This window comes from Plecotus auritus, assembly GCF_963455305.1.
Source record: "Plecotus auritus genome assembly, chromosome: 4".
NCBI lineage: Eukaryota > Metazoa > Chordata > Mammalia > Chiroptera > Vespertilionidae > Plecotus > Plecotus auritus.
This window is the reverse complement of record NC_137775.1, coordinates 59,669,377-60,246,092: the sequence shown is the minus strand read 5'-3', so window position 1 is coordinate 60,246,092 and position 576,716 is coordinate 59,669,377. Positions and strand designations below refer to the sequence as shown.

Genomic DNA, 576,716 nt, shown 5'->3' with positions numbered 1-576,716 from the left:
AACCAGAAAGTAAATGAAGCAAAATTGTCTAGTATGATATGTGCCCTAAAGTATATTAATATTTTCCCATAAGTTTTTAGATTGTTAAAGTAAAATTATCTTAATCTAGCATATTGTAAATCATTATAAAAGATTATAATCTTTAAAAATTATGGAAGATTTCAGATCTCATTAATGGAGTTAGAAATGTTAGTTATTATGTTACTGGTCAGATTTGGTCTGTATTTTCTGGGCATTCTCAGGTAGAATCTGGTCATAATCAGTGCTATACATCTGAGAGCAGACAAACGCTTCCTTGTTTGGGGGTTCAGGATAAATTGTGGCTGTCTTTTCTTGGTATGCATCTTTCACAATCTAGAAATAGAAAAAGAGTATTAGTTATATTTTAATGAACAGAGGTGATGGTGAGTATATGGCAGAAGTTTTTGTCTGTTCCAAAAAATTAATATATAATTTATATCTTGTCTGTTTTCAAAAACAGCAAACTGTATTAAAGCACACATACACAAATAAGATATAAAATGAAAATCCAAATATAAATTATGTAGCAAGAGTCAAATACAAACACAGCAACAAAGGGAAGTGTGGATAGTAGAGATTTATTCAAGAAATCACACCAGGATTTCTTAGATAACGTGGGAAACATCTTGAAATGACCTGACTGGTAATTAACTTGAACTGAATATCGTAATATGCCTACTAAGTTTGAACTTCAACACCCTGCAGTTTTAATAATCTCTATTCTGACCACAGCCTCTTACAAAACCTTTTTGCCCCAGCCTCCTGACCCTGCTCACTAACCAGCAGGACTCCGCGGGCAGTTTCAGCACTCCTTCCCAGCATCACAGAACCCTGTTTCCATGTTTGTGTGTCACACTCTCCACTCTAGTCCCCAGCGTGGGGAGCCCTCAGTGCCGGCTTTCTCCTTTCACAGCTCTCTCCCGAAATGTCCTGCTATTCCTAACCTCCCTGGGTTACACGGTTACACATTATGCTTTTATCCTCCTTTTGAAAAATAAAATAAAAAAGCAATTTCCTCAGATTTCCCACAGGTAATTTCAAACCATCCCTGGTTGAGTCTCCATTTAACTCTCACCACTCTTCTGAGAAAATTCCAATTAATCTGAGAAAACAATTTCAATTTTCCTTTTCATCAACTCAAACTATCTTTCTCTTCAAACGTCCTCTCTTCCCATATTTTCTTTGAGAAAAATGGATTTTCCCTCTTGTCAAAATCACTACATATACGCTCTTAAATTCACTTCAGTTGCACTGAGGAGCTATTTGTACACTAGAGTTATTTAGATAAGTCTGTTTCGAAGAATATTAGAATGGTTAGGTATATCTTCTCAATGTAAAACTATGCATTTATGAAAAATTATGGTTATTAAGACTGTGCTATATTATGGAGAAATGTTTATGAAAATACCAGAAAACAAAACACCATACATTATTAAATGAGTAGAAGCCCGATACACGAAGATTCGTGCTAGAATGGGCTTTCCTTTCCCTGGCTGCCGGCACCACCTTTCCACTCCGGCCCAGCCCCTTTCCGTTCAGGCCCTGGAGCCGCCTCTTTCTGCTCCAGCCCCGCCTTCCCACGCTGCCCAGAGGTCCTGAGAGACCGGGGGTGGGGCAGAACGCCTGCTGTCATCATCACAAGCATCCCACCTGCCCCCGTCACTTGGCGCCTGTGTATGCAAATTAACCGCCATCTTTGTTGGGTTAATTTGCATATCACTCCTGATTGGCTGGTGGCGTAGTGGAGGTACGGTCAATTTACATGTTTGTCTATTATTAGGTAAGATGTTAGAAAAGAAAGCAAACACATGAAAAAAGACTGGAATCACACACACCAAAATGATAAGATGCTTCTGTTAGAAAAGTAGAATTTAGGCATTTCCCTCTTCTCTATTTTCCAAAGTGCCTAAAATGCATTGTTTCATTTCTGACATGGACTATGTGGAATTTCACTCCTCTTTCTGCTCGCAGGACACAGACGCTTAATGATCCTCTCAGTGAAATCTTCCCTCTCTCCTTGTCAAAGCCAAACTCTCTGGAAGAGTGGCTTGGATTGTGCTGCCTTTCTCCATTCTCCCCGGACTTCTTAACTTCTTGTACCATTGAAATTGCTTTTTGTAATAGTTTCTGATGACTTCTTAAGTATAAATAAAAATTGTCATCATTCGAACGAGTTTTTCTCACCAGGACTTGATTTTCTTAATCACAATGTCCACCCCATCCTTAAAGTGTGTCTTCCTCTAATTTCTGACACGCTGCGCAGTTCTGAGTCTCCTTGAAATCATGACTTCTCTTCCTAACTGCCTTCTTTCTTCTATCTTTTGGCAGAAGAGAAACGATGTTCTATCCTTGGTTTTCTTTTCTTTCCATACTTGCTCTCTTGTAATCACTACTACTGTGTGGTGCAATAACCATTCAAACTAGTTAAAGTCTAGTAGACACACATCAGGAGAAAATATGAGCATACTCTTTTACAAATGAATAACCAAGCAGATTATCTAAATGGTTTTTGAAGCATTTACCCTCAAACAACAAGATAAATAATGACATATGAATCCGAAATGGTGTCGTTTTGATAAACTTGCTAATAGCTTTAGTTTTTAACCAGAAATAATTTCGCCTCTGAGGGACCAGTTGGCAATGGTCTGGAAACATTTTTGATTGTCACAACCATGCAGAGGCTACTGGCATCTAGTGGGAAAAGGCCAGCGATGCTGCTAAATATCCTTCAATGCCCAGGACAGCCCCACAACAAAGAGTTATCCAGACAAAATGTGCATGAGGTTGAGAAACCCTAGCTTAAATATAAATATATAATTACTATTATGGGCTGAACTATGTCTCTCCAGAATATTGAAGCCTTAACCCCCCAGTATCTCAGAGTGTGACTGTGTTTGGAGACAGGGCCTTTAAGAGATAATTAAGTTAAAACGAGGCTGTTTGGGTGGGCCCTAACCCATGCTGACTGGTGTTTTTAGGAGAAGGCAAACTTGAACAGGCACCAGGGATATGCATACACAGAAGAAAGACCCCATGAAGACACAGAGAAGACCTACAAGCTGAGGAGAGAGGCCTCCAAAGATAATAGTCCTGCTTATGCCTGAATCTCAGATTTCTAGCCTCCAGAACTGTGAGAAAATAAATTTGTTTTTAAATCACCCACTCTGTGGTATTTTGCTATGGCAGCCCTAACAAACTAATACAACTCTATTGCAAAAATATCAATTTCTCTCTCAGTTACAAAAGATTTCTCTGCCATTAGGTTCTTTTTGGCTGATTCCTTCAATAGCTCATCTACCACCCCGACAGCGTTGAGTGCTTTGCCGTCATTGCATTGCCCTTTGCCCGGTGTTAACAGTTGTGATCTTTAAGATGCTGTACACCATGGAGATGTGGATCCACCCGCCATGGAGACACGGATAAGGCAGGTAGTTTAGAGTCTAAATGTCATGAGGTTGAACGAGAACAGTTTTACCTTTACTGCGATTTTCAGAGAAATATCTCTAATGGTGTTCAAAGGAGGATACAGGCGGCCCTCTGCCAAGTGCTTATCTGACACTTCCTGAGCTATAACCTTAAAAAAAAAAAAGAAAAAAAAATGTTTACACTTCACACCATACGACGTGGGGGTTATGAGGATAATTAGGTGAATGGTACATATGTGGTCACATAGAAGCGGATCACATGAATGTGATCATCTAATTGCACCTCCCCCTTCATCAGTGGAAACCCTGAGCTCAGACAGGCTTGCTGATTGGTGGGATCACACCATTATCGAAAAAGACAGGAATAGAATTTGGGTTTTCTCTTAATCCAGTTCCTGTTCTACTGTACCATGAAATGCTAGCAGCTCTCCCACTTGCTACATGAGAGGAACAGGGAGAGAGGAGTAGGAAGTTACAGGGGGACGACAGAGTGATGGAGAAGAGCCTGAAAGCAGAGGAGGAAGGTGTGAAAGGCTGATGATGCCATTACTCGTAGCTCACATAATCTCGCACAGGAGGGAGAGCAGGAGGCTGAGAAACCTGCTTCAGAGTCGTCTTGCAGGTAGGATTTTAATTTCCCACAGATTCTGGAGTATCCGGATCACCTAACAAGCATCAGCGTCTGCTTTCCACAAACCACCCCCATTTCTAAATCAAGCAGTGCACACATGCACACTTAAACATTTGCTAAGAGGGTAGATCTTATGTTAAGTGTTCTGACCACCACAACTTTTCACATGTCAATCATAACTCAATAAAGTGGTTTTAAAAATAGGAGAAAACTTGGCATCATGTGTCTCCTGAGGTGTTGCCCTGAGAAGGAGACAATTACTAGGCATTCAGTGCTTCTCACAAAACCATGTAACTTGAATTAAATCAGGAAAAACCAATCAAGTCCTAAATTGAGGAACACTGTAAAACAACTGGACTGTACTCTCCAATGTTAATGCCATAAAGGAAACAAAAGGCTAAAATATTCTTACAGATTAAAGGATTAGCCTAGCGCTATGAAGGTCCTTTTAATGGATAATTGGCAGAATTTGAATTTGGATTGTGCATTAAATAATAGTATTATACCAATGCTAATGTTCCTGAATTGATAATGTACATGGATCACATAAGAAATTTCCCAAACTATTTAGGGGTAAAGGGGCATACTATCTGTAAGTTGCTTTCAAATGGCTCACCAGTAAGTAACATGTATATATGCATGTACATAGGTGAGTGAGAGGGCACAAGCAGGTGCCTCAAGAGGGGTGGCATGAGGACAGGAGGGAGGGCTTGCCTCCCAGAAGTGGACGGGCTTCTGTACGTTCAATGCCAAGCCAGGAGGGCTGCCCCTGCGGGCACACTGGGTGCTCTCAGCAGAGGCCCGGGAGACTGTCCAGAGTACCAGGAAAGCCAGCGATCTCTGTGTGAGATATTAAACTGTCCAGGAATAGTTTTCAGCATTGGTGTCAGTCCTTGAGATTTCGAGTTGCATAAGATATCTAATTAGCATTTTTACAGTAACTCTAATAGTTATTTGCAGTTGCCAATCAAAAAATTCACCTAGATCTCCTACGTTACTTTGATTAACTACAAATATAATCTAGATGAAAAGGACTTTCTTCTTTATAGGGCCCTCTAGCAGTGAGTGCATGTGGCATTGTATTTGTTCTTCTTGCTAAGATACATGATTATTCTATTTAATTCAATTCAGTAAGTATTACTCAGTTTCTGCTATATGATTTAGCATCATACTAGGTGCTACTGGTATTTTAAAAGAAGAATATGGAAAGTTCTCTTTTTAAAAAAGGTAATTCACAATTTAATCATAAGGCAACACTTAATTGTTTAAAACACGAAGCTCTCAAGGGCATAACACCACTAGGAATGAAATTTAAACACATCTTGTGTTTAAGCAATCAGCAAGGTATTTCTGTGGCTGAATGCCCATTAGATAAGAAGACATGGTGAAGATGATAATAGAGATACACAGATTTGGCAAATTTTTGAATGATGATAATGGAAACAAGAGAATGGATGAGATCTCTCAAAGCAAAAGGAAAGAAAAAAAGGACAAAAATGAATGCCAGAAAAAGTGCTCATAGCTTAAAAACAAACAAACAAACAAACAAACACCATGAAAGGGAGACACTGAAATCAATGAGGTGGTATAAAAACTGGAATATTGTTTTGAAGCCTAAGAGAAAAGTGGAAAGGCCAAAAGATTTAGCCAGAGAGATCTCAAGCTCTGATAAGAACAACACTAATGACATCAACATATTTTATTTTTCTTCAGAGTTTTTTGGTATTACTTTTCCTGGATAGTAAATGGAAAGATTTTTTTCACGCAACTTGTCACTAGAGGGTGCTGGAGTTATTTAGGAAAGAAAACGATGGCTGCTATGAGTAAAAGACCTTTTTTTTTCTTATGATGTATCTGCTATAAAATATAATCATTACATTTTCCTTAATGTAACAGCTTTGAAAATCTCTTTTAGTAACTAGACATGTGCTTATGTTGAACAAGACTTTTTGAGTTAAAGAAACGCTGAGACATAGCTGCTGTGCTTTTACTGCAGGGACAAAAAAGAAAGAAGCAGAACATTACTGCTTCCAGAGGTCTGTTCTCACAGTGATGCCGAGCCTGAACACTGGGATTACACTCCTTTAGATCACATCAATTTCATAGGAGTCTTTGTTGACATTTTCATTGAATATTAATTAATTGTTATTTCATTCAGTTCAGCTATAATGTTGTACAGTGGTTTAATTCTAAGAGAAGAAATTCACTCTAATTTTCATTCATGAATTGTATCATTTTTTAACATGATATCAACTAGATGAACATTCTGATTATCAAAAGCTCATGATTTTACATCTGTATGTCCAATCATTGTATCACCCCCCTGAGGCCTGGGGGCGAGGGGAGCTGATGGGAACCGGAAGTTCATGTTACCTTTTTGTGCTATATCTACTAAGTAATAAAGTGCTTTGTCTCTAAGAGTTTTGTATCTTTTGCCAGAATTTATGAAACTGTGGCGGGCTAATTTGTTAGCTTGACAACAGGGTAAAATTTCAGAGCTTTCTCAGTTCTTAACAGTAGTAGCTTAGCAAAGCTTCCCTAGTGGGTCTTCTCTGTGATATTCTCAGAATCTTTCCTGAAGGCCCACACTAAAATCTACCTTTATCCTTTTAGCGACATTATAAACAGCGAATTCCCTGTTTTAATTTTCTTTCTGCTAAAGATACTACAGTGGTTATGCCCTGGTCGGGTGGTCAGTTGGTTCGATACCTGATTAGGGCACATACCTAGGTTTCAGGTTTGATTCCTAGTCTGGGTGCATACAGAAGGCAACTGATGTCTGTCTGTCTGTCTGTCTGTCTGTCTGTCTCTCTCTCTCTCTGTCTCCCCACTCCTTCCTCTCTCTATAAAATCAGTACCAGCATATCCTTGGGTGAATATTAAAAAAAAATACTAGAGTGGTTTCTGTTTTCTACACTGAACCCTGAATGATAAACACTTCTTCACTATACCAAATCAGGCTTTCATTTTAAATCTTCAAAATGCCATTAATATTTCTCTAAGTAGAGAAATATTTACCACTTAATCTATGAATTGGAGATATTTTAAATTTTTTAAAATTGATTTCAGGGAGGAAGGGAGATGGAGAGAGAGAGAGAAACATCAATGATGAGAGATTGATCAGCTGCCTCCTACATGCCGCCTCTGGGGATTGAGCCCGCAACCAGGGCATGTGCCATGACCCGAAATCAAACCATGGAACTCATGGTTCATAGGTTGACGCTCAGCCACTGAGCCACACTGGCCTGGTTGGAAACAAAATTTTTAATTGTCTCACTACTGGCACAAAATTTGAAAGTATAAAGATAAAAAAGGGTTCCATTTAAGAAATCAGAACACAATTTTGTGGGTTTTTTGCTGGCTACTAAAGAACAATCTTTTACAAATGACTCAATATGAACCTGCTACCTGCCCCTTATTCTCTCTCCACTGGGAAAGATTTTCCCTCCTTCAGCTATATCTTCTAGGGAGTGAGCTGAGATTGTACTAGATAAAAACAACATTAGACAACTACATGGAGGTGCTTTGGTATTTTATAGCCTGGGAGAACTTAAGAGTATTTTACAGTACCTCAGCAGTAGTGAGAAAAACCTTGTCTGTGATGTGCCTCAATCCACACGCCACAACACCAAGGGCAACTCCAGGAAACACATAGGAGTTGTTGCCTTGGCCAGGATACAGGGTCCGGCCATCTGGAAGAGTGACTGGATCAAAAGGACTGCCACTGGCAAAAATCGCACGCCCCTACAACACAGACACACACCTGTAAAAAGAAGCTGGCTATCTTACAACAAACGTATCACAGCAGAACTATCCCACTGAGCATTTAGAAAGAAGTTTAATTTTTCATCCCTAGTAAGTCTGGGCAAGTTATTATGATGTTGGCAATAAGTTCTTGAGTGGGTGGTTATTACCGCTCTTTATCTTACTCTCCACTCCTAGAAGTGCACAGGACACTGAAAGCTGGTACCACTCTGCCGTGGTCCAACCTACAGGCCTTTCAACCATCTCTAATAGGCTTCCAATTATAGACTTCTGAAGATAAAAATGATACATTAATATTGGAGTATTGGAAAGAATGACATTCTAGGTTAGAATTTAGGGATCAACACTCACTAGGACAAATTTTATATATTTCTACATTGTGAAGAATTACATGAAAAATCATATAGGAAATAAACCCATTAGAACAAGTGGGATTAGCAAATAAGATTAAATTATCAATAATTGTCAAAGACTGTCTTTATTTTTTCCTAGATTCATATTTTGTCACAGTGTTTTTGAGGAACTTCATGTATTACATGCGTTAAGATGGCATTAACCTGGGGCCTGTTGGATGCTACATTCCATACTGCTGACCAATAGGGAAGCATCTGTCTGATCTATGAGGGGAGGGTGGAGATGTCTTTAAAAGCATCCAGGCTTCTAAGACAGGAATAGGAAACCCTGGACAAATAAAGCATCACAATCTGAGAAATGCACTGGAAAAGTCTAAAGTCCCAAATCCCCAAAGCACAGTGTAAATGATGATAAGCTGGGTTAGAATTTTCATCCCTCTTACATCTAGAGCAGCGACTTTCGACCTTTTCATCTCATGGCACACAGAAACTAATTACTAAAGTTCTGCAGCACATCAAAAAATATCTGATATTTTTTGCCAATCTGACAAAAAAATAGGTTTGATTTTTAGTAATTTACAAAAAAATAATAATAGTAATTTTTACTCCAAAGTGACTTTGTGTCCATGGATTATGCTTATAAGTTCTTTGGTTAAAAAACCAAATGCTCATACTTGTGTATAAAGATTTCTGGTACCAAGAATTAACCAATTAGCCTCATTATGCAACATGACCAATAAGATGCAACTATATTATATGACCTATTTGTTTATGGCTCAAGACAGGGCATTCACACTGGATGGCTATTGTTGTGTTGGCTGTTGTCATTTTTTATTTGACAATCTAAGACAAAAGAGGTCAGTGCCCCTGACTAACTAGTCAGGTAGTGCATATTTCAAAAAAATTTTCACTGAATTTACTGGGGTAACATTGGTTGATAAAATTATATAGGTTTCAGGTGTACAATTCTATAATACATCATTTGTATATTATTGTGTGTTCACTATCCCAAGTCAAGTCTCCTTCCATCACCATTTATCCCGACTAGATCCTCTTCTACCTCCCCCCACCTCCTTTCCCTCTGTAATCACCATACTGTTGTCTGTGTCCATGAGGTGTTTTTTGTTTTTTGTTTTTTTTGGGGGGGGGGTGTTTCTTAGTCCTTTTATCTTTTCCACCCAGCCCCGAAACCCCCCTCCCCTCTGACAGCTGTCAGTTTGTTCTCTGGGTATTTCATGTTTTAAAAATTCTTGTGGCACACCAGTTGAAAATCGCTGATCTAGACCCATTATGTTATTAATAATATTAACTTATTTATTTTAACCAATGTCAGAGAATATCTTTTGTATAAGGTAAAATTGTTTAATGATTCAACCTATTCAGGATATAAAAAGATGAAAACAGATGAGAAAGAAAATAAAAATTCTCATGTAGGTGTCTATAAGACACTATTATGTGTTACACAAGATTAGGTTATATTTTTAGACAAATCTGATACTTTCAGCTTTGTTTAGCAGATAAAATATTTCATTACAAGTAACTTTCTAATGTAACTAAATTAATATTTGATATATGTTAAATAAACATTTATATGTACTATTTGGTATGTACATATATACCTTTGAAAATTTATAGGAAGAGACCTTCAATATTGCATTTATGCTTATTTAACCTTCTTCCCTCCTTCACTCCCTCTCCTCTTGCCCATCGTTCTATAATCGTCATATTTTATGGAGGAAAGGCATTAAATAAATGATAGCTAGTTAAGTATTCTCATATACATGAAATGTTAAGATGGGGAAGGAAATCTCTCCATACCACTTTTGGTATAGTTTTTCTAGGTTCAATAATCTTTTTTTGCATTTTGTATTTCTAAATTTTCTTAACAACTTCACCTGTGCCTGCAGCTGGGAAGACTCACATCCAGCCACAGGCAGACCTTTCTTTGTTCTGTAATCCTTTGGCTGAACCAGTGCTTACATTTTTAGGCTCAAGTGACTTTCAATTTTATGTATAAGGACACGGAACATTAAGCAAGATCCTACAAAAGAGTTTAGGCCATTTGCATCAAATGTATTCAAACTTGAGGCAAAATCCTGCTGCCCCACCCACAGACCTGCGGACCCTGGGACCTCCACCTCCAAAGGTGTACTGCTCAGCTGCAGTAAGTGCAACCTCCCGCTACCCAGCAGCAGAACTCTGGACAAAACGCGCACAGACATCCAGGGCACACCACTCCATGGGCAGAGCCTGGGAGCCACTGGGAATCCCCGCGGGTGTGATTTTGTGCAGACAAGGGCGCGTGGCCCCACAGTAGAAATTCTGAATTCCCTCTTCCTGAATAACTCCCCATGGACACCCCAGCTGTGCAACTTCAATGCCAGGGCCCCTCAGAGTGCATCAGAGCTCTGCGCAGGCAAAGGCACCTCCACACACGCGCATTTCCAAGGAGCAGGACCCCTGAGCCCATCTATCCATAGCGTGCTCGGGGGAGCAGCTGTGAGACTGCTGGGTGTGATTCTGCACAGACAAGGGCGCGCGGCCCCATAGTAGAAAATCTGAATTCCCTCTTCCTGAATAACTGCCCACAGGCGCCTCAATTACGTGGCTACACTGCCAGGGCTCTTAAGAGTGCCTCGCAGGCAAAAATACCGTGGGTGCCCCGTGAGCCGCCACTGGGAGCGAGCACCTATCCACCATAGGTGCACAGCAAAAGCTGAGTCTGCCCACCCCACAACTACAGAATTCTGGACACCACAGTCATGCCTTTCCAGAGTGCAGGCCCTCTGAGCCCCATCACCCCAACAGACGGTTCCTGCATGCCACTGTGAGTCCCCGCTGGGCACGCGTGATTTCAATTAAGGGTGCAAGACAGCAAAAATTGGGACACCCCCCTCCACAGCTGCTGACTTCTAGACACCGCAGTTGTGCCTCTCAAGCTCACAGGCCTACATAAAGAGAACCCAAATAGCTCAAGTAGGGAGCTACACTAGATTAACAAGCCCAGGAGAACTGAGAGATTACACCAGTAGCACCATCCCCAAAAGAACCTGGGTAGCAAAGCAATTGGATCAACAATTAAAGCATTACAGGAAAACATGGGAAGACAAAAAAGCAATCCCCAAAGGAAAGAAAAGAGGAATCACCAGAAAGGGAGTTAAATGAAATTGAGGCTGGCAGCTTATCAGAGAAAGAATTCAGAGTATTGGTTATAAGGATATTTAAACAGCTGGATGACAAATACACACAATTCAATGAGAATTATAAGGAGCTGAATGAGAATGTCGCCAACATGAAAAGGAACCAAGAGGAGATGAAGAACGACATAGCTGCAATAAAGCACACAATGGAAGGACTAAACAGTAGACTAGAAGAGGCTGAGGACCACATCAGCGAATTAGAAGACAAAGTAGGAAAAAACACACAAACACAGCAGCAACTGGAAAGAAGACTTAAAAAGCAAGAGGAGAGCCTAAGGGAGCTTTGGGACAACACAAAACGAAACAATATTCATCGTATAATAGAGGTACCAGAAGGAGAGGAAGAGAAGCAAGGAATAGAAAACCTGTTTGAAGAAATAATAACAGAAAACTTCCCTGATATTGGCAAAAAAAACACACACATGCAAGTCCAAGAAGCACATAGAGTCCCAAACAAGATGAACCCCAAAAGACTGACACTAAGACACATCATAATTAAATTGGCAAACACCAACGACAAAGTAAGAATCTTAAAGGCTGCCAGAGAGAGACAGAAAGTTACCTACAAGGGTTCTCCTATTAGAATATCAACGGATTTCTCAACAGAAACATTCCAGGCCAGAAGGGAATGGAATGAAATTTACGAAGTGATGCAAAGCAAGGGACTGAACCCAAGAATACTATACCCAGCAAGGCTATCATTCAAAATTGAAGGTGGAATCAGGAGCTTCACAGACAAAAAAGGGCTAAGAGAGTTTATCACTATGAAGCCAGCAATGCAAGAAATGCTAAAGGGACTGCTGTAAAAAGAAGAAAGAGAAAGGCAAGAAGAAACACAAACATTAAGGAAAAATATGACAACAAACATGTACTTGTCAATAATAACATTAAACGTAAATGGATTAAATGCACCAATCAAAAGACATAGGGTAGCTGAATGGATAAGAAACATGGCCCATATATATATATTTTTTTATATTTTATTGATTTTTTACAGAGAGGAAGGGAGAGGGATAGAGAGCTAGAAACATCGATGACAGAGAAACATCGATCAGCTGCCTCCTGCACACCCCCCATTGGGGATGTGCCTGCAACCAAGGTACATGCCCTTGACCGGAATCGAACCCGGGACCCCTCAGTCCGCAGGCCGACGCTCTATCCACTGAGCCAAACCGGTTTCGGCAATGGCCCATATATTTGCTGTCTGCAAGAGACCCACCTCAGAACAAAGGATTCACACAGAATGAGAGTGAAGGGATAGGAAAACATTTTTCAGGCAAATCGAAATGAGAAAAAAGCTGGGGTTGCGATGCTCATATCTGATAAAATAGACCTCAAAGTAAAGGCTATAACAAGAGATAAGGAAGGCCACTAAATAATACTAAAGGGAGCAATTCAACAAGAAGATATAACTCTGGTAAACATATATGCACCCAATACAGGACCACCCAAATACATAAAACAACTTCTGGAAGATATCAAGGGAGAGACTGATAGCAACACAGTCATAGTAGGGGACTTTAATACCCCACTGACACCACTGGAAAAATCAACTAAACAAAAAATCAGCAAAGAAACAGCAATCCTAAATGACACACTAGATCAGATGGACCTAATTGACATCTTTAGAACATTTCACCACAAAGCTACAGAATATACATTCTTCTCCAGTGCACACGGAACATTTTCAAGGATAGACCACATATTAGGACACAGGCAAAGTCTCTTCAAATTCAAGAAGATAGAAATCATAACAAGCATCTTCTCAGATCACAATGGCATAAAACTGGAAATCAACTAAAATAAAAACAATAAAAAAATATCAAACACTTAGAGACTAAATAGCATGCTATTAAACAATGACTGGGTTACCAGAGAGATCAAAGAAGAAATAAAAAACATCATGGCAACAAATGACAATGAAAACACAACAATCCAAAATCTATGGGACACAGCGAAAGCAGTCTTGAGCGGGAAGTTCATAGCTCTACAAGCCTACTGCAAAAAACAAGAAACAATGGTAATAAATTATCTAACTTTACAACTCAAAGAGTTAGAATGAGAGCAATAAGAAAAGCCCAGTGTAAGCAGAAGGAAGGAAATAATAAAGATCAGAGTGGAGATAAACAACGTAGAGACCAAAGAAACAATACAAAAGGTCAACAAAACCAAGAGCTGGTTCTTTGAAAGGATAAACAAGATTGATGAACCTCTAGCCAGGCTCACAAAGAAGCAAAGAGAGAGGACCCAAATAAACAAAATCAGAAATGAAAGAGGAGAAATAACAACAGACCCCATCAAAATACAAAGGATTGTTAAAAAATATTATGAACAACTCTATTCCAACAAACTGGACAACGTGGAGGAAATGGACATATTCCTAGAAGAATACAACCTTCCAAAACTCAATCAGGAAGAATCTAAAAATCTCAATAGGCCAATAACTATGGAAGAAATTGAAGCAGTCATTAAAAAGCTTCCAGCAAACAAAAGCCCAGGACCAGATGGCTTCACAGGGGAGTTTTACCAAACATTCAAGGAAGAACTAAAACCTATCCTCCTCAGGCTATTCCAAAAAAATCAAGAGGAAGGAACACTTCCAAGCTCATTCTATGAAGCCAGCATCACCCAAATACCAAAACCAGATAAAGACAACACAATGAAAGAGAATTACAGGCCAATATCCCTCATGAACATAGATGCCAAAATACTCAACAAAATTCTAGCAAATTGGATCTAGCAGTACATCAGAATGATCATACACCATTACCAAATAGGATTTATACCAGGGATGCAAAAATGGTACAATATCTGCGAACCAATAAACGTGATACATCACATAAACAAATTGAGAGATAAAAACCACATAGTCATATAAATTGATGCAGAAAAAGCATTTGACAAAAATCCAACACTCATTTTTGATAAAAACTCTCAGCAAGGTGGGAATAGAAGGATCATACCTCAACATAATAAAAGCCATATATGACAAACCCACAGCCAACATCATACTCAATGGGCAAAAACTAAAACCATTTCCCCTAAAAACAAGAACAAGACAGGGATGCCCACTCTCACCACTCCTGTTCAACATAGTACTGGAAGTACTAGCCATTGCAATTAGACAAGAAGAAGAAATAAAAGGCATCCAAATTGGAAAAGAAGAAGTAAAACTGTCCTTATTCACAGATGACATGATACTGTACATAGAAAACCCTAAAGACTCCATCAAAAAATTATTAGACTTAATAAATGAATTCAGCAATGTAGCAGGATACAAAATTAATGCCAAGAAATCTATGGCATTTCTATACACCAATAGTGAACTTACAGAAAGAGAGACTAAGAAAACAATCCTATTTACCATCGCACCAAAAAAATTAAGATACCTAGGAATAAACTTAACTAAGGAGGTAAAAGACCTCTACTCAAAAAGCTACAGGACATTGAAAAAAGAGATAGAGGAAGACATAAATAGATGGAAGAGCATACCGTGTTCATGGATTGGTAGAATCAACATCATTAAAATGTCCATACTACCCAAAGCAATCTATAGATTCCATGCACTCCCCATTAAAATACCAATGGCATATTTCACAGACCTAGAAAGAACTCTCCAAAAATTCACCTGGAATAAAAAAAAAAGACCCCAAATAGCCACAGCAATCCTGAGAAAGAAGAACAAAGTAGGTGGGATCTCAATAGCAGATATCAAGCTGTATTACAAAGCCGCTGTTCTCAAAATAGCCTGGTACTGGCACAAGAACAGACATATAGATCAATGGAATAGAATAGAGAACACAGATAGCGACCCAAACCACTACGCTCAATTAATATTTGACAAAGGAGGCAAGAGCATACAATGGAGTCAAGACAGTCTCTTCAATAAATGGTCTTGGGAAAATTGAACAGATACATGCAAAAAAATGAAACTAGACCACCAACTTACACCATACACAAAAATAAACTCAAAAGGGATACAGGACTTAAACATAAGACCGGAAACAATAAAAATACTAGAAGAATACACAGGCAGAGAAATCTCAGACATATGCCAAAGCAATTTCTTCACTGATACCACTCCTAGGGCAATGGAAACTAAAGAGAAAATAAACAAAGGGGACTACATCAAAATAAAAGCTTTTGCACAGCAAAAGAAACCATCAACAAAACAACAAGAAAGCCCACTGTATGGGAGAGCAAATTTGCAAATGTTATCACTGATAAAGGTTTAACCTCTAACATTTACAGGGAACTCATACAACTCAATAAAAGGAAGATCAACAACCCAATAAAAAAATGGGCAACTGATCTAAATAGAATCTTTTCGAAAGAAGACAGAAGGAAGGCCGAGAGACATATAAAAACATGCTCAAAGTCACTAATTATCCGAGAGATGCAAATCAAAACGAAAATGCGGTACCATTTCACACCTGTCAGAATGGCAATCATCAACAAGTCAACAAACGACAAGTGCTGGCGAGGATGCGGAGAAAAAGGGACCCGCGTGCACTGCTGGTGGGAATGTAGACTGGTGCAGCCACTGTGGAGAACAGTATGGAGTTTCCTCAAAAAACTGAAAATGGACCTCCCATTTGACCCAGTGATCCCACTTCTAGGATTATATCCCAAGAAACTAGAAACACCAATCAGAAAGGATATATGCACCCCTATGTTCATAGCAGCACAATTCACCATGGCTAAGATTTGGAAACAGCCTAAGTGTCCATCAGCAGATGAGTGGATTAGAAAACTGTGGTACATCTACACAATGGAATACTATGCTGCTATAAAAAAGAAGGAATTCTTACCATTTGCAGCAGCATGTATGGAACTGGAGAGCATTATGCTAAGTGAAATAAGCCGGTCAATGAAAGAAAAATACCACATGATCTCACTCATTTATGGATAATAAAGAACATTATAAACTGATGAACAAAAAGATAGATACAGAGGCAGTAAAACATCAAACAGACTGTCAAATTACATCGGGAAGGTTGGGGAGGGGTGGGGGAGATAAGAGATCAACTGAAGGACTTGTACACATGCATATAAGCATAACCAATGGACGCAAGACACTGTGGGGTGAGGGCATGTATGGGAGTCGGGGGGCAATGGGAAGATATGTACACATGTAATACCTTAATCAATAAAAAATTTTAAAAAATGTATTCAAACTTAAAAACACAAGTATATAAATTTAGGTAATTTTGTTTGACTCTCATAGCTGAGTCTATAAACTCTTGAGACCTATGAGATATCCAAAAGAAAATGATTACTTAAACACTTAGTGTGCCTACAATGTGCAATGCTAAAATTTTGTTATTGCTCAGAGAGTTTTTTTCCTCCTTTAAGGATTTGAGAACTACTGATGAGGCAAATTTCCCAATCTAGAGATGAGATAAAAATTTAAATTATTGAGGACATTGATGCCATCCCAAATAAGAGAGATAAACAATGCAGTAGCTCCTTGCCAACATTTCATCAATTCTAGTCATAAGCATTTAAGGACATAATATTAAAGAAGTGGGACCATTAAAGTCTGATTTGTGCAGTGGCATAACTTGGTGTCATGTTTACCTTTTCTAGTTCATTTTGGATTTATTTCCAAAATAAAAGTGTTAGATACCTATGACTCAATCCTTATTTTGTTTTAAAGACCTTTTCAAACATTTGAAGGGAAGAAGGCTCTTGTCAACATATCAGTTAAATATACAGGATGTCACACACAAAAATGTATACACAATGTCTGTAGATTCTATTACATGTTGAAAATAAAATGTATTTTAATAAGCACTGCTTTTATAATTATTCGAAGTGTGTACACATTTTTGGGGGACACTCTATGCAGGGTGGGGCAAAACTAGGTTTACAGTCGTCCATATGGAAAATAATACAATAATCAATCTATCTATCTATCTATCTAAAAGCCTAAGTGACCATTACAACTGGTCGACTGAACAACCTGTTGACCAGGTGACCAGTCGCTATGCCATGCACTGACCACCAGGGGGCAGACACTCAACGCAGGAGCTGCCCCCTGGTGGTCAGTGCGCTCCTACAGCCAACCTCCTGGGGTCCCTTTCCCCGGCCTGCTGGCAGGCCCCAATCAGCCCGATTAGGACTGAGCAAGATGGCCCTGATAAGCCCCGATCAGCAACCAGGACGAGGGACCCCACCCATGCACAAATTCATGCACCAGACCTCTAGTTAATAAATAATAATACAAAAAGTAGAATAAACTCTGTTTTGCATACTCAATTTTGCCCTACCCTGTGTATTAATACAAAGATAGCATAAATCAGTCGCTTTGGGGAAACAGTAGAGGACTGAATCTTTGAGAACTCCGGCCCCAGCCTGGCTGGATGTCAGAGTGCTGCCCAGATACTCCACCCACGGCGTCCAAAACCAAACCCAGGGTTAGCAAAGCAAAAACAAGACTGTGGTTTTCATACCGTGTGCTTCAGAGTCTCAGGATAGCTGGTTAAAGTTATTTTAACAAGCATCCGAATCAAGCTTTTTCCTTTTTAACTTTTATGTTTTAACTTTAGATAATTCCAAATCACTTGAGAAAAATTATCAACAAAACATTACCAAGTTTATTTTGTTTTATTGAAGAAGAGGATTTTTACAACAATGCTCTAGAATATAGTTCTTATCCCTTATGCCCTGTTCACTATTTTTTTTTCAATCTTGCTTACATAATTTTTAAAAGTTAAGTGGTAAGCTCCACTGATATCCTGGGCTTCCCTATAATGAATCAAAATTTGATAATTAAAATATCAGTTATGCTTTTGCTTTACCTGGGTTGCTTTATAACACTGCTCTGCAGTACATTCTGCTTTGCTGGTTGGATTACTCAGAGCAAAAATAATAGGCCGTTCATTGAAGGCAGCCATGTCTTTGAGGATTTGTTCGGAGAATGCCCCACTAATTGCGGCAGCTCCTAAAATAGAAATGAGAAGCCAGTGAATAGGACTATATCATTGGTTAATGAATCCAAGAAGCCTATGCCCAAACAACAATGAAAAGTCAGGTCATTTTTTAACAGACGCTAAACAACATTTGTATCAAAGTGACAAAAAAGATAAGTTTCTTAATGTCAATAACCTTTAGGGTTATATATCTCCAAGTGTCTAAAAAATCACTACTATAACATTTGATTCATATTACATTGATCTGGTGACTAATCACTAGGAATTTTGATTATAGGTATTTATAACAGGACATTAAAATGTATCCAATATGGGCCTGGCCGGGTAGTTCAGTTGGTTAGAGCATGTCCCAATATGCCAAGGTTGCAGGTTTGATCCCCAGTCAGGGCACATACAAGAATCAAACAATTAACACATAAATAAGTGGAATAAGACATCTCTCTTTCTCTCTCTCAAATCAACAAGTAAAAAATTTAAAACATTTGTACAATATGTATTATCTCTCTATAAGAAATATATGAGTATATTTCAGTCTCTAGGGCTATAAAGTAATTGTGTTTTATAAACCAATGCTAACATTTAAGACAATCATCCAATTCAATTAAAAATTGAAGTATGATGTGTTGAAAGTTTAACAGAGAATGAAGCAATTTGCATAATGGAAATGAAAAAAAGGCAATTCCTGATAGAAGATATTTTATAAAAGACAACAATAAAGGCTTCCTACAGTTGTAGTCATGGAGTGTTAGTTTTTATTATGGTTATCAACATTATTCTCAATATTGTCATCTGCTTCATAAGAGCTTCTAGGAATGGAGTATGATACAAAGTAAGGGCTGACATTATATACACACAAAATACAAGATTAAGTTTCATGGCTTTCTTCTCAACCACATTAAACTTGGCCATAATAAACATTTCACAGTGAACATGCCATGTTAAACTACTGTGTTAAGTGCTATGAGCAATACAAAGATATGTGAAATATGGTCCCTGTCTTCAAGGAGGGTCCAGTTCAGTGTTTCTCAGCTCTGGCAATATGAACAGTTTGGGTTGGATAATTCCTTGCTGTGGGGGGCTTTCCTGTGCATTCCTAGTCTCTACTAACTAACTGATCCCATTCCTCCTCTCCTCCCAGTTGTTACAACCAAAAATATCTCCAGGCATTGTCAAATGTTTCCATGGGGGCGAACTCAATCCCATTGAGAGCCACTGTCTATTGGGAGCAATCAAGCTTGGAAAAGTGCTGAATGTGCCAGGTACTAACAGGCTGACAGGGTTGGCAGAGGGGGCCGCACACTTCAACTGGGATCAGTGAGTTTAAGAAGACAGCATGAATTTACAAATCTAGGTGTCTATGGGGTACCGTTGCTTTGATGAATATATCATTTTGTCAATTCCAAAGGTTAGAATTTCAAAAAGCTAAACTATGCCTCATAAATCAGTAGTTAAGAAAACAAATCAGTTGAAAATGGGGTCAGGTGGGATTTATGTGAGGGAGGGAAACATTTACCTATGAGAGCAGTTGGTTTTATTTCTTGAACAATGTCTTCTAGGTTTTTCATTTCTTCATGTTCATGAGCAAATTCCTCTTTCTCTTTTGTTAAGGCAGCACGCCCCTAAGTAAAGCAAAGAGGAAGAAATGATAAATCTGCCAAACATATGGGAATCAAAGAAATTTCAGGATATTACCCATATTGCCAGTATTTATGCTTAACATTTTTATGTTACAGCTATTCTTAAACTCTCTTCTCCAATGATCAGAGTATCGTTTCACTCATTCTTTTAAGAAATATTTATGTCTCAGACAATGTTCTGGCAATGGGGATAGAACAGTGAGCTAAATAAAGTCTTTCCCTTATTTATCTAGTATTTAATATTAAAAATCCTAATCCAAAAGACATCTGTGAGAAACTGACATTAACAAATGGTAATGCAAAATGTCATTTATATAAAGATACTGTTACTAAACATTATTTGTTTTAATATAGCAGTGTCTCAGAATGTAGATCTGGCTTTATCTACAGCACTACTAATTTATATAACATTGATTAAGAATGGAACTGATGCCATATTTATACCATAGTTTCATTTTCTGAATAAGTCTTAGCTTTATATGTATTTATCTGCAATGTTTTGATTATGAATGTGCCATGTCTTATCTAGAAAACATCTACACTAATAAAAGAGAAACATGCAAATTAACCATCACTCCGTTATGCCAAGCCACATCCACCAGCCAATCAGGAGTGAGTATGCAAATTAACCCAACCAAGATGGCAGCCAGCCATGGAGCTGGAGCAAGCAGGAGGCTTGGGTTGCCCCTGGCGATGGAGGAAGCCAAGCTTCCCACCAGCCCTGGCTGGCCCTGGCCTCCGCTTAAGGCTACAAAGTTTCAATTATAGAAGATAAATAAATGCTAGATACTTGCTTCCAGCTGGCCCTGGCCTCCGCTCAAGGAGGTGCTGAAAAAAAAAGAAAAAGAAAAAAAGGAGCTGGGACCTTGGGTTGCCGGGGTGTGATCAGGACAGGATGGGACGGCAGGGGCCATTGGGGGTAAGCAGACCAGCAGGGGGGCCAGTTGGGGGTGAGCAGGCCGTCAGTGGGGATCAGTTGGAGGTGATCAGGACAATGGGGTGGGAGGACAGTTTGGAGGGAGCAGGCCAGCAGAGGAGCAGTTGGGGGTGAGCAGGCCAGTGGGGAGGGAAGGTGGAGGCGAGCAGGCCAGCAGGAAGGGCAGTTGGGGGTGATCAGGCTGGTGGGGGGGCAGTTGGGGGCGAGCAGGCCAGCAGGCAGAGTGGTTAGGGGCAATCAGGCAGGCAGGCAGGCAGGTGAGCAGCTGGAGCCAGCAGTCCCGGATTGTGAGAGGGATGTCCGACTGCTGGTTTAGGCCCGATCCCTGTAAACTGGCAGTAGGACATCCTTCAAGGGGTCCTAGATTGGAGAGGGTGCAGGCCAGGCTGAGGAACAACCCCCCATGCACAAATTTCATGCACCGGGCCACTAGTCTAATTGTAATAGTCCAGTTATAAATATGTAAGATGTTGATTATATAATAAACCCCTACCTAACTTTACTTACTTTTTTTTTCTTTATCGATTAAGGTATTACATATGTGTCCTTATCCCCCCATTGCCCCCACCCCCCCACTCGTGACCTCACCCCCCTGGTGTCAACCCCTGCCTAACTTTATATGGTACTTTATGACTTATAAGTTGTTTTCACATATTTCATTTGATCCCCTTAACAATTTTCAAAAGTAGAACAAGTATAGAGTTATTTTGCAAAGGAAATAGAGGCTTTAGATGTTAAACAATTTGTCTAAGGTAATGGAATTTAGCCTTTCTGATAATACACACAAGTACAGCTTTGGAGAAAAAGCTTTACAAGCGGTATATAACAGATCATTTGCAAATTGTTAATCCTAAAGATAGTACACTTTTCTTGCTTAAAAAGGTTATCATTTTATTTGTTTTTTTAAAGTAATATATGTGAATTATTGATAGTTTGAAACTTGTTTCATCTGTAAAATAAGGACAGTAAGAATTTCTACCTCATCAGATTGTTTGTGTATTACATTAAATGATATATCTAGAGCAGTTGGGACTGTGCCTGATTTTAACAGGAGTTGAATGTTAGTTATAATTAAAATTATTTTGAATAGGAAATAATTCTAGTATTTATAACTTTGGTACATTTTCTTGTAGTCCACTGTAAAGTTCTATTTCTCTAACACCGTTTTCTATTATGAGCATGACATTAAAGCAAACAGCTTCCTAAGGACAGAATTCACCATTAATCATTTCTGGGTTCTAAAAGGTTATTATCTCAGCTTTTCTTTCTTATACAAAAAAATATACTACAACTGAGACATTGTGAAAAATAATCTTATTTTATTATAATCTTATTCAAAAAGATACATAAGACATGGAAGCAACCTAAGAGTCCATTGCTGGGCTAATAGACAAAGGAAATATGTATCTACAATGGAATATCACTCAGTTATGAAAAAAGGGAAATTTGCCATTTGTGACAACACGTATGGACCGTGAGGGTATTATGCTAATTGAAATAAGTCAGACAGAGAAGTACAAATACTTTATGATCTCACTTATAAGTGGAATCTAAACAAAACAAAACCAAACAAAAAACCCCCACTGCCCTAGCTGGTTTGGCTCAGTGGATAGAGTGTCAGTTTGCAGACTGAAGGGTCTCAAGTTCGATTCCAGTCAAGGGCACATCTCCAGTAAGGGGCATGCAAGAGGCAGCTGATGGATGATTCTCTCTCATCATTGATGTTTCTATCTCTCTCGCCTCCTCTCCCTTCCTCTCTGAAATCAACAAAAATGTATTTTACAAATAAAAAAAAAATAAAACACACTAATTCATAGATACAGAGAACAGATTGGTGATTGCCAAAGGTGGGGGGTAGGGGATGGGCAAAATGGGTAAAGGGTGTAAAAAATTACAAACTTTCAATTATGAAATAATTAAGTCCTGAGAATATATGTATAAATAGCATCGTCACTATAGTTAATAATATCATATTATACATTTGAAAGTTGCTAAAAGAATAGATATTAACAAAAGTTCTCACCACAAGAAAAAAAAATGTTAACTCTGTGGTGATGGATGTTAACCACGTTATTGTGGTGATCTTTTCACAATATAAACAAATACTGAAGCATTATGTTGTACACCTGAACTAATATAATGTCATATGTCAATTATATCTCAATTTTTAAAAATATTTTTAATTCATTCAGAGTCAAATTTGAAGCTTCTTGTTTCAGGAGAGGACATTCTAGTTTCTAGTAATACTAAGTTGAATTCCGTTAGTCCATATACTTTTCATCATGCTTATTACAAAAAAAATATAATCAAAGGAATCAGTTCCCACTTCATCAGGAAGCATTACCTTCTGTTCAATAAAACCCATCTATTATCACAGCCTTTTTATAATTAGTCATATGTCTAACAACAAACAGTTATGTAAAGCTGGTCTGATTTTGTGAGTAAACCCTATATATTCTCAAACAGTTCTTTTGTATTATTACAAGAAAAATTTAAAAATTTCCTTGTAATAATATTTTTAAAATAAAACAATAATGAAATCTTACAATTATCACTAAGTTAAAGTATTGGAGGTAACCCCATACTCACCTGGTGTCCCCATTCCTCATCTCTCTTAGTGTCACAACTGGGAACTCTATTTCATTTACATATCTTAATCACAAATTAATTACGATCCTAAGATATGGCTAGACTTAATGATAATTTATTAGTCACAAATAAGAAAATAAGTGTTTGGGTTGCTACAGAATTCCCCCCAGATATTTTGATAATTCAGACACTGATTTAGGCCCCAATTCCTCTTCATCCCTTTTCTGTGTCAATGTTATTTGTAATGTACTTCATAGTTCCTTTCACAAAAGGCGGAGTACACTTTCCTGCCCCTTCGTCTTTGGATGTAAACATGTGGCTTGCTTTGATCAATAAAATATGGGCTGAAATGAAAGAGAGCAAGTTCCAAGCTTAGTTAGGCCTTAAGAGGAACTGTTGGCACTACTTGTTCTCTTGTGCCTTTGCCATCCTTTTAGAAGTGCATAACCTGCTTGCTTGCTGGTCCAAGGGGGATGACAGCCCTGTGAAGCAGACCCGGACCTAACTTGCAGCTTAGAATCACCCAGCCAACATCCTCAGAGCTACCCCATCTGACTGACAGGTGTGTGAAAAATAAGTAATTATCACTGTATGTCACTGAGATGCTGTGACTTTTAATAACACAATATTTAAAAGATACAGGGGTTGACTTTTATTTTGATTATATATTCCACCATTTGTTTTACTCAGTGTTGTTCCTATCTGTTGCTTTGGGAAGAAGAGGTCCCTTTCACTGAAATAATTTGATAAAAGGATGCTTTTGTGACCTATTTGCTACCTCAATGCCCATATTACTCCTTAGATACTTGGCAAAAAAAAATCATGAATTATTAGAAAGAAAAGAGAAAGTCTGGTCATGGACAGGAATATCAATTTGGAACCACTTGACAGTGACAGTATTTAAATTATTTCTGAACTATTTCTGGAAGTAGTATATGCTAAAATTCCTGACTATTTTCATTCTCATAACAATGAAATTTCTAAGACAGATATTAAATAAAGTTGTGACTTGGGGAGACATATTTCCTGGGAATAATAACTTTCAATTTCCAGCATTCTAAACTAAATATGACATATTTTCCCCCAAAAATGCATATAGTCAATTGCATGTGTAAAGGCAGGAAACTAGACTAACATCTATCTGAGGCTCTACATGGCAAATACTACAGGACTGCAAATTGCTTCTAGCATGACTTCCTGTGCACTTTGAGGCTAAAGGGCTAAACTATAGTCCCAGACTCTCTTGCAGCTATGGTTTCTGTTTTAAACGTTGTGGTCACCAAGCTGATGTACCTTCACAGGAGAAATGAGCATCATGAAGTGGTGGCCACATGGCTCTTCTGGAAGCTTGTGGTGGTGATGTTTGTTTGTTTTTGGGCAGATGTGGCAGTCTTTATTGTCTAGTCCAGCCTTGGGCAAACTACAGCCCGCGGGCCCGGATCCGGCTGTTCTATCCGGTTCTCTTGCTCTCCCCTCCGCTCCTTTACTTTGAATTTATATTAGTTCACACAAACACTCCATCCATGCTTTTGTTCCGGCCCTCCGGTCCAGTTTAAGAACCCATTGTGGCCCTCGAGTCAAAAAGTTTGCCCACCCCTGGCTAGTCCATCACAAACAGGTGGGTGCTAAGTAATGGTTGTATGCAGCTACTATATTGGATACTTTCCTGTTTATGGCTGAGACATTGAATCTTGAGTGAGAAGCAAGAGCAGCTCCTTTGCTAATGTGCAGATTTGTATGAGAAGAACTACTCAGAGGTAAGCCTGGTTCTTACTTTTTCAAAGGTTTAGAAATGTTTTCACACACAAGAGAACTTGTGTCATGTGTGCTAGGTTCTCTTATTCACCTACTCCAAACCAGCTTTTGTCATCCAATGCAATGTTATACCGTATAATTTTGAGGGCTGCTAAGAAAAATCATCTCTCTCAGAGAAGACTGGATGAATCGCAGGCTTTGCCTATTGGTCTTTTTGGATTATAGTCTGAATATGTCATATTACTTTTATGGCCAAACAGTGAAACCTTTTTTCATGCTGTGGCAGAGAATTCTAATTGCCCATCAATTCACTCTCTACTTTTTGAAAAAGAAATGTTTATTTTATTGTGATAAAAACACTTAATATGAGATTTACTCTCAATAAATGTTTAAGTGTACAACCTCTCTTTTTCTTTGGTTTTCATTCTCTCCTTTTTAATAATATTTCCCAGTTTTAGCCAACCATATGGCTACTCAGGTGGAAACTATATTTCTTAGCTCCTTGCAGCCTGGAGTGGGATGAGACTGAGACTACCTAATGGCCAAAAGGACAGAGTGGAAGTTATGTGAGCAACTTCTGTGATGATGTATCTTTAAAAAGGAAGGAGGCACAGTCCCCCATTCCATGCCCCACACTCTGAAATATAATGAAAAATATTTAATGTGGGTTAAACCCCTAAGTTTCCCTGGAATGAGAAGCAAATCATAAAGAAGATAGATAAACAGTGTCTGAAAAGAAAAGATGTATGCTGTTATCATGAGCATCTTACTTTATCAATAACAGTAATAGCACTGAAGCCAGCATTTGACCAGAAGATGCATCTGGTGAGAAACATAAATTACTCACAGCCTCACCCCCAAGTCTTGATTCTTGGTGGTGACTTAGGAATGCTGAGAGAATACTGAAAGAAGGCCAGGAATCAGGAAATAGTAATACTTGCATAACTGATGGGCTTTACTTGTCAAAAAGAAGAATCAAAAGATAAAATAAAGGTCTCCTAAGTATTTTCTATACCATTTTCAAACGTGATGTGATTATCTGGTTTAGATTTAAAAACTTTTGGAATGTGACCTTCTTTGGATCTAGTAAGATTAAGGCAATTGCCTTTACCTTTGGATTTCTATTTTATGGACCAATGGCTCATTTTTCTCCTGTTTTCAAAATCTAATTTGGAATCCATATTCTTTATGCCAATCACTTAAGTTGGATATAAGATATAGAAGATTTATTTGCCCTTCATTCTCCCTTTCCAGGATCCTTTTCAGCTCAGCGTTTTGCTATCTTTTGGTGAAGTGCTTGTGGGCACTTATCTCAGAAATCCCAAATTCTAGAGTTTCTTTCTTTTTTTTAAATCTCCAATTACAACAAATGTATTACGGATAGCTGGGGATTTCTTTTGAATGATATTGCTTTTTAAGCTCCCCTCTCCCCTCATTTTTTTTTGGTGCTGATTCTTAGTACAGGATAGAAGATACAATATAACAAATGATTTCTTTTATTAAAAGCACATACATTCTGGTAAGGGTGGGAAGGATAGGTGGCAAAGACTGTCAAGATTTTGGCTTAGCATTCCATGATCCAGGGTATGTATAAAAAAATCAATTATCGATTGCCTACACACACACACACACACACACACACACACTCGCGCACGCACGCGCACACAAGCACGAAAAGAACTCTTCCACGAATGCCTACCTTGAATCCACGCCTGCTTACACAACAGGCCCCAATTTACTGGCCTATTTTAGCTGCCATGTCATTAGTGTATTGAGTTGAATCTGACCCTTCTTTGGATCTGCAGACGGGCCTTCCCAGAGCGCTGTCGGTAACACTTCACTATAAGACTTTCAGTGAAGGTATGTGCGCTTGTTAAAGACCTCAGAGCTGTGTTTCATCATCTCAGGACAGACTTTAAAAAGATAAATGATGTGGCAAAAGTATTTTCCATGCTAGAGCATAACAAAGGCTGCAGAATGGTCATAATTTAAGATAAAAGTAGTTAAAACCATCAATATTTACTACTGTTAAAATGAATATCCATAATTTCCTAACTGTCTAAAAGACTCATGCTCATAATCTTTTGTCTCTGCTCTTTTTTAATACATATGTATACACGGATCATACCCTATATGAACTAGAAAAGAGAGAATAAAAATCAAGTCATATACTTTTCACCAAGCTTCAAAGTCTCTTAGGAATTAAAATATTTTTTTAACCATAGTGTATGAAATGTATTACCATCATTCAAGGTGGTAGTAGGATCACTGGCTGAAACTCTGATGATATCCTAGATGAAGAAAGGAAACCTTATTCTATACAGCGTGGACCTACAGATTAAGCTCTCAGGAAGGAAATAACTGTACTGTCAAAACTACCCTTACAACATACAAGATGCCTTAATTCACTATCTCTTTTCATAGGAACCAAACATTTAACTATAAAGCAAAAAAATTTAAATTAAATTAACTCAAAACAATTGCTTAAAAGGAAACAAAAGGAAACTAAAATAAAAAAATTCTATAGTCCTAGTTTGAGTTTTCGGTCTCAGCACTGGTTTGGTTCATTAGTGAAAGCAGGCATGTATTTACTGACAGAATACATGAAGTCTGGACTGGTTTACGGTGTGGCTCCTGTCCTCTCTGAATCTGCGTATCATTGTGAAATGCAAATATCAGTCATGCTGGCATGCTCCTTTTTCATTCCTTCTTCACTGAATTTATTCTCTCTCTACTTTTTATTTTGGAAGGATTTCTTTTAAACCAACTCTCAGCTTCTTTATATTAAAGTCTATTAATATTAGCTGGCTAAATAGATATGTCAATATTTCTTGCTTTGAAATACTAACCTAATGTATTTAAATATTATCAGTGACCATATAATCAATCAACTTTATTGATATTGATGAATTATTTAAGATATTGATATTTATAGCATAAACTCATTCCATTGAACATGTGGATAGGAGGTAAATGATAGACAATGATATAGATATGATGTTGAAAATGAAGAGAGAAAACATGTCAGGATAATACTTATCTAATCTGGTGATGCTATAACTCCCCAAATGAGCTAACCTTACAGTTTACTAGTTTAGCTTTTATGTCTTTAAAGAGTTAAGGAGTTTGACAAATAAAAATTTTTATTTAAAACTTTATGATATTTTTATAAATACAATTACACTGCAAGTTAATAAAATTAGTAAAATGATTATTATTGGTTCTCAGGAGAGGTTGTAAAAATATTAAGGATAAAGGATAACAAACATAAAAAAATCTTGTAAGTTTGAAAAAAAATTATACTGATTTACTAGTTATTCTAAGATTTATTAGTTCCACACAAAAAACTAACATAATTTTGATTTTTGAAAACACAAAAGAAAAAGCAGTTAACTGAAGCTTCTTTTATTTCTTTTATACAAAATACTGCACAAGCTATTAAATATATAACAACCTTTTAAATGTAACTTTATTTACCTTGGCAAGCGGAATATATGCAGTTCTTTATTTTGGCAAGTAAAAGCATAAAGTAAGAGTGACTGATTATGTCTAGCAACAATTTCACAGCTATTCCAAATATTATAATCCATGGAATTTGAACTCTCAGTTCAGTAAGTCTACGTTAAAATTATTTGAGATGCTAAAATCTATATATTTTATGAAGATTTCACATATAAAAAAGTCAGTAGAAATCACAAAATCACAATCATAGACTTTTTTGTATAGATTCTTGAATGTATTACATCCTTAAGCACAACATAACTTGTATAGCTTTTTCCATGGCTCCAACTGTTTACATGCGGATGATCCCCAAATCTCCATATCCAGGAGCCCAGACCCTTAACCTGAGCCTTATTCTTTTATCTCCGATTGCCAAGGGGACATCTCTGTCTAATGTCTTCACAGGCACCTTAAACTTGCTATGTCCAAAACTGATCTCATTATCTTTCCCTTAAACTGGTCCATTCATTCTTTATTCCTTTTCTACATTATGGCTGCATCACTTATCAAGGAGTCCTGCTAGATTCCTTCCTCTACTCTATCCTACTCCTCCCTCCATATTTAATCAGTTCCTATATATGTTAATAATCCTATTTCTTTTTTTAAAAAATTGATTTTAGAGAGAGAGGAAGGGAATCAATCAGCGATCTTCTGCATGAGACAACGCTCAACCAACTGAGCCACACTGGTCAGGGCCCTATTTCTTAAATTCCACTGAATCAAACTTTTTCACTCACCCACAGAGTCACCGCTTTATTTCAGAACCAACTAATTTTTATCAGTATCATTGCAACAGCTTTGTAATGCGTTTCCTTCCCGTGTTTTAACCTCATTTCAATCCACCTTCCACAATGCCATCAAAGTGACCAGAGGCAAACCTCCTCTGCATAAGTTTCTTCAGTTGCTGGAAAATGCTGCCCTTCTGCCTGGAAGGCCATTCATTAATTAATTCATTTATTAACAAAATATTTATTATCAATTATAGACACTATGTAGGGTTTTGAAGATATAAAGAGATGAAAGACATGATCCCTATTTTCAATCAAGATCTAAAAGTGAACTTGCCCTTCTACTTCCTTTGCCTCAGTTTTGGATATAAGAAGTTTAAGATGTCTTTGAAACTCCAGGTAAACTCCTAATTCTTCCTTTCAAAGTTAGCTGAAGAGACATCTTGTCTCAGAATCTTCCTCAGTATTCCTATTAAGCTCTTTAGTGATGCTGGAAGTGATATCTATGTGTACCTCTGACATCAAGGACATATTTCTATAACATTTTCAGGTAGGATTGTAACTCCTGACTTGTTTGAGTTTTCCCTAGTAGGCTGTGAGCCTCCTGAGATAGAGGGCCTTATTGTGTCCCCCAAGGCTAATGTAACACCTGATCCATAGGCGATTTCATTCAGTAAATTATTCTTTCATGACTACAATATTTTTCATGTGACCACAGTGTACAATTTTTATAGTTATACCAATTCTTTAAAGAACAGCAATTTTTAAGCCAAGAAATTGAAAATTTTGTTGTAAATTTTTATTTTAAACAATTAATTTGCAATTTTAGAAAATTAATGAAATGATTATTATTTGGTTCTCAGAAGATGCTGTCAAAGTGATTTCTATCTTGTTTCATTGCTTTAGAGATTCTCATTTGCTATAAAAAGTTATGCATATACTTTTTCTTCTGAGGTAAAATTTGTCTGTCTATACTGATTTTTAAAAACAAACTTTTTTTCTAGTTTTATCCCTCCTCCCTTTTATTGAACTTATTGTGGTGATACTGGTTAACAAAATTATACAGGTTTCAGGTGCATAATTGTAAAACACATCTGTACACTCTATTGTGTGTTCACCACCCAAGTCAAGTCTCCATCCCTCACCATTTACAACCCCTTTACCTCCTCCACCCCAATCCTGAAATCACCATACTATTGTCTGTGTCCTTGAGTTTTTTTCTCTTTTTTGCTCAATCCCTCCACCCCATCCACCCAGCCCCCTGCCCAGACAGCTGTCAACCTGCTCTCTAACTTTTCTAACTTTAAAGGAATACAAGTACTTGGTAGAACTTAGGATATACAGAAAGACAATAAAAATAATGTTAGTTTTAAAGTAATATGTATTTGATGCATTTCCTTCTGACTTTTACATGTAACTCAATTTTTAAACAAAATAGTTATACATAAGATGGTGTTTTCCTTTTTTCACCGAATGTTATATTATAAATCCTTTAATGTTATTTATAGTTCTTTAAGAACCATTTTAAGCTTGTATGTTATACTTACATGACTATTCCAAAATTTATTGCACAATTATCCTTTATTTAGGTAAGTATAACAGATCACTATTATCATTAATGTATGATAAAATATATCACTATTATAAATAATGTTGTGATAACATCTTCATAGAAAACATTGTACACATCTCTATCTCTATGGGATAGATTCTTAGAATGGAAATTATTGGCCCAGCCAGTGTTGCTCAGTGGTTAAGCATCCACCCATGAGCAGGCGGTCATATTTAGGGCACATGCCTGGGTTACAGGCTCAATCCCCAGTAGGGGGCATGCAGAAGGCAGCTGATCAATGATTCTCTCTCATCATTGATGTTACTATCCCTCTTTTCCTCTCCCTTCCTCTAAAAACATATTTAGAAAAAGAATGGAAATTATTGGATCAGAAGCATGAACTTTCAAAAGCTCATGATACATATAAAACAGTTTTCCAGAAAGTTTGTATACATTCACATTTGCTTATATATTAAATTACCAAATACACTGCTTAAGTTTATTTTAAAAATTCATCTTTGTGTGGAAAGGGGATTTATATTAGTTTAAGAAAGTATGATTGATGTGTCCAGATGGTAGAAATAATAATGATGCCTTACAACTTTGCAGCAACATGGTTACTTACCTTGTCTTATTTACTTCTACCATGATCCTATGAAGTGGGACTATTATCTCTATTAAAGCTAGGGAAACTGAACGTCAAGTAAGTCAACGTTGAAACAGGCCGTTTATTAAAGCCCTCCTCAGGAATTCCCATTCAAACACTAAGAATTTGGTTGAGAGAAAGTAGCAGGTAAAAGAGTAGCTATTTATTTATTTTTTTCCTCCTTTTGTTCTATCTAGTATGCAATTAGACAGACAGCCTTTAATAAAAGGAGTTATACCTAGGAGTTTCATCTGTATCAGTATCAAATTGCCTCACCTGGAAACTTACCTCGTTCAAGTGGACTGACCTGTAGAGCCTATTCACATCACCTCCCTGACAGATTCTCTAGCTGAGCCGGATTTTTCTTCTTTATTCAGAAGAGTATCAGTATTGCTGTACGACATGGTCATTCATATATAAGGGCTACTCTTTTAACAAAGTTTTGGGGGTGGCATAGATGAAAATAGTAGTAGTCTTTGGGATAAACATCCAGAATGGCAGATAGATTTTTCTTCTGGTTAAAATGACAAATTCTTACCTTAACTATCAATCCTTTAGAGTCAACCAACCATATCTTTTTTATGGCTTTCTCCTTTGGTAAACCTTCTTTCTCCATGGCCATTACAATCAGGTGTGCAATCCCTAAGGCAGCCTGAGAAAAGGTCATAAAAATTTTTTTAAAGTTGTTTCACATTATATCTTATCAGGTTACATTTCACTGCATTTTGTGCTTATTAATAAGGAAGTACAAAATGGCCCTGTCTGTTGGCCTAAAGAGCTATTCATTTATTCATTTGTAGTGGGAGCAAAGTATTTTTGTCACATTTGGGTTAAAATGAATGACAATTATTTATTCTTATCACAACAGAACCACTATTATGTAGCTTCCTATTTAGCCACAAGCCAGTAATATCCTTGATTGTCAGTATCTTTAATCATGTTAATACAATTAAGATTTGTGCCAATAAGAAAATATTGAATTTAAAATAATGAACTGGTCAGCCTTGCTTATTGGACTGTGTATTGTTTATTGTTGGGTTCAAGCTCCTCTAACTGAATTTGAAGAAGGAAGCCAGGTCATTTGGATGGGAACTTAACCAATTAGGCAATAAAATGAAACACAGAAAATCTGTGTTCCCAGGCATTTATTTACCCTCTTAATTTGGACAAAAAAAGCACTGTGAATTTTCTTGCAAGATTAAAGGAACGAACTTCTTTGGTATTTGATAAACTTTGTCATAATCTGTGAAATTTTGAAAACCCTATCACGAGTGACAGTTTTGGGTCATCCAACCATGAATACTTCTGTCCTACTGAATGTCAAAAGCTGGCCTGTGCCACTCAACAAAATCCTTTGGAAATTCAAAAGAAGTTTACTAAAATGAAGTACAGCATGGTACAATCCACAGAAATAAAAAACTCAAATGTTAATGAACTCTTATTTGTCTTGATTTTTATTTCAATGTGAAAACAAATTTGTGATTCACATTCTAAATATTTCATATCTATATCTTGGCATCTAAGTTCTAGATTTGTATATTTTGTTTTAAGAACAAGTAAAATCAAAACCAACATAATATACACAATTTCTACTAGTGTAATATACTTAGTCATAATCTTATTAAATTTGCAAATGTAAATAAAGCTTCTTAAAATATATATGGTACAGCCACAAGGCGTTTCTCTATTTATTACATCCTATAATTCTAAACAGGTTTTGGCAGTTTTCTCACAAGAAGCTCAACTCAACTAACATTTTAATTTCTTTTTTTGGGGGTGAATTATTATTGCTAGAGTCTAGTTTTCTTTCAAATGATAAATTTATAGAAAAAGATAACAGAAAACAGCATAATTCTGTCTTGCTGCTATCTCCTTCCAAAAGTATAAAATACTTTGGTTCTTTTTTTGTGAGAACAGTTGTAATGAACAATGAGTCTCTCAAATACTTTTTTTCTTAAAAACTTGGATATAGTTATATATGTAAACATTGAGTTGTGAGTGAAATTAAGAAAACTTTTTGTGACACTGGAGGATATAAAAGTTAGCATCAGATAGCATACCCAAACTATTTCTTAAAGGCTTTTATACTAGTATATAAGCATACATTGGAAACGTCTGTTATTGCATGGCACCTTAAATATGCATAATAAAAACCTATGGCAACATCTGATAAACATATCAATGTAAAACTGTGAAAAATATCTCTAGACCACTAAAGCCTCCTGTGAAAAATTAATAGGCCTCAAAATGAATGTAAAATTGTGAATCTTTCAATAAAACCTATATTTATAAATACTAGAAATTTGAAAGAAGACCTCAGATTTTAAGTTAATGAATATTTAAAATGAATTCTATGTTCATTAGTTTAGGAGAACGTAAGTATTATATAAGGCAGGTACCTCTCCAGCTCCTTGGAATAGTATTGTTTGATCACACAGTTTGTTCTTGGTTATTCGAAGAGCTGCAAGGATACCTGCGACTGCAACAGATGCTGTTCCTAAAAGAAGTAATAAATGTCCTTGAGTAATCCTCAAACAGATCCTGCCAGTGTCTAAGCCTCCAATCTTTATTCACATCTTGAAATCATTATACAACAGTTTAAATGGTACAAAGAGGGAACCTGTGGTTGTCGGATTCCATCCTTGCATATGAGGTGAAAGTCTTAGGCAACTGACATCAATATTTAAATATATTCTTGAAACTCTGAAAAGAAGATTCTGTGACTTAATTTGGTGATGCAATAAATAAGAGCAAGGGATTGGATTCTTATGTGTATTCCACCTCAACCTGTTTACTAGCTGAATTACTTTAGAAAAATTATTTTGTACATCTGTTTCCTTATCTATAAAACAGTTTTACTATATGAGATAAAAGGGTACTAAGTGCTATTAGATTCTTCTACCTAATTGCTCTTGGGGCTTTAAAATCTATTACTGATTCCCCTCTACCCAGAGTGGGCATATAGTAAGTGCTTACTGATAATGGTGTTGGTGGTAATGATGTTTATGATACATTTGGAATTTAATGTTTTAATTTTTTATTTGGAAAATTAACAGTTAATATCAATTTAGCCCTAGCTGGTTTGGCTAGAGTGCTGGCCTGTGGACTGAAGGGTCCCGGGTTCGATTCTGGTCAAGGGCACATGCCCAGGTTCTGGGCTCTATCCCCAGTAGAGGGTGTACAGGAGGCAGCTGATCAATAATTCTCTCTCATCACTGATGTTTCTATCTCTCTCTCCCTTCCATTATGAAATCAATAAAAATATTTTAATCAATTTTAAAATCAGATGTTGCAGCATTCTCTAATTGGCTTCCTACCTATCATCACTGGTGAATCCCAAAGGGGCTAGACAAAATTAATGTAAAATTTATTTAGAATTAAAACTGAGTTTTCCGCATGGTCATAGAAACTTCACCAGTTCTAATTTTATTACTTTGCCATATAAGCTTTCACAGATCACAGAGCAGTTCTTTTGCTTTGAGCATAATTACATAGCTCAACCTCTTTATGGCTCATGTCTGAAATAAATCTGTGCAGCTTCTTGCAGTATGTTCCAGCTATGTCTACATTTTACTACTCTAAAGTAATGATTCTAGATAATGATTCTAGATAAAGCCTAGTTAAACTGTAAAAATAATCATTGGTTAAAAACAAACAATAACAGATTAGAATAGGTCTGATGAATGATAATTATGAAGTGTTACGTATGCCAAGTACCAAAACACATTAAACATGTCATCCTCAGTATATCTGTTCTTTTAAATCTTTTGGTTGTTTCTTTCCTATAGAATTTTGTGGTCATAAATAAGATCACAATAAATAATAATTATAATTATTGAAGACCCTCTCTTGTATGTTTTTTATTTTGGAACATAATGTGGATCACAAAAATAAAATGCTTGCAATTTGGAATCACCAGTGGAATAAATTATGATCTGTGGTAAGTCATACTCTATGCAAAGGCCACTTTTCCATGGATTATTTAAAATGAAAGGCTGTTTAAATACACAGCTGATCTATGTATGAAAAATACCATGACAGCATTAGAATGGTATTTGTCTCATACATCTACATAAATTCACTACAACTGTTAAATACATGAAAAAAATAATTTTAGTTAGAGAAGTATATCTAGTCACTAGATAAGTACTTATTCACAAATAATAGCTCAATCTAAATCTATTTCAGGCTCTTTTGAAGTAAAGTAGCCAGAAATTTGGATTTGAGGAACTCTACGTTCCCTTCTAACTCTGATATTTTGTAGTTTTAAGGGTTTCTACAGATTCTACCAGCACCACAAGATTTAACTAGTTGAAGTGTCATCATTATGGTGTCATCAGCAATCTCTGTATTTATATTATTGTTTTGATTTTAAGTAGAACTGCACATTTAAGAATAGACAATAAAATATTCTGAAAGTTCCTATCTATAAAGTGGTGACTTATTTGTGTATGGTTATGCTAGATCAGTCTGTATTTTTAATTCAAAATGCTTTAAGTTCACACATATTCCAATTAAGACAAAAATAAGTTTCTGTCTACACTGGGTATCATCAGAGCCTTATACTTAAATACATATTCTATAATATTTGCTGAGGACATAATCAAACATTTCTCTTCACAGAATTAAATAAAGTCAGAGCCCAGCTGGTGTGGTTCAGCAGTTGAGCATTGACCCAGGAACAAGAGGTCAGAGGTTCAATTCCCAGTCAGGGCACATGCCCAGGTTGTGGGCTTGATCCCCATTAGGGGGCATGCAAGAGGCAGCCAATCGATGATGATGTTCCTCTCTCATCAATGTTTCTACCTCTCTATCCCTCTCTCTCTAAAAATCAATAAAAAATATATTTTTTAAAAGAATAAAGTCAGAAAGATATTTTTAGCACTACCAAAAAGATACTTGAATATGATTCATATACATGGGTTGGTCGGACCTCCTGGTACAATCTTGATTTAAATTTCATTGCAGTCAGAGTAAATGTGGTAAGTAGATATTTCAGAATTATTTGAATTCTCACAATAAATTATTCCAAAATAACTTTGTTTTTGAAATTGACAACTAAACTTTTAGTCAATCAAAGAGAGGCTACTGTTTATCTTTGTAATATCACTGTATTGTAAAGAATACTTAATATTTAACATTGTTAGTAAGCTACTAAAGAGATTCAATCTTCTTAAAATTTTATAAACTTCTATTTGTATTTGTATATAATACGAATTTAGCATTAAAGTAAGTCACAGTTATTCTGTGCTTTTGCTATGGTTATTAAATGTCAGTCCTATCTTTTATCAAAGAATGACCTCTACTAACACAATAATTTAATCTGATTATAATTATTTTTATATATATATATATATATATATATATATACATATATATATATATATATATATATATATAACCACTAAAGGAGACTGCCATGTAATCTAATCATTGTAATCCTCATGTGCCACTACATAAATAGATCTGGCAAAGTACAAGGCCTAGAACAGGGGGAGGAGGAGTGAATTTGTTTAGGCACAGGCCACGGCATTTAGAGAACATACCCCCTGAGCACAGCACTGAAGGGTTAATGTGAGAGGTCCAGCACCTCAGGTGGCAGGATAAACTATACAGGAAAGTATGAGCAAAGACATGGAAGGTGGGATAAGTGTGGAAAAATGAGAGACTGAACATATAACATAGTTTTCCTTCTCCCCTACAAACTCTACTAAAACAACAGAAAGAAGATTTATTTTTTTTAAATCAGAGACCAGGAGAAGAGGATAGCAATAACATTTTAGAAGCTGGAAGGCAGATGGGCAAATGGCAACTGATGCAGCAGACTTGAAAAGCTGAATTCCTGGCCAGTCATGGGGAATTCTAAGAAGCAATCAGACTGATATGGCAAAAGTCTCAAAAGGCCTGGATATAGGAGGCACCACGTACCTCTGGAAGTGGGGATGAAAGAGAGGCTAAAAACAGGAGGCTGGTCAAACATCTAAGAAGTAGTCAGACCCCAGATTCACTTCCCTCTCCTTCTAGCGGACCATTGGCCTTCCCACACTGTGGAGACTTAGAAAGAAACTAAAAGCTTATTTTCTAGAGAGGATCTCTGGGCTGGCTGTAAGACACCAGGAGTAATTGTTAGACACGAGGATTAACTGGGTGCAAGGATAACATAGTTGTAAACGGAAGATTAAATGAAAGTTTGCATATTCAATATGGAGACCCCCAGTCTTCTCTTACGTGGCTCAAAGAACACTGGCAGAAAGCTAATACCAGCAAGTTAATATCAGAAGAGAAATTGGAAAAATAATTTCTGTGGAATCTGAGCAGTGTTAAGAGAAAAAACACACACCAGACTGATAAGGATTCCTTAAGGAAATGGCTCAATCAAGTCACCTTATGGTAAAGACCTAGAATACAAGCTCCCTTTGTATACTGAGCTTCCCAAAATGTAAAAGGAGAGGAAACATAGAACATATGTGAAACTGTAGGTATTACAGTGTTGCTGAAGCAAACACAGCTTATTGGAATGTAAAGTGATATGAGGCTAGAGAAGTGTCAGGATGAGATTGTATAGTGCCTTCTACTACAAAATCATAGTAGCTATAGATATGTATAGGACTATATGTCATTATGATTTATTATAGGTAACAGATGGTTGCTGAAAGATTCTAAATTCAGAGGGCAGTAGGGGTAATTGATTTGAGTTTCGAGGCTGATAGTATGTAGACAAATTAGAAGCTCATTTAAATCTTTGATGTATCTATACTAATAAAAGCGTAGGTGGGGTCTCGCCCTCACGTTATCACAAGATGGCTGCCCCCATGTTGTCACAAGATGGCGGCTACAAGATGGCCACCCCATGTCATCACCAGATGGCCGCCCCACATCATCACAGATGGCCGCCCCACATCATCACAAGATGGCTGCCACAAGACAGCTGACAGGGGAGGGCATTTGTGGGCAATCAGGCCAGCAGGGGAGGCCAGTTGGGGGTGAAAAGGCCAGCAGGAGAGGGCAGTTGGGGGCAACTGGGCCAGCAGGGGAGGGCGGTTGGGGGCAATGGGCTGGCAGGGGAGCAGTTAGGCGTCAATCAGGCCAGCAGGGGAGTGGTTAGGGGGTGATCAGGCTGTCAGGAAGAAGTGGTTAGGGGCAATCAGGCAGGCAGGCAGGTGAGTGGTTAGGAGCCAGCAACCTGGATTGTGAGAGGGATGTCTGAGGGGTCCCAGATTGGAGAGGGTGCAGGCTGGGCTGAGGGATACCCCCCACCCCCAGTGCATGAATTTCATGCACCAGGCCTCTAGTATTCTTATAATTTTTTTCTATAGCTAATATTTGCAAATTCAAAAAAATTTAATGATAAAAAATATCTCATGCCGTGATTACTATTTTAACATATTTTCATCACTTAAAAATATCTTCTGACTATCTTACCATGTTAATAATGTGTTTTAAAATATTTTATAGTTATATTTCACAGTATAGATATATGATAACTTATTTAACCAAACCTCTATTTCTGAATATTTAGATCATTCTAATTTCTTGTAGAAAATAACATTCCAATAAATATACATAACAGGCATTTTTTCCAAAGAAAACATACTAATGGTCAATAGGTTTATGAACATGCTCAACATCACTAATCATCAAGGAAATGTGAATAAAAATCACAATGAGATATCACCTCACACTGTAAGAATAGCAACAGAGAACAAATAGTGGTGTGGATGTGGAGAAAAAAGAACCCTTGGGTACTGTTGGTATAAATGTAACTTTGTGGAGCCACTATGGAAAACAGTATGAAGGTTTCTTGAAAAATTAAAAATAGAACTACCATATAATCCAGCAATTCCACTTCTGGATATTTATCTGAAGAAAATAAAGTTACTATCTCAAAAAAAAAATAAAATAACTGCCACCCCCTTGTTCACTGCAGCATTATTTACAATTGCCAAGACATGGACACAACCTAAGTGTCCACAGATGTATGAATAGATAAGGAAAATGTAATATGTGACAATGGAATATTATTCAGCCACAAAAATGAAGGAAATCCTACATTGTGACAACAGGGATGAATCTTGAAAGCATTATGCTAACTGAAATAAGTCAGGCAGAAAAAGACAAATACTGTATGATCTCACTTATATGTTGAATCTAAAACAAAAACCCAAAATCAGGGATACAGAGAACAGATTGGTGGCTGCTAGAGGCTAGGGGTGAGGAATGAACAAAATGGCTGAAGGGAGTCAAAAGGTACAAACCTTCAGTTATATAACAAACTAGAGGACCAGTGCACAAAATTCATGCACTGGGGGAGGGGTGTCCCTCAGCCCAGCCTGCACCCTCTCCAATCTGGGACCCCACAGGGATCGGGGCTAAACCGGCAGTCAGACATCCCTCTCACAATCTGGGGTCGCTGGCTCCCAGCCACTCGCCTGCTTGCCAGCCTGATCACCCCCTAACCATTCCCATGCCAGCCTGATTGAGGCCTAACTGCTCCCCTGCTGGCCTCATCGCCCCCAACTACCCTCCCCTGCAGGCAAGGTTGCCTCTAACTGACCTCCCCTGCTGGTCTGATTGCCCAAAACTACCCTCCCCTGCTGGCCATCTTGTGGCAGTCATCTTTGACCACATGGGGGTGGCCATCTTGTGTGAGGGCGGGAGGGTCAATTTGCATAATACCTCTTTATTTATAGGATTATTATATAGGATAAGTCCTAGGGATGTAATATACAACATGGTGACTATAGTTAAAACACCGTATTATATATTTGAAAGTTGCTAAGAGAATAAATGTTCTCATCACAAGAAACAAAATTTATAACTATGTGAAGTGATGGATGTTAATTAACTAAGCCTATTGTGGTAATCATTTTGCAGTATGTACATATATCAAATCATTATGTTGTACAACTAAAACCAATACAATATTCCACGTCAATTATACCTCAATATTAAAAATAAATAAATATTTAAAATAAATAAATATCTGTACATTTGTTTTGCATTTTTACTTGCTCAGGATAAGTTGCTAAAAATAGAATTATCAGATCAAAGATCTGCACGTTTTCAAGGTTTCTGACACATGTTGCCTCTCCAGGAGTTTTACCAATTTATATTTCCACCTTCAATGAATGAGAATGCTCATTTTCTTTAAAACATCATTAATGGTTAGAATGATAAAAATCTTTGCCAGCTTGATAGAGAAAAGCAGTTTCTCATTTGCTGTTTAATACACTTTTTAAAACTTAGTGGTGTAGTTAAACTTTAAAATGTGTTTTCCAGCCAGCGTATTCATTCTTTTGTGAAATGTCTGACCGTTTCTGACTTTTATCTTTTCAATTATCAACACATTTAGTATAAGATTAGGCAACATTTACCTTATTTTTAAAATCCTAACAATCAAACTAGGAGCCAAAGAGGCTACTATGAGAAGAAAAATCTCTTTTTGTAGCTGATTTTAAAATGACCAGAGAATGAGAACAACTCTTTGGGTGAATTTGCTCAAGTTTGATGGTCTCCAGGTTATATAATAAAATATTTAATAGATTTAACTCGCACATTTTTTTCAGTTAAAAATAATTTATAATTAGAATGCATTAAGAACTAAATAAATTTTGAACCAAAATCTCTATCATTTATGATTATTTTAGATTACTAATACAGTAGAATTTTAAATATTTTAAAAAATCAAATATTTTCATAAAATAATATGTTGTAGTGTAACCCCCATCTTACAAAGGACGCCTCAAAAAGTTGAATTATGGAGTCATTTATTAAAAGCCGGCGGCATACGAGGGAGCAAAAGCGCTCCAGACCTCGCAGCCCCGAACAGCTCGCCACTTCTGGCTTATATGCAGAATATCACAAAAGTATCGATTACATCTTTGGGTCTGGAATGAGGAACCTGTTTCGCGAAAAGCATTCTTTACAGAAGCAAAATCGAGCAACTTAGTTATCTAAAGTATCTACGAATCACTGAATCAACAGAAACACATTATCTGGGACCACCTGGACAATTTAGAATAATTGTGCTGTCCAGATTCCGGGACCACTGAGTCAACCGAAACTCAGTTATCTGTAGCTACTGAGACAATTTAGGATAATTGTGCTGTTCTGATTCCCAGAAGAATGTGCTTCAGTAACCAGTGAGATCACAATCAATGGGATATTCAAACCATCATCAATGGAGTATTGGGATAGCATACATAAGTTCAGAAAATCAAAATAACTTTTAAATGAGTGCAGAACCCAAAACAGCAAGGTTAAAATATTAAACAGCAATTTTACCCAAGTATGGCTGCTACCATACTTCAAATATCTTTAAATAACACATCTGTTTTAAAAAATTCCCCAAGGGTTAAATGTAAAAACATTTATTTACATGGTAAGGCTGTAATAGTTACATAATTCTTTTTGTTGGCACTGGAAGGCAATTCCTATGCCCACAGTGGGGTAAGTATTACATTTGTGGGCAAAATGGTAAAAACATAAGGTTAAAAAGGTAAAATAGAAACATATGTGGGAAATGTGTCACTAAGGACATTATTTGGTATGGAAAATGGTTTGGTCATTTCTAGTCAGAAACCTAATAAGTGGCCACAAGTTTTCTTTTGTCAGAGATTAGATCTATTTTTTTCAAATCATTCATTTTGAGGCTAAGGCAGTTATATTCTAAAACTCCTATGTGAAAACAGGTAGACAAAATGGATGTAGATTACATTTGAGGGCAGATTACTGGGGATGAAAAACCAGTACTGAATGCCCCCATGACTTGACAACCCTTTCATGCTGATACCTCAGCTTGACAAAAAGTGTCTCTCAGGCAACAAAGAAGAGAATGCTTTCGTTGCTGGCAGAAATTAGCATAACGTTGAAACATAAAGAGGCCATCAAGAGTGCTAATGTTGCTAAGGGTGTGAAAGTACTCACAAAGCAACAATCACAGCCCGCAAGGCCAAGAGGTTGAACTCAGTGGTTGAGTGTTGACCTAGATTCCTGGTCTGGGCATGTGCCCGGGTTACCAGGGCTCCAGCAGAGGGGTGTGCAGGAGGTAGCTGATCAATGATTCTCTCTAATCGTTTATGTTTTTATCCGTCTCTCCCTCTCCCTTCCTCTCTGAAATCAATAAAAAATATTTTTTAAAAATTTATCAAACCACCCCCCACTAGCCTAATCAAATCACTTTCAGAATTCTTTCTAGGGCTGTCTATCAGGGTTTAAAAAGAAAAGAAACAAACAAACGAACACAGGTAACATAGACAAAAGCAGGTAGTCCAGGAACTATACTTATCAAAAACAAAATAGTAAAAATCAATGCACAGATTGATTTTTATACAGAAAGGCGGCTTTTATTGGGATGAAGCTTAGAAATTGTGGCTGATTGAGATAATAGCTAAAGAGAAAAGTATATGCAGTCTTATTTTTAAACAATGAACAATATATTTTCATTTTGCTTTCTTGTTAGCTGTAATCATGGGATTTTATCAGATTTTGGGGAGCTCATTCTCTAGCTCATGGATTATATGATATATTCCGGTGTCACAGAATACTTTTCTCAAATACAGTATAAGAAAGTAAATAAGAATAATGTATCAAGTCATCAAGCATAATTCCTGGCATTCAGTAGATATTCTTTTTTAAATTTTTAGCATATAATTGGCATACAAAATTATATTAGTTTCAGGTGTACAACATAGTGATCCCACATTATATACCTTACAATGTGGTCACCACAATAAGTCTAGTAATCATCTGTCACCATAGAAAGTTACGATATTACTGACTATAACACCATGTCTTATTTCTTTCATAACTGGGAGTTTGTATCTCCTATACTCTTTAACTCTTTTCACCCATTCCCCCAACCTCCTCCACTCTGGCAACCATCAGCAGAAACTATTCTTGTCCACATGCAGTGAAAATTTTATTACCTTGAATATCATCATTGAATGTGCAATACTGGTTTCGATATTTGTTCAGGAGACGAAATGCATTTACATTGGCAAAATCTTCAAACTGAATAAGGCAATCCATGCCATACCTATGGGGCAAAACACTCATGTTAGAAGAGGTTAATGAAATAACATCTATATAGAGAAAAGCCCAAGCAACCAGCCTACCATTCGACCAGCCGACCTGTAGCTATGACGTGCACTGACCACCAGGGGCAGACGCTCAACACAGGAGCCACTGAGCTGCAGTGACTTGGTAGCTGCGGTTCTCAGGTGACTCACCCAAAACCAGAGAGGAGGGAGCCTGATTCCAGGGTGCGTCACCCGAGAACTGCCCTCTCGCAATCTGGGACCCCTTGGGGGATGTCGGAGAGCTGGTTTTGGCCAGGCCAAGGGACCTCACTGGTGCACAAATCCATGCACTGGGCCTCTAGTTTAAAAGTAACCTAAAGAAAAGGAAAACATTATTTTTTAAAAGGTCCTACCTTGCTACTTAGTAACATCCAATGCCTGTTCAGCAAATATTTAGTGCATGCTTGCGACAGAAAAAGCATTACATTAATACTGTGAAATAATGCAAAGATAATAAAAATGTGGTCCCTACCATCAGGGAATTTAAAATTTAGTGGAAACTAAAATATTTTTAAATAAATAAGAAGAGCATGAAAAGTAATGTAAACGTGGTATACAAAGGAATTACAGATGATAAGAGAACAGGTATCACTTCTGGCTGGAGTCACAGACTGCATAACAAATGAACTGAGTTTTAATGAACAGTTATGATTTGAAAAGTTGAGATGTAGGGTTTTATAAGCTGAGTAAATAGCAGAAACAAAAAAATCAAGGTGAAAGTTGGGAAAACATTTTTCCAAAGATGTCAAGCTTTATTTGGCTATAATGTGGTGATGCACATAGGGTGCAGTGAAAGGTAAAGTCAGAATTTTATGTTGGAAACTTTAACATTCTAGCCTAGGATTCTGGTTTTTACTATCTATTCATGGCAAAACACTGAAAGGTTTTGAGCTTTGAAGTATACAGGATAGATTTTTATTTCTGAAATTAACTGACTTGTCTGACCCTTTATTTGTATGATCCTTTATTCGTATGATCCTACATAATTTCAACTTTGTTTTCTTCATTTTTGTATTAAAGTTCTTTTTGAGTATTTATTCATGAGAAGTGAACATCTGGAGGAATTCAGAAAGGAAATATAAACTGTCTAATTTTAATGTGCTATAACCCTTACTTGAAGATAGGATGCATAATGATACAGTAGATCAGTGTCTCAAGTCACTTATCAGTTCACTTTGCAGTGGTCTCTAAAGTAGCCACCAGTTAACTGTTAAACAAACATTATGTAACTATATAACAACCATTCGTTAGGTCTTCAAAAGAAATGGCAATTGAAAACATATTCAACATCACTAATTATTAGGGAAAGGCAAACCAAAGCCACAATGAGATTTCATTCACACCTGTAGGAATGGCTAACATAAAAAAGACCAAAAAAAACAAAAACCAGCAAAGTCTGTGAAAACGTGGAGAAAAGAGAAGCCTTGTGCTGGTGGGATTGTAAATTTATGTAGCCACTAAGAAAAATGGTATGATGATTCTTCAAAAATATGAGAACAGAACAACCATATGTTTCAGTTATTCCACTTCTGAATATTTATCTGAAGAATATAAAAACTCTAATTAAAAAAGATATATAACTTCTATATTCATTGCAGCATTATTTACAATAGCCAAGATATGGAAATTAGACAACCTAAGTACTCATCAATGGATGAATGAATAAAGATGATGTGATATATATAGTGGGATATAACAGAATACAACAGAATAAAATCTTGCTATTTGTGACAACATGGATGTACCTTAAGGATATAATACTAAGTCAGAAGGAGAAAGACAAATACCATATGATTTCACTCATATGTGGAGTCTTAAAAAAATAAACAAAAACAAACTCATAGATAAAGAGGACAAGTGGTTACCAGAGGGGAAGGGAGTTGGGATGTGGGTGAAAGGAGTGAAGAGTGGCAAATACACTGTGATGGATGGTCACTAACTTTTAGAGGTGATAACTTTGTAATCCATACAGATGTCAAATTGCAATGTTGTACACCTGAAACTTATATAATTAAAAAATAATACTTTCATGGTCAAAATTTTTTATCCAAATAAAAATAATTAGAACATTTCCATATGAGCCAAGTTCAGCTAATAAAATATGAATTAAGAGGAAGAAGCAAATGGTCTAAAAGTTCTATTGCCAAGATCTTAAATTCTAAAATACTCTTCTCTCTGTCCCTAGTCCTGTCTTCCATCTCTTCCACTTTCTCCAGCACATAATATCTTCATTCTGGTCCTTCCTTTCCTCCTAATTCATTCCAGCTTGCTTCACCTCTGTATGCCAAAGACAGTTTTTCCCTCGTTTTCCCTCACTCTGAATAACCCCCTCACGCCACTTAGATAGCACGCAATTCCATGCTATGGAGTCTCAGCCAGGACCTCAACCTGCAATATTTGTTTTCATTGCCTATTGGTCCACTCCATGATCCCAAAGCAGCTTTTTCAAACCTTTTTTTATTCTCCTAGTCCCACAAGCACTCAATCTCTTACCAGTCACTCCCTCATTAAGATTAATGCTATCCAGAGAGAACAATCTTAGCTTTCCTATCTTTCCTCTCCATTTAAAAATATTCATACTTTTATTTGTTTTTTTCCCCATCTACTTCTGAAGTACGTTTATTTCCTGTTTCTAATCTTTCTATGAACCTATTGCTTCAACTTTACTTCTCTGTACTAACAGCTTCCATTTCTCCTTCTCTACTGGTCCCTTCCTGTCTTCAAGGATTCTCAGGACTCCCTGTTTTTAAAACCTCATTCCTAAGCCATGACAAAACCAAAACTATGGTTATTTATTGTTCTCCCTCCACCCTATCACCAAACCTCTCACTTCTTGTCTATATTATGCCTGTACTTCAAAGACCATCTCAAACCACCACATTGTGCTATCACGATGCAGATGAGGTCACTTTCTTCGGATCCAACAAATACTTTGTAATTATTTCCTTCCATTGTGGTTATTAATGTATTATTATATTTGTTCTTGATGAACTATCTTTTTAAATCACATTAAATTCATAAGTGAAAATTGGTATCTGATTTTTTGTGTATTTTTTATTATTACTGGTGAAACAGCATTTTTTTCCGTGTCTATTTGTAATTCTTTCTGGAAGATTGTATGTTATCTGGTTAATTTTTCTATTCTTATGGTCCTTTTCTTTATTATTTCATAAGAGCTCTTTACAAATTAAGATTATTAACTTTCAGTTATATATGTTACAGAAGATTTCCCTACTGTAGTATATTGTGCCATTAATCATTTACAGTGCTCCTGTTTGTTTTTACAAAAGAAATTAAAACAAATTTTTCCAACACCATTTATCCCCTCTATGCCTCTTCCACCTCCACCCATCTCTTTCCCCCACAAACCATCACCACACTGCTGTCCATGTCCATGCGTTCCCATTCTCCTTTTCTTCTTTTTTGCTCAATTCCTCCACCATGAAATTTTAAATTTTTATATGATCAGGTCTTTCCATTTTTTTATTTATAATTTATACCTTTGATGGTATGCTTATTACAGCCTTCTCTACATGCATTTTAACTATTAATCAAAATTTTGTTCTAATGATATCATGAATTTAGACAATAATTAAGCTCTATATCTGGTATTATTTTTTTACTATTTGGATGTAGATTTTTCAGAAAGATAGATCAAAATTTCTGTTTTCTATATAATTCACACAACTACACCAGCACCATTTATTTAATAGTCCATCCTTTCTCTCATCACCTGTAATCAGATACTATATTCTGATGTATAGTCAGGTTAGTTTCTGTGCTAATAACAACAAATGCTTTTTCACTTGTGTGTGTGTGTGTGTGTGTGTGTGCACACGCGCGCGCGCATGTGTAGTTGAAGCATCCATCTTATAAATTTTAACCCTGCTATTTTGGCTTCTGTAAACGCTTGCTTGCTTAAATAATAAGGAAAATAAGACTACTCCCATTCCAGAGAGGCCGTGGACTATGCCCCAGACAGAGTTGTCAGTGCTGACACCAGGCCAGGCCTTGAGATATGGTCTCATGGCCCCTTCCCAGCACGTAGGCCTTCTTTCCCAGAAGACCCGGAAGTCTCATTCCAAATTTGGGAGACAGAAGAGCTAGGAAAAGTATAAATAGAAAAGGTTTCCTCCATGTGGGGGTGGCCAGAATTTGAAAGGCACATTTTTCTCTGGCCCTGCCCTTAATAAAATGTAACTCCCTTTCTCTAAGCATGGCTTGTTTTTTTTCCGGTCTTCTGTAACATAGTGACTTATCCTTCATAACCACCTATGAGGCAGGTAGTACTATTATTCTCACCTTGTAGATGAGCAACAGGCAGGAGCATGTTGACCCTGCTGGGTAATGATAATTTAACAGTGATGATTAGTCTACTAATCTTCCTACCCAGAAAAAAATGTCTCCCTATTGTAATTACTAAAGTTTTAAAATAACTTTATAATTTAATAATGTTATTTATTTTTCATTCTATTTTTTATATATTTTTAAATATTTTGTATCAGTTTGAGGCATACCATATAGCATAGTGGTTAGGCAATCATATACTTTATAAAGCAGTTCCCCCAATATTTCAAGTGCCCACTTGGCACCATACATAGTTATTACAGTATTATTATCTCATTCTCTTTAAGTATTTGCTTGGCTATGGTAAGTTGTTTAAAAACCTAGGTTCTAGAGTCAGAGCTCCTGGGGCGAAATCCTGCCCTCCTTACTTATTCTGTATCCTTAACTGGTCTGTGTCTCTATTCCTCCATTAAGAGAAATGAGAATAATAATGGCATATTGTAATACATTTGTTATCAGGGTTAAATGAAGTGATACATATAAGTGCTCATCATGCAAAGATGGCAGATGAGTACTCTATCATCACTAGACATATTTTATTATTTAATAGCAACAATAGAAGCCATAGACAGTGAAATATTTTCAAAGGCCTAAAAGAAAGTAACTGTCATCCTAGAATAGTATATGTAGCAAAGTTATTCTTCAAGAGTAAGGTTGAAACAAGACATCTTTAGAAAAATAAATGCTAAAGGATTTTACTAAAGGATCTTCTAAAGGGTGAATTTCAGGAAGGAAGAAAATAACCCTAGCAAGGTTTATGATATAATAAAAGAGCAAAATATAAGTAAAAACAATTTTTATCCACATAAAATAGCAACAAAGGATAAGGCTGCTTCTGGCATGACAGAGTGAGAAGGTTGGCAAATCTGGTCCCCAAAGAGGAAAAGAAAAAGCAGAACAAATCCTTCAAACCAACCATTTCAGTGCTATGGAAATCAAGTAAAGGCAAAGGAAACAAAATTGTAAAGAACAATGGGGGAATGAGGTCAATTTTTTAAAGGAACAAACAAATTGTATGCTTCTTTTATATGTGATGCTATTCTAGTAAACTTTTTAGCTACTAGCTTTATTAAAAATTACTAAAATGTTATTAAGAATGGCCTTTCTCTGGTTATAAATTATTATGTGGTGGTTGTTTTTTTTTTACAATCTTAGCAGAGAAACAAACTTTGTGGTAGCAATTGATTACCCCGAACACAAATATCAGTCAATAAACATCCAGTGCCTGTAATGGCTCCTTCCTATGTCTCTGGTTTCCACGCAGGCCTTTAGAAAGTAAAGGTTGCATGCTTTCAGATAGTGCCCTCATATGGTTGGCCCCAATGTGTCATGTACTAGTGGTCTAGCAGCATTAGCTGATCTATCATTATGTCCCAAAGCAGCAGAACCTTGTGGTTTCAACATGTGAGGAGGAATCAGAGCCTTCTCAGTTCTATTCCTGGATCTACCACTTACTTGATCCTGTGGTTTTGGGCTTGTCACAGTTTCTCTGTGGTTAAGATGAAATCCCCTCAATGTCATTTGCCTTTGGTGTTTAGGACACAATGTGGTCAGGCTATAAATTTATACTGTTTTCTAAGTGAAATCAAAGTATAGGAATAGGTCGTAAAATGGTGCACAAGATACCTTATCATTTACAAAAGTTTGTTTTAAAATTATTCCTTGGAGAATATTGCATATCAGTTTTAAATTCACAACTTTTCTCTACCTGATAGTTAACTCTGATTTGACTCCTAAAGATTTAGAGACAGGCATTCTGAATTCATTTTGTGACACAAGCATCTTGCATCATATAAAAAAAAGGCAGCCATGTAAAGGGTATTTTGTTCCATATTGGACCAGCCTTGTCACTATGAAATTATGAGCAGTGGAACACAAGGAAGTAAGCCAATTCAATTCCACATAACTACAAAAAGAACCTACTATTTTATGATCAAAATATCACATAAACCAGTGGGTGTAAATGGTTTTAAAAAGTAACAGAAATACCACCCATGAAATTAACATGTAAGAACTGTAGAGATTTTTCTCTTGTGGCACTGTTAAATCAGACAAAAATCTTACTATGGTGACTAATGAGTATATCTAGCACTTACTAAGTGCTGGACACTGTGCTCCACACTTTATATGGATTGTCTCATTTAATTCCCTCAGTAAACTGAGTAGGCCATGTATTGTTATCATCCATTTTACAGATGAAGATACCGGAGCTCAGAGAGATTAAGGGCCATGGTTGAGCTCATACTGCTAATAAGTGGGAGAGTCTGGATTGACCCACAGGACCCGTATTCAAGCTATATATCAGGCTCCATAGAACACCAACATCATGGTCAAGTCAATAAAGTAAACAGTATATTTAAAAATTAAAGCATTGCATTGATAAAATAAGGGAGTTACGATTTTATCATAAAACTAGTAAGATAGCATTTGTATGCATTCAATATACTAGGTATTTTTATTATAAAAAGTATATAGGCAGACAATGGTGAAAACGTTAGTCTTTTTCTCTGGTTATAAACTATCAAGAATTCACTCTAACCAAGTCAACCAAAAACATTTTGATTTTCTCCAAAAGATACAGTAAAATGTTTTGTTTTGTTTAGGATTTATGACTTACAGGACTCTATGCAGCATTTAAGATATAGAGCACTTTAGTTCTGACAGGTACCTCAGAGATGGTTTATTCCAAATTACTCATGTTTAATAATGTATCTAAGGTCTGAGGAAGGTCAAATAATTGAGCAGCAAATAGGAAACATGGATTTTGCCCTTAAAATGCTTACAGTCTCATTGGAAAGCAAATGATAAACTAAAAGTACCTACTAGGAATCAGGAATGTTCTAGGTGCTGTTGACACATTTCTGCTCTCACAAAGCTTATGACAAATATAGTAAATAGGGATTATAATACAGTTGGATAAGTACTTGAATAGAGCAAATTCAGGATGCCAAAATTCAGGGAAGAAGCACCTATCCAGAATTAAGGGGATTAAGATAAACTTTCTAGAGAAAGCTGAAGCCTGAAAGGTGAGTAGGAGTTTGTCAAACTAAGAGGAAGATGAAGAATTTGTATTGAGGGAACATCCTCAAAGGCTCAGAGTTAAATAAATCAATGCATATTCCAGGAACTGAAATAAACATGACTAAATCACAATGTTTGATGGGAAAGAAACAAGAGTTAAGGCTAGAGAGGTAAACAGAGCCAGATATGCAGGGCCTCTAATCTGTGTTCAGGGATTTGCACTGGGTCCTAAGAGTATAACATTGAACAGGAGTGTGATGTGATCAGTTTGCATTTTAGACCAGTTCTGTGTGGTCAGGGTGAAGAATGGATTAGAGAGGAAGGACTATGTGCAGGGAGTTTCCTTAGGAGGCTGCTGCAAAACTCCAGGTCTGCATCTAGAAAGAGAATGGTGATAAGGAGAAGAAAATGGATTCAAGAAATATTAGGAGACAGAATTGACAATATTAGGTGAAGAGAAGCAGATGATGAGGAAGAAGAAATCAAGAATGAATTCCAAGTTTCAAGCTTGGCAACTTGGTACAGGATGGGGTCTATTTAAAAAACATGAAACCTCAGGAGAAGAATCAGGCTTGGTAAAGAAGACCAGGAGCTCAGCTTTCCATATAATGCTTTTGAGCAACTTTTAGAGATCTGCAAGCAAAGGAAGTTGTCATGAGACATTAACATGTATGACTTTAGTATTTCAGAGTTTGAGCAGCTGCAAGCGAAGATAAGGCCCATGATACAGCCATGAGTGGACATCTAAAGTGGTGTGGTACAAAACTCCATTAGAAATGAATATCTTAAGAACAAGAAAGGCCAACATATAAGAAAAGTCATCCACGTGGAAATTAAAGTGGGTTAAGAGCATGACTTTGAAAACAGGAAAGAGTGTTTAAAACAGGGGAGAGTAGTTAAGAAATTGGGAGAAGATAGAGACATGGTAACACCAACAGACATAAACATCAAAGCTGTGTTGAGGGGAGGGGGGTACTTACATAAGAATGAAGTACTAATAGTCTGAAAGGAACAAAGGGAGAAGACATTGATCTCTTCTCCCAACCCTAAAACACTGTGTGGGCCAATACAAACTATTAGAAAGCACTGGGTGAAAAGCGAAGGTCTTAAATGTGAGCCATGCTTCAGTAAAGCAAGAAGATAAAGGGAATATACAGAAATAGGTTTCCACAGGCATAGTGGAAAGGTTTCAGAGGGAGAAAGTATTGGGAGTTTGAAACATAAAGTATGAAAGCATGAAGTATGTGAAAGAGTATATGGAAAAAAACAAATGACATGTTATGTTTACATTTTAACAGGAAGACCAATAATAACAATACTGTGAAGCAAGGTTTTCTAAGAATTATGTCCAGAGGCCACCTGATGGCCTGCAAAGGTGGAGTGTGAGGAGATGGGCATATAAGGGGGGAGGAGATTGCATCCTGGTCTCTATGAGTTGAGAGCAGCATGGGTATAGGCTAAAATCCTCAGGGCAGCTTTGGCTCTAAAGGTCTGATCTGTGCTTCAACATGCCATTGTATTTTGATCTGCACCATTTCTCATGCCCTGAATGCCTTCATACAGAGGATGCAGAAATTTAGGAAATGCTTTTATAAACTTCATCTGCAAACTTACCATAGACAATTAAAGGTCTCCTCAATTGCATGTTCCAGTAAATATCTTATCCTCAACCTCAATCATGTGTGTCATTTACTTCTGCAGATTGAATCACTAAATCTGTCTATGTCTCCTTCTCAATTTAGTCTAGATCAAACTGTTTATTTCTAAAAGCCAACAACTTCCACAAAAGACAAGTGATCAAGTTTTGAGCAACAGAGAGAATTGTATGTTATTTTGCTGCAGATTATCAGAGTCATAAAGCTTGAAAGGTCCTTGGAGACCATTTAGCAACAAGTAATGCCCAAGAAGGTTAAATGACACTAAGATTACAGGAGCAGACACACGCATGAGCATTGTCACCTAGAGAAAAGCCAGAAAGGCCAAGTACAATGGCCACTTGTACCAGGAGACCTTTTTTTAATGTAGGAAAATATCTTCTATGTTATTTCAGACTATAAAAATACAGAATATTTTCAGAGGAATTTGTCAGAATTCATATATTCAAGTGAATGTGAATGTTATCCTTCAGAGTGCTCACTTTCAGACTGCATTTATTCAATGATGCTACAACTGCTCAACTACTTTTTAAAATCATTTATGCTAAGTGAAATAAGTCAGTCAGAAAAAGCTAAGAACCATATGTTTCACTCATATGTGGGATATAAAATTGAAACTCCTAGACACAGATAACAGTATGGTGGTTAGCAGAGGGAAGTGGGTGGGAGTAGTAAAGGGTAAAGAAGGTGAAACACATGGTGACGGAAGATGATTTGACATTGGGTAACGGGCACAAAATGCAATATACAGAACATGTATCACAGAAATGTACACTAAACACCTATGTAATCTTATTAACCAATGTCACCCCAATAAATTTAAATTTAAAAAAAAAAGCTCTGGCCGGGTTATTCAGTTGGTTAAGAGCATTGTCCTCATATGCCAAGGCTGCTGGTCCGATCCCCAGTCAGGGCAAATACAAGAATCAACCAATAAATGCAGAAATAACTGGAACAACAAATCAGTGTTTCACTCTTTCTTTTTCTCTTTTTTTCTCTCCCTCTTTCCTTCCTTCCTTCTCTCTGATCCCTTTCTCTAAAAATCAGTCAATAAAAAGAAATAAATACAATTTATTTTTGTATAAGAAAAAAAATAATTTCATTGCTTCATAGTTCTATCTTGTTGGTGATTTTCTTCCCTCTTTCTTAACTAGTGATTCTAGATTTGAACAAAAATTTTGTGAACATGATCCAAATATTGATTTGGATTAATGTTCTTATTCTATTTTCAAGAATCAATATCAGCCTTAAAGGATTTATCTTAAAATGCCATCACAGCGATATTTCAAAGAATTGCTATAGGTTGTAAAGATAGTCTTCAAAGAGGAATTCCAAAAGTACTGTGAACATTAGCAGTAATTATAGTAGAGTTCCAGGGTAGTATTTGGAAACTCATTTGGATTCTAACTTTGTTTTAAAAAAAATCACACAATTTTTTTAGAGAAACCTCAGAATCAAAGTAAAAATGAAAAAGGACTTTGAATGTATAATTACTTTAAAACTTTGAAAGATTACATCCATTTGTATGCCACTCAATAAAGAGAAATCGATGCATATTACTGGAGAAAAATCTGAGAAAGGTACATTTAGAAATAGCTGAGGGCACAAATCCAATGTAAATTATAAATATGGTCTCTCTGCCACAACATGTGGGCCAATGTCAAAGTTTGAACACTAACCATCTTCTGCAACTAGCAGTCACCTACTAATAATGTGTACTAAAGTTCTATTTATAATTCCATAAAAATAGTACTGCCTAATACTAATGCAATTGCCAAAATATCGTATCATATTCCCTGTTTTATTAATAAGCTCTTTTCTTCCCACACACTGGGGTCCTCATGAACTAAGCAATCATATGTTCCAGTGGTATGGAAGCTCTTTTAAGCCCAAACTGTTTCTATTGGCACCTGTACATACATTAACTAGAATGTCAGTGCCTCCCCCCCACTCCTTAAATCAGCTCAATAATTAGTTGAAATGATTTAATCCAACATACTAAAATTATAATTCCATTACAGAGTTCCTTGTTAATCCTAAATAATTCTTAGGGACAAAATATAATGTAGTTCTAAGAATGGCTTTAACTTCTTTTTATATTAAATCATCCTATCTAATAAAAGAGAAACATGCAAATTGACTGTACCTCGGCTATGCCACAAGCCATGCCCACCAGCCAATCAGGAGCAAGTATGCAAATTAACCCAACAAAGATGGAAGTTAATTTGCATACACAGGTGCCAAGTGGCCTGGGTCCCAGGAACGTCCTCGGGACCCAGGCTGCTCCTAGCCTATAGGCCCGCACTTAGGCCCTGAGCGGCAGGGGTCCCAGAACACCCCCCAGCCACTCTGGGGCTATGGGTGCAGCCGCTTGTGTGCGCTCTGGCACCAAGTGGCGGTTCAGGTCCACGCCCCCAGCCCAGTGCCCACGACACGGGGCTGGCTGCTGGCCTCTGGAGTGTGTGGAGACCCAGCGGCCGCCGCTGTGCATGGCCTGGGGGTCCCCGCATGCCCCCCAGCCCAGCGCCCATGACAGGGGGGCGTCTGGCTGCCAGTCTGAGGTGTGCAGAGACCCCGGCGGCCACCATCGGGTGGCGGGGACAACCCCTAGCCCAGTGGATACAACACAGGTGCTGCATAAGCTACAGAGGAAACACCATTTTTAAAAAAATCTATATATTTTATTGATTTTTTTACAGAGAAGAGGCGAGAGGGATAGACAGTTGGAAACATCAATGAGAGAGAAACATTGATTAGCTGCCTCTTGCACACTCCCCACTGGGGATGTGCCTCCAACCAAGGTACATGCCCTTAACAGGAATCAAACCTGGGACCCTTCAGTCTGCAGGCCCACGGTCTATCCACTGAGCCAAACCAGTTCGAGAGTAAATACCTTTTCTGACTGCTCATTGGCTAAGCTCCATGTATGCCACCACTTGCAGTGTTCTTGGTAACTTGGGTTATAAGAATCCAAAAAGGTGATCTAGGGTTTTTCCACCATACTCCTGGAGAAAAAAACAAAGGTCCGCTGCTGGAGGGGCTAAGACATGTCATATCCTGCCCTAGCTGGTTTGGCTCAGTGGATAGAGCCTTGGCCTGCTGACCGCAGGGTCCGGGTTCGATTCTGATCAAGGGTATGTACCTAGGTTACAGGCTGCTCCCTGGCCAGGGCCCAGGTCTGGGCTCATGCAGGAGGCAACCAATCAAAGTGTCCTTCTCACATTGATGTTTCTCTCTGTCTCTCCCTCTGTCTTCCACACTCTCTGAAAATCAATGGAAACATATCCTCAGGTGAGGATTTTAAAAAAAAGAAAGAAAGAAATGTCATATCCTATGAAAGACACATCTTGAAAATGCCTAGAGAAAGTTGTCATTTTTTCACAGTGAAAGGACTAGAGTCCGTGTTGATGAAAACACCTTGGCGGCTGCAGTGGCTGGCAGTGGCTGCAGCAGCGGGGTAATGGGGCTGGCGCCTTCCCTTGATCAGCCCAGTCACCTTCCACAGTGTGGCCAGACTGCGGCTGACAGGACATCTCCTGAGGGCTCCCAGTCTGTGAGAGGGGGCAGGCTGGGCTGAGGGAACCCCCCACCGGGCACGAATTTCATGTACCGGGTCACTAGCGTTTAAGTAACTCTGATGATGATGATGATGATGATGATGATGATGATGATGATGTGTGTGTGTGTGTGTGTGTGTGTGTGTGTATAATTTTAATTGATTTCAGAGAATAATGGAGAGGGATAGAGACATAGAAATATCAATGATGAAAAAAAAAGAAATATCAATGATGAGAGAGAATTATTGATTGGCTGCCTCCTGCACGCCCCACACTGGGGACCGAGCCCGCAACCCGGGCATGGGTCCTGACTGGGAATTGAACCATGACCTCCTCGTTCATAAGGTGACACGCAACCAATGAACCACGCCAGATGGGTTGATATATTATGAATTAACAAGTACACTCAAATTTCAGTCTAAATTTTCAAGAATGCAACTCTGTCTCTGCCAGACAGATGTATTTCCAAAATCTAATTAACAAAGCTATGTTTGTGTTGGAAGGATGATTTTTAGTAGTTTGGAAGTATGATAACTTAGCATTTGTAAAATAGAATTTTATTCTGGTATTGCTAAGAGATAGAAGCCAAGACATGTAATTTCTATGCCTAAAATAATACTTACTGAAAAGAACATGTAAAATGAAGTTAATATTCCAACTCCCTTAGGATCTAAATACCTGGATTTGAGTTCTGCCTCTTCACTTACAAATTGAGTTTTTTGGGTCAAATTCTCAGTCTTTCCACTATCCTTCTGAGAACTCCTTTTGCAATTCTAAGTCAATAAAAAGAATTATAAAAATATACTCAACAGAGGTCAGATGAACAAGTCAGGCCACCTACTACTATGCAAAATACTCAGGTGTTGAAAAAATGACTCTGTCACAAATCCAATTAATGAAAGTAAGGAAATAAAAAAGTTATAAATTTGCTCTTAGTGCAATCCATATGGAAAACAGTTGTATCCTTTCTAAGGGATTTCTAAATAAAATTATGACTAGTAATGAGGCAAGCATACATAGCAAGATGTATATATTTTTTTAAAAAAATATGTTTTTATTTATTTCAGAGAGGAAGAAAGAGGAAGAGAGAGATAGAAACATCAATGATGAGAGACCATAATAAATTGGCTGCCTCATGCACACCCCCTACTGGGGATCAAGCCCACAACCCGGGCATGTGCCCTGACTAGGAATCAAACCGTGACCTCCTGGTTCATAGATCAACACTCAACCACTGGCTGTGCAAATTTTGTTTTTTTTTTATAGATGTGCAAGAATATAAAATAGACTCTAAAATAGATAATTAGAGTTTATGTGTTTTCGTATTAGAATTCCATGCTTGCCTCTGAGCAATAAGAGACTGAGTAAAAAAGAAGTCAAGAACCCTACCCAGTGTGGATCAGTTGGTTGAGCACCTTCCCATGCCTGGGTTGCTGGCTCAATCCCCAGCAGGGAGCATGCAGGAGGTACCTGATCGATGTTTCTCTTTCACATTAATGTTTCTCTTTTTCTCTCCCTTTCCCTGCCTCTCTCTCTAAACTCAATAAAAACATGAGAAAATAAAGTGACTGGAAAGTCTAAATACTGCATAATAAATAACAAAATCTATAAAGTCATCTAGATAAACAGTAAGTTGCTAAAGAGTTTCATGTCAGGCTAAGACTTTTTCTATGGCTTGCTTTCTTTAAAATCAACTCTAATGACATGTGATTTACAAGCAATAAAAAGCATCCATTTTAGGTGTACAATTTGATTAGTTTCAATAAATGTATTTCTATAAGCAAGACACAGAATATGCTCAACATTCCAAAAAACTCTTATAGCCCATTCTAGTCAATCCCCTAACACTGGCCCACAGAAAACCACTGTAGATTACATTTGTCTTTTCCAGATTTTCAAATAAGTGGAATAATATAAATTAAACCTCTTGTATTTGTCTTCTATTGTTTGGCATGATTTATTGAGATTCATTCATGTTGCATAAATTGTAAGGTCCTTTTTATTGCTGAACAGTATTCCTATATACAGTTATACCACTTTGGGTATATTATTACAAACATTGATGGACATATGGTTTAATTCCATTTTGAGAATATTACAAGTAAAGCTGCTATGAGTTATTTTTAAGTTTGCATTTCGCAGCTTCCGGTCAAAATTGCAGTGTGATAAATGAGGTACTCTCATCCTCCTAAAACCACATAAGAAATACAACTAAACTACAGAACCTAGCTAGACAGAGTCCTACAACTAAGGATATAGAGAAAAAGCCATATCAAGACTGCTGGGTAGGGTAGAACGAGGAATGGGCTAGTCCCATGTGGCGAATAAAAATTGGGAGGGATATCTCAGCTGTGGAGGTTCCCCCTCAGGAGCTAGGGGTCCCAGCCCCACACCAGCCCCTCCCCGCCCCCCCCGCCCCAGCACAGAGTTCCAGTGTCAGAAAGAGAATTCCTCATAACTTGTGGCTGTACAAACCAGTGGGGATTGAGTTTGAGGGAGACGGATAGGGGCTGGAGGCCCAGGAAATCCCTTTGAAAGGGTCAGTGCAAGGACGTACTTGGATAGTCATTGGAATGTAAAGTATAGCATAAAGAATATAGTCAATAATATTATAATAACTAAGTACTATGTAAGATGGATATGAGATTTATTGGGATAATCACTTAGTAAATTATATAATACCTAATTATTTGGGTGCACACTATAACTAATATAATATTGTTTGTCAATTGTAATTGGAAAATAAAAATATTATTTAAAAAAATAGTTTGCATTTTTCTTTTGAAAATACCAAGGAATGGAATTGCTTGGTAGTATGGTAGATATATAAAGAATACAATTGCCAATTTTACAAAGTGGTTCCGTCATTTTACATGTCCATCAACAATGGATGAGTTCCAGCCCAGCCAGTATGCCTCAGTGGTTGAATGTTAACCCATGAACCATGATTCTGTGTCAGGTCACATGCCCGGGTTGTTGGGAGCACGTAGGAGGTAGCCAATTGATGTTTCTCTCTCTTAGATGTTTCAATCTCTCTATCCCTCTTCCTTCCTATCTCTCTAAAATAAATAAAAACATTTAAAAATAAAAAAAGGATGAGTTCCAGTTGCTCCAAATGCTCACCAACACTTGCTATCATCTGTCTTTTAAAATTAAGCCATCTAATGGGTGTGTAATGGTATCTCATTGTGATTTTAGTTTGCATTTCCTGCCCTAGCTAGTTTGGCTCAGTGGATTGAGCACTGGCCTGCAGACTGAAGGGTCCGGGGTTTCAATTCCAGTCAGGGCCCTTATTTCGGGATCCTCCTCGCCCCAGGCCCTGGTCCAGGCACTTGTAGGAGGCAACCAATTGATGTGCTTCTCTCACATCCATATTTCTCTCTGTCTTTCCCTCTCTCTAAAAAAATCAATGGAAAAATATCCTCGGGTGAGGATTAAAAATTAATAACAACAAAATAGCTTGCATTTCCCTGATGACTAATGAGCTTACATGTACTTTAAGATCCTAGTGAAGTGTTGCTTCAAATCTTTGCCCATTTTTAAAAACTGGGTTCTTTATCTTATTACTGAGTTGTAAGAATTTTTAAAATATATTCTGAAGTAATTCATCATATATATATATATATATATATATATATATATATAATGACTATTTTCTCCAATCTGTGATTTGCCTTGTCATTTTCTTAACAGTATCTTTTGAAGAGCATAGTTTTTAACTTTATTTTAAAGTCCAATTTAACATATTTTTCTTTTATAACTTGTGTTTACTGTAAGAAATATTTAACGAACTTGAGGGCACAAAGATTTTCCTCTATATATTTTTTAAGTGGTATCGTTTTAGCTTTATGTCTATATTTATGATCCATTTTGAGTTAATTTTTTGTGGAGTAAGTATGAGATGTGGGTTGATGTTCACGTTTTCTTTATAGATATTTAATAGTTCAAAGACTATGTCTTAAAAGAAGTATTGTATCCCCACTGAATTACCTTCATACTTTATCTAGGTTCAATTAACCATATGCATATTGGCTTACTTCTGGATTTTCTATTCTTTTCTATTGATCTACTTTATTGTTCTATTGCCTTATACCATTTTCACACTATCTTAATTTACTATAGCTTCATAAGTTTTAGACTTAAGGAGTATAAGCCCTCTAATTTTATTCTTCTTTTTCAAAATTGTTTTAGCTATTCTATATTCTAAGTCCTTTGCCTTTCCTAATATATTTTGAGTCATTCTTGTTAATTTCTACAAAAAGCCTGCCAGGTTATAATTTTTAAAAAAATTGATTTACATTTTTGTGTCATAAAATTTTTTAACAAAGGATTTCAAAAAATAGTATTGAACTTCCTTGAATGTATTATATTACTTAGATCTGTAGATACGATGCCTGCATGTCAAAGTAAGTTTCAGACATGTACCTATAATTTCACTACTAAATACCCACATATATATTGACAAAATATTTTAACCATAGATAAAAGCATTAGAAATATTAACTAACATCCATGTGCTCCCTACATAATTTTATGAAATATTAATATTGTACCATATTTATTTCAGACCACAAGAAAACTCAAACATCAACTAAAACTCCCTCTGTCCCTCCTGAATCCCACTTCACTCTCTTAAAATTGCTGTTTATCATTCCCATGCATCCTGTATTTTTACTATAAATGTATAACATCCAAAAGCAAATGTGACATTGTTTTTAAACGTTATATACATAGATAACTGTACATGAATCTGATGGATATTGAATAATATCTGATTCTTATGACATGATAGTATGGTGTTATTATTAAGAGCTCAGGCTGAATGTATTCAAATGTCTCCTTTTGACTATCACTACTTGCTCCTGGGAGAGGTGCAGAAAATGTAACTAAGACCTTGTCTATACAAAAAGAAACTGACAGCCAGTTTGAAATGGAATTGCCATGGCCTAGAGCAAAGAATATCCTTACATGATATTATTCTACAATGTCATTATAATTTTTCCCAGATTTGTGTTACCCCCATTACCTATAATAGTACCTGGCACCCCTGGGAATCAATAAAAAATAATCTTTTTGGTGCTTGGAGACAAAGGTAACACATTTCTTGATATTTTAGAATTACAACAGCATAATGTACAATTATCCCAAACAAACTTACAAACTAATTCTTTGAATGTCTGGCAGCAATTTAAAAAGGACATGAAAGGATTTAATCTCTTCCACTGTGTAGAGGGCCCCCTGGGAAGGCACCTGAGCATTCTATATTGGCCCCTCTTGCTCTTTTGGCCAAGAGGGACCCTCTTCTCACAATCCAATTGCCCACAACTGTTGCCTGTGCTTTCTGTTCATGCTGAGGTTGAAGCCTCGTGGTGGCTGGTACCATGGATCTGTCTCTCACCCAGTGGGGTGAGGTGAGCCCTCCCTGGAGAAGAAACCTGGGTTCCCCAAGATATGTGGTTAGTGCCGGGGCCCCGCCAGCAGGCGAGGGGATCCCAAGGCAGGTGCTGGGCGTGGAGGCCATGGGGGCATAGGCTACCAAGGAGACAGAACTGAACCTCACATCACCCTGCTTGGCCCCAGAGGATGGCTGGTTAGCCAGAGATGGGTAAGATTCCTCAGGGAAGGAACAACCTAAGACAGGCACAGTCGCAGAGGGGCCATAAGGAGAGAACTTGGGGTCAACAGAGGTGGGGCACAGACCCTCACCCCCCCAACTCTGCAGGGGCCTGAACCCTCACCCCTTCTGAGCGAGGTCTGCTGCCCCCATGGCTGCTTCACTTCCCAGGCCCAGCTCAAATCGGGACCCAGGTAACAGACAGAGACTTGGCCGACAGCAGCTGCCCTCTCACTGCAACAAGACTTGTTTGAGTTGTCTTGTTCCCAGGGTGTGGGGAAGTGAGTTTTTGATTTCTAAATCCAGCCTAGCACCAGGAATGCTCAGGGCCTACTCAAGAAGGCAAATAATCCTTCCCACTAATATTTACATGGTAAAATAAGATTGTTGATAGAGTATTAAATTTGACAGTAAAATAGTAGTCAAGTTCTCAGACTAATTTAAATTAGCTAAGTGAAATAAGCGAATATTCTAGAAAAATTAATGGTACTGGACAAAAAGCTGTTCCTAAAGTGTTAACTAAAATTTTTATTGGTAGTTCATCTCATGGTAAAATTGCATATCATGTAATGAACCTAAAGCAGTCATATTTTAGTGCAAAAAATTAAAATTTAAAAGCTATCAAGACTACATTATAAAATTTCCAAAAGCCTCCTAATATTTAAATCAAAAAAGGGGGGATAGTAGAAGAATATCATGTAAGGAAAAATATCCTGTAAGTAAATTACATCTAGAAAATTTTTACTTTAGAAAATTAACTTTCATTTGAAATGCTAACAGCAAGACACCCATGAAAAACACACATGGTGTCAAAACAAGCCAAAGGAAAATCGTCTGGGCAAAAAATGAAAAAGGATCCCAAGTCAAATTTATAGAAAGGATTCCTTTATTAACTTTTGGTTGAGAATATGTTTGTATATTTTCAGAAAACACCTCCAAGACCATGTGGATTCCTGCAACAGAGAGAAATTGACAGGACTGCTCCAGCCATGAAGACAGAAGAGAAACAGTCCAGAGATGGAAGACGCTGACGACGCCTTGCCATACTAGCAGTCAGCAGCTGTGCGTCGCTGCAGGTTGCCCAGGACCAAACCAGAGAGGGTCGGACCTGCATTACCACCATTTGTCCACCATCCAGAACTGAAATATCATTTCTGACATGTACACATAAGGAACTGTTTGACATTGACATTGGGACTCAAAAGAACTGTTGGCCCAGAAAGAAACTCACTACAGACTGATTCATTGGCCTCTCAGCATAACCATTATTGCTTGTCTCATTTTCAGTTCTTGTAAGTGTATTTCTAGTATCACATGATCTCACTCATCTAGGGGAAATAATGAACAACATAAACTGATGAACAAAAACAGACCCGGAGACAGGGAAGCATCGATCAGACTGTCAAACCTCAGAGGGAAGGTAGGGGAGGGAGGGGGTAAGGGGGAGAGATCAACCAAAGGACTTGTATGCATGCATATAAGCCTAACCACTGGTCACAGACAACAGGGGGGTGGGGGCATGTGTGGGGAGGGGTTTGGATGGGAATGGGGGGATGAGGACAAATATGTGATACCTTAATCAATAAAGAAATTAATTTAAGAAAGTCTCCTTTTACAATTTTTTCCTCAATTATATGATTCTTAGATATGTTTATGTGGGCATATGAAGCACAAGTTCCTTCCACTTTTATGTACTATACAATATTGCATAGTACTTCTATGGCACAATTTATCATTCTCCTGTTGATGGACATTTAGATTGCTTCCAATTTTTCATTACTGCAAACAATGTTGTGAAAATTTCTGTACATGACTCATTATGAACAAGTTTCTCTGGGGTGCCATTGCTGTGCAGCAGATTATGAAAATATTAACTATATTGCCAAAGTGTTTTATGAAGTTACACTCCCGCAAGCAGTGTACATATTCATCCACAGCCTCACAAGCACTTGGCTAGGTCATACTTAAACATTTTTGCCAATCTGATGGATATAAAATGGTAGTTGATATCTGAGAAATGGCAGTATGGTGCTGGGCAGCCATAGAAATATGCTGCTTGGATTGCCCTTCAAAAATAGAACTTGTCTATGAGTGCAGTTAGATAACTGCCTCCAGACACAGATCTGCTCCAACATTCCATCCAAGGCCACGCTCCTCCCAGCGAGTCCTCAGTCAATTTCTCAGCACAGCAGTACCACTGGAGCCTGGTCATTCCTCCTCAATGAGAGCTCATGTAACAAGCAATCTTTGCTCTGGAGTTCTCCACTGGGTTGGCTGAGACTTTGCCAGCTATATATTACAGCCTGAAACGCTGCAAATTCTGCTTCCCAGATGTGCACTATGGTCTGAAGGCTTTCCCTGCCCTATTCTTTCTCCTCCCTGTTTATGTTCCACAGGCATTACTTCCAATACACTTTTCACACTTTAACTCCATTTCAAGAACTACTACATGGAAAACTCAAACTGATATGACTGATTTCATCAGAGCTCAAGCCTCTGCTGAATCCAACAGTTTGGATCTGTATCCAGCTCTACTTATTACTTCTGGATGTTGGGCATGTTGTTCAATTTCCCTAAACCTCAGTTATTTCATCTCTAAAATGGGAATAATAATAGTACCTACCTCACAGGTGTGAGCAATTAAAATAATATAAGCCTTTGGAAAAACTTCTGGCACATAAAAAGCCCTCAATAAATACTAGTTTTGTTTGCCCAGTGTGATTTCCTTATTTACCATAAGAGTTATGATTAAGCTCCAGGATATATGAAACCATGACTGTAAACAATGACCTGGGGATACTTATTGCTCCTTTCTTTAGGTATATGTGTATATTTAGTGGGTATTATTATAGCGTGTTGGTAAACATAGTGATCTCAAATAAAATACTCAGTGATAATGAATAATCCCAGTCTGATTATCTTTGTCAATGATTAATTTATATTCTAAAACCATTTGTGTTTTGATTTTTTTTGCTTATAATAAATTATACGTATATACAAGCAACATTAAGGAATATAAACTGCAAGACTGGAAAATCATTGATGGGAGGCTTTGATTAAATGCCTTTTCTATCAAAGTGCACCATATATTTGGATTTCATAGTGTACAAATCTTGACACTGTTTTATTAGTTTACTTTTAGGAAGATATTAAGAATCAAACACCATCATAAAATTTTCCCATAAGTCAAAACATATTTAGTATTCTTTTTTAAATAGACATTTTTCCCCTGAAATTATTTTCCCAGAAATACCCACCAGATCCCCCTTTTTTTCATTGTTTTCTAAAATTTAGAATAATGACAGATGGAAACGAAGAAAGGTCAGGAAAGAAGCTCAGTAACTAATACATTCTTCTTGCATTCTTATCCTCAGAAGCCAGGTTAATGAGAATTTGGAAGAGTAATTAGTATTTAAGACTCAGTCAAACATTCATGGTAATGTGAAATTATTCCCTATCTTTAGTTTTAAAACAAGAGTTTGGCCAAATATAAACTGCTGGAATAAATAGATGCCTGGAAAAATAGAAGTCTCCATTAGCTTGCTGAAATATATTTTCTGTCTCATTCCAAAATTCTGTAACTCTCCATTGCAAGAAAAATAACTTCTGTATTGTTCCAAAACCCATATGAAATATATGCCCAGAGGACGACCTCTGATGCATTTGTGCAAAGAGATCATATATCTCATTCTTTAATCCACCCAATGGAAAAAAAAAACAAAAACCAAACCCTAGACAGTGCATCAAAAACAGTGCTAGAGCAAGGGACAGGGGGAAAAAAAGATTTATACTATCTTGTCAGTAAAATGAATGATCATACTTCAATTGATTTGCATAGTAAATTCTGATTAGGATTGGTAAGATATATCCTATATAATAAAAGGCTAATATGCAAATTGATCAAACGGTGGAATGACTGATCACTATGATGCGCACTGACCACCTCGGGGCAGACGCTCAATGCAGGAGCTGCTCCCTGGTGGTCAGTGTGCTCCCACAGGGGGAGCGCCGCTCAGCCAGAAGCCGGGCTCACAGCTGAGGAGCACAGGGGCGGTGGCGGGAGCCTCTCCTGCCTCTGCAGCAGCACTAAGGACCCCTTGGCAGACAACCCCCCGAGGAGGCTCTGACTGCGAGAGGGCACAGGCCGGGCTGAGGGACCCAGCCCCAGTGCACGAATGTCGTGCACCAGGCTTCTAGTATGCTATAAAAATATATTTCTTATCAGACTACATCTGTTTTTCCATACTATAACTTATAAATTACCACTCTTCATTTATTTTTATACTTGTTAAATAAACTCCAGAACAGATTAGGTTCCATATTTCTGAGTAAATGATCAAAATCCTTCTTGTTCCTAAAACCCCCTCAAAATAAGAAAGCTCAATCTTTATGCAGTACATATTCTATTTAACCATTACACTTTCTTCTGGCCAAAGTGATCACTACATCCTTTACTGATTAGAAACATCAGAGGAACTGGATTTCTCAGAAACTTGTGCTACAAGTAATGTTAACTGGGATTTTGCAAAAATAGGAATCCTTGCCCAAATGGTTTTGAGAACCAGTACACAAAACAAAACACATCTCTTCACTCAGCATTTGAGTTCTCAGAACTCTAACATACTATTTACTGTAAAATGATCATCTCTGAGAAGAGGATGCATAAAATGTGAATTTATCATTCTAATTGAACTAGAAAATACCTTTTCATGGCCCCAAAAGAGTAGAAAAGAATACCGAAAGACCATGTACATGTAACCCTTAACATAGGGTTAAAAAAGGTTCTAAATTGTTAAATAGTTTATAATAAAGATCAAAACCTGTAAGAATTCATTATTGTTCTATACTAATAAATAGAATAAGGATGTCATTTTTTTGAAGGGAAAATTTTAAACGTCAAAACAAGATAAATGTATCATTAAAGCAAAAAAAACTAAGTTAATTTCAAATAAAGAGAAGTTTGTGGCTAGGTTAAGAAATTAAAAAAAAATCTAACAAGGGAACGCACACAAAATTTCAGGAAAGGATCTTTTGCTTTCTGGTAATACAAATTATAAAGATCTCAAAAAGAATGGGCTTATAATTCAAGAACATGCCTATCTCAAGATTGTTTATTGGTATAGCTCTCTTTTCAAAGCTAGACATTAAATAATAAAATTCACGAAGTTCCACAAAATTCAAAATGGACAAAATTTTTAAAAGAAAGTATGTCAAATGATAACTTATAGACAGTCATGACTGCACCAAGTTTTCTTTTCCTGTGGGTGGCTCTATCTGATCATAAGAGGAAGAGGTTTAAGGCAGTTTAATGGGAGAAAAAAGAGAGAGAGAGAGAATGTGGCCTCCACGGAGTCACAGGGAGGCTGTAACTGATTTTTTGAAAGTTGACAATGCTTAAATCATAAGCATATGTGCAGTAAAGAAGTTCCCACTCTTCTTTCTCATCTGAGCTGTATTAGTCACTTTGTTTTCCCCGAAGTAGATAACAATAACATTCTGTGGATTCTGTGGTTTTCAGGAAAAAAAATGGTAAGGTTTATATTTTCAAACCCCCAGTTAAGAAGAAATTTTCCAATAAAAGAGAATACAGATTCACAGAGATGCTGGTTGTAAGCAAAATTCCAACTATGGGACACACCAAATTCTCTACATACCAAGCAATGTCAAGACAATAGGGGATATATAATCTAAAAAATGTTTGAGGTTGATTTCCCGTATACTCAATTATTCTAATAGATTGAGATTTTTTATGTGGCAGTGCCAAATCAGATAAAATCAATACAATTTTTGAAAGACTTCATGTCTGTTGACAAGAACCTACTTTATTTTATGCACTATAAAAGTTATGACACTGTCTCTGCAGCTTCAGTTAAGCTTTATTCTATGGGGGCTTTTTAAATGGACTCTCATTGTGTCCCAGGGACCTTATTTGGTTAAGTGACTGTTAACCCTTTTATGTCAAGTATATCCTATTTTTATAATGAAAAAAAGTGAGTTTCAGCGGAAATGTGTTTTTCTTGTTGTTTGTTTTTTTGTTAAGTTTGTTTTTCCAGGGAAAATGTTTTCATCTTTACCTTGCTTAATTCACTGCTCTGTGTAGTCCTATTAATTCCCTCTTTCCCAAAACTCTTGTCTTACTGCTGCCTTGCCAGCAGTAAGTTGGTGTTTCCCAATGCTCTGCTAACATTGATATGGGGGAAAATATAAAATTATTTCATGCTTACTACCTGCTTTTTTAAATTTTCTATTTGGATTTCTCTTATGATATTGCTGTGTTCATGTCTATGCTTAAATTAAAAAATAATATAGAGAGATCCATCAGCAGACTAGAGGATTGCAAGAATCAAGTCAGACATTTGAAATACAAAGAAGCAAAAAACACCCAACCTGAAAAGCAAAAAGAATCCAAAAATAAGAAGATGGTGTAAGAAGTCTCTGGGACAACTTCAAGCGTACCAACATCTGAATTATGGGGGTGCCAGAAGAAGAGAGAGAACAAGATACTGAAAACTTATTTGAAGAAATAATGACAGAAAACTTCCCCCACCTGGTGAAAGAAATAGACTTACAAGTCCAGGAAGCACACAGAACCCCAAACAAAAGGAATCCAAAGAGGACCACACCAAGACACATCAAAATTAAAATGCCAAGAGCAAAAGACAAAGAGAGAATATTAAAAGCAGCAAGAGAAAAACAGTTAGTTACCTACAAGGGAGCACCCATACGATTTGTCAGCTGATTTCTCAACAGAAACTATGCAAGCCAGACAGGAGTGGCAAGAAATATTCAATGTGATGAATAGCAAGAACCTACAACCAATATTACTCTACCCAGCAAAGCTATCATTCAGAATTGAAGGTCAGATAAAGAGCTTCACAGATAAGAAAAAGCTAAAGGAGTTCATCACCGCCAAACCAGTATTATATGAAATGCTGAAGGGTATTCTTTAAGAAGAGGAAGAAGAAGAAAAAGGTAAAGATAAAAATTATGAACAACAAATACATATCTATCAATAAGTGAATCTAAAAATCAAGTGAATAAAAAATCTGATGAACAGAATAAACTGGTGAATATAATAGAATTAGGGGCATAGAAAAGGGAGTGGACTGACAATTCTCGGGGGGAAAGGGGTGTGGGGGGTGCAGGAAGAGACTGGACAAAAATCATACATCTATGGATAAGGAAAGTAGGGGGGTGGTAAGGGCAGAGGGTGGGGTGGGAATTGGGTGGAGGAGAGCTATGGGGGAAAAAAGAGGGACAATTGTAATAATCTGAACAATGAAGATTTATAAAACAATAAAAATAAAAATAAAAGGCTCCTCTAGCCTTCAACCTGGAGAAAATGAAATACCCAACTCCAGCTCCCTCTAACTTCTAAAATGAGGAAGGGAAATACCCATCTTAGGCTCAGTAAAAGACTGAGACCTAAACATAGGGTTATAACATGCTTCCGTTCCCCCCACATCTTATTACTACCTCAGCAGGGCTCCATCAAAATAACAGGAGATTACAACTAAAAGAATTGCTAGCCTCAAACTCTACTTAATAAATCTGTGAGGAAATTTCAAAGACAATGGGGGAGATAAGCGACACTGAGGAAAATTTATCCTCTAACACTACAGCTACAGCAAACAGTAAACACAGCCTAACTGCTAGCTAAACCAAAATCCTCACTCTGAAGGCCTTAGTTTCTTTTACTCTGTATCATCGTAATAACCAGCTTTCAACAAAAAGTTACAAGGAAGTCAAAGGGTAAATAAAAAATATAGTCTTAAAAGACAATGCAAGCATCAGAACTAGAATCAGATATGATAGAGCTTTTGGAGTAATAAGACCAGGAATTTCAAGTAACTATGATTAATATGTTAAAGGGTCTAATAGATAAAATAGTAGTAGACAATATGTAAGAACATATGGGTAACATTAAACAGAAGAGATGATATCTCTAAGAAAGAATAAAAAAGAAATGCTAGAAATATAAATTAAGTAATATAAATGATATATAAGTGAAGATTGCATTTGATGGATTCATCGATAAACTAGACATGAAGAAGAAAAAAATTAGTGAGCTTGAAGAAATGTCATTAGGAATTCCCAAACCTGAAATGCAAAGAGAAAAAGAACAGAATACTCAAGAACTATGGGACAATTACAAAGAGTGTAATATACACACAATGGATATAACAGGAGAGCAAATATTTGAGATAATAATGGAGAATAATTTTTATTAATTAAGATTAATGATAGACACCAAACTACATATCCAAGAAACTCAAAAAACACCAACAGGATAAATACGAAAAAAAAAAAAATCTATAATTAGGTATATAATATTCAAAATGTAGAAAATCAAAGACAAAGAGAAAACTTTGAAAGAATCCAGAAGAAAAAAACACATACCTCATCTACACAGGGAAAAGATTAAGGATTACACCAAAAAGAAACTAAAGTGAAATACTGTAAATATTAAAAGAAAGTATTAAAAGAAAAAAACCAACCTAGAATTCTGTAGCCAATGAAATTATCTTTCAGAAGTGAAGGAGAGATAGTCTCTCAGACAACCAAAAATTGAAGGGATCTGTCACTAGACCTGCCTTGCAAAAAAGTTCTGCCTGTTGTCCTCCTTTACCCTTTACTAGCTCCCCCCATCCCTTTCTTCTTATACTGGACTAGAGGCCCGCTGCACGAAAATTCATGCACTCAGGGGAGTCCTTCAGCCCCGCCTGTGCCCTCTCAGCAGTCCAGGACCCCTCATGGGATAACCACCCCAGGGGATCAGGCCTAAGCTGCCAGTCAGACATCCCTCTGGCAGCCCAGGAGTCCTCAGGGGAGGTCCAACTAACGGCTTAGGCCTGCTCCCCGCGCTTGCCATGGGAAGTGGGCCTAAGCCATTAATCAGACATCCTTAGTGCTGCTGCAGAGGCGGGAGAGAGGCGGGAGAGGCTCCTGCCACCGCTGCTGTGCTGGCCAGCCATGAGCTAGCTTCTGGCTGAGCAGCGCTCCCCCTGTAGACGCGCAATGACCACCAGGGAGCAGCTCCTGTGTTGAGCATCTGCTCCCTGGTGGTTAGTGCGCATCATAGCGACTGGTCATTCCTGGTCGTTCCACCATTAGGGTTAATTTCCATATTACCCTTTTGTTATTTGGGATAACTCCTTGTCTTTCCTTTACTTACAGTATCTGTTAGATACTGTGTCTTTTAGAACTCTGTGTATTCCAAGTTTTGGCTCCTCCAATTGCTCTTTTTGCTGTGCATGTTTTGGGAAGATGGTGAATAAATTAAACAAATAAAAAACACTGCCCATAATAGTGAAACAATTGACCCAATAACCCATTGTCTAAACATGTGGAAGTGTGAAAATTTCTATAACCCTGGCCTCACCATGAACACATGTATTGGGTATTAGTTCATTATAACAACTCTGTGCAGGTGCATCTGATAATGCTAGCCATATATATATATCTCCAGTGTCCAGAACAATACCTGGCACATAGCAAGTATTCATTATTTCTTAAATGAATTGATTTTTTTTTAAAAAAAGAATATTTTTTAATACCTGGTGAGAAGGAACAATATTTTCCAAATATTATTTGTCAACTTGCTATAATACCCATCTCACAAATAAAATTAAGTCTTCTATATTGGTCTACATTTCTGAAATCTAACTTTACAGAAGTATTAAGAGTATGCCTGGGAAACATCTTACATTTGGCACATTACAAGGTGTTGAGACCAGGTGTCTAAGTCTTTAAATATACCAGTAAAACAATCACTTGTGAAAAAATACTTTAAAAGTTTTCCAGATATGTACGCAGATTTAGGCAGCCTTACCCCATGATTAAAGACAATTTCATAGAAATTTAATACAACTTTTCAAAATATCAAAACATGATAGTGAACTCAAATGGCTGAAGTGAGCAAAATCTGCTCCTAATTTTAATTTCATATGGTTTGGCACTTAAAAAGAACAGTTAATACTAAACTATTCTTTTTATAAAAGTCAGAAGAGACAAGCTAGCTAAGTCTTCTCTGACAACTCATCTTCCCCAGGTTACTTATTAGATACACTGTTTCCTATATTCTTCCATACCTTAAACTCATTTCCACTGAAGGGCTTTCTGAAAATGTCTGTTTATTTATCACTCTCCCCAACTATACCGAGTTCCTTAAAAGCATTTAGCAAAATGAATGCCTGATACATATAGGTGCTCAATGTGTTTGCTGAATAAATAAATAATCCAAGGTACTCTAAATATTGTCTTAGACTAAGTTTACAGAAATCATTTGTACAAGGGGGGACAACTCTACTATAGGGATAACTAATTTCTCTTACTGTACACCAGTCAACAATTTTTGGATTTATTTTTCCTTTATCCTCACTATTATTTATTTGTTTTCCAATATGTCAATACAGCTTATCCAGAAAAAAAGTTTAACTTAGTTATAAAAATATTGGTATGACTGTGAACCCACATTCACATTAAGACCTGTGTAGGCTATAGCATTCTCATTTCCTACATATGGCATTATATAATGCTAACACCAACCAAATTATCAAATGTAAATGGTTATCTTTCTATGCAAAAAGATGTCTAGGAAATTTTTTAACTCTCTAGGTTGGCATTCCAGCATTTAAAATTCCAGATAATCAATGATTTTCTTCCTCATTCAATAATAGCACATAGTTGTAAATCAACACTTAATGGCAACCATTTCATATTAGAGGCATGAGTTGATTCTAAAGAAAAATAAAATATGACTTCCATTCTTTTTCAGTTTTTGCAAAAATAACATAAATTGTTATCAAGGTGACATATAATTATCAACCTAAATTAAGTTTGGGAATAGCAGAACTCTGATTACTTCTAGTGCTTTAGTTGGATGAAATGTTGCAAAACATATAATTTTTAAAAAAATCTATTGTGTATTTATAATTCCACTAGAGGCCCAGTGCAGAAAATCACGTGAGACCCAACCCCGCCGCGCCGGCGGGACCCCAGACCAGCCATGCGCGAGTAGCTCGCCACCATGAGCCACCGTGTCGCAGGAGCCACAAGCTCTGCCTCGCCACGCGAGCCGCAAGACCCTCTGCACCGTGTGAGCCCCGCCGTGCGAGCCACAAGCTCTGTTTCGCCCCTGAGCTGCGAGCCCCGCCTTGCCGTGCGCCCCTCTGTGCCCTGCAAGCCGCGGCATGGCGTGAGCCCTGCCCTGCCGCTGCAAGGAGCTCACGGGCCGGGTGGAGGGACTGAGAGGTGCTCCATGAACCTTCTGGTGAATGGTCATTTGGTTGTTCCGGCATTACAGCATTACAGCCACTGGCCTTTTATAATATAAACTAGAGGCCCGGTGCACGAAATTTGTGCATGGGGGTGTGTCCCTCAGCCCAGCCTGCACCCTCTCCAATCTGGGTCCCCTCCAGGGATGTCCGACTGCCTGTTTAGGCCCGATCCCAACTGCTCACCTGCCTGCCTTCCTGATTGTCCCTAACCGCTTCTGCCTGCCAGCCTGATCACCCCCTAACCACTCCCCTGCCAGCCTGATTGATGCCTAACTGCTCCCCTGCCAGCCTGTTTGCCCTAACTGCTCTCCCCTGCAGGCCTGGTCACCCCCAACTTCCCTCCCCTGCAGGCCTGGTCACCCCCAACTGCCCTCCCCTGCAGACCTGGTCACCCCCAACTACCCTCCCCTACAGGCCTGATCCCCCCCAACTGCCCTTCCTTGCAGGCCCGGTTGCCCCCAACTTCCCTCCTCTGCCAGCTTGGTCACCTCTAACTGCCCTCCCCTGCAGGCCTGGTCCCTCCCAACTACCCTCCCCTGCTGGCCATCTTGTGTCCACATGGGGGCAGGATCTTTGACCACATGGGGGCAGCCATCTTGTGTGTTGGAGTGATGGTCAATCTGCATATTACTCTTTTATTAGATAGGATAGAGGCCTAGTGCACAGGCACGGGTGGGGGCCAGCTGGTTTGGCCTGAAGGGTGTCCCGGATCAGGGTGGGGGTTCCCTTGGGGTGTGGGGTGGCCTGGGTGAGGGGCCTGTGGTGGTTCGCAGGCTGGCCACGCCCCCCGGCAACCCAAGCGGAGGCCCTGGTATCTGGGGTTTATTTATCTTCTACAATTGAAACTTTGTAACCTTGAGCAGAGGCCAGGGCTGGCCAGAGTGGGCGGGAGCTTGGCTTCCTCCATCGCCGGGAAAACCCAAGCCTCCTGCTCACTCTGTGGCCGCAGCCATCTTGGTTGGGTTTATTTGCATACTCGCTCCTGATTGGCTTGTGGGCGTGACTTGTGGGCATAGTGGAGGTACGGTCAATTTGCATGTTTCTCCTTTATTAGTGTAGATATGTATAACTATGGACTATATTTGCTTTTCTTAACATCAGAAAGCTAAGAATGTAAAAATGTGCATAGGAGTCAATATATTATAAAACTAACACAACAACCTTAACCACCAGAGTATAATATACATTTAATAGTCATTGAAAACTTATGTGCCAGAGACCGTCAAACCAAGTGACTTGGTTTTTTCTGTTTTGTCCTTTCACCTGCAACAAAAAGCATGAAAGCTTTATTCTCGTTAACTCCCAGCTTTAAATTCAAATGTAAAACATCTTAATGTAAACTACTTTGAAACCAGATATAAACTGAATGAATTCAACAAATATTTACTGAGTGTTTCCTAGGAGTCAGGCTTTAGGAGTAGAGCAGTGAACCAAACAGAAAAAAAAAAAAATCCTTGCCTTCATTGGATTCATACTGTATTTATTTAAGAGATAATAAATAAGTAAATTATACAACATGTTTGATGGTGATAGTAGTGTAGAGAAAGCCAGCCAGCATGAAGGGTGCAATTTAGAGTATAGAGCTGAGGGAGGGAAGGGAAAGTGAAAGAGAAATGCCTGAGGGTTAAGACAACAGCAGGGGAAAAGAACCTGAAACAGTGTATTTGAAGTGGACAAGAAAGAGCAAGATGTGGAATGCACATTGAATGAAACTTCTGTCGAATTCACATACATTCCCTATTTGCTTATAATTCAAGTACCAGAAAATATCTTCAAACTGTTTTATTTGTTTAGGGAAGTTAAAATGTTTAGGGAAAGAGGAAAATGCATAGTTTTCAAACAAATCACCTAATTTTCCATAACCTCCTTTTCACAGTTATTGGAGTTTATCATCATGGCTACATGTATAAAATTCAGCCCAAAGCTTACAGTTATCGTCATTTCTATTTTCACCCTGATAGCAAAAGCTGCATTTATAAGTTGTCTGAACACAGACTGTGCTACAGATGCCACATTATTTGCACCGACACATTTGGATAGCATTCCTTTAAATCAGACAGGAAAGCAATGTAATGAGTAAGCGCATGGGCTCTGGAGCCTGACTGAAGTTGAATCTCAGCCCTTTCACTTCCTAGTTGAGTAGCTATAGATGTGTCCTTCATCTCTCTGTGCCTCTGTTTCTTATCTGAAAATGGGGATAAATAATTGTAAGAATGTCATAGAACTGTTTTGAGGATTTAAAGTATGTAAATTAGAACACAGCCTGGCATATACCTTAAAAATGCATTAGCTGTGGGATTGAGTGCGAGAAGTGAAGGGATTGAAAAGTCCAGGTTAGTCATTAAAAAACAGTCATGGGGATGTAAAGTACAGCATAGGAAATATCTCTATATATAAAAGCCTAAGTGACCGAATGACCGAATGACCTAACGAACGGTCGACTGTTTGCTATGATGCGCACTGACCACCAGGGGGCAGATGCTCAATGCAGGAACTGACCCCTGGTGGTCAGTGTGCTCCCAGGGCCAACCTCCCATGGCCCGTACACCCAGCTGACCAACCTCCCACGGCCCCTCTCCCCGGCCGGCCAACCTCCTGCAGCCCCTCCCTGCAGCTGGCCAACCTTCCATGGCCCCAATTGGCCCCATTGCCAGCCAGGCTGAGGGACTCCACCCATGCACGAATTTGTGCACAGAGCCTCTAGTAATCAATAATATTGTAATAACTAAATATGGTGCCAGGCAAGTACTGGAAATATGAGGCACGGAACACTTTGTAAAGCATACAACTATCTAACAACTATGCTGTGTACATGAAACTAATATAAAATAATTTTGAATATAAACTGTAATTGTAAAAACCTAAAAAAATGTATTAACTGTTATGAGAATTGTTATTATTAATATTGATGAAACACACCTGGTGGTTTTTTATATATCATAAACACAATAAAAAGTAATTACGATTCCTTATTTGTAAATATTTGCTCTCTCTTCGTGGCAACAGTAAAAACCATTCTTTAATTTATGAAGATTCAAATCCATGATAAGATCTGAATGAATATCAAGTATTCATTCTTAAATTTAAACAAATATGTTTAAATGTCAAGAAAACAATGCATTAAAATCAAGACAGCTTCTGATAATTTCTAAGTTGGAAAAAATATGACTTTAAATACACAATATTTATGTGTCCCCAGTCGTGTGTAAAAAGTATACTTAAGAGCAAATTCTTTTGCATTTCATAACATTTAGAAAAACATCATGGAGTATACTTACACAAACCTAGATGGTGGCGCCTAACTAGGTTATATGTTATAGCTTATTTCTTTTATGTTACAAGCTTGTACAGAATGTTACTGTACAAAACAACAGGGGATAAAATCAAGCACAAGGGAAAATGATGCAGTTAAGAGACTCAGTAAGCACGAGATGTCTGAGGCTATTGCTGGTATAACACAGCATCCTGTTTTACAGAAAACATTTTAATAAGTAGAAAGAGTACACTCTAAAAAAAAAAATTAAAGTATAATATAACTAGAGGCCCGATGCACGAAGATTCATGCAAGAATGGGCCTTCCGGAGAAACCAAGATGGCGGCATAGGTAAGCACCTAAACTGCTGCCTCGCACAACAATTTCAAAACTACAACTAAAAGACAGAACGGACACCATCCAGAACCAAAGGAAAGCTGGCTGAGTGAAAATTCTACAACTAGAAGGAAAGAGAAAAGCTCACAGAGAATTGGAGGTACGGCAAAGGGTCTTTGTGCGCGCAGAGAGGAAGGGCGGCTGAGAGCCTGGCTGACTTTCTCTGGTGGAAGGGGAAAGGAAGGCCCCGACAGCACTGAACCCCAGTTCTGACTGCACTGAACCCCAGTTCCGGGCGAGCCTCTGGGGACCCACGCTCTTACGGGGGGAGTCTGGACTCTCGGGCGGAGACTCGGGAGCCAGGGAAGGCAGAGGTCTGAAGGAGCACGCATGCCAGTGCGCACAAAGGCGGAGGTTGCCACAGGCTTTCCCTAGTGGAAGGGAGTCAGAGGCTCCTGACTGCACTGAGCCCCAGTTCTGACCTCACTGAAACCCAGTTCCAGCCGAGCCCCTGGGGACCCATGCTCTTGTGGGGGGAGTCTGGACTCTCGGACGGAGACTCGGGAGCTGGGGAAGGCAGAGGTCTATGAGTGCGCGCAAGGGCAAGGCTGACGGGAAGCCAAGACTGTCTGCTCCGTCCTGAGACTCCACCCCATCCAAGCTGAGCACAGAGGCTATTGCAATTTGGCAATTCTAATCCTATAAGGCTGTCTCCAGCACCGAACTTCTCCCAGCATAGACACAGCTGATCCTTACAGCCAACTGGCCTGGAGGTCAATTCCTCCCAGTGATACCAACAACAATCAAGACTTAACTACAACAAGGCTGTACACACAGTCCACAAAGGGGTGCCCCAAGAGTATCCACCTCAGGTTAACTGGGGAGGCCGACCCACTGGGCCATATTGGAAACCTAGCACACAAATCTACCTTACCAATCCAGGGAAGCATTGAAAATGCGGCGTCAAAGAAACAGATCACAAATGAAAGAAATGGAGGAAAACAAACGACTGGATATAGAATTCAAAACCACGGTTATAAGGCTTTTCAAGAATATCCTAGAAAAGGCCGATAAATATAACGAGACCCTCGAAGATATGAAAAAGGACCAACTAGAAATTAAACATACACTGACTGAAATAAAAAATATTATACAGAGACCCAAAACAGACTAGAGGAACACAAGAATCAAGTCAAAGAATTGAAATACAAAGAAGCAAAAAACACTCAACCGAAAAAGAAAAAAGAAAAAAAAAATCCAAAAAGTTGAAGATAGTGTAAGAAGACTCTGGGACAACTTCAAACGTACCAACATCAGAATTATGGGGGTGCCAGAAGAAGAGAGAGAGCAAGATACTGAAAACCTATTTGAAGAAATAATGACCGAAAACTTCCCCCACCTGGTGAAAGAAATAGACTTACAAGTCCAGGAAGCGCACAGAACCCCAAACAAAAGGAATCCAAAGAGGACCACACCAAGACACATCATAATTAAAATGCCAAGAGCAAAAGACAAAGAGTGAATATTAAAAGCAGCAAGAGAAAAACAGTTAATTACCTACAAGGGAGCACCCATACGACTGTCAGCTGATTTCTCAACAGAAACTATGCAGGCCAGACGGGAGTGGCAAGAAATTTTCAATGTGATGAATAGCAAGAACCTACAACCAAGATTACTCTACCCAGCAAAGCTATCATTCAGAATTGAAGGGCAGATAAAGAGCCTCACAGATAAGAAAAAGCTAAAGGAGTTCATCACCACCAAACCAGGATTATATGAAATGCTGAAAGGTATTCTTAAAGAAGAGGAAGAAGAAAAAAGTAAAGATAAAAATTATGAACAACAAATACATATCTATCAACAAGTGAACCTAAAAATCAAGTGAATTAAAAACCTGAGTAACAGAATAATCTGGTGAATATAATAGAATCAGGGGCATAGAAAGGGAGTGGACTGATAATTCTCAGGGGGAAAGGGGTATGGGGGGTTCAGGAAGAGACTGGACAAAAATCATACACCTATGGATGAGGACAGTGGCGGGGGAGGTAAGGGCAGAAGGTGGGGTGGGAACCGGGTGGAGGGGAGCTATGGGGGGAAAAAGGAGAAACAATTGTAATAATCTGAATAAAGATTTATTTAAAAAAAAAAAACTCACGGAAAAAAAAAAAAAAAAAGAATGGGCCTTCCTTCCTCTGGCTGCCAGCAGCGCCTTTGCTCTGGCCAGAGCCGGCTTTGCACTCTGGCCCCGGCCCAGAGCCGCCTTTCTGCCTTCCCACACTGCCCAGAGGCCCAGAGCAGCTGGGGTGGTGTGGAACGCCTGTGTTGTCACCATGGTGACGATGCAAGCTTCCCGCCCACACCCCTAGCTGCTTGGCACCTGTATATGCAAATTAACCCAACATCTTTGTTGGGTTAATTTAAATACTCACTCCTGATTGGCTGGTGGGCCTCACGAAAGTATAGTCAATTAGCATGTTACTCTTTTATTAGGTAGACTAGAGGCCCAGTGCATGAAATTCGTGCACGGGGGCGGTGTCCCTCAGCCCAGCCTGCACCCTCACCAATCTGGGACCCCTCAAGGAATGTCTGACTGCCCATTTAGGCCCAATCCCACGGGCAGTCAGACATCCCTCTCACAATCCAGGACTGCTGGCTCCCAACTGCTCGCCTGCCTGCCTTCCTGATTGCCCCTAACCACTTCTGCCTGCCAGCCTGATCACCCCCTAACCACTCCCCTGCCAGCCTAATTGATGCCTACCTGCTCCCCTGCCAGCCTGTTTGCCCCTAACTGCCCTCCCCTGCAGGCCTGGTCACCCCTAACTGCCCTCCCCTGCAGGCCTGGTCCCCCCCCAACTGCCCTCCCCTGCAGGCCTGGGTTCCCCCCAACTGCCCTTCCCTGCAGGCCCCGTTGCCCCCAACTTCCCTCCTCTGCCAGCTTGGTCACTCCTAACTGCCCTCCCTCCCCTGCAGGCTTGATGACACACAACTGCCCTCCCTTGCAGGCCTGGTCCCTCCCAACTGCCCTCCCTTGCTGGCCATCTTGTGGTGGCCATCTTGTGTCCACATGGAGGCAGGATCTTTGACCACATGGGGGCAGCCATCTTGTGTGTTGGAGTGATGGTCAATCTGCATATTACTCTTTTATTAGATAGAGGCCTGGTGCACTGGTGGGGGCCAGCTGGTTTGGCCTGAAGGGTGTCCCGGATCAGGGTGGGGGTTCCCTTGGGGGGTGGGGCGGCCTGGGCGAGGGGCCTGTGGTGGTTTGCAGGCTGGCCACACCCCCTGGTGACCCAAGCGGAGGCTCTGGTATCTGGGATTTATTTATCTTCTACGAAACTTTGTAGCCTGGAGGAGAGCCAAGCCTTCTGCTTGCTCCGTGGTGGCAGCCATTTTTAGGGGGATTTATGTATCTTCTATAATTGAAACTTTGTAGCCTTAAGCAGAGGCCTAGGCCAGCCAGGGTGTGTGGAAAGCTTGGCTTCCTCCATCGCCGCGGGCAACCCTAGCCTCCTGCTCTTTCCAGCTCCGTGACTGCCGCCATTTCTGTTTGGGTTTATGTATCTTCTATCATTGAAACTTTGTAGCCTTGAGTGGAGGCCTAGGCCAGCAAGGGCAGGCGGAAAGCTTGGCTTCCTCCATTGCCAGGGAAACCCAAGCCTCCCTCCTGCTCTCTGTGGCTGCAGCCATCTTGGTTGGGTTTATTTGCTTATTCACTCCTGATTGGCTGGTGGGCGTGGCTTGTGGGTATAGCGGAGTGATGGTTAATTTGCATATTACCCTTTTATTAGATATTTGCATATTACTCTTTTATTAGATAGGATAACTACATAAACCAGTAACAGTCGTTTATTATCAAGTATTATGTACTGTACATAATTGTATGTGCTACATTTTTATATGACTGGCAGTGCATAAATTAATAAGCAGGGAGCATATATAGTGTGGAGACACTGGACAAAGGGATAGCTCACATCCGAGGCAAGATGGAGCGGGTTGGCATGAGATTTCCTCACAATATTCAGAACAGCACAATGTTTAAAACTTATGAGTTGTTTATGTCTAAAAGTTTCCATTTAATACTTTTGGACTTTATTTGGAAAACTGTGCTTCTCTAGTTGACATTAGATAAGAGGGCAGATATAATAGTCCTCCCCTAATCTGAAAAATAAAACTGCAGATAAGAGGGACCACTATATAAAGCAGGCGTCCTCAAACTACGGCCCACGGGCCATATGCGGCCCGCTGAGGACATTTATCCAGCCCGCCGGGTACCGCTGCCTGTCCTGCTTAGCAGCCAACTCGTCCCGGGCGTGCAGTGCGCATAGGAATTTGTTTATAGTTTTTTTTGTGTGTGTTTTTTTTTAAATATATTTTATTGATATTTTACAGAGAGGAAGGGAGAGGGATAGAGAGTTAGAAACATCGATGAGAGAGAAACATCGATGAGAGAGAAACATCAATCAGCTGCCTCCTGCACACCTCCCACTGGGGATGTGCCCACAACCAAGGTACATGCCCTTGACTGGAATCGAACCTGGGATCCTTCAGTCCGCAGGCCGACGCTCTATCCACTGAGCCAAACCGGTTTCGGCAATAGTTTTTTTTTAAAACTATAGTCCGGCCCTCCAATGGTCTGAGGGACAGTGAGCTGGCCCCTGTTTAAAATGTCTGAGGACCCCTGGTATAAAGGATTCATGGAGAGGAGGAGGATGGCAAGAAACAGGCAAGGTGCATGGGCCAGCCCAGAGGGATTTATAAGCAGACGGTGGGAACAGTTAAGACAGGTGTAAAGATATGTTCTTGAAGACTTACTGTTACGATACAAAAGAAACTAGAAATTACTGACAAGTTCTTTATGGTGATAAAGATATAAAGTGGTAAAGTCTAGGGAAGTTGGGTTATGGTTATGGAAATGGAGTCAAGGACATAACAGAGGAACTGTCTGCATGGATTTAGTAATGAATCTGTTCTTAAGATAAATGCACAGAAAAACACTGGGGAATCATAGCAGATACCCAAGAAGAAAAATTATTCCAATTTCTGCTTTGGGATATAATTAGATGGTACTGTTATAGATGACTTTTAAAGAAAGAGAGATAGTGAAGAAGTGGACTAGTTGATTTGCATATGTGGCTTATATAAGCCCAAGTCTCCTTTTTAATCTTTGCAAGTTAATTCATTTTTAGTATCTTTGTATCATCTTTTATTGAGGAAATAATTCTTGTCATGGACTTGCTTTGAAGCTGACTTACAAAGAATATGCAGCATAGGGAATGTAATACCAGGCAAATAAAAATATTTTGTACATTTTTTTTCTTTTAAATTAATCATCTTTAGCTCCTGATGAAAAAAACTTTGGGCAAAACAAGGAAAAACAAAGTAATTTAAAATGTTGAATGAGAAATATGTTCCTCTGGGTCAAGTATAATTATATGGTGTGATGATCAAACATTTTCAACTGACTCATAATGATCCCAATTATAATTGAATCACTGAATTTTTTGATACAGCTCAGCCCTGAATGTTTAAACCAAATACAGATTCTTTAGTACTTTAATAGAACCCTAAAGTTAGAACACTTTAGAAAATGCTTAATTCTAATAAATACTTCCACTTAAGGCAGAAATCTGTATGTGTTTATGTTTACATTATATTTATATTATATATTTATATTATATAATGTATATATTATGTTTATATTAAGTGTATCTGCTCATGTACTTAAAATAACAGAGAGGTCACAAATAATATTTACAATAAAAAACAACCAAAAATAACAACTACTGAGTAATTTTTATTGAAAAGCATTGTGGTAAATACTTTAATATGTATATACATATACAATGAGTGGCCAGATTATTATGACCTCTGAACGCATAATAATCTGGCCACTCAGTGTATATCCTATATAATAAAAGGCTAATATGCAAATTGTCCCCTCGACCAGGAGTTCGACCAGCAGGCCGGCCAACCGCCCATGTCCCCTCCCCCTGGCCAGGCTGGCCGGACCCCACCCATGCACGAATTCATGCACCTGGCCTCTTTATATATATATATATATATATATATATATATATATATATATATATATGCATTCAGAGATCATAATAATCTAGCCACTCAATGTATATATTAATCCTCACCCAAGGATATATTCTTATTGATTTTAGAGAGACAAGAAGGGGGAGAGAAAGAGACAGAAATAGCAATCTGTTGCCTCTCCTTGGCCAGGGATTGAACCCGAAACCTAGGTACGTATGTGCCCTGACTGGGAATCGAACCCATAGCCGTTTGGTGTATGGGACAATGCTCTAACCAACTGAGCCACCTGGCCAGGGCATGAGTACTTTTATATACATTATTTTATTTCTGGACAATTCCAACTATTAAGTGTTCTAACATTAATGCAAATTTGACAGCCTATAACTTTTTATTAAATTATTGGCCCTCATCATCCTCCCTTGGGAAAAAAATTAAACTTACTATTTATACCACTTAACAAAAGTAATTTTATTTTTTAATGTTTAATCTCAATCATCACAACAACCCTATGAAGTAGGTGCTGTTATTATTTTTCACTTTTTTTCTGGAGAGGTAAGCAACTTTCCCAAGGTTGCAAATGTAGTAGTTGATGGAGTCAAAGGTTGACTTCAAAGCCCAGGTTTTGCTTATCACATGTCCCTGAAACATGGGCTTTGTACACTGACAAAATCATGGTTCTGAATTCCCAAACTGAGGGTCAGATCCCAAACCATGGTGAACTCCATGAAGTAAGAAATGTCATTCTATAAGGCCTCGGTAGAAATGGACTACAAACCTATCCAGGCAATACCACTCTAATATGTGCTCAGTAAGACTGAGTCTTTTTTCCATTATAATTTTTACATAAATCTAACCATATTGGTTAAGGATAATAACAATTGCTTATTTTGTTTCTATCCATATATGTGGCAGTCTTTGCCATCTATACTGTAGGATGTGGTTTTATTTTGACTGAACATGTAAAAAAAAAATGGGTCACCATCTGTGGATGCCACAACAAAGTCTTAAGAATTAATCACTACATTATGGTTAAATCAAAATCATTACATGCTGTGTCAGTTTTGGCTTGTTTTATAATTTGTGAAATAAAAATAACAGTCAAATGATGGAAAACTAAGCTAGCCAGAATGTGATCATCTTGGCAATGTGAATGATTATTTTGTTCTTATGTCCTGATTGTGGCAAATTTTATATAAATTTTGCTACAGCTTTAAATAATGGGACTTTGAAATCTATCAGCTCAGAAAATAGTTACTGCCAACTTGCATTAAATGTAGTTAGATTACTTTATGTAACATACTGACTTCAGAACCTCTAGCCCTCAAGGGATAATCTGTTTGTTGTTAGACTTGGGAAAATCAGGTATTCATCACTCACCACATCTCTATTTTTCTACTTTCTACATGAAAATGATGGTAGTAACTCAGCAAATGTAGGACACATTTAAACTTTAATTTTCTAGTATGGTGAAAGACTGTTGCCAATCCACTCACATTCTCTTGTGTGGCCTCCATTCGAGTAGCTCAATCCAGTTTAACAAATATTTATTGCATATCTATTTTGTGCCAGGAATTGACATAGAAACTTGTTCATAAAAGGAACAGGCTAGATTCCTGTCCTTGAGGGAATACATATTCTATTATCAGAGATACACAGTAAGCAAAACATGTAATAAATGAATAAATTATATAATATTATAAAATAAGAAAAGTACAGCAAAGCAAGAGTATCAGGAGAGCCAGGCATGGGGAGAAGGAGGGGCAGACTTCAATATTATATGGAGAATCTGGATAAGCCTCAGAGGAAGGTGAGATTTCAACAAGTACTGACAACAATTAGGTCATTAACCAAGTAGATTTCTTGGGGGAGAATATTTCAGACAGGGGAGAGCGAGAGCAAATACTCTGAGATGGAAACATGCTTTAAGAGTTCATTGACAGCAAAGGCTGTGCGGAGAGTGTGGCTGCAGCCGAGTGCATCAGAGGTCCTGAGAGACCATTATAAGGACTCCCACCTTTACTATCTGAAAGGTAGTGATCATCAACAATAAGGTTAGGTCAAGATATGATATTAATTGCAAATCTGATCTCACATTTCCTAGAGAATGTCTTTACAAGGGATTTCTGAATTGAAAAAATTCCCCTTAAATTTCTGAACTTACCCTCAACCAACTTTCTAATATCCTTTTCTTAATTATCCTTTTACTTTCATCTTTAATCTCCAATGATAAAATAATATATATCCTATTCAAATATTGTTATACTAGGGGAGGGTGGGGGAAAGGGGGAGAGATCAACCAAAGGACTTGCATGCATGCATATAAGCATAACCAGTGGACAGAGACAACACGGGGGTGAGGGCATGAGTCGGGGGGGGGGGGAAGGGAGGGGTAGTCGGGGAATAAGGACACATATGTAACACCTTAATCAATAAAGAAAATTTTTAAAAAAGACAGCAGTAAGGTCAGCAAATATTGTTATACTATTTCTCCATCAAACCAGCCACACTGATAGTCTTTAAAAATAGTATGTGCATACCTTCTTCATCTTTGTTTATAAATGCATATAAATTAAGGAGGGCAAGAAAAAGAATTTGAACAAAGGACCTTATTTTGACCCACAAGACATTGCTACTGTGTTTTTTGCTTTTGTTTTTAGATTAATTTCTAGATATAACAAAATAAATTTATATTGAGTTTCCTTTTTTAATATTACTAATGAGCAGATATATTCATTCTTACTTTCTAACTCACTATATATGGTACATATAGATGGAAAACAATAAGAAACAAGTTTTTAAGGCACTGGGCTTCACCTTGCTAAATGAAAGTCAAGAGAATAGACAAAGAACACACACACACAAGAAGCATGGTATACAGGTCACTGTCAAAGGTAATTATTATCTTTAATAAATATAATTTAGCTTTAAAACTCATAAAATGTTAAGGAATTCCTCTTATCTCATTGTTTGTTGATTCAAAGAGAAAATGATATGTAATAATGGATGCAGTAGTAATTTACTAAAATACTTTACTTTAGAGAAAAGATCAATTCTAACATATAAATGTATCTATATATTTAAAACTCAAATATTTAGTTTACTACAAGCAGAGACACTTTATTTGGAAAGTTGTGTGTTTCTCTAGTTTTCATTAGAACCACCTTTGCTTCAGATGTATGTCACTGTGGTTTTATTAAGGTTGCATTCAATGTTTAAGTAATGCTTTCAACGTAGTTACTTTATACCGACTAGGTGCTACAGTATAATGTATGATGGTAAGATGAAAAGTAATCTCTTGTAATAAAGTTATTTTGCTGAAACAATTTACATTCTAGTAAGAAAAATAAGGCACAAGGAATAATACATTTCAATAAGACTCATACAAAAAGAATAAAATCAGTGTAAAAGCACATTAAAGGAATTTTGAATCAATTCAATCAGAATTAATGAATAGAATAAAAAGATTAGGAAAGAAAAGCAACTAAAAGAAAAGAATTGTAAACCATGTCCATTTACACCAGGGGTAGGGAACCTTTTTTCTACCAAGGGCCATTTGGATATTTGTAACATCATTCACAGGCCATACAAAATTATCGACTTAAAAATTAGCCTGCTATATTTGGTCAAACACTTAACTAACTCACTCCTAATGCCTTGGCAGGGCCAGACCAAATGTTTTCTCAGGCCTTAAATGGCCCATAGGTTGGACATTCCCCATCCCTGATTTACACAAATAGACAATAAAAACAAATACATAGAGAATTTCACTCTCCTATTATATAGTCTCATGGTATTTGCTATATAATTTCTTGATTAATATTGCTACCTGAAAAGTTATAATTTCAAAAGCTTATGTAAGTTTTAGAAATTTAAAATTAAATAGGAAAAACTACTAACATTTAACTGTATTAAGCAATCTTGAACTTAAACTGTGGAATTTCTCAACTACTTTTATGAAATAAGTACAGTTTAATTAAGTTAATAAGTAATAACAATAAATCAGGCATGGGTTTTTAAAAAGTAGTCCATACTAATTGGCAACTATGCTCTGCATTAAAACCTTGGGTAATGAAAGATTCCATTTATTCTAAATATTGTGCAAGCTGGTGGAAGTACTTTTTGCTATTGGATTCAACTTCTTGAAATTAAACCTTATAATAAAAAGAAACCAGAAGGATGTCTCCATTTAGAGTTGATTCTAGTGATGAGTTTATTTCCATGAAAAACCAAGGCAACATACGTGTGTTTAAATAGTACATGGTTTCTGTGGCTATGCAGTAACAAATGGGATGACTGTTAGTGAGACAAAATTCTCCTAGAATATATTACTAAATTATGGCAGAAGTTTCTTCTTTGAAAGAAAAACTGGAAAATTTTACAGTAGCACTAGGCCCACAGTTAAATACTACCTAGACTAGGTAAAATATAGTACTGCACTTTAATTGAATACCTTATTTTTAATCAGAGATTCATAGATTGTGATTGGATGTCCTGCTCCTTGTTCCATTCTGGACCTTGTGCATTGCGCTAACTCATGATCATGTCTTCCTCTGCTTTTCCCACCACAAAGGGATCAGATTCATCCAAAAAGATAATCTAAGATCAGATTTATTAGCAGCCAGAAGTATAGTACAGACTGCCAATAATCATAAGAGAAAAGTTTCTTTAGGAATAGCAACAAAGACAACCTTTTAGGGGATAAACACATGAAGATATCACTTGGCCACTAATTGCTATGAGTATATATGCATATGTATTTTATTCAAATTGCTTCTAATTATTAGACATATAGCACAAAACTTGGACATTTTATACTTCATTATGTTAGGTTACCTTTAAATTTTTCAAATTCAACTCAAATATAGGTAAAAATAAATAATATACGTACTTGGAAGAAACTGCCACCATGAATTCATCCAAAAATGCATCATATTCAGGACCTCTCACTCTTCTCTGCCGGAGTCCAATGTACAGCGGATCTTTAAGTAACTCCTATTTTAAAAAAGTTACCAGAGATATAAAAATAACTAAAGGCAAGTCATATACTTGTTCTAAGCCTCAGTTTCCTTACTTATATAATAAGAATAGAAATGGAAATAAAATATTGTAAAACTGATTAAGAAGCAACCTACAGAGTCAATATTTAGTGTTAAATAGATTATATCTATAGTATTTATATGCCAAATAAGAAAAATAATTACTAAACATTAAAAAAACATTGTGCCTTATTCTGGGGGGGGTGGGAATAAAAGGAATGAACATTTCTCAGTGGTGCTAACTAGAAAAGCTGAGTTCAGATTTTACAGGCAGAGTTTTATCACATAGAAAAATAATATTGAGTTCTGAGTATTAAATGAGCTTAGAAAAAGGGAAGTTAACAATTCTTTTCCTTTTTCTTTGTTTCTGAAAGCAAAATCTTTAACAAACATTTTAATTATACCTTTAATATTATAGTTGACTAATATTAAAAGTAATCTTTTAGCCTTGACTAAAGTTTTTCTTAAACTTTACAGTTTTTTTAAAAAAACCTGATGTATGTGAGCCAACATTACTCTGTTCAAGTTTTAGTGTATGTAATATTTTTGTCTTTATTAAATCAGTTTTTAATTGAGGTATAATTTACATATGGTAATATCCATTCACAACAAGTTCCCAATAAACTAGGAACAGTAAGAAACTTCCTCAACCTAATAAAAGTCATTTATAAAAAAACCCAAGTTAACAACATATTTAACAGAAAAAGATTTAGTGCTATTTCCTTAAAATTGGAAACGAGCCCTGGCTGATTTGGTTCAGTGGATAGAGCATTGGCCTGCAGACTGAAAGATTCCGGTCAAGGGCATATGCCTGGGTTGCAGGCTCAATTCCCAATAGGGGGCGTGCAGGAGGCAGCTGGTCAATGATTCTCATCACTGATGTTTCTATCTCTCTCTCCCTCTCCTTTTCCCTCTGAAATCAATAAAAATATATTTAAAAATAAATAAATAAAATTGGAAACTAGACAAAGATATTTACTCTCATCACTTCTATTCAACACTATACTGAAGATCCTAACCATTACAATAAGGCAAGCAAAAGAAAAACACAAGGAATACAGATTGGAAAGGAAAAAGTAAATTGTTTTTATTTGTATACACATGATCATGTACATGGAAAATACTAAGGAATCTACAAAAAATATCCACTAGAAAAAATATGTGAATTTAACATGATCACAGAATATAACATTAATATACACAAATCAAATGCGTCTCTATACACTACCAACGAACAACTGAAAATGAAATAAAATACACAATTCATTTATAATAGAATTCCAAAGCATGAAATCCAAAGGGACATATTTAACAAAATATGTGTAAGCCCTGTAAACTGGCTTCATAGATGTAAGATAAGGTTAACAGAGGATAAGCTAAAGAAGAAAATGTTCAGTATGTTAGCAAAATTAAAGAAAACACAGAGGATACAAGACTTGCTTATAAAAGATTTCAAAAGTGAAATAAGGCCTGTAGTCAAAGATCAAATGAAATGTGTGGTTGTAACAACTTTTTAAAAATATATCTGAATGATTTGAACTGGAATCCAATAGACCATCTTGTCTAGATAAAAGGAACTAGTCCCAGAGCTCTCTGATACGCTACCAATGTAGGGGGAAGGTCTGTTTTGAAAAGACTTGTGAGTGGGGCCTTTATGTAATAGAGTAGACTATAATCTGATACATAGAAAATTTAAAAAAAATCCTAAGGGTTCTGGATTAATTGGAACATTTCAAAATGAAACTACTTCACTTGGTCCCCAACTTTCCACAAGAAGAAACCAAAGCTATTTAACTGTGATACAGTGGACAGCGCAAGAGTCCAGAGAGCACGGCCAGAAGCATAAGAGAACTAGGCCCTTTTCAAAAACATTGCCTACCCCCCAGGTAGGTGGCCTGACAACGTAAGTCCAATGGGAATTCAAAATTTCTGTGAACCATTTAGAGCCATATAATTCCTATTCCTCCCATTTTGAATGGGAAGGGATTATTCTGACCCTGCTCCACCATCGTTTGTTTAATATGTGGGCACAGATAAGAAGACCCACAAAAAGGACCAAAACTCAAGAAGCTTCATTTGTACCTGGACCTGATTTAGATCAGAGGACAGGATCCTGAAGTCTGGGCCTTCTGTTGTTATTGGAAACCTCGGATGAAGATGAGCATGTTTTTACATGTGGAATATGAACAATTTGTGAAGGAGAATCTACATGGAGAAGGGCAAGCTGTCCCATGCCTCTTAGCCTTCCTACCCATCCCAGCAAATCATAAACATTAATAAAATTGTAATTGTTTTAAGTCACTAAGTTTTGAGGTGGTCTGTTATAGATAAACTAGAGGCCCAGCACACGAAATTTGTGCACAGAGGGGGGTTGTCTCTCAGCCCGGCCTGCACCCTCTCCAATCTGGGACCCCTTGGGATCGGGCCTAAACAGGCAGTCGGACATCCCTCTCACAATCCGGGACTGCTGGCTCCTAACCACTTGCTTGCCTGCCAGCCTGATTGCCCCCTAACCGCTCCCCTGCTGGCCTGATTGACACCTAACTGCTCCCCTGCCAGCCTGATCACCCCCAATTGCCCTTCCCTGCCAGCCCGATGGCCCCCAACTGCCCTCCCCTGCTGGCTCGATCACCCCCAACTGCCCTCTCCTGTCGGCCTGATGGCCCCCAACTGCCCTTCCCTGCAGGTCTGGTCACACCCAACTGCCCTCCCCTGCTGGCCTGATTTTGCCCCCAACTACCCTCCCCTGCAGGCCTGGTTGCCCCCAACTGCCCTCCCTGCGGGCCTGGTTGCTCCCAGCTGCCCTCCCCTGCAGGCCTAGTCCCCTGCAACTGCCCTCCCCTGCTGGCCTGGTCACCCCCAACTGCCTTCCCCTGCCAGCCTGGTCACCCACAACTGCCCTCCCCTGCCAGCCATCTTGTGGCAGCCATCTTGTGATGATACGAGGGCGGCCATCTTGTGATGATGTCATGCGAGGGTGTGACACCACCTAGGCTTTTATTATATAGAATGATAAGTTCTAGTAGGTGTGGTGATGTTGTTCTATAGGTTGAGCCATTTAAATAATCTGAGTAGGGATTTGCTTCAAGCCAACAGAAGCGATAGCCTGGTTCACACCTGCTGTCCTAGTGAAATTATTAATAGCGTCCTCTTTCATTTCGAAAGTGTCTTGGTTTGGCTATTACAGTATGTGGTCATCCTACATATAACGTACTGCACAACAACGAGTTAAGGCTTTCTGGCTAGCTGGAAGTTAACATACTTAATCATATAAATGTATTTCAGATGAAATGTAAAACATGAAATTGAGTGCTGTTGTAAAGCCCAGCTGTTCCTCAAGGCCTACAAACTTTAAACAATCTACTGGCAGGCTTCTGAGCAGCTAAGGCTGGCTTGCCAGTGAGCTTACAATGCCTGCCAGAAGTAAAACCCTTTCTCCATGTCTGGGATGTATTTGGACTTCTAAAATGTGAATTAGAAGAACACAATTGAGAAAAGATGTCACATGTTTCCCTGCTCTTTTCACTCATTCTTTCCAATGCTAATAATTAAAGTATATATAACTACAATGGAGAGTCAAATTTGAAGATTTATGAACAAGATAAAGCTTTTACATTAAATCAGGAAGTTATAAAATTCTCCCAAATATAATGTTTCTGTCCATATTTACTGTTTTTTTTTTAATTTTTCATGATAATTAAGGCTTGAATAACGAGCGCATTCTTGGAGATTTGACTGAAAAAACGTCTACAAAAAGCAAAATTACCCAATTTTGATAATGGCTTCACAGACCAAGTTGCCTGGCACAGAAGTGATATTAACTTATCACATTAACAGCTTCTTGTGGCCAAGATTAAACATGCACTAGAACCTTTTTTGGAGAATAAATGAAAGACTTGGTATGAAGCAAGCACTTAAAAAGGTTAGCCATGCTTTATTTAGCAAGAGATGTCACATGTAATGCAGGTGATGTCACTGAAGACTTATGAAGACTTATAGCATGAGAGAAAGAAAAAGATTAGAAGAAAACAGTAAAAGACAAAGCATATGGAAATAAGGAGGGTATATATTGGTAAAGTTAATGATCTTCCTTATTAGCACTATCTCTATTATGGAATCTTGAGAAATTTTATTTGAAGCATTCATTTATTTGAAGCTAATAGTAATTATCATCAACTCACACCCTGTTCTTGTTTCTCAAAGTTATACCTTTCAAATCTGAAGTTTTTGAAAATTAAAAACTATTTTCTTAATATTTTAAGTTTTTATCATTAGTAAAACAATATTTCCTATCAGAAAATTTGAGAGCACTGAGTAAACTCTACCCATGCAGAACTATCCTCCACTATTACATTGATGAATAGTCTTCTAGGCCATTTTCTTTATATCCGCGCTTGTATAATACTATCTGTTCAAATTCTGGACAATATCATAATCCCTTTTCACATAGGAATATATTGTGAAATTTTTTCATGTTAATAGAGGAGCAGTCTTAAAATTTTTGATCTATATTATAACTCTGCCCTCAAAGAGGATGAACAAATTAACAGTCCTCCCAATGACATATAATAAGTACACCTATTTTGTTGTAGCCTCAAGTAAAAGTATTATCTTTCCATATATACGTGTGTATATATGAAATATAAATATATATAATACATATAATGTATAAAATAAATATATAAACATATTATTACTTATCTGTAATGTTAATGAGTAACATTCATTTGTACTTCTTTTCTAATATTAAATGTTTTCATAAATTTATTGAGCATTTTTACTTCTTCATTTGTAAATTATCTGTGTCCACATGTCATTTAGAAATTTGCATATTTCAAATTTGACATTTTCTTATTGACTTTAAAATGTTCTCTCTGATACTGAGAACATTATAAACTTTTATCTGCCATGTTATGACCATTCCCCACTTTAGCATTTATTTTTAAATTTTATTTATAATATATAGGTGATCATTTTTTGGTGCTATGACCTCATTATTTTCAAATGAAAAAACAAGATTCTGTAAAGAAATAATATGTAATTTTCACTCACATCAGTAACATTAAGCAAACTGCCAACATTCTAAAACAATAATTAAAATGTCAGCATGCACATAAGCTGGCACAAAAGTTAAAAAGTGGTAAAAATAAAAATTATTAAGTTTGACTGTGATTAAGTAAGTCTGGAGTGGGAGTCAGGGTTGGGCAATCTTAACACATGCCCTTGGTAATTCTGAAGTGGTTGGTCCATAGAACACATATTAAGGACCACTCCTTTCAAACTTAATTAAGTTAAAATAAGATGATTATACTTCCCCAAAGGTTCATTTCTGTCTTAGGTAATTATGTTTTCTATTCTAGTTTATATAATGGGTATTTCTAAAATCTATCACAAATTTCAAGAAATTTCAAAGTTATAATGCGTATAAAATCAAACTGAAGAAAGTCCCCATTCTCTTTCCCAAGGCATTGGTGTAGCAGGGGTCCTCAAACTACGGCCCGCTGAGGACATTTATCCGGCCCGCCAGGTGCCGCTGCCTGTCCTGCTTAGCAGACGACTCGTCCCGGGCCCGCAGTGTGCATAGGAATTTGTTCATAGTTTTTTTTTTAAACTATAGTCCGGCCCTCCAACGGTCTGAGGAACAGTGAACTGGCCCCCTGTTTAAAAAGTTTGAGGACCCCTGGTAGTGTCTCAAACAATGAAGAAATGATTAGTACTCATTCCAATGCAGGATCACTTGTCAGAAGTGGCAAGTAATCCCCATACTATGGAAGGATAAAGGCTAGAACTTAAGGCAACCTGAGAGAGAAATGATGACACTCTAACTGGGACCATGTGGTAGGCAGATAATGACCCTCCCTCTCCCCAAACTTGTAAGTATGTTGCCTTATTTGGCAGAAGAAACTTTGCAGAGGTGATTAAGGGTGAGTCTGAAAGTGAAAAACCTTTCCAGGCCCTGGTCTGAGAAAGAAATGTGACTCGGAAGCAGGGTCAGAGAGATACTACACTGCCGGCTTTGAGCATGGATAAAGGGGAACATGGACAAAGGAATGAGTCTGTAGAAGCTGGAAAAGGCAAGGACATGGAATGGAGCCTGCTGGCATCTTTTATGATTTTAGCCTTTTGAGACTTGCATATATTTGTATTGTTTTAAACCACCAAGTTGGTAATAAATTGCTATGTTAGCAACAGAAAACGAATGCTGGCCACATTCTAGTGCCAAGGCTAGCTTCTGTACAAGGGCTGAAAGATACATGGCAGATACATGTGACAGAAAATCTGTAAGGTTTTTCTTTAGTTCAGCTTCTCTCTGACACAGCTGGCTCCTGCCACCGATAAAGAGCACTTTCTAGAACACAAGGGGAAACTTTCTCAATGGGAAGAGGCTTCAACTTGAGTTCAAGTTCCAATGAAGATTCTAGATCTAGATACAATGTTCACATGAACTAAAGGTCAGACTACACATACAACCAGAATCAGAAAAGCTAAGACCTGGAGCAATGGTATCATAAACAAAGAATAACTGTGCACTCTGACGGGGTGGCTTAGTTGGTTGGAGTGTCATCCCGTACATCAGAAGGTGACAGGTTTGATTCCTGGTCAGGGCACATACCCCAGTTTTGGGTTCAATCCCTGGTCAGGGAGCATGCGAGAAGCAAAAGATTGATGTTTCTCTCTCACATCTATGTTTCTCTCCCTCTCTTTTTCTCTGTCTCTCTCACTCTCTTTTTCTCTTTCTCTCTCTCTCCTTCCTCCACCCCTGCCTCCTTCTCTCTCTCTAAAAATCAATAAAAATTATAAATACATTTAAATATATTAACAATATTTAATTTAGCAATATTTTATGAAAGATTTTTGTTTCTGATCTATATTAATGTAAATTAACATTTACTAAGTGCTTACAAAATGCCAGTCACAATTCTAAAGACTCTTAAGTATATTAAATCATGACAACTCTATAAGATAGGTACTCATTTTACATGAGGAAACTGAAGCACACAAAAGTTAAGTCACGCCCTGGTTGGTTTGGCTCAGTGGATCAAGCATCGGCCTGCAGACTGAAGGGTCCTGGGTTCAATTCCCAGTCAGGGCACATGCCTAGGTTGTGGGCTCAATCCCCAGTAGGGGGCATGCAGGAGGCAGCCGATCAATGATTCTCTCTCATCATTGATGCTTCTATCTCTCTCTCCCTCTCCCTTTCTCTCTGAAAACCAATAAAAATATATTTAAAAAAACAGTTATGTCACTTTTTCATGATCACACAATTAGTAAATGATGAAACTGGGAACATGGATAAACATAAGACTAATTTTTTGTACTATTTTTACCATATTTGGAAATCAAGCTTATAATGAAATGTGAAGCTATCAATTTTAATATGTTCTTGAACAGTTTCTAGAGCACAGGAACTACGTTTTCTGAAACTTGAATAATCAAACTCATAATCTGATCTGAGTTTGAATTCTACTTAACATTAAACTTTAGACCTATTTTTCTTTTTATGTTTGCCTCATATTTTTGTCTCTTGTTTCCATGGACTCTGGTGACATGGTTCACATGCATCCAACTATTTCGGAAAGGGCCTCCTAACCCCTTTACCTAGTTGCCTAGGGACCATAACTAACAGTCACAGGGTGGGGGCTGGCTATGCCAGAAAATTAGCCATGTGATTTGGGGTGGGGAACCCTGGGTCATTGGTATCAGTCAACTAGAGACAGAGTATACATGGCAATCAATCAATCATGCCTAGGTAATGAAATCCTAGAGCACATGTCAGTCCCACACTTGAACACTAGAAGATAAGGTGTCTTGACTTCCCAAAGAGAGGAAAATAGAAGCTTCACATTTAGAGCCCTCCAAGACTCTGCCCTGTGTATCACTTCCTGTAGCTTATTTTAATATGTACCCTCTCTCTTTAATACAACTTAACTGTAATTATAATAACTTTCAGTGGTATCTATGAGTCTTAGCCTTAAAAAACCTGAGAGTGCTTTGGGAACCCCTCCCCCCACCAAACCTTTCAGTTGGTGTCAGAAGTGAGAACAGTCTTGGAACTATGCCCTCAAACTTTGTAGTTTGGCTAACTTCAGGTATAGCTAAACTATCTAAAGGAACTAATAATTTATTCTCTTTTTAGGACAAGAACTCCAGCTGATCATTTGTAATATACATTTTCACCATTAAATTTCTTACATATGCTTTTAGAAAAAGATAAGTTATAAAGGTTGCTGAATTATAGTTAGAGACAAAGAGTATATTGAAACTGGCAGAGAAATGGTTTGCTAACTGTCCTTAACGGTTTGTCAAATGTCCCTATCAAAGCATTCAGTGCATGCTGAATCTAGTTAAGTATGTGTCTCCTCTTCTAGATTCAGAGCATCTTGCTGGCAAGATCTTAAGTTGTTTACTCTGATATTATCTAGCCTTCACTTAGGCCTTGACAGATAGTAGGTGCTCAATATTTATCTAACTCAGTTAAATCAACATAATCTGACTCAATTAAACTCTACAAAACTCTGAATAATTTCAGGAAAGTCTCTCAGGTTAAAAAGATTCTCCAGTGACCTGTCAAAGAGTTAATATTCCACCTCTCACTTAATTTTTTCCCCTAATGTCTCCAACAGTCCACTGGCAGTAAGCAAAAATATCTAGAAATAACACATAGTACTTTAAAAATAGATTAATTTAACATATCAGATTATTTTCTAATTTAGCAGCTCAAAAACTTTGAAATATGGTAAGCACCAGGCATTTTAATTGAAAAAAGAATTTAGAAAACTAGATCTACAGCAGGGCAAAGTAAGAAATTTGATGATGGATAGATGGGTTTTGCAGACTGTGGGAGGCTGAGAGACAGAAATGGAATAACATAAAAGCAGTGACTACTAAAATAGTAAAGGAAAACTAAATGGACATAATGTGAGAAAATTTCAAGACAATTAGCAAATTTGACAATTTTAAGACACACTTTCAGTAAATTAAATATTTAATGTAACTAATACAATCAACGCAACAGTCCCAGTGTTTGGTTTCAGTAGTGCACAATTTACTCTATGTCCACATTATACAATCTCATTAAAAGGCCCAAGTTTAAAACCAAACTCTTAAATTTTTTCATGCCTGTTTTATCACTCTTTACTCTTCTTTATTTCTTCCTAAAATTTTTAAGATGTTCTACAGATTTTGTGATTTTTAAACTCTGATTTCAATGAAATTTATCACAGAAGAATGTTTTAAAATATATGAAAAAAGAGGAAATATTCAATCTACATACTCAATTTTAGAGTAATTGTTTTAAGAGGTCAGCTTTGATAATTTCTAAGTCATTTCTACTGGTATTGAAAAAGAAAATGCCGATAAGCAATGTGTTTTTGTCAAAATGTATCCTTTATAAAGGTTAAATGAGCACTCATGTATACACAGGAAGTTAAACATAAGAAACATAAAAACTATTCAAGTTATTATTATAACACTACAGGCCCAGGGGTCCCCTCAGCTCAGCCTGCACCCTCTTGTAGTCCAGGATCCCTCAGGGGATGTCCACCTGCTAGCAACACTCATCCCAGTCAGCTGAGCAGCGCTCCCACTGTGGGAGCCCACTGACCACCAGGGGGCAGCTCCTGCATTGAGTGTTTGCCCTCTGGTGGTCAGTGTACATCATAGTGACTGTTCTACTGGTTGTCCTGGTCATTCCACCGTTCAGTCGCTGGGCTTTTATTAACATAGACTAGAGGCTTGGTGCAAGAAATTCATGCATGGGCATGGTCCCTAGGCCTGGCTGGTGATCAGGACTGATCTGTGGGGCAACTGGTGGGGCAATCGGGGGGCCCCCGCTGACACGCACCCTGGCTGGACTGGTGCCGCCTGCTCACCAGCCCTGCCCCTCACCACCGGTCACCTCCCTCTGCGGGTAGACTGGCAGGGCGATCAGGGGGGCCCCTACTGGCACCGCCTTGGCCGGCCTGGCACTGCCCACTTGCCGGCCCCACCCCCCTCCGCCACTGCAGGTCGCCTCCCTCTGCGGGGCGAACATGGGGCAATCGGGGGCCCCTGCTGGCACCCACCTTGGCTGGCCTGGGGCCTGTGGGCTGGGGGCAGCTCCTGCATTGAGCGTCTGAACCTTGATGGTCAAAGCATGTCATAGCGACCAGTCGTTCTGCTGGTTGTTCTGCTGTTCGGCCGATTTGAATATTAGGCTTTTATTATATAGGACCGGAGGCCCAGGACACGAATTTATGCACCACTGGGGTCCCTCAGCCTGGCCTGTGGGATCGGGCTGAAACCGGCTCTCCAACATCCCCCAAGGGGTCCTGCATTGTGAGACAGCACAGGCCAGGCCAAGGGACCTCACTGGTGCACGATCGGGGCTGGGGAGCAACATGGGAGACTGGCCAGCTGGGAAGGGACCGTGGGAGGGCTCCAGGGCATGTCTTGCCCATCTTGCTCAGTCCCAATTGGCCGGACCCAGCAGCAAGCTAACCTACTGGTCAGAGCATCTACTCCCTGGTGGTCAGCGCACGTCATAGCGAGCAGTTGAGCAGCCTTAGCATACTATTAAAATATTGTGCTTTATTGGTTGAACGGCTGACCAGATGACCGGACATTTAGCATATTAGGCTTTCATTATATAGGATTATTAACAGGTCAAAAGTTATATCTTAAATTGCTTTAGGAAGGAACCAAAAAAAAAAAACTATAAAAAAAGTATACATATTTATGTCAAGTATCAAGGTCTTATTTGATAATGAATCTGTTCTGGACCTAGGTCTGAAATTTGTATGTAACTTTTAGAAAGTCTTTCCTTAACTGACCATTATCTTTCATCTCTACTTCAGAAAATTCTACCTTTAATTTCTAGTATTTTTCACCCATAAGTAATCCTGAATATTAGCAATAAAGGATGAGCAAAAATATGTACTATTTGGCTTTAAGATTCTAAAATACCATTGCAGGATGAGAAAGACTAAACTCCAAATCATCTACCTAAGATTCAATACAGACTTTTAGAACAAAAGCATTTCAGACTGATTAAACTTAATATCCTTTGGGTTCCTATGTAGTATGAACATAGTAATTTAAAAAAAGAAACTATGATAATCTAAAGTAAAACATAATACTCTATAGAATAATGTTATAAATACTCATCAAAGGATAATAAACACTAAAGAAGCTGGTAAAATATTAATAATATTATAAAGAAGGGAAAATGAAAGGAGAAAATAATTTTCTTGTAAAAGTTGGGGGACAGGTTTGAGGAGAGGAAAACCAGCCAGAAAATAATTCTCTGAAAGATAGTATTTTATGAGGTTCTTGGCATAAGCTCAAAATAAAGGAATTGTGGTTTGGTTTTGTTTTTGAAGGTTAACAGCTTTCTTAGAGACTTAAATTGTTTACCTCATTTTCCGTTCCCACGTCCAGAGTGACAGGCAGACATTCACGAGGATTCATCCCTCCACAAGCTGTATACAGAGCCAGTTTACCCACAGGGATGCCCATTCCATTACTACCAAGGTCTCCCAAGCCAAGAATACGCTCTCCATCGGTCACCACAATAGCCTAGAAGAAAAAGAAATAATATCTATTAATAGATAGATGTTCACAAATCCTGGGGCACAGTTCCTGGACTCCATTTCTAAAGTTAATACTTATGTAATAAAATACTAAACTGTCAAAATACATAAATTGAAAATATTACGTGATTGTACATGTGGAAGAATAAATAAATTTGATATATACATAAGAGAGTAAATAAATTTGATAAATGCATTCTATATTTTGTTAAAAATAAACGTAAGTTATTTAATATGGTTGTCGAAAAAAGAAGAGAGGACTATGCACATAAAGACTTAAATAATCCAGCCATGACCGGGTTGCTCAATGGGTTGGAGCGTCATCCCATATACCAAAAGGTGGTGGGTTAGATTCTGATCATGGCATATACCTAGTTTGTGGTGGGTTCGATCCAAGGTTGGAGTGCTTATGGGAGGCAACAGACTGAAATCTATCTCTCTCTCTCTCTCTCTCTCTCTCTCTCTCTCTCTTTCTTCCTTTATCTAAACCTATCCTCTCAGGGGGATTAAATAAAACACAAAGATTTAATCAAGAGGGGCAGTTTGAAGAGTATCGGGAAATAAAAACTCAAACTGGGAACTGAAAGGAAACAGCAGTTTTAAAACTAGTTGCATCCACTTAGAGGACAATTAGTTATATAATGCACAATAGCTGAGAAGCCTCCAAATATCCAGATCTTTGGTTTATGCGTCCTGGCATAAACTGTTCCATCCCTTTCTGAATGAAAGTATCCTCTGAATGAAGGAATATGGCACTTATAATTTATACCAGACAGTTTACTTAGATATTGTCTAATAACTGATAGCCTTTGCTCCATGTGTTTTTCAACTACATAGTAGAGACTACATTTTAATTTTCACTATTCTATTACAATGCAGAGCTGTCATTTATTAAGTGTCTGCTATGTGCAGACACTATGCTAGGCTTTTTAAATAACTGTATTTATAATTAAGATCAGGAATATCGGTGAGGACCCAATACTAAGAGTTGGAAGGATACAGGTGGGCTATTAAAATGAAGTTGATCAACTAGTGGGAAGAACATAAAGCAAGGGGATGGCTTACGGCCCAGCCCTTAGGATTACAGGGATATTCATTAGACCTCTCTACCCCAGAACCATTTCCTATGTTGACTCATTCTTTTTTTTTTTTTTTAATATATTTTATTGATATTTTACAGAGAGGAAGGGAGAGGGATAGAGAGCTAGAAACATCGATGAGAGAGAAACATCGATCAGCTGCCTCCTGCACACCCCCCACTGGGGATGTGCCCGCAACCACAGTACATGCCCTTGACCGGAATCGAACCTGGGACCCTTGAGTCCGCAGGCCGACGCTCTATCCACTGAGCCAAACCGGTTTCGGCTTGACTCATTCTTAATATCCTCTCCTAATTGAATGTAAGTATTCTTGCTGGGCTGGAGTGGGGTCTCAGTTCGTTGAGCGTCATCCATGCACTGAAAGATTGCTGGTTGATTCCTGGTCAGGGCAGATACCTGGGTTGCATTTCGATCTCTAGTTGGGGCCTATACCAATCAAGCGCGCCCCCTCCCCCCCCCCCCCCCCCGCCCCAACCATGTCCTCGGGTGAGGGTTAAAATAAGTAAATGTAAGTATCCTTCTTCTTAGAGGATGAGACATTTATACTTTATCGAATTAGCACATTTTTAGGGTAGTTCCTAAGGACTGGACCTGTGGACAGTGTCGACTACTTGGTGGTAGAAAAATTGAGGGAGCAACTTAGTGGGAGAAAGAAAAAAAACTGGGAAGACTGGAAATAGTAAAAAACATTTTGCTTTACAAGTTTGCCCAGCATGAGCCTTAAAGAACAGAGTGAACCACTTCTAGCCACAACTGCTCAGACTTTTAGAAAAGACTGTTAAGGGAGTAACACTTCAGAAGTCACAGCTGAAGAGCCTTTGTACCACAGACGTCAGTGTATTCAATCTTAATCCTGAAAGTTGCCACAGAGTTGCTGGGCACCTAACAGAAAGGAAAGGGGGGCCAAGGAGGGACAAGAACACCTTACTTTCTTTAGAGAAGGCAGGTGGTCGAGCACATGTCTAAGAGCAAAGGCTCTGGGACCTGCATTCAGTTCCCACACCACCGCACTGCTGTGTGACCCACTGATAAGCTGTGCTTTTCTTTCCTCCACGAATTATCAGGATAAATACAAGAGTGAGTCCGAGTACAGTGTCTCAAAGAGAAACCTGCGGAATGTCAGATTATATTGCTACTTTATTTTCATCAGTTCACTCACAGAGCAAAGTTGATGAGCTTCCTAATTTCCAGATGATAAAGAAAATTAACAGATTTTTTGCCCACCTTGGTTACTCTTACTGAATGCTTAATATGAAAACAGAGTTTGCTTAAACCTATTAAGACACCATTTCAACATTTATCATCGCTTACAATGAATAAAGAAATACTAAGAAATTAGATGGAAATAATGAGGAAACAGCATTTAAATGATATACAAAAATCAAAGGGATATAAATTAGGTGACATTTACTAGAAAAGCTAGTGAATGCTACTGAAGGTCATGATAACTGTCAATATGTTTTAGGAGAGGGAAAATAACAAATTTGCCATAGTGGGAAACTTTGACAACTTACCTTGATGACATCTTCCGGCCATGCATTAAGAACTGAAGCAATATGCCCTCGATCATGTATACTAATAAAAAGACCTCTGACAGAAAAAAAAAAAAAAATAGTAGTTTTAATTTACTTCAGACTTATCAAACTATCATGAACATTTAAAATTTTTTTTCAAATCAGTTTAATGTATCTCCATTTTTATCAAACTAGTGAAAATTATTTCCTTAAACAAATAAGACATATAAATCTTATAAGAAAGGAACAAAGTATTTAAACAATATATAGACACCTGCAATAAAGGTATATTCATTTGACTATTACATATTCTTAAATATTTTTTAATTAATGAAACATTTATTATTTTGTCTACAGAGAATTTAAATAGCATTATCAATTCCACTCATAGATTCATTTACAGTCTTTCATTAAATAATATGTATAGAAGCCTTTAAAGAATAACATGAAGCATATGCAAACAGGCATTTTCAGTGTGTGTCCCATTTATTAAATACTAGAGGCCTGGTGCACGAATTCGTGCATGGGTGGGGTCTGGCCAGCCCACCCTGATGGGGGCCGATTGGGCAGGGGCCAGCTGGGGAGAGGGTTGATTGGGGGCAGGGCCGGCTGGGGGGAGGGGCTGTGGGAGGTTGGGGGGACTGATTGGGGCCCCGATTGGGCCGGTTGGCCACTGCAGTGCGTGTCATAGCAACGGGTTGTTCCAGTCGTTCCACTGTTCCGGTCGCTTGGCTTTTATATATATAGACTAGAGGCCCAGTGCACGAAATTCGTGCACGGGGGGGTCCCCTCAGCCCAGCCTGTACCCTCTCCAATCCGGGACCCCTCAGGGGATGTCCGACTGCCTCTTTAGGCACGGGGATCAGGCCAAAACTGGCAGTCGGACATCCCTCTCACAATCCGGGATCACTGGCTCCTAACTGCTCACCTGCCTGCCTGCCTGATCACCCCTTACTGCCCCCTGCTGGCCTGGTCACCCCCAACTGCCCCCCCGCCAGCTTGATCGCCCCTAACTGCCCCCCCCCTTGCTGGCCTGGTTGCCCCTTACTGCCCCCTCTGCTGGCCTGGTCACCCCCAACTGCCTCCCCACACTGGCCTGGTCACCCCTCACTGCCCCCCTCTGCCAGCCTGGTCACCCCCAACTGCCCACCTCCTGCGGGCCTGGTCACCCCATGCAGCCTGCTGCTCAGTTGTTTTGTCGCCCCTCACTACCCGCCCCCCCCCCCCACTGGCCTGGTCACCCCTCACTGCCCCCCTCTGCTGGCCTGGTCACCCCTAACTGCCCCTCCCCACCAGCCCGATTGCTCCTAACTGCCCTCCCCTGCCAGCCTGGTCACCCCTAACTGCCCTCCCCTGCTGGCCTGGTCACCCCCAACTGCCCCCCCCTCCGTGGGCCTGGTCACCCCATGCAGCCTGCTGCTCGGTTGCTTGGTCGCCCCTCACTAACCCCCTGCTGGCCTGGTCGCCCCATGCAGCCTGCTGCTCAGTCGTTTGGTCTCCCTCACTAACCCCCCTGCCGACCTGGTTGCCCCACACAGCCTGCTTATTCAGTCATTTGGTCGCCCCTCACTAACCCCCCTGCTGGCCTGGTCGCCCCATGCAGCCTGCTGCTCAGTCGTTTGGTCGCCCCTCACTAACCCCCTGCCGGCCTGGTCGCCCCACGCAGCCTGTTCGGTCATCTGTTCAGTTGCGATGGTCGCTTAGGCTTTTATATATATAGATTCACAGTGTGGAAAGGAGAACATGCATTGGCAAGGCTGAAGTGACTGATATTGCTGAGTAGTCCTTTCACGTGGCACTTACTTGATTTGTGGTTTTAGCTTTTGTTTGCAATGCTGTTATTTAGAGCCTCAACTGAAGGCTTTTACATTTCTCACCCTTATACCCCCCAGTTCCTATGAAAGTCTAACAAGTCACTTTAAAAATTAAGATAGAAATTTTTTAAATTTCTTAATCTCACTTAAAAGTTTTACTTTACTCTTGTTAAACGTAGCTACAGAGAACTACCTACAACAAATATACAGCTTAATGAAGTGTTATAAGGCAACCACCCCTCTACAGAATATCCACTGAAGCAGAGAAAATCCTGTCAGCTACCCAGAACTCTCTACATGTTTTCTCCCAATCAACACTCCTCCCTCCTAAGAATAACCACTCTCCTGACTTTCCTCAATTTATAGTTTCATCATCCAAATAGCAAACCATCCCTATGGATTACTGTTTAATTTGTCTGGTCAAGTTTCCCCAAATCTGAATTTTGCTGATTGCATTCCTATAGTACAGATTTACATGTTACTCTTCACTCTGTATTTCTTGGAAAATTGGTAATTGAATTTAAAGGCTTAAATGGGCTCTTCATTTTTTTTACAAGACACTTGATGGTTTGGTGTTATCAGAAGATGCATAACATTTTGTAGTCCTTTTTGTGATTTTAGCAGCTGCTGATGCATAATATCTAACTTCATTAATTCAAAATGGTGATATTCCAATTCTATCAACCATTATTTATTAGCTGGAACACTTGTTTTTAAATTAAATTTATTGGGTGACATTGGTTAATAAAATTATATAGGTTTCAAGTGTACAATTCTATGATACATATAGATTGCAAGTGTATATTTTGCACTGTGTGCCCATGGAGGGTAGAGGGGATCAAATATACTAGTACGGTAACAGAAGAAGATTTTACTTTTGGTGGAACACTTCTTTAAAGAGAATTTTCACCATACCTATTGTCTAGTTACCCTATGGTAAAGTTTATATTTAAAAAAGGGATAAATGCTTGAGTCTTTCTCTTTACTTATCAGGTGTTTTTTTGTTTGCTTGTTTTTTGTTGTTGTTGTTTGTTTTTTAATCTTCACCTGGGGATATTTTTCCCATTGATTTATTTATTTATTTTAGAGAGAGAATGGAGGGGAGGCAGAAGCGGGGGAGAGTGAGAGAAACATCGATGTGAGAGAGACACATCGATTGGTTGCCTCCCATTGGCATCCTAACTGGGCCGAGATTGAGCCTGCAACCCAGGTATGCACCCTTGACCAGGAATCAACCTGCAACCCTCCCGTCTGCAGGCCAATGCTCTAAACACTGAGAAAACTAGTTAAGGCTACTTATCAGTTTTGGTTTTTTTTAAAGAATGCATTTGCTAGAATCCTTCAAGAGTTTCCCCTAAGGTGTGTGTGTGTGTGTGTGTGTGTGTGTGTGTGTGTGTGCGTGTGTGTGCGTGTGTGTGTGTGCGTGTGTGTGTGTGTGCGTATGTGTGTGTGTGTGCGTGTGTGTGTGTGTGTTGGATCAATATGAACTCAGGAATTTAAACATAGTTTGTCTTAATCCATTACAGTAATTTCTTTATTGAAACCCAAATTGTCCCATTTTTAACCAGTGGAAAGCTCTTCACATTAGCCCCTGAGCCTTTCTGATAGCTTCCTTGATCTCTGCTATGAAGTTATTCCATTTTGTCTTAAAAATGTTTGCCCCAGGCCAAAATGAGCCATTTCTGTAAGAAGCCCTGCTTTCTTTTAGAAGAAAGTGATACTTCAAGACCAAAATCTAGGTTCTAGGGATCCCTATCACTACTAGCTGATCCAGGGATTGTTATTATAAAAATTTACAAAACAAAGTTAAAATTCACTTCCTGGTTATGGCTAGAAATCTCAAATGGGCACTCTTCTCTTGAAAAGTTTACCACTGATTTCCTAGCAAATTCAACCTACTGCTCTCTGGGAGAACCATTTCACCCCTCCTTTCTCCTCACCTCTCCTCACCTCTCAGGTCAAACAGAAATAGATGCAGTAGGGTAAAAACTACCTCATTTTCCTAATATTTTCCCACTTTTATAATATTTTTTCACTAACCATCTTCATCTTTTAAAATAATAAACTTTATTTTTTAGAGCAGTTTTAGGTTCACAGCAAAACAGAAGACGGTACAAAGATTTCCTATATACTCCCTGCCCTGACACATGTATACGCTCTTCTAGCCAACATTCTCCACCAGAGCGGTGTATTTGTTACAAATGATGAATCTACAGCTGACACATCATTACCACCCAGAGTACATAGCTCACATTAATGTTCATTCTTTGAGTTGTACATTCTATGGGCTTAGAAAAATTTACAAAGACATCCTATATAATAAAAGGCTAATATGCAAATAGACCGAACAGCAGAGCAACTGAACAACTGTTTGCTATGATGTGTGCTGACCACTAGGGGGTGTGCATGGAACATGGTGGGCGTCAGCCACGGTGGGATGGTGGAGCAGGTGAGCGGGGGCGCCAGACCAAGGCGGGGTGCTGGTTGCTGTCATCGGGGTGATCCTCTGGTGGTTACTGAAAATTCTTTGCTCCCACGGGCCGCAGTCCTGCCTGGCACTCGCACCTGCTGCTGGCACCAGCCCCGCTTGCATCAAAGCCGGAGCCTGCCCTGCTCGCACCCGCTGCTGGTGCCTGGCACCAGTTCCGATCACTCAGCACCATCAGGGGTGTGAGTGGCAGGTCCAGGCCCTGATCGCCCCTGAGGGCTTCTCCACCTCCCACTGCTCCTGAGGGGCCAGCCCTACTTGCACCCGCTGCTGGCACTGGCCCAAATCACTCTGCGCCATCAGCGGGTGCGAGTGGGGCTGGCGCTATCAGTGCATAGGAGCAGCGATGGCGGGAGCAGGGCTGCAGGCAGGCAGGGGATGGGGGGCCACGGCTGGAGGGGCCAGGCGGGGGCACGGAGGATGGGCCGAGACCTGTCCCTGTGCCCACCGCAGCCTCACAGCCCACAGTTCCTTTCAAGGTGCACGAATTCATGCACTGGGCCCCTACTATTGCTATAAACATTCCTGCACGTTTGTGTGTGTAAGTCTTGAACTCATTTGGATAAATACAGCAGGACCTCTAATAACATTGTTTAGTTCAACGTTGATGAGGGAAAAAAATCCGTTCCCAGCCAGGGCCACTGTATATGTAGAGTTTGCATGTTCTACTCCTACTGCCGCCCCCCTTCTGTTCCACACACATACTGTATATACACACAAAGCAGCAAACTACTTAAGTAAAGAGACTCTCCATTTTGCTCACATTTCTATCCCTAATGCCTATAAGTACGCTGGTACATAGTAAGTGTCCAACAACATGCTCTGACTTCAGTATTGAAAAATAAGGCTTCTACATTTTTTTAAGTACAGAAAATATGAAACAAAGCCAGACTTAGTATGACTTATTAAGTAACCAAAAATTATATGATAATAGTAAGTGCTACAGGCAAATTACTGGTGACTGTCAGACTCAACAAAAATATTAATTTATCAAGTTGGCACTAAACTATATCCTTTCCTGTTTTTTTTCACTGTTCCATGTGAATTTATTTTGTTTCCCAAAATGATTATAAGCTCCTTATAAGATATATATTTCTTTTGGATCCCTGCTATATCCAACTCTGCAATCAAAAGATCTCAATAAATAATTGCAAAGTTAGAAGGAAATGTACTTGGACTATTTAAAATAAGGCATTTTTGTTGAATTATCTAAGATGTTCTTGGCAGTGTAACATTAAATAATATTCTTGGGAACTTGTTAGTTAGCCAAGGTTTTCTAAGTAACACTGGTCTGAAGAAACAGTATCATTTTTTAAAACAAGAAGGGCACAGAATGATACTAAATTTTATATCAATTAAATGCCATTATGTAAAGATATGAGTACAACTTCAGTGAGAGATCAATTTAACCACCTGTAATTTCTCGCTCTGGCTAGAGATTCATTTGTGGTAAAAATGCTTGCTCTCAGAGAGACCTCAATAAATTAAGGATCTGCAATGTCCCACCAAAGTCAAGCATTTTGAGGGAATAATTTTCAAAACTTGTGAAATGCTACTTTGATCAGAAACCTATTGAGATATCCGAAAACACTTCAGCACAGTAAAGACTCATACTCACAGAGCTGAATATGAAATGTTAATTCTCAATATGTACATATAGATACAATTATAAAATGAAATGTTTAGACAAGAAAGTTATTTATCAATGATATTTTAATATTTAATTTTAAAATGTGGGCATGTGTTTGTTATTTTATTCAGTAGGTTTTAATCTGTAGCAAACATAATATAGTTGACTAGAAATTCATGCACGGAGGGGGGGTGGGCGGGTGTGTCCCTCAGCCCAGCCTGCACCCTCTCCAATCTGGGTCTCCTCCAGGGATGTCCGACTGCCCGTTTAGGCCCGATCCCAACTGCTCACCTGCCTGCCTTCCTGATTGTCCCTAACCACTTCTGCCTGCCAGCCTGATCACCCCCTAACCACTCCCCTGCCAGCCTGATCGATGCCTAACTGCTCCCCTGCCAGTCTGATTGCCCCTAACTGCCCTCCCCTGCAGGCCTGATCACCCCCAACTGCCCTCCCCTGCCGGCCATCTTGTGGTGGCCATCTTGTGTCCACATGGGGGCAGACATCTTGTGTCCACATGGGGGCAGCCATCTTGTGTGTTGGAGTGATGGTCAATTTGCATATTACCTCTTTATTAGATAGGATGCTCAGAATATTCCAGCTTTTGCCCCAGTGGGATCCACTTCAAGAGGGTGTCTATGTCTTTTGACAGGACCCCAACATTCTTTGAGCCTTTTCTTACTTTCTGGTATAAGATGCTGCAGGCTCATCTTTTACTTATCTGGCCCAGCCCTGGAATCAGCAATTTCTCTAAGGAGTTCTGGTTCCTTTTTAGTAGAGAATCAAATTTAGATCTGAATGATAGGTGTGCTCATTGTTCCTGGAGTGTTACTGTTCCCAGGCCAACTCAATGGACACAGCTAGAGAATATATATATGTGCATACATAGTTTGTGTACATGTGAGTATATATACACACATATATATTATATTTATTTCTACATCTACCCATCTTCTATCTATACATGGCAAACTTGGCAAACTGTAAGTTCACACTAATACTTCCAATTCTAATTTAATGCCACAAGATTAATTCTAGTGTTCTCCCTTCAGTTTCCACATTTGTAACAACTTTCTCTAACAGTGAAAAACCTAGCTCCTATTGTGCTTAATATATTAGATCAGTCCTCTTTGTATAAAACCAATCTTGTGCCCTCTCTCAGAGGATAACCCACTCACCTCACTAAGGCTCCAATCTCTAACGCAGGTGCCCTCCTCACCCCACTGGGGGCCCAACACTGGCACCCTCCTCCTACACAGATGCCCTCCTCACCCCACTGGGGCCCAACACCAGGCACCCCCCTCCCTTCATCTTGCTTGGCTCTCATCTCGAGTCAGACTGCCCTCCTGCGTGGGTGTTCCTAACGCCGCCCAGGCTCCAAAACTCCATGCTAGGTCCCCAATCCTTTCAATCAGAGATTGAAGGACCACGAGGCAGACAGAGGGTACGGCCTGACTGCTGCTGGAGTCTCTGAGCAACACAGAAGCCTGGTACTGGATGTGCAAAAGGAAGCGACCACTATCTCCTGCTGCTGGAGAAATACCAACCTTGACCACATCGTCACAAACCAAGGATGTTTATCCCCTTGCTTATCATACTTGTGGAAACTAATTTCCTAATTTTTTTATCTTTCATTTGTTGTTTTCCATTTACATAAAGTGAAACAAACTGATTTTCAACCTTTCAGATTTCTTAAACACCAAACTCTGCCTTATCAATCATTTTACCTTTTTTTCTAGATTTGATTCCATTCCTTAAATGTACATAAAATTTCAGTATTGTCTGTGATGTGAGAATCTAGTTTCCTATTTCATACTTTTCCAAATATCACACTTCTGGTATAACTACATTTTTGTCCTCATTAATGACCCTTGTCTTTTAACACCTGTTTTTATAGTTTTTCCTCCAAGTTACCTGTTTATCCTAACTGAATTTCCTTTTTTTAAAAAAATATATTTTATTGATTTTTTACAGAGAGAAAAGGAGAGGAATAGAGAGTTAGAAACATCAATGGGAGAGAAACACCAGTCAGCTGCCTCCTGCACACCTTCCAGTGGGGATGTGCCCGCAACCAAGGTAAATGCCCTGGACCGGAATCAAACCTGGGACCTTTCAGTCCGCAGGCCGATGCTCTATCCACTGAGCCAAACCAGTCAGGGCTAAATTTCCTTTTTTATTCAGTTAGATTTTGTCCATTCTGCCAACCATTCTTAACCCCCTTGCCTTTTTTTCTTTCTATCACACCCTTTCTGAAAACCTCCAAATCTAAATCGATCCATCCACCTTCTCTTTTCCTCAATCCCTACCATAGAATGATGCTTGAAGAAGGCACTTCACCAGGAGTGTTAGCTCCATTAAAACCTCAAAGTCTCGCCAGTGTTGGCAAAGTCCTCACACATTTTCTCACTCTGAAGAAAACACAGAGATTTTCAGCTTCTAGCTATCCACCTATAAACTTCCTTCCAGCCCTGCCTGTGTGGCTCAGTAGCTGAGAGTCAAACCATGAACTCAGAAGGTCATGGTTCAATTTCCCATTAGAGCACAAGCCCCAGTTGCAGGCTTGATCTCTGATAAGGGGTATGCAGGAGACAGCTGATCGGTGTTTCTCTCCCATGGATGTTTCTATCTCTCTCTCCCTCTCCCTTTTTTCTCCTGGAAATCAATAAAAAAATATTTTAAAAAACACTTACTTCCGTTACTATTCATTAGTGAATAAGTGCCAGTATCTCTGCTCTCTTGTCCAGTTTATCCTCATGCTGACATTAGCCAATTCTTAGTCTTCTTCACAGTCTTCGTTTCTGTTTAACCCTTAGATGCTGGCATTCTCCAGGTTCAAAAAAAGTTCTTTTTCACCCTAACGGATAGTGAAGGCCTAGGGACTCCGCTTTGCTGTCACTCTTGGACTCATTTTTAAAGTCCACTTAGTTGCAGCTTCTGCTGAATGTCTGATCTTTTAGCTTGTTCTAATTTTGGTGCCATTCTTGTTCTTGCCATTTGATCAATTCAGCCTGGGAACTATCTAGTTGCCAACTCTGGGTGATATTTTACGGATTCACTTAGGCATCCCTCCAATTCCTCTAACTCCTCTGCACTGATAGGCTAGCTCCTAACTACTTATCAGAGGCAGTGCAGTGTTACGTCCTCTTGGAAATATTTCCTGACCCACATTTAAGCTGAGTTGGAATCTCTCTGTAATCCCACAGAATCTAGCTATTTTTCTAATATAACATTTAGCATGTGGCCATATATTTTACTTTCTTATATATCTGTCTTTCTTTTTGCTGACCTTTACTTTTGAAGTCTATTCTTGCAGACTAGCTTCTCTAAACCCAAAATCAGTGACCAAACTATTTAACCAATTAGTCTCATGTCCTTTGCTAATATTGAAGAAAACTGACAGAGAGCCATATACATATACTCAGAATTATGGAAATAGGTCTTTATTAATACCTAAAAGAAAAAAAAAAACATCCTGCTGCTTACAGGAATTGTCTCTAGGTAGTTTTTTTTTTCCCTTTTCAGAGAAAGAAAATTCATCAATAGAAAAATGTAAGCCACCTGGGTTATATACTGCCAAATACTAGTACAGTTCAAGCAAATTCCTCTGAAGTGAGGCTTCTTTTGCTAAGAAACTGATCCCTCTCAATCCTGCACTATAAACCAAATAACACCCATTTCCCCCTCAGATTTAGATAATTCCCACATAAATTCAAATTTACTCTAAGACTGGAAATCTGTCATTAGTTTCCTTTTAGTCTAGCATAACTGAGAAGCATGCTTTCAATAAGCATAAACTGTTTCATCATATCAATAATTGGGGGAAATTAAATGATAAAGTTAAACAGCATTAACTGGATTCATAATAGAGTTCTCAGGCTACTTCCTTTGGGAAGTTGTGCCTAATTCCCAGTCTGTCAGGGAGAGGCTCTCCTTTGTTTCCATAGCAACTGTACTGTTCTATTATAATATTTATCACACACTATTATAACTGCTTGCTTATTGTTTGTCTCCTCCACTAGACTACATACTTCATGAGGCAAACTATTATGTCTGTTTTGTTCATTATTTTATTACAACTAGAGGCCCGATGCACGATATTCAACACCAGGATTATAACATGCATACATATATTCATGCAGCTGCATCTTCGTCTGGAAGGTCGTCCAGTCTAATTAGCATATTACACTTTTATTATTATAGATGACCTAACACAATGCTTGGTACTTAGTAGCTGAGGCAGATTAAAGATGGCCACAGATTCTTTTGACACTCCTTCCATAGAAAGTGGGGTCTATGTCCCCTCCTTGATTCTGGGTGACTTTTGTAACTGCTTTGACCAAAGAATATAGCAGAAGTAACAATGTGCTCATTTCCAACCAATCCATAAGAAACCAGGGTTCCACTTCCTGACTCTTAGAACACTTGCTCTTAGAGTCCCAAAACTAATGAGTATTGGCTGAGAAGATTTTGCAAGGGATACAAATGCATGAATAGTTTTGAAGGAATCAATTTCCAGATATTTACCTTCCATCTGCCTCTTTCCTAAAATTGATCTAAGACCTGGTGTGGTTCTCTAAAGACGAATCCACTCATGTAGATCCTCCATTCCCTATCTCATTTCACACTAGACCTTCTAGTTTATAAAAGAAAGACATCAAATTACCTATCCTGAATTTTACTATACAAATCCTTTGGGATTTCATTGAATTTAGTGAGGCTTGCCTAGCCCCATTTTTCACATATCCCAGTTACAAGTGAACTGTGGTACTAGAACAATGCTATCTCAGTTCTGAGTCCAGATACAATAATATATAGTAGGTTAGTGGGAGGAGGTTTCAGTCTTGAAGGAAACACCCACAAAAGTAAGGCCACATTGAAAATACCTTTTCTGTCAAATATTTAATGAAAAGCATAAATTTTCAGCTACTCTCAATAGGTTAGAATATGTCTACGGGAAATAAAGAAATCTTCAAACAGCTGCAAATAATAAGTAGTTAGTTATATCTATTGTTTTCAATATAACCAAATATTTTCCAAAACTGCTAAATATTTCTAGATACACTAGATAAAATCCACAAATAAAAATTTAAGATTTCACTTGAATAAAAGGTGTATCATTTAATTAGATATTATATAATTTTATCAAGTTTATGAAATATGTATTCCTATTACAGTTAATCCTTTATTTTATAAAATGTTTCATATTCATTTTTTTAAGAGTTAGCAAGATTTAATATTAGTTTAATTAAATTTTCTGAAAATATAATTATGAATAGGAAATGTATAAATGTCTTTAAAATGAGAACAAACACCAAGAATGTTCTTTAGCTCCATATTATGGATAATTAAAAGAAGATATTTCAGTATAAAAATGCATTGTTTTGAGAGTATAGAGTTCTTTTTCTACTTCATATCTTAATGCTTTGGGTTTTTTGGTTGATAATCTCATTTCTGATATCATAGGGGCCTGTTTTATAATTAACTAGGCTTGTTAGATATAAAAGTTATTAATTGTATTCTATGTATATTATTTTTCCATCCTCATAAGAATAAGAGAAATACTGCAGAATTAAGCTGAGTGCATAAAAGAAAGTTCCAGAAAAATTTCAAAATCTCCTTTCTGAAATTGGCATATGCATATTTGTTACTGGTAAAGGAAGAACTGTTTTCAGGTATTTATGCACAAATTGTTTTGGTTTTGTCTCCAAAATGTACAGAAATAGTTACCTATTTCTGCATAACAAACAAATTACCATAAAATTTAGTGGCTTAAGACAATAATAAACATTTCTCTCTTATAGTTTCTGTGAGAAATTAGGGAGCAGCTTAGTTAGATGTTCTGGTTGGAGAGTGTTTCATGAGGTTGTAGTCACCGAAGGCTTACTGGTGCTGGGGGATCTGCTTCCACAATGGCTCACTCACATGGCTGGTCCCTCTGTGTGGTTGTTGACAGGAGACCTCTACTCTTCATGATGTGCACTTCTCTGTAGGGCTGTTTGAGTGTCTTTACAATATGGTGGTTGAATTTTCTACCAGTTTTTAGGTTTTTCTCCCCATATTTTCTTTTTAAAAAATGTTTCATATTTTCTACAACTTTGTCTAAAATGTAAAATTATTATCTACAAAATCAGCTACTTTTAAATAACATGTATTTTTATCTTTCATTAAATATATAGAAATTTTGATGATGTCTAACAAAATCCATAGATTTTTTTGTTATTTACAGATATTTCTTATCCAATTATTTCTAAAAGCCCAACACCAGGATTATAACATACATACATATATTCATACCAAAGTAATAACATAACTTGTTTCATACTCCCTACTTCATAAAAACTTGCAATACCAGGTACACATTACATTGCTTCTTAATAAATTAATGAATGAGATACAATTACCTTGTTTAATTATTTATGTATGTGTGCATTATTTATTTTAATCCTCACACAAGGATATGCTTTTTTACTGATTAGAGAGAGAGAAGAGAAAGAGACAGAGATAGAGACAGAGAAACCCTGATGTGACAGATGTTTCTCTCCGTACACTCCCCGACTGGCGATCAAACCTGAAACCTAGGTATGTGCCTTGACCAGGAATCGAACCTGAAACCTTTTAGTGTATGGGATGATACTCCACCCAGGCAGGGCTATCATTTATTTTTTAAATAGATAAATCAATTTAATTATCTGCATCATTTTAATCTTGACATTCTGACTTATTAATCATATATGTTCTATAAATTATTTCTCAGTGGTATTTATAATTAAAAAAAACATTAACACATTTTAACTAGCAGAATGTATTTTGACTAAAAGACTTGATAAGAAAGGACTGTTTAGGCCAATTAGGGTATATGACAAGTATTTCCCATTAAGTGAATGAGCTAAATCTGCAACTTCCAGGTTTTGACAAATTGCAAAATATGTACTATAAAAGATGTATTGAAATTAATGTTCAATTAATTTTCAACTTTACCAACCATTTCTGAGTAGTCAAGTTAAACAAAATGCCTGAAAGTGAAAGAGTAACAGATTAGTGGCCATGGGGAAGATCTGGTAAAGACTTTTAGGCATAATTCTCAGAAACTGAAAAAGTTATGACTAAAGACTGCGTAACAAAACCTTATGCAATTCATGTTGTTTCTAATTCTTTGCTTTCTACATTTTTGAAAGAGGATATAATTGAGCTGTCATTTGGTAGATTACTTAAAATAAGATTTAATGATAAATCTCTGTGATTTTCCAATTTCATTAAATGATCCATTTCCAATAAAATTGTTTTTAAATGGTTAATAAAAATTTAACACATATAATTGTTGTTAGATCATTTGTATACTAGCAATAATCCCAATAACAGAAATTTTTAACAGTTGAAGGTATAATTGCAGAATAAAAATAGTAATGTCACTTTATATACATAGCTTTGTTGCACAGAAGTGTAATACTTGATCAATACTTGATCAATAATACATTTAACCATTAAATGTATTATATTAGGATAAAATCATAAACAGGAGTGGAATTAAAATACAGATTCCAGGAGATAAAGGAACATTACAAATTTCTGTTAGAGAAATATTTGTTTTTGCATATTTTAAATGGATGATAGAATATATGATTATATTCCTCTGAATACATTTAAGTGAAAGATATAGCAGTTTTATTTTGATATGTTAATATTTTAAATATGCAGGAAACATTCCTTTCAACTATTCAAACTTACGATAAAATTTTTTATATGACAAGTGAAGAAAGGCAAGTGATAGAGTTTTTCAAAATCCTCTTAAGAGGTTTGCAAACAAAATAGTATGATGATCACTAATCTACATTAATAAACATACCAGTACACTTGAGGTTTCACTGAGGTTGACAGATGTGCCATCTTAGTTTACTACATGATGCAAAAGTTCAATCTTAAATTACATTTGTTCCTGAATGTGACTGACCACAAAATTAAGCAAAATTCTTAAACAAATCAGTTGAGTGGCATACTAAGAATACATGTACTATATTAAAGTACTAGAGGCCCGTTGCACAAAATTCGTGCACTTGGGGGTGGGGTCCCTCAGCCCAGATTGCGAGAGGGTGCAGGCCAGGCTGAGGGACCACCAGTGCACGATCGGGGCCAGGGAGAGACATAGGAGGGTGGCCAGCTGGTGAGGGAACGTGGGAAGGCTCCAGGATGTGTCCAGCCCGTCTCCCTCAGTCCAAATCAGCCGGACCCCAGCAGCAAGCTAAACTACCAGTTGGAGCATCTGCCCCCTAGTGGTCAGTGCACATCATAGCGAATGGCTGACCGGTCAACTGTCTGCCCCCTGGTGGTCAGTGCACATCATAGCGAGTGGTGAAGAGGCTTTAGCATATCATTAGCATATTATGCTTTGATTGGTTGAATGGCCAACAGGACGACCAGGCACTTAGCATGTTAGGCTTTTATTTATTTTTTTAATTTAATAAATCTTTGTTGTTCAGATTATTACAATTGTTCCTCTTTTTTCCCCCCATAACTCCCCTCCACCCGGTTCCCACCCCACCTTCTGCCCTTACCTCCCCCCCACTGTCCTCATCCATAGGTGTACGATTTTTGTCCAATCACTTCCCACACCCCCCACACCCCTTTCCCCCCTGAGAATTGTCAGTCCACTCCCTTTTCTATGCCCCTAATTCTATTATATTCACCAGTTTATTCTGTTCATCAGATTTTTTATTCACTTGATTTTTAGATTCATTTGTTGATAGACATGTATTTGTTGTTCATAATTTTTATCTTTACTTTTTTCTTCTTCTTCCTCTTCTTAAAGAATACCTTTCAGCATTTCATATAATCCTGGTTTGGTGGTGATGAATTCCTTTAGCTTTTTCTTATCTGTGAGGCTCTTTATCTGACCTTCAATTCTGAATGATAGCTTTTCTGGGTAGAGTAATCTTGGTTGTAGGTTCCTGCTATTCATCACTTTGAATATTTCTTGCCACTCCCGTCTGGCCTGCATAGTTTCTGCTGAGAAATCAGCTGATAATCATATGGGTGTTCCCTTGTAGGTAATTAACTGTTTTTCTCTTGCTGCTTTTAATATTCTCTCTTTGTCTTTTGCTCTTGGCATTTTAATTATGATGTGTCTTGGTGTGGTCCTCTTTGGATTCCTTTTGTTTGGGGTTCTGTGCGCTTCCTGGACTTGTAAGTCTATTTCTTTCATTAGGTGGGGGAAGTTTTCTGTCATTATTTCTTCAAATAGGTTTTCAGTATCTTGCTCTCTCTCTTCTTCTGGCACCCCCATAATTCGGATGCTGGTACGCTTGAGGTTGTCCCAGAGGCGCCTTACATTATCTTCAAATTTTTGGATTCTTTTTTCTTTTTGCTTTTCCAGTTGAGTGTTTTTTGCTTCTTTGTATTTCAAATCTTTGACTTGATTCTTGCGGTCTTCTAGTCTGCTGTTAGGGCTCTGTATAATATTTTTTATTTCAGTCAGTGTATGTTTAATTTCTAGTTGGTCCTTTTTCATATCCTCGAGGGTCTCGCTAAATTTATCGGCCTTTTCTAGGAAATTCTTGAAAAACCTTATAACCGTGGTTTTGAACTCTATATCCAGTCATTTGCTTTCCTCCATTTCTTTCATTTGTGATCTGTTTATTTGTCTCCGCATTTTCGCTGCTTCCCTGAGTTGGTAGAGTAGCTTTGTGTGCTAGGTGTCCTATAGGGCCCAGTGGTTCAGTGTCCCCAGTTACCTGAGGTGGACACTCTTGGTTCACCCCTTTGTGGACTGTGTGCACAGCCTTGTTGTAGTTAAGTCTTGATTGTTGTTGGTATCACTGGGAGGAATTGACCTCCAGGCCAATTAGCTGTGAGGATCAGCTGTGTCTATGCTGGGAGAACTGTACTGGAGACACCCTTACGAGACAAGACTTGCAAAACTGCAAAAGCCTCTGTGCTCAGCTTGGATGGGGCGGAGTCTCAGGGCGGCGCAGACAGCCTTGGCTTCCCATCAGCCCTGCCCTATGAGGCCCCTGGGTCTCAGTGTCCCTCGGTAATTGTTGCAAGCACCTCTGAGAGAAAGCCACCCTCAAGTTTCGCCCACTGCCAGACAGTCCAGTTTCTCCCCGAATGAGTCTGTGTTCCCAGAGTCTCGCCCGGAACTAGAGTTCAGTGTAGTCGGGAGCTTCCATCTCCCTCCCACTTGAGAAAGCCAGCCACGCACTCAGCCGCCAGTCCTCTCCGCTCATGTGCATCTCCGTACCTCAGCCTTTTGCAGCTCCTCTGAGTCTCAATGTGCTTTTCTCTTTCCTTCTAGTTGTAAAATTTCCACTCAGCCAGCTTTCCTGTGGTTCTGGATGGTGTCCGTTTTGTCTTTTAGTTGTAGTTTTGAAATTGTTGTGCGAGGCAGCAGTTTAGGTGTTTACCTATGCCGCCATCTTGGTTTCTCATGTTACGCTTTTATTATATAGGATTTTAGAATCCAAAAAATACAGTTTTTGCTGTATTTAACATGAAACATACGAATTTTGAAAGTTATTTTTTACTATTTCTAAAGCATTCTTATTAAAAATTTGTGATTTCTATACACTGTGAATAGCTACAGAATTCTATCAATGGTGTAGTTAGTTATACACTGGTCCACTTATAATATGACATGAAGAAATAAATTAAGTTTCTATTAAGAATGACTCTTTAGAATGGGGAAAGAATATCTTTTGGCACTGATGAAATTACAATTACTTTTGTTGCTGTTGTTAATCCTCACCCAAGTATATTTTTCCATTGATTTCTAAAGAGAGTGGAAGAGAGGGGGAGGGGAGAGAGAGAGAGACATTGATTGGTTGCCTCCCGCACATGCCCCAACTGGGGCTGGGGATGGACCCTTCAACCCAGGTACGTGACCTTGACCAGAAATCGAACCCACCACCATTTGATGCATGGGCTGACACTCTAACCCAGCCTTGGGCAAACGGCCGGATCCGGTTGTTATATCTGGTTCTCTTGCTCTCCCCTCCACTTTTTTACTTTGAATTTATATTAGTTCACACAAACACTCTATCCATGCTTTTGTTCCTGCCCTCCAGTCCAGTTTAAGAACCCATTGTGGCCCTCGAGTCAAAAAGTTTGCCCACCCCTGCTCTAACCACTTAGAAACACTGGCCAGGGCAAATTACAATTATTTTTAAGCACGCTATTGCAGACAAGAATATTGTTATTGGAAATATTTAAATGTATCCTAATATTTGGCAACCTATGGGCAATCAAAAGAATTTAATCTTTTCAGTTCCCAAATATATAACCAACAAATTAGTTTAACAGGGAGAGGCAACAGGTTGGTGAAGAATTATTTGAAAGAAAAATGCATGAAGTCTTTGGGATCTCAGCCATCAGCCTCCCTCAGGATCTTACTAATTAACTGTGTCACATAGCTGGGAAAACAAAGGAATTGGTGCTTAGAAAGCAGAAGAAGTGGTTTTAGCTTCTGTTCTTGTTTCTTACTCCCTTTAAACTAAAATAAAACCAAATCAGTAAACTGATGTTTTCACTAAATTAATAAAGGGTTGAGGCAGTCACCAATAGAAGCTATAAATACAGTAAAACCATGTAATCATTCAAATAACAGAAAAATGACAGGAAGCACAGAGATCCAAAAGGCAACCTTTACCCTGTTTTTTTCTAGGCGGCAAGAAGCCAACGGGGACAAGATGTCGACCGGCAAGAAGGTAAGGAGGGAGAGTGTGTGTGAGAGAGTGAGGGAGTGATAGAGGAGTATGTGGACGTGTGTGGTGTATGTGTGTGAGAGCTAGGGACCGTTAGATCCTGCAGGTCTTTCAAGGGGCTGCCAAACCGGGCAGTCTTAGACGATGAAAACCCACTGCTACTGCAAACACTCCGGGGAGGACACCACTGGGACAGAGACCATGCCATCTTGAAGAACAGAACTGCTTGAGACTAGGATCCTAGCCTCACCACCACCCAATCTGGTCTCAGTTGCAAACCAGGACACTGGATACAAGACCTGTGACCACAGCTGCAGACACAGGGACACCAAGACTCCAGGCATCCTGGCCACAGATTTCTGTGAGTCACAGAGCCAATCTCCCTCCCCGCCAGCCCACAGCAGTGGCATAGGAACTGCCAGACCCTCTCTGTGCAAACAGGCCTTCTGCCCACACACAGCAGTGACGGTTCAACCTGAATTTGAGCCTGGGTGTGTGGACCCAGGAAGTTTGTTTCCCGTGACCAGACCCCGCACCCACACAGAGAGGCTGCGCTGAATTTGAGCCTGGGTACACGAACTTGAGGAGTTTGTTTCCCATGACCAGACCTCACGCCCACACAGGAAGGCTGCACTGAATTTGAGCCTGGGCTTGCGATCTTGGGGAATTTGTTTCCAGCAGCACACACCTGAACAACCAGGCCCTGCGCTCACACAGGAAGGCAGCACTGAATGTGAGCCTGGGCGCGTGAACTCAGGGAGTTTGCTTCCCTCAGTGAACACTCCATCACCAGACCCCATGCCCACACAGAGCGGCAGTGCCAACTGACTTTGATTCAGGGCAAGCTCAAACGGAAGGCTGTTTTCCGCAGGGCAGGAGTGGACCTCCTGCTGACACAGTGCGACTGTGCAACTGGTCCCCCAAGAAGACCGGGGACCCTGATTCTCCGCGCGAGAGGCAGCATTGAGCACCAGTGACTTAACTCTGTTTCTCATCACGTGCCTGGGATCCCTGATTCCCAGTGCATTCACACTAAGAGCCAGTGACTCCAATTCTTGGTGCATGCACACACAGGGACCCTGATTCTTGGTGCAAAGCCACACCAAGCAACAGAGACCCTGATACTTGATTCTTGCCATGGACACAGGGGGTCTCTGACTCCTGACACACGCTAGGGGACTCTGATTTTCAGCACATGCCAGCGGTGTCTCTGTTTCAGTGCGGCACAGGCGGGGTCCCTGATTCTAGGCGCGCACATGAGGCCACACTAAGCACTGGTGACTGATCCTGGGCGAGCGTGGCTCCCACCAACCCACGGCAGCCACACGTTTTGGTGTTGGAGCTTTTCAGTGACACTCGGCTTTGCACCCTAACTGCACATGGCCCAGACCCCCACAACTCGATATTTGAACCCTCTGCTGATAGTTAGAATGGGGAGACAATGAAACAATCCCCAGAGGAAAGAAAATTAGAAATCACCTAATGGCCATACAGTTCATACACTGTAGGGACGAGAAAATCAACAACCTATGCAAAAATCAGGAAGAAATCAAAAGTGATATAATAGCTATAATAAAAAACACCATGGAAGGTTTCAACAGCAGACTAGAAGAAGCAGAGGATCAAATTAGTGAGTTAGAAGATAAGGTACAGAAACAAGCCCAATCTGAACAGCACCTGGAGCCTAAGGGAGCTTTGGGACAATGCAAAACAAAGTAACATACATATAATAGGGCTGCCGGGAGAACAAGAAGAGCAGCAAGGATTAGAAAATCTATTTGAAGAAATAATGACAGGAAACTTCCCTGATATAGGGAAGAAAAAAGTTACACAAGTACTGAGAGTCCCAAACAAGATGAATCCCAAAAGCCCCACACCAAGACATGTCATAATTAAAATGGCAAATGTTAAAAACAAAGAGAGAATCTTAAAGGCTGCAAGAGAGAGAAAGAGTTACCTACAAAGGATCCCCCATCATATTATCAAATGATTTCTCAACAGAAACACATCAAGCTAGAAGGGAATGGAAGGAGGTATACAAAGTGTTGCAAAGCAAGCAACTGAATCCAAGAATACTCTATCCAGCAAGATTATCACTCAGAATTGAAGGGGAAATCAGGAGCTCCACAGACAAAAAAAGGCTAAGGGAGTTTACAAGCCAGCAATGTAAGAAATGCTAAAGGGAATGCTGTAAAAAGAAGAAATAGAAAGGGAGGAAGGAACACAGGCATAAAATACAGAAATGGCTACAAACAAGTACCTATCAATAACATTAAATGTAAATGGATTAAATGCTCCAATCAAAAGACATCGAGTGAATGAGTGGATAAGCAAAATGACCCATATATGTGCTGTCTACAGGAGACCCACCTCAGAACAAGGGACTCACACAGACTGAAATGAAGGGATAAAAAACATCCACCAGGCAAATGGAAATGAAAAAAAAAGCTGGGGTAGCATACTTATATCTGACAAAATAGACCTCAAAGTGAAGGCCATAACAAGAGACAAGAAAGGCCACTTCATAATTCTAAAGGGATAGATACAATAAGAGGCTATAACTCTGGTAAACATTTATGCACCCAATGCAGGAGCACCCAAATACATAAAAAAACTTCTGGAAAATATCAGGGGTGAGACTGACAGCAAAACAATCATGGTAGGAGACTTTAATACCCCATTAACATCACTGGATAAATCCTCTAGACAAAAAATTAGCAAAGAAACATCATTCCTCAATTACTCACTAGATCAGATGGACTTAATCAACATCTTTAGAACATTCCACCCCAAAACTACAGAATATACATCCTTCTCAAGCACACATGGGACATTTTCAAAGATAGACTATATATTGGGACACAGGCAAAGTCTCTCCAAATTCAAGAGGACTGAAATCATATCAAGCATCTTCTCAGATCACAATGGCATAAAATTAGAAATCAACCACAGTAAAACCAATCACAAAAATTCTAACACTTGGAGACTGAACAGCATACTATTAAACAATGAGTGGGTTACCAAAGATATCAAAGAAGTAATAAAACACATCCTGGAAACAAACAGCAATGAAAACACAACAATCCAAAATCTTTGGGACACAATGAAAGCAGTCCTGAGAGAGAAGTTCATAGCATTACAGGCCTACCTCAAAAAAGTAGAAAAACTGATAATAAACACACTAACTCTGCAACTTGAAGAATTAGAAAGAGAGCAACAAGAAAATCCCAGAGTGAGCAGAAGGAAGGAAATAATAAAGATCAGAGTGGAAATAAATGACATAGAGACCAAAAAAACAATACAAAAGATCAATGAAACCAAGAGCTGGTTCTCTGAAAGGATAAACAAGATTGATGAACGTCTAGCCAGGCTCACCAAGAAGCAAAGAGAGAGGACCCAAATAAACAAAATCAGAAACAAAAGAGGTGAAATAACAGCAGACCCCACAGAAATATGAAGAATCATAAAAAAATACTATGAGCAACTCTACTCCAACAAACTGGTCAACCTAGAAGAAATGGACATATTCCTAAAAAAATATGACCTTCCAAAACTCAACCAGGAGGAATCAAAAAATCTGAATAGGCTGATAACTATGGAGGAAATTAAAACAGTCATCAAAAAACTTCCAACAAACAAAAGCCCTGGACCAGACGGCTTCAGAGGGGAGTTTTATAAAACATTCAAAGAAGAAATAAAACCTATTTTCCTCAGACTATTCCCAAAAATTCAAGAGGAAGGAGCACTTCCAAGCTCTTTCTATGAAGCCAGCATTACCCGAATCCAAAAACCAGATAAAGACAATACAAAGAAAGAGAATTATCAATATCCCTCATGAACATAGACACCAAAATCCTCAACAAAATTCTAGCAAATCGAATCCAGCATTACATTTGAAAGATCATACACCATGACGAAGTGGGATTTATTCTAGGGATGCAAGGATGGTACAAGACCCGCAAATCAATAAACGTGATATACCACATAAACAAACTGAGAGATAAAAAACATATAACCATATCCATTGAAGCAGAAAAAGCATTGACAAAATCCAACACCCTTTCTTGATAAAAACCTTCAGCAAGGTGGGAATAGAATGATGATACCTCAACATAATAAAAGCTATATATGACAAACCCACAGCCAACATCATACTCAATGGGCAAAAACTAAAACCATTTTCCCTAAGAACAGGAACAAGACAGGGATGCCCACTCACACCACTCCTGTTCGACATAGTACTGGAAGTACTAGCCATTGCGATTAGACAAGAAGAAGAAATAAAAGGCATCCAAATAGGAAAAGAAGAAGTAAAACTGTCCTTATTCACAGATGACATAATATTGTACATAAAAAACCCTAAAGACTCCATCAAAAAACTAGACTTAATAAATGAATTCGTCAATGTAGCAGGATACAAAATTAACACCCAGAAGTCTATGGCTTTTCTATACACCAATAATGAACTCACAGAAAGAGAAATTAAAAAAGCAATCCCATTTACCATTGCAACAAAAAAATTAAGATAACCTAGGAATAAACTTAACCAAGGAGACAAAGGATCTGTACTCAGAAAATTTCAGGATGCTAAAAAAAGAGATAGAGGAAAACATGAACAAATGGAAGAATATACCATGGATTGGTAGAATCAACATCATTAAAATGTCCATACTACCCAAAGCAATCTATAAATTCAACACAATCCCCATTAAAATACCAATGGTATACTTCAAAGACCTAGAACAAATACTACAAAAATTCATCTGGAATAAAAAAAAGACCCCGAATAGTGGCAATAATCTTGAGAAAGAAGAACCATGTTGGAGGGATCACAATACCAGATAAAAAGCTATACTACAAAGCCATTGTTCTCAAAACTGCCTGGTACTGGCATTAGAACAGACATATAGACCAGTGGAACAGAACAGAGAACCCAGAAATTGACACAAGCCATTATGCTCAATTAACATTTGACAAAGGAGGCAAGACCATACAATGGAGTCAAGACAGTCTCTTCAATAAATGGTGTTGGTAAAACTGGACAGATACTTGCAAAAAAATGTAACTAGACTACCAACTTACACCATACACAAAAATAAACTCAAATGGATAAAGGACTTAAACATAAGATGGGAAACCATAAAAATCTTAGAAGAAGCCATAGGCAGCAAAATAGCAGACATTTGTCGTAGCAATATATTTAACAATACAGCTCCTAGGGCAATGGAAACTAAGGGGAAAATAAACAAATGGGACTACATAAAAATAAAAAGCTTCTGCACAGCAAAAGAAACCATCAACAAAACAACAAGAAAGCCCACTGTATGGGAGAACATATTTGCCAATGTTATCTCCGATAACGGTTTAATCTCCAACATTTTCAGGGAACTCATACAACTTAACAAAAGGAAGATAAACAATCAATAAAAAAATGGGCAAAGAACCTAAATAGACACCTCTCGAAAGAGGACATTCAGAAAGCCAAGAGACATATGAAAACATGCTCAAAGTCAGTAATCATCCGAGAGATGCAAATCAAAACAACAATAAGGTACCACCTCACACCTGTCAGAATGGCTATCATCAACAAATCAACAAATGACAAGTGCTGGAGAGGATGCGGAGAAAAAGGGACCCTCCTTCACTGCTGGTGGGAATGCAGACTGGTGCAGCCACTGTGGAAAACAGTATGGCATATCCTCAAAAAATTAAAAATGGAACTGCCATTTGACCCAGTAATACCACTTCTAGGAATATATCCCAAGGAAACAGAAACACCAATCAGAAAGGATATATCCACCCCTATGTTCATAGCAGCACAATTTACAATAGCTAAGATTTGGAAACAGGCTAAGTGCCCATCAGCAGATGAGTGGATTAGAAAACTGTGGTACATCTACACAATGGAATACTATGCTGCTATAAAAAAAGAAGGAATTCCTACCATTTGCAACAGCATGGATGGAACTGGAGAGCATTATGCTAAGTGAAATAAGCCAGTCAGTGAAAGAAAAATACCACATGATCTCACTCATTTATGGATAATAAAAAACATTATAAACTGATGAACAAAAATAGGTAGAGAAGCATCAAACAGACTGTCAAACTACAGTGGGAAGGCTGGAGAGTGTTGTTGGGTTGGAGGTAAGAGATCAACCAAAGGACTTGTATACATGCATATAAGCATAACCAATGGACACAAGACACTGGGAGGGGCGTGAGGGCATGTGCTGGCAGGTAGGGGAGGCTGGGGGAAGGTCAGATGGAAAAAATAGGAGACATATGTCTACTGTTTGTAATATTTTAAACAATAACAGACAAAATATATTTTAAAATAAGTAAATATAAATATCTTTTACATTTTCCTCTATAGAAGGTTATGGCAATTTCTGTTCCTTATTTTTACCTCTTAAAATTTCCCTTACATTGAAAAAAAAAAAAGCCACCCCATCCTGGAGAAATAAGATGATATTTTTCTTAGAAGACATGGGATTTCCACTTAGCCTGGGAAGAACTGAAGGGCTAATAACTGTTTAAAACCTAGGTTTGCAAGACTCACCCATTTAAAGATAATTAATATAAAAGAGGGGACGGGCAGGAAAAAGATGATATAAAAAAAAAACTACTGCAATGGAACACAAAATATAGAAAAAGCAAGTTAGTTCTCAAGTCTAATAAAGAAAGTATATATAGCACTGCATCTGGGAAAGAAAAAAAGGCAACACATTTCTTTGGTTCTGAGAGGAATTTATGAAATAGGACTTTATATAAAGGACATTGACTAATATATTAGACATTGTTTTCAATACAAGTTTTAATAAAAGGCATAAAATAGCCTTCTCTATTTGATATTTCTTTCTTATATGAACCCTGATTTAAAAAAAAACAAAAACACAATATAATGGTAAGTTACAAATGCCTGCAAATCATATTGAATAAATCAAAATTAAACTTCACTGATATTCTCCACTCAGATATTTATGTTTGTCTGTATAATGCGGATAGGGCAGTATGAATGGAGGACAAGTTTTATATAAATTCAACATGGCAGTTAGCAGATATTTGAACAACATAAATATTACATATAAAAGTTTCTTAAACTGACTCAACTAGCTTAATACATAAATTAAGGCTCCCAGCAACTTATTCATCTGTTTTCCAACCACAAGGAATTCTTCCCACTATAGTCATTGGTGGTTTTCTCTGGGTAAGGAGTAAAGAAGAAGATTGTCCTCCGGGATTTTTTTTTTTTTTTTTTTTTTTTTTTTAGTATGTATCTCATTCCAAATCAAAAAATAAAATAAAAAAGCTAAACACACACACACACACACACACACACACACACACACACCACACACACACACACGCACTTTTCTTATAGCTATGTTAGTGAGTTACTTACTTTAGTATGTATAGTGTTCAGATTACTTATTTATGTCCCCAACAAAGTGCATTTCATTAGTACAACTTTTCATATTATTTAGTTAAATTTGTGCTCTATTTTGTTTCATGAGAAATAATGATGAGTAACAGAGAAAAAAGAAACCACATGGCCGTGTCTAAGAAAGATAATAAATTAGAAGCTAAATTTGGTATTGAAATAATCTTTGCAAAAAAAATATGCAACATCAGTATGTCATTTATCTTACTGGAAAAATTTGTGAGCTCGTCTTCTTATGTGAAAAAACGAGAAATGTCCAATATCCAATAGATTTTTTTCTGAGTGAGGACTTCCTTGAGAAACTTAATTTAGTTTAAGTAACAGCTTAAATTACATATATAGTTAAATTAAACTTTATATAGTTTAAATGCAAAAATATTTGTATTTCCTTGGAAATACCAAATATAATAATATATTGTTCATGAGGCAGAATAACATAAATTTTCTTTGTGTTCTATAAATACTTACTAAAAACATGTCTTTAGTGACAGTGTTAAATTAAGTTTAAGTACTTAGGAAAAGAAATTTCTGTTTCATAAGTTAAGAATTTGCTATCTGAATATTGTAGGTACATCTGAATTTCAAATAAACCAGTTTTTAATTTCTGCTATATACATCCTGTCAAAAGATACAGGTTTAAGAAAGATAATCTTCTTTAAATATAACAACAATATTCATTTTACAGATGAGGAAACTAAAGATCTGGGTATTTATATTATCGACCCAAGATCACACCATTAATAAGAAGTAATGAAGAGATTTAAACCAAGCCTCCTCTTTAGGTCCAAAGCACATACTATGCCAGCAATGTTTATTTATACTCTACTAGAGGCCCGGTGCATGAAATTCGTGCATGGGAGGGGGTCCCCTCAGCCCAGCCTGCACCCTCTCCGATCTGGGACCCCTTGGGGAATGTCCGTCTGCCAGTTTAGGCCTGATCCCTCTCACAATCCAGGACTGCTGGCTCCCAACCGCTTGCCTGACTGCCTGCCTGATTGCCCCTAACTGCCTCTGCCTGCCAACTTGATCACCCCCTAACCACTCCCCTGCCAGCCTGATTGATGCCTAACTGCTCCCCTGTCGGCCCAATTGCCCCCAACTGCCCTCCTCTGCAGGCCTGGTTGCCCCCAACTGCCCTCCCCTGGAGGCCTGGTCAGCCCAACTACCCTCCCCTGCAGGCCTGGTCACTCCTAACTGCCCTCTTCTGTTGGCCTGGTTGCTCCTAACTGCCCTCCCATGAAGGCCTGGTTCCCCCAACTGCCCTCCCTTCTCTGCCAGCCTGGTCACCCCTAACTGCCCTCCCCTGCAGGCTTGATGACCCCCAACTGCCCTTCCTTGCAGGCCTGGTCCCTCCCAACTGCCCTCCCCTGCTGGCCATCTTGTGGTGGCCATCTTGTGTCCACATGGGGGCAGCCATCTTGTGTGTTGGAGTGATGGTCAATTTGCATATTACTCTTTTATTAGATAGGATAGAGGCCTGCTGCACGGGTGGGGGCCAGCTGGTTTGCCCTGAAAGGTGTCCCGGATCAGGGTGGGGGTTCCCTTGGGGTGTGGGGTGGCCTGGGCGAGGGGCCTGTGGTGGTTTGCAGGTTGGCCATGCCCCCCAGCGACCCAAGTGAAGGCCCTGGTATGTGGGATTTATTTATCTTCTATAATTGAAACTTTGTAGCCTTGAGTGGAGGCCAGGGCAGGACAGGAAGCTTGGCTTCCTCCATCACCAGGGAAACCCAAGCCTCCTGCTCACTCCGTGGCCACAGCCATTTTTGTTGGGATTTGTTTATCTTCTATAATTGAAACTTTGTAGCCTTGAGTGGAGGCCAGGGCCAGTCAGAATGGGAAGGAAGCTTGGCTTCCTCCATTGCCCGGGAAAACCCAACCCTCTTGCTCACTCTGTGGCTGCAGCCATCTTGGTTAGGTTAATTTGCATACTTGCTCCTGATTGGCTGGTGGGCATGGCTTGTGGGCATAGCAGAGGTACAGCCAATTTGCATGTTTCTCTTTTATTAGGATAAGGAGGGTAAGGTTGCAAAATTGTTCATGTACTTGCAACCACAGAATGAAATGAGCCAAGAACACAGCTGGTGTTCAACTCCATGGAGTAGAAGGCCCAGCTGAGACTGAATTATTCAGACAGTTCTAGAACTCCACCCTCACATTAATATTTTAATTTTAAAATAATCACACAGACATGAAATGAAGAGTATTTAATAGTAATGTGAACATGTCTAGTTGGCTTTTCCTTGAGGGGGAAAAAAGGATTGGTTCAGGATGGATTTGTGCAGTGGACAAAGGAAAGAATAATTAGAATATAGACTTGAGTTATAAATAATGTGACTGTACTAAGCCTGCAAGCTTGAGAAATTCTTATGTACAGCAGATCTTATTGTCTCCTGATGGTGTTTTTAGGGTCAGTGTAAATATACTAGGTGTTTGTATCCTGTTACCTCACTGACTTACAGCCATCACTGCAGAAGTTATTCACATGTGAACTGGTTACTGTTACTGGTGACCGTGTTAGTTTACAGCCTTGTTTGATTTCCTTGCTCCATATCTGAAGAGGATCAAGTCCACTAAGAGTGATTAGGATTTATGGAAGGGGAGCCAATATGGCAACAGTGTTCTTACTGGTCTTCCCATTTCCTTTCTAGTTGTTCATTTCCAATCTTTCATCCCCATATCCACGGGAAATGTATTCTAAGGCTCCCAGTGGATGCCTGAAATCTCGAATGGTACTGAATGCTATATCTACTATGTTTTTCCCTATATATAGATACCTGTGATAAATTAGGCAAGTATCAGATTAACAATAACATAGAACAATTATAACAATACTGTGGTAAGTTATATGAATGTGGTCTCTCTCTCCAATAATTTTTATATTTTTCAGTCCAAACCTATACCTGAATCTGTATAACAATCCCTTACTGGCTGTAAGTGGCTTGGTATCGCTCATTTCAGGGGACCCCTTGCTGAAGTCTTTGCATAAGCTCAACGTGTTCTGGTGCAACATGTTGCCCTCAATTGGAACACGTTTTCTGTTCATGTCTTCCACCCACAAATGTAATGCTTTTTCCATATTAACTAAGCACTTACTGTGTACTGTGACTATCACTCTTGCAGTCTGACATATGACAGCAAAACCAGCATGAATTTCTTTTTCCTTCTTCACACTTTCACAGACAGAAGACTCATTCTTACTGTAGGTTTTAGCAACCTCAGTGTACAGATTTTTTCTTTCCTTATTAAGTCAAGAACTTTCACCCTTCACTAAAGGAAGCTCTTTATGGCTTCTCTGTGGCATATCCAAATTGCCAGTGTCACAACACTTGCACTTTGGAACCATTATTAAGTAAAATAAAGATTACTTGAACATTGACATATCGAGATAGTCTATCTGACAACTGAACTGGCTAAAGTGACTAATGACAGGGAACATATACAACACAGAGACACTGGACAAAGAGGTGATTCACCTCCCAGGCCGGATGGTGTGAGATTTAATCACTTTACTCAGAATGGCACTCGATTTAAAACTTATAAATTGTTTCTTTCTGGAAATTTCCATTTAATATTTTTGGACCATGGTTGACTGCAGGTTTCTAAATGAAACAGAGGAAAGCAAAACCAGGGGTAAGGGGTCGGACTACTGTAATCTTTAAAAAATTTAATTAGATGCTATCATCCCTCTGCTTCAAATACAATAGCTTCTCAAATAGATTAAGAATAAAAATGAAAGTCTACCATGACCCACAAGACTCCTGACTATGGCACCCTCTCCACTTCCAGACCTTTTGAACATGGTATTTCCTCACCTTCAATTTTTTTTTTCTGGTTTCACAAGCTGACTCTTCATCACTTTCTGGTGTCAGCTTAAATACTATCTCCTCAGAGACACATCTCTGACTGTACTATAAAACAAAGTCCCGAATTCATTTGTTAAATCTAGTAGATTTTAATGAAGTCTTTAGGTTTTTCTATGTACAATATCATGTTATCTGCGAATAATTACCAATTTTACTTTCTCCTTTCCAATTTAGATGGCTTTTTTTTTTCTTCTTATCTTATTGCTACGGCTAGGTCTTCCAGTATTATGTTGAATAAGAGTGGTGAAAGTGGGTCAGACGTCAGAGGAATGGAGGCATAATGGCAGGTCTATCCTCTCTCCCGAACACTTCAACAAAATAACCACCTATAATTCAACAAAGAAGTCCTTGCTCAACATGGATGAACACCTGAGAGACCTGTACACTGGAACAATTAAGGTGGGCTCCTTGGAATAAGTGGGGATACAAGAAGGGAGAGAAGCTGAACACGGCTACAGCACAGCAGTGTGTCTGCAGCGCAGCTGGGAACTGGCAGCGGCAGTTACGGGCACTTTCCTTAGCCATTGGGATGAACAGAGAGCTACCTGGGCAAGTGGCTGGCTGTTGGAGTAGCCACTGGAGTGGTGGCATTATATGGTCGTGCACACAAGCAGGGAGAGAGTGTCTGAACTGTGGGGCAGCAGACACCTGTCCTACAGAACTGCAGGCTTTCAGGCAAAGGAAGTAGATCACAGAGCCCTGCCACTGAATAGACTCCCAAATCTCACTTCCTGTTGCCCTTGGAGTTGGCTCCAGGAGTGTATTATCTGTGGACCAAGAGCTGTTGTAGTAGAAGCACAGTTTCCCTCTGTGACTGAACCCCTGGAGGGGTTCTTGGGCTGGACCTGTGGAGGTCAAGGGTTGCCATTACTGTGAGGGGAAAACAAACCTCACCCCTGAGCAGCAGAGGTGGTACAGCCCTAGGAAGGCCACAGAGGCTCAAAACTGTGAGGCCACAGAGGATAAAAATCTTGCAATTCAGCACCATCTACTGAACAGAGCAGAAAGACTGCCTCAGAGATAAATGGGAAAACAAAGAACAGCGAACTCCAGGAACAACCACAACAACAACGATGACCAGAAAGAAAATGAAAAATCCATCCAAAATAGGCTGGAACACATGGAATTTTGCGAGTTGAACGACAGAGATTTCAAGATTGCAGTTCTGAAAATACTCAATGAGATGCGAGAAAATACTGACAGGCAATTCAGCGCACTCAGAAAACAAATCCATGAACAGAATGAGTATTTCTCCAAAGAAATTGAAATCTTAAAAAAGAACCAAGCAGAAATCCTGGAAATGAAGCAGGCAATTAAATAAATTAAGAGTGAGCTGATGAGCATAGAAAACAGAACCAACCAGTTAGAAGAAAGAACTAGTGATATTGAAGGTAGGAATCAAGAAATGATGCAGAGGGAAGAAGAGAGAGACCTGAGAATAAAGAAATACAAAATAGCCCGAGATCTCTCTGATTCCATAAAAAAAATAACATCAGAATCATAGGCATAGCGGAGGAGGAAGAGAAAGAGTATGGGATAGAAAGTCTATTGAAACAAATAGTGGAAGAGAACTTCTCAAATCTATGGAAAGAACTAAATCCTCGATTCCAGAAGCAAACAGAACACCTTGCTATCTCAATGCAAAGAGGCCCTCTCCAAGGCATTTGGTAATAAAGCTGTCAAAAATTAGAGATAAAGAAAAAATCCTCAAAGCATTCAGGGGAAAGAAGGAAGTGACCTACAAAGGAAAACCATCAGAATTTCACCTGACTTCTCAGCAGAAACTCTATAAGCCAGAAGAGAGTGGAACCAAATATTCAAATGTCTGAAAAAGAGAAATTACCAGCCACTTATATCCAGCAAAATTATCCTTTAAATGTGAAGGAGAAATAAGAACATTCCCAGATATGCAGAAGCTGAAGGATTTTATCACTAGAAAACCTCCATTGCAGGAAATAATCAAGGGAGTTATTCTACCTGAAACAAAGAACATAAAGTCATGACACTACCAGTAGGATTGCCAAAAAAACTTGTGGCATAATTTGTGACAACAAAAATATACAAGGGGAAGAGGGGCAGGTATGAATAGGCAAAGGAAGATGAAGATCAGATGCACTCAAAAGGGAAAAAACCATGGTATATTTGCAACTTCACTTTTTATAAAACTAATGGCAACCACACACAAAAATCCCCCAAACAAGACATATAGCTTAAAAAAATAGGAAACAGAGGAAAGATGTACGAGTACCACCAAACAAAAACAACACATAGAAGCATAAAGGAAAAGAATCAATGAAGGCACAGAGTTACCAGAAAACAAAAAATAAAATGGCTGTAGGAAATCCTCATACATCAATAATTACGTTAAATGTAAATGGTCAAATTCACCAGTAAAGAGACACAGAGTAGCAGAGTAGGGAAAAACAAAATAAAACAAAACAAAACAAAACAAAACAAAACAACCATATGCTGCTTATAAGAGACATATCTAAACAGCAGAGACAAAGATAGATTCAAAGTAAAAGGGTGGAAAATGATTCTCCAAGCAAATAACATTCACATAAAAGGTGTAGCCATACTTATATCTGACAAAATAGATCTCAAGATAACAAAGATAACAAGAGACAAAGATGGATACTTTATAGTGATAAAAGGAATACCACATCAAGAAAACATAACACTTCTTAATATATATGTGCCCAACCAGTGAGCACTGAAATATATTAAACAGCTACTCGCAGAACTAAAGAGAGAAACAGGTCAAAACACAATTATAGTTGGAGACCTTAATACTCCATTGACAAATCTAGACAGATCAAACAAAATATCAATAAAGAAATATTGGCCTTAAATGAAACACTATACCAAATGGATATAATCGACATTTACAGAACATTTCATCCCAGAATTTCAGACTATACATTCTTCTCCAGAGCACATGGAACATTCTCAAGGATAGACCATACTAGCTAATTGAATACAACAGTACATCCCCAAAATAATACATCACGATCAAGTGGGATTCATTCCAAGGGCACAAGGATGGTTCAACATTTGCAAATCAATCAACATAATACACTACATTAACAAAAGAAAGGATAAAAACCATATGATCTTATAAGTAGATGCAGAAAAAGCATTGGATAAGATACAATATCCATTTATGATTAAAACACTCAATAAAATAGTAATAGAAGGAAAGTACCTCAACATAATAAAGGCCATCCTATATAATAAAAGCGTAACATGCAAATCGACTGAACGGCAGAACAACCCATAGGCCAGGGGTGGGGCTGGCGAGCAGGTGGCGCCAGGCAAGCCAAGATGCATGCCAGTGGGCAGAGGAAGGGACAGTGATGGGGAGGGGGCAGCAACCAGTGGCAGCGGAGGGGCGATGCGGGGGGGCTGGCCGCTCACCTGCTGGTGCTGTCCCCTGATTGGCCTGCCCGGTCACCTCCTGAAGAAGGAGGCCACCAGCAGGGCGATGTGGGGCAGGGTGATGGGGGGTGGGGCATTGAGGGGTGGGGCAATGGGGGTCGGGGCAAGCTGGTCACCGTCCCCTGATCAGCCTGCCTGGTTGCCTCCTGCTGAGTGAGACCAGACTGCAGCTTAGGCCTGCTCCCTGCTGCAGCTGATTTGGACATCCTCTGAGGGCTCCGGGACTACGATAGGGCACAGGCCAGGCTGGGGGACGCTTTCCCCACCGAGTGCACAAATTTTTGTGCACTGGGCCTCTAGTATATGATAAATCCTCAGCCAATATCATACTCAATGGTGAAAAACTGAAAGCCTTTCCCCTAAGATCAGAAACAAGACAAGGATGTCCACTCTCACCACTCTTATTCAACATAGTACTGAAAGTTCTAGCCAGAGCAATAAGGCAAGAGAAAGAAATAAAAGGCATCCAAACAGGGAAGGAAGAAGTCAAACTATCACTTTTTGTGGACTACATAATGCTGTATATAGAAAACCCTAAAGACTCTAAACCAAAAAAACTACTGGAAACAACAAACAAATAGAGTCAAGTCGTAGGATACAAAATCAATGTGCAAAAAATCCATTGCCTTCATGTATACCAAAAACAAAGCTTCAGAAAAAGAAATGGATAAAACAATTCCTTTTGCAATAGCAATCAAAAGGATAAAATACCTAGGAATAAACTTAACGAATGTGAAAGACCTATATACTGAAAGTTACAAAACATTATTAAAAGAGATTGAAAAAGACACAAGAAAATGGAAAAATATCCCAATTCATGGATTGTAAGAATCCACATAGTTAAAATGGCCATTTTATCCAAAGCAATATACAGATTTAATGCAATCCCCATCAAAACCCCAATGTCATTTAAAAAAAAATTAGAATGAGAAATCATCAGATTTGTATGGAACCACAAAAGACCCAGAAGAGCCAAAGAAATCCTGAAAAAAAGAATGATGCTGGAGGTATCACACTACCTGACTTCAAAATATACTACAGAGCTACAATAATCAAAACATCATGGTATTGGCAGAGAAACAGATACACAGACAGATAAATGAAACAGAATAGAGAGCCCAGCTATTTGAGCCCAGCCCAAAACCACACATATATGAACAAGATAATTTTCGACAAAGAAGCCAGAAATGCACATTGGAGTAAAGATAGTTTCTTCAATAAATGGTGCTGGGAAAACTGGAAAGCCACATGGAAACAAATGAAACTGGATCACAGTCTGTCCCCATGTACAAAAATTAATTTAAAATGGATCAAAGACTTAAACATAAGACCCAAAACTATAAGTCACATAGAAAAAAATATAGGTACCAAACTTATGAACCTGGGTGGTAGAGAACATTTTATGGACTTGACCCCAAAGGCAAGGGAGATAAAGGCAAAAATAAATGCATGGACTATATCAAACTGAAGAGCTTCTGCTCAGCAAAAGAAATGAACAACGAAACAAGCAGGCAGCCAACCAGATGGGAGATGATATGTGCAAACAGTAGCTCTGACAAAGGTTTAATTTCCAAAATATATAAAGAACCCGTAAAACTCAACACCAAACAAACAATCCAATCTAAAAATGGGCAGAGGACCTGGAAATACACCTCTCCCAAGAAGAATACAAACAGCCAATAGATATATGAAAAGATGTTCAACCTCACTGGCAATTAGGAAAATGCAAATTAAAAATACAATGAGATACCACTTTACACCAGTTAGAATGGCCATTATCAACAAGACAAGCAACAACAAGTGTTGGAGAAGTTGTGGGAAAAAGGGAACCCTGATTCACTGCTGGTGAAAATGTAGACTGGTACAACCACTATGAAAAGCAGTCTGGCGATTCCTCAAAAAATTAAAAATAGAGCTACCATATGACCCAACAACCCTACTCCTGGATATATACCCGAAAACTTGAAATCATTTATACACAAAGATATATGCACCCCTATGTTCATTGCAGCATTATTTACAGTGGCCAAGACTTGGAAAAAGCCAAAGTGCCCTGCGATAGAGGGCTGGATAAAGAAGATGTGGTATATATACACAATGGAGTACTACACAGCCATAAGAAAGGGTGAAATAGCATCATTTACAACATGAATGGACCTTGAGAACATTATGCAAAGTGAAATAAGTCAGATGGAAAAAGCTAAGAACTATATGGTTTCACTCATATGTAGAATGTAAAACTGAAACTTATGAACACAAACAGCAGTGTAGTGGTTGCCAGAGGGGGAAGGGGAGAGGTGGTGGGTGGGAGAAAGGGGTCCTAATATGAGGTGACATGAGAAGATTTGACTTTGAGTGGTGGGCACATGGTCCTAATACAAATTTTGTAACTTAGTAATCCACACACAAAACCTATATGTTCATGTTGACTAATGTCACCCCAATGAAATTTAATTTAAAAAAAGTATACACACCCTTTGAATAATTATAAAGGCAGTATTTATTAAAATACATTTCATTTTCAAAGTTAAAAAGAAAACAGTGGTGAAAGTGAACATCCCTATCTTGTTCCTGTTCTTAGGCAAGAATAGGGGTTCCTGTGGCCGTCTCTACCGCCCTGCCTGCTTCCCTCCCATCTCCGCCGCCCCGCCTGCTTCCCTCCTGTCTCCACTGCCCCGCCTGCTTCCCTCCTGTCTCAGCCGCCCCACTTGCTTCTCCGCAGCTTTGCTCCCTTCTGTAGAGCTTGGCTTCCTTCTATGCTGTCTTCAGTCTTAGCTCTGTGCCTGGATATGCAAATTAACTGCCATATTGGTTGGGTTAATTTGCATACTCACTCCTGATTGGGTGGTGGGTGTGGCTTGTGGGTGTAGTGGAGGTGCGGTCAATTTTCATGTTTCTCTTTTATTAGTGTAGACTAGAAGCCAGTGCATGAAGATTCGTGCAAGAATGGGACTTCCTTCCCCTGGCTGCCGGCACTGCCTTTGCTCCGGCCAGAGCCGCCTTTCTGCCTTCCTTCGCTGCCCAGAGGTCCAGAGCTACTGGGGTGGTGTGAAAAGCCTGCGTCCCACCCCGCCCCCAGCCGCTCGGCGCCTGTATATGCAAATTAACCCACCATCTTTGTTGGGTTAATTTGCATACTCACTCCTGATTGGCTGGTGGGCATCGTGAAGGTACGGTCAATTTGCATCTTTCTCTTTTATTCATGTAGAGATATATAGATAGATTTGTTTGTTTATTTATTTATTTAATTGATTGATTTCAGAGAGGAAATGAGAGGGAGAGAGAGAGATAGAAATATCAATGATGAGAGAGATTCATTGAGCAACTACCTCCTGCCCATCCCATACTGGGGATCGAGCCCACAACCTGGGCATGTGCCCTGATCGGGAATGGAACCGTGGCCTCCTGGTTCATAGGTAGACACTCAACCACTGAGCCACACCAGCTGGGCTAGGCAAGGTACCCAGACATTTGGTTTATTATTCTAGATGTTTCTATGAAAATAATTTTTAGATGAGATTAACATTTAAACCAGGAGACTATGAGTAAAGCATTTTACCCTCCATAAGGTGGATGGACCTCGTCCAATCAGTTGAAGGTCTTGTTAGAAAAGTAACCTCTCTCAAAGAAGGAGTTCTGCCAGCAGTCTACTTCTGGAGTCAAGCTGCAGCATCAACTCTTCCCTAGGTCTCCAGTTTGTCACCCACCCGTGAAGATTTTGGACTTGCTAGCCCCCAGAATTGTGTGAGTCAATGCCTTAAAATAAATCTCTCTCCATACTCAGACATGTACTAGACATACTATTGGTCTCTCTCTCTGAAGAACTGTAATACAGAGGTGTAAAAGATAGAAAACATGAGCTCAAGTCCCAATTCTGGTACTCACTACCTGGGTGATACTGAGTTTCCTTAGAATGATTGTTTGCAATTATAAAAGTTAAAAAGTCAATAACTATCAAATGTTTATGACTCCATTTCTACATACCACAACTCAACTGCTGCTTTCAAATAAATATGAACTGAAAATGTACATAAAAATAATTTTATATAAGCTTTTCTGCATTTACTCAATTTAAAACTAATATTAGTACACCAAGTAATTAAGTACAAATTAATTAATGTTGTTCTGATAGTTAAAATCCAGAGTACTTTTTTCCATGCTAGAAAGAAAACACAGGAAAGAATCCTAAGGTAACACTGAATTAATCAGACAGATGGCATTTATTTGGAAGATTGTCAATAAAAATTAACTTCTTCCATTAGGGAAATAATATACTTATACATTTTCAGCTTTCAAAATAAATTACCTCATTTCATAGTGAAATGATTTTTTATGTCACAAGGCAGTACTATTTTTATAAAATATGTAAAATATGATACTCACCAAATATTTATAAATGTCATTCATTCAGCCACCAGACTATGATCAGGATTTATATTGTTAAATGAGAAACTTCTTTGCTCAGAAAGAAATAAAATGAAGAACTTTCATGATTTATTTTAAGTAGATAATTACAGCAGGTCCTCAAGTAGCACTGTTTTGTTCAACATCCTTTTTATAACATGAGATGTTTATATTAGCCTATTGCAATTGGTTTCAATATATGTCATTTGCTTACAGTCACATAACCAATCAAATAAAGGAGGGCTTTGTGTACATAATTTGTCAAATAATTTTACCACAGTAAATATAAAACATTATGAAATATACTAGAGGCCCGGTGCACGAAATTCGTACATGGGGGGGATGGGTCCCCTCAGCGCAGCCTGCAACCTCTCCAATCTAGGACCCCTTGCCTGCCTGCCTGATCACCTCTAACTGTCCCCCTTGCTAGCCTGATCACTCCTAACCACCTCTGCCTGCTGGCCTTATTGCCCCTAACTGCCCCCCCTGCTGGCCTGGTTGCCCCTCACAGCAACCCCTGCCAGCCTGGGTGCCCCCAACTGCCCCCCCCTGCTGGCCTGGTCGCCTCCAACTGTCCCCCCCGCTGGCCTGGTTGCCCCTCACTAACCCCCCTGCCAGCCTGGTCACCCCACGCAGCCTGCTGTTCAGTCGTTTGGTCGTCTCTCACTAACCCCCCTGCCAGCCTGGTGGCCCCACGCAGCCTGCTGTTTGGTTGTTACTGTGAGGGCATCCTGGACAATTTGCATATTACCCTTTTATTAGTATAGATATTGAGCTAAAATTGCCAATTTCAATTAAAGAGTTAAAATTTATCTTACATAAAATCCAAGATTTAAAGGTATATAAATAATTATTAGACAATATTAAATGTATATTATTTTGTCAAGACAATGGATGAAAACAAATCTTTAAACTCTCAGAAGCATACCTAGAAAGCACGTAGAAAATTTTGGAAAAGATAATAAAATTCTAACCTGGCTATTTCTCCTCAACTACTGATTTGGGTAGCGGGGGGCTTATGGGGAAAGGTGGAAGCACTGCCTCAGAGAAAATTCTTCCTAATAATTTCTCCATTAGCTACACTGCAACTAAGTTAAAGAAAACATATAAAAATAAATAAGAGCTTAAAAGCATATACAGAAAAATAATCTGAAAAAACTATAAAAAATAAAAATTATATCAGAATAAAGTTATTACTTTAAATGAGAAAATGTTAACATAAAACTTTTAATCCAGTCAAACTGAAGAAATGTTGCAACCAAAACATTATAGCGAGGGTACAGCTATGTAAACTGACGTATTTGTGAAATTTTTTGGGAGATAGAGTAGGAATTCTGATGAGTTGTATCATCAAATCATTTTAAATCTGTTATAAATCATTTCTTATTTTAAAAAAATATTTTTAATAATTCTTAAAACTGTGATTAAGTTGTTACCAAAAAACCTTCCTGAATTAGAAAGGATGGTTACTTGAAATGATGTGTGATTTAGTTGTACTTTAGGACATGTTCCAAATACCTAAAATTATTCATCTGTAGGCTGAGTTTCAAAAATTCACAGCACTATCTTGTTAAAAGTGACCTTAGAATTCAACTATTTTACAATCACACCCAATGTAAGAATCACGTGAATAACCTGTATGACCAATGATTATCTACACCATGTGAATATTTCCAATGAGGAGAAAAAGAAGTGTATTCCAATGTAAGATAGTTAAATTACCAGAAATCTTCCTTTACATTTACGTTAAATCTAACCCTGTAATAACTTCCATCTATTCATTTTACATTCTGGGGCTATATCATGCAAGTGTACTCTTTTTTTCACATGAAAATCTTTCAAGTAAGCGAAGACTTGACTATATCACTTTCAAATCTTTTCTTTTAGAATAAACATTTCTATTTCTCCCAACACTTTCTCATATATAGTGGTAAGTTTTCAATAACTGACACTGCTTTAGTTACTCTTCTCAGGATAAATCTCAGTTTGCCAATGACCCTTCAAAAATATGGCATCCAAAACCAACACAGGTATGATCTGGGTATGTGATGCAAAATAGCCATTGCTTCCCTTTTAAAAAATTCTTTATTTTCAGTAATGAAGACTAGAATTTATAATCTTAAAAATATATAAAAACACCCAAATTAATACACTGTCATAAATACTACCTGAGATAAAACTTGGCAATCTTTCTTAATTCTCCATATGCTATGTGTAAACTAAACTTAAATCAAAACACTTGGGTGTGCCACACAGACTGTGGCAGTTATTTTTGGATCCCAAACTTGAATTTCCATTTAAGTTTTCCACACTTAAAGTCTCAAGATGAACTGTTACTTTATACTTCAGGGCCTTTTATAATAAAAGATAAGTTTCACTGCCTTGCTAAAGAAATTTGTCTATGCATATGTATAGACAATCTTTAGATCTTGATGTGAAGAATTAATGTTTGAATCATGCCTACATTTTTTCCATTCTCCAAATTTTTCCTAATTAAAGTAATACTTAGGAAAGAAGACAGTTGGCATTTTAAACTACTTCTGGGAACACACTGAATTTCCAGTACGTAAGACTCTACCTCACTTACTTAATGAAAGTCACATATACATTTTCATAAATAGCATATTTAGTCTGATCAGAAAATATTGTCAATTTGAATTAACTAGTAGTTCAAAAAATCATCTAAATCTCCATATTAAACTAAAATCAACTATTTTCAAATAAATATCTCTAAAAAAAATAAATTGAGGAAACAGTTAAGAGACTTCAACTAGTCCAGACATTCCATTTAACTTGTTTCATATCTTTGAGAAAAATATTCTACCATGTGCTTTTTCTCATACTTTAAAATAGCATAGGTAAAATTATTAGGCCAATTTCAAGGGAAATGAAATACTGGAACAAAATTATATTTTTTTAATAAATATAATCAAAATGAAAGACTTACTGCTATAGGTAAATGGTAAAAAGTTTATTACATCTAACATTAAAATGATCATTTTTCTAGAAGCATTAAAAAATTAGTTGCTCTCTTAAATATCAACTATTTGAACTTCTAAAGATATAGAAAATTACAATACAATAAAAAATAAAATTACAAACTAAACCAGAGCTATAAGCTAAAAATATTCCATGGTTCACAAAAGTCTCCTAAATATTTCTAAAGATTTTAAAGTGATTGAACTGAATGCCAAATCCGAGTAAGAACAGTCTCGGTTTAGAGGAAAGGGGGGAGTAGTGAAAGTAAAGAGGGAAAAAGATTTGACTGGTATGGTGGGCACACAATACAACTTATAGATGATGGATCATAGATATGTACTTGAAATCTATACTTTTATTAACAAACTAGAGGCCCGATGCACAAAATTCATGCAAAGGCCTTGGCCCCTGCCCCCGCCCTCCGCCGCTGCTGCCACTGCCACAGCTTTGTCCAGAAGGACATCTGGTCTAATTAGCATATTATGCTTTTATTATTATAGATGTCATCCCCAATGAATTTAATTAAAAAAAAATAGTCTGGTTCACCTGGTTTAGAACCTCCTCACCCCTACCTAGAAACTTCAAGATTGAGATGACCTAGGACAGCAAGAAATGTCAACTAACATAAGGGCACTGGCTAAGTTGGCAGGTTACATCACTATGATCCAGTAACAACGAGACAACACTAAACTATTGACAGTGCCACAGCCTTATTTCAAGGGTTAAATTATTTAATCTGCAGCTATAAAAACTGGCTGTGAAACCATGTTTCTTTGCCATAAACAACTTAAATTCTTTATAATCAATTACTGAGTTACTGAAGTACTTAGAGCTTAATAAAAGTAAAACTGCCATCACATGCCTTTATAGAGCATCATAAAAATAGGCTATGTTTAAGAAAACCAGCTAGATTTAAAGTGAGAAAATGTACAGAACAAGAATATGGAAGTTTCCATTCTACTAACTGTTCATTTGATAGTTATTATAATCCATCCTACATGATGAGAACATTCTTCGGTTAAAGGATAACAACTTTGGGTAGGTTTCTTTTACATTTATTTTTTAAACTTTTCTTACTGCTATTTTAAGCCAAAATCAGGCAAAATTGACACCCTCACTGCATAAGTCTACAAAATCTGCTAAACTGTTGGCTCTCTGAGAAACTGCATGTTTCTGTATAAGTAAACAATCTTCACTTCTAATCATGGTCTAATCATGGTCATGGTTATGACCATTTCTATATTACGTTCTCATATGAAACTGCACATGGGATAATAAAAAAAACATAGCCCTCACAAATTAAATACGAATATTGTACTTCAAGTCCTTTTTGGAATTCTAAAGAAAACAAACAACAAATGTAGAAACACTACTTTAGTATTTTGTTTTGGTTCATCTTAATGTTCCCTTTTATGCATTTCCTTAAGAACGTTCTAGGAAAAAAACAAAACTAAAAATTAAAACATCTTAATGAATGATTCACTTCGACAATTAGTCTTATTGTTAATCTTCATCACTGTCAATATCAAAACAGGTACCATTTATGTGGCATATATAATGGTACTTAAAATACTAAGAGCTTTATATACAACTAGAGGCCCGTTGCACAATACTCGTGCAAGAATAGTCCTTCCTTCCCCTGGCTTCACTCCCAGCCGCCCGGGAGCTGGCACGTCCCCACTCCCGGCCCACCCGGGAGCCGGCAAGTCCTCGCTCCCCGGCTGCCTGGGAGCCGGCAAGTCCCTGCTTCTGCCAGAGTACTGCTCCTGTAGCTCCCTCCGCCGCCCCCCTTCCCTTCATAGCAGACATCATGCCCCTCCCAGCAGCTCTGCGCCTGCATATGCAAATTAACCTCCATCTTTTGGGGTTAATTTGCATACTAACTCTGATTGGCTGTGGGTGTAGCAGAGTGATGGTTAATTTGCATGTTTCTCTTCTATTAGGTAAGATATCTACTAAGTTCTAGGTCATACATTTAAATGCCTACTAGACATCTGTACTTGGAAGACCCAAATATATTTAAAACTCAGCATGTCCCCAAAAGAACTTTCTATTCCCTTACAAACATATTCCAGTATTCTGAAACTTCATAAATGGTACCATCATCCATTTAGTCATGAAGAAACCTGAGAGCTACAATACCAGATGTAATAACTACTATCTGGGAACAGCTACTGTATGCCAAGAATCATGCTAGGTACATATCTACGACAAAATCCAATCCCCATCCTCCAAAAACTTGCAAAACAAGCATTATTCTGTGAAATCTTACAATAAACAATCCTATTTAATTTTAGTTCATTCAAATTTTCCACAATTAACTTGAGCATTGAACACTTTTTTCACCATAACATTTGGCAAGCCAACCAATGGTACTAGTTGTAAATGCTTCGTAAATGCTTTTTTTAAGAACCGTAATCAACAAAATTATATTTGCTCATCCTTTTTGCCAAAATCATATCAGCGAATTACTGTATAAAATTAGTAATTGAAAGGAGTATAATGTGTATTTAAAGATGTATTATCTATATTTAATCAAAATTCTACTTCCTCACAGCCTGATTCCTAGAAGTGAGTCTAATTTTTTTCAGACCTATTATTTATGAGAAGTTACCTTTTAGAACAATATGGTTAAACAGTAGGAGAAATAAAGAACATTACCAATACTTTATAGTTTTCTATGTGATTAAATGAATACAGTAATATTAAATTACTATTTCTATGAGGCAGCAAAAAAACATATATTAATTCAGCACCAACCAGGTACTAAGCCTAAATAGAATGAAAAATATAGATATAATTTATAAAATACAATCCCTTCTCTCTAGATGCTTACAAACTGTTTGATAGAACATCAGAAATATGAAAAATAGAAACATGCTTAATTGCCAAAGGCATGATAAAATGGTACGTAGCTAATAAGAACGAATAAGAAAAGGAGATGATTCTTAAAAAATGCAGTCTAAAATACAGCAGGTAAAAATATTTCCAAAGAAATTATGTAAATCTGCTTTAAAAGCATTTCTTTCCAAAAAAAAAAAAAAAAAAAAAGATTGACAGAATACAAATAATTTAATTAACATACTAAGCTTAGCATTCTGCAAATATACAAAATGAATTGTTTCTAGCTTCCAAAAATTACACCTCTATCAACAAATTAGCCACAATTAGACAAGCATAATCCACTACCAAGTAATGGATCTGCAAAAATCCAAATGTTATAGAAATATGCGAAGGAGGTAATCCAAGCAAGCTCAACATCATTCTTAAACAGGATTATCCATGAATGCTTGAAAAACCCACACAAATTATGCCAAAAAGAAAAGATATCCCACACAAAAACAATAAATAGATATTCCAGCATCTTACCTTAAGAAAAAATACACTGGAAGTAGAAGCATTCTTATAAGAATTTATCTTTTAATACCTAGCCAGATTTTAATGCCATATTCAAAATGAAAATAAACATCTAGTCATAGTAAGTAAAATATAGTTAAGCTATGCAACTGTATTACACTCAGTACGTATAATATTAACCCTTAACTTTCACTTAACATGTTCCTAATGGCTACCACCAAATTCACAAAGTAAATATAATAACAGGTATAATCCTCCTGTTCACTTTCTGAATGTCTTAGAATACCCGCTGTTGCAGCAGGAAAGGTTTAATAGACATTTGTCAATTTTGGCTTTAAAAAAATAGTGTATATGCTAACTAATGCCTGAAAGATTCATCATTATTCAAACACAATCACCATTTCCTTTCCAATTAAATACAATGTCTAAATTTATGTTACATAATATGTTTTCAAACAAGTTCTCTTTTTATAATTATGGGAGAAGCCATGAGAACTATTTTACTAACAACTTCAAAATAACCAAAAGTTTAACAAAATATAAACATTAAAAATCAACATGACAGAAACTTCCATAATATTGTGGAAAATTAAAAAAATAATACAATGAATACTTCCACCTAGATTCAACATTTGTGAGCATTTTGCTATCTCTAACCTCCTGCCATACCTCCTCCTCTCTCCCTCTCCTATCATTCTATCAATCTATCTGTCTCTCCATCCATCCATCCATCCATCCATCCATCCATCCATCCATCCATCCATCCTCCCATCCATCCACCCTGTTTATTTCTGGCAAAGCTCCCAGAAATCAAATATATTAAGGCTTCTAAAGAAAAACAGATTATACTATATAGACTATAAATAGTCATATAGCCATATCAAGACTATAAATTCAGTTCACATTTTGTCACAAATGGGTTCAGATAGATCAGGTTGTATCCCAAATGAGATTTCTTTTAATGTTTTGGTTTTCAAAGTTTTGGATTTGAAAAATGTGAAAGGATGGTGGGCAGTAGTATTATCCCTATGTTACAGAGGAAGAAAATATTAAATAATTTATTCAAAACTAAAACAAGTAGCAAAACCAGAAGCTAAAATAGGCAAACTACTCCAGACCAGTTAAAAGCACTGCTCTAGGAAGCCTCCAATTCCAGAAGAAATCCTTGTGACCTTCTTTTTCTTTATCCAGAATCTGAACCCTTACCTCTAATTCCATTGCTACCCTCCTAATTTGAGTTACTTGGTTTACTGTAACAGCCTACTAACCAGGCTACCTGATTCTTCTACCTACTTAACTAACAGTAAAAGCCAATGTTCTTTAAAATAGCATAGAAGAACCTATAGGTTCTGTACCCTCTCATTTTTCTTAACATCTTTTATCACATCTACTGCTCCCTCTCTCACTCCACTCCAGCCTCAATGGTCTCTATGCTGCCCTGGTCTCCACACATATTTCCAGTCAGGCCCTGGCACTGACTATTCCTCCTGCCTGGCACACATTTCCTCTGTATCTTAATGACTCCTCCTCACTCCTCCAATATCACCTTCCAATGAGGCCTACACTATCACTCTATTTAAAATTGCAACTGCCCCCTCCAAAGGAACTGACACTCCGGATCTCCCTGTCCCTGCTCTACTCTTTCTTTCTCCTAAACACTTAACTACCTGCAAACATTCTAGACAATATACTTATTTCTTATTTTCCTGTCTTTTGTACTTAGATTTATACATACACCAAAGTATCCCCAGTCCTTAGAAAATCATCTAGTATATAAGTGCTCAAAAATAATTGTTGCTATTGAGATTTCTATGTCAACTTTAACCTAAGCTCCCACATTCCTTACAGTTGTTAGCATTTCTCAGTATCTCTCAGAAAAGTTAGAATTTCAATAAATATACTTAAATTACATTTTTAAATAGCCAAGTTTTATCCAATTATGCTTTTATTAAGATTCTTTATGTAGAATTATATTTTATAGACATGGACAGATGTTATGACGTCACTCAGAGAAGACAATAAAGTAGGTAACAGTTTATATATAGTATGATCCCTTCTATAAGCAAAACTAGAATGTATTTGTGTATATCAGGTTTTTGGGCATGATGACATTAAGTATTTAAAAAATAGTTTTTCCATCCGTATATTTGCATTTTCTCTTTTTTTCATTAATATGTATTATTTGTATGATTAAAAAATAATATACAGCCCTAGCTGGTTTGGCTTAGTGGATAGGGTGTTGGGTTGTGGACTGAAAGTTCCCGGGTTCGATTCCGGTCAAAGGCATATGCTTGGGTTGTGGGCTCGATAGGGGGCGTGCAAGAGGCGTGCAGGAGGCAGCCGATCAATGATACTCTCTCATCATTGATACTTCTATCTCTCTCTCCCTCTTCCTTCCTCTCTGAAATCAATAAAAATATATTTTTAAAAAATAAAAATAAAAAAATAATATACAGCCCTGGCTGGTGTTTTTTAAGTGGTTAGAGTGCTGGCCCACACATCAAAGGGTCCTGGGTTTGATTCCTAGTCAAAGGCATGTACCTGGGTTGCAGGTTCCATTCCTGGCCCCAGTCAAGGTGTGTGCGGTGTGCGGGAGGCAGCCAATGGATGTGTCTCTCTCACAGTGCTCTCTCTCTCTCTCTCTCTCTCTCTCTCTCTCTCTCTCTCTCTCTCTTCCTCTCCTACCCTTCCTCCCTTCCTTCCACTCTCTCTGAAAAGCAATGGAATAATATCTTAAGGTAAGGAATAAGAACAACAACAACAAAAATTAGCCACATCACCCCTTGTATAAAGAGCAGTAGATCAGGGAGGAATCAAGATGGCGGCATAGGTAAACACCTAAACTGCTGCCTCACACAACAATTTCAAAACTACAACTAAAAGACAAAACATCTATCACCCAGAGCCATGGGAAAGCTGGCTGAATGGACGTTCTACAACTAGAAGGAAAGAGAAAAGAGCATTGAGACGTGCACAAGCGCTGAAAAGCTGAGGTACGGAGGCACGCGAATTGGGCTGGTGGAGGGCGACTGGGTGCGCTGCTTTTTTCAACCCAAAGGGAGACAAGCTCCCAATTACTCTGAACTCCCATTTCTGGGGAGACGCTGGGGACCCAAACTCCTATGGAGAGAAGCTGGACTGTCTGCCATCGGGTCGGAAAGTGAGGGTGGCTTTCTTGCAGAGGTGCGCCCAGCAATCATTGTTTACTGCGCTGGGGCGCAGGACACGGGGACTTGGAAACGCGGAGATGCAGAGACGGCTGACTGGCAGCCATCGCTGTTTACCACGCCCTAGCCTAGTGACTCCCTGAGACCCTGCCCCGCACAATCTACAAACCCACCGAAGCTCCATGCAGCGTCTTTTGCATATAAATGGTCCGCCCTATCGCAGCTTAACCTAACAAACTGCAGCTCTGGTCAGACAGCTCCAAAACCTCCAAACCCTAAGCAAAGAGGAGAAAACTGTAGTTCTCGCTATAGCTCCTGCTGGGTGGACAGTAGCTGACCTGCACCCCATTAGAGACAGTAGCTGACCTGCACCCCATTGGAGATCCAGAAGCCAGTGTATCTAGTGTTCAGTGTGAGACAACACCAGATTTCAACTACTCACATCCATAAGGGACACATTCAAGAGGCAGACTCAGTGAGCACCAAAGCCCCACTGAAGCAAGTCCTGCCCCATAAGCATGTCTCCAGCACACCAGTTCTTCCATTATAGACACAGTGGGTCCTCACAGCCAATTGGCCTGGAGGTCAATTCCTCCCAGTGTACCAACAGTAGTCAAGGCTTAACTACACCAAGACTTTGCACTCAGCCCACAAAGGAATGCACCAAGAGTGTCCACCTCAGGTGATAGGCTGAACCACTGGTCACCTACCACAGAAAACCACTCCATCAACACAGGGAAGCAGCAAAATGTGGAGACAAAGAAACATGTCATGAATGAAAGAAATGGAGGAAAGCAAACTACTGGACATAGAGTTGAAAACCACATTTATAAGGTTACTCAAGAATTTCTAAAAACCGCCGAGAAACTTGATGAGATCTCCGAGGAGCTTAGTGAGACCTTCAAGGACCTTAATGAGAATGCCAAAAAAATGGAAAAGGATCAGTCAGAAATTAAGCATACCCTGTCTGAAATAAATAATATACAGAAATTCAACTGTAGATCAAAGGACCCGAAGAATCAAACCAAAGATCTGAAATATAAGGAAACAAAAAACACCCAACCAGAAAAACAAAAAGAAAAAAGAATCCAAAAATATGAAGATAGTGTAAGGAGCCCTGGGACAACTTCAAGCGTACCAACATCCAAATTATTGGGGTGCCAGAAGAAGAGAGAGAGCAAAATATTGAAAACCTCTTAGAAGAAATAATGACAGAAAACTTGTCCTACCTGGTGAAAGAAATAGACTTACAAATCTAGGAAGCGTAGAGAACCCCAAACAAGAGGAATCCAAAGAGGACCACTCCAAGACACATCATAATTAAAATGCCAAGAGCAAAAGACAAAGAGAGAATATTAAAAGCAGCAAGAGAAAAACAGTTACTTACCTACAAGGGAGTACCCATACGACTGTCAGCTAATTTCTCAACAGAAACTATGCAGGTCAGAAGGGAGTAGCAAGAAATATTCAAAGTGATGAACAGCAAGAACCTACAACCAAGATTACTCTACCCAGCAAAGCTATTATTCAGAATTGAAGGTCTGATAAAGAGCTTCATAGACAAGAAAAAGCTAAAGGAGTTCATCACCACCAAACCAGGATTATATGAAATGCTGAAGGGTATTCTTTAAGAAGAGGAAGAAGAAAAAGGCAAATATAAAAATTATGAACAACAAAATGACAACAAATACATACCTACCAACAAGTGAATCTAAAAATCAAGTGAATAAAAAATCTGATGAACAGAATGGACTGATGAATATAATAGAATCAGGGACATAGAAAGGGAGTGGACTGACAATTCTCAGGGGTAAGGGAGTGTGAGGGGTGCAGGAAGAGATTGGACAAAAATCTTACACCTATGGATGAAGACAGTGGCGGGGGGTAAGAGCATGGGGTGGGGTGGGGAATCAGGTGGAGGGGAGCTATGGGGGAAAAAAAAGAGGAACAACTGTAATAATCTGAACAATAAAGATTTATTTAAAAAAAAGAGCAGTAGATCAATATTTGTAGGTAGTCTGTTAAATGATATTAATAGCACATATCTATTGCAGTATATAATGGCTATTTTAATAGTGAATACAAATTTTCTTTCATAGAAAGGACAAGATTTAGAATTTAGCTGGCAAATGTATTGTGAGGAATAATTTTTTGAGGCATATGAGTACTGTGTATCATTATTATTATTTTGTTAATTCTCACCGAAGGATTTTTTTCCATTGATTGTTAGAGAGAGTGGAAGAAAGGGAAGGAGGGGGAAAGAAAGAAAGAGAAACATCTGTGTTAGAGAGACACATCAACTGATTGCTTCCTGCACATGCCCTGACCACCCTGACCAGGGCATGGAGCAAACCCACAACCGAGATACTTGCCCTTGACTGGGAATCGACCCCACAAACCTTTGGTAGGAGGGGCCCATACTCTAACCACTTAACAACACTGGTCAGGGTCTAGTTCTTTTATTTATACAAAGGGTAACATGGAATAGGTATGCTAAATACCACTACATTCATATATATATATATATATATATATATATATATATATATATATATGTAAAATCCACATATTCAATCTAACTTTCAATGACAATGCTTTTAGTAGGCTTTTATATTTTTAGTATAAACTTATAAACTTTTCTTATTAAATTCTTTAATATACTGAATAAAGTAAAGCTATAGATTTAAAAAAACTGTATTCATCATTAAAGGTGACTACTATTTCACTTAAGGGAAATCAACAAAAGAACTACTTTAATGCCAACTCTGATTTTAGAAAATAGATGTCTCCCATTTTCACAAAAATTTGGAATCTTTGCTTTAACTTGTAAAATATATACATAATAGTTATAATTACCATCTCAAAGGCAAATTTAATTATGAGCAATTATTTTCTTTCCAAATAAAAAACAAGTTCATTTACTCTCTGTAAAAGGAAACCTAAATTGGTTTAGAAATATTTTCCCCTTATCTTAAATCTAAAAAGAAAATAATATGTTTTTAATGTTATATATATTTATATTTAATGTCCTTTTAAATAAAATTTGATTTAGATTTTCCAAAGTTCAATTCCATTCAATATTTTACTGCAAAACCTTTACCAAAAAAATAAATAAATAAGGACACGAGTTGTATTTAAAATAAAAATTTACATACCTTGGTTTCCGAAAAACTAAACTATATTGCTGGCAAGCCAGACCCACAGTGGGGGTATAAACAATAGGCATGAACTTCTCAATGTCAGACATAAGCACTCGATAAAAGAGCTTTTCATTTCTGTCTTGAAGATCCATTAAGAGAAGATACCTGTGGAAAATGGACAAAATGAGGTCTATATTACAACGACGCCATGAAATAGCTGCTTAGAAATCTTATTAAATATTTTCAACAAAGTATAAAGGACTTTTTAGGTCACACAGGAAACATCTGATCAAAAAACATTTTAGAAAGATTCTTAAATACCTCAAAGAATGAAGAACCATAAACCTCAGTGAGTGTCATTCAAATATTAAAATAATTGCTAAAATGGAAGTTTTACTTTAATATCTGAAATGACTTTATCCCTATTTTAAAATGAAAGAAGGATGAAAATACCAATATACATATAGCATTAATTTTAAGAAAATATAAAGACTTCATCCTTAACTTTCAGTGCCGAATAACCAAGGGAAATAACAAATGAAAAATGAGTAAGGAATATAGCACCAACCCTAAATATTACTAAGGTAGCAAGAAAGTTCATGGGACTTTTCTTATTTGTATCAAATAGGTTTTTTTCTTTCTAGAGACAGAAAGAAAAAAGCTTTTTGACCCAGACTTATCTTTCTAAGCATCAAACTTATCATGTTACATGTAGCCTTCAATGGTTTGTAAAATAAAACTCAAATTGCTTGGTATAATTTAAAAGAGTATTTTAAGATTGTACTTAATAATCTTACCAGCCTTTTTGGATTGATTTCCATTCCCTGAAGTAGTTGAAAATGCACAGCATTTAGTGTCAGACATACAGGATTCTAATGCTGGGCAAATAGATAGGTTATGCTAACCCAAAAAATTAAAATTAAGGAAAAAGATTATGACTTTTAGACATGCTAAAATTGATTTAGCAAATGTGTAAGTCCTCGTTGCTAAATCAATGATCAACCCTTAGACCTCATTTTATTTATCAGAACGTTTGACTCAAGTGGCACTCCCTATAAGTCAATAAACTCTCTTTACTTGACTTCTAGGACATCATATTCTCTTCATTTTCTTTCTATCTCACTAGTTTCCTGTTTCTTTGCAATTTCTTTTTGCTGTTTTCTCTTCTCTGCAAGTTCCCTAACACTCATCTCTAATACATTAGGCTTTACCTTCAACATATATCTAAACACCTTCATTGCTACCACCCTGGGTCTAAATCACTATCATCATTTGCTTGGATTATTGTAATAGTCTCCTAAACATTCCTCCAGCCTACATTCTATTCTCAACATTGCAGCCATTCTCTTCTTGAAATGTAGCTCAAATCATGTTGATTTCCTGTTCAAAACCTTGAAAGGCTTCCCTTTTCACTCAGATTAATAGCAAAAGTCCTTTATTGGCCTTCAAATACATAATCTATCCTCTATTACCTTGATAACTTCCTTTCCCAACCTACCATTCTTCCCCTCACTCATTCTATTCCTGACACAGTTATCCCTACTGATCCTCAAACCAGAAAAAAAATATAAAGTGAAAACATAAGCTGAAGGAAGAACTTAAGTAACAAGTGAAAGCAACTGTGGAGAGGTTTAAGAAGAAGCAAAAATACACAACTGGACAAGCTGAGTCAATCTCTTTCTCCAACTGCCCGACATCACCCATTGGCTCATGAAAAAGTGGCCGTGGCAGGAATGGAGGTTATCACGGACTCAGCAATATGGACTTCCAGTCACCAAGGCTGACCTGCCTTTAAACTCTCCTGAGTGCCCAATCTGCCAGAGGCCAACACTGAATGCCTGATTGGGTGCCATTCCACAGGGTGATCAGTAAGCCACCTGGTGGCAGGTGATTATATTGGACTGCTTCCATCATGGAAGAGGCAGCATTGTTGTTACTGGAATTGACACTTTGGATACAGATTTGTCTTCCCTACACACAATGCTTCAGCCAAAACTACCATCTGTGGACTTACAGAATGACTTATCCACCATCATGGTATTCCACAAGGCATTGCTTCTGATCAAGGGACTCACTTTAGAACAAATGAAGCATGGCACTGGGCCCATATTCATGAAATTCACTGGTCTTACCATGTTTCCCCACCATCGTGAAGCAGCTGACTTGACAGAATGGTGGAATGACCTTCTGAAGCTGTTTCAGCACCAGCTAGGTGGTAATATCTCCCAAAGCTGAGGCAAAGTTCTCTAGGAGGCTATGTATGATGTGAATCCGTGTCCAGTATGATGCTGCTTCTCCCATAACCAGGATTCACAGGTCTACGAACCCAGTGGTAAAAATGGAAGTGGCACCACTCACTATTATTGCCAGTGACCCACTAGCAAAATTTCTGCTTCTTGTCCCCATGACGTTATGCTCTGCTGGCCATTAAGTCTTAATTTCAAAAGGAGGAATGTTTCCACCCGGAGACAATTATTCCATTAGACTGGAAATTAAGATGGCCACTAGCCACTATGGACACCACATGCCTCTGAATCAATAAGCAAAGAAGGAAGTTACTGTGCTGGCTAGGGTGACTGACCCTGCCTACCAAAGGGGATGTGGACTGCTACTCCATTATTAGTAGTAGTATTCTCTTTAGCAAAAAGGAATTCTGCAAGTAGTCTGCCTTTAGACTGCAAGTCTTTTCTTTTTCTCCAGCTGCCAGGCTACCTGCAGACTTAGGACTTAACCAGGCTTCACAATCACGGGAGCCAATCCCTTGAAATAAATATATATCTCCATCCAACAGGATGTGATGTATTTGTGTGTGTGTGTGTGTGTGTGTGTGTGTGTACACAACACATATATCCTGTTGCTTCTGTTTCTCTGAAGACCGCTAGAAAACCCTGACTAATACAAATACTTATAGGTATTGGGTTAGCTACCTCTTCTAAATCTCGCAACAATATTTTGAAATAACTATTCTCTTCAATCCATAAATGAAAAACTTGAGGTTTAGTGCCTCAATAAGGGAAGAGTCCAAAGCAGAGGACAAGGCATACAGGGTGGTCCTGACAGTGGTTGTGGTGGTTTGCTCGATTCCCAGTGCTAGTGAAACACAGCCAGAATTTCAAACGAGGGCTATCTCATTACAGAGGTAGGGCACACGTAAACTTTATCTCTGTGCAAACATGGAAACTGAATTCTAAACACAGTAAGTGACTTAAATTCGCAATAGCATTAGAACCAGGTTTAGAAATTAAAAAAGTGCACCAAATATGCACTCATAGTCTGACTAAAAGCCACTTTAACCTGTTTTGCTCTGTCCAGGATGGCATTTCCTGATAACTCATCTTTATAGCAACCATTTTATCACAAGAGCAAAGTAGTCTCTCTGAGGATAACAGTTTGGAAAGGAAAATTTTATTCAAATGTTCCTAAAAAGGGTAAATTTTTAAAAACATCATTGTATTTATAGGCAAATTCTCCTCAAAGTTTACTACTTTTTCCAAATCACTAAATATTTTAACTTTCTCATCTAATAAAAAATAAAATAAACAATTGCCTATGAGAAATATAAAATGTGTTACCTGTCAAAGTCAGAGTTCAGACGCTCACAATTTTTAATTACTCTAAGAACCTGGATATCCTGATTGATGAAGCAAGGTGGCAATAACCCATGAATATTCAATTGTTGTCTTTCTTCCAGGGTAAAAGCCAAGTCCTATGGAGAAAAGAAAGACAATAACTTAAGGAGAAAAAAAAGAGAGAAAGCATATATTTACAAAAATAACATCCAACAAGTATATGGAATTAAGAATCAGAAGATCTGGCGATACTCTGAACATAGCCATTTGGCTGTGAGTAGACCATGTAACCTCTCAATACCTCAGTTTATTCAACGTCAAATATTAGAACACTATAACATTTTCAGATCTGTGTCACATATTGTTAAGATGAAATTAGGTAAAAGGAGAAAATGAGTTGAAGACATGCAAATGACAGATATAAATATCATTATTAATATCATCATTAAATATAAAAATGAATAGGAGTTATTATAAGAGACTTTTAAATTATGAACATGAATAGGTCATCTTTAAATAGGTCAGGTAATGCCTTATATAAGATTGAGGCACCTGTTTCAACACTCCTTTCCTAAGTATTCTTATACTATTCTTACACTCCTGACCACACAAAACTTCTCGCCATTTCCTGAACACACCTGAAAAAGTTTTATTCTTCCATGACACTATGGTCAAGAATATCTTTCTTCACTGCTTCTCTGCCCTTCAAGCCTTACCTTAAATGCTCTATCTTCCCTAAAGGCTTCCCAGAATCACCCAGTATGTCCATTAGAATCCTACTATTACACTTACTAGAGGCCCAAAAATTCGTGCAAGAGTAAGGCCTTCCTTCCCCTGGCTGCTGGCACTGGCTTCCCTCCAGCACCTGGGACCCAGGCTGGCTTCCTTGGGGTCGCCCGCAGGCACCCAGGATCTGGGTTGGTTTCCCTCTGCCCCCAGCTTCGTCAGGAAGGATGTCCGGAATGATTTCCAGAAGGACATCCGGTCTAATTAGCATATTACCCTTTTGTTATTATAGATGCTATGTTACCTATTTACATGAACACTGATTGCATAAAACAATAGTAAAGAAACTATGAGGCTTGAAAACAAGCAAACAAAATAGAACTGATGGGTTGATGCAAAGACCCAGAATGGACCTAAGAGATTTGTTGGGAAGTGGTAGTAATACAAGGAGTAGTAATAGCAAGAGAAAACCCAGTAGTTATTAATCTACAGGAATGAGCAATTCCTCCTGGAGAAAGGTCTTCCCCTGGAGATAGGTCTCCTGGGGATTTCCAAGAGGCCTCTCTGGTTAGACTGTGGCTGCTGTACCTATGGGTCTGGCAAAAGTGCACCAACAAGATGATGGTCAGGTTTGCTCACTGTGACCACTGCTGATGTTTCTTAGACAACCTGGATGAGTAGGAATGTAATCACTAACTTTGTGTTGGACAATTCTACAGCCATCCTCCTTTGCCCCTGAAAGTTTCTTATGACGGTAAAGAGTGACTCCCAAGTCTTTGGGAAGTTTATTACTCTGGGAAAAAGACAGACAATTTGGTTCATCCCTGAGGTTGACAGACCCTGAGCGTCGAGAAATGAACATGTCCAACCTTAGAAAGCAGGTGAAGGAGGTCAAGGGATGAACAAACCTCTATTTCTTCCATTTTTTAAAATATGGATAAGCCCATTAATTCATGTCACTGATAGAAAGCCTTATGTTCAGACTCCTGGGGGCAGACTGAAGAAAGGCAAATAGATTTGTCCACTGAATGATCCCTGACCCCTGGTGGAGCTCTGGAAGTTGCCTGCAAGAGCTAGCTGGGACAAATAGCTCCTTTTGACTTCTCAAAAGGTCTTTAGGTGCAGTTCTCATGACTGCAAAACCCACATTGTTACATGCTCAGCAGGGGGTCCCCTGGAGCTCCACAATGTGTGGACAGCAGCAGAATGGTTCCTTTCCGAGAGGATAATCCAGTGTGTCCATCTGTGCCTGCCCCATCACCCTCTCTTGGTTACCTGGAGAAGAGCAGACCAGTGCAGCCTGTCAGTTCCTTCCCTAGGAGTTTCAGCAGAAACCAGGACTCCACTGCGGTGTTGCTGGAACCTTTTCCATGCCATTTGCTTTTCTACTTGTCATTTGTGGCCCCATGCCAGAATGCAAATGCCATGATGTCAGAGAACTTGTCTGTTTTTTTCACTCTTTTATCTTTAGTGCTTAGAACAGGACTGGCATAATTAGATTTCAGTAATTTACTGCATAAACTGTAAAGTTTTAAATGTTTAATTTTAGAGACTTACATTAAAATTTTAAGAACACTAAAATTGCTGCTCAGAAAACTGATTAGCATATTGATTCTGGTACAATTACATTTAAAATGTAAAGCAACTGGAAAGTGATATTTGCATAAAAAGTAACTATAAAATAGAAAGCATATTTCACTTGCTAAAGATATAACTGGGAAGACTGATCATTTAAAGCAAAATGCCATGAAATCACTCTTTGAAATGACACAGAATTATGTGCAGTAATATATTTGAAAAAGAAAACTCAAATTTTTCTCAAGCTTGAAATGAAAAATTTGGAAATTAAAAACGGGGGAAAAACTAGGCTAAAGTTAGCCTCAAAAATACATGAATATCTATAAAGAAACAGTAAACTTCTGAATGTTATGCCTCAAAAATCTGCGTGAATATATAATAATCAAAATATCAATAACCTGAGAATAAGGCTTGTTATCATTCACTTAAAAATGGCATTTAACTATCATGTGTTGATGTAGTTAGCCAGTCTTTTTACATAAATTTTCCAGTGAAAATATATGAAACTAATTTCTAACACTAATAGGTCTCCCATGTCTTGTGCCATGTAAATGATAATGTCATCTGGATATCTTACCTAATAATAGACAAACATGTAAATTGACCGTGCCTCCACTATGCCCACAGCCAATCAGGAGTGAGTATGCAAATTAACCAAAGATGGCGGGTTAATTTGCATATTTAGGCTCGAAGCAGCAGAGCAGGGTGGGATGCCTGCTATGATGGGGAGGGGGGTGGCCGAGGGAGCTACAGGAGCAGTGCTCTGGCCAGGAGTGAGGACTTGCCAGCTCCCGGGCGGCCAGGGAGCGAGGACTTGCAGGCTCCCAGGCGGCCAGGAGCAAAGCCAGGGGAAGGAAGGCATATTCTTGCACGAATCTTCATGCAACGGGCCTCCCTCTAGTCTTTTAATATCCTTTTATGTTTAGTAACTACAAACTCCCATACACTGTTAGCAAAATTTTCCAAGACAGAGTATAGTGCCAATTCAGTTCTATACAAACAACAAAAACCCACCCAGAACTTAGAAATCTGGGGAACTAGGCCAAATTAAATTCCTGTAATTGGATTCATATTCTGATTTTTAAAAAATAAATGAATATGCAAAACTAATCTTAAAGTCCCTGGAAATATAAAAATATATATGGTACAATTTTATTTAAGCCACAGTTTTTAAGAATTACACATCAATGTGATTCTTACCAACCAGCAGCTTCCAAAAATGTATTCAGAGAAAAAGTGGAATTTTGAACCATTTAACAATCCTGGCTATACTACATATTTCATTTTTTCATACTAACAGAAACATATTCATAAGCATACTTTTTGCAGTCAAGCCTATCTTTATTTGTTTTAATAATTCTTTATTGTTTAAAGTATTACATATGTCCCCTTTTCCCCCCACTGACCCCCTTCAGGACCCACCCCAACCCAGGCCTTCAGCACCTTATTGTCTGTGTCCATGGGTTATGCATATATGCATACAAAATCTTTGGTTGATTACCTCCCACCCACCCACCCTCCCCCACCTTCCCTCTGAGATTCTGCACTCTGTTCCATGCTTCCATGTCTCTGGATCCACTACTTTCATCAGTTTATTTTGTTACTTAGATTCTACATATGAGTGTGATTGTGTAATACTTGTCTTTCTCTGACTGACTTATTTCACTTAGCATGATACTCTCCAGGTCCTTCCATGCTATCTCAAAGGGTAAGATATTCTTCTTTTTTACAGCAGCGTAGTATTCCATTGTGTAGATGTACCACTCTTTTTTAATCCACTCATCTGCTGATGGGCACTTAGGCTGTTTCCAAATCTTAGCTATGGTAAATTGTGCTGCTATGAACATAGAGATGCATATATCCTTTCTGATTGGTGTTTCTGATTTCTTGGAATATATTCCTAGAAGTAGGATTACTGGGTCTAATGGAAGTTCCATTTTTAGTTTTTTGAGGAAACTCCATGCTATTTTCCACAGTGGCTGTAGCAGTCTGCATTCCCACCAGCAGTGCAGGAGGGTTCCTTTTTCTCCACATCCTCACCAGCACTGGTGTAGAACCAATGGTGTAGTTCCAGTCCAAATCTAAAGGCCTGAGAAACCAAGAGAGCTGAGAGTCTAGTCTAGCCTGAAGGCCACCAGGCTCAAGACCCAGGAAGAGCCAATGTTTCTGTTTAAGTCCAAAAGTCCAAAGGTAGGAAAAAGAAAAAAAAATGTCCTTGCTTGAAATCAGGTAAGAGGGTTTCTCTCTTACTCACAATAGGGTCAGCCTTTTTGTTCTATTCAGGCCTTCAACTGATTGGATGAGGCCCACCCAAAATAGGGAGGGAAGTTGGCTTTGCTCAGTCTACCAATTCAAATGTTAATTTCATCCATAAACACCCTCACAGACATACCCAGAATAATATTTGATCAAATGTCTGGGCATCCAGTGGCCCAGTCAAGTTGACACACAAAATTCATCATCACATTCACCAAATATTTTTCAACAAATATTTTTTGAGTGTCTGCTCACAATGCTTATAGGCACTAAACCAATGAAACAGTGATATGTCAAACATGGTCTATAGCCTCAAGAAATTTACATTTTTGTATATTTTTATTTTTATACAATGAATCTGTAAGGCTATTAAAATATTAATAACTATTAAAGCCACTTACCTCAATCTCTAAGAATATTGTAATCATATTTGTCTTTTATATGTATTAAATCTCTAGCCTGTTTCTGGCAGCTCTGGCTATAGCAGAGACTGCTAATTGTCTGCCACATCTGTTCTCCCCTTCCTCCCCAGTAAGAGAACCATTACATTATTTGGGGCAGCAACACATCAGGTAAAAGACTATGATTCCAGACTCCCTTGTAGTTAGATGTGGCCATGTGACTACAAATGGTAGTGTTGTATGAGATGGGGGAAAAACTCCTTAAAGACAGCTGACTCCACTGAAAAGTGGGTTTCCTAGTGTTTCTCTCATTCTTCCAGTAGTCACCTGGGAACATGTACATAATATCTATAAATCTATACTCAGAATTATGAAGTGATCTTGAGGATGGCAAAGCAGCAATGTTCTTGATCACTCTGTGGACACACCAAAAAGCCCGAGATGGACTCTCAAAGGTCAGAGGAGGAAAATCCACTGCTATTTTTCGTTTTCTCCAGCCCAAGCCCCAAGGCAATCTCATAGTGGCTGGCAGGATCATGGCTACCACAGATGTCAAAAATTCTAAGGGAGGAATGTCATTCTTTTTAACCAGAGGAGTAATGGTCCCAAGATCATGGGTCAAATGCCTGCTGCTTATTTCTCTCTCTTCCAGTTCCTTGGCCCCAGATACAAATGCAGCTGCAGGAAGTACACAGCAGAGCAGGGAAACTAAAGGCCCAGTTTTCTGTCTTGTGGGCTGGAAAGGGGGACCTGCAGGAGACAAGATAGTACCAGAGAAATCACAGAGAAGGGAACTCAAAGAGCAATCCCCTAAAGTTGTATATGAACTCCTGGGCTCACTCTGTGCTATTCATGTATCGATCTGACCTTAAAGCATAGCAAACACTTTGAGAACTGAACTGTGCAGTGAACCCCTGCACAAACCCCACACTGTCCACTAGATGGTACACATGACGAACAGATGCAAGTAGCAGTACAAAGCAGGCTTTGAAAATGGAATACTGGAACCACACCCCTGGAAGCTGGGTCTAACTTACACACTGACTAACCGGGTTGAGTGGCTTCTAAAAATAAAAAGAACAGCATTCTCCTTAGGATTTAACTAAAACCTATAAACTCATTAATATGCAAATGTTCAAGATCCATGCAAAAATTACTCAGCATACAAAGAAACAGAGAAACATTAATTCTCAATAGAAAAGAAACTAAACAAGCATCAATCCCAAGAAGATACAGGTAATTGAGTCATCAAGGACTTATCATCAGATCTTATAACCATGCCCCAAACCATAAGAGCAAAATATTTTAAAATGACTGGAAAGATAGAAAGTCTTGGCTAAGAAATTAAAACAATAAAAATCAAAATGGAAATTTTAGAACTGAAAAGCAAAACAATAACAATTAAAATATTCATTGGATAGGCTCAAGAACAGAATGGAGATGTGAGAGGAAAGTCTGTTAACTTGAATATAGATCATTAGAAATTAAACAATCTATAAAACAAAGAGAAAAACAAGACTGGGGGGAGGAGTAACAGCCTCAAAGACTTGTGGGCAATACCAAAAAGCATAACATTTGTATCAACAGAATTCCAAAAGGAGAGGAGAAATAAAAAATATTTGGAAAAATAATGGCTAAAACCTTATCAATTTTGGCACAAGGCATAAAATTATAAATTCAGGAAGCTCAGCAAAACACAAGAAGATAAACTCAAAGAAATCCAAACCCAGAAATATTATATTCAAAATGTTAAAAACTGAAAACAAAAGAAAAAAATCTTTAAAGGAGCCAGAGAAAAACAACAATTGGAATGACTGTAGATTTCTTGCCAGAAACAAGGGAAACCAGGAGGAAGAAGGGAACTTTTTAAAAAATTCTTTATTGTTTAAAGTATTACCTATGTCTCCTTTTCCGCCCCCCCCCCCCCCATTGACCTCTCCCCGGCCACTCCAACCCCCCAGCACATCCCTCACCCTCCTAGTGTCTGTGTCCATTGGTGATGCTTCTATGCATGCATACAAGTCCTTTGATTGATCTTTTACCCCCTCCCCGACTCTCCCCTTCTTTCCCTCTGAGGTTTGATGGTCTGTTCGATGCTTCTCTGTCTCTGGATCTATTTTTGTTCATCAGTTTATGTTGTTCATTATCAAAAAATGGGCAAAGGGCCTAAATAGACAACTTTCTAAAGTGGACACACAGAAGGTCAGGAGACATATGAAAACATGGTCAAAGTCACTAATTATCCGAGAGATGCAAATCAAAACAACAATGAGGTTCCATCTCACACCTGTCAGAATGGCTATCATCAACAAATCAACAAACAACAAGCTCTGGCAAGGATGCAGAGAAAAAGGAACCCTCGTGCACTGCTGGTGGGAATGCAGACTGGTGCAGCCACTGTGGAGAACAGTATGGAGTTTCCTCAAAAAATTAAAAATGGAACTCCCATTTGACCCAGTGATCCCACTTCTAGGAATATATCTCAAGAAATCAGAAACACCAGTCAGAAAGGATATATGCACCCCTATATTCATAGCAGCACAATTTACAATAGTTAAGATTTGGAAACAGCCTAAGTGCCCATCAGCAGATGAGTGGATTAGAAAACAGTGGTATGTCTACACAATGGAATACTACGCTGCTGTAAAAAAAGGAAGAACTTTTACCATTTGCAACAGCGTGGATGGACCTGGAGAGCATTATGCTAAGTGAAATAAGCCTGTCGGAGAAAGATAAATATCACATGATCTCACTCATTTGTGGAATAAAAAGAATGGCACTTTTGAAGTGTTGAAGGGAAAAAAACCGTTAACCTGAGTTCTGTAACTGGTACAAATATCCTTCAAAAATTAAAGTGAAATAAAGACATTCTCAGATGAAAGAAAACTAAAACAATTGGTATTCTAGCAACACTGCTCTAAAGGAAATGCTAACATCTGAGGAAAATTTGGAATATCAAAAATGAAAGAAAAGCAACAGAAATGGTAAATATCCTGGTAACTATAATAGATTATCCTTTCCCTCTTAAAATCTTCAAAATAAGTATGACAGTTAAAATCAAGTTATAAATATTATATTTAATTAATACATCAAAAATATTTTTATAAAACACAATAGCAAAAGAGAAAACCAAACTGATTAAAAATGGGCAGAGGCCCTGGCAGAGTGTGGCTCATTTGGTTGAAATATCGTCCTGGACACCAAAAGGTTGCAGGTTCGATTCCAGTGAAGGCACATACCTAGATTTCTGGTTCAATTTCTGGTTGGGACAAGTACAGGAGACAACCTATTGATGATAGATGTTTCTCTCTCACATTGATGTCCCCCCCCCCTCTCTCTCTCTCTCTTTTCCCCTCTAAGTATGTCCTCAGGTGAGGATTGAAAAAAAATGGACAGAGGATCCAAACAGACATTTTTCAAAAGAAGACATATGAATGGCAAACAGGTACATGAAAAGGTGCTCAACAGCACTAATCATTGAGAAGTATAAATCAAAACCACAATGAGATATCACCTCACACCTGTTAGAATGACTATTATGCAAAACAAAATAACAGGTATTGATGAGGATGTGGAGAAAAGCGAACCCTTGTGCACTATTGATAGAAATGTACTATAATCTGGTGCACCACTATAGAAAACAGTATTCAGATTCCTCAAAAACTTAAAAATAGAACTACCATATGACCAGCAATTCTACTTCTGGGTATTAAACAGAGGAAACGAAAAACACTAACTCAAAAGGATATGTGCACCCCTGTGTTCATTGCAGCATTATTTACAATAGCTAAGATATGGATATTACCTAAGTGCACATTGACAGATAAATGGATAAAGAAAGTGTGTGTGTATATGTGTATATCCTATCTAATAAAGAGGGAATATGCTAATTGACCCTCATGCCATCACAAAGATGGTAGTGCCCACAGCCAATAAGGATGGAATATGCTAATTAACTTCCCCACCCTCAAAGATGGTGCCACCCACAGCCTATAAGGAGGGAATATGCTAATTGACTGCCACACCCTCAAAGATGGCAGTGCCCAGTCCCCTCAGCCCCGCCGGGGCAGCAGGCCTGCACCTGCCTCTAGGATCCTCCCATTCCCTCATCCCCCCAGATGCCCAGGGCCGGCCCAAGGCGCAGGCAAGCCTCAGATGGCAGCTGCCCAGCTGCCCAGGGCCGCCCGAGGCTCAGGTAACCAGGGCCGGCCAAGGCTTGCGCTGCCGGCAGTGGCAGCAGCAGAGGTGTGATGGGATGTTGCCTTCCCCTGATCACTGGGTCGCCTCCCACCCCTGAAGGCTCCCGGACTGTGAGAGGGGGCAGGTCGGGCTGAGGGACACCCCTCCAGTGCATGAATTCATGCATGGGTGGGGTCCGGCCATCCTGGCCAGGGGGAGGGGACATGGGCAGTTGTCTGGCCTGCCTGCTGGTCAAACTCCTGGTCAAGGGGACAATTTGCATATTAGCCTTTTATTATATAGGATATACACTGAGTGGCCAGATTATTATGCGTTCAAAGATCATAGTAATCTGGCCACTCAGTGTGTGTGTGTGTGTGTGTGTGTGTGTGTGTGTGTATAAACTTACACAAAAAAATATTATTCAGCCATATGAAAGAAATCTTGCCATTTGTGACTACATGTATAGACTTTGAGGACATTATGCTAAGAGAATTCAGACAGAAAGACAAACACTGTGTAATATCACTTATATGTGGAAGTTTTTTTAATGAACTCATAGATACCAAGGTGAGAGGCTAGGGGTACAAAATGGGTGAAGATTGACAAAAGGTGTAAACTTTCAGTTATAAAATATATGTCATGGTAATTATCCTATATAATCCTATATAATAAAGAACTAATACGCTAATTAGACCGAATAGCCAAAATGACCTTCCGGTCGACCTTCTGGACGAAGCTGGAGCTGCAAGGGCTGGCTGAGGCTGTGAGGAGCTGTGAGGGCTGGCTGAGGCTGTGAGGGCCAGCCAAGGCAGCCGGGGCCGATCCCCTTGCATGAATTTCATGCATGGAGCCTCTATAGTTAATACTACTGTATTGCATATTTGAAAGTTGCTAAGTGAATAAATGTTAAAAGTTCTCATCACACAAAAAAACCTGTCTAACTATGTCTGGTGATGGGTGTTAACTAGACTTATTGTGGTGAGGATTTTGTAATATATACAAACTAGAGGCCCGGTGCATGAAAATTCATGCACTGGAGGGAAGGTCCCGGGCTGGCCCTGGGCGCCGCCATCTTGTGACTGTAGGTGCCGCCATCTTTGAGGGCGTGGCAGTCAATTAGCATATTCCCTCCTTATTGGCTGTGGGTGCTGCTATCTTTGTGAGGATGTGACGGTCAATTAGCATATTCCCTATTTATTAGATAGGCTATTGTATCATCATGTTTTAAACCTGAAACTAATATAATGTTTTATGTCAACTATATCTCCATTTTTAAATTTGTATGTAATACATGCATGGATAAGTGGATATAATACCTATAACAACTATAATATAAACAGATGAAAGTAATTAGACCTATATGATGGTAGAGTATCTGCATTCAAATTGATGTTGATTTTAAGTAGATTGTGGAAAGTTATATATACCTTATTCCTAAAGAGACACTGTCAAAACTCAATGGGTAAATTAAAAGAGGGTAATAAAAATATTCAAACAATACAAAAAATAGCAGGAAAGGAGAAATAAAGTAATAAAAAACAGAGGGAACATACACCTTATAATAAAATGGTGAATAGAAATCCAAACATATCAATAATTACATTAAGTATAAGGGGTCTAAACTCAGAAATTAGAAGACATTGTCATAAATTGGCAACAACCAAAACTGACTGATTAGATCATTACTGTTTCTCACCTATATGTTTCTGTGAAGATCCAGAAAATGTTGACCTTAACCTCTGACTCTACATGTCACCATTTCCAGCTCCACCCTATGACTTATGTCATTGGATCTTTCAAACCAGTAATGTCTCTGTTATTTATTAAGTTTTGATTCTTAAAGGAAGATTATAGTACATTTTTCAATTTCCCAATTAAATTATCTCATACTTTGGAAAAGCATAACTTTTGTGAGAAATTGAGGAAGAAATTTCCGTATGGAAACAGTTTTTTGTCCCTTTGATATGTCTTGCACTGAGTGAGATATGTTAAGTCTTCCATTATTGGTGTTTTTGTTTTTTTTATTTCTCTTTGCATGTCCTGCAGTGTCTTTTTGAATAAAGGTGGCTACTGTCTTATTTGGTACATAGATATCATAACTTCATTCAGAATTGCACCTTTCAGCATTATAAATAATACTTCATCTCATTTAATGCTTTTTGACATAACTTCTACATTGTCTGATCTCAGGATAACTCTGATTTCTTGCTGCTTGCATTTTCCCATTTCTTTTTTTGTAGCCTGTCTGTAACATTTTGTTCTTGGTGTATTTCTTATATGCAGTATAGTGTGTTTGTGCTTTGTGAAGCAATCTGAAAACAATTTTATTTATAGGTGAGTTATTCTCATTTATATTTATTGGTATGACCAATATATTTGCTCTCAATTCTGTCATATTATTATGTTATAGTTATCATGTATAAGAAGTAAATATAAGCAAGATTTTGAATAAGTAAAAATAAAACTAAATGCGTATTTACCAAGTTTCAATTTCTTTTTGGCTCTAAGCACATAAGACACACTGTTTGCTGACTAACTAGACCTGCAACAAAGTTGTTGAGTTGGCTCAGTAACATAAATAATAAAGTAATAAATAGGCCAAATTAGGCAATCTTGAATCTACAGTTGTCCCCCTTTATCCACAGGGTTCATTGTGGTTTTAGTCAAGAGTGGTCTGAAAATATTAAATGGAAAATTCCAGATATAAACAATTCATAAGTTTTAAATTGCGAGCTGTTCTGAGTAGTGTGATGAAATTTCCTGCAGCCTGTTTTGTCCCATCCAGAACCTAAGTCTTGTCTTTGTCCAATGTCTCCATGCTGTATACACTCCCCCGCCCCTCTGCTAGTCACTTAATAGCCATCGAGGCTATCAGAATGACTGTCACAGTATCACAGTGCTTGTGTTCAGGTAACCCTTATTTTACTCAATAATAGCCCCAACATGCAAGAGTAGTGAAGCTGGCAATTCAGATACGCCAAGGAGAAGTTGTAAATGCTTTCTTTAAATGAAAAGATATGTATGTATAGAAAAAAACATGGTAAAAATAGGGTTTGATACTATCAGTCTTGGAATGTATCCCCCATAACAAGGGAGACTACATAATTATACTTGGTCATGTCGATTTTGAAAACCTCTTTAACTGGTATTCCATATCACCAGTCTCAGTTCTCAAAGCAAACTCATCTTTCTACTCATTAAAGTACATTATTTTGTTTTTGTGCTATCTTATACTATCACTGTTGTTTCAACTAAGCAAAGTAATAGACATGTATGGAGGCATATGGCTTGTACATGTGCATTACAATGGCATTCAACATCAGTGGGATTCCAAGTTAAGCAATATATCCGTTTCTCATATTGCTGAAAAATTCTAGAGAACTGTGGTAGGTAAAATATAGTTTACATCGAAGAAAACAAAGAGGTTTAAGGTACCTTTCTTTCTTAGTCACAAGACTTGTTTCTCTTTCCTTTCCCCACAATACATCCAACGAGGTCTGGACATGCCAGGACACAAACACCTACAGAAGACTGTGCCCAGAAGCTAATTTTTTGGATTCAAGTTAATAATGTTGACCGAAACTGACTTTGATGAAACACTATCACTAACTGAAACTGGATCAAACTGCCTAAAATATTGAGGAGTGATGTCTTTTGGAAGTTTACTTGCAAGTCATGTTATTATTTAATCTTCAAGATATAGAAACCATGTAAGCAAAAGTAAGTTATGATATAACTATCAATTAGTGTTTTTTTTAGCATTAGATAAAAAAACAAAGCAAACTAATAAATAGTGGGATATTTACAAAATACTATGCAGCTGTAAAAAGGAGGGAGCTCTTACCCTTGGGACAGTGTAAGTGGACCTGGAGACTATTAGGCTAAGTGAAATAAGCCAACCTGAGAAAGACAAATATCACATGATCTCACTTATCTGTGGAATCTAATGAACAAAACGAACTGACCAACAAATTAAGACCCAAATCATGGAGGCATGGAACAGACTAGACTGACATACTTCCATGTGGGAGGAGGGACAAGGAGAGATAAACCAAAGAACTTATATACTTACTAGTGGCCCAGTGCCCGGATTCGTGCACATTGGAAGGAAATTAATTATAAGAAATATTTTAATATTGCTATTCACCTTTTCTCTATATTAGAAGTGTCAACCAAATTCACGATTGACAATGACAGACCAAAACGTGCAATTGGTGCCAGTGAGAGCTTTATATGTATTGCACATGCGCAAGTCAACTTAGCCTTTTACGTATAGAGAGTAAACTTGCTTAATTAGACCTGCTTTCTGATGTAGCTAAACTTTTTCCAGCTCAGTGAAGCACCCCAAATTCTCTTTCAGGTAATTAATTGTCAGCAACACAGCAATAAATATCAACACAAAGCAGATTATTATTGTAGATCACGCAGGTAGAACAAAGGGTAAAATATTTAATTGCAGCAGTGTTTGACTATATTCTGCGCAGTGAGAAAACCTGAAGTCATTTTCAAGGTCCACCATTTCTTATTTCTTTTCAGTCGGGTCAAGTTTCTAAACTTTCTAAATCTCCGTTTTCCAGCTAATGAAAAGAAAATAGGATACCATCGAGTCTCCTATCTACCTACTCCAGAACTTCTGTGAGGATCAAAGGAGATGAGGCACTGGAAAATACTTCACAGACATTTGGTTAAAGTGTGAAATGTTTGCACCTGACTATAAAGCAAGTCATGTTCCTGGACTGAAGAAACTGCAAGGAGGCTAATTGCTAGGGAGAGGAAACCGGGCGTTGCTATGTGACATCATTACCTGGCACCCACAGCCACCTTTTCGGGGCTGGGCTGGGCTGCGCTGTGGGCCGCATTTTGCACCACAAGGTCTCGGCAGTGTGGGCTGTGACTTGGTGGTCTGTTGCTCCAGGGTGGTGGCGGGGCCTGTGTCCCACTTGGGGGAAGCTGAGTGTTGCTTTATGGGCACCAGGTCTGCGGTGCCATTTCTCTGTGTGCCTTACGGCAGCTCCTGCATTGAGTGTCTGCCCCCTGGTGGTCAGTGCGCATCATAGCAACAGGTCGGATCATGGGAGGGACACTTAGCATATTAGCCTTTTATGTATATAGATAGATATGCATAGCCCATGGACACGAACAATAGTGTGGTGAAGACATGGGAAGGTGGGTAGAGGCTGGGTAGAGCGAGGAGAAAAGCATGGGAAATGGGAGACACCTGTAATACTGTCAACAATAAAAGAAAATAAATGTGATTATTTTTATTGTGTGTAGAATCTTTTTAAAAAAATATATTTTATTGATTTTTTTACAGAGAGGAAGGGGGAGGGATAGAGAGTTAGAAACATCAGATGAGAGAGAAACATCGACCAGCTGCCTCCTGCACACCCCCTACTGGGGATGTGCCTGCAACCAAGATACATGCCTGTGACTGGAATCAAACCTGGGACCCTTCAGTCTGCAGGCCAACACTCTATCCACTGAGCCAAACCGGCCAGGTCATGTGCAGAATCTTAAAGAGTGATTTATGAAACATTATTAGTCACATGCAAATTCCTGAGAAAAAATTTTAAACACATTCACCTAAATCAGAAGATATACTTGAAAATCACAAACATTAAACATTAAATTATATAAACACATATAACATAATAGAGGCAAAAATAAGCACCCCAAATGCTATGATGATATCTACCTGAAATGATGTATATTTAAGTATATACAAATAGTAAGAATTATACATGAATTATTACCAAAGAAGAAATGTCCTATTTGTCTTGGGTTTTTTATTTTTAAATTAGATCACATTTCCTGTTATCCTTGATTTTTATCACTATAAAGCATCTCCCTAAAGTTCTCCAGCAAGTTAATTAAAATGTCATAGGATGGTCAGACTTAAACCAAATTCCAACTTTTCTGACTATATTCCATTATACAATATGCTGGTATACAGAATCAGCTGAGCTTAGACTTCAATGTGAATTTACTTTCAAAAATTTACATAAAAGAGGGTAAATGTTTTAGGTTAATGTCCAAATTACCCTTTAAAAGCAATAAATAAATAAATATTTAGGATCAGTCTGTCAATATCTACAAAATAGCTTGCTGAGGATACTCTCACATTTTTTCTATAGTTTATCTTTTTAGAAAACTAAATTAAGTTTTTCACATATTGAAATGTTATGATATTAAAGATGTATATATTAAATATAATTCTTCAAACTAAGGCTAGAGATTCTGATATGCCCCCCTTCCATACCACACAGAAATATCATTTGTTGCCATCACTCTTTTCAAAATTATTGCTCTTAAAGGTAGTTTATTAGCCTTGATAAACTTAATATGCATCAGGAAAAAAGAAAAGCTACCTTCTTTAAAAGCTAAGTACTCTTTGAAGACAAAAAAAATAAAAATATGATTCATTCATTTATTTCCAAAAACATTTATTTAATGTTCATTGGGTAAAATTCTATACTAATTATGATTCCTGCCCTATAATAACCAAAATTTTAAAAATACAATGCAATAGATACAAAATGATGTGGTGCAACTGTATACATAAGGAACAAAGTTGTGCCGTAGCTGGTTTGGCTCAATGGATAGAGCTTCGGCCTATGGACTGAAGGGTCCCGGGTTAGATTCTGGTCAAGAGCACATGCCAGGTTGTGGGCTCAATCCCCAATTGGGGGCAGGCGTGAGGCAGCCGATCTGTGATTCTCTGTCATCACTGATGTTTCTATTTTTCTCTCCCTCTCCCTTCCTCTCTAAAATCAATAGAAATATATTTTTAAAAAAAGAAAGTTGTTAAGTAATGATAATAGGACTAATATGATTAGGAAAGTCTTCCTTAGAGAGACCATTATTAAATAAACTAATGACATTTTAATTGTAGGAATTACACACAGACAAAAAGTAAAGTATTAAGTAAGAGATTCAGCATATATATTTTAAGTGGAAGGCTAAGTTGGGGAACTGATGAGGTAAATTTGGAGAAGATGTAAACCTAATTGACAGATTGAATTTACATTCAACATAACAGAAAATAATAATATACTATAAATACTTGGATAATAGAAGAGTAAGTAACATAAAGAAAAATGCTACTTGATTAAGACATTTCTCTCATACTTAGATGTAGGAAAGACTACAATACTGAAAATAAAACTAGCAAAACTTGCAGTTGCCCAAAAAGTAGGGTGATGAAGGTCTGTGTGAGTATGGCAGAAGAAGTCTTCATATAGTTAGGTGATAGGACAGTAAGAAATACTAGTGTTTCTTTAGAGCCAAGGCTGTCACAAAAATCAATATGAATTCCTAGACTAGCAAAAAACTTAAAGGCCCAGAAGTCTTCAGAGTTCGGGGCATATCAAGAAGGTTCCACAACTATGGTTTCAGTAGTAGACAGGTGTTCAAAAATACACACACACACACACACACACACACACACTTTAACAGTTGATAGCTCAAATTTGAAAATGAAACGTATTTTAATAAACACTGCCTTTATAGTTATTCAAAGTGTGTGTATACAGTTTTTTGGGATACCCTATGTATGAGGATTTTGCCACTTCCATGAGGTACCACACCACTGAGTAAGAAGAATAGTGTACTCCATTAACCTCCCCATAGTTGGTGAATTAGTTTTTTAAATCCAATTTGATACAATGCAGCCAATAAAGTTCAAATACAAATTCAAAAAAATGTGTTCTTAATGCTGCACCTTTCTACCTTTGGTGAAAATCTCTGTGATATGACTATTCTTAAGTAGAAATTAATCCTTATTGATGAACAGGAGTAAAAAGGGTTTTAATATAATAAATTCTTGATGTAAATAGTAAAGGCATAATTACTCTTTCTCAGGGAGTGCATATTCCATTTACCTACTCGGAACAGACTCTCTTGCCCCTGACTTGAGGATTTCAAACAGGTTATACCACTCACGTGGTCCTTTTAAGTGGTGATCCATAGTTGGTCATAAACAGAAGGAAGCTACACATGAAAGTAACAAATTGTTTTTTCACATCAAATTTTACCTTTGTTATACTGAAAATAGGTCCAGACCTGCAGAATAATAAAAAGGAAAAAAAATCAAACTAGCAATTAAATTCATTTTGAAGTATTTACAATTTCATAATGCTTTATGACTACAAATGCTGAATCATCATAGATTTGTAAAAGTTGCCTGTCACCACAAAAATCAAAAAGAATTCACACTAACAATAATTTATTAAATAAAAGAAATCACAAGTCTTGAAGCCATTAAAACGGAATTTAAAAATCACCAGCATAGAATTCCTGTCAGGATGGCAGAGTAGGTAAATGCTGTGTTCACCTCTTCCCAAGACATCAAAATTACAACTAAATTACAGAACAACCACCCTTGAGAACCATCTCAAGACTAGCTGAACAGAACTATAACCAAGGATATACTAGTACAGAAGCTACCTGGAGGCTGGGAGGAGGGGCAGAGACCTGAAACAGGCTGGTCCCACAGCCACCTGTGGCAGAATCAGGAGGGATATCTTGGCTGTAGAGGTCCCCACTAAACAGTGAGGGGTCCCAGCCCCACCCTGGGCTCCCCAGCCCTGAGCACCAGTGCTGAGAAGAGGCATCTCAACAACTAGTTGTGAAAATGTCCTCTCAAAGGGCCTGAGCTCAGACTCAGTAGCTCAAAAATGCTTGCCAGCTTGAAAATGGCCAGGGAAATGTCTGGCTTCAGGGTGAGGGCTGGAGGGGCAGCTCTCTGGGGACTAAAGCACTAACAGGCTCCACTGTTTCTTTGTTGAGCTCTCCCCACACTTAAATGACAGGTGGGCACCAAATATGAGTCTCCATTAACCTCCCTAACACCCCTCTCTCCCCGCCCAGGTGATTCTATGAGATCCCCGAACCCACCCAACCCATGCACCAAAGGAACCTCTTTCTGCAGCTGTTCCTCATACGCTACTGACCTTGATCCACTCTGCCTAAAAATCTCTCAAAAATCCACAAATCCCAAATAAACAACAACTGGTCTCCATGTGCCCTGTACCTCTTGCTAAGCAGTCCCAAGCCAGGCACTCGTGGTGAGGGCTTTGGTTCGCAGCATAGCTTCTCCCAGGCACCTCCAAGCCCAGCACCGGCAGCTACCAACCACAAACCATGCTGCATCTCCTACCAGGCGGCCCAAGGATGGACACAGATAGTGGCTAACCTAGGCCTACACTGCAGTCCCTCCCGAGAGGCCCTAGAACCAACACATCAAGGGGACGACTTCAGACCTCACCAGAGCACCACCCAATTAGCACCATAAACGACACACCCAAAGAGTGGACTGGCAGGCACCAGAGTCCCCTAAAGTAAATCCCAGTCCATGGGGTCAGCCCCCACACAACACCTCACCCACTGTAGCCATGGCCAGTCCTCACAACCAGGCAACCTCAGGGTCAAACCCACCCACTGACATGCCAATAGCAATCAAGGCTCAACTACAACAGGAGGGCATGCAACTCACACAAGGGACACCCCTAGAGCACCCAGCTCAAGTGACCAGAGAGTCTGCAGCACTAGACCCCACAGGACATCTACTATGCAATGCTACCCCACCAAGACTGGGAGACATAGCAGATTGACCTAATATTTAGAAACAAACACAGGGAGGTAGCCAAAATGAAGAAACAAAAAAATATGAATAAAAAATGGCAATAACTACATACCTATCAATAATAACTTTAATTGTTATTGGATTAAATGCTCCAATGAAAAGACACATGATGGCTGAATAGAGAAGAAAATATAACGCATACATTTGCTGTCTACAAGAGACACACTTCAGAGCGAAAGACACACAAAAACTAAAGGGGTGAAAAAAGATATTTCATGCCAATAGAAGTGAAAAAAAAAAAGCTGGAGTAGCAATACTTAGACAAAATAGACTTTAAAACAAAGGCTAAACAAGAGGAAAAAAACTACATTTCATGTACAATAGCCAAGATATGGAAGCAACTGAAGTGATGAAGTGGTACATACATACAATGGAATATTACTTGGCCATAAAAAAAATGAAATCTTTCCATTTGTGACAGCATGAATGGACCTCAAGGGCATTATGCTAAACGAAATATCTCAGACAGAGAAAGACAGATACCATATGTTTTCACTAATATGTGGAATCTAAAAAACAAAATAAGCCATCAAAACAGAAACAAACTCATAGATACAGAGAAAAAAAACTGATGGTTGCCAGTTGGGAAGGGTGTTGGGGGGGCAGGTGACCAAGGTGAAGGGAGTAAGAAGTACAAATTAGCAGTTACAAATAGTCATTGAGATGTAAAGTAGTGCATAGGGAATACAGTCAATCCTATCCTATCTAATAAAGAGGGAATATGCTAATTGACCATCACGCTGTCACAAAATGGTGACACCCACAGCCAATAAGGAGGGAATATGCTAATTGACCATCCCACCCTCAAAGATGGCAGCGCCCACAGCCAATAAGGAGGGAATATGCTAATTGACTGCCATGCCCTGAAAGATGGCGGTGCCCACAGCCACAAGATGGCGGCACCCAGTCCCCTCAGCCCCGCCAGGGCGGCAGGTGTGCAGCAACTGAAGTGATGATGTGGTACAGCTGCCTCCGGAGTCCCCCAGTCCCCTCAGAGCCCCAGACACCGAGGGCCGGCCCGAGGTGCAGGCAAGCCTCGGATGGTGGCTGCCAGCCACCCAGGGCTGCCCGAGGCTCAGGTAACCAGGGCCAGCCAAGGCTTGCGCTGCTGGCAGTGGCAGCAGCAGAGGTATGATGGGGCGTTGCCTTCCCCTGATCGCTGGGTCGCCTCCTGCCCTGGGGGCTCCCAGACTGTAAGAGGGGGCAGGCCTAGCTGAGAGACCGCTCCCTCAAGTGCATGAATTTTCATGCACCGGGCCTCTAGTAATATTATAATAACTACTAGAGGCCCGGTGCAAGAAATTTGTGCACTGGGGGGGGGAGGGGGGGGGGGGAGGGTCCCTCAGCTTGGCCTGTGCCCTCTCACAGTCTGGGACCCCTCGCTCCTTACCACCGGGCTCGCTGCTTCTTAGTGCTGCCGCAGAGGCAGGAAAGGCTCCCGCCACCTCCGCTGCACTCACCAGCCATGAGCCCAGCTTCTAGCTGAGCAGCATTCCCCCTGTGGGAGCGCACTGGCCACCAGGGGGCAGCTCTTGTGTTGAGCGTCTGACCCCTGGTGGTCAATGCACAGTGCTTCTGCCATAATGGTCACTTAGGTTTTTATTATATAGATTATATAGATATATGGTGCCAGGTAGGTATTAGACTTATTGGGGGAATCACTTTGAGAGTTACGTAAATGCCTAATCACTGTGTTGTACACCTGGAACTAATATAATATTGAATGTCAACTATAATTGAAAATTAAAATTGGAAAACACACACATTTACATACACACACACACACACACACACACAAAATTACCAGCAACATGATGGGGTGGGTGGGGCAGAGCAGGGAATAAGGCCCAGTTCCTAAAGAAAAAGAGTGTCCAATAAAGAGACAACCAAAATCACTAAACTAATCTCTGTGCTGACTGGTGCATTTTCCATGTGCTAAATACAAAGGAGATGTCAAAAGCACACACACACACACAAAAGGAACCAACCAGAGACACACCCAGCTATACCATAACCGTGACTGCTTAGTATCCGGTCCAAGCAAACTATAAACTTCGAGGTGCTTTTCATTTGCAAGAACTCTTAGGGGATTATACTACAATACTTGTGAAGAAAAATGAAATCCTACCAGGATCTGAAAAAGGTTCTCTGAACAGTGTACACTGAATTTTCCTTTTAATAATAATTTTTTAAAAATCTTAATTTCCAGAAGGCCAGATTCAAAAAGTAGAGATGGCTTTACCCACAGTCCCATGTCTGGGGCCGGCTCCTGCAGCGGGCCGCGCAGTGTCCAAGGCAGAGGCCACCCACCGCGCATTCCCGGGCTCTGAACTGTGTCGCCCCAGGAACCGAACCGGGAGGCCTGGGCTTCCAGGTCTTCGTGGGAGCCAGGCGGGACCAGCAGGGCCACTGTCTCCAGGGAGCCTCCAGGGAGCCACGCCGAGGCCAGCCACCGCCGGGGAGAGGCAAGCACTGCCTACCAGCCTACCGGCCACCCTCACAGAAACACACCCGGTCTGTTTCCACTCCTTCAGCCTCGCCCTCGCTTTGGAGAAGAGAAGCCATCAAGTCGTATAAACAAGTTACATCTCCTCTTGTCCCAAACCGGGATGCCGAGGTGCGGAGGCACCACCCTCCGCTCCCATCACATTCCCGGGCACAGACCCGAGGGGGCGGCCCCCTTCGTCCCGCCGACGCCGAGGCACCGAAGCCGCCCCTGGGCCTCGGGCCGCCCGGTGGGCACCGTCCAGGAGGAGCGGGCGGAGGAGCGACTCCCCGTGGAGGAGCCGGGCCGCGGGCTGCCAGGGGGCCCTGGGCTTACCTTGTTGAGGCGGGAGTCCCGCAGCACCGAGCAGCCGCGCTGGGGGGTGTGGCGGCGAGGGCCGGCGGGCTCCATGGTGGACGCTGGGTGAGCGGCGCGGTCGGGCGGAGCGGGAGGCGCGCGGCGCGGGCCGTGGATGCTGCTGGGGCGCCGGCGCGGAGTGCGAGTGCGGCGGCGGCCGCGCAGGGGCAGGGCCCGGCCCGCGCCCGGGGGCAGGCGTGGGAGGGGAGAGGGGGTGGCCGCCGCGGGAGGAGCCGGCGAGGAGCCGGTGTCCCCAGCGGACAGCCCGAGAGAAACGCTGAGTCATGGCCGGAGCTCGCCGAGCTGGCGGGCGAGGAGGGGGAGAGGCGCTCGCGGTGCCGAGGCGGGCGGCCGCGGGAGTCGCTCCCCTCCTCTCGCAGCCCCGCTACCACCACCATCGCGCTCACAGCCAGGACTGGACGGGCCGTCTCCGCGTGGGCGTGTCCAAGTGGAGAGCCCTGAAGGCTCTCCTTGTCCCGGAGGCCCACGTGGGGCGTGAGGCGGTGTGCCCGGCCGGCGGCCCCCTGGCCACGCGGCGCCTTCACCCCCGGCAGAGCCGCCGGGAGCGGGGAGCGATCCGCTGCTGGGGCGCCGAGGGGGAGCCTGGGGTGTTTGCACACAACCGCAGCTGCTGCTGCGAACCAGACTTCCATCTCCCCCGCACCGTCAGGCTCGTTCAAAGCGCCCTGCCCGCAGTCCTGGGTGCCGGCCATGCCCGTGAGCAGGAGGCAGGAGGAAGCCAACCTTGACCCAGAAAGCCCAGGCCCAAGTAGAACTGGGGGAAAGGCAAGAAGGGGAGCGTGGGCGCCGCCGCACAAGTCTCTGCAGATTCCCCGTGGGACTTTTATTAAAATAAATGTGTGTTTTATAGATGTGTGTTCGAGTGCAGATGCGTTAGGGCCCAAACCACAGTCACATTTATCCTGTATATAATTTCCCTAAGTTCTAGAAGCCAGGATGTTTAAGAACCTCTCTCTGAATAATGATGAGTAACTCAATCTCTAGGAGCTTCAGTTTCTTCTTTGGTAAAACCGGAGGGTCAGAATAGTGATGTTACAGCACTAAAATTCTGTTTTTATTGATATTTACCCCTAAAGTGTCAAGAAATGGAGAAGCGGTCATATGAGAGCCAAAAGGGAGTGTCTGACACACAGGGAACACCGAAGATTTCTGCGCCCCAATTTCCTTTTCAGTTAAATAGGAATCCTGATGTCTGATGTCTGCCCTATGCATCTCTACCTAATGATATAAAATATACTATTTAGGATTGATTATCTATTGATTTTATAGATCCACAAACTAGACACACATCCATTCAGTATCTTCTTTATTTCTATTTATGTTCTTTTTCTTACCAGAATGCTTTGTTCCGGTAATTGTTTTTTGGCCATACTTCTATACAGAAGCTTCTTAGGCCTGGTCTTTGAATTATCTGGAATGAGTGCTTTTATTTACAGAACGTTTTATTGGCGTCACAGGGTTCTTTTAAAACACTCATTGCATTTAAATAACACTTTTCACTGTCAGTTTTATAATCCATAAATAATTAACCCTACAACATTTGAGAAGAAGGTATACTTTACAAAAGTCACTCTCTTAAATTAACCGAGGCACATTACAATTACAGTGCTTTATCTGAGAGAAAAAAAGCTTAACAACAGACCTGGGAACCAAACAGAAGACAGTGAAGACGAAACAAAAATGTTCGTGCAACGGAACCTTATTATAAAGCAGCTCTTATTACATAAAATTTAGATATATCACCAGTCTGTTACTGTTTCTATGATATAATGTCTGCCTATAGAAAAGCTGATGTAAATATAGGGAGTAGCCCAAAAAGAATGTGTGGTCTCTTCCTCTAAGCCATCATTACAAAGGGATTACAAGATCCTGCCAGTGCAAGTAAGGCTCACATCTCTCTTCCATATGTTTACTTCTCTTATGGAAAGAGTTCCAGTCATTATGAGTGATATTAGTAAAAGGCCTAGCTGGGGGAGCAATCTTGTGTATCCATGTGCCATTCCAATAACTTATTTTTCCACATAAATCTTAGCCAGAACATGCAATTTTCCAGTCCTTTCCAATAGTAAGATTAGGTTTTATTGCCAAAAAAAAAAAGGAGGAAAGAAAAAAATTGTTTTCATTTTCCTTGGAAGAAACTATAGTTGTGCAGTCATCTGCACACAATTTGCAATATTAATAATGGGTGTGATTCACAAACGAAGGTTTCTGTTACACAGGTGCAAATACTAAACATACACTCAAATCAAATATTTGATCAAATACAATCAAGTCAGAATCAAATATTTCTTGCCCAAGTAAGTTTACTGCACAATGAGCTCTAATATTAAAATACTAGAGGCCTGGTACACAAGATTCAGGGCAGGGGGGCCCTCAGCCTGGCTTGCGCCCTCTCACAGTCCGGGACCCCTCGGGGGATGTCCGCCTGCTGGCTTAGGCTTGATACCCCTAGGGATCGGACCTAAGCCAGCAAACATCCCTCTCACAGTCCAGGGCTCTCCCGGTCTGGGACCCCTCGTTCCTTACCACCTACCTGCAGTGGAGGTGGGAGAGGCTCCCACCAGTGCCACTGCACTCGCCAGCCGTGAGCCCCGCTTCTGGCTGAGCGGCGCTCCCCCTGTGGGAGCACACTGACCACCAGGGGGCAGCTCCTGCGTTGAGCGTCTGCTCCCTGGTGGTCAGTGCGAGTCACCGTGACCATGACCGGGCGTTCCGCCATTCGGTTGATTTGTATATTATGCTTTTATTATATAGGATGATTTTAGTATTCTGATCTAATGTCATTGAGATTTCAAGAAAAGGTATATACCTCAGATACTGTGGGTTGGGTTTATTGCACTAAAATGTTGTTGCAATAAATCAAACCATAACAAGTCTGTGAACCGAAATAAAGCAAAGTGCAATAAAACAAGATATGCCTATGCAGGAAATTCTTAATAGCACATACAGCATGGCAAATGTTTTACCTTCCTGGAAAAAAGAAAAAAAAAAGATAATCTAGCCATGGCTAGGTAGCTAAGTTGGTTAGAGTATCATCCTAATATTCCAAGGTTGTAAATTCAATTTCCAGTCAGGGCACATACCAGAAGCAACCAATGAATGCAATAATAAGTGAAACAACAAATTAATGTTTCTCTCTCTTCTTTTCTCTCTCTCAAATTAATAAATAAAATTTATAAAAAGATTACCTAATAGAAAAAAATATAGTAGATGATGGTTTGTGTTATTTTAGTAAATGATGTTGTATTTCTTCGCACAAAAAGCACATTACTATGTAAAATAAGTTCTGATTTTTTTTTTTAATTGAAAATCTCGTCCTAGCTGGTTTGGCTCAGTGCATAGAGCACTGGCCTGTGGACTGAAGGGTCCCGGGTTCAATTCCGGTCAAGGGCACATGCCCAGGTTGTGGGCTCCATCCCCAGTATGGAGCGTGCAGGAGGCAGCTGATCAATGATTCTCTCTCATCATTGGTGTTTCTATCTCTCTCTAACTCTCCCTTCCTCTCTGAAGTCAATAAAAATATATTAAAAAAAAAAAAAAAGGAAAATCTCAACATGCCTGGTTCTTGTGTTTCTGTGTGAGTGAAAGACCTTTGACTTTTAGGGGTTCTAATTTGAGAGTTCCATGTTTATTAGAAAGGCGAAAATCTACCAGGGTGGCCCACCCTCAAACTTCAGAGTCAAATGTAGGACCTTTGACCTTTTGAGTTTCTGATTTTAGAATTCCAGTGTTGGTGCCGGCTGGTATGGCTCAGTTGGTTTGAGCATTGTCCCCATACACTGAAAGGTCATGGGTTCGATTCCAGGTCAGGGCACATATCCAGGATGCAGGTTCCATCCCAGTCCAGATGCCTGCAGGAGGTGGCTAATTGATGTTTCCCCCCCTCCTCTCTCTCCCTCCCTCCCTCTCTCTCTCTCAAATCAATGAAAACATATCCTTTGGTGAGGGTAAAAAAAAAGAAAAAAGAAAAGAAAGAATCCCAGTGTTCAATATGTTAGAGGGTGGGCTACCCTGGGTCAAATGTAGGAGGCTGAATCCCTGGGATAGCAAGCCCCAGTGTAATTGCCAACCAAGGAGAGAGTTGACTTTTTACCTGTATCCTGAAGTGAGGATACAAGTTAAATGAGTGCTAATATAGAGGAGGCAAAACTTTACTTCTACCCATCATAGGTTGCCAGCTGGGACTCTTTAACAAGAAGACATTAACAAAAGAATACGAGTTTTTTTAACACATGTAGTGCACATCATGCAGAAGATACCCAAAAGGAGGAGTGACTCAAAGCAGCAGCTTACAACTGCAATCCATAAAGCATCTTCAACAAAGAACAATAAATTTGTAGAGAAATAGCAGGACAAAGGAAAGCAGTTTTAGGTTCCCAAAGAGTGGCAAACTGTGGGAAGGTAAACATATGGGAAGAAACAAATGGAGTAAGGTTTGTTTACAGGTTCCTCTGGTCCTGGAAAATACATATTTTGGGCTTCCATATCCTGATTTCTCTCACTAGGCTCTGTACCTGGCTCTAAGGGAATCTCTGATGAACCAAACTATAAGCAATTGTTATTTGAATATTATAGTACTCGAAGAAATCAATATATGAGTCATTTTGTTAGAATATGTTAAATAGATGTATCCTTACCTTATTCTATATGCAAAAACTCCATCCTCTAAGAGAATCTATATATATATCCTGTATATATATAGAGAGAGAAGCTGCATGTTGATTAAGTGATTTTGGAATAAGTCCATAAACTAAGTCACAGCATGCATAAATCATTTATAATCTTAACTGCTCATTTATACCTGAACAAGTTTTCAGTAAGCGGACTAGTCATTTTCAAATGTTCAAATGTGGTAGCATTATCTTATTTTGCTAAATTACATTTGGGAAAAAGAAGCTGGGTGTTTTATTTATTTAATGCTAATATATTCTGGACAATATTATACAATAAATGTGTAGAAGATTAAAAGACCACAAATTTCCCACAAAAAGACATTATTTAGTCTATCATTGGTATATATTTGCAAAACAGTTTATTTTAACACTGCAAATAGAAGTTTCAATATAAAGCACTGGAAAAGGTTTATACCCTATTACAACGATCCTAGCATTCTTCCAAAAAAAGGCCTCAGCAATGTTCATCATCTGGAGGTAGGAGTTTATCAATTAATTGCTTGTTAGCCATCATTTCCTGGTGACATCATGCCTTCATAGGCTTTGAAGGTTACATTGGCTGGGTTTGCCAATGTTTTTGGCTTTTCAACAGCAAGAGAACCAATTATTAAGGGAACTAAAGGGTCACAGTATCCATGACACTGGAGAATAGAAATGTCTCTATTAGTCACTGATAGTGAAACTGGACTCAATGGGTTCAAGGCCGCCTGTCACTACTGGGGCCAAATTAAACAGAGACAGGGTTGAATCATATATGAGCATTTATTCCAATAATGCCAGCAGAATGGGGTGAGCAATCGGTCACCCTGGAAATTCTGCTCTGACCCCCCTTGCCAGTTGGCTGGTTCTATACACATGAGGGAGAAGATAGCTCCATGTAGCTGCAAGCCGCAAGTGTAACATGGAAAGGGGAGGTTAGAGTTTGCAGTCTGGCCTTCAGGAGCTCAAAGTCCAATAACAAGATGTCTAATCTTCTATGATGTTACAAACAGCTCAGCCCGTTCCTGGGACCAGAGAATGGTCAGCATTCCTGAGAAAAACTCCCCGAGGGGGTCAAGGTCTGGGTACAGCAACCAAATCAAAGGGTGTCCTGCCCTTGGTCTGTTCTCAAAAATGTATTTCTTTTCTGAGTAATAGACCCATGGAGACATCTTATCTTGTTACAGCCTTGTTTCATCCTCCAGTTTCCCAGGGTCTGTAAGAAAACTCCTTATCTATAGTGAGGTGAATAATAATTGGACAACTATGGCTTGTTCTTATTACGTGCCCTTCCCCACTATCAATAGGACCCTGTGGTATCGAAGCCAGTAACTGAGGGCAGTGAAGCTTGCTAGTTTTTGCTGTGTGGTAAGAGTGGTGTAAAAGATAAACCTCCTCCCTGAGAAAATCCTCCCCAAATAATTCTGTTTAAAGGAATACTGTTCTTTGCCTCTGGTCTTTCAATGTATGTTTTCTGCTGCTTATTTAATTCCAGGTTCACCTTCCTGTGAATTTGGTGAAAGCCTAATAATATCAAACCAAGAAGGCATAGCCATGTTCACATTTAACATAACAGGCATATGGTGCAAGCGGGTAGATATGTTTGATATGTGAACACCTGACACCTGCAAAGGCTTCTGCCCACCTCTTAGATGGGACAAGGGTCTCAAGGTCTATGCAGTTCTAAATGTGATTACTAAGTGTTATTCTTGCTAAGTGTTAAAATGTAGCACAGTATTTTGCAGACCAGCGGTAAACAGGATGAGTTTGACAGGAGCCTAACCAGTAAATGTGGCCAACTACAAAGAAGAAATCAATATGTAATTGACCAATTAGTATATATGAGCAATAGCTAAGCCTCCCTTCAGGGAGACAGAGCTTTGGTTATGAATCCCCTGACTCCTGTACTTGCTGCAAGTAAATGAACTACCTTGTGACAACCATGTCTCATTTTTAAATAGAGCACCCAAACGGCAAATACCTCGAGTTCGGTAACACACCCATGCTCTTAATTCCTAATCCAGGAAGGAAAGTCACCACAGTGGCCTTTCTGGCGGGGAACGCAATGTCAGGAAGCAGGGCAGGCATGCCATTGCCCTGTAGGAAGCGGGAAAGGGCACAGCACCTGGAGAGCACACTTTAAAAAGCAAGGATATAGATCAGTGGTTTTCCAACTTTATGCCATAACAGAACCACCTGGAGAGTTTTAAAAATCACTCTTGACTGTATTGAGAATGGTGGACTTAGTTGGTCTGGGTTATAGCATTAGCAATAGGACTTTTTGCCCAAGGAACCCAGATGATACTAATTTGCGGTCAAGGGTGAGAACCACCAGTCTAGAATAATGGTTCTCAAAATTTGCTTGCATCAGAATATTATTTGGAATATTATTTTAAGCTGGTTATTTTTAAGGATTAAAAAACTTTTGGCCTTCTGCCTAACTGCCTAAATTTAGATAGAGGACCTGTTCCAGGAAGGGAGATATCAACATAGATAACTATAATTTAGCATGAACTAGCGTGTGATAGGGAGGAACTTGTCAAGGCCCGTTTAATCAAAGTCCTCTCAGTGTTTCATTGTTAAAGATGGCCCAGCAAACATTTATTTACCAAACTTTTGCTTTAATATTGCCTTCCTTCCCTTTGAAGTCCCAAACCACAAGCCCCCTTCTCTTTAGCTCAAGATGGTATATGAATCTCAACTGCCCAATGCATCCTTGGGCCCCATATTCTTATGGAACCCTCGTATGTACATTCATAATAAATTTGGGAATTTTCTCCTGTTAATCTGTCTAGTGATAATTTGATTGTTAGCTTAGCCAGAAGAACTTCAAAAGTTGAGAGAAAAACAATTTTTCCCCCTACACAATAAGTGTCAAGTATTTAGAACAGTGCCTGTCACATAATAAGCACTCAACAGATTTTATCCTTTTCCTTCAATATCTAGTTCAATATCATCTTGTGAAGCCTCCCTTATTTCTCACACAGTTATTTATTTCTTAATTTATTTAAAATATTTATTGAACACTTTCTATATGCTAAGCCTCAGGCTTAGGCCCTAGTATTCAGACATAAACTTAGGAGGAGAAACAGCCAATAACAAGCAACGAAGTTGGTGATTACAAAATCTGAAGTGTGAGAGCAATGAGTAACATGAAGACTGTTTTAAAATATTTAGAATTTTTTTAATTTTATTTTTTTTCATAATACTTGGTATGCTTTTATGGTAGGCAGTTAGACAGACATGAGCAGAGCATGGACCATGGGCCAGGTACAGAAGGTCACCAGGGTGGAAAGCCTTGAGTGCCTAGTGAAGGACAATTGTAGGGTGGAACCTCTCCCCCAGGCTGACCTTTCCTCCCCCAGCATATCACTAGTCATGCGGTTTGGACCCTCTGACCTTTCCTCCATGCAGATAACTACTAGGCCTAGGCCTCAGCTGTATTTCAGCGCCAGGCTCAGCAAAACAACAAAGCCAGCCAGCCACCTCCAGACCAGTTGCATTAAATAATGATCCCCTGCCCTGATGCTCAGTGGAGGCCTAGACCCTGAAAGGACACAATTGTAAAATTGCTGAATAGTCTATTGAAATCTTCCCCTGGGACCTTCCCTGGAATCTCCACCCTTAAAAGTCTTGGGCCCTGGCTCGTGTTCCTTAGTGGTTAGAGTGTCAGCTCACGCACCGAAGGATCATGGGTTCAATTCCGCATCAAGGGTACCTACCTGAGTTGCAGGTTCGATTCCTAGCCTGGTTGGGGCGCGTGTCTCTCTCACATCTATGTCTCTCTCTCTCTCTCTCTCTCTCTCTCTCTCTCTCTCTCTCTCTCTCTCTCTCTCTCTCTCTCTCCTCCTTCTCCTCCTCCTCCTTCCCTTGTACTGTATCTAAAATCAATGGAAATATATCCTTAGGTGAGGATTAACAAAGCAAAAAAGACAATGAATACTGAAAGAATAGAGAATTTTTTTAATTTGGAAAAATATGCTCCAAAACTACTGATAGTTTGCTTTATTTTATACTTCTGTAATGTCTGAAGTTTGTATAAAGAGTATATATTACTTCTATATTCAGAAAAAAAAACCCTAAAATTTGGAATATACTGAGGGGGGTGTATATAATTAAAGTAATACACCATAAAATTTTAGGAACCTCATCTTTTTTTTTTTTCTTTTGTTCCAAAGGTAATTTGAGATGACAATTTGGCATTAATCCTCATCACCTTCCTCTAGTTTGGATACTTGAAAATCTCTGACTGCTTGCCAGTAGTCACTGGAGCCAACCACATAATGCAACTCTGAGACAGGGCGGGTAAGTTTCATAATACTTTAGTTGGCCAAACACCTGTGTGGATCCACCCTACTCTCCTTACTTTGAAAAAGCTGGACTAAAAACAAACTAAAAAAAATCTAAAGATAAAAATTAAACTTAAAAACTTTGTAGAAATTTAACCTTTTTCATAAAAATTTACATTGAATTTACCATTTAAACCCGACTCACCTAAAGACTAGATATTCATGATTTAGTTAATAAATAATTGCTTTTCCAATATAACATGATGCTAATAGTAATTCTGTGTGGCTTTTTACTTCTCAATCTCTGTTTGAAAGTACTAGTACACAGTGAGTATGATTTATGTCAAGTAATGTTTTTCAATCATGAAAAAATGTTTCAAAAAACTACTTAAATTCCTTCTTAGAATGAATAGCTAGTTATTGCTTTTAAATTGCCATTAGTTTCTGACACTGTATTAAATTATTTGTCTTAATACCTCAAACAGATATTATGAAAAATGGTGAATCAAAATATCACAAACACTCCAACGTGGATACCCCAGATCACTCTCCCCGGAGCTCTGTTCAGGTGGCGCAGAGGGGCACAGGCCTCTGCCCCATGATGTATGGTCCCTTTCTGCAACGACGTTGGAGAGAAAGCCGGGGGGCCTCCTACAGCTTCTCGGAGTCCTGTGGACAATGACTGTGGAGACAAACCATGCAGGAAACATCTGTGGGAGGGTGGGGGTGTGGGTGGGGCAGGGTCACAAACACAAAAGAGCCTTATTAACTTGCTTTATTTAATTTGAAATTTAAGAGACAGAATGTTCTTGTTTTTGGAGATCAACTCAAAACACATCGACCTGTTAACTTGGAGCTCATAGGCTATCTGGTTAGCATCCAGTGACCTGCCAAGAATATAACTAAGCCGGCATTAGGCACCAACCAGCAATCTGTAATGTCACCAGAACCTTGGCATTTCCAATCCAGTTCTAAGCTGAAGTTTTTAATGGTGTGGCAGAGGTCCAGACCTCCAGACCGCCAGGTTTATGGGAGAGGGAGAGTACATGTATGAAAGCTTGTAGTCAGGAGGCTTATACAGGAGACTCATTCATGATGAAGAGACCTGACAGAAAGCACAGGAGCATGGTGGAAAGTTGAAGAACTAAAATAAATTTTGCCATGGTAAAAACAGCAGGACCAAACCATTTTCTGAAGACGTGGTCTAATTTTTGAAGGAAAATTGAGGAAACTTTGAGCAGGAGAGAATAATTGTATAAATTTGGTAGGAGAGTTATTAAGTCACTTTGGGGTTTTGAAAATAATCAGGCTTGGGTTACTTGTTTTTCACACAGATCCATTTAATCATTCAAGGTTTCCAAACTAGAGTAGAATTTATACTGACACAGGAACCTTATATGTAATTATTTCCAGGCTGTTTATAGTCAAATTTGAGATAGGTATTGATTACTAGAACCATACGCAAAAAAAAAGTTGGAGGAAGTAGCCAACCATTTGTCCTTAGCTTCTGCCAGCCTCATCTCCCCACCCCCACAGAATGCTGTATCACCTGAAAAAGCAGATTCTCGGAACACTTTCCTCTCCTTACACTGTGCAGCCTGCTCCATCATGCCTCCCTTGGGCTTCAGGGAGACCTGAGACCTTCCTGCCCCGACCCCGGCCTTAGTGTGGTGGAGCATAAGGGCAAGTTTTACCAGGTGAGCCAGGGCTGCAGAGACAATGATAATCCCCCACACTCTCCTCCTCCCTTACCTCTGCTTTCTTACTTTACTAAGCCACTCGGGATGCAATGGAAAAAAACCAGGAGCAAGAAGTGAAAAAGCCCTGCTGAGCAGAAAAGGGAGGGAACTTCCTGAGCGCGGGCAAAGTTAGAGCAAAACTATAAAATCACTCTGTTACAAAGGGTTATCAAAACGCCCGAGAGCTCTTGGAATTAAGTTCAGAACCAGCTCTTGGTTTTTCAGAGAATCAAAGCTTTAAAGTTTTCTAGGTCAAATCCCAGAGACTTTGAGTCACACTTTGATTTGTTTGCCCTGTCTACAGGGAAGCCGATATACAACTTTAGAAGTTATATTACTGAATACAAATATTAAGTCACCTGGATTTTGTTATATATAGTTTTGTTTGCAATTATCCTGATAACATCTGTTGGAGAAACAGGAAATCTATCTCATGAGGATAAAATAGTTTTTTTGTCATAACATTTTCTTCCAATCTGTATATTTTCTTCATAAGTAGATCTGTGCATAGAAAAAAAGGGCTTAAGAACAAAGTCAAATACATATTAAACCTTCTTGTAGTTTCTGAACAATTAAAGAGCAGTGGAGAGAGAGAAGCAGACAGTAGTTTAATTCTCTTGTACCTAAAGATCCCACATTTTCATATGCCCTTCTCCCAGCTCCCATACCTCAAGGAAGATAATGTATCACATTTCCCCCCCAGAATTAGCCGCTTTGTTTCCCCATTCTAGTTATGACAATCTTTACAACCTATAATATTCCCACAGGAGGAAGAGCATTTAATAAACCCAGACTAAAACTGAAATCTCCCTAGATTTCTTTTAGAAATTTATATGTAAATATTCTAACACATGCCAGTTATTTCAAAACCATTAATAATTTCAGCAGATATAAATGTAAATGTATAAACATCATAGGTTTTCTTTTCAGAAATCCCCTTATTTCAACATAGTCATTTAATGAAATTATCAAATCTAAGTTTTAATAAGATATTGATAATATTTCTCTCCATTCAACTTATTAAAATGAAATAGAAACAATATGCTACAAAGAAAAACTTTAGGTGGGGGAGACAGTTGTTAGAGAACCAAGAAACTAGGTAATTTTTTTTGGAAAAAAAATGAGTCACCTGAGGTCTTAGTAAGGATGGTTTTGTGAAAATATGCTACTCTTAGTCTGAAATACTACTCATTTGCTGACATCTACACTAAAGGCCATTTCAGTAACATTTAAGTGATAACATCAGTTTCCCTGGCTGTAGATAAGGTCATTCTTGATGTATTCATTACCTACTAATATGTAAGAAATTACCACAAAACTTAGTGGCCTACATTTATCTCACAGTTTTTGTGGTTCAGGAATCCAGAGGCAGCTTGGCTGGGTACCTTGGCCCAGGTCTCTCACAAGACAAGTTCTTCAAATTTCCACCGTGCCTTTGTGCTTTCTGTCAGGTCTGTTCACCATGAATGAATCTCCTGTATATCTCTCCTGAGTACAACCTTTCATACGCATACTCTCCCTCTCCCATAATCCAGGGTCTGGACTTCTGCCACTAACCTCTGCCAGTCAAGGCGATGGCCAGGGCAGTTTTCATCTCAAGGCTCAACCAGGGGAGAATTAGATTCCAAGTTCACTGACATAGATGTTAGCAGGATTCAGTTCCTGGTTGGCCTTGCTTACTACATTGGACTCTCTATAGAGCAGGGACCCAAACAACAAGCAAGCAAGAAGTGTGAGAGTGAGGGGGGGAGGAGAGAAACAGGGAGAGAGAGAGGGAGGGAGAGAGAGAGAGAGAGAGAGAGAGAGAGAGAGAGAGAGAGAGAGAGAGATAGGAGCAAAATGGAAGTCAGTCTTTTATAACCTAACTAGAGGCCCCGTGCATGAAATTCGTGCATGGGGCGGGGGATGTCCCTCAGCCAGCCTGCACCCTCTCCAATCTGGGACATCTCTCTCACAGTCCAGGACTGCTGGCTCCCAACTGCTCACCTGCCTGCCTTCCGGATTGCCCCTAACCGCTTCTGCCTGCCAGCCTGATCACCCTCTAACCACTCCCCTGCCAGCCTGATTGATGCCTAACTGCTCCCCTGCCAGCCTGTTTGCCCCTAACTGCCCTCCCCTGCAGGCCTGGTCACCCCTAACTGCCCTCCCCTGCAGGCATGGTCACCCCTAACTGCCCTCCCCTGCAGGCCTGGGTCCCACCCAGCTGCCCTTCCCTGCAGGCCCAGTCACCCCCAACTTCCATCCTCTGCCGGCCTGGTCACCTCTAACTGCCCTCCCCTGCAGGCTTGATTGCCCCCAACTGCCCTCCCTTGCAGGCCTGGTCCCTCCCAACTGCCCTCCCCTGCTGGCCATCTTGTGGTGGCCATCTTGTGTCCACATGGGGGCAGGATCTTTGACCACATGGGGGCAGCCATCTTGTGTGTTGGAGTGAGGGTCAATCTGCATATTACTCTTTTATTAGATAGGATAGAGGCCTGGTGCACAGGTTGGGGCCAATTGGTTTGCCCTGAAGGGTGTTTGGGATCAGGTGGGGGTTCCCTTGGGGTGTGGGGCGGCCTGGGCGAGGGGCCTGTGGTGGTTTGCAGGCTGGCCACGCCCCCTGGTGACCCAAGTGGAGGCCCTGGTATCTGGGATTTATTTATCTTCTACAATTGAAACTTTGTAGCCTGGAGCGGAGCCAAGCCTTCTGCTCGCTCCATGGCAGCAGCCATTTCTGTTGGGATTATTTATCTTCTATAATTGAAACTTTGTAGCCTTAAGCGGAGGCCAAGGCAGGCCAGAGCTGCAGAAACTTGGCCTCCTCCATCACCGGGGGCAACCCTAGCCTCCTGCTCTCTCCAGCTCCATGGCTGCCGCCATTTTTGTTGGGATTTATTTATCTTCTATAATTGAAACTTTGTAGCATTGAGTGGAGGCCTAGGCCAGCCAGGGTGTGCGGAAAGCTTGGCTTCCTCCATCGCCGGGGAAACCCAAGCCTCCCTCCTGCTCTCTCCGTGGCGGAAGCCATCTTGGTTGGGGTTAATTTGCATACTCACTCCTGATTGGCTTGTGGGCGTGGCTTGTGGGTGTAGCAGAGGTACGGTCAATTTGCATATTACTCTTTTATTAGATAGGATTTCAAAAGTGACATCTCATCACTTTTGCCATATTCTATTCTTTTAAATCAAGTCACTAGATTTAGTCCACACTCAAATAAGACTGCACAATGTATGAATACTAGGAGGCAGGGATATTTGAGAGCCATTGTAGGGACTGCCTACCACATCTGATATAGGAAATTATTTATAACTCCAGACCTTTTTGAGATAGCAGCATTTTTGGATAACCATTTTCAAAAGTTGGGAGATTTAGAAGAGGGTAAAGGGAGTCAAATCCAAGGTGACAACAAATGACTAGATTTCAAGCAGGGAGCACACAATAGAGTATACACATGTTATAGTCTAAAGTTGTACATCTGAATATGTTATTAACCAATGATACCCCAATAAATTTAATAATAAAAAGTGGGCTTAATTTTAAAATGTGTTCTATTTTTTATTCTGAATATTGAGAAAAAAATTTTCAGGAAGTAATTTCTTTTACACATTTTAAAAATAAGTGCCTACTTTTAACTTATTAATGATATATATTGATATATCTAAAACACTTTTTTTGGCTAAATAAAGTTAAGGAGAGTTAGAGGGGAAAAATCAAATAAATAATATATTTTTTCAAAATATATTTCAATTTTGAGCTAGATAATATAAGCTCCTTGACACATGGATCATATAAGTCCCATTTTACAAATAAAATAAAGGGCAGTTATAGATGGGCATTAGAATTGTTTCCAAAAAAATAAGCAAATCCACAAAAATGTCTAGTCAATTCTTTGAAAAAATGTTTCCCTTCTCCATTACAGTCTCAACTAAATATTTTTGTATATTTGTTGATGTCAAAACTTGAGGTGTATGTGCATTTTTCTATAGAGGGAGTTAATAGCATCCATGAGATTTTCAAAACACCAAGTATCATTACTGTATACAACAATAACTTAGGCGCTGAATTCTCATATTGTCTCATAAATTTGCTTCATATATCCAAAAGACAAAAGCAGAGCAAAATTTACTGGATTTTCTTTTAAACTGTTCATTTTATCAGTTTAACTACTGTTGAACTTCACAATCATTCAATACATACTTATTCAGTATACTAGATGCCATCAACAGTTATAAGCAATGGAAATACAAATCCTATTCTCAAGGAGCTCACATTTCTGGGGGTTAAGGGGTAGCAGACAATAGAGACAGTAATGTATACAGTATTGGGTGTGCTAAGTGTTGTGGAGAAAATAAGCAGGATATATATCTGAATTCTTCGAAGCTTTGATGGGAATATACACACACCTTCAATCAGCCCTTTTGATCTTGCATGAAAGCTTTTAATGTCAATATAATGTACTCAGTCAAGTCCAGCAAATATTTATCTAGCACTTACTATGGGCTAGATGATGAGGTGAACATGCTGCTCAGAGAAGTTTACTGTCTGGGCATGGAGGGTCCCTAGATATCCTTCTGGGCTGAGTCAGGGGTTCCCCTCTGTGACCACATAATAACCCGGGTATACATTTATTGTGCTTACCTTCAAGTCACATCTAAGTGTATCTCTTTCGTACTTGATTGTAAGCTCTTTGAGAGCCAGACCTACACTTTATCAACCTTTGAATCCCTAGTGCTTGGGGCTTAGTGGTTGTTGACCTGCACTTGAAGAGATAGGCTGAGAGATTGCGCATGCCCAGGACTTTCTCTGACTTCATCTTGAGCAATAAGATTCAGAATGACATTTTTCTCCCTTAGGTTTCAGTTCAAAACAATGAATATCATTGATATGAAATCTGATATGGTGTAAAAAAATGTTTTAATCAAGACCATATGCATTCTTTCCAAGGAAAACTGGTTAGCAACACATTGCCATGTTTTATCCAGAGGAAAGAAATCATTCCTCTTCTCAGGCCCCTCCCTCTTTCTGGCCCTAGGTCCATGTAACAACTCCACACCTCACGTTCAGTCTCCATTCTTGCTCTCAGATGAAAAGTAACCTGGAGAAATGCAGGAAAGAATACCATGCTGTGAAGGTGATGAGCCCTGCTTTTGCTTGCTTCACTGGCAAATTTTAGAAAAAAGATACTATTCAGTTTTAGGCTACATTAAAAAAAAAAATCATTCAAAGGTCAGGTCTCCAAGGAAATAAAGGGATAAATAAAAAATTCAAATTGAACTGAACTTCTCAAGGTCAGTGTGTTCTTTGTGTATATTATATCAGAAACAATTATATCATGTAACCATTTCTTTCTGAATAAGGCCTAATTCTCTGTCCACACCCAGCAAAATGTATGTTTTTTTATTCTCAATTTTTCTCAAAGGCAAATGCTTTCCCACACTCAGACATGCATTAATGGTCCTTTGAGTATTCATTTTATGCCAAATTTCAGAGTTTTAAGTCTAAACTATTTTGTTTAGTTTTTTAAACATGCATTATAGCAGAAAAAGAATATTATTTTTTCATGCTTGACTGAATCAATTAGTCATTATTTCTATGAATTCTTGAGAAATTGCTTTTAAACTTAGAAGGAGAAATTCCATCAGAAAAATCTATTTTTTGAGAATATAACAAATATGAAGACATGGAATCAAAAGCCTGCATCTTTACCATATTAATATAACTATCAATATGTCACTATTACCAAGAAGGGTTGGGTTTAAATTAACAATTCTAATAATAAATGAATAGTCCTGTATCACCATGGAGGGAAATCTCTAATAGAAGTAGGGCTCTATCCTTGTCTTTATTCCTTAGTGCTCTTCAACTTTTTAGATGAAAATGTAAAAGGCATATCATTTTTTAAAGTATTGATATGCATTTTTATAACTTTTCTCCTAATTACAAAAACTGCACATGCTTAATACAGGTAATTTAGAAAACACAGGTAAATATCCTCCATAATAATATGAGTTTTCTTTCTTATGGGATAATTATACCTCACTGCTGTAGTTAAGCCAAGGCTAGATGATCATCCATCCAGGAGCTAAATTATGCTAAAGAAAGGATTCTTGAACTGAGTGGGATATTGGACTAGATCCAGCTCTGAGATTGGGTGATTCCATGATAGAAGCAGCCCATTCATAATAGGAACCAGTTCTGTAACTGTTTATTTTGGAACTAACAAAGAAGAAAGAAAACCTTTTCTAAAAGTGTTGCTTGGAACCCAAGAATGTGAATTTACACAATTGATGAGACATTATCCTTTAATCCTAGCTGGATGGTGTGGAAGGTGCACACAGAAGTACACTTGTGTTTCAAATGCAACAGCTCCTATAGTCCACAAGTAAAAAATAAAAACAAAACTTTGAAACTATAAGATGGTAAAGTAAGCAAATTGCATAGTGATTGGGGTGATAATTGGGTGAGTGTCCAAGTATCTATATATATAAAAGGCTAATATGCTAAGTGTCCCTCTGACCATCCAACTGTCATTATGATGCGCATTGACCACCACGGGGCAGATGCTCAACGCAGGAGCTGCCATGACGCGCACTGGCCATTTACAAAGAAATGGCACCACGGACCTGGCACCAACAAAGCAACACTCGGCTTCCCCCAAGTGGGACACAGGCCCCGCCACCACCCCGGAACAACAGCCCACCAAATCTCAGCTGACACTGTCGAGACCCCATGGTGCAAAATGGGGCCCACAGCTCAGCCCAACCCAGCCTGGAAACGGTCGCTGTGGGCACTGGGTAATGACGTCACGTAGCAATGCCCGGCTTCCTCTCCCTAGCAAGGACTAGCCTCCTTGCAGTTTCTTCAGCCCAGGAACATGACTTGCTTTATAGCCAGGTGGGAACATTTACACTTTAACCAAATGTCTGTGAAGCATTTTCCCATGCCTCATCTCATTTGATCCTCACAGAAGTCCTAGAGTAGTTAGATAGGAGATTCAGTAGAATCATATCTTCTTTTCATTAGCTGGAAAATGGTGATTTAGAAAGTTTAGAAACTTGACCCAACTGAAAAGAAGTAAGAAATGGTGGACCTTGAAAATGACTTCAGGTTTTCTCACTGCGCCGAATATAGTCAAACACTGCTAAATTTTTTACCCTTTGTTCTCCTTGTGTGGTCTACAATAATAATCTGTTTTGTGTTGATATTTACTGCTGTGTTGCTGACAATTACCTGAAAGAGAACTTGGGGCGCTTCACTGGGCTGGAAAAAGTTTAGCTACATCAGAAGCAGGTCTAATTAAACAAGTTTATTCTATATATATAAAAGGCTAAGTTGACTCACGCATGTGTGATACATATAAAGCTCTCGCTGGCACCAATTGCATGCGTGTGTTTCAATCTGTCATTGTTGATCATGAATTTGATTGACACTTGTATTATAGAGAAAGGGCGAATAGTGATATTAAACTGTTTCTTCTAATTAACTTCCTTTCAATGTGCACAAATCCGTGCACCGGGCCACTAGTAGCTTATATAATGAACTCTGCAAAGGAGCCAAATAATGGGGGGGGAAAAACAGATATTGGCAATGTCCCAGGAGTCATGCTTGGAAAGAATTAGTCTACCTATTAGAGTATTAGTATTAGTATTTATAAGGTAAACTGATAAAAATCACTTCAAAATGAAAATGTTATTTTTAAGCTACCTATCACCTTGCATCTTGAATATATTTAGAATCATATCTCTGTGAATATATTTAGAATTTTTTAATCACTGAAGGAGTCAATATAAAGAAGATACTGGTGAGCAATTTGTTAAACAGAAATGTTTATGTCAGAAAGTAGTTACATTTGAATTTGTGAACAAAAGATATTATTTAAAGAGATTACTTATGGTATAGAGGTAAAACAATAAGTCATGGCTTCTAAAAGATCATAAGGGACTAACTTTGTGAGCGATTTTTTTCTGAAATCTCAACACTTCCCAACTTCCTAATTTCTGCTAATTCTTTTTGGTTTAGCTTTTTAATGCATAAAAATAAGATTTTTCTATATAATATACTTAAAAGTCTATGCTGAGTTCAGTAGCTATTCATGTGAAATTAATATACTTTTTAATTGATATAAAATTAGTAGGGAAAGCAAGTTATAATGTATTTGTAGAATATAAAATATTAGCATGTTTGGTCAAATATCATAACACAAAGATGACTTGTATCCAAAGGAATCATAACATGGTTGAAAGTGAAAAAGTCAAACAAATTCAGGGCAAGGTAGATGGGAACTAAAAATGCATTTACAAAACTGGATTAAAAGAGTCTTTCATATGTGCATCTGGCACATAGAATTTGCCTGGCGGGTTAATTTGCTTCCTTACTGTTTATTATATGTTCAACTTGTGGAAAAGGAAACGTAGTTATATAGTTGTGTCTTATATTACACTATAGACATGTCCCTTAAAAGTATAAGCTGAAATTTTATAAACTAAATATGTGAAATGGATTCTTGGAATTGGCTTTAGAAGTAGTTAGCATATGATAACCTTATGAGTTCTACACTGTATAAACCTGAATTGTTTTAAGTAAATTTTGCTTAAACAAATAAACCTTTTTAACTATTGAGTAATGAGCCATATCTGCTTGGCATAATTTTCAGACTAAAAAGGCAGTTTATGACAATTCCCTATTCAGACCAATTATGAAATAAACTGCTAAAATTCATTTTCTTAGATTTCAGTGTGGTAGGGTCTGAAACCAGGTTTTCCATTATTCTGCTTTGGTTGACTACAACACTGCAAACACCTGAGTCAGAAAGGTAAGTGTAGTTAATTCAAAATAAGTATTCCTTCATATAAATACCCTGCTCAAAGTTTTTAAAATTGTACCATCTCTTGGAATAACTTATCACTGTACAATTCTCAAGAGAAAATTGAGATGGAATTATTGAAAACAAGTGAAAAAACATGACAGTGATTGTCATTGGAGAAAAAGCCAAGTCAAACATAGGAGAGAACCTAGCATCTGGGAGAAAGCAGCTGCGTGCTCATGGCTTCATAATGTGGAATTCCTCTTGGCGGGGGCTTGTGCAGCTTTACTTCAGACTGAGGCTGGCTGCAGGTGTGCCAAAATGCTCTTATTCTGCTGAAACACATTTGCCAAAATTGTTATCTTTCCCCCCATAATATATGCTAGTTTTCCTTTCCTCCTATGTGTATCCCACATTCTTAAATATATCACTCATTGTCAGTAGAAGAGATAAGTTCTTTTAAAAAACATAATATAGCCCTAACCGGTTTGGCTCAGTGGGTAGAGCGTCGGCCTGCGGACTGAAGGGTCCCAGGTTTGGTTCTGGTCAAGGGCATGTACCTTGGTTGCGGGCACATCCCCAGTAGGGGGTGTGCAGGAGGCAGCTGACTGATGTTTCTAACTCTCTATCCCTCTCCTTTCCTCTCTGTAAAAAAAATCAATAAAATATATTTTTAAAAAATAAAAAACAAAAAACATAATATAGAAAATCATATCTTTGCATCAGAGGAATCTTTAGAGGATGGATGTTCTGATTTAGTCTTTTCATAGCTTTTGATTGTATTAACTCTTCTGAGGGAAAGAGTGCATCAGCAACATCATGAAATATTAGGTTATTAATATTGAATGTCTTGAGAGTAAGCCAAAGGTTTATGATTTCTGATTTTTAAAATTGGCTTTTTTTTTGTTTGAGTCAATATAAAAAAGGTGATTGTTTCCAAGATTAATTAACTTCCTGTAGAGCATAACAACGAGAGCCATCTCTGCTTATAACCATAAAGAACATCAGCACTGGGGCTCCTATAACACCCACACAATCAAAGCCCTATTGTTTGTATGTTCTAGATTGTGAAGACCCTGCCCTAATTCACTTCGTGCCCCTGAAGGAGACTGAAAAGGAAAGTAACATGGGGTACCTATCTTGTACTAGGCATTTTGCTAGGCAGTTTCACATACAGTAACTTATTTTAATGCTCACCACCTTCCTGGAAATGTGAGTTTCAGTATCCTTCAAGTCAATTGATAATTCCTCCTTAAAGAATGACCTAGGTTAGTGGTCGGCAAACTGCGGCTCGCAAGCCACATGCGGCTCTTTGGCCCCTTGAGTGTGGCTCTTCCACAAAATACCACGGCCTGGGCGAGTCTATTTTGAAGAAGTGGTGATAGAAGAAGTTTAAGTTTAAAAAATTTGGCTCTCAAAAGAAATTTCAATTGTTGTACTGTTGATATTTGGCTCTGTTGACTAATGAGTTTGCCAACCACTGATCTAGGTCATAGACATCACATTTAGTAGTAGCAATTTTGCTGCAGAAGAAATGATGGTGAGATTGATTTGGAGGCTGCATTGTCCAACATGACAATCACTAACCACATGTGGTTATTTAAATGTAATTCAATTAAAATTAAAAATTTCAGCTCCAGCCCGGCTGATGTGGCTCAGTGGTTGAGTGTTGACCTATGAAGCAGGAGGTCATGATTTGATTCCCAGTCAGGACACATGCCCAAGTTGTGGGCTCAATCCCCAGTGTGGGGCATGCAGGAGGCAGCAGATTGATGATTCTCTTATCATTGATGTTACTCTCTCTCCCCGCCTCTCCCTTCCTCTCTGAAATCAATAAAAATATATATTTTTAAAAGGAAAAGTCACACTAGCTACATTTCAAGTGCTCTAGTGGCTAGTGACTAGTGGCTAGTGTATTGGACAGCACAGATTATAGAGCATTTTTATCATTGCAGAATGTTCCCTTGGACAGTGCTAATTGGAGGTTTGCAACAATTAGACCAGGTGGCATTTCATTGGGTAAAACAAAAGTGGACTGTGATATACAACTGAGTAATTTTATTGAGCAAAAATTATTTCAATATTATGTGATAAGTTATCATGTGACCAGTGACTAAGGTGACCTTAACATTCCTTTCAGCCTAATTAAACTTTAGACCAGGGGTGGGCAAACTTTTTGACTCGAGGGCCACAATGGGTTCTTAAACTGGACCGGAGGGCCGGAACAAAAGCATGGATGGAGTGTTTGTGTGAACTAATATAAATTCAAAGTAAACATCATTACATAAAAGGGTTCGGTCTTTTTTTTTTATTTCAATAGTTTTATTCATTTCAAACATTTTAACAAGAAGAATGTAAAACACTAATTATTATAATTTGAAACTTCAAAAAATGGAGGAATCATAGCACAATAACATACCTTATATTGAAGATGGCAAAGGCAAAATAAAATTGCCTAACAAAGGAAAGGTACAAAAGCCTTTCAAATTAAACTGAAATATAATAAAATAATTTAAAACTAAAACAAATAGAAAAGAACAAAATGTGTAAACAGTAAATTAAACATTTTCTTTAGTGCAACTTCCAAATTATGCCCGGGACGTAGATGTAGATGGCAATGTAGACTGGGTTGAAAGGTTTTTGGTCTTTAAAACATCAACTTCAGTGGGAACAGTGTTGTTGGTCTCCTTTTTAGCTAATGCTCTGATACTGTGCTCTCCAGGGGCATGTCTCCCTACATCACCACGATAACGTGTCCGCGGGCATTACAAGGAGCCTCTGGAAGATTGAGAGGTTGTTCCTTCTACTGAATGGGTGGATATAAATCCGCCCACTCAGAAGAAGGAGCTGTGGCCGTGTTTCCCGACGTTGCCATGTTAACACTGCTGCTGGTGAAGGAGCGGAGGGGAGAGCAAGAGAACCCTCTGCTCTTTCGGCTCCGCGGGCCGGATAGAACAGCCGAATGGGCCGGATCCGGCCCGCGGGCCGTAGTTTGCCCACAGCTGCTTTAGACAGACTTCTTCCTCACTCTCAGACTCCTGACCTTCCTTTTCTCAGATAATTTCTTTAGAAAACTTGTAATTGTAAATTATCTCTCTTCCCCTTTGAGATGTATGTAAGTCTTTCTAAAAGCCTTTGCCAGATTTAACCTGGCCAGTGTCTCTCAGTGGTGAGAGCATCCTCCCGCCCAAGGGTTGTGGGTTCAATTCCCAGTCAAGGGCACATACCTGATTTGCAGGTTCGATGCAGGCCCCCAGTCGGGGTGTGTGCCGGAGGCAACCAATCCATGTGTCTCTCTCACATCGATGTCTCTCTCTCTCTCTCTCTCCCTCTCCCTCTCCCTTCCTCCCTCTTTCCTTCCCTTTCATTCTCTCTAAAAGTCAATGGGAAAATATCCGCAGGTGAGGATTAAAAAAGAAAAAAAAAGAAAGAAAGCCTTTGCCAGTTTACAACACAAAAACATCTTTCTCAATGATTTGGAAGCCATCTGTTTGAAAAGTAATTTAAAGGGGATGGCATCCCTATCTCCCAGTTTCTGTGGGAGGGTAGGGGCCTAACATCTGTGGGCACCTTGCTCCAAGTTGCAAAATTACCTCCTGACATAAAGATAGGAGAAGTTAATTTTTCTTTAAATAAAGCCAATTGTCAAGTGCAAATGGCCTATGACTTCCCTCCTATGTGCTCCATACTGTCCCACTCGTTGACCCCAGCCCTTAGAAAGCCTTGCCCTCTCTGCCTCGGTGAAGTTGGGTTTGCAGTTAGTTCTACATCTCTCTCTTCGAATGTAATAGCCTTGAATAAAGTCTTCCTGGCCTCTTTAACTTTGTCTGGTATGTATGTTGTATGTATTTTGATACCAATTTTTAGAAAATGAAAATAGTCACTCAAAATACTGTCTTAGTTTATGCTGAAAACAGGTTGATGTTTTCTTAAGATAAACCACCTATTGCATTGTCTACATAAGTAATCCTCTCTCTAGTCATGTGAGCAAAGTGAAATTGTTTGATTGTAAAGGCAAATCCGATCCCAGCTATGCCTGACGCTGCTTCCAAGCTACACATAGCTATTACCCAGTTTACCTGCCCTGCCCTGAAACCACGATGGGAAAAGAAGCCAAGTTTTTTCTGTTTGTTTTTACTTGTTTGTTTTTTTTTTAAATCTAGAACACTTTCTTCCGGAACATCCTCTCACTCTAGCTGCACATCAAAATAAACCCTACCTAGACTTGGAATGATTGACCTGGTTCAGTGATCTATTTCTGTTCAGATTTGCATGCCAGCCAAGGCCACTCTCAGTCCAAATCTACACTGTCAGGTTTCCTAGAATTTATATTCTCTGCAAATTTCAGAAAGTTAATTATCATGTCTTTTGGCTTCTTCTCAACATTTGGCCAAAGTTGAATTATATTAATAAAAAATATTTTCTTCTCACAAAGTAAATCCAATAGTTTGTAGAGAGATAACTCTTTGGGGTAATTTTCTTTCCTTTCTTAGTGGCATCACAGGACCTTTACTTTCTTTACCACCTGAGCACCAAAGGCCATCAAGAAATGTTTGCACCATCCAGCTCTTATTCTTAGCTCACTCAATTTTTATTTAACCAGATGTGAAATGTGATGGCTGGGGTGGGTGGGAACATGACAGGAGGAACACAGACTTTCATTAGAACTAAAAATGCCTTATGGTATATACATATGTTTATAAATTTATGGTGCTTTATGGTAATCCTTTTAATCCTCCCAAGAGTCCTATAGGGTAGGTTTTTATAGTGTCCATTTTACAAAAACAAATCTCTCTCTCTCTCTCTCTCTCTCTCTCTCTCTCTCTCTCTCTCATCAATAAATTTTAAAAAGAGAAATTATTCACTTGACTTTTGCCAAAAGTGGTAAGATTTTACTTGAGCTGCTGCAGTAAGGGAGAGAGACTCCAGTATAGAACTGAGCTAAATTTGGCAAAATTAAAGGCAGGAGGTTTTTGTAAATGCTGGGAGTGCTAAAAGAGAAGTACTTAATGACCTTGGTGGGGGTGGTCTATGTGATTAGGCCATATGTGTCTGTCAGCTGGAGTTTATGGAGGCTGAACTCCCACTCGCCCGCAGAGATTCGGACACAAGGGCTCTATCCTTCTTAATGATTGCATTTCACAGGGTGGCTCCTACATCCTTACGACATCCTTCATTGTGAAAGATAGAAACTCAAAAAGACGGAGAGAACATTTACAGTTACATGAGTTCTAAAGAAAATGCTCAAAGAAAATGGCACTCAAGGGCCTATAATCAGATTTCGTCTAGAGCAAAATTCTGTGGGCAGCATTAGGCCTTCTCAGGCTGGGGTCACCATCCTAGGAACACAGCCTTGAGCTGATTGGAACTATGTGTAGGGTTTGTTCAAGTGTTTTAGTGCGAAAGGTGGATGAAATCGTTTGTGTGGAAAGTTACAGTTCTTAGAGGGAAAGTTTGAGGCCTCCTCAGAAAGAGGGCTGAGAGGAGTCGGACTGAAGTTTGGTTAAGGAGAGAGTCTTTGTCAATGACTGTGGGAATGAATATAAATTCCCTCCTATAACACCAGTGTTCTCAAAGAATAAAATGAAAGCTGTTAATGTTTCACTATTTTTAATGCCTAATAGTCCAGATTAATGCCTTTTGTGAAAAGCAAGATGTCTATAATCACTGATGTCCAAGAAGCAGAAATTTAACTCACAGTAGTGGGCTATGATGCTGAGAAAGGAATTATTAGAGAAGCAAAAGATAAGGACTTTGATATCTCTGCCTTTGGGTTGCATCTTTTATCAGAGGTAAGTGATTGGACTCTCTACCCCACCTGGGTACCTGACCTTGAAACACGCTTTGTGCTCTAAGGAAAAGCCAAGTCATTCAACAAATATTCCTTGTGTGCCTGCCATCAAGCACTGAGGATTTAGTGGTGAACAAGACAAATAGATCCCTGCCTTTAGGGGACTCACATTCTATATGATGAAAGACTGACAATAGATGAGTAAACAAACAACAGGGTGATATGATAGAGTGTGAACAGGGAGGGATCTGCTTTAGATGAGGAGAACAGGGAACCTCTCTGAGCAGGCATTTGTGTTGAGATCTGAATGATCTGGGGCCATGGTTGGCAAACTGCAGCTCGCGAGCCACATGTGGCTCTTTGGCCCCTTGAGTGTGGCTCTTCCACAAAATACCACGGCCTGGGCGAGTCTATTTTGAAGAAGTGGCATTAGAAGAAGTTTAAGTTTAAAAAATTTGGCTCTCAAAAGAAATTTCAATCATTGTACTGTTGATATTTGGCTCTGTTGACTAATGAGTTTGCCGACCACTGAGGGGGAACAGCATTCTGGACAGAGGGCACATGTGCAAATACCTTGATGTGGAAATAATTTGCTGAATTTACAGAACAGAGAGGAGTAGCTGAAGCATAGTGAGTGAGCAGGGAGTGATAGGAGATGTGACTGAAGAAGGAAAGCCAGGTCACACCTGACATTACAGACAGTGGTGAGGAGTTCGGATTTTATTCCAAGTGCAATGGAAACTCGTGAAGGATTTTAAGCAGGGGAGTGAGAACATCAGGTTCATTGTTTGTGAAAGAAAGAGCAGCAGGGGTCAAAAGTGGAAGTAGGAGAGCAGTTCTGAAGGTATTTAAAAAATCTAGAGAAAATATGATGGTAGCTTTTATTAGGGTTGTAGCAGTAGACAGGGAAAGCCATGAACAGATTCAGGATATATTGAAAGGGGAACTGATTTGTGAATAGATTAGATGTAGGGAATGGAGGTACCAGGGAGGATACTTAGACTTAAAGCTTGAGGGAAATACTGGGGGAAAATAGGTGTGAGGAAATGAATAGAGTTAAGTTTAAGAGATGTCAGTCAGAAGCTGTATGCATTAATCTAGAATTCAGGAAAGTGTTCAAGCTCAAGAAGTGTATTAGGGAGTCACCTGCACGTGGAAGATATTTAAACACATCACCTTTAGGATTTGAGGAACACAAAACAGAAAACATTTTAGCCAACTGGGCAGATGAGGTAAGTATAGTTGTCTATATTATTTATTACATTTAATTGCAGTTATTATGTATTGCATATGTGCATTTTATATACTATACGTTAAATGTGCCCTTAGGTGCACTTATGAATATCATAGGGGAAGGGAGACAGACCTTGCTATTATGTTTTATGTGTTATGGTGTTTAATCCTTAAAAGTATGTATCACCCAGCCAGTGTGGCTCAATGGTTGAGCATTGACCCATGAACCAATAGGCCTCTGATTCAATTCCTGGTCAGGGCACATGCCCAGGTTGTGTGGGGCGTGTAGGAGGCAGCCAATTGATGGTCATCCATATTTCTATCTCTCTATCCCTCTCCCTTCTTCTTTTTCTAAAATCAATTTAAAAAAACATATATTTTTTAAAAAGTATATATCAAATTTTCAAATCAGCAGTGCTCCTCATGCCAATAAAATAGTACATTCACAGGCATAAAGGCAGAGAACAGAAGTATCAGTCATGTCCTGGCGCATTCTTTCTTTATTATGCAATACTGTGGTAAATGCAGTGACTCTTAGCTGTCGCTCATTTCGGAAGACAGGAGGGTGGAGCAGAGGAGCTCCAAACAGAATTGCTCCCACACCCACCTGAGTCGATGGCATATTGAGCCACTTAAGATTACTGAATAATTGACGCAAGTCTTTCCTGGCACATCACAAAGAGTGTCAGGCTGGGCCTGTCACAACCATTAGGCAGTTTGACATAGGTCTGCTCATACAAAATATTCATTGCTCATATACTCTGATCAATTCTTCTTTTTATGAGATTGTATATTATTGTGCAGCAGATCAAACAACTGTAGAATTCCATCAACACTGTTCAGATATGGGAGCTTGAAAAATGTCTTTTTCAGTGCTTTGTGCTCAGCCACAGTATAACCACACCCAGTTTCTGTTGCAGTCTTACCATTACTGCAGCTTCATAAATACTACCATGCATCAAAGTTTAGTGAGTATTTTATGGAATTAGAAGGGAAAATTGTGCTTCTGACTCATGGGTTGGTTGGCTTAGATGATTATTTTCTTTAAGCTTTTAAAAAAACAAATATTTTTTTTTATCTATTTCAGAGAGGAAGAGAGAGAGAGAAGCTTCAATGATGAGAGAGAATCATTGATTAGCTGCCTCCCTCACGCCCCCTACTGGGAATGGGATGGGAGCCCGCAACCCAGGCATGTGCCTTTGACCAGGAATCAAACCATGATCTCCTTGTTCATAGGTAGACATTCAACCACTGAGTCAACATGGCCAGGCTCTTTAAGCTTTAATGTTCTACTTATTTGTAATGAATGCTACAGATTACTGTCCAATAGATACTACCTCGGCTAAATGGTCGTCTATTCTTGCCTAAGTGCCTCTGGTGATCAAGAATTTTCAATTCTCCGACCACAGACTATTCTAAGGCAGCATAGTGGTTTAAAGCTGATGTATTTCAGTGGTCAACACATAGTAGAACTAACTAACAATATGGACTCGCAAGCTTTGGATCAGCAGCTATAGTTTCAGATCTCAGTTTTGCTCCTGTCAGGCTGATATTGAAGATGTTAATCTTGTAAGCCTCATTTTCATTATCTATAAAATGAGGTTATCATATTGATCTCATAGAGCTATTGCAAGGATTAAATATAAAGTGCTTAGAACAATGTTTGGCAATACTGAGCATCAGTGAATGGTACTGAGCTAAAACATCATTGCCATATATGATGAGTTCTCCCCTCATGCCTTTCACCCCATGGCTTACCCATTTGGGCCACTAGAAATGCAGTCTATAGCTTCTATTGCCTCAAAGGGGACAACTTCAAGTAAAACAAGACTTCACAATGCCAAATTCTTTAAGAAGGAGCTGGATGAATAAGTGACTCAGTTCCTCCCTCCCCTGCCTTCTCCCATCCCCTGAATACATAATGGTCATCTGAACTGAGGCAAGGAAGAGGGGGAGTAAAAGAAAAAGAAAGAAATGAGTCCGAGTGTTTCCTGCCCCTGCCCACCTGGCCTCCATGCTCCACTACATGGTTTGCAATGTGTGTATGGCCAGCTTTGGTTCCCTAACTAAGCTCAGTGCCCTAGTATCTGGCTTGGTGTCCTTGTGGGAAGAAAAAGTCTCCCCTCCTGGGGAATGTTGAACTGACCTAGTTTACTATGAAATGGCTTTTTTCTTGCAAATTGGGACTTGAGATAAAATCTGATAGACATAGAAAAAATAAAATTACATTTTACAGACTTTAGTACATGACTTAAACATTCTTACTAGCCATAGCAACTTTTATCTTTTTATTAGCCAAAATGCATATCCACTCTAATTTTTACCCACTGGTGCCATAGAAAAATAATTTATCTTTTACTGAAAATGTCTTCAAATATTTTAACATGAAAATTTTGTCTCTCAAACTTTCTCTAAGTTATTATTCTAGGTTTGCTAATCATGTATCACATAAAATGATTCTAAACTCTTCCATTGCAGTTATTATAACCTGTACATGCTCAAGTATATTTGTCTAAGTGAGATTAATCTTTCTTGACACTAAAGTGATAAATAACTTTTAAAGCAATGGGAATAACTGTCTTTGAAAAACTGAAAAACTCATAGAAATAACCCTGAGAGGACAGTAGGAACTCGAGTTTCAGGTATGTAAATGAATTTCTCCTTTCATTCTGAGCTTTGTCATCTCTCTTACACTTTCATAAATGCTAACTTCTTTCTTTGGTTAATTAAAAAAGAAGGGCCCTAACTGGTTTGGCTCACTGAATAGAGCGTCGGCCTGTGGACTAAAGGGTCCCGGGTTTAAATCTGGTCAAGGGCACATGTCTGGGTTGCGGGCTTGATCCCCAGTGGGGGGCGTGCAGGAGGCAGCCGATCAATGATTCTCTCATCATTGATGTTTCTATCTCTCTCTCCCTCTCCCTTCCTCTCTGAAATCAATAAAAATATAAAAATAAATAAATAAAGGATATTTTTCCATTGATTTTTTTTTAAAGGAAGAATGGAAGGGAGACAGGGGGAGAGGGAGAGAGATTGAGAGAGAGAAAGAGACAGTGACTTTGATGTAAGAGAGACATCGATGTGAGACACATTGATTGGTTGCCTCCTGCACACAGGATTGAACCTGCAACCTAGGCATGTGTTCTTGACTGGGACTCAAACCCTTGACCCTTTGGTGTGTGGGCAAACACTCTAACCATTTAGCAACACCAGCCAGGGCCATAAATGCTAACTTTTATAATAAATACTAGTGGCCTGGTGCACAAAATTCGTGCACATTAAAAGGGGATTAATTAGAGGAAATAATTTAATATTGCTATTTGCCCTTTCTCTATAATAGAAGTGTCAGAGATGAAAGAAAATTAGTAAAATGTATATGAAAACCTTCCTTCTGTCAGAGTCTGGGGTGCACCACAGGACCCAGAGTCAAGTCCCCACCCACCCACATGTGCCTCAAAATTGCATGAGACCTAGACTTGGCCAGCCCCCGCCCCCACTGGCCTAGATCCAGACCTGGCCAGTCCCACCCTTGTCAAGCCCAGCTGGGCAGGGGACGTAGCTTCAGGTGCCCTGGCCTGGCGCCAGGACGGGGGGCATGGCCTGAGGTCCCTCAGCCCAGACTGGGGTGGGGAGCATGCCTTGAGGTCCCCCGTCAAGCCTTGCCAGGCGGGGGGGGGGGGGGGTGCGCAGCCTCAGGTCCCCTGACCAGGCACCGGGAGGGGGCACAGCCTCAGGTCCCCCGTCAAGCCCCACCAGCATGGGGGTGCAACGTCAGGTCCCCCTTCAAGCCCCACTGGGTGGGGGGGCGCGGCCTGAGGTCCCCTGTCAAGCCCCGCCAGGCAGGGGGGCACGGCCTGAGGTCCCCCGGCCTGGTGCTAGGGCGGTGGGAGCAGCCTGAGGTCCCCTAGCCCAGCACCAGTATGGGAAGCATACCTTGAGGTCTCCCATCAAGCCCCGTCGGGGCAGGGGGCGTGGCCTGAGGTCCCCTGGCCTGGCGCCGGGGCAGGGGGCGCAGCCTGAGGTACCCTGTCAAGCCCTGCTGGGTGGGGGGTGCAGTCTGAGGTCCCCTGCCAAGCCCAGCCAGGCAGGGGGGTGCAGCCTCAGGTCCCCTGGCCCAGTGCTGGGGCAGGAGGCGTGGCCTGAGGTCCCCCATCAAGTCCTGCTGGGAAGGGGGTGTGGTCTGAGGTCCCCCAGCCTGGTGCCGGGGTGGGGGGCACGACCTGAGGTTCCCCAGCCTGGTGCTGGGGCAGGGGGAGCATCCTGAGGTCCCCTAGCCCAGCACCAGGATGGGAAGCGCACCTTGAGGTCCCCCATCAAGCTCTGCTGGGCTGGGGGCATGGCCTCAGGTCCCCTGGCCTAGTGCCGGGGCAGGGGGCATGGCCTGAGGTCTCCTGTCAAGCCCTACTGGGTGGGGGATGCGGCCTGAGGTCCCCTGTCAAGCCCTACAGGGGAGGGGGAGGGCGTAGCCTCAGGTCCCTGCTGATTGCTCCTTAAGGCTCCTTATGGGAACTTGGCTTCAGCTATGGGTGCAGCCATCTTTGTGATGGAGTGATGGTCAATTAGCATATTCCCTCTTTATTAGATAGGATTGACTTTATTATAGGATCAATTTATAACATTTAATTAATTAATTTAAAGGTTAATAATATGTAAGTAAAGTGAATTATATACTGTTTTATTTTTGTCTTTGGAGATGATTACAGAGTATTCATAAAACGTTATGAGTAAATGGCATATGGTATAAACATCAGCAAAATCCAAATGGAAAATCTGTCTATTGAGAATGTAAGACAGTTTTTGCAAGGGTTTTGTATTTCCCATGTCCCTGTGACCTTGCACAAACAATGACTTTTGGTTTCTGTGTATGTCAAAGATGATTGCATGTTAGGCAACATAATTCTAGCATTAGAGGTATGACTTAGTGCATGGACAACTACCACCAGTGTAACCATCTCTCGATTTTCCTATCTGCAATAACTTTCACACTGATGTCTTCATGCTGTTCTCATTACTAAGTTAAGTACAGCTAGACAAAGCTCATTAGGCTCCTGCACCCACCAGCAGTTCTCAGAGAGAACCCTGTAAACGTGCAGCGGTAGCCGAGGAGCCCCGAAGCCCCAAGGACACTTCTTCGTCACTGCTCTTGAAGTGCAGTGTCTGATTCCAAGCATTACGCAGCCTAATGAGGACAGCCTGAGATCCAGGGTCACAGGGTTCATTCCTGCCCCAGCAGCAGATTTCTGGGTAACCAAAGAGGGAACACTTAACAGATATGTTTGTATCAGCAAAATTGAGTAGTTTAAAACATCCCCATTTAGTAATAAAACTGTTTTACAAGGGTTTGAAAATTTCCACTTGCTCATTCTTTTTTGTTGTTGTTGTTTAAATATATTTTATTGATTTTTTTACAGAGAGGAAGGGAGAGGGAGAGAGAGTTAGAAACATCGATGAGAGAGAAACATCGATCAGCTGCTTCTTGCACACCCCCTACTGGGGATGTGCCCGCAACCAAGGTACATGCCCTTGGCCAGAATTGAACCCGGGACCCTTCAGTCCGCAGGCCAATGCTCTATCCACTGAGCCAAACCGGTTAGGGCTCCACTTGCTCATTCTTATTCATCTGTTTTTCCAGCTCCTCACCCATACTCTGATGACATCCCTTCTATATCATGTCCATAGCAATTTTTTTTTGTTTTGCTTTATTCATTTTTAATTGTAGTAAAATATACATAACATAAAATATACTCCTTAACCACTTTTAAGTATACAGTTCAGTAGCATTAGGTACATTCACATTGTTGGGCAACCAACCTTCACAACTCTTTCAACTTGTGGGACTAAACTCTATACCCATTGAACAATTCCCCATCACCCCTATCCCCGCCCTGGAAAATACCATTCTACTTTCTATCTCTACAAATTTGACTGCCTCATATAAGTGGAATCATATAGTACTAGTATTTGGCTTTCTGTGACTGGTTTATTTCACCTAGCATAATGTTCTCAAGGTTTATCTATATTGTGGTATATGTCAGAATGTATCTCCTTTTAAAAGCTGAATGTATATGTAGGGACCATATTTTGATTATCCTTTCATTTCTTGATGGACACTTAGGTTACTTTCACCTTTTGGCTATTATGTATAATGCTGCCATGAACATGTGTATACAAATATCTCTTCAAGACCACGCTTTTGGGTATATACTCCCAAGTAGAATTGCTGGATCATAAGGTAATTCTATTTTTACTTTTTGAAGACCATCATCTCACTTTCCATAACAGCTGCATCATTTTACATTTCCTCCAACAGTGCACAAGGCTCCAAGTTTTCCACATTCCTGCCAACACTTATTATTTTCTATTTTTCTGATAGTAGCTATTATGGACTGAATTCCCCTCTTCCCCACTCCAAATTCATATGTTGAAGTCTCAACCCCGGTAAATCAGAATGTAACCACAATTTGAGATAGGGCCTTTAAGAGGTAATTGAATTAAAATGAGCCCTAATTCAATCTGACAGGTGTTTGTATGAGAAAAGATCAGGACATACAGACAGAAACCAGGTATGTGCACACATGGAGAAAAGGCCACTTCTCGGAAGACAACCTACAGATGGCCAATAGACATCTGAAACAATCGTCAACATCATTGATCATCAGAGGGATGCCATTTAAAGCCACAATGATATATCACCTCACACCTATCAGAATGGCTACCATCAATAAATCAATAAACAAATGCTGGCAAGGATATGGAGAAAAGGGTACCCTAGTACACTGATGGAGGGAATGCAGACTGGTACAGGCACTGTGGAAAACAGTATGGAGTTTCCTCAAAAAAATGAAAAATGGAACTACTTTTTGACCCAGTGATCCTACTTCTGGGAATATATTCTAATAATCCAGAAACACCAATCAGGAAGAACATATGTACCCCTATGTTTATAACAGCTTTATTTATAATAGGCAAGATCTGGAAACAGCCCAAGTGCCCATCAGTAGGCTAGTGGATAAAAAAAAACAACTATGGTACATTTACATAATGGTACATTTGCACATTTACATGGCTGTAAAAAAGAAGGATCTCTTACCTTTTGCGACAGCATGAATGGACCTGGAGATTATTATGATAAGCAAAATAAGCCAGAAGGAGAACGACAAATACCGTATGATCTCACTTATATGTGGAGTCTAATGAACAAAATAAACTGAGGAACAAAATAGAACAAGAGGCACGGATACATGGAACAGACTGACAGAGGTCTGAGGGGAGGGGACTAGATGAAAGAAGGTAAAGAGATTAGCCAAAGAACATATATGCATAGCCCATGGACTCAGACAGCAGTGTGGTGATGGCCAGAGGTGGGGGTGGGGTAGAAGGGTCAGGGGGACTGGGTGGAGGGTAGAAAAAGGGCATGGAAATGGAGGATATATATAACAGAGTCAACAATTGGAGAAAAAAAAATTTCTAGCATTGGCAAGATGTGAAGTAACTGTGACTCTTACACGTTGCTCTTTGGGTATTTCTGTTTATAATTAAACAAATGCCTTTTCTCTGACACAGTTATGTGCCCAAAATGACTTATTCCCGACCATTCATAGCATGTTCATTTATAATAGCCCCAAATTAGGAACCATCCAAATAGTCATCATAAGCAGAATGAATAATAAATCATAGCATATTCATACAATAGAATGCTACACAACAATAAAGAATGTACCAAATAAATACAGCAACATGGATGAATCTGAAAAACATGCTGGGAGCAAGAGAAGAGAAATACATAGGAGGATGTACTGTGTGAATCCATTTGTATGAAGTTCTAGGACAGACAATACTATTCCATGGTGGTGGAAGTTAACCTAGAAATTATCTCAGGTTTGGTTTCATTGTCTGGGAAGATATCTCAGGAACTTTTTGTAGGAGATAAATATGTTCTTGATTGGTGCTAGTTACATGGGTTTATAAGTAGTAAAAGTTTATCAAGGTAGATTAAACATCCAGTAACTGTTCAAGTTTTTAATTATATCATAAATGTTGTAACTTTCACAATTTATTTGAATCAGAATCCAAATAAAGTATGAATATTACATTGGTAAATATGTCTTTCAAGTTGCCATTTATTCAATAGGTTCTCCTCCATATTTCCCTTTTTTCTTAAGATCTATTTTTAGAAAATGGATTGTTTGCCCTATACAGTTTTTTATGTTTTGAATTTTCCCAGTTGCTTTTCTGTGGTTTAGTTGCTCTAGCCCTAGTCTAGCTCCTATAAACTAATATTTGACATTACAGGTTTAATCACATTTGGCTTCAATGTTTTTAGCATGACTATCTCATTTATTATAGTATCCATTGAGGTTTTTTATTTCAATGATCATAATCTCATTTCAAAAATCTTGCTGCAATTAATTATTAGTTTCAGTAGGTTTTCCTGTTGTTTATTCTTTTATATTTTCTACATGGACATTCATGCCATCTGTGAACAAAGACTGTTTTATTTCTTTCTGTCCAGTTTGTATACTTTTAATTTTATTTTCTTGTCTGATTGCATTGGCTAGGACTTCCAGTATGATGTTGAACAAGAGAGAGGTTTGAGAGGGGACATTCTTGTCTTTTAGCCAATTTTAGGGAGAAAGCATCTAGTTTCTCACAATTATGTATGATCTAGCTATAGGTTTTTTGCAGATGTTCTTTATCAAGTAAAGGAATTTCCTCTTTACTTAATAAAGTATTCCTATTTTGATAGGAGATTTTATTATGAATAGTTATTGAATTTATCAAATACATTTTCAGCATCTATTGATATAATGATTTAAACTTCTTTTTCCTATAACCTGTTGAAGTGATGAATTTTGTTTTGTAAATCCTCACCTGAGGATATTTTTTCCCCATTATTATTATTTTTTTAGACAGAATGGAAGGAAAGGGAAAGACAGAAAGAAACATTGATGTGAGAGAAACACATGGATTGGTTGCCTCCTGTGCAAGCCCCGTCTGGGCTGGGAATCAAGCCTGCAACCAAGTTACCTGCCCTTGACCCAGATCAAAACTGGGATCCTTCAGTCTGCAGGCCGACACTCTATCCACTGAACCAAACAGGTCAGGGCTGAACTTTTTAGTGTTGAGCCAGCCTTGCATACCCAGAATAAATCTGAACATATTTAAGAAAAAATATGGGTAGAGTGATGTGTTAAAAATATTTTATAATAAAATGTTGGAAAAAATTATAAACCTATATAGGCAAGGACTATAGAACCAAAGACAAATATAAAAATGAAAGTAATTTGATTGTGGTATATTTGTTATTGTGGGAAAATTTTCTCTCTCTTCAATTAAGAAGAGTGCTTTGAGTGTTGCTCAAAACTTTTAAAAAACATCAGTGGCAAATCACCAATGAGTTTTCAAAAGCTCTTTATAATTCCCTAGAAATGTGTTTCTGTTTTAAAACTCACTTTCAGGTCTTTAGTCTAAAGGTCAAAATTCCATCCAATATAACTTTTTTTAAACAGGCTTAATTCAGTTTGTTTTTCTCATACAAAATTATGTGGTGGCACAGCTGGGGCCTGGGTCCTCGGCACAAAAGCTCTGGTGTAGGTTTTTGCAAGATGGCCAGTGAATTCCCAAGAGGGAGACTTGGTGAGTAGTCTCTTTACAGAGATGAAATAGCTGTAGGTCTCAGAGATGGCATCAAAGGTGACCTTGGCAAAGTTGCCCAGGGTGGCAGTGCAGCCCCTCGCTGAGGTGTAGCAGTCCTTGACACCAGCCATCAATAGCAGCTTCTTGGGCACAGGGGCTAAGAAGATGTTAGTGCCTCTGGGGGCAGAGATGAGGTGCCTGGGCACCGAGCCACAGTGGCTGGTCACCTTGCAGGGGATAGCGTGGGGCTGGTGGATCTTGTTCCCCCAGAAGCCTCCTGCACAGGGATGATAGAGGGCTTGGCCAGGATGATGGTCCCACAGTGGGTACTTCCTTTGAGCACTTAACACCCAGACCAGTATGTCCACAGTAGTCCCCAATGGCAACAAATGCATTGAACATATCTATATATATAAAACCCTAATATGCAAATAGACTGAATGGCAGAACTGAACAGCCGAACCGGTCGCTATGACATGCGCTGACCACCAGGGGGTGCATGTGGAACATGGCAGGCGCTGGCAGCAGGTGGGATGGTGGAACAGGTGAGCAGGGGTGCCAGACCAAGGTGAGGCACCAGTCACTGTCATCGGGGCAAGCCTCTGGTGGTTACTGAAAATTCTTTGCTCCCGAGAGCCGCAGTCCCACCCAGCACTCACACCTGCTGCCGGCACAGGCCCCACTCGCACCCACTGCTGGAACCAGCCCCAGTTGCTCTGTGCTGTCAGCGGGTGCGAGTGGGGCCGGTGCTGTCAGTGTGTGGGAGCGGCCACAGCAGAAGTGGGGCTGCCAGCAGACAAGGGACCGGGGGGCCACGGCAAGAGAGGCCAGGCGGAGGCATGGAGGATGGGCTGGACCCGCCCCCTGTACCCACCGCAGCCTCGTGGCCCACAGTTCTTTTCAATATGCACGAATTTGTGCACTGGGCCCCTAGTTTTATAATAAAATGTTGGAAAAAACAGGGACTTGATCTTCATGTCCTTGATCAGGCGGCCCAGCTTGGTGACAGGGATCCATTCCTTGTCCTTGTCCTTGTCCTTGCCTCTGTGAACTCTGCAGCCTCCAGCAACCTCAGCCCTGATGCCACTGCTAAATCCTTCCAGTTCAGGGCCTCTGGGGCCTCCATGGCCTCTGCCCCCTCCAACCTGCCTCCCATACCTGCATCATCTGCCATTTGGTGGTTCTTGGGAAAGAGGATGTCTCTCTTTTTTTGCTAACAGCAGAAATATTCTTTCTATAATCCCGGTTGCTTTATTTAAAACATCTTATTGACTTTTAAAAAAAATCTTATTAAACAAATAACTGAATTTTTTTAATGTTCTAATTTCATAAAGGCATACTAGTCATTATGGGCAGGAGTGAAGGAGTTAAACTTGTAAAGTAAAGAAGTGTCTGCCAGCCACTCACCAGATGTGTATTCATCACCATTTGCATTTGGGAAATGAGTCCTCTGATCTTGAAATTCCATAAACAAAGCTACAGGTTTCTGAGTTTGGATTGCTCTTTTATTGCAACTCTGAAAAATATTTTAAGGAAAAGAGGACTAAATTACCCAAAAAGAAAGCTTTTAATAAACAGAGCTCAAATTCAAACATCTACATATAGAAACATCATAAGGAAATATTTATTGTTGCATTATTTTTCAGATGTTTTTTCAACCTTATTTAGAGAAAATATTTCACATTTCAAATGATTAAACTTACTTACCCAAGTTCTTGTGCTAGACATACTTTGCAAATGTAACAATGAAATAATTAAGGTCCTTGTTTCACAGTGTTTCAAACATCTTATGAAGAGAGAAATACCAGCAGAGGGAGCGGGGACAGCAGAGCTGTGGAAAAGGGGGCATTTGAGCTTAGATGCAAAGCAGCGTAGGGAGAAAGGGTCTTTATGAAGGCGGGCGTATTAGGTTCTTCAGAGAAACCAGAACCAGTAGAATGTATATATAAAAAGAAATTACGGAAACTTGGCAAATCCAAAACCCTCACAGTAGGCTGGCAGGCTGGAGACCCAGGTAAGAGTTACAGTTGGAGTCTTAAGGTTGACAGAATTCCCTCTCCTTCCAGGGAATGATTGGATGAGATCCAACCACATTATGGAGAATAATCTGTTTTACTCAAAGTCTACTGATTAAAATGCCACTGTCATCTAAAAAATAATATTTGACCAAATGTCTGAGCACTGTGGCCTAGTCAAGTTGACACATAAAATTAACCATTACAGAGGGATAAGCATATTCTCAGGCCGAAGGAAAAACTGAAGGTTCATAATAGGGATACTTTGTGGTAAGAATAATTCATGAAGAAAGATTAGAGGGAAGGAAGAGGGGCTATGATCAAGGGCACAGGTGGAGGGGTTGGCCTTAGAAAGAAGGATGGTACAGAATGGTTGAGGTGAGAGGAAAAACTGGAAAAAAACAAAAAACCTTGTCAGACAACTTTGCTCTCTCAGGCGAAAATGAGATATTTATTGGAAGGGAAGATTGGGGGTTGGTGGCAGCTAAAAGCACATCCTGGCGACAAGGTGGGGGTTTGAGGATGTAGAAAGTATTAGGCATCTCACTCAGAATAACCTTTATGTTTCAAGAAATGTTGAATCTAAATCTTTATTTTTGTTTCCCAGCAGGATCTCTAAAAGAGAAGGAGCTGTGGAATTATACTAACTGGAATTTAAGTCGCAAGAACCCACTCAATAACCCACTATGTGACCTTGGGGAAATTACATAAACTCTCACAGTCTCTGCTGTAAAAGATAAAGAAAATGACCTGTGTAAAAGTGTCTAGAACTGCAAGTGATACTTAGCAGGGGAGGATTCTGCCCCGCACAGGGCATTTGGCAATGTCTAGAGATGTTTTTGTTTGTAACAGCTGGAGGGGGAGGGGGTGTGTGCTATTAACATCTCTAGTGGGTACAGGCCAAGAATGGTACCAAATATTATTTAATGCACAGGACAGCCCCATCACAACAAAGAATTATCCAGTCCAAAATGTAAGTAGGCCCTAGCGGGTTTGGCTCAGTGGATAGAGAGTTGATCTGCGGACTGAAGGGTCCCAGATTCAATTCCAGTCAAGGGCACATGCCCTGGTTGTGAGCTCGATCCCCAGTAGGGGCTGTGTAGGAGGCAGCTGATCAATGATTTTCTCTCATCATTGATCTTTCAATCTCTCTCCCTTCCTCTCTGAAATTAAAAAAAAAAAAAAAATGTGACTAGAGCCAAGGTTGAGAAATCCTGGTCTAGAACAATGCCCGAGGCATTGTAAACAGTAAATGTTGGTTTCTGTCTTCTTATTAATCATGGTAAACCAAATGCAATAGAATTTTTACCCATAAGTGGCCACTTCTGAACGTTTGTTTTCAAAAATATTTTAAGTAATCTGCTGTTTGAAGAAGATGAAAGTATAATTTAGAGACAATAAAGAAGGAAGCCCTACTCAGAAATAAAATTTCTACACAAACTATAAACAAAATCTACAAAATCAAGAAATACCCAAAGTTCAACTCCTAACTATTAAAGGGCCCTGCTGTTCCTTTTGAAAAGTTCTGGCTAGGACAGACTAGTTCTTTTACTTTGTGTGCTATGAACCAAACTGAGGGAAGCTTTCAAGTGACTGCGATTTACATTTATAAACTTATTTTTACATTTTTCCTATAGCAATGATATGTTTTAGAAATGAAACAGAGAACTCAGCAAATTGAATGGCTAAGTTTTATCCAGTCATATGTGTAATATGCTAATTAGACTGGACAGCCGAATGACCTTCCAGACGTCCTTCCGGACAAAGCCGGGGCTACAGTTGTGGGATTGAGGGAGCCGCTGCAGTTGTAAAGGCCTACTCTTGCACAAATTGTGTGCATCGGGCCTCCAGTTAAAAATAAAACTGAAGTCCTTAAGCAACTTTGGTGCCCACTTTGAACAGTTTTACCTGGGATATCTCAAGCTGGTGTTCCCAGAGATGTAGACACTAAACAAATAATGCAAATATATAAGGTGATTTTAGTTCTTCCAACGTGATTTTTATTATAATTACATCAAAAGTGCAAATCATTTCTATTATGCTTTGATGGGGCTGGGAGGGAAGACCCCGAAGCTAGTTATCCAGCACTTAGTAATGCTATCACACCTAAATCCCTCATTTATTTAATCATTTTATTTACATTGTGGTCAAAACTTGCAAAACTATAACTTGCAAGAAAAGACTTTTACTTGTTAAATGTGAACAGAACATCTGAAAATTACTTTGAATTTGAAGTAAGTTTTAAACCAAGAAGTCTGATCAGCTAAAAATAGGACCAGGAAGAAACTATGTGTGAGCCCTGATGTCTGCTCACTGGCCAGTGGCCCAGAATTCCTTCTTTGGCCTCAAGTAACTGATCAAAGTCTAGAGAAAAGGGGAGGGGCCATTATTCCTGGAACTGTACAGAAAACTATCAGTGGAGGTTAAGGAGGAACTGAAGGCCATGGCTGAAATCAATCATGTCACCCTTGGGAAGATGGGGGGCGGTGGCTGGGGGGGGGGGGGTCCCAAAGAGTACTAAAAATAGAAGCTGCCACCTGAGGAGAGCCTACTATGGGCCAGGCAGTCTATGGACATTCTTTTATTTGATCCTAACAACCACCTTTCAGGGTTGAGATTATCATTCCCATTTTTCACATAAGAAAAAACAAGCTGAGAGATTAATTGCCTAAACTCACCCAGATTTAAATAGCTGTGGCGGGATTTAAATCTAATAGGAGAGGAATGTTGAAATGACTGAAAAATATACCCTGATTGTGTTTGTTTACAATGAAAGTAGATCTAGTGTAGATTTTTTTTTTAATTAATAAACTTCATTTTTACGCAATTTTAGGCTCATTGTGGGTTTTTATACCAATTTTATAAATAATCTCTAACAGTATAAGGTGATTAAAATCAATTGGAATATGCTCAATTCCCTTGGGTCAGGGCACATGCCCAGGTTGCCAGCTCAATCCCCAGCAAGGGGTGTGCAGGAGGCAGCCAATCAATGTTTCTCTCTCATCAATGCTTCTTTCTCTCCCTCTCCTTTCCTTTTTTTTTTTTTCTTTAATATATTTTTATTTTTATTTTTAATTGAATAAATCTTTATTGTTCAGATTATTACAATTGTTTCTCCTTTTTCCCCCCATAGCTCCCCTCCACCCGGTTCCCACCCCACCCTCTGCCCTTACCTCCCTCCCACTGTCCTCATCCATAGGTATAGGATTTTGGCCAGTCTCTTCCTGCACCCCCGCTACCCTTTCCCCCTGAGAATTATCAGTCCACTCCCTTTTCATGCCCCTAATTCTATTATATTCACCAGCTTATTTTGTTCCTCCGATTTTTAATTCACTTGATTTTTAGGTTCACTTGTTGATAGATATGTATTGGTTGTTCATAATTTTTATCTTTACTTTTTTCTTCTTCCTCTTCTTAAAGAATACCTTTCAGCATTTCATATAATACTGGTTTAATGGTAATGAACTCCTTTAGCTTTTTCTTGTCTGTGAAGCTCTTTATCTGACCTTCCATTCTGAATGATAACTTTGCTGGGTAGAGTAATCTTGGTTGTAGGTTCTTGCTTTTCATCACTTTGAATATTTCTTGCCACTCCCGTCTGGCCTGCATAATTTCTGTTGAGAAATCAGCTGACAATTGTATGGGTGCTCCCTTGTAGGTAATTAACTGTTTTTCTCTTGCTGCTTTTAATATTCTCTCTTTGTCTTTTGCTCTTGGCATTTTAATTATGATGTGTCTTGGTGTGGTCCTCTTTGGATTCCTCTTGTTTGGGGTTCTGTGTGCTTCCTGGACTTGTAAGTCTATTTCTTTCACCAGGTAGGGGAAGTTTTCAGTCATTATTTCTTCAAATAGGTTTTCAGTATCTTGCTCTCTGTCTTCTTCTGGCACTCCCATAATTCTGATGTTGGTATGCTTGAAGTTGTCCCAGAGGCTTCTTACACTATCTTCAACTTTTTGGATTCTTTTTTCTTTTTGCTTTTCTGGTTGAGTGTTTTTTGCTTCTTCGTATTTCAAATCTTTGACTTGATTCTTGCGTTCCTTTAGTCTGCTGTTGTGTCTCTGTATAATATTTTTTATTTCAGTCAGTGTATGTTTAATTTCTAGTTGGTCCTTTTTCATATCCTCAAGGGTCTTGCTAAATTTATCGGCCTTTTCTAGGATATTCTTGAAAAGCCTTATAACCGTGGTTTTGAATTCTATATCCAGTCGTTTGTTTTCCTCCATTTCTTTTGTTTGTGATCTGTTTCTTTGACGCCGCATTTTCATTGCTTCCCTGAGTTGGTGGGGTAGCTTTGTGTGCTAGGTTTCCTATATGGCCCAGTGGGTCGGCCTCCCCAGTTAACCTGAGGTGGACACTCATGGTGCACCCCTTTGTGGACTGTGTGTACAGCCTTGTTGTAGTTAAGTGTTGATTGTTGTTGTTATCACTGGGAGGAATAGACCTCCAGGCCAGTTGGCTGTGAGGATCAGCTGTGTCTATGCTGGGAGAAGTTTGGTGCTGGAGACAGCTTTATAGGATTAGACTTGCAAAATTGCAAAAGCCTCTGTGCTCAGCTTGGATGGGGCGGAGTCTCAGTGGGGAGCAGACAGTCTTGGCTTCCTGTCAGCCCTGCCCTTACGCACGCGCCTCCAGACCTCTGCCTTCCGTGACTCCCCTGAGTTTCCGCCTGACAGTCCAGATTCCCCCTGTAAGAGCGTGGGTCCCCAGGGGCTCACCCGGAACTGGGGTTCAGTGCAGTCAAAACTAGGGTTCAGTGCAGTCAGGAGCTTCCCACTCCCTTCCGCTAGGGAATGCCTGTGGCAACCTCCGCATTCAGCTTTCTCTGTGAGCACTCGCATGCAATGTGCATGTGCTCCAGACCCGCCGCGGCTCCCCCGGGTCTCTGAGTCTCTCAGTCTCCGTGTGCCTTCCTCTCTACCTGACAGTCCAGACTCCCCCTGTATGAGCCTGGTTCCACGGGGTTTCACCCAGAACTGGGTTTCAGGGCAGTCAGAACTGGGGTTCAGTGCAGTCGGGGGCTTCCTTCCCCCTCCCACCAGAGAAAGTCAGCCAGGCACTCAGTCGCCCTTCCTCTCTGCGTGCATCTCCATACCTCAGCCCTCCTTTGCTGCTCCTCTGATTCTCCGTGAGCTTTTCTCTTTCCTTCTAGTTGTAGAATTTCCACTCAGCCAGCCTTCCTGTGGTTCTGGATGATGTCCGTTCTGTCTTTTAGTTGTAGTTTTGAAATTGTTGTGCGAGGCAGCAGTTTAGGTGCTTACCTATGCCGCCATCTTGGTTTCTCCTCTCCTTTCCTTTCTAAAATCAATAAAAACATATTTTTAAAAAGTCAATTGGAATCCATTAAACTCCTTTTAACCATTACATGTATCTTTTTAATGGTTTTATACACATACTAGAGGCATGGTGCACAAACTTTGTGCACTCTGGGGAGGGGGTCTCTCAGCCCAGCCTTAGCCCTCTCACAGTCTAGGAGCCCCACCATCAATCACCCTACAGAGGGAAGCCCCACCCACCCACTGCAGCCCACTGGTCCGTGGCCTGGGCTTCCCACTTTGGGGTGATCGCGGAGCCCCCCAATCAATCAATCACCCCACCAGCCGGTGGTCTGGGCCTCCCTCTATGGGGCTATCGTGGGGCAATGGCAGGGCCCCCCAACCAATTGCATTGCACCCGCCTTGGCTGGCCTGGCATCAGTGCGTGTCATAGCATGTCATCCAGATGGTCATTCTGCTATTCCGCCATTTGGTCAATTTGCATATTATGCTTTTATTATTATAGATAAGCAATTCAATAAAAATATAATCATACTAGAGGCCCAATGCATGAATTCGTGCATGGGTGGAGTCCCTCAGGGTGGCCTGTGGGGATCGGGCTGAAACCCATAGTCCAACACCACCTGCCGCTTCCTCCTGCCACTCCCACTCATCCCGGCTTGCGCCCAGTCAGTCCCGATCAGGAGAGGCTGGCACTGCCGCAGCAGCGCTTGCCAGCTGTGAACCGGCTTCTGGTGCCTGCACAAGGGGGAGGGGGGAGGACGTGATTGGCCCTCTGGGCAGGCGATGGGTTGCCCTTGCCGGGATCTAGATCCATCCCACTGACGTTCACGCTGGTTGTTGGGAGCCACCTGGAGGCTGCTTTTATATTGTTTCTTCCTTGCAGAGTGTCTAGGGAGGAGAAGCAGCCACGGTGCCCAAGGACAACTTCCAGGAGGCCTGTGGTGCTGGCGGGATTGTGCTGGCAGCACCGGGTCCATTGGTGCCTGGCCTGTTTGGTTCCAGAGATTAGACCTGCAGGACCACTGAGGGGGTGAGAGACTGCCACCTGGCTGGTGAGCCGCTGGGACATGTTGGTCATCTGAGCGGTGCTCCCACTGTAAGAGCACACTAACCACCAGTGGGCAGCTCCTGCATTGAGTGTCTGACCCCTAGTGGTCAGCATGCATCATAGCAATCGGGTGACCAGTCATTCGGTCACTTAGGCTTTTATATATAGAGAGATAAACTCTTTAAAAATTAAAAGACAATGTTTTATAATATAGATTTTTTTGCTTTTCTTTTACTTGCTTCCTCCTCTATTTTGTTCAATCATAATTATAATTGACTACACACACATGCATACACATTTATATACCGTATATGTATGTTTACCTATCTGCAGTTACATACATATGGAGGTTTTTTTGGTTGTTGTTTTTATATTAATGTAATGGAATCATCTCATATATATTCCTCAGTGCATTTCACTTAACCACACTCTGAGGAAATTCCCCCAAGGCAGCTGGCTTGGGTCTAAGTTTTTCCAGATAACGACAGCACAGTGTCCCAGGTATGGGTATATCATGGTGTGTTTATCATTTTGCATTCATAGGCATTCACTTCGTTTCTATTTTTCTTCTACAATACAAAAACGGTTGTAATAAATATCCTTGTGGACAGCCTTGATTTCTTTTGAGCCCTGAAATCCTCCCTTTTCTTCATTTACTCTCCATGTTCAGTCACCAGCTTACTCAACTTTATCCCCGAGATCTCTATGGAATTTGTCTTCTCCCCACATCCAGGGCTACTGCCTAGTTGGTACCTTCATAATGTTTAGTTTGAACGGTTGTAATAACCTCTGAGTTGATCTTTCTACTTCAAGTTTAACCCTTCTCTTTCACTTTATCTCCTTCTTCTTCCAGGATAATCTTTCTAATATCCAAACTGACCTTATATTTTCAGGTACTTGCTTACCCTGTAAATACATAGTACAGTTGGCTGAGACAAATGGTAATGCATTTGACATGACATATGAAACCAATTCTTAGACTGAAAACAGAGCAGATAAAAAGGAGACAACTTTCAAGTTCTAGAGAGCCTGTTCCATCTAAATTGTTAGCTCATCCTTAGCTTTGATAAACTATTGCCACAAGTGAATGTGGAACAGACTTGCCTCATCTCATTTTTCTAATTTACTGCCTTCACCAAAGCATCTGTAATCTGAGGATCAAAGGTGACCTGGTCTGTTTGTTGTTCCCATTTCCCACTGCTACTCTCCTCATATCCTTCACTCTGATCTCAGGTGATTACTCCCTGCTTGTTCGTCCTCTAGGGCAACGGTCGCCAACCTTTTGGGCCTCGCGGACCACCAGTGGTCCACGGACCACCAGTTGGCGACCACTGCTCTCTCTAGGGGATTACTTAAGTGTTAGGAAGACTGTTTGACTTAACTGATGCTTTGTCTCTGGATGTAGTCATCTTGGGGTATAATGAGAACAGAAGGGAAAGCATAGCAGAGAGAAGCTAACATTAGAGGTCCCTGGGTCTATCACAGAAATCAGCTTCTGATTACACCTTGGAGTAAGGGAGTAACATCTACATTTTGTCACCCATTACACTCTATTCCAGGGGACACTTCTTTGGGTCTACAAATTGAATTCTAGCTCTACTTATTGATCATCTATCATATTCCTAGCCATAGTTAAGGACAGTCACATACATGTTCACGTTTATGCCTCATGACCACTCTTCCAGGCTAATTTTATCATGCTAACTTTTCAAATAGGTAACAGGGGCTTTGAAAGGGAAAGTGGATTGCCCAAATCACATAGCTAACAATAGCAGTGTTCACCTTCAGAGCTTTGTCTTCCCACCCACTTCCAGTGAGTGCACTGTTGGTACAAGCCCAAGATGGACTCAGTGACATAGTCAAAGGTCATGGAGAAGGAGGAGGAATAGCTTTTGATCCTCCTGATTGGATACATGATTGAAAGTGTAGTTTGCCCAGGATCATTTTGACCCCAATAAAGATCTTTATTGAAGGCTTGCACATATCTCATTGTTATTTATTTGCAGAACCAAATAAACATCTGGTAATAGTAGACAAAAAGTTATCATGAGCTTCCAAGCTTGGAGTATAAATGATTCTTCCCCATCAGCCTCAAATTACATTCCTATAAATTCAGCTTTACAAGAGTCTCTAATCCTCCTGCAATGCCCTATGAAACCCTGTGTCTGGGAGACTTTGTGGTTTGGGTCCAATGTTTTAGTGTCCGCTGCATTCTCTAGATCTCATGTCCTCTTTGGATTTTTTATTTCACGCTTACTTATGATGGTTCTAGTTAACTCTTTGTGGTTTCTGTGGGAATTCCAGTTTCTTCTTCTAATCTTCTCTGCTCTCTCTAAAGTACAAGGTGAGAGTGGCAGACAATCTCTTAATTCTGGTCCATTTCTGAAGACCTTTTCCTTTTCTCAGTTAACATTTATTAAATATCTAAATTCCAGATACTACACTTAGTGCTGGAGACATAAAGGTTTTGCTGGCCTTGAGGCTCTCACAGGCCAGTTTGGCAGAAATAATTCCAAAACAGTCTGACAAGCACCCAGTTTCGGTGCTGGCACACTGGAGGGAGAGATCAGCTCTGCCCATCAGAGAGAGCAAGTCCATGATGGGGGAGGGGCTACAAGATAACTAAAATGAGGGACCCAACTTTCAGATTTCTTTGGGGAAGAGATCATTGCTTCTTCTTGAGTAACACAGAAAGATGGAGGAAGTCCATGGTTCTGTAGGTTTGTGGAAAGCTAGCAATTCTTCCTCAAATTAGCTGATTGTAGGTGGCTCCTATCAGTGTGAGTGTAATCTGAGGACAAATGTCACCTTTTCTTGTAATGTTTCTTATTATTACATTTGCTTAATTTTCTTATTCTGTCTTAACCAAGGGTCCCTGGGTTTTTTAACATGCAGATCCATATTCATATTACCTAAAGGTTTTGATCAAAACTTGGGATTAAAAGTTAACAGAGAAGATTCCATCCACAGCAAGCTGTGCCCCTTCTACAAGGTTGAGTCATCACTTAGATCTTGACCATGGACTGTGAAGCCTGACCTCTTTCTATCTTTCCAGCGTTAAAAATTTCCAAGTACATTTCCATGACAAATAAGATTTAGCACTGGAAAAGGAGCTCTTCTATATTGGTTTGAGTCTCTTGGGATATCAAATCTAGAAAAAAAAAAGTGATATAGCTTTAATCATGGCCAGGCTAGCCAGGGATCACTGACTTCAAATGAGGTTACAATATCCTTAATTATCTGAAATGTGATAGAAGATGTATCTGTTCCTCTTGGTCCATTCCTGGAAAGGCATACAAATGCCCTCACTAGGCTAGGGGTCCCACACAGAATAGGTAGCTATAATTCCATTGATGCATTGATGGAAGGTTGGATTGTATTAAAAGTAATTTGATCAAATCTTTAACCATGATGGTCATAATATTTGAAGACCAAGTCTAGGAGTGTTGAGGAAAGAAGGATGGAAACTACATTATTAGTGTTTTTTTAAAAACTTATAACACTCATTACAATGCATTATTTACTAAAATGGTAGGAGACTTATTAAACAAAGTGTTTACTCTCATGTAGAAAACTGGTTGAGGAGCCTTGTAAAATTGTAGGGTCAAAATAAAAGGACTAAATGGGGAACTTGAAGGGCTGGAAAGGAGCCTTTTTGTGGAATACTTGAATATGGGTGTCTATATTGCTCATACAAGGCTGCAGAACACTTGAGGGACTGGACTAAGTCTGGAGAAGAAACCCTGATTAAGAGAAGTCAGAATCCTGGAACCAGAGAATTAGTAATTATTAAGGTAAAGCTATAAATTAACTAATTAGTTAATTTTTAAAACGTCAAGTTAATGCTAAGACAACCGCTATCAGATCCAGAAATGAAAGGCAATAGGGGAGCCAAGTCACCAAGATGGCAGAATAGGAGACCCCAGCCTCCATCCCCCAACAAAGATCAACTGTTAGCTATCTTTGAGCAAAAATACACCTGCAAGGGTTCTGGAGTCCCCTTAAGAAACTTCAGCAACACAATGGTACAAAACAACGTGAGAATAACCACACAGAAGGGGAGGGAGAACAGCTTCATTTTGCCTGCATCCCCCATCCCCCAGCTGACACTGCCCAGCACCAAGAGGGAACTCCCCAGCTAAGGGGCTGCCCTCACAGGGAAAGGAAGAGTAAGGTCAGAGGGCAGCTTCCCCAGCCCAACTAGAGGCTGAAACTCAAGTTAGAGAGTTGAATCAAAAACAGATTGGAGAAAGGCATGCAGCTGACAACTATCTCTGAGGCTGACAGATAGGCTGACATAATAAGTTTGAGGGCTTGTGGGGCTGGGTCATAAAGGGAAGAAACTAAGTAGTATATATTTCCAGCTATAAAAACAGTCACGGGCTGTAAAGTAGAGCATAGGGAATATAGTTATTGTGATAACTATGTATGGTGCCAGGTGGGTACTGGGCTTATTGGGGGGAGCACATTGTAAATTATATAAATGTCTAACCATTATGTTGTACACTTGAAACCAATAATATTGTATGTCAACTGTAATTGAAAAAAAAATATTTAAAGAAAAAAATAAGTTCGAGATCTTAGTGGGCCATTTTGCAAAGCGAGGAAGGCGAAAGATGCTGTCGGTTAAGGTCTGAGCACTGTGACAGACCTGATCAGGACACTAGGAGGTAAAATCCTTGGGAAAGTAAGAACAAAGGGGAGGATGTCATGATGATTGATAATGAAATTGATGGAGAGCCCCATACTGTTAGACCCCTAATACAAAGGAAAATTTTAAATAGCAATTTCCTTAGACGTCTGGTAATAAAGAAATACATCCCAAAACTCCTAGGAGAAAACTTGAATTCTTTTTGTCTCTGAAACTTGCAAATCTTATCATGCCTTTGAAATGTAAACACCCCAGGAGCTAACCAAAACATTGCACACAGAAACTGAAGGACAAAAGAGGCCTTTAAAAAAATACAGACTGCTGTAGCCAAAATTGATTTGTGAAAGAACTAAGGCTTTTTACGAAACTACTAGAACATAATAAGGATGAAAGAAAATGACTGTATATGGAAAATAGGATATATGTTTTCTGTACAAGAAGGTATAAAAAAAGGAGATTTTTGCTGAGGGAAAGGAAAATAGAATGTGGTGTTGTTATTTTGATAAAAGAATGATATAAAGAACATATTTTTTTTGTAAAAGGTAAAAAAAATACATTTGTCCTAAATTAAAATGATTGTTTCAAAATACACAAGGAAAAGATAGGGCAAAAGCTGAAAGGCACATGAAAGTTGCAGAAGGTTTGTGGAAAAGGAATCTTGAGGGAAGAATTTGATGTGTGGTCAGGCTGAGTAAGAGTGGAATAGATAACTAAGTCAATTGCCTCATGGTGTGTATATATGTGAACTCTCACCAGATTCTTAACCATGATTGTTTTTTAGTCTTTTGTCATTTGCAACAGTTATTATTTTATTCTGATGCTTTTGCAGAAATGTTCCTGCCAAGGTACTTCATTTTTAAGAAGATTCATGGAAAGACTGACAAATACAGGTTTCTGATAACTAGATTAACTTCCCTTCATGTGTGGGGGTAGGGGGTAACAATAAACCTCTTAAGAGCTTTCCCAAGGCTACCTTCACTGCCCCACAATATGACCTGTCCTTCCCACACCAGTAAGATCAGTAAGATGACCTATTACATTGATGACATAATGTTCCCATGTGAAGACTTGGCTCTGCTGGGACATCTGCCAGGGAAAGATGAAGGGTAAACCCACAGAAAACGAAAGGCCCAGAGACACCAACTGCCAGTGAGGAGGTGGAGAAAAGGAAACCCTGGTGCTCATGGAAATTGGTGCAGTCACTATGGAAAACAGTATGGAATCCTTCAAAAATTTAAAGATAGAGCTACCATATCATTAAGCAATTCCACTTCTGGGTATACATCTGAAGAAGATAAAAATCACTATTTTGAATAGATATCTGCACATTCATGTGCCTTACAGCATTATTCATAAAAGTCAAATCATGGAAACAACCTAAGTGTCCATTAACAGAAAAATGGATAAAGAAAATGTAACACACACACACACACACACACACACACACACACACACAATATCATTCAGCCATGAAAAAGAAGGAAATCCTGCCATTTGTAACAACATGGATGGATCTTGAGGGCATTGTGCTAAGTGAAATAAATCAGACAGAGAAAGATCATATGTATGAACTCCTATGTGAAATCTAAAAACACCAATTTCTTAAAAACAGAGACTAGAATGGTGGTTATCAGAGGCTGAAGAGTGGGGGGAATGTGGAAATGTTGGTCAAAAGGCACACACTTTCAATTGTAAGATGATTAAGTTGAACCTAATGCACAGCATGGCGACTGTAGTTAACAATATTGTATTGTGTACTTGAACATTGCTGTGAGAGTAGAGCTTTAATGTTCTCACAATAACAAAATGGTAATTATGTGAGGTAAAGGATGTGTTAACTCACATTTTGCAATATATCCAAGTATGAAATCATCACATTATACATCGTAAACTTACACGGGGTTATATGTTAATAAAACTAGGGGAAAGGGGGCTTGGGGTAAAAGACTCACTCAGGAAGGGGGCCTGGGAAATGTGACTTGAAGTCAGCCTTATGTGATGTCCATGACGGGTCCACATTACATTCTTCTGGATTTATGCAGTGTTAGAATCCCAAAAATGTTTGAGAAGTACAGGCTGTAGAATTTCTCCAGCTCGGCCTTCTTAATTTACAGGTGAAGACATTGAGGCCCAGGGCACAGCTATTTAGTATCAATTGTGACTTCCCATTCTGGATTCTGGGTTTTCTCTATGACTCCCCCCACCTCCACTCCATTTAACTGAAAAAAGTTTTTAGTTCAACTCATACCCAGCACCCATGACATACCATGTGGTAGAGGGTGGCAATTCAAAGATGTGTATAAAGCTTACGATCTAATTGAGGAGACAGCATTTCAGAACTAATTATATTCTACCAGATAAAAATTATTAATAGATTTAAATTACATAGTAAATGCATAAATGAAAATGCTAAGTGAAAAAAACAGGAAATAAAATTGTATGTATGTTCTGATAGCAATTCATTAAAAAAATATAGGGACTTGAGAAATGCAATAACCCATTAATGAGCCAAGTGCTATGAGAGGAGCTAAAACCTTGTGTTATAAATACGTGTGCACTTACTTGAGGGGCAGCACCCAGTGTTTGTGCTCAGTGTTGTAGCTCTTCATCTTGCCCCAGCAGAAGCAGCTCAGTAGATGCTGAAACAATAAAGTTCCCTTCCACACGCGGCCCCTACCCCAAAGGAGCACCTCTCCTAAAGAGGAGAATAGACGAGAGTGAGAATGAATGAGGTAAGAATTCAGATGGACCAGGGAGGGCAAGGATCTTAAAGGATATTCGCTAAAAGTAAAAAAAAAAAAAAAAAAAAAAAAAGCCTAGTACCCTCCTGACAGATGGAAACCGACGAGCTCCCCCTGCAGGCGGTATGGATGCTCACAGGGTCACCAGTAGCTCAGCCGGCGGGCGAGGCGGTCTCGGGCTCCTGGTCCACTGTGGGCGCCTGTGGGAACCTTGGGCTACAGGTGACTTCGCACGTGGAGCTGGCACCAGTCGGACTTGCCCCGTGGGCAGTGTGTCCTGGGAGGCGAGGTCCGGGTAAAGAGTGGCTTGGGATAGGGCTGGGAAACACCCTGGTTCTGATGGCTGAGCCTAAGCAGCCAGCCGAGGGCAGGAATGAGACTCAGTTAACTCTGGGCGCTGCCTCCCCACTTCCAACACAGACACACTGCAGGGCATCTTCCTGAGATAGTCAAGGGATGCACGCTCTCACTGCGTCGGATGTCTCCTGTAAGCCCACTCATAAATGTGTCCTAATGCTTAATTCATGCACTCTGGGGACAAAAACAAGGTGGGAGGGTTCTTTGCCTGCCCCGCATTTCATAGCAAGGCACGGCACCCCTCCTCCCCACCCTCCACCCTCAATGGGCAAGTGTCCCGGCTCCTTCTCCGTCCCTCTCTCCTCTGGCCCACCTCCTTCCCCCTTCGCCTCCCCCCACCCCCACGTCCGCCCCGCGTCACCGCTCCCTTTCCCCTCCCATCTCCCCTCGGTGAGCAGCTGGGCTCTGCCTCCTCAGCAGTCTCTGCCGCTGGCTCCTGGAGGTGCTGGCCAGCGGTGGCAGGGCAGCCTCTGGCCCTGGCAGTCAGCGAGGCTCCTGGCAGCAGCGCCCCCATCCTCCCTCCGTCCGCAGCGTGGTGATCACCTCGCAGGAGCTCTTTTGATTCCTACTGGGCAGCGCCCTGGGGACTGAATAAGCTTCACAGGTAAGGATGGAACCCCCGCCCCCGCCCCCCAACCAACCGCGGGCGAGACCCTAGCTAGAAGCTGGAAGTTTTCCTTAAAAAGGTAGTACTCATCCAAGGAGAGCTTTTTTGACGGACTCTAACGATGGGATCAAGTTAGCATTTTGTCCTCAAAGAAATGAACTTCTCTTCCAATAGGCAACTGTGTGTGCCTGCCTCTGCACAGTTTAATATTAACAGCACAGTGTTTGCATTGGAATATAAATGGAATTCTTTCTACTTAGGCAGTAACAGAGAGGAACATCTTTATTTTTATGATTATTAGCAGATGCTATTGCAAAAGGTGTAAAACACATTCTCATAAAGTCTACTCTTGAAAACCTCTTTGGCAGGGTTACTGTGAAAGCTAGGATCAATCAATCTCTCTCTTCAACTTGACTGCAAAAGGAGCAATGGAAAACCTTTCTAAAATAAGAAGGTGAAAAGAAATAGAAAGTGTTAGACTTGCTGTAAAATACTCTAGCCAAAAAAAAAAAAAAAAAAAGCGGGGGGGGGGGATAGATGAAACAAGATTGGCGAAATATTGATAACTGTTGATGGGCACACAGGGATATACTTCTTACTCCACTTGTGTGTAGCTTGGACATTTTCTATAATAAAAAGTTTTGAAAGTTGTAGAAATATTCTTGCCCTTTTTACATTGTCATTGGTTTGAAATGAAGCTGCATGTCCTATCTAGGTGCCCCCTCCTCCTTTTTATGAATTCTACTGACTTCTGGAATTCTCATTTTATCCCAAGTACATTTGCCTCTAGAGAGGATTATAAAAGTCACATTTTGCTACTTGGAGAATTATGCTTAGAATCTGTTTTATAATTTGTAGAAAGAATGTTCAAATCCCAGCCAAATAAGACATCTAGGCTTGAAAGTAGTGGCCAAGCATCATTTGGAATTTTATTTTTTAAGGAAATATTAGAGGAGCTCCTTTAGTGTGAGAAGGGATTGAACTCACCAAAATTTTCTTCCAGACAGCCCAGAAACCCAAGGGCTTAAAAGAAATGTTTTCATGTTTTTAAATGTGAGACTGTTTAGCCTATGTGCTTGGCACATAGTATGTATCATTATATGTTAAAACAAACCGTTGCTAATGTGAGTTAATTTTCCCTATTGAGTAAATTATTTATCTTTCTCTGCCCAATGCTCAAGCATATTGCATTTTAACAGCAGGATCAGATTCAGAATTTTGGAGGTTGAAGCTTCCTCACTTAGCACTGATTTAATTGCTGATGAGAAATCTGAGATGAGAGATTAGAAAACAGTGAAGTCAGATTAGTGGAACAAAAGTTATTTTATAACGTTGCTTAACTAAAAATTTCTTCAAAAGTTTCAAATATGTTAAACTGATGTATGATTAGCAAAAAAAATAAAAAAAAATTGTGATCAAAAGCTGCTTTAAAGCCTGACAAGTAGCAAACCTAATACACTGACAGACATTCTTTGCTTTCAAAGATCAACTTGCAAGATATAAAAATAAGTCCGGGGCCATATGCTATGCACTTCCCATCTCAATGCATGAGAGAGCCAGCAGAGGGTTCCCTCCGGGTTCCCTTACTGCCATTCACCCCAAGTTTGATTTACACACAGCATATCCATTGCATAAATTGAAATGTACATGCCCTGGAAAAATAGCTGAAAAAAAGGGAGGATTTTTTTTATTGTGATGAGAAACAGAAGATGTGTGTTACTGTAAAATAATCAACTGTGTAAGGTTACCATCTTCCTTTCCCTCATGTGCTGCCAAACTCTTAAAGCAGACATTACTTTGTCTCCGTTCCTGAAACCAAAGTTGAAAATCATGCTATGGTATGATATTTTGAATAGAAATTGGCACATTGTCAATGAACTTTCTTGCCTTCAGCATAGGATCAGCAGAGAGCATATCCTTTGGGAATGGATTATAAAGTATTTGATAAACATATGTGAAATATTTGGCAGCGTGAAGATTTTCCTTCATGTTGAAATGAATTGCAGCACATTGGGGGGGACTATTTAGCAATGGTGTAGGTCATAGTGGAAGTGTCATAGTGGAAGTGTGCTGGCACTACAACGGTTTTCGAAAAACCACCTGCCAGAAAATTGTCTGGCTGTAGACAGCATTATCAGCTCTCAGTTCATCAGGATGGGCTCTGTGGCTGTGGATGGGTTTTCTAAATGTGATACATTCCATATGTGACAACCATTTTGTGTATTAGTCAGTTAGTTCTCCCCCTGCTGAATTCCACATGCTTTTCAAATAAATTCTATTATCACAGCTCAGAAATGTAAACAATTTAAATGCAGGGCCTTAGATTTGCTATCACCAGGCTAACTTTGCCATCTAGTGGTAGCAATGTATATAGCAGGCAAGTTCCCATCCTGGAGGATTAGGAATTGAAGCTTCTTGAGGATCATGGGTGAATAAGTTACTTGTGTTTTCTCATTTGTGGCTTAAATTCTTAAAAAATATCTATTTTTATTGATTTCATAGAAGAAGGGAGAGGGAGAGACAGAAACATTAACGATGAGAGAGAATCATTGATCGGCTGGCTCCTGCACACCCCACTGGGGATGGAACCCACAACCTGAACATGTGCCCTGGCCAGGAATGGAACCGTGACCTCCTAGTGCATAGGTTGATGTTCAACCACCGAGCCATGCTGGCCTGGCATCATCTGTGGGTTAATCTAGGACAGTGGTCGGCAAACTCATTAGTCAACAGAGCCAAATATCAACAGTACAACGATTGAAATTTCTTTTGAGAGCTAAATTTTTTAAACTTAAACTTCTAATGCCACTTCTTCAAAATAGACTCGCCCAGGCTGTGGTATTTTGTGGAAGAGCCACACTCAAGGGGGCAAAGAGCCGCATGTGGCTCGCGAGCCGCAGTTTGCCGACCACGGATCTAGGATGTTAGAGCTGAAAGAGATCTTAGAAATGTTCTAGTCTAACTTGATAGAAGAACTATCACAAGAACCTTAAATAAGGAGAACTATCACAAGAACATTAAATAAGGAGACTTTGAAATGGTGCATAGTCTTCAGTACCTGTTTGTTGAATAAACAAACAAATCTATCTTCCCTTTTCCAATTCTTGTCTCTCTCGCAACACTGCTTCATGCCACCATAAAATTTTACTGTGATCTGTTTTTAGTTCTAAAATTGCATGTCTGTATACTTTTCCTTAAAATGAAAATTTTCATTTATGTTTAAGATGCTGAACCAAACATTTTTCCACTTTATATCACTCCCTACTTCCTCTTTCTTTCTAAACACCCAGGGCAGACAATTTTAAAAAAGCTAGATTCTTACCTTTGTAAGTGTATTGATTTCCTATTGCTGCTGTAAAAGATTATTGAAGACGTAGTGACTTAAACAACACCTTATCTTACATTCCTGAAGGCCAGAAGTCTAAAGTAGGTCAGCAGAGTTGCTTTCCTTCTGAAAGTTCAAAGAGAGAATCACCCCACATGCCTTGGCTGTGACCCTGCACCACTCTGACCCCTGCCGCCACCTTCATAGCTCCCGCCCACCTTCTTATAAGGATCGCTGTGATTACATTGGGCTCACCTGTTAATCCAAACTAATCACATCTCAGAATCCTTAATCCCCTTTGCAAATCTTTCACCATGTAAGGAACGTATTTCCAGGTTCTGGGAGTTAGAATGTGGCTCTTTGGCAGCCATTACTTGTCATAAACAATGGGAGACACAGCAGTGGGAAATGTATGAAGTCCCTTATAAATATCTACCTATGTTTGGACTTCCATTGTTTTATGTTAATAATAATATGTTGCTGCTATTTGTTGAATGTATGTTATGCTCTGGGCATATTAGTTCCTTACAAAAATACTTTAAGGTATTCGCCCTATTTAACAAATGTGGGAAATAATGTTTGGAGAGATTGAGTAACCTTCATAAAGTCACACAGCTAAAAAGCAGCATGTATAGACTTAAATTGGTTTGACTCCTATGCCCACTGCCTCCCTAATGATTGAAACACCCCGTTGTTACTCTTCATATTTGTTAACATCACTAACACTGTTATTTTCTCAAGGCTGACATTTCATACACGTTGTAACTTAAAGGCTGCCCGCTATTCAATGCTCCAGCCAGTAATTACCATTAGTGGGGGTCTGCAGTGGGAACTGAACTTCGTAAAATACATTTTCTTCTCTACACCTGCCCCCAATTTGTGAAAGTGACTTTTAAAGTTTTTACAGGTGTTCTCCAAAACCTGACCCATTAAGGCTTGCTTTACTCTGTTTAGTCTTATTAGTAACATCCCCTCGTCTCCTGCTATGGGCTTTTGCCTAAGCCAGCACTTCTCTCCGTTGGTATTTAGAAATATCGGGGCCAGGTCACAACGTCTACCTGTTGTATGTCAATCTTTATTGAGCAGGTAGGGTATGAAAGTGAGGAAGGAGATGGCTGGAGCATGTTTTCATACTTATTATGCATGTGTACAAATGTAGGCAGTGATGTGTGTGTGTGTGTGTGTGTGTGTGTGTGTGTGTGTGTGAGGGGAACAGGCGGTTGAGATCTTGGATGGTTAAGAAAAGGACAGGCAAGTTGTAAAAAGTGTCTGTGCAATCCTTGGTATGTCCTAACATATACATAAGGTAGGAGTTGGTGTTGGCCAGCACTTCCCCCTTGGATGTTTAACAGATTAAGGCAAAATTCTGTTCCGTGACGGCATACTATTTATATACATGAATTTGGACACCCACCTCACCATGCATTACAAGGGACAGGTGAAAAGAAAGGCCTGAGTAAGTGTGAGTAAGTGTGAGTGTATCACCTGGTGAGGGAACGCAAACAGTGCCAGTCCTTGATGTTAAGCCAACAGCCTCATTTTTCATATACAAGAAAAACAATTCATGTGAAATGTTTAATACAGTGAGCAGCCTTCTCACCTTTCATTAGTCCACCTGCCCTACCTGAGCTAAAGTATAAATATAATTATGTCATGCCATTTATATTCTATACATTTTAGATAGATTCCCTCAGAAAGTTAATTTTTTCTTTCACTGCAAGTCACTCCCTTAGAATTATTATTTTGACATGGACTCTGTTTCTTTTTAGGCTGAGGGCCTGATTCAGTTCCAGAATTCCTATGTAGATCCAGGCTATAAATAAGTCACAGGAAATGCTGTTTGAGTGTTCTGTGAGTGGATGATGTTTAATCATATTTAAGTTTAACAGTAATGAGAAAAATATATTACAAAAACACAGATGTTTGTAGAAAGGAGTAATTAGGAAAAAATTCATTTGGGAAGTCTCTAAAGTGAAGCTGTCCTTGAACAGAACAAAACACAACGGACAATAAAGGGAGTTTGAGAGTGTGTTGGAAACCATCCTAAAATAAAAATATTTGACTGTAAAATTGACTTTTTAGAAAACTAAAAGTGCTGTAACTTTAGCTCATGTAATAAGTTATTTCAAAGTGATATTTTTTAAAATTAAATTTAGTGGGGTGACATTGGCTAATAGAATCTATAGGTTTCAAGTGTACATTTCCTTAAAAAAAAAAGTATGTTTTATTGATTTTAGAGAGAAGAAAGGAGAGGGATAGAGAGGTAGAAACATTGAGGAGAGAGAAACATCAATGGGCTGCCTCCTGCACGTCCCCTCCTGGGGATTGAGCCCGAAACCCAGGCATGTGCCCTGACCTGGAATCAATCCTGTGACCTTTTGGTTCATGGGCCGATGCTCAACCACTGAGCCACACTGACCAGGTTCAAGTATACATTTCTATGATACATTAGTGCGTTGTGTGCCCACCACCCAAAGTCATGTCATCTTCTATCACCATATATGTAGTTTCCTTTACCCTTTACTATCCTCCGGCCCCCTTCCCTCTAGTAGCCACCACATGTTGTCTGCATCTATGAGTTTCAGTTTTATATTCCACATACGAGTGAAATCACATGGTTCTGAGCTTTTTCTGACTTACTTCACTTAGCATAATGTTCTCAAGGTCCATCCATGTTGTCACAAATGGCAGGATTTCATCGTTTCTCATGGCTGGGTAGTATTCCATTGTCTATCTGTACCACATCTTCTTTACCCAATGCTCTAGCGAAGGACACTTGGGTTGTCTCCATGTCTTGGCCACTGTAAATCATACTGCAGTGAGCATAGGGTGAACATATCTTTGAGAATAAATGTTTTTGAGTTTTTTGTGTAGATACCCAGAAGAGGGATCGCTGGGTCTTATGGTAACTCTATTTTTAATTTTTTGAGGAACTGCCATACTGTTTTCCATAGTGGCTGTACCAGTTTAGAGTAATATTAATTCACCCATGAAGGTAGAAAAATAATGATGAAAGAACCTGTTATTGATGCTTATCATGCTTTTGGCTCATTGGTGAGAGCATATATCATCTCATTTAATACCCACAGTTATGATATGAGGTAGAGATCATTATTATCCCTACTTTTCAGGTGAGGATGGAACTTAATGAACTTCCCAAATCCATATCCTCATAAGTGGTAAAGATGAGACTTAACCTAAGTCTTCTCACTCCTTGGTCTGCATGTGTAACCACTATGCTGGTTATACGTGCAGACCAAATATTCTGCATACTATCACAGCCACTTTCTGAGAGCATCGCAAACAAACAAAAAAAGTAGTAAGTCATCTTTTGTAGTTATATGTGGTCATTTCTGTTAATAATGATCAGATACAAATGTGCAGTAGTATTTGCTCTATCAGTACAAGTTCATCTGCATACCCTGGTATTCTTGCTTCCTTCCTAATTCCCATCTACTCCATTTGTGTCTATGGTCCAACCCACAATCAACGGTGTGTACAGGACTCATGGTGGAGAGCAATGACTGCAACCTCACTTTCATGAACCAAAATGCAGCCTCAACTCCAAGCCATCTAGAAAGTGACAGTTAAGGTCACAATTATAATGGAATATTGGACAAAAGGAGGAAGACGAGGAAAGACAAGGAATGTTATAGATTTCAAAATATAGATGCCCCAGCAATGGGGACTGCATCTCGTTAGGTCAATGAGTTAGTGCTTTTTGAATGTTGGGCATTTGTAGATGGAGCCATTGAACTATGGGTTGCTCTATCAGTGAGAGCTGTCATTTACATTACATTGACATTTTACCGCCAGGCAAACTTAGATTTTCCAAAAGAAAGCATCCATAAACATTTGTCCAATTTTAAATTACAGGCCAAATTAAGCTAACTAAATCCATCTCCTCTTATTACTGTGATTCTGAGGTCATGTTACAAGGCTGTGCCCTTGCCATGCCCAAGGATAGATGCGGGCATGGCTTTTATTTTTGTGGAGCTCGCTCCAAGGGCACCAGACAGGGCTGGGCAACTCGTGCCACTGAACGATCTGTGGCATCAGATGTTGGAGGCATCTCATACCAGCCTACTGAATTTGAATCTTTTCAGATCTCTTATTAAGTCACTTATATAAAGGTAAGTTACTTTTTTTCTTATTAAATCACTGAACCATTCACTGTTAGCAGTTGCTAAAATAGCAAAAGAGCAAACTTCAGAATAAATTTATTTTGTACACAAACATGGAGCAGATATCATTTGAAACCTGGTTAAGCAATCATCCCTGGAAAGACTGCCTTCCAGGGTGTGGCTCAAGCGACTATACTAGGGCCTTGGTTTACTGTGACTTTTAAACTGTATTGAGTATCAGAATTGCCTGGAAGGCTGGTTAAAACATAGATAGCTGGGAACCTGCCCCCCTCCTGGAGAGTTTTGGACAGTAGGTGGTTGGGCCCTGAAATTATCACTTTTAACACATTCCTGGGTGATGCTGACTCAGCTACTCTGGGGAGTACAAGCTCAGCATCCTTTAATATGACAGGGTTTATAGCTTGCCAGACACCAATACAGAATTTCATTAACAAATTAATAACATTCTTTTGAGTTGTTCATGTTTCATTCTGAGTCCCAAGTCAGGAATAAAATCAATGCCTCAGCTCAAAGCAGTTAGGTAGGAAGTGTTTCCCCTTACTCACAGGAAAATCAGTCTTTTCATTCTTTCAGACCTTCAACTGATTGGGTGAGGCCCACCCACATTGAGGAGATAAAACTGCTTTGCCCATTCTACTAATTGAAATGTCAATCTCATCCAGAAACACCCTCACAGGCACACCCAGGGTAATGTGCAACCAAGTACCTGGCACCCTGTGGCCTAGTCAAGTTGGTACATAAAACGATTACATGGGGCTTTCTTAAAAGTCTGCCTACAGAGTTATGACACAGAGCACATGTTTCATTTCATAAAGAGTAGGGAAACTTCTATATTTTTGTTCATATTCTAGTTCAATGATTTGCATCGTAGAATATCATCTTGTCAGTTATTTAATAGTTACATTCTTCCTTTCTAATCCCTAAGTAGATAAAAAGTTGCAAGACTAAATTAAATCATTCTGAAAACAAAAACTAACTGGAGAAATAGTACCACAGCACCATGGTTTGGGACATCTCTGTTTGCCTAGGAATGACATTCCACATTATTACTCCACAGAACATTAGTATCAAGTGTTTATATGTACAAAGTGATTCTATGTATTTCTCAATGAGGACATATGACTGACTTTCAGTCTTTGATGCAATCACATATTAAGTATACAATAGACAGCTATTATCATAAAGGGCTAAATGAAAAAATCAAAAAAAATTTTTAATCCTCACCCAAGAATATTTTTTCCTTGGGTGAGGATTAGGTGGAAGGGAGGGAGTAGGCGGGGGGTGGGGTGTGTGTGTAGAAACATCAACATGAGAGAGACACATTGATTGGTTGCCTCCTGTATGCTCCCTAGTGGGGCTGAGGATTGAATCTGCAACTGAGGTACATTCCCTTGATTGGGAATTGAACCTGAGACCCTTTGGTCTGCAGGCCAACACATTAACCGCTGAACAAAACCAGCCTTGGAGAAAAAAAAATAATTTTTAAAACTTGTTTTCCAGATTGAAAAGCTCCTTTGATTGAAATTTTGCTGAGAATCAGGTAGATAAAATACATACCTCTTTTTAATCATAATCTATTTTAGTCTGTTGAAAGCTGAGAGGCAGCAAATAACTGATTTTAGCTTTTTTTTTTGCAAAGACATAATTTTTCATTGTGGAAACGATCCAGTTAAGCACAGGATTTCAAGGTCTTAGTGGAATTACCGAATTACTCCAACCCAATTAAATAAAATTGATGAACTATTCATTGTGCAGATTGCATAGAAGATAACAAAAGAAAATACTAAGTGGCTCAACAAAATCATTATCAATATAAATACTGCTCTGATAAAGTCAAATTTGCCATGGTAATGATTAGACAATATTGTCCCATGATTATAGATTCTTTTCCAACGTATATTCTTTGTGGATTTTTGGACAATATCCATTATTTCCCCAAATAAAACAAGTTACAAGGTTAGTTACAAGGTACTTAAACAATACAGTCTAAAATTAACTGAATCTCCATTACTCAGCATTCAAGTGTGAGCAGATACAAAAAATGGAACTTGCAAAACTTATATATAATCATGCTGATGCCAAGTCATGGTAAAGATTATTATAAATTTGTTTAATATGTTCCAATGTATGGTGATTCAAATTAATTGTGTCATATGTTGGTGAATATATCATGTTTAAACAATGGAGAGGTTATGTAGTAAATGTTTTATCAAAGAATGTTATTTATTAATAAAATTCTGTACTCCTATATGGCAAAATGAACTCTTTTGTATCAAGCCATGTCGTATTTGACTCTGCCTCAGAGATAACTTGTGGTTTTCATGCCGGTGCACAGGATCCTATGGGTGTACTCTGGGTTAAGGAACATTCCTAACGTTCTTCATTACTTTGTTTTCCTCACAGACACACAAAAAAAATTAGCAGAAAGCATTGGGAGTCCAAGTGTTGTAGGAGTAATGTAACTTTGAATTTGCTTCTGCTCTATACTAAATGCAAATCATTTGCTAAGTCTGGATATTTTAGTTGTTAGTTAAAAATGATGTGGAGCATAGCTTACAAATTTCAAAATTGCTGCTCCAAAACGTGCCACCACTGCCCCCCCCCCCCCCCCTCAGGAAGCAACAGCTGACAAACATCAGTTCCACTACAGAGATTTACATACCTGTGAGCCTAGAGAGGCAGGAAAGGAGGGCAAGAAGAGGTAAATACAAGAAGAGGTAATATATGATCGATCAGCACTCACAACTCTAAAATTACTAACACAGGACCACTGCACTTGGAGGAGGAGACCCATGATGAACAGGACTATACTTAATCCCTATCCTGCTCCCCCAAGTAGCCAATTCAGAGTCGTAGCCTGTGTTCCATAAATTCTTGTAACTAATTTTAACACAGAGGAAAAGCCCACTATGACACATGTTTGTATGTTGCTTTGCCTTAGATGGTAGTTCCAGGCACAACTTTGTTAAAGAAAAAAAAAAATACAGAGTACATTTTTCTAACTTTAGCATAAAATGATCTGTGCATACTTTTTATGATCAGGGGTTCTGCTTGTAAAAATCAAAGCAGGTCAACAGCAGATGACCCCATTTATTTATTTCATAAGCCTCTACTGCTTTTAGAATAGTATCTGGTGATTTCAATTACATCATCAATCAGCTTGGTCCGCAAACCATGGTTCTGGGAAATCCACTGTATTCTAATGAACGCTTTTTTGAGCTCTGTGTGAGGATTTACACTCTAGAGATGAGGAATCTTATGATTTTTGCGTTTAAGGTGCCAAGTGCAGGGGAAGTGCGGGTCATCTCCTGATACCCGTCTGTCTAAGTCATCTGGAAATAAGGTTGCAGGATACCTGGGAAGGAGGAGAGTGTGGCTTGGGCAGTAAAGACCCCCCCACTTAGCTACCCCTTCCTACTCTCCCACTCACTGGGCTGCCTGGGGAGGTAGAGGTGGAGATGGCAGGCTGCGGGAGGGGGAGAGTTAGGGCTGGTGGCGGAAAGATTGGGGGAAAAACAACCTACTGATTTTGGAAATCTGTATGAACAGGGTGTTTAATCACAATAAAACCTAAGTATAGGGAAAATAAGGACTCCTGTTTATGGTGAAGATTGGACCCAAGGCCTAAATGACACGGATAAGTAACATTTAAAAAGAAAATGTTGTAAAGCTCCCCTTTTCTCTTTCTATTTTTCTAAGGACAAAAGAAAAGAACAAAATGGAAAAGACGCTATTGTGGTTGATACCTTTCACCCTTGGGTGGGCCCTCAGTGATGGATCAGAGATGGAACAGGATGTTATGTGGCATTTGAGAAAAGTACCCCGGGTTGTCAGTGAAAGGACTTTCCATCTCACGAGCCCCACCTTTGAGGCGGATGCCAAGATGGTGTTAAGGAAAGTGTGTGGCATTGAGTGCCAGAAAGAACTCCCGGCGCCCAGCCTCTCGGACCTGGAAGATTCTCTCTCCTACCAGACTGTGTTTGAGAACGGCACCCGGACCTTGACCAGAGTGAGAGTGCAAGGCCTGGTCCTGGAGCCCACTCACAATACCACCACAGGAGGAGCACCGGTGAGGAGAAAGAGGCAAGTGTACGGCACAGACAGCAGGTTCAGCATCTTGGACAAAAGATTCCTAACCAGTTTCCCCTTCAATACGGCCGTGAAGCTGTCCACGGGCTGCAGCGGCGTCCTCGTGTCCCCCAAGCACGTTCTGACCGCTGCGCACTGTGTTCACGACGGGAAGGACTACGTGAAAGGGAGTAAGAAGCTGAGGGTGGGGCTGCTCAAGATGAGAAATAGAGGAGGTGGCAAGAAACGCAGGGCTTCCAAGAGGAGCAGGCGAGCAGCGAGTGGTGATGACCGCGGAGAGGGCAGCAAAGGGCGTCTGCAGGGGAGAGCCACGGCTGGAAGGAGCAGGGAGAACGCCGCTGGGGGTCCGAGGGGCGCCGCGGGCAGGCCCTCCTTCCAGTGGACCCGGGTCAGGAACACCCACATCCCCCAAGGCTGGGCCCTGGGCGGGGGAGGCGCCGCCGCCTTGGACTACGACTACGCTCTTCTGGAGCTGAAACGCGCTCACAAAAAGAAACACATGGAACTGGGAGTCAGTCCGGCCATCCGGAAGCTGCCCGGGGGCATGATCCACTTCTCAGGCTTTGATCGGGACAGAGCAGATCAGCTGGTCTACCGGTTTTGCAGCGTGTCCGAAGAGTCCAACGATCTCCTCTATCAGTACTGCGATGCCGAGCCGGGCTCCACTGGCTCCGGGGTCTACCTGCGTCTCAGGGAGCCAGACAAGAACTGGAAGCGCAAAATCATCGCGGTCTATTCCGGCCACCAGTGGGTGGACGTCCACGGCGTGCAGAAGGACTACAACGTGGCGGTGCGCATCACTCCGCTCAAGTACGCCCAGATCTGCCTCTGGATCCACGGCCAGGACGCCGACTGCACCTATGGGTAACAGGAACCCGAAGCCAGGCCATGGACGATCCAAATCGCAGAGAAAACCAGTTCCGATTACTGTAGCAAGATCACCTCGCAGATTATGCCTGGACACGAACTCAATTAATAGCATTTCAATGTTTTTATACATTTACTTTTTCAAAATCAGGAGATTTTCCTGCATTTAAAACCGTTTAGGTAAAGATAGTTGATGGGTATTTCCATGCCACGTATATATTCTTCTTTACATGGTGGTAAGTTTGGTTTGTGGAAAATAATTTTTTTTCCTTCTAGCCTTCTTAAGAATTAGACACTCTTTAAAACTTCAAGCTAGTACTATAAATAATGTGATTTTTTCAGTGGAGTTATTCTCAGGGTCCTACTCCAAGGAGAATCTAATGTGGTGCTGGTTGCAAATTAAATGTGAAACTGCATATACAGAGGCGGACAGGAACATTTCAAATCGAGTTAGAGACAAAAATTTACAACAGTTAGGACTACTCTGAGATGGACCCATTCAGTTCATGCCCTCAGTGTTTATATTGCTTTCTCTTGGGTCTAAGAAACTTTAGTTTTTTGTTTGTTTGTTTTGTTTTTTAAAGAATTACAAGCTTTATAAACAAAACTGTCAACTATTTTACTGCTTTGAAAAATATCAACTGATGTGTGTATAGTTTAAAATGAAAGAAATACTTCATCCTAGGAAATAAATCTAGTTTAAAAATAGGGAAGCTGAGACCTTTTAAGATCTCAAGTTTTTATTTAGCTAGTGTTCTAACCATGGACTTTTCATGCATGCATAGGGGAGACAGCTCAACAGTTGTACGCCATGGTCGGCAAACTGCGGCTCGAGAGCCACATGCCCCTGGAGTGTGGCTCTTCCTCAAAATACCACGGCCTGGGCAAGTCTATTTTGAAGAAGTGGCATTAGAAGAAGTTTAAGTTAAAAAATTTGGCTCTCAAAAGAAATTTCAATCGTTGTACTGTTGTTTTTTGGCTCTGTTGACTAATGAGTTTGCCGACCACTGGTTGTACGTCAATGATCTTGCATTTGAAAGGCACATCACTTTATGCTATACAGTCTCTGTGTGTTTTTAGGACAAGCAATTCTCGTCTTTTTCAAGTGAGAGTCTTTTTTCCCCTTGACAAAATTCAGCTTTCTTCATAGGGCCTTAGGCATATTATTTTTGGCAAATTCTCTGAGTAGTAATTTTAAATAGATTCCTTAAAATGAATATTTTCTAAGAATACTTTTAAAAAGAAGGTTCTTATTATTTTCATTAGGACCAAGGCTGTTCACTCACTCTGGCCATCATGGCAGCCTCAGCAGACAGAGAGAGTCCACTGGCTGCCCTGGGGCACTTTATACCTATTTCCTGAATGGTTGGTTATAAAAGGGCATTAGTTCAGGCCCTTATTTATTATTATTTTTTTGTTAATCCCCAACCATATATTTTTCATTGATTCTAGAGAGAGAGGAAGAGGGAGGGAGAGAGAGAGAAACATCGATCCGTTGCCTCATGCTTGAGCCCTGACCAGGGACAGAACCCGAATCCTGGGTATGTGTCCTGACCGGTAATCAAACCCATGAACCTTTGGCACAGGATGATGCTCTACCCACTGAGCAACACTAGCCAGGGCCAGGCCCTTATTTCCAAGGGATTTTAGTAATCTGTAGATGAATGAACCATGAAATTCAGGAACTACAGGCCTAATCTCTGGTCTGCTCTTCCTGGCAGTTTCGAGGGAACACATTCTCTCTGTCATTACACACCCAAGTTACTGATTTTGCCAGAGTTCAAATTTATTTTATGTTATTATTTTTATGAACGGGGAGTTAAATCCTTGGTTAGTATGCAAAGGAATATTTGATCAGCTTATGATAAAATGGTTTGTAAATTGTGTCCAAAACAGCTGAAATTCAACCCAAGTGTACGTTCTTTTATGTGAGTTGAGTTGGTGAAAAAAAAAAAATCATTCAATAAAAATTTTTAAAAGTAAATCAGTTATAATTATTATTGTATTTGTATATATATTTTTATGCAGGGTTTTCAGAAAGTATTAAATCAACTGTTATTTACTTAAAAATGATTCTATTTCATTCTAACCACATTTCGCTTAGTATTTTATTATTGGCACTAGTGGAATAGGGCTACTGACTCAAAAGATTTGTTCAGATCTTTTTTGGAAAATCATCTATATGATCATTGCAAATAAAGATGTTTCAAGGTGAATTTTGCACACTTATTGCAAACATGCACACACAAAACTTCATCTTAGATGCTTACAAAATAATTCTTGGGTTTGAGTAAATTCAGAGTAATTTAGGGTGTTCAGTGTCAGTAGTTTGGTGTTTAAGGTTAAATTTTGAATATACATTATCTCCTTAAAATCATTATACTTTTCAAAAATATAACATTTAGTTCATTTTCTTTGCAGAGCTTTGATTCTCCCATTCTCTTATCTTTTCTAACTGAATTATGAATCGATGGTGAAATCTTGTTCTCATCAGATGGGGTCACTGTATAGGACATACAGTTTTTTATCCACTTATCATATAACAAAGGGGGAGAAAACACCCTCAAATGGTTTTCTAAAGTCTAGGGAGGAAAATTCCCTGTTTACTCCTCTCTATAATTAATAACTGGCAGTTGCATCCTGTGGGCACGGTGTCTTAAAATCATTTGTATTCCCAATTTGGGCTAATTTGCTTCACCCACAGGTGAGGTGCTGTCTTAATCTGCTCGGCTGTCATAACAAAATACCAGAGCCTGGTGACTTAAACAATAGAAATTGATTTCTCGCAGTTTTGAAGACTGGGAATTTCGGCAAGGTAGGTTTCTGAAGCCCCTTTTCTTGGTTTGGAGGACAGCTTCTTGCAGTGTGCTTCCACACCCTCTTCTCTGTTCACTCTCAGAGAGAGCTAGTGAGCTCTGTGGTGTCTCTTCATAAGGGGACTAATCCCATCATGAGGGCTCCACTCTCATGACCCTACCTAACCCCAATGACCTCATTCAGGCCCTATTTTTTGGATAGGGCTTCAACATATGAATTGGGGGTGGGGGTAGCGCACAAACATTCAGTCCATAATAGGTGTCTATTCTAAACCCACAAGTTGTATCTTGGGCCAGGCTTAGGGAACTCACAAACATCCCAGTCACCAGAGGATCTAGGTTAAGGGCTATGAATGGCAACTCAGGCCAACCAATCCCCTTCTTCCCACTTTCATTATCATCATCTCAAGTGCTCCTACCTTGGCCATAGGAGGCAATTAATATATGCTTAAAGTATCAAGTATTCACTGAAGGCATTGTTTACTCTCTGCTACATGATAAGCCTTCAAAAATTAGAGTTATTATCTTAAGTGTATGTTGTATTAAAGATAAAGCTACATATCTAAATAATGGAAATACTTATTATAATGAGAATTTTACTCTCAAAATATGGTGGCACTTAAGGAATCAGATATTTGCCATATTCCCTACTGACTTGAGTTTCTGATAAACATGCCTTCAAACGAACAGGTCCCAGGGTCCTGCAGTTACTCCTCATCCTCTGCATCTGCCATGTAAACATTTAATAAGATAAACTTTGCCTCAGAACTTGACTCCAAAATATTTTTGTTTTAGTAATATTTTAAACTTTCCAATAATATCTTAAGATCCCTTCACTTTTTTCAAGCACTGGGAAGAAGGTGGCTACTTAGAATATCTACTTCAATTCACAATGCAGTCAATATGTGAATTTATTATCTATTTTTACCTTCCAGTATGGTTACCAAACTTTGGCTATGTGAGCACATTTCTATCTATATTTGCAAATGTTTTATTAATACTCAAACTTAAACTTACGTTATTAAAATTCTCTGTGTATGTATTCATATCCATATCCTGAAAAGTGTGTATACTTTCACACATGTGGCAAAGATAAGGGAAATACTTTGGAATCTCTTCATATAACTGAATACAGATGATTTTGAGAAGTTCTAGGCTTTTGCTCAGCCTACTGTTCATTTCCTTACTCTTCTCTATAGACATAGGAAAGCATACCAATATGTTATGCTTATAATGATTGCATAATCAATATGACATTTAGTTATGCCCAGTATGAGTTTTGGAGGGCAGCACATTATAGAAAGATTTTCATAAAAAAGCTTAACCTATATTTTAAAAAGTTGTTTAAAAGAAATGATAAAAATAATTTTTAAAAAATAAAAAAGGGAAACATCAGTGGTCTACAGAATTGACTTGTTTTTATACTCAAATGTAATTCTAACCTCAAAAGTAAAGAAAAAATTCTTTCCCCAATAGTTTATTAAACCCCCAAAATATTGAATATTAATATGTGTTATTGAAAGTTTAGAATTGGCCTACAGCTGCACCTGATTTATGCATGCACTTAGCATTGTGGTTTATAGATACACCAACTCTGGTATAATGGAAAAAAATTCTGGATGTGGAATAAAAGACCTTTAATTGTCTAACCAGAGTAGACTTCCCTGTATAAAGCAAATGTTCGCCAAATATAATATCCTGACACTTGCAATTAGTTTTCTAAGAGTACAGAAATTACTTAATATAATTGAAAGAAAGACTAGAATATCCTAAGGGCAGAGGTAAGCAATCATTTATTCCAGAACTAGTGTGAGTGTGAGTATGTGTGAGTGTGTTTGCTGCTGGCCCTCTTGGGAGGATTGGGGTGATACAACTCTTGTTTTCTCAAAACAGTCATCTTCCCCTCTCCACCAACATGTTACTCCTAAACTTCCAGCTCCGGGTGTTTAGCTAGCAAACAATGCAATGCTTTTCTAAGAACTGCCCATTAAGGAGGTTCTCTCTTCTCAGCTGGGTGAACAATGAGGCCCCTGGATGATAAGGAGAAGCCCCTTTCCAGTCTTTCCCTTCCCATTAATTGACAGGAATCAAAACTTTACAATTTTGTTTTCCTTAGAATTTAAACTAGTGCTACTGACTCGGATACCAGATCATAAAGCTCCACAAATCTCAGGATATAAGAGAAAAGAACATATAATACACAGTAGAGAGTTCTGGGAGGATGTGAGAATTTTTATCCTTAAAACTACTTTCCATAGATCAGTTGTTAGACAAATTTGTAGCCAACAACTTAGAAGATACAACTTCTAAATTCTTCAAAAACATTTCTTTGCAATACCTACACTAGTGCTGTTTGTTTTTTCCTTTAAAAATCAGGATTGGCTTGGTGTAAAGATCCTACTGCCAAACAAAAGTACCACTTTATCAAACAATTGCCTGAAAATAAAAGTGTGTTATTTTTGAGACAACTGGATTTAGTCTTTTGCCACTGCACTTGAAACATTTACTTTAAAAGGCTTTCTTTGTGGCCTGGGAAAATAAGTGACACTATTGTACCCACCAAATGGGCAGTGGTGCCACTTCATGTGGATGGTCCGCGACTGATGTGGTTCTCCAAGCGGATGTCCTGGGCAACCGTCAGCCTGCATATAGCCGCTTGTCTCCCATGCACATACTCCCAGATGAAAGCTTGGGTTTTGGTGAAAACCAGCGTACCATTATGCTACACGGACCGCCTTTTTATAACCCGTAACTAAATGTGTCAATTTTTAGGCTAGGTCAAACAAAATACTCTTGGTGGCTTTCCTATTTTAAAGTATCTGGAAATGTTCTCTTTTTTCTGGAATCATCTGTGACTTTCCAATAGAGCTACATATTCAGAGTCCACTGGATTCATGATATTTCAGTGGTTTCCCTTAGCCCAGAGGTTTCTGAATTTGGCTGCTCATTGAGATAACCTAGGGAATTATTTCAGAAAGCCCGTTTCCAGGGCCTCACCGAGATCTTCCCTGGAGTCTCTCAGTGTGAAGCCCAGAAATCCGTATTTGATCAAGCTCTCCAAGTACGTTCGACGATCACCCAGGTTTGGGAACCACTATCATAATCTATCTTTCCTAAACTGATTGTTCTTCCACCTCACACAGTTCTCCCTCTGCACAATGTTTTTCTTTTTCTTCCAGGTTAAATGTTTTCTCAGTTTCACCTGCCTTCATGTTTTTCCTTCTAAACTCCTTCCAGTATGTTGGTGAGGAAAATGGTGATAAAACTATCAAATACATAGGTGGGATTCTTTTTCAGTATTTTTTTAACGCCCTCACATTTTTATTTTATACACTTGTCTTAGCATTGCTACAAAAGATTCCTAAAGGGAGACTGCTGGTCAAAAGCTTTGTTCATTATATGTTCTAATAGCTACTGATGATTGTGTATGTCCCAAAAAATCTTTTGCCTTTCTTCATTTTTTAAAATTACAATAAATAATATTAAAGCTAGAGATCGAAGGAGATACCAAGAACCACTTGCAATCATTACACCATATAGAAAGTGATTCAAATCTTCAACTCAAGATAGTGTGATTTAAAAAAAATCCTCACCTGAGGATTTTTCCATGGATTTTATAGAGTGGAAGGGGAGGGAGGAGAGGGAGAGAGAGAGAGAGAGACACAGAGAGAAAGAGAGACAGAGAGAGAAACTTCTATGTGAGAGAGACACACTGATTGGTTGCCTCTCGCACGTGCCCTGACCTGGCCGCATTGAACCTGCAACCCAGGTATGTGCCCTTGACTGGGAATAGAACCTGTGACCCTTAGGTGCCTGGACTGATGCTCTAACTGCTGAGCCAAACCGACCAAGGCAAAATGGGTTTTAATTGGTGTTAGTTCTTTTATTACAGTAAGCTGATAGAGAATTATTAAAACTCTAATACCATCTATATATATAAAAAGCCAGTGACCAGAACGCCATAACGACGGAATGACTGGTCACGATGACACTCACTGCGCCCAGCAAACCGGCTGGCCAACCTCCTGCAGCGCCTCCCCTGGGCTGGCCCTGCCCCCAATGGGCCCCCGCTACCCTAATCAGCCCACAGCCCCTCCCCCTGGCTGGCCCCACCCCCCGGCTGGCCCCACCCCTGATTGCCCCCTGTACCCCAATAGGGGGCAGGGCCAGCCAGCCAACCTCCTGCAGCCCCTCCCCCTGGCCGGCCCCCACCACCCCAATCAGCCTGTGGCCCCTCCCCCCAGCCAGCTCTGCCCCTAATCGGCCCCCCCCACACCACTTGGAAGCAGGGCCAGCTGGCCCACCATCCACAGCCCCTCCCCATGGCTGGCCCTGCCCCCAATTGGCCCTGCCCCCAATCGGGGGCAGGACCCGCCGGCCAATTGCCTGCAGCCCCTGCCTCCAGCTGGCCTGGTTCTGATCGGGCCCCGATTGGGGCAGGCCAGTTGGCCAACCTTCTGCTGTCCCCTCCTTCCAACAGGCCTAGCCCTGATCTGCTCCAATTTGGGCTGGGCCGGCCAGACCCCACCGTGCATGAATTTGTGCACTGGGCCTCTAGTTTGACAATAAAAGCACTATGCAAGCTATTCTTAAGTAATCAGAAATATGATAGTAGCCCAGCAGTATCCAGGCAGGTGAAGAGACCTTTAAGAACTAACATTCTGTGTTCATCCTTCAGACACTTACCTGGCACTTTCTCAGGTGCTCATTGCTGAGGAGATGAACAGGGGGAGACATTTCCTGCCTTTGAGGTTCACAGTCAGCCAAAGCAGATGCCATCTTCACAGCTAATAACACAACTAGAGGTCCAGTGCATGGAATTTGTGCACAGGGAGGGTCCCTAGGCCTGACCTACGATCAGGGCTGATCTTCCCTGGCTGCTGGCAGATAGCCCTGCCCTCAACCTCCTCCACCCCGCCCCCCCGCCACCGCCGGTCGCCCTCTGTGTGTGGGGTGACCAAGGGGGGGGGGGCGATCAAGGCCCCGGCGCCACCCAGGTCCACTGCCACCCACCCCCAGTTTCCGGTTCCCCATCGGGCGATCAAGGTCTGTGGGCTGGGGGCAACTCCTGTGTTAAGCATCTCCCCCTGGTGGTCAGTGTGTGTCACAGCTGACCGGTTGTTCTGCCGTCTGGTTGATTTGCATATTACGCTTTTATATATATAGATATGTTAAATGCCATAAAGGCTGTTGAAAATTGTGTTCTGAGAAGAACAGGGTGAGGAGTCATGATGGGCAAGAGGAATTCAGCTGCACTGGTGGGGTTGGTGAGGTAATTTCAGCAGAGGGCCCTGTGTGGGCCAGCACAGTGCTTGGTGTCCCCTGGTATGAGTGGTGGTGTGGTCACACACAGAACAGTGTGCTTGTGCACTTGTGTGCACACATGCACAGGGTGGAGTTGAAGCAGAGGTGAGGCTAGAAAGGCACACTGACTGTGTGCAGGGATGCCATAAGTAAATTGGACCCGAGCTGAAAATTATCCAGAGAGTTTAAGTGTTTGAGTGCCCAGAGGACCTCACCCAGCATCTCAGGACACCATGACGCTCACCAATGGAGGACTCTTGTCCAATGGAAGAAAAGCTTCTTTTTTAAAAATTCAGTATTAAACTTAAAATGATTTACAATCTAACACAACATTTCTATTACAATATGCCCACAAAGGAATATAGGATCAAATGTAATCTATAAAAAGTCTATTATATTATATATTATTTCATCAGATACTAGCTTCTGCAAGTCACTTCCCAAGATACAAAACTAGGTAACTAAGGGAAAGTTAGTTTTAGAAATAAGTGTATGCTTCCATTTGAGAAATATTTCCATTGAGATTGGACTACTTTTGGAAAAAAAACTACTTGGAACACCTAGTTCTAGGCATAAAGCCCCCCAATTTTGTTAAAACAGGCTAATCTACATTTTGTGTCTGAGTGACTATGCATGCAAGTGTGTGAGTAAAGTCACATCATTCTCCAACTTCCATGGGGAATTCTCACAAAACCATTATGGATTTAATTGCATATTTTAAAAGAAAAGTTCATCCTCTTATGTTTTGGAACATGGAATTTCAGGTTAGGGGGCAGCAGCCAGAGTCCCAAATTTAATGGTAGCTGATTAAAATTGTTCTTTTTCCCCTTATTTTTAATTTATTGTAAAATTACCAAAACTATATTCGCATGGACAGCATTTCTCACTCTGAATGTTTTAAAATTTTTAGTATTTTGTATGTGTGTGTCATTGGAAACAGACTTTTTCCACCCCTAAAAAAAAAGAGTGAGAAAAAGATTATGTTTGCATTTTCTTTGTTCAAGATGTTTATTGCATCTCAGAGGGCATACATGCATTGGGTTTTTAAACTGAAATACAAAGAAAGCCATTTTGAAATTGGTTTTAGGTAATTTTCCCCCATTACAGTGTATGTTATCCCCACAATAAATTCAGATACAACCACTTTAAAATGGTACCATACATCTATTAAATAATTTGAAAAATAGGCAAACACCTTTCCAACCCAATATGCTTTTACAAAGAGCTGCCAAGCCACTAGCAACACTGATCAACAGTGACCTCATTTATGCATCGAAATCTTAAGCCAAGCCATCAGCACAGTGTGACAACAAAAAGTAAAGAATACAGTATGTACAGTAAAGGATACAATTTTCTGAGTTAGTTTAAATTCTTATCACAATGGTACAACAAAACCTACTTTGAGCTCGGTTGAGGGATGGAAGAACACTAGTCTACAGAACACACAGAGAAATACTAAATTAACAGGTGTACATAAAATTCACAATAAAATAAAATATTTGCAGCAATTTTTCAATTAAGATATACCTTGGGGTGCCTTCATAATATCCCTTGAATAGCACATCTCCAATTGCATTTGTATGGACATGATAGAAACAGACCCTTGACTTTTCAGTGCATTTAATCAAGAATGAATAAATAGGCCAATTTAGATGCAAAACCTGTCAAATATAATTAAAATATAGATTTTAATATAGCAGTGATTAAATAGGGAATTCTCACATTTTTTTTTTTCATTCTTGATAAGGTAGCTTCAAGGAGAAATATTTATTATGGACATTAACCTTTATATTTTTTTAAAATAAAATTTCTTAACATATACAGTGCCACAAAAATAAACATTTCTCACAACAATTGAAGTTCCTGTGATTGGAAAAATGTATTCCACACCGAAAAAAGTTTTGTATATTTAAATGTTTTCCTTACTATTTGATATTATCACACTATTCCTGTAACAGAGATGCAGAAGAAAAGAGAATTTATGGAGAGTTTAGGTTTGTCCAAAAGTTATATATACATTGAAACCTTCAAAAACACAGACACATCTTTCCAAATGGCTCACCACACAACAGCTGCATCATCCGTCCATGGGCGAGGTCAGAAAAGCACTAAGGGCATGAGAAACATCCACTCATTGTTTACATCATACAACACACAAGTAACCCAAATACACTACAAGTCTGAGCGTAGGGATAACAGCTAAGGGAGTCCACATTCCTAAGGTTCACGTTCACAGCTGTGCTACACGTTTTAGGAGAGAAGTTATGAGTAAGCATTGGTTTGGTACTGGTGGCTCACTTTGTACGTCTGAGCATCAATCTTATCTGAAGTCTCCAAACTCATGATTTTTTTCCTAGTCAGTCACAAAAATTGCAGCTGTAAAGATAAAAAGCACTTGAATTAAAAAACAGTATGGCATACTCTTCAAGCATTTTATTTATCTCCCTTGCAACTTTACTTCATAGGTAGTATGAAAAATCTTGATGCAAAAGGTTTCTATATTACAAGAAGGTATATTCTTCATATACCTTTAGCCATTCTCTAAAATGAGCTTAAATTTCAGCCAGGAAATTAAAAAATACAACATTTTAATGTATAGTTTTGTTTTAGAAAAAAATTATATCAGCAGAATTTTGGAATTTGGATACCGAAAAATATTAATAGGAAGACATTCAGTTTCAATTAAGAACAGCTAACCTTTAGAAAAGAGCAGTGAAAAAAAGGGGAATGGCAGGGACTTCTATTGTTATTATTATTGTTGTTATTTATTTTTAGTTATGGCGCTCAATGTGTCACCAAACAGTTAAACAAGTGACAGAATAGAAGAGAAAGGAGATATTCTTGGTGACTCAATGCCTTCATTTACTCTACTCCCACCCACACTTCACCAGTCATCTTTGCCATGAAACCTTTCCTAGGTCTTTAAGGCTTGGCCCTGTGGGTAGCTCTTCACAAGACAGTCAGTGCGTGTCTTCCTCTTGACTGTGAATCCTTAAGGGACTGTTTCAAGGATCTCTGTTTTGGGTATTTAACAGCATTCCTGACATATGATAAGAGCAAAATTCATCGAGTAACAGGCTGACAAAAGGCAGCTCTGTGCAATGTTCTTGGTCACTCCTGGAATTTCAATTGCTCATTGTCTTACCTATGCCTACATCAGCCCAGTCCAACCCAAAGTGGAATGTAAAAGGCACAAGAGAAATTACTTGGCTGAGATGTCAAAGTTTTAAATTATTAACTTTGTATAAGAAAAAAAAAAGCAGTAATTTAAAAAATCTTAGTGGGCATTAGAGAAAGTTTAAAAATATACAGGTATAAATAAAAAATAGCACGGGGTAGTACTCCAAAGGTTCAACACTGCTCCTCCAGTGTGACCTTGGGCTAATCACCTGATGCCAAGTGTTAGTTCCTTTAGCTGTGAAATGGAGACTATCTGGCTAGTTTGTCTCACTGGGTTTGATCTCCTACAGAGAAGATCAAAGAAGTTAATGACTGAGAGGTGGGTAGGAGAAGTGCTGAAAATAATGAAAAGCAGCATTATTACTGCTCATCACACTCAGCAAGTATTTGTTGAGACCCTCCCCACTGTGTAAGGTGCTGGGGTGAACAGTCAACTTTTTCCTTCATCCTAAGTTCACTATTAATCGCTTCATATTATGTTAGGAATTTAAAACTAGAATGTTAAAATTTAAAAATTCTACTTGAATGTAGAAAAGCAAAGGATAATAATCTAAGTTTCATTTGATGAGCCAAGAAAGGCTGAAGAAGATAAAAATACAGTATGTAGCCAAATATATTCTAAGGTGATTTCTAAATACAATATCATAAATGTTACCTTTTTATAAATTCCAGTCACAATTTACCAAGTGGCTTGAACAACTTTCTGCTTTATTAGTATAATATCTATAATTTCCAGTCTAAGGACAATTTGGAGATTTGTCTTTCTCTTAGTTTTATTAATTAAGTAAGATTTTAAAAAAATCATTGATAATTCATTAATAGCTTTTAACATTGATTAAAAAATATAAACACTCAAATTATAATGATCATATACATGTATTAAAAACACAGAAGTACAAATACCATACCTAAAATAGCTAAGCATTGCACAAGTAATTATTACAAGCCCACAGGAAAAGCTCAATATTAGATACCTTAAATTGTTTACAAGAAATCCTTGATGTTAAGATCCGCTAATGGGTCCTTTGCTGGAGGTTTCTTGGGACTCTGAGTGGCAGGTGTAGGGCTTGGAGAAAGCTAATGGGGAAAAGCCAGCCCCAGAGAGAAGAAATAGAAAGCAAACAAGAAAGATAGATAAGCATTAGGCAGAGCACGCACCACCGAAAACACACATGCGGAAGATTAGATGGCTAAGGGTTTACAAAATCTACTTTGTTCTACTTAGTCACAGTGTTGTGCTTAATTCTGGACTTGTAAAATACACTTCAGATGATATTTGGCTTTTTTGAATTCTTTCATATCAGATGCAGCCAAAGAAAAATTGGAGGACTCTGGTAGAACAATATGGATATGAGTTAGAGAAGATGTGAAAGACTAGTCACATAAAGATATTATGAATATACAATGGGCAAAACAAAATAATCAATTTCTCTGTACACAAGCATTTTGACTTCGGGTTATTAGTGCCACTAAACTAATGAAGGAAATTTAAAGGACTTATTTTATAGGGAAAATGAGTTTGAAGAAAACATTGAAGAGTAACAGTTTGCAGAGAGCCACAGAAGAAATTACTTAAAATTATTAGCTAGATATACTAGGATTTCATATAAAGCATTTAAAGTGAAAACCAGTCCAGTTTGGGGCACTGTCTGTCTCAGATGAGCAAACAGTTTCCTAGTTATAAATGTCACTAAACTCCAACATCGCCTGTCCAACTGGCAGAAAAGACTAATTATTCAATACTATAGGAAATAATCATACTGAACCTCCAGTAAAGGCAGCAAAGAATTGCTTTACCTGGTTTCTGTTTGACACCTAAATTATTTCCTTGTGTGACAGAAATAGGTTCTGGGATCAGGCTTCTGCAGGAATGCCAGGGCACAAGGCCTTGATTTGGTTATGTAATCTATGTAGAATAGTAACCTTTGAACCTAATTAATCTCCAGTGCTCATATGATAGAAACCTAAGAAATCTGGGATTTCAGGGCAGGGTTGTGTTTTTATTGGTTCAGTAAACAGCTCCAGAAATAAGCATTTTTCAGATGTGTTCCTATGTCCAGAAACTATTGACTGACTGCAGAATCGGTCAGTCAAGTTTCCATTTTAAAAACTCGATTCATACTTCATAGGAAGATTAAGAAAAAAAATGAGTATAACGGTTGGAGTTGTTTGGAAGATAAGAAACTCAAGGACCGATTCATAATTAATAATTAGGTGAGGCAATAACAACATCATAATACCAACCAATTGAGGAATAATGGGATTGTCCAGGCATCCCATCAGTAATGAAAAGCTAATCTGTTCTCTGAAGCTACAAGTCATGTTTATTATCTAGTATAATCAGCTATGGTTCATCTCTGATACAGGATATACATCTAAAAATTGTATGACATGCCATTTCCTAAATTACTATAAATTAGGTTAAATGATTAAAACATTGTTTTCATCATATACTCTACTTCTCAAGTTTATTCTTGGAATTAAGTAAACAAATTGATACTATGTAACACTGGCATTACGCTAAAAAACAACTACCTTAAATAATAAAGTTGTATTAACTTATTTGTAAAGTTTTCAGCACACCAAGTTCATTAAAATAGAAACATTTTCCTTTTTTTCAGAAAGGTGGTAAATAGTCATGGATATATTCAACCATCAAGGTAACACACCTGATAAATGAGATCCTTCTTAGAAATTAAAAATATCTAGACTAAATTTAACCTTACTATTATCCTCCAAACTTTCCTCACTCTCCCCAAAAAGCAACTCTAGGAAGGGTTCATCGTCTCCGATGAGACTAGAACATTTCTCATGAAGACAATGCTTTAGTTATGGCATTGAAGGCCAGGGTTCCACACATTTTAAATTTATCTCTTTGAACACCTAACACCATTCTCTTTACTGGTCACTGTGGCTTTGAGGGATTAAAGTAAAAAAGTTGAAAGTATGTTTTGGGAACAGGTAGAAAATGGATTTAGAGATGATTTAAGGAACAAAGGGGATTCATGTGCATTCAGAAAGTTCACAGAAGGAATCCTATGGATAAGGCAATATAAATACCCTTTGGTAAGTTAAAAATATAGAAATAAAAATGTTTACTGATATTGTTAAAAGGTATTTGACTTATTTGCTTTAGTTTGCTCAGCATGGTGTTCTGACTATATCTAAGTCAGTTTCTCCTGGTGAAAACCTCCTTGGTTCTACATACTATACCTCCAACAGACAATTTTTAAGAGAACTCAAGAAAGGGTGACTCATCAGCATGACTATCACTACAAGCAGCAAAAGCAGTTCTACAAAGTGCACATATTTTAGCACCTTTGTTAATGAAGGTAGCACAATGTTGAGTAAGATATTAGGCCTCACCTAAAGAGAGGTTTGCCTTTTCTTCTGGGTATCCTCTAAGCCAGTGGTCGGCAAACTCATTAGTCAACAGAGCCAAATATCAAACAGTACAACGATTGAAATTTCTTTTGAGAGCCAAATTTTTTAAACTTAAACTTCTTCTAACACCACTTCTTCAAAATAGACTTGTCCAGGCCGTGGTATTTTGTGGAAGAGCCACACTCAAGGGGCCAAAGAGCCGCATGTGGCTCGTGAGCCGCAGTTTGCTGACCACTGCTCTAAACCTTTGGAATTTCCCAAGTGACTTTGTTAGTAAGGTTGGATTTTTGAAAGCACACCTGAAAGGTTATGCTAACAAGATAACTCAAAGTGGGGGCTGGCCGTGACAGAAAAACCAACCGTGTGATTTGAGAGTTGGGTCTTTGGGCCACATGATATCACTCTGAATTTTAGGGAGGAGTGAGGGTGGATAGATTAAGTTCAACCACATTGGCAATAATTCTATTAATCTTTCCTATATAATGAAACCTCAATAAAAACTCTGCACACTGAGCTTTCTGGGTTGGCAATACTGCATGAGTATTGTCACACATTGATGCCAGTGGTAAACCCATCCCTGAGGACAAAGAAGCTTCATGCTTGGAACCCTCCCAGAATCCACCCTATGTATCTCTTCTTTTGGCTGGATCTAATTTGTATCCTTTCACTATAATAAAACTGTAATTTTAAATTTAGTGCTTTCCTGAGTTCTCTGAGTCATACTAAGAAATTATCTAATCTGGGGGTGGTCCTGGAAACCCTCAAATTTGTAGGCAGCTGATCTGAAGCGAACGTGGTCCACGGGACTCCCAAACTTGTGGCTGGTGTCTGAAGTGAGGGTAGTCTTATGGGGACTGCTCCCTTAGACGTTACAGTTTGGCAAACTCATTGAAGTTAGTGTTACAAGTCTTGGGCAAACTTGGTAGTCTGGAGGACTGTGTCCCTAACCTTGAGTTTGGCTAACTCTGGAAACACATAATAAAACTGTGGATCAGAAGTACTCATTTTTCTGGAATAAATGCAGAGATACTTTAAATGCCTGGTTGTCCTCAGGAACCATTCTGAATGACGGAGGAGAGGAATGGTGGGACTTTAAGACAGGTAGTTATTTCTATCCTTTTCCTCTAAACCTCCAAGTATTGCTAGTCTGTCTTCCATGTTCCCTTTACTTCTTTTTTTTTTTTTTAAATATATTTTATTGATTTTTTACAGAGAGGAAGGGAGAGGGATAGACAGTTAGAAACATTGATGGGAGAGAAACATCAATCAGCTGCCTCTTGCACACCTCCTACTGGGGATGTGCCCGCAACCAAGGTACATGCCCTTGACCGGAATCGAACCTGGGACCTTTTAGTCCGCAGGCCGATGCTCTATCCACTGAGCCAAACCGGTTAGGGCTCCCTTTACTTCTGAAGCAACAGATAGGATATCAGGCAAAAACATTTCAACAGTTTTCCACATGACAGGTTAACACTTAGCAACGAATGTCATCATTCTGTGGACATTTACACGGACCTGTGTGCCGGGTACAGCTGCAGCTCCAAAGGGTGGCCTCATCATGGGCTGTGCAAACATGACTGGCTGCTGCGGCATCATGGGCATGCCCGTCCCAGCTGGAGGCTGAAAAGGAACAGTGGTTCACAGTGCCAGTGGAATCCACTCTGGCAAGGCCCTAGCATTTATGTCTTTAGTATGTTCCTGAAAAATCCTGAGGACTCCAGGACCGTGAGAAAGTATAATTTGTGCTTTGATGCTGGAGGATGGCAGAGAATCACTGAGGCACCGTAGAAGCGGGGCTGCCACAAAGCATCCTCGTCGGAAGCAGGCTTTGTTGTTTATTTGCCTTCTGTAAGCATAATTCTTAAAGAGATAAAACCTTGTTTCTTTATGGATGATGGCCCTAAAATTTGCTAGTGATGAAAGTGGTAAGTGAAAAGTCCTAGTATAGGGATGAAGAGTAGATTTTGATGATTGAGCTAAGAATGTTTGATAAATATTACTCCAAAAATAACATAACAATGCACTATAGAAATTATTTTGATAGAAATAATTTTAACTATTTTGTATGTGACTTTATCATGTCATGTGTAGGCTACCTATGTCTAAAGCAGATGAGGTAACTTTTTAAGTTTTACCCCACTGCATTCTGGGAAGAATTATATTCCATAGCAGTATTTTTTAATCTGGGATTGGGCAATTTGGCAAAGGCCTTAGAAATGGCAATTACACTTTTTAGTGCAGGCTGTCACTCACCATTCCAAACCCTGCTCCTGGTTGTCCAACAGATGGGGCCCCAGCCCCAGGAGGAACTGAACTGGTTGGAGGTACAGCTCCTTGCTACCAAAAAAACCACAAGACAAACATACACACAAAATAACAACCAAAAAGAAAGAACCAACGTAATTTTGTTTAAAATGACAATATAATTTTAAAATGCATACTCCTTAGGTATATGTAGATATGCAAAGAACTTTCAAATTTCAGTTTCAAATTAAAAAAAAAAATGGGTCTAGCACCATGACAACTATATGAACATACTTACCAAATTGATGTTCACTGTTGTGCTATTTGGGCTCGTTGGCTAGCCGATTAGTTATAGCTTAGGGTTTCCCCTCTACCTCCTTATATATCTCTCCTCCACCCTCATGCTAAATGAGTCAAATTTATCTAAGCTTTTCCTTTTCTCACCTAAGGATACATACTTTCCAAAAAATGTATACACACACTTTGAATAATTATAAAGACAGTGTTTATATATATTTTTTGATTTTAGAAAAAGGAGAGAGAGAGAGGTATCAATGTAAGAGAGAAACATCCATCAGTTGCCTCTCACACGTGCCCTTATCAGGCATCAAACCCACAACCTATGTGCCTTGACCAGAAATTGAACCCGCAACCTTTTGGTGCATGGGTTGATGCTCCAACCAACTGAACCACCTAACCAGGGCTCCCCATTTTTAAATTATTCTTTTTTGTGTTGCACTTGTTTTTCTCTGACTTGAGTGCTGTACATTTGCACAATGGCCAACATTCTTAGTTTTAAGAAGCATTTAAAAGGCTGCACACACATATCCCATTTCAGATACAGGTCTGGTAGTTTTCAGTCATACACCCAAACCCTCCAATATTTCCCTTATGTTTAAAATTAACCATACTGCAATGCCTTAACTTTAAAGTTAACAATTAGAGCAAAACTCTAAGTAAAAAAGGAAATATTACAGTGATGTCAGCAAAAATGGTGAAGTAAGGAACTTTAAAAGCCACCCCCACCCCCAAAACAATAATGGCTAAACAAGCAAAAAGTCATCATCAACTATTTGGAACTCTGGAAACTAATAACAGTTTAAGCAACCTAGAAGGTACTTATTCAAGAATATTAGTTGAAACTTAATAAGAATAGTGAACTTTGAGACATTTTAACTTAATCTAGTTCCATCCACTGTTTTCTACTTAAGCTGTAATCTTGAAAATAACAGCACACATTCCCAGTAATAGTACCAGAGGGAAGCAGAATATATTTAATTATTTGTTTTGTTTTGTCTGGGTGGATCCCTGGAAAGATTGGCTCAAAAGTTTGTCTTTGTCTTGCCAAACTGGGAATGCACCTAGTGTTAAAGTTGCTGTCTTAAGTCACTTGTGGAAAATATTTACAGGCAAATAGTTCAGATGTTGCTGTCTGAGGCAACAGATAACAGATAGGGCAAATAGTAGACTAAGCAAAAAGCTTGGGAGGAAAGGCTGGAGAATGAGATGCTTTGGGGATTTAGACTTTGAAGAGCTTAGACATACTCCTGGAAATTTAGAAGGCCATGTACATGCCTAGGAAAGACTTGAGAAGTCCTCTGGCTCACCTTGATGCTTTGAGCAAGCAGTAGGTGATTGCTGAGGTAGAGTTGCAAACTGCCTGGTTGAGTTTGAAGACATGCTGCAACACACACTCAGAGCTCCTCTATAAAAGCTAGGAGATAATTTATATTCTGGGAGTTTTATATAATTTCAACTGACCTAAACTTAGATAAAGAAACAGAGACTTCAATGGTCACACTTGACAAAGAACACACACTACAGAATTAATTCAGAATGGTCACTAAACAAAAAACAAACAACTGAAAAAGTAGCAACAACAAACCTTTGGGGAAGGGGTAGAATCTGATTTTGAGTTGCCACATTATAATATTCAAAATTCCCAGGTTTCAACAAAAAATTGTGAGGCATATAAATAGGAATGTGTAGTTCATAAGCAGGAGAGAGATCTCAAATCAATTACTTAAACTTCCATCTTAAGAACAAACTAAATCCAAAGTAAGCAAAGGAAGTAAATAATAAATATTGGACTAGAGATAAATGAAAGAGAATAGAAAAACAAAGTAGAAAACAGAAGAAATAAAAAGCTGATTCTTTGAAAAGATCAATGAAATAGACAAACTTGCAGTAGACAAACCAAGAAAAAAAAGAGCGAAACTTATTTATCAGAATGAGGAATGGAAGTGGGGACATTACTAATAACCTTGCAGAAATAAAAATGATTGTAAGGAAATATTATGAGAAATTATATCCTAAAACATTAGATAACCCAGGTAAGATTATAAAATTCTTAGAAATACACCAACTACAAGAAGAAATAGAAAATTTAAATAGATGTATAGCAAGTGAAGAGACTGAGTCAGTAATCAAAAACTTTCACCATAGAACAGCCCAGAACCAGATGGCTTCACTGGTGAGTGCTTTTAAATGTATGAAGAAGAACTGATAGCAATCCTTCTCAAGCTCTCTCTCTCTCTAAAAAAGAACATTTCTTAATCATTCTTTGATGCCAATTATTACCCTGATACATAAGCCAGACAAGAACATCATAGAAAAAGGAAACTACAGATCATTATGTTTTATGAACACTAATGCAAAAATTCTCAACAAAATACTAGCATACTGAATCCAGCAACATATTATACACCATGGCCACGTGAGGTTTAACCAAGGAATTCAAGGTAGGTTCAATCAATATAATACGTTATATTAATAAATTTAAGAAAAAAAATCCCACATGATCATCTCAGGAGATGCAAAAAAGGCATATGACAAAATCCAACACCCTTTCGTAGACACAACAAAACACTCAACAAACTAGGAACAGAAGCAAAATTCCTCAACCTGATAAAAGGCACCTAAGAAGAAACTATGCTTAACATCATACATAATATTGAATGACTGAAAGCTTTCTCCTTAATAACAAGACAAAGATATACTGGACGTTCTAATCAGGGCAATTAGGTAAAAAAAGAAATAAATATCAACCAGGTATGAACAGAAGAAACATACTTATATGGTCAATTAATCTACGACAAAGGAGGCAAGGATATATAATGGAATAAAGGTAGTCACTTCAGCAAGTGGTGCTGGAAAAATTGGACAGATACATGCAAAAAATTAAATTGAACCACTTTATTATACCACATAGAAAAAATAAACACAGAATGGATTAAAACCTTAAATATAAGACCTGAAATCATAAAACTCCTAGAAGAAAATACAGACAGTAAACTCCTTGACTTCACTCTTGGCAATATCTTTTTGGATAAGTCTCCTTGAACAAAGGAAAAACAAATGTGACTACATCAAGCTAAAAAGTTTTTGCACAGCAAAGGAAACCACCAACAAAACAAAGAGACAAGCTACTGAATGAGAGAACATATTTTCCAATGATCCTATCTAATAAAAGAGTAATATGCAAATTAACCATCACTCTGCTACACCCACCAGCCACGCCCACCAGCCACGCCCACCAGTCAATCAGAGAGAATATGCAAATAAACCCAACCAAGATGGCTACAGCCACAGAGAGCAGGAGGGAGGCTTGGGTTTCCCCGGCAATGGAGGAAGCCAAGCTTTCTGCCTGCCCTTGCCGGCCTAGGCCTCCACTCAAGGCTACAAAGTTTCAATTATAGAAGATAAATAAATCCAAACAGAAATGGCAGCAGCCACGGAGCTGGAAAGAGCAGGAGGCTAGGGTTGCCCCCGGTGATGGAGGAAGCCAAGCTTTCAGCACACCCTGGCCAGCCCAGGCCTCTGCTTAAGGCTACAAAGTTTCAATTATAGATGATACATAAATCCCCCCAAAAAGGCTGCCGCCACAGAGCAAGCAGAAGGCTTGGCTCCACTCCAGGCTACAAAGTTTCAATTGTAGAAGATAAATAAACCCCAGATACCAGGGCCTCCGCTTGGGTCACCAGGGGGCATGGCCGGCCTGCAAACCACCACAGGCCCCTCGCCCAGTCCGCCCCACGCCCCAAGGGAACCCCCACCCTGATCTGGGACATCCTTCAGGGCAAACCAGCTGGCCCCCACTCTGCACCAGGCCTCTATCCTATCTAATAAAAGAGTAATATGCAGATTGACCATCACTCCAACACACAAGATGGCTGCCCCCATGTGGTCAAAGATCCTGCCCCCATGTGGACACAAGATGGCCACCACAAGATGGCCAGCAAGGGAGGGCAGTTGGGAGGGACCAGGCCTACAAGGGAGGGCAGTTGTGGGCGATCAGGCCAGCAGGGGAGGGTAGTTGGGAGGGACCAGGCCTGCAAGGGAGGGCAGTTAGGGGTGACCAGGCCTGCAGGGGAGGGCAGTTAGGGGTGACCAGGCTGGCAGGGGAGCAGTTAGGCATCAATCAGGCTGGCAGGGGAGTGGTTAGGGGGTGATCAGGCTGGCAGGCAGAAGCGGTTAGGAGCAATCAGGAAGGTATGCAGGTGAGCAGTTGGGAGCCAGCAGTCCTGGATTGTGAGGTCCAGTGGGATCGGGCCTAAACGGGCAGTCGGACATCCCTCGAGGGGTCCCAGATTGGAGAGGGTGCAGGCTGGGCTGAGGGACACACACACCCCCGTGCACAAATTATAGATAGATAGATATAATGAAATATTATTCAGCAATAAAATGGAATGAAATCTTGCCATTTGTGGCAACATGGATGGACCTAGAAGGCATTATGCTAAGTGAAGTAAGTCAGACATAGAAAGACAATTATCATATGATTTCATTTATATGTGGAATCTAAAAAAACAAAGCAAATGAATAAACAGAACAAAAATGAAACAGACCCATAGATATAGAGAATAAACTGATGGTTGCCAAAGAGGAGGGGATGGGAGGATGCGATAAAACATAAATAAAAAGGAAAAAGAAAGAAATCAAACTACCTGTATTTGGAGGTGACATGATTTTATAGATAGAAAAGTCCTAAGGAATCCATACACAAAAACAATATCAGAGTTAATAAATAAGTTTAGCAAAGTCATAGGATATAAAACCAATATACAAAAATCAGTTCCCTGTACACTAGCAATGAACAATAAAAAACAAAATTACAAAAACAATTTCATTTACAGTAGCATTAAAAATAATAAAGTACTAAACAATAAATTTACAAAGAGAAGTACAAGACTTATACACTGACAACTATAAAGCATTGTAGAAATAAATTAAAGAAGACTTAGATAAATAGAAAGTATGCTGTGTTCATGGACTGGAAGGGTAGAGGGAAAGCTATTTTGCTCCCCTACAAGTATTATATTTCAGATTGACTCTTTATTCATCATTTCAACAGGATAGGTTTGGTAAGCTATTCACCAGACCCAGAATTATATAATTTACTAGAGGCCTGGTGCACGAAATTCATGCACGAGGGTGTGTCCCTCAGCCCAGCCTGCACCCTCTCCAATCTGGGACCCCTTGAGGGATGTCCAACTGCCCGTTTAGGCCTGATACTACTGAGATAGTGCCTAAACGGGCAGTCGGACATCCCTCTCACAATCGAGGACTGCTGGCTCCCAACTGCTCACCTGCCTGCCTTCCTGATTGCCCTTAACCGCTTCTGCCTGCCAGCCTGGTCACCCCCTAACCACTCCCCTGCCAGCCTGATTGATGCCTAACTGCTCCCCTGCCAGCCTGTTTGCCCCAAACTGCCTTCCCCTACAGGCCTGGTCACCCCTAACTACCCTCCCCTGCAGTCCTGGTACCCCCCAACTGCTCTCCCCTACAAGCCTGGGACCCCCCCCAACTGCCCTTCCCTGCAGGCCCGGTCGCCCCCAACTTCCCTCCTCTGCCAGCCTGATCGCCCACAACTACCCTCCCTTGTAGGCCTGGTCCCTCCCAACTGCCCTCCCCTGCTGGCCATCTTGTGGGGGCCATCTTGTGGCCACATGGGGGCAGCCATCTTTGACCACATCAGGGCATCCATTTTGTGTGTTGGAGTGATGGTCAATCTGCATATTACTCTTTTATTAGCTAGGATAGAGGCCTGGTACACGGGTAGGAGGGCCAGCTGGTTTGCCCTGAAGGATGTCCCAGATCAGGGTGGGGGTTCCCTTGGGGCATGGGGTGGCCTGGGCAAGGGGCCTGTGGTGGTTTGCAGGCCAGCCATGCCCCCCAGCGACCCAAGTTGAGGCCCTGGTGTCTGGGGTTTATTTATTTTCTACAATTGAAACTTTGTAGCCTAGAGCGGAGCCAAGTCTCCTGCTTGCTCCGTGACTGCAGCCATTTTTGTTGGGATTTATGTATCTTCTATAATTGAAACTTTGTAGCAGAGACCAAGGCAGGCGGGGCTGTGGGACCTTGGCTTCCTCCATCTCCAGGGGCAACCCAAGCCTCCTGCTCTCTCCAGCTCTGTGGCTGCCGCCATTTTTGTTGGGATTTATTTATCTTCTATAATTGAAACTTTGTAGCTTTGAGTGGAGGCCTGGGCCCGCCAGGGTGTGTGGAAAGCTTGGCTCTCTCCATTGCCTGGGAAACCCAAACCTCCTGCTCACTCCGTGGCTGCAGCCATCTTGGTTGGGTTAATTTGCATACTTGCTCCTGATTGGCTGGTGGGCGTGGCTTGTGGGTGTAGCAGAGTGATGTTAATTTGCATATTATTCTTTCATTAGATAGGAGTGGAACCATGCCATTTATCAGAATTGTAAATAATAATTGTATTATTTACCTGAATTATATCATTGGGACTTAAGGAAATAAAAGAATAAAAAGGTTTTTATTAGTTATCAAAACAAAATGAGCTTGGGTCAAATAATTTCAAGAGAGTCTCAATTTGCCATTTTGCTTAAATGGTAGATTAACTAAAAAATTTCCTCTCCAAATATTATTTTTCCTAAGGTTTTAAATTGTTTTCTTTTTCAACCTCAACTGAATATTTTATCTATCGGCATATAAAGATTAGTTGTTTTTAGGGAGAGAACTGCAGATTCTGTGATTTCCTGTAAAATGCACATATTTCTGAATTGCAAGTACCTTCTCACTTTGTATGATGGAAACTTGAGAGGCCTGTTGTGCATTGGAAAGCAGGACTAAGAGGCTCTGGAAATGCTGGGCTCTCGATGGCCACGATGACAGAGCCCGGCCAGCAGACAGATTCCAAACAGTCAAGTCCTGTTAAGGTGTCTAGATCTAATTTCAGTTCTCTGATCTGAAAAATTTTATAGCTGCACCTCCAAGCCACAAATGAGGGAAATTCGAAACAAATTTGGAAAAGCAACCTTAGCTCTTGTTTATGGATAAAAACTTTAAAAGGCACCCTCTCTTCTGTCCCTTCAATTTCCTACTCAAAGGTAAAGGCCTGCGGAAGACCAGGAAAACTTGGTAACACTGCTTTGCTGCTTCAGAAGCACAGGTCTTGGCTGTCTCTCTTCCTTTTCTTGGATATTCTTAGAAAAAGAAACTTAAACATATTTTAAGGAATAGAAAAATGGGAAAACAGGATGGAGGGAAGCCAGAGGCCCTTGGAGTGATTTCTGAGATCAAAGCAAAGCCAAAGCTTTGTTAAGAAAGAAGAGCTTTGCGGTATCTGCAGTAAATGGTAGTGAATTTGTATAGACTACAAATAAGGCTGAGAGTTAATAAAGATAAAAGCACTCTGCATACGAGAGCCTGTATATTGTTGCCTGAGTGTTAAGGTAAATAAACAAAGGAAATAGAACTACAGGTAACTCTGCCCTTCTAATAAATTATTTCTGTTCTAATTTCTCTTTCCAGAGCTGCTGTAGCTATTTTATGCTCAAACCTACTGTCTCTAAGTTTCTGGAGCTTACTAAAAATTTAAAGTTTTCCACTTCATAAAAAAACATATGGAATTTTGAGGTTTTAAAAAAATGAGACTATTAATTTCAGTCTCAGTGATGGTGCCTGCCAATCAGATAAATGGCAGCCTTGCTGCCCTGAAGAAGCAAAGCAGTTGTTAAGTATTTGATGCATTCACCATCTGTATGGTTCAAATCTTGATCTCAGAGGAGGTAATGGCCAGGGAAGGTCTCCAACCTAATACTATTTTTAAAGTACTTCTCTCTTATTTGCCTTCTTCGTTAATGGCCTCTTTATTTAGCCAACTGTCCCATATAGAAACTTGGGCAACCACTGTCTTGGTGGCTTCATTCACAACAACCCACAATTGTGTGGATTCTACTGGAGTTTTCTTTCTTGTTTTCTTCCCCCTCACTTCAAGCTCTGAACCCCCTTTTTTCTTTTTTTTTAATCTACAGCTGATCTGCCAAATATCAGTACTTCACTACCCTTTCTCCACTCCCCTCATTCCATATTAGATACTGCTATCACCTTGACTGTCCTGAAATTAACTTGTTAAAAAATAATTAAAAACTTGATCGTGCCTGGGCTGGAGTGTCTCAATCGTTGAGCTTCGAGCTATGAACCAGGAGGTCACGGTTCGATTCATGGTCAAGACACATGCCCTGGTTGTGGGCTTGGTCCCCAATGGGGTGTGCAGGAGGCAGCCAATCAATGATTCCCTCTCATATGTCTATCTGTCCCTCTCTGTACTTCTCTGAGATCAATAAAAATATATTTGAAAAAAACACACAAAAACAACTTGATCCTGCTGAAAAGGGTACCACCATTAATGTATTAACTTCTCAGAACAGCACACAAGGCCTCTTTAATTTTGCATAGAATAGAATAGGAAAATTAGTTCCTTTAATTTGGTAATGATACTAAAAATTGTGAGATTTAATGTGATTAGATAGTACTCAAGATCAGTTCTAAAGAAGCTTTGTCTTTCATTAGGGATTTTATACATTTATTGAATCGCTTTCCCTGTACTCCAAACAAGACAGTGACTCTCAAATGTTTTTGTATTGAAGAATGGAGAGCAGCCCCCTTTGGTCTCAGCATCTATTTGAGTCACTAACCACAGGTAAATGCCTGGGATCCCAGGGTAAGAATTATATTCCCTTTCACCCATAAATGAACCCTAGTTTGAACAATAAATTAAATGGTCATCTTAGTCATACATCAGCATTAAAGAGAAATTTAGTTTTCTACTTAGTATCCTTTGTAAAATTTAAAATGGAACTCTTTATTGTATTGATAAATACAAAAAAAATGGTCTTCTTAAGCACTGTTTTTAAATAATGCAAAGAAAGATTTAAAGAAATAGATACCTAGATACAATAGGCAATTTTTTCATTGTTATCAGTCAGGAAATCACTTAAAGTTAAGTTCTTTCAGACTTTGAAGTCTCCAAAGAAAATATTAGCCCTTGAATTTCCTCTCTCACTACTTGCGGGAGTGAGGAGAGAAGAGGAAGTGGGTTTCTAGAAAAAAATCTATTTTCCTATAGAAACTATGGTATAAATTGTAATTCAGTGAATACTGTTAGTTCTGTTTAATGGTGAATTTGGACTCAAAAGGCATTATTTAAATTGGTTTGAACTTATTTATAAAACTGCTTATATTTAAAAAGATTACTATTTGTAAAATTATTTAAAAGATAATATGTTTTAAATTCCCAAACTTAGATATTTAATTTCTGAAACACAGTAGTTTTAGTAGAGTCTATCTAAAATGTTTATATTCTATTTATATTAATTCACTTCCATGCATGTTTGTTTGACTGGGATTGGTAGGTGATAGTTAGAATTAATTCAGGCAATAAGGAGAGTATGACATCAAGAAAGGCTTTGAGATGGGTGTGATATAGACAGATGAAGGTGGTAAGTAAAGGTGAAAAATTGTGAGTGAACTTGGGAAATAGCAACTAGCCTCGTTTTGCTAATTATGGGGCATATTTAGGAAAACAGTAAGTTTTACAACCCTTGGTAATGTCTTTTTTATGGTAGCAAATTTCAAAAAATAATAATCAGTCTTTATTACTAGTGATATGCTATTTCATAGAGTGTATAGTTGTATTAATATATTAATAGAAATTTAATATACAGAAATAAAACCTATTTAAATTTTATAGAAAAGATGGTGTTAGTAGTTTTGATTTTTGAAATGGTGAGAAGAATTAATAGTGATTTAAAATGAAAGTTCACTTACACAGTGGAAAATTGCCCAATCTTTCTGATAAGAAAAAAAATTGTCATTACTTAAGACAAGAAATCCAGGCAAGAAATATGATAAAATATAGATAATGATCAATGTTATTAAATGATTTTGAAAAATTATTCCCATAATTATACAAATATAAAACAAATATCTCAAGAAGCATATATACTATTTTGAAATAATTAAAATTAAAAAATAGGTCATAATCTTTATCAAGTATAAAGTCAATAAAATTTGCAGTTTGGTAAATATTGCATCTTGCTTATATTTCTTTGGAGTGCATAGAAAAGTACAGTGTCAGTAGCAAAATTAATCAAAATGCACTGTGTTGTACACACTGGGGAACTGGCAAATTGCCCACACTGCCCCGGCCTCCAGGGGCTACGTACCAAAGGTGCACTTGATGGAACTCCTGCGGACCAGGTTGCTGGGGCCACTTTTGGCTGCCAGTTGGCACCACCGGTCAACTTTTTCTCTCCAGCATTCCACTGAAGATCTCCTCTAAAATCAAGCATGCAAAACAAAAAACACACTAATCAGAACAGAATGGTGTGTGATTCCTGAGATACTTTTGAGGTTAGAAGCAGTCTGTTTGAGTCCAGTGATAACAAAGAACACAGGTTAAAACTGATAGAAGATGCTTAACATATTGCATCTAAGAAAGCTTAAAAGCATTTGACAAAAATAATTTAGAGTTTGGACCTCTATGATAACAGGAATTTTCTATTACTACTTTTTTTAAAATTTAAATTCTTTATTCTTGAAAGTATTACATAAGTCTCCTTTTCCCCCCCACTCCTCCATCACTTCTAATAGAAAAATATGCCACAAATTTAACTGAATCCTTCACTGGTTATAAAAAATACTAAATAACTGTATCACAAATGCTATATGCCAACACTTTGTTGAATTTGAGGTGCATCTATGATGTCCCTTTCTGGATCAACAGAAGATTTCACACAACTATATCATAACTACAACCTGCATTACAATGACTGTAAGATACCATCCTATATAATAAAAGGATAATATGCAAATTAACCCTAACAGCAGAATGACCAGAATGACTGCTGGACCAGTCACTATAAGGTGCACTGACCACTTCTTGGTTCCTTTCCCCGGCCGGCAGGCTCCGATCGCCTGATAGTGAACGGAGAACCGGGGGTGGGTGGTGGGGGACACGGGCGGTGCCAGGCCAAGGCCTCTGCCCTGCCGGTCGCACCACACACAGAGGGTGAACTGAAGCAGGGGTGGGGCCGGTGAGCAGGCGGGAACAGCTGACCTCTCGGTCCCTTCCCCTGGCCATCAGGCAAAGATCACCTGATGGCGAACAGGGAACCAGAGGTGGGGGGGGGGTGCGGGGCCAGCTGTGGGAAGCAGGGGAAGATGGCTCTGATCACAGGCCAGGCTGAGGGACCATACCTGTGCATGAATTTCGTGCGCTGGGCCTCTAGCTAGTATGTTGTAAAATGGATCCCAATTTCAGATGTTGAAATATGCATCTAAAAAAGGGTACACTGTTTATCATTCTTACTATCCTTCCTTAAAATTGATCCTCCATGAGAGACTTAAAAATCAATGTTAACTAGGAATATTGTAATGAGTCTAGAATTTAAAGCCATGAAAGTATTCAAACCACAATTCCCCAGTATTTCTAGACTAGAAGCCCAGTGCATGAAATTCATGCACTGGTAGGGTCCCAGTGGCTGCTGACTGCCGGCCAGGGCCTCCCTTCTTTCCCCCGGCTGGCCCTGCCCCCTGGTCAAATTCCCGGACAAACTCCTGGTTGAGGGGACAATTTGTATATTATGCTTTTATTATATAGGATAAAAGTTCATGACAATCTTGGAGACTAAAATATATTATTCCTTTTCATTGTCATAGCTAACAGTTTGGATGTTCCAGTAGAAAACAACAAAAACAAAAACCCAGAATAAAATAAAAACCAATTCTGAAATTACCTAGCTTGAGAATGAGTAATTACTTTAATGAGAACAACATTTGATAGTCTCAAATAAGTACAAATACATTGTCTCAACAAAACCAGATAGTTTAAAAAGCACTTACTTTTTGGATGTGGTGCCAGAAATCCCAAGATCTATAAATGGATAAAAGAAAAAAGAATTTAAAACTCTATACTCAGCTTAAATGAATGACATTTAAGAGATCAAAGACTCAGAGGTCTAGAAAAAGTCCATATTTTGCCTAGGAATGACTACATTCAGTTTTACAAAGGAGAAACTATGTCAGGAAACATTCACAAATCTAACATTTTCTTTTACTTTACATTATACTTAAGGATCGTATTTTAATGTCAATTCGTGTTCAGAAAAAAGGGTAAACACAGCAGGCTCGAGACTGCTATCTTAGAAAGGTCTATGTGGCTGGCATCTGGGAACCCAGCTAGTAAATTATTCTCTACACTGAGATAAAACTTTGCCTAATGATAAGAGTGGCTTGCTGTGTCTAAACCAGTGGTTGGCAAACTCATTAGTCAACAGAGCAGCAAACCGCGGCTCGCGAGCCGCATGTGGCTCGTGAGCTGCAGTTTGCCGACCACTGGTCTAAACCATACAAACAACGTGGTTTATGCTGAACACCTGCTTTCCTTCTTAGAGACTGAAACTTTAGCACATGATCAGCATCCAAGAAAATTCCTGGGTGCCGAGTCTCTAAAGGGCTTCCTTGGGCAAAAACATCACACACGTGGCCACATTTCTGTATGCCTTTCCCCTCCTGGGAATGAGAGAGCATAAGGAAGTCTGAGCATGGATTCCTCCAGACTCTGCCTGTGTCTTTTCCCCGATGATCCAGCTGTGCATCCTTATGAGCTGTTGTAATAAATCTTAGCTGTGAGTACAGATATGTGCTGAGTCTCCCGAGTCCTTCCAGCGAATCAGTGAATGTGAGGGTAGTCTTGAGGATCCTGACACAACCAGCTTCATCGTTCTGCTCTAATCTCAGTTCATGTATTACGTCAGCCAATATTTATTGAGGCCCTACATATACACCAGGCACTGTTCTAAGTGCTTTGGGTTATGTTAGTGAAGGGAAAAAATAAATCCCAATCCTGGAGAACTTACATTCTAATGGGGTGAGATGGATGATAAAACAACACACAAGAACTTACATTCTAATGGGGTGAGATGGATGATAAAACAACACACATAAAAGAATAAAGAAGTAAATTATGTAGGCGGTTAGAAGGTAAAATGGAAAGCCTATGGAAACATGAAAAGATGGAGCAGGATCTGGTGGCATAGGATGAGAGTGAGGGCAGGCAGTATTAAACAGGATGCTCAGGGAAGGCCTCGTGGAGAAGGTGAGACTTGGGCAAAGCTGAGCAGAGATCCGGGGGAGGAGCTTTCTAGGCTGTTATATAGTGCACTGTCTGCCTAATGGTAACTCGAGGTTTAACATTTCAAGAAACTGCCAAACTGCTTTCCACAGTAGCTGCCCAAAGTTGCCTTCTCACCAGCAATGTTAGAGAGTTTCAGTTTCTCACATCCTATAGACACTAGTTATCATGTCTTTTTTATTATAGACATTCTAATGGGTGTGAAGTGATATATCATTGTGGTATTAATATGCATTCCACAGATGACTGATGTTGAACATCTTTTTATGTACAAAGTGGCCATATATTTTTTGGATAAATGTTTAAGTCATTTGACTATTTTTAAATTGGGTTATTTGTCTTTACAATGTTGAGGTGTAGAGTTCTTTATTCATTCTGAATAATGGTCCCTTATGAGATGTATGTTTTCTCCCATTCTATTGATTGTTTTTCACTTTCTTGATGATATCACATGTAGCCCTATCTATTTTTTTTCTGTTATTGCTTGTGCTGCTGGTGTCATATCTAAGAACAAGGTTATAAAGATTTATTCATACATTTTCTTCTAAAAAATTTTATAGTTTTGACTCCTACATTTAATCTATGATCCATTTTGAATTAATTATTTTAAAGAACTACAAGACTGTTTCCAAAGTGGCTGCATCATGTATATCCCTACCAGCAATGGTTGAGAGTTCTAATTTCCCTACATCCTAGCCAACACTTGTTACTCTCTTTTTGATTACAGCATTCCCAGTGAGTGTGAAGTGGTCTGTCAATGTGGTTTTGATTTGTATTTCCCTGATGACTAATGATGTTCAACATATATTCATATACTTGTGGGCCACTGTATGTCATTTTTGAAGAAATGTTTATTCAAATCCTTTGCCAATTTTAAAATTATTTGTCTTCTTATTACTGAATTGTAAGAGTTTAATATTATAGATACAAGTCCCATATAAGATATGTAACTTGGAAATACTTTCTCTCATTATGTGGGTTGTTTTTTCACTTTCTTAATGATATCATTCATAACAAAAGTTTTTAATTTTGATGCATTCTTATTCATTTATTTTTATTTGGTTGACTATTTTTGGTATTATATTTAAGAAGTCACTGCCTAATCCTAGGTCAATATACCTATATTTTTTCTCTAAGAGTTTTATCTCTTATCTATAGGTCTTTGATTCATTTTGAATTGATTTTTATGGATGGTATAATGAAGAGGCCTAACTTCAGTCTTTTGCATGTGGCTATCCATTTGACTTGCACGTTTTTTGAATGGAGTATCTTTTCCCATTCTGAATGGTCCTGCAAACCTAGAAAATCATTTAACATTGTATGTGAAGTTTACTTCTGGGCTTTTCATTCTATGCTATTGGTCTATTTTTCTATGTGTATACTGTACCACTTGTCCTGATTACTATAGCTTTGTAGAAGTTCTGATATTAAAAAGTGTGCTTCAAATTTGTTCTTTATCAAGATTTTTTGGCTATTGGTCAGCTTTCTTCAGCTGAGATAAATATCAAAGGTGGTAGCATCTGTGAGCTGTGTGCTGAGGGTACTCTCAGAAGCTAGAGGTAAAAATCCTCTATTTCTGAAGTGGGGTCTGGGTGGTACATTATAGTGTCCAACAAAAGCAGTTACCACTGCAGACTGTCCGTGAGATAATATTTCAGAGTAGGAAGAAATACTAAAATAATCTCTCCATGGCTGTCATCAAAGCATTTTCATGGATGCCCAGACTGAGGATGATGAATGGAAAACAAAAGTATATCCATAGGGTAATGGATAGAAAAAATTGTGTGTAAATGATATGATAAACTTTTGATATAGCCTCAAGTGAAATGAAAGGTATTTGCAATGCTAACCCCATTCACCTTAATAAAAAAATCAAATTCAGAGTAGAAATAAAAGGCCAGTCTTTATTTTATCATAGCTGCCCTCACCTCCTAAGACTCTTTCACGTACCTAGCTCCAGCCACAGTCTCCTTGATGTTCCTTAAATATGCCAGGCAATCTTCTGCCCAATGTCTTGGCACTGGTTATCTCCTTAGCCTGCACATGTTCTCCTTCAGATATCCATATGGTTCATTCCTCTACCTTCAAATCTTTGCTCAAATTTTACATTCTCAGTGAGGCCTACTCTCACCTCCACTCTGTGGCACTCTTTATCCCTCTTTGCCTGTTCTGTTTTTCCCCCATGGCACTTATGACCTAACACACTATAGAATTTATTAATTTGAAAATGTTTAATGCTTGTCTTTGCCCTTTCAGATCACCATAAAAACAGAAATTTATACCTGTTTTGATCACTAATTTTATATCTAGAGCATGGAAGAATGCCCAGTATTCAATAAATAGTGTTTGTTGAATGAATAACTGAATCACACTTGGATGCTCAATTAGTAAACATACTACATTTAAGTTACTCTGCGTTCTCATTTCCAAATGAAATGAAAACTTAAGTACTTATTATACACAATACACTTGACTTCATACTTGCACATGCTCTCTAACTATACCTTGGATAATTTAGATTAATTATTAATTATGGCCTGGGTACTGCTTGTAAGACTATGATATAGAGACTGCTTACCTTCCAAGGAACTGTACTGGGTAAAGCACTAAGAATTTCTGCCCACTCCTTAATACAATCACACATAGGAAAAGACAGAGGGGGAAAACACACATGATTCAGTTAAATAAAACTATATTACTCACTGCCTACTAAGCTGGCAAGAGATGAGTCAAGATCGCTCCCAAGGGGTTTGCTTGCTGCCACTGCAGGACTAGGAGGTACCATCGAGATGGGTGCAGGCTGCCCAGTTGGTGCCATGGTTGGCATCAGAAGGTCACCTAGACCATCAAACACTGGAAATCAAATGGACCAGGTTCAGAATAATTGAAAAAAAATGGATCATATGGAAAATTAAAGGGAAAACTGTCTTAAAAAAAACAACTATGGAAACAAGTGAATATACAATCTTATAAAAGAAGACTTGTAATTCACACTTATCATGACCATAACACCAAAAAGAACATCTCTACATAAGTCTATTCATAAAGTATGGAGATACTAATGAACATGAACAAAGATGGAAAACAATCTGTGTAATGTACAGGAAAGAGCACAGACTTTGGAGTCAGAATTGAGCTCAGACTCAGCTACATGCCTCACTAGCTGTATGTCTTTGAGAAAGTTACTGTCTGAGCTTTGGTTTCCTCATCTGTAAGTGGGAAGAGTACCACTACTACTACATGGCTTTGTTGTGAAGATTAAATTAGATGATATATGTCATATCTTCATTATAATGTTTGCTGTACACAGGCACTCAATAATTGGTAGCCATGGTTACTCATTAAAAGCTATCACTAAAACATGTTTTATTCAAAATGGTAGTGATTTATCAAAGCCTAAATGGTTTACTCTAAAGTTCTACAATGTTTACTTTTTTTAAAAAAATCTTTGTTGAAAGTATTACATAAACAACTTAAAACAATTCTTAAATGAGAAAAGAAGGCTGAAGTTCCCTATGAAATCCGTGTCGAAATAAAACCTGATCTAATGGTCAATACCTACTAATAAGTATCTGAAAAACAGTTGACCATATTTTAGAAGTAAGAATTTTAATTTTTTCTCCAATATAGCAATCACTTTTGGTTCTAACTTTAAGGGAATATTTAAAGTAAATACTATATCAGTAATAGGAACCATGCCATTATTCATGGTTCCTGATTACATGTAACTAATTACTACTTGTCTAGTTCCTAGAATACAAGAAGACCATTTAAAATGCAGACTCATAGGATTTGCATTAGGTTATTGCTAATATCCACGTCAAAGATTTTGTGGTTGTTAATTTTTATCAAAAAAACTATGCATATTTACCATACATACTACTATACAACGATTCTAAATTAAAAAAGAACAGCATTCAACTAGGCACTGGCAATGGAAGCAACCAAATTGTCAGGCAGGGCATATATTTAGGGTGTTTCTGAAACACATTTAATTGCCAAAAACTCACCAATTGAAAATTTGTAGTAAGGACCCAGCATGGGAAGAGTAGAATGGAAGAGAATACAAACAAAATGACAGCAGGATGAAAGGTTAAAGGCAGGCAAAGAATACTATTTGTGTCTCAACTTCAAAAAACCAAGAACTATGCAAGCTTCAGAGGGTGTAAGCAACAGCAGGGGGAGTGTCCACACATTCAGATACTGTGCAAAGATCTAGTACAGAGTACTTGTTTTCCTTTAACCATCTCTAAACCGTGTGCATGTAAGCTCATGCAATAGATGGTGTGCGTGTTAAGTTAGATTTCTGCAAAAAAATTAAAAACAGAAACACAGAAAGGAATTAAATGTTATTCTCAAAGCCACCAAAATGTACTGAAAATATTTACTTAAGTTACTGAATTTATTTATTGAACAGTTTTTAAAATAAGGTCATCACTCAGTATTGTGTAGTCATTTCCTGATTATCATACTAACCTTAGGTGGTTAATTTTATAATAAGAACTAAAATAATGTTTGAAAACCATTGTCTCACCTGATGGATCAAAGGAGCTGCTGCTAGAAGTTGAAGGCGTTGTTCCAAAGGCTGCGTCAAAATTGGGTTGTAGCAGGTTATTCTGGGCTGGAGTCACTGGTGATGGAGAAGGGGCCATGAAAGAACCCCCAAATCCTAGGAAAAAGAAGTTCCAGAAAAATATAAGCAGAAACAACTAAACAGGGTAAAGGCCATAAAAACAGAGTCAGAAAAGGTTATAGAAGACTGAAAGGAATTGAATGCATGTAGATGAGAGAAGTCAATGACACCTGGGAAGTTATAGGTTTTTATAAGTTTTTCAAGTATTTTGACATCTGTCATGTATTAATGAGAGGTTTAAGTTAACTGAAAACAAGATAGCACACAAGAATATATACCTTTGTTAAGAGAACCCGCAGCAACCAAATCTACGATTACAGTAGAGCACATACAGCTAAAAGGGTCTCACCGGATTTAAAATTAAGATAATTATTTTCATTATATTTAAACTTTGGTTCTTCAAATCACAATACCAGGTAGTTAGAAAATACTTAGTTGTACACATTGAACCAGTATAATCCTATATAATAAGAGAGGAATATGCTAATTATCCCTTACACTGTGAGGCGTAACGACCAACCGCGTAACGACCGGATCACGGATCTGCAGGAGGGTGGACCAGCAAACTACAAGCAGGCGGTGGAGAGCTACAGGAGGGGACAGGGCAGCAAGCTATGAGGGGGGGGAAGGGGGAAGCTACAGGAGGGCGGGGAAGCAGGTGGAGAGCTATAGGAGGGTGGCAGTGAGCCACTGGCTACAAGCGAGTGGTGGAGAGCTACAGGTGGGAGCAGTCAGCAAGCTATGAGGGGTGGCGGGAGGAGGGGGGTAAGGGGGTGGTGGCGGGGGGGAGCTACAGGAGGGCGCGGCAGCAGGTGGAGAGCTACTGGAGGGTGGCAGCGAGCTACTGGCGAGCTACTGGTGCATGGATTCGTGCGCAGGGCTACTAGTAATAAAATAAAATCAGAAAAATATGCGTGCATTCTTTCTGCCACCAAATCCTTTTTAATATCTTTCATATGTTCTAGTCCCCTTGCTCCTACTGCCAAGTGAAGGCTCTCCCAACACTGCTCTCAGGATTCATAAAGTCGCCCAGGGGGGCTTCTCATTTGGACTTCCTCCAGTCTAGTCTCTGCAGTGCAGCCTGGGTGATTTTTCTGAGTGGAAAATGTTGACAAAGTTACTTGCCTAAAATCCTTCCCTGGATTCGCATAACTTTCAGATTCATAGAGTGCAGATTCCTTTGCATAGCAATAAAGCTCTTCTGGCTCTGGTTCCCTCTCCATCTCCGCAAACTAAGTTGCTGCTTATTGCATCATCATAGTCAGATGCCTGCTCTGGGAGGGCTTCCTAGCCTTAAACTGTTATCAGCCACAACTACCCCCACCCCACCCACCCCAAGTACATATGTGCTTTACCCAAGCCCCATCATAATTCTTTATTCTCACCCCCAGACCCACCCACCCACCCCAGGGATGGTCTTTTGATGTCAAGAACTGTGTCTTCTTTTCTCACCTTTTCTACTAATAGTCAGACAATGCCTGAAACACTGTATTAATATTTATGGAGTAAAGGAAACTTCTGAATATAAAAGGTGAGGAGAAATCAAACTATTATAAAGTAAGGAAACCTCAAATTAAATATTTATCTTTTGACTACTAGAAGCAAATCATTTCTCTCCACACCAGACAAAAGCAGAAGCAGAGCTCATCTGTACAAAAATATGCAACCTGTGAAGGAAGCGATTTCTTAGTAAGAGCTGAGATGATGCTCTATTATCAAAGAATTTATTACTACCAGGAGTTTTTTAATACTCAGTTTGGGTATATACATTCCTTTCCAATCTAGCCATATCTGCTCTTCTTCAGAAACTGCTTACAAAAAAAAAAAAAAATCAGAAATGCTAAAAAAAAAAAAAAATCCTTAAGCTTGCACTCCATAAAACCAATTTATAAGTTTGAAAATGGCTCCCATTGAAATTCTTTGGTTACTATTTTCTAAAGCAGGCAATAATGTGCAAGTCATGTTGCTCCTGAAAATTGATATGGATTTGGGCTTAAACTTTCCTTGTATATGTATAAAAAATTGTAATTTGGAAAATTGTTACCTATTAGAAGGTGGTTGTTAAAGTTCACTTTAAGTGATGTATTTGAGTGACATAAGCATCATGGAACTTTCCTAACTGAAGAAAAGACATTCCTTATATTTTAAAGAACTAATATCAGTCTGAAGCAAAGATAGGCCAACAGTAATTTTTTTTGTGGATGTGACCATTTTGGTTTTAGGGAGGTAGGCTGTGTTAATGTTGACTCTTTAGAAACATCACACACCTCGAAGTTGGAATATGGCTGTGCTTCTTAGGCAATTATTCTATGAGGTGCTTCTTCTTGTTACAGGTGAATGTGGAGACAATTTTACTTGATGCTCAGCTTCTTAAAACATGGCCAAGGAAAGACAATATATTCTAGAATCACATCATATAGTGTTGGGAAGGGCCTTAGCATCATCTGATTCAATCCTATCTTTCCATGACTGAAGAAATGGTGCAAGAGAAGTTAACACACCTACCCAAGATTAAGTAGTAGAAAGAGAAAAAATGTGTGCTTTGACACAGGGCTCATCTGCTTAGTAATACCAAACTTCATAAGATAAGTAGGTTTTCTCCACAGATAAATAAGTAACACTATTCAACAACAACAAAAAAGTAACAGTGCCTTCTCTAAGACATTGAAGGGTACAGCCAAATTGGCATGAGGCTCACCAAGTGCCAGGCACTGTTCTATGCATTTATTAGGTTGAACCACATGAATTTCCTGTATTTGACCATTTAGGTCCTACAACAGCAGAAATTTTACGTTGTTCAACCTAAAACATACTTTAGCTAATTTAATCCTAACACCAATCCCATGAAGTTCCACAGATGAGGGAACTGAGGCCAGAGAGGTTAAGTAATTTGCCCAAGGTCAAATGATGGCAAATGCAGAGCCAGGATTCCACACAGGAATCTTCCAGATACTCGTTCATCATAATACTGCACAGCCTCTTTCCCACAGCCAGGAGTAATGCCAGACTTGTACCTTCCTACAGGTTTATAAATTTGACAAAGATCTGGAAAGATGACTTTCTCCATTATACTCAGTTCTTATGAAGTAGGTGCCCTCACAAACCTAGATTAATTAAAAAGGTATAAAGTGACATAAATAATCAACTGATTATCTTAAAGAAAAATCTATTGCTATACTCTTAATGAAGAGCTAAACAAGAAAATTATAGACATTAGTAAGAAGTTTGGAGAACTCCTTCTGCTAAGTGAAAAGTTTTAGAGCCCAGGAATAGAAGCAAATAATAAATAAACTGAAACCATTAATATTTCTTTCAATATGGTTATAAATTACATTAAGAAGAAAGGTATTCTATGGAATTGAAAATAAGGTAGTAATCAGTAGGCTTCTGAATGTCCTGCAGCCATATTTGAATTTTCCTACACTATAACTGGATTGCTCAACCATCTACAGACTCACTGCCTTTTATCGCAAATAATTAGTCTTACAAATGTATCTTTCTCAAAGGGAACAGCCTATGCACTTAATGAAGGTTTATTAACACAGACATATTAAAAGCCATCATATTACTTGGGTCGAGTGAAAATTTAAAACTATTGGTAGTTAAAAACACACTCTCACACATAATCTCCTCACCCACATTTGCTCCATTATGTTAAAGATGGTATCATTTCAATTATTCTCAGTGGTACAACCAGTTCTTAACACATTCCATTTATGAAGATCAATCTGAGCTAGTCAATATTGCTAAGAATAATAGCCTGAGACATTTTGTCTGACACTTTCAGACTGTTTTCCAGCCCCACAGAGGATGAAAGTATTGGCCCTCTGTAGACCTTCCCATTTAGTGAAAATTGTTATTAATTCAACACTGAACATTTTTATATTTTTAATCCATTCAAGGACTTCTATGACTTTGCTAAAAAAGTAATTTGTGTCTTGTGGTTAGCAGAGAATGTAAAACTACAAAGAGCCTCATAAGGCTGGTTCATATCTTCCCCGCTTTTGGAATTAAAGATAGGCTGCGACACATTCCTTTATTAGCACAGACTTATGGTGCAGTCACCTCAGAATTGTGTCTGTTAGGGAAGAATATGGTTTTCCTGCTTGATGTCAACCTCAGAAGTTAGGCATATCCTTCAACACACCTAATCTCCCTTAATAATGCATTTTTACATCCATCATCCAGGACTCTGTCTGTATCTTTCAAATCTCTATATTTTCAGCTGGTATATACTGAGAGAAGTTTGCCAGTTGTATTCTTTAATGTATAAAATAATATTAACCTTTATTTTTTATAAATTTAACTCTCAATTTTCCAGCCAGACTCCATCTGAGATATGCATAATATCGGCATCCTACCAGTAATCTCAATGACTTGGAGAGAATACCCAGAGAGAAAAAAGGACTTCCTGCAATTCTGCAAAAAGCCAGAACATTTGATTTTATTCATAACATTTCAATCTTAATTACAACTTCAAAGCAAAAATTTGTAATCACTGATCTCATTTTAAAATTGACAAGGCCATTTCCTCTCAAACGGCATTTAAAATTATGCTGTTTCTGCAGCCTATTAAAATCTTATTGCTATAGCATAGTTTGTGCTAACTAAAAACATATTCTTCCATTTACAGCCTGTTAAATATCTGAATTAAGTGTACTGGTTTACCTAGAGCTTAAAGTTTCTGTGACCAATTTGAAGCTGCTATGAAGAATATCTGGACTAGGAGAAAAGTCAGATAAGCTAGTATTTTTTTTTTCCACCAAGCAACCAGTTGTGGTTTGTGTTAAATGCACAGCATCTTGTCATATCTGCAACTTTCCAAGTCCACAGTGGAATCCTGAATCTTCGTCATTCAGAAAAATACCAGCTGGCAGTCACTGGTATGAAGTGGATTTGGCAAATAGGAATGTCTTGTTTGCAGGGAAAGATGGGAAAGACATAAAGAATGCCATTGCCCCTGGGAAAGATGATTAAATTTCCAGTTTGAATTACTGATGGAAGGGAAGGTCAAGAGTGGGCTGCAATAACCGATGCAGCCTCTTGAGGAAATATCTGCCGTCATGTCAAATGTCCTACAACTCTGAAGGCTGAGGAGGCCATTACTCACTACCAATCCAAGAATGAATGTTCCCTGGTATATCGGTTGTTAGGATTGCTATTACACTCTAAAATGAGAGCCAGTCACTACCCTATCAAAGGCTACATGGCTAGCAGAGAATTTAAGCTGAGAGACTCTGGACATGGTGGCTTCCCTGTGCTTATGGGACCTACGTTCTCACCAGCTCACCAACATTATGACCGAAATGCATCCCTTTTGGTGACTGGGGAGGGACACAGGAAGTTGCTTCTAGGTATCTGAGTCCTCTGTGATGCTGCGGCTGTGCTTCCTATATGTAGCCTTCTAAGTTAAGTCAAAGTGAGGTAAAACAGCAGTGTCCTGTGAGTTGATAACCAGAACCCAAAACTCACTTTTGTGGTCTTGTAACTGGCAAGTGCTTTGCCTGTAAAAATCATAATGTCTAGGTCTGGCTATCATTAAGCACACTTTGCCTTGCCCCCAAGAAAGACAACAGTGGGCTTTTACTGTCTTTGAGTTCTTGAAATGTTTCCTTTTATTCTATCTATCCCATCGTAGCAATAAACAATAATTCTAGGCATCTTATACTAATCTTTCCACAACATAGTCCTGTTGAACTGGGATTACCCCAGGGGTTTACAGATAAAAAAATGATCAGCTTGTTAAAAGGTGGAAGCAGCTTCAACCCAATGATAGAAATCTATGAGTTTCTCCTAGTGTGATTCATATATTATAGACTCAATGATCAAACATAAGCATATTTTTAAAATATTTTTATTGATTTTAGAAAGGAATGGAGAGAAGGAGAGGGTAAGGGGGAGGGAGAGAGACGTTGATTTGTTGTTCCACTTATTTATGTACACATTGGTTGAATTTTGTATGTGCCCCAACAGGGGATCGAACCCACAACCTTGGCCTATCAGGATGATGCTCTGACCAACTGTGCTATCCAGCCAGGGCTTGAAACATAAGCATATTACCTCTAAAGTAAACAAAACAAAATGTGCTAACTAAAAGTAAGGCAGATTAGAAGCATCCATGAAGCCACACTGGTGGCTTCTATACAAATGTGATTTTGAGACTAATTTCATAAAATTCTGGGAAATAACCTTCAATTATATAATGTCTTGTTTTTCAATTTCATGTCTCAAAGAAAACATGCACCTTAAAATTTATATAATAGCTATTACTTATAAAAATATATCCAAACTTAACTTCCACAAAATACCATTTTATTTTAATTTAATTACCAGCTAGTAGGTCTGCCGATGCTGACGAACTAGAAGCAGCCTGAGGTGCAGGTTGGGGTTCAGAAGCACTAGTTCCAAATGCATCTACCCATTATCCATTATGCAGCAAAAAAGTAAAAGAGCGTAAACGGTAAGTACAGTAAGTAATTTAGGTGTTTTGCAGATAAATGCATAGATATGGAGCTTTGTACGGTGAGCTAGTCGCCTATGGGTATGTGAAATGACAGAGTTGAATTATGCTCTGATAACTTTATCCTCTCTCTCAAAAAAGAAGAGTTCTATAATAGTTAAGAATTAACGCCTTTGTAAGAGTAAGGTAACTTTTTAAAGGATAAAACTTTTGGACTAAATCCTGTCATTTATCAAAATAAGATCAAAATGTTAAAAATTTTGTCCAAAGGTAATAAAACACAAATTTTCCATTTATAACTCTATTAAACTTAAAAAAGTTTTAAACAAACAATTTAAGCAGCAGCAACAGCCCTCTTACACCCATATGTCAAGGTTTCATGTTTATTTGCCACAGTTTTTGAGCCTCTGAATGTCAGAAACTGTGACATCCTTGCACCCTCATGTACCCTACCCATCATGACACACAGGGTACTTAGTGTGGGTTTAACTTGCTAAGGATAATGTTTTAGCCAGTAAATACACACTTATGAATATTCATGAAGAAATCACTTCTATCCTGCATTTTTTTTCCTTGTAAATTTACTGCTAACAGAAGACTTTACATATATCATCCAAAGGAGTAATTCAGGATTAATTCAGCACATTTTCCTGCTTTAAATAACATACAGGAAGAGGAAAATACATTTAAATCAGTGAAATACCTTCCAATTCTTTGGAAGGATTTTAAAACATTAAACTCAATATAAATAAACTCTACAAAATAATGTATAACATCTAGAACGTATATGTTCAATTTTGACTGGCTTATTTGTTTTTAATTCTGAATTTTGTTCATTTTTATATTGCCTTTAAGAACTTAGAAATGTTGCTTTAGCCAACAGATCAGGATCGCCAGGGAAGAACAGTAGAAAGAAATTCAAATGAGCTGATTCTACATAAGGATGAATGAAAAGTTAAAAACAATCATCTAGAGTTGTTAGGCCATGCACGGAAAATTATGAACTGATGAGGATGAAGATGATGCAAAGAAATGCAAAGATCTTAAAAACTGAAGTTTACATTCAAGAGATGGAAATGAAAAATAAATGAAAGAGAGGATCTACAAACTATTATGAGGAAAAAATAAGGCTCTGTTAAGTGTTGGAGGAGGAGAGATACGCACCCCCAAAAAGGTCTATCACACCTGAAGAATCCACCTTTGCTGGAGAGGCAGTGGTTGCAGGAGCCGGTGATGCAAATGTATCCACTGCAGTGAAGCACACAACAGGAAACATTGCACGTCACCCAAAGGAAAATGAAACCATGAGCCTTGACAAACAGCTTCTTGAGATTTCACGTTTAACAGCAGGCGGTACAATGCAGACAGTCTTGACAGTTAAGGGAAAGCAAATGGATCTAAAAATACTCCCTTTCCCGAAGAAAATAAAATCTGACATCTTGAGGTCAGAGGTTTCAGTGTAAAAAAAAAAAAAAAAGGTTTGTCTTTTCATTGTGTTAAATTTGAAATATTAACCTTCCTCAGTTGGTGACAGGCCAAAGAATGAGATTTTAAAAAGTGATTTTTCTGGTTAAGAGGACCCAAGGCAAACCGCACTCTTTCATATTGCCCTCTCCACACATGACCCCCACAGGACATCTGAAGGCTGGACTTGGGCAAAAGGACTCACCGGATAAGAGGTCAGCGGTGAGAGAGCTCTCAGGCACAGGAGAGGCCCCTTGTGGTGGAGAGGAGAAAGCATCTTCCGAAAGGGAAACAAACCAAAACCAAGCAGAAGTAAGTAGAAAGCTGAAACCAAAGTCAAACATCTAACAAATGCACCCACACAGGCGAGGACAAAGAGCTTAGTCACCAAGACAGACATTTGGGAAAACTAACGTAAGAGAGGGGTGGCTTTGGCTTTACCTGTACCGAACAGGTCTATGCTAGGAGCAGCATCCGGCTTGGGCGCTGCAGCGGCTTCAGGAGCAGACTCAAATAAATCTAAGACCAAGAACACACATGCCTTTACTCAGCTGGATGAGCCAGCCTGAAACAGCATCATTTTCCAGTTCTGACTGAGTAGTCTGGGGAATTCTGACATAAGCAGCACGTGGTTTCTAGGAAACCATTCAGTTACAAAGTGTTCATGCAGTGACAGTTGTGGATGCAGTATATCGCAAGTACCAGCATTCACTCCACCAGATGTAATGAGTTCAATGACAAGAACAAAAAATTACCACCAAAGATATCTAGAGCAGGAGGAGCGGTGGTGGTGGTGGTGGTGGCGGAGGTGGTGGCGGTGGCGGTGGCGGCGGTGGCGGTGGTAGCGGCGGTAGTAGCAGCAGTGGCCGCTGCAATGGCGGGAGCAGGAGAAGGAGCAGTGGCAGGAACCGGAGGGGCTGTGCTAGCTGTAGGGGTAACTACAGGAACACTGGTCTCAGGTGGCTTCATTGCAAAGAGGTCCAGCTCGGGTGCAGCCTCTGCACTACCTTCAGATGGGGCAAAGGGGTCTTTTGGAAAGGAAAGTGGAGACACATACAGCATCAGTTAAGGAAAGAGACGAGACACTGGCATCATAACTATGGTAAGAGACACCTGACATGGATATTTACCCACTAGCTAGGCATTCATTAGGCTGCTTGGACTAAACTACTGCCCTATTAGCAGGGGTCAGTGATTAGGATGTTTTTCTAAAGAAAAAAAAAAGAAAATTTAGCAGGTACCACAAGTTAAGAAACTGAAACACATCAAGGTACTTGTAAGATTAGCCTACAGTCTAGCATCAGAGATTTTTATTCTTCAAATCCTTACTTAATCCAGTTGCTTTGAAAATACATTAAAACATGCCTATATATTTGAACTCTGTGTTACAGAAGAGTCACAATATAGCATTAGAGAATAAAAAAACATTAAGAGAGCATACTTGCCCTGATACAAATTGTCAATCTTGAGAAATTGTCAATTTTGATAAGTATGCACTTCACTGTCTTAATGTTTTAAGTGCCGGCATTATCTAGGCAGCTACGATGAATGACACTTTTTACTCAGAAGAAAGTAAGATTAGAAACACAGATGGCCCCATCTAACTACGGCAGTTTCACTAGGACAGAACAACAACAGACGGGCTCGTGACTGGAAACCCACCATTTCCTGAACATGCATCAAGTGCCGCGGCTACAGGGGTTGGGGTGGCTGCGGCGGCCCCTTCGGATGCTGCAGGGGCCTCCCCGGGAGAAGCTGCAAAGGCATCTTGGGTGCAGTTTTTAAAACAGCAGAAATTAAAGGAATAAAAAGAGAAGAAATATAGTAAAAGAACCACGTTAAATTGCGAAGAAGGCTCCCTTATACAACATGAATTTCTTAAAACGCGTTTTTATGGCCCATGCACTGTTGGTGGTCACAAAACAACTCTTTGCGCCCCTTCATGTTCGTTACATGCAAGTGGTACAGTGTCGATACTGTGAGGCCTATTAGGACCCAACAGGTAACAGGATTCTCATTGTATAAGGGCTCTGAGAAGCATGTTTTATGCATCACTAGAAATTAATGGATGTGAAAATGAAAACAAAAATAACTTTATTATGTAATTTAAGACATTACACTTTGATGTCCAGGTGCTACTTATTCACTACATCACTGAGAGGTCTTTAGTGGTTTCTAGCAACATGGATGTCTTCTTTAATGCCAATAAATTGAAATATACAACGGTAATGTAAAACAGTTCTAGTTTAAAAAAATTTTTATAGTCTAGTACAGGAGAAATTAGACTGTTAATACAAAAGGTTTACAAAGTATTCATTAAAGTTAGGTCTTCATAACCATTGAAAAGCATTTTCAGGTACAACCAAGGACTTGTTTTAAAGAAATAAGGAGATAATAAAATTAGGGGATGACACCATAATGCCTTTATTTTTACTTTAATTTATTGTTGTTTTCAAATATTGTATTGCTCTAGTTGTTTGGAAAAATAATCTACATTCAATAGATTAAAATATAGTTTCATGTTTTAAGAATATGTGTTCTTACTATTTAGAGTTAGAAAATCCATTAAAATACAGGCAGACCCAGTTTATAAATGCCCAATTTATAAATTGTTGATGGTTCCCAATGTGTGTTGCTTCTTTCTTTCTTTCTTTCTATTTTTTTTTTTTTGCCAACAGATGATGTTAATTATAGTAAAAAAAATAAAATAAAATCCTGGAGTTTTTGAAGAGCTTCTATGGTTCCAAAGTACAAAAGGAATGAAGCCATCATAAGTTGCCTAGAAGGAACTGCTGGAAAGTGGGCAGCAACACCCACTTAGAACCTGTTTCTTACAGGCTAGCCTTCTCATCTTAAAACACTGCCTTCCCTACCTACCAGAGTTCCCCGGAACACTGCTCTCCTGGCCATGGAAAGGGGTTTGTCAATTATACTTGGGAAACACTGCACAGTATATCCCCTCTCTCAGAGATTTGTGTAGTGTATTAGGCTATAGGAAATCCTACAGTCAAGGCCCTTGTTTCTCTGTTTATCCCAGCACGTTCCAAAATGATCTGATTGTGAAACACATTAGCAATCTCTTGAGGCTCAGCATTAATTTAAGTACTCTAATGAACATTAAATTAGAGACTCACTTGGCTTAAGAGGTCCTTTACAAAAACACAAATATCCCTAGAAGGGACAACAGGACAATCAGTTATTCACATCTTATTGATTTATGGGATCTGATTGCTTCACTCAGCCACACTGAGGTCAATGAGGGAGAGGCCAAAGAATAATAATGGAGTATGAAAAATACATGAGGAGATAGGGCACACCTTCTTCTCCAGGTGCCATGTTAAGGATACGATAATAGAGAACGTAGAGCAACATGAAACCCTAAGACGGGGCAGAAGAGCATAGAAAAGTCTAAGAGGACGTTGGAAGGGCTGAAAACATTTTGTCATGAGTCAGGTCTATTTTCTTTCTTGTTTTTTCCTGTAAAACTTGGAACTCAGGCTAATAAAATGGGAATAGTAGAAACCGTAATAGCAGTCACTATTCAGTGATATTTATGTGCCAGTCACTGTGTAAATATTTTATGTGCATTATTAAATTTAATTCCTAAATATCTTGTGATACAGGTTCTACTATCTTCACTTTGTAGATAAGAGAATGGAAGTTTGGAGGCTCAGTGACTGGACCAAGGTCACACAACCAGCAAATGACAGAGTCAGGATTTGGCCATGAACTGTCTGACTGAGGTGTGTGTCTAACCACTATGCAACACTGCCATGAGCTATGCCGCATCCCACTATATACAATTTCCTCCTGTAAAATGGAATAAACAGTAGTTATATCAGTGTTAGGGGCCAAATAAATATCCACTGTGTGACTTGCTGGCCTCTTTAATGATCACTTATGTGTAAGTAGGTGAAACCCATATTTATAGCTCGGTCCACAGGAGAGTAAGGTTTTTTTTGGTTTGTTTTCCCGTGAGCAAGACATCTCCTTTTAATGCTTCTCCTATTTGGTAAAACTTAATATTATAAACTTAACTCACTTACTGCCATCAAAACTTCTCTTAAAGACAGGAGCCCAGCTGCTCCAGCCCCTGGCTGTTCAGTCTTCCCAGCCCAGGAGAAGGAGATACGATGAGGAAGACTGCCCAGCCACTGTCTGGCTGTAGCCACAAAGGAACCCTGGGCAAGAACTGTGCAGCTGAGCCCAGTCAGCCCCAGAACTGTGAGAGATAATAACATTTCAACATTGTGGGTTTTTTTTTTTTAAACTTCTTTTAACACCTAGCTCTCTTTCATGATCAATGGCAACATTATTCTTCCAGTATTGAAAACTGAAGCCATTTCCAATGCAGTTCGCTCTCCCATGTTACCTATTGGCAATTTACGTCTAATTCTGCCAAGCCTTACCCAGCAAGCTCCTCGCTGACACGGCTGTAGGCTAGTCTTTTTTTCCTTCTAGCAATCTAGGAAACATTTTATCTCAAGCTCCTGTACCTACCTTCCTAAATATGTCTAATAGCTGTCATTTTCCCCATCCTGAACTACTCTCCCCATCTTCTCCTGCCACATAAGCCATCTTTAAATCACATAATCCTTCTCAACAGCCCCAGAGTCACCATTCCAGTTCCTCTCCTGCTCCTAAGGCCAGCTTGTTAACCACCATGCACCAAAGGAAGGCAGCTGTGGGGGGTAAGTTCCTTGGTTTCCAGCCACTGGTTTTGTGCTCACAGACTACCATCCTCATGAAGGCTTGTTCATAACTTCATACAGGTGATTGACAGGGTACCCTGGTGCTTGTGCAGAGGAATTAGCATCAATATGGCATTCTAGTGCTTAGGAAAACCCTGTTATTATAAACTAATGTGGTGTTGTTAGTGAGGTTTTCATAAATAAAAATAGAATGTTTTTAAGGATGTTGTCTTTTAGTTTTATCAATATCTTTTAACTTTTACTGAAATTTTTAAACACAGCCTTCCAGTGCTATTATGCATGACCACAGAAAGAAGATTTTTAAGTTCATTAAAAAAATAAAACATTAGTAAAACTGTTTCTGAGAAACTTGTTTAATAACTTATACGACTAAAATATTATGTGGGTATAATCTGAATGTTTAAAAATAATAGACATTTCCTACTTTTCAAACTTGAAATAAAACACATAGAAAATTTAATGCTTTAATATTTCATATCCAAGAAATTAAACAATTGGCCATTTTTCAGAAATTAAAATTCTTTAAACTTATTTCTAAAGAAATCTACTTAATACTGCTGTTCATGCTACATAAAATCTCAAAATGGCATGTTTTAAAGTTGTGTAAACCAAATAACTGGTGTCTATTATTCAAAAGTTCTACCACTTGCCCATTTTAGAGAGACAAGATTTTTAAAAAAAATGTCTATATATCGTGGCCAGAGACTCTCATTTACATTTTTATTTAAAATCCCATCTCTAAATGATTCCTTATGAATCAATGAATATGAAAGAAATTAAGGAATATCACTGAAAACTGCAAAACAGTGACACACATAGACTCCTGACACATATGGCATAGAGATTTCATAGCTGTTAGAGGCCAGTTTTATTTACTATACAGATCAGTAAAAATAACTGATGAGATTTGCAGATGTACCCACCTTTAATCAACCTCTAGCCAGGTGACTAGAAAGAATAAAGGTGAAATCAAGGGAGGGCCCCATTCTTTGGCATTAATTTGTATGATTTTCTGTAACACTAGTCATTTACTTACTTATTTGTTTGTACTAGTCCTTGAAATTTATATTTCAGGGTAGAAATAATGGCATTATAAAAGTATTTTCAAACATACATATTTCTCTGCCTGACAAATGTAGTTAAAGCAGAAGAAATGATCAACACAAACAGCATGACACAAAGATTATTTCAAAGAAATATCTTTAGCTCTATTATTCTAGAGAGTCATGAGAGAAGCAAGATGGAGTTGATTTCTTAGAGGCAATTAGCTCCTTACACATAGCCTGAAAAACAAAAATCTAAATCGCTAAAGGCACTAAATGCTTAAGCACTACATTGTTATCTATCCCGTTCCTATTTTCCTTGAAGTTTTTCTGTTAACATTAGCCTATGAGAAACTGCCATACCCAACATCAGTAATCAGGGGCAGGGAAAAGGAGGGCGTGAAAAAGTTTATTTTATACGTTTAAGCTAACACAAATTTTTGGTCTCCAAATTTATACAGGCATAACTGAAGAACTTTCTCTAGTGGAAGATGCTTTATAATACACTATTCAAGAGCCTGCAAACCCCTCCCTTCTCCTTTTTAAAAACAGGTTTCTCCTGTAGGAATGGGAGTGCAAATTCCTTTCTTGAAACAGTGACAATGATGCTGTCTCGTGGAATGCTCCTTGTTAGACAATGTTGGTAAACCTCAGAGACTGGGGTCCGGCATGTGGAACAGTGGTATGTGACACAGCGTGTCAGAGTAATAAGTGCCCAGGGGAGGATCCGAATAAACCGGAGCCTGCCAAAACTCTCCTGCCCTCCCCACTATTTGCTTCCTCCAATGTCTTTACCATATTCTCAAAATGCCCTGGGAAAGATGTCATATTATAATGAAGAAACACAAAACTATGATGAATATAACACTACTCGACTTGTGCATTTGATAGGAGCACCTCCCCAGGTCTGGACATTAGCACCACGCAGATGGGAATACATAAACAAACTGGCTTCAGATGGCTCACCAGGTCCAGGCATATGGCCCACGCCCATAGCTCTAAATCAACTCTGTGTCAGAATTTACATTTGCATATTTTCAATCCTTTCAAGTCTCACCTAAACCTGTTTTTAATCTATGTCAAGAGCTCATTCAAATGATCTCTCAAAGTCCCAGAGCCAAAGATGGTCCAAGTTTTTGCTTAGATAGAATACGCTTAATGTTGCAAAACTGGGCATATCCCCAAACTCTCTTCAGAGTCCTCCAAATCTAAACTCTTTTACTGGTAGATGGTATTTTTGGTCCTAAATCTTAAGAAATAACTTAGGCCAGCATTTCCCCTCCCATATTCCCCAGATATTTTTCTCCCTGCTAGTGTGAATCTGGCCTAAAAGACAAAATCTAAGTATTAGGTCTGGTACCACTTTCACAAAGATAATACAGGGCAGAAACACATATGGGCCAAGAGTTCTAGTGGCAATTTCCACTTTGAGAAACGGAAAGTCAACCTGTGCTCTAAAACCACTGAAATTAAATGAAGATAAAGTTGATAAATTTAGCTAAGATAAACAGACATGAATAAACATTTAAAAATATTTAAGCACTCTGACAGGCTGTTAAATAATGTACGGACTTTTAAATCTCAGCAATCCTGGAAGGAAAATGAAGGAACAGTGAGTGATGTGACTAACTAACCTCCGAAGAGATCCACTTCAGCAGTGACAGCGGTAACAGTTGTAGTAGTTGAGGCAGAAGCTGAAGCAGTTGCAATTTCAGCAGCTGTAGTAGGAGGGGTGGGTTCTGGTGCAAATGGATCTGAAATCTGTGCTTCAGAGGGAGCAGAAGGAAGTGTAGCCAGAGAGTCTATGTTGCACCAGAGATAGAGAACAGATGGAAGAGAAGAAAAGGAAAGGACGAAAAATACACCAGGTTCCAAAAGATCAAAATGAAGGCAGTTAGTAAGATCCAGAAGTCTCTCAAAACAGAAGTTTAAAATAAAGCTTTACTCACCCTCTCCCAAAAGGTCTATCGATGTCCATTATGTGTCAGCATATGAAGAAATAAGAGATAAAGCTGAAATATTCAACCACACCAGTGTCCAAGCAGGGTGAGGCACTAACTGAAGAAATTCTAGCTTTCTGGACCATTTGTAATAAAAAACATAAATGTACAGTCAGCCCTCTGTATCTGTGTGTTCTACATCCTTGGTTCAACCAACCGTGAATCCAAAATATTTTGGGGGAAAAATGTTACGTTGTGCTGATATGTACTATGTAGTTTCACCTACGATCGTTACATCTCTACTGAACATGTACAGACTGTTTTTCTTGTCATCATTCCCTAAACAATATAGTAAACAACTATTTACATAGCATTTACTTTACATTAGGGATTATAACTAATCTAGAGATGGCTTAAAGAGGATATGTGTTATATGCAAATACTCGCCATTTTATATAACGGTCTTAAGCATCTGCAGATTTTGGTATCTGAAGGGGTCCTGTACCCAATGCCTTGTGGATACTGAGAGATGACTCTATTACCTGTTATCATTATGGAACTTTTGAGCTGGAAGGGTACTTTAGTGAATTTCTAGATCAAGTTTCCAACTTCATAGATGGGAAAACTGAGAGCAAGCGGGGTCAAGACACTTACCTAAGTCAGGTCTAAACAATTTTGAAAAATTCAATTTATTTTTTGCCAGATTTACCATTTTAACTACTTTGATTGATTTCCATATACTATAAATATCCATTCTGATGAAATTATAGCTAACTGAACTTTACTGATCTCCTTTATTTGATCGTAGGTGAAATTACTATAGTCTGGAATACCAGAGAATAAATTGGAGCTTTATAAAAGCTGTAGTTTGGTTGTAGAATGTATAAAACAGTCAAATAAATAAATGCAAGTTTAGGGATTAGAAAAAGAAACCCCAACCTAAACTTTTTTCTTCTTCATAGGTTTCACATTATCAGATATTTTTCAATTCAATATAATCTATCTATCTGTATATATAAACCTTACATTAAAACACAGCATTTCATTGGGAGGTTCATACTTTCTGTGTTAACAGTGGGATTATAGTTGGCATCCTGAATAAGAAGCCTACAAGGAGTTATTCTCTACTTTACTGTGACTCCATGTCAAACATTTGGATTGTCCAATGGCATTTTTCTATTCTCAGTCACATGAAACACCTCATATTTAAATTCATGAATGTTCCTGTAAATTTACTTTAATGATTTTTTTTTTATATCGGAACTCATTAGAAAGATTTTTTCCCTCCAGAGCTTTAAAAACAATTAAGAACCTGTAACCCAAAAGTTCTAGAGGACATTTAAAAAAACTGAGAAACATAAATTTGACATTAAAATAATCACATTCATTTAACTACGCATTTTGCAAACCCAATGAATATTATGTAAAGCACTCTACAGCTACACTGAGATAATCAGACTCTTCCTAACCAAATCCCATATGTTTCACAACAATTTTAGAAAATTATAGCACGTGGAGTTGACATTAGAAACCCTCTTAAAATTTTAGAATGTGTACTTAATAAATAGCATGCTAAAAGGACCTACTAGTATGTTGGGTTGGAGCTAGAGTATATTCTGCTGTTAGGTGGCCAGGTCCACAATCCCAAGAAACAGAAGGTTCTTCTAATAATTTCTTATACCAACAATACCTGGCCCAATACAAGTGTTACTCCACAGTCACACTTCCTAAAAATATTTTAGGATGACCAAAGTGGGTCATCAGAAGCCAGATAGACTTGGCCTCTCTCTTTTCCAGGCATTGGTAGGACTCTCCCTCGCCCTGCCCTTATCAACATGGATATTTCAAGCTTCAGTGAGACTTAGCAGAAGAATGAAAAGCCACGTGACAGCAGTTTCCAGACCTATGATGGGGAATGAGCAACTGATTTCATACATTTGTTAAGGAGGAGAAAACTTACTTGTATATACTAGAAGGTGAGAGAAATAAAAAGATTTTAAAAATATAAAAGACGTCAAGAGGAGCCATATACATATAAGATTAAAATATTAATTCATTGCCTTGGACTAGTATTTTGTTCAGCTGGAGGGGGATGATGAAACTTACAGCAGTGATAAAATGGAAGAAGAAAAGTAAAGTTTCCTAAGAAAATGTATGAGGTAATTAATCATATTGTTGAATAATTGATGATGAAAAAATTTTCCATTCTTGGAAACCACAGGTTTTAGTCTACAAACTCTTCATTTTCTAGATAAAACAAAATTTATGCTACTTATATCTTGCTTTATGCAAAATTTTCTCTCCTATAAAAGGAAGTCCCTATTTTAGGATGATAGGAACAGTTTTAAAGACTCTCAAAACTACTACTTGTTGTAAAGAATTAATCTATCCAAAAAAGCTACAATAGCAGAGTTGGTCCACTTGCAAATGGTATATAATCAGATTTTTTTAAATAATAGAAATCACTAGAAAATATTCACTGTAACCAAGAAAACAGACAACTAAATTAACAAGGATATCTATATTCTGCAGTGAGCTGTGGCTAAACTTTTAGGTTATTATAAAGATTAAATGTGTTCATATATTTAAGTGCTTACCCATATCTGTTACATATAAATGCTTACATTAAATGCTAGCTATAGCTAACATTTAGGTTAAATTATAATTTTCATTATTGATCTGTGAATGTCAAAGCTTCTAATCTTTCTGTGTGTGTGCGTTTGTCTAAATGTATGTGTATTAAAATAGCCTAAAGATATGCCCCCCAGATTTAATTAACAAGAAAATGGTAATATAAGTCATAAAAACTGCTCCTACTGTAGCTAATATTCCACATGGAAATTATTAAAGTCATATGATCACATAATATTGATGAGCTTTCAAATACATGTTGATAATTCTTATTAGGTCCATTAATTCTAATTAAAACCCTAGCAGTAATTCCATGTTTCTCAAAAAGCAGAAATCTGACTTCAGGTATTTATAAGAAATAATCTGTTTTCCCACTTCTAAGATACACAGAAATATAATATACATAACTCACTTGTTTGTGCTGAGAGATGAATTTATTATAAGAAAAAAACACTCTCCCTATTATGGGCCAAAAGTAGGAATTTAAAAAATGCTCTGTATTCTTTTCAGTGAAACATGTTCATTATTAGCACACTGGATGCCAAATCTTATAAGCACTATTTAAATTAAATTTACCAAAATATAAATTTGCTAAAATCTGGTTGCTTTACACAAACAGGAGAAAAATAATATCATTTACAATATATCCCCTTAAAATGGCAATACTTATAAACACCTGAAGTAGTGATGGTAATTTGAAAATGAAATCCTCTTACTGTGTTATGGTTAGATAAGAATATCCAAATAGGTCTAACTAGCTTTTAAAGTTTGTTTTGTACTGTCTAGTTAAACAAAATTAAAATATGCTTCAGTAATAAAAGCAGCCTAATCTTATCAAACAAGATTGAGAAAGTGATTTTTTTTTTTTTTTGGTCACATAAGCCAAAATGTATTTGTTACAATTTAGCATCATCTTCAAATCTTCAACCATCACTGGGTATCTGTAGAATAAATGCAAACTGAAGGTGGGTGACTATGATTTCTCAACTTCATATTACACTACTTCAATTTCTTAAGGCTTATAATTTTTATTATTTTGCTTAGGAAATTTATTTATTAGCATTTTTCTCCCCAACTGACTTTTCCACTGATATACAATACTGTGGCTGTAGGTATTTTGTTGAGACAGAAGACTAATGCTGTCTAACCATCAAAAAGTGGCCAGCAGTCCCTAACTCAAGGCTTCTGTTTGCCTTGAAAGCCCTCTGCACTAATTATTAAAAAGTGTTCTCTCGGGGCCAGCAGCTTAGAAAAAGCACCTTTCTCTCAAGGATGAGAAAGGGTTATAGCTTCGCTGGCAGAAAGCAGGCTGTATATCAGGCCCTCTCCAGAGTCTCACACAAACTGGCTGTCCAGGCCAGACAGCCCAGGCTGAAACCACACGACTAGACCTACTGATATCTCAGTGTTTGTCACCAATAGTTATTATTTCTAACAAGTAAAGACTGAAAAGTGTTATAATAAAATTGGTTATTAAAACGTATTCTTCACAATATTATGTGTCTTAGCAAAAACTCCTTGGAGATGAATGTGAATTAAAATGTCATATTGAAATTGAAAAAGATTTCATCTACATTTTTCTTTTGTGTGTGTGTGTGTTTTATTTTACTTTTTTAACTTTTGGCACCAAAATAATTTTTTAGAGTGTCAATGTAAGAAATGTCCAAACTTGTAAAGAATTTTGTTAAGAGCCTGTTTGAGTTTATTTGAGCCTACCTGATGACATGCCAAGAAGCAAGATCTCAAATGCTCCCAAGCATGGTAGCTTTGTAGTTCTTTTTATACATTTGGAATTAAGAAGGGGACATAAGGAAGATACGTGAAGGTGGGGAAATCGCAATGATGGCATTATAGGATAGTTAACAAGATTATGTGCTCCCTTGAGAGTAGTTATGCCTCTAAAAAGGAGGATTAATCTGGCATTTCAAAGGTGTGGTAAACTATATGCATAAGAACAATGGAAAGGACTGACTTAGAGCAAAGATACACCTTTCACTAAAGAAGACAGAGGCCTGGAGCATGACTACTCTCCATGACCCCCCAGTCAGGAATTCAGGATCAGATCACCTGTGCCATTATTTTGAGTCACTGATTTATTACAGAGCCTCTCTCTCTCTCTGGTGGGCCAGGTACCTGGCTCTCCTGCTGCAGGAGGTGCACTACCCTGTGCCCACACAGTGGACTAAGGGACTTTTATTAGCCTGAACGCTGAGCTGGGCCCGGCTGCAACATGGAACAGAAGCTCTGGACACTGTCCCCCCTTTTGGCTCTACTGGACTCCCAGCTGCCCCTCTTTTCAGGACTGGGTTAAGGGGCATGGGACTTTGCAACCTGAGAGATGTAACTCCATGCAAATAAAGTCGTTTACCGTATCTTGTTCTCCCGTGCAAGTCTTAGAAAATTCATTTTCTAAAGATCTCGCAAGAATCCCGCTCCTGCGAGAAATCAAGAAGTTTGATTCTCCAGTGACAAAGCTATCCCAGATTTTAACTGCATTTAAGTCAAATACAATGTGAATAAAATCAATTCCTTTCAGGAATCCATGAAGGAAGGCTTTCCCTGAGAAAACCAAATTGGAAATGCTGTCTTTGCATAATCTTATAAATGTTCAGGAATACCCAGACTTCTAAAGCCTGAATCTCTAGAAAACAAGACTAAATATAATCAGAATTTTAGAACAACAAAGGAAAGTACTGCCTTTGTTCCAACTTTTAAAATAAAAACTATATGACTACATGAACATTTTAACTGTATTATGTGTACTTTTTCTGTCTCTGTCTCACTCAATATATATTTCAATTAATAGATGCCATTGTGAACATTTTCTCTCCAAGTTTCTAGCACCATTTTGGACCCTCAGAAGGTAAGCATAACAATTATAGCCTTAGTAAAAGCAACTAAATAGAGAGATGGCATGACTGTCTGGTTTCACTCACCTCCCCATGCAGTGGCTCCTCCAGAAGGTGGTGCTGGTGCTGGTGCTGCGGCTGCTGCCGCCCCTCCAGAGGAAAAGTCTGGCTGGAGGTCCAGGAGATCGCTTGATGGTTTAGAAGTACTGAATGGAAATATAATCTTAAAGTGAGACTTTGAAATTTTATAATGTAAATATATTTTTAATAGAATTATGTAGAAAACATCACAGATTTGAAATCAAATAAGAGAATAGTATCTTGGAAAGTATAGTAGTAGTTCTTCTACACCAAGGGTTAGCAAATGAGATTTGTAAAGGGCTAGAGGCTAAGTATTTCAACCTCGTGGGCTAGATGATCTCTATCACTGCTTGACTCTGCCACCGTAAAAGTGAAACATGACGTAGAGGACACATGAACAAGTAGGTGTGCCTTTGTTCCAGTAAAACCTTATTTACAGAAAACAGCCAGTGGGATAGGCTTGATTCCTGGGGCCATAGTTTCCAACTCTCGCTCTATAGACATCAACAAAGTTAAATCCTATTTCAAGCCATGAGTCCCTCACCAGATCACAGAGCAGAAATTAAAAGGGAAAACCTAAATGCCTCAAAGTAAGGTGGAATTTTCTTAATCATGTTACAAAATGCAGGTTAGGAGGACTGTGAGAAAAGAAACCATCATCCAAATATTAAAGGTATTAGGGTAAGAGGATTATGGATAATTTCTTTTCTTTTCTCTATTTTAAAATCTTTTAATGAAAAAAATTCTTGTCTTGAGAAGAATACTTTATTTATAAACCAAAGATAGTAAAATGAATAATTACTAATGTACCTTGTTTTCTAAATAAAACTACAACATATCAGTTTTGGCTATAAAGAGGACTCACCTGAAAATACTTATATATATATATTTTTATTTTCATTCATTGGGGCTGTGATTTTCAAAGCTCCTCCATTTGCAGAAGTTCTAAGAAGGAACCTAGAGCTTTGCTATTCAAAGTATAGACCCCGAACTAGTAACATCCTGGGACCTTGTTAAAAATGCAACATCTCAGGCTTACCCCATTATCTCCTACATCAGAAACTTTATTTTAACATGACCCTGAGTGTTTCACATGTACATTCAGGTTTAAAGAGCACTGGCCTAAAGGTCACCAGACCAGGTACCAAGCCATCAGAGTCCCAGGCTCCCCATCCCCTCTTCATAAACAGCAATTACATCTTGATCTTTTTTACAGATTAGAATTCCAAGAATAATGTATTCTGCTACTTAAAAAAATTTTCTAAACCCTTAAAATTTGCCTACTTTTGATGTCCATTTAATAAATACAACAGGTATAACTACCAGAATAGGAAAGTATATTTATTAATATTCATATCAGAGCTTTTATAAGAAGTTACTTATCTTAGTATAGAGACAGAAAGGTCTTGGTTTTACCAAGTTGAAGATTATAAAAAGCCAAACTAAACAATAGAGGATAACATACATTGTTAACGTGGGTGCATTACTTGGGTTTATTGCTCTGTTCAAAATTTAAGTCTCTAAATATAGGACATTCACAATCAGAGTCACAGATAGTACAAAATGAGACTCGAATCCTAAGGCAAAAGAGCCAAACAAAGAGTTGACCTAAAGTTATTATTTGAGGAAGCCCCTGCGAGTTGGGGCTTCACTGTAGGCAGCCCTGAGATTTCACAGAATGTACAGTCATCTCTACCTTTCTCACCACCGTTCTGACCTGTACGTGTTATTAAAGCCCATTAGAAACACCACAGTGGTCCCTTCCTAACACCTGAGTTTGAGTCCCTCAGATACACCAGCTAATTGATCTACAACTGCATGCTTTTTAAAAAAGGCATTTTAAGACACCATTTAAATTTCCCACAAGAATAAACACTTTTTAGAAAACATTTTCTGTGTCAGCCAATTTCAGAAGAACTTGCAATGGGTGCATGGTTTTTCCACTTCCTTTCCTAAATGTGTGGGCAACAAGGTGATTTCCACAGCTTAGGTCCTTCTTATGCTTTTAGAAGTACAGGCCTCAGTAATTGTATCAGGTATAAAATAACTTACTTTGTGTACCTAAAAATAACCCCAGTAATACATGTTAGGATTACCTTTCATTTTCTGAAACCATTTGGGTTCAGTACATAAAACAACAACTCGTCAAAATACTAATAAACCTTCACTGAATACTCATTAACTCACCTGACAGGGACAGCCGTGGATGGAGTTGCAAATAAATCAACCGGTGGGGACGTGTCAATAGTTTTCGCTGGTGTAGAATTAGGAGACGTAACAGTTGTGGCTGGAGAAGACTGAAAGTGAAGATGCACAACACACTCTAGTCAAATCCGAATCTACAGGACACAGAGCAACAGCACTTCCACTTTGCAGACCCATGAACTACAGATCTCTAGGGGGAAATACTCCTGTCACTGATAACGCTAACCCTGTCCTTAAACATGCTAAAAAAGAGATAGGGAGGTAAGGGAGTAATTACATTTATTCAAGTAGACTGTCTAAAAAGCATGCTTGTGGCCCTGGCTGGTGTTTCTCATGGTTAGGGTGTCGGCCCACACACCAAAAGGTTGCAGGTTCGATCCCCTAGTTGGGGCACGTGCAGGAGGCAACTAATCAATGTCTCTCACCTCAGTGTTTCTGTTTCTTTTTCTCTCCCTCCCCCTCCCTCCCTTTCTTCCACTCTCTCTAAAAAATTGATGGGAAAAAATATCCTCAGGTAAGGATTAACCAAAATAGAAAAAAAAAAAAAAAAACCCACAAAGGCACACTGTAGAAAGATTCCCAACTACAATTGGTTTCTTTACCATTAAAACACACATACTATCATATGCCTTACCTGTCTCACAGGGCTGTGATTTAGAGTATGTGAAAGTGCTTTTCAACTAATAAAATGTTACAGATACATTTGTTCTCATTTGTAAAGGACAAAGTTCACATTGTGATAGTACACTGGACTTAGAAAATATAAAGAAGAATACATAAAAACTTACCTTACCTTTTCTCAAAAATTTAAAAATAAAATTACACCTGATCCAGTAATTCCTCTTCTGCATATATACCCGAAAGAATTGAAAGCAGGGACTTGAAGGGATATTTATACACTCATGATCATAGAAGCATTATTTACAATAGCCAAAAGGTAGAAGCAACTCAAAGTGTTCATTGACAGAAGAATAAATGAACAAAATGTGGTATATTCATACAATGAAATATTATACAGTCTTGAAAAGGAAGGAAATTCTGACATGCTACAACATGGATGAACCTTGAAGATATTATGCTAAGAAAAACAAGCCAGTCGCAAAATGATAGTTACTGGATGATTCTACTTATAGGAGGTACCTGGAGTACTCAAAATCAGAGAGACAGAAAGTAAACTAGTGGTTACCAGGGACTTGGAATAGGGGAAGTGGAAAGTTAGTGTTTCAAGGGTACAGAGTTTCTGTTTTAGAAGATAAAAAAGTTATAAAATGGATGATAGCAATGTTGCTAAATAATGTGAATGTAATCCACTAAACTGCACCTCGAAAATGGTTAAAATTGTTAAAACAAAACACAACAAAAAATAAACGTACCTTACTTAATGGAGAGGGAGCACCAGATCTAAAAGGCAACAAAAAAATTAAAACTGAATATACATGTAGAAGCATTTAAATTTGATACTATCACTTGGTCAAACACTAATTTGTTTATATACAATTTTTTTTTTTTTAGTAATGGACACACTATTTAATACTTTCTATCTTTTACTCAGTTATGGCATTTTTTTTTTAAAAAAAAATTTATTGTTTAAGGTATTACAAATAGTAGTACATATGTCTCTTTCTTTTGACATCCTCTTCTAATGTTTCCCACCCACTAAACTTCTAGTATTAGAAATTCTAAAATTAAAAATTTCCCCCTATATCTCTAGCAATTCAATTCTTCAAGTTTATCATTATTGCCCATGTCCATCAAAAATAAGCTGTCCAAATTGGAATTTAAATTTTTTTCTCCAAAACTTGGGAAAATATGTTTTATAGAATGAAAAAACCTTCTGATTTATTATTTCAAAAAGTTAGAAAACTCATTAAGTTTAAAGTATATTGTGATTAATTAATCATAATTGTGATGCATAAAAGGAACACTGAAATAAAAAAAATCCCTATGAGCCCTGTGCCTGAAATATGCCTCAACTTCCTTAAGTTTTTTTAATGGCTATAATGAAATCTATAAAAAATATTCCTATTGTCCTATTAGAACTAGTGGAAGCTTAAAAATGAACAGTAATCTCAATGTTTATTTCTAAAGCAGTGAAGGAAAATTAGGAAGAAATAATTTTTTTTTTAGTTATATTATGAATAGCAGTGACTACTGCACATCACTTCTACAAAGTGCTTCAGAAACATCTGCTTAAACAGCTTAATTTTACCAACCTGAGTTGGTGGAAAATAAGAATAAAACAAAAGGAATAAAAAATACATTGCAATAAGAAGCCTATTGTCAGGGTCTTATAGGATGTCAGGGATGTCTTGCTACTTATCTGTAGAGAAAATATCACATGTAGTAGTAGCAGAAAAGAATTAGCAGAGAGTTAGTAACTGAATTTTATACACTATAGTGAATTTTTGTTATTGGATATAGAAAAACAAATCTAGTAGTAGTATATGCCTGATTAATACCTTTTATGTTCAACTTCATTTGCAAATATATGCCTGCCATTTTCTATTTAAATTTAATTTTTACTTAAAATTAATATAATGTAAAGAAAGGGCACACAGAAATTTCTACAATATTGTGAAGTTAGAAGCATAAAGGTAACATTTAATTTGGTTATGTGTAGTATGGCTAACTATAATCTTAAGAGTGACATATCCTATAAAGAAAAGGATATGCATTTATCTATATTGCTTATTTCAAAGGGCCTACTGAAACAAGTGAATCACAGTGTACTCTATATCTATAAAAAGCTACTTAGGCACCTAAAAATCTTGTACAGCAGGAGTTCAAACATTCCCTAATGCATTTTTGACTAATAATTTCTCCACTCCCACCATTTTTCCTTTATCTGTGTGGAAAAGGAAGGGAACTAAGTCTAAATAAAAATCCAAGAAAAAACAGCCTGAACTTGGCAAAGAAAAAATAGAAGCCATTTGACATGGTCACTTTCTAAGAATGAATTAATTGAAATTAAATGATCTCTCGAGCAATTTCATGAAGCGATGCTCAGTGGTACTGACACATGAGGAATACTATTACAGAAAAGAGAACTGAGGATATGCAAGCGCTTTTTGAAATACGTTTTCAAGCTAATACATAAACATTTCTAACATATTGTATACTCCATAGCAATAATAAAGGTATAATAAAAATGACAGAATTGCTCTATCTGCCATTAAAGACTATCATGCTCAAATATTTGCATAAAGCATCATAATTGGCGCAAGAATTATTTTGCCAAGCTCCTACACGAATGCTATTACTAAATGACACGTGTAGTTACCCCATGGATTAGACAAACAAATGAAAATTTCCTACTGCCCCTGTGGAGCTGTCATGCCACCTACTGCACTGTATCTTAACTGTGTAAGTGTCTGTATTCTCCATTAGATGCTAAGTTCTTAGCAGTGAGGGGACTCATCCCAATGATTTATATCCCTGGCACTTTACACAGCAGCTTGCGTTGTGTAGGCAGTGAAATATATTTTTATATTATCTGGATTTTTGAATGAGAATACATTTATGTACTTTGTATAAAAATGTAAATTAACCAAAAGTCTTAAACATTATTTTGTGTGAAACTAAATTGTCAGGATGTGTGACCTCCGTTCCCATGGACCAGATCCAGCCTTTGACAAGATTTCACCAGGAAGGTGAGAACTAGAGGTGCTCCCATTGGGACATACTTTAAAAAGGATCATTAATCACTGGTTAAAATCTGAGGCTCTGAGTTCAGAGAGGTAAGTAACTTGCCAAGTCTCTTCATGCTTTAGTGGTGGATTTAAGAATCCAGTCAAAGTCTGTCTGATGCCCAGAGCCTGTGCTCATGTCACATTGCAGCGGGTCCTGACGGAAACACACAGCCCAGCACAGTTGTTCCTCCCTTACACAATACATTGACTGCTTCCCTTTACTTGTTCCTTTGTTGATTTTCTATCTTACCATTGGTCATTTCTCCTTTATAAAAGAAAAGACTACAATGTTTTATATATAAATAATGACATTTATTACAGACCTAAACTTATTTTAGCTAGAGAAACTTAGCACTTAGTGAACTGTAGTGGGGAAAATGAAACACGAATATAATTTTAGAAGAGAATAAATGACTATAAAGTAACCTACCCTAAATCTTGTAAAATGCTACAAACTAATATGTGGGTTTTTCTGGTGCACATAGTAAGTGCCAAGGTTTACTTCCACAATGTTAATAGTAAGGTATCAAAAGAGAACATTTTGTTATTTCTTATTTACAACAATAACCCCTCATAGTTCTGGTCATAAGTGCTAGTTATAAAAATAAACAACAACAAAAATAAAACACAGATGTGAAAAATCTGTCTTCCAAATAATTTTATTTACAATAGGTTTATCTTGCATTTCCTGTACCCTCAACAGTTAGAAACCCACATATAAAATAAAATAAAATTCTCTCTTTGGTCTATGAAGTAATTGAAAAAAACAATATACAAAGGTGCATCATACAGTATTGCATAAAAGTTCCAAAATATCAGTTTCTTTAAGGCACTAAATATAAAGGGCATACATATTTTTATAGAAGACATTTAAAGATGCTTTGTTTTATGCAATTACTTAACCTGGAGACAACTTTAATAATTAATTTTCTTTATAAAATTGTATTTTGTTATATGACATGGGGAAATCTTCTGATTACTAAATAAATGAAAAAAAACTTTGATTTCTAAAATCTAAAAGAAGTATATATATTTGTGTATATACATATATACTAGTATCTAAGAGAGACTGTTAGTCTTGATCCAAGAAGACCAAACTAAAGTAAAACCATTTATGCCAGTCAACTTGTGAGACAAATAAAAAAGTATAATGAAAAACACAGATGTGTAAAATGGACAGAAATCAATTTTAAATGTTCTAAATACCAAATGTGGACTCTTAAGAGTGTTTTTTTGTTGCATTTTTAGTAATAACCAAATGCAAAAAAAAAAGTCACTCGATATAGTACTCACCCTTCACTTAAGTTCCCAGGTAAGCACAAACATACAAAGAAGAAAATAGTTAACTACTGTAGTTCATTTATTTTAAAAACAGGGAATAAGCAAAAGACAAGTTCATATGCGGTCTTAGCCAATTCAGAAAAGAAATATGACAAGCATAAAATGATTTTAAAGCAGAGAGAAAAAGTATGCTTCGCTAAAAGTAATTCAAAACAGAAGTTACTATTTCACTGCTTTTGGAAATGTACGTAAGTATATATAGCTAAGTTCTCCAAAAATTTGCAGCAGCCACCAGGGGGCGAATTTAGACTTGAAGTTAGGACTAAGGAAATCCACTCCAGCAGGCTGCTGCAGCCTTGACAGCAGCCCTGGCAGAAGGAACAAGAGGACAGTGTGGGTCGGTCCAGTGTGTGGTGGGGGAAAACCTGAGAGGGAAAGAGTGCAGAGAAACTGACTTTTCACTGATGTGCAGCTTTCACTGCCCAAGGAAGAGTCTCTAACTCTTGGGGGTATGCATACTGCATTTCCTTAGCTAAAAAGGTTCCTTTGCCATAGGAGCAGGGCCTTTTCTCAGGCTTCCTGCCTCCTTTTCCTTAAATCCAAGGCAACTCACTTGGCTTCCTAGATCCCGTAGTACAGGATGGCCCCAGCAGGAGCTGGAAGCGGGCATCCCCTGTTGTGACTTAGTATATTCTCTAGTTTTTTATTTGACATCAATCTATCCACAAAAGGATGATCACCTATGGCCACACCACAGCTGGGGCACACCCTGGGCTGTGGTAACAAACCTGCTAAAGCCCCCGAGAGGTCCATCATTCCAGTAGCTCTGCCATAACTGCCTGAGAGATTCCTACTCTACTGTTTGTCACTGAACATTTAAAACAGGCAATACTTTTTATACGAACTTGGGAAAAATGACAGAAATAACACTTAGCTAATAAAACAACAACAAAAGTAAGGTCAGGACACTAGTCTAGATTCTGGGAGAAGAGAGCAGAAAGGAGTTGCCTTTTGAGAGCTGAACCACAGGTAAAATCTCTGATCGGCCTATAGATCTGTCATGATCAGTTATTAAGTTGTCTCTGCTAACTTCGCTGTCAATCTCAGCGGACTAAACATAAAGCCAGGACAACCCACCAAGACATTTCAAGCTGACTCTGTGGAGAGAGCTACACTAAGTGTTAAGGGGGAGATAATGAAGTATGAAATCATCCCTGACCTTTAGAATTAGAAAATCTATTTAAACCACACGTGTGAAAAAAATGGCCACAACACAGGGCAGAGCATGATTAAGGAAGGTTTCATGAAATGCCCCTCCCGGGAAGTGTGAGGTTTACACAGACAGAGATAAGGGGGTACGCATCCAGGACCAGCAAGGCACAAAGAGTGGAAAGCACTGGGTCTTGTGAATGCACAAGTTTGACACCTGCCAGAGCAAAAAAAAAAAAGGAATGGAGCCTGGACATTTTTTGCATGTATTGAGGAAAAATAGTAAAAAATGTAAGTGCCAAACACGGGTATAAAAATCCAGTAAAATTGCACTTACCACTGCTTAATTGCCACTCTATAAAAAGATCTCTTAGTGAAATGTCAGCAGCATGCCATCCTGAATGGTTCAAATGGGAAGAGTCTGGAGTCCAAGAAACTATACTCAAGGGCTTTGCTTTTTTTAACAGTGAGGTTGGTAACACAACAGTGTTCAAGGCTGCTTGTGAAATTGTGCTTGTTTTACGTACGCCCAACGATAACAGCCTCAATTTTTAAACATAAGCAACTCTTTTTCTGATTATTGTGAATCCCTTCTAAGGGCAAATACATAAATCAGCAAGTTCAGTCAACATAGGTGCAACCTACTAATTTGCTGCATTCGCCTGCAGACAGATTGTTGCAGGCGGGGTCGCACTGTCATGAGTTAATGGGACGGAGGGGGGGTTTGAGGAAACCCAGAAGAATTACAATAAAGCATACCCTAAAACTGTAGTAGTATAAGTTGTACTGTGATAAATCTCACTCTTATAAAGAACAATTCTAACATTTTTCATCTTATTTATAATATACAACTAATGCGTACTTGTTTCCAGGTTTCTTTCCTTCTAATGTATTTAGATGCTGTTCAAGGGTCTCCATAAGACTGCTGGGAGCCTACAATAAGAAAGTAAAAATAAATGTCTGGATTGCTTGCTTGCAAAGTAAACACACTGGAACGTCACTGTAACCTTGCATGGTGGAGGTCTGTGAGTGGACCCCAATATATATGTGAGATAATTACATTCTAGGTCTTTTAGTGTTAAAAATCTTTAAATTCTCTGGTATTGCAGACAGGCCAATCCTATATATACTTAACTCCACTGCATAACAAATAGTGTTACAGTGTGGTTTCAGTGTAGAGTATACATTGGATAAACTTTTTTCTAACATATTACTTATATGCAGTAAACTAAGTTTAATCCAATTCACCATATGCTTCCATAAGACCACAGTGAAAAAAGAATAGGTATTTATATCCAAATCAAAAATATAAGTGCCCAAGTACAAAGTAACAGAAATTTGAAAATACAGTAAAATCTCACTTATCCACGGTTGACTGAAATATTAGGAAAAATTGCTGCTATACTAAAAAAAGGGGGGGGGTAAGTGATAGTTGTGGGGAAAAGAATACACCTTTAGTAGCTAATAACAATTAAGATTTTCTTATTATTGAGGCATTTAATTTCTATAATAAAATAACTAGCAAATATAATAATGTTATAATGGACTATGTGTATTGGCAGATTTAATATATTTCAACTATTTTATTGAAAAGTAACTGTTTTCATAACATTTTAGGCAATATAAAGTGATGGCATTTTACTGTATATTAGAAAGAGAAATAAGAGATTCAAACAATATTCCACTCTATTCCTCAAGCATCAAAAATTTAATTTCATCTTTCTCAGATAATTTTAACCCAAATTTGACCTTAGCAGCATAGGCATTCAAAGAATAGCATTTAATGAATAAAATATATAACTACATTTATAGATACACTGAATTCTAATAATTGTATTTAAATTAATATGAAATTAATTTTGAAGGACTAACTATGCTAACTGTTGAAATAATTCACATAACTCAAAAAATTCATATCACTGTAATTTTATATGGTACCTAGAGTGACAATTTAAAATAAAATTATATTAAAAATTTTTGATTTTGAAAGTTCAGGATATTTATTTAATATTCATTTAAATTTTACAAATAGAATCATAAATGGTCTCAATAATCATGTGATTATTATAAGTATAAATTACTAAGTGAAGCAAACATAAGTTTATAAATATAAATTACTAAGTGAACAAAATATTAATGTGATCAAAGTGATGAAGGTAAGGTAGACAGAAACAACCCTATGAGCATCATCTAAAAAGTTAATGACTATAGTGTAGAAAGAATAAGGATTAGCAGGGGGTATAATAAATCTAGAAAATTATAAAAATTAAAAGTTTAAAATATAACTCATGTGAAAGTGGACTTACTCAACAAATTCCAGTAAACTACTGTAACAAGTATGCCTCTGAATATATAAAAGAGAAGTTTTTAAAAATAAAAGAAAATTTTGCTGTATAGAAGAAATAGTCAACTATAAAGTTGTGCTAATTTAATAAACAAAGTGTACATTGTAACCTTAAAGGGAAGAAAATAGTAATGGCTTCATAATTTTTAGGTGTATCCATACCTGGTAACTTTAAAATTATAATAATAATTACAATTTTCATAATAATGGAACCCAGGAGGCATACTTCATTTTTTTTTTATTTTTATTGGGATCACAGTAAGGAAAAAATGTGTCAAGTGATAGAACCATTCTCCATTTAGAAGACTCAGGTCCTCTGAATGGTAAGTACAATGTAAAGGAAATGTGATTCTGTGCTAAACCTGTTAAAAACAACAACAAATGCTACTTACAGACACAGAATAGAGAGCAATATAGGACAGCATGAAAAAGAGGTAGTATATTCTCCTATTACATTTCTTAGGTAGCTAAACAACAAAAATCAAAACCAGGAACAGAGTTTGCAATTTCTTTTTTCTTTCTTTCTTTTTTTTTTTTTTGCAAAGTTTCTTAGCAATTTTAGGAAGAATTTTTAGAAAATAAATTAATAGTCACAATAGCCATAATGGAAATCTGATCAAGAACACAGACTACAAAATTGACTTTTGTCTTTAAGAGGAGTTATTTTGCAATATGTGTCACATAAAATTAAGTTTGGAGCATTTTATCTTAGAGGTTTAAAATGCTTCATCATTTATATTCCTTGTAAGTACTGTGAAATCTAACAGAAATAAAGTTTTCAAATGTATGCAGACAAAAAAACCCCTGTTTGATAGTAATGTTCAGGAGTGCAGGAATACCGGCTTTCTTCTCAACTGTATCTATGGTGCTGAGCATGTCCTGGCGTATAGTAGGCAATAAAGCAAAACTAAAATTTCCAAGGAGCAAAACTCTGAGAATGCCTTTGCTATTGTAAAGAAATTTAAGATTAACAAAGTATAATTAGTTACTTATTTTTAAAATGCCAAAGTCAATAGACCATTTAGACGGAAACACCAAACCAAGAATAAGTCAGCCTGTGAAAGCCAATAGATAACAGCAATATATTACGGTTACCGATTCATCAATGGTACAGTCTGTAAAAGGAGACTTTTCTTTACTAGTAGTTTTCAGGTCAACCAGAATTCCTGCCATCAAAACCTAAGATGTTTTTCATAAATGGAGATAATTTAAATTTGGAATGCGCACACACACACACCAAACAGGAAATACTATTTTGAAAATCATGTTCTTGGAACAAATTCATAAATAATGTTGAGTCTAGAATAAAAAAGGAAGCATCCATCTAAAATTCAGAGGCTTTAAATTATAAAGCATCATTAAAGGGAGGGGATGAGGGGAGGGGGCGAGGGGGTGGGTGAAAAAGGTGAGGTGAGTAAGCCAAAAACACTCCAAACTCATAGACACAGACAACAGCATGGTGATTACCAGAAGGAAAGGGGGGGTTGGAGGGGACATAGAAGAGGGTAAAGGGGTGCTAAATGATTTGGGGTGGTGAACACACAATATAATATACAGATGATGAATTATAGAAGTGTACACCTGACACCTATATAATTTTATTAACCAATGTCACCCCAATAAATACAATTAAAAAAACACAAATGGGAAAAAAGCAACCAAAAGATCATTCAAATTTTTGATCATTAGATCTAAGAAACCATTTGAAAGTGCTGAGAAATATATCAGTTCTGATATCATATTCACTTCTTACCCAAAACAAACTTTTGAATGTTTTTAAAGGAAATGTCACTGGTACACATAAATCATTTAAATGCCCTTAGGGTGACATTAGATGCACAATTTAAAAAGGGCTACCGATGTCCACACTGATAGTTATTATGCAATTTCTAACCTAAAGGATAGCCATTAAATTCCTCTGTTCCATCTTGCAGCAAGAGGAATTCTAATCCTTTTTTGAGTTACTAAGCAGTTTACTCCTTCTCCCAGTCAATAGGTAACCTTTCTGGTCTCCATCTCCTCTCTAACACTCTCCCACGTCTGGTGTTTTTATTTATTGTCACAGTTAGATTGAGTGCCATGGTGGCCACAGAGAGGTCTGGCAGAGAAAAGGACCTAATCTCAAAGGAGTTAAACTGAGCCCACAAAAAGTAGCATTTCTGACCCATCTACAGATTAATTCTGGTCTAACACGGTTTAAAGGATTAACCCTGCCTAGAGCAGCTCACATTCCAGCTAGGACTTGACTATACTGTCCCAGTGGGTCTAAATCCCCAGTTCAATTAGAAGCCTCCTTTGGACCTGTGGAAGGGGCTCTAAATAAGAATTAGCGCTGTTACTTATAATCCCAACAGAAATCACAATTAGGTAGCTTAAGAAATTTCAGAAGCACACAATACTCTTGCACTGAGATATAAATATATACTGGAGAAATGAGCTACAAAGATTTTTTTTAATGAGGAGGTGATTTACAAATTAAACATTAATAGTGAAGTTTATGTGGCTCTTAAAATCATAACAAAAGTAGAGGATATGAAATACCAGAGTCTAATGGATCTCTACCAAAGAATACCTTTTTATTAGGCCCAGGGCAAGACTGTAATTTTAAGGATTTTATCTCTGTTCACCAAATTGTGATAACACACAACATTATATAAAATATGTCGCCATAGCCTGTTTGGCTCAGTGGATAGTGTTGGCCTGTGAACTGGCCTGGGAACTGAAGGGTCCTGGGTTCGATTCTGGTCAAGGGCACTTACTCAGGTTGTGGGCTCGATCCCCAGTAGGGGGCATGCAGGAGGCAGCCAATCAATGATTCTCTCTAATTATTGATGTTTCTCTCTCTCTCTCCTTCTCCCTTCCTCTCTGAAATCAATAAAAATATATTTTAAAAATATTATGTCTCTGAACTCTCTAGAGAGATTATATAAATTATAGTAAATTTTATAGTATCACTATAATTAAATGCAAGTATGTGATTCCTTCTTTTGATGATTTACTATAATTCTATAATTTTAAAAACAAAACAGTATTAAGTACTCCTTTAAACCTTTCCTTGTCTTCCTTTAGGCTCTGCCCTAACTAAGACAAAGGAGGACCTATTTTCTTATTAACTGAGAGCACTTCTAACAATACATCCAGTTTTTCTTTTATTCTACAGTGACCTGCCTATAGTGCTGAATAAAGGTGATTTATCATTTCTAAAGGCTATTCATTGAGCTGAATATTTTCATACCCAACTTTCTAGGTTAACATGCATTATTTATTTGGACTATTTTACAAATAAAGATAAAAATCAGCGTGGTAGAACTATATCAGAGTTTGCCCATTCATGCTCCTTCTTCGCACCTGGGGCAATCTGAAATCTAGAAGAACAAGCAGGAAGACAAATTCAAATGTCTTGATTATCATGCCTACAAATATCTTTTCTTAGATAAAATATTTTTAAACAATATTCAAGGCTCCCTTTTGATTCAAGTTCAAGAATGAAAATATGACCTCAGTAAGTAAATTCAGTTGCCTTTTAAGAAGAAACTATGTTTATAAGGGCAGGAAAATATTCATATTACCTCTAGAAATATATTTAATAGCTAGAAAAAATAAGCTAGAATAATTTCCAAGAAAGTCCATTGGCCTACATTTAAAATACATTAAATACTTTTAAGTACTTACAAGACTTGATCAATGATCTAGGTAAGACCTTTATGAAAAACTATAGAATAATAATTTCATGTACACTGAATCTTCCACTCAAAGAATCACTTACCTGTGTGAGGTCTGGAATATCACCTTTATCAATGCCAACTTGCTGTGGATTAAGAAAATAAAAAGTAACTTAATGGGAATTAGAAAATTAATTTCTCTGAATTTAATTGAAGATCACCACATAATTAGTTAAAACTATATGTCAAACATGGTATAGAATTGTTATGTATATTAATCTTACTTTGAGCATATGCGCTTTGTGTAGTTTTCTACTCAGTATAATATAGCAATTATTTCACTAATACAGTTAGATATAACAAGTATAAAGAATTATGTTAAAATCCAAAAACAGAACTTAAGAATTGAAGTGTAAAATTTAAGGTTTCCTCCATATTTAACAGCAGCTAAAAAATCTTTAAAAAATTGCATAGACTAAAGTTAAATAGTTAATTATGCCCAGTAAATCCTTTGTACAGAAAATGTTTATTTTTAAAAAAATATTTGTTAAAATTTTTTAAATTTAAACAAACCCTTCCCCACCAAAAAACAAACAAACAAATAGTTCAGCCATTTCTCCCACCCCACCAATCACCTCTTGCAACCATCAATCTGTTTTCTGTACCCATGAGCTTGGATTTCTCTGATTATTTTTTTTAGATTCTACATATAAGAGTGATAATATGGTTTTTGCTTTCTCTGACTTATTTCACTTTGCATAGTGCCCTTGAGATCCATCCATGATGTTACCAGTGGCAAGATTTCATTTTCTTTTATGGCTGAATAATAGTCCACTGGGTGTGTGTATAATGTGTGTGTGTGTGTGTGTGTAACATTTTCTTCATTCATCTATTGATGGACACTGGGATTGTTTCCATATCTTGACTAATATAAATAATGGTGCAATGAATATGGGGTGCATATATTTTGTCATTAGAGTTTTCATTTACTTTGGATAAATATCCACGTGTGGAATTTCTGGATTATACAGTAGTTCCATTTTTTTTAATCTTCACCCCAGGACATGCTTACTGATTGATTGAGAGAGAGAGAGAGAGAGAGAGAGAGAGAGAGAGAGAGAGAGAGATCTTACTTGCCTTAACTAGACCGAACCTGCAACCTATGTATGTGCCCTGATTGGGAATCAAATCCATAATCTTTTGGCATATGGGACAATGTTCCAAGCAACTGCAGTTCTAGTTTTATTTTTTTTGAGGAATCTGCATACTTTATTCTATGCTGGTTGCACCAATTTACATTCCCAGTAACAGTAAATAGGGTTCCCTTTTTTCCACATCCTTGCCAATACTTGTTATTTCTTGTCTTTTTAAAAACAGCCATTCTAACTAACATGTGTGAGGTGATATTTCATTGTGGATTTGATTGGCATTTCCTAGTAATTAATGATGTTGAGCATATGTACCTGTTGGCTATCAGTATGTCTTTTTTGGAAAAATGTCTATTCAGATCTTCTGTCCATTTTTAATTGAACTACTTGCTTTTTTGCTATTGATTTGTATGAGGTTTTTGTTTGTTTTGTTAATCCTCACCTGAAGATATTTTTCCATCGATTTTTAGAGAGAGCAGAAGGGAGGGGAACAGACAGAAACACCCACGTGAGAGAGACACATGGACTGGTCGCCTCCCACATGGGCCCCAACCAGAGCAAGGATGGAGCCTGCAATCGAGATATGTGCCCCTGACCGGAATAGAACCTCCAGTTTTCAGACCAACGCTCTATCCACTGAGCCAAACAGGCTAGGGCTGTATGAGCTCTTTCTATTTGTGGATATTAACCCCTTATCAGACATATGATTTGCAATTATTTTCTCCCATTTGGTAAGTTGCCTTTTTGTTTTGTTGATGGTTTCCTTTGCTGTGAAGAAGCTTATTAGTTGGATGTAGTCCCACTTGTTTATTTTTGCTTTTGTTGCCTTTTCTTTTGAGGTCAGATTTAAAAAATCATCAAGACCTCAAAAAGATTATCACTTATGCTTTATTCTACATGTTTTATGGTTTCAGCTTATATGTTCAAATCTTCAATCCATTTTGAGTTGTTTTTTGTGTATAGTGTAAGGTAGTGGTCCAGTTTCATTCTTTTGCATATGGCTGTCCAATTTTCTCAACACCATTTATTAAAAACTGTCCTTTCTACATTGTGTATTCTTAGCTCCTTTGTCATAATTGAGCACATACTAGGTGTACCAGTTAATAATGCGGATTTTTTTCAATAGATGGAGTTACACATATGTTGACATATATGTAATTTGATATGTATGCTATTTTGTTGTATTGACAGCAAGCTTCAAAACTTCATATGTCAAATTTGCTAAAGGTGTTAACATCATAGATATTTTTATGCTTAAAAATGTCAAATTTCGTGCCAAAAAAAGAGCATTTGCAGGAAGTTTAATTCATTATTTTGAAGAAAAAGTTATCGTATACTTCGGGAAGCTTATGGTGAACATGCTCCATTTCCAGATACTTGTGAACGCTGGTTTAAACACTTTAAAAGTAATAATTTTGATGTGAAAGACAAAGAACGTCCAGGTCAACCGAAAAAGTTTGAAAACCAACAATTACAAGCATTATTAGATGAAGATGCGTGTCAAACTCAAAAACAACTTGCAGAAAGAGTAAATGTTGCTCAACAAACAATTTCTGATTGTTTACAAGCAATGGGAAAGATTTTAAAGGAAGGAAAATGGGTGCCACATCAACTGGGTTGATCCAGGTCAACCATCAAAATCAACTGCAAGGCCAAATAGCTTTGGAAAGAAGACAAGCTCTGTGTTTGGTGGGATCAGGAAGGTGTGGTGTATTATGAGCTTCTAAAACCAGGTGAAACTGTTAATACTGATTGCTACCGACAACAAATAATCAATTTGAACCACGCTTTGATCGTGAAATGACCAGAATTTTCCAGAAGACATGGCAAAGTAATTTTGCTTCATGCTAATGCACCATCACACACTTCAAAACCAGTTAAAGACATGTTAAAAGGTCTTGCTTGAGAAGTATTAACCCACCCGCTGTATTCACCAGACCTTGCTCCTTCAGATTACCACTTGTTCCGATTGATGGCACATGCACTTTCTGAGCAGCACTTCAAAACGTACGAAGAAGTGGAAAATTGGGCCTCTGAATGATTTGCCTCAAAACAAGAAAAGTTCTATTGGGATGGTATCCACAAATTACCTGAAAGATGGGGGAAATGTGTAGCTAGCAATGGACATTAATTTGAATAAAGCACTTTTGATGTTTCTCTTGAAATTACCGTGTTTTCTTTGATTACAAAATCCGCCATTATGAACCGGTACACCTAGTATGTGTGGTTGTATTTTTGGGCTCTCTATTCTGTTCTATTGATCTTTCCTGAAGATTGCTTTGGCTATTTGGTGTCTTTTTCGTTTCCATATAAATTTTAGAATTGCTTTCTATTTCTATGAAAATACCACTGAAATTTTAATAGGGATTATGAATCTGTACATAGCTCTGGGTAGTATGAACATTTTAATTCTTCCAACCATGAGTATGGACTACTGATTTACTTGTGTTTTCTTCAATTTCTTTCATTAACATCTTAGTTTTCAACATTCAGATCTTTCATCTCTTTGGTTAAATTTATTCCTAGGTATTCCATTCTTTTTTATGCAATTGCAAATAAGATTGTTTTCTTAATTTCTCTTCCTGACAGTTCATTGTTAGTTTAAATAAATGCAACAAATTTTACGTATTAATTTTGTATCCTTCAACATTATTGAATTTATTAGTTTTAATAATTTTTGATGGAGTCTTTAGGTTTTTCTATATATAACAATCTGTGAGTAGTGACAGTTCTGCTTCTACCTTTACAACTTGGATGTCTTTTATTTATTTTTTATTGCATAATTGTTCTTGCTAGGATTCCAAAACTATGTTGAATAAATGTGGAGAGAGTGTCCAATCCTTGTCTCATCCCTAATCTTAGAAAAAAACCTTTCAGCTTTTCACCACTGAGTATGACATAAATTTTGTTTATTGGGAAGTTTTTGATTACTGCTTCAATATTCTTGTTAGTAGTAAATTTGGTCAGATGTTCTGTTTCAGAATATAATTCAGTCTTGGTAGGTTGTATATTTCTAGTAATTTATTTCTCCTAGGATGTCCTATTTACTGGCATATAATTGTTCATAATACTCTCCTATGGACCTTGGTATTTCTGTAGTATCAGTTATAACATCTCTTTCATGTCTGTTTACTTATTTAAGTCCCTTTTCTTTTTTCTCTTGGCGAATCTAGTTAGCATTCTGTCAATTTTATGTTTTCAAAGATTGAGCTTTTAGTCTCACTGATCTTTTCTTTGTCTGTTAAATCTCTACTGCACTTATTTTTGCTTGAATCGTTATTTTATTCCTTCTAGCTTTGGACTTTTACTTTTTTTTAGCTCCTTGAGGTGTAAAGTTATATTGTTTGAGACTTTTCTCGTTTCTTGAAGTAGGCATTTATCACTAGGCACTGCCTTTTCTGCATCCCGTAAGTTCTTGTATGTTACATTTCCATTTTCTCTTGTCTCAAGGTATTTTTTGATTCTCTTTTGATTTCTTCTTTGACCCACTGGTTGTCAGTAAAATGTTTAATCCCCACCTATTTGTGAATTTTCCAATTTTCTTCATGTAATTTATTTCCAGTTTCATACCATTGTGGTGGGAAAATATGCTTGATATGATTTCAATCCTCCTAAATTTATTAAAACTCCTTTTGTGGCCTAACATGTGCTTTCTCTTATAAAATGTTGCATGTGTAGTTGAGAAGAATGTATATCCTATTGCTTTTGGATGGAATGTTTGTAACACTGTTATCAATTTAAAGTAGACTGTTATAGATATAAGTTGTTACTAGTATATGTAAGCCTCATGGTAACCACAAAACAAGAACCTATAGTAAATACATAAAAGATAAAGAGAAAGAAATCTAACCATACCACTAAAGAAAGTCAGCAAAGCACAGAGAAAGAGGACAAGAGATGAAAGGAAGAGAGAACTATGAACACAGCTAGAAAACATTTAACAAATGGCAATAAGCTCAAACCTATGAACAATTACTTTATAGTAATATAGACTAAGTTCTCCAATCAAAATACACAGAATGAATAAACAACAAAATCCATTTATATGCTGACTACAAGAGACACACTATTTATTTATTTATTTATTTACTTACTTACTTACTTACTTACTTGCTTACTTACTTACTAGAGGCCCAGTGCATGCACAATATTTGTGCAGGGAAGGGTCCCTGGGTCTGACTGGCGATCAGGGTCAATATGTGAGGCGACCAGTGGGGTGATTGGTGGGCCCCAGCTGGCACCCGCGTTGGCTGGCCTGGGGCCTGCGGGCTGGTGGCAGCTCCTTATTGAGTGTCTGTCCCCTGTTGGTCAGTGCGCGTCATAGTGACCGGTCATTCCACTGTTCAGTCGATTTGCATATTAGGCTTTTATTATATAGGATTTATTTTTAAAGTAATTCTTATTTTAATTTTTAATCCTCACTCAAAGACGTGCTTTTACTAATTTTTTAGAGAGAGGAAGGACATCAATGTGAGAGTGAAACATCATTCAGTTGCCTCCTGCATGCACCCCAACCAGAGATCAAACCTGCAACCTGGGTATGTGCCCTGACTGGGAATCCAATCCACCACCTTTTGGTGTACAGAACTATAATCCAACCAACTGAGCCATACTGGCCAGGGCAAGAGACACACTTTAGATGTAAAGACACACACAGATTCAAAGTGAAGGGATGGAAAAAGATATTCCTCACAAATGGAAACCAAAAGAAAGCAGGAGTAGCTATACTTATACTAGACAAACTTTAAAGACTAATAGAAAAAGAAGGGTGTTATATAATGATAAAGAAGTCTATCTAACAAGAGGATATAATATTTGTAAATATTTATTCACCTAACGTAAGAGCACTTAAATTTATGTAAGGCAAACATTAAAAGGTAAAAGGGAGAAGTAGACAGCAATACAATAATAACAGGGACCTTAATACCCCACTTATATCAATGAATAGGTCATTCAGACAGAACAATAAAGAAACATCAGCCTTAAAGGACATGTTATATCAGATGAACTTAACAGATTTTTATAAACATTCCATCCAAAAGCAACAGAATGTACATTTAGCTTTCATAACTTTCCAGGATGTATTTTCAATCCATTCCCAGAGAGAACCATTTTGTTAGTTTGTTATGTATCCTTCCAGAATTTCTTTATGTATATCCAAGGAAATATGAACTATATAAATATTTATATCCCCCATCATTATACAATAACATTGTGTTATATACACTGAGCTTATATTTTTCATTTAATAATTTATCTTAGCTCTATATCTAAATTAATACACAGAGTTCCCTAACTTTTTAAACAGCTACCTTGTCCTGTAATTTACTTAAGAAGTCATCTATTAACAGGCATTGAAGTCGAGTCCAATCTCTTGCCATTGCAAGCAATGCTGCACACAGTATTTTGCACCTGTGTGGACTCATCTGTAGAATACATTTGTAGAAGTGGAATTACTAGGTAAAAGCATATAAGAATTTTTATTAGTAGGTTGGGGAAGGAAGTGAGGGAAAAAGAAGCACAAAGAAAGAGCACATGAGTGTGCAAATATAGAAATATATTAATAAAGCTAAGTCAATGAAGAGAGTAATAGGTGCTTACCAATACTACTTTATCAGCTCTTGTACAGATTTGAAGATTATTTAAAATAAAAAGTTGGCAAAAAATGCAAATTATAACTTCAATGATCTCATTTTATATAAATGGTAGAATTGACTCTCAAAGAAACAAAGTGAGTTAAACCAAAGTCTCTCTCTTTGAGAAATTAAGTGCCTTGATTATGCTAATGGAATGTAGAATCAAATACATGAAGCATAAATGTTGGGTTCCTACAAAGACAGTAAGGCAAACAGGAGATTGGAAAATCCACTTGAGTATCAAGTGCTGAGCTAACTTCTTTCCTCTGCCTTTTCTGTGTCTAAATTAGCTTGGGCACTATTGATATTTTGGGATGATGCTTTGTTGGGGGTTGTCTTGTGCACTGTAGGATATTAGCGGTATCATTGGTCTCTACCCATTGGATGTCAGCAGGCCTCTCCCTCTTCCTCTGTCTATACATAAATGTAAGTGGGGCTTTAGGGTCTCCTGCTATTATTGTATTGCTCCCTACTTGGTTGTAATAATAAAAAATGTGTCCAGACATTGTCCCTTGGGGAGGAAGGGAAAGCAAAAGTGCCTACTCTGGAGCACCACTGGTGTACAGGGCACTGGCCCTCATCCCTCTAGATCAGCTTAAGCTGGAGAGTCCACCCTGAAATACAGATTTTTAACTGCAAATGACTAGACTCTGGCTTTAGAGAAGCCACTGATGCCTCCCTAAACTCACTTATGTTATTACAAGTTATGGAAATTATAAACTAAGGCAACTTCATCCCCTTTATTTCCATATTTAATACCTATTTAGATGAGCCATTAAAATATTAATGTGAATGAAGTCAGTGTTTTTGAAATTAAAATATTATGGGTCCTTAATATTGGAATCACTTTGCCAAAAGATGATGTGTTCCTATGAAATGAATAATTCTGTTAAAGACATAATTTAGAAATTCATCCTTAACATTGCTATTTTTACTGCCCTGACCTTGGAAGATTGAGGTGGAGTGTGATTGTACTACAGAAATCTTACTACATTCTGTCTGCAAATATTCTGGAAGACATACTCCTACGACTTGGTATTTACCTTGGACTAGCAAACTAAGAATAATTTGGTTCTATAAAGGGGAAGTGTTTAGCAAAAATTCCTGTTACATGTGAAACAACCATTTTTGCAATGTTTCAGTTGTCTGCTTTAGGAATCTTCAGTACAGTTAACCATCTGTATCCATGGGTTCCACATCCATGGATTCAACTAAACATAGACCAAAAATATCTGGGGAAAAATGCTATAGTGTTGGTGACGTGTACGATGTAGTTAGGCTTATGACTGTGGTATCTATACTGAGCAAGTACAAACTCTTTTTTTCTTGTCATTATTCCCTGAACAATATACTATAACAACTATTTACATAGCATTTACACGGTCCTATCTAATAAAAGAGTAATATGCAAATTGACCATCACTCCAACACACAAGATGGCCACCCCATGTGGTCAAAGATGGTTGCCCCCATGTGGACACAAGATGGCCACCACAAGATGGCCTGCAGGGGCGGGCAGTTGTGGGAGATCAGGCCAGCAGGGAGGGCAGTTGGGGGTGACCAGGCCAGCAGAGAAGGACAGTTGGGGGTGACCAGGCTGGCAGAGGAGGGCAGGTGGGGGAGACCAGGCCAGCTAGTGAGGGCAACTGGGGAGGGGGAACCAGGCCTGCAGGGGAGGGCAGTTGTGGGCAATCGGGCCAGCAGGGAGGGCAGTTGGGGGCAACCAGGCCAGCAGGGGAGGACAGTTAGGGGTGACCAGGCCTGCAAGGGAGGACAGTTAGGGGTGACCAGACTAGCAGGGGAGGGCAGTTAGGGGTGACCAGGCTGGCAGGGGAGGGCAGTTAGGGGCAATCGGGCCGGCTGGGGAGCAGTTAGGCGTCGATCAGGCTGGCAGGGGAGTGGTTAGGGGTGATCAGGCTGGCAGGCAGAAGCAGTTAGGGGCAATCAGGCAGAGGCAGGCGAGTGGTTGGGAGCCAGCAGTCCCCTAACGGGCAGTCGGACATCCCTCAAGGGGTCCCAGATTGGAGAGTGTGCAGGCTGGGCTGAAGGACACCCACCCCCCCCACCGTGCACAAATTTTGTGCACCGGGCCTCTAGTATTAGCTATTATAAGTGACCTAGAGATGATTAAAAGTATACGAGCGGATGTGTATAGTTTATATGCAAATACAATGCTATTTTATATGTAGAAACTTGAGCATCTGTGGATTTTGGCATCTGCAGGGGGTCCTGGAATCAATCCCCTGCAGAAACCAAGGGCTGATTGTATGGAGTATAAAACATGGTGTTTTCTGAACTTTGAGCAATTCCTTTGAGAAATTTGATTATTTCCATAGAAATTAGTCTACTACTCTACCTTTCTTTTAATATGATGAACAACTTAGTGGTAACATTCACCAAATAGTCAATATAGTTGTATTTTTTAAATGACATTCTGGGAGTCTGTATTAGGCAAATGGTACTAACCACAGGACAGCTATTGAATATTAATCTATAGATAGATACACCATATGAGTACTAATTGGAAGAGAAAGCTATGTACATTTGTCAAAATATTTCAGTATTAAGCAATCATAAGCATACCATTAAACACTGATATTCAACAATTAGTGTTTGAAATCATGAACAATATAATTTAAATGTGAAAGAAAGCACAAATGGTTAGGTTTTATCCACTGTAGTTTAATGTTCATTCTATTAAAAATAATTTTGTAAGTTAGTATACATTCTAATAAAACAATCATAATGTTCAAATAAAAGTAAAATATTTTTATTCAGTTATTTAAAGACAGGCTCTCAGAGTGATGTCTGATTTCTGTAACTGTCATTCACAATAGCCTGAATTGAGCCTGTGCTAACGTCGACAGACACAAAGTAAACTTTTACATGTAAAAATAGAAGGAATTGATAAGTAAGTACCCTCTTCTCATGGAGACCTTGAGCTGAGCCGTATGAAGCTGATTAGGTAAGTGTACACCCCAGGCGCCCCGTGTCCAGCTCCTTATCTGATATAAACAGTAACAAATGGGAACACCGGAAGCATATGCACCAGGAATTAGCAGAAAAATGAAACAATCTCCTGCTCTGGGTACTTAGGCAACATTGTATTTTCACAGAAAGAAATCAGGTAAATTTACTAGATTATATTGATAATTATGGTTAAACCATGGGAAAATCACATGAAATACAAAACTTAAAATCTGTGCAGCAGTAAAAGCAAAAGTGTCAAGCAATTCTATCCTTTCTTAAAGACCGCCGGCATCAATAAACCCATGAGGAAATATACATGAACATGCTTTCAGGTATCTGCGATTTATATAAGCTAACCTTTACCTTTTGTTTCTCATGTTACATACAAAATGTTTTTATTCTGATTACAAGCCGTAAGGATCAAAGCTGAAGACACCCTTTAAAAAGGGTGCTTGCAATATTATTTTGGTCTCATAATTTGAATTTGACACTTATTACTTCTGTGATATATGAGACTTGAAATATAATACATGGACTAGAGTGCTTTTGAAACTGTGTATATAAAATGCTTGTTCTGTGCTATATCTCAAAGTGGTGAAAAATACAAAAGCGTGACATGAACGTCCCATGTTCATGGCATTGTGTGCTTTGCCACTGGGCTTCAGAACCTTTCACACACAGCGTTCCTGTCAGTCCTACCAATCAGTTAGTTGACATGTAAGATAAAAGCCATCTTGCTAAAGGATAACAATGTTATAATTTCCAATATCAGTATGAACCAATAATTGGATCTTGTAAGATGAAAGACCAACTTACAGAGAACCTCAGAAACATCAACTATACAGTTACAAAGTTATTTTGACTAAATATGTCTAAAAGCCCTTAAGAAACTATAAACGTTATAAAATTAATTATACTTTGTTTTATTTTTCATTGTGTTTAAATCACTGACATGGTAAAAAAAAAAAGGTTAGATTTTATGATCTATATTCACACACAAAGAACAACGGATGGGCTTTTCTGAGGATTTTTTCTAGGGTTCAATAAAAAGGAAGCACTTTCTTACTATCAAAAATAGCATTAGGTGGAGTGGAGGAACAGACTACCTTACAAAGCAGTAAGTGAGCTCATATCCATGAAACCTTTATTTAAGACAATGGGCATCTGACTGGAATATAGGAGTGCAGTGTACAGGTCTGAGTGAAAAGGTGGATAGATGACTTCTAAGGTCGCTTCCAACCCTAATGCTCTGTTATCTGTGGCAGAGTGTTTGGCTAGATTATAAATGTTATTATTTACTCCAGACACATGAGCTAATATTATACAATTATACTCCCAACAAAGTTTTATATAACGTACCTCTGCAACTTTGAGAAATTCAGACACGCGCGTCATTCTAGTTAGAAATCGTTTGTAAATTTCTAGAGCATCTTTACATTGTCCTTTCTTCATTTCAAAAAACTTTTCTAGAACAGATAGATAAGCATTTTTAAAAGAGCATTATATTACATTTTATTATAAGTGTATATAAATACCATTACTTAAAATTGAAATTAATGTTTGAATCAACATGGCACTAAAATCTGTAAAAGGTATTAATGCACCTAAACAAGGGGACCTCAGTGATTTAAAAAGGGTTCTTGTTCTACGGTGTCTCACAGGAAACAATGAAAATACAGTAACATGTGAATTATCAAACAGATTAAATTCATGATCCACACCTACCAGCTTTCTGTTTTGGAAAATAGCATCAAATTCTTTGTGATAACAATCTCAAAAGTAATGAATGATTGCATTGAACTGCATCCTTATTTCCTTACTAGCTCACTCTTAACCAATAATTTATATATCATAAAGCAATAACCTATAAACTTCCATGAATTAAAGAATTCTCTAAGATGTCTACACTCTGTATAAATTGATACTTCCTTTATTGGTTATAAATTATTTCTTTCAAACAGTACAATGTATGTTTTAGTTATAAGATTGTGAAGTTTTGTAAAAAAAACATATGGTTTACCAAACACTTCATGACTCTATAATCATGTCCCCTTTCTCAACCTGTAGCTTTCTAGACAGAAAAACGGAGGAGTTTGCTGTTCTCTTGTGTACTCCCAAGACTGGACATCACAGTCATTACGGTACCATCATTCCATTACAACCGCAGCATGACAGTGTGTGTTCTCCACACCATTCTGAAGAAAACTAGCACTTTATCAGTGTTTTTGCCCGCCAGTCTTTCAGTCCGTAATTACTGACACTGCAGATGGAGACATGGTAGGCCATTGTCTACAACAGCTCCCAGGCAACTCTGGATCATAACCAATGGATGGTATCATCATTATTTTGTATCTGCACATGGTTAAACACATGCTATTTTTATATTCTCTCACACCTTAAAGTTCTTGATTTCATTCAGCATGTAATTTTACTACCTCAAAGTATTTTCAATTTTCCCAAGAAAGGTTTAATAATATATAATTACACAAAGAACTAATTATTAAGGGTAGCTACTCATTACCTTCTGTTGACAGTCTTTTCATAATTTTACTTTTAGCATAGACCACCCCTGCAGGCTATTCAAGGGAAGCAAAGGGATTGAGAAAATAAACACATACTGTTTCCTACTTGTTAGGATTTGAGAAGGAAGCAAGCTTTTCAAATAAATGGTCAAAGCTAGGGATATTTTCTTTATCCACGTTATCCTCTTTTTAAATGCTATAGATAGGATCATGGTGCTATAAGGAAACAAGTCATTTTCAAAAATAAGGACTTTTTCTTGTTATACAATCTTCATATAAACAATTTCTTCAAAATGTCTAAATTACTTTTCTTTATTATAATCTGTTTATTTCTTTGCATTGGGTCTTTAGCAATAACACAAAAAGAAAAAGAAATCTAAATAATCTCAATTTCCTTTTAAAACCAATGCCTCAAAATTTTAAGCAAATTTTCTCTGTTTCCTTTGGATGCTTTTAAAATTGTATCTATCATGGTAGTTTAGGATTCAGCAACAAAAGAAATTCCATCATCATGGCTTTAGGTCATAAGCTCACAACTATTTCTATAACCATGGTAATGACGATGAAAGGCAACATGCACTGACATATGCAAAATCGGGAGGATCCCTTGTCCCCTTAGAAACCAGGACAGGTTCCAGAGAAATTAACACTTCACAGAAGGTATGTGTCACCCAGAAATGAGTCTCTGTCTCTCTTTCATATTAAAGCTAATATATGTTGGTTTTCAGTGTTTGAAATGATCAAATTTGACATTCATAACATAAATCTTTGTAAATAAAGTACTGATAAATCCCTTGTCATGTTAGTATTCCCTTTCACAAGTAACTGTCCTAGGAAGGAAACCACATGAAAAGGAATCTCATCCCTGAAAGACAAACCAAGGCTGTACACGTCGACATCAGTCAGGAAGGGAAGCATCTTCTAACTTGAACGTCAGAGTTTCAGTATAGATATAATGTTTGTGAAGGTTTCTGGCACCAATATTGACTCCAACATTAGATGCCGAGAATTAGTCATGAAGTCCTTGATTAAAACTAACCCATAATATATTTAAGTTAATTCCTAGCATTACATAGTAAACAGAAAACATACCTGTCTGGAAATACTTAGGATTCTAAGCGTGCCTATATTCTAAAGTGATCATTTAAGTAATTATTTTTACAAGATAAAAAGTATTCTAAAGTATTATTTTCACAAGAGCCATTTGTCAACGCCGAATGAAGGCTACTCACACCAGAATGTTGTCGGGCAAGAATACTAGTATACACCCCTACCACTTTTGAAGGGTCAGGTCTTTAATATGAAAAGGTGTAACTCTCTTCCTTTTCTGCTCCTAATTGTGGCCAATAGACTATCTTTTTAAAAATTAGATGAAATAAAAACATGTACCAAATGGTTATTATTTTAATAAAAAGGAAAAAAAATGCATTCTTACTATAATCAGTCAGTGAATTCAACATAAAGAGAAAGTAGAGCAATATTTAAGTAGCTGTTCAAGACAACAATAGAGGAGGATCACATAGCTTAACATGTTTAATTGTTACATGAATTGTAGAGGCACTATATCCAATGTTCTTCAAGCAGAAGTGGGAATGAAACAAGGATCTGCTGGTGAGAGAGGATGAGAATGAATCAACTGGGTGTGGATTTGAGTAAGATGAGCAACTCAAAGATAACTGAGGTTTTAAATTTGAAAGTCTAATTATATATAAACAGAAACAAGGAGATTAGGAAGGGTAAATTCAGGAGTTCAGTTTTAGATCTTGCTGAGTTTTAGGTAAGAACACAATATCTAAATGTAAGTGTCTACAAATAAGAAGACATGAAAAACTAAAGCTCAGAATAAAGGTAAGAACCAACATACTAGATTTGGGACTCATCATAATGGAGAAAATAGGTTTTCCAATGAAGAACACACAGAAACAGCAGAATGGTAAATGGCTAGAAAGGAACTTTAGCAAAAGAGAAATGGGAAAACCTATCTTATTTGGTTTACGGATAAACTGTCCCACCTGAAATAAAGGCAGTATGGTTTTGAACTGCATATTATGGGCAGGAATCTTTCCATACTAAAGGCAAAATATCCAAGAGCCCTGTATTAGATGTTGGGAATGGCTCACCCAACCCCCATTCTTTCATTTTCTAGACTGATAAGAAGCCAGGGTTCTGCGAATTAGACCTGTGGGAGGCCTAGAAGGTGAAGTTGAGGCAGAGCCATATTTCTTGTACCTTTACACCTGTTTCCTACAAGTGATAAAACCCTAGAAGTGTGAGTTTATCTTTCAGCAGCATTGCACTGTCTGCCATCCACCTTAGGGGTTTTGAGGAGTAATTGTTATGATTGCAGCCACTTTACATGACTCCCTAATCCCTGGAGTATAGCTTCAGGTGTCCATTCTCCTGCTTTCTAGGGCTGAAAGGCAGTTGGGGTGGTAGCAGAAGCGACTTTCTTTGAGCACACCTTAAAGTGGTGGCCTTAGTAGTAGCTCCCCTAGATTCAGTAGTCATCTCAGGAGGCTGAGCCAGTTCCTGCAGGCTTCCAATAATTATATAACTACCTAACTCCCTGCATTAAATCTCTTTTTATTTACAATATGTAGGGTACTTTCTGTTTCCTGAATAGGTACAGTGCTTAATAACTGAAGTGGCTGTAGAAATCAGACCTTAAAAACGTTAAAGATGGGAATCTTGAATTAGATATGCAACCTGATTGGCTTTAGTGGCAGCAATGTCCACCTGCAGCTATTGGAAAATTAGATTCTCATAGGCTGTGCTGCACAGGAGAAAAATAATTACTTAAATGATCACCTATGGTTTCCTGAAATGCGCACCCAGAATTAAGCTTATCAGAGCGAGCAGCTGCTGGGATAGAGACCACCATGATGGGAACAAGGCAAACACAACTGTGGGGTGAGGGGCTGCTTCTGACTCCCCTGAAGAGCTTACAAAGGAAAATGACAGCACAGGATTTTAAATTATGGACACAGGGTTCCATTCAGACTGTGATACTTCAGGCTGGCCTAAAATAACCTTATCTCTCGCAGACACAGGGCTGTCAGAGCTGAAAGTCAGATGAGTGTCTAATCCTGTGAGTTGCTGAATTATAACATATGTGGGTAAGTTAAATTTCCAGCCTCACCATGGTGTCCTTTGTGAAAATTAGGGATTTTATTGTAAAAGAAAAGTGAAAACAAAACAAAACACTTGGGTAGATTCATCCAAAAATGAATCTATCCTTGCTGGAAAAAGCTTTTCCCTCTTAGTCGGAAGAATTTGGTCCTGCCTTGCTTGGAGATCCTGTAATCAACCCCTTTCATCAGAGAATGAAGATTCTCCTCATACCTATCCTTCTACTTCTTATCCCCTTCCTTTTGTCAACTGCCTTGATAGAATGAAATTAGAATCCAGCAATTCCTGCATGCCCCAGGGAGACAAGCACAAAGTCGGACCCAGGAGGAAGAAACACACATCTCCAAGAAGTACAAGAGTTTGTAGATTTATGTTGGCAGGATGATTGCCAGACAAAATGAAAGATACTAACTTAAATTTAAATGGTAAATAACAAATAATTTTTAGCATTAGCATGTCCCAAATATTGCATGGTATTTATTAATACAAAAAGAGTCATTCATGTTGATCTGAATACAAATTTAATGAGGCATGTTGCATTTTTCCCCCTCCTGAATCTGTCAGTCCTAAATGATAAAAATCTAGAGAAGTGGAATGAATTCTAAAGGTCTGAGCAGGAAAGAAGGCATATTACATTAGAGTTAATAACATCATTGATAACATCGATTTGGGTGAGCATACAAAACGCGTGGATTCAAAATGCTGGCCTGAGCATCTGGGAGGGACTCAAACACAGTGGCTCTCAAACTGAAGTCCCCAGATGGGCAGCAACAGCACTGCTCAGGCCTTATTAGAAATGCAATTCTCAGGCCCTTCTCCAGACCTACGGAATTAGAAACTCTGGGTTAGGGTCAAGCAACCTGAATTTCAATAAGCTTTCCAGGTATTCTTAAAGAAGGCCCTAGAAACACAGTCAAAGCACTTTTTTCTCATCTCCTGCAAAGGGACTGTTATCAGAGTGTGCACAGGGGAAAAAAAAAACATGCCCAGACTTTTCAGGGACACACAGACTCTAAGCTGATGCTACTCCCTGGGGATTCAAAATGTCACTCTATGTTCTATCAATCTGAGTAGAGGCTCTATGGAGATTAGGTGATAAAAGAAAACTGTATCCCAGTGGATGCATGAAACTATCTGCCATTATTGCTCCCGTTTCCTGAACGTATAGTTGGAATAGAAGTACTTTGAAACTAGCAGAGTCCTCACAACGGTTTCCTAATTTCTGCAAAGATACAGGGCTAGCATTCCATCATATCCCCAGTTAACTTGCATATCTGATTTGTGCAAAAGATGCATGGATGGTAGAGAGTAATAGTAGGTTACTGTAAACTTAATCAGGAGGTGACGCCTACTTGCAGAGATCCAGATGTGTTCTCCTTACCGGCGTAAAATCAGCACAGCTCCTGACACCTGACAGGCAACTACCAAACCAGAAAATTCTTTTATCTCCAGCCAATAAACAGAGCTCATCATAAGTAGTTAGGTTTCATCTGGCAGGATGCCAGTAAACCCTCACTGTTTTATTTCAGGGATATCATCCTCTCTGGCTATCATAAGCCCAGGGAATATCACTTTGATGACATTATCCTGATTGTATCTACTGGACAAGAACTTCAAGTATGCTAAGTGCCTTGATAAGATACATGCATATCAAAGGGTGAGAGACAGAATCTATGAAAGTTCAGGGACCTGCTACCGCAATGAAGTTTCTGAAGGTCCAAAGGTCCCCTCCCTGTGAAAGACAGATTGCTTCACCTTGCACCCCCTATAAGCAAAATACAGGCAAAGTTGGCTGAGTTTTTTTGTTTGTTTGTTTGGAGGTGGCATATACAACATGTGTGTGCTGCTCTCAACAGAATAAATGGTACAGTATCAGATATGAAGTAGAATCCCGATGAAGGGAAGGCTCTGCAACAGCTCCAAACTGGAGTCACATGGGCCTTTGCTCCTGCAGATCTAAAGGAGCTCAAAGCGCCTGCAGCAGCTCCGAATGCTGCAGAACTCCCTGGCATGCTCCACTAGGAATTTTAGGAGCCTCCAGTGCTTTGGAGCAGAGCCATGTCTTCTTCGGACAGTAACTAATATCTTTTGGAAAAATTGCTCTTGGCTTGCTTCTAGAGACTTAGATTCTGACCATAGAATATCGAGTAATCATGAGACCTCAAGTGTTTTCTAATATACAAAACCATAAAGTTGGACAAGTCTAAGAATACTCCATTATCAAATGGAAGTGGTGTATCAGAGGTCAGCCTCAAGCAGATCCTGGATCCCATGCAGGTTGTGTGAACATGGCTCGTATTCCCAGTGCACCTCCTCTTCTGCACTGCCCTTCCTCCCTCAGATCAGATCATACCTACGACCAGCTGACTGAGGGGCAATAGAACTCAAGCTTGGTTTACAGATGATTTCTCATGCTGGCACTAGTTGGAAGTAGTTTGATGAATCATTATTATCCCCACAGAGGGGTGACCTTGACAGTGAAAGAAATCTTTTACTGCAGGGCAAGCTTTAAGTAGTGTATCTATCTGAATTTTTACTTTATGTCAAAGGAAATATGAGGATACATATGGAAATATACAAAAATATGTGCAGTAACTAACTGCTGGCCTGTTTTACCAGGGACTTAAAAAAAATAAAATGGGAAGATTAGTGACAAGAGATCTGGACAAAAGGTAGTAGATGGACCACTCAGAATGAATGAAGAGCATGAGACTATTTCTATCCCATGCAAATGCAGGCCAAAGGCAACCAAAAGACTCTCAATAATCAGGGGGTAAGATGACTCCATAGACTGATGAACAAAGTGCCATTGCTAAATCTTTAGTCTGCCAATACCCGAGATCAATGCTGGGCTTCCACCTTGGCACCATACTCCAGGGAGAATGGAGTCATCCACAAAGTAATAGGATAAGCATGGATTCCTAGGGAGGAGAGCAGTAATTTCTCTATACCATAACAGACGGTTTATCCTGTATGTGGATCTATCATCTCTGCCCATATTGCTCTGCCAGTACCACCATCTGTGGAATTACTCACCATCATCATATCTCACACAACACTGCCTCTATTTTTACTGCACACGAAATGAGACAACAGACTCCACAGAATCCATCAGTCTTAACATTAATCCCATCCATCCGAAAGTGGCTGGCCTTACATAATGATGGGATGGCCTGCAGAAGAATCCATTTCTAACCTATTCTAGGAATATACCTTAAGAAGCTGGGGGTTCTAGTGTACACTCTGAACCATTGATCACTAAATAGGTCCAGGAACCTAGGAGCTGGAGTGGCCCCTCTCACTATTCTACCGACTGAGGTGGCAGTGACTGCTTGTTTCCTGTAATCTCCAGGGGTGGCACCACAGGGAGTTTTTAGCAAATGGAGCAGTTATTTATCATTATGGGACTTATTCTGAGAGGCAAAGCTTATAACCTACTCCCTCATTCATTCTAAAATTTTGTAAGCACCAAAATCCCTGTATGGAATCCCTTCCTGCCTAAAACATCTAGACTACTTCCTGTTCCCTGAGCTGAATCCTTAGATGTAAGAATACACAGGGGAATGTGACTGGAATGAATGGTATATTTAGATTTTCATGTATGAAGTCTGTGGTATCCAAATCTTTGCATCTGATAGTCTTTATTCAAACATCATTCAGTAGTCTACTTACCAAGTAGGTTAATAACTCCATCATTGTAGCAAGCAAAAAGTTTGATAAGGTCTTTGAAAAGAAGCATAAATGCAGCATTTATGACACCATTTGTTAGCTCATTTGGATGCACCTAGAAGAAAATGAGAAGTTAATATGTTAAATCGTATCATCAAATGACAATTTTTATCAGAGCACATTAAAGTGTCTCAAATGATTACTAAGAAATTCATCCCTATTTTACAAATGTTGTGTAGTTCTCTTAGTAACCCTACCAATATTAAAAGATGGATTGCATTGTTCTTGCTTTGAGTCAATGAAGTTAGTCCTATCAATTATAAGACATACATACACTCTATTTGATCAGTAATCCATAGATGGATCATATCCACCTTTTGAACATCTGGTCTTTTGTTGCTTTTACTTTTTTTTATTACATTCTTCCACCTCCCCTATGTAATGTTCTCTGTGTAAGGATTCAGGCTCCAGGGCCTGCAGTAACTCAGCGAGGAAGCACAGCATGGGAAATAGATACCTTATCAGCAACCCCTAAAACAATTCTTAAGAATCATAGCATTTACGCATCCACCAAATACTCTAACCCCCAAAATAAAGAAGAAGAATTTCTCCTCATTCCCGAATCCTCATTCACAAGCTCGGGTTTTTTTGTTTGTTTGTTTGTTTTTGTTGTTGTTGTTTGTTTTTTTTACCCTTTATGACTTTTCTCCATTAGGATGGTATTATTGAAGGGAAGAAAAGCAAAGAAAAAATAAATGTACAAAAAGAGGAAAAGATAAGCAATTCCATAAATATCTAGCTAAGTCATTACTATAAAATCTATCAAAAACAAGATAGTTTGCTGCTTTTACTGAAATGCCACAGGAGTTGGGTGTTGTGACCAGGATGCAATTGTAAAGTAAACCATACTGTTGTAACAGAAATTTTAAATTATTAATATCTGAGGAAAATAGTTTTAAACAACCACCAAAAGAAAGAAAAGCTAACAATGTGAGTTAAGAATCTTACTACATGTCAGAATACTTTATTTTCATGAATTAAATGTTTATTTAATTAAACTTTTTATTTTGAAATAACTATAAATCCATATGCAGTTGTAAAAATAGTGATTCCCAGGTACCATTCACCCAGTTTCTCCCAATGGTAACATTACAACACTATAGTATAATATCACAACCAGGATATTGGTATTGATACAATCCACAAATCTTATCCGGATTTCCCCAATTTTATTTGTGTTCGTGTGTGTGTGTGTTTAGTTCTATATAATCTTACCACAGCCAACACACAGAAATGGTTTTAGAGACCACCCAGGAAGAAGGACCAGGACAAAACAGAAATAATTCTCTTTGGTGGATAGTGCCATTTAAACGCCATTTAAACGGTCTGTATAAAGTGGCTTCTAACAGCAGGTGGAGTCAGCTGTCTGCAGGTACATTTTGCACTACATTCTGTCAAAGACAACAGGAAATGGCCATCCTCCTCCAAACCTGGGGTTCCAAGAATGCATCACTCACATTTTCCCATGACTTAGTAAATACCTGGTAAACTGCTGGGACAATCTGCACAATCATCTCCACTGCACTAACAGCTTCAACTAAGGGCTTATCTAATGTAAATGAGGGAGATCTCAATCTGCTTCCAGCTTTACCTGTAGCCCACCTTCAAAAAGACAATCCTGACTGTATAAGAAACATCTGCCAGTGAGATACATACATCAAATTCAAGCAGTGCATCGATTTGTCCCTGCAGTATTGGCATACTCTTTAGTAGCTTTTCTGGAACCATTGTTCTCATTACACCATCAGCCCTACAATTTTTTAAAAAGAGAAAAAGATAAAACTTCCTTGTACATGAAAAATTCAAGACCACACACATTGTTCCAAGGTGTTTCCCCCACTATTTCCTTGTTAATCATGTGGGATGATTTTGAGACATGAAGAGGTTGTAGTTGACCCCGCTCTCTGTACTACTTCCTTTTATCCATTCTTGTTCTTCAACCACACAGGCAACAAAGGAAGAGAGCCATGTGGTCTGGATATTTAGAAGTCAGTTGAATTTCTAAATGGATTCTTTTAAATATTTAACCTAGATAATAGTATTCAAAATATAAGTTTTCTAAATGCCAGTTTGTTTGTTTCTGAGAAAGAGAGAAAACATGTCATGGAAGTCTTCAAAACCTGTAGGACTGGGAGTCCAGATGTTATACTATGAACCATCAGTGAAGAAAAATGCATGCTGATAGGCACAGTATGGCCAAAAAGAGATAAGTGTTTAACTAGCCACATAGAATGAAACTGGAGGTTAGTGCCGGAGGGTGCTTCAGAGCAGGCAATGAACCCTGGACCCACAGCTTAGGGAGCCCCTGCATCCAGGGATGGTCAAGCAGTGGCAGTACTGCAATGGGTGAGGAAAATGTGATGTGAACAGGCCAATGATGGCAATTTTCAAGGTCTTTCTCACTTCAATGGTAGGAAAAGTATCCCAAAGTGTCCTGATGTGCATAAAAGGGTGCAGAAGTTTCTGAGAAGGTGTGGACTTGTGGAGAGGCTACAACCCTACTGAGAACATCAACAATGATTGCCCAGGGCCATGTTAGCAGTCAGAGGAAAGTGCATGGACTAGAATCATCTCTAATAAGAAGGGGTTGAAGTAAGAATCTTCATTTTATAAATGTTCACCCACAAGAAACTAACTTATTTTGAATAGGCAAGCTTATTATTGTTCATCACCATGATTTTAAAAGTTTAAAGCTAAGGCTGGGCAAGCTATTAGAAGAATAGAGTTAAATCTTTTTGTGTGGATCCCTAAACTAAAATATTAAACCTTCTACAATACCTTGTCATTTTTTCAAGTTAGAAAAAATCACAAGATTTACACAAATTTTTGACTGAACATTTAGGATTAAACTCAAACATCTATTTAGAAGGAAATAAACGTTAATTAAGAATTAAAATGTGTCTGTGTTTCAATGAGGCTTTCTTAATCAACAGTTAGTATTAATAATTAGTTCAATTATGGTGTGTGTGTGTGTGTGTGTGTGTGTGTGTGTGTGTGTGTGTGTAATACCAGGGCGGTATTACCTCTCAAAAAGAGATCTCCACCGTGTACACAGTTCAGTTTAACCTCAATCAAAACACATTGAAATAATTATTGTCAACTTCAGTCACTGCTCTTTTAAATAAACTTTGTTTAAATTCTCTCCATTTAAAATTAAAGATATATATACATATATATATATATATATATTTAAGAATTTTGAATTGATTTTAATAAACAAAATGTTATACCAGAGCATCATGTCAGATTTTATGCATGATATATAAAGCAATGCATATTACAACCTCAAGGCTAACTTCTATAATATTATTGTTTCTTTTTCAAGCATTTGTAAACAGGGCCTTCATAATGAAAATTAATTGGCATTTAAGCTTAATTAAAATAAATTAAGTATGCTTTCAAAAACTTTTTCTGCTCAAATAAATAGGAGAAAGAAACAACATACCCTTTCTTCACCCTGGCAAAATCAAATGCCATCTGTCTGTAAGAGAAAGCCTTTTCATTTAAATATCTACTATAGCGCCTTATGAAGGTAGACATATCGTAACCTGGGGAAGGAGCAGAGGAAATAAAACTAATTAATAAAATACCTTCAATTGTGCTTTGCTTAGTACCAATTTCTTTTATCTCCCCAATGTAAATAATTCTAGGATGAGGTCATTAAGTGTATCAGACAAGCCTCATTTAAAATACTACTGCAGGCAAAAATGCTTTTGCCATGAGACATTCCAAGACTATTCAGTTTAGTTATGCTATCATCCTTGTACAGAATGCCTATTCTGATTTTTCCTTGCAGTTTTGTTCACTGTTTCAAATAACAGCCTGTTTTAGACTTAATATGTGCAACTCTCTGAGAACTCTTCACTTGCTTGGTGTGCCTGCCTTATACGTAATAGCAACCAGCAAATATGATGAATGAACAGATGAATGCCATTTGAATTCTATTCATTTATAAAGAACACTCCTTCAGGACTGTTACCTGTTTTTTAAATTGGGAAAGTACCTTTCATTTCACTGCTTCTTGCACCATTATAAACAAACAACTGTGGGTCTAGCACAACCACTGTTACTTACTATTTAAGGTAAACACTAGAAAGACAAAAATAAAATTTACATAATTTACATGCTGAGTTATTTTAACAATGAGATATTTAAAAACTAGTATAAACTACCTATATTCAGGGTGTCCCATAATTATTCATTCAAAGAGTACATATATTTTGGGTTAAATATGAAAAGAAAGAAACATCAATTGAGCTATCAAAAAATGTATGTACACCCTATACTTTTCATTTTTTCTTAAACACACAGTTATAATGATTTTGTATTAATAACTTCATTTCAAAAATAATAATAATTAAACACAATAAACATTAGCAAAAAAAAAAAAAAGATAAAACGTAAGTATTCTCACCATGGGATCCACTTTTGTCCAAAAAATTGCTGAGATTGAATAGTGTATTTCTAGAGGCCAAATACTGAATAAATCTCTGAAAAACAAAAAATTGAATCAAACACCAATGTTCTCAAATCATACTTTTAAATAATTTCTGATACTAAAGGGAATTTTTATTTTTACAAATTGTCACTCTTTTCTTTTACTCATTTATAAATCTTCCTAGTTTCCTGACTTTCTCTGAAGGGGGGAAAGGACTGAATAATACTTATTGAGTTAGAACTAAATTGTATGATCTTTCATTTCTATACATATTAGAAACACTATAATTTAATAAGATTCAGTATGCATCCTATACAAAATGGGAAATTTTTATATTCTTAATATTTTCCAAAATTAAACATGTTTATAAAAGCAATTTTCACTTAAAGGCACAAAGGAATAATTCCTATGGGAAAAATAATTTTATTGTTCCTTTTCCCTCACATTTTTGCCCACTAATACATTGACATGGTAAATACATTTAGATACCAGTAATACTGAATACTTAGCTATCTCTAATAAAATGTCTAACCACATTTGCTTTTTGAAAAATAGCAAAATAGAAGATTAAAATTGTACTCTAGAAGTATATGAACCAAGATTTCCTCTTTTTTTTCCTGCTAATTAGTGAAAACCCAAAGGGCCTTAAGTCATCATCATCCTCTTCCACAAAAGCCTCATTCCCCCACCAAAAATAGACAAGGTTACTTAGTTTACCTCATTTCCATGCACCATGAGATGATGTGTTGTGACTAAAGCTTTAAATACAACCACCCAGCTACTGTTTGTTGCTCGTTCAAAGAGCGTGTCGGCCATCTGAGGAATATTAACATTGGTCTCATTGGTAGCCTGGATCAAATCTATGAACATATAGAAGATATCAGTCAATTATATTTATCATTACATACAAAAACTCATTTCAAATGTTAAACATTTAAACCTGTTCACTAAAATGAATTCAAAATTGCTTTGAAAATAGTTAATAAAATTTTTAAAAGTTAAACTGTATTATTTTTACACATATATTTGTGTTTTTTTCTTGAGCTTATTTTTTTTCTATTGAATCCTCTCCTAAATTTTATGTGTTTTCTATTACCAATGTCATTTTTTAAAAGTACAAACTCCAGGAAAGCTAAGCCTCATATTAATCATCTTTGTTATCCCTCCAAGTCAGTAACACAAATGCATTTTTTGAAACACAAGAGCTAAAAGCATATTTCACTTGGATTTTAATTTTGATGGTTATTAATAAATACATTTGTCACATAAGTGTCAGAATGAGAGCAAATAGTAAAAGGAAATAATTTTACTACGCCCATATAAGCTTTCAAAGAACATCGTGCATGAATTAAATTACTATAATTTGACTCTAGTTTCTAAGGGAGTAAAACTTTATAATAAATTCACTATCCTACATATTATCAGTATGATTCCAGGTCTAAATCAGGGGGGAAATTTTTTTTTACAGTGGCCAAGAGGCACTGCCCAGCATTCAGAAAACATAGTGAGTATTGTCAAAAAGCTAGCAGAGACAACCCACGATCACAGGATTACAAAATGAATCTAAGCCACACCGGGGCAGTGAGAAATGAAGAGGAAACAACACCTTAGACTTCTTTTGCATGCCACACCCACCATTCAGAGAACTGTGTGTGATTCCCATTTCCTAGGAAATCCCATGCAACCAACACAGAGGCAAACACATGCTTTTCTTTACTCAAAATCCACACTCAGTGATCATCAAGCTATGTATTTGTTTTATGCACTTCTCTATCCTATCTAATAAAAGAGTATCATGCAAATTGACTGTACCTCCGCTACACCCACAAGCCACACCCAAAAGCCACGCCCACAAGCCAATCAGGAGCGAATATGCAAATAAACCCAACCAAGATGGCTGTGGCCACAGAGAGCAGGAGGGAGGCTTGTGTTTCCCCGGCAATGGAGGAAGCCAAGTTTTCTGCACACCCTGGCGGGCCCAGGCCTCCACTCCAGGCTACAAAGTTTTAATTATAGAAGATAAATAAAGCCCAACAGAAATGGTGGCAGCCACAGAGCTGGAGAGAGCAGGAGGCTAGGGTTGCACCCGGCGATGGAGGAAGCCAAGCCTTCTGCACACCCTGGCCAGCCCAGGCCTCTGCTTAAGGCTACAAAGTTTCAATTGTAGAAGATACATAAATCCCAACAGAAATGGCTGCCGCCATTTGGTCAATGGAGGGAGAAGAAGGCTTGGCTCCGCTCCAGGCTACAAAGTTTCAATTGTAGAAGATAAATAAATCCCAGATACCAGGGCCTCCTCTTGGGTCACCGGAGGGCGTGGCCGGCCTGCAAACCACCACAGGCCCCTCGCCCAGGCCGCCCCATGCCCCAAAGGAACCCCCACCCTGATCCGGGACACCCTTCAGGGCAAACCAGCTGGCCCCCACCCGTGCACCAGACCTCTATCCTATCTAATAAAAGAGTAATATGCAGATTGACCATCACTCCAACACACAAGATGGTTGCCCCCATGTGGTCAAAGATCTTGCCCCCATGTGGACACAAATGGCCACCACAAGATGGCCAGCAGGGGAGGGCAGTTGGAAGGGAACAGGCCTGCAAGGGAGGGCAGTTGGGGGTGACCAGGCCTGCAGGGAAGGGAAGTTGGGGGGGACCCAGGCCTTCAGGGGAGGGCAGTTAGGGGTGACCAGACCTGCAGGGGAAGGCAGTTAGGGGTGACCAGGCCAGCAGGGGAGGGCAGTTAGGGGCAAACAGGCTGGCTGGGGAGCAGTTAGGCATCAATCAGGCTGGCAGGGGAGTGGTTAGAGGGTGATCAGGTTGGCAGGCAGAAGCGGTTGGGGGCAATCAGGAAGGCAGGCAGGCGAGCAGTTGGGAGCCAGCAGTCCTGGACTGTGAGAGGGCAGTTGGACATCCCTTGAGGGGTCCCAGATTGGAGAGGTTGCAGGCTGGGCTGAGGGACCCCCCCGCCCGTGCATGAATTTCATACACTGGGCCTCTAGTTTATCATAAGTACGGTTTTAAAAAGTTGATACTCCATCACTGAAGTAGCTATTAATTTCTTAAAGCGTATTGATAACTGTTCTGAGTTACATGTGGACCAAACCAGACTTATTTCTGACTTTATTTTAAATTCCATTCATCATCCCTGTCCCCTTAATGCCCTTCCCTCAACATTTTCCTTTATTGGAATTCTATTCATCCTTCAAGAAATCTTTCCTGGTCCCTTTTAAATGTAGCCCCATGTGACCTCTCTCTGTTTTAAAACTTGAGGCACTTCGTTCTTGCTGGGTGTTCAGATTAGATGCATAATCGTCCTAAGTTCCTGCCATACCAAAGCTCCTGGAAGATGGAAACAGTCATGCCAATGTCTTGTTTCCTGTGCAGCACTTCACAGAACACAACGCATGGTAAACATCTGCTGAGCGAAAAGCTATACTTTAGCCCCAAATATAAGCAGTTCTTTGAAAAAGAAAAATCACGATGCTCTCGCATTGTTTTCTGAGACAGTATCATGGGACTAATTGAAATTCTGTTCCAGTTATAAATTCTTCTATTCGTTTATTTACTGAACTGGGCTCAGGGAATACAGAAATGCACTGCTGGTCAGAGGAGACAAAAGCATGATCAAATAATAGAGAAACCCCTCTATGAGATGAGTAAAGAGAGGCAAAATAATAGAGCAGAAAGAGCCCCAGGCCAGAGCCCCCCTAAGCCCCTGCCTACATGTGTGACTCTCGGAAAATTAATATCCCTTTCACTCAGGTCCTCATCTTTTACATTGGGGTAATAATTACTACTTTTCAGGGCTATTATAAGAATTTCAAGTAGTCTGAACAAAGTAAGTGCCCAAAATAAATGTTTGTAAATATTGTTACACATATACTGCATTATGAAAATACAGTGAGATAGTAGAAAAGATCCCATGGGAAGGACCCTAAACTCAGCTATGACCCGTGACAGGAATGAGAAGTACATTTTTAGCAAATTTGCAAAGTGTAGAGCCATAAGAGGTGCTGTATCCTTGGACAAATGTGGGGGTGTCAGGGCTAGGTGTGGGCAGGTGGTGGGGAGAAACTTAACTAAAGAGCGAGGAAATGGCATTTCCCTGGTGATGAATAATGTTAGACATTATTTTTCATATGCTTTTCATTAGTTTGTCAGTGGCATACATTCTTTGCCCACTTTTATTGGATTGTTTCTTATTATTTAGTTATTCTGAATCAAATCCTCTATGAGATACATGATTTGTAAATATTTTCTCCAAGTCCGTGAATTCCCTTTTCATTCTCTCAACAGTGGCTTTCAGAGAACAGAAGTTTTTAATTAGAAAGTCCTATTTATCAAGTTTTTCTTTTACGGATTATCACGTAAGAAATTGTTAAGTCAAGGTCACAAAAATTTTCTCCTATGCCTCTAGAAGTTTAAAAATTTTATGGTTGTAAAGTTAGATCTACAATATATTGTTAGTTTTTATAAATGGTCTGAGGTATGAATATATGGTCCTTTTTGCATTGTAATATCAAATTGTTCCAGCATCATTTGTTGAAAAAAAAAAACAACAACAACGATTCTTTTCCCACTGAATTGCCTTTGAACCTCTGTCAAAAATTAATTGACCATATATCTTTGGGTCTATTTCAGGATTCTGTTATTTTGATTGATCTATTTGTCTATCTTTACCTCGATACCATGCTATCTTGATCAATATAAATTTATAATAATTCTTGAAATTGGGTAGTGTTAGCCCTCCAACTTTGTTTCTTTTCAAAGTTGGTTTGGCTCTTTTAGATCCTTTGTATTTTCACATGAGTTTTAAACTGAATTTATCAACTTAAAAAAATGTCTGCTGGGATTTTTTTTTAAAAAAATATATTTTATTGATATTTTACAGAGAGGAAGGGAGAGGGATAGAGAGCTAGAAACATCGATGAGAAACATCGATCAGCCGCCTCCTGCACCCCCCCCACTGGGGATGTGCCTGCAACCAAGGCACATGCCCCTGACCAGAATCGAACCCGGGACCCCTCAGTCCACAGGCCGACGCTCCATCCACTGAGCCAAACCGGTTTCGGCTCTGCTGGGATTTTGATGGGGATTATGTTAAATCTCTATCTGAATTTGGGGTGAACTGGCATCTTAACAACATTGAGTCTTCCCATCCATATTCACGGTCTGTCTCTCCATTTATTTAGATCTGCTTTAATTTGTCTCAGCAATGTTTTGCAGTTTTTGATAGATTTTGCTGATAGTTTTATGGGTGCATATGTTTACCGAAACTTACCAAATAGTATACTTTATGTTTGTCCAGTTTTTTGTCTGTCAATTATAGGTCAAAAAGGCTATTTTTAGTATTTCAGTGTTAGGTATATTTTGCTAGATAAATTCTCAAAGTATTTAATATTCTTTGATTATTTCTTAAATGGTATTTTCATTTAAATTTCTAAATGTTCACTGCCAATTTTGAGAAATACAACTTATTTTTACATTTTGACTTTGTATCCTGCAACTTTGCTAAACTCACTTATGAGTTCTTTTTGGTAGATTCCATCATATTTTCTTCAAAGATAATCATGTTATTTGTGACAGTCAGTTTTACTTGCAATCTTGATACTTCCGTTTTGTGTGTTTTTTATTTTATGGCACTGGCTAGAATCTCCTGTAATTTGAATAAAAATGGTGAGAGAGGACATCCCTGTCTTTTTCTGATCTTCAGAGGAAAGCATTCATCTTTTACTAGTAAGTGTGATGTGAGCTAAAAGTAGTTCATAGATGATCTATTGTTTTATGTTGAGTTGGGAAAGTGCCCTTCTAGTCCTAGTTTGATGAGAGCTTTTAGCTTGAACGGATATAGTATTTTGTCAAATATATTTTCTGCATTTATTGAGATGATCATATAGTTTTCTTTTTATAATGTCTGTTTTTATGTTGAGTTACATTAATTAACTTTCAACCTTGCATTCTTGGGATAAACCCCATTGCTCATGACGTTTTATCTGTTATTGGATTTGATTTGATAAAATTTTGTAAAAATTTTATGTGAGGGATATTGGTCTATTATTTTTCTTTTCTTACAATGTCTTCATCTGGTTTGGGGATCAGTGTAGCACTGGCCCCATAGAATAAGTTGTGAAGTATTGTCTCATCTTCAATTTTCTGGGAGAGTTTTATAGAATTAGTATTACCTCTTTTTAAAATATTTGGTACAACTTAGTAATGAAGTCATCTGGACCTGGAGAGTTCTCTATGTTAGACTACCTTTAAAAAACCCACAATAAATTCAATTTATTTAATAGATAGAGTTACTCAGATTATTTTACATATTTCTGAATGAGCCTTGGTAGTTTGTGCCTTTCAACAAATTTGTCCTTTTCATACAAGTTGAGAATTTATTGGCATCAAGTTGTTAGCAGTATTCCCTTATTGTCCTTCTGTAGAATCAGTAGTGATGTCTCTTTTCTCATAATTACCTGATATTGATTATTTATTTCTCCTTTCATTTTTTTCTGATTGGTCTAGGAAAAGGCCTTTCAATTTTATCTGTCTTTTCAAAGGACCCTCTACCACTCCACAATTCAGGAGACCATTAGGATCCAGCTGGGTTCTCCATCCACCCTTTGCTATGGCCTGGAAACAATCTCATGGCAGTAAGTTGGGACAATCCTAGAATTCACCTAGTTTGTTTGCCATCTCTCAAGGATCATGGTCCTTTACTACCTGATATACAATATATTTAAAAGTTATTTGATAAACTTTGTGCAGTTTCTCAGTTGTTTCAAGAAGGAAGATAAATACAGAACCTGTTACTCCATCTTTCCACAAAGTATAACTCTCTCCTTTTTGGTGGCTTTAAGCAACTGAAAATATGTTACAAAATCTATCTGAGGCAAGATATCATCATCAAAATAAGAGAATATAATAAGTAGATATAAGTGGGAAGATAACTTTAACTTTTAGGAGTTGTAAATAATTGTTCACTAAAATAAGAAAATACCAACAAACCTAACTAGCTCTCAAATTTGTGATCACCTACTTTTTTCCCCATTACTATGTGAGACCTTAGGAGAACTGTGGCAAGTCTAGGCAGGTCTGGACATGTAAAATGAAATGACTTAGTGAGGGTTTAAGTGGGAGATATGCCTAAAGGGAAAGCACTAGGAGGTACATAAATGAGATAAAGGTGGAACAGCAATAGCAAGAAATGATGACCCTCAACTGTTAATTGTAGATAACACAGATGAATGGAGTAGGAAACAAAAGAATGAACACCGCCTGAGAGTTTACAGAGATAAAGGGAGAAGTTTGTAAATGTGCCCAATATGATAAGTAGCATTTGCAGAATTTAACAACAGTATCTTTGTTTAAATAAATTATTCTTTAAATTTAAAAGTACAAACCATGAGCTTTAAAATTTTTCACTTACCCTAGTCAGTATAGCTGGATAAAAACTTAATTTGTGAGGTGGAAAAATGGCAGCAGAATAGACAGACATATCCCGAGCCTTGTCCCGGAGCAGATAGAAAGAACAGCTGAGGGTCACATGGGGAGTGTCTGTTGGAGAGTTAAGGGACAACTACACTCCAGGAGAAGGTGGGGGACTGCTGGACGGGGGTCCCCTGACCGAGCAGCACTCGCTGCTGCTGGGTTCCTTCCCAGAGCCACCGGCTCAGACGCGGAGACTGCGCCATATTGAAGGGGAAAGAGGATGTTATCTGAAGCCAGAAAATCTACAACTGCGGCACCCAGTGAACAGCTGCAAACCCCAGAGCACTAGTCCCCAATTGGTGCAAACACGCAGATTCAGAGGAGCTCTACACTCCACCATGGAAAGGAGAGAGAGAACTACATAACCAGACACTTGGAGAAGAGATACCATGGGAGACAAAGAAACAGCCCACATATGAAAGAAAAGCAGGCATCACCAGAAAAGGAAGTAAATGAAATGGAGGCAAGCAACCTGCCAGAGAAAGAATTCAGAGAAATGGTCATAAGGTGGCTGAAAAGAACGGAGGACAAATTCGACAATATGAGTAAGAATCAAGAGGAAATGAAGAATCAAGAAGAAATGAAAAATGACATTGCTGCTGTAAAGAACTCAATAGAAAGCATCAAGGGTAGACTAGAAGAAACAGAGGACCGGATCAGTGAGCTAGAAGACAAGGTAGGAAAAAATACCCAAGTAGAGCAGCTTCTAGAAAAAAAAAATTAAAAAGCAGGAGGAGAGCCTAAGGGAATTTTGGGACAACATGAAACAAAACAACATCCACATAATAGAGGTTCCAGAAGGAGAGAAAACTGAGCAAGGAATAGAAAACCTGTTTGGAGAAATAATGACAGAAAACTTCCCTGATATAGGGAAGAAAAAACCCACACAAATCAAATAAGTTCACAGAGTCCCAAGCAAAATGAACCCCAAAAGACCGATGCCAAGGCACATTATAATTAAATTGGCAAACACCAATGACAAAGAATCTTAAAAGTGGCCAGAGAGAGACAGAAAGTTACCTACAAAGAAATCCCCATCAGACTACCAACTGATTACTCAACAGAAACTCATCAAGCCAGAAGAGAATGGAATGAAATATACAAAGTCATGCAAAGGAAGGGTCTGAATGCAAGAATACTGTACCCAGCAAGGCTATCAATCAAAATTGAAGGTGAAATCAGGAGCCTTACAGACAAAAAAGGACTAAGGGAATTTATTACCACCAAACCAGCAATGCAAGAAATGCTAAAGGGTCTGCTGTAAAAAAAAGAAATAGGAAGTGAAGAAGGAACACAGAAGTAAAGAATAAAAATGGAGACAAATAAGTACCTATCAATAATAACTTTAAATGTAAATGGCTTAAATGCCCCAATCAAAAGACATAGGGTAACGGATTGGATAAGAAAACATGACCCATATATCTGCTGTCTATAAGAAACCCACCACAGAAAAAAAGACGCACACAGACTGAGGGTGAAGGAATGGAAAAAGGTTTTTCAGGCTAATGGAAATGAAAAAAAAAAAAAAAGCTGGGGTAGCAATACTTATATCTGAAAAATTAGATCTCAAAGTGAAGGACATAACAAGAGATAAGGAAGGCCACTTCATAATACTAAAGGGAGCAATCCAACAAGAAGAAATTACTCTGGTAAACATATACACACCCAATACAGGAGCACAAAAATACATTAAAAAAAAAACTCCTGGAGGATATCAAAGGAGAGATTGACAGCAATACAATCATAGTAGGAGACTTTAATACCCCACTATCACCATTGGACAAATCCTCAACAAAAAAATCAGCAAAGAAACATCAATCCTAAATGACTCACTAGACCAGATGGAATTGACATCTTCAGAACATTTCACCCCAAAGCCACAGAATATACATTCTTCTCAAGTGCACATGGGTCATTTTCAAAGATAGATCATATGTTGGGTAATAGGCAAAGTCTCTTCAAATTCAAGAAGATATAAATCATATCAAACATCTTCTCAGGTCACAGTGGCATAAAACTGGAAATCAACTACAATAAAAACAATCCGAAAAAATCAAACACATGGAGACTAAACAGCATGCTATTAAACAATGACTGGGTTACCAGAGAGATCAATGAAGAAAGAAAAAACATCATGGCAACAAATGACAATGAAAACACAACAATCCAAAATCTATGGGACACAGCGAAAGCAGTCTTGAGAGGGAAGTTCATAGCTCTACAAGCCTACTGCAAAAAACAAGAAAAAATGGTAATGAATTACCTAACCCTACAACTCCAAGAGTTAGAAAGAGAGCAACAAGAAAAGCCCAGTGTAAGCAAAAGGAAGGAAATAATAAAGATCAGAGTGGAGATAAACGACATTGAGACCAAAAAACAAACAAACAAACAAACAAAAAAACAATACAAAAGATCAACAAAACCAAGAGCTGGTTCTTTGAAAGGATAAACAAGTTTGATGAACCTATAGCCAGGCTCACCAAAGAAGCAAAGAGAGAGGACCCAAATAAACAAAATCAGAAATGACAGAGGTGAAATAACAACAGATACCACTGAAATACAAAGGATTGTTAAAAAATACTATGAACAATTCTATTTCAACAAACTGGACAACCTGGAAAAAATGTACATATTACTAGAAAAATATAACCTTCCAATACTCAATCAGGAAGAATCTAAACATCTCAATAGGCCAATAACTATGGAAGAAATTGAAGCAGTCATCAAAAAGCTTCCAGCAAACAAAAGCCCAGGGCCTGACAGCTTCACAGGGGAGTTTTACCAAACATTCAAGGAAGAACTAAAACCTATCCTCCTCAGACTATTCCAAAAAATTTAAGAGCAAGGAACACTTCCAAGCTCCTTCTATTGAAGCCAGCATCAACCTAATACCCAAACCAGATAAAGACAACACAATGAAAGAGAATTACAGGCCAATATCCCTCATGAACATAGATGCCAAAATCCTAAACAAAATTCTAGCAAATTGGATCCAGCACTACATCATAGAAAGATCATACACCATATCCCAGGAATGCAAGGATGGTACAATATCAGCAAATCAATAAACGTGATACATCACATAAACAAATTGAGAGGTAAAAATCACATAGTCATATCAATTGATGCAGAAAAAGCATTTGACAAAATCCAACACCCTTTCTTGATGAAAACTCTCAACAAGGTGGGAATAGAAGGGTCATACCTCAATATAATAAAAGCTATATATGATAAACCCACAGCTAACATCATACTCAATGGGCAAATATAAAACCATTTCGCCTAATAACAGGAGCAAGACAGAGATGCCCACTCTCACCACTCCTTTTCGACATAGTACTGGAAGTATTAGCCATTGCAATTAGACAAGAAGAAGAAATAAAAGGCATCCAAATTGGAAAAGAAGAAGTAAAGCTGTCCTTATTTGCAGATGACATGATATTGTACATAAAAAACCCTAACGACTCCATCAAAAAACTAATAGACTTAATATATGAATTCGGCAATGTAGCAGGATACAAAATTAAGGCCAAGAAATCTATGGCATTTCTATACACCAATAGTGAACTTACAGAAAGAGAGACTAAAAAAGCAATCCCATTTACCATTGCACCAAAAAAATTAAGATACCTAGGAATAAACTTAACCAAGGAGGTAAAAGACCTATACGCGGAAAACTACAGGACACTGAAAAAAGAGATAGAGGAAGACGTAAACAAATGGAAGAACATACCATGTTCATGGATTGGAAGAATCAACATCATTAAAATGTCCATACTACCCAAAGCAATCTATAGATTCAATGCACTCCCCATTAAAATACCAACGGCATGTTTCACAGACCTAGAGAGAACTCTCCAAAAATTCATCTGGAATGAAAAAAGACCCCGAAAAGCCACAGCAATCCTGAGAAAGAATAAAGTAGGTAGGATCTCAATTCCAAATTTCAAGCTGTATTACAAAGCCACTGTTCTCAAAACTGCCTGGTATTGGCACAAGAACAGACATATAGATCAATGGAATAGAATAGAGAACCCAGAAATCAATCCAAATCACTACACTCAATTAATATTTCACAAAGGAGGCATGAACATACAATGGAGTCAAGACAGTCTCTTCAATAAATGGTGTGGGGAAAATTGGACAGATACATGCAAAAAAATGAAACTAGACCACCAACTTACAGCATACACAAAAATAAACTCAAAATGGATCAAGGACTTAAACATATGCCGAGAAACCATAAAAATACTAGAGGAATCCACAGGCAGAAAAATCTCTGACATATGCCGAAGCAGTTTCTTCACTGATACTGCTCCTAGGGCAATGGAAACTTAAAAGAGAAAATAAACAAATGGGACTACATCAAAATAAAAAGCTTTTGCACAGCAAAGGAGACCATCAATAAAACAACAAGAAAGCCCACTGCATGGGAGAACATTTTTGCCAATGATATCAACGATAAGGGTTTAATCTCCAACATTTACAGGGAACTCATGCAGCTTAAGAAAAAGAAGATAAACAACCCAATCAAAAAATGCGCAACTGATCTAAATAGACACTTTTCGAAAGAAGACAGAAGGAAGGCCAAGAGACATATGAAAACCTGCTCAAAGTCACTAATCATCAGAGAGATGGAAATCAAAACAACAATGCCGTACCATCTCACACCTGTCAGAATGGCTATTATAAACAAATCAACAAATGACAAGTGCTGGCGAGGATACGGAGAAAAAAGGACCCTAGTGCACTGCTGGTGGGAAAGCAGACTGGTGCAGCCACTGTGGAGAACACTATGGAGTTTCCTCAAAAAACTAAAAATGGAACTGCCATTTGACCCAGTGATCTCACTTCTAGGAATATATCCCAAGAAACTAGAAACACCAATCAGAAAGGATATATGCACCCCTATGTTCATAGCAGCAAAATTCACCATAGCTAAGATTTGGAAACAGGCTAAGTGCCCATCAGCAGATGAGTGGATTAAAAAACTGTGGTACATCTACACAATGGAATACTACGCTGCTGTAAAAAAGAAGGAGTTCTTACCATTTGCAACAACATGGATGGAGATGGAGAGCATTATGCTAAGTGAAATAAGCCAGGCAGAGAAAGATAAGAATCACATGATCTCACTCATTTGTGGATTATAATGAACAACATAAACTGATGAACAAAAATAGATCCAGAGACAGAGAAACATCAATCAGAACGTCAAACCTCAGGGAAGGTAGGGGAGGGTGGGGGTAAGGGGGAGAGATCAACCAAAGGACTTATATGAATGCATGTAAGCCTTATCAATGGACACAGACAACAGGGGGGTGGAGGCATGAATGGGAGGTGCGGGGTAATGGGGGAATAAGGACACATATGTAATACCTTAATCAATAAAGAAATTAAAAAAAAACACAACAAAACTTAATTTGTATTTTTATATTACTACCTGCAAACTGGAATGTAATCTAGTTTCTAAATTATTTAGGTAATTTCTTTCATTTTCAATAAAAATATGTATATTTTGTAATTACTCTATAGACCTTTGTAGAAATATATACTCCCAAGCCCCCTTATTTGTTCCCCTATAGAATTATGGCAGATTCAAAATTAGAAGATGCAGTATATGTACAGCATAGACACGTCATTCAGTTAAAAATTTGGATCCAGAACAGACCCAGTTTAATTACAATCTGTTACTTAATAACTGTCTAATCTTGAGCAAAGTTGTCCCTCTTAACCTCCATTTCTGTATTACTATGATGAGGATAATAATAGCACCTATGTGACAGCTGTTTTATTAAAGTGGGCAAGGGAAGCAAATAATCTAGAGCCTGATACACATTATAAGGGAAGGATATCAAAGTACTAGCGCAGAGCCTGATACACTATACCCACCCCTTATAGTGTATCAGGCTCTGTGCTAGATTGGTTGCATTAAACTTATTTTTTCTTTCTTTCTACCTATCTATCATATGTTTATCTAAAATACATATAGATATATATTATACTATCCTATCCTATATAATAAAAGCCCAGTGACCAAACAACAGAATGACCAGAATGACCAGTGGACCAGTTGCTATGATGTGCACTAACCACTAGGGGCAGACGCTCAACGCAGGAGCTGCCCCCTGGTCGTCAGTGCACTCCCACAGTGAGAGCACCACTCGGCTGACTGTGATGAGCAGTGCTCCCACAGCGGGCGATCCTCACAGGCCACGACCCCCACCAGTGCAAGAATCCTGTGCACCAGGCCTCTAGTACATATATAAGATAGTATATGCTAACAGGGATAGATACACAATTATAATTAGATCCACCCTTTGGCTACCTATCAAAAGACTTGGCATGCTATGTTAATTAATTCAGTTAATTCATTCATTAACAAATATTTTCTGAATGCTTATCATGCGTCAGGTCCCATTCTACCAGCTAAAGATACCGTAGTGAACAAAACAGATAGCATCTGCTTTCATAAATCATACTTCCTAATGGAGGGCACAAACACCTAGAGATACAACGTCAGACAGAGATAAATACTGTGAAAAGAAATAAAGGGGGTACAAAGTAATAGCGGGTACTATTTCAGATAGAGTGATCAGAAAAGGCCTCCCCAAGAAAATGATATTTAAGTAGTCCTAAAGGCATTGAGGAAGACAGTCATTCAGTCATCTTTGGAAGGAATGTTTCATGAAGAGCAAACAGCACATGCAAAGGTCCTGAGGTGAGAACGTGCCTGAAAGGTTAAAGAAACAGCAAGAAAGCCAATGTTTCTGGAGAACAGCAAGGGAGAAAGTGGCAGAAAGAGAATTGACCAAACCAGGTAACAATGCATTACAGCTCAGGAAGGACTTGGTATTTCATTGAAATGCAATGCGAAATTGTTTGAGGGTTTTGATCAGGGAAAGGATGTAACCCAACTTATATTCTGAAGAATTACTATCATGGCTATATGGAGCATGAACTGGATGGGGGCAGTGAAGTTAGGGGGATAAAGATACCTCTATTGTCTGAAACACTTACAAAGATGTCCTCAGAGTTATGCCAACATTTAAGCATCATGGCAAACTATACCTTCAAAGTGCTCTAAACATGGGCCAGTTTGAGATGCAGGCAACAGCAACTTTTCAAAATGAACTTTATAAACTGCCATGATTCTTCTGACCAATTCGGGTATAGGAGAGACTGACCATGATGCTTCCCGAATGCAGCATCACGACTCACAGCTTCACGAAGCCAGCACAAGTGCCCAGCCACCTGCCTGCACAACTGGACCCAGGGCATGTCCCACTATTGCTTGGGATGGGGGGAGGGAGCGAGGACGCAGTCCATGTGCCAAACATTGCATCCTCAGTTAACTCCAGGGTGATAGAAAATTATTAGGACAAAAATTACAAGTTTACTTTTGGCTTTTTAGGATCTATACACAGCTGGTTCTTGGGATTGACAATGTCACTGTTAGGCAAATCACTGGATTTCTTTAGCATAGTGTCTTCATTCATGAGGTAATCACATCTGTCCACTGGCCATAATACTACATTGCTCTTATAGTTTATCCTCTTCCAATGGTTTTCTTAACAACTGAAATGGGGTTCTCAAAAGAACTCTGTGCTTTAAGGAACAGATGTGAGCAGAACCGGGTATGTGGGGGGTGGTGGAGGGATTGAGCAAAAAAGAAAAACTTAAGGACACAGAAAACAGTGTGGTGATAGTTGGGGGATGAGGCGAGATACAGGAGGGTGTAGGAGGGATATGTGGTGATGGAAAGAGACTTGACTTGGGGTGGTGAACACACAATACAGCGTACAGATAATATATTGTAGAATTGTGCACCTGAAACCTGTATAATTTTGTTAGCCAGTGTTACTTCAATAAACTAAAAAATATATTAAAAATGTAGAGTATTACAGAGGTAGACGACATTTGTAAGAGACTACTGAAACAGAAGATTGTGGTGTTCTGCACAATCCACAAAGAATCTCAAGCCAGTCTTCTAAGCTGTCAGGAACCTCTGGGAGGGCAGCCTTTGCTGACTTCATTGCCAAGGAGACTGTAGAAGATACTGTAGCCTGGGTTTCTGATTTCCTGCTACTGCCACACGATGACCAACGGCCTATGTCTAGTCTGCAAGTGTGTCAGGTAAAGTCACTCATGTCCTGTCTCCATGATGGCCTTAAGTTTTGTGGGTGTTTTTGTTTGTTTGTATTGTGTGTGTGTGTGTGTGTGTGTGTGTGTGTGTGTGTGTGTGTGTGTGTTTGTTTTTTGACAGAGCCTTGGACTGAAAATACGTTTAAGGGATTTAAATTTAAATGATCTCAAAACAGTACTTTTGGAGTCCCTGGAAAAGAACTTGCCGTGTTAGGAAGTGTGCCATATCCCAACACTGATCAACCGTGCATGTCTTTTGAAATATCTAACAAGATCCTCAGGCTCTAACCAGAGCCCCTCACTGCCTACTCCCCTCAGAAAAGAACAGCCATTTCATCTTCAGCTCACTCTTTATACCCAACACCTCCTTTCGGAATGCTCTAGAGAACCAGGAAGAGAAGCAATGCTTCACAGTTAGGACTCAAGCAGCAGGAGCAAGGCAGCAGTGTTCTGTTCCAATCAAGCTCCCTACCCACATATGTGAAACTTATGTTTCCTAAAAATAAACCAAATCCCTAAGTGGCAACTCCTGTAGCAGAATTCAGGACTTTTCTCCTTTGCTGTTTCTACAGCCTCATCTGTAGGATGTCTCCCAAAGCTAGTCCAGGGCTGGATCTTATCTACCTTCTACTCCCGCTCTTCCCCTGGGCAAGAATCCTTGGCAACACCAGCACTAGTCCATCTCCTTGGCCTTACCCAAAGTCTGCTTGTTTTTATACTTCAGAACTTTCTATAGAACTTCCTAGAAGGAAATACCCAAAAAGACCCAAGTTCATTTTCTTTCTGGAATACCCAGGAACACACCTTTAGTTCATAATATTCTATCTACCCATCTGTAGGTCGGTCTGTCTATCTATCTATCTATCTATCTATCTATCTATCTATCATCTATCTATCCATCCATCCACACACATGCACCATATACACCATACACACACACACACACACACACACACACACACACCATATACTAGTACACTATATAGACAAACACACACATATAAACCTTACCTAGTAAAAGAGAGAAAAAGAATTAAGTGAAATGAAAAGATTATATAAACCTCTCTCTTTCATATATATCCTTAATTCTTTTTTTTTTTTAAATATATTTTATTGATGTTTCACAGAGAGGAATGGAGAGGGATAGAGAGCTAGAAACATCGATGAGAGAGAAACATCGATCAGCTGCCTCCTGCACACCTTCCACTGAGGATGTGCCCGCAACCAAGGTACATGCCCTTGACCGGAATCGAACCCGGGACCCTTCAGTCCGCAGGCCGACGCTCTATCCACTGAGCCAAACCGGTTTTGGCTATATCCTTAATTCTTAAAAAAATAAAACAAAGAACTGAAAATGTTTTAGAGACATTGAAGAGAAGTTTATGAGACTCTCTTAACTGATGAATACTTAGGAAGTACAGGGGAAAAATGAAGAATGGTGAGAAATTCAGATATTACAGGTGGTAGCAGCAGAGAGGTAAATCAGCAAGTCAACCCCGGAGACCCCAGGCCCCCTCCCTATCTCTTCTTTTTCCCCGAAAGCCCTGCCCAGCTGCGAACCTCCACCAGCCTACCACACACTACACTCTCCTATCCAGCAGGTGGAAAAATAATCACATTCCTAGTTCCACTATAGTGCAGGGGGCCAGGAGGAAAAGCTCTTCCTGATGTTTCGGAATGGAACTCATTTAGCCTTAACAACATTATAACAACGATTAGTAGTTCAGTCATATGCTCCAGGTACATTACGGTTAATACAGGCTCTGGGGAGTTAGCTGGAGAATTTAAATACTTATTAGACTATTGTGGAGGAAAACAATTTTTAAGATTTACAAAGCTTCAGTGTTCAACCCTGGCTGGAGTGATGAGTGATGTCTGGTGTGCACCAAAAGGTTGCTGGTTCGTTTCCTGTCAGGGCACATGCCCAGGTTGCGGGTTTGATCCCCAGTTGGAGAGGCAACCAATTGATGCATTTTCATTTTTACCAAGAGGAGTCACTGTTTCCAAGGAGGTTTTCCACCTTTCCAGGTGCTGTGGGATAATCCACACCCTCATAGCTTTTCTAAGAACCTGCAGTCTAAAGAAAGTGATGTCTATTTCCTGTGTTTCTCTTCACCTCTTTTCTCCCACTTATTTAGATTTCCAAGATAAAGAAAAACAATGGATCTCGGTATATACAAAAGTCCACAAAAGAGTCATATAATATCACAAAGATTACTAGCCATCTCAGAAAGAAAAAGAACCTCTAGGATTCTCTACAAAATGATAATAACCCCCACCACACTACTGAATCTGCTCTGGAGTCAGTAGTGACTGCTAAACTGCCCAAGAGCAATGGACACTCTGTAGTTCCCATCTTCGGTGCAATTGGACAGTCCTGGAATGCACTGTCCCTTTATCTCAGCTGCCTGATTCCAGCCATATCCTAGAGTCCACTGATTTTTTTCTTATACCTTTCACTTGGGTTCTTTGCTATACCAGGCCTTCAAAACAATCAAAACTAGATGAAGTCTCTCAGGTGTAAGTTGGCTACTTAATTAAGCACTATTTTTACTATATTAAGTATTCCTTGGAATATGTTGGTCATATTTATATGACCCATAATAAAAGTTACCATTTAGTTGTTTAAGAGTTCTTCCCACAGAGGTATTTGACAATGAGTGGTAGCGTGTAACGAGTTCATTAGAATTTAAATATTAAAGAGTTTCTTTTGTTCAAAGCACGGACAAAGCTTTGTGCTTCAAACTGTGACTAATAGGTCTTTGGTAACTAATTCAGCAAATAAATTACTTAAATTTAGGACCCAGACCATTATATAGAGATAAAACCACTGACATATTTTACTTTTATATTATCCAGTGCTTTATTAGTCTAGTTCCATGGTCGGCAAACTGCTGCTCACGAACCACATTCGGCTCTTTGGCCCCTTGAGTGTGGCTCTTCCACAAAATACCACGGCCTGGGCGAGTCTATTTTGAAGAAGTGGTGTTAGAAGAAGTTTAAGTTTAAAAAATTTGGCTCTCAAAAGAAATTTCAATCGTTGTACTGTTGATATTTGGCTCTGTTGACTAATGAGTTTGCCGACCACTGGTCTAGTTGAATTTTGAGTGTAATATATTAGAGCCTAAATATCCTTTAGGACAATGGCCACATCCATTATGATTAATAGAATGATTCAATGGCTGACACTACATTTACCAATTCTAATTTCAGTTAGTAGAGCTTCATCACACTTTTCTTTAGTGCTGTTTTACATGGGGATAAGACTAAGAAAGGATGAGATGAAAGCCAATTTCTATAGCTTATTAGAAATAACTAGAGCCATTTTTACCAGTGTGTTGATAACTGCAACGTTTTGCTAATTAACAATCATGTCCTTTCGTGTTGGGCGCGTAAGTCCATTTGGGCGTTTTTAGTGCTTTAAGAATATGTTATGTTCACTAGGTTTTGCATTACTTGGATAACAGTTTTTATGTGAACTCTTAAGTTTTTGATAAAGGTCAAGTGTATCAAGTTTTGGTACTGAAGAATGAACATGATACATGATTTAACGTGATTGGTTCGACGGCAGTTAGCCTGGTACTCTCACGCCTCACTGAAGCTAGCTGTTAACTCCACAGCTTGCTGAGCTCATGCTGGGTTTGATGAGCTAGCTCTAGTAACACTAGCACAGGCAGAGTGAGGTGTTCTGGGGAATTTGAGGTAAAATGAGCATGTACTTTAAATGACCATGTTTATTATATGGATTTAGTTGTTCTTACCTAATACCATGATATTGGAAAAACATTGTTTAAAAAAATAACAGAAAATTATTCCATGCCCTTCAGGAAATAATATCCTAAATGAGTCATACGTTTGTGATGTTCACCTGACATTCAGCTAAACTGTAACTGTGGTTAGAATGTCTAAACCACACCTAGATCACAATGCACCAAAGAACCTAAATACAATTAATAATATGATTGGTAATATTTTCTTTCGATATGTATTTCTTTTTCTCCTTCTATGTTACATAAGCCCATCTTAGGCTGAGACCATTTCACTTACCCATGCAGACACTGGGGGAAAGGGCATTTGAGGCAGAGGGAACCGTTGGTGCCCAGTTGGTTGCTTGCCTGACTTGCCCAGAAACAGTAAGAGGCTAGTGTATCTGAAGCCCAGTGAGGTGGAGAAGGCAGAGGTCAGACGTTGTAAGACCTTGAAGACCATTATTAGGCCTTTAGCTTTTTGAGTGAGTGATATGGAGTCTTTAAACATAACAGTACCATGATTGGCATTATATTTACAAGGATCATTCTAGCTGCCATGTTGAGAATACACTGTGGGGGTGATGGAAGGACTGGAGCAGAATTAGGCAGCAATTGCAGTCATCCTGGTAAGGGATGATGTTGGCTGGGAATGAATGGTGTCAGTGGAGGTGGGAGGTGGTGACAAGTGGTTGGATCTATCTGTGTTTTACAACAGGTTTTCCTGGCTGACTGCATTTGGGGTAGGAGAGAAAGAAAGGAGTCAAGAATGACTTAAGCCACTGGATGGATGAAGTTGCTATCAACTGAGATTCAGATGACTGACATGATATAAAAACACAGCTTTGAGGGGAAGATAAAGAGTTCAGCTTTGGACATGTTGAGTGTAAGAGTCTAAAAAATGTTTTCAAACTCATGAAATTTGCCTCCATGGTTTGTTCAGCTTTACATCTTAGGCTATGGTGATCTGCAATCTCTCCTTTTACCCTTCAAATACAGCCCCTTTCAAATTTAGCCTCCGCATTTTTATCCCCTTGGTAATTTCCTTGTGCAGGCCCTCGTTATCACTTGACTCTCCAATATCTCTATCTAGTCTACATTCTCCCTAGTGTAGCCATTTCCCACATAACCAGATGTATATTCTTGAAAAACAAATGTGATAATGGAACTCTTGTTAGAAACTCTGCATTGGCACCCTAGCCGATTTGGCTCAGTGGATAGAGCATCGGCCTGCAGACTGAAGGGTCCCAGGTTCCATTCTGGTCAAGGATACATGCCCGGGTTGTGGGCTCAATCCCCAGTAGGGGGCTTGTAGGAGGCAGCCAATCAATGATTCTCTGTCATCATTGATGTTTCTCTTTCTCCATCTTCTTTCCTCTCTGAAATCAATAAAAATATATTAAACAACAACTCTGCATTGCTCCTTGCTGTTTTATAAAATAAAACTAGGGCCCACCTGTATGATTCTTAACATCACAGCCCACCGTACCTCTCTTTTCTTTTCCCTACACACTTTGTCATGCACATAATGCTTCTTTGTCTGGAAAATTCATATGTCTCCCCATATCCAGCCAAACATCTCCACTTCAGAAAAGCCTTTTCTGACTCCTCTCAGGCAAAATTAGCCATTTTCACAATACACCAGGTGTCCCGTCACTGTATTGCTTATAATAAAGTATTATTATTGGCTTGTTTACATGTCTGTCCTATGAGGCTCTCCATCTAGGCTGCTGTGTCTTATCTCTGTTTTCTCATAGAATCTCCCAAGGCCATAGGTTCATGGAAGACCCTCTGCTTAACTTAGCCCCTGATGAAATCAAGTGTTTCTTTGAGTTAGCAAAGGTACCTGTTCTTCAAGAGCTTTCAGCACCAGATGTTGCCACTCATCATGGCTCAAGGCAGAGCTTAGAAGACCCTCTTCCATCCCATCTGCAACATTAGGGACTAAACCATCTAGGACCACCTAGAGAAAGGGCAGCTGGGGGTAGGCCAAAACAGCTTGATGGCAGAGGAGCTATCATGGTCTCTACACTGTCTGCCATCCCTTTACTTTTATTTATACTGAGGTCTTTTAAACAAGCCTATGAAACTACATGATACAGCTTTCAAATAATCCTATCCAATAAAAGAATAATATGCAAATTGACCGTCACTCCAAGACACAAGATGGCCGCCCCATGTGGTCAAAGATGGCTGCCCCCATGTGGACACAAGATGGCCACCACAAGATGGCTGGCAGGGGAGGGCAGTTGTGGGCAGTTGGGGGTTACCAGGCTGGCAGAGGAGGGCAGTTGGGAGAGACCAGGCCAGCAAGGGAGGGAAGTTGGGGGGACCCAGGCCTGCAGGGGAGGGCAGTTGGGGGGACCAGGCCTGCAGGGGAGGGCAGTTGGGGGGGAACAGGACTGCAGGGGAGGGCAGTTGTGGGTGATCAGGCAAGCAGGGAGGGCAGTTAGGGGTGACCAGGCCAGCAGAGGAGGGCAGTTGGGGAGACAAGGTCAGCAGGGGAGGGCAGTTGGGGGGAAATAGGACTAAAGGGGAGGGCAGCTGGGGGGGGCAGGCCTGCAGGGAAGAGCAGTTGGGGGGGACCAGGCCTGCAGGGGAGGGCAGTTGGGGGGGGACCAGGCCTGCAGTGGAGGACAGCTGGGGGGACCAGAACAGCAGGGGAGGGCAGTTGGCGGGGGACCAGGCCTGCAGAGGAGGACAGTTGGGGGGACCTAGGCCTGCAGGGGAGGGCATTTGGGGGGAACCAGGCCAACAGGGGAGGGCAGTTAGGGGGGACCAGGCCTGCAGGGGAGGGCAGTTAGGGGACACCAGACCAGCAGGGGAGGGCAGTTGGGGAGAACAGGCCTGCAGGGAAAGGCTGTTGGGGGAGACCAGGCCTGCAGGGGAGGGCAGCTGGGGGGACCAGAACCACAGGGGAGGGAAGTTGTGGGTGATCAGGCTAGCAGGGAGGGCAGTTAGGGGTGACTGGGCCAGCAGGGGAGGGCAGTTGGGGGCAACAAGGCCTGCAGGGAAGGGCTGTTGAGGGGGGACCAGGCCTGCAGGGGAGGGCAGTTTGGGGTGACCAGGCCTGCAGGGGAGGACAGTTTGGAGGGACCCAGGCCTGCAGGGGAGGGAAGTTGGGGGGACCAGGACTGCAGGGGAGGGAAGTTGTGGGTGACCAGGCCAGCAGGGAGGGCAGGTAGGGGTGACCGGGCCAGCAGGGGAGGGCAGTTGGGGGCAACAAGGCCTGCAGGGAAGGGCTGTTGGGGGGGGGACCAGGCCTGCAGGGGAGGGCAGTTTGGGGGGACCAGGCCTGCAGGGGAGGACAGTTTGGGGGGACCCAGGCCTGTGGGGGAGAGCAGTTGGGGGACCAGGACTGCAGGGCAGGGCAGTTGTGGGCGATCAGGCCAGCAGGGAGGGCAGTTAGGGGTGACTGGGCCAGCAGAGGAGGGCAGTTGGGGCAGACCAGGCCTGCAGGGGAGGGCAATTAGGGGCAATCGGGCCAGCAGGGGAGCAGTTAGGCATTGATCAGGCTGGCAGTGGAGTGATTAGGGGGTGATCAGGCTGGCAGGCAGAAGTGGTTAGGGGCAATCAAGCAGAGGCAGGTGAGTGGTTGGGAGCCAGCAGTCCTGGATTGTGAGAGGGATGTCCAACTGCCCATTTGGACAGGCGGACTGGGTTCGGGCCTAAACAGGCAGTTGGACATCTCTCAAGGGGTCCCAGATTGGAGAGGGTGCAGGCTGGGCTGAGGGAGACCCCCCCCCATTGCACTAATTTTGTGCACCAGGCCTCTAGTCTATAATAATAAAAGCGTAATATGCTAATTAGACCAGACATCCTTCTGAACATCCTTCCAGATGAAGCTGGGACTGGGAGGGAAGCCCGGGTCCCAGGTGCCAGAGGGAAGCTGGTGCTGGCAGATGGGGGAAGGGGGGCCTACTCTTGCACAAATTTACAATAAAAACCTTGAAATTAAAATTTCTATTTTGGCACTCATACCAAATTATCAAACCATAAGAGCTAGAAAGCCAACACCTAGCAGAATAGTCTCTGGTCCTCAATAAACATTTGTTGAATAAAGCAATAATAAAGAATCTCAATACATTTTTCTCACCCAGAGAATGGTAAAAAATTATAATTAATAGAAAATATAAACACAAAACAAGTGCTAAGAATGGAAACTTCCAAATAATTTTGGGATAAATCTTTTTTAAAATCTGGTAAAAAATTAACTCATTTCAGTGTGATGGTATTCCCTTCACTCTGTAATCTAAGTACAAAGGCCAAGAGAGAAGATAGTAAAGAAAAGAATTTATGACAACTGAGGCACCCACGGAACAGCTGTGAGCCCCAGAACACCGGTCCCCAATTGGCGCAAACACGTGGATTCAGAGGAGCTCTACACTCCACCACGGAAAGGTCAGATTTTGCCTGGGGTAAGGAGAGAGAGAACTACATAACCAGACATCTGGAGAAGAGAGACCATGGGCAGAAAAAGAAACAGCCCGCATATGAAAAAAAGCAGGCATCACCAGAAAAGGAAGTAAATGAAATGGAGGCAAGTAACCTTCCAGAGAAAGAATTCAGAGAAATGGTCATAAGGTGGCTGAAAAGAATGGAAGGCAAATTCGACAATATGAGTAAGAACCAAGAGGAAATGAAGAAGAACCAAGAAGAAATGAAAAATGACATCGCTGCTGTAAAGAACTCAATAGAAAGCATCAAGAGTAGACTAGAAGAAGCAGAGGACCGCATCAGTGAGCTAGAAGACAAGGTGGGAAAAAATACCCAAGTAGAGCAGCTTCTGGAAAAAAATTAAAAATTAAAAAGCAGGAGGAGAGCCTAAGGGAACTTTGGGACAACACGAAACAAAACAACATCCGCATAATCAGGGTTCCAGAAGGAAAGGAAACTGAGCAAGGAATAGAAAACCTGTTTGAAGAAATAATGACAGAAAACTTCCCTGATACAGGGAAGAAAAAACCCACACAAATCCAAGAAGCTCACAGAGTCCCAAGCAAAATGAACCCCAAAAGACCGATGCCAAGGCACATTATAATTAAATTGGCAAACACCAATGACAAAATAAGAATCTTAAAAGCGGCAAGAGAGAGACAGAAAGTTACATACAAAGGAACCCCCATCAGACTAGCAACTGATTTCTCAACAGAAACTCATCAGGCCAGAAGGGAATAGAATGAAATATACAAAGTCACGCAAAGGAAGGGACTGAATCCAAGAATACTATACCCAGCAAGGCTATCAATCAAAATTGAAGGTGAAATCAGGAGCTTCACAGACAAAAAAGGACTAAGGGAATTTATTACCACCAAACCAGCAATGCAAGAAATGCTAAAGGGTCTGCTGTAAAAAAAAGAAATAGGAAGCAAAGAAGGAACACAGGGGTAAAGAATAAAAATGGTGACCAGTAAGTACCTATCAATAATAACTTTAAATGTAAACGGATTAAATGCCCCAATCAAAAGACATAGGGTAACGGATTGGATAAGAAAACAAGACCAATATACTTGCTGTCTACAAGAAACCCACCACAGAAAAAAAGACGCACACAGACTGAGGGTGAAGGGATGGAAAAAGGTCTTCCAGGCGAATGGAAATGAAAAAAAAAAAGCTGGGGTAGCAATACTTATATCTGACAAATTAGATCTCAAAGTGAAGGACATAACAAGAGATAAGGAAGGCCACTTCATAATACTAAAGGGAGCAATCCAACAAGAAGAAATTACTCTGGTAAACATATACGCACCCAATACAGGAGCACCCAAATACATAAAAAATCTCCTAGAGGATATCAAGGGAGAGATTGACAGAAATACAATCATAGTAGGAGACTTTAATACCCTACTATCACCATTGGACAAATCCTCTAAACAAAAAATCAGCAAAGAAACATCAATCCTAAATGACTCACTAGACCAGATGGAATTAATTGACATCTTCAGAACATTTCACCCCAAAGCCACAGAATATACATTCTTCTCAAGTGCACATGGGTCATTTTCAAAGATAGACCATATGTTGGGTAATAGGCAAAGTCTCTTCAAATTCAAGAAGATAGAAATCATATCAAGCATCTTCTCAGACCACAGTGGCATAAAACTGGAAATCAACTACAATAAAAAAAGCCCAAAGAAATCAAACACATGGAGACTAAACAGCATGCTATTAAACCATGACTGGGTTACCACAGAGATCAATGAAGAAATAAAAAACATCATGGCAACAAATGACAATGAAAACACAACAATCCAAAATCTATGGGACACAGCGAAAGCAGTCTTGAGAGGGAAGTTCATAGCTCTACAAGCATACTGCAAAAAACAAGAAACAACGGTAATAAATTACCTAACCCTACAACTCAAAGAGTTAGAAAAAGAGTAACAACAAAGGCCCAGTGTAAGCAGAAGGAAGGAAATAATAAAGATCAGAGTGGAGATAAACGACATAGAGACCAAAGAAACAATACAAAAGATCAACAAAACCAAGAGCTGGTTTTTTGAAAGGATAAACAAGTTTGATGAACCTCTAGCCAGGCTCACCAAGAAGCAAAGAGAGAGGACCCAAATAAACAAAATCAGAAATGATAGAGGTGAAATAACAACAGACCCCACCAAAATACAAAGGATTGTTAAAAAATACTATGAACAACTCTATTCCAACAAACTGGACAACCTAGAGGAAATGGACATATTCCTAGAAAAATATAACCTTCCAAAACACAATCAGGAAGAATCTAAACAGCTCAATATGCCAGTAACTATGGAAGAAATTGAAGCAGTCATCAAAAAGCTTCCAGCAAACAAAAGCCCGGGGCCAGACGGCTTCAGAGGAGAGTTTTACCAAACATTCAAGGGAGAACTAAAACCTATCCTCAGACTATTCCAAAAATTCAAGAGGAAGGAACACTTCCAAGCTCCTTCTATGAAGCCAGCATCACCCTAATACCAAAACCAGATAAAGACAACAAAATGAAAGAGAATTACAGGCCAATATCCCTCATGAATGTAGATGCCAAAATCCTCAATAAAATTCTAGCAAATAGGATCCAGCAGTACATCAGAAAGATCATACACCATGACCAAGTAGGATTTATCCCAGGAATGCAAGGATGGTTCAATATCCGCAAATCAATAAATGTGATACATCACATAAACAAATTGAGAGATAAAAATCACATAGTCATATCAATTGATGCAGAAAAAGCATTTGACAAAATCCAACACCCTTTCTTTATAAAAACTCTCAACAAGGTGGGAATAGAAGGGTCATACCTCAATATAATAAAAGCTATATATGATAAACCCACAGCTAACATCATACTCAATGGGCAAAAACTAAAACCATTTCCCCTAAGAACAGGAACAAGACAGGGATGCCCACTCTCACCACTCCTTTTCGACATAGTACTGGAAGTATTAGCCATTGCAATTAGACAAGAAGAAGAAATAAAAGGCATCCAAATTGGAAAAGAAGAAGTAAAGCTGTCCTTATTTGCAGATGACATGATACTGTACATAAAAAACCCGAAAGACTCCATCAAAAAACTAACAGACTTAAGAAATGAATTCGGCAATGTAGCAGGATACAAAATTAACGCCAAGAAATCTATGGCATTTCTATACACCAATAGTGAACTTACAGAAAGAGAGACTAAAAAAGCAATCCTATTTACCATCGCATGTAAAAAATTAAGATACCTAGGAATAAACTTAACCAAGGAGGTAAAAGACCTATATGCGGAAAACTACAGGACACTGAAAAAAGAGATAGAGGAAGACGTAAACAGATGGAAGAACATACCACGTTCATGGATTGGGAGAATCAACATCATTAAAATGTCCATACTTCCCAAAGCAATCTATAGATTCAATGCACTCCCCATTAAAATACCAACAGCATATTTCACAGACCTAGAAAGAACTCTCCAAAAATTCATCTGGAATAAAAAAAGACCCCGAATAGCCACATCAATCCTGAGAAAGAAGAATAAGGTAGAAGGGATCTCAATACCCGATTTCAAGCTGTATTACAAAGCCACTGTTCTCAAAACAGCCTGGTACTGGCACAAGAACAGACATATAGACCAATGGAATAGAATAGAGAATCCAGATATCGACCCAAACCACTATATGCAATTAATATTTGACAAAGGAGGCATGAACATACAATGGAGTCAAGACAGTCTCTTCAATAAATGGTGTTGGGAAAATTGGACAGATACATGCAAAAAAATAAAACTAGATCACCAACTTACACCATAGACAAAAATAAACTCAAAATGGATAAAGTACTTAAACATAAGATGGGAAACCATAAAAATACTAGAGGAATCCACAGGCAGCAAAATCTCAGACATATGCCGAAAGAACTTCTTCACTGATACTGCCCCTAGGGCAATGGAAGCCAAAGAGAAAAATAAACAAATGGGACTACATCAAAATAAAAAGCTTTTGCAGAGCAAAAGAAACCATCAACAAAACAACAAGAAACCCCACTGTATGGGAGAACATATTTGCAAATGTTATCACTGATAAAGGTTTAATCTCCAACATCTACAGGCAACTTATACAACTTAATAAAAGGAAGATAAATGATCCAATAAAAAAATGGGCAACGGAACTAAATAGAATCTTTTCTAAAGAAGACAGAAGGAAGGCCAAGAGACACATGAAAACATGCTCAAAGTCACTAATTATCCGCGAGATGCAAATCAAAACAACAATGCGATACCATCTCACACCTGTCAGAATGGCTAGCATCAACAAATCAAGAAATGACCAGTGTTGGCGAGGATGCGGAGAAAAAGGAACCCTCGAGCACTGCTGGTGGGAATGCAGACTGGTGCAGCCATTGTGGAGAACAGTATGGAGTTTCCTCAAAAAACTGAAAATGGAACTCCCATTTGACCCAGTAATCCCACTCCTAGGAATGTATTCTAAGAAACTAGAAACACCAATCAGAAAGGATATATGCACCCCTATGTTCATAGCAGCACAATTTACAATAGCTAAGATTTGGAAACAGCCTAGGTGCCCGTCAGCAGATGACTGGATCAGAAAACTATGGTACATCTACACAATGGAATACTATGCTGCCATAAAAAGAAGGAATTATTACCATTTGTAGGCACCTGGATGGAATTAGAGAACATTATGCTAAGTGAAATAAGCCAGTCAATGAAAGAAAAATACCACATGATCTCACTCATTTGTGGATAATAAAAAACATTATAAACTGATGAACAAAAGGATAGATACAGAGGCAGTAAAGCATCAAACAGACTGTCAAATTACAGCGGGAAGGTTAGGGAGAGGTGGGGGAAATAAGAGATCAACCGAAGGACTTGTATGCATGCATATAAGAGTAACCAACGGATGCAAAACATTGGGGGGTGAGGGCATGTATGGGAGTGGGATGGGGGGGCAATGGTAAGATATGTACACATATAATACTTTAATAAAAATATTTTAAAAAAAGAAAAGAATTTATATGCATAACCCATAGACACAGTGAAGGCCTGGGACAGGGTGAGTACGGGCTAGAAGGGGCCAAGGGGGATAAAGGGGGACATCTGTAATACTTTCAACAATAAATATAACTTTAAAAAAAGAAAAGAATGAGATCTGAAATTTAGAAAACAATCAAATAAATCACCTTTGACATCATTTCTCAAAAAAATATGGAGAAAAAAAGCACATTTTTAATTTTCTATTAATCCATGTCAAATACTTGTTTCCAAATCTCCCATTTCTTCAGGTTACTCATCTTTCAGTATTTTCTATTTTACATATTCTATTTTGACATTTAATTCTCCACATTTTCTTCAGGTTATAAATTTTGTCTTAGGTGGTTTGCTATAATATTTTTCATTTTTTTCCCTTTTACTTCCTTTCCATTTCTCATCATTTACCTTATTTTCATTTTATATTTTAAAAGTTTTTATTAATTGTAACAATTTCCTTCTACTCTACCTTATTGCTACACAATTAAAATTTTTTTTATATTTATGATTAGTATAAAAAATACTCTCAGGTAAATTTCTTGAACATAAGGATAAAAGGGAGCATCATATACTAAGTGTTTTCCAAATGATTATGAACACAGAGCATGAACTTAATTTAAATATTTTAAATTTTTTCAGGGAGTACTTCCTAATACATCTATGATGAACAGATCTCTTCTTGATAAATGAATAATATTGTGACTTAAGACAAATGTACCTCTGCTTTGCACAGCTTTTTAAGAGACCTGTGGTCTCATTATCCTCCTTTTCCTGCGTCACTCAAGAGAGCAGAACATATTTTGAGATGTCAAACTTGGTTAGGGAGCACTTGTTCAAAGAAGATTTGTAGGTCCAAGAAAACACAATTCAGCTCGGTTACACATTAGTAACAAAATAATTCTCTGCTAAAGCAATAGAAACACAGAACATGTTTTTTTTAGTTGGTTATATCTATACTGCCAGGGGTGGGCAAACTTTTTGACTCGAGGGCCACAATGGGTTCTTAAACTGGACCGGAGGGCCGGAACAAAAGCATGGATGGAGTGTTTGTGTGAACTAATATAAATTCAAAGTAAAGGAGCGGAGGGGAGAGCAAGAGAACCAGATAGAACAGCCAGATCCGGCCCGCGGGCCGTAGTTTGCCCACGGCTGTATACTGACTGATATACCTCCAAGGAAAGAAGGCTGACAGTACAAAACCCAATGTACTTTTCATAGTAGTAAGTTTGTAAACAAGAATAGTGAATCTTTAGCTCAAGAGAAACAGTTAAGTTTTTTAAAAACATGTTTTTATTGATTTTAGAGAGGAAGGGACAGGGGAAGAGAGAGAGAAACATCCATCAGGGGCCTCCTGCATGACCCCCACTGGGGATTTAGCCAAAACCCAGGCATGTACACTGAACAGGAAGCCAACCAGCAACCTCCCAGGGCCTGGGACAAAGCCCAACCAACTGAGCCACACCAGCCAGGGCAAGGTAAATTTTGTAATTTTGACAACTTCTGCTTTTCTATCTCATATCCTAACACTCTTCAATTTTATCTCTTCTGCTATACACCATAAGAAAAATACATATTATTAGTTTGGTTCCCCTATTAACTACAGTCCAAAAATAATATTAAATTAGCAGGGGAAATGCATTAATATTTCTAAAAATGGTTATATTGTAGAAAAAGTACTGAAACTACAATATAATAGTTTTATATAAGATAGCCAACAATACATATGAGTCATAATGATGCAGAAATTGCTAATATTCCATTTATTATGCATTTCAACTCTAATGATCTTTTTAAAAATTGATTTTAAAAAGAGAGGGGGGGCGGGGCTGGGCAGCCAACCTCCTGCAGTCCCTCCCCCTGGCCACCCCACCCCTGATCGCACCCCCTACCCCAATAGGGAGTGGGGCTGGCCAGCCAAACTCCTGTAGCCCCTCCCCCTGGCTGGCCATGCTCCCGATCGGCCCCCACCACCCTGATCAGCCCGCAGCCCCTCTCCCGGCTGGCTCTGCCTCTGATAGCCCCCCCACCCCAATAGCAGGCGGGGCTGGCCAGCCAATCACCCGCGGCCCCATCCCCCAGTTACCCGGCCCTGATCAGGCCCCATCAGGGCAGGCCAGCTGGCCAACCTCCCACCATCTCCTCCTCCCAACAGGCCCAGCCCAATCTGGCCAGACCCCACCCGTGCACGAATTAATTCACTGGGCCTCTAGTAAATACATAACCAATTGTTTAAAAATAAAATAGCTTATAATTATGACCTACTTAAGATTTTGACAAACTTTATGAATTACAATCTCTCTAACATTCTATTTGATGGTCAGTTAAGTCTATTAAATGTTGTGAATTTTTTTTAAATTAATCTTCACCTGAGGATATTTTTTCCATTGAATTTTAAAGAGAGTGGGAGGAAGGAATGGGGTGGGGAAAGAGAGAGAGAGGGAGAGAGAGAGACAGAGAGACAGAGAAACATTGATGTGAGAGAGATACATCCATTGGTTGTCTCCTGCACGCACCCTGACCGGGGATGGGACCGAACCTACAACCCAGGTACATAACCATGACTGGGAATCAAACCCAGGACCATTCAGGTGCAAGGTCCAATGCTCTAACCACTGAGAAACACTGGCCAGGGCAGCAATAACTCTTTTTTACTTAAAGACTCTATATTTGAGAAGTTTAATATCTAAAAATTGCTAAGTCTAAACTTTTTTAAAATAAAGTCTCAATAATGTATTTTAGGAGGTGATGTTAATCAAACACAAGTTACATTCATATTTTGATAATTAGTACTAACATTTGTTAACAGAACAAAAACAAGATAATGAACCCCATAGTGAGGGTTTAATTGCCCCAGATATTTTCATATCTTGTAGGAATATACTACTGTCTCTCAAGCTGATACCACAGATAAGCACAGAGAAGCTGCCACATAAAGTACCTGAAAGATACCTAGGAAGATAACTGTTGGGGCCCAAAAGACTTTTTCCTTCAATAACAATAATTCAGAAAGTAATTCAGGGTTGAAATTTGTTGCTGTGATTGCTGTTTTCAATAAATCTATTCATTTAAATGTTACCATAGCACCATGATGCCTTAGAAAAGAAGAGACTGAGTCCCCCCACCCCCACCCCCCCAATTAAGTTAATTGGTCCAAGATCACAGCCCAAAAGCAATTGAGCCTGGAATTACATTAGGCCATCTGATCACAAGTCAGTATTCCTTCTGTTGTACCTTCTACCACTTCCCAAAGTCTGTAATGAAAAGGTATCTATACATATAAAAGGCTAATATGCTAAGTGTCCGTCTGGGGTAATGATGTCACGCAGCAACGCCCAGCTTGCTCTCCCTAGTGACTAGCCTCCTTGCAGTTTCTTCAGCCCAGGAACATGACTTGCTTTATAGCCATGTGGAAACATTTTACCCTTTAACCAAATGTCTGTGAAGCGTTTTCCCATGCCTCATCTCATTTGATCCTCACAGAAGTCCTGGAGTAGGTAGATAAGAAACTTGGTGGAATCATAGTTTCTTTTCATTAGCCGGAAAACAGAGATTTAGAAAGCTTAAAAATTTGACCTGACTGAAAATAAGTAAGAAATGGTGGACTTTGAAAATGACTTCAGGTCTTCTCACTGAGCAGAATATAGTCAAACACTGCTGCAGTTAAATATTTTACCCTTTGTTCTCCCTGCATGATCTACAATAATAATCTGCTTCATGTTGATATTTACTGCTGTGTTGCTGACAGTTACCTAAAAGAGAAGTCGGGGTGCTTCACTGGGCTGGAAAAAGTTTAGCTAAATCAGAAAGCAGGTCTAATTAAGCATGTTTATTCTATATATATAAAAGGCTAAGTTGACTCATGCATGTGTGATACATATAAAGCTCTCACTGGCACCAATTGCGTGCGTGTGTTTTGATCTGTCATTGTCAATCATGAATTTGGTTAACACTTGTATTATAGAGAAAGGGTGAAAAGTGATATTAAAATATTAAAATGTTTCTTCTAATTAATTTCCTTTCTATGTGCACAAATTCGTGCACTGGGCCACTAGTGGTAAAATAGAGGAGTCTGGAGCAAATCATCAAGAGGCATAACTGATGAGGGGTGAGACTGGCTCAAGAATAGTCATTTGTATCCACCCTCTCCCCCACTCACCCCCCTGAAACAGAGGAGGGCCTTTGCAAGGGTTTTGTCCATCTAGCTAATTAGCTAACCTGCCTTCAGATCTCACCCTGTCTTTAATTCCCAGAAACAATCATATGGTGAGTAAAATGGTCATTATTTACAGATGACATGATACTGTACATATAGAGAACCTAAAGATTCCACCAAAAAAAAAGATAAATTCAGTAAAATATCAGGATACAAAATAAATATCCAGAAATCAGTTCCATTTTTATACACCAATAATGCACTATCAGAAAGGGAAACAAAACAAAACAAAACCATCCCATTCACAAATGCTTCAAAAGGAATAAAATACCTAGGAATAAATTTAACCAAGGATTTAACAATTAAATGGTGTTGTAATGGGTTTTGTTTGGGATTATTGCTACTTGAGAATGACACTAGAGACACAGACAACATGATGCAAAGGAAAAAAAGAATTCTTTCAGTTAGAATCCTTGATGAAATCCTGACTCCTCCCCTCATTGGATGTGGGACCTTCGATGGTCTCTAACCTCTTTGGGCCTCATTTCCCCCCTCTGTACAGTAGAAATAAGAGTTATTTGCCTCAAATGGGGTTTGTGAGGATAATAGCAATTGATTTCTTGATTTTAATTCCCTTAAATCTTACAGGGAAAGACAGACTACTAATGCATTATACATCAAACAAGTGAATCTTACATTAAAAAACACACATATCCATGTACTTGTACCTGAGTAGCAATTCAAAGAGAATCTCTTGGTACTAAAATTCAAATGTGCTTTGCATAACTTATATTTGAAGGCAATCAATTAAATCCAAACCTGATGCATTGAGAAAGTTTAGGTTTTAAATGCAAAAACCCGAAACATCCCTTTTCTGCCTCACAATAGCTATAACTGTCTCTGTTAAAGGCAAAATAGAGAGTCAGCCTTATGCTATTAAACAGAGCAGGGAAGAACAACTTTCCATGGCCTAACCCAGTGGTCGGCAAACTCATTAGTCAACAGAGCCAAATATCAACAGTACAACGATTGAAATTTCTTTTGAGAGCCAAATTTTTTAAACTTAAACTTCTTCTAATGCCAGTTCTTCAAAATAGACTCGCCCAGGCCGTGGTATTTTGTGGAAGAGCCACACTCAAGGGGCCAAAGAGCCGCATGTGGCTTGTGAGCCGCAGTTTGCCAACCACTGGCCTAACCAATCTCCAAATTACTAGCTTTTAAAGACAAGGTCAAGGTCACTGGCAAATGAAACCTGGGCTTGGGACCATCCAAGATGAACGCCAATTCTGGAAGTCTAGGTAAAATCAGAGAGCAGTTTGCCTTAGTATCCAGGATGAATAAATTGCCTAGACAAGTGATGGCAAATCTGTTTCATCTTAAGCGTCACCTATGATTGACAATAGAAATTCAAAACAGTGTATATGGATGCACTTGGAGACCAAATCAAAGCTCTGAAGAAAAGAGTGCCAGGGTCAATCTGCAATGTCTGCCAAGGATGGAGGAATATACAGTGAGTCTACTGGCCAGCTAGTCATCCATTTCCAGAATCCTCCAGCATCACTGAAAGCAAACTTAACAGCAGCTAGCTTATTGCTAGGTAATAACAACCACATTCTTACATCAGTGAAATCTCTGGCAATCCCAGTGGCATAAAATAAATGTTTTTAAGGTAGAAGTGACAAGCTGTAATCCAATTTCTTTCTCCTTGGATAGGATGAGGTCAATGCTATTTGTTCACATCCCATTTCCTTCCCCTTCTGGACTCACAGCTAGACCTTCCCTTACATTTTAGCGAGGCCACTGAGCTCTTGCTAATGGAATACAGGTGAAATATTGTGCAGGCCTGGACCTTACTCCCCTTGGTGTCAGCCTTCTCAGTTAGACAGATGCACAGAATCCAGTGGAGGACGCTGAAACCTTAAGGCAGTGGTTGGCAAACTCATTAGTCAACAGAGCCCCAGTTTGCCGACCACTGCCTTAGGGGATGGAATCCCTAGATGGAACATGCTGCCCACAGAATTCTGTGATGTGAGCAAAAAATAAAATTGCATCAGGCTACTATCTCTTGGAATTTCCAATTAAGGAGTTCTGGTTGAGAGTGACAATTATAGTATCACTAGAGGCCCAGTGCATGAATTTGTGCACAGGTGGGGTCTGGCTGTGGGGAGGGGCTGCAGGTAGTTGGCTGGCTGGTCCTGCCCCTGATCAGGGTTGGGGGGGGGGCGATCGGGGGGGGTGGCCGGCTGGGGGGAGGGGCCACAGGCTATTGGCCAGCCACCCCAATTTCTGGTCAAATTCCCTGTTGAACTCCTGGTGGAATTCCCAGTCAAGGGGATAATTTGCATATTAGCCTTTTATTATATACTAGGGGCCCAGTGCATGAAATTCGTGCACTGGGTGTGTGTGGGGGGTCCCCTCAGCCCAGCCTGCCCCCTCTCACATACTGGGAGCCCTCAGGGGATGTCCTACTGAGGCAACCGGGCTGATCAGGGGAAGGCACTAGCCCCATCACCCTGCTGCTGCAGCCACTGCCAGTCACCGCAGCCACCAAGGTGTTTTCATCAACATGAACTCCAGTCCCTTCACCATGAAAAAATAACAACTTTCTTTAGGCATTTTCAAGATGTGTCTTTCATAGGATATGACATTTCTTTCTTTTTTTTTATCCTCACCTGAGGATATGTTTCCATTGATTTTTAGAGAATGTGGAAGAGAAAGGGAAAGACAGAGAGAAACATCAAAGTGAGAGGAACACTTTGATTGGTTGCCTCCTGCATGAGCCCTGACCTGGGCCCCAGCCAGCGAGGAGCCTGCAACCTAGGTACATGCCCTTGATCAGAATCGACCCAGACCCTGCAGTTGGCAACCTAGGCATTATTCACTGAGCCAAACTGGCTAGGGCAGGATATGACATTTCTTAGCCCTCCAGCAGCAGACCTTCCTTTTTTTCTCCAGGAGTGTGGTGGAAAAACCCTAGATCACCTTTTTGGATTCTTATACCCAAGTTACTAAGAATATTACCAGTGGCAAACAGGGAGCTTAGCCAATGAGCAGTCAGAAAAGGTATTTCCTCTGTAGTTCACACCCATCGCCTCTGATCTCTGGCTCCACCCCTGCCCAGCCCCCAAGCCTCTGGCCCGGACAGGAGACCCCCAGCCCCCTCCGATTGCCCTGATCCGCCCCTGCCCAGGTCCCAAGCCTCTGGCCCGGGCTTGGAGCCTGGACAGGGGACCCCCAGCTCCCTCCCATCACCAGCTCCAGCCCTGCCAGGCCTATCGCCTTGGGGCCTGGGCAGGGGCCCCCAGCTCCCTCCGATCACCCAGCTCTGCCCTTGCCCAGGAGCTCCCTGGCTCAGGCCCTTCCCAGGTTGCTCAGCACCTACGGGGGGCCTACCTCAGAGTGACCTGGGTGCTGAGAACGTTCCCTGGACCCAGGCTGCTGGGTACCTATGTATGCAAATTAACCTCCATCTTTGTTGGGTTAATTTGCATACTCACTCTGATTGGCTGTGGGCGTAGAGGAGGTACCATCAATTTACATGTTTGTCTATTATTAGGTATGATGATGCCACATACTCACATGGGCAAACCATGCCCTGAGCAAAGCAAATCAGAATTCTTCCCTCTGATTTTGTAAAACTCTAGCAGTAGGGAGAGAGTCTCTTTCTCTGGGTGAGGCTGCGGTGATGTGACCCTGGGAGCTTCAGCCCACCGTGTTTCCAGACACACTGAGAAAGAGCTTGAGAATGAAGCAGATGCTCCACTATTGTGTGAAGTGGAGGTAAGAGAAACAGGAGGTGGAGGGGGATCTTGAACAAGGACCAGAGAGGCCCAGCTTCCTCCCTGCCTTTCCCTCAGATTGGTGACAAAGGCCAAAATGATCCTATCTTTGCTCAAACTAGTATGAGCTACATTCCTGTAACCCCCCCAATCAAAGTGGTCATGATCAATGTGGGTATACTAGTATAAGGTATATAAGGTGGAAAGTAAAATTCCTTAAACCCTCAGAAAATATTTTGATATATATTGTACTAAACTATATAGTATAGGCATATACATACTTTTTAAAAAATGAAAACCAGATCATATATCATTAATTGCCTTCCCAGGTCAAATATACTTTAAGAATCTCATTTTTCAAGGTTGCCCACTATTATATTGTTTGGATACACCATCACTTTTTAAGTATTTAGGTGGATTCAATTTTGTGTTCCTATATACATTGCTGCAACAGGCACCCTTGAATCCATGTTTTTTTCTATTTTTCCTTTCATTTATCTGAGATAAATTTACAGCAGTCAAATTGCTGGGTCAAAGGACTTTCAAAAGTTTTGATTAAGACTGCCAATATGCCCTCCCAAATGACTGCCCAATTTGTATTCTTATTTTTCCATATGAACAAGTAATGCTGAACTCAATTAAAGAAGCACTTCTGTCTGAGTCCACAGCACATTAAGGGAAATTATTAGCACAATCCCTCAGAAGAACCAAAGTCAAATCTCGATTCCACTGAGATACGTTTCTAGAACACTCTTGACAGAGTAATGCTACTATAGCACACAGTTCTTCACAAAATGTAATAAAGTGCAACTAAAAATGAAGTGGCTTCTTTGAAACCATGATGAGAATTCTTGTATTCTTGTAGGGGAAAAAGAACAAGTAGAGAACCACAAAGCAAGGAGGAGATGCAGTTGTTAAATAGTCAGTTCAGCCTGTTCATTAGCACAGACTCAAATCAGCCCTCCATGGAACCTTCCACCTTCCACGGCTAAGGTCATGCTCATTCAAAGGTAGACGAAACCAGAATGATAAGTGTTAAAGTACTTAAGGAAGACGCCAGAAAAACATGAATACATTGCAATCCTGTTGGGTGAGGGAGACAAAAATAACAAAATTTCATTAATCCTGGGTCTAACAGAATTATTTATCTAGATGATGGAGGGTTTGTAAGCTATACAATTTAACATTAATCAAGTAGATGGTGAGATTATAGGAATTTTTTAAATATATTTTATTGATTTTCCACAGAGAGAAAAGGAGAGGGATAGAGAGCCAGAAACATCCATGAGAGAGAAACATCAATCAGCTGCCTCCTGCACACCCCCCACTGGGGATGTGCCCGCAACCAAGGCACATGCCCCTGACCGGAATCAAACCCGGGACCCTTCAGTCCACAGGCCGACGCTCCATCCACTGAGCCAAACCAGTCAGGGCTATAGGAATTGTTTTAAAATTTTATTTCAACCCTTAAGGAAGAATCAATAGACTCTCTTCTGACATGGTTTTAATATTTATCTTGAGGAAAGGAATTACAATGCATGGTGATGTGAAAACAACTGGTTTTGCAAAGAATAAGAGAAAGGTAAAGTTCTTCACTTGGATATTTACTTAACCTAAACTTTAATAACTTTAGTTTTTTCTTTGGTGTTTCAGACTAAAAACAAATCCAGTGAAGTATGGGAAGAACATACTAAGATATAGTTAATGTATATGGTGATTTTATTTTTTGTTTTTTGTTTTTTTGTGTGTTTTTTTTTGGTTTTGGGTTTTTAATAGTTAAGCCTAATTTATAAAATTCTATAATTTCAGTGACGGATAGTTAACAAATGTTATACATTATGTCACCACAATAATAAGACCAAACTAAATGGCCTTTAAATTGAAGTTTGCTTTCACACATAGTTTTTTGGAAGACTTTTAACTACAAGTCTGTAATCTTTTTAGTCTTCACTGTCACCAATGGCATAAGTAGCATTCTCCTGTATCACAACCATGACCCAAGAAGCAAGCAACAGACAAGAAGAGGGAAAGGATAAAACGAGGTCAGACTAACAGGACCAGACCAGGAACACCGTCGGGGCCTAATGCATGCTGTGCACTGTGTCAGAAGTGCCATGGGCTATGTTTGCATTTATGATGAATTTTAAATCAGACTGTTAAAATGTATGTGTTTGTGTATCTATGTGTGTGTGTGTGTGTGTGTGTGTGTGTGTCTGTGTGTATATATGTACGCATATATATGTTCATGTGAACATACACATATACACTATCTATCTACGTTTAAATATTTTTACATTTTCCACATGACCTACACAGAGGCTATTTTCTGGCATATATAGCAAACAGAACTAGGTGAACAAAGCAATGACCCATTAGGACATCTCCTGAAGGCAGATGAGAATTATTCAATACTATTCAATACTGACATATGTAGAATGTGTGATTTTGCCTCTTTGGGACTCAGCTTCCTCATCTGTAAAAATGAAGAGGTTGAACAATTTCTAAGATTCTCTCCAGCCTAGAAGATCCTCCTGGCCCCAGCCCCTGTTCTGGCTCCTGTTCACAACTCAGGTCTCATCTATTAACATTTTCAGTCCTCCTCAACTCAGTTTTGCAGCAACCCTTAAGTTCTTTAAATTCCTAAAATGTGCCTTGCTCACTCTGAGCCTCTTCCTAGATAAGATAATGCAGCAGTCCTTATCCTCACCTAAGTAAATCCCACTCATTCTTCAAGTCTGAGCTTAAACATCACTGCCTCTGTTATGGACCTCCACTGTAGTCTTTGCCTTCCCCGTTAAAACGTAGTCCCTTTTTTACCACCTGTAATTACTTCTTTCATTTTCAGTCTCCCCTACTAAGTCGCAAGCTCTCTGATGCCAAAAGCTGTGTGTGTCTTGTTCACCATGGTGTCCCTGTCTCCTGGAACAATTCCTGGCATTTCATAAATACCCAAATATTTGTTAAATGAATAAATAATGGGCTTGTGCTAAATAAGCCACTGAAAGCCTCAGCACTGAAAGTAATTTCTAATGTTTCCAAACAGGTCACTAAAAACTAAATTAAATATGCCAACATTTATTGTTCTCTTTACAAAGGCAGAACAATCCAAGGTTTTAGCTTAAGCTTGTCTCCTTTCCTCACTGCTTTTCTAAAATCCTAAAGTTAATGGTAATATTATTATGTTAATGAGTAATACCACTATAGACACAGTGAATAATATGATTTTGGTGAAAATTAAGAGCATGTAGCTACTTCTGAAATAATGCTTTTCTTCTGTAACTATCCTTACTATTCATAATGTATGTATTCATGAAGTATAAAATGGAAACTGAAAAGCAATGTTACCCAACGGTATCCAACTCAGAACAAACTAAAGCAAATGTGTACGCACACACACACACACAAAATGCTAGCAAAGAATTTTCTGATATTAACACCTAATCATCTACTATCTAATCATTGATGATATGCACCAAAACAAGAACACGTATGCTTTAAATACATAGCCAAAAAACTCTTCTTATCAAGAATATAATTTTCCCCCAATTAAGTTTTTATCTTATCATAAGAATGAAATTTTTGAGAGACTGTTAGGAAATAAACATTAACTATCCACATTGGCAATTTACTGTTCCCTTTATTTGTTTGCTTTCCTCTGATACTAGACTATTATTCATAACTGTGAGAGAAAATGGATCAAGTTGTAACTTTTTGTTCTTCTGAAAGGTTAGCAAGTAAAGGTAAAATTTTAAAATAGAAATAAGGAAAAAGGGGTCTAAAATTTGGGAAATGGGGAATGTGTAATAAAAATATCATTTAGCAAATGTTTACTAAAACTTGCTCCCATGCTATGTCTGGTGTTAGGGATAAGGCAGCCTCAACTGCAGACCAGAGAAAGAAAGAAACCATGGAACAGAATCCTGCCACCGCTTTCGGAGTGCTATGACAAGGATGTATGTATAGGGATATAAGCACTGAAAAGGAATGACTAATGTAGGTTTTAGAAATGAGATTTTAAAAATGCATTAAACACAGAAAGAGCATGTGCAAAGGCCCCAAAGGTACAGAGTACAGTGTAACTACGGCATTTCAAAGTGGCTCAGGAGAGGACCGTGGTGTTTGTGTTGGGGGTGGGGATTGGTGGAGAATAGAGGATAGGAAAGCAGGCTGGTTCCATTTCTAGCATACAGGTAGCCTGTAAAAAAACCCACCAAACACCTGATAATCCAGATAAATAATACAAGCATCCTTCCAACCATTTGGGTAAACGCAGAAGAAAAGCAATTCTCAGGGCCGGAAAAAAAAAAAAAAAAAAAGATGCAGAAAACCACATGGTAAACTGATACTGAAAAGAAGGCTCCCTGAGGCCATGTGTTAATGTGAGTGGATAGAGGCTTAGATTTTAAGAGCCCTGTGGAAAACAGGAGACAAGGTCTTTGGGAATAAGGAAGGAGGCTAGCTGGAACTAAGATCTCCATATAAATCTAGAATTCTCATAGAGTTACTCCCTTAGTAAAATTAGAAGAAAAACAAAAACAAAAAGAACACATTCCAGCAAAGAAGACAACAGAAAAACTTGTCCCACCCAGCTTAGGTTCTGGGTAGATGAAGAAAAAGCATAACCATAGTTTCCCTCTATCCAAGACTATGATTCAAATGTAGACTACAGATTCATACTCCTCTAGCAGGAGACCTTCAGAGCCATGTATGTTTCAGAATTTAGGATTTTTCAGATTTTACAAAAGTAATATGATACATACTAAAGTACACCATATATTAAGTAACACCCAGTATAATCTGGACAACACACATAATATGAGCATATTTCTGTAGCTCAACACATGAAAATTCATGGCATGTAGTATAATAGCTATTATCAGGTCAAATTTTGCTGCTAAATGATTTGGGGTGGGGGGAAGGTCTTCTGAGCTTTTTCGATTTTCCAAATATCAACCTAGACTTGTACTAGTTCAGAAACTCCAATAGCAGAAATCAACTTAAGATGCTCCCAAGGTGGTAGCACTGTGAGACCTCGCAGAAGCAAAAATAAATTCTCTAGAGGTGACCCTAGGCCAGCCGTGGGCAAACTACGGCCCGCGGGCCGGATCCGGCTGTTCTATCCGGTTCTCTTGCTCTCCTCTCCGCTCCTTTACTTTGAATTTATATTAGTTCACACAAACACTCCATCCATGCTTTTGTTCCGGCCCTCCGGTCCAGTTTAAGAACCCATTGTGGCCCTCGAGTCAAAAAGTTTGCCCACCCTTGCCCTAGGCGCTCAGGATTCCCACAGATGAAGTCCTAGCCAACATGATTTCAGAGTCCAAAATTACAAAACACATGAGGAAACAAATCTTGAGTGAGGATCAGGCAAAAATAATAGCAGAAACAGAACTTCATGGAATGAGTCTATGAGATACAAAATAGAAAATGAATTGTATGCAAAATGGTAAAGAAATAAAAGAGGAACTCAAACATGTGAGCAAGAAATGTATGTTATAAAAAAACAAAATTGAAAAACTTTAAAAATGAAAAACAGTAAATAAATAATATTAAAAACTAAGGAGGAATAAAAGCAAAAAAGTCATAGCTAAAGAGAGAATAAATGATCTGGAATATATCTGAAAAACAAAGCATGCTAAACAGTGAAGGAAATAGAAACTATGAAAGGTATATCTAGAAACATAAGGCTATAATGAGGAAGTCTAGCATATGTATAATCATATTTGAAGAAGAGAAAAAAGAATGAGTATAGGCAACAATTAATGGTAACTGAAATGCTGAGGATTTTCCAGAACTGATGAGAGACATGAATTCTCAGATTCAGGGAATCCAACAAGTTCCAAATAGGATAAATAAAAAGAAGGCTACATCTAAACACACATACACTACAGAAGGACAAAGCAAACAGTTTTTAAAAGCAGTCACAAAAACAAAGAGATCACCTCAAGTCAGGTAGACTAATAGTTGACTTCTTAAGAACAATAATGGAAACCAAGAGTTAAATATTATCCTCAAAGAGAAAATAACTGCCAATATAAAACTTATATACAGATAAACTAACCCTATATAAAAATAAATGCAAAATAGATTGAAGACTTAAGTATAAGACCTGGAACCATAAAACTCCTGGAAGAAAATATGGGTAATAAAGTCTTTGACATCACTCTTAGTAATATTTTTTTTATATGTCTCCTCAGGCAAGGGAAACAAAGCATAAAAATAAACAAATGGACTACATCAAACTAAAATGTTTTTGCAGAGTGAACAAAACCATCAACAAAACAGAATACAAGCTACTGAATGGAGAAGATATTTGCCAATGATACATCTGATAAGGGGTTAATAGCCAAAATTTAAAAAGAACTCATACAACTCAACATAAAAAAACAACAAAAATCCAAAATGGGCAGAAGACCTAAATAGACATTTCTCCAAAGAGGACATACAAATGACCAACAGACATATGCAAAGATGCTCAACATTACTAATAATCAGGGAAATGCAAGTTAAAACCACAATGAGATATCACCTCACACCTGTCAGAAGGGCTATCATCAATAAATCAGCAAACAACAAGTGTTGGTGAGGATGTGGAGAAAAGGGAACTCTCATGTACTATTGGTGGAATTGTAAATGGGTGCAGCCAATATGAAGATCAGTATGGAGGTTCCTCAAATAATTAAAAATAGAATTATTATGTCACCCAGCAATTCCTCTTCTGGGTATTTATCTGAAGAAATACAAAACACTGATCTGCAAAGATATATGCACCCCTATGGTTACTACAGCACTATTTACAATAGCCAAGATATGGAAACAACCTAAGTGTCCATCAATAAATGAATGGATAAAAAAGCAGTGGTACATATATACAATATAATATTACTTGGCCATACAAAAGAATGAAATCTTACCATCTGTGACAACATGGATGGACCCAGAGGGTATTATGTTAAGTGAAATAAGTCAAACAGAGAAAGACAAAAACCATATGATTTCACTTATATGTGGAATCTAAAAAACAAAATAAATGAACAAACTATACAAACTTATAGATACAGAGAACAAATCAGTGTTCACCAGATGGAAGGGGCTTAGGGAATATGGGTGAATGGGATTAAGAAGTACAAATTGCCAGTCATAAAAATAGTCCCTGGGATGTAAAGTGCAGCACAGGAAATATAGTCAATGATATTATAATAACTGTATTATAATAACAGATGGGTACTATACTTATTGGGGTGATTACTTCCCAAGGTGTATAAATGTCCAATCACTACGCTCTACACTTGAAATGAATATGAGTATGTCAACTATAATTGAAAAATATTTTTTAAAAAAAGAAAGTAAAAACAAGAAAGCCTTAGACATAATGAAGGAATGGTGACCAAAGAAGTCAAGGTGGACACATTTAAATAAGCACTGCCTATACTGAATAATAATATCTAGCTTTGGAGTTTAAAACTATGATGAAATTAAAACACTGGACAGTTATAGCATGTAAGTAAAAAGGGGGTGATTGGAGTTAAAAGTTTCTAAATTTGTTTTGTTTGGGAGGAAAAAAGACATACTGACCTATTTTTGTCTTTAAGTATGCATATTAAAATCTTAAGGGTAATCACTAAAAAAGCAGAAATAATATATAAAGCTTCCAAATTATCAAAGGGGAAAGTTGAAGTTAAAGTAAAAACTGAAGCAACTGAAAGGAGGGGGCATGGAGCAAGCCTGGAGAAGTAGTAAGGGCAAACCACTACGGATTGTATATATCAGTTGCTATGGTGGTGGTAGTAGCAATAATAGTACTAGTAGCAGCAACAACAACAATTATACTAGTAATGGTTAGTGGGAGTAGTAGTAGTAATAACTGATGTTCTTTTCACATTCATGTGTTAAACTCTGGGCTAGGGGTTCTACATGCATTATTTCATTTGTTCCTTACCAAAAGTGAGGTCAGTACTATTATTAATCTTCATTTTACAGTTGAGGTTTATTAATGATCTAAACCAAGGCAGAAGACAGCTAAATAAGGAGATTTCAGAGAGTTTTTAATAATTAATAACCCACTGGATTTGAGAGATGAGGGATAACTCTCAGGTTCATGTCTTGTGTAATGCCTAGCTCCTAATAGCAATTCCAATCTTTCATGCATGGATTAAGCCAATCAAAGACACAGAACATCCAAAGGAGTAGAGTTGGGTTTGTTTTCTTTGGAATGGCGAGTTATTGTTTCAAGAAGTTTGGTCGTGACAGAAAAGCAAGGATGCCAGAGGTCACAGAGTCCAAGGAGAGTTGTGTGCAGGTGGTTTTGCTTGTTTTAAATTGAGATACTTGAAAATATTTATAAGAGAGATAGAAAGAGAGGTTAACGTACCGAAGACAAAGAGAATAAATGATGTAGGAAGAAGGAGAATTATAATTGAAAATAAAAGTGCCAACTCTAGGAAAATAATCAAGGCCAAAAAACAAAATCACAGAAAGCAGGCCAAGATCCCGCTTCTCTCTTTCCTGAGCAGCCAGGAATGGCTCATGACAAAATCCCTCAGAAGACATTAGGTTCTCCATAAAAATGCATAAGAGAGCCCTGGTCAGTATGGCTCAGTTGGTTGAACGTCGTCCCATATACTGAAACATCACCAATTTGATTCCCCATCAGGGCACATGCCCAGTTTGTGGGTTCAGCTGAAGGCAACCAACCAATGTCTCTCTCTCTTTCTCCTTGTCCTTTCCTCTCTCTCTAAAATAAATAAAAATATATTTTTTAAAATGCCTAAGAGAGAAACCTTATGTACACACATGGAAGGGTGAAGGCTTCAGGGTACAGTTCTCTCTCTGGTTTGTGCTCTAAGGAAGACTCCATCATTTCTTACTTCAGATTATCACACATTTGACACTGGGATGCCATTCAACTATTCTCCCCCACCCCACCCCCTTTATGAGAAACAAATGAGTGAGCACATTACATCAACACTTAAGAAAAATCAGTCAACATTTCCTTCACAAGCAAACAATATATTTCTCCACAAAGAAAAAAAAATTACAATATTTTGAATGGCGAGAAATGTGGCTTTTCAAATTATTTAACTACACCAGGATTATATTTGCAGGCTCTCTCAGTAGCTGCAGGCTCAGGAGCTGAGTCAACTAACCTACGACTCTGTATAAAGAAAGTGTCCTCGGCCCTGAGGGAGCAGGGTTGTATATCATTTCTGACCTTCTTTACCAAGTTATTGAAACCCAGATAAGCTCCAAAGAACACTCTATCCTAGCATCGATCAATTTGAAGAGAGGAGGTAAGATATTTATTTGTGAAAAGCTAAGAGAGAGATCTATGGCAACTAAGTGCCCAGATTAAATTACAAATAAGACTTCAGTGACCATTTATTAAACATTAAAGCTAATATGGCAATGTACCCAAAATCGAGATTTTAATCTAAAATGCTGCAAGCTAATACTGAAACTAAGATACGAATTTACCTACTACATATGTAATTTTTATGTATTTTTCCATGTATACCATTTTTTAAACCACTAGGGCAACTTTTAAAACATCAGCTTGAGTTACCAATTTTATACTGGTTTTAAGAAGATATCTACTAACCACACTGATTGCCAAAGAGGAAAAAATATTAAAAGGAATCCAAATATATTTAACATTTAAAAAAATTTCTCTGAAAATGAGGAAGTAAAAAGATCCAGAAAGAAATCCCAATTTTTCCACTAGCTGGTTACAAAGCCTTCGGAGTTACTTTAAGTCATTTCTGAAGCAGGTTCCCTACTACTACCTGACTCTTGGCACCCCTTTTTCCTCCCTGGCTCCTGCCAACCCCTAAATCTCACATGCTCTCTTTTGTTTCCTCCTGGGATGCTGAGCATCATCTGAGAAACATCACAGGACCACACAGATTGGACCCCTTGGATTTCTGATTTCTGAAACGCTGTTTGGAAGTATATTTTCTCCATCCCTTCTTAGCTGCCTAAAAAATAATTCAGAGTGTTTTACTGGTATACCACACATGGGCGGGGTCTTCTGGAGAAGTCAAGAAGAAACAGTGTGTCTTGACAGGAAAATGAAGGGGATATTTAGACAATAATAAATAGTTAAATGAGAATAACTGGAATCAAAGTAAAATATATTTACAGCAAGCTAGTATACTTCTCATATTGAAAGTTGCACTAGTGTTCAGTAAACTTTTATATATTGTCCCAATTAATTTTATTCAATAAACTTTGCTTACTTTTTTGGATTGTAGCACTATAGAAAGCTCTGTAAGTTATAACAAATATAGATATGGTATTAACTGAATTAGGAGTTCTATATATCAAAATATATTTTATATATAGTAAGCAAGCTTCTGCAAATAAACTTTTAGGTTTAAATTTTATGTTCACTCAGAAAATTTCTTACTTAATAACAGATATTTTATGAACAGAATTAAGGCAGCAGTAATTTTGTGGTAATTTGCCAATATTTGCCTTGAATCAAAACGCAGACCATATTTTACCCTATCCTTTATCATATATTCTTAAAAGAAATACAGGCCTATTTTTTCTTAATATGGGAGGAAAAGAATCACTTAAAAATGAAAAGATCTCAAACATAATATTCAGAACTTGAATCACTTGCCTATTATGTGGGATAAACTCATTATTAAAAACCCTCAAGAGGTTTAAAATACAAAAAAAAAAATAGGATTACTGATAATTTGGCTTTTCATAAGGTTTGGTTGGATGTTAATAGTAATGTCTAAGTTTAAATATATAAATTGCTCATAAGAGCTATTAATCAAAATGAATCTTATACCAGGGCAACAAAACTTTCCAAATCCCCACCTGCCCCCCGCCCCCCCCCCCCCGTGCCCCCGCCCCTTGCAGGTGTTACTTTCGTCCAACTCTTTTTTTTGGTGGTGGTGGTTGTTTCACCTTGACACAACATTTGGGTAGGTACTAGGTACCCTACTGGATCTTGTTACTTTATTATTTGACTTGAGCTATCCTTTACCCCATCATTTACAAAACAGAAAAGGAAAAGCAACTGAAATGTAAAACACTCGTAACCAAGAAGGCAAATACTTGCTGAGTCCTGGATGTTTTGTGTACTATTAAATCTGTACACAAAGTTACAAGGAAAAGGAAATGGGGATGTATAGATAGACCCAGAAAAACTAAGGCCAAATTAACATTGGTTAGGTCAGTGGTTGGCAAACTGTGGCTCGCGAGCCGCCGTGGTTTGCCGCTCTGTTGATTAATGAGTTTGCCGACCACTGGGTTAGGTGTTTAATTGTCATAGGCACAGGGCAACATTATTAGAGTAGGGTAGAGCATGGAATAACAGTTTTACATAATCAAAAATTACCTTAAAATATATAATCCTTAACTAGTTTACTAGTATATACAGTTTCTCTGTAGACACTGAAGTATACACATCCTTTAAATTTAATATATAGATGCTCAATATAGCAAAGCTTTTTATGAATATATTTTTCCTCTAAGAAACATACTGTTATTGAAAAAAAGGAAAAAAATCAGAGAATTTATTTCTAGAGGTTTTTAAATTAAATTTCCACCTACTCGTTTAAAATAACAATTTTTTCAAATGTATAAATCATGTAACATTAAGCATCATTTTATAAATCACCATAATTAACAATAATTTTCTTGGCCTATGAAACTACAGAGAAAAAATTGTCTTTTAAATCAGTATTTTAATTAAGTACACTTTTCATAAAGATTTTGAGCCCATTTAATTAACCAGGTATCTTAAAAAATTATAGAGCCATATATTCTATTCTTATAATCTCCCAATCTAAACTCTAAACTAAAAAGTTATACACAAATCAAGAAATTATAATTTTTTTGTTTAAAATGCCCAACTCTACATTTTATGTTCTTTTCCTCCCAAGTAGTATTTATTATTTTTCAAACTAAAACACCAACTATTGAAGAATACTTCAGGGCCTATAGTGAAACTTAAGTTATGTGTTTGTATGTTTTAATGACAGGTGTGACTCACTTTTATAACTGGTATGATACTGAAAACCTGTGAATAAATTACTAAGGTAGTTTACTGTCATTTAAAGAAACTGCACCAGGAATACTGAGTGAAGATGCCATCTTACAATGCATATCAATATAATATTATGCATATTCAGATTCTCCGTATCATTTTTTCTTAAATTAGGACATATCAGTAATGTGCTATCTATCTTCCCAAATTCCTCCCTAAGATTGGTTGTAAGTGAAGATAATGTATGACTTAGTGGAAAAGTAAAATGTAAAAAAACAAACAAAAACAATACTTCTCAGTATGTGGCTTTTGCTCTTTTTTTTTTTATGTGACAGATTTAAATGTTTTGTTTTGTGTTTTTTTTTTTTTTTTTTTTTTTTTTTTGCATGCATTTCATAGTGACTGCACTGAGTACATGAGTTGTGAGGCCCAATTTCACACAAAGCCTTGCTGGTATTTTCAAGATTAGACCATTCAGGCTAATATGGTTCCTTCCCCCCACCCTCCAAGGAAGAATTTTACTAAATAAACCACAGATAAGTACAGTGGTAAAAGTTGTGATAGTTAATTATCCTGCCTGAACCAGTTAAGTAGTGACAAATTAATGTAAAGCTCATTGCCTGGCATACAGTAATTGCTCAATAAATGTTTAGCTCATAAGACTATTCACATTAATAATTCAATACCAATTCCTGACTTTAGCTGCTTTCTTTAAATATGGAATCTTATCCCTAAGTTCCACATCTTCAAAATCACCCCACTTACTAACATATGCTGCAAATACTGGAAAACCTTCCACCTTAAAAAATTTTAAGGAACTTTTTTGACATCTAAAAGATTAAGATGACTGATGACATATTTAGATATGGAAAAGTCAGTCTTTATCTGAAAATGTTTTAATGAAATGCTCAAACCTGCGAATGTTTTCTGAAGTGTATTGATATACTAATTTATTATTTTCATAGCATTTAGCAAATCCACAAACTGTAGCTTTTTATTATGAGGATCTGCTAGACTGACATACCTTTAAGACATGAGTCACCCTTCCACTATTGGGGAAACTGATGGAAAGATGGCTAAATGATTCAGCATGCTGCAGCAAAATGAGCTGGTCATGAATTTATAATTTCCACTTCTGTTAGGTGCCCCAGCCCTGGTGGCCTCTCTCATACTGTACTGTATATATAACACATGATACCACAATCAACAAATGTTGTTAAGAAATCCCTCAGGAAAGGAATAATGCTGTTTTCCTCTCAAGCAAGCTTCTAGAAGCAAAATTATTCATTTTTATGGGACAACAGGTTCAGTAGGCTGGAACACCCTGACAGAGTCCGTTGTAAGCTTCATCAAGCTTAGCTTATACAGATAGGACGAGAGTCAACCCTAACACTGGTGCCATTTTCTCAGCCAGTTACACATGGAAGACACTGGGGAAGGCCTGCAGCAAAGGGAAACCAGAAAATGGACAAAGGGCATCAGATGTGAAACGGGTACGGTTGTATCTGTGTCTCTCATGCCAACACCGACCTTTGCCAACAAATATCATAACAGGACAGATCTTAAGCAGGTCCAAAAGACCGAATGGCAGCTACAGAACAGATTCTGATGCAGCCTTTCTAGGAGCCGCACTACCCAAAGCAGGTGAAAGCCTTTTTCTGAGTGTCCCTATTTGCCCTTCAATAGCAAAAGATTGCCTGTTAATTGAAGAAAACATTTGTTTCAGAAATATATAGATTCCAAACTAATTTTTCCCATCAAATAACCAATATGAAAAAAAAGTTATGAATTAAATGTTTTCATCTAAAATCACACTGCCTCAAATGCTGGAAAAGCACATCCATTTTGTGACCACAGCCTCGTGTCATTCTGCCCAGCAGTTTCTGAGAATGGGACAAAGCAGTGTGCCAGGACGTGTAAAACGAAATCCCCATTATCTACGAAGTGCAATTTCCTCCTTCGGTAGTTTGAATTTATTTCAGTTTGGTGTGGTTATATACAACACACACTCATACACCCACACTCACACACAAAATCTCAGCATCGACACTGAAAAAGATGGCATTATCTAAAAACTGTTCAAAATGTATTTAAGAAACAACTAGGGTGACAAGTTTGACCTTCCCTAAATCCATCTTATTTCTGCTGTTGTTATGACTGTGCAACCCCTGATTTCCTCTAACCCGGAGAAGGAAGGGAGTATGGAGAAAGAAAGAAGAAAGAAAAAGAGGTGAAAGGTGCCTAATACAGAATGTACAATTTCTTGGTATCTTATAGCATTAATGAATATGTATATTTTCTCCACTAAGACCTTGGTGGTAAAGAGGCCGGAGTGGGGGGAGGGCGGGAATGGCTCAAAGACAAGGTTTGGGGGCTGACCCAAGGAAACAGACACCTCCAGCGTTGGAGATGTCCAGCTCTGGCCAGCCCCGCTGAGAGTTGTAAAGGCTGCAGCATTCTAGACAGCGAGCCCAGGCCGCGCCGCCGGCATCCAGGGCGCCTCTGCCATGCGCATGTCCCACTTATATAAAGAGATGCTTACAGTCCAGGTGCTTTTTCTTGGGGCCCATCACTTCATGAGTGGTGGCTTTGCAGACCGCTCTGGCCACAGCGGAGCCTGTCACGCTGTACTGAGCCGCGGCAATCCTGTCCGTGAGCGTTTGGCCCGACATCTTCTCTGGCCGCGTCTACCGCCTCCTCTTCTGCGGGAAAGTAGAGGAGATGGTCTTGCTTTAAACTACAGACCCTACCCTCGGAGCACCCAGGCCTTGCCTCCTCCAACCGCACGGCGGCTCTCTTCTCCGTCCCGCCCTGGTACCACCTCTTGGAGCCAGAAACGCGCCTGTTCCTGAAACGCGGTCTAGGGGGTCTTGAGCAAGGGTAGGTCTGTCACGCAACCCCAGCGCGGGCTCCCGTCCCAGCATCCTGCCATCATCCCCTCCAGCGTCGCCTCACCCCTTCGGCGCCCCCAATCAGCACTTTGCCTGCAACCTGATCCCCAGGTGCCAGACCGGCGTGCTTCGGGGTTATTCCCCGGGCGTTGCGCCCACCGGGTGCCCACCTCTCACCTCCCCGCCGCAGGGCTGCCACCTTGCAGCCCGCAGGCTTCGGAAAATGAATTGGATACCCAAGCCCCGGCCGCTTCCCTCCTCCTCCCGCTGCTGCAGCAATGGGCTCGTCCTCCCGCGGCCGCAGTGGAGATTATCCTAATGTTGCGCCATGTTATGCCCTCGCCTCCCTTTCCTTCCTCCGCGTCCAAAGCCTGGCCGAGGCCCTTCGCCCGGGAAGCCTCCCTTCGCCCCCAAATCCCCGCTGCATGGACCGCGCCGCTCTGCGGAGGCGCCCGACTCTCTGGGCGCCTCGCCCTTCCTGTCAGCAGGACAGCCCAGCCCCCCGCCGTCCTCAGCGCCGAGGCGCTGTCACCCGGCCACTGCCCTTCTCCGCGCCCCAGGATTATCCTTCCCGGTCCCCGTGGGCCCCGCAAGGGGGAGGGGGCCCAGCCCAGCCGCGGGTACTCACCCCGCCCCAGGAGCGGCGCCGCCCGCCGCAGGATGAGCCGAGCCTGGGCCACCGAGGGAAGCCGCGCCGGGTGGGTGTGTGCGGCCGCGCGTGGACCCGGTGCCCCGGGCACGATACCTCCAGCCCCGGCCCAGCCCCTGCTCTCAGCTCCGTGGTCCGTGCGCCCGTCGCCAGTGGCCCCAGGAGCCAGTGCCCGCCCGCCCCCTCCGCCGCCAGCGCCGCCGCGCCGCGTCTCCCCAGCTCTCCGCGCTGCGTCCCCATCCCCGCCCCCACCTCAGCTGTGGCTGCTCCGACGAGTCAGGTGACGGCGGCGGACAAACCCGGGCGAGCTCTCCGCGGAGCTCCTGGCGGCCCCCTCCCAGCTACTCACACACGCCGCCCCCTCGAGCCGGGCGCGCCGCGCGCTAGCATCCCGGGTAAGCGCGGAGAGAGAGGGAGGCAAGATGCGGGGAGGCCGACGTCCACGCAGCCTTCCACTCCCCGCCGGACGCCCAGCCCTCCCTCCGCCCGCTGGACCCGCACCCGCAAGCACTCCGCGCGCGCGCGCCGCACACACCTGCCACCGACTGCGGGATGCGCCTGGGCCGGCGGCGGTGTAGGCGCAGCCCTGCGAGTGGGTTCTGGAGTTTCTTCGGTAAAGGCCAAGGCTAGGGCGTGGTCACGCTCTGTCTGACAGATCCCAGCCTCCTATTCCCTCCTACATTTGTCTCACACGCGCCCTCCTGTCAAAGGCAGACTTAGCCCAGATGGGCAGGACGATTTAAAATGTCAGATTCTGCCAACCAACCGCACCCGTTACCTGTGCGTCCTCAACTCCTTGGAGCTCCTCTACTTGTCTCTAACAATCGGGAGCCTGGGTGGGCAGGCAATTCTAGCCATTTTGGTCTTAAATGGATATTAAGGTCAGCTGCAAGGACAAATAATTAGCAAAGCCGTCAATGGAGTCCCAGATCATATTCACAGTAATCATTTGGGTGTGTAAAGAAAACTCGTTTTGTACCATTAAAAAGTAATTTCGGCCAATTAAATATAGTGTTTGAATTGCATGCATGAATTTCTAAACAGGGATTTGGGCTCAGGAATAGTTTCACGTGTTGACATTTTCAAAAATTGTTATTTACCTTAACCTTAAAAAAAAATCTTTTTAAGTTTGTAAAGTGGAATCAAAATCAGAACTTGAGTTGTAATTTTCCTTGATATTTTTTCCTCTCTATGGGAGGCCTCTATTTGGACTGGAGGTTGTAAAATGTCTACCTATACTATCAAGGTTTTGTTGTGTTCTCTCTTTCACCTGGTACAGTGTTCAGTATTTCATAACCCTTGGGACTGACTGACTTTTAGCATTAATTAGAAGCATGATGACTAAAGGAAAGACTGCCCAAGACCAACATTGTTAGGGTTCAAATACTAGTCTTACCACATGATCTAGCAATATCACACCTAAGTATTTATCCAAGAAAAATAAAAACACATCTCCATTAAAAAATGTGTACTCAAAACTTGTAGTAGCTTTATATGATGACCCAACTGGAAGAAACCCAAATGTTATGCTGGTGTAAGGGGATAGACAAAAAGTGGTGGATCCACACAATGGAATTATACTATGCAATAACAGAGATGTGTTTTTATTTCTCTTAGGTAAATACCTAGGTGTGATATTACTTGATCATATGGGCCTTGAATGCCCATGCACACAATAAATAGTATTCAATAAATCTTCAGCAAGAATAAGCATTGACTTTATTTATTTATTGATTTGAGAGAGAGAGAAACATTGATTTGTTATTCCACTTATTTATGTATTCATTGGTTGAATGTGCCCAAACTGGGGATCAAATCCGCAACCTTGGGGTATCAGGACAACACTCTAATCTGAAGTACCTGGCCAGGGCCAAACATCGATTTCCCATATTTTTACAAAATGAAGGATCTTTAGATCTCTCTCAATGGTCTACAATAGATGTTATATACAATAGACATCCAAAACATTGGCTGAGAAAAAAACACACTATTTTTTTTCTGAGTCAAAATACATGTATGTCACTGTACAGATGTTTTCTAAGTCTCTCATTTAACTTTCATGTTTTATTCTGAGTATCAGATCTAATAGAGAAAAACCAAACCAACAATAATTAACATGTAGACTGACAATTTATATCAACACATGAGGGAAAACGTGTTTAAGCTCTTGGTTTCAGCTTATTTGTAAGACACATGAGTAAAATTAAAGAAACAAAGCAAAGGGCAATCACCTCAGGCAACAACCTGAGGTGGGGTTTGAAAATTCATATTTTCTCTAAAAACTACAATGCTTTTAAGGTAAAACTGTAGGGTGATTTCATTCCAGAGGTGCTTTTCCGTCTAAGTAGGAAAAAAAGTGAGGTGCAGAAATAACTATATTGGGATATATCCACCTCGACACGCAAATGTGACATGTCTGTCCAAACTCAAAAGCAACTGGCAACAAAAAGCAAATTTTGATATCCTGAAAGCACTTGTGTAGACATACAAAGATTGCTTCACTTTTATAAGAAGACATAGAAATCGACCATAAAACTGATGAGCATTCTAATGTAGCAAGAAAATAGTAGGTTGTACAAAGTATTGGTAAAATTGAGATTCAAACAAGTAGATCATTTTAGGGAAGTGCAACATTTTATCCAGGAAACCATTCAAGTTACTTAAGAATGAAAGTAAATGGAGAAACAGTATATTCCAAGACAGGACAAACATATTTAATAAGTTTGGTTCTGCCCAACTTTCAGGTTAGAAATTAATTGCATAGCAACTAGCATGTTTTACATGCATGATAATACTTAAAACAATTTCAATGACATTTTAATTTTTCCTCCCTGTTTTAAACCTAATGTGGCTACCTACAATACAACAAACTTTGACTTAAAAAACAACAACAATATTTAGCCTCACCGGTGTGGCTCGGTGGTTGAGTGTCTGCCTATGAACCAGGAGATCATGGTTCGATTCCCAGTCAGGGCACATGCCTGGGTTGCGGGCTGGATCTCCAGTAGGGGGTATGCTGGAGGCAGCCTATCAATGATTCTTTCTCATCGTTGATGTTTCTATCTCTCTCTCTCTCTCCCTTCCTCTCTGAAATAATAAAAAAAATTATAACAAAAATAAACACATTTTTAAAATCTCTTGTAGTTCTATGAATTAACAGGACTCTGCTGGGTAGTTCTCCTTTGAAATCTTTCATGTAGTTGCAATCAGGTGAAAGCAGGGGCTGTAGTCATTGGAAGTCTCTACTGGGCTTCCCAAGATGGCTTATTCACCCACTTGTCTGGCAGTGATGCTGGCTTTCACTGAGAGCTCAGCTAGGGTTTTGACCAGAGCACTGATACAGGGCATCTTTATGTGGCTTGGGCTCCTTATGGCAGAGTGGTCCAGGTAGTCACATTCCTTTCCTGGTGGCTGGCTTCCAAGCAGGAATATCTTAAGATGGAATATCCTGAGAAACATAGGTGGAAGTTGAGAGGTTTCTTGTGACCTAACTCCAAGGTTATAGAGCATCATTCTGTTGTAGTCTATTGACCAGAAAAAGCAAGTTACAAAAACAGTGCAGATGCAACGTGAGGAGACTATTACTGGCAGATTCTTTGGGGGACCATCTACCAGTGACACACGAAAGTAAACCCTTACGAAGATCCTATTGAGAAAAACCTGTATTTTCAGAAATATGAGCTTAAGTGATTCAATTAAGATTCATTGGGAACTAGCCCCCAAATAATTGGCAACTGATCAAAAATTTACTTGAGGATAAATTAAAATAATACGGCGAGTTATTTCCTTTGATTTGAATATCCTCTCTCACATATCAAGTAAACTCTTACTCATCCTTTAAGACCCCAGATTCAGTTGTATATGATCTGTAAATATTTCCAAAATCCTCTATTTTAGTCCTTCTTTTTATAGGTGAGGAAATTTAAGACTAGAGAGTTTAAGTGAATTTTCCTCTATCACACAGTGAGATTATGGCATAACCAGTCCTAAGTTCCAGTTGTCAAACTTCCAACCCAGTGTTCTTTTTATTGCACTCATTGCTTCTTTTTTTAATTGCTTCTGATAAAGATATGATAGTATTAGGATAGAATTTCATTTCATAATATCAACTAGCTCTTTATTTAGAAAAGTCCTTTTTAAAAATTCATGGCCTAGAAAGCATGGTAGCTTATATCTTAGGTTGTGTAATTGGACAAGCCTGGTTTAAGTCACTAGCATTGGCCCTCATTAGCTGTGTGACCTGGACAGATTCTGTAGCCTCTAAGGCTCAATTTTCTCTTCTGTAAAATGGGCATGATAATATTATGCACTTTGAAGGATTGTTATTACCATCAAATAAGATAATGGCTTATAAAGCCAATAGCAAAGTGTATGGAACACAATAAAAGCCCAATGAATGTGGGTGATAGTACTCAATAATTTTGATAGAGTAATTGATTTTGTTATTTTATTGATATAAGGTTATATTACATTCTATTTTTCTATTTTACTTTATTATTTGGAACTACAATTCAAGTATATACAGTTCTTTGATAAATATTCTACTAGTATCGTTTCTAAAGTGATAAAATAAACTAATAAACTACCTAGTTTCTGAGCTGTGAAAACCAGATAACTTCAAATATCATCATGGGTTGGACTGAGCTTCTGTGATTCCCAGAAAATTGAAGTAGAAAACATATGCATATACAAATAGTCATTGTACAGTAATGCAGTTACAAATAGCAGTCATTTCTTTTTTCAATCTAGTGATATGATATGAATTCTTGGGAGTGAGAAGATTTTTCTTTGAGAAAGGAGAGGATTAATCAGGAAAGTCTGTCTGGAGAAGGAAGTTTCCCAAATAAACTTCTAACTTAAACACATGTGAGGGCTCAGCCAGTGCGCCTCACCATCCAGTATGTAGCTCTGTAAGTTTTCCTCTTGTTGTTTTACTTTCTCCTCGATTTTTGGCTGTTGTTTGTATTTGTGTACAGCTCAGTTTGCATTCTCAGTTGCTTAGGGCGAATGACTGGGGTTCCAGTTGGTAATTCATTGCCTGAGCATGCATTTGTCTTTGTACAGCTCCAGAAACACAGCAGTGGTCTGCTATTCCTGGGAGGTCTAATATTCTCACACTCCCTCACATTGTGCAGCTGAACATACACATATACTGGTTAGTTTAAAAAGTTCTTGTGCAAAATTAATTATAGAGATGAACTATAATTTTAATTACATAATTATCAGCTATAATTATATCAGGTAACCACTGCTGTTTCTCCAATAAAGAGAACATTAAAGAGAAATGGAAAGCTTAGGGTATTTAATGCTCATTCAGTATAACCAGATGAGAATGAAATGCTGTGTTACTATGTAAACTAACTTTGTCTCAAACCAGTAAGATCTTGGACTCTTTCTAGAGCATAATGCATATAACAGTATTGAATTTCTTTTCCACTCGCTTCGAGTACTTTCCTTTGTCCAAGAACAAATGCTTCAGATATTTGGGAGTCATTTCTTAGGACAGAGCATTATTACAGTAGGTCTAGAAAATTAGAAAACTCTACATTTAAAGTGTATTCAAATATTCATATTAGCCTCATGTTAGAAAGTATAATGAAACAAAATATATATTTTTATTTTCTAAAAGTGTTAGTTTAGAGAACCAAGTTTTCCATGGAGGATCACATTTTCACTTTTAAGTAGGAAAATGATTTTTTTAAAAATAATGCCAGAGTGCCAATTTTAAGTAGGAAAATGATTTTTTTTTTAAATAATGCCAGAGTGCCAATTTTTTCCCCATGGAGAAACTAAATATTTGATTGTTTTATTGTCTTGACCTTAAAATTTTGCCTTCCTCAAACGAAAACTGGATTAATTCTGTTGTAATTAGGATTGATTTTAGATATAGTCATAAAAACAAAACTCAAGAAATTCTCATCACTCATGGGCTTGGATGCTTGTTATGTCTCTGTATCAGATGCTTCTAGATGGGCATTATCAGAGATGTGCATTTGGCTTCATGATATCTCAATTAGTGTCAGTGGTGCATCTCTTGTATCTAGATGTGGAGAGAAAGCCAATTTGTTTCCATTGTTACTAACTTCATTCTACAGCCCCCATCAAGTTTACTCAGGATTTTGCTGATAAGAAAGAACAAACATTGGCATTACAAGAAAGCCCTAAAGTTTCCATTTTGTGGGCCATGGCAACAAGTTATGAGTCAAATAAGTAAGTCAATAAACTTAGCATTTATGTAGCATTGTTTTCTAGGGATATGAAAATATTTCTCATTAATAGTATACAAAATTTGGAGATGTTCATAGTTCTGAGATAATAAATACTGTTGTTTGCATCTTTTAAGTTTTATTGGGGGCTTTAGCCCTTAGTCTGGTGCTATCCAGTGAGGGACATTGTTTGGCAGCTACATGGTTTATTGTTGGATGCTGTCCTTTGCATTTGGACATGTTATTGATTGCCATTACCACATGGTCCCTATTTGGAAGCCATAGCCCTTTCTGAACTGTGTATATCAATATTGTTGATTGATTTCCAACTATAGTAATGGTTTGTGTGGCTGCCTCTGTTTGAGACCTGCCTCAAATACAAAATCTCCTGCTTATAAACCCTTACTGGTGATTACATCTGCTTAAGTACATCATCTTTCAGGGGCTATGATCCCATAGTGGCCCACAGCTTTGCAACTCACTCCAGGGGTCCTCAAACTTTTTAAACAGGGGGCCAGTTCACTGTCCCTCAGACCATTGGAGGGCCGGACTATAGTTTTTTTTTAAAAAAACTATGAACAAATTCCTATGTGCACTGCGGGCCTGGGACGAGTCAGCTGCTAAGCAGGACAGGCAGCAGCACCCGGCGGGCCAGATAAATGTCCTCGGCGGGCCGCATGTGGCCCCCGGGCCATAGTTTGAGGACCCCTGCACTAGGCATTTGTAAGTCCTTAAAATACCTTTTGTACTTTTTGTAGTTGCAGTTGTCTGAGCTTCAGCTGGCTATCATGGAGGCATTTCCATGTCCTCATCCTCATCCTTCACTTCATTCAGCTGTGTGTAGCAGAAATTTTAACCACAGAGTTCTGGCCACCGTCAAGGAACTCTCTGCTAGAGTCTCTGGTGCCACTTTGTGCCCCACAGTGACCATCTCAAAGGCTGGATGTGACATTTATGATAGGTTTACCAGTAAGTGTCACTGTCATCTGGAAGTTTACACACATGTCTGGAGCTTGGTACTGATTCTAAACTTTGTCAGTTTCTCCTTGACCTCCTCAATTTAGGAAACCAAAGTACCTATCGTCAAGCAGTGCATTGTCTTCCAGGCCCATACACAGATGAAAGGTCCTGATGGTGTAGGGCTGCTTTACAGAGGCATAAGTGAAATCAGGTCAATAGAGATGTGCTCATTCCATGGTGAGCAAATGTCTTCCTACATGGAAACTTCAAGAAGGGTAGTCATTAGCAGAATTATTTGAGAAATAAAATAACATGAGTTACTTTCATAATTCTGAAAGATAACCTTGGGCTAATGGAATGATTTTCTTACATGTGTGGAAGAATATCTGTGTCTATTTTAATTAACTATGAGCAAGTTTATGTAGAATAGATTGCTTTAACTGTTACTAAACACATACATTCTGGTGCTTTATTTAGGCTGGGTCAGCAACAGAAGCTTGAAAAAATAAAGGAGTTATGGGCTTTAGCCCATCTCTAGGGATTAAGGCACAGGTGCCTAAGTCCATTTGCTCATACGGTGTGAGCTGAGGACCAGGCAGGCAGTACTTGGTTATCCAGGTGAGTGAGCCATAAGGAAGCAGAGTCCAGGGCCAGGGACAGCACTCCAGCAATGGTAGGAGTGCTGGTAAGAAAGAAAATGAAGAACAGGAATTAAAAATCATTCTTAAATACTACCTGGCTTGGTCCAGACTTGGAGTAATACCATTTTGTAAATGTGAGTAAAGTAGCCCCATTCCTAATTATGAGTGCAGCGACGAGAGATTAAACTCAGAACACTGCCCTGTTTTAGTCACATTATCTTTTACTCTAGTTTCATGTGTAAGTTGTCTTTAAGTAGTTTAGAGTAGACTATTAATAATATTCAAACATATTTTCTCACAGTGCTAAACATATCATCAAAATAATTACTTTTTGGTATTTCTATTTGGTTTAATATACATATGTGTTTAATGCAAATATTTTCTCTTGTAATCTCATCTTCTTGCTTTCACCCTTACTTACAGGTAAAATAACATTTAAAACTGGAGCTAATTGAATGTTTTCTTTTTATAAAAATCAAATGTGTCTTCCTCCATTGACTTAAGCCTTCTCTCTTTTTTACAGATAAATTAATTTCCTGCCTATGTAATTGTCCCATTTTATCTCTTAAAATATGTGTCTCCCCTCAATACAGATAAACAAATGTTTGATGACTGAGCTAATGAATAAAAGGACCAATATCTCACACAGTACTTAATACATAGTAGATGCTCAATAAATGAGTTTAATGAATGGATGAATGGGAAATCATTGGCAATAGGAGTTAATTTCTCTGAAAAAAATTAATTTATAAAATAAAACAGGAGACACTTAAGGTCCTTTTGAAGACCTATGAGGTCAGATAAACAGAAATTAAAAGAAGACTGCCTGGCACTCTTTACAAGTCAACTGGCTTTTCTCCAAGGAATTCTAGACATTGTCACAAGCTACAACTTGCCAACTGTGTATTAGTCCTTAAAACACCTTCAAGTAAGGCTACAATCTCTCAAGAGTAGGTTTAGAGGGTTAGTCACTGCTGTGTTGTGAAAATACTATAATTTTGTTAGCACAGCAGTACATGTTGATAGGTACATGTAGCAACATTGTAAAATAGCTAAGCTGTCACTGTGACTCATGATTCCTGACCAACTTTCATCATCTTTTCTTCCTAAAATTTTTTTAAAATATATTTTATTGATATTTTACAGAGAGGAAGGGAGAGGGATAGAGAGCTAGAAACATCGATGAGAGAGAAACATCGATCAGCTGCCTCCTGCACACCTCCCACTGGGGATGTGCCCGCAACCAAGGTACATGCCCTTGACCGGAATCGAACCCGGGACCCTTCAGTCCGCAGGCCGACGCTCTATCCACTGAGCCAAACCGGTTTCGGCTTCTTCCTAAAATTTGTTCAATGTTTTCTTAGCAACTAAATTCTATTTATATGTTATATTTTATCAACTAAAAACATTTTTCCTTAAACTTTAATGAGTAGATGATGTATTTCTGCTGTAGCAGCAGTTTTCATACTCAAGAATTAAATCACAGTACATGCTTTGCCTAGGGTTCCCCATAGTTAGGAAATAGTTATTTTAAACTAAGTGTGTTGAATCATAAATATTGATACGTATACCATCTTACAAGATATCAAATAATAATGTGATGTTATAAGAATTACACAAATTTTGTTGAGAACCCATATCCCAAGCACTTTCCAGGAAAAAAAAAATCCTTGCCTCAGTGGAACTTACATTCTAGCAAGAGAATACAGGCAATAAATTAATAAATTCATTATCTAAAATGTTAGATAGTGACAAGTACTATAGAAAAAAAAAGTATAGAAGGCTAGTATGGGAGGAGTGACATTGTAATCTTAGGTAGGATGGTCAAATATATGGGGTGGTTTGTGGAGGAGGGACATTTGAATAAAGACCTAAAGAACACGAATGAGCCACTGTTGCAGATGATACATTGATCATCACTCTTGCAAATTTTCTTTAGAACAGCCCTCATGTGTATGGATGATGTCATTCTCCTGCCTAAAACATCAATGACTCCCTATTGCTTTAGCATAATGTGCAATGTCCTTAATTTGTTCTATGACAACCTCTGTGATCTCACCCCTGGCTCATCCTCCAGTCCCCTGCCTCTTGCTTTTCCTGCTTCATCCATCTAGTTTTAGTTCAGCTCTCTCTTCAGTGCCAATGGCTTTTCCACTTTTTGGTCTTCCACAAGCATTTCTCTCTGCCTGTAGCTGACCACCCTCACCTGCTAAAGTAATCCCTGTTCTTAGATTCTCATTGCACACCATATTTGCCTTCCTAGTCCTTATTGCAATCATAAGTAAATAATCATTCTATAATTATTTGTTTAATTTCTATTTTTCCTCATAGACTTAAGTAAATTGATGATAGGTATGCCCTGTTCATTGCTATATTGCCAGAGCCTGACACATGGTAAATGCTCAGTATTTGTTGAATGAATAAAGCATGCCTGAAATGGTGGGATTTATGTTGGGCTAGGGAGAGAGAATGTACCAGGTTAGGACAGTAAAATAATAATGAAAAGTTTTGTTTTCTTGAATGAACTTAATATACTATATTTTAAAAAATCTTTATTCTTGAAAGTATTACATAGGTATTCCTTTCCCCCCCATTAACTTCTTCCAGCCCAATTCTATCCCCCAACCCTCAGGCCCTCACCACCCCATTGTCTGTGTCCACATATGCATGCAAGTTCATTGGTTGATCTCTTCCCACTAAATGGCCTAAATGGAAGGAAAATTAAGAGCTTCAGGCAACTCTTTTAGGGTATATTCTTCTTATGGATCCATATGTAGCTAGCAATGAGTCTCCTTAGACAATGATTAGAGACTAGGAAGTGTAGCAATTATTTTTCTTCTCCAAACATTCCAGTTCCCCACCTTCCCCTCTTGGCCCTCTTGAAGTTGGGTGTGGCCATGTGACCTTCTTTGACTCATGAACTGAGTGGGTAAAGATAGGTCACTCTGGCAAGAAGCTTTAGAGTCACCACACAATTGGCTACCTTTCTCTTTCTGTTTGCCTCGCAGTGCTTCAGGTAGCAGCTCCTCTGAAACTTGGGTGATTTGTTTTCACAGAATTATCTAGCCTGTCCCGACTGACACATAAGTAGGTTTTGGGGCTCAGTTGTACAAAAAAAAAAAAAAAAAAAAAAAAAATCAAGTACCAGTACTGAGATGAAGAACTGAACTCATCATTTCTCCTCCTAAACTGGTGTCTCCACAAGACCACTGACCCAAAGGAAACCAGTGGTCCAAAGCAGAGCAGCTGACTAATTTCTGGATTCCTTCCCTTCCCTTGCTCCCCACAGGCAACCTACCAGTTCCCTGATGAATGCCTACTGAATACTTTCCCTTATTCACACATTTCACTTTCCATCCATTTCTATCTCAGGCCTTTACCATTTCTCTCCTGGACAGCCTCTCAACTCATATCCCTGTTGCCACTTTTTCTCCTCTCTCATTTATCTTCTGTGTGGTCGCTACAGTGTTTTTTTCTAAAAGAGAGCCCTCTGATCACATTCTTCTTCTGTTTAAAATTCTGCAGGGAAATTTTCATTAACTTTAGGATAAAGCCCAAATCTTCAACAGAATCTATTGAAGCAAGACATTTGAGACCCTCAGCCCCTGCCCCGGTCCCTTCACAAGGTCACTTGGATGCCCATCCTCCATATGCCCACAATGTCTTACACATACTCCTGCATTCGTGCTTTTTACAATATATTGCCCTCTCACAGCAACCCCTTCCCAGCTCTGGGGCTGCATTACATTGGGCCACAAGGATTGTAGTGGCTCTGCAGGGTGGCACCTCCCCAGCCCTGCACGTCGTTTTTACTCACAGACAAGCGAGTGAGCAGAAGAGATGATGTACCATGCTGGCAATGGAAACAGCCAGGCACATATTTCTGCTCTCTGATTTATTTTCTTTTTCTCTTAATAAGAGAAAAGATTTGTATATTCTAGTTATATTGAACATAAGTCAGTCTTGAAATGTTCTTCATTGATATGTATGTTTCCTATAGTGAATAACAAATCCTTTTCCCTAGCCTGTTTATCATTGGACATTGCCTTCTTCTTGGGATTTATTGCTATGGGAACCTGAACAAAATAAAAATTTAAGTGTATCTTCATTACATTTAGTGTATCTCCATCACATTTAAGTCCTATCTATATATGCAAAAGGCTAGATTCTCCTGTGGGTGGTGACCAGGATGGTTTTCACCGAAACCATGTGGTAGAAGCCATAATACATATTCAGGCCACTTTCCTCAGAAGTGTGCTTGCTGAAACTACCAGCATTAATAGGATTTTGATAATTTATGAATTCTTACAGCCCATCAGGAACATAAGGCTGACTTTATCTTATTTGAAGCAATTTGATGTGCAGAGGGCACAATGCTCTCTTTAGAAATAGCAGAGAGTGTTAGCGTGGAGAAGAATGTGTAAGAAAAACCTTTTTAATGGTAAGAAACTTACAAGAATGGAATGGCAATCTCTTAGTGAAACCTCAGAGAAAAATATCAAGAATTTAGGTAGAACTGAAAGCACCATGTGGAAAACTGTTTTTCTTTTTAGTGAAGCATTTGTTAGATATATTTTAACAAGTAAAACTGAGAACTCAAAATGGGTCATCTGAGTGACTAAAAGTCTCAAACTCTGTATTTTAAAACATTATAAAGACTAGGTTATATGTGACTAGGCGATACACCTCTCTTCTCTAGCTTGGGGTCACATTTATTTTTACTATTCAAGCCATAAACATAGGTGACTCCTACTTGCCCTGGCTGTTTAAAACTGCAGTCTTTTTCCTAGGATTCCTCTCATCAGATATTCCTGGGAATTGGTAGGGAATGCTTCCCCATCTCTCTAACCCATCCTGGCAGCCACTTTAGAAGGGAGGAGGGGATGGGGAAAGAGAGAGAGACATCAACATAAGACACATTGATTGGTTGCTTCCCACTTGCACCCAACCAGGACCAGGGATCGAACCTACAACCAAGGTACATATCCTTGATGGGGAATTGAACCCAAGACTCTTTATTGCACGGCCGACACTCTTAACCACTGAGCAAACCAGCCAGGGCATCCTATTGCAATTTTCTGTAAGACTTGTACCTGTGCATGCTACACTGATTTGCTCCAACTATAGACACATGTTTTCTCATATCCCTTCGAAGTCCCTTTGAGGTGAAGGATAGTGTGGCTTAGCAAGGCTTTACTAAATTTTTGGAAAATAATATCTGATGTCCAAGTGATTTACCCTGGACATTGAACCCAGTGTCAGGGTTGTAGCGCAGCCCCCTATAGATTCCTGTGTGTCTGGAAGCCAGTTCACGACTCCAGTTAAGACCAAATCTCCATGTTTCTTCACTTCAGGGCTCCACTTCTTTAGTTCCATATAGCAGAGAAGATTTCCCTCCTTCCCCAAGACCCAGGCCCACCCATTCTTGCCCCTGCTGGATTCACATTGGAAACTCCCATTCCTTTAGCAGAAGACTCAGAGGATGGGCTGAAAATCAAGACTCAGATAATACAATCACAGCAGTTGACACTGTATTTCCAAAATTTTGTGTAATTCAATCTTGATATGTGAAGGCCACTAACATTTGGTGTAAATCTATACTTTTTGAAAACAGTTCTCTAACTGCAAAGGCACAGTTTGCCCAAACAATGCAACTGCTGGCATTACCTAACCGAACAAGGATTGTTCTGCAGCAGCTACACTCAGATTTACGTGACTTCACAGTTCTTTCTAGAAACAATGGTAGGTAATTTTATGGAACTATAAATTCCATCCTGGTGTATTTCCCAAAACAAACGGAATTTGTTACAAAACTTAATTGATATTTCTGACCCTAGAAAATGAAATTTTCAGCAACTTCAACTGGCAGTTCCTTTTCTTAAAAAAAAAAAAAACACACACACAAAAGAAATTAATAAAAGTAATCCTTAGGTTCCTTCCCCAGGCACCACACACTAAGTTGTAGTTAATGTCCACCATGAATTCAGGTTAACACAGGGAAACAGAAGTCTTTTAAAAAGAAAAAGCTTAGAGAAATAGATTGACATTTCTAAATGTGTATTTATTTTTCTTTTTGTGATGACAAGTTCTAGGGTAGGCCTTCCTTTCTATTTTCAGAACAGTATTTGAATTCTCTAATAGCCAAATTACTTATGTCCTTAACTTAGAGCTTATTTTCCCCTCTGAGGATTTTTCTGGTTCCTTCATTTGAGAGATATTCTTTGGTCTTTTTATTTTGTTGGAGACTCTATATTTATTTATATGAATTAGACAAACTAGCTATCTTTCCCAATCTTAAAAAAGTGGCCTCGCCCTAGCTGGTTTGGCTCGGTGGATAGAGCGTTGGCCTGCGGACTGCGGGTACATCCCCAGTAGTGGGTGTGCAGAAGGCAGCTGATCAATGTTTCTCTCTCATCGATGTTTCTAACTCTCTATCCCTCTCCCTCCCTTCCTCTCTGTAAAAAAAAAAAAATCAATAAAATATATTTTTTTAAAAAGTGGCCTTATGTATAGGTGGCCTCTGCATAGGCTATGTGTGTTGGGTAATTTTGGCAAGCCGGTAGGAGCTGAGCCTTTGCCTAAGGTGTGAGGGGCACTGGCCTACCAAGCTGGAGTGGCTCTGGGTGTTGCTTCTGCTTGCTCCCCTTCTTTGGGTGAAAATGGGCTTACAGGATGTATCCAGGAATGCGCTGCAGCAACCTTGCAGGTAGGCCAAAGCATCTGGATCGAGGCCCTGCCCATGCTATAGAGGTAGAGGGGGACATAAACAATGGGGCCCCTCTGACCCTGGAGAATTCCTGTCGTCCACAAGAGTTCGCCAAGAGCTCCTTGGATTCTCCAGTCTTCTCTATATAGTCTCGCTCTGCTTTGTTGTACCAAAAGTGGTCTTGAAAGAAGCAACCTCTCTGTAGACTTTATGTCCTGGGTAGTTTGGGGAAGCTCCTTGGAGCCTGACAGGCCCTTATGGCTCCTGGGGCACTGGCCTGCTCTCACCAGGAGGGCCAGGTGGGTTTGGTGACACCCTATGTTCCTGCTTGCACCTTTTGTTTGTGGGCAAAAGGCTCCAGGCAATGTAGCTGGAAAAGTCCTAAGGTGATCTTGCTGGTAGGCTAAAGCACTTAAATAGAACTCCTGCCCAACTATGGAAGTGGAGGGCATGGAAACAATGGCGCTCACTGCCTCCTCAAGCCAGAGAGTTCCTGCAGCTCTCAGAGGGCTCCCCGGCTTCCCAGCCTTTTCTGTTCAGTCTCTTTCTCTTGTTTATTTTTCAGCTGATGTTTATTCGGCCCTCAGTTCCCAAATACTTTTCTTGACATCCTGTTATGTGCCAGACTCTATCCTAGATGTCACCTGTGTAGTGAGCAAATAGAATCCGATCCTCCCTTGTGGCATGAGCAGCTTCGCTGGAGCTTGTGAACCAACATTTACTTGGAAGTTTCTGTGCAGTGTTAAGTTATTGGAGTGAATCTTACCAATCACTAGGCATGCCGTATAACAGGACAGATTATAAAGTAATACTCCAAATCTTCATAATGAAACAAATGAGAAATGTTTATTTGATTAAATGTCATATGTCATTTCTCAAACCTTGCAAAATATCCTACTTATGAGCAGCTGATGACCCTCAGGATTCAATAAGCAATCTTAATAAAAAGTACACTGCACAAAATATATTTTTATAGTTTTTAATCAGAAGGTTGTGTAGGAGGCAATGAATTCTATATCCAAAATTATCAAATAGATAGAGCTCTTACAACTGAAAAGCCATCTATTTTAGAATAAACAATTCATCCATCTTGAAAGGCACCCTAAGTGGATTTCATAGTAGCATAAAATAATATACATTTGTTATTCTAATCTGAAGAACATAGTCACTTGAGGTAACTTGTTCTTGAATAAGCAATAAGGTCAGTGGTGTAAAAAAGAGGAGTAACAGAGAATGAGAAACAGAGAGAGGCCCAATGTACAGCTTTAGATATATAGGGTGTCCCCAAAAAATATATACACAAACTTTGAATAATTATAAAGGCAGTGTTTTTAAAAATATATTTTCTTTTCAAAATTTAGCAATCAGCTGTTAAAGTGTGCATATATTTTTGGGGGGACACCCTGTATATTTATATATCCAACACCTGCTACTGAGAAATTCTGAAGATCTCATTCCATGGATGCTATACTTAAAAGGAACCATTTTATCACATGTGCATTTGAATTGTTGGTGCATTAGATAATATTCTTTTGTCCACTTGCTTTGTACACTCCAAGATTCCTGAGACTGTAAAGTGTCACTAATTATGGTGTATGACCACGCGGTTATTCTGTTAGCACACAGCAAAGGGCAAATTTGTTTTATTCAGTTATTTGCATTGCCACAGGGCAAAATTTACTCATCACTGCAACATGGGGGTTTAAAATTTTCCATTGCACTCATTACTCCGTAATACATATAAATGAAACCATTAATGTTTTCTAGTGTCCATAAATATATTTTTGACATGTTCTCATTTTATTGCTTTATGCCTAGATTGAAATAAAATTAATCATGACAAAAGATAGATGATTAACATCACAATTAAACTGGCTCTTTAGCTAAATTTGCAAAGGTGCTAATTGCTCATTTATAAGCATTACTAAACTGAACTCAAATATGTGTGACTACAGGCGTAGTCATAGATGTTGCTAGTTTATGTGTATGATTGGATTTTGAGGGAAAGTGGCCAAGATTCCACACAGTACATTAAAAGACACAAACTGAAGAGTAGGTTTTGCACATGTCACTCTGGATGACGTGTTAAAGTGAAAGGATACCTCTCATACCAGGAAACAGTTGCTTACTTGGTGTTGCCAGTGAATCATTTAAAAGACACAAAAGAAAACACTGCATTTAAGGAACTAAAACCAGTGCTAGCTTTCTCATTTTATGCTTTCTAGTATTCAATGGGGGTAGTTACTGAATTTTCTAATTATAAGATTTTCATTCTTCTCAGTCTTGTTCTCTGGAATGAAAGATTACCAAAAGTCAGGATGAATAGGATAAACATTGCCCTAGCAACACATAAACCTGAAAATATAAATCTATTAGATTCTGCTTTCTGAATGTTGAGGTGTTAAACTAACAATTCTGGAACACGAGAAAAATATCATGAGAGCTTGCTAAGGACAAGTACTAATTTAAAGTTGTGTGTGTGCATTCAGCTAAGAAAATCTCCATAACAATGGGAAAAGGTCAAGAATTTCATAGGGGAAGTAAAAGGTTTTTATTGCTATTATGCTTACCTGTTGTTAGGGCTAACATTAGACAGGATGGAATTTATGACACACAATCACTTGGGACTTTCATTGCCAACTTTATGATCATAGCTATGAAACCACTTTCTTATATCTAAGCATTGAAAAATTATTTTGTAATTACAAAGTAACATCTGAGGCAGAAGTTGAATTCTGTAAGTGATTAGATTACTGAACTGTTAGTTAAATGTATCTGGAACTTTGTGCTTCCTGTTTCACCTGAAATTGATTTTAAACAGGTCAATGAAATGATAGACTAGAAGTGTTTAGGGTCATTCGTATGAAGATAGAAGTCACCTGGGATAAAATGGAAAGAGATATATCATTATAGATAAAGAAAATAGCTTAATTATGAAAACAACAAAGGTATTTTTTTAATAAAAAAGAATAGCCTCCATTGTATTTTCCTCAAAATAATACCTATAATATCTTGACGACTTTAAAGAAATAATGTGCCTACTTATAATACTTACTGGGAAGCAATTTTTTTTTTGCAAAGCTAGTGATCAAGAAATATCTGATGAGCCAAATAAAGTAAGAGTCAATTCTACCTTCTGAAATATTTATGATTCTCCTAAAAAATTTACCAGACTTAGGGAAACTATAAAACTAGGAACCGTAAGAGAAGATAGCCTTACTTCTGAAATCTGCAGAGACTATTTGGATGGAATGAATATCAATACCCATTTAGAGATCTCCCACATCAACTCTACAACTTCTAAGAATGGAGGGGACATACAATTAAGATTTTAAAAAGAGAAACACATACCATAGAATCTCTAGGGATGTATTTTTCTTTCTTAACACAAATACATTGTGTGTGTTTTTTTTTCAGGCCAATCTTATAAACAGTCTATGTAGGTTTCTGGACAGCATTTTCCAGTCTCTTCAGGCAGCCTCAAGGTCAAGAGAGAGAAATGTGGACTGGGGTTAGAGTTACAGCTGTATGGATCCTTAGGTATTCAAATGAGACAGGAGACCCTGAGTATCCTATCTAATAAAGAGGGAATATGCTAATTAACCATCACTCCCTCACAAAGATGGCAGTGCCCACAACCAATAAGGAGGGAATATGCTAATTGACCCTCAAAGATGGCGGTGCCTATAGCCACAAGATGGCAGCGCCCAGTCCCCTCAGCCCCCAGCCGCCCAGGGCCTGCCCAAGGTGCAGGCAAGCCTCGGATGGTGGCTGCCCAGCCGCCCAGGGCCACCCATGGCTCAGGTAACCAGGGCAGCCGAGGCTTGCGCTGCTGACAGTGGCAGCAGCAGAGGTGTGATGGGGGCGTCACCTTCCCCTGATCACCGTGTTGCCTCCCGCCCCTGAGGGCTCCCAGACTGTGAGAGGGGGCAGGCCGGGCTGAGGGACCCCCCACCCCCCATCCAGGGCATGAATTTTCATGCACCGGGCCTCTACTATTTAAATAATCTTGTATTTGACAACAGTTTTAATGAAAATACAGGAGAAATTTTTATCAAGTTTTATTTTATTATTTTTTTAATTTTTTATTGTTGAAAGTATTACATCTGTCTTCTTTTTTTAAATCAAGTTTTGGGATGATAAATTTTCCAATGTGAATATATTGAGAAAAAGAATTTATGTTCAGAAGACTTCTAAAAGGTAGATTAATGGGTCAAAATTAATGAGATTAAACTTTAAAGAAAGAGCATGATACTTGCCTTCCAGTCCCAATGTCTTTCAAGGTTTGACAGCTTTCTAAACTTTGAAATAAGAAAACAAAACAATGAAGGAAAAAGACCATAGATTCTCTTATACAGCCAGACAGGCTGGAATCCTACAGAGGAGCGGTGGGCAATGGAAACTAAGCCAAAAGGTGTCACAGGACCCTGACTGGGAGCATAAGCTTGTATCTACCTGTGCTGTGCTTTGGAGGGTGGGGGTCCTCATTAACACTGAGGAATGCCATCATCTCTGTGGGCAGCAGCAGCAGTTTAAGATCATGACACCCCAAAAGTGAGGTGGACTCAGGCCCAAAGGAAACCTTTTATTGTCACTAAGGGTTTTATCTGACAGTTGGGACAAAGCAGTGGGAATTTCTCTGTGGAAGGTACAGTCTGCTTAGGGGTGTTCAGGTGATGTGCCTGCGATGAGCAGGACATCCAGCCAGAGGAGCAGCACAATCCCCGCAGTGGAGGCTGGAAAAACTGTGAAGTTAGTCCTGTACGTAAGTGCATCTCAGTTCTAGCAAAACGAATGGAAGTGAATTACATTCTGAAAACAAAGGTAAAATTTCCACAATCAGGATTGCACATGGGGAGGAGGACAGAAGGACTCAGTGGGTATGAAGATGTTTGGGGCCCACTTTGGGGTATCAGATGCCAGGCTGCACAAATCAACATTAAAAGCAGCCAACCAAATCCAGCCAGTGTTGTGGGCTTCATCCTCAGTAGCGGGCATGCAGGAGGAGCAGATCAATGATTCTCTCCCATCATTGATGTTTCTAACTCTCTCTCTCTCTCTCTCTCTCTCTCTCTCTCTCTCTCTCTCTCTCTCTCTCCCTTTCCTCTCTGAAATCAATAAAAATATATTTGAAAAAAAAAGAACTTACCTATATAAAAGAAAAGGGCTTTGAGAATCATAATTTAGTTTTTGTCTGGATTATCATGGACACTGAAACTTGATTCAAAGTGTTAATACAATTAAAAATTAAGTATCTAAATTAAAAAGCACAGCCACAGGCTAGTTGCTTGATTATAGCAAATAGTACAAAAAGTTAACTTTAAAATATAAATAGGGATAGCATAAAATTGGGATTAGGAGCAAGGACTCTGAAGTCCCAAATTCCTATCCTGGCTCTACCATTTGCTAGCTGAATGACTTCAAACAAGTTACTTACTTTCTCTATGCCTCTGGTAGCACCTCTCTCAAAGGGTTTTTGTGGGTATTTAAATATTTTATTCCATTTTTTTGTAATTCATTTTAGTGCCAAAGAAAGTAGTAAAAAATTATATATGTTCAAAAAGGTAAAAATATTGGATTAAAGAGACTGGCTTGACACACATCTAATAAAAAGGTCCAAAGAGTTTAATTCACTGAACATTCAAAATGAAACAGCAATTTGATATCATTCCCCAAAAGCAAATTTCATTTTAAGGGGGGGAAAAACAACACAAGAACAGGACTTATAATAAGGAGGTGACAGCCTCATCTCAGTTGTCATTGATCAGATGATATCTGAAACTTATTTTGTTCTGGAAGCCACATTTTAAGAGGTATATAAGCAAATTGAACTACATTCAGATAAAAAAGGGTGAGGGAATGAAATTGAAGAATGTGCCAATGCTTAACTTGGAAAGGGGAAGGCAACATGGGGATAGGTAGGAGTCAGAGTTATGTTCAAAAATGCTAAGTGCTATCTTAGAAAAAACAGAATAGACCTTTTTTATGTAAATCCAGGTGTCCCTTTGAGTAATCACTTTAGTACTATTAAAACAAAATGATCTGTCATGAAAGGTGATTAGTTTCTTGGATTTAAACTGGTTTAACTAGATACTGTATACAATCTGTTGGGAAGGTGTGAGTTTGAACTCCATGTCTATTAACATCTATCCCAATACTGAATGTCAGTAACTCAAGAAATTCACAACTTGGCATGCTTTCCTGGACCTGCAGAATCTGCTTGTGGTTAAGAGGGATGCTATGCTTTGGAGTAAGAAAGGGCTGGGTAAGATATTAAAATGACAGCTGAAATGAAGAGAGCTGATAGGTAAGGATTAAAAGGTGACTTGAAAAAGGCACTACTATTCAGTCCTTTAGTAATGAAAAGTTGGATAAGAAACTGAAAGCTGGAGTTATAGTAACTATTGCAATCATTGACATTTTGCGGTGAAGAACAGTTTTATTAAATTTCATTCCAGTCAAAATTAAATCCATTTAAATCCTCCAAAGGAATGTTGAAAGAACCTTGCAGAGCCTAGAGAAAGAACTATAGACTCACATAGTTTCTGGTCTTTGAGGGTGAAAGACATACTTAAGACATATTTTAAAGTAGATTCCTTTTATTCTTGGAAAGCTAGTTTCTGAACTAGGAATTTTGTGTGAACTTTTCAAATACAATAGCATATTTATTGCACCCTGCTTCAATGGTTTCCACAGGACAGCATTCATTATATGCATTCACTATAAACAGAGTCAAAGACTCAGGTTATTATTATAATCCTTTAAGGCTCTCTGTTTTAATTGAACTATTTATGGCAAACTATAAGGACATAATTCAGCCAAAGGAATGTTCCGAGTCTCTTTTGATTTGTCTTCTCATGACCCTTGAAGTATTGCACAGTGTGGATCAGTGAGGAACAACTAACATTTCAGAAATCCCTTCTTATAACTTACTTTCATCTACTAGATTCTAGGATTTTTCTTTTAATGTGGAATTTTAAGTATAATTGTGGGTATCTATTTTTAAAATTCTTTAGAAGTATCTATAATACTGTGTTTAGTTATTTAATTAGAGTAATGGGGTACTATAGTAAACTAGCTTAATTAAAAATGCTTGATTAAAACTATTTTATCTTATGGCAGATTGATTTTGTGACTCCAGAAGAGATGATCCCTGCAGCACACATTTCAAGATAATTTAGCATTGTTCTTCCTATCTAATGAGATTTTGTTTTGCTTTTTGTTGTTATTGTTGTCATCAGAATTTTGTAGATCTTGTAACTTTGATTTAGTTTAAACTTTAGGATCTTTATTTTGAAAGAAAAATGTATGCATATAGATATATATTATGTGTCATTTCAAGAAATAGTTCAGAAGTTATTCCATTTTATAGACTATTATTTTTAGAAAATCTCAGAACAAATTATTTCTATCTTAAATCTATTTTTTCCTTGGTGAGTGGTCAGCCAAGTGACATTTTTTTAAGGTAGCAGACATGATATAAGTAAATTAAAACAAAAAGAATTAATTAGGTTCAAACATATAAAATGCTGGTACTCACAAGCATTTGAAAGCTCTCATTACTGAATAAACAGTCAAATTGAAATGAAATAAATATGAACATAATGACATTTATTTATTAGATTGCTCCAGTCCTCCACCTCTCCCAGAAAATTAGCATTCAGAATAAATACTTAATAATCAACAAAATGCGAAGTAGGGAAAGTAGAGCTTGATAATTATGACAAAGGATCTCTTCCTCCAAAGATTCATAAGCAGGTGTCCTTAGCATGCACAAATACACACAAACACACCCCCACACATGCCTCCCGTCAACAACTGCTGCTGCTCTAACCCTATAGGCCAATTCTGTTCTTGGTTGATGGCCATGTGTTTCTGGCCTTGGGCCATGATATTGTCCTTATAAAAGGAAACAGATGACTGTAGGAAACCAGTCCAAGAAGATACAGAGCCTGAAGCAGTGCCCCTGGCATTCTTTGATGGAAAGAAACAAATCAAGACTGGCATTAATTCAGTGGTCGGCAAACTCTTTAGTCAACAGAGCGGCAAACCACGGCTCGCGAGCCACATGTGGCTCGCAAGCCGCAGTTTGCCAACCACTGCATTAATTGATATCATAAAACTTGTAGAGACTGAGGAGAAGTATCACATCAAGTCTGGATGTTCTTGCATTTTGGCTACATTCTAGGAATTTTAAGTTAGTAATATTGATCAAGAACCCTGTTTTCAGTACTATGGATTTACTCCAGAAGGCGTTAGAATATGGAAGTTTACTTAGAGGTAGGAAAAATAATGACTTGATTAAATGAAAATTCACGTAGTCCATGTTCTGGTCAGGAAGTCTAAATAGTATAGCAATTCTTCCAAATTAATGTAAAGTTTTAACATAATCTCAGTGACATTTGGAGGAATGTACATCAATACTATATAATAAAAAGGTAATATGCAAATTGACCCTAAGAGCGGAACGACCGGGAACGACCAGTCGCTATGACGTGTACTGACCACCAGGGGCCAGACCCTCAATGCAGGAGCTGCCCCCTGGTGGTCAGTGCACTCCCACAGGGGGAGCTCCACTCAGCCAGAAGCCTGGCTGACGGCCGTGAGCGCAGCGGCGGTGGTGGGAGCCTCTCCTGCCTCCTCTGCAGTGCTAAGGATGTCTGACTGCGGCTTAGGCCTGCTCCCTGGTCCTGAGCTATGAGTTAGACATCCCCCTGAGGGCTCCCAGGCTGCCAGAGGGATGTCTGAGTGCCAGCTTAGGCCCAATCCCCTGGGGAGCGGGCCTAATCCAGCAGGTGGACATCCCCCGAGGGGTCCAGACTGTGAGAGGGTGCAGGCTGGGCTGAGGGACCCCCCCTTCCCAGAGCACGAGTTTTTATGCACCAGGCCTCTAGTATTAATATAAAGAGAAGGCATATGACAGAATTAATTGATGAGAACCTATTTCCCCATTCCACCCATTTCAAACATAGAAATTGTAGAGAAAATGTAATACAAAAACATAAAGGAAAGAGTGAGAACAAAAACAACACTTTGAATTCAAATCGAGCAACAAACAAAATTCTACCATACATGAAGAAATATAATTTTAGCTATAGGACAGAAACTTCTACAATTTGATCTCCGGAGGCCATCTAATAAAATCAACAATAGATATGAATTGAGCTCACATTAAAATAGTATTATAGAACAGTTGGACAATGTTAAAAGAGCTAGATGAAGGAATCAGAATAACAAGAAAATACAACATTAAAAAGTAAAAATTAAAATTAAATGGACACGAAAAAATAAATATGTAAAAGTATGAAAATAAAAATATGTATTGAAATTAAAAACCCCCAAATAGAATATACTATATATTGGATTTAGTTAAAGAGAGAATTAGTAAATTGAAAGATAGTACTGAGGAGTTTTCTCAGAGTAATCCTATATAATAAAAGGCTGATATGCAAATTGTCCCCTCGACCAGGAGTTGGACCAGCAGGCAGGCCGGCCAACCGCCCATGTCCCCTCCCCCTGGCCAGGCTGGCTGGACCCCACCCATGCACAAATTCATGCACTGGGCCTCTAATATATATATATTATATACACTGAGTGGCCAGATTATTATGCGTTCAGAGATCATAATAATCTGGCCACTCAGTGTATATAAAAGCCTAAGCAACCAAGTGACCGAACGACTGGTTACTATTTTGTGCACCGACCACCGGGGGCAGACATTCAATGCAGGAGCTGACCCCTGGTGGTCAGTGCGCTCCCACAGCGGGAGTATCTCTCAGCTGACCGACGGCCACCAGACGCAGGGCTTACAGCTGGCCTCCACAGCCTGGAGACAGCAGCAGAGTGGCAGCGAGCCTACCGAGCCATGGCAGCAGCAGGTGCAGCGAGGCCGGGATGAGCAGAAGCAGCAGGCAGCATCGGACTGCAGGTTTCGGCCTGATCCTCGCAGGCTACACCGAGGGACCCCACCAGTGCACGAATCCGTGCACCAGGCCTCTAGTAAAGAAATAAGATATATGAAAGAACAGTTGAGACATGCAGAATAGGTATAGCATAATGGAAGTTACAAAAGAAAGGAATCTCAAAAATAACATTTGAAGATCAAACTAGGTATCTCGCTGAAAAGTACACTTTAGAAAGCCCTCTTCGTGACCTTACAGTGCATCAAGTATTTAGGTCAGTGAGATTTTGGAGTATTTTCTAAAGTAAATGGGGTTGTATTGGCCCACATTCCAGGCTGCAAAGTAAGATCAGGCCTGAATGAAACCTATAGTCTTTCTGGGGTCGTTTTGGAGAATTTGGATCCTTTCAGGCCTGACCTGATCTGCATTCTGCCATCGTGGATTTCTGTGGGGAAAACCATTGCCCCTTCCTGGAAGGACTTGATGTCCCAGCTGTCAGCACCTTCTGGGTTATCTCAGCTTCAGACAGTGCCTTCCCGCAAGGCCACACCCTTCTCAAAGGCCACATCTAGTGACTGCTGGGGTATAAAGGCCCAGTGTGGAACATACTAATGAACATTATGTGCTCTAACCATCCAGAGGACTGGCTGAGCCTTTGTCACCCTGTGCCACAATTTGACATTTCCCTATCCCTCCTTTATGCCTGTAAGGGGCTTCTCTAGCTTCTGCGCCCAGAGAAGCCAACCTGAAACAGTGGCAGGAGTGGTACTAGAACACAGGCAGTAAGAGGGGGCTTTAATCATAGATTAATTGACCATATACGCATGGGTTTATTTCTGGGCTCTCTATCCTATTCCATTGGTCTTTGTGTCTGTTTTTATGCTAGTCCCATGTTGTTTTGATTATTGTATCTTTGTAATACAGATTGAAATAAAAGAGCATGGTACCTCCAGCTTTGTTCTTCGTAGGCATTTTGTAATAGACCCAAAACTATGCTTCCCAGTATCCTGATGGAGAAGGGAACTCCCCTTTCCCTAAAGCTTTTCAGAAACTTTCTAAATGGTTTTTTAAATGAACAGAAAGTTAAAGCCAAAAAAAATTGGAAGATGAACACTGGGGATATCAGAATGTTTGTTTGACTAGTGTGCAAAATAACACTTGAGGGAAATATATATTACTTCCTTCATGTTTATTTATGGATGTTCTTATGCACCTGCCACTTAAAAGTAATAGGAATTGTGTTAGGAATTTTTCATGGAAAAATAAAAAAACGATCTCTCAGGCAGCCTATGGAATTTACATTGAGTGGATTTGTTGGGGACGGTATAAACAACTTAAGATTTGAGAGTCCATGTATAGCACATGTAATCAAGTACTGTTGGAATATTTTTTCCCAAGTGACAGAGGCAGTATTGTTCACACAAGTAAAACAATGCTAATAATCAAGAGAATGTGGCCAAATCACCTCGGTTCTCAAACCTAGATAAATGTCAGAATCATTTGGGAGCTTTTTAAAAATAAAAATTTAAACTACTTAAAATTTTATTATAAACTACTTTTATCTTCCTTTGAACTTTATTATAAAATGGAAGAATGTAGAATCTACTCTTTTGTTGAACTTTTTAAGTTCAACATTATTTCTGTAAATATTCCATGTTTTATTCTCCCAGAATTTATTATGATCAAGGCTTTTACATTTAGATCTACAATCCATTTGGAATAAGTGTGAGTTAAGAGTCAAGGTTCATTTTCCCCCCCATATGGATATCCAGTCCTTTATTTAAAAGACTTCTTGCATCTATGCTCATGAGATAGATGGAACTATAATTTCCTTATCCTATAATGTTAGGTTTTGTTATCTGGCATCATAAACAAGTTGAGAAATGTTTCCAGTTTCTCTACACTCTCAAAAAGTTTATGTAAGGTTTATATTATTTCTTCTTCAACTGTTGGGGGAATTCGCCAGTGAAGCCATCTGTGCAGTTTCCCAAATCCAAGTCCTGCTAGGTTACTGTTCTAGCCTTTGAGTTAATCTCTAGCCTGCCCATGCCCCTATTTTTTTCCTTATTTGCCCAGTTATAAAACTATTTTAAAGCGTAAAGAGAAATTAAATAGCATTACAGAAGATTTTCAGAGGGTGTTTGCATTAATGCCCAAGAAGGAAATTCTAGTTAAGGTTTTAAAAACTAGGAATCATGTGTCTCTTTTCCAGAAAATGCATTTAAGTAGATGAATACAGGGGAAAAAATAGTATGTAGGTGTGATAAATGCGTTCCTTTTTGTTCAAAACAAGGAGAGCTCTGTCTGTGATCTAAGGATGAATTTGCTTATTTGTGAGAGTTCTAAAAATGTACCTTCACTAAGGCTGCTGGGTGTTGGTAAAAAGCATTGTAATTAAACAAAATGGCATGGCTCTGTTGAATGGTGAGTTTTCTTTTAGACAGCGATGACTCTAGTCCTGTTTAAGGGAGGATTAGAGAATAAGTACATGGGTTGTCCAGGTTTGTGACAAAGATCATCACGATCTTCTATAGGAAGAAGGGGAAAATGACTGCCTCCATTAATTTAACAATATACTAAGTGACTAGAAAGCATTAACTACTGCAGCAGGTGGGAGATCTTTTTGTACAAGATCTCTCTCTCTCTCTCTCTCTCTCTCTCTCTCTCTCTCTCTCTCTCTCACACACACACACACACACACACACACACACACACACACACACACACAGCTTTGACCTTCTATACTTACATTTCAGGTCCTTGGACGTCCCTAACTCCCATACATCCTGCCAATACAGCTTAACTGCATGGCACAAAATAAAGGCCCGTCTCCCAACAAAATCAAAGTAAGAATAGACTGTAACACAGTTCAGATGAACAGTGTGAAGAGGTGCTATGATGATATTTCACATGTTGTTTAGTGGAAAGTACAGACCACATATTGGCCTCATAGAAGGGGCTCCCAAGGGAGTGAGAAAACCGTAGGTGGTGGAAAAAAATAATTGGAAAAATTGGAAGTAAACTTGGGAGTTTTTAGAGAAGGTTTTAGAACAGGGAGAAGTGGGTCAATATGGGTCACTTTGAGTTTCTGACCTATGGATATGTAATTGGGATTATTTTATAAGCAAATTAATTTACAGTTCAAGTGGATGCAAGTTATCAAGTGGATATGACCTAGAAACGGGTGAGTATAAAAATGTTAAATACTCTATGAACTTCTGATGTAGCTCAAAGAGAAGGTTAATTTCATTTTCTTCTTAACCAGGGAAACCAAGAGAAATAGCTCTGGTTTGCAAGGGAGCTGGAAGTCCATGCAAAGTAGGATAAGGCCTCTGAAATTGCCATAAAATGCCATCACATGCATCAACGGAATGCCAAAGGGATGTATTGCCACAAATTCTTGTCGCTTTAGCTCACCCACCTTCTGTGCAGTAAAATGTTCGTGTATTCTACACGGTGATAAAACAGGTTGGGAAGAGGACGATAGGAGACCCAGAGGAATCATGATCCAAGGGGCATGGTCCCTTCGGGGGAAACATCTGGTCTTCTGGGGCTTGGAAGCAGAAAGCAACCTAAGTGAAACTGCAGAAAACCTTTTAAAATCTGTCCTTGGCCACCTTATACAGCCCTGGCTGAGCAGCCAAGACAGAGATTGTTTACCAGGCTTCTAGAGGAGTCCAATTGTTTGGCTGCAAGAATTCCACTTGTACACGCATGTCAGCCTTGACTTCCAGGACATGAATTTTGGCTTTGCCTTCTTTGTTGCCTTTGCACTGCTTCCTCCCAAACAGAAAATGTCTGGCTTTGACATCACCCTGTGGAGTTCTTTTGTCAGAGATTATGTTTACCAGCTGTTAGCAACCATGTTAAATTGTTCCCAACTGCACTTCAGTGGAACCCTGAAGCCTATCATCTGATCCTTAGATGTACTGATACCCTGCCTGCCTGCTTGCCATCTCTGTGAAATCTGTGGGGTGCTCACCATTGTTCTTCCTCCTGTGCCTTCCTCACTGGTTGACCTGAATTCACACATGGCTTTTCTTCCTTTCCAGAACTGAACCAGAAATACTTTGCTCAGCCTTTTGATGCAAGGGGTCTATGACACAGAGTGATGTAGCTTGATCTCAGTGTGGTTATCCTATCTAATAAAAGAGTAATATGCAAATAAATCATCACTCTGCTACACCCACAAGCCACGCCCACCAGCTAATCAGGGGCGAGTATGCAAATTAACCCCAACCAAGATGGCTGCGGCCATGGAGCGAGCAGGAGGCTTGGGTTTTCATAGCAATGGAGGAAGCCAAGCTTCCGCAGCCCTGGCCTGCCTTGGCCTCCGCTCAAGGCTACAAAGTTTCAATTAAAGAAGATAAATAAATCCCAACAAAAATGGCTGCAGCCACGGACCAAGCAGGAGGCTTGGCTCTGCTCAAGGCTACAAAATTTCAATTATAGAAGATAAATAAATCCCAGATACCAGGGCTTCTGCTTGGGTCACAGGGAACGTGGCTGGCCTGCAAACCACCACAGGCCCCTCGCCCAGGCCGCCCCATGCCCCAAGGGAACCCCCACCCTGATCCGGGACACCCTTCAGGGCAAACCAGCTGGCCCCCACCCATGCACCAGGCCTCTATCCTAGCTAATAAAAGAGTAATATGCAGATTGACCATCACTCCAACACACAAGATGGCTGCCCCCATGTGGACACAAGATGGCTGCCCCCATGTGAACACAAGATGGCCGCCAAAAGATGTCCAGCAGGGGAGGGCAGTTGGGAGGGACCAGGCCTGCAAGGGAGGGCAGTTGTGGGTGATCATGCCGGCAAGGGAGAGCAGTTGGGAGGAACCAGGCCTGCAAAAGAGGGCAGTTGGGGGCAATCAAGCCTGCAGGGAAGGGCAGTTGGGGGGGACCCAGTCCTGCAGGGGAGAGCAGTTGGGGGGGACCAGGCCTGCAGGGGAGGGCAGTTAGGGGCAAACAGGCTGGCAGGGGAGCAGTTAGGCATCAATCAGGCTGGCAGGGGAGTGGTTAGGGGGTGATCAGGCTGGCAGGCAGAAGCGGTTAGGGCAATCAGGAAGGTAGGCAGGCGAACAGTTGGGTGCCAGCAGTCCTGGATTGTGAGTGGGATGTCCGACTGCCCGTTAGGCCCTGGTAGGATCGGGCCTAAATGGGCAGTCGGACATCCCTCGAGGGGTCCCAGATTGGAGAGGGTGCAGGCTGGGCTGAGGGACACCCCCCCCCCCGCCACCATGCATGAATTTCGTGCACCGGGCCTCTAGTTCTAGTATAAAACTCAATACAAGGGTACCCTCCTAATTCTCTCTCCCTCTCCCTCTCCCTCTCCCTCTCCCTCTCTCTCTCCCTCTCCCTCTCCCTCTCCCTCTCCCTCTCCCTCTCCCTCTCCCTCTCCCTCTCCCTCTCCCTCTCTTTCCTTCTGTCCCTTGCTGTCTATTGTCTATGCTGGAGACAAGAAATTAAGACATCTATTGGCAGGGAGTCATTATGGCTAAAGATAACCTGCACTTGAAGAACACAGTAACCATACTGGGGGGGGGAGGGGAGCGGTGTGGGTAACCACTAATAATTCTGAGGAAGTTATATATTTTTCATCCCTAAACAAACTTTATTTATTGCTTACACACTGGCAAGTGAACAGATCTAAGAGATCATGCAGGTGAAATAGGCCAGAGGGACCTCCAAAAGAAACAGTCCCAAATTATATGTGTCCTACCCATAGTATTGACCACAGGCAGTAACATCTGGAAACCTTATTGCTAATCTGGTGCATCCGCATACTCCCACCCTGCTCTTCTGTCTTGAATCTGTAATAAGAGGTTGTGGTGTCATGGAGGGATTGCTCTTTGATCGCTCTCTCCACTCTGACCATAGCAGGAGATTAATAAATGTTGCTGTGTTGATAAATGTGAGCCACTCTAGCAAATCAACTAAACCCAAAAAGGGGGACATTGAAATTCTGATCTATAGCTGGTAGGTCAGAAGCGCAGAGGCCAATCTGGATTTGTGATGATTGACATTTGGAGTGGGAGGCAGTCTTATAGGACTGAGACCTTAACCTGTTGATTCTGATACTATCTGCAATGTTAGAATTGAGTTGAATTGGGGGACAGCCAGCTGATGTCAAGGAATTTCTCTGTCCAATGGAGAAAACACCCACAGGCTGGAATTGGTGACCAGAACAGTAGGAGAAAAAGAAAGGAAAAGGAAATCCGACTTGTTTTAGACCACCAACTTCTCTCTTCCCTGGGCTTCTCTACTTTCTCCAGATTTAGTCCATGCCAGAAAGGAAAAAGAAAACCATTCCTCCTTCCACTAGCCCAGAGCCCGGGGGCCTGATCCATATCTCCTCCCTCCTGTGGGCTCACCCTGTCCACTGTATTGTCATTGTGAATTATGTAGAAATGAACAAAGACCTGAAGGAACACTGTAAGTTTCTGGTGCTAAAATGATGAAATTAATTAAAGAAGTTAAAAATGTTAAATACTCTATTGAGCTTCTGATGTAATTCATAAAAGCCAAACTTCAATAGCAAAAAATAAATGAAGTCAAGACATAGTTTCGGCTTGTGAAAATTGTTTGCTAAAGGTTTTTATGATATGGATGAATCAAATATAAATGCTTTCAGAGAGAAGTTGTAAAATCGTAAATGAAAGACAAAGACTTTCTAATTCTGAATCTGAACAATTATTTCATTGTTGTAAAATAGTCATTATGACTTATAACGCCAAAAATAGAACTCTTATTCACTATTTTATAGATTTATCAGTAAAATCTTGAGTGTGTTAGAAGGACTCTCAAAAAGTTTTAGATACTAGTTGGTAAATAAGAGTTAATATAATTATGTGAGACCCCCCCCCAAAAAAAAAACTGATAGAAGGAAGTAATGATTTGCTTCTAGTTGGAAGCATGGCTAATATTTTAATTTTTTTAAGGAAATAATGGAAAAAAAACCATGATAAAATGTTGGGTGTTAGCACAAATTCATTAGCTATGTGACAGTTCTCATGGAAAAACTATCTTGGAAAAAAGTCCCCAGAGCATGTTTATTTGGAGAGGACCTAAATTTCCAAGAATGGTGGGTTTTGAGACTCAGATTTAATTCTTGAATTCTTTCTTTATAAAAAGCAGAAGCTAGAAAACTGCAAACTTGAATAATGAGTGTGCTGTGTAAAATCTAATGAATTTTGGGGGGAATTCCATATTTTTCCAGCTTTATTGAAATATAATGAAAAATAAAATTGTAAGATATTTACAAGTGTACATGGTGATGATTTGATATATACATACATTGTGAAAGGTTTCCCATAATCTAACTGATTAACATATTCATCACCTCATATATTTATCTTTTTGGCTTTGGGGGGATGTGAGAACATTTAAGTTCTACTCTCTTAGCAAATTTCAGTTATGTAATACAGTGTTAACAACTATAGTCACCATGTTATACATTAGAGCCTCAGATCTTATTCATCTTATAAGTGGTAGTTTGTACCCTTTTACCAACCTCTCCTCATTTCCCCCACTCTCCAGCCCCTGGCAGCAGCTTTTCTACCCTCTGTTTCTATGAGTTTGACTTTCCTTTTTTTTTTTTAATTCCACATAGAAGTGAGATCATATAATATTTGCCTTTCTCTGTTTGGCTTATTTCACTTGGCATAATACCCTCAAAGTCAATCCATGTTGTCACAATAGCAGGATGTCCTTTTTCATGGCTGAATAATATTCCATTGCAATAGGTACCACACAAGAAGAAATAGATCATCTAAATAGTCCTATATATATTAAAGAAATTGAATCAATAATTAATAACCTTTTAAAATAGAAAGCACCAGGCCCAGATGGCTTCACTAGTGAATTCTACCAAATATTTAAGAAACTATACCAATTCTCTATGATCTCTTTCAGAAGATAAAGTCAGAGAGGATGAAACAAATATACTGCCAGAAAAAACAACCCTATACACCTATATCTCTCATGAACATAGATGTAAAAATCTTTTTAAAAAAATATTTTTATTGATTTTTTACAGAGAGAAAGGGAAAGGGATAGAGACTTAGAAACATCAATGAGAGAGAAACATCAATCAGCTGCCTCCTGCACACCCCCTACTGGGGATGTACCCGCAATCAAGGTACATACCCTTGACTGGAATCGAACCTGGGACCCTTCAGTCCGCAGACAGACGCTCTATCCACCGAGCCAAACAGGTCAGGGCAGATGTAAAAATCTTCAACAAAATATTAGTAAATCAAATCAAGTCCAACAATATACATAAAAGAATTATACACCACACCAAGTGGGATTTACTCCTGGTATATAAGGCTGGTTCAACATTTCAAAAATCAATTAATCTAACCTACCACATTAACAGACTAAAGAAGAAAAATCTCATGATTATATCATTAGATGCAGATAAAGAATTTGAAAAAGCCAGTACCCATTCACAATAAAAATTCTCATTAAAGTAGGAATAGAGGGGAACTTTCTTAATTTCATAAAGAAAATCTTTAAAAAAACAACCCTACAGCTTACATCATACTTAATGGTGAGACATGCAAAGCTTACCTGCTAAGATCAGGAACAGGGCAACTATGTCCTTCTCACCGCTGCTTTTCAATGTGTCTTAGCTGATGCAATAAGACAAGAAAGGGAAATAAAAGTTATACTTATTGGGAAGGAAGAGATAAAATTGGCCTTATTTGCAGATGACATAATTATCTCTGTCGAAAATCTGAAAGAATTGATGACAAAACAACAGCCCACATGCTGGTCTTTTCAACAAATGGTGCTGGAACAATTGGAGATCACATGCCAAAAAATGTGTGTAGACAGATCTTAAACTTCACAAAAATTAACTCAAAATAGATCATAGATCTAAATGTAAAATGCAAAACTATAAAAATACTAGAAAATAACTAAGAGAAAACCTACATGGGCTTTTGTGTGGTGATGACATTTTAGATACAATACCAAAGGCATGGTCTATAAATAAGTGATAAGCTAGAATTCGTTAAAAATAAAAGCTTCTGCTCTGTGAAAAACAATGTTTAGAGAATGAGAAGACAATCTAAGACAGTCCATAATCAGGGAAAAAATATTTGAAAATGACACATTTGATAAAAGAACTGTTATCCAAAATATACAGAGAACTCTTAAATCTCAATGATAAGAAAATAGACAACCTGATTAAAAATTTATCAAAAGACTTAAACATCTCACCAAAGAAGATATATATATAATAGCCAAGTGACTGGAACAACTGGAATGACCGGTCACTATGACATGCACTGGGGAGGCCAACCAACCCAATCAGGCCCAATCGGTCCTCCAAATGCCTGTGGTTCCTCCCCCTGGCCTGCCCTGCCCCACCCCCAAACAGCACCCCCACCCTGATCAGGGGCAGGGCCAGCTGGCCAACCCTCCGCAACCCCTCCCCCCAGTCAGTCACGGCCTCTCCCCCCCAGCTGACCACGGCCCCTTCTCCCAGCCAGTCCCGCTCCCTATCAATCCCCATCAGGGCAGGCCAGCCGGCCCCCACCTGTGCACGAATTCATGCACCGGGCCTCTAGTTCAACTATAAGAGAAATGAGCTATCAAGCCATGAAAAGACATGGAGGAAACTTAAATGAATACTATATTACTAAGTGAAAGGAGCTAATCTGAAAAGTCTATATACTGTAGGGTTCCAACTATATGACATTTTGGAAAAGGCAAAACAATGGAGACAGTATAAAAATTAGTGGTTGCCAAAGGTTAGTGGTGGTGGTGGGGTGGGGAAGATGAATAGGCAGAGCACAGGGAATTTTTAGGCAGTGAAACTGCTCTGTGCAATACTATAAGGGGGAGAAAATATAGGTTTACATTTGTCAGTACACAAAACACAGAGTTTATTTTTGTGTGATTATTTATTAATTATTATATTACTAGAGGCCCAGTGCATGAAAATCATGCACGGTTGGGTCCCTAGGCCTGGCCGGCAATCAGGGCCAATCAGGTTCCCCGCCTCCCCGCCTCCCCATCTCCCCGTCTCCTCCTTCCCTTGCTCCCTCAGCACCCCGCCACCACCATTGGTTACCCACCATGGTCGGCACAACCCCTTGGTGGTCAGCACACATCATAGTGAGCAATCGAACTCCCAGTCTCCTGGTCAAACTCCTGAGGGGACACTTTGCATATTAGCCTTTTATATATATAGATTTTCCATAGAACAACTGCTAACCTACTTTTGCCCCATTCTGTACAGGGATGGACATGTGTCATTATACATTTGTCAAAACCCATGGACTGTGTAATATCAAGAATGAATCCTAATGTAAACTATAGACTTTGGGTGATAATGAGGTGTCAATGTAGGTTTATCAGATGTTAATAAATGTACTACTCTAGCGGGGATGTTGGTAATTGGAGAGGCTGTGTGTGCATGGGGTAAGGGGTAAGTGGGAACTCTGTACTTTTCACTCAGCTTTGTTATGAACCTAAAAGTGCTCCAAAAAGGAAGTTTGTTACTTCAGAAAACTAACTGGGGAACTTTACTGAATTATATTCAGTAAGCACAACCCATAGAACATTGTTTCTAGTCCATGTTTAACCAGTTCAGGGAGAAGTGGCACTGTCACCGTCACTAGTTTCTTTCCCTTGCAACATTTCCAAGACCCTCACTTCCAAAAGTGTCTATTCCTTCCCTAGGTCTAACAGAGGGAAATTGGAGATAAGTGCTAAACATTTTTAGAAAAGTTGTTTTTCAATCTGCACAATAGTTCTGCTGATTTTAATGACAAGAAACTTGACTCTTCACTAGAAAACCTCCAACCAGACCAGATTCAACTATGCAACAAACCAAACTGTGACTTAATGTTTCACATCATTGTAGTCTTTGAATTTATTTTTTTTCCTAAAACTGATAGAAGCTTTTAGATAATCTTGATCCAGACCCAATCATAAATCATGTTTTTCTTGTTGATTTATATTTCACACAGACCTGCAAATATCTCTAACTTACCAATATTTGGTTATTGTTTATGTGGGCAGAGAAATGCTGAGAAAATTTGTTCTAATATATTTCATGAACTGAGTGAGAATTTTGTAAATAGGAAAGATCCTAGAAACCATCTCATAAAATACTTCATTTTATAGGTGAGAACCTTGAGTGACAGTAAACTTAATGACCTGATTGGGGTGTCATTACAAATTAGCAGCAAACTTCAGACTAGAACCTAGTTCTCATTACTCCAGAAATAAAGAATTCTGAGTTCCTAGAATACAAAGTGTTGGCCTCAAAAAAGAAATGGGAGAATATTTACAGGCTTATGCTTTTGCCAATTAAAATTTTGAGGAATATGAATTACTAATTTGACCAAGAGTCAATACATCAACTCATACTTTCTTGGGCTTTGTAGCATTAGCTTGCAGTAGCAATGCACTGTAACACAACTCAGAAGACCAAAGAATTTATGGCAGGATATGACTTCAGCTTGGTTTCTCCGTAAATAGAAGCAGCTCTATTTAGAGAACAGGTGTGTTATTAGGGAAAACACACTGACTTTACACTTCGAGTGCACTCCACTGGAGTACTCAGTTCCTGACAAAGAGAATCGAGGACGTATGCTGAATATTTAATGACATGCTGTTTTGTGGTCTCTCCCAAACCACAATATGAAGGTAGTAGTTGTTTGTGTTGAGTAATGATTATATTTGGTGCATTATGTTCCATTTGGTATGTAATATATACCATGTCAAAATCGGTAGAGCTGTGAGAGAAGAAGCAAAACAAAACTATAGTTGTTTTGTGGTCCTGAGGAAGAGAAGCAGTGTTTTTATCGGTGCATAAATCAGTTCTTGCCAATAGAATGCATCTTCATGAGAGACAAGCAAAAACACAAGTTATTCTCCTTATTTAAGCTTTTTAATGTGTCCTTCCCTAAGATGACTCTTCCTGTAAGTGAAAGAATATGTTTATTTCTTTCATATCACTGAATTCATTGATTTACTCCCCACCTTGTAATAAAGAGTATTCAAGAACTTTTAAGATGTTTTTAGGTTTCTACCAAAAAGCAAGACAGACAGCTCCCTACCTCAAACTTCATTCAAATATTTTGAAGCTATCTGCCTGACATTCTTTCCCTCATTCAGTCCTCAAACAGCTATTCTAATTTTAACTTTTCCACTGACAACTCCTCTTTAGAAATAACTTTGATTTTAGAACCAATACTCATTATAGAGTTGTCCTAGCAAGCAGTGTATTGCTTTCCCCCCTCTAATTATTTCTTGTTTCTATTTAATATTGACATTTTTGAAAGTGTTATTACATCTCAAAAATTTAGTGCTAACTATAGAAAATTCCTTTGTCACTTGTGATGAAATAGTATAACATACTTTTTCTGTGTCACAGCCCCTTATGTTGCTGAACTCCCTGATTATTTGTTCATTTCCATCATTTCTTCACACTTAGGTATACAGGATTTACACCAGGATGCAAATAACTTTGAAAAACTATTAGGTGGCAGAAATTGTATATCGACTGGCCATTCTTAAAGTTCATATTTTTTTCTTCTAGACACTCCTGATTATCTTAGCACTTCTCCTTATCACTGCCAATGAAAGTGCTGATGCTTTACTAAAGCAGATACACTGAGAGCCTGTGCAGACACCCATGACCCAGCTAACCAAACCAGAAGGGAGGGCACGGTGTCTTATGAAAAGTGAGATAGTTTATATGAGAGCGATGTGTGTATGTAGCATAAGATCATGTAAATATAAATCCAAGGTATTAAGATGCTGAGGTGTGGACAGTGTACGGAAGGTAGAAGCGCTTATTTCTAAGACTCAGTCCTGCCACTAACCACTTACACCATTCTGGGAAATGCATTTAATTATCCTTTTCTATTTGTGCTTGTATCTATTTGAAAATTAGTCTAGCTCCAAACCTATCATGTTTTTATTAAAATTATTTGCCTATGTGTTTTCTCACCTATTAAAATTTTGTTCTCCTTGAAGATAGGAATCCTATTGCATTAATTTCTCCATCACTCATGCATAGCCCTGTCATTGATTCAAAATAAATGATCTTATGAGTCATGTCAGATTCTCCTGATGTCTATCTTGACATGTTTTAGGCCTTTGGTACAAAGTCTGGTGCCTTTTTTTCCAGTTTGATTTAAAATAAGTTTTGTGGGGGGAAAATTTACTACAAAGTGTCTTGGGGAGTGCTATCCAGTCTATATATATAAAAACCAAGTGACTGGAACCACAGAATGACCGGAACGACCAGTCTCTATGATGCGAACTGCTGCGGCCAACCAGCCCAATTGGGGCCCAATTGCCCCCCCAACCTCCTGCGGCCCCTCCCCCTGGCCGGCCCTGCCCCCGATCAGCCCCTATTGGAGCGGGCTGACCGGACCTTACCCGTGCACAAATTCGTGCACCAGGCCTCTAGTAGAAATATAATATGAGACACAAGTGTGAGGCACATATGTAATATTAAGTTTTCCAGAAGCCACACTCAAAAAAGTAGAAATAAAGGCATAATTAATTTTAAAAATAGGTTTACTTAATATATCCAAAAGTATTATTTTAACATATAGTCAATAAAAAATTTACCAAAAATATAAAATAACCTTTGTGTAAGGAAGTGAGTAGAGGGATGTAACATGCAGGGGATTGTTTTCTCAGACAAAACCTCTGTGGAGTATCAGTTGCAGTCTTATCTGGGGGAGGCTGTCAAAGTTTAAATGTATGTGCATGAATCTCCCACTGAAAGGGGAGTTCTGCGTGTCAGAGCCTGTCAAAGGGAGCCTGCTTCCCTACTTCTGTCAGACAGCTCAGCTCCCACACCATGAAACCACCACAGGTGCATCTTTTAGGGTGTGCTCTTCAGTGAGCACCATAACTAGCTGTCCTGTTTCTTGTGATGTAGATTTCATCAGGCTCCAATGGGGGTGGCTGGTTGGGGCAGTGTGTTCAGAAGGATCCTGTTAGAAGGATTTGCAGCCTATGTCTGAGTTCACTAGAAGAATGTGCTCTTGGTATGGGATGTGGCAGTACATGTGCTAATGGTTTGCCCTCTGTGTTGAGTATGTTTGATATTAATAATGTCTAATACTTAGTAAATACTTACTGTGCCAGGCACTTCTATAAAGCACTTCATGACTGATAGCTCATTTAATCCTTTCAGTAATTTCAGATATGTGCAATTATTATCACCATTTTACAAATGAGGAAAAGGATGCCTAGAGACATTAAGCTGTTCAAGATTACACGTCTATCGAGCAGTTGGTCTGTGATTTATGTGCAGGCAGTCATTTTCCAGGATTTATATGCTTAACACTATGCATACTGTTTAGATATATTCCCCTGAGAAGTATCTTATCTAGTCTCACTGGTAACGATACCAAAATTGTTCAAACTATGAAGTTTCTGAAATCCTCAGTCATCTGCCATGGCCTTTCCTTAAAGGGACAAACTGACTGACATGGGCAGGGGGACACTGACTCCTTCCTTAAGTGGACTCGAAATGACATGTCTCCAAAGTATGGTCTTTCAAATGCATAAATTTGGAAGTTTTAGGAGGCTGTGGGCACCATGAGTTCATTGCTATTTCTTTGCTTCTTTCCTAGGAAAGACACTGGCCATGTGACCAATGATTTTGCATTAAAAGTACTCGCTTCTTTACTAAAAGGCTCATTAAGATGCCCTTTGTCTCATTAACCTGACAGCAGAACATCATTCAGCACATCCCAAGAAGTGCATAGATGGTCTTCACTTATTATAGTGTTTGAAACACAACAGAATACTTACTGTCACAATGAGAAAAAATAGAAACTTTTTCTGATGAAATGCATGCTTCAAATATAATTTATTGTGTTTTTTTTTTTGGGGGGGGTTGTTGTTTGTTTGTTTTTTGCTGTAAACAGCATGGAATCTATTTCCAACTTTTTTCTGAAGTAGGGTAGCCTCATGTAGCCAAGAAAACATGATGATTTCCCTCTAAATTAGTTCCATATTGCATTGAAATAGTTCATCTCTCTTGAATAAAATCTATCAGGATATTAATAAAATGTAACAATGCTTGTGTTTGTTAAATAGGTATGTTACTGAGGGGAAGAAGATAGTGGTTGGCAAAGATTTTTTTTTGGTAAAATTTGGGAAACATACTCACAGGTAGTTTTGCATTAATGTAGGCATACTCTAATCTCCACAAGAAGAGGATAGATGAACTATTTCTGCCACACCTCCACATCCCATTCTATTTAAAGACACAAATGGGTACCCATTTTACTAGTAAGTCTTAGATTCTGCATCATAAAATGTAGAATAAAAGGCTTTGCCTTAAAAGATTTTGAAGACTGGAGTTGTGAAATACCCTCATTCACATTAATCCTATGCCTTACTATTATTATGATGATTAAATCTTAACATAGCTCCCCTCACATATTTATTTTGCTCAGAAATGTCAACTTACAAACCTGTCATACTCAATAGACATATTTTGAGCTACTTCTGAGTGCTAGCATCTGTGACAGGTAGCATTAGTTGCAAAATAGACACTGATCAAATATATGAGTTGATCTGTTAAATACCATTGTTTGATAGCATTCATTAGTATGCCAAAGCACATTTAACAAAAAATTATAGTTTGAGTATTGGTATACTAGTAATTAATATTTAGATTTTCAAAAATGCAGTGAGTCCTGGCTAGTGTGGGTTAGTTGGTTGTACATCCTCCCATGTACCAAAAAGTCACTGGTTGGATTCCCAGTCAGGGCACATGCCCAGGTTGCAGGTTCAATCTTTGGTTGGGGTGCATTCGGGAGGTAACTATTTGATGTTTCTCTCTCACATCAATGTTTTTCTCTCTCCCTTCCTCTCTCTAAAATCAACTTAAAAATGATATTCCTGGTGCTAAAAGAGGGAATCAGAAAATTAGTGTACAGGGCATTTATCATCAATGCTTGTCATTGCTAGGGTCACCTGGTTGCCTGGAATAGTTCATGTTGATACCTCTTGCCCTGGTATAAGTTAATAGGACTTCATTTTACTTTCAAAATTGTCCTGGTTTGGATGACAAGTTATATTATTATCTTAGTATTTTCATGTGTCATAACTCAGACAAGCTCGGGCCTGAGACATATAGTAACTGAGCTGAAGTGGGGGCTCAAAAAGAAAACCTCAACAAGATGGGAATGGAAGGGAGAGTAAAAGGATCTCAAGAAAATGTAACACATTAGAAAGGCCCAAAGTTGTATATTGTTGGTTCCAGAAGGTGTTACACAAGATGCAATCTGGTAGCTGGGACCAGCCATCGGCAATTTTAAAAGCAGGCATATGATCCAGTTCCGCTTAGGACAAGACTTCATGTGAGCAGCTGTTCATGAAAGAGTTGGTTGTGATAGTGATAGTGGAGACATACTGGCAGGAGCTGGATTAGTCAAGGCCTCCAAAGTGGACTGACTTAAGGCAGCAACTGACTCCTGGGCCTGGGAGGGAGACTAGCTTGCTAGTTGGGAAAACTAAGGCATGGGCTTTATGGTATGAATCAATCAATACAGTGGGAGGTAAGAGACAGTCACAACATGGTGAGTTCATTCCAGGTACACTGGAACGGGGTCCACAGCAGAAAGACCAATTACAGATTCAGTCCACCATTAGTGCTGCACCTCCTCATTGTCAGTGTTGGCTCAAGAAGTGGGTGTGCCTGAATGACAGGTGGAAGCCATCATTGTAACTATAGATGGAAGGGTCAGGGGAAAAGATGGTCTAACTCTCTTTGAGGGAATAAAGAACAGACTTTCAAGGCAGGAAGCTGACATGCATTAGCTGACTTATAAAGATTTATTGATGCTCTGGCTGATGTGCTCAATGGTTAAAGCATTGGCCCATGCACTGAAGGGTTGTGGGTTGGATTCCTGGTCAAGCACATGGACCATGTACCTGGGTTGCCAGTTCAATCTTTGCCTCTGGTTGGGATGTGTGTGGGAGGCAACCAGTCGATGTGTCTCTCTCATCTCTCTTTCTCTCTCTCTTTCCTCTCTCCATCTCTCCTTCTCTCCCTTCCCTTTTACTCCCTCCAAGAAAGCAATCGGAAAATATCCCCATGTGAGAATTTATTTTTAAAAAATTTTTTTAAAGATTTATTGGGTGAACAAATGCCCAAATTATGTGGGACTTACTACTATAAAATCTCCAACTGAAGAGAGTGGTTAGTACAAATGCAGCCAGTCTCCAAAGATAAATCAGGGTGTGGACCAGAAACTCAGAAGTCTCAAGGTCAGGAGTGCAATCACACAACTGATGGGGACAAAGGCCAGAAATCAGACTGTGTAAAAGAAGGAGAGGGAACCAGCGAGAAGGGCCGAAGATGATGGCCGTGCCCACCACGGTTGACGGTGGCTAATCTTTGTGGGCCTGCAGATGTGTGGAGCAGAGGTGTGTGCTCATTACAGGTACAGAGTGCAGCTGGGTAGTAGGCATAACAGGTCACAAGAAAGAAGCAGCCGAAACCGGTTTGGCTCAATGGATAGAGCGTCGGCCTGGGGACTGAAAGGTCCCGGGTTCGATTCCGGTCAAGGGCATGTACCTTGGCTGCGGGCACATCCTCAGTGGGAGGTGTGCAGGAGGCAGCTGATCGATGTTTCTCTCTCATCGATGTTTCTAGCTTTCTATCCCTCTCCCTTCCTTTCTGTGAAATATCAATAAAATATATTTAAAAAAAAAAAGAAAAAGAAAAAGAAAGAAGCAGCCTTGTTTTCTGAAAATTGGCCCAATTATGGAACACACTTTGAAAAAAATGAGAGGTGAGAGGGTAACAGCTGTTTTATGCCAACTTAAAAAAAAAAAAACATCAGAATGCCAGAAATGCTTTTCTGCCCACCTTAATTGATGTGGTGGGATTTTAATAAAGATTCTGAGAGAGCTTTAAAACTTTAAATCAATAGTGCAGTTGTACCATCTTCTCCTATATTTGATGCTTGTGTATGAAGTAAAAAGGACAACAGATCATTAAATACTTCCAAAAATAAACTCAAATATTTCATACTTTTTTTTTTTAGTTAAGACTATATAACAGTAGTCAGTGGTATAACTGTTAAACATAAAACCTCCTATGGAATATTAGATGAAAAACCCATATTTCAATTTATTAGAGAAAAAACTGGCAAATCATTTTAAAGGGAATATCCAGTATAGAGATATTAATTTGAGGAAACTAATGAGTTTCCTTTTTGTAGATAATATGCAGACTATGTTTTGGTCCATTCCAGATTAGATCATTATATAAACATGTACACAAACACTGAGAATATACTGCTCTTCTTCCACTGGCAATTTAAAACAAAAACAATATTAAACTATAAAATAAATGCAAGAAGTTCAAAAAAAGTTCTGGCTTTTCTAATACTGTCTACTTGAATTGGTATTAATATCAATATAAATCTTGATATTGACACTTTCGAACATATCATTTTGTCATTATCTTTGGGGCTCTGCTTCACTCTGAAGCCATAACCAGGATACTGAGCGCTGCCTTTGGTGACCCAGCACAGCGTGTGAGATAGTTTTTCAGGAAGAGGAAGAGCCAGACACACTCACCAAGTGCCACTCAACATTGGTGCAAAATACTTTTTTATGTTTAAAAAAATCTTTATTGTTGAAAGTATTACATATTGCTAAATATTTGGAATGATCTTCTTTGGGGATAGTTAGCCTTAAAAAAATCATAGAGGGCCAGGAAGGATGGCAACGATGATACTTCTGGGAAGCAGTAGGGAGTAGACCAGGTTGACTCGGTTGGAGTGTCATCTTGTGCACCAAAGGGTTGACAGTTCGATTCCCAGTCAGGGCACTTGCCTGGATTGTGGGGCTCAATCTCTGGTGAGGGGAGTGCACGGGACAGCCTATTGATGTTTCTCTCTCTCTCTTCCTTCTTCTCTCTCTCTAAAATAAATAAAACAAAATATTTTTCTATAAAAAGGAATTTAACCTTATCTGTAACAGCTTACTTTAAAAACTAATTTCAAGTGATTTAATAAGATTGAATAATACTTGATATCATACAAAATTCTCTGATCCACCGTAATATTTCTTCATCCATTTTCCCTTTGGAGTCTCAGTGTAGGCTCCCTACTTGTTCTCCAAGCCTCTTCCTGGCCTTGCTCTTTCACTAATCCCAGCTTTTGAGCCGATACTATCTGTTTCATTTCTACCCCCCTCCCACCCACAGTGAGATTTGGTACTAAGCTCTTGTCTTAGTCGATCTTAGAGCTGCAGCTTTCCTCTTATGTTATTTATATTTTGAGAGTGAGGCTCCTGCATTTGAGCTCTCCTGTAGCCCTACTTCTTAGTGCCCTACTTCTTAAGGCCACAGGACCCTGCCTAGGTTTCCATTCTGAGGCCTTCTTCCATTAACTTGCCTATTTCACCAGTTCTATGATATGAGTACCAGGGCTCTGCCTTTTTCTTGTTTGGCCCTTGCCTCAAGATCGGAGATTGTCCTGAAAACCCAACTTAACAGCAAGAGTCTTGATCCTGTGGATAGACCTCTCCAGGAACCACTGCCCTACCCTGTATAGCTTTCTGGCATCACACTCCTGCACTTTCCCCATCTGTCATCATGCCAGCTCCATTAGAGCTGGACATCTTCTACCCAGTGCTGACTGTTTGCTTGAATCCTCAACAAAACTCTTCGAACAGTTCAGCCAGGCCAGAAGCTGTACCCCTAATCCTTTGCCACAAAGGACCCCTCAAAAATATTCAAAAAGAGAGGAGTATCCTGTGCAATGTCTAGTCAGAACACAGCCAAGCCAGTCAGAAAGACACAAGTTGTTCCTACGTAAATGTCAAGGCTAGAGATAAGAATGACCTGGAAGCATGGATACATGGGACAGACTGTCCGGTGCCCAAGGGGAGAGGGGTGGAGGTGACTGGATAAAGAAGGTGAAGGGGTTAGGGAAAGAACATATATGCATACGCCAGGGACATGGACCATAGTTTGGTGATGGCCAAGTGAGAGGGAGTTAGGGGGAATGGAGGTGAGCAAGGGGAGGGGAGGGGTCACTTGCAATAATGTCAGCATTAAACATTTTAAATACAAATATTAAATTTTAAAAATAGAATGAAGAAAAGCAATAATTAGGCAAAGTGGGAATCAAGGCAGATTAGGCACAGGTGGAACAAGGCCTGGTGCACAGCAGGGTCTGTAAAAAAGACATCCTGCTGATGGGATACTGGGGCCAACAGGATTGGTGTGCTTTTGAGGATCTGGGTAGGGTGAGGAGAGGGCCTAAAGTGATGATCTCCACTAGAAAAGTGCCCGCCTTTGGCCCTCTGCCCCATTTCACTCTGAGTAAACTGCCATGACTCACTAAAAAGAAAAATTCCCAAAATACAGCAGTCAGATCCAACAGTATCCTTCTGAGTCACCAAGCTGACATCCTCAACTCTGCCAGGGGCATTTAGATGAAAATTAGTAGTTTTATTTTTAAATACATTTTTTATTATTTTCTTATTTCACAGTAATTATAGAAAATAAGGAAAATACAAGTAAGTAAAAAAAGAAGAAACAGGAAAATCAGCCACAAATATACCACTTGTATTTAAGTACTGTTAATATAAAATAATTTGGGTGTATCCTTATACTTTAAGCCGTGTGCATGTGTAAGCTATTTATATATAATTTATCTATCTCTTTTTAAAAGAGGTCAGATTATACATGCTGTTGGCCATTTGCTTTTTTTCATGCAACATTATGTCATAGATACCTTTAACAGAATCACCTTTCTTTTCCCTTTGTTCCTTTCACAAAATTATCTGACTACTCTTTAATTTTGTATATTTAGTTATTTGAAATAATCTGATAGTTTTTTTTAAAGTATGTTTTGAATAGCCTCATACTAACTTCAACTGGTTTATGAAGAATTTTAAGTGAGAGATTGTTGAGAAAGGCAAAGAAAGCAAAATGACTAAGACAGGAGAAGTGTTAACTAGAAACAAAATACTATATTTTGAAAAAAAATTCTGATTTTTAAATAAAAATAAACACTCCAATTACCAACTTGTTCTTAGAGCTCTCGCTACTTAGATTTCGATTCAACTTAAATTATTCATAAATTGCGATTGTAATTGTATTCGTATGGATGAAACATGCAGTCAGTATCTAGAGGGCAGTCATTCTATGAAAATACGGTTCCAAGCAAGGTCCCAGCCTCACTCAGTGATTCCAAATGTTCAGTTTTTCCAAGGCAGTGAAGCCCACTGAATGTGGTCAGTCCCATTCTGGTTGGATGCAATGCTGTGAGGTTTTTCTGCAGATGTTTGTCTTGTTTCTATTTGTTTGCTCGTTTTCTTCCTACCTGGAGATGTCTATCCTGGCCATGAGACCTCCTGCCTTCTAGCGTGGAATTACTGCTTTTCCCAATAGACCACAAAGCTCAGTCAATTCTATTAACATCTTTCTAAACATTGCTGGAACATTTAAACTCCTCTCTAAATTGTCTTGTTCTTCTTATCCAGAGAGATATCCTTAAACTGTCAAATAATAAATGTTTTCTTTCTATATTAGAGTCTTTGTTTCAATATTTTCAAACTCATCTGTCCATGTTACCCTGTTCAATGGCTGTGATGTATCACTTGACCACGTTTACAGGAGTTAAACTGGGGTATTCAGTTCTTATATACATGGCTTATCTGAAGCCCCTTGCAGTGAAATACTGTATCATTTTTAAAAATAAGCATGAAGATTTGATGATTTGTGATTATTTCTGGGCATATGAATTCTGTGGCCCAGCCTTTCTAAGATAATTTTTAAAATAACAACTAATCTAAACCTTGTGGGACATGTATGACTGCTATATTCACATAACTTCCCCTTGACTGGCCTATGCTTTTGGTGTTCATCCTTCCAATTCCTTTGATTCTCTTTATAAATTCTTCTTATTGTCCCAACACATGGTATATTTAGCCGTTGAATCCATATAACCAGAGAACGCTTTTTTAATGAAATCATTAGCAGTGTTCTCTAACACTTATCAGAATTATGTAGCCCAGGAGCCATTTCTCCCAATCCCCCTTCATTTCCACCCAAGTCTTGACCACACTCTGCCTCTTCCTGAGGAGTAGGTTCCAATCATATGATTTGCCCCCTGAGCAGGATTTCAGTGATGTGGACAGAGGTATGAACAGTGTAAAAATCTCTCAGGTTGGGTTTTGCAGCAGCCAATCACTTTCTTGCACTAATAGGTCATGTTAAATATCTCTCCTTTTCCCTGCTCTGACATGTTTCTCAGTGTCAACTTTTCGTTATATTGTTAACCTTTAGAACACCACCAGGTTTCTGAGAACCCAGAGAATGCCATTGTGTTCTGGAGTTGTTGCTGCCTCTGTTCCTCCTGAGCACCACCCAATTCCTGTAACGTCCATTCAGCTGGGTGTTTCATTTTCCTTACCTTTTATCTCAAGGGCTCTGGGCAGATTTATCTGTTTAAAACCACCTATATCCTTAAACCAAGTTTTAATGCTTTAGGCTTCCATGACTTCTCTTTTAATGTTCAGGTTCTCTGATGTTTGATTTGTTTTCTCTTGTCCTGAAACATGGCAACCTTTTCTCACCATTCTATCAGAACATAAAATAGATGCCCATCAAACTTTTAGTGTAAAACTCTTTAGTATCCACATTCAAGAAAATATTCTGTGCGTGTTTATTATTGATACAGAAATGTTAAAAACAATTAAAATGACTTACATTTGAAAAATGTAACATTAGCATTCCCTGGAGCTGACTCACATGCAGTAGAATATTTTAAAAATCAGTAAACATAAATTCTGTGGTCTTGTTCTCAATAATTTTCCGAGCCACCATTTTTCAATGCGCCCATTTGCTTAAATGTCCAGTCACTGTTTCTTGATGATTAAAGTTATGATTCCATTCTGAGACTGAAAATTTGTTAAGCGAGCTTTTGGGATCATATGGTGCACTCTAGTGGGGTCTACTTGAATTACAAACAGTCCTGTTTCCAACTCTTCCCCACCATTTTGGGGGAGAGTGGGGCATGACAAGAGGCAGAAATTAGTTAAAAATATACTATGACCTAATATTCATGATTTTTAAAGCTGAAGAACTTGAGCAAAAGAAACATAGATCTGGAAAGGACATGGAGTTACACATTTCCTCCCATCACATCTAATTAGCACTTCACCGAAGGCAATCCAGAAGATAGATTGCTACCCTAAGCATGTGTGAAGCAGAGATGTGATCGTGCAACATAACCATGCTTGTATTCGCTTTGAGAACATTTCAAATAGATGTTAAACATTGTTATCATCAAATATTTACACAGCATTGCTTGTGTACATGAAATTGTACTAGATATTATAATTAGTTTTTCCTGAGCCACTTTATACATTATAACAACTAACAAGTGGCTGCACACAACTGTTTCTTTATAGGTCAAGTCATGTAATAGAGGAACTGAAATAGAAGTCTTCTAGGATCATGCCATTGTAGGAAATGGCTATGTTCTGCCAATCACGTTCAGGGGTCAGAGACAGTCCAGCATGGGGAATTTCTAATCCATTCTCCTTTAATATAGCACATATTTGTTTCTCTGTGATTTTTTAAGAAAGGAAACACCAATAGCCAGTGTAGGTGTGAAGCTGCGCAAGGTTGCAAAGCAGAAAGGACCGAGGTAGGCAATTCCTCTTTGTGCTCTTTCACCAGTCAGCTGGGAGACTGGGCAAGCCAGTGGGTGGTCTAAGACTCCCCTTCCTCCTCTGTGAAGTGGGAAGGTTGTCCATATATTTTTCTTCATTGGTTGGTTCATGAGTTGATGTTATCAGTGAGATTGCATTGTTCACAAGAAGAAAGATTATACTCCAACTTGACAAACAGATGCTAAAGCTGGGTACTATGTAGATTAGCACAGGGAAAATAAAATACTATGAGATGAGCCCATCCCCCAGAAATTCACATGTAGTGCATCTCAGGAAAGAATGGGTCTTAAGCCAGTAACAATTACCTCCTGTAAAGTTTTCATCTGTCATAAGTCATTTCCCACATCACAACATAGGTGTGTTCTCTCTGTAAATAAAATGATGGTTAGAAATGCCACAGTGTGGTATCCATGTTGACATTAGACCTGGTAAACCAATGAAATTTAATCATAGATTTTTAATCTTTTCTGTAGATACTAAAGATCCAAAAAGGGTAATTATATCCACTTTCATGAAATATTCTAATCTTAAATTTATGAAGTACTAAAAGCACATTTGAGAGGTGGAAGCATTTAATATAATGGAAGACCTTGGAGCAACTATATTTATACACAACAGAAATTCTCATTTGGGAAGGGCATGCATTTGCTTTAGCTGTTTTCTTCCTGTTACATAAGGACCTGGGCATCAGCCAATGGACATCTTGCTACAAAGAATTGACAGATGCCTTAGGAGTAAAAGTGGAGATAAGCCAAGAAGTCCAAATTCGCACACTTCATATGACTATGGACAAAACATTTGCTTTAATGAAAGATATTCAACTAGTTTTGACATAGGCCTTATGATTTTATTAACACATTGATTGCCTTCTTCTCTGACATTTCTTAATAGCAATTCATATACTCACTTTTATCAATGCGATAGCATTGTATTTATTTTATATCAATAAATGAACTGCAATATGGTATGTGGTCAGAAACACTGAATATTTCAATATTACATGTATATACTGTTGCTTTTGAGATGGCATGAGAAACCTGTGTATTTGCATAGGAATGATAAATTAGTAAAATTATTAGGAAAAAAGGAATAAAATAGGAGTTTTTTCTGTGCAAATACTCATTGTCCCTTAACACTACATTTTTATTGGTGTGTTGTGTGCTTCAAATCCCCAATCTTATCAGAGTTTTCCACATTTCTGTTTACCATGGAGTATAATGGGAAGGGCATAGGCTCCGAAACTTGATGATCTGCCATTGAATCCAGCTCTACCACTTACCAATAGAATGATCTTGGAAACTGAGCCTCAGTTTCATCATTTATACAATAAGTACAATAATACTTAATTTGAATAGTTCTTATGAGGATGAAATCCCACTTAGTAAGTAGGTGTTCAATAGTTTTTATTTTCATTCAAATCTACCCTCCACCCTCAAAAGAATAAAACCTGGGTATATCATGAATGTATTATAGTTTTGGGTGGTATGAAGCTTATGCATACAAAGTTAGTTTTAAAAGTAAATATTCACCTTCTTTACCCAGTCACCCTCATCCCCCTTGTCCCAGGCACCAGTCAGTCTGTCCCATGTATCTCTGCCTCTGGTTCCATTTTGTTCATCAGTTTATTTGTTCATTAGATTCCACATATTACTGAGATCATGTGATATTTGTCTTTCTCTGACTGGCTTATTACTCTCCAGGTCCATCCATGCTATTGCAAAGAGTAAAGAACATATATGCATACCCCATGGACACAGAGAACAGTTTGATGAAGGACAAGGGAGGGGGAAGTGGGAGTGGGTGGAGGTGGGCAAAGGCAGGGGAAAGGGGGACAACTGCAATTATGTCAACGTTAAAAATTTTTTAATAAAATAAATAAATAACTGGGAAATGTTCATTTAGATAGAAAAAATAAATCAAAACAAATTACAATTTTTTAAAACACTGCTTAAACATTTCAAATGAAAAATCATACTCTTTGATCACCTTCTCCTATGACAATTTTATAGTAGTACATTTTAATTAAGAAAAAAAATAATTCAGATTTTAGCATGGTGGATTGAACTTTTTAAAAAATATCGACTCTGGGAAAGTTATTATTTCTGCCCTATTCTTACTTGCCTTCCTTCTTCACCTGCCATATTATATGGGTCCCTACAGTCCTCTTATCTGCCCTCTATACTCATTGCTCTGTGAACTCCAGAGAGAACTCTCAGCTCTCACAGTTCTAGCTGGAATATGTACATGGATGATCTCTAATTCTCCACTCCCATCTTACCCCATTAGTATGCTCCAATTGTATTTTCCCACCCATCCAAAAGACAGGCCTCAACACCTTACAATCAAGTATTTAAAACCTACCTCATCCTTGCCCTTCCTAAGCTGACTCCACATTGATCTCAAGGATATAATAAAATTTGGAGTAAATTTTGATAAGATCCTCTTTGTATTATTCTAAATCTCAGGCTGTCTTCAAGGTGATTCATTGAAAATGTCTCCTTATCTTCTATCAGTATAAATTCCCTTTTTTTCTCTATTTATAAGGTTGAACCCAACCTTGATGGTATAATTTGAGTGTCTGAATACTACCAATTTATCAGAGTTTAACTCATGACTCACATCTTTTGTGAAGCCTTCCTGAATATTCTTATTTACATTTATTTAATCCACTTGGCAAATTCAGCCACAACTCTTTTTTTCTGAATTGGGTCAATTTTGGTTCTAAGTTAAGCAATGAGACAGAAGTTTGAGGACTCCAAACCAGTCAGTTTCTCTATCGTCCCTCTATTTATCTCTACTCACAACAATATTATGCAATGTTTGATATTACACACACAGGTTTTTGGTCCTCTGTTGGTGAGATTATTTTTTTTCCAAATGCCAAAGCAGATCTAAATCTCTATTTTGGGAGCTGAGTCATAGTTATATGCATATTCTTGTTATTGCCTCACAGGATCAGGTGATGTTCTATCCTACCTCTTATGTGATAAAAAATGATAGGCCATTGAGCTACAAAGATAATGCTATGTCCTCATTTGAAGAGAGTTCAATGGGTAGGCCCCTTCTATTCTCTAAAAGTGGCAATAAAACAGCAGAGATAAACCACTTGCTCTATTTGTTGCAGTTTGTGAAATTTACCTTCCTGGAAACGCCCCAGAGATCCTTTTTGCAATAAAGAACAATAACAATTAGGCTAATTCCATCACTTCCCCCCAGTAAGGAAACATCTTCAGTTGTGTGGTTGATAAGGACTTCAGACCCATGCAAGAGAATTTGACTGAGGATCATCCATAACTCAGTTATATCACTTTTAATTTGGGCGTGGGGAGATGTTGAAGAAGTAATAACTCCTGATATTTCCCAAGAATTCAGTACCAGAATCAGAATTTTTTAAAAAAGATTTCTTGTTGTCTGGCTGGTGTTGCTCAGTGGTTAAGCCTCAACCTATGAACCAGGAGGTCACGGTTAGATTCTAGGTCAGGGCACATGCCCGGGTTGCGGGCTTGATCCCCAGTGTGGGGTGTGCAGGAGGCAGCCTATCAATGACTTTCTCTCATCACTGATGCTTCTAGCTCTCTCTCCTCTCCCTTGTAAATATATTTTATATATATTTTTTAAAAAAAAATAATTTCTTGCTCTGGCTCGTGGATCAGTTGGTCCCATACAACAAAAAGTTGCAGGTTTGATTACTGGTCAGGGCATATACCTAGGTTGCAGGTTTGATCTGTGGTCTGGGCATGCAGGGGATGCAATTGATTGATGTTTACCTCTCCCTCCCTCTCTCTGAAAATCAATAAAAACATATCATCATGTGAAGATTAAAAAAAAGATTTCTTTATGCTCTCACATATTAGCCACAAGCTGAGGGAAGGTATGAACCCTTTTAATATTTGAGTCCAAGCCACAGTGGGGGCAGGATCGTAGTTAATGCACTATGCCATTTGCACTCTCTATTTATTTACATCTAATTAAGTATTCCCCCAAAGAGTATAAGCTTATGAAGGGTTACAGATGTCTATGCCTTTCTCCTCCTACTCCCCCTCCTCCTCTCCCTCACTCCTCCTCTTCCTCCTCTTTCTGCTCCACACCCTTCTCCTTCTACTTGAATTCTCAAACAGTACTGGTTAAATAATAGATACGTAGTAAATATGTGCAGGTTAAACAAGTAAAGGATTTCTTTTTAGAACATTGAGAAAAATTCCGTCCATCTGTTTCTGGTAATGGAATAAGTTATGTTCAGCATTCTTTTCCTAATTTGACTTCATAAGGTTAATATTTACTAAATTTCCAGGAAATCTTGAAACATGGGAAAATATGGGGAAAACCACTTAGATTTATGAAGATAAGGACAGAAGCACAACATTCCAACTGTTTGGTACTTTGCTAAGATAATAACATCTGTCAAAAACTACCATGTGCCATCCAGAGAATCAGAGATTAAAAACACATACAGCAAGTCAATTGATGACTCACCAAAGGGATACAAGTTTGAAAGGAAGAAAACAGCTAAAGCAAATGCATGCCCTTATAATATTATATATAAGTGTATATAGTATTATACATTATATAATGAGTAATAAAGACTAAAACAATGGCAAAACAGTGAGGATAGAGGAGGAAGGAAGGAGAAGGCGGAAGTCTGATGGGGATTATCCAGTTGCCATGTCACTGTGAAGTTACAAGACAAGAAGATGTAGGGGGGAAGATGACTAAATTAACTATTCTCTTCCCTCATCATTAGCATCCTACTGTTGCCAAGACTCAGGAAAGTGTTTCATTTCTGGAAGGTTTCTTGTTGTGCTTCAATAATATGATTGTCTTCTATTTCTTGATTCAGTAAGTGATCAATGATGGGGGGTGAAAAGTGCAAGGACTGAGAAGCTCTGATGTACTCACAGAAACATATGCTGATCCATGGTGGTTTACATTTTCTCAGAGGATAACCCAGCCCTGAACAACAACAAAAATGCTCCTGAAGAGAACTAAAGACTGACATCATATAACCCAAGATGAGGAGTAATAACAATGAAAGGTAATAGCCACCATTTATTGAGTTCTTACTATATGCCAGGCACGGCTAAGTGCTATACAGTTATGATTTCATTGACCCACACAAAACCTTATAAATTAGGAACAATTGTCATCCCAATTTTACAGATAAGGAAACTAAGCCACAGAGGAATGATTTTCTTGAAGTTAGAAAATTATCAGAACCAGGATGTGAACCCAGGCAATCTGATTTTAAATTTCATGTCTTAGTGAAAAAAATGTTTCATTCTTATCATATACCATTATACCACAGTGCATTTTAATACATTTTAGGTCATCTTGTTATAATAAATGTGAACCCTGAGGGGGAAAAAAAAAGACATCTACTAAGAAGGAGTCCTGGTGGTTAACTGGGCTCAAAATTTAAGAAAACAACAATACAAGGGCCTAGCTGCCCTTTCAGTACAGGGGCCTCTCATGCAAACTGAACTTCACAGAGAAGTCCAGGCTGAACTGCCTGCCTCTGCACTGACCTGCCTGCCTGCACTGTATTCCTACCATTTCAGCCAGCTCTTATAAAGGAGTTCCTGGAATCCTATTTCAACCAATAGGACTGAGGCCTTTCCCCAGCCAATCAGAGATGCACAGCTCTGGCCAATCAGAGTGGTTAAATGCTTACCAATCAGGATAGTGTCTTTTGGACCAATCAAACTATGAGGATTTGGAGTCCTTATTTGTATGAGGATGGAATAACCAGGGACCAAGGTGGGGGTCTCCTGATCATATAAGCCAGCTTCCTTCTAGCTTGGGGAGCATTAAAGAGCATTAAATTGTCTAACTGGAGAAGGACATGGCCCTAGGGCTGCCTGATCCCAGGGCTACCTCATAGCTGTGCTGTTTTCACGGCCATGCTATATCACAATTGAGCTGTTTTGCACTGAATAAAATTTATCCATCACCACACCCCAAATTGGGGATTCTTGTTGGTGTTGAATTGGTGCCAACAACCATTAGTTGACATAAAAATAGAATAAGGTGAATTAGTTGTAATATTAAAATACCAATAACACTTATAATTCCATAAAACTGGGTGGTAACCATTATAATTATTCCATTTTAATAAAAGAAACTGGAGCATAAATGAACTAAAACTGAGAACCAATGTAAAAATAATGACATAGTTAAGTATATCATACTTTTGTCTCCCAAGTGAACTCACATAACATGTAGTTTTACCACTAAGTAAAAACCTTAATATAGTTATGGATTTACTCAATTTTAAATTTAACTAATTTAAAATAAAAAGGTAAGAAAACATTGAAATCATTTGTTTTCTACTATTGCAGAAAATTCAAATATGCAAGTTTTACTTAGTACCTTAGCTCAGAAAATTTCAAAAGGATTTATGAGATTTATATCTGTAATGTGCTTAAGAATACCTGGCACAAGGTACTTATAAAAGGTTTCCTTTTGAATAAAACATATATGCAAGGTTGGGCAAAAGTAGGTTTACAGTTGTTCGTATGAAAAATAATACAAGAATAAACTCTGTGTTTCGTGTACTCAAAACAATAAACCTACTTTGGCTTAAGTCAAATTTCCAATAACTTCCTATCTTAGTTTGGCCTGCCGCAGAAGGAGACCCTGAGATAGGGATTCAAATGCAAATTGTTTGTTTAGGAGGAGAAGGACATGATCAGAGGAAAAGTGAGACAAGGTAGGAAGGCAGCCAGAGCAGGGTGTTAGGAAGCCAGCTATTACCGTGTATAAGTGGAGCCTAATCCCACTGGGGAAACCCTGAAAACCAGTGTAGACCATGCACCCCAGCGGGTAAGGGAGCTGGCACATTTACATATCAACTTCCATCAGTCAGTGCTTCAGTCACTGAATGAGAGCTGCTCTGGTCAGGGGCAACAATTCCCCTATGGTCGAGCTTGCTATATGGAAGGCAGAGCGGGATCCAATAGCAAGAGAAGAGCAGGCGCTGGCAAGTGGACGTCCAGCTGATGTGCAGGCACCAGCATGGGCTCCACTCTCCTCCATTCCACTTTTTTACTCTAAAGGATATTATTTTGTCTATAAATCTTTATATCCAAACAGCATTTACTCTTGGAAATAATAAAAGATCATTTTATTCTACAAACAGATTCCTTCATATTGGTTTGTGGGAAGGCTCCACAGAAGCAAACGTCCAGTGAAATAATTCAGGCTCCCTGTTTCAAGCTGCTCCGACGATCACACACACAGTGTGATGCACAGAATTGTAGACTTCCAGTGGGAAAGGAGATGTGTGCAAGAAGCTAATATTACTGATCTAGGATATCAAGATGTCCTCTGGGAAGTCTCCCCCTTCCAGTCCCAGAAGTAAAATGACTGTTATTGTTGGGCTTCATGGTCATCCTTCTTATTTTATCTATTCACAAAACCCTAGAGTTGTGTGGGTATCTAAATCCTTGATTCATGAGGCAAGGAGATTTAATGGATTATCCTTAATTATAAACTGAGTTAACTTTTTCAACTAGGGCCAGAACTGATTCTACATGGTCAAGGAGGGTGCAGGATTTGGAGTCTCCAAAGTCCAGCTCACCCGCTCTTCTCTAAGTTATATATGTTTCCATTCTCACTTTCCTTCTCATTTGTCTCATTCTTTTCTTCCTTCACATAAGTTCCCAAATTGGCCCAATGGCCAAATGACCAGATAGAGGGTTTTTTTTCCTAGTATTCTTGCTTGATGATGGCTATAGGTTATAAATTGCATTCCCCTCCCCTTTTAGGAATGAAAGACATGAGGTAACAAGAAAATCTTCACAGGATTAGAAGTTGCAAAGAATATTTTGACCATTCTACCTGCACTTGGACAGTTTTAATTTACCTATCTTTCATCTATATCCTCACATAGATAGAAAGATAGATGTATTTGTATATCTTATAGTTTGCCCCAGCTCTTCCCTTATTAAATGTTTCCTTAGAATATACCCTGATGCTTTGTCCTAAAACATCTTACCTCATTATCCAAATACTAATAATCAAAATTGTGTAACTTTGAACAATCACTTATAAAGATTCCCCATGTTGTGAGAAAAAAAAAATATTCAAGAAAGAAATGTCATGCTTTTTAACAAGAAAAGGTGATGGAAAGTGAGAAATCACATGCTCAGGTAAGAAGTATGACTTTCACCCTCTTGTTGGATGCCTGGCAGGATTTCTTAGAAGAGGAAAATGAGGACCCACTATGTGATTTATATTTGCACTTTGAAATTTGTCCCTAGCCTGAAATCGGGTCTCAGTGTTTACTCAGCCATAAGATGGAATCACATTACTCCTCTGCGTGATGACTCACAGGAAACAATCCATGATTTTTAAACAGAAAAATAAGCATATCACTCTTTTCCTGAGCATCCTGAATAATGGGGGGATAAGAGAAGAAGGATAGAAAATGCTTTCCCACAGTCCCACTCAATCCTCACCCAGTTCCAAAGAGAACAGAAATGCTGACATTTTTTTCTGGCCTATGCAATGGGAACTATAAAAAGATGCTGTGAGTGGATATGTTAAAAAGTTTTCTTGCCAGCTATAATTCCAGTGTGTGTGTGTGTGTGTATGGTAAATATTTATCACTAGGCTTTTTGTGCATTTCTCTTTTATATCTTTAGAGAGAAACATCATAAAGGGCTGAAGTGTATAAACATATAGATTATGATTATAATGGAAAAGCAAAATACAGCAAAGTTATCAATGATGTATACTACAGCTTTGCACAATTCCAGCATTATATTAAATAATCCTTGGTAGAATACCAAGCATGCTTGTAAAAAAATGTTACTTAGAGTACAATATATGCACTCTACTGTGTTTTCATTGCATCAAGAACACTGGTAATCAGCAAACATTGATTGGATTAAGGATTGCCAAGAACATCCTGCCAATTTAAGGTTTATATATTTACTTTGCTTGGTTATTTAGTTGAAGCTATTTCAATTATTTATTTAATGCTCTTGTCAATTTGATCTGCACCACATGTCTCTTCATTTAGAGTCTAGTAGATACTGGCTCTTAGGTATGTACTTAAGACAGCGACTGTTCCATTTATTCTTGGGCATGCTATCCTTATAAAATGCTTAGACTTCAAATCAGACAAAAGGATGAGCGTCAAGTCTTGATTTCCCAGTGAACACTCATGTTCTCCTTTTATATCTTAAACTGGAGATTGATACTCAAGAAATACATAGTGAATCTAGACCCTTAAATATAGATTTAAAATTTTTTTGAAAGTAATAGCAACTTTATAGAGATTTACAATTGCCAGAAACATCTGTGGGTAAATTACCTTAACTATTTTTTTTAACAATAATCCATTTAGGTACAAATTTAAATAAATGACAGGAGCAAAAATAAATAAAAGATTATTCTGGTATTATGTAGAGACATTATGATCTCCATATGGGAAATGTAGTATGTTCTTATCTTATAAAAATATAATTCTCTGAATCTAAAGAACAGAACTGTCCAATAGAACTGACTGTGGTGATGGAAATGTTCTATATCTTCTCTCTCCATTGCAGTAGCCACTAGCTACATGTGGCACTTGCAATGTAGCTAATGCAATGGAGGATCTAAATTTTAATTTTATTTAATTTAAATTCATTTAGATGAAAATATCCACATATGATTAATAGCTACCATTTTGCACAACATAATTCTAGAAAAAAAAAAGCTCATTTTTGATCCTCAAACAAAAGTTATACTACAGTGACAGGGATGAGATAAAATTAGACATTTAAAACTTAATGGGCATGAAGAAAATATTTGCAATAGATACATCTGATTTAAAAAAAACTATTATACAAAAAAACATAGAACTTACAAAATTCAACAATAAGAAAATAACCTAATTTTAAAAATGGGCCAAGGACCTTAACAGACATCTCACCAAAGAAGATATACAGAAAGCAAATAAGTATATGAAAAGATATTCTACATCATATGTCAGCAGGGAAATGCAAATTAAAACAGCAATGAGATACTACTATATATCTATGATAATGGCCACCAACCCAGAACACGGATAATACCAAGTGCTGGTAAGAATGTGGAGTGACAGGAACTTTTCTTTATTGCTGATAGGATTGCAAAATAGTGTAGTTACTTTGGAAGAGAGTTTGGTGGGTTCTCTCAAAACAAAACATACTCTTACCATAAGATTCAGCACTCATGCTCCTTGGTATTTATTCAAAGGAATTGAAAACCTATGTCCACACAAAAACCTACACACTGAAATTTATAGTACATTTATTTGTAATTGCCCAAACTTGGGAGCAATCAAGAAGATATCCTTCAGCCTCGCTGGCATAGCTCGGTGGCTGAACTTTGACCTATGAACCAGAAGGTCACGGTTCGATTCCAGGTCAAGGCACATGCCCAAGTTGTGGGCTCAATCCCCGGTGTGGGGTGTACAGGAGGTAGCCAGTCAATGATTCTCTCTCATCATTGATGTTTCTATTTCTCTCTCCCGCTCCCTTCCTCTCTGAAATCAATAAAAATGTATTTTTTAAAAAAATGTCATTCAATAGGTGAATGGATGTAATCAATGGGCATAATCTGGAAATAAATTAAATTTTAAAGTAGGATCTAACTCTAAAGGTTTAGACAGCCTTTTAGGAAAATAAGTTTTCATTCCCGCTTTGACCTCTCTCTGAAACTTTTGACTCAGCTAAAAATTCCTTGAAACTCTGCCATTTTCTAGAGTTCTTTGGCATTGATGTCCAGATTCTACTTCTACTCTTATTTTCCTATTCTGGCTCCTTGGTTTCTCTTTATTTATATGCTTCCAGTTTGGGGCTTTGTCTCCTGAGCCCTTAAGATGCTTCCATTGATACCTGCTTTTTCCACCCAGTCTCTCAGTTCACTTTTTCACACCCATAACTGTTTTTTACTCCCAAACTAGCATCTTGAGCCCCAAACTTCATTTAAGCTATTTCATTCTACTTCATTGCAGGACCCTTCTGACTGAATGTCCCACAAACCCAGCATCAGAGACTTTGGCTCAATGATTTCTAATACCTTCTGACACTATTAGGCTATAGGTATTTCATTTTAATCTAAATTAATCTTATCATTGACCTTCCACATTTTACCTTCTGTGGGTGGTAAAATTATTCTTCTATTCTTGAGACTAGAAAAATTGGCATTTATAACATTATCCTTTCATTTATCCACTGAGAGCAACTTGTCAACAGATTAATCAAAAGAAATAATATTTTCCCTGTAATGTCTCTTATATTCAATTAGCCTTCTTTGCCTCCAGGGCAAACTGGAGGCCTGGGGCTCTAAGAGGTAGGGCAGCCTAGGTATGGGAGTGGGAAGGGGGCCATGACCATGTGATCAGAGCACAGAGCACTTGTGGTTAAGGTTTCATGAGTCAATAAGAGGTCAAAGTGACTCCATGGGAGAGGATTGAGAACAACAATGAGAAATATGGGGAAGGTTTTGCAGTGTAGAACCTGCAAGACAGAGTAAGCAGCTTTGAGAGGCAAGGTCCAGAAAGAGTTCTAGAAGCAACTGGATGTAGGTCAAAGGAACTCTGATAAACTTCTGTTGATGAATTTAGGGACAGGGTTACAGCGCCTATAAGACTAGATTTTTTTTTCTTTTTCCTGATACATCCCCCTAGTCTAAGCCCTCAGACACATATTACTTTCTTACTGCTTTCTTCTTAATTGTGTTACTTTTGGCAAATTAGGAAAACTCTCAGTGCCTCAGATCCTCATCTGTAAAAATCATCATACCCATCTCATAAAGTCATTTGAGGATTAACATGTTAATATATGTAGAGCACTTAGAACAGGGCCTGGCACACAATAAATGTTATATATACATTGATTATTGCTATTATTTCTACAAAAATTTCTAACTGGTTCATCTATCTCCAGGCTCTATCATCTCCATTCCATCCTGCATTTAATTTAGTGATTTTTTTTATACTTCTTTTGGCCGTCAGTGGTTCCCAAATTACCCATCTCCTCTATTGACATTCTCGACTTTCATCAATCAAGTCCCACCTACTCTTTGCTCCCCAGTGCTTCCCCTCTGCTTCTTCCAGCATGACCTACTCACTGTTTCCTGCGGAAGTCAAGACCTTTCATACCAGCTTACCTAGTATGTTGTTCTCCTTCCCCCAAAAAACACTCCTTTCTTACCTTCTACCTGTCTCAGTTCTAACCACTTGTCAGGGCACAGCTGAATTCTACTTCTTCTATTGCAGTGGAGGTAGGGTCTGTTGGGCTTCCCAGGTGTGTATCTAATAACATCAAGTAGAATGCCTGGCATACAGTGTCTAATAAATGCCTGGCATACAGTGTCTTATTTCTTTCTCTACTGTTCAACACTACAGATTTTAGAACTGTTTATTGCTTGATTGACAATTGGTTTAGGGATATATGTTGTATCAGTTTAAAAAGCATTCAGTTACATGTCATAGAATATTACATTCATGGAAGGTTAAACCCTAAGAATATGTACTGTGTGCTTCCAATATTTCATCAACAATTTAAAAATGTCTTTCTGCCCTTTGTTTTCATCATTCTAAGCAAATTGGGTTTTCATCCATGTGCGTTTTACCTCACCATCCCAAGACTGCTATTGCAGCTCAGGCATTACATCCTCACGTAAATATTCCAAGATGGAAGGAAGTATCAGTGACAAGTATATCATCCCCAGCTTAGAGGCTAGAAAAAAAGAGTGTCTGGGAAAGGAGAAAAGTGATGCCACCATTGGCTTAGATAATTAATCCCTTGGGGAAGGGCACATTACTACCTTAAAAAAATTGGAGTTCTGTTGGGAAAAAGAGAAAAATAATTCTTGAGTAGGCATCTTGGTTAGTGTCAGCACTTCTCTTGCATTTTTACTCTCAATTATAGTCTCTTCGAAGGAAGAAATAACTTTATTCTCCGGTGTGTACAGTAACATGAAAACATGCAGCCCCTCAGTAAGCCATTGTTTGACTATTGAAGTCCTCACTGCTTTTGGGGGCATTTCTTGTGCACGCACCTCACGTCCATCTCAGAGTCACAAACAGCTCCCTACTTTGTCTAAGAAGCACACTGTGAGCCAATAGACACTTAGATTGGCACAGTTTATATGAAGCTCAAAAGTAAAAATACAAATTTTGAAAAGTTTTCCTGTTACTATCTGCCTCATATAAACATTATGTGCTTCACTGAGCTGGAAGTCCTTTAATTATCTTTTCAGGAAGCCTTGCTGAGAGTGTAGATTCTAAAGCTACCAACCAGAGCAGCATCCTGCCAGCTCATGCTCTAAAACAGGCATCAACTCCAAATAATAGTTCCTTTCCCCACATATTATAGTATTTATCTGACACAAAGTAATTAACATCTACATCCAGTAAAATCTCTCATTACATCATGTGGTCTCAGCTCCTCGAAAGCCACTCACCCATCTGGTTGCATTAATTTTGCCATTTGCCAGCATGTGGTTTGTGTGTGTAGTGAGGGGGTGTGTGGAGAATGGAGGACTGCTGGGTGTTTGGAGTAACACGTTACCACATGTGCATGGTCGGGTTTGTAATGTGTACCCAATCACTTCGTCCCTCTGCTCAAGTTAGAAAGGGACAGATGCTCCTGGTGACACCACTCTTGGATTTAAACTCTCATACATTCCCTGTTCTGTGTTTCTGGAGAGCATCACATTGTGGAAAATATTAATGTTTTATAATTAATTGGATGAAAAGATATAACCCAGAAATTCCTCAGCTATGAAAATAAAATTCTACAGATCAAGGGAATAACAGCAATTCTAGATAAAAGCCACCCTGAGTTTTTGAGCCATTGGGGAGAAATATGTATCGAAAAAGAAAAAGATTACGTAATAGATTCAGTCTACTTATGTATTCCCAAATTATGCATATGCAGATTAATTTGTACACATTGTGCAGGATTGGAGTGGATAGTGAAAAATTCCAAATATTACCACATGATTGGGTTATATAACACTCCATGCCCACATGTTTTGGACCCAATGCTTTATTTTTCTTTCAGCTGCTTTGAAAGCACATAAATGCAATAAATAAATCTGCATAAGGAACACAGGCCCAATTTATATAATGGTTATTGTCAAAGCTAGGAAATATTCAACATAGGGTTTTGGATGGTCCAAAGTTGCTTTTCATAAAGCTATCCTAAGAAGTCATTGAGTAAATACAGATTATATAGCAGATGTGTTCTGTAAATCATGAAGGGCGATTTCATTGAAACATAATTAAAAACAAAGGAGATAGATATTCCACACAAGCCAAACATTACAATGATTATCATCTAACAACCAATAAGAATTGCAAGTTTTATCCATTCTTTCAATATGCCTTTTTTTTTTTTTTGTAGTTTTCAAAGGAAATATGCCAACCCAAACTGGAATGAGCACTTATATGCTCTCCTCATACCAACTACAGTGATCTTGCCTTGATATTAATAATTACAGCTGCCAGGCTCAGGTGGAAGGGGTGGGGTAACTGGAATAAGCAGAGAGGAAAATGATCAAAGTGGCGCTATACCATACTGTGTTCATGATTGTTCTTTCTCATTAAAAATAATATATTTTTATTGGTTTCAGAGAGGAAGGGAGAGAGAGATATAGAAACATCAATGCTGAGAGAGAATCATTGATCAGCTGCTACCTGAACACCTCACACTGGGGATAGAGACTGCAACACAGGCATGTTTCCTGACCAGGAATCAAACCATGACCTCCTGGCTCATAGGTTGACGCTCAACCACTGAACCATGCCAGGCAGGCTATTCTTTCCCATTGTTCGCTCTGACTCATTTTCTTAGACCCATGTAGTCCATGCTGATGTTCCCACCAAGAGTGATGGAGGGCATTAAAAGAGTCAGTGTCATGGTTAGAGTGGAAGTTCTGAAAGGGTGAAATCTGACTCTACTAAGCTTCCATATGGGCAAACTGCTTAACCTTTCTATATTTTAGGTTCTTTTTTTTTTAATTGGTGATAACAGCAGTAACTATCTCAGGATTATAGGCAGATTGAGTGAAATATTATTTCATAAATTATTTAGTCCATGATAACAAGCCCTATAAATGTTAACTATTATCATTATTATTTTAGCTATAATGGCTATAACGGTGATAAGGGAGAGGTTTACAGAAACGAGGTCTTTAACAACTTATTCCAGACATCATCCATTCACTCATTTCTTTGCCTAAAAGAAGCACCTTGGTTGCTGTGCCTATTATATTGGGGTAGGCACAATGGCTTTGGGCACAACACAAGACCTTGGCAAAATCTCAAATAGGTGAATTTGCCTCTAAAATTTCCTCACCACCCTTTCAGCGCCCACCTCTCCCCACTTCTTCAGAATATGGTTTTCTCCCGCTGCCTCACTGGTTAAGAGTCACTCACTGAAGTTCACCTTAACAGGTAAAACTGTCAACTCAGTCATCTCCCACCAAGTCTCCTGTGCAGAGTCCTATTTCCTCAGATACCTGCCTTAATTAATGCTAAGGTGTTACATTTTCTGGTCTGTTGGTATATTACCTTAACTTTTCCAGATAATAAACCTACATGTTAACAGGGGCCCAGCAGAGACACAGTGCCTTACACAAATGAGTCATTCTCATGTGGCATTTCAGAGCTTGAAGGAGGCCCTTGGAGTACACAGCTTGGTGCAGAGATGTTCAGCAGCTGGCAAATTAATTCACACAGGAGGTTCTGTCCACACAGAGATGGGTTGGCAGGAGGTTGTGAGGTCCTGTTCTGCTCTGATGAAGCATACAGCTTATTTAGAGAGAGAAGTATATCAATCTATACTAATAAAAGACTAGGTGGCCCTCACATGCAACGTCGTCACAAGATGGCTGCCACAAGACGGCCGCCACAAGACAGCTGCCACAAGACGGCCATGTGCACTGCGGAGGTGGGGCCCAGTGGCCGCTCCACACGGTGAGGCCTGGGGTGTCCCGCAGCTCCATGCAGCATGGAGGAGGCCGGTCTCGGTGTCTTCGCCACCTCATGCGGAGGAAGCAGGTCCCAGTGGAGGAGGCGGGTTACGGCAGGGGAAGACAGTTGTGGACCATCGGGCCGGCAGTGGAGTAGTTAGGCGTCAATCAGGCTGGCAGGCCAGAAGCGGTTAGGGGCAATCAGGCAGGCAGGCAGGCAAGTGGTTAGGAGCCAGGGGTCCCGGATTGTGAGAGGGATGTCTGACTGCATTCAGACATCCCATGAGAGGTCCCATATTGGAGAGGGTGCAGGCCAGGCTGAGGGACAATCCCTCCCCCCATGAACGAATTTCGTGCACCAGGCCACTAGTTAGATAATAATAGAATAAAACCCATGGCATAGTATAATCTATAATAATTAAAGCATAATATGCTAATTAGACTGGGCATCCTTCCAGATGAACTTCTGGATGAAGCCAGAGCTGTGAGGGAAGCCCAGGTCTCGGGTACCTGCTGGCAGCCAGATGGAAGCCCGGGTCCTGGGTGCCAGAGGAAAGCCAGTGCCGGCAGCTGGGGAAGGAAGGCCTACTCTAAAATTGTCAAGGTAATATTATTTGAGAATATATAAAAATGCCAAAAGTTATTTAGTAGTGATAACTAATATTTATTGACTGCTTACTAAGTAATGGCGTATTTTATTGTGGTTAAATACATGTAACATAAAATTTACCATTAGTGACATTCAGTAAATTCACAATGTTGTGCAACAATCACCACTAATTCCAGAACATTTTCATCACTCCAAAAGGAAACCCCATTTTCATTACACACTTCATTCTCCCCTCCCACCAGTCCCTGGCAACTACTAATCTGCCTTCTGTCTCTATGGATTTACCTATGCTGTATAGTTCATACAAATTGATTCATATTATATATAGGCTTTTGGATCTTTTCCTTAGCATATATTTCAAGTTTTTATCCAGGTTGTAGCATATATCAATACTTCATTAATTTTTATGGCTGAATAATATTCAATTTTATGGATATACCACATTTTGTTTATCCATTCATCAGCTGATGGACATATGGGTTGTTTGTATGTTTTGGCTGTTGGGAATGGTGCTGCTCTGAATATTCATGTACATGTTTTTGGGGGGCACCTGTTTTCAGTTCTTCTCAGGAGTGAAATTACTGGGTCATATGTTAATTGTATGTTTAATTTATTGAGGAACTGCCAAACTGTTTTTCATAGTTTCCATTTTATATTACCACCAGCAATGTATGAGGATCCTAATTTCTCCACATCCTCGTTGACATTAATTATTTTCCGTTTTTTAAAAATTCTAGTCTTCCTAAGGTTATGCAGTGGTGTCTCATTGTGGTTTTGATTTGCATCTCCCTAATGACTAATGACATTGAGCATCTTTTCATGTGCTTGCTGGCCATTGGTATGGCTTTTGTTTTTGTAGCATTTTAAATACCTTATCTTGATTAATTCTTACCAGAGATCTGACAGATATTGTATAGATAAGTAAACTGAGATTTTGTAAGTAAGATTAGGTAAATTGTCATGGCTGAATAGTGTTCAAACCAATTTTCACACTCTGGATCTAGGGGAAATGAGCCTGGAAATGATGGACTTGGGTTACTGAAGAGTATCTGGAACTCCCAGGGTAAGAAAAATGTCCAAGGACAGGGGGGTTATGATTAAGGCGTGTTGGAAACAACCCACCTGTAAGGCAGGCCAGTTGCAGAGACTGAGCCACACACAGCCGGGTCAGTGAGTCCGTTGTTGAATGTGTCTCCCCAGGCATTCAGCTTTCACAAAGGAGGCTTAGAGGAGCCTCTGCAGTCATTGGAAACTTTTCTTTCCATTTCGTTTTCCATTGTTAAAAAAGAAAAAGGAGAATAAGAAATAACCTGGTATAACTGTACCAATATCTAATTTTTTTCAAAGAATGCCATTTTACTTGATTAACTAGAATACTGCGGTAAGAATGTAGAAGATGGAGAACTTAGATTTACATAACCCAATAGGAAGAAAATCCAGACTGGATTTCAAAGAGCTTTTTATTATTCGGGATAATCAAAGATCTTTGGAATAGGACAGGTGAGTAAAGAACACATGCCCCAGAGCCAGGACACTCCTAACCCACAGCCTGACCAACTTGAGAGTCCAAAAGAAGAGTGTCTTTCCACTGACAGGTATCACCTGTACCACGTACACAGAGGTGCCACAGGCAGGCCATGTGGTATCGGCAACTGGTTGAACTTTACACATATCTTACTCAACTACCCTGCCTCCTCTTTAGATGATTCTGCCATGGATTACATAATTCGAAAATTAAGATAAATAATGCACAAATAGTAATGAGAGATCCTACAAAGTGCCTTTAACATTGTAGTTTCCATGAAGAGTCCGCCATGGTAAACAAAAAGATGCCTAAAATCACATGGAGATTGAGCCAAATGAGGGCGACGTTTAAGTTCCAGTCAATTTTACCCCAAATACTCAATAATCTTTTACTCTCTATGAGATGGTATTAAATCAGAAGCATAGTCAAATGTATACTGGGACTAGTTAGAGCAATCAAAGGTTTAATGTCAGTAATTTTAAGTATTGACAGATCCCATTATCGGGACAAAGCTCGCTGCCCATGCCATGTGGGAGCAAGGTATTTTCCCAGGTACTGTGAGAGTAACACTCGCCTGTCACATACCTCCTGGACCATGCTGGGTGTTTTCATTAGCACGCAGAGGCAGATCTCCAGCAACACCAGAGCTTTCTGTTTACTTTAAAGGAAGTGCAAAGTATAAATGTTTACCAAATCTGGACTGGACTGCCTGGTCTCCAGATGAATTTGGTTGTTGTTGCTATTGTTTTCTTAAATGTGTTTCAACATGGATGGAGCAGTTTTGGACAGAAAAGAAGCATGACTCACTCTAATAGCTTTTCTCCTGGGATCAGGGCCTCCCACTGAAAGATGAGGAAATTGGCAAAATTTTTCTTAGCAAGAATGGTGTCTGTGTCACATCACCCATATAAAATATACAGTTAGTTACATTTTTCAGAAATACTTTTTAAGGCAAATGATTTTTAAAATATTTCCCCCCAGAATCTTCTCTCCTCATACTGGAAAAAAGAAATCTCTTGGCAAAAGTAACATTTACCTACAGATCAGGCATTAATGGAAACAACTGGAGAGCATTTGCTGGCCCAGGCCTGATATCTGGAGCATTTGTTTCCTGGAGAGTGTGGTGAGATAAAGTGAGCTCTTTTATCCTCTGAGTCCAAAATACAGATGCATTAAAAGCCAGTGCAGAGCTTAATCAGAGATGGAACTGAACTGAAAAATCCTTCAAGATGTTTATATATGTGACTGGCTGTATTTAGCACGCACAACCCAGCTGAATTTATTTGAATCCCCTGGATGTTATAAAAATACTCAATGGACCTTTCAGAGCAGTTACATGTCTATTTGAACTGTGCAATTCCAAATTCAAAAATATATATATAATATGTTCTACATTTAAAAGCTTATGGAGCATTGCAAATAGACATTACTGGCTTTTTATCATTTCTGCCCTAAAACACATTCCACTAAAACTAGTACAACATATGAACATGACTAATGCTTTATCTGTTACATGCTAGTTAACAAGAACTATAGTAAGTTTTCTTCCGTTTTACTTTTGACATTATTTTAGTTTAACTTTACTATTTTTCCTGATTATAAGTGGAAAATAGGAATATTGTTGAAAAATAGAAAATTATAAAGAAATAAAAACCACCTATAATTGCCACCCCAGCTATAACAAATTTTAATGTTTGTTCTATTTTTTCTAGTCTCTTGTATATGTTTATATGAATGCACATACATATCTATATATTTGTTTACTTACAAAGTTGAATTCATACCTTAAATATTTTCTGTCCCTGGTATCACTGAACATTATAAAATTAGGTTTTAGCATGTTATTAGTCTTTGTGCACAAACTTTTAAAGGGCTGCATAATATTATCCTTTAAAAATTTCAGTATTATTGAGAATGTAAATTGTTTTTATTTTTGTATTATGAATGATGTAGTGATGAGTATTTTGATATATAAATATTTGATCATATTTCTGATTACTTCCTTTGGCTAGGTTCAATAATTGGAATTGTTAAGTAAAATATAAAAGTAAGACATTTTAAGGTTCATAATATATTTTTTCTTTACTGTTCTGAACATGCCACGGTACATGGTATAAACTCCGCCACCAGTGAAAAAGAAGTGCCTATCTATCTCACCACACTCTCATCCAGGCTTACTTAGTAGCATCAAAAAATAGTTTCCAGTTTGATATGCCCAAATCAGCACATCACTGTTGCTTCAATCTGCTTTTCTTTAAAACCAGTTAAAATATGCACTTACTAGTAAAATTTGGGGGAAGTGGCAATTTGTTTTCTTTTTAAATTGTTCATTTCCTTTGCCCACTTTTCTTTTTTCCGTTAATCTATTTTTTCTTTTTAAATAAAAAATAGATGCTCATTATAAAATTAAAAAAATGAAATTATAAACAATATAATAGGGAAGAAGCGTCTGTTTGGTAGCTGAGAACACAGTTCTCACTACCTAGTTAGAAGAGCGTAGGTCAATAAGGGGTTCTGATGGGACCCTTTCTCCACACTCAGCAAGCCAGCATAAGGTGCCTGGAAAAGCTGCTGAAGGTGTCTGACAGCCTCCTCCCACCCCATTCCCAAATCAGAGAATATGAGCATAGCTATTCTTGGCTCTAGTGGGGAGGAGAGGGGTGAGTCACCATCCTTCAGCCAGTCCTCTGCTGAAATGGTGGCTTAATGCTTATGGCTGTTGAGCAGGTTACCACTCCTACAGACTAGGCTGGCCCTATTCCTACTATTGGAAGCTCCAAGGACAGCCACAAGAGCCTGAGCAGCTTGTAAGCTCTTAACTCCTACCTCCAGGAAATAGCTTAAGAGGCCAAATACCTCAAGAGGCCAGAATGGGGAAAAGCTGCCAGGCTCAGCTCACTTCACCTCTTACCTAAGAGTACCAGTAGAACTGGCATAGCCACTTGCCCGATCCATCTCAGGTGAGCATGGTGGATGGATGCCATTATGCAGAACCATCATTCACAATATCTAACTCCTGAAGATCTGGGAGGGGAGCATACAAAACCCATCCATGCAGCCATTCATTCATCAATCATACATTTATGAAATGCCTCCACAGTATTGGTTTCTAGAATCTCGTTGTGTAGCAGGGACACAATGATAAAGAAATGTGTTTTTTTTTTTCTCTCAGAGAGGTTGCCATCTACTACAAAAACATAGATTGATGTGAACAAATGATTATAACATAGGATTGGTACTAGGCCAGATGTGTGTCTACGGTGCGAGAGGTACAGAGGAGGTGGGGAGTTATTTATGCTTGGGGGATAGGAGACAAAGGAAACCTTCATAGAGCAGGTGCTATTGGAGCTGAGTCTATTTGTCTCTCCAAACACCTACTTCCTGTGCATCCCTGAAACTACCTGTGCCTCCAGAGCCAGGTCCTAGCGGTTATCAGCTACTGTCCAGCAGCTGAGCACTCAGACCTCTTGCTTCCATTGTCAGATCTCCTACTACTGATATCCATCTGCTGCCCTCCTATAAGGAGTCTTGTGATTACCTTGGGCCCACCCAAATAATTCAGAATAATATCCCATCTCGAGATCCTTCATCACATCTGCAAAGTCCATTTATCATAACATAGTCAGTTCTGGGGATTAGGATGTAGACATCTTTGTGGAGATGGGGGTGTCCATTATTTTGCCTACTATAGGTAATATGCTGTTGAGTGTAATATCTATAGGACTCTCAGGAACTATTATAGGTTTCAACACTTGGCCAGATTTTCATGTGAGAAGATAACAATGTCTGTAGAGCAGAGACAAAGACTTCAGACAAGTCTAGGTGGGTTGATGGTGAGGACCTGAATTGGGAGGAGGACAATGTATATGGAGAAAAAGGACATAAAACAGCCATAGAAGAACATAAATATTCAGTCACTCTGAATGTGAAAATTTGATTGTTTTGTTCTTTTTCCACCCATTTTTTTTGCTGAGTTAAAGGGGTGGAATGTGGTTATTTCTTATCTCTTCGGAGGGTTCAAATATTGAACCCTCCAAGCCCTTAGAGAAAGGGGTTTGACTATTTTGGCCTGCTGAGGAGCATATAGATGGCTTCCCAGTTGTCTACCAAACAGTGTGACAGGGAGAAATATTTATCCATCACCCAATGGTTGAGGGTGGCAACAGAAGGCGATAACCCCCCTGACTTGAGGGCTGTGCATGGGGCCTGCGAGCAGGTTCTGCGGTGTTAGAACAACTGCCCTGGGGCAGGCAGAAAAGATGCTCAGAGCATGCAGGAAGCAAGGTGCTGGCAGAAAAGATGCCCACAGCATGCTGGAAGCAAGGTACTGTCTGTGTGAAGCCATTCGAGCGGCCACAGCACTGTTTGCCAAAACCAATGCTGTGAACAGAGCTGAGGCTGAGAGGGGGTAAGGGACCAGCAGATGTCTGATGCAAGCTCCTTTCCTGACAGCACCCTAATCTCTTTATGGGGAATCCTTGGGGACATGAAATCTTCGTTCTTATCTCCCACTTCCAAGAAGCTGAAAAACAACGGTACAGATCTGTCTCTGTGCGACCTAAGCACCCCTCTCGGGTAGTGGATGACTCTGAGAGGCAGGCTGTACACACCATGAAAGGTCCTGGCAGGATCAAGTCCAGTTTCCCACAGTTGTGGGCAACTTGATAACATCCTCTTATAGTGGCAAGGACATCCATGACCTTGAATCCTGAGAGAGCATAAGCAAGGATGGGACACTTTAAAGATCAGTCTTACACAGCGGCAGCCTCAGCAACAACATGCTGACCAGGCTGTCTCATGGATGGCGGTCCATATTCCCTGCTTCCTGCACCAGCCACTCTGAGTTTCTTTGTTCTTGCCATCCCTTCACTCAAACTCCAGCATTCTTTTGGGTCTATGAACCCCTGGTGTTATTCCACCAAATTTACTTTTCCTTAAGTTAGCCACAGTCAGACTGATAGAACAATCAGTGAGCAAGATCGAAGACAAGGTGTGGAGTGAAGTGGGGCAGGGTGGAGAAGAAAGACCATCTCCCTCCCTGAACAGTCAGGCTTGAACTAATTGCATAACATCCAGTATCTATTATGTGTGTTATGTGTACATATACTGGTATGTATTATGTATACTAGTATTATGGCACATTTTTAAGTAGAATGAAATTATCTATAGAAACTAGCTCAGGCATGATCTTGCTAGAATTAACAATTATTAAGAAAAAAAAATCCGCCGAAACCGGTTTGGCTCAGTGGATAGAGCGTCGGCCTGTGGACTGAAGGGTCCCGATTCCAGTCAAGGGCATGTACCTTGGTTGCGGGCACATCCCCAGTGGGGGGTGTGCAGGAGGCAGCTGATCGATGTTTCACCTCATCGATGTTCTAGCTCTCTATCCCTCTCCCTTCCTCTCTGTAAAATATCAATAAAAAAATACATTAAAAAAAAAAGAAAAAAAAAGAAAAAAATCCCTCTCCTTTTTGCTTCAGCAGTTATCAGTAATAGTCTTATCAAAATAAGTGTCTACACTTCTGATTTTATACAGACCTAGAGATTGTTTTGGTTCTGCTTCAATCCAACTTACCTTTAATGGTATCTTTAAAGAGATATGTGAAAGTGTGGATTGAATATACAGTTCTCCCCTAAAATCCTATCAAATGACGGAAAAGGAATGGAAGAAAGCATAGGTGCTCAAGGGCAAAGAGAAGAGGAGTAAATGGAGGACTGGTAACTGACACATCAGGCGGAGGAAAGCTGACACCTACACCAGCAGTGGGAGATGGCCGCAACCAGAAACAAGCTGATTCATGCTGCAGAGCCCTGGGAAGCCTCAAGGATCAGAGGTACCAGGTATCTTTGAAGATGACAATGTTGGGAGGTGCTGAAAACAGAAGAATTAGTTCAGAATCTATACTTGCAGCAGTTAGATGCCCCTCCCCCTTCCCCAGCACAGGCACCAGGCAATCCACCCTCCCCCACCACAGCTGGATCCTGACAAGTTCTGGATCTGATCCCAATAGGCACAGCTGAGGTGGGGGTGAGGCACTGTACTGAGATGATAGAGGGATTAAACGTGCCTATTACACTCTAAAAACTTTAGATAAAACAAAAAATCAGTTGCCATATAAGTTACAAAGTTTTCAATATTTATGTGTCTAGCTTAACATAACCTTTCTTCGCCAGCATGTACAAATATAAATTCAGGCCCTCCTAGGGCTGAAACCTGCCTGGCTCTTGATAATCCTCTGTTGTGGGAATAGGATGAATCCATGACCATGGACCCCACCCGGGAAAGGAAACCTGCTCTCTAAGGTGAGCCACCCAGACACTGCATTCTGGCGAGTACTTCCAGTGTTCAGCTCCGGTCATCAATTCTTTATAAGACAGTGGTCAGAGAGCACAGTCTCTGGAGTCGAGTTGCTTGGGTTCAAACTTGAGCTCTGCCAGTTACCCGCTAACTTGGCTAAGTGATCTTAGACAACTTACTTAACTTTCCAGTGCCTCTTTATCTAAAATAATTTTTAAATGCTTCCAAATCTTTGATAGTTATCATATGCCAAGGACTTACTTCAGTTTTCTATTAAAAAACTACTCAAAAATTACATTGTGCTCAAAGACAGAATTTGAAGAACTTCATGTTTGTGTCGCCTCAAAATTCGTATGTTGAAATCTTCACCCCAAAGTGTGATCCTAGGTTGGGTCCTGGGCCAAGAAAAGACAAAAAGGTATTATAGGCATTATTGAAATAAATGGTGGCACTTGAATATGGACTGGGGTTTAGATAATAATAATTGTATCAATGTAGAACTTCCTGATTTTGTTAATTGTGCTGTGATTATGAAAGAAATTGATCTTGATTTTGAAATACACACACAAAAAATATTTAGGGACAAAGGGTCATGTTGTCTGCAACTTACTTTCAAATAATTGAGAAAAGTGTGTGTGTGTGTGTGTGTGTGTGTGTGTGTGTGTGTAGAGAGAGAGAGAGAGAGAGAGAGAGAGAGAGAGAGAGAACAATAAACCAAGTGAGGCAAAATGTTTAACAGTTGATGAACCTAGATAAAGTGCATATAAGAATCTTTGCACCTTCTCTTAAGTTTAAAATGATACAACATTAAAATTTATAAAAACAATATACTGTGGAAAAGATTTCCTCCTGAACATAATCTTCTCCAGGTAGCATTCAGTGATTAAGAAGGATCCCTGTAGACTAATTTACCTGTCATCTCCCCTTTCCGAACTTAGAGAAAACTTGATTTCGAGCCATACCCAGTGCTGATCAAAGGCAAGATAGCTCCAGCCTCCCAGAGCCCACTGAATCTGAGTGTATGAAAGAGGAAGCCAACTAGTTTATGAATTATTCTTCTGATAATATTTCCTGTAGGTAGTTTTAAGTAGTACCTGCTATTGAACAGTGTGGCAGAATCTGCTAGTAGCCACACAAATATTAATTTTTTCTTGGTAACAAATCCCCTGATTTTTTAGGTAAGGCTATAGGGTAGCTTATAATAAAAGATAAATTCCCCAGTTTTCCTTGCAGCTAGGTGTGGTTATGTGATTAAATTCTGACCAAAGAGACTAAAAATTAAAGTTAAAAGGCAACTTCCAAGATACCTCTTCAAAAGACATCAGTCATAGGTCCTTTTCCTCTTCTTTGTCTCTTCTACAATAATATTACCTGGAATATAGATGTGATGCCATGATCTCTAGCAGCTGTATTGGGCAGTAAAGGCAAGTTCCACACCCTAAGGACAGTGGAACAGAAAGAGAGAAGGAAACTGTGTGTGTCCCTGAATAAAAAGAGCTGTCATACAAACCTGGTAGATTATTTTATATGAGAGAAAAATAAACTTTCATTTTGTTTAAATCACTGCTAATTTGAGTTTCTATTTATATTATAAAACAAAATTGTATTTTTTAAAATATGTATTTTAATTGATTTCAGAGAGGAAGAGAGAGGGAGAGAGAGATAGAAACATCAATGATGAGAGAGAAATAATTTATTGGCTGCCTCCTGCACATCCCCTACTGGGAATTGAGCCCGCAACCCGGCCCTGAATGGGAACTAACCAGGAATCGAACTGTGACCTCCTGGTTCATAGGCTGATGTTCAATCACTGAGCCACACCAGCCAGACCGGTTTTTGTTTTGTTTTAAATAAAGAGCTAAGATCTGATGTGGACTCATAATTTCTATGAAATTTTCAGGAGATGGTTCACTTCATGAGCATGGATCCCAGCAATGTTTTTCTCTAGAGCCTAACAGACTCTTCACATAGTTTCAGTTGATGAATATTTTAGAATGAATGAATATATTTTTAAATAAAAACAACTCTAAAATGTTGCCTATAGCAACATTAGAAATACATCCAAACTTGGTATTGTTTTGATTATAACAATTTGCTTCAGAGATCACATTAAATATATTTCTTTCTCTATAAATATTTGATCAAAGGTAAATTTGATCTGGTATTCCAACTTGTTAAAATTATAGAGAGATTTTTTTATTATACTGATTTTAATTTTATGATTATATTATTTTATGATTTGTTTCCATAGCATTCTGCATTAATGTATCATAAAGTAAAGTGAATCAGGCAGGTCAGGCTGAGTTATGCCAAAGGAACAAGCCACTCCAAAAATCTCACTGCTTTAAAACAACAAAGGTTTACTTCTGGTCAGCAGAGGGCCCTGTTCCATTTTGTCCTCATTCAAGCTGATGGAATCTCCTCCATTCAGACAAGGGGGTAGGGAACATAACAAATTGCTCATTGGTTGTTAAAGCTTCCATTCATAAATAATGCGTCATTTTCACTCACATATTATTGGCCAAAGAAGTCACATGACCACACCTGACTTCAAGGAGCAGGGAAGAAGTGCACCAGGCAATGTTTTTAGGATGAGCATCCCAAAATTATTGAAGAACACTAGTCACTACCAGATATAGCATTTCACAATTAATTCTGAGCTCGTGTCTTCTCATTTCAGTCTCCTCCTGAATTTGCTTTCAGTAATTTTTAAAGATAAGAAAGACTTGGTTGACTAATAGAATAAGCCAACTACATTTATTATGGATAGTAATATTTTCCTGAGGAGACAGAGGATTGGATCTAATTCTTCTAATCTGCTGTGTTTGCTTCTGACTACCTGATGATGAAAGGCAAAACAACATGGCTTCTTAAAATCTCATCAGTAAAGCCTAAATTATCTTAGGTCAGTGGTTCATTAAGTGTGCAGGACTCCTGGGGAACCTCTAGAATGCAGATAAGTCCACAAAATGCTTCCTTTTCCAGATATATCTGCTTGTGGCCAGCTTTTCTCCATGCACTGCATCCAAGACAACATATTGCAACAGATTGAATGCAGAGCAGACATGAGAATCCAATCCTCTTTTATTAAGCCAAACATTAAAGAGATGTGCAAAAAAAATCAGTTCTGGAGAACATATTTTTATGTAAATACATATTTATGTTAATATGCAATGGGTAATTGTTATTTTATTTTATTTTTTAAAATATATATTTTATTGCTTTTTTACAGAGAGGAAGGGAGAGGGATAGAGAGCTAGAAACATCGATGAGAGAGAAACATCGATAAGCTGCCTCCTGCACACCTCCTACTGGGGATGTGCCTGCAACCAAGGTACATGCCCTTCACCGGAATCGAACCCAGGACCTTTCAGTCTGCAGGCCGATGCTCTATCCAGTGAGCCAAACCGGTTAGGACGGGTAATTGTTATTTTATTTTATTTTTTTTATTTTTTATTTTTTTAAATATATTTTATTGATATTTTACAGAGAGGAAGGGAGAGGGATAGAGAGCTAGAAACATCGATGAGAGAGAGACATCGATCAGCTGCCTCCTGCACACCTCCCACTGGGGATGTGCCCGCAACCAAGGTACATGCCCTCGACCGGAATCGAACCCGGGACCCTTCAGTCCGCAGGCCGACGCTCTATCCACTGAGCCAAACCGGTTTCGGCGGTAATTGTTATTTTAAAGAAATTAATAAGAACATGCAATTTAAAATGTTTTCACTTTTAACTTTGAATATAGTAAATATTGATAGGTATAATCTACATAAGCCAAAGGTTTTGAGGGCCCTCAGTAATTTTTATTTTAACTTTTTGTTTTGAATAATTATCCTCAATATATTTTAATAGTTTTAAAAGGTCCTGAGACTAAAATATGTGAGAACCACTGTCTTAGATAATAATACCCTGCTTGGTAAATTTAATTTTCAAAGTAAAGAATTACTAAGTAGTATTTTCTCTACAATAAGGATTTTAAGGATCAATAATATAATGATGACAATTTGTATTTACAAACTGGAACATGGCATTGTAAAAACTTCGCCTGTTGGTGCAGAGAGTAGTTTGACATATCTATATTGAAATACCAAATAAATTGTACATTTGGATTACAAAAGAGTATGTTCAGTTAATCTATTTAAGACTACCTGAGAATCAAACCAGTCACTTAATGAAGATATATACAACTGGAAATAACTAAAACTCACCTAAAAGAGGTTAAAAGTAAAATAAGAAAATTTATATTCTCATAGAAGAAGTCCAGATGTTAGATGTTTCCACAGATGGTTATTTGATAGGCTCTGCAGCATCAAAATATTCCAGTATCTTTACATCCTTCCAACATGCTAGTTTGAGGATCTTGGCTCATATAAACTTTGTTAGCTCAAAATCCTGATATCAAACGTAAATACAAGATCAAGAGGTAGAACATGGAGGAGTGATGTGTTTCCTTTCATGCTTTTCTTTTAGGCAGCAAGAAATACTTTTCCCACAAGCACACTGGCAATCTAACACTGACTCCTTTTCAAAAATCACTGATCAGAATTGGATCACATGATTGCTCAAACGAATCATTGGCAAGAGGAATGAGTTTGCCATGATTGGCTTAGGCCAATCATGGTTCTCTCTTTGTGTTTGAGGACGGGCCTAGCTTTTCCAAAAGCACTTATTTTTCTTCATATCTGCACAAAATTGTGCATTCGGTATAGAATATGACCAACATATGCTTTTAGCAAGAATGGAGGCGGGGGCGGGGGGAGTGGGGAATACTTAGGGGATAGGCAACCAGTAGGTTCTTACACAATCATGACAACTGAAATTTCTCATCATAGTAGCTGAGACCATTATGGGATAATGGGAACATTTCAGAGAAGTTTCATAAAAATTATACTTGCCTGTTTTTTTTTTTTCTTTCAGTTAATCATTAGTCATTGAGTTTCTAGCAGCATAGGAAGTCTCATTTTCTTAAATCTTCATTGACAGTTCATTATTAACTTTTAGTCTTCTGTAAATTCTATATCTATCTCATTTAATAACAACAGAAAGTCAGTTCTACTCAACCTCATACTACCACATTTTTGTTTTCTTACTTAAATTATCATGCCTATGTCGTTGCTGACATATTATAGTATCACACCTTTTAAACTTAATGCTTTCAGTTGAAATTTGGCTTCCAATTAAACTGGGAGCTATTCACATATTTAAAGAATATCAATTTCATTCTAAAGTACAATAAGTTCTCTACATAATGAGTGCAAATCAGAAACAAATACCGAAAAAAAATACTAGTCAATATGTCCTTTACTTTATGGAACAACCTACATACCAGCTGTCTGGTTTCCCCCTAATAGTATGAGCCAACCAGGAAGGTGCATATTTTCTGCTATGGTTTTGTGTTGTCTGGCTATAGCAGGAATGGTTTATAGATCATTTAGAAAATGTTTTTTTTTTATGTCTTAGTTTAAATGTCATCTCTTCAGAGGCTTTGCCTGACCACCCTGTTTAAAAGAGGCCTCCTCTAATTACTTTGTATTAAATCACTCTTCTAATTCTTTCTATAGCACTCTTGCAAATCTGTAATTATCTCCTTTTGCATTTGTTTATTTCCTGTTTCCCATTTAGAATATAAGCACTATGAGAACTGGAAAATATGTTGGTCTTATTCTATACTGTATGCACAAAGCTTAATACAGTGCCTGGCACATAGTGGCTGACCAATAGATATTTGAGTCTAGATTTCTCTTCTGAATTATCTCTTTATTTTATGCTATATCTGAAAGCAAAATTTAAAACCAAACCCTGGTGTTTATTATATTTTGGCATTTATATTTAATAACATACAATATTAAAATTGAATAGTTAACAGATACTTAACATAAGGTGTCAAATGTGGTAAAACAGTAAAATATAGGAAAATTTCTTTTATGTCAAATTGATACATTTTTATATTTTTTATTTTTTATAGCTTATTAGGTATGAAAAATGAACGTGTTTGGGACCAGCACAGAAATTTAGAAATGTCTAGAAGTGAAGCCATCAAGAACTCATAATAGTTTATTTGTACAAATCTGCAGATATTTTGTACCTTCAATATACTTGGAATTGGAATTGCCTCAGGAGTCTCATTGTGGTTTTAATAATACACATCCAACTGTAACTATAATATAAAGTATGGACTATTTCAGGCCTTTTAATAATATATGTAATTGTTGTTATTAACCAAGTAAGAAAGTTACTTGAAGGGTACAACGAAATGTGGCTGTTTTCAGTGGAGATATTCCCATGCATGAGTGTGATTAGCACAGACTTGCTAAATCTCTCTCTGAGCCATCTGTGAGCACCTTCTTGGCTTAAAACAACACACGCTAGCTTTGCTCAGTTCTAAGCAGTTTTTACCACAACTGTTATCTTTACTTAAACCTGGGAAGATTCTCGAGTGCCTGAAGCTTGGAAAGCCACCTTTCGCTAAGAATCTGATCCTCAAATTGAAAAAAAGACTTCAATTAAATCAACGATCTCAAATGAGATTTTTTTGGCATAAAATGTTGACCACAGAAATTCCCATCCAATTGTAAGGGGTGGGGGGATATATTAGCTTACTAATAAATTTAGAATACATTCATGTGTTAACTTTTTAATGATGCAAAATAAAATTCCTAATAACTTGAGTATATTAGCTTGCTCTTTAATTCAATCCCAAGTTAGGGGGATGCAAATGCTCCTTTTATACTGGCCTTAGTGTGTGCTCCAGAGTTCTGGCGAACCCACCATAGTGGAGACCTCACTGACAAAGACCTGACAGATAGTTTGTTCCTGCACTCAATAGTTGGAGGCCTAGCTCCTTATTGTAGCCCCAATACAATCTTTTCTAAAGAACCTGCTCTGACTGGAACATCCAACATGGAGTGTCGGGGAGATTGCCCTGCAGTAAAACTACCTAAGAACTGACTGGAGACCAGTGTAAATGCAATAGAGGCCTTCAAACAAATTCTAAAGTTCTAGTAGACATCATAACAACCACTTTCCTTCCAAAGTTGCATGTTCTTAAATACCTACACCTCAGAAACATTTAAAATGGGCTTGAATTTGGCCCAAACCGGTTTGGCTCAGTGGATAGAGCATCAGCCTGCAGACTGAAGAGTCCCAGGTTCGATTCCAGTCAAGGGCATGTACCTTGGTTGCGGGCACATCCCCAGTAGGGGGTGTGCAGGAGGCAGCTTATCGATGTTTCTCTCTCATAGATGTTTCTAACTCTCTATCCCTCTCTCTTCCTCTCTGTAAAAAAAAATCAATAAAATATATTTTAAAAATAAATAAATAAATAAATAAAATGGGCTTGAATTTGATTGTGGTGTTTAGTTCTTCAAGTCCAGACTGAGTGTGGTTAGAAATCCTTTAATGTCATATTTAAAGTTTTTATTTTGAGGTGTATTTTGTCCACCATAAAATACACCCATTTTAATTGGTCAGGGTAATGGCATTTAGTAAGTTACAGAGTTGTGTACCCGTCACTCCAATCCAATTTTAGACATTTCTATTACTCCCAAAAGATCCCTCATGCATATTAAGTTTAGGGTTTTGTATTGGATTTTTTCATAACTTTTCTGCATAAAAACAATAATATATTTGGAATAAAATGTTAAAATGTTAATAAATTTAACTCTGTTGGCATTCAGAGACAAATGATTAATTTTCCTACAAAAGTATGTACACTTTTAAAAAGGAGACTAACTAGGCATCTGTTACAGTTTTCCTTAAATAATTTTCATAAAATCCTGGATAAATGGGGATGTGTATGAAATGAGTGACCCCGCTTTTGTACAAGCAAAACCAACATTATTCAGATAGTACATGGTAGCAATCGCAGCTGTGAGTGATTATATCCCTCGCATTCCTTAACACTTCTGTTTCTCACCACAGCCTCTAATTGGAGAATAAGTCATACTCTAGCTGAGGTCATCCTGTCCATTGAAAAGGGCAGGGCAACATCAGGTCATATTAAAATGGAAATCTAGTTCAAACTCTAATTTTCCATTTCATTGGTTAATATTTTCTGGATAATAGAGAGAAGCACATACACATTACTTTTACGTACTTGTGATCTCTTCCGTTCTTCCTCCTCAGGGAACATCACTTAGCACCTTTTCTTCTAGGTATGCTTCTTTTTTTGTCATCTTATGGTCATGCAAAAATCCAAAGACTGACAATAAAACATGTTAGCTACATATGCAACAGGTGTAATGTGAATTTATAACACTTGCTTTTAGTAAAATATAAAAGTTAATGGCTTAGATGTCTTAGAACTTTAGTTCCATGAAAATAGGGAGTTTTGTTTACTGACATGCACCAAGCTCCTAGAACAGTTCCTGGCACATAAGAGGTGTTCAAAAAATGTTTGTTGAATAAATCAAATTCAGTTCTTTCTTAAATAAAGTTTTCAATATTTTTGATCCTAAAAGATTATGTAGACTTTTTACCTCATTGATGTGTTATGAAAAGCATGTTGATATGTTATATAAAGCACATAATATAGAAATGGATAAGTTCCTAGAAAAATACAACCTAACAAGACTGAATCATGAAGAAATAGAAAATATGAACAGATTGATTGCTAGTAAGAAGATAAACCTCTCAACAAACTAAAGTCCAGGACCAAGATAGCTTCACTAGTGAACTCTCCCAAACATTTAAAGAATGACTATGTTAATCAAAATGTTCCAAAAAATAGAAGAGGAGGTCATACTTCCAAACTCATGTTACCCTGTTACCAAAACCAGACAGGGACACAAAGAAAGAAAGAAAGAAAGAGAGAGAGAGAGAAGAAAGAAAGAAAGAAAGAAAGAAAGAAAGAAAGAAAGAAAGAAAGAAAGAAAGAAAGGAAGGAAGGAAGGAAGGAAGGAAGGAAGGAAGGAAGGAAGGAAGGAAGGAAGGAAGGAAGGAAAGAAAAAGAAAGAAAGAAAGAAAGAAAGAAAGAAAGAAAGAAAGAAAGAAAGAAAGAAAGAAAATTACCTATCAGTATCCCTGGTGAACATAGATGCAAAATTCTCAACAAAATATTAGTAAAACAAATTCAACAATCATTAAAAAGATCATATCATGATCAAATGAGATTTATTCCAGGGATGTAAGGAAGGTTCAACGTCTGCAATGTTATACACCACATTAACTAAATTAAGAATGAAAATCATATGATCATTTCAATAAATACAGAAAAAGTATTCAACAAAATTCAACATCCATTTATGATAAAAAAAAAAAAACTCCCAACAAAGTGTGTATAGAGGAAATGTACCTCAACATAAAGAAGGCCATATATGACAAACCCACAGCTAACATACTCAGCAGTGAAAAGCTTAATGTTTTTACTCTAAGAATGCCCACTCTCACCACTTTTATCCAACAAAGTATTGGAAGTTCTATCCAGAGCAGCTAGGCAAGAAGAAGAAATAAAAGGCATCCAGAGTGAGAAGGAAGAAGTAAAACTTTTTCTTTTTGCAGTTGACAGGATATTACATATAGAAAACTCTAAAGATTCCACCAAAAAACTGTTAGAACTAATAAATAAATTCAATAAAGTTGCAGTAAACAAAATCAATATAAAAAATCAGTTGCATTTCTATCTACTACACTAATAGAGAACTATCAGAAAGAGAAATTAAGAAATAATCCTATTTACAATCAAAAAGAACAACACACCTAGGAATAAATTTAACCAAGGAAGTGAAAGACCTGTACACTAAAAACTGTAAGCCATTGATTAAACAAATTAAAGACATAAATAAATGTAAAGATATTCTGTGCTAATGGATTGGAATAATTAATATTGCTAAAATCTCCATACTATCCAAAACAAACTACAGATTTAATGCAATCCTATCAGAATTCCAATGGAAATTTTCACATAAATAGAAAAAAACAATCCTAGAATTTGCATGGAATCACAAAAGACCCTGAATAACCAAAATAGTTTTGAGAAAGAATAATAAAGCTAGAAACATCATGCTCCCTGATTTCAACCTATATTACAAATATAAAGTAACTAAAACAATATGATATTAGCATAGAAACAGACACATAGATCAATGGAACAAAATAGAGAGCCCAGAAATAAACCCATGTATATATAGTAAATTAATTTATGACAAAAAAGGCAAGAATATACAATGAGGGCACAGTCTGTTCAATAAGTAGTATTGGGAAAACTTGACAGCCACATGGCAAAAGAATGAAACTGGACCACTATCTTACACCGTACACAAAAATAAACTCTAAATGGATTAAACACTTTAACATAAGACATGAAACCATAAAATCCTAGAAGAAAACATAGGTGGTAAGCTCCTTGACAGTGGTCTTGAGAATTATTATTTTTTTGGATTTGACCTCAAAAGCAAAACAAAAGGCAGGACAAACAAAAATAAAGAAGTTGGACTATATGAAACTAAAAGCTTCTTCACAGCCAAGGAAACCATCAACAAAACAAAAAGGGAACCCAGCAACTAGGATATATTTGCAAATCATATATCTGATCATGGTAACTATCCAAAATATAGAAAGAACAAATACAACTAAATAGCAAGAAAACAAACAATCTGATTAAAAAATGGGCAGAGGATCTGAATGGACATTTTCCCAAAGATGACATACAGATGACCATCAGGTAACTAAAAAGTTGTTCAACACTACTAATCAGCAGGAAAATACAAATCTAAACCACAATGAGATATCACCTGAAAGTGATAGAATGGCTACTATTAAAAAAAAAAAAGACAAGAAATAGCAAATGTTGGTGAGGAGATAGAAAAAAAGGAAGACTTGGCACTACTGTTGGAAATATTCACTGATGCAGCCACTATAGAAAACAGTATTGAGATTCCTCAAAAAATGGAACTACCATATAATCCAGAAATTCCACTTCTGGGTATTTACACAAAGGAAATAAATACAGAATATTGGAAAGGTATCTGCACGCCCATGTTCACTGCAGCATCCTAATATATAAAAACCCTGGGTCTGTCACGACTGGAGGCTCAACCAACGGGAAGTCAGTCCTGAAGTCAGCGCTGGGTTGCCGTGGCGACCAATCACTGACTGCTGAGGGTGCTGCGGATCAGGCCTGGAGAGAGACCTGAAGAGAGACCTGAAGAGAGAAGCCGGGTTTCATCCGTAGCCTTTGTGGCAGCTGTTTATCAGCACTTGCCTCTTTCTCTCCAGCAGCTGAGCCTCCATTTCTCTCTAGGCCTCCACCGGCTTTCTGATCAGGCCCCATTGATAGGCCCAGATATGCTGACTGGCATAGAAATCGACCAATCAGAACCAAATTGGCCAGCAGAGGAGGGCAGTTGGGGGCGAGATCAAGCCTGCAGGGGAGGGCAGTTGGGGGCGAGATCAGGCCAGCAGGGGAGGGCAGTTAGGGGTGATCAGGCAGGCAGAGGCAGTTAGGGGTGATCAGGCTGGCAGGGAAGAGCAGTTGGGGGCAAGATCAGGCTGGCAGGGGAGGGCATTTGGGGGCAATCGGGCTGGCAAGGGAGCAGTTAGGTGTTAACCAGGCCAGCAGGGGAGCAGTTAGGGGGTGATCAGGCTGGCAGGCAGAAACAGTTAGGGGCAATCAGGCAGGCAGGCAAGTGGTTAGGAGCCAGCAGTCCCAGATTGTGAGAGGGTGCAGGCTGGGCGAGGGACATCCTCCCCCCCACCCCAGTGCCCAAATTTTGTGCACCAGGCCTATAGTTATTTATAATAGAGAAGATCTGGAAGCACCCCATCAATGGAAACTTGATCCACTGATAAAGAAAAAAAAAAAATATATATATATAATGAAATATTATTCAGCCATAAAAAGAAGAAAATCCTGCCATTTGTGACAACATGGACAGGCTTTGAGGGCATTATGCTAAATGAAATAACTCAGACAAAGGCAAATACTGTATGATCTCACTTACATGTGGAATCTAAAAAGAAAAACAAAACACCAAACTCAGATATAGAGAATGAATTAGCTGTTGCCAGAGAGAGGCAGTGGGTGGGGGTGAGTAGAATGAGTGAAGGTGGTCAAAAGATACAAACTTCTAGTTATAAAAGAAGTCCTGGGGATGTAATGTATAGCCTGGTGCCTATAGCTAATAATATTCCAATGCATGTTTGAAAGTTGTTAAGGAAGTAAGTTTTAAAATTTCTCATCATAAGAAATAGAATTTGTAATTGGCATGGTGATGGATGTTAACTAGACTTACTGTAATGATCATCTTGCAATATATACAAAATATACAAATATCAAATCACTATACATGAAATGATTATAATGTTATATGTCAATTATATCTCAATTTTAAATGCACTGAGGGGACCACATAGAATTCTGAAACAAATTTAAAATGTAGCATGAATAAGTAATATTGGCCTGTACACACTGGAAGCCAGTTTCAACACCTGAGTGAATATGTGGCATAAATAGAATTTACAAATGGAAAATTTGGGATTTTCTAGCTCTATTAATCCATATTTTATTTCCCAGTCTACCTAAACTTAGTCAATCTTGCCATATATTTATCAATTGATTCTTCCTTTTCCTTTTTAGTAATGCATTCTTTTTTTCAAGATTTTAAGACAATTGATGTTCTCTCACATTATACCACTCCTCCACACCGTATTTGATTAAGCTTGTTTCCCAGGGTTCCCAGGCATGTTTACATCATTTATATACCATTTATATATACACTTGAGGCCTGGTGCACGGATTTGTGCAGTGAGGCCCCCCAGCCTGCCCTGCGGGGATCAGGCCGAAACTGGCTCTCCAACATCCCCTGAGGGGCCCCAGATTGTGAGAGGGCAATTCTCAGGTGACGCACCCTGGAATCGGGTTCCCTCCTCTCTGGTTCTGAGTGGGTCACCCGAGAACCACAGCTGCCAAGTCACCGCAGCTCCGCAGCTCCTGCGTTGAGCCTCTGTCCCCTGGTGGTCAGTGCGCATCATAGCTACCCGTCAGAGTATCTGCCCCCTGGTGGTCATTACGCCACCAGGGAGATAGTCTGATGGTTGGATGTTCGCTTAGGCTTTTATATATATGGATCATGTATATCACTAATGCACATTCTCCGACACATAAGAATCTTCCTCAGGGCTACTAACCTCATTTCTTCCTTCCTCCTAGGGGACCATAAGCCATCATCCAGTCCCTTCTCTCTAGAGGCTCTGTTCTCCTGCCTCCTCTCATCATCTTGTCCTTTCTTGCACCATAAAAAGAAACCCCCTCTATTGACTCAGAATTCTCCTTCTGACTCTTTTTTCCCCTCCAAAGGGTAGCATCCCTTGTTTTTATTTCTTTACCTCTACAGTTCAGCTTACTGTAAAAAAAAAAAAAAAAAAGCTCCTGTCTGCATACAAGCAAGATGTTGTTTTAAAGTCACTTAAACTCCTTAATTGCCTAATTCAATGAACACATATCCTTATCTTGTTGACCCCTTGGTGGCACTTAATGTCTTGGACCTTTCCTTCCTTATTGAAATTCTTTCATTCCAGTTTTCCACCACACCTGCTCCACAAATGTACCTTCTACCACCTTCACCATTCCTTTTCAGTGAGATCATAGTTGTTTTGTTTATTTTATTTACTTATTTTGCATACTCTCTCAGTTTACAATTAAATGTTGCTCTCCAGAGCTCTGTCCTTGGTTCCGTTTTCAAGCTACAAAGTTTATCTGGGAAAACCAATCAATTCCTACAGTTTTAGTTGCCACCTAGTCTATTATGATTCCATGTAAATCTTTAGCCTAAACTCTCTGCTGACCTCTAGATCTTATGTTTCTGGTTGCCTTCTCCACCTATGTGTTACTAAGCTTTCTAAAATCTATTAGATCACTTCTGGGTTCCTTTCTTTTTAGTATTTTACATGCAAGAAGGAAAGTTAACTAAATACTTGGTAGCCATATTATGGTACTCTGATAATGCTGTTTATTTCCATGTCCCTTCTTTCTGGTTACATGGTGGAAATGTATACCTGCTCCTTTGAAATTAGGTGTGAGATGACTTGTTTTGGCCAATGAAACATATTGGAAGTGATGTGTGTCACTTCTAGGCAGAAGCCTTTAAAAACTGGCATCCACATAATTTTATTCCCGTCTTCCTGTTATGGCAAGTGGCACCATTGCAGAGGAAAGAGGTTCCATCAACTTGTATCCTTTTTTTTTTTTTTAAATATATTTTATTGATATTTCACAGAGTGGAAGGGAGAGGGATAGAGAGCTAGAAACATCGATGAGAGAGAAACATCGATCAGCTGCCTCCTGCACACCCCCCACTGGGGATGTGCCCGCAACCAAGGTACATGCCCTTGACCGGAATCGAACCCGGGACCCTTCAGTCCCCAGGCCGACGCTCTATCCACTGAGCCAAACCGGTTTCGGCAACTTGTATCCTTATGTTAAGGTGATGTGCAGCAGATCTCCCACCAACCAAAACTGGACATATAGCATGAGTGAGAAATAAACCTCTATGAAGTTAAGCCTGTGAGATTTTGGAGTTCTTTATTATTGCCATATGGCCCAGCCTGACCTGACTGATTCAAGATCCAAAACCAAATTCATCAATTTTTTTGCTTGCACTCTATCCTATATAATAAAAGCCCAGCAACCATAACAGCATAATGACCAGAATGACTGCTCTACCTGTTCCTATGAGATGCATTCACCACCTCTTGGTCCCTCCCCCTGTCCCGCAGGCTCCAATCGCAGGATGGTGAATGGGGAACCACAGGGAACCGGGATAGGTGGTGGTGGGTGGGGCGGGATTGGGAACTGGCGAGCAGGAGGAAGATGGTTCTGATCGCAGGCTAGACCTAGGGACCCTACCCACGCACAATTTTGTGCACTGAGCCTCTAGTTAACAGATAAAAAAAAAACATCACGTCATCTGACCTGAATATATTTGAAGGGTACTTAGGGAATAAAATCTATAGAACTATATTCTCTGTTGCCTTATCTTTGAGCCATCACCATCTCTACCCACTTCACCAGGCCAGAAAACCTGGGGGCATCTGTAGTCTTCACTTTCATGTCCATCCATATTTTATGATTTGGCTAGTTCTGTAGATTTTATTCCCTAAGTACCCTTCAAATATATTCATTCTTTTTTTAAATCCTCACCTGAGGATATTTTCCCATTGATTTGTAGAGAGAGTGGAAAGGAGGGAGAGAGACACAGAGAGAGAAACATCAATGTAAGAGAGACACATCGATTGGTGCCTCCCCCCTGCACTCCAACCAGGGTTGGGGATCAGCCTGAAATGGAGGAACATGCCCTTGATCAGAATTGAACCCAGGACCCTTCAGTCTGAGGGCTGACACTTTATCCACTGAGCCAAACCGGATAGGGCTCAAATATGTTCTTTCATGTACAGTATATCCTTAATATCTATCCTTCTCATTATCTGTTGCCTGAAATATCGCACTGACTTTGTAAATGATCTCCTTGTCTCTATTATCAGTCTTTCTTAAATCCATCTTCCATAGGGCTGCAAGAGTGATTTTCATACAATGCAAACTTTGATCATTCCGCTCTCCTGCTTAAAATCTTCACCAGCACTTACAGAATAAAACTGAAATGCTCTGGCATGGCATACTAGGCTCTTAATAACCCAAGTCCTTTCTATCTCCTTAGCCACATCTCTGCTCTAGCAATACTGTTCGTTCTCCTCCCTCTCCTGCGCGCGCGCGCGCACGCGCGCACACACACACACACACACACACTCACACACTCACACTATATTATTTCTTGGCTGAAATTACAACTTCTAGAAATTTCAACGTAGGTGCCATTTACTGTAAGAAGGCTTTTGTGGTTGTCCCAAACAGACATATCTATTTCCTCCCTTGTGCCACTTCTCTGAGTAAAATGTGCTTTTGTTACTTAATATGGCACTTTTTAAAAACTTTTGCTTATGTGGCCATTGTGATGGCCATAGATAGTGACGACCATATCCTCTTACAGTGAGGGGAACTATCTTATTCATCATTATATCTGGAAAGCACAGTACTTAGCATATTACAGGTACCTCAAAAGATGTTTACAGAACTGAAACAATAGGCCATTTGATCAAATAGCTCAACATTGTTAAAGGCCTATATTTTATTAAATAGCTTAAAATTTGTTGAGAGTTTACTATGTGTTAGGCACCATAGTATGTATTCTATAATTCCAGGGCAATAATTCCAGGGCAGTGATTTTCAACCCGTGTGCCATGGCACACTGGTGTGCTGCAATAATAAAAAAGAATGAATATATTTGAAGGGTACTTAGGGAATAAAATCTACAGAACTAGCCAAATCATAAAATGTGGATGCACATGAAAGTGAAGACTACATTTGCCCCCAGGTTTTCTGGCATGGTGAAGTGGGTAGAGATGGTGATGGCTCAAAGATAAGGCAACAGAGAATATAGGAAGAAAGTCAGGTCAGATGATTTGATGTTGTTGTTGTTTTAATCTGTTAATAGAGTGCAAGATAAAGAGGTCAGTGCCTATTTAGTCAGGGGCACTGACCTCTTTATCTTTAGATTGTCAAATTAAAAAAAAATGACAACAGCCAACACAACCATAGCTATCTGGTGTGAATGAATCAAAATTAGACCTATTTTTTTTTTTTTGTTAGATTGGCAAAAAATATATTTATTTGTGTGCCGTAAAATTTTAGTAGTTTATGTGTGCCATGAGATGAAAAAGGTTGAAAATCACTGTCCTAGGGCATTGAGACAGACACTAAGTACCTCTCATTACAGATTTCATTATATGAAGCAAACCATATCTCACCTTCCTAATACGCCTTAGATATTAACCCATTGGATTCTTTTCCTATGAGTAACTGAATGAATAGCAGAGACACTATACTTACATGCAAAGTTTATTTTTTATCTACAACTTTTAAGAGGAAGTCAGCTCTAATATTTAAAACATTTTGGAAAGATATGGCATTTATATATCATCTTTCCTTTGAAGCACGACACTTATTTATCACACTTAAGGGACCTCTGTAGTAAGTAAGGGGTGATTTAAACAAGAGAAACAGGTCACAGAGAAGTTGACTAACTTGCCCCATATCATAACTTTCAAGATATCATTATCATTCTATACATACTCTGCCCCCACAAAATAATTTTCTAATTATCATTGAGTGACAAATTGCCAACTAGAGACAGAATTCTATATATAAAACTCAAGACTTATCTTCAGGGGACTAATAATATGTTGGGAAAAATCACGACATTGTATTATGACTCCAATTTCTGGCCCTCTTGGCTAGAACATTTAAGGTTGTACAATTTATCTCTTCTGAATTTTGTATTATCTTCAAATAATAATAGGCAGATGTATAAACACAGATATTCTTTTTATAAGGGGTCCATTCATTCACCCATCTTGTATTATGCCGGAAAGAGAAGTTAAGGTCATTCCTTTTCATTTATTCGCATCCCATTTTTACAGTACGGGGTGCAGAACCAGTTTCATTTGCCAAAGGCCAAAAAGCCCTGAGACTTGGGCGAGTCAAGCATTAATTACCAGCCACTTGGCCCATTTGCAGAAATACACAAAACGTGTAGAATCACTTAATTTTATCCCCTCCTAATCTTTTCACTTGGAAATTGGCTGCTCGGGCTAATGTTGTTTTTCTCCCCGCAGCCATGTGTGAAGAGCGATTAACACTCGCTCGACAAACCCCTTCCCGGGCCATTTGGGAGCTGCACGCGTTCACACCCGGGTTCAGCCCGTTTCGCCTTCACGCGCAGCCTTTTTGTTTTTGCGGCGAGCAGGGCAGAGAGGGGCGGAGAGGGAGCGAACCTCTCAAGATGCAGCAGGCCTGGGGAGGCTATATAAGCTGCGCGGGGCTCGGGCCTGGTTTGTGAAGCGGCAGGTTTTTTCGCGAGCTGGCAGGGGCCTTTGGCCTAGGCCCGCTGCGCCATGGAGACCGCGGAGCGCGCGGATAGCGGGGCCGGCGAGGGCGCGCACTGCTGCCGCCTGCAGCCCGCGGCCCCCGACGGCCCCGCGCGGCACGGGAGCGCGGACTCTGGGTACCGCCCTGCACTTCCTTTACCGCATCCCTCCAGCCCAAGCCTCTCCAGCTCCTCCTCTCCGCCCCCGCCCTCCACTCCCCTTCCCCCCATCTCCCCGGGGTCCACGCTCCGCTGCGATCGGTTCTGCCGAGTCTGGGCTCACGTCTCCTCTGCGCACCTTTGCTCCCCACTCCGCAGATCCGGAGGCTTCTGGAGACCGTGGGTTGACGCACGAGGAAAGCAGGAGGAGGAGACCCCGCACCACGCCGAGGAGGCGGTGAGTGAGTCGCGCGTGGCTGGTCGCGCCTCCCAGGGGCGCAGATGGTTCTCCAGGGCTGGGAACGCCGGCCCGAGGGAGACACGCGCTCGGCCAGCCCTTCGCTTAAGACGCGCTTGCTGGTGGTCCTACCCGTGGCCGTGTTGGTGCTGATGAGGCAAGAGCAATTGCGACACGGGGATGGGGCCAAAAGCGAGGCTGCAGAGAGCCCTGGGGTCACATTCCCTGAGGGCGCGAGGAACACTTGGCCGCGCTAGTTTCCAGATTCTAGAAAAAGGTGAGTGATAACTATGATTCATCTCCTTACGTCCCCAGATGCTCAGGATGACCGAAGCCTCTGGGAAGCTTTCGCGATACAGGCACCCAGTCAGGTGAGTGACAGGCCAAACCTAAGGTCTCCTGCTGCTCCAGCCCCTGGAAAGAGCCAGAGACTTTGCACGGCCCTGCTCAGCAGCTGGTCCTGCAGTTTTTCTATTAGAAAATCCTGTAGGTAGTATCTTCAAGGTTACTTTGTCTTCCCAATCCCAGGGGTCTTTTACTCATCGAATTGAAAAATGTAGGCGCTCACACTCTCACTTAGAAGAACTGTTAAATCAACACACACTCAGTAAAAGCTTAAGGAATATTGTATAAATAGGAAAAGTGAATGATGATACAGTAAAAGCTGAACGTTGACATCGTGTGCCTGCAAAAGTTGTTTGTTTTTTTTTTAAGGTCAAGGGGTCTGAATGCAATTGATTTCACGCCAGGCAAAGTGTATACTAGTATATTCTTATTCTCCTGCAAACCAGAAGGAAGAAAGATGTTCACAGTTGCAGTTTTCTAGCAAATGGAGCAAAGTGAGCTTGCCACCGGAGGAGAAAATAGAAATGTGATGAAAATTCTAAAGGTCCCTAAGGGTCATAAAAGGGATCACAAGTTGTAGGGCATAACAATGAGGAGCTAGTTTCCTATTCTGATCACAGGAAGTCAGCCTTTCTGTAGGATTCTCTGTAGCTTTTATTCAGGTAAAAGGTTAACTTTGCAGTTTGCCTCCTTCAGAGAGCTGTTAGGTGAAGAGCTATATGATGTTTGTAAAATGTGTATGTGTTTATAAATAACATGTTGCTTGATTTCCTACCATGTGCTAGCACTAGTGCAGGACACAGGAAAAAAATAATCAGGGCCCCCCTGGGAAGTGTTGTGAGAGAGTTCAATTTGGTTAGTGTTACACTTCAGGGCATGAAGTGCCTAACTCTGTCTTGGGAGTGGGGAAGAGTCAGGAAAGTGTATTATAGGTTGTGGTCTTCAGGTTAGCCAAATGTTTGTAGGTGGGGAAGGCAGGGCCAGAAGAAACAGCATGGGGAGAGAGATAACAGGGTCATGGAACAGCATGGCTCCTCTGGGAGCATCAAATTGCTGGAATTTGGGTGTGTGGAGCTGTGGTCATTCCAGCAAGGAAGCCAGAGGCCAGATCTTGTGCACCTTGGTACAGAGTTTTGTCCTGATCCTGTAGGTAGTATTGGGGATTACTCAAAGGATTTTTTTTTTTAATATATATTTTATTGATTTTTTACAGAGAGGAAGGGAGAGGGATAGAGAGTTAGAAACATCGATGAGAGAGAAACATCGATCAGCTGCCTCCTGCACACCTCCCATTGGGGATGTGCCCGCAACCAAGTTACGTGCCCTTGACCGGAATCGAACCTGGGACCTTTCAGTCCGCAGGCTGACGCTCTATCCACTGAGCCAAACCGGTTTTGGCTACTCAAAGGATTTTAACCAGAAGGGTAGTGTGATTGGATTTATATTTTAGAAAAATCACAAAGGAAATGGTATATATTAGTAGTCTGAGAACACCAATGTGAAATTGGAAGTCATTGCCATTGTTCAGACAAGAATGATGAAGAGCCATTCTCAGGCTTTGGAGGTGGAATGGGACTGGGTGAGTTTGGAGTACACCTAGGTGACAGTAGATTTAGGCTTATAATGTACTGGATATGGTAGATGAAGAAGAGGTAAAAAGACAGAATGTTTTCCAAGTTTGTGGCTGATGACCAGGTTGAATGCTGCACTAACTGATTGGAAATTAGGGCCAAACAGATTTGGGGAGCAAGATAATGGGTCCAATTTTCCATTTATGGTATTTAATGTGCCTATGGGGCATCCCAGTGGCAATGTCCATTAGGGAGCTGCACATGTGATTCAGGGACTCATCATCAAGTTCTAAAGTGGAAAGGCAGACTTGGGAGTTTTGGTAAATGAACAGTTGGAGAAATCATGACAGTGGATCAGGTCATTCTGGGGAGTCAATGAGGGGAGATGATCACTTGTGATAAAACCATGGGGGAAGGCCAACACCTAACCTGTATACAGAGAAAGAAGCTCTACAAAGAAGACAGAGAAGACTTATTCAGAAGGGGGAATTCGGGAACGTATGGGGTGCCTGGAAGAAAAATTGCCAGTGAGAAATTCTGGGGAGGATATGATAACAATTAAACAAGATTCTTTGGGTTCAGTAATTCCAGTAACACATTAAAAAACCAATTTGTTTCGTATACAAGCAATTCTTTCCTATTCTGAACTACTATTGAATTATGTTTGTACTTCTCTTAAGTTTATTTTACTTTTAAAATTTTCTATCTTGAGTAGTACTATGTGTTTCTAATTCTTTTTACACAATTGTCAACTTCTTGAGGGTAGGGATTGTGATTTATTCTTCTTTGAATTATGAGTTATGTCTGGCATAAGAAAGCACTGAAATATTTATTGAATGACTGCATTATTAATGGTTACTAATTTGACATCAAAATTGTAAACTGTTTTTACCACATTGCTAAAAACAGTTATAAACTACATTGCATATTTTTTTTTGCCTTTTAAAATAGAGTATACTGAGCATAATGTACTATTTCTTTGTTAGAATCACTCTATTATATGAGTTCATGGGGCTATTTACACTGAAATGACTACACTGTTGTTGGACATTCAGCCTTATCCCTCCTCTTTTCTTTTCCTTGGATGAAAAAGAATAGATCAGATGGCAAGTTTAGTATTTTTCAAAAACGTGAAATTCTGAGATAAACATGTTTACATGTGAATTATTTGTATGAAACCAGTGTCATTCTCATTCTCAATATGGTGTCCCAAATTTAATTGGGTGGGGAAAGGGAAGGGAGATGGGATCAAGATTGGGCTCAGAGGTAGCCTTGCTGTATCTCAAGTTGTGAGTGCATAAGCAAACTTTTAAAAATATTGCTTTTTGTACTTTTCTAAACTACATCCGTAAGAGTTAAATGTGTGAGCTTTAAGCAAGATTCTAGGTAATTTCTGCCTCTTTGTTAGGGCATAACATTTTATTGTTTTTATGAAGTTGTCTATCAGAATTTTTAATGTAATGGTAGGATTCATTTTTTTCCCTAAGAATTTGGAAATTGGAAGACAAGCCTGTTTTTTTTTAAGAATAAATATATCTATAATGCCTGAAGTAAGCTAAATATTGATCTTAGGTTTACACAGGGTTCAGTGTGAATTTGTTTGACTCAATTTACAACTTGGATAAAGATTCAAAATAATCAACCAGTTATTGATACTTTGGCAAGTAGACTCCATGAAAGCTGTGATAGTAGCACTTTTAAACCTATATCTTAAGACTGTGTCTAAAGGCATAAATCAATTGTTTAAAAATACATGGAGTTCTTAACTTTGAACATTTCATGAGTATAAGGATTCTAAATATAAAAAAGATAAAGTGTATTATGTTGTTTGCGTTTTTCAGACTATTTTGGCCAAAATCAAAGTGTTATGATTACTTATATCAAGAAGCAGAAGCTCTTCTGAAAAATTTTCCAATTCAAGCCACAATTTCATTTTATGAAGATTCTGATAGTGAAGATGAAATTGAGGAACTGATCTGCGAAAATTAATCTGATTAGTTGCTTTTGATGATATTAAGCATTTGTAGGATTTAAATTTAGTGTGCAAATGTATCATAATTCTTTAAATTTATTTATTTGTATGTAAATTATTAATAAAATGAATATTTTGTAAGTACTATAGTAGTTGGGCTTTTTTTAAAAAAATCCCTACACTGTTATTCAGTGCTGGAATTTAAAAGTAGGTGCCATTTACAAATATCTTGATTGTACTGTAAACATTTGGAGCTTACAAAAGATCATTTTGATCTCGAACTATGAAGTTTATTTTAGTAATAATTTTGCAAATATTTAGTTATATTTTTGCATAGAATGACAATATTTTCAAACTAAATCTTGCAACATCTGCTATTTCCTATTGATTACCATTGGATATTGTAGTTACAGATGAATATTATTTGATAATGAAGAAAATCACCTTATGTCCCAATTACACATTATTATTATGTATTTGCTAACAGATGGTGAAAAGTATTTTAAATCATTGTCTGTAATTGAGAATGGGAATTAGTGTCAGGACTATTAAATTTTAGGCATTTTAAAGGAATGATGAGTCAGGTAATTCTCTCTTTAATACTCTTCTGCTGTCCTTAAATCCAGTAGTAAAATAGCATGGGTGTTCAATACTTACGGCAGTACATTGAGGAATCCCCAGAATTAAAATATCTAAATGGGTATTACTTAAATGAAGTCTAAAAAGGGCAGCCAAAAGGTCAGAGTTTGATAGTATTTTTTTTACTCTCTGTCCAAGGGAGAATTTGGGCAGATATGAAACATTCTCCAACAACATCACTTTCCTTTTCTCTAGTTTTTTGCTCTGATATTCTCATGAAATCATTTTCTTATGGAAAGAGAAATAAATTCTCAGTGATTAGTGTTTTAAAGTAGATTTATAAAAGAATACAACTCTTTTAATGTGAGAGAAAAAGAGTACTTTGCAAGGTAAAGGTAACAGAACAAACTATGGTAATGAATGAAGTTCCTTTTAGCTCAAATACATTTTTTTCCACAATAAACATTTCAATTGCAAATAAAGAATGTTTCTGCAATATTTCAGAATGATAATAGGCAGAGGTAAAGGTCTGCAATTGGTTACCTAGCTAAGAAATGCCTCTTACTTGAATGGCTACTTATATTCCCTCACTTTCCCTTCTAATTGAAGAAAAACATGACAGACATTAATTTACAGGCACTTTAAAGACAAGGCAATTGAAATAGGGCAAGTTCAAACCATAGTTCACACTCAGGAAAAATTATTAATGGAATGAGGCTGTGGACAGTTATTTAGAATTATGTTTCTTCTGAAAACTTTCTCCCTTCACTGTATTCTGTTCTCAGTATGTGTGTGTTCCCCAAGGAAAATACTCACCAGGTCTCCAATCTGAAACCTTGAGAGTTAAAGACTGTTGTTTACCTGCATGGTATTTGTGCTTCTCATCGATATGTTGGAATAGTATGAAGAACCACTGCCAATTATTGAGTGCCTTCTTTTATTTTTTTCTTTATTGATTAAGGTATTACATATGTGTCCTTATCCCCCCACAATAATATGATGTATCTCAAAATCATCATGCTGAATGAAGAAACCTGGGTGCCAACAAAGAGTGCATATTTATATGATACCATATTCAGAATTCAGAAAATACAAATTAATTTATATATCCAATGATATGTTTGAGTGTCTTCTTTTGACCAGGCACTGTATTATGTAGTTTACATCATCTTATTTAATCCTTACTAAAACATAAATTCATTATGCAGATGGGAAAACGAGGCGTTGAGATACTAAAGTACCTTGCATAAGGCCGCTCTAGTGCAGAGGTGGCATCGAAACGAAACCTGACTCTTAAATACTGCAATTGAGAGTGGGCTGCATCAGTATACAATTCCTTGTATCTTTCAGGGAAGGCAGGAAGTTAGACGAAGAGGAAAAACTCATGAACAGGTGAATGGAGCAGAAGACTTTACTAAGCCTTTGACTCATAATGTCAGTCATTAGCGAGGGTTCTTAAAGGTGAAGTTTCTCTTCACCCCACAGGAGTGGCTGTTTGCATTTGACACCTTGGTTTTTAAAGCTTCTCTTTCCTGTACAGCTTGGTGCCTTAGAGGAGAGTTTCAGAGAAATCAAAATTCTAAGTTGTATAATGCTAGTGCTTGTTTAACAATGGACAGACACTTGTGGGTGTGTCTGCAAGCATTTGGTCTTAGATTCGGTCAGCACCAAGGCTAAGGAACAGTTTCACACTTTTATCTGAAGCAGAATAGCTGTCACGTCCCTGAGGTGCTGAAGTTCAGGCAGAACTAACGGAGCATGCGTACTTTCCCCTGATTCCCCGTCCCCTCCCCAGCTAACTCCCGGTCCGTCCCGCTGGCCCCGCCCTCTGCGACTCGACGTGCTGCGTCATGGCGCGCCTCAGCCCGGGCGACCCCGGAAGTGGGTCGGGGGCTTGGCCTCTGCCCGGCCTGGGAGCCGGAGCGGGAGGTGTAACTCCGGCGGGGTCCAGCCGAGCGATCCTGTCCAGCGGTGGACCCTAGGCAGGGCCCGGGCCAGGCGTCCAGGATGCTGAACATCCCTTCCCAGTCCTTTCCAGCCCCCAGCTCGCAGCAGCGCGTCGCCTCCGGGGGGCGTAGCAAGGTAAGCGGCTGACACCAGCGGACGGTCCGGCTCAGCGCTTGCCTCCCGCGGGCGTTTCGTGTTCCCGCACAGTCTATTCTCCCCTTTTTCTCCTCTCCCACCTCCAGTTCTAACATTTGGCCCTTCCTTTCCTAGTGGGCAACCTCCTCCTGATCCCATGCTGCCTCCAGCCCGCGAACTCTCCTAACCTTCCTCTCACCTCCTAGGCGCTTTTCTTCCCAGCCTTTACCCCGTTCTGTCAATTCCCTTCTTCCAAGCCTGCCCGCGAACTAAATTCAGATGTAAATGATAGGCCTGGCACTGTGCTTCCTGATTATAGGGACCGAGGATTAGCTTTCTTCCCTCAACCTATCCTCCTCTCTGGTCTTTTGTTCTCTTTCTGAGGGAGTTCTGAGTGATGTGGGGTCCCAGCGGAAGGGAAAGGTTGGGCGGTGGCGACAGTGACCAGTGACTATCCCTGCAGGGGTGGGGACTCCCCGAGCTAGGGGAGATCGGAGAAGGGAGACCACATGACTGCAAACCTCCAGCTTACGGAGACTTATCGAAGTCATACTGCCCTTCTTTCTTCCCCTGGTACTTCAGTTTTTTGTTTGTTTGTTTTTAACCACTGCCTTTTCTACTGATAACACTTGATGACTTTGAAGCGAATATACTCTTTAAGTTTTTGTTGCACATAGTTACTGTTAGCAACAGGTGGAATACAAATGCATTTCACATTTGCAAAACTTAATAAAATCGTCGCCTTTGCTCATTGCAACATGAATTGCTTGCTCTTGTTATTTGTTGGTTCCTCATTCTGTAACCACATCGTGTTTTGTTTTTGAGACTTCCACCTGTTTGGACCACTCCTTTTTCATTTCTGGGCTCTTGGGTCTTAGCATCCTTTGGGAACTTCACCGCCTTTCCTCTTCTTCCTTCCTTCCTTCCTTCCTTCCTTCCTTCCTTCCTTCCTTCCTTCCTTCCTTCCTTTCTTTCTTCCTTTCTTTCCTTTCTTTCCTTTCTTCATTCCTCCCCTCCCTTTCCCTCCCCTCCCCTCCTCTCCCCTTCTCTTCTCTTCTCTCTTTTTTTTTTTTTTTTTCTCCACTAAGACCTGGAGTTTGACTCTAGATCTGAATTATGGATTCAGGGATCTGTAGCTTTCATTAGCTTTTCAGAAGTCTGTAAACCCAACTATAATAATAGTACAGCCGAGATTTATTCAGTGCTTACTGATGGCCATGTATGTTCTAAGTGTTCTCATTGCTTTACTTGTATTAACCCGTTTAATCTTTACAATGATCCTATGAAGTGCATGTATTTGTTATCTCCATTTCACAGAAAAGGAATCTGGTGAAGAATGTTGCCTTAGATCTTACAGGCTTGATGTGATGTGACTCTGTGACTTTGGTTTTTTATTTATTGCTCCACATGTCATCCAGCCATTTAATTATTTACCCCCTCTTCCTTGATATTTGACCTGTTTCTCTTCTTAAGCTGTAGGGAGCGGCTATAGGGTCAAGCCTCGGACTGACCTGTGGCAGAGCCACATACAAGTCCCAGCTTGGAGGGCAGAGCCCTCCTAGCACAATTAAACTGGACCTTATAGTCCTCCCTTCTTCATAGATAGCTAATGGGCTGTGGGAGGTGCAGCAAGTGCTGCCAAAACAAGGCTTGAGTAACTAAACTAGCAAGAACAGTGTGAACATGTTGACCACTCCCCTTGTTTTGCTTTGTGTGCTCTGACTATAAAATAAAGCTTCGGCTTACAGGCTGGGTCACTGTTTCCTCATCCAGACAGTGATCCACCTGGTCCCAACTGTATTCTCTTGGCTGTTTTCTTTAATCCCCTCCTCAGGTTCACCTCTGGCCGTGCTGGACACAGTTCATTAAGCTAAACGTTTGACTGAATAGGATAGCCTTTCCAGAGAAAGTATCTATGAATTAGGTTATAAGTTTCTGCCCTTTTCCATTAAAACTACTAATCATTTTCTCAATATCCATTTAAAGGAGACAATTTAGAGGCAAAGACAAAAGATTCACAGGTGGTGATGGTAAAGGTGAATCTTTGTGTCCAAAAAGAGAACAAAATAAGATTATTGTGCAACTCAAAGGGAAACTAAGACTTTTTTTTTTCTTTGTGAAACAAGCTGCTCTTGAACATGTTTAGAGTCTGAGTCAGGATTGTATGAAATGGATAGACTGAGAAATATAACCTAGTTGGGGAGGTTGTATATCATAATAGTTAAAAAGCACAGACTTAAAAAAATATGTTTTTATTGATTTCAGAGCGGAAGGGAGAGGGAGAGATAGAAAGAAACATCAATGATGAGAGAGAATCATCGATTGGCTGCCTCCTGCATGCCTCCCTCTGGGGATCGAGTCCAAAACCCAGGCATTTGCCCCAACTGGGAATCAAACCGTGACCTCCTGGTTCATGGGTCGATGCTCAACCACTGAGCAACACCAGCTGGGCAAGCACAGACTTTGAACGAGAAAGACCCAGATTCTTTTCCCAGCTCTACTACTTAACCTCTTTGACTCAGGTGTAAATGGAATGACAGTACCTATTTTATAGGGTTGTTTATAGGATTAAATGAGATAATGTTTCTCGTAGCACAGTCTTGGTATACGGAAAGCACTCACTAAATGTAACTAAATACCTCTTATCTTTTATTTAAATATCAAGGATTGTTGTGTACAACCCTTAGCACAGTGCCTGGCTAAAGTATACACTCAATATTTGATAGCTATTATTATTTCTACTAACACTAGTAAATAAATATTTACTGAGAACCTACCTTATTCTGCAGATAGGTCTCTATTTTCAAGGAATTTAGTCTAGTAGGCTGCATGGACTAGTAAACAGGCAGTTATAAATGCCATAAATACTGTAATAGTATGTTATGATAAGTTGGGGTCAGAGAAGGCTTCTGAAGGAAATAATGTCTGAGGTGGAGTGGGGTGATAGATCCAGGCATGGAGCAAGTGTTTCATTGCAGTCAAGGAGTCTGTTTTCATTTTCCCATTTAGCTAAAACATATAAATGGGAAGGAGCAAAAGTTAAACCATGGAGCTAGTGAGGTAACCACTATAGGAAATTTAGAGACATCATTATAAGGTAATGTGGGAAGCCACCAAAGGAGGAGGGAGGGCCCATGATTAGATTAGCATTTTCAAAAGATTGCTTTTAACTACCATGTGGAGTATGGAATCCACACAGACAAGAGAAACAAGTGGATTTGGTTTGGGATGGGAAAGATCATAATCTTACACTTTACTTGGTTTATTGGGAACAAAAGGCCTAGAAAGATTCAGTGATGGTAAGGATGAGACGATGTAGGTTGATAGGAAGGAATGTAAAATTGGAAAGGCACTATAGACCTGTAAACTTGGTTATTTTGGGGGTAAATAAGTGCCTAAAATAGGTATGACTCAGGAAAGTGAGCTATATACATGTCTTAGTCTGTTCTGGCTGCTATAACAAAATACCATTGGCTAGGAGGCAGATAAACAATAGAAATTTATTTCTCACGATTCTGCAGGCTGGGAAGTTCAAGATCAATGCACCAGCCAGTGGCCAATTCTGTGTCTCATAAAGGCCTCATTCCTGTTTCATAGCTGACTTTTCCCCTGTCTTCAAAGGGCTGAGGCATCTCTTTCAGGCCTCTTTTATAAGGACATTGATCCCATTCATGAAGACACTGTCTTTAATACCAAATCACCTACCAAAAGCCTCACTTCCTAATTACCATCACATTAGAGTTTAGGATGTCAACATGAGGATTTGGCTGGGGGTTGAGAGGCACAAACATTCAGTCTGTAACAATAAACTTCCTTGAATGTGTCTGCTTTTACATTAAACATCCCTCTGGTCCCATGTTACAAACTAGTTATACAAGTTTAGATAGTAGTCCTACTCCATAGGGATGTCTTGAAAGTTTCTACTGGGTTGTCTTAACTGGTTAGAACACTAATAAATACCTCTCATCTAAAAGTTTTGAAAATTTATTTTGGGGAAAAACACACACACACACAAGAAACCAAACATCCTGTTATAAATCCTCTGGACAAAGGTAGGCAAACTTTTCTGCAAAGGACCAGTTAATAAACATGTTAGACTTTGAGGGCCACATAAGGATTCAGTCTCTTCACCACCACCCATGTGAAAATTATCCTTACCTCAAGGGCTATATGGAAACAGGCATGGGCCAATTTGCCAGTCCCTTCCCTATAGTGTTACAGTGTTATTTTCCATTATTTGATAACCTTTGTTTTTCAGTGGATTCTTAGAAAATTAATTGCTGCCTAGTCATTTCCAGTGTTCTGTGTATATTGACAATCCAAAAAAACAATTTTAGCCAGTTGTTTTTATTTTCTTCTATCAAATCTCTCTTGATTTTTTAAGGCAAAGAAATTTTGGTCCAAATTGGTAAGTGACTATAACGTATTAGTGACAGAGCCAGGACCAAAAGCTGTTTTCTGACTCCACGATTAATACTGTTCATGTTACCATTATGATGAACATTTGTGTGACATAATTTCTAAGCCCTGCCTCATAGCCCAGGAATTTTATATAATGTTCTGTCTATAATTCTAGTTGTAAGAAAATGATTTTGACAATCTCCTAAAGCTGTAAAGAATATTTGTAAAACTATTAGATTTGCATTTTCTTATTCTTTTGAATAGGAATAAGAGTAATGAAACAGTCTGAAGACAAGCAGCAGGAGGGAAGAAAAAGCAACTAACTTGAAGAAGCCAAATATAATTCTTCCCTTTTCCTTTTTTAGGTACCTCTAAAACAGGGCAGAAGTCTTATGGATTGGATTAGACTGACCAAAAGTGGAAAGGACTTAACAGGATTAAAAGGCAGGTTAATTGAAGTAACTGAAGAAGAACTTAAAAAACACAACAAAAAAGGTGATTGTTGGATATGCATAAGAGGTAGGTGGTATTTATGAAGTACTGCAAAAAACGTTGGGTGGGCCTTCCTGTTGCAATGCTTCCTGTTATTTGATTCACAAGTAGATAATAAAAATGTGCCTTATGCTGGGTAATAAGTTATATAATTCCAAATTTGGGCAGTATTTCTTCCTTCTATACCAGTTTATATAGTATCCACACTATATTCTCTTTTAAAGAAAACAAGTGTTTGCCAGGCAATTTAATACCAAAGTAGTAAAATTACTCTGTAACACCTAGTTTATAAAGAATAATGTTCCACTTTAGTGCTTTATAACAGAATTCTGTCAGAAAAATGTCTCTGAGAATCTAAAGTAAATCAAAAAGCCCATATTAAAGCCCAATCTTTAGTTCCCACTTGTAACCGTCTTTATTATTTAATGTATGTTTCTTAGCAATATTAGTTACCTGATTTATCTAGCCTATAGCAAATTAGAAGCTTCAAATTAGAAATGAGTGGATTAAAGAAGGTGAGCAGGAATATAAGAGGGTGGCTGGTAAAAGCAGACTTTATGGTATCTAACAACCTGACATCTAGATTGGAGCAAAATAATAAAAGGGCGCAGAACTGTACAATAGGCCTCCATAGCAATGTTCTTGAGTCACTCAGACATGGTTAAATATGTCCGCTATTCTCTGTTGGAAGTGTGTCATTTATTGATATTACCACAATTGCAAATTTGTTGTTGTATAATTAGGTGTATTGTCAGTTATACTAATTACACTAACCTATATGAAGGCAGGGACCATGTCAGTTTTACTGCTTTGTCCTTGGTGCCTGGAACACAGAAGTCATCAATATGTGTTTGTTGATTGAATGTAACTGATCATTCTTAAGAAGTTTGGTTTCTTAAAGAGGTGTATGGTTGTCACAGTAGATTGGTGCTATGACAATTGGAAAGACACCAGTAGACACCAATTAGTTTTCTAGGAATGCCCAAACAAAATACCATAGACCGGGTATTTTGTTTGGGCATCGGAAACAACAGAAATTTATTGGCTCACAGTCTGGAGGCTAAAAGTCTGAGATCAAGGTGCTAGCAGGGTTGGTTCTCTTTGAGGGCTGTGAAGAAGAATCTGTTCTGTTACCTAGTTTCTGGTGGTCTGCTGCCAATCTTTGGAGTTTCTTGGCCTGTAGAAGCATCACCCTGATCTCTGCTTTCATCTTCACCTGGCATTCTGTGTACTTGGGTCCAGATTTTTTAACTTTTTTTTTTCTCATTAATCCTTGCCAGAGGATATTTTTTCCATTTTTTTTGTTGTTTTTTTTTGTTTTTTTGTTTTTTTTTAGAGAGAGTGGGAAGGAGGGAAAGAAGATGGAGGGAAAAAGGGAGGAAGAGAGAGAGAGAGAGAAAAAAACATCGATGTCAGAGGGAGACACATCAATTAGTTGCCTCCTGCACGTGCCCAGACTGGGGCTAGGAATCAAACCTGCAACCCAGGTATGTACCCTTGACCAGGAATCGAACCAGGGACCCTTTGGTCCGCTGGCTGATGTTCTGACCACTGAGCAAAAACCATCCAGGGCCAGATTTCTGTTTTTATGAGAACACCAGCCTTCCTTATTTCATTAGGGTTTTACCCTACTCCAGTATGACCTCATCTCATTACATCTGCAATGACACTACATCCAAACAAGTTCACGTTGTGAAGTACTCATGGTTAGGACTTCAACATAGGTATTTCGGGGTGCACAATTCAACCCATAACAGAAAATTAGAGTGTGACATGTTTTCAGTGGCAAAGAGGACAGAATTTTGTAGCAGATGATGACATAACTCATTCCAAGACAGAAGAACAGCTGCTCTACACCCCTAGGTTTCTCAGGGAAATGCAATGTATAACACCAACAACTTGGAATGAGGATTCTGCCATGCATACAGTCCTTTTGTCATTTTATAGGGCTTTTAATACCCTCCTTGCCCTTCCTCTATGCTGCCTACCTATTTATCAGATGCAAGTAACTATACAAAATGATCTCCCCATCCTGCCTGTGTGTTTTCTGCTAGACTGGGGTGAGGGGTTGGGGGGAGAGGGGGGTGGGGGAGGGTCCATTTCCCAGGAACATCTCAGCTGGCTCAGGCTGTAGGCATGTTTGAGCTCTGTTTCTTCAGTAGAAAGCCACTTCTCCAGAAAACTCACTTTTGTGAATTCCTCATATCCTAGTTATATCAGATAAAGGAGGCACTGTTGTAATATAGTCATACTTTATTATTCATTTGATGGAGTTAAAGGACTGGTTTGCTATGTTCGAAAAGTAACATATACTTTTAGAGTTACTACTCCCAGTTACATAACTCCTTACTGGTCTGAATGCATGGCTCCTCTTCTGGTAAAGATGTTGATTTAAGGATATATTTTTACAAGTTTTTGTTGGAGAATTTGTTCTGCTCTGTTAATAATAAGGCCTTTTTTTTTTTTTCCCTTTCGGAAGAATTTGGTTTTGTATTTTATCCAGAAACACTTATTCCATACAGGTCCTGCCCTTAGAGTTCCAATTCTAGTAGGAGGAGATAAATGACTATTAGACAAGTCTGAGTGAAGTGCCCTAAGAGGGCTGTAAAGAAAGTGGTATCAGATTGAAGAGAGGGAGGCATGTGGGTTAGGAAAACCAGAGACGCTTCATGGTAGAGATGAACTTTGAAGCGATGGACAGGATTTCAACAGGAAATGAGGAGGAGGTACATCCAAATAGAGGGAAAGGTCTAAACAAGAGTACAGACCCAGAAAAGTCTGAGTTATGTGCTGGAGCTTAGGTTAACTGGTGGAGAACTATAAGAAAGAGGACTACAAAGGAATGTTAGGTCAGGTTGTGGAGGACCTTGAAGGCCAGGCTGAGGAATGTGTTCTTAATTTAGACAGCACTGTAAGTTATGGGAGGTTTTTGAATGTGGGGACGGTGTGATCAGAGTGTGCCTTGGAAAGATCAGTTTGATGGCGCTGTAGTCAGTTGAAATGAGACTAGGAAGGCATTTAGCTCCGTACAGAGGTTCAGATGGCAGTAGGTGAACCAGGATGTTGACAAAGACAGTGGAGAGTTATAGGATGAATGTGAGACAGGTTACTGTAATTTCTAACAGGATCCTAAATGAAAGTAAAAGAAAGCACATGACTAAACGTAACTATCCTTTTCTTCTTAGCTGTTCTAATTTAAAATATTAAAAATACCTTAAAGGGGGGATGTGTGCCAACTTTAGCTTTACAGGTCAGAAATAATGTTTGGACCCAAGTTTTAATCAAAGCTGTAGAACAGAGAAGCAAAGTATTATAGTATCTTTTTTGTTTTTAAGTTTTAAATTCTTTATTTACTTTAACAACTGCCCCATTTTTAAATCAGGTTAAAATTCAGCTGACTAGGCTGTGGGAGGCACAGTTAGTCTCTTCAATAAATAATTTTTATAGATAATATTTTGGGGACTTTTCTTTTTGGGGAGATATAGGAGTATTTCTGCCAAGTCGGGTCATGTTCATAAAAATGATGGTGTGAGAAGAGTACTTGGCTGGCAACAGCCTTAATTGTATAAACTGTAAAATGTGGGCATTCTCTAAGGCAGGTAATATGGAATTTCTAATTTGTTCACTCAATTCTTACCATTTTCTGTAAGTTTGTAATTTCTTTAATGCAGTGGGAGTTAGAACATTAAGGGGATGAGTGGGGGAAAGATTGCTTTTTCAAAAACTTTGTTGAATTTCCCACTCATTCATGCTTTTGTGGTTTTCTCCCTTATTGCTGTTTCTCCCTCTTAAGAACTAAAAGTGATTTACAAACATGTAAGGCTTTGAGCAAACATCTAAATTGCTCATGTGTGAGAGTTCTATAGAACCTAAATCAGACTTAGTTTTTTTCTGTAATATATTTTACTGTAGTATGTAGTCACTGTGGGTAATGATGTGTTAAGTTGTGAAATCATCATTTGGCAGCATGGTGCAATCTTTGATCTTAATGAGGATGAGAGGAAATGTGGCTTGACTAGTAATCCATTTGAATAAGTGATATTTAGAAATAGTTGATTACAGTCAATAGATTGGTGGCCCTATTTTAAAAATTTAGTGGATCAAGTTCTCCAAATGGGATTTTATTTATAGCTTAGAAATGAACTTGCTTTGATTTCTCTTAATACTGATTGTCATATACTAGGAAATTAGAGGTCTGTTTATGACCCCTGACAAAGTGACTTTAAATGGGTTGCTATTTTTTTTTTAGTTTCATATTTTAAAAAATCTTGGGAAATTGATTCTAAGAAGTAGTGTGTAGCCCTATTATATTTTTTATCACAGCTTCCTGTTTTTACAGTATAATTTCCTTTATTCATCCATTTCTAACCTAATGCATATATTTTTTCAGGTTGCCCATTATATAACACTAGAGGCCCGGTGCATGAAATTCGTGCATGGGGGGTTGTGTCCCTCATCCCAGCCTGCACCCTCTCCAATCTGGGACATCCCTCACACAATCCAGGACTGCTGGCTCCCAACTGCTCGCCTGCCTGCCTTCCTGATTGCCCCTAACCGTTTCTGCCTGCCAGCCTGATCACCCCTAACCACTCCCCTGCCAGCCTGATTGATGGCTAACTGCTCCCCTGCCAGCCCGATTGCCCCTAAATGCCCTCCCCTGCCGGCCTGGTCACCCCTAACTGCCCTCCCCTGCCAGCCTGGTCACCCCCAACTGCCCTCCCCTGCAGGCCTGGACCCCCCAACTGCCTTCCCCTGCTGACCCGGTCACCCCTAACTGCCCTCCCCTGCCAGCCTGGTCACCCCTAACTGCCCTTCCCTGCTGGCCTGTTTGCCCCCAACTGCCCTCCCCTGCCAACATGGTCACCCCTGACTTCCCTCCCCTGCCAGCCTCATTGCCCTTAACTGCTTTCCCCTGCTGGTCTGGTCCCCCCCAACTGCCCACACCTGCAGGCCTGGGTGCCCCCAAACTGCCTTCCCCTGCAGGCCTGGTCCCCCCCAACTGCTCTCCCCTGCAGGCCTGGGTACCCCCCAACTGCCCTTCCCTGCAGGCTTGATCGCCCCCAACTACCCTCCCTTGCAGGCCTGGTCCCTCTCAACTGCCCTCCCCTGCTGGCCATCTTGTGGTAGCCATCTTGTGTCCACATGGAGGCAGCCATCTTTGACCACATGGGGGCAGCCATCTTGTGTGTTGGAGTGACAATCAATTTGCATATTACTCTTTTATTAGATAGGATAGAGGCCTGGTGCACGGGTAGGGGCTGGCAGGTTTGCCCTGAAGGGTGTCCCGGATCAGGGTGGGGGTTCCTTTGGGGCGTGGGGCGGCCTGGGCGAGGGGCCTGTGGTGGTTTGCAGGCTGGCCACGCCCCCCGGTGACCCAAGCACAGGCTGGAAGCAGGTATCTGGGGTTTATTTATCTTCTATAATTGAAACTTCATAGCCTTGAGCGGAGGCCAGGGCAGGCCAGGGTGGGGGAAGCTTGGCTTCCTCCATTGCCAGGGTCAACCCAAGCCTCCTGCTTGCTCCAGCTCCGTGGCCGCCGCCATCTTGGTTGGGTTAATTTGCATACTCACTCCTGATTGGTTGGTGGGTGTGGCTTGTGGGTGTAGTGGAGGTACAGTCAATTTGCATGTTTCTCTTTTATTACATAGGATTAATGCAGATAATCTAGTCTTTGTTATTTGTTAGTTGTGTCTGACTGTTTTTTTGTTTCCTTTTACTCTGTCTTGATCTATTTAACTGTCATTCAGTTTCTTCTTTTATTTTTTTTAACGCTTCCTCTCTCTGTACCTCCCTTCCATTCACTAAAAATCTACCTGTGTTTCCCCGAAATAAGACAGTGTCTTACATTAATTTTTGCCCCCATAGACACGCTAGGTCTTATTTTCAGTGGATGTCTTATTTTTCCATGAAGAAGAATACGGTACACATTTATTGTTAAATGAAAATAAAGGAAATTTATTACCTGTATACGGTACGGTAGTACGGTAGTTGTCAACACAAACCAGACAAACTGTGAATCCTACAGTATCAAGAATTTACTCATTTATTCAATGACAATCATGTCATCATCTTCTGGAACATCATCATAACAATCCAATTCCTGAATTTCCTGGTGAATTTCTTGTGACTCCATTTCTTTCAGAATCAGTGGACCAAATCGCTCATGTTTAGCAATAGCACTGTCTTTAAATGAGTACTTCTTGTCAAGGTAGCCTGCTCGCAGTGCATTTGCAATGCAACTGTCAGTGATTTTCTCCCATGAATTCTTCACCCAAGTCACAACTTCTTGCAGTTTATGTTTCACAAAATTTCCACACTGATTTCTCTCCATTCTATTTTCAATGTAGTCATTAATTTCCATGCACAAATTGTCTTTGAATGGCTTGTTTATTGCAATATCAAGAGTCTGGAGATAGGCCGTCATTCCTGCGGGAATCATTATCTGATCTATTTTTCTTTCGTGAAGAAATGTCTTCATGTCTTTAGTGCGGTGAGTGCTGGCTGCATCCCAGACTAGCAGACCTCTTTGGCTCCCTCGCATAACAAGCGGCAGCATTAAATCGACCCACTTCCTTATAACTGCTTGTGTGGCCCAGGCTTTTTCAGTTTCAAGAATAAAAACGCCCAAAACACGTTCAATCTTTTCCTTCTTGCCCTTAGAAATGATTAAAGGTGGGATTTTAGTGCCATCCAGACGAATTGCCAAAATACAGGAAACACGTGCACTTTCGTAAGCAGTGGAGGGAATGTACGCCAAGGAGGCACCCCGCTGTTCAATTGTTGTTTGAGATGATTGGCCCATAAACACTGCAGTTTCATCCATAGCAATCATGTTGGAAAGATTGTATTTAGAGAAGTCAGCATCATCAATAAAGGACTTGAATGCAAGTGCTCGCTTAATAACTTGAGTATCTTCCAACCTAAACAATGTTGTAGATCTTCTTAAAGACAGTTCACTTGGCTGAAGGAAATTATCCAGCCAGTGTTGTGATGCTTTGAAGTCTTCGGGGGCTATGTCAAACTGTGGTGCCATTGTAAGGGCAAATTCTTGAATCTGAGTCCTATTCACAACCAAAGCCTTTGCTCTCCTGTCAACAACCCATTCACAGATCAGGTCTTCCAGCTCGGAAAATAATGGTTGCCGACCTGATCCACACTTGCGCTTTTTAGCATTTCCCTTGTCCACTTGTTCAATGAGGTTACCATACTCTGCTCGCCATTTTCAGACCAATCGGATACTCAACATCTTCTCTGCAGAAAGCAGTAAGATTTTGGCCCCAAGAGTCTTCCACGATTCCTTTCTTGTACTCCACGGAGTAGCTTTTTCTTTTTGCGCTCATTTTTAGGGGTAAAAAAAAAAGGAATTGGGGTATCAAGGTGGGGGGAGGGGGATCACTCAAAATGACACAGGGGGGATGAGAGGGGGGAATCAAAATGGCACAGGAGAATCAGAGGGGGGATTACCATTTTAGTAACCCCTTTTGATCCTCCTGTGTCATTTTGATTGCCCCCTCTGATCCTCCTGTGTCATTTTAAGTGATCCCCCTCCCCCCACCCCTGTGCCACTGAACACCTTCAGCAGACATCCCCCCTACCCCTTTATCAGACATTTACCCCCTGGGGCCTGCCTGGGGACTGTCACTGGGCTTGCTGGGGCTGGATCTGGGCTGGAGCAGGGTCTGCCACTGACTGAGAACCTTCAGTCATCATGAAGGCGGCCGCGAGCATCAGGTAGTGTCACCAGAGACAGACCAGCACTCACCACCTTCGCCGCGTCCCGTCCGCTCTAATCCTCCTGTTCTTCTACACACATCTGCGAAAGTCTCCTCCTCTCTCCCGCCCCGTGCTCACCGCTCACTCCGATCTCCGCTCCGCCTCCACACAGCAGTGACGTCAGGACTCCGCGTAACGTCACTGGTTGCTAGACACCAGTCGGGGTGGCCCTAGCGACCATTTAATGGTAAATTAATTTTCATTCTGAGACAGAGCCTGGGGGCCTTATTTTCGGGGGATGCCTTATATTTCACCCAGAAGGAAACCTGTAAGTAGGTCTTATTTTCTGAGGATGTCTTATTTTCGGGGAAACACGGTAATTGAGTGAAAAAACTGTGGTCTTAGGGCCTTATGTAACCCTGAGATGTTTGTCTGGCTGAATAAACTTCAGCCTGCATTTTGAAATTTTCATTGTAGGGGAGTTTTGGATTATAAATTTAGTTTTAAAGAAAGATACGTGGTTATTCAAACTTTCTCTTATTCTTGTGTCACTTTTTTATTTTTTAGTGAATTTGTTAATTTCATCTATTGATGCAAGTGGCATAAAGTTGTTTACAAAGGTCCCTTATTATCTCTTTATTATATGTAGGTTCTATTGAGATATACCCTCTTTTATTCCTGGTATTGCTAATTTTTAGTTTTCTTCTTTTTTCTCGTCAATCTTACTACCAATTCTATTAACTTTTGGTTTTATTTTTTCTGTTGCTTGTCCATTTTCTGTTTCATTGATTTCTAGTCTTATCATTATTTGGGAGATGGCTATTTGTTCCCCTGCAGCATTGGCATCAATATCTTTATGGAGATAACTCGAAATAACTCCCATTATATTTCTGGTGAATGTCTGAATTACTTGGTTGTGGCAAATTTAATGTTGTGTTTTTTACCCTCATTTATGTTTTAGTTTTTTCCATTATCCCTTCGCCAAAGATTTTTTTCTCATTTGAACTTAGTACCCAGTCATACAATTTTCATTTTTTAAAAATTAAAATCACATATATAGCTCAATATCTCTATAAGGGGTGTCAGATCTGTGCTGTATACTAAGTATTTTATTTTCATAACAAACCTGTGAGGTAGGTATTGTACTTCACAGATGAGGGTACTAGAGCTTGGAGAATTCTTATTTTCCAAACGAGGAGACTGAAGCTGAGAGAGTGTAACAGTGGGAACTCATGGATATAACTTGCAGAAACTCAGTATAACCTGGTTTAACTAGAAAACAATTGATTACAAAGTTGCAGGTAGAGCTAACTTGAGGTGAAGGTTGGTGCAGGGGTTCAGCTAGTGTCCCAGCACCTGTTTTCACACTATCTTGTAGTTTTCTTTCTGGGATTGCTCCATTTTAGGACTCACTCTTTATTGCAGAAAGATGAATGCAGCAACTCTCCCTCTATCCCTCTAGTTATTGTCAAGTTCTACTCAGTTTATCTAATAGGTAAAATAAAAGTTTTGGAATTGGCTCTGATTGACACAGTTTTGATCATGTTCACATTGCTGTACTAGTAACAATAATTCTGTTTAGAAGCAATTGATGTACTTAATCACTTAAACCTAGGCCACAAGCTTCATCCTTAGCCTAATTGGGGACACACTGCAGCACACATGGCTCCTTGAAAAAAAACGTGACCTTGTTCTGGAAGGGGAGTGGATGCTGGTAGAGAAAATATTAATGAGAGTAAAGTAACTTGTTGAAGATATAGTAATGAGAATGAAACCTCCATTTTAACCTACACAGCCTGATTCTGAGCTGTTATGGTTAAACTATACCATATTCAACTTCTAGATTTACTCCTGGTTTAGCATTTTCTTTTTCTTTTTTTCTTTTTTAATATATTTTATTGATATTTTACAGAGAGGAAGGGAGAGGGATAGAGAGCTAGAAACATCGATGAGAGAGAGACATCGATCAGCTGCCTCCTGCACACCTCCCACTGGGGATGTGCCCGCAACCAAGGTACATGCCCTTGACCGGAATCGAACCCGGGATCCTTCAGTCCGCAGGCCGACGCTCCATCCACTGAGCCAAACCGGTTTCGGCAGGTTTAGCATTTTCTTTGCGTGCCATATGTAAATTCATTCATTAAAAGGTGCATATTACTTGTTCTTCTCTTGTGCTAATTAACATTTCTAATTAACACTCATATGGGGTATCCTTCTGAGACAGTTTTTTAAAAATATTTTTTTTATTGTTTAAAGTATTACATGTAGTAGTACATATATCTCCTTTTTTTCCCCCTTGACCTTACCCCAGCCTCCGCTACCCCCTGTCACATGCCCTCATCCCACCCCTGCAGTGTCTTGTGTCCATTGGTGTGCTTATATGCATGCATACAAGTCCTTTTGTTGATCTCTTCCCCCCCCCTACCCCCAACACTCCCCTGCTTTCCTCCCACTGTAATTTGACAGTTTTTTCGGTGCTTTACTGCCTCTGTATCTATCTTTTTGTTTATCAGGTTATAATGTTCTATATTTTTCATAAATGAGTGAGATCATGTGGTATTTTTCTTTCATTGCGTGGCTTATTTCACTTAACATAACACTCTCCAGGTCCATCCATGCTGCTGCAAATGGTAAGAATTCCTTCTTTTTTATAGCAGCGTAGTATTCCATTGTGTAGAAGTACCATAGTTTTCTAATCCACTCATCTGCTGATGGGCATTTAGGCTGTTTCCGAATTTTAGCAATAGTGAATTGTGCTGCTATGAACATAGGGGTGCATATATCCTTTCTGATTGGTGTTTCTAGTTTCTTGGGATATATTCCTAGAAGTGAGATTACTCGGTCAGATGGGAGCTCCATCTTTAGTTTTTTGAGGAAACTCCGTACTGTTCTCACAGTGGCTGCACCAATCTGCATTCCCATCAGCAGTGCGTGAGGGTTTCTTTTTCTCTGCATTCTCGCCAGCACATGTCATTTATTGATTTGATGATGATTGCCTTCTGACAGGTGTGAGATGGTACCACATTGTCGTTTTGATTTGCATCTCTCGGATAATAAGTGACTTTGAGCATGTTTTCATATGTCTCTTGGCCTTCCTTCTGTCTTCTTTCGAAAAGATTCTATTTAGGTCCGTTGCCCATTTTTTTTATTGGATCGTTTATCTTCCTTTTATTAAGTTGTATAAGTTCCCTGTAGATGTTGGAGATTAAACCTTTATAAGTGATAACATTTGCAAATATGTTCTCCCATACAGTGGGCTTTCTTGTTGTTTTGTTGATGGTTTCTTTTGCTGTACAGAAGCTTTTTATTTTGATGTAGTCCCATTTGTTTATTTTCTCTTTAGTTTCCATTGTCCTAGGAGCAGTATCGGTGATGAAATTGCTTTGGCATATGTCTGAGATTTCTCTGCCTGTGGATTCCTATAGTATTTTTATGGTTTCCCATCTTATGTTTAAGTCCTATATCCATTTTGAGTTTATTTTTGTGTATGGTGTAAGTTGGTGGTCTAGTTTCATTTTTTTGCATGTATCTGTGCAATTTTCCCAACACCATTTATTGAAGAGACTGTCTTGATTTCATTGTGTGTTCATGCCTCCTTTGTCAAATATTAATTGTGCATAGTGGTTTGGGTCGATATCTGGGTTCTCTATTCTATTCCATTGGTCTATATGTCTGTTCTTGTGCCAGTACCAGGCTGTTTTGAGAACAGTGGCTTTGTAATACAGCTTGAAATCTGGTATTGAGATCCCACCTACTATATTCTTCTTTCTCAGGATTGCTGTGGCTATTCGGGGTCTTTTTTTATTACAGATGAAGTTTTGGAGAGTTTTTCTAGGTCTGTGAAATATGCCGTTGGTATTTTAATGGGGAGTACATTGAATGTATAGATTGCTTTGGGTAGTATGGACATTTTAATGATGTTGATTCTCCCAATCCATGAACATTGTATGTTCTTCCATCTGTTTACGTATTCCTCTATCTCTTTTTTCAGTGTCCTGTAGTTTTCTGCGTATAGGTCTTTTACCTCCTTGGTTAAGTTTATTCCTAGGTATCTTAACTTTTTTGGTGCGATGATAAATGGGATTGTTTTTTAGTCTCTCTTTCTGTAAGTTCACTATTGGTGTATAGAAATGCCATAGATTTCTTGGTGTTAATTCTGTATCCTGCTACATTGCCGAATTCATTTATTAAGTCTAATAGTTTTTTGATGGATTCTTTTGGATTTTTTATGTACACTATCATGTCATCTGCAAATAAGGACAGCTTTACTTCTTCTTTTCCAATTTGGATGCCTTTTATTTCTTCTTCTTGTCTAATTGCAATGGCTAATACTTCCAGTATTATGTCAAACAGGAGTGGTGAGAGTGGGCATCCCTGTCTTGTGCCTGTTCTTAGGGGAAATGGTTTTAGTTTTTGCCCACTGAGTATTATGTTAGCTGTGGGTTTATCATATATGGCTTTTATGATGTTGAGGTATGATCCTTCTATACTCACCTTGTTAAGAGTTTTTATCAAGAAAGGGTGTTGGATTTTGTCAAATACTTTTTCTGCATCAATTGATATGACTATATGATTTTTATCTCTCAATTTGTTTATGTGATGTATCATGTTTATTGATTTTCGGATATTGTACCATCCTTGCATTACTGGGATAAATCCTACTTGGTCATGGTGTATGATCTTTCTGATGTAGTGCTGGATCCGATTTGCTATAATTTTGTTGAGGATTTTGGCATCTATGTTCATGAGGCATATTGGCCTATAATTCTCTTTCATTGTGTTGTCTTTATCTGGTTTTGGTGTTAGGGTGATGCTGGCTTCGTAGATGGAACTTGGAAGTGTTCCTACCTCTTGAATTTTTGGAATAGTCGGAGGAGGATAGGTTTTATTTCTTCCTTGAATGTTTGGTAAAACTCTCCTGGGAAGCTGCCTGGCCTGGGGCTTTTGTTTGCTGGAAGCTTTTTGATGACTGCTTCAATTTCTTCCATAGTTATTGGCCTATTGAGATGTTTAGAATCTTCCTGATTGAGTTTTGGAAGGTTATATTTTTCTAGGAATATGTCCATTTCCTCCAGGTTGTCCAGTTTGTTGGAATAGAGTTGTTCATAGTATTTTTTAACAATCCGTTGTATTTTGGTGGGGTCTGTTGTTATTTCTCCTCTTTCATTTCTGATTTTGTTTATTTGGGCCCTCTCTCTTTGCTTCTTGGTGAGCCTGGCTAGAGGTTCATCAATCTTGTTTATCCTTTCAAAGAACCAGTTCTTGGTTTTGTTGATCTTTCGTATTGTGGTTTTTTTTTGTGTTTTTTTTTTTTTTGTTTTTGGTCTCTATGTCGTTTATCTCTGCTCTGGTCTTTATTATTTCCTTCCTTCTGCCTACACTGGGCTTTTCTTGTTGCTCTCTTTCTAACTCTTTGAGTTGTTGGGTTAGGTAATTTATTACCATTGTTTCTTGTTTTTTGCAGTAGGCTTGTAGAGCTATGAACTTCCCTCTCAAGACTGCTTTCGCTGTGTCCCATAGATTTTGTATTGTTGTGTTTTTATTCTCATTTCTTGCCATGATGTTTTTTATTTCTTCCTTGATCTCTCTGGTAACCCAGTCATTGTTTAATAGCATGCTGTTTAGTCTCCATGTGTTTTATTTTTTTAAATTATTTTTATTGTAGTTGATTTCCAGTTTTATGCCACTGTGATCTGAGAAGATGTTTGATATGATTTATATCTTCTTGAATTTGAAGAGACTTTGCCTATGACCCAATATATGGTCTATCTTTGAAAATGACCCATGTGCACTTGAGAAGAATGTATATTCTGTGGCTTTGGGGTGAAATGTTCTGAAGATGTCAATTAATTCCATCTGGTCTAGTGAGTCATTTAGGATTGATGTTTCTTTGCTGATTTTTTGTTTAGAGGATTTGTCCAATGGTGATAGTGGGGTATTAAAGTCTCCTACTATGATTGTATTGTAGTCAATCTCTCCCTTGATATCCTCCAGGAGTTTTTTTTATGTATTTGGGTGCTCCTGTATTGGGGTATATATGTTTACCAGAGTTATTTCTTCTTGTTGGATTGCTCCCTTCAGTATTATGAAGTGGCCTTCCTTATCTCTTGTTATGTCCTTCACTTTGAGATCTAATTTGTTAGATATGAGTATTGCTACCCCAGCTTTTTTTTTTTTTCATTTCCATTCTCCGGAAAAACCTTTTTCCATCCCTTCACCCTCAGTCTGTGTGCGTCTTTTTTTCTGAGGTGGGTTTCTTGTAGACAGCTAATATATGGGTCATGTTTTCTTATCCAGTCCGTTACCCTGTGTCTTTTGATTGGAGCATTTAATCCATTTACATTTAAAGTTATTATTGATAGGTACTCATTTGTCTCCATTTTTATTCTTTACCCCTGTGTTTCTTCTTCGCTTCCTATTTCTTTTTTTTACAGCAGACCCGTTACCATTTCTTGCATTGCTGGTTTGGTGGTAATAAATTCCCTTAGTCCTTTTTTGTCTGTGAAGCTCTTGATTTCACCTTCAATTTTGATTGATAGCCTTGCTGGGTACAGTATTCTTGCATTCAGACCCTTCCTTTGCATGACTTTGTATATTTCATTCCATTCTCTTCTGGCCTGATGAGTTTCTGTTGAGAAATCAGTCGCTAGTCTGATGGGGGTTCCTTTGTAGGTAACTTTCTGCCTCTCTGTGGCCCCTTTTAATATTCTTACTTAGTCGTTGGTGTTTGCCAATTTAATTATAATGTGCCTTGGCGTCAGTCTTTTGGGGTTCATTTTGCTTGGGACTCTGTGAGCTTCTTGGATTTGTGTAGGTTTTTTCTTCCCTATATCAGGGAAGTTTTCTGTCATTATTTATTCAAACAGGTTTTCTATTCCTTGCTCAGTTTCTTCTCCTTCTGGAACCCCGATTATGCGGATGTTGTTTTGTTTCGTGTTGTCCCGAAGTTCCCTTAGGCTCTCCTCCTGCTTTTTAATTTTTTTTTTCTAGAAGCTTCTCTACTTGGGTATTTTTTCCCACCTTGTCTTCTATCTCACTGATGCGGTCCTCTGCTTCTTCTAGTCTACTCTTGATGCTTTCTATTGAGTTCTTTACAGCTGCAATGTCATTTTTTATTTCTTCTTGGTTCTTACACATATTGTCGAATTTGTCTTCCATTCTCTTCAGCCACCTTTGACCACTTCTCTGAATTATTTCTCTGGAAGGTTGCTTGCCTCCATTTTGTTTACTTCCTTTTCTGGTGATGCCTGCTTTTCTTTCATATGTGGGCTGTTTCTTTTCTCCCCATGGTCTCTCTTCTCCAGGTGTCTGGTTATGTAGTTCTCTCTCTTCTGCGTTGCTTTAAAGGCACAAAATACAACACAACAAGGTACAATGCACAAGGCACTGAACAGAAATGTATTCACAATATTAATAACCCCAAATAAACGTGACCACCAGAGAAAGGCAAATTAGAGGATATGAGAGAAAGGAAAAGAGAGAAAATAAAAAGAAGTGCAAAAATGAAATTGGGAAAAGGAAAAAAAAGAGAGAAAATAAAGAGAATAAGAAAGAAGAGTGGAACAAAGTATATATATGGGGAGAAAACTCCAATAGAACAGCCACTAATGCCAACAAATGCCAACAACAAGTACCTGGAGATAAGTACAAACTACAAACAACCACTAATATCAAGCAAGGCGAGGGAAAACAGAAGCAAAAACAAAGAAAAACAAAACAAACAAAAAAAGAATAAGCAAAACAATCTCACAAATAAGCATAAAAAATCAATATAATCAACAATCAAGCAAACAACAACAAAAGGACAGAGAGGAAAAAAAATTTTTGATAGTGAAGACAGAGAAGAGAGAGGTGTGAATGGACTTGGAGCAGGGGATTGGAAATTAGATATATAAGTAGGGTGAAATTTTAACGGGGTAAAAAGAAGGAATAGGGAAAATCTAAAGCAGGAAAAGGGTAAGAGAAACAGGACAACCAGAGGGGAAAAGTTAGGAAGAGAGTGATGGCATAAAGGTAAATTTGAGATAGAGTAAAATAATGCTAAAGGAAAGATGAAAATAGAATGTAGAACACTAATCCCAAAGTAAAATAAAGAAAAAATAAAATGACACTTAAAAAAAAGGTAAAATAGTAGTAGTAATAATACTGATTGAAAATAAAAACGTAATAATTAAAAAGGTAAAATCAAGTGAGGAAAAAAGAAAAAAAATAGTTTCTTAAGTAAAAGATGAAAAAAATAAAAATGTACAGTAGTGAAGGTCATTCACTTCCTCTACTGTTCTGTTTGGCATGCCTGTTTCCTAGCCAGGACAGTATTGCAGTTCCCTGCGTTCCTCTGCTCCTCAGTGTTGTAAGCCAGTCCTGATTTTTAAGCAGGAAGTGTGTCTTAATTTCTTGTTTTCCTTTATTTGTGTTTACACAAGAGTCAATTTGTGACTCAACCCCTGGGTGGCAGTATTTGTGGATTGACCTCCGGGTCTTTAGGTCCTCTCTAGCCAGTGCTTAGATCCTGCTTTCCCTGTGGCACTCAATACCAGTTTGTGGGAGTGGGTTGCCCCAGAGCTGGTTCTCTGATGGTTATTGCCCGCTCTGATCCCCAGGTTCCAGAAGAACAACTTTCCCCTGCAGTCTCTTAGGGTGTCCCCAATTGGGTGATCCTATGTATTGGGCTTAGTAACCCAAAGCAAGGATTTAAAGAGGAAAAAGACAAAACAGAAAAAAAAGAGCCAGCGTAAGTGTGCGAACTCTGGGGCTGCGCGCAAGTCTGTGCAGTCTTTTATTCCCCTTGGGTCTAAGCAGCTGGCACACTTTTAAAATTTTTAGGCTGTCCTTTGCGTCAATTCAAAATGGGTTGCTTTTTAGAGTTCCCTTCTGTTAGCAGCTCTGAGGACCCCCTTCCACATTCACGGATCACGCCAGCCTCAACAGCCATGGATTTTTCTAGGCTCAGACTTCCCCAGGTTCTCCAACTCCTGCATGTGCGTTTCTCTCTCCTGCCGGGACCAGAGACCTCACCTTATCCCAGGCGAAATCTGACTTTTTTGTGGTGGAGTGTAGAGCTCCTCTGAATCTGCGTGTTTGTGCCAGTTGGGGACCGATGTTCATGGGTTCGCAGCTGTTTGGTGGGTGCTGTAGTTGTTGATTTTCAGGCTTCCGATAACATCCACTTTCCCCTTTAAGATGGCACGGTCTCCGCGTCTGAGCCAGTTGCTCCAGGAGGGAACTCAGCTGCAGTGGGGGCTGCCCGGTTAGGGGAACCCCGTCCAGCAGTTCCCCACAGTCTCCTGGAGTATAGCTGTCCCTCAACTCACCAACATACACTCCCTGTGCGACCACACACTCTCCCTTTGTTTTCTCACACATTATCTTGCAGTCTGCCTTCCCGTCGGCAGCCTTTCTCCCCAGTTTTTAATTTTAGTAATTTAGTGAAACATAGCTTTGTTTTTTGTGACTTTGTGTGTAGTTATCATTCTTAAAAAATAGAAAAGATAGATTTTAACTTTTTCTGTATCTTAGTTCATTTATTTAATCAATATTTCTAAGAGTCTACTATGTGTTATGTACTGTACCAGATTCTGGGGGGGTGGGGGTGGATAACATGGAAATTTAAAACAGAGTTGGCCCCTGATCTTATGTAATTTCCAATCTGAAGGGGAACATACAGTATTAATCAAGTCTGCTGGGTATTGTGAAGGAGAGTATGCTGTGCTGAGTAAAGACTGCTGAAGACTGAGCCTAGATAGCCTATATAATAAAAGCTTAATTTGCTAAGTGTCCAGTCGTCCAGTCATCTGTTCAACCAATCGAAGCGTAATATGCTTATGATATGCTAAGGCTGCTCAACTGCTTGCTATGGCGTGCACTGACCACCAGGGGGCAGATACTCTGACTGGTAGGTTAGCTTGCTGCTGGGTTTGGCCAATCAGGACTGAGCTAGACAGGCTGGACATGCCCTGGAGTCCTCTCACGATTCCTCCTTGGCTGGCCAACCTCCCGTGTCCCTCCCCGGCCCTGATCGTGCACTGGTGGAGTCCCTCAGCCTGGCCTGCACCCTCTCACAATCCGGGACCCCTTGGGGGATGTCGGAGAGCTGATTTTGGTCTAATCCTGCAGGCATAAAAGGCTAATATACAAACTGACCAAATGGCAGAATGACCGGTCACTGTGATGCGCACTGACCACAAGGGGGCAGATGCTCAACGCAAGAGCTGCCCCTGGTGGTCAGTGTACTCCCACAGGGGGAGCGCCGCTCAGCCAGAAGCCAGGCTCACTGCTGGCCAGTGCAGCGGCGGTAGCAGGAGCCTCTCCCACCTCTGCGGCAGTGCTAAGGATGTCCGACTGACGGCTTAGGCCCGCTCCCCCTAAGCCGTCCGTTGGACATCCCCCAAGGACTCCCGGACTGCAAGAGTGCAAAGGCCGGGCTGAGGGCCCCCCCCCCCCCCCCCCGCCCCCGAGTACACAAATTTCGTGCACTGGGCCTCTAGTGAAGGATAAATGGGAATTAACTAGGCAAAGAGGAATAGAAACAATATTCCAGGTTCCTGGAAAAAGCATGTGCAAAGGCTGGGTGGTGTGATTGTATGAGAGAGAGGGAGAGAAAACACTCCACACGTACACACCCATCTGTGAACATGAGGAACATAAAGCTAGTTATGTCTGTGTTCTTTCTTTTCTTTTTCTTGCATCAGAATGATGTACTCCTTTCAAAGACTCCGTTCTTCCTAAGACACTCTCTTAACTAAGTGTAGTCCTTTCATATTCTCTTAATCTTTCCAGCTTCCTCTATGATCTTGGGCAGTTGGTTGCTCATCCTATATTGTTTAACATCCTCAGTTCTTTCTTTCTTCCAACAGCTTCCTTCAGTCTCCTCATCTTTGAAAACCTGACTCTGGTCCTCTCTGACTTTTCTTTCTTCCTCAGCATTTATTGTAGGACCTCTGTTAGAAAATCTGTAACACTTTTTATATTTCTGTCTTTCCATTTAAGTTGAGTTCAATTTTAATATGCTGCTTCTCTCCCTAAGCCTGACACCTATCACAGCATGGCTCATGATTAGTGGTCAATAAATGTTCTTTGAATCATGTAAAATACTTTAAAACTACATTATGGTAAGGATATCTTAATGATTTCACAAATAAGTAACCAGTTGAGGAACTTGCATATTTGCTGTTTCCAGATTATTGGCTCCTGGAGTTAAGTTATATACAAGTTCCCTAATCAGAAACTTTATTTCTGGATAATTTTCTAATATATATTAATGGCCATTTTTTTGTGCCTCATTTTAGAATGTGAGCTGTAGCCTGAAGGGATCATGTGTTCTATTTCCTTTGTACAGCTTCATATTTCCTTTTTGGGGGTTTGCACACTGTGGGGATTGGGTAAATATTTAAGATTGCTTACGGGCCATTTTGTCATTAAATATTTTTAACTAAACTTTTCATTTTGAAAAAAGTTTCAGACTTACAAAAAAAGCTGCAAGAGTGATGCAGTGAACTCCATAAACCCTTCACCTGCCTGTATTTACTGATTGTTGATAACATCTTCATTATATTTTGATGAATTCATTTTATTTATTGTTAATGTATTCTTCATACCTCTTTGTCTTCATTTTAGTAGTCATTCAAAGTTTATGATACACATTTTTACTTACCAATCTATCTTCAAATAATATTATACCATCTCACATGCAGTGTAAGAACCTTATATACTTCTATTTCACTCTCCTATGTCTTGCACTGTTATTCATTTTACTTCTACATGTTATAAATCCCAAAACGTGTTATCATGTTTGCTTTAGACAGTCACTTACCTTTTAAAGAGATTAGCATAATAAATGGTGAATGGGATGAGTCTCAACCATCTGAGCCACACCGGCTGGACCTGATACCATGTTTTTTATTTTTAGTATTTTCATTAGACTCTTTTCTATCTCTGCTGAACTTTCCCATCTGTAAAATGTCATCCACATGTTCAGATAGTCTTTTAAGATATTAATTATAGTTATTTTAATGTCCCTATCTGATAGTTCCAACATTGCAGCATCTCTATTGTATTGCTTTTTCCCCTCTTGACATGGGTTGTTTTATCTTTTGTGAAAATGCGTCTTACAATTTTTGGTTGAGTGTCACACATTGCATATCGAAGAATAGTAAAATTTATACTCAGAAATAGGTATGCCTTTTCTGGCAGACAGTAAAGTTGATTTAGTCTAGTTAGTTGTTGAGCTGGGTTTGGTGTTTATTGTTGCTATTGGTATCATCAGTGCACCACAGACTTCAAATTCCTTCAACAGCGGGTTATTGCTACCTTGTTTTTTGTATGGGTCCAGCACTGCTAGAGGATTTTTCTCATTGTTCCTGTTCTACTCTTAGCTTACAGCTTGCTCTACATACCTGGGTAGGTTCTCTCTTTATGCTCCTGTTCCTCTCCCAGTGGCAGACTGCTCTTGCTTGTTACTTCTTGCAAGACTTGGGGCAGAAGGTGTTTTGCAATTGTCATATTTTAGCCCCTGTCTTAGGCAGGTCCTGTGCACCTGAGCCCCAGGGGCTGAGTTTGCTTAGTACTTTTGTCACTTCCCCAGTGGCCATGTTCTCTTTCTCCTACTCAGGGCACAGAATAATTTAAACAGAATGTGATAAAGGTCTCTGAGCACTTCAGAAGGTCATCTGGGCATAATTACCAAAGATCATCTTATGTGACCTTACTAGTATTAGGAAAAACAATAAACTAAAAGGAAATTTACCAGTAAAAGCATTAAAAATTAACCAACATTCTGAGCAATCAGTTACATTCTGAAGGAAGTTGACCAGGTTGAAAGGTAATGACACCAGATGGAAATTCAGATCTTTAGGAAATGGTAAATATGTGAGTAAAGAGATAAAATTACTTTTTTCCCTTTTAAAAAATGCATGACTATTTAAAGCAAAAATTGTAACATTGTATTGTGATGTTATATAAAGTATAGGGATAGATAGTGGTAAATTGTCCTTATATTAAACGTGAAGGGATATACAATATTAACCTAAGTGAACTGGGTAATGTTAAGTATATATATTATAAGCCCTAGGACAGCCACTGAAAATATAACACAAAGAGGTATAGCTAAATACCAATAATATGAAATTCTGAAAAATATCAGGTTAACTCAAAAGAAGTCAGGGAAATAAAGGAACAGAGACACAAACAAAATTTGCTGGGTTGGGGTGGGGAAGAAAACTTGGGGTTGGGGGAAGAAACTAATAAAATTATAGCTCTAAATTCAGAAAGAATGTTTATGCCTGACAAAGTTTCAGAATATACAAAGCAAACATTAACAGAATTACAAGATAATTAAAATGCACAATCGTTGTTGCATATTTTTAACACCCTCTCTTAGCAGTTAGAACGGGTGGGCAAACTTTTTGACTCGAGGGCCACAATGGGTTCTTAAACTGGACCGGAGGGCCGGAACAAAAGCATGGATGGAGTGTTTGTGTGAACTAATATAAATTCAAAGTAATCATCATTACATAAAAGGGTACGGTCTTTTTTTTTTTATTTCAATAGTTTTATACATTTCAAACTGTGCTCTGATACTGTGCTCTCCAGGGCGTGTCTCCCTACATCACCATGATAACGTGTCTACGCATTCCCAGGGTGATGTCAGGAGACGCGTCGGCGGGCATTACAAGGAGCCTCTGGAAGATTGAGAGGTTGTTCCTTCTACTGAATGGGCAGATATAAATCCACTCACTCAGAAGAAGGAGCTGCGGCCGTGTTTCCCGACGTTGCCATGTTAACACTACTGCTGGTGAAGGAGCGGAGGGGAGAGCAAGAGAACCCTCCGTCCGCTCTTTCGGCTCCGCGGGCCGGATAGAACAGCTGAACGGGCCGGATCCGGCCTGCAGGCCGTAGTTTGCCCACGGCTGAGTTAGAAGAACTAAATAAACACCAGGAGACCTAAAATAATAATGTGCAGTTTCTCCACGGAACACCAGATGGCACAGTAGTCACAGTGCTTGCAAAAATGGATGTGTACTTGAATATAGTGAAATATGCAGTTTTTATTATGTGAGCATACCTTTTTCCTTTGTTAATTTTAGCACCAATAAAATGAACAGTGGTAATCTTACCTAATAAAAGAGAAACATGCAAATTAACCATCACTCTGCTACGCCCACAGCCAATCAGAGTGAGTATGCAAATTAACCCAAGAAAGATGGAGGTTAATTTGCATATGCAGGCTTGGAGCGGAGCAGAGTGAAGCTTGCTATGAGGGGAAGGGGGGCGGCCGAGGGAGCTACTGTAGTGGTACTTCAGACAGAAGCGAGGACTTGCTGGCTTCCGGTGGCCCAGGAGCAAGGAGGTGCTGGCTCCCAGGCAGCCAGGGAGTGGGGACTTGCTGGCTGCCGGGTGAGCAGAGAGGGGGACTTGCCGGCTCCGGGCGGCCAGGGAGTGGGGACTTGCCAGCTCCCAGGCAGCTGGGAGTGAAGCCAGGGGAAGGAAGGCCTATTCTTGTTCGAATATCGTGCAATGGGCCTCTAGTTAATGAAATAAACAGGAATACTGCAATATGGTGCCGTATTACTTGGCACATACATAATAGGCATTAAATACGTTTGTTTTTTTTTGGAATGAATATAATGTGGGGCTTTGAAGTTAAATCTGTGATTAAATTTTGAAACAAAAATTATTTTAAAATCTAATTATAAAAATACTGCTTTTACTTAGAGCAGTAGTTCTCAAACTTTTTGGTTTTAAGCTCTCTGTACTCTTTTAAAAATTATTGTGGGCTCCAAAGAGCTTTGTGATGGCCCTTTATGATGGAGCTATTGAAATTTACCTTTCAGAAATGAAAATTAAGAAATGCAAAGAATATTTTAAAGCTGAAAGTTAAAAATAAGCTCACTGTGTTATAAATAATACATATTTGTGAAAAATAACTACATTTAAAAAATGTAGTGAGAAAATTGGTATTATTTTACATTTTGGCAGATATTTTTACTGTATTGCTTAATAGATGACCACAGTAATCTCATGTCACCTTTTCTATTTAATCTTATACACCCGTGAAAGAATGAGATTTTTTTTAAAATTTGGATAGCATCTTCATAATACTACCAAAAAGTTTTGGTCTTGGACCACCCAAAGAGTCTTGAGCTCCCTCAGGAGCCCCTGGACCATGCTTTAGACTCTGACTTACAAAATAGGACAGAGGAAAAAAGAAAAGTTATTAGTATATGGTCTGAATCATGGAGATGCAGGTCACTCCTTGGTGGAGGGCTATTAGGTTCCTGTGTATGGTCGCCTAACCTGAAAAGTTGTGGGAGCCTCAAATGGGGGATAGATCAAATAGGTAAGTACAAAATGTCACTTAAGTCTAACATTGTACTGTCTCACATAGAGCTGGGTGTTGAGAATAAGTTGGAGCATGCTGTAATCCATTTATGAGTTCAATTATCTGAGAAATGTGATGTGACTCAGGTTCTGTCGGTGGGAAAAGGCATTTTCTTCTATGCAGAGTTGGAGTAGTGACTGAAAAAGAGCTCTCTGAAATTAGAACGTTCACACATTGCTGCTGAGAATGGAAAACAGTCTGGCAGTTCCTCAGTAGGTTCAACATAGATAGCTATGTGACCCAACAAATTCACTTCTAAAGGTATACTCAAAAGAAATAAAAATATATGTCCACACAAAAACTCATACATGAATGTTCATAGCAGTATTATTTATAACTAGAGGCCTGGTGCACGGATTTGTGTACTAGTGGGGTCCCTTGGCCTAGCCTGTGGGATCGGGCTGAAACTGGCTCTCTGACATCCCTCGAGGGGTCCTGGATTGCGAGAGGGTGCAGGCAAGGCTGAGGGACCCCACCGGTGCACGATCGGGGCAGGGGAGGGATGCGGGAGCTTAGCCAGCTGAGGAGGGACCACGGGAGGGCTGCAGGGCGTGTCCGGCCCATCTCGCTCAGTCCTGATCAGCTGGACCCCAACAGCAAGCTAACCTACCGGTCGGAGCATCTGCCCTCTGGTGGTCAGTGCACGTCACAGCGACTGGTTGACCAGTCGACTGTCTGCCCCCTGGTGGTCAGTGCATGCCATAGCGAGTGGTTAAGTGGCCTTAGCATATCATTAGCATATTACGCTTTGATTAGTTGAATTGTCAACCCGTCGACCAGGACTTAGCATATTAGCCTTTTAGTATATAGGATAGCCCCAAAGTGGAAACAATGTAGATGTTCATGAACTGATGAATGAATAAACAAAATGTGGCATGTCCATCCATGGAATGTTATTCAGCCATTAAAAGAAATGAAGTATTGCCCTAACCGGTTTGGCTCAGTGGATAGAGCGTCGGCCTGCGGACTCAAGGGTCCCAGGTTCGATTCTGGTCAAGGGCATGTGCCTTGGTTGCGGGCACATCCCCAGTGGGAGGTGTGCAGGAGGCAGCTGATCGATGTTTCTCTCTCATCGATGTTTCTAGCTCTCTATCCCTCTCCCTTCCTCTCTGTAAAAAATCAATAAAATATATTTAAAAAAAAAAAAAGAAAAGAAATGAAGTATTGATGCATGCAACAACATGGATGAACTTTGAAAATATTATACTGAGTAAAAGAAGGCAAACATAAAAGACCACATACTATATGTTTCCATTTATACAAAATGCCCAAAATATGCAGTCTGAAGGGGGAGAAAGTACATTTTACCTGGGCTGGGGAAGGTGGGAGGGATGCTAAATGAAGAATGTTTCTGCATATTGTTAGGTTGTACTATCTGTTGTGGTCAATGGCCCCTACATAGGGACTCACAATTCTTCACAATATCAAAAGCAAATGCTCAAAGGGAGTTTTTGTCTTTTAAAGAACTAATGAATCTCTCTTTTTTTGTGGTTTGCTTGCTTGTGTCCTTGTAATGCTTTTTAAGATTGGATAATGAGACCACTGTTACTAGTATCTCTTTTGGCTTTGACTACTAGGAAGTTCAGGACTAATAACAATCATAGTAATATTGTTAACTAGGTTAGGCGACTAGTGTATTTTCTTTTACATGTTTTGGTGTGGTTCTTTAAATTTTGCTCACACATGTAAGTATTTTCTTGTAAGATGCCTGTGGTCTTTATCAGTAGCAGTTGGGATTTAAATTACAACAAATATAAAAAGTATATGTGAAAAACTAGAGGCAGCAGCTGCCAAGATGGAAAAGAGCTCTTTCTATGTAAAATGGCAACTTTAGTTTTCAGTCATAAAAGTAATATTGATCCTTAACTATGTTTTTAAACAAACAGTGAGCTCCTAGACACTGGTACTTTTCAAGCAGATTCTAGATGACAGTCTGTCTGTAGAATCTGTAGAGGTGAATCCTGTACTGGATGAGAGGTCAGACTTAAGACTATCATTCTGTGATTGAATTGGCAGTGTAAGTTTCTGACTATACAAAGCACTCAGTGGTAATTTTAAAGTAGGTAATTTTTATTCTAAGAATTTGAGAGCTCAAAGTTTCAGACATATACAAAAGAGATAATTTAGTGTGAAACTATTAAAACAGGTACTACTAGTGCATTGCCTAAAGAACTCAGTATAGTGATTGTTCTGAATGTGTGTTTTCTGTTGCATAGCACCTCTGCTAGGATGAATTAGCTATAAAATGTACCCCTGAATATTGCTGGGGCATTTAAAAATGATGTATTTAAATATTAGAGTATATGTTCCTAACAGAACTGTTGTATTTTAACTTTAATAAATTGCTCCTCCTCCTCCTCCTCCTCCTCCTCCTCCTCCTCCTTCCTCCTTTTAAAAAAATACCATTTTTCCTAGTTTCATTGAGATGTAATTGAAAATAACATTGTATAAATTTATTGTTTGATGAAATTAAGTTGCTCTTCTTAGCATTAGTCAGTCCTTTTATTGGATCTACTCCTGGTTAGAGTATAAAAAAACAAAATATGAAACAAAATAAAGTATTAGCAAAGAGGAGATAGCTAGATAGACAGACTGACAGATTAACTCCAATAGATAGACAGACAGACAATAGACTGACTCCCTAAATCTCCCTCTGCTACTAAATGGATCTAAAAGCACCATTCATGATGTTTCATGAGTCTATTTCTGCCTGTTTTTGTTCTTAATGTCATTAATAGGATTTAAGTTTTGCTGAATTAATAGCTTAACATCAAATTGAGATGGTCCAATTTGATGGATCCATAAATACTATTTATTTATATTGTTGTGCATATCTGCCACACCTGTGCCATTAAAGCTATAGGAAGAATTTAATTGTGTCATTGCAAAATTTAGAGAGTTGCAAAATTAGTTTCTAAACACCAGGTGATAGGAACGAAAAGCTTGCACAGGAGAGATGGCTGTCTAAAAGCCATGTGTAGTACAAATACAGTACAATAAAGCATGAAGGAAAAGCATAAAATTAAGTTGTGTTCCTTTTCTTCTGCCACATTCAGGGGTCCAACTTTCAGCTGTTTGAAAATGATTTTGAAAAGGAGAAAAGGAAGGAGACCTTAAGAGGGAGGATTAGAGCCTCTGGACCAGTGGAAATGTACCAGTTGCATTAAGGAGCAGGGTTTAAGACTCATAATCAGCAAATCACCAACACTCTCAGGTGTGGTTGGCTCTAACAGTCTTAATTCCTTATAGTGAGGGATTTTATCCTTCCTAGTTTTGTCCATTTGAAGAGGATGGGAAGTTCTTTAGGTTTGCATCTTAGTCTACCAGAAAGGAAAGGAAGATTATGAGAGGGTAAGTGTCAGCCTAAAGAGTTTAGAGGAAGCAGAGAACACATGTGGGACATTTCATCCTTTATATGCTAACTAGAGGCCCGGTGCATGAAAATTCATGCACTGGAGGGGGGGTCCCTCAGCCCGGCCTGCCCCCTCTCACAGTCTGGGAGCCCTCAGGGGCGGGAGATGACCCGGCTATCAGGGGAAGGCGACACCCCCATCACACTTCTGCTGCTGCCACTGCCAGCAGCACAAGCCTCGGACAGCCCTGGTTACCTGAGCCGTGGGTGGCCCTGGGTGGCCCTGGGCGGCTGGGTAGCTGCCATCCGAGGCTTGCCCATGCCTCGGGCCGGCTCTGGGCAACTGGGGGGCCTGAGGGGACTGGGGGACTCTGGAGGTAGGCGCGCAGAGAGGCCGGTCACCTGCCGCCCTGCCGGGACTGAGGAGACTGGGCGCCACCATCTTTTAGGGTGTGGCAGTCAATTAGCATATTCCCTCCTTAATGGCTGTGGGTGCCGCCATCTTTGCAACTGCATGAGGGTCAATTAGCATATCTCCTCTTTATTAGATAGGATCATTGGTAGATAGTAAAGCTACCTGTTTATCTTCCTGCTGGTTGCTGAAGCACATGAAATTCTATCATAGAAGGTTAGATGATCATGTGTTGCAGACACCATGTTCCTGAGAAACTCTAGAACTCGTGTCAAGGTTTGGTGGCAGAGAACATTCAGAATTCTTTTGTTTGGAAGGGGGTTCTCTGTTTTAAAACGTCTGTTGGGAATAATCTTGATGCTAATCCTTACCTCCAACATTTGTGGTCTATGGAAAGATGTATGGCAGGAGAAAGGAAGGACTCCACCAGTTCATTTTTTTTGGACTTATTTTGAGTACTGCTGGGAGATTTTGTGAATTTACTTCTTTTTGTTGCCTAAATTGCTTTTAAGCAATTTTATGAAGACATCCTGACTGGTTGGTTATTTTCTAAAATTAAATTGGTAGAAAAACTGCAGTTATTTTCTTGGGTCTGAAATACAAATTTTTCTTTTCTTCCAAGATTATTATATAGAATGAACATTTTAAGTTATCCATGGTTATTTAAATTCCTGAGAGTCATCATATAGGAGGGACAAGTCCTAGATATAAGAAAATCAGTTGTTCTCATTGCACTCGTTAGGTGTCTGTAGGGCTGGATTTGCCTATTACTGTATCTGGTTTTCAAGTAAAGGATTAAAAAGCAACTTCCCTGGTAAGGCTATTAATTGAGCTGTTCTCTATTTGTTGTTTCCTATTCCTTTTTATGAAAAGATGAAACTATAGTTAAAGATAAGACCAGATGTAATGAATATTTTGGGAAGATAAAAGGATTAAGTTCTAAACAAGAAAATAATCTCTGTTCCTTGGCCTGCAGGAAAGAATTATACTTGTTTTCATAGAGCATGCCTAAGTGGCCTGGTCACATTGCTCCATCTTTCCTGAGATGATCAGACACTTGGATGAGAGCTCAATTCTTTTTTTTCCATCAGATTGTTCAGGGCAGTAGAAGATGATAAAGTGGAAGTATGACAGAGAGAGAGAGAGAGAGAGAGAGAGAGAGAGAGAGAGAGAGAGAGAGAGAGAGAGAGAGGCGAGGGAAGGGGAAAGAGGGGAGAGGAGAGGGAAGAGAGATCTTGAAAGCAGAGGCATGACTGTCTTTGCACTGGACAGTTTTTTCAGGGATGTTTGCATGGTGAACAACCTTGAATAGTAGTAGAGCTAGAATCTTCCTCTGACACATTTGCTTACTGCTAAGTATAGTAATGTCTCCCTCCAGAATAAAGAGCAGGCATACTTACTGCCCATTCATTACAAAGATTCAAGTTTCTTAAGCTCAGAGTTCCTTTATGTTCTGCAACACATTGAGTATACAGGTGTTATCTAGCCCTCTTCACATAGAAGAGGGGAATTGGGGTTTAGGGGACTGTGCACATGCTGCTATTCTAGCTGCAGGTAGTGATGTGAGTATTAAACTGTCCAATGTCTATGACCTAGTAGTCTCATGTTTTCTTACAGGACCCATGAAACTTTCAGGCTAACTTACTAGCTTCTAAGTATGGTGAAATATCAGATCCTTTATATTCTTAATACTTGAGCAAAATAAATAGGATGTATTTTCAAAGATTTATTGGAACTTATATTTGTAATTTGTACAAGTTTTAAGAAGATCATTTAGGATATTATTTCTCCTTGCTTTGACATAGGGTTTGTTTACAATGTTAGCCCATATATGGAGTACCATCCTGGTGGAGAAGATGAATTAATGAAAGCAGCAGGCTCAGATGGAACAGACCTTTTTGATCAGGTAAGATCTGATCAAAGACCTTTTTGATCAGGTAAGATTACTGAAAGTAATCATAGTATTATAATGGAAAAGTACTCACAGATTTAGCAGTGTGATAGTTGTAGGAAAAAAAAAATAGTTGCATTGTAGGAAAAAAAGAAAATAGTTGCATACATTTCAAATATAAGTAACAACAGTTCATTTAGGTTGCCTCTGTATTATTTTACTAAACTTTTAAAGATGATTTCAAATCTGTGTCTAGGAATCTACTCTTTTATAAAAACAATTTTTAAAAATATGTTACTAATTTTTAGAGAGAGAGGGAAGGAGAGGGAGAGAGAGAGATAGAAATATCAATGAGAGAGAAACATAGATCAGCTGTCTCCTGCACGCCCCCCATTGGGAATCAAGTTTACAACCTGGGCATGTGCCCTGACCAGGAATCAAACTGGCAACCTCTTGGTGCATGGGTCGATGCTCAACCGCTGAAGCACACTGACTAAACTAGTCGTCTACTCTTAAGTGCTTATTGCCTCTGTTGGCAGTTGTTTACTCAGTTTTGATCAATTTTGATAATGATTATGACTGACTTATGGGAGGCAGTGATGAGGAGAGGACAGCAGAGATAGTGCTTTACACATTATTGGATGCTCCAAAATATTTGGTAAGTGAAATTTTAATTTATGTTAATAAATGAGTGTCTATTTATAATTACATATATTTTCTTTACATATTTTCTATTTTAGTATATACTTATTTGCTTAGGGACATACATAAAGATTCTGACATCAGAAGTATTTGACCTGATTATTTTAGTGATTATATAGTATTTTATCAAATAATATTATAATTTTCCTATACTGGTCTTTTACAATTGGACATTTAAGATGTTTCCAATATTTTGATGATATAAATAGTGCTGTGATGAGTATCCTGGTACTTGTATCTTCGTGTATATACACAAATGCAAATATTTTCTCAAGTAAATTTCAAAATGAATGAAAGAGCTGCATATTTTAAGGCTTTTATTGTATGTATATTCGGAAGGTACTCTTCAGAAAAGTTGTTTAAATTAAATTCCCATTATAAGTCTGGCAACAAATACCCTAATTCGTTTTCCTTTAAGTGACAGTCTTAACTGTGATCCTTTTCAAGAAAATGTCTATCAGATGCTCGCCTGAATAACAGCTTTTTTATAGGTCATTCTTTTTCTTCTAAGCCAGGAACAGCCTTTCAAGAAGAAAACTCACTTCAGTTTGCAAATCAAACAATTGCCTAAGGCAGTGGTTCTCAACATTTTTAATGCCGCGACCCTTTAATACAGTTCCTCATGTTGTGGTGACCCCCAACCATAAAATTATTTTCGTTGCTACTTCATAACTGTAATTTTGCTACTGTTATGAATCGTAATGTAAATATCTGTGTTTTCCGATGGTCTTAGGCTCTACAGCAGTGGTTCTCAACCCCTGGGTTGCAACGATTCATTAACAGTAGTAAAATTAGTTATGAAGTAGCAACGAAAATAATTTTATGGTTGGGGATCACAACATGAGGAACTGTATTAAAGTGTCGCGGCATTAGAAAGGTTGAGAACCACTGGCCTAAGGGATTTTCCGCAGGGATACCATCTTACCTTGCAGTAGAAGTTCTTTTGAGGACTTCCATTTTGTCACACAGAATATAGAAAAGACTTGTACTCAAGGGTTAAGATTTAAGAAAATTAATAATATTTTCTACTTCCTGAAAGATGTTAAATGAAACCATGGGTCTGGTGAAGAATATGATTGAAATCACTACCTTAATTTATGCTAAGATGAAAGTAGCTTTATCCACCATTACACTTTTGACATTAGTGCCAATGTTAACACAGTGGAAAAGGCAAATTTTTTTGTATATTTTGAAACTAATCGAGACCTCATGGATATCTGAAAGGGCATCAGGAACCTCTAGGGGTCTATAGACAACACTTTGGCAACATTGTTACCCTGTGTATGCTGCCTTTCCATCACTCCCTTGTTGGAAAATAATCTGCTTCTTCATTTTTCAGAGCAGTGTAAAAATGTTTTAGTTTTGCTCAGAATAAAATCAGAGCATCTCATGGAGTTAGTCATGTTGCTTTTCTGTCATTTCTATCCCATACCAGGTTCATCGTTGGGTCAATTATGAATCTATGCTGAAAGAATGCCTAGTTGGCAGGATGGCAGTGAAACCTGCTGTTCCCAAAGGTAAGTGGTGCCAGTGCTAAGCTGGCATTGATGTGTGACACACATGTACTTTTTTAACTTGGATTTCAACAAATAGATTTAAATAAATCACTATATTGTTCTCATTTTCACTGGCCGCTATAAAGGTTTTACTTTAGTTCTTCTTTAGAATAAAACAATGACTGACTCTTCCTTTATAGTCAGGGATTCATCATTGATCTCTACTGGCCTGAGACTTACGGATGTTGTAGAGCGAACGCGAGTAAAGACCACTGGAGTCCAGACCAAATTAAAATTTAGGGAGCCTTTATTGCCAGCCGGCGACTGTCCCCTCTCCACTCAGGGAGATCAGAGAGCAGCCCCGACCCTTTGTGTCCGACCGTATTTAAACCCATTCACTACAGTGTTTTGTTTTTTTTTCTTTTTCAGAGCAAACAGTCTAAAACAATTTAAAACAAGCAGTTTTCCTTAATTAAAGAGCCAGCCCTATGTGTGCTTAGTGGTTATCTCGCTGCTGGCCTTGAAAACAACTCAGTTCTATCCAATTAAAAATGCATCTGGCCTAGCATTGGGAGTATGAGCATCTCTAGTCTCTGGCCTACAAGGTCAGACAGCTAAGTTTATCTTCCTCGTTATTCAAGCAGGCTAGAAAGCAAAGTTATTTTTTAGAATAAGAGTTCGTCTAAAAAACAGAGAATTCCAAACAGTAGTTTTACAAAATAGGCGTTAGCCTTCTCACTAGGAGGAAGCATGCTCAAAAATTCCCACTCTCCAACATTCCCCACTGGTTTTATGTACATGAGTCAAATCATTGACTCTTTGGGGTCATTGTTGGTGAGGGAGTTATATTGACCCATTAGGACTGTAAGCTTGATCTTAAGCCAGGTGTGTTGAAGCCATGTCGGGATCCTGTGGACCTTGGCTGCTGTGAAGGTGGTCCTTTCCAGGTAGGAGTCAGTCCTTGTGTGGCAAATTTCTTTACCCAAACAGAGTCACCAGGGTGAAAGGAATGAACCGGATCAGAAGTTGGTACAGGCAGAGCGTCTCAGATGTGCTTCTGGATTGCTTCCTGGGTAGACTGTAAAGCCTGTAAGAACTTGAATAAAGACTGGTTATGGATTTCAGCTTTTCTAGATTAGGTAGATCAGGGTCTGGAAGAGTCACTAGAATCTGTAGAGGCCCCACTGGTTTTAGGGCAGCCTCCTGGGCAGCTTCATCTGTGGCCCAGTTCCCTCTTGCTTCTGTGGAGAACCCTTACCTTGTAAATGCGTACCTGCTATCAGTATAAATTGTTACTGATTTTCTTTTGTCTACCAGAGAGCCTGAAACTGGGTGACTCGAGTGTTTGACATCCAGTGCTCTAGTGTGTTCTGGAGTAAAACCTCGACCTCATGTGGGGCAGTTAGGATTAGTTACTGCCCTAGGGTTAACTTATTTGCTTTTTCAATAAGCATAGCTGTGGCTGCTACCACCTGGAAGCAAGTATGTCACCCAAATGCAAAGGGGTCAAGTTTTTTTGGACAAATAGGCTACCAGCCTTTTCTAGGGGCTGAGACTTTGGTGAGTACCTCTTTGCCTATGCCCCTTGTCTCACATACGTAGAGGTGGAAAGACTTAGTTACATCCTGTAGCGCTAGTTGGCCCATCGTCCCTGCTCTGCTCATGTCTGTCTAACTGCCTAATATATTACCTCAAGGATCCTGGCTCTGAATTCTTTTAGGGAAAATGGACGTTGAATTTCTTCTGTAGCTGCTTCGTGCTGAAGAGGGACGGAGTTTTCTCTCAGAGCCAAGAGATCCTTGCTATCTGTCAAGGGACGATGAGGCCTGGGCCCAGAAGGAGGTGGGCTTGTGACCTGGCAGAGACAAACTGTAACAAATGGTCCAGTGGAAGGGAAAGAAAACATTTCAGTTTTAATGACCTCTATTGAAATAGAATTTTTCTCCTCAAAATTACCTCTATGTTTATCAAAAGAGCCAGATAAAGACTAATTTACCTATTGTATTTAATTTGGCCTGATTGTTTGCATAAACACAACAAGAATGATAACTGACTACCTTTGCTGGAATTTCATGATTGAATCATATTGTGCCCCGTAGGGCCAGGAAGCCACGCCAATCAGCTGCCATCAGGCCTGCCTGTAGTATCTGCTGAGTTAGGTGAATCCCTCACCTGTAGTTGCTCTACCCGGGCCCATGCCCTAGGCTTCAAGGCCCATCTCAGCTCTCCTACTCATCACGGCTCAGAGTGCGTGGGGGTCCCGCAGGGACGCAGAGGCGCCCTTATTGCTCCCCTTGTACTCTGACCAACTGCCAGTGATGGTAGGGCATGGGCCTGATGCTCCAGCACCAGGTATTTTCAGGGCTACCAAGCAGGATACCAGACTTTCTCCATGGCACTCCTATTGGCTTCAAGTCTTCAGAGTTCAGGCAGGGCTCTTTAAAACATGACACTCCAGTCAAAGTTTCTGGTTAATAAAACTACTATTAGAAACCAGTCTTATTGAATTTATGCAAAGAAATGTATTGCCATGATTTATTAAGCATTGCCAAATTTCAGAGGAATTATATAGGAGAAAAATATACTTCTGATTTTCCTTGTCAGTCCTTTCTATGGATTCTTCAGAGTAATATAACTGTCTTCAAATGACAAGGAGAAATTCAAAATGTGTCTATATTCAAGTAGACAATTATAGCTTTCCTTGTAGTAGGGTTCCCCCTACTTGACTTGTCCTTAAAATCTCATATGGTCTCTCGGGGGGGGGGGGTGTGTGTGACATGCCCTCTCAGAAAGGACTAAGGGAGCTTTATTCCTTTACAGGGTCTCACATGTCACAGGACCTCACGGGGTCTGTAATTCCTGTAACAAAGGACTGGTACTCACCACTTCCCTCTGTTCCAAACAGGCCTTCCCCAGTTTCCTAAAGTTGAGGTTTGTGCCACACCTGACATGGGCATGGTCACACAGGCCTGCAAGACAGTATACAGGCTGTCAACTGTCTTTCAATAGAGACCAAAACCAGATGGGTATTTTCCTTGCCCATTTGGGTACCTGCCCTTTTGGCAACTGCATTCAAATCTGTAAGGTTAATGCAATATTATTAACACAATGAAGTACAATATTGGCACTGTGGCCACCTTAGGTAGCCAAATCTTCTGCTACCATATATGACACATGGTAGGGCTATACAAATACCTTAGGGAGGTGACTAAAGTCTATTCTTGACCTTCGCACACAAAGCAAAATTGTCCTTGTCTTTCTGGAGTCATGTCCATGAAGACGCAGGCATCATCTAAGTCTATTATACAGTTTTCTGCAGGCTACTGTCAGGGCTGTGCATGGTGGCCAGTTCTTCTTTCTAGCCACAAACACAGCCTGTCTAATTTCCCTAAAATTTATTCTGGCACGGGAGAAAGTTGTTTTGCTGTAAATAGGCAGCTTAACCCCTACATAACTGGGCTTGGACATCTGCCTAGAAAGCCGAAATTTATAAGTTTAACATGTGGCCTTAGGTCCTTCCAACCCAGCAGGGTCTCTGCCATCCCTCAGTCAGACTCCTCCTCTCTTGGAGAATCTCAAAGTCCTGAAGGCTCCCCGGTCCAGGGAGAGTGCCTTTCCTTTGCTCTTTGACTTTAAGCTGCCAGTCCAAAACAGCCAGAGTTGCAGTTAGAAACAGCTCTGCATACTGCAAAGCGCTTCTGTGGCAGTGGCTTGGGTATTAGACCCCTTGTCTTCCCGCCAGTCCCCTTTGTGGCAGAGCAGCGACCAGGCCTCTCCCAAGGTAGTGCACTGCAAGGGGATCTCAGCCCCTCCTCTTCCAGCAGCAACAGGTACTGAGCCCTTTCAGTACATTTGCAAACAGGGAGCTTTCACTAGCTCTATCTGCTGCTTTTACAGATCCCGGGCCTGCTGCTCTATTCCTGGGGCTGCAGGAAGGCCAGTAGCAGTCACTGGCTCTGGTTTAACTGCTGCAGCCAGCAAGCCAAAGGCCTAAGTCTTGTATTGCTTGTTGTAAAACACTCATTACTCACTGGGCAGCAGCGGGGTAGCTCTAGTGTCAGGTATATGTCTGCTGTCTCCCACTTTTCTCACTGCTGCGGCTTCTTCCAGGGCCACTGCAGGCAGCTCGGGCATCCAGCCCCCCTTCTTTCACCTGGCTCTTGGGGGCTGAGTCTGCCTAGCAACCAGTTTTAAATCACCAGGGCAGCTGCGGACTTCAGCTCCGTTTCTCCTCCGCTTGGCTCCTGGGAATCTAGTTTTTTAATGTATTAATTATGCTTGCAGAAAACTTGCGACCTTGAATCTAGTGAAGTTCTGATAAGACACCTGGACCAGACCCCTACGCCACCAGAGCGGTCTGCAGCCAGTAAAAATTAACAAAAACCTATCTCTCCCTGCTTCATAATTAACTGCTGACCCCCCCCCCCCCCTTTTTTCCGCATTAACAATTTACTCTGTCCTGAAACAAGGCAAATGGTCTGAGATCCTGTATATTTAGGCTTTTTACATTTAAGGATACTTTTTTCTTTCTGTAACTGTTGTTTTCCCTCATAGATTTTTCCTTTTTACCTTAAGCCCCTAGAGCAGGGGTGGGCAAACTTTTTGACTCGAGGGCCACAATGGGTTCTTAAACTGGACCGGAGGGCCGGAACAAAAGCATGGATGGAGTGTTTGTGTGAACTAATAAAAATTCAAAGTAAAGGAGCGGAGGGGAGACCAAGAGAACCGGATAGAACAGCAGGCCGTAGTTTGCCCACGGCTGCCCCAGAGGATCTTAAATCCTCCTCCTTTACCATTCTTGATTTCTCCGACCATCCCCTCCCCACCCCGTCCCGTCCCCAGTCCAGTTGCTTGTCTCTCTTTCCAATTGTGAGTCAGAGGAAGACAATTCCTACAGAGGGGAGAAATAGAAACAGTGGGAGTTTCAGAGAAAACTACAGACTACCGCTGTAGCTAGCAGTCCTCCCTTTCGAAGACTGAGGTCCAACCTGTGGGGAAAAATGACTCTTAGCCTGGAAAGATAGGGAGGAGGAAGATAAGGGTGTGTAGGGAGATTTCTTGCGAACTGAAAGCCTGGATGGCCTCCTGAAAGAAATGATCTTTAATCCAGTTACAGATGCTATTAGAATCAGGATGAGAGAGGAAGGGAAACCCAGGTTATGTCCTCTATGAGGATCCTAATAACTGAAAACAGCAAGTCAAACAAATGTTGGACTATGATGCCACAGGCAGGGACAGGGCCTGTAAATCTCTCCGCCCCGCGGAGCTGTAAGCCCTGCCCCTGGAAGTCTCCAACCACCAAAAGAGGAAAGAAAGCCATAAATAAAAGTTCTTTGCTCTTTGAAATATCATAAATTTATACCTTTAAATTAACCCTAGGACTTTAAAATTTCAATTTAATACAGCAAATTCACAAATCAGAGCAAACTGATACCCTTACTTATACAAACAGAGAGAAAATTTTTTATTAGTTAAATGGGCTGATTCCCTTCTACTGTGATAGAGAGCAAACATCTCTGAGAAAAATAACTCAGCAGCGCTGCTTAAGACGTTTGCAGACCATCACAGCAGGTCCGCCCTATCTTTAACGAATTAAACAATAGAAAGAGATAACAAATACTCTCCTGTGTACAGCCAGAAGGCACAAAGTGGCTTTTTGCTTCACACAGACCAGTTAATGAGCAGATAATTATATCAAGACAGACAAACATCCATACTCACACTCTCTCAGTAGATTAGCCCAGACTGGAGCTGAGCAGATAAACGAAACAATGCCCAACTCCCCAGACGGGAATGGGGGCACTCCCGGCACCCGTGCCCCAGAACAGAATTCTCGACCATCGACCACCGTCTTGGTGAGAACCTACCGGAGGAGCTAAGACTGTGTCCAGTCCCCCTTCTCTGTAGCAAATTGGCTAGTCCCCCACAAACAAACAGCAGAGTGAACTCATAATTCCTACATTCACCTCCAGAGTCCCACATTTATATACTAGCTAGTCCGAGTTTTTTACTTCTACCAGATATTTGCTCAGAGTTTAAACAGTCCACCTGATTCCTGATTAATTTGCCTGAGGAAGCCGTACGGCTTCCGGGGAGGTGATCAAGCTCCCCCTTCCACTCACTGGGATATGGGGAAGTTGGCCATTCTTGCTCACAAAATTTCTGTAAATCAAAAGCATTAACGGAGGCTCCGTAATCATCCGCTCGCCGCTTGAATTCCTGAAAAATTTTCAAAAGACATCGCAGGGGAGTACAGACAGAAGCACATGAAGCAGACTGACCCATTCTAATGCTAGAGACAATTAGACCAGAACAACAAAGACAAAGACAACCGACTGAGGATCGCCGGGCACCGTCGTGCGCCGGGATCTGGTCTCGGAAGTAGCGCTGCGTCCAGCCTTCCAGAGACCCCAGGGGCGCCCACAGAACAGAACCAGAACCAGAAATAAGTTTCTTACCGGTAAGAACCAGGTCCAGGTGGCTCCAATCAGAGTCAATCAGGAAATTTAGCAGGCGGGGTCTCCGACCTCTACCAGTCCCGGGGCTGAGGAACGTCTCTCAGAGATCTCCCCCTGGGATGAGAGTCCGGGGACCCCGGTGGGCTCCGGTCACAGGACCAGGCAAAGGCTGGTGATCTCGCTGGGGCCTCCAAATGTTGTAGAGCGAACGCGAGTAAAGACCACTGGAGTCCAGACCAAATTAAAATTTAGGGAGCCTTTATTGCCAGCCGGCGACTGTCCCCTCTCCACTCAGGGAGATCAGAGAGCAGCCCCGACCCTTTGTGTCCGACCGTATTTAAACCCATTCACTACAGTGTTTTTTTTTTTTTCTTTTTCAGAGCAAACAGTCTAAAACAATTTAAAACAAGCAGTTTTCCTTAATTAAAGAGCCAGCCCTATGTGTGCTTAGTGGTTATCTCGCTGCTGGCCTTGAAAACAACTCAGTTCTATCCAATTAAAAATGCATCTGGCCTAGCATTGGGAGTATGAGCATCTCTAGTCTCTGGCCTACAAGGTCAGACAGCTAAGTTTATCTTCCTCGTTATTCAAGCAGGCTAGAAAGCAAAGTTATTTTTTAGAATAAGAGTTCGTCTAAAAAACAGAGAATTCCAAACAGTAGTTTTACAAAATAGGCGTTAGCCTTCTCACTAGGAGGAAGCATGCTCAAAAATTCCCACTCTCCAACAACGGACAGAGACTATTATTAGATGGGTTAACTGTGTAACTGTCCAAACTGGGGCAGGTTTGATTCTGTTAGTAATTATGCTGGGATAACGTGGTGAATTGACTTTGACAACTCAGGGCATGTGTTCACTCTATAATCAGAAATCCTGGATGCAATAAGAAAGAGGATGAAACAGAGATGAAGTGAGACTAGAGAATGAAAATAGATTAAGTAGAAATAGAGAATGAAAACATGAAGTGGGAACAGAGAGTGAAATGAGATAAAATGGGAATAAAAAGTGGAAAGAGACTTGCCAAGATGAGGATTTGTGGAGGTGGGGTGGGGTGGGGAGTCGGTGGATATATTGAAGAGGAATTTTATATATGGCCTTTTCTCAATACCAGACCCCTGATACCATCATTTAGGTGGGGTCACCTGCCAGACATCAATGCAAGGGCATCCAGAATTGGCATTTTGTGGGCATCCACACAGTTGGGCAGTGTAGTTTTCATTTTATCTGGTGGTTTCTAGTGTGGCAGTGGTGAAATGCCTGCGTATTTAGGAAGGAAACAGAAAAGCCAGCAGAGTCAGAATATAAAACACTAGAGGCCCAGTGCACAAGATTCGTGCACTCAGGGCGGGGGGGTCCCTCAGCCCGGCCTGTGCCCTTTCACCTTCCGGGAGCCCTCGGGGGATGTCCGACTTCCGGCTTAGGTCCTCTCCTCAGTTGGACATCCTTAGCACTGCTATGGAGGCGGGCTGCTGTACTTGCCAGCTGTCAGCCTGGCTTGTGGCTGAGCGGCTCTCCCCCTGTGGGAGTGCACTGACCACCAGGGGGCAGCTCCTGAATTGAATGTCTGCCCCCTGGAGGTCAGTGTACATCATACGGAATCACAACCGGTCATTCCGCTGTTCAGTTGATTTGCATATTACCCTTTTATTATATAGGATAATACTAGTGGATCCTTATTAAACTAACTGTGATTTTTATATTCCATTGTTTTAAAAAATATTATGGTTTATGCTTTAGAAAGATATCAATAAAGAATAAAAAAGGAAACTTTGAAAAGTTAAGCTTTAGTTGCTGCTAATTTCTTTACATTCTCTGGCAAAGATGAAATGTTCTTACTCTTTGCCCTTATTCTAGTCCTTTTCTGTCATGGTAGCCACTAATTAGCCCCATGTGGCTATCTAGCACTCAAAATATGCTTAGTCCAAATTGAGATGTGCTGAAAGTATAAAGTATACACTGCATTTTGAGACTTTAAGTATGAAAAAAAGAGTGTAAAATATCTCATAATTTTTATATTGATTATATCAGGGGTGGGCAAACTTTTTGACTCGAGGGCCACAATGGGTTCTTAAACTGGACCGGAGGGCCGGAACAAAAGCATGGATGGAGTGTTTGTGTGAACTAATATAAATTCAAAGTAAAGGAGCGGAGGGGAGAGCAAGAGAACCCTCCACTCTTTCGGCTCCGCGGGCTGGATAGAACAGCCGAACAGGCCGGATCCGGCCCGCGGGCCATAGTTTGCCCACGGCTGGATTATATGTTGAAATGATAATATTCTAGATATAGTATATTAAGTAAAGATATATTATTAGAATTAATTTAACCCGTTTATTTTTACATTGCTAATAGACAATTAGAAATTATACTTGTGGCTCACATTGCATTTCTTTTGGACAATGCCGTTCTAGATCATAAATGAACTTTTAAAAAATTCACCATAAATCTCATATTTTCCAATGGCATAGTGCGGTCTCAGGAATGTTTCTTCTTTAATTTCTCATTGCTTTATCATGATTTCTAATACTTTATGTTTTAGTTTTCACACACACGCTCAAGTTGTTAATAACTATAATTCACTTAGAACCATGAATCCAGAGAATACTTAAGAGGTGGAAGAGGTGCTTAGAGCTGCTCTAACACCCTCAGTTTAACAGTGAGGATTCTGAGGCTTGTTTGTATATGTACATTTCCAAAGTCTATAGTTATTTAATTATCCACTTTTACATAGTCAGTTTTCTTTTGCCAGTGGTTTTTAACTGGGGTTGAGTTTGTTCCTGGGAGATATTTGGCCATGTCTGGAGACATTTTGGTTGCCACAGCTAAGCTAAATGCTCCTGGCATTCTAGTGGTTAGAGGAGAGGTTCGGGATGCTGTAAGTACCCTGTAATGCACAGGATAGATTTCCATAATAAAGAATTATCCATCCCCCAATTTTTATAGTTTTGAAGTAGAGAAACCCTCATATATGAATTAGTTTTTATCCTTAAAATATTATAGTGGCACATGTCTGTGAAGTTGGTATGTAAACAAGACAGCATTGGATGGGCTGGAAGTTCAGTGTTCTTTTTCCTAAGAGCATCAGTTTCCTCATTGGTAAAATGGGGACAGTTCAGGGCTCAAGTGGGTGGGCAAAACACAAGCTCAGAGGCTAATGTTGGGGGAAGCAAGACTGTTACTAGTGGAGGAAAAGGGGCAGGGTGTCATGATGAAATGGCCTTTATTGAATGAACAAATTTGTTATCTCAGGTTGCCTTAATTTGCTTTTGCTACTAAAGAGTCTCTTGTATTAGTTTAATCCTGGGATTTTTTAGAGTATGTATTTTGAACTATTCTATTTTTATTGTAATTCTGCTGGTAAACTGTTTCTAGGATAAGGAGTAATTCTGGACCTCCAAGTTTGAGAGATATATAACATTTAAAGATGATTCAGAAAATGATTTCAAAGATGAATAGAGGAAAGTTAAAGGTAAAGAGAATTAAGAAATATAAAAATTATGAAATTTTATAAGATATGAGAAATGAGTATATATAACTTTTGAAACAAAATCAAGAATTAGGCCTAAGTTGTGTTATGAGGAGTTCCATTTAGAGGTAATGGAAGAAGTCTAGAGAAAAATGGTTGTTAAACACATCGTAGAGAGCCATAGAGTCTTCTGGCAAGGCTAAGCAGTGAAGGGAACACGGTGGTATGTTTTGGACTTTGTGACTAAGATCTCTGGTAACAAGACTAAACTTATATCTGATGGTTTCATGATATCAATCTTTTAGAGTCAGAAGGGAAGATGAGCTACATGATAAATGGAAAACATTCTGATATTAATGCTCAGTATATGTCTTCCTAAAATGTTTTTTTCAAGGCCTTTCTGACAAATGCCTGTATAGTTTTAAAATGTAGCTAAAAATATTACTTCCTTAGTGGAGTCTTTCTGATTCCTTGTAAGTACAGATGCCCACCCTCTGTAGGCTTCCACACCACCTTCTATATACATCTTTTACAGCATTTATCACATTGTATTAAAAGGAACATAATGACATTTTGATTTTAGTTAGGTTTACTTAATTTTTGAGTAAGTAGTGCATTCACACGATTCAAGAATGAGAAGTGCCCTTATCATACTTGTCTCCCATCTACCCTTCTCTCCTTCCATGCACACACAAAGGTAACCGTATTACTACTTTTATTGTGAATCATTCCAAATTATCTTAATTCATGTATAGGCAAACTATCTATATATTTACATTGTTCTAACTTTTATCCAAATAGTTTCTTATTATGTCAGTATCCCTGTTAAGATGATGATCAACAGGTATATGTCAAAAGAATGAGCATACTGGCAAAGCAGGGTTTTTGTTTTTTACCCCAGGGGATCTGCCTGTGGCTCCACTCAGCAGAGGTGAACTAGATTGGAGTCACAATTAAAAGTGCTTACCAAGCCCTCTTACCAAAGAAGAGCAGGATGCTGGTAGGTGACAGTGCTAGCCTTCCTAATGACCCAGACCTCTCCAGAAAGCAGAGGTTCCAAGCAGAGTAATGCAGTACATACAGCATTATGAGAAAAGATAAATTCTCTTGGCCATGGAACCAACCAAATGATAGAATTAGTTATCAAGACAGAATAACAAACAGATTTTAGTCAGCAAAGTGTCTCATGTGACCAAAATGATTCAGATATAAATATGCTTAATAGCCAAAAAAATTATCTTTTTATTTCTATGACTCAGTTTTTGAAAAGAGCTGAAAAAGTAGACTAATGGAGTTTTTAAAGGTAATTTAGATCATTTGGTTAGAAGTTCTTTTCCTACTGATACTTTTTGTATTAAAAAAAGAACCAGGGAAAAATTACTAATTTATCAGGATCCAGAAAATTCTGACAGATTCAAATCAGTTCAGATCAGACAAGAAGTAAATACATATTTTTCAGTAGAAACTAATTACTTGGGCAATTTCTCAAAATCTGTGAGCCTCTTAGATAAAAACAAATTGTTTTACATGATAAATGAAATTCATCAAACTGCCAGCTGTGTGGTACACTGAAAATAGATTTACTTGTGATACTGCTGTTTGTTCTAAGATAAAACAAAGAATCACAACTGCAATAGCAAAGACAGATGAAACTGATTGAATGAGAGTGACTAAACAGGGACATCAGCGGTCCCTTGAAAATTATAATGACTAGATTTTTATCTGGCATTTGATTAAAGCTCATTTTGAGGTATAGTCTAAATGGTTTTTAGGTCTTTTGTGTTTTCAGTGAGTATTAACTCTAGTAATGCTATAGTAAGTGTGGTGCTAAGTTTCAGAAAAGATGGAGTCTAATCTTGCTTTGCTGCTTAAGAGCTGTGGATTTCATTCAAGTCCTGGACCTCTGATTTTCAGTCATAAATAGAGTATCACATGATAATTTGCTATATGTTGTTAAGATTCCTTTCAGCTATGAAATTATTTTGGAAAATGGTGAAAATAAACAAAATGGCTGGTCATCTGGCCCCCTTAAACATGATTATTTTATGACAGGTGTGTGAAATGGAGGTTATTATGGGATTCTCTGGTTGATTGAAAATCAGAACATAAAAAATGTGAAAGCTTTGATTTAACTTTCTTTTTCTATAAAACAAGATATTATCACACTAACAAGTGATCTCTTTCAATTTACTGCTTGATATTTTGTGTTAGCTTGTCATTCAGTTATTTTTTTAAACACTGGCAACTTGCTGAGGGTGTTATTTTGACCATATGGTATAACTCTTGTGATCAAGCTATATAGATTGGTGAGTTGGCTGCCATCCTAAAAAAACAATATCTGTTAAATTTTTTTTTCTGGGTTGTAACACTAATGATTGCATTTTATATACATATGAAAGTCAACATATTTTCAGCATTATGGCCATTTAAATTTGGAGTAACAGTGGCGATTTTAAATACTGACCTAGATAAAAGAGAAACATAATAAAGTATCATTCTTTGGGTTGTTAATATGTATGTTTCATTTCTAGAATATAATCTAATAAATTCTTGTTAATTTTGACTAATTTAAAATATGATAACCTGGGAAAAACTTGGGGTTTTATATGCTTTCTTAAAAAGTTAATCAGGGCATTAGAAAAATAATCAAATAAGTAGATAAAAAGCCCAGTGAAATGCCTGGAGAGATGGCCTGCCAATCTTCAGAGATGAAATTTGTTTGAAACATGAGCCCTTATTTCTCTCTCAGACCTTAAAAGAAATCCCTTGAAGAAAGAAGGGTTGATATCTTTAAGTCAATAATATTAACTGACTAGAGGCCCGGTGCATGAAAATTCATGCACACAGGGGGTCCCTCAGCCCAGCCTGTGCCCTCTCACAGTCTGGGACCCTTGGGAGATGCCCACCTGCTGGCTTAGGCCTGCTCCTTGAGAACAGATGATCTAAAAGAAATAATCATATCCTTGGGTAAGGATTTTTTAAAAAGGTAATGGTCACGTGAAAATTCATTGCTGGTGGGGCTGAAGGGACTGGGGGACTCTGGCAGCAGGTGTGTGGAGGGGTTGGACCCGCCTGGGGGCGGGCCCGGCTACACAGCGTGCCTGCAACCCCCTCCCCCCCCCCCGCAGCGGGGCTGAGGGGACTGGGCGCCGCCATCTTGTGGCTATGGTCTCTACCATCTTGTGGGAGCATGATGGACAATTAGCATATTACCTCTTTATTATATGGGATATTCTTTTTGGTATTATAATATTCTTATCTGACTTTTTTTCTAAATCACTGTACAGACTATCATGAGGAAAAGAAAGTCTTAAATGGTAAGTCATATATTTATAGTGAAAAATGAATCCTACTCATTTGGTAATATATAATATTGCTTTACAGAATTACCTGGGGTGTTCAGATATATATTTATGCTAACAATGTCTTTATTTTCCCAAACTTAAAGGATTGACAGAACTCTATAGATCCCATATTCCAGCCATTACTCTTATAGTAGTCCCCTCTATGACATCCCTGAACATGTGTTCATCTTCCTCAGCTTGAAGACTTGTAGTCATTAGGAAGCAAAACTGAACAAGTCACCTCTCTCAGCCACGTGAGGTCACTTCCAGTATTTACGTACAGATGCTCATAGCCTGTTAACCCACTCTTCTCTAGCTGGGCTCAGCAGCAGTGCCTTCTTCAGCCATTCAGTATGACTTGGAATTATGACTGAACTATATTAATGTATGTTTAGTAATAGGGTTTTTTTCTCTCTGCATAAGAAAGTTTTAGAAATTCGGCTAATAAGCTAAAATGCCAGATGAGTTATCTGTATATAAAAAAAGTCTAAGCGACCATCTGACCATCCGACTGGTAGCTATGATGCACACTGACCACCAAGGGGCAGACGCTCAATGCAATAGTTGCCGAGCTGCGGTGACTTGGCAGCTGTGGTTCTCGGGTGAGGTACCCGGAACCAGAGAGGAGGGAGCTTGATTCCGGGGTGCATCACTCGAGAACCACCCTCTCGCAATCCGGGATCCCTTGGGGGATGTCGGAGAGCCAGTTTCAGCCTGATGCCTGCAGGCCAGGCCTCTAGTGTTTTTATAAGTAGAGAAAATAGTCTGTACTGTAGACTAATTTATGCAGTTTTCAATGTAACAACCAAAGTTGCTTATCCAGTAGTATAACACTGCATAAATGAGGCACTGATCTTAAATTTCATCTGATGATTGGCTCTTCTGTAATACTACACAAACAGCCTTCACTTAAAGACTAATTACTGATGGACTGGGCATTTCATTTCCCACCGCATATGGCTTCCCAGAACCTTTACTTTCTTATTGCCCTGCTTTGGATGCACTGCATTTAACTACTATCTCAGTTAAAGGTGGCCCTTAAAAATGGACTATAACATACCAGTGGTCTGGCTAGCACAGTTACCTCTTAAGACTTTAGATCTCTGAGATTGTTATACACACACATATACATGCATGGGTAAGCAAAAGTAGGTTTATACTTATAAGGAAAAATAATAATAATAATACAAGAATAAACTTTGTTTCACCTACTCACAACTGTAAACCTACTTTTGCTGTATTAGCTGCCTCTCATGTGCAGCTCATTTAAGTCTTGGTGGTAAGTGTATGTATTTGTAGATGTGATCTACCTGCCTTCTAAGTCTTTATTCATACAGTTGTTTAAAATATTGAATGGAATAGACTACTATAATATTCCATTAGAGACTTGATCCCTTCAATTTGATATCAGTCCATCAATCAGAATGGAGAATAATAATATCCATTCAGTCCAACTTGCTTTACCTAATTATTTTACTCCACCCCACATTAATCTCAGATTCCTTCAACTTATCCCTAGGATATAATGTGTAAGGTGTGTATTATTTGGCTTATGGCATTATTCTCTCCTAATAATTTATATGTTTATGGTGCTATATAGTTTTTAGAATGTTTTTATTAATTCTGTTTATAGTTTTTTCTTATAGAAATTCTTAGATTGTGATGTGTTTATTTATATAAGAGGCCTCCAAAAGATTTTATATATATATATATATATATATATATATATATATATCTTTTTTAAAATAAATCTTTATTGTTCAGGTTATTACAGTTGTTCCTCTTCCCCCCCCCCCGATAGCTCCACCCAGTACCCACCGCACCCTCTGCCCTTACCCACGCCCCCCCGCCACTGTCCTCATCCATAGGTGTACGAGTTTTGTCCAGTCTCTTCCCGCACCCCCCACACCTCCTCCCCGACAAGAATTGTCAGTCCACTCCCTTTCTATGCCCCTGATTCTATTATATTCACCAGTTTATTCTGTTCATCAGATTTTTTATTCACTTGCTTTTTAGATTCATTTGTTGATAGATATGTGTTTGCTGTCACTTTGTTGTTCATAATTTTTATCTTTACCTTTTTCTTCTTCCTCTTCTTAAAGAATACTCTTCAGCATTTCATATAATACTGGTTTGGTGGTGATGAACTCCTTTAGCTTTTTCTTATCTGTGAAGCTCTCTATCTGACCTTCAATTCTAAATGATAGCATTGCTGGGTAGAGTAATCTTGGTTGTAGGTTCTTGCTATTCATTACTTTGAATATTTCTTGCCACTCCCTTCTGGCCTGCATAGTTTCTGTTAAGAAATCAGCTGACAATCATATGGGTACTCCCTTGTAGGTAACTGCTTTTCTCTTGCTGCTTTTAATATTCTCTATTTGTCTTTTGCCCTTGGCATTTTAATTATGATATGTCTTGGTGTGGTCCTCTTTGGATTCCTTTTGTTTGGGGTTCTGTGCGCTTCCTGGACTTGTAAGTCTGTTTCTTTCACCAGGTGGAGGAAGTTTTCTGTCATTATGTCTTCAAATGGGTTTTCAATATTTTGCTCTCTCTCTTCTTCTGGCACCCACATAATTCAGATGTTGGTACTCTTGAAGTTGTCCCAGAGGCTCCTTACACTATCTTCATATTTTTGGATTCTTTTTTCTTTTTGCTTTTCCAGTTAGGTGTTTTTTGTTTCTTTTTAAATCTTTGACTTGATTCTTGGGATCCTCTAGTCTGCTGTTGGATCTCTGTATATTATTCTTTATTTCAGTCAGTGTATGCTTAATTTCTAGTTGGTCCTTTTTCATATCCTTGAGGGTCTCACTAAATTTCTCAGAGGTTTCTAGAAGATTCTTGAGTAACCTTGTAACTGTGGTTTTGAACTCTATATCCAGTAGTTTGCTTTCCTCCATTTCTTTTCATTTGTGACCTGTTTCTTTGTCTCCGAATTTTGGCTGCTTCCCTGTGTTGATAGAGTGGCTTTGTGTGCTAGGTGTCCTATAGGTCCCAGTGACTCAGCCTCCCCAATTACCTGAGGTGGACACTCTTGGTGCACTCCTTTGTGGGCTGTGTGCACAGTCTTGTTGTAGTTAAGCCTTGATTGCTGTTGGTATCACTGGGAGGAATTGACCTCCAGGCCAATTGGCTGTGAGAATCAGCTGTGTCTACAATGGGAGAACTTCTGTGCTGGAGACACCCTTTTGGGGCAAGATTTGCTTCAGTGGGGCTTTGGCGCTCACAGAGTCTGCCCCCTGAGTGTGTCTCTTATGGTTTGTGAAGAGTTTTAATCTGGATGGTCTCACTCTGACCACTGGGTACACTGGCTCTTGGATCTCCAAGGAGGTGCAAAGTCAGCCACTGTCTGAGGCCACCCAGCAGTAGCTACAAAGAGATCTGCAGATTCCTCCTCTTTGTTCAGGGTTTGGAGGTGCCCAGATGAGGCCCAGCTGTGAAGCAATGCAAGCTGCTGTCCAACCTTGGGCCTTCTTTTGGAGGCTCTGTGGCTCTCTGACCCAGCTGCAGTTTGTTAGGTTTTAGATTGCAAAGGCCAGGCCATTCATATGCAAAAGCCTCTGCGCACAGCTTGGGTGGGGTTGTAAATTGGGTGGGGTTGTAAATTGGGTGGGGTGGGGTCTCAGGGAATCACCAGGGTGGAGCAAACAGCAATGGCTGATATCAGCCCTGCCCGAAGAGGTCCCTGGGTCTCTGTGTCCCGTGGCACCTTGCAGGAACAATGATCGCTGCAAGCACCTCAGAGAGAAAGCTGCCCTCGTGTTCCGGCTCGATGCCAGACAGTCCAGTTTCTCCCCTTATGAGTCTGGATCCCAAGAGTCTTGCCCAGAACTGGAGTTCAGAGCAATTGGGAGCTTGTATCTCCCTCCCAATTGAAAAAGACAACAGCATACCCCAGTTACCAGCCCCTTTCTGCGTGCACCTCCATACCTCCGCACCTCCGCACTTCACTTCCGTACCTCCGCACCTCTTCCCAGTCTCATTGTGCTTTTCTTTTTCCTTCTATTTGTATAACTTCCACTCAGCCAGCCTTCCCATGGTTCTGGATGATATCCATTTTGTCTTTAGTTGTAGTTTTGATGTGGTTTTGCGCGGCAGCAAGTTCAGGTTTTACCTATGTCGCCATCTTGGTTCCTCTCCAAGCTTCTATATATCTCTAAATAAAATATCTTTTAGGGCTTCTCAAAAACTTAATTTCGTTTTTTCTTGTTTTTATCATTTTAGAAAGAATATATTTTTATTTATTATGTTCTTATCTCTTTTATTATACCTGTAGTTTTGTGGTAGAGCATCCTTCTTTAGGCTCACTGCTAATTGCTTCATATCTTTGGCCTTATGTCACATCTCAGAGACTTGCTTTGTTTATCTGAAAATTAAGTGTATTCTGCAGTGTTCCATGGGTGAGGGAGGCCTGAATTCAGGGCTCTCAATCAACCTCATCCTAAAAATATGGCAGTTTGACACCTGTGTTCGCACTTAAGCTTGTGTTTCAACAGAAGATTTTCCAACTAAAAAGCATCTTGAAAACCTCTAAACTAGTTTGTCTTAAAGGCACCTCCCAACTCTAACTTTATATAAATACTGTGACTTCTAATTTGAGAATTTCAAGGCTTATCAGAAACTAAACATTACTTTCCTTTCCTACACAGTTTGAGAAATAATATAATCAATGTAGTGATTTTCAAAAGTCTTTTAGCAGCAGTACTCTTTTTCCAAAGAAAATTTTATAGATACAACAGTGCATTCCTGTTGTGGGAGGAAAATATTTCATGTTTACAGAATCTACAGAATTCTTCCGCGTCTCAGAGTTTTCCAATACAACTTGAAAACCAGCTTTAATGGACGTTTAGAATGTTTTAGTGATATATGCCCAAAAGAAGGACTGAAATGGAAAAAAACAATACCGCATGTCAGTGAGGTTATAGAACAACTGGAACCCTCAAACACTTCTGGTGAAAAGTGTAAATTGGTACACCATTTTAGAAAACTGTTTAATAGTATCTACCAAAGCTAAGCATATGACACCCTATATACCTACCAGAAATGTGGATATATGTTTTTTAAGAATGTACATGTACAATAATATTTGTAACAGCACTTTGCGTAATAGTGAAAACTGCCCAAATGTCTGTTGACAGGAGAATGAATAAATTTTGGTACATTTATACAATGTAATACTACTCATTAATAAAAACAAACAAACTACTGAGGCATTCAACAGCATGGATAAAATCTCAGAAAGCTCCAAGTTTGATTTATTGCTATCAATCATGCTTACTTGACATAAGAACTATAATGTCTATAATGCTGGACAAAAAAAAAAAAAAGTCAGATCAAAAGAGAACATGTCATATGATTCCATTTTTAGAAAGGTCAAATACAAGTATAATATAATCATGATGCTAAAAGAATGATTACTTTTGGGAGGGTGGTGATCAGGAGGGGTTACAAACAGGGTGCTGGGTCAGGGTATGTTTTTACTTTATGAACATTTATTGAGTAGTATATCCGTGATTTTTGTCCTTTTATAATATTTTAATAAGAAGTTTACTGAAAAGGTTAAAATAAAAGTGCTGCATCAATGAACTGTGGCTATTTTGTTTGTTTTCTTTGTGAAGGCATGCTTCCCAAGAGCCAAGTGCCAGATGCACTTGCCAAAGAAGGCCCAATTTCTCCAAGGTATGCATTCTTGTTTTACTCTTTCAAAGCTAAATCAGTTTTAGACCAAAATATACACATTAAAAAAATAAAACAGTGATGGGTTTGATTTATTGCTTACTATATTAGTCATGCTTCTCTGACACAAGAACTTTCTTTATCAGACATTATTGGAGAATGAACTATTCTGTAAATTTGAGTTTTTAATATAACTGAAGTTTAATTCATTTTAAATACCAATACTTTAATTAAACTATCAAAATATTTTTTATTATAAAATATACATTTATGGTAGAAAACTTGGAAAATGCAGAGAAATACAAAAGAAAATGATAAAAATCAATTGTCAATACCATCAACCTTAAATATATGCTCTTAATATTTGGCTTATTCCACCCAGTTTGATTCATATAATACCTACTTCAATATTATTCTCTTTTGAAAATATTGGTATTACGATATATTCTATGCCCAATTTCCTATGTTATTAAATATTCTATAAAAGCATTTTTGTCTGCATTCCATTATATGACCATACCATAATTTATTGAACTATTCTGTTCTTTGTATATCTAATTTGTTATACAATTTTTAATAGAAATCTTTCAAAATGTATTTAACACCAACAGTCTTAGTAAATTAAGCAATTCATATATATATGAATTGCTCTATGGACTTTTCATATATATATATATATATATATATATATATATATATATGTATATGTATATGTGTATATATATATATATATATATATATATACACACACACATACACACACACACACACATACATATGTGAAAAGTCCATAGTCCGTACATATATACGGACTATGGAGATTTCAAATGTCCTCAGGCTTATTTATGTTCTTTGTAGTTTTTTCTCTTTCTGCCTTTCTCCCTATCATTGGTCTATAGACTCTCGATTCCAGTAATTACAGGCTGTTGTTGTTCCTTGTGATTAAGCTCCTATATTATATAGCAGCATCCTCCTATATTTGTTAAATTATTTCATATGCAGTCTTCTAAATTATTTTATATATGTTAAGGCCCTAAGGATACCTCCTCTAGGATTTACTTATGGGTGCCTCTATGTAGGTAATAAGTTCAAAACACTAACAGTTTGATTAATAGCTATTACAAAACAGAAGACTTAGTTTTACCTTAAGTTTTACTGTTTACTCAATAAACCACCTTGATGAATTAATTTCTTGAGTAATAATATTTGTGACAGGGAGGAGTAAAAGTAATTATAAGCATGTAGATTTTGTTATGTTCCTTAAAAAAACATACTGTGTTTTGTTTGTTCTGATGAAAGAAGATTTTAGTAAGGAGATGTATAACTTTTATAAAAAGTGTCTTGTCAGAAATACCTGTTTGTGTTTTTTTTAACCCAAGTTGAAACATGGAAGTATAGGTATTTTAAATTTGGAAAAAATTACCAGTTATATAATGGTAAGACCACTGATTATTTAGGAAAAAAGTTTACCTAGAAAATATATTTCTCACTGTAGATTTTTAGTTATTTTAATCATATTAATGCACATGATTATTGATATAATAATTCATTTTTTCTTGATATTTTACAGCTATGACTGGTTCCAAACAGACTCTTTAGTCACCATTGTCATATATACTAAACAGAAGGTAAATATATCTTTAAAATCGGAAAAAAAATAAGTGTTAACTATGTGCCATGTAGTTTCTAAGCATTTTTCTTGTATTAACTTATTTACCCCTCACCATTTACCTCTATGAGGTAAATACTTTTCTCATTCCTGCTTTACAGATAAGGAAACAAAGAGAGATTAAGTTATTTACCTAAAGTCACATAGTAAGTGGCAGATCTAGCATTTTGAACCCAGGCAGGCTAGCTCCATTGTGTATGCTCTTAACAACCACACTGTAACCTCTTAGAAAAAACTAGACTAGAAGCATTATATGTGCTTTTCTATGATTTTTTTTTTTTTAAAGCATGGATGGCAAAGTAAGAATCCCACTTAACTTCACCATGAGAACTAATTTCCTGACCATAAATTGGGATTTGAGAGACAGGAGAGACTACTGCTGTGGCTTAGAATAGGTAAACCACTAAAGGGGTTCAGATGCCCTCTTGAAATTAAAATTCAGGACATAATTCATTCACCATCTCTTGAACACCTACTTTATTTGCAGTGCTCTCTTAGATGTCAGGAATCTAATATGCCAGATACATAGAGATTTGGCTTTTATTGGGTTTATAGTTCAGTTGGGAAATCAGACAAATAAAGAGGCAACTTACAACATTTCCAAACACATCCTCCAGCAACTAACAAGGTCCCCACACTTGAGAAACCATGTGGATTTAAAGACAAGTTCTAGCAGCTAGGAATTTCTGAGAATCCATGCTACTTCTGTAGTAGCAAAACCACATCTGAGCCAGTGAGTTCCTCTGATTCTTATAGCAGGACTTGACCATTCCATAAGAGCCACCAGCCTCTGCCTGATACAGCCAGGAGTGCCACAGGCACGGCTTGTCCCGCCTTCCACTCCTCCTTGTTATTGTCTCATTGCACAATCCAAAACCAAGAGGGCAGCACCTAAGGAAGCTGGGGTTTACTGCCATCAATAATATCAGTGAGGCTCAGAGGACTATGTGTTATTATGTGTTCAGTGTAAGGTATAAATCAACAATTCTCAACCTTTTTCATTTCATTGCACACATTAACTAAAATTCTGCAGCACACCAAAAAAATATGCTATTTTTTGCCAATTTAACAAAAAAATGGGTATAATTTTGATTTGTTCACACTGGATGGCTATTGTGTTGGCTGCTGTCATTTTTATTTTATTTTATTTGACAGTCTATGGAAAAAGAGGTCCATAGCCCTGCCTAAATAGTCAGGTATTGCATTTTTAAGTTTTTTATTGAATTAATTGGAGTGACATTGGTTCACAAAACAATACAGATTTCAAGTGCACACACAATTCAATAAAACGCCATCTGCACACTGCATGGTGCACCCACCACCCCAAGCATACTCTCTTTGCCTTTCTATCCCCCAGCTCTTTGCCTAGGCCCCACCCTCGTTTCTCCCTCTGGCTGTCTCCACACTGTTATCTGTGTCTGTGTGTTATGTTTATGTTTTTTGTTTAATCTCTTCACCTTCTTTCATCTAGTCCCCCATTCTCCCTGCCCTCTGGCAACTGTCAGTCTGTTCCATATATCTATGCCTCTGTTTCTATTTTTGGCTAAAATCAAGTGTAGGTATTACATCTTTTAAAAATTCTTTTGGCCTGGCTGGTGTTTCTCAGTGTTTTTTTCTAAGGAGAAGAAAAGGGAAGGGTAAGAGGTCCCCAGTTAGATTCCTGGTCAGGGCACATGCTCTGGTTTCGGGCTCCAGCCCTAGTAGGGGGTGTGCAGGAAGCAGCTGATCAATTATCATTATTGATGTTTCTATCTCTCTCTCCATCTCCCTTTCTCTCTGAAATAATAAAAATGTATATTTTTAAAAAAGTATAGTTGTAGAAGTTTGGCAAAAACCTTTTAATCTTTCTCTTTTTGCTTTCTATTTAAGGATGTCAATTTAGATTCAGTAATAGTTGATCATCAGTATGATTCCTTTAGAGCAGAAACTATCATCAAGGATTATTCATATCTTATACATATTGGTAAGTACTTTATTCTTTATTAGTGGAAACAACTCCAATGTCCTTTACATATGCCAATAACTTGGTCTGAAGTCTAGGTACTAAATATTTATCTTCTATTATTTTTTAATCCTCACCCAAGGGTATGTTCTTTTTATTGATCTTTTTTTTAGAGAGAGAGGAAAGGATGGGGAGAGAGAGAGGAAAAAAAAGAGAGAGACATTGATATGAAAGAGAAACATCAGTCGGTTGCCTCTAGTATGTGCCCTGACCAGGGATCAAACCCAAAACCTGGGTATGTGCCCTGACTGGGAATTGAGCCTGCAACCTTTTGGTGCACAAGACGACGTTCCAACCAACTGAGCCACCCAGCCAGGGCTATCTGCTATTATTTTGGTTTAATATTTAATATGCTATCATTTTGGTTTATCATTTTTATCACTTTTTTCTGATATTTCATTTCTATTAAAGAAATTGCTAGCAAATGGCAGTATAACCTCACCTTTCCCAAGTTTAAATAATTAGATGTAATCAAAATAAATAATAATATGAAATATTTGTTGGCCCAGCTTTGTAAGACTCTTCTTGACACCTACAGACTAATCTCTGGAAGCCTGTCTGTCACATGCTTCTAGTAGGCACCCGTCACTGGGTGCTAGTTTCATCGGCCTGTTTCTTGCCATCTGGGTCACAAGGAAGTCAGGCTGCACTGAAGCAGCATGGACTGCAAGGTTGTATTATATCCCTCCATGATCAGAGACCAACTGTACAATTCACTTCTGTCTGTTTTGAGAGATTACAGACCTATCAAAAGAAAGAAAGTCAGGACTGAAATCAGGACTGAAAAGATACCAGATTCCGAATCCATTTTTGACCCATAATGAACTTGACTCTAGGATTTTCCTCTTATCTCCTTTTATGAAGATGATATTCTAATTAGAAGGTAGAAATGAAATAAAAACAATAGCAAGAAGAAAATTATCTTGGTAATTGGTTTAAGCATGAATTCTTATGTAAAGAACCTTTCGTTTACTTTTGTAAAACACAGACTGAAATTCTCTAGATCTCAGCTGACTCAGGATTCTGCTTAATGCTTTGCTATATTAGTGAAGAGCCTATAGTCCTGAATTTGGTCAGAGATGATAAATGTCTTTTTCTTTTTTATTTCCTTTCATTTATTAATCAAAATCAAACCTTTCTCCTACAAATATGTCCTATCCTACTTTTTGTTAGCCTAAGGTCTAATGTAAATTGCCTCTTATGGGAGATGTCTAGAAAACACTTAGATGTCTAGAAAAGTATACATTATTCATTAGCATTGTCATAATTTTTCTTTAAATGAAACCTCTGTGCCAGCATCTATTATGTTTCAAATATTATGGCTAATAGTGTTCACCCTGCATGTAGCTAACATATCTCTGCACATTTATTAAAAAACAAAAATTCCACATTAAAAAATATGAAACTCTTGGTTAGTAATATTGGATCAGAAAACTGAAATAATGTAAAATTTTAAATTCTAGATAACCATATTATCACAGTGAAATTTAGAGCAAATGTTTGTAAAAAATATTTCTTGCATCTCCTCCTTCTGGAATGTAAGTTCCAGGGATTTTTCTCTTTCACCAATGGCTGTGCCCATAACACCTAGAAAGTGCATGGCACACACAGATGCTCAGTAAACTTTCTTCAATAACTGGAGCATTCAGCTTTAGAGAACAACGAGAAAGAAAAAACTGAGCTAAACTGGTCTGGCCTATATTCACATGTGCATGTGCACACCCGGAGCATGCGTGCACGCCTGGCTCCCTCCCCTGCTCTCTTCTTGGTTTGTAGAGTCATCAGTCTGGGACCCACACTTGGAGTAGTGTGGGTTACCACCTGTGAGCAATTGAGTGTTCACTCTTTAATTAATAGGGAGAGAATTACGCAAAATTGAAGAAATATATGTAGTATGTTTAAATGATTTGACTCTACATTTTGGTTGTATACAGTTTCTTTCTTTTGGTCTCTCAGAATATGTTTTACTTATCTTGAGAGATTTGAAATAGTGCATAAAAGACCCATTTAAATGATCTTATATGATGTTCATGAACTGTGTGAATTAAAGTTGGTTTTTTTTATTCTATTTTTTTCATACTCAATATCATTTTGTGTTAGTTTCAGGCGTACAATATAGTGGTTAGACAATCATATACTTTACAGAGTGATCACCCTAATATTTCAAGTACTCCCCTGGCCCGCACATAGCTATTACAATATTATATTTTCCCCCATTGACCTCTCCCTGGCCACTCCCACTCGCCAGCACATGCCCTCACCCCCCTAGTGTCTGTGTCCATTGGTAATGCTTATATGCATGCATACAAGTGCTTTGGTTGATCTCTTACCACCGCCCCCTCCCCTGCCTTCCCTCTGAGATTTGACAGTCAGTTCGATGCTTCTCTGTCTCTGAATCTATTTTTGTTCATCAGTTTATGTTGTTTACTATATTCCACAAATGAGTGAGATCATGTGGTATTTATCTTTCTCTGATTGGCTTATTTCGTTTAGCATAATACTCTCCAGGTCCATCTATGCTATTGCAAATGGTAAGAGTTCCTTCTTTTTTACAGCAGTGTAGTATTCCATTGTGTAGATGTACCACAGTTTTTTAATCCATTCGTCTGCTGATGGGCACTTAGGCTGTTTCCAAATCTTAGCTATGGTAAATTGTGCTGCTATGAACATAGGGGTGCATATATCCTTTCAGATTGGTGTTTCTGATTTCTTGTGATATATTCCTAGAAGTGGAATTACTGGGTTTTAACTAAATATATAAATTTTCTTTTCCAGAGCTAAGCCATGCGATTCAAGAAGATTTTTCTGGTATGCTTTACCAAAAAATAATTATGTATATACATACATATACACATATGCACATACATACATACCTACATATGAAGAAGGGGGAAATTAGCATTTGTTTTATTTTTCATACTTATATTCCTGTTTCAAAATAAAGATGTGATATTTTTTAGATAAACAAATGCATTAATTTTTAAATATATTCTCCCTCTGATTTCAGGTCCCACCCCCCCACCTTTTTTCTTTCCCCTTGTTCCTTCTATCTCTTTACTCTTCCCTTTTCTTCTTCTTAGAAAAAAAAAAATTGTCTCCCTTTTATTTTTCCTTCCTTCCTTCCTTCCTTCCTTTCTTCCCTCCTTCCTTCCTTCCTTCCTTCCTTCCTTTCTTCCTTATTTCTGCCCTACTCCTGACATTCAGCTTGTAAGAATATTCTAGACCAGATAAATTTTTCTTTTTTGAATGTTTAGTGTTGATAAAGTATATTAAATTGTAAATATTGCTGCATATAAATACACAATGTGGATTTTACACAGCTGTTTAACAACAGAAGACTCGTTATAGAGTGGTGGTTTCTTGGGATTTTTTAAGCTTTATTTTAAATATAATAAAATCATTTAATATGTACAACAAGATGATTTGATATAGGTATATATTGTGAAAGGATTCGCACAGTTGAATTAATTAACATCCATCATCTCACATATTTACTTTTTATTTTTTGGTGAGAACACATGTTCTACTCTTAGTAAATTTCAATTATACAATACAGTATTATCAACTGTAGTCACCATGTTATACTTTAGATTTTCAGATTATTCATCTCATAATTGAAAGTTTATACCCTTCCCAATTTTCCCTCCCCCCAATCCCAGTCCCTGTTTCTATGAATTTACCTTTTTTTTTTTTTTTTTAAAGATTTCATCAGAAGAGATACCATGTCATATTCATCCTCTCTGTCTGGCTTATTTCACTTAACATAACACCCTCCAGGTTTACCCATGTTGTTGCATGGCAGGATTTCCTTCTTTTTTAAGGTTGAAGAACAATCCATTTTGTGTGTGTGTGTGTGTATTCTTGTTTTAAAGTACTGTCAGAATACCTTACCCTGGGTCTATCTCCCCTTTTCTATATACCATACATAGTAGCTATAAATTGCATAAATTTAGCTCTTTAAAATCACAAACCGTGTTTTTATGTTTGGTAAGCTTCAGATCAGTGCTTATTAAATTGAATTCATTTGACTATCATAAGAAGTTGTTAAATTGCTATGAAATTTTGTGTTTATCGTGAGGAAGAACAGACAGATTGTTACTAAAGACAAAATGATATATACTTTAGGTCTTCAACACATTCAATTTATGAAATTTAATCAATGTATGAAAGTCTATAGTTTATTTACCCATATAGTCTAAACTATTTTAATCATTCAAAAATAAAGACAATGTATAAGACTTTTAATTATCAAAGATTCACATGCACTTTATAGGGCCTCATTCTACTGAGGCGGTTCCTGTGTTTATTAGCCTCATTATTGTCTACTGAATTCACTCACAAGACCCCTCAGATCCTTACTAAGTGTGTAATTATATTTGTTTTTATGGGTGCATTCAATGGTTGATTTGTATATATCAGCCCTCTCCTTTGTTATATATGTTAAGTAGTTGCCATGGCTATATTTGAGCTTGTATGAAAATTAGCAATACATATTAGTTTGGTCCTTGATGAATTAGCTTGAAAAAAGTTAATCTAAATTTAAAATAAATTAAACCTGTCTGGCTAGTGGTGCTCAGTGGTTGAGCATCTAACATCATATAAGGTATAAAAATTTTGATGAATATGTGCACAAAATCGTATTTATTTTACTAATTATCAGTGTCATTCATACAGATTGGGACATTTGGATTGTTTGAGAAAGATTGGTTTTAAAGTAAAATTTTATATTTAGTATTAATGAACATAAACGAAATTTATATTCTTTTCAGTGCGGGTTGTTGCGAATGTGGGAAAGATAGAGATTGTCCTAAAGAAAAAGGAGAATACTTCTTGGGAATGTCTTGGTCATCCCCTGGAGAATCATAATTCACTTATTCCAAAGAAAGATACAGGTATGCTGTGCTGTTATTTTGAATCCTGTGTTTAAGAAATTGTTATGTTGGCACATTTGTCCAGAGCGTGAAAGGCCACTTTGGGATGAGCTTTTGCTTGTATCTCCTTCTATTTGAAATAGGGGAGGGGTGTGCGTGGAAGGATTGAGCAAAAAAGAAAAAACTCATGGATATGGACAACAGTGAGGTGATTGCTGGAAGAGTGAGGGGGAGTGCTGTAGGAAGTTATGGGGGGATAAATGGTGATGGATGGAGACTTGACTTGGGGTGGTGACAGATGACGTGTACCTGAAACCCTTATAATTTTGTTAACCATTGCCACCCCAATAAATTCAATAAAAATGAAAAAAAAAGAAGTTGAAATGGGGCACTTTTTTTTAATAGATTAAATTTCAGATTCTACTATCTAATGTTTAGGCATAACATGAAGTCATTAGGTAATGATACCTGAATGGAGAAGCCACTTGTGTTTCTGCCCAACCATTCACTTCTTCAGGTTTATTTTCATAAAAGGTGCCAAAACAAGTTTAAGTTAATGCCTTGTATGCTCATCTTTTTTTTTCTATTAAAAAAGGCATGTTTATTGTTTTTCTGCTTACCTAAACCAGTTTCTCAGTTTACTCCTAAAGGATGTAATTCATTTCCTTTCTTCATCTCATTTTTTCATTCACTTCCTTTCTTCCTTTATTTTTTAAGCATTTTATCTTAGTATAACATATTTATAGAAAAGCGTTCATATTTATGTTCTACTTAATGAGTTTTCAGAGTCAACACACTATATTTTCTCTCTGAAAATTGGTAGGATTGGCTCCTTGTTCCAAATGTTTAGAAGTTTTACTATTTGATATGCCTTGGTATGGGTCTCTCTTCATCCTTTGGGCAGGATATCCATCCTTTTGTGCTAATTCTTGTTATGGAAACTCAATGACCCTGATTTTTCTTCTACGTGGTCTGTTTTGTCTTTCTAGAAGTATTCTTTTTTTAAAACTCCTTAACCAGTCCTTCAATTATCTTATCTTTTCTCTCTTATTTTCAGTTTAGTCCTTTTGTTCTACTTTGTGGAAGATTTTTTTTTTTTTTTTTTTTTAGCTGTGACTTCCAGCTCTTTTATTGAATTATTTATTTCTATTCTCGTATTTTTAACTGCTAAGACCTCTTGATTTTTGTTTCTTTGTTTTAGTATCCTATTCTAATTAGCTTCTCTTACGTTTTTAAAAATTACCATAGTGTTTTTTTCTCTGTGAAATCTGTGTCCTCAAAGTTTCTTTGTTTTTTAATGTTTTATTGATTTGAGAGAGAGTAAGGGGAAGAGAAAGAGAGAAAGGGGGAGAGAGAGAGAGAGAGAGAGAGAGAGAGAGAGAGAGAGAGAGAGCGAGCCACCAGTTGCCTTCCATATGCACTAGGTTAGGGGGATGGAACCTGCAGCCTGGGTATGTGCCATGACCTAGAATTGAACCAGCAACCCTTCCATGCATGGGATGATGCTAAACCAATTGAGCCACACTTATAGAAAAACTTGTGGGGTTTTTGTTTTTGTTTTTAATATTAGATGCTTTCTTTGAATGTCTGTTTGACTATCTGCTCATATTTCAGGGTGGAACTCTAAATGCTGATTGGAAACTGTGCATATAGGTGTGACTTGTTGACAGTAACATTTTCACTGTATGGCTGATCATTTCTTTGGGAAAGTCTGATGCCATTATTTTGTCAGAGTCTCCAGAGTGAACATTCTCCTACCTTGCACCCAACAATTCAGAAGTCATGTGGGGAAAAAATGCTAGGTGCCTGTAAACTTATGTAATTTTCTTTTTCTGTGTCACATTCTGAGGAACTGGGGTTATGACTTTAACATATGAAAATTGAAGGGGACACAGTTTGGCCTATAACATAAACCCAAATTCAGAGGTCCTGTGTTCTACCCTCTCTGGAGAGCAAGCTTCAAATGTTTTGCCAGAATAAGAGAGGTTCAGTTATGTGACTGTGCTAAATAGGGAGGACTTCAGGAAAGTTGAGAGTGGGAGGGCATCTAAGCTTCTTAAATGAACTTTCTATCGGGAAAGTGGTTCTAGCTCTGCCTTCCATCTGATCCAGAGGTATTTGGTCCTGCCAATTTCTGAGCCTGCAGGCGTCCTCAAACTACGGCCCACCGAGGACATTTATCTGGCCCGCCAGGTGCCGCTGCCTGTCCTGCTTAGCAGCTGACTCGTCCCGGGCCCGCAGTGCGCATAGGAATTTGTTCATAATTATTTTTTTAAACTATAGTCCGGCCCTCCAACGGTCTGAGGGACAGTGAACTGGCCCCCTGTTTAAAAAGTTTGAGGACCCCTGCAAAGGGATCTTGTATTACAAATGGGTTGTTGATTCTTGACGTTCTGTACTTCTCTAGTTTAGGATTTAGCTTTATTGAGCCTGTCAGTTATTAATCATCCCTTTGGCTTCTCAGCTTGCAAAATTTTGTGCTATTTAAAATTTTCATTCTTCTATCCTTGCAGGTTTATGCCTTAAAAAACAACCAAACACACACATAAAACATCTTTGCTTTTATTTGGGGTGTTCGGGAGTTAGAAGGAACTAACTGCATGTATTCAGTTTACCATATTTAAATATTTAAAATTATATAAATACTAGAGGCCCGATGTATGAAATTCATGCAAGAGTAGGCCTTCCTTTCCCTGGCTGCCAGCACTGGCTTCCCTCTGGCACCCGGGACCCAGACTTCCCTCGCAGCCCCGGCTTTGTCCGGAAGGTCGTCCGGTCTAATTAGCATATTACGCTTTTATTATTATTGATGATTGTGGGTAATATTTTAATTTTCAGAAAAGTATCAGGTAGCCATATTTTAAGAACTTATTATGTGTTGAAGGCTCTTTTAGATACTATGTTATGAAACAAATCAAAGGCATCAGAAATTATTCTCCCAGGTGGAGGAAAAACTGTACACAAAATATGAGATTGAAGAATACTTTTACTTTTTGCCCTGCCGGGTGGTTCAGTTGGCTAAAACATTATCTTGATTTGCCAAGCTTGTGGGTTTGATCCCCAGTCAGAGCATATACAAGAATCAGCCAATGAATGCATAAAGAAGTGGAACCACAAATTGGTGTCTCCCTCTCTCTAAAATTTTTTAAAAGAATACTCTTATAATGAAACAAGCTGATAAGGGCACATTATGTAGTACAAATAGAGCATATTCTGAGGTAATCTCAAAGGAACAGATGCAGATGAATTTGACCTTGAATGACTCACTGAAGAAGGTGGATTTCAAGCAATGTTTTGAAAGTAGCTTTCAAAAAAAAATTACAAAAACTATGAAAGTCTTTCCAGATAGAGCTTCAAATTGTTGTTACTGGTACTTACTGTGCTAGGTATTTTGCAGGTTTTAGAGGGAGAAAGAGTAAGGCATGTGTGGGAATGGTTAAATAGATTCATTTTACCAGAGCAGGAGTTCTGAATTTTGTGGTATTAGGTAGGGAGGGAGAATGTCAAGGAATAACACTGTGATCTAACAGACCTGAAGAGATTAGGTAAAAGACAATAAAATGAAAAGAAATATTGTGAAAATGAAATCTCTTGCTGTTATAAAAGCCAAGTCCAAGAAATAAATGATATTGAGAACCAAGGCTGACCTCCATTTGGAAATAGTTAGAATGAATATTACTCAGTTATTCTTCTCAGTAATTTCCCAAGGCTTTCCATGAACTCTTTATCACAGCCATACATTTCTCCTTGAGGTATGAACCACCATAGGTAGCTTTAGCTTTCATGTCTGAAATTGTAGCCAGGCATGCATTTTTCAGTAAATTAGGTTTCCTACTTTGTTAAATGATTCAAAGTTTAGGGGATATTTCCATATATGTGACTAAATTAACAAAAATAATTTCTTATTTTTCCTTTCCCTTCTTAGAATAAAAGCTGTAGATTTTTAAAAAAATGAATCATTTTGAATTATGTTATGGCACTTCGTTATTCTTAAATTTATATTTTTTAATAAATCTTTTTATTGATTTCAGGGAGGAAGGGGAAGGAGAGAGAGATAGAAACAAATGGTGAGAGAATCATCGATTGGCTGCATCCTGCATACCCTGTAACTGTGACTTCCTGGTTCATAGGTTGACACCACTGAGCCACACTGGCCAGGCTGTAGATTATTTTATTCACTGTAGCAAAGCTGAATATTTATATCATCAAAGTATCATGATTAACTTGATGTCAGTATCTTTAAATGTTTAGTCCATCACATGGTTCTTAGGTTTTCAGTATAGATAACTTAAATTATTGATTAGTATACTGGCTTCCTCCTACTGAAATTTCTTAGCTAAAGGAATTTTACTTTGAAAATAAACATAAATGTAAGTTGAATACTTTTAATGCAGTGTCTTCTCATGTCAAATTTAGAAGTTACTTTGACATTTTCTTGTGTAATTGTCTGTGCTTACAGAGCCAAAAACCTGACACTTAAACTTAAATAATGGCATTGTCCAGACTGCAGTAGCCAGCACATCTGATTTCTACTCCTTTTTCCTCATATTGTGTCAGCTATAGCTTTCTCTGTCCTCAGTCCAATTGAAATAGAAAAACTTTCTTAAATTTTTCTTAAAACTTTTAGAATCTGTAGTTAAGATCTTCTTTTGAAATGATAGCAGCCTTTTGTAGGAAAGATGTTGGAATTAGTATAGTCAAATAGACCAAACGGCAGAATAACTGAACAACCGCACAACCGGTTGCTATGACATGTGTTGACCACCAGGGGGCGCGCGTGGAACATGGCAGTCATCGGTTGTAGCGGGATGGTGGATCAGGTGAGCAAGGGTGCCAGACCAAAGCGGGGCACCGGTCGCTGTCATCAGGGCGAGACTCTGGTGGTTACTGAAAATTCTTTGCTGCTGCATACCACGGTCCCGCCAGGCGCTTGCACCTGCTGCTAGCACCAGCCCCGCTCGCACCTGCTACCGGTGCTAGAGCTGCCGCTCGCACCTGCTGCCAGCGCCTGGTGCCAGCCCCAATCACTCGGCATCATCAGTGGGTGCAAGCGGTGGCTGCTGGCCCAGATCACCCCACAGGACTTCTCCACCTCCCCCTGCTCCTGAGGGGCAATCAGGGCCAGCAGCTGACTCTCACACTCGCTGCCAGCGACAGCCCCGCTTGCACCGGCTGATGACGCCAGCTCCCCTCGCACCCGCTGCTGGTGCCAGCCCCAGTTGCTCTGTGCCATCAGTGGGTGCAAGCGGGGCTGGTGCTGTCAGGCCATGGGAGTGGCGGTGGCAGTGGGAGCAGGGCTGCTGGCAGACAGGGGACTGGGGGCCGCGGCGGGAGGGGTTGGGTGGGGGCACGGAGGATGGGCTGAGACCCGCCCCTGTGCCCACCACAGCCTCGCGGCCCACAGTTCCACAGTGCACGAATTCATGCATTGGGCCCCTAGTGTGTGTGTGTGTGTGTGTGTGTGTAATACATATGTATAGTACAAACATAGAGATACAGGAATGTATATTTTTCCAGTCTTTATCAAAGAAATATTTCTAAAAGTTATTTAGTAGTGCTAATATTGTTAAAGTTTCAATAGTTGAGTCTCAGAACATTTCCATTCTGTAAGAAAAGAATTTACAATGTAAATTTGTTGCTTGTCAAATATTTTTCACATCTACAATTTATATAACTGGTTAATATAAGGCTTTAATATGGAATTATAAAAAAGAGTGAATTTAAGAAGAAATAAATTGGGTTTTAATTACTTAGAATGTAATTTTAACATGCTATAATAGACATGAGGAATATAATACTCATTTATTTTATAAAGTTTATTTTCAAGTTATAGAAGTATTCACAGGTTTTGAAAAATAGATATCTCAGGAAATAAAATGGAAAAAATTAACACTACACAATTTTCAAAGTACTGATAAATTTTAAAAACATATAGGTCTTTTAGTGAAATTCAAGCTCAACCAAAGAGCAAAAACTTAGTTTGTGCTTTCACTTAATGGGTCTAGTATTTTTCTCACTTAACTTACTCATCAATAAGAGAAAATGAATCACTTTTTAGGTTTGTACTACAGAAAGTGCCAGTTAATTTCCAAGGAAGATGCCACTCATGATACGAAGCTTTTCTGCTTGATGCTGCCACCAAGCACTCACCTTCAGGTGCCAATTGGGCAACATGTTTACCTCAAGCTAAGTATTACAGGTAAGGCAAGTAGAGCCTTTGGAGGAACAGTTTATTCTTTTATAAGCTGTTCAAAAACAGTTCAATCTCGTTAGAAAGCACCCATTTAGATTATTATTAAGTGTTTGGGGGCAGCTGGATTAGGGATGGCCAGATTGTAGGTTTGGGGATGCAATGCTCCTGCATGTTGGAACCACAGCCATGCCATAGTGTTGCATGGAACAAAGAAACTGCCACTAGTCACGGACATGGGTCCGTCATTTATTACTAACAAAGCCTTAGAGCAGTGGTCGGCAAACTCATTAGTCAACAGAGCCAAATATCAACAGTACAACGATTGAAATTTCTTTTGAGAGCCAAAAACAGACTTCTGGGCATGAGCCACGAAGTTTCAATCGCACTGTATGTGCACGCCCGCACGTGGTATTTTGTGGAAGAGCCACACTTCAAGGGGCCAAAGAGCCGCATGTGGCTCGCGAGCCGCAGTTTGCCGACCACTACCTTAGAGGAAAGAGGTGCAGGAGTGCACAAATGCCCCTCGTAAGACAACTCCTGCAAACATACCAGCATCTCTTCGAAGCCACTTGCAGTCTTGTCATTTACAAAGTTGAATTTATAAAATTTCAAGATGAGTGAACGATTATAAATTATTTCCTTATCTGTGCCACCAGTATAAGAAGATCTGTAAATTTCTTACTGTGTGAAGTCTTTTTCTCTCCTTTTCATCCTAAAATTACCTCATTTATTTGTTTTAAATACCCTTCTTACTGATGTGTAACATTTTCTTGGCTTTTTGAAGCTGCAAAATGTAACATTCTCATGTCAGTCAAGGTGTTTCCAGCCATCAATCTAACAGACTCCCAGTCAGGCTCTGGTGGAGGTGGTTGGTTATGATGGCACTATGAAGTCTCTCTCTTCATCATCTAATGCCACGTCATCATTCAATAACTGGTATCTTCCCCAGTGCAGTATAATTTACAAATACATTCATTTTGGATATGTCAAGCAGCCATGTGTAGTATTGTGCTCTTGCAAATTTGTGATGATTCCCCTTTCTTTGGAATTTGGCCAGCTAAAAATATAACATGAAACTAGAGGCCTGATGCACAAAATTCATACAACAGTAGGCCTTCCTTCCCCCGGCTGCCAGCACCAGCTTTCCTCTGGCACCCGGGACCTGGGCTTCCCTCTGGCCGCAGGCAGGCACCTGGGACCTGAACTTCATCCGGAAAGTCGTCCAGTCTAATTAGCATATTATGCTTTTATTATAACATGAAATATTAACATTACCCTTTTTAAAAACTATACTTGCCCTAACTGGTTTGGCTCAGTGGATAGGGCGTCAGCCTGCAGACTGAAGGGTCCCAGGTTCGATTCCGGTCAAGGGCATGTACCTTGGTTGCAGGCACATCCCCAATAGGGGGTGTGCAGGAGGCAGCTGATCGATGTTTCTCTCTCATCGATGTTTCTCTCTACCCCTCTCCCTTCCTCTCTGTAAAAAAATCAATAAAATATATATTTTTAAAAAACTATTCTTAAAAGTAGTTGGATTAATATTCTTTTCATCCAGTTACCAAAGCAGTATATGTTATATTAAACATTAAAACAATTAAAAATGTATAAAGTAAAATGTGAAATTCTTCCCTTTCTCAAACCCAAGTAAATGATCAGTAACCATTGTGAAAAACTTTTGTATAATTAAAATTATGTCAGTACCTACTTAAGTCTCTTTGTAAACTTTTTATGCCATTTTTGTTGTGGCTTATTACAAAGTTTATATGCTGATAGAAGAGATGATTGTCTGAGAGTTGATTAACATAAATCCCAAATTGTATGTCACACTTAATAAAAACAGATTGTTTATATTATAGATAAAATATTGACTTGTTAAAATTATTTCAGCTCACATTAACTCGGGATATATAACTATCTGTACTACACACACATAGACCATAGAATTATATAAACATTAGGTTTACAGTTTTTAATATAGACTGATTGATTACATCATAAAATTTATGTGTTTTATCTTCGTTCAGAGCTTTTTAGATTTTTAGAATTGAATTTCTTTGTCATGACTTTTTCTAGGTACTGAAATAGTGAAGCCATATACACCTGTATCTGATTCCTTAGTCTCAGAGTTTAAGGAACCAGTTATTCCCAATAATAAATACATCTACTTTCTGATCAAAATCTATCCTGCTGGACTCTTTACACCAGAGCTTGATCATCTTCAGATTGGTTAGTATTTTATGTTTGTTTTTTTGTTTGTTTGTTTGTTTACCCCATTTGTGTTCTAGGTTGGATCACTGCCCTCTAGTTATCTCCATCTGGGAGTCTATCAAATATCTTAAACTCAACATGTCTGCAGCCAAAATCATGTTCTCTTTGTCCCACCCAACCTATCATTACTCCATACTCATCTCTATTATTTGCAGCATCACTCACTGTTCATTCTTGACCCAATCTGGAGATTTAAGCCATCTTTGAGTCTTCCCATTTTCTTCCTCCCAATCCAGTCAGGTACTGTGTTCTGTTGAGTCTACCTCCCCGTGACTTTCTAATCTTTTCTGTCCCTTCATCCACCCTCTTAGATCAAGCCTTCATCATTTCTCTCTTGGCCTCTAACTGGTCTCTCTTAGTTGCCTCTAACTGGGGTCTTTTTCTTTCTGTTTATCTGAATTTTCCAGTTCTTTTTCCAAACTGCCCTGAGAATAGATTTAACCATGTTGCTCTGCAGCTTTAAAGCATCTGCTGAGTCTCCATTACCTAACTGATTAAGTCCCCTGCGTGACCTACAAATACTTTCATGATCTTTCCAGCTTCATCTCTCAGTGTACAGATCCTGGTGCTACTCAGAGTTCCACAAGCCTGGCATACTCACTCATAGGTACCTCACCTCTGAGTTGCCTCGCCTAGGATGCCCATCAACCCTGTCTCTATCTATAAAGTGCCCTTTTTAAAGAACCAAACAAAAATATCACTTCTTCTATGAACATTCCCCTCCTCCTCTGAACCCCTGCAAATCCTAACACGTTCATAGCTCTAGGATAAGAATAAATAGTATTTCTTCTTTACAAGATTTTGAATTTAAAGGGAGAGTGTCTTATTTATCTTTGTATTTCCTGCACCTAGCATGGCACTTGGCACATAAAAGGCTCCCAATAAATATACTTTGAAAGAATGACTAAAAAGACTATAATGAAATTGATTAAGGTTTAGAGAGTTTTCTTTCTGTTTTTACTCCTTTTTCTGTGCCTTCAGTTTTTCACTGCCTGAGCCTACCAGTAAAAGTGTTCTTCCCCCTTTTAAGGCAGTATTAACAGTACAGTGGGGTAATGGTGAGGTAGATCACTAAAATTTGTAAATAAAAAAATTACATTGTTTCCTGAAAGTTAAGCTTAGAAATATTTATGCAGTGATGTGATGAGTCATCTTGGGTTACATAAATCAAAATATTGACTATAAATGTGAACCTAAAGAATTTTGGAATATCCACAAATCTAGTGATGGTATCTATTTTGTGAAGGACTGACACGTGATTGTAATACAGCAAGTGGAAACAACCAGCGGTATTGTAGCCTGTTTTTAGAGCTTGAGTGAGCAGAGCAAGGTGGAGAGTGAGCCTAGAATATGGAAAAGGAAAGCCTACAGCTCAGGATCAGTGTGTTTTCACCTCTGTCCACAGGGCTAGACATGGCACGCACACTTGTTTCACTTAGAGGCATGTATGCTGGCATGGTAGTGATAACTGCAGCCTCATTATGTCCCAAACAAACTGCACTATAATGTTATCCACTTTGTTCAATCCTATGTTCACCAAGCAACTTTTATGTTGATTGTTTTGGCCTATCAAATGTCAACTGAATGAGATGCCCTAGATGGGGTGTGTAATTTTCGGGTGAGTAGATGCAGATAGCCTGGCTGGAAGTCCATGACCTTTCTGGCATGTGTACTTGAATCTCTTGTGAACTTGATTAGCAACAGGTACATTGCCCAAGTCTAATCAGTGAAATGATGTTGGAAGGACTGGACTGTGGACAAAAGTTACCAAGTCAGTGTTCTGTGAAGCTTTTTTAGTAATATCCTGGGGATATTCTGATCTTATGGTCCCTTTCAAACTATAACAAGGAGCTCTTTTACTTCTAACACTTACTTAATCAATTACTGCAAGATTCTTACTATCCTGCTCTGGAAAATAAAGGAAAAATTATGAAGATCCAGCATTTAAAAATTCAAATTGTTTTTTTAAAATATGGACAGCTTTATTTTTTATTTTTCAAATTACAATGAAAATTTCTGAAATGTCCTAAAGGCAGTTCTCTTAAATGAGTGGTACATACTAGTAGTGGTTATTTCAACTGCATTTCAGAAAATAGTTTTTCTCAGCTATTTTGATTCTATATTGTGAAGTAGCATGCTCCAAGTACAGTTTCTGAACTTGCTTTGTTTTTATAGAAGTGAATTAAGAACAAACTCTTATTGCTTTAATCCATTGGTCTTTTAAAAGATTTGATGGAAGTGAAGTCAGCACATTTACTAACAAGATTTTGCAATACATTTTTACTTCAATTTTCTCTCCTACTAGTCTTATTACTATGGTTGAGAATCAATATGTAGCCCGGCCAGGTAGCTCAGTTGGTTGGAGCATCATCCTGTACATCAGAAAGGTTGCGGGTTCAATTCCTGGTCAGGGCACATACCTAGATTGCAGGTTTGATCCCAGTTGGGGCAATTACAGGAAGCAACCAATTGATGTTTCTGTCTCACATTGATATTTCTCTTCCTTTCTCTCTCTCTGAAATCAATAAACATGTCCTCTGGTGAGGATTAAAAACAAAAAAAGAATCAGTATGTAAGTAGAAAATACCTTTTCTCTACCCTGTACTGTGCAAGACAGGGAGACATGTACTATGCTTTTTAGGTACTTATAATTTAATTTAGCAATCTATGTAGAGCCTGTTTTTATTGGTAATTTGACTTAAATACTTGGCAGTAGTTTGGAAATTAGAGACTCCAGATGGTTTGGGAAATTAATTGTGTAATTAAATGAGTGAAATAAAACCTTAATAATTTGATTATAGTGATATAATCCAGACGTACTTGGGGGCCTAATGAATACGCTTAAAACTCCTTACATACTATCTTAAATACTAAGATGGGGTCTGAAAGCTAAGCATTCATCCTGTGACTCACCAGTGTTCTAAATTCAGCTAGGTGTAGCCTTCTCAGTTTCCCTGATTTTTTTTTCTGATTTAGTTTATATTTTATTGTTTAGGAGATTTTGTTTCCGTAAGCAATCCTGAGGGCAATTTTAAAATATCCCAGTTCCAAGAATTAGAAGATCTCTTTTTATTGGCAGCTGGAACAGGCTTCACACCAATGGTTAAAATACTGAATTATGCTTTGACCAATATATCCAGTCTCAGGTATGTAATTTTATCTTTAATTACTATCCTTTATGAGGCTGTTAGATTAGTACAAGGTATTCTAAATTGTTTAATTCCTTAGTACACCTTATAGACATGTTCTCATTCTCTCATTCATTTCTTAACTCTGCCTCCTCAAGTCCTAGCTATATTATAAACACAATTCTTTTTATTTTGATTCTTTTAGTTACCTAATTGCACTAAAAAACGTTTTTGCTAGTTAACTTTTAGATCAATTCATTCATATTTTAAATGTAAATGAAATAGTTCTTTTTGAGTTGCTGTTTTTTTGTTTTTTGTTTTTTAAGGAAGGTGAAGCTGATGTTCTTCAATAAAACAGAGGATGATATAATTTGGAGAAGCCAATTGGAGAAATTAGCATTTAAAGATAAAAGGTATTAAACTGGTACTAACTCTACATTCATACATGTATAGTCAGTCTTGGCAGTATTTCCTTTGGGTGGAATTTTTAATTGACCAGGAAGCTTTGTCAAAGAAACAAAAGCTAATCACTAATTTTCTAAATGTAAATAATGTTACTACCCTCCCCCCAAAGAAATAGTTTGCTAAGATCAATGTGACATCATATATGTATCAATATATGGGTTTTATGTTTATATTATGTTATCTATACAGTTGGGTTGCAGTGTAGCCAATTTGGTAATTGAAGATATAAATAAATTTGATGGATGGATTATGCAAAAATAAACACGTTTCTTTACTGCCTTTAATATGCTCATGTCCACAGTGACTTTCCATTGTTTACAAGCTTCTCTTTGTTTGTGTTTATTGACATTAACATTTGCCGATAGCTGTATCATCAGTGGTCCTCAGGGTAGGCAATAGGAAAAGTTTGAGTTAGGCTGAACTCAGTGGTAGAATGAGGCAGCAAGGATAGCAAAGAGAAAATTTGTTTCATTGGAAAAACGGCCCTAGCTCAGGCCTCTGAGATAATAAGATAATTTAAATGGATGTATGCCCATTTCCCCCAAGAAATCTGGAAGCAGTGGGAAATTCTAAATAAACTTTTTAGAAGAAGAGTGAATTGGATAATCTCAACATAATGTCTGTACTTATCAGAAGCTATTTCTCAATTTCAGGACTGTGTAAGCATATGAAGTAAATATTTATGTTTATAATAGTATGGTATAGAATAGGCTTTATAAAATTAAAGACCTCACAAACTCAGCTGTTTCTCTGGGAGCTCCAGGTTCTTCTGAATATTTGCTGAATATTCTTAATAAGATAATACTGAAGTCTTTTCTAGTTTTTTTGTCTTCCATCCGCCTCGTTTTCTTTTAATAAATGACTTTCACAATGAAGGATGACCTGAACTTACTTATCCTTGAAATATTTACTCTTCTTACATAGTCAAGACATAAACCTAAGAATATTTACAATATGTAGGTAATTGTATGGCAATTGGAGCGTGATTTAGAAAAAAATACAAAGTCCTAGGTTTTCAAGTGTCTTTTATACTAATTTTCAAAGTGGAAAATTGGAAGTAGCATTTATTGAAAAGCCTAAAGACCTAAATTCTAGTTTTTATTCTACCTTTACTAGCTTGAAACTTTATTCAAAAATGACTTAGTTCTGTGGGCCTGTTTCTTTAGCTTCAAATAAAACGATATCTTTCCTACTTCATAAGGCTATTGTGAGGATTAGAAAAGGGTAAATGCTTTGGGAACTGTGACGCCTACCTCAGATAATTTGAATTGTGGTTATGGAGGACCTCTATACATGTGTTTCATTTCTGTATTATCTGAGTTCCCGTTTTCCTAAACATTTAAAGTAATTTAAACACACATAGGTAGGCTATTTTAGTTAGGTTTTTTAAAAAGTATTTTCGACTATGTTCTTATATTCTTTAAAATAGTTCCCTTATAAAAGAAAAGTCAATTTACCAACATTTTAATGAACAGACATTGTACTTTCAGTCAATAGGAGTTGCATTTGATTTAAGAAGTAATTAGTAAATCGGAATGTGTTGATAGCCTCCGAGCATAAAGTGTCTTGACAGAGTCCCCTGTGTGTTTTGTTCTGTTTTGTTCCCGTCTACATAACTTGGGTGGTGCAATGGCATAGGCTGCAGTGTTGAGGATGAGGAAAGACCCCTCTTTCCCCTCACCTGGATGACTGGCTCTAGCAGCATTCAGGTGAATGTCACTCTCCAGCTCACTGAGAGAAGTGACAGTGTTCGGCTTCTGGCCTGCCTTTATCCTCCCACACTGCTCCTTCTCTCTGTCTCCTTGCTCTCATCTGCTTGCTCCTGTGTGCTCTTACCCTCCCTACTCCCTAACCTCTTCCTTCCTTTGGAGACGTGAGGCGCCTTGCAGAGGTTGTCCTTGGCACTGACTGTTAGCACCATAGCGTTAATGCTCCCTGGAGACCCATGGTCAGGCCCTCACTGGGAATAAAGAGCCATGCTTGTGGAGATGGCTTTGGAACATTTATCAGGGGTTTTAAATATTCTGAGGTTTCATGCAAATACAGGAGAAATCTGGCCTTAAAGGCTTCTTGAGGGTTTTTAGTACCCTCATTCAAAAACATCATTGTTGAGTTTCATACATAAAGGGGAAGTAGACGTTCAGATTAAATATAAGATAATTTTAATTAGCCACATCTGTATTTTAGTTAACATTCATAGCTAATTTTATATATTAAATCACCTTTCCTACATCTTCACTCTCCCATGTCTCCTAATCTTAGTAATAAAGTTTCTGATGACAAAATGTGACATCTGAACACATTTCTTGGTTAAATTATTATTGGATTGGAATATATAAAATAAATTTTTCTTACATTTTGTAGTTAAAACAAGTGAAATACTTTATTGTCTGTATTAGGTGTTAACCTTCCACTCATTGCTTTGTAGGGATAGGAAGGTTGGATAATGAGGCTGGTGTATGATCTATTATTTTCATTTTCAGCAAGCATGCTATGCTTGTCCTCAGTTTATCTAGATTATATCATTCATTAGCAAATGAAATTCTTAGGATTGTCATTGTATAATGGAGACTTATTAACCTTGTGATCTTGGCAAGTTACTTGATCTAACTGAGCTTCAGTCTTTCTATCTGTAGAACATGTGTATCAATACCTACTTTACAGAATTGTTTAGATATGGGGGCAATGAGAGAGTATATGTAGGTGCCTAACCCAGAATTAGCATATTAGTAACATTCATCCATTCATGAAATACATGTATCTACTATTTGCCTATACACAGGGGTTCAACAGTGAACAAGATACTGTTATTTTCTCATGCAACCCAGGGAATGTGTATCTTCCTTTTCCTACATTGCTAAACAGGAAGCAAAAATGTACAGTAGCAGATGTAGCTAATTACTGTGTACACTGAAATCCAGATTAAGTTTCCCTCATCTCCTAATTCACTGAGCAGTGTTGAGGCCTAGCTGGCTCAGTGTTACACAATGGTCCACCCTTCTCCTCAGTAAAATACATCAACTGTGCTGTCTTGGCCTTTGCAAAACTAGTTTCAAGGGATTGGACAGTTTGACAATGAGGTTGAATTCTGGGCAACATTCATAATATATAAATATAACAAGTATTTTTCTCCCTTTCAAAGCAATCATTTTTGAGACAGTGATCTTCTTTGAGTAAAGCTAGTAGCATGTACTTTTATATAAATAGTAGAATTTGGCCGTGGCTCAATGGTTTAGCATTGACCTATGAACCAGGAGGTCACCGTTCAATTCCTGGTCAGGTTATATGCCCAGGTTGTGGACTCGATCCCCAGTGAGGAATGTTAAGGAGGCAGCTAATCAATGAATCTCTCTCATCATTGATATTTCTCTCTCCTCCCTTCCTCTCTGAAATCAATAAAAATATATTTTTAAAAATAATGGAATTTATTGATTTGCTGATGTTCCTACTCTGTTTACAAAATTAATACATATTTATTATATTGAAAATAATTAAGGAAACATAACCCATAACCTTATCATTTAAAGAACAATTATTAACATTTATGGTCTATCTTTCCCTTCTCTCCTTCCCTCCCTCTCTACCTCACTTGCTTTCTGATACACACACACACTGACACATGCATACATGCTTTATTGTTTTGTATTTTTTAAATAAAATAGTTGTACTGCTATACTTTTTATAATTACACTAGGGGCCCAGTGCACGAATTCATGCACCTTGAAAGGAACTGTGGGCCGCGAGGCTGCAATGGGCACAGGGGCACATGGCCCATCCTCCGTGCCCTCGCCCAGCCCCTCCCGCCGCGGCCCCCGGTCCCTTGTCTGCCAGCAGCGGGTGCGAGCAGCAGCTGCTGCCCAATCGCCCCTCAGGAGCAGGGGGAGGTGGAGAAGCCCTCAGGGGGAATTGGGGCTGGCAGCCGCATATCCACTGACGGTGCTGAGCGATCGGGACTGGTGTCGGGTGCCAGCAGTGGGTGCGAACAGCAGCTCCAGCGCCGGCAGCAGGTGTGAGCACTGGGTGGGACCGCGGCGCGCGGGAGCAAGAATTTTCAGTAACCACCAGAGGCTCACCCTGATGACAGTGACTGGTGCCCCGCCTTGGTCTGGCGCCCCCGCTCATCTGCTCCACCATCCCGTTGCGGCCGATGCCCACCATGTTCTGCACATGTCCCCAGTGGTTAGCACATGTCATAGCAACCAGTTGTTCGGTTGTTCCACCGTTCAGTCTATTTGCATATTACGGTTTTATATATATAGATTTTCTACTTAGTGTGCTGCATATATTCTGTGTATAGAATACTTTAAATAAGTGGTTCTCAACCTAGAGTGATTTTGTTGTCCCCATCCCCCCAATACCTTAAGGGACATTTATGTCTGGCAACATTTTTTGTCATAACAGTTGATGGAGGGGGTTCAACAGGTACATTGTTGGTAGAGGCCAGGAATGCTGCTAACATCCTACAATGCACTGGGCAGTCCCTACAACAAAGAAAAATCCAACTCAAAATGATGATAGTGCCAACTGGGAAAACCTGCACTATACCATGATTATTTTTTTAATTTCTTTATTGATTATGGTATTACATATGTGTCCTTATTCCCCCATTACTCCCAAGCCCCCATTCATGCCCTTACCCCCCTGTTGTCTGTGTCCATTGATTAGGCTTATATGCATGCATATAAGTCCTTTGGTTGATCTCTCCCCCTTACCCCCACCCTCCCCTACCTTCCCTGAGGTTTAACGTTCTATACCATGATTTTTATAGCTGCACTGTATTCAGTCCTGTGAGCGTACAATAATTTATTTAACCAATCCCTTGCTGTTTGACATAGTGAAAAGAAGTTGTTCTGTACCCCTCTAACTATTCAGGATAAAAATGCATCATAAGAGTCACCAAGTCAAAGTGTACTAAGGCTGTTGAAGCATTTTGACAAATAGCCTCTAGAAAGTGAAGAACATTGCTTCCAGCACACTCACACTGGTAGTGGCCTTATTTTTGCTCCGGAAATGACGAGGTCAATGGTTGGAGCATACTGGAAAGAGCAAGAATGAGGATTCCAAACAACAAGGCAGTGGGGCACAACAGACAAGGGATTATGTACCTATTTATATGCACCACCAGATCATGGGCCTCCCTTCAGGCATCTGGTGCTCATTATTTGCACAATGTGTTTCATGCTGGGAAAGATAGAAAATGAGTAGGACGACCCCAGTGGGGAGTTCTGAAGAGCAGCAGTGCCTAGGAAGTCCGGGCTTTGGGAGGACAGATCCCATGTCAGAGAGTTCCAGGAGAAGAAGTATCCTGCTTGTGAGGGGAGATCAGAGCTCGTGGAAGAAGTGGCTTCTGAACTGGGCTTTGGGAAATGGCATTTTGTGAACAGGAAAAGAAATTTGGGTCGTAGAATTTCATGAGCAAAAATACATGAAGGCCAGGATGTTCAGGGCATTTTAGCAAAAGAGCAGAGTCCAGTTTTGTTGAAGTAAATACAGTCCATGAAGAACAATGAAATAACTGTAAAAATAAAACCATAAACTTTATGTGGAATCTTAGTGGTGATCGCTTCTAATGCTCCTGTCTTACAATTGAAGAAACAGGCTGGGCTAAAATCGGGTGATGGGAGACCTTGAATATAATTCATATATTAAATAAATATGTATTAGATGGATATGAGAAGGCCCAGCAACACTGGGCAGCTTACCTCTCTTCGTTATTGGCAGGCTCCATAGACAATGGCCCACTGAGTTTCTGTACTCTGGTGTCAGTATTGGGATGAGTGGTTATTCCCCTTTAAGACAGCAGAAGCCAGTGACCGCAGTAAATGGAATAATGTACCTTAACCCCTTTTTCCCCCCCAGCCTGTGATAATCACAGATATGTGGGCCTCTAGTCTGGACTCTTCTACCACTTTCTGTTCCTCCCAGATGCTCCTCATATGGGATGTTTCATAGAATGTTCATGTGTAACCCCTTAAGGGCTCTGTATTTAAAAAAACACACACACAAAACAAACAAAAAAAACCTTTGAAAATAATGTGTATCATATTACCTTCTTTAAGATTTACTCTGAACTTAGCATATTTAAGGCTTTGAGAAATTCTAAATAAATCCACTTAACTTTTTCTTTTTAAAACCCACTATCCCAAATTTATTTCATATTTGGACTTTTTTTTTATGGAATACCACTAACATCTTGAGGAACACTAGTGTTTAATAGATTCATTTTGAGAAATGTTTCCACAATATGTGCATTTTGTATAATTTTAACTCTTAGCTGTTCATGTAAGCTGTTTTTCCTGGGAGCAAATACCAAGTTTTCCTGTTCTTTCTAGTATTTTTCTTTAGCTATTGAAACCAGAAAAGGCGGAGGCCCCAAATACTATGAAATCCTCTTCTGTGGGCAGTGACAAACCACTGAAGCTGTTAAAGCAAAGACAGTGTAAGATGGGGTCTGGGTATTAAGGAGAACTGCTGGCAATGGTGTGTCAGGTGGATTAAGGCTAAGGGTGTTAGAGCAGGATTTTAGACAAGAGATATAAGGCCAGTATTTGGAGCTGTCGCACCAAAAGTGGAATGTACGGGACATACTTAAGGAAAATGACAGAGGTAAGTTTTTGAAGCTGATTGGCTAGAGGAGAGTTAGTTGTTGGATGATGGCAGGCTCTGCCCATGTGCCCTCAGGCCTCAGGCTGTAATGGTGCTAGACAGTAAGTTGGCCTTCATTCAGAACACTTCAGGAGAGGTGACTGATTCCACAGGGACCATCTGCATCTTGATGTGGTATAAGAAATCCTTCATTAAAGTATTCTTGAGTTTTAACTTGGGATGGCACCTGCTCCAGTTAAGCTCTTTTCTAGTCCTGTGAAGGAGGAGATAAGCAGGATAGCAGGCTTTTTACAATATCCTTAAAAGTTGCATTTATACCCCTCTTCACTCTTTCTATGGAGTTAAGTGATAGCCCAAGAGACCGTTACGCTAATAAATACGAATGCATGAGAAGTGTACACCATCTTTATAAGGATCTTGGGTACTTATCACTCTTTAGCAGAAGCCTGCAGAAGTATGCCACTGACTAGGCTTTTTTTCTTCTTTAAAGTATCTCAGTAAAGGAAAGTTACAATATTTTCAGATGACAGGAATGCCAGTATATAAGACTTATGTATCTTACCAGTTTCATTCCAATGATTTTTATTTTTAATTTAACAAGGTAATTGCTATCTTTGGTCTAATTGTCTATGTATAATTGGAAATTTCTTAGGATAGTGGTTCTGCAGATGCTTCTGGGTCTCCTTTGATGATCTGATGAGAGCTGTGGACCTTCTTCCTTGGAAAAGGCATTAGGGAATTCACTTTTTAATGTGTAATTTCATGGATGCCAGCCTATGGCTTTGTTCTTCTATTGACAGTTTTTATTTTTAGTCAGTACAGCTTCTTTGTAAGCAAATCCATTTATTCATTCAACAAGTATTTTTTATGTACTTACCTTGAGCCAGGCCTGGGTACAGCATTGAACAAGACAAACAGGGATCTCGCCCTCATGGAACAGTAAACAAATATTACATTCCAAAGTTATTGAAAACTACCTTAATTTTATGTGCTAAAAGGGAAAAAATAAGTTAATGAAAAAATATTTTGGAGGTTATTTTGTGTAAGGTGGATTAGTATACAGGGTGGAGTAAAAGTAGATATATGTGAGTATGTGAAACTGTTTATTCTTGCATTTATTAACTATTGTATTATTTTCTATATGGACAACTATAAACCTACTTTTGCCCCACTCTGTATCTGCTAAAGCTAAATGGGAACCTTGATGATAAGAAAAAAACATAATTCTGTAGAGCTTTTTTTTTTTAAGTTTATTTTATTTTTTATTTTTTTTATTAAGGTATTATATGTGTACATATCTTACCATTGCCCCACCCCCACCCCACTCCCATACATGCCCTCACCCCCCAATGTTTTGCATCCGTTGGTTATTCTTATATGCATGCATGTAAGTCCTTCGGTTGATCTCTTATTTCCCCCACCTCTCCCTAATCTTCCTGCTGTAATTTGACAGTCTGTTTGATGCTTTACTGCCTCTGTATCTATCTTTTTGTTCATCAGTTTATAATGTTTTTTATTATCCACAAATGAGTGAGATCATGTGGTATTTTTCTTTCATTGACTGGCTTATTTCACTTAGCATAATGTTCTCTAATTCCATCCAGGTTCCTACAAATGAGCTTTTTAAATATAAAATCAGATTAGAATAAGAGATGATGTAGTATTCGCACCTTGTTGCACAAATGGACAAATAAAGCCTAGAGGCTGGGGGCTAGGTGAGGGCCGGGCCGGTTCCGTCCCTGGCTGGCCCTCTGAGTTGGCTTGTGTGCTTGTGCCAGGCTCCTCAGCTCTTGAGAACCTTAACCCAACTGCAGCAGAGCGGCCTGAGCTGCTGCACCAGCCACATCCTTTTTTCTCTTCTCATATTTGACTCACAAGGCCCCTGCCCAAGAAAAGCTGTTCAACTTTTTTTTAAGATTGAGATTAATATGTAATTAATTCCTTCTACTCTTGAGAAATATGTCAGATACTCACTGGAAAATGTGCAGATGCATTTGATCCGATGCTGTTGAAAATGGTAAGAATTACTTGTGTTTTGCTAAAATGGAGCAAAGGGAACAGGCACAGCATACAATTTTGAATCATTTACTCTTCACCAGCCATTTGCTGAACAGATTACAAAACTGTGGTGGGAAATGGTCTGTACTCACATTGTGAAACTTGTTTTGATGTTCTTTCTCATTTTAATTCTGAGGGTTGAGGCCTTTGAGACAGCAAGAGTACAAAGTCATATAGGCTCTTGGTACTCTTTTCTTTTCCCTTCCTTCCTTCCTTCCTTCCTTCCTTCCTTCCTTCCTTCCTTCCTTCCTTCCTTTCCTTTCCTTTCCCTTTCTTTCTTTCTTTCTTTCTTTCTTTCTTTCTTTCTTTCTTTCTTTCTTTCTTTCTTTCTTTCTTTCTTTTCCTTTCTTTCTTTTCCTTTCTTTCTTTTCCTTTCTTTCTTCCCTTCCCCTTCCCCTTCCCCTTTCCTTCCCTTCTGCCTGAGTGCTTCCCATGTGTTGGCCACTAGGGACACAGTGATAGCCAAAGCGAAAATGGTCCCTGCTCTTACGGGATTTATGGTCTAGTGGGGAAGGTAGACATTAATAAAATTATCATTTTGGTGACCGCATATTTAAAACCGGAAGTAAGGTCTATGAAGAAAAGGAAAGGAAAATACTTCTACAACACATATAACAAAGGACCCCAAAAGCCACAGTGCTTCCCTGTGGAAATGGTGCTTAGCTGAGAACTGAAGAATGGGACATGATAGAAGCATTACAGAAAGAAGCAAGAATGGAAGTGTATGGCAGTGAAGACTCAAAGAAGAGGACAAATAGCTGGGAGCTAGGTCTTGGTGAGGATGTGGACATGGCGGGGAGATGCAGAGAGAGGTCCCCAGGATAAACCCCAGGTTTCTGGCTTGTGCAACCAAGGGGACCTTGGCACCATCCTCAAAGAGAACGTCAGGTGTGGGGCAGAGAGATTGTAAGATGAGGTTGCCTTTGAGACAGAAACAGTACGAAGTCAAATAGGATGTTGGTTATAAGGGTCTAGAACTCATGAAAGGTTTGAGTCAGAGATTAAAGTGCACATGTCACTGATGATTGCTCTTTACTTGACTTACACAAGCAGAGTATTCATAGGAATGGGTAATTCTTTGAGATCCCTTTTTAATGAGTTCAATAAAAGATGCCAAATTACTCCTATTTTCTGTAGCAAAAGCTAATCCTTAGTAAATATGGATTTACCTGTATGTTTTTGTTAAATCTTTGTTTATAATTCATTGTAGTGCTTTTCTAGTGAGTGTATCAGTTTTTACATATTATATCATTTTCAAGAGGGGAAAAAAATGTTTTAGTGAACGTGAGACATGTTAATCATATGTTAAAATAATGGACTTTTAAAAAAATGTTTTCTCCCTCTAGATTTGATGTTGAATTTGTTCTCTCAAAACCTACTTCTGAATGGAATGGCAAAAAGGGAAACATTTCACCAGGTCTTCTTTCTGAATTTTTGAAAAGAAGTTTAGACAAATCCAAAGTTCTCATCTGCATTTGTGGACCAGCGCCATTTACAGAACAAGGAATGAGGTGAGTAGCAATGTGGTAGAAAAAAGAACCCTTATGCATGTGAAGTGCTTAGCACAGTGACTACATACAGTAAGTACTAAATAAATGTTAATTATGTTCAGGAATGTTTTAAACAGCCATTTCTAAGATTTCATTCTCCATTTATAGTGTTTTCCAAGTTGAATTACCCATAAGCAGTATTTCTGCTTTTTCGGTTCAGTGGAAAGAGTAAAGATAGAATGCTGTGGGGATTAACTCCTTACTTTAAAAACTGGTGAATAAAGAAGGAAAAAAATCAAGCATTATGTTGCCTTTTCTATATGGGGTGTACTACAGGGTAACCACATAATAAATGAGAATTTTTCCTTTACAGAGTCCCTCTGCTTATAAATGAAGAAAGAATGATAGAAGTAGAAGTAGAATATCACGAATTTCAGACTCTAATGAACTACTAATGGATAGATCATAAATCTTGGATAATTGTTAGCATCCCAAAAGAGAGGCAGTCAGGTATTATGTGCTTCCTGATGGGAGAATACTACCTATGAAGTAGTCTTGTCAAAATAATTTGACCTGACCTAGGTTCTAGATCCAGTTATTAAGTTATAGGCAATACGAAGATATAAGTTCATATTATTAACATTTATCACGGTGATGCAGCAAAATGAGGACTGTGGGTTACTTGGTGCGTAAAGATCTGATTTTTGTCAGATAAATTGCAGTACACAGAGAGAGAGAGGGAGATGGAAGGGAATCTTATTAAAAGACTAGAGGCCTGGTGCACCAATTTGTGTACCAGTGGGGTCCTTCAGCCTTGTCTGCGGGATCAGGCAAAACCGGCTCTCTGACATCCCCTGAGGGGTCCCAGATTGCGAGAGGGCACAGGCCAGGCCGAGGGACCCCACCGGTGCACCACTGGGACTGGGGAGAGACCTAGGAGGTTGGACAGCCGGGAGGGACCGCGGGAAGGCTCCAGGGCGTGTCCGGCCCATCTCACTCAGTCCCAATTGGCTGGACCCCAGCAGCAAGCTAACCTACCAGTCGGAGCGTCTGCCCCTGGTGGTCAATGCACGTCATAGTGAGCAGTTGAGTGGACTTATTATATCACTAGCATATTACGCTTTGATTGGTTGAATGGCTGACTGGTCCACTGGACACTTAGATATTAGGCTTTTATTATATAGGATTTTATCAGCTAATCATAATGAGTAGACTTTAAATGGATCTTGATTCAAATAAACTTTTAAAAATTATGGCACTTATGAGACAATGGAACACTGACTAGATATTTGGTAATATTAAAGAATTATTGTTAATTTTTTTAGAAGTGATAATTTTTTAGAAGTGGTTTTTTTTTACAGTACATAGTAAATGGGGAAAATGAAAAAATACTATGTTTATGATGCTAAACTTTGATGTTACTTCTTTATTTTTAAACTCTTCCCCTAAGAGAGCTGTGCTTTGTATTTGTTTTTCAGGATGCTGCATGATCTTAACTTTTCCAAAGATGAGATCCATGGTTTTACTGCATAATGAAGAGCTGTCGTTGTCTTTTACTCAACTGTTTTATCTAAATTTGTGATTGCTTAGGGTTTTTTTAAGACAACATTTTTGTATATACTAAGAGGTTAACGAGACTCCAGGCTTGTTTCTTAAATGAAATCAAATATTCCATCACTATGGATAACCTGTTGACTTTATTTTATACCATAACTTATTTTACTACTGCTATTTGACCTGGAAAGTCAATCATGACAACAAACATATGCAGGTTGTTTGTTATGAGTCACAAGATTTCTTACTGTTTAAATTGTCTCACTCTTCTACGATGAGCTCTTGTGTTTTATGACATGATAAAGTAAATGATCATTTGGATCATGTTTCTATGCTGTAAAATGTCTTAGCAATACAGACTAAATTTTACATTGCACTGTTAACTCAGGAAATGATCATTTATGTTATTGTTATTAATATTAAAACATGGAATGTTATAACTTAAGTGATCTAAACAATTTCTGTGTGTGTATGTGTGTGTGTGTGTGTGTGTGTGGCATTGATACAAAGTAGAATAAAAATATAAGTACTTTTTAATCTTTGACCTAGAAATGTATTTGAATGCAACAATATTGGGCCCGTGTCTAAGGGAAATTTTAAAAGGCAACAATAAAAGATCCTGGAGATGCCTCACACTGGCAGCTTACGTCAGGTGTGGTGGAAAATTTAAAAGAACCTTGACAGCTGGTTTTATTCTCAGCCCAAACCAGAGGCATTGGGAAAGAGAACGAAGGTGTCGCATCTGGTCCCATGGCCTAAAATAACCCTTTGGTGCTATGGAATGGGTTAAATTTAATTGTTGCTGAGCCCATCCAGACCAGCTGGGAAAGTGAAGAGCGCAGCCAGCTGCTTCCACACAGCTGGCAGTTCGGCAGGGAGCCCCCTCAGTTTCGCACTGGACACTTACTCTCCCTCCCTGCTGCTGTGTGCACAGCTTCACATGCCTGCCCAGGTTGGGATGCAGACAGGCTCTCAAGACAAGTCTTTGTGTGCTTTCATGAGGAAACTATTGAATGCAAAGGTGACTGTTGGCATAAGCTGATAGATTTTTCACTCTTGTTTAAGATAGCAGCAATGTTTTCACACAAATAGGGAGATGGGAGGGGTCTCCAATTTCCCTGCAAATGATTTTGGAATAGCTCAGTCTTCACTGAATGAGTGATGCACCCAAGTGGAACCCAGTATTAATATTTCTCAAATTGCTAACACCAGCATATGAAACTCCCTGTGTACAAGTGGCTGATTGAACACTGTCATCTTTTCCTGTGCCTCCCTCTTCTTTTTTTCTTTTTTTTATTGAATTTATTGGGGTGACATTGGTTAATACAATTACATAGGATTCTATAATACATCATCTGTATATTATAATGTGTGTTCACCATCCAAAGTCTAGTCGTCTTCCATCACCATTATCCCCTCTCTGCCACCATTTACCCCCTTCCCCTCCCTACCTCCCTTTCCCTCTGGTAATCACCATGTTGTTGTGTGTCTGTGAGTGGCCAGTTCTACCCACATCACCATTCGCCCAGGCAGGATCTAGCCGTCCTGGGCCAGCAGTGCTCCTTGCTGGCTAACAGGAACATTCTCTGGCTTCACACCTTCCTACTACCTCCTTTTTCTCCTCTAAGAGGGATCATGTACTGTCCGGACACTTTCTCATCTTTTCTAACTCTTTCCTTTTTTCTCTCACCTCCAATCCTTTTCTAATTACCTCATGCAGACAAAATCTCTGTTACTTCCTATATGTATCTCTTTTCATTCCTTTTTTTTAAATATATTTTAAAGTAAAAGAAAACCCATAAGCATCTTCTGGGTTATCTCTTGCACTCACATGATGTTATCAACCTATATGTTAATAATTCCCAAACTGAAAATCAGCTGAGCTTCAGTTTCCAATATCCACTTACCTGCTGGATACCACCTCGATATTCCTTCCATAAGCCTCTCAAACTCAACATGTCCCAAACTAAACTTACACCATGATTATTTCTCCCCAAGTCTATCCCTCCTTTTAAATTCCATCTCTAATTCACTGGGACAACTTTCCACCTAGCCAGCCTTTCTAGACCCATTGGTTATCCGTGTCTCCCTCTCCAATCTGATCATCAGGCTGACCATGCCCTATCTCCCCTCCACTGGATTAGTACAGGAGCCTGATGATTGGTTTTCCTGTTGACGTGTGCTCTCACTGAAACCTACTCTCCATCCCAGTGTGTTCTAGCATGCTTTGGAGAGAGAATCCCCCAAATAGAGCCTCAGTCTACCAATATACAGTGGGCCACAGCAGGGAGTAGAGATGGTAACTATTGTGCTTAAGCAGTGAGGAAAGAGAACTATATTCAGTCACTTTTGCTTAAGAATTCTGCTTGCTTGCTTCTTTAAAAAAAAAAAAGTGTTAATGTATTAGTTTTCTATTGCTGCCAGGACAAATCAACACAGACTTAGTGGCTTAAAATAACACCCTGTATTATCTCCCATTTACCTGGCTTGGAAATCTGGGCACAGCTGGGCCCAGCGGGTCCTCTGCCGAAGGCCTCACAAGGCTTGACCCAGGTTGTCAGTGGGGCTGGGCGCTTCTCTGGAGGCTGTGGGAGGCTGTCTTCCAGGCTCATTCAGGTTGCTGGCAGAATTCGGTTCCCTGTCGCTGTAGGTTGAGTTCCACTCTTCCTTGCTAACTGTCAGCCTCGGTCCAGTCTTTGCTGGTAAAAGCCACTCACATCTCTTAGGCTGTCTATGTGTTCCTCCAGCGTGGGGTATTCTCGCATGCGCCAGGGGTCTCTACCCCAGCTGGAGAAAGTTCACTGCTTGTAAGGCCTCACGTGATTGTAAGGCCTCAGGTGATTAGAGGCCTCACGTGATGAGAGTCGGACCACCCACATCACCTGGGATGATCTCCAGATCTGAAACTCTAACTTCTCAGCCGCTAAGTCTCTTTTGCCATTTAATATAGCATTTTCAAAGTTGTAGGCATTAGGGTGCTGACATCTTGGGGGAGCCGTTCTGCTTATTACGTTCTATGAAGAACAGAGAGAAACCTGTCCAAGGTAAGATAATTGTGTTTTGTCTAGATATCACTACGGGCCCTCAATGTGCACCTTAATGTAAATGGGAGTAGTGAGACGAGCTTTCACACTCCAGAATACAGGCATACCTCAGAGATATTGCGGGTTCGCTTCCAGACCACTGTGATAAAGTGAGTCTCGCAATAAAGTGAGTATAATCTTTTTGCTGGTGGAGGGTCTTGCCTTCAATTTGTAAGAAATGCAACACCTTGTAAGGTACAATAAAGCGGAGTGCAATAAAACAAGGTGTGCCTGTATCAGCTTCATTATGCTGGCCAAGACTTGGCTACACCCTCCTCTGTGGTGCACCTACTCTGCCATGTGAACTTGACCTAAGCTAGTTTGGGGCTGTTCTGTTGATAATCACAGGCCCCCAACTTTGGACCAATGAACCAGACCCCGTTTGGTCTGTAATATTTTGAACTGGGGCTAAGCTATTGAAAAGGAAAAGTGAAACCCAGCCTGTCCCATTCTCTGGCTATTTTTCTGGTGTGTGTGTGTGTGCAGCACTCCAATACTGAGCCCTAAAGTGAGGCAGTGGTTACACACCAGGAAAGCAAGCTGAGAGGATCCTGGGCTGCTGCCCCCACCCTCCAGCAAGTGCTCGGCTCTTCGAGAGAAGCTTGCTATTGTCCCCATCCCCAACATTCAGGTCCAAGTCTTTTGGGGGCCGCAATATTTCATTTTTCTTGAATGAAATGATTGATTAGAAATGAAATTGCTGGGTTCTGTGGTAACTGTATATTTAACTTTATTTTA

General features: G+C 39.1%; 5 protein-coding genes and 2 pseudogenes across 27 annotated transcripts in view; 3 read left to right on the top strand and 4 right to left on the bottom strand.

Annotated features, from left to right (window-relative positions):
- The window catches only part of ME1 (malic enzyme 1), a 178,481-nt gene extending 1,271 nt beyond the window's left edge, over positions 1 to 177,210 (bottom strand). The window contains exons 1-15 of one of the 2 annotated variants that reach the window (XM_080664459.1): positions 176,667 to 177,210; positions 172,236 to 172,263; positions 155,063 to 155,196; positions 151,506 to 151,655; positions 102,080 to 102,155; positions 99,290 to 99,451; positions 87,748 to 87,851; positions 43,603 to 43,712; positions 34,075 to 34,172; positions 32,214 to 32,327; positions 19,844 to 19,949; positions 18,199 to 18,341; positions 7,648 to 7,821; positions 3,497 to 3,595; positions 1 to 354 (exon numbers count right to left, since the gene is read on the bottom strand). The exon at positions 1 to 354 is cut by the window's left edge and continues 1,271 nt beyond it. In XM_080664459.1, the coding sequence (XP_080520585.1) occupies positions 202 to 354; positions 3,497 to 3,595; positions 7,648 to 7,821; positions 18,199 to 18,341; positions 19,844 to 19,949; positions 32,214 to 32,327; positions 34,075 to 34,172; positions 43,603 to 43,712; positions 87,748 to 87,851; positions 99,290 to 99,451; positions 102,080 to 102,155; positions 151,506 to 151,655; positions 155,063 to 155,196; positions 172,236 to 172,263; positions 176,667 to 177,085 (2,070 nt within the window). In that variant the 5' untranslated portion in view covers positions 177,086 to 177,210 and the 3' untranslated portion in view covers positions 1 to 201. The remainder of the gene's footprint in view (positions 355 to 3,496; positions 3,596 to 7,647; positions 7,822 to 18,198; positions 18,342 to 19,843; positions 19,950 to 32,213; positions 32,328 to 34,074; positions 34,173 to 43,602; positions 43,713 to 87,747; positions 87,852 to 99,289; positions 99,452 to 102,079; positions 102,156 to 151,505; positions 151,656 to 155,062; positions 155,197 to 172,235; positions 172,264 to 176,666) is intronic. The other variant, XM_080664460.1, reaches the window with a different exon arrangement.
- Positions 177,211 to 181,835: 4,625 nt separating this feature from the next.
- Positions 181,836 to 187,256, bottom strand: LOC308246697 (acyl-protein thioesterase 1-like; annotated as a pseudogene). Its single transcript has 3 exons — positions 187,141 to 187,256; positions 182,659 to 183,005; positions 181,836 to 182,051 (listed from the first exon to the last, which is right to left on the bottom strand). The product of its transcript is annotated as an acyl-protein thioesterase 1-like (transcript).
- Positions 187,257 to 212,721: 25,465 nt separating this feature from the next.
- Positions 212,722 to 213,229, bottom strand: LOC308246696 (small ribosomal subunit protein uS5-like; annotated as a pseudogene). Its single transcript has one exon. The product of its transcript is annotated as a small ribosomal subunit protein uS5-like (transcript).
- Positions 213,230 to 229,419: 16,190 nt separating this feature from the next.
- On the top strand, positions 229,420 to 243,893 carry PRSS35 (serine protease 35). The gene is made up of 2 exons (XM_080664592.1): positions 229,420 to 229,520; positions 240,693 to 243,893. The coding sequence occupies exon 2, from the start codon at positions 240,712 to 240,714 to the stop codon at positions 241,948 to 241,950; it is 1,239 nt and encodes a 412-aa protein (XP_080520718.1). The 5' UTR covers positions 229,420 to 229,520; positions 240,693 to 240,711; the 3' UTR covers positions 241,951 to 243,893.
- A 7,165-nt stretch (positions 243,894 to 251,058) lies between these two features.
- SNAP91 (synaptosome associated protein 91) lies at positions 251,059 to 389,072 on the bottom strand. Of its 9 annotated transcripts, none has more exons than XM_080664913.1 (29): positions 388,980 to 389,072; positions 387,447 to 387,606; positions 336,808 to 336,950; positions 336,067 to 336,142; positions 335,098 to 335,200; positions 333,309 to 333,402; positions 331,596 to 331,707; positions 323,632 to 323,738; positions 312,623 to 312,664; positions 307,375 to 307,445; positions 301,707 to 301,734; positions 300,316 to 300,425; positions 298,135 to 298,253; positions 292,577 to 292,591; positions 292,262 to 292,429; positions 286,535 to 286,639; positions 285,628 to 285,900; positions 285,314 to 285,391; positions 285,078 to 285,149; positions 284,573 to 284,656; positions 283,279 to 283,362; positions 276,850 to 276,984; positions 275,019 to 275,168; positions 271,025 to 271,055; positions 269,347 to 269,458; positions 258,887 to 258,970; positions 258,149 to 258,253; positions 254,224 to 254,326; positions 251,059 to 252,445 (listed from the first exon to the last, which is right to left on the bottom strand). In XM_080664913.1, exons 2-28 carry the CDS (start codon positions 387,574 to 387,576, stop codon positions 254,234 to 254,236), a joined length of 2,724 nt encoding a protein of 907 aa, XP_080521039.1. In that variant the 5' UTR covers positions 387,577 to 387,606; positions 388,980 to 389,072; the 3' UTR covers positions 251,059 to 252,445; positions 254,224 to 254,233. The 9 variants fall into 9 exon arrangements, with proteins under 9 accessions (XP_080521039.1, XP_080521037.1, XP_080521040.1 ...); XM_080664911.1 differs by lacking the exon at positions 388,980 to 389,072 and adding an exon at positions 388,697 to 388,917; XM_080664914.1 differs by lacking the exon at positions 388,980 to 389,072 and adding an exon at positions 388,794 to 388,815.
- Positions 387,718 to 573,563, top strand: LOC308246547 (cytochrome b5 reductase 4). 12 transcript variants are annotated; one of them, XM_080664926.1, is made up of 17 exons: positions 479,208 to 479,270; positions 479,586 to 479,641; positions 490,586 to 490,739; positions 519,371 to 519,471; positions 521,594 to 521,675; positions 534,862 to 534,891; positions 540,534 to 540,594; positions 542,162 to 542,219; positions 544,130 to 544,223; positions 547,038 to 547,070; positions 549,032 to 549,154; positions 555,192 to 555,332; positions 557,400 to 557,552; positions 560,590 to 560,740; positions 561,049 to 561,135; positions 571,198 to 571,362; positions 572,820 to 573,563. In XM_080664926.1, exons 3-17 carry the CDS (start codon positions 490,613 to 490,615, stop codon positions 572,872 to 572,874), a joined length of 1,461 nt encoding a protein of 486 aa, XP_080521052.1. In that variant the 5' UTR covers positions 479,208 to 479,270; positions 479,586 to 479,641; positions 490,586 to 490,612; the 3' UTR covers positions 572,875 to 573,563. The 12 variants fall into 12 exon arrangements, with proteins under 12 accessions (XP_080521053.1, XP_080521050.1, XP_080521052.1 ...); XM_080664927.1 differs by lacking the exons at positions 479,208 to 479,270; positions 479,586 to 479,641 and adding an exon at positions 387,718 to 387,784; XM_080664924.1 differs by lacking the exon at positions 479,586 to 479,641 and having other exon boundaries at positions 479,028 to 479,270.
- Positions 478,729 to 483,302, top strand: RIPPLY2 (ripply transcriptional repressor 2). Its single transcript, XM_080664931.1, has 4 exons — positions 478,729 to 479,011; positions 479,192 to 479,270; positions 479,586 to 479,641; positions 483,028 to 483,302. The coding sequence occupies exons 1-4, from the start codon at positions 478,902 to 478,904 to the stop codon at positions 483,173 to 483,175; spliced, it is 393 nt and encodes a 130-aa protein (XP_080521057.1). The 5' UTR covers positions 478,729 to 478,901; the 3' UTR covers positions 483,176 to 483,302.
- Positions 573,564 to 576,716: the final 3,153 nt, after the last annotated feature.

Coding starts and splice junctions, on each gene's coding strand:
- PRSS35 (XM_080664592.1), top strand. CDS start 240,712: ATGGAAAAGACGCTATTGTGGTTGATACCTTTCACCCTTGGGTGGGCC.
- SNAP91 (XM_080664913.1), bottom strand. CDS start 387,576: ATGTCGGGCCAAACGCTCACGGACAGGATTGCCGCGGCTCAGTACAGC. Junction 335,201..336,066: donor GGACAAAAGTGGATCCCATG/GTGAGAATACTT, acceptor CTCCTTCCCCAG/GTTACGATATGTCTACCTTC. Junction 285,392..285,627: donor TGCTCTAGATATCTTTGGTG/GTAATTTTTTGT, acceptor TCTTGGTCTTAG/ATTTATTTGAGTCTGCTCCT.
- RIPPLY2 (XM_080664931.1), top strand. CDS start 478,902: ATGGAGACCGCGGAGCGCGCGGATAGCGGGGCCGGCGAGGGCGCGCAC. Junction 479,012..479,191: donor CACGGGAGCGCGGACTCTGG/GTACCGCCCTGC, acceptor CCCACTCCGCAG/ATCCGGAGGCTTCTGGAGAC. Junction 479,642..483,027: donor CGATACAGGCACCCAGTCAG/GTGAGTGACAGG, acceptor TGCGTTTTTCAG/ACTATTTTGGCCAAAATCAA.
- LOC308246547 (XM_080664919.1), top strand. CDS start 485,745: ATGCTGAACATCCCTTCCCAGTCCTTTCCAGCCCCCAGCTCGCAGCAG. Junction 555,333..557,399: donor CCTCAAGCTAAGTATTACAG/GTAAGGCAAGTA, acceptor GACTTTTTCTAG/GTACTGAAATAGTGAAGCCA. Junction 561,136..571,197: donor TTAGCATTTAAAGATAAAAG/GTATTAAACTGG, acceptor TTCTCCCTCTAG/ATTTGATGTTGAATTTGTTC.